Source organism: Mesoplodon densirostris, chromosome 5 (assembly GCF_025265405.1).
Source record: "Mesoplodon densirostris isolate mMesDen1 chromosome 5, mMesDen1 primary haplotype, whole genome shotgun sequence".
NCBI classification, from domain to species: domain Eukaryota; kingdom Metazoa; phylum Chordata; class Mammalia; order Artiodactyla; family Ziphiidae; genus Mesoplodon; species Mesoplodon densirostris.
Window position 1 is genome coordinate 54,868,488 of NC_082665.1, and position 576,716 is coordinate 55,445,203.

General features: G+C 39.7%; 1 protein-coding gene and 1 long non-coding RNA gene across 17 annotated transcripts; both read left to right on the forward strand.

Annotated features, from left to right (window-relative positions):
• Window positions 1-54,708: 54,708 nt before the first annotated feature.
• On the forward strand, window positions 54,709-57,105 carry LOC132491006 (uncharacterized). 2 transcript variants are annotated; one of them, XR_009532633.1, is made up of 4 exons: window positions 54,709-54,780; window positions 55,734-55,914; window positions 56,689-56,744; window positions 56,938-57,105. It is a non-coding gene; the product is annotated as an uncharacterized LOC132491006 (long non-coding RNA). The 2 variants fall into 2 exon arrangements; XR_009532632.1 differs by lacking the exon at window positions 54,709-54,780 and having other exon boundaries at window positions 55,659-55,914.
• An 86,298-nt stretch (window positions 57,106-143,403) lies between these two features.
• Window positions 143,404-439,723, forward strand: BBX (BBX high mobility group box domain containing). Of its 15 annotated transcripts, none has more exons than XM_060098751.1 (19): window positions 143,513-143,528; window positions 146,777-146,848; window positions 271,158-271,231; window positions 294,028-294,145; window positions 343,183-343,353; window positions 349,087-349,329; window positions 359,813-360,008; window positions 364,158-364,225; window positions 379,379-379,459; window positions 382,708-382,782; window positions 391,979-392,059; window positions 407,725-408,733; window positions 409,973-410,111; window positions 413,249-413,397; window positions 422,565-422,654; window positions 424,019-424,078; window positions 431,616-431,813; window positions 433,953-434,139; window positions 438,574-439,723. In XM_060098751.1, the coding sequence occupies exons 5-19, from the start codon at window positions 343,192-343,194 to the stop codon at window positions 438,659-438,661; spliced, it is 2,826 nt and encodes a 941-aa protein (XP_059954734.1). In that variant the 5' UTR covers window positions 143,513-143,528; window positions 146,777-146,848; window positions 271,158-271,231; window positions 294,028-294,145; window positions 343,183-343,191; the 3' UTR covers window positions 438,662-439,723. The 15 variants fall into 15 exon arrangements, with proteins under 15 accessions (XP_059954727.1, XP_059954730.1, XP_059954731.1 ...); XM_060098752.1 differs by lacking the exon at window positions 294,028-294,145 and adding an exon at window positions 236,916-237,058 and having other exon boundaries at window positions 143,516-143,528; XM_060098745.1 differs by lacking the exons at window positions 143,513-143,528; window positions 271,158-271,231; window positions 294,028-294,145 and adding exons at window positions 143,632-143,668; window positions 143,929-144,060; window positions 147,520-147,566.
• The last annotated feature ends 136,993 nt before the right edge of the window (window positions 439,724-576,716 follow it).

Genomic DNA, 576,716 nt, shown 5'->3' on the forward strand with positions numbered 1-576,716 from the left:
GCGTGGGCTTCTCATTTCGGTGGCTTCTCTTGTTGTGGAGCACAAGCTCTAGGTGCACAGGCTTCAGTAGTTGTGGCACGTGGGCTCAGTAGTTGTGGCTCTCGGGCTCTAGAGCACAGGCTCAGTAGTTTTGGCACACGGGCTTAGTTGCTCCATGACATGTGGGATGTTCCCGGACCAGGGCTTGAACCTGTGTCTGCTGTGTTGGTAGGCAGATTCTTAGCCACTGTGCCACCAGGGAAGCCCCTCAACTCACTTTAAATAAGATTATGGCACCTTACCTCTTATGTACACCCCAGGTAGGAAGGAATCCACAAATGCACTCCTACATCTTAATCTCCCAATAATATGGTTACTAATTTCAAGCTCTGGAGGTATATATGCAAATACACTCAGATCACAAGAGGATTTAAGTCATATTTCATTCTAAAGGAGAGTCATATTTAAATATTTTAAACTTCACATTCATTATCTCTCTCCTCCTGTTACTAAATAGAAAGTATTTTCTATCATAGGAAAATCTCTTTATCTGTGCGAAGAATCCCATCTCCTCCCACTTTCTCAGGAACTTCTCCCTCTGGATTATATCCACTGTCTCTTACATAACTTCAAACTCTTTCTTCACCAGAATTTCTTCATTATCATTTAAACATACTATTTCTCCTATTTTAAAAAACAAAATTTTACCAGACTACAAATTTCCAAATAAAATCTTATCTATTCTCCTAGTTACAAAATATATAGCTATAGCTTCAATTTCTACTTTTTCTTACTATTGACTTCTCAGTCCATTCTAGTCTGGCTTTTGTTCTTCCCATCCAAGAACTAACCAGGCCCAACCCTGCTCAGCTTTCGAGATCAGACGAGATCGGGCGTGTTCAAGGTGGTATGGCCATATACCTGGCTTCTGTTCTTACCACCTAAATTCTAGCACTAAGCCACCCATGACCTACATGTTGCCAAGTCAATGAAAATGTTCACGTCTATCTTATTTAAACTCCCAGCTTCCTCTGTAGTACACAGGTTTCCACTTCTCCCTCTACAACAGTCTCTTTCCTTGCCTTGCATCTTTCCATGTCCCCACACTTCCTTTGTTTCTCTTCTGATTTATTATCAGCCTGCTTTGCTGACGTCTCCTCCTCTACCCACCTTTTTGTGTAGAACTTCCTTAGGGCTCAGTCTTGGGCCCTCTTCAATTCTCTCCCAAAGTGATCTCATCTATTCCAGTATCTTCAAACACCATCTACAGGCAATGGTTTTAAAATCATATCTCCAGCCCAGATTGCTCTTCTGAGTTACAGACTCATTGCTCCAAATGTTTATATTATCTCCAGTTGAGACACTTGAACGTGTTAGAAGAATCTCAAATACAACATGCCCCCAATAAACTTATCATCTCTAACTACCTTATCCCCAAACTGCTTCTCTTGCGTTACCTATCATGGTAAATGGTACTAACATCCTCCCAGACTCTTTGGTAAAGAAATCTATGAGCCATTCTTAACACTTCCCTCTTCTTCAACGATTCTCCCCCAACCTCTGCACACACCCCTCTGCCTCCAAAAAATCAGTCACAGATTCAGTTGACTCTGCCTCCTAAATCCATCTGCTTTCCAATTTAAGTCACCATCATCTCTCACCTGGGCTACTTAAATGACCCTCTCACTAGTGTCCTCTAACCCACTTTTCCTTGCCTCAAGCCCATTTTTCACATAGCAGTGAGAGCAACCATTTAAAATGTAAATCGGATTAAATCATTCCTCTGCTAAAACTATTTCATGAGTTCTAAGTATTAAATCCAAAATCCTTCTTTGTGTTTCCTGAACAAACTCTTTTTTTGCCTCAAGGCATTACATATGCCTCTTCCAGGAATGCTGTTTCTTCCAGACTGTGCATAGCTAACTGTTACTCATCTTTCAGGTATGAGCTTAATCACTATTTTCTTAAGGAAAACTCGCCTGATTAAGTTAGAAATAGTGTCAGATTCCCTATTTACTTTCATACCACTTGTGATTTTTAATTATAGGATTGTCACCATAGTAATTAAATCCTACTTGTGTGATTATCTAGTAGAAAGACCCTAACTAAATAACGTAAGCTCCATGAGGGTAGGACTGGATATAATATGCTCACTGATGTATTCTCAGTGGCAAGCAGTGGGGAATAGTAGGTGATCAATAAGAGTTGGATGCATAAGCTGAGTTTCATGTAGTTCTGACTTTAAGACCTATATTAACTTCCTGTTCTGATCATAGACATATATGACTTTAATTATGATGAAATACTTATGTTTTAATTATAAGTATTTAATTACATTTAATTATCTAATTGTGGTATACTTACACTTACAGAAGTATTTAATTGTGAAAAGGGATAATTCCTATAAACTAAAAGAAGTACTGAATTTTTCTAGGAAGTTCATTTTAGGAGCAAAATTTCATTGTTATTGAAGACTACTGGACAGATACTTATAAAAAGAGGAAAGAAAAAAAGTCAAAAATCAACTAATCCAGTAAAATTGTTATATTGACTATCAAGGTTCAAAATACGTTAGAATAAAAGCTCCCACTTTTTCAAGATATTTTCTAAGTTGAATGAAATTTTAATTCCAAATCTAGAGCTATGAGATTAAGAAACAAAGTTGAAGAGTGACACTCCAGCAATTCCCTCTAGAAACATTCTAATATGAGAGCTTAAAGGCCAGTCTGTGTCCCTGAGGTCCATTAGTAATACACGTGGGGACAGAATGATTAACATGGAATGAGAGACGACGGGGGGAAACCCCTGCCAAAGAGGAAGAAGACAGATGAGGATTTGAATTCTGAGAAAGTCCAAATTCTCAAGGGCTCTGATCTATTGACATAAGAATATTGCAGCAGACAGAGTGAGAAAAAGTCATGAGAGCAGATTTCTCAACCTTGGCACTACTGACATTTTGTGCTGAATAGTACTTTGTTTCAGGGCTCTGTCCTACGCAATGTAGGATATTTAGTAGCAAGCCTGGTCTCTACCCAATGGATGCCAATGGCACTCCCCCCTGAAAGTAGTTATACTCAAAAATGTCTCTAGAGGGCTTCCCTGGTGGCGCAGTGGTTGAGAGTCCGTCTGCCGATGCAGGGGACACGGGTTCGTGCCCTGGTCCGGGAAGATCCCACATGCCGCGGAGCGGCTGGGCCCATGAGCCATGGCCACTGGGCCTGCGCGTCCGGAGCCTGTGCTCCGCAATGGGAGAGGCCACAACAGTGAGAGACCCGCGTACCACAAAAGAAAAAAAGAAAAAGTCTCTAGACATCTCCAATGTCCCCTGGGGAGGCAAAACTGTCCCTGATTGAGAACCACTGTATTAGAAAAAGTCAAAGGGATTAGCTGAATCAAAAAAGGGTTTGTTTTTTGTTTTTGTTTTTGTTTTTTATCGTTCACGGGTTTATTGATTCATACATTCCTTCATTCATTTGACAAGTCACAGTACTAGACATTGTGTTCCAAAGATGAGTAGAGCACAGGCTCTGTTCAGAGCTGAAAGTCTACTTCTAAGACAAAGAGGCCATTGTCTTAGAATAGATCATGGATTTGCAGTTATGTGAGGTGTTGGTTTCAATGCATAAACAAGAAAGGTCTCAACCTCGCTCAAGATGCACAGCATACCTAGTTAGAGTGGATGTAGGGAATTAGCATTCACATTCAATTCGGCTTCCTAGGACACCCTCCTGACCTGCACCAGCTGGAGAGATAAAACGACTTGGTCCAGGATCCCTTGCCACCAGGTTTCCTGGTGCAGACTGGCTCAGTCCTTCAGTCCTTTGCATGAGATTGAATCTGAAAGTGAAGACCAGCCCATCTTCCTACTGCTGGCTGCTCACAGGCACGGTCCTGGAGTACTTGGGTGTTCCCCAGCCGTGTTCCAGTGTCCATATCAAGCTCTGTGGGGCTCCAAAGGTAGGTGCAGTGAGGATAGTGGTGGCTTCCTGACCTCCGAACAGCAGCTATAGCACTGTGTTCTTGAACTCAGCAAGTCAGTAGTGCCCTCCGAATTCCACAGACCTGCTCAGGAGGCAGCAGCCCTCCTGGCAGCCAGGCAGCAATATTATTCTGGAACTTTTTCTGAAAGATTCAACCATAGTCTCTAGCACTCTGATGAATATGTATGAGCCTGGTTCTTTTAATTCTAGTTTATCCTGCTTAAAATATGTAGAGTGAGTTCTGCTTTTTGCACATTGAGCCCAGCAACTCTACACAACAAACTGCAATAACTCAGTAAACCCATCCCACTGTGTGATCACACACCCCCAGTAGGAAAACAGATCAGATTCTTCAGTTAAGCACCAGATGAAGAATTTGGCTTCCGTTTAGGGGCCATGCTGCATGAAAAATATGTTTGTTTTTGTTTGTGTGTTGCTGAGTTGATACGAGTAAAAATATAAGATTTGTGCTGTAAGTGCGGTGCCAGAGATAAGCACAGTGTGCAATAAGGAGGCGGTACATAGTCAGGGAAAATTTTTTAGAGAAGGGACGCCGGAGTTGAGTCTTAAAGTATGAGCAGTAATGTGCCAGGAAAATTACATTCGAGGTTGGAAGCAGAGGATGTGCCACAGGTATAAAGAGTTGAGAAAGCATGGTGTATTTACAGAGCTAGAAATTGTTCAGGGCAGCTGGATTGTATAATGAGAGGTAGGAAGTGTTCAGAGATCAGCTGGACGGCAGAAACAAGATCATGAAAGAGAGGGAGCAATATAACGTCCCCATTTTCTTGAGTCTAAGAGGCCACCGATTATGACACACTGTCTATAAGAGGTTTCAAGTTAAAAATGTAAACGTTACACTAAATGTACTCATTTATTTTAAAACTACCTAAAAAAACCATTCACTTATCGATCTAAACTGCCTCTTTTCAATACCTAAACCAGAATTCGACCTAAACCTTCTTGACAATATTTGCCTAGGAGAGTCTAGAGGATCTGGAGTTCCTTCTAAATCACTTTCAGTTATTTGGAGGTTGGTTAAAGTTAGCCTTTCACCGATGCCTGTGATCTTGACATTTTTTTAAGATTGTCAGTAAATTTCAAGCCATATCAAATCATATTAGGACTTTCTCCTCTGCATTTCCTATTTGGTTGAACTCAGCATTTTGTGTTTTCTATTATTACCTTATTACATATTACTGTAGGTCAAATAGCGTCTCTTAAAAGTTAGCCAAAAACTTTTCACAGATCGGTATTCCAATACTGACTAATAGTCCTACGTGAAAAAGAAATTAGCCACACAAACTTCTCCCTGTTTTGGAAAGCCTGCGATCCGTTGCAAGAAATCTGGCAAGTTCGACGCCCTTTAATTCCATCTCCTGGAGTACATGACAGGCAATCTTCTATGTACAGAATTTATTTTCATTTCAGTGCTGCATCATAAAGATACCCTTTTGCAGACATTCTAAGCAAAGAATTAGGGATCCAAATTTAGGTTAAATTCAACCACTCGTTATCAGTGCAAAAAAGCTCAACTGGGAGAGATAATAAAATGAAGAAATACCACAATGCATCGCTTCGCTCACAGATGCTCAAGAAATGACTACTGACGAAACACTATAACTCTCGCCTCTGCCTGGCAACTTGTAAGATATTTTGACTGTAAGCGTCTTCCTGTCTTCAGAAATGGCAAAAGGTAAGGAAAAATAAAAAACATACCTCAGGCAAACTGGGGCCTGGAACAAAGTCCAGTGTGGGCCCCTGCACATTACAGAAAAACTTCTTCTTTCTCCTTCAGACCAGGAGATATGGGGTGTGGTCAAGGCCAAGCAAAAAAGATAATTTTGGATGAGAAGTGAGAGTGGAACAAGAGGACAAGTAAATAGGAAGAAGACCTTTGCTTTGGGGTAAGAGATGATTTTATTAAAAAACAAAACAAGCAAACAACAACAAAAAAAAAGAGGGCAGATGACACTATCATACCTGAGGGACACTCACATATGCAAATAACACTTGGTTCCTTTAGTCTCTGAAACATGTCTAATCTTCCTTTTGAACCAACGTCCTTCTAAGTAGTGGCAGAAGTTTAAAATTATTGATTTATAATATTTTAATTTCTGTTTTACACTATCTCCATCCACTTTACACATTCCATCTACCAGAATCACATTTCCCTATCCAACTGGTTTTTTAAAATCTCCTTTGGAGGGTGGGAGGGAGGGAGACGCAAGAGGGAAGAGATATGGGAACATATGTATATGTATAACTGATTCACTGTTATAAAGCAGAAACTAACACACCATTGTAAAACAATTATACTCCAATAAAGATGTTAAAAAAAAAAGATCCTTTTTGACCCACCTCCTAGAGAAATGGAAATAAAAACAAAAGTAAACAAAATGGAACCTAATGAAACTTAAAAGCTTTTGCACAGCAAAGGAAACCATAAACAAGATGAAAAGACAACCCTCAAAATGGGAGAAAATATTTGCAAATGAAGCAACAGACAAAGGATTAATCTCCAAAATTTACAAGCAGCTCATGCAGCTCAATATCAAAAAAACAAACAACCTAATCCAAAAATGGGCAGAAGACCTAAACAGACATTTCTACAAAGAAGATAATAGACTGCCAACAAACACATGTAAGAATGCTCAACATCATTAATCATTAGAGAAATGCAAATCAAAACTACAATGAGATATCATCGCACACCGGGCAGAATGGCCATCATCAAAAAATCTACAGACAATAAATGCTGGAAAGGGTGTGGAGAAAAGGGAATCCTCTTGCACTGCTGGTGGGAATGTTAATTGATACAGCCACTATGGAGAACAGTATGGAGGTTCCTTAAAAAACTACAAATAGAACTACCATACAACCCAGCAATCCCATTACTGGGTATATACCTTGAGAAAACCATAATTCAAAAAAGAGTCATGGGGCTTCCCTGCTGGCACAGTGGTTGAGAGTCTGCCTGCCGATGCAGGGGACACGGGTTCATGCCCCGGTCCAGGAGGATCCCACATGCCACGGAGCGGCTGGGCTTGTGAGCCATGGCCACTGAGCCTGCACATCCAGAGCCTGTGCTCCGCAGTGGGAGAGGCCACAACGGTGAGGGGCCCGCGTACTGCAAAAAAAAAAATTCTCCTTTGGATAACTCATTCTTATGTCTTTCGGATGTCTGTCCTTCCCCCTTCTCATCCCTAAAGTGTATCTAGAATACAGAATATGGGGAGGTGTGTGGCTCAGGTAATCTCCAGATAGCAGGGGCAGAAAGGTCTTCTGACCCTTGCTTCTGTCTCCACAGCAGGATCCTTTATCCACCACTTGACCGTGTACCCTCCTGACATTTAAGGATGACATTGGGACATTGATGTAACCTATGCACTCGTCTGTATGGTAGGAAGGGTTCAATATCCCTCCTTGGCTGATTCAGTTCCATCTCTGCTCTCTCTAGTGCCACAGACCACACACACACACACACACACACACACACACACAGGTCTAGCTCTCTCTGTAGCCCTTTTCTCGAGCCACTTCACCCCCTCTTCCATGTGACACCCCACCGACACACTGGCCTGGTCTCCAGCCAGAGGAATTCTGGGTTCCTCTTCAAGGGGATGGGGAAATATCTGGATCCCAGTCACAATTTAGGAATTGAGCGTGACTTAGGAGCATTAAATTCTGGAATTTCGTCGGCCCACCAACTTTGTTGAGCTTTTAAGTGCATTTTGATGCAGTTACTCCCAGCTTGCTGTGGGACAGTCTGTGAGGCATCTCTTTCCTGAGTTCCACATGTTAGGAAAAGCAAAAGCCCTTAGGTAGTTGGTGTCTCCTCAACTTCTCTAACATACCACACCTCTATGTCTAAGCCAAAGCCTGGAGAGAGATGATGGGAACTCACTGTCTGCAGGTCTCACTCTCTATCTACTTCTTTGTCCTCCCTCCTCCCTCCTTTTCACAATCTCTTAGACCCAGTAAGAGCTTTTCATGTCCTCTGAATCATATCTCTGTAGTAGTTAGGAGAGCATTGGCTCCTATTAACAAATATGCCTTGTAATATTTATGACTTAATGTAAAGAAAAGTTTGTATCTCACTTATATTGCCACAGTTCAGTGCATGTGTTCCTGGTCAGATGCCTTTCTCTGTGGTCAAACAGGGACAAAGTTTCTTCCATCATGTAGTTCTGATTTCCTCTTGGCCCTTAAGGCATCCTACTTATAAGATTGCTAGGAAACACATAAGGTTGTGGCAATAACACAAATCACTGCCATTCACATTCCATTGATCAGAACTCAGTAACACAGCTATGTCTAAATGCCAGGGAGGTGGAGAACTCTAATCTAGATTGTGTCTTGGAGAAAAAGGGAGCAAATTTGCTCTGAGGGAGCAAATTTCATGGTATAGGTCATAGGCAAAGGGAAATCTTTTTCACACTATGGAAGAAACACTAAATTCTGAGTTATCTAGGCTCAGTTTTTTATATCCTGAGGTCTTTTTATAATCCTTTTCTACAAGGCCTGATCTTCTAATATATTGTCTTGCTTAAAGTCTTATTTTGAATTTTAGAAGCCAATAGTAACCCTTTTTCTTTGCACTCTTGATGTAATGCATGTAACCCCACTCAATAAGCATCTCTTGAAGCAAATCAATATTTCTAAGTACACCAAATTACAAAAGATTAAAGCATATTAATGTTTTGAAAATAGTCTCTTTTACATAAAATTATTGTAGCATTTAATGCTGTTTCTAATATTTCCAAAGATGCCCAAGGAAGCTGAAGAATTGAACTTATGAGTAAAGGAGGCCAGCAATCTGCTCTCATTTACTACACTGAGGTCCAAACAGAGATTGAAATCCTGAGCTCCTAGGCCAGCTCATTGCTAAACAAATCTATCCTCCTTGTCTCAGCAAAACCACCCTAACCTCTGACCTCAGAGTGGTCCTTGTAGGCCTTGTTAGATTTCAGATTTTATCCCAAAGTCTCCATGGAGAGGTAGCATAAATAGATTTGCATTTTTGAGAATCTAGGAGAAGAGAAGCAGGAAGTCCTCTACAGAGTTTATGGCAGTGATCCATATAAGAAAATGAGGGTCAGAATTCTATAAATTCAGAAGGATCTGAATTAGAAGGTCATTTGGATGTGAGGATGGGGGAGAAGACCACGAGGATGATTGCCAGATGTCTTACCTGTAAGAGAGGAGGATGGTGGTGATACTCTTTAAGATATAGGAGAAGAAAGTTGGGAGTGGGGAACTGTGATGAGTTCAATTGTAGATATTCTGAGTTTGAAATGTCTGTGGTACATCAAATAGGAGATGTTCATTGGGCACCTTGATATGTAAATATGAAGCTTGGAAAGGGGTCTAAGCTGGTGGAACACATTTGAGAATCTTTGCAATGTTAATGGTAGTTAATGTCTTGATAGTGGATGAGCTCAGCCTGTAAAAGTTGTGTAGGGACTTCTCTGGTGGTCCAGTGGTTAAGACTCTGCACTTTCCCTGCAGGGGGAACAGGTTCGATCCCTGGTCAGGGAACTACGATCCTGCAGGCCGTGCGGCACAGCCAATAAATAAATAAATAAATGAACAAAAGAGCCGTTCATTTTTTTTTTTAAGCATTAAAAAACGTTGTGTAAAATGAAAAGAGAAAAGGAATGAAAGGGGACCTAAAATCACCAACACTTTAAAAATGTGTAGAGAAATGGGAGGAGACAAAGACTGATAAGAAACATCCTAAGAAGTAAGGGGATAGAGGGGGAAAAGGATAATCAAATGTCATAGAATTATCAAGTAAGATACCTACCTCAATTAAAAAAGTGAATAAGAGTAGGGGCTTTACATTGTCCCTGCTTATGGGATGTTGGGGACCTTGAGCTAGTGCCCGTCAGAATTTCCATTCCCCAACCTGATTTAAGTCTTCACAGACCCACTCTTCTTCTGTGGATGAAAACTGAGGGAAAGAGAGAATTATTTACACCGCATAGTTGAACAGAGGTTGGCTTTGGACAAAGGCGTGCAAGAGGATGGGCAATAACACTCCTGCTAGACATCACCAGGCAAAATCCAGGCCTGGACCAAGAAAATCCCCATTAGTTTCCAATGGGAAAGGCAACTAGGAGAGTCCCTGGATGACAAGGACACAGACTCCACGCTCATTGAGCCCTTGAACACTTGGAAATACCTCTCACTGGGGTCCTGCTCTGAGACAGCCCTCAATCCTGGCTGCAAGAGCCCTTTCGGGTCCAGACATCTTCTTTTCATCCCCACAACTTCTCTGTTCATTTCCTCTGTCTCTCTCCATATTCAATACAGGTTTGGGGTGGGGGATGTTTTTCCTTTCGGGAGTCATGGGAAGGAAGTCTTGCTTTCACTTGTGATGCTTCCCCAAGGTACCATAGGGTTTTTTAGACCAAAAAGCAGAAAGACACATTGGGTTTCTCTTTCCCACCTTGTGACATTCTTCCAATGAGGCAATGAGTTCAAAGAAACTAGCTGCTTGAATTCGGGGTGGGAGGGGATACCAAAGGAGAAGGAAGAGAAGGAAAATATTCTAGCAGTGAGAAAAACATCATTTACTAGTATATAAAATATTAAACACACACACACACACACACACACACACACACACACACACACCATGGTCTGAATGTCTGTGTCCCCCCAAAATTCATATGTTGAAATCCTAACACCCAATATAGTGGTTTTAGAAGGCGGGGCTTTTGGAAGGAGCTTAGGTCATGCAGTGGAACCTTTATAAATGGGATGAGTGCTTTTATAAAAGAGATCCCACAGAGCTCCCTAGCCCTTTCTACCATGAGAGGATACAAGGAAAATCTGCCACCTGGAAGAGGGTCTTCACCCAACCATGCTGGTACCCTGATCTAGAATGTCCAGCCTCCAGAACTGTGAGCAGTAAATTTCTGCTGTTTATAAGCCACCCACTCTGTGCTATTTTGTTATAGCCCAAATGGACTAAGACAGCTGGACAGTGTTAAAAAGATGACTTTTAGACATAGTGGACAAGAACACTATCTATCTAAAAAGATAAGACTACAATGGCCAGTAGACAGAGGTGTAAAACAGGCCCCTCTCTTCCTTCTGAAGGAGCAATCAAGAAAAATAGACAGGGGGCCTCCCTGGTGGCGCAAGTGGTTGAGAGTCCGCCTGCCGATGCAGGGGATACGGGTTCGTGCCCCGGTCTGGGAGGATCCCATATGCCGCGAAGCGGCTGGGCCCGTGAGCCATGGCCGCGGAGCCTGCGCGTCCGGAGCCTGTGCTCCGCAACGGGGGAGGCCACGACAGTGAGAGGCCCGCATACCGCAAAAAAAAAAAAAAAAAAAGAAAAATAGACAGGGATGATAAGTATTACATTCTTACTGAGGTCAATTTTTCCAGGGCCTAAATCCCCCTTCTACTCCAAGAATAAATTTGTGAATAGATAAAGAAGATGCGGTACATATACACAATGGAATATTACTCAGCCATAGCAAAGAATGAAATAATGCCATTTTCAGCAACATGGATGGACCGAAAGATTATCACACCAAGTGAAGTAAGCCAGACAGAGAAAGATAAATATCATATGATATCAGTCATATGTGGAATCTAATTTTCTAAAATGATACAAATGAACTTATTTACAAAACAGAAACAGATTCACAGATTTCGAAAACAAACTTATGGTTACCAAAGGGGAAACATATGTGGGGGGGAGGGATAAATTAGGAGTTTGGAATTAACATACACACACTACTATACATAAAATAGATAACCAACAAGGACCTACTGTACAGCACAGGGAACTCTACTCAATACCACTTTGCTGTTCACCTGAAACTAACACAACATTGTAAATCAACTATACTCAAATAAAATAAAAAACAAAGAATAAATTTGTTACTTTGGGCTGGACAATGACTCTGAGCTTCATGATACCATTAAGAATGTAAAAGATTTATAAGATAATTGAGTTAGTTCATAGATCTAAATGTTTTATCAGCCAGTATTGACCAGTTTCATATTATTTAATAGTTCCAACAAATATGGCTGTAGGTTAGGCCACTGCACCTTTTCCCCAACCTCAGGTTCAGGTAGAACCATTACCCAAGCCACAGGCCAAAAATTTTAAAAAGTGAAAGTTGCATCTAACCCTGATATCTCTCGCTCTGACAACATCCCTCACCATATCCCAAAGTGTTAGACTTCTTATGAGGACAGACTGGGGGGTGATCCAATTCCTCCTCCTTACATATCACTAACTACACATCTTTAAAATCTTGCCTTTTTACTTTAATTATAGGTTTTTGGCTAATGTTCACTTTTTCCATTGCATTCCTTGATATTTCAAGAAAAAATATCACAGTAAAAATACTCAAAAATGCAGAAATGGGGGGAGCAAATATAATGTTTCTAATATAATTCTCTTAATTAGAAGTAACTGTGGTGTAATGGTTAAGAACATTTACTCTGGAGCCAGGCTCTCTGGACTAAAATCACAGGGTCATTAGCCATGTGACTTTGGGCATATCCTGTCTTTGCCCCCATTTCGTTTGAAAAATTTAGAAATAATCCCTGCCTCATACTATTGTTAAAATATTAAAGCTCTGGGCTCCCCTGGTGGAGCAGTGGTTGAGAGTCCACTTGCCGATGCAGGGGACACGGGTTCGTGCCCCGGTCCGGAAAGATCCCACATGCCTCAGAGCGGCTGTGCCCGTGAGCCATGGCTGCTGAGCCTGCGCGTCCGGAGCCTGTGCTCCGCAACGGGAGAGGCCACAACAGTGAAAGGCCTGCGTACCGCAAAAAAAAACCACAAAAAAACTAAAGCTCTTAGGACATTGCCTGCCACATATTAAGTACTCAATAAATGTTATCTAATGACTACTGTTTTACACAGTTCATTTGCAAGCTCATTTTCAGCTCCTTACCTTAACTTTATCTTATATTTTCTTTAATGCCCATCATTATGCCAAAGATAACAATTAGTCACTGATAATGATGATACTACAAATGACAAGAATGAAGTCACAAGATGTCACAAAAGAGAACTCAGGCTTTTGGTCCATAGTGGCTTAGGCATCTTGGGAAAATATTATTGGAGAATCTGACCCCTACCCTAACAAGTTACCAGAGAAAAAAACTCAGTGTTGGGCTTCCCTGGTGGCGCAGTGGTTGAGAGTCCGCCTGCCGATGCAGGGGACACGGGGTCGTGCCCCGGTCTGGGAAGATCCCACATGCCGCGGAGCGGCTGGGCCCGTGAGCCATGGCCGCTGAGCCTGCGCGTCCGGAGCCTGTGCTCCGCAACGGGAGAGGCCACAACAGTGAGAGGCCCGCGTACCACAAAACAAAACAAAACAAAAAAAACCCCTCAGTGTTTGTAAAGAAAAACACCAGCTCTCAATAACCAATTTGACTCACATTACAATCAGTTCAAACATTACTGTACAATATAGTTTGCCCCAAAAACATTCACTTCAAGTGACTGAAGTAAGATATAATTTGTCATAATATAGGATGTATTATGCTAACATATTTTCATACCAAGATAGGACATTTAACCAGTTAATCCAATTAATCCATTACAATAACAAAAAAGGAATTAGTATTAGTCTGGTATCATCAAATATATCTTTAAAAAGTTTTTTGACAGTGTCAGCTGGGAGTAAAAATGGACTAAACAATTGAGTCCAAGGTTAGCAATTATGTTCAGGGTGCTACTGTAATGGAATTTCTTATTATAAATTTAAAAGAATATAGAATTTTTAACACAGAGGAATAACCACTCTGACACTTAGGCCCAAAAGGCTAAAAAGAAATATCCTTAATATTAACCTGACATGGTGACCTCATTATACTTTAGTCAGTGTAATCCTTAGCCATTAGCTGATATATAGATTTTTGTACATGAGGGTATTCTTCTCTCTGAAAAAGAAATGCCTTTAGAAACATTTCAAATAATGTATTATAATAGCTTTCTGGTGAAGGTCTGGGGCAGTGGTGAGAATGTGGAGGTAGGGAGAATGCTATTTTTAGACTCTAAAGTGACTTTTTGTTACTGAGTATAAGCTAACCTGATTTGAACTTGGAATTTCCAGAAGGATTTCATGTTGAAACAGGACTAACTTCTCTCTTGAGAAATTCTGTATTTAAATAAAAAGATCAAGGTAGTTGTTGGGTGAGGTCAAGGAACTATGATAAGCAACACTAGAGCTGTATGTGTATATGTATATGTATGACTGTGTATACGTGTATTGTATATGTATATATTTATATAAATGTGTGTCTGTATGTGTATGTAAACGGTGTGGGAAACCCTCCAGATCCACCCTTCAGAAATCAGGCGCACAGGCTCTGGACGCGCAGGCTCAGCGGCCATGGCTCACGGGCCCAGCCGCTCCACGGCAATGTGGGATCTTACCAGATCGAGGCACGAACCCGTGTCCCCTGCATCGGCAGGCGGACTCTCAACCACTGCGCCACCAGGGAAGCCCCAGGCACATATTTTGTCATTTGTGAGGGAGATTGGTTACAGTCTGCTCACAACTCAGGTCTCTCTAGCAACTGCCCTCAGGCGAAGAGATGACTCAGTCAAGTTCACCCCCCACGCCCCGGGGGCAGTGCACACACAATGATTCATCAATGTGGGTGTACCAAGGCTAGGCCTCTTTGTCTGGATTCAGAGCAACTATAAAGGACTATCCCAGCTCCAGAGATTCCTGTGGTATTATATTAGCTGAAGCCTTTGTTCTATCTGCATTGCTTCCCTCACTCCCTCATAGGGGTTGTTCTGGAGCACATGCCTCAATAAACTTCCTGGACACAAATCTCCATCTCAGAGTGTGTTTCCCAGAGAACCCAAACTAAGACACTAAGCATTTATTATTTAGTATCACTTTTAGCGAAAGGTTAGTTTACTGATTTATAAATATTGAAGGAAGATGAAAGTAGGATGAATTCCTGAATTTAGCCAGACTATCTGTTGATACAGAACCAGTAAAGAGCTAAGATGGTGGTTTATTATTTTGCTAGTCTGGGTACCCTTGTGTGTCTTATCTCGTGCAGACTCTCAGAAAATTGTCCAAATCATTTTAAAAAATGGGGGCAGGGGGACTTGCAATCCAGGTCTGCCAGTACTCCCCCAACCACCTCTACTTTTACCACCACTGCCTTTCAAAGACAGTAGTGTTGGTGTTGGGTGGTCCTTTGACATTAGAAGAGTTTAAATCAAGACCAAGCAAATAACATGGCAAGGAAGGACAGTGGAGATAGCAAATTAGTGTATCTTTCCAGTATAGTAATAGCCAATACGTGGTACTTTAGATAAGCAGTGGGTAACAGAGAAGTTAGCAAGATGTAATCAGGGCATGTCAAACACGGAGAATCAGTTGAAAGGAGCTGCAACTTAAGAGATCAAAGTAGGTAGGCAGCTGCATCAAAGAGATTTAGAAGCAACACAGTCACGGAACTGAGGTTCAGAGCTAAGTTCCAGTGGTACATGTGGGAAGGGCCTGGGCCTATATTTAGTGGGAGAATACACATCTAAAAAGGAGCCACCAGGGCCTCCCTGGTGGCGCAAGTGGTTGAGAGTCCGCCTGCTGATGCAGGGGATACGGGTTCGTGCCCCGGTCTGGGAGGATCCCATATGCCGCGGAGCGGCTGGGCCCGTGAGCCATGGCCGCTGGGCCTGCGCGTCCGGAGCCTGCGCGTCCGGAGCCTGTGCTCCGCAACGGGGGAGGCCACAACAGTGAGAGGCCCGCATACCGCAAAAAAAAAAAAAAAAAGGAGCCACCAGACTCCTCTGGCAGTCCAATGGTTAATACTCCGTGCTTCCAATGCAGGGGGTGCGGGTTCGATCCCTGGTCAGGGAACTAAAGTCCCACATGCCACATAGCCAAGAAAATAAAAAATTAAAAGGAGCCACCATGTGACTCCCTCCCATATTCCTCAGTAGTTTGGTTTCCCACTAGTTGCTCAACATGTTTTCATTATAGTAATAATCATCTTTTTCAAAAATTATTTGGCACTTTTTAATTTTTGGAGAATATTCTTATGGGTTGAAACCTGCTTCCATTACTGCAGATCCAGCTTCTCAGAGGCTGGAACTTGGGCAGAGGCTGGCAGCCAGGACTCCAACAAAACAGAGCCTGGCTGCCAAAACTCAGGCACAAATATAAATAGTAAGATTTGTTAAGCAATTATACTCCAATAAAGATGTAAAAAAAAAAATAGTAAGATTGAATAGATCCTTGGTCAAGTTCTTTTGTCTAAGAACAGGATTGATTGGTTGATTTCACAGCCTTGGGTGGGGCTAAACCTACAGGTAGGGATCAGGAAATCCCAGCTATAGACAGAGGAAGCATGTGAGGAGAGTGACTCAGGAAAATTATTTCAATAGGACAAAGGCAAGACCTGGGATAGTCAAGCAGTTGTCAAATACTAAGGGGAAAGTGGCTGTTTGGAGAACATCACTACGGCAGAAAAAACTTGCAAAACCTTTTGGGAAGAAAGAAACTGTAGGTACAGGAGGAAATAATGTATACATTCCACTTACTGTTTGTGAAAAATAACTTTGCCCACAGCATACAAAGTAGGCGCATCTCTCGTATGTGAACCTCTGAAGGCTTTCCCTAAAGGGCTAAGGTATGTTATAAACACTTATTCTCCAGCCTAAGCAGAATTAAGCTCATTAGATTTTTCCCCCAGTGGTCTGATAAAACCAAAATTCTACTGAACCTAATAAACATTGGTCTAAAAATATCTAAAAGATTAACTCAGAAGATAATGGTGATGGTGTCTCATATGTGTTTTATGATTGATAAAACTTGATCACACATAATCTCACTTGAAGAATGTTATATTCTATTATATACTATAATCATTATTTTATAGATGGGAAAGTTGTAAGAGACATCTTGCCAGGAGGTATCAGAGCCAGGACAGAAACTGAGGTATCTGGACTCCTAGCTCAATTCTCATCACATCATTCCATAGGACCTCTCTAAACCTATAACACTTAGAATCAGATATGCTATGAATACTCAATAAATGTTAATTAAAGGAACATTCTGTGATTAGCATTGTTTACCTGTGACATGACATTTTCTGCCACCCTGTGGTTTTCTAGACCTAATAAGGATGTGAAGATACCTTTTTGGGGCTCAGCTTCCAAATGTAAAATAAAGACTTTGGAATCGATACTTTAAAAGATTCCTTCCAAATATAAAATCTAACAGATTTCTTCACCAGTAAATGATGCACAAGTCTTCACTATCTGGTAACTTGTAGAGGGGTGTGTGTATGTGTGTGTGTGTGTGTGTGTGTGTATGTGTGCATATCTGTGTTGGCACAAAAGGTTTTCCATATTGATTACACCCAAAGGGTTGCAACTGATGTTCATTAAGGGATATTCGATGGCTCAAAATTTGCCTGTATTTCTTATATTTGTAGGGTTCTTTCCTTCCTTTGAATCTTCTCATGTATATTTAGGGGTATACCTACTTAACTGATAGCTTTCTAGTCCTAGTTAATTGAAGTTTAACTTACATGACTCTATTAGTAATCAATCATTCACTAATACTGATATAAACTGTGAGACAGTGCTTACGGAAGCTTATTAAAGTATGCCTAGATTAGCATTTATAAGTCAGTTGTGTCATAAATGTAATTACTCTTCATAATTATAATTTATCTACTTATAAATATATATAAATATTTAAAATATAAAACACTTGGTTCATGTGGCTTTACCATCTACAGCTTTCTTTCACATACACCCACAGAGCTTTCTGTGCAATAGTTATGTGACCTTTGAGTCATCCCCACTTACTTCTTTGCCTAGGCAATTGAGTGACTCTTGACTCTCCTGAATTCTTTCCTCTGGTATGTTACAAATACAGCCCACGAACTTTAGAAATATGCCTACTACCCAAAAGATCCAGCTTGATGTTTTACAAAAGCTATAAATGGAGACTAATAAGTGACCTCAGTAATGCGAAGTATCTAAAATTCCAAAATAATTCAGCTCTACACACAGACTGGAACATTTGTCTTCATGACGAAGCAGATGTACGCTGGAATCTGACTGGATCTCCTTATCTGTGATAAAGTACCCTGTGCAGCAGTCATAAAGCCTTAGTTTGGGAAGAGATTTCAGAATATTGCTGAAAACATGCATTAGGACATTCTATGTTGTTTTGGTTTAACTGTTGCTCTCTGTTTCTTTTGATGAACTGTTTGTTCATTTTAACAACTTACTTCACACAGTCAAGGATGAAAATATTTAATCAAAGGAGCTGGTCCTGTGAGACTGAGTTCCTGTTTACCCAGGAATTAGTACTGACTTTTTCAGTCTACTAATTATTGCGTATGTGAGGTTGTACTACTCAAACTGATTTTTATGTCATTGTATTTGCATATGCTTTATTAGTCTTGATGTACATACATCTGTTTTCACCATGATTTTTTTCTGTTTTGACTTGCTCTTCTCCAGCTATCACCTAGCATTATTTTATCTTATTACTTTCACAGATTCTTAGATATAGTATTTTTATTTCTAAACTCTTAAGATATTTACAAAGAAAAATTTTACAAAGAATAATAAATTAATCCATGATAGAAATTTTTCTTTTATAAATTATACTTCTTTTTTTTTTTTTTTTTTTTTTTTTTTCTTTTTGCAGTATGCGGGCCTCTCACTGTTGTGGTCTCTCCCGTTGCGGAGCACAGGCTCCGGATGCGCAGGCCCAGAGGCCATGGCTCATGGGCCCAGCCGCTCCGCGGCATGTGGGATCTTCCCAGACCAGGGCACGAACCCGTATCCCCTGCATCGGCAGGCGGACTCTCAACCGCTGCGCCACCAGGGAGGCCCTATACTTCTTTAATTGTATACTTTACCTGAGAGTTTGCTCACAAATTACTAAAGTGCTAACTAGATTTTACTTTAATTTATGCTAATTGTTGTTTCATAAGCTAATTTTTATTTTGCTTCTATATAGCTGTCTTTTATTCTTCTGTTGACTTTTTCTTAGTTTTTTTAATTAATAAAGAATGTCTAAAATTTAGAATAGAATAAACTAAGTAAAAGTAAGATCAGAACCATATATACTCCGCTGTGAAAAGTTAATCACATAGCCTTCTGTAGAATAATTATAAAGTAATACTCTGTCAATACAAAGGATAAAAATAGTCAATTTATAAGTTCAAGTGATAATTTTCCTAGGACTCATAAGGTCTTAAAATATAAAAATAAATCTTTTCCTATCTTTCAGAAAACTAAAATTAGTATATAATTTAATCACTCATTTATATAGGCATTTGTACAAATCTAAAAGCTCAAGAAATAATGAGACAGCAAGAGATGGCTTTTATAATGACACAAAGATAGAATTATTTTACTGCTTTACTTAGTTACTACTGAAATGAATTTCTCTATTAAATAATAAACTGGGCCAAGACACCATTTTGGCACATATATGAATGAATTGCCATCTTAAATTAATTCTCCTACAAAGAATGTCTCAGAAATTTGTGGGAAATCCTTGAAGAATGAAAACATTTTATAAATAAAAAACAATTGACTAAAGATTTAATCCCTCAAGCAATATAGATGTTATAGAAATTGGCTGTAGGAGAGGTTTTCTCTGACTAAAACATTTTGAGACTTTTTAATTGAATAAATTATGGTATTAGAAGTTATTGCATTTATTTTATTTTATTTTATTTTATTTATTTATTTATTTTGCTGTACACGGGCCTCTTGCTGTTGTGGCCTCTCCCGTTGCGGAGCGCAGGCTCAGCGGCCATGGCTCACGGGCCCAGCCGCTCCGCGGCATGCGGGATCCTCCCGGATCGGGGCACGAACCCGCATCCCCTGCATCGGCAGGCGGACTCTCAACCACTGCGCCACCAGGGAAGCCCTATTTTAAAATAGATAATAGATACAACTGAGATATTTACCTAGAATAAAATATCCTTTCCATATAGTTTTGGGAAATGAACTGAGATGCTGAATCTAAAAGGCAAATAAATACTCCCAACTGCTCTGGAAAGATGGTTCTGAAAATGTTGCACCATAATTTCTACTTCCTGTCTATGTCACAGTCCAGCAAACAGAACCAGAAGACATGATTGAAGCCAAGCTGAGCCTTTGATTAAGATCCCAGGGAAATCTAAACATACAAGGTTGTTGAAGAAAAGGAGTCAGTATGACATCCCATCTCCCCGTTTGCTCCCTCTGGATTCTCACCTCATTTAATCTGGTTGGTTGGTAATGTAACCCCCTCATCCCACACCCTCTGGAAGATGATCCTCTTTTAGACCTCCAAGGTCTAATCCCTGATAATCACCATTCATGGACCTAAATTTTACTTACTAAAGTTACTTTTGACAGAACCATGGATTTATAAACTGCTGTAGCCTAGGGCAGAGAATAAGGATATAATTTATCACCAAACCAGGTTATTTGTGAGGGAGTAAAAGGGCTCAATATAGTTACTGTATTAGTTTCCTATTGCTGCTGTAACAAATTATTACAAACTTGGTGACTTAAAACAACATAAATTTATTTTCTTACAGTTCCAGAGGACAGAAGTTTAAAATTGGTCTCATTGGGTAAAATTCAAGATGTTGGCTTTTGGTAGATGCTCTGAGGGCAGGATCTCTTTCCTTGCCTTTTTCAGTTTCTAGAAGCTGCCTGCATTCCTTGGCTCATGACCCCTTCCAGCATCACTCCAACCTCATGCTTCATTATCACATCTCCTACTACCAGCTCTGATCCTCCTGCCTCCCTTCCAAAAGTACTCTTGTGATTACATTGGGCCCATCCAGCTAATCCAAGATAATATCTCCATCTCAATATCCCTAATGTAATCATATCTTTAAAGTCCCTTTTACCATGTAAGGTAACAAACTCATGGGTCCTGAAAATTAGGACATAGACATCTATGGGAAATATTATTCAGTTGACCACAGTTACCATAGGTCAGAAGGTATAAAATGGGACTATCCCAACAAAACTCGGACATTGGGTCACCCTTTCCTAATAGAAAAGACAGGATTGATTGAACATCTAGTGCCATCTTATCTCTGTGTTCTTTTGATTGCCGTTGCCCAGTCCTGGAATGCTCTCCTTTTCTCACCCACAATGCCATCTCTGCTGTTTGAAATAATTCCTCTTGTTCAAGGAAAACCACCTTCACCATAAAAGCTACATAGCATGGATCTGTCATCTCCTATTGCACTTGCCACCATCTACCCCATTTAATATAAATATATTTGTAAATGTGTCTTTTCTCCCCTACTCGAAGTAAGCTCTTGATGGTAGGGACCATACTAGGCCAAAAGATAGCTGTAAACATTCAGCACATGAAACAATAACAAGTCCTCAACCACTTCCAGGCCTTGGTCTGTTAGTGCAGCCTCTCCAAGCCTAATTCCCATTAGCTTACCTAGGCAACCAACCAAGTGTACGAGTCACCTGACACTCAAGACCTTTCTACACACAAAGGAGATGAACATTTCACCAGAAACTTCCTTCAGACTGGTTAAAGCCAGCATTTTGATGGAACTATGTCTACTAGTCAACGGGGTTTTTATCAAGAGGAGGCTACCACCCATACCTGCTTATCCTGGTTATTCACTGCAGAAACAAACAAACAAAAAAACACTTTGATAGGGTTTAATTATAAACTAAATGCCTTCAGATCTTCACTGACAATCAAAACTCATTAGCGCTGGGTTTTGTTTTTTTCATTTTATTTTATTTTTTGAGGGTTTGTTTTTTATTTTTTAACTGGTAGAAGACGATAACATTGAAATCTTTTTTATCAAGTGAAAAGATACATGCTGCTAGAATTCCATTTAGTCATTATTTCTCTGGACACTATGTGCAATAGTAGAGGTATAAGTGGAAGCCACAAGAAGTTATGTTTATTTGGTGTACCCCAATCAAGGAAATTTAAATACTAAACCAAAAATAGCCTTTGGTATATTTGCTTCACCAGGTGCCCCTACAGCACAGACTCCCAGTATTTTTAGTCAGATTTTAGTGTATCAGAAACTGAGAGGGTAATAAACACTGCAGAATGACTTATTAGGAAAGGATGTTGGAAGTCATTCAGTCACTTTTTTCCTCTCCACTATTAGTCATTCGTAGGTTCATTCACAACCCAGGGAAAGGAAAGCCAAAAATATCCACCACGCCAAGCTTATTGTGAAGCAGCTGTCTTTGGTGCACGAAGGCAAGCAGACAGTTGGAAGTCCAAGTGCACAGAGTAAACAGAGCCTGTATCGAAACAGCAATCAGGCTAATCACCAATTTGTTAGCAAATGTGCTGCACTTTGTATTTTCAAAGCATTGTATCATCATTAATTAATTAACAAGTGATAATTACTATTGCCGTGGCATACCAAATTGTGTACAAGATTTGGAAAGAAATTGTTTTATACAGCGTGTACTGAAAAAGTGAGAATTCTTTTCCTTTCTGTTCTTGTGGTTTTTTAGTTTGTTCATTTGTTTTCCACCAAACAGGCTGTGTCATGTACTCTCTCACTATTTTGTTTTAGTTTATGCTGTTCCTGCTACCAGGAGCATTCCTCCCCAGATAACCCCGTGCACTTATTAGATAGATATCAGCTTAAACATCACTTTCTCCTGCAGTCCTCCTTCATAGAACCTTTTACCCTCTATTAAATTTCCTATTTAATTGTCCGAAACCCTTGCTAGATGGCTGGCTCTGTTAGGGCAGAGGCCTCGTGTGTCCTGCTCACCTAGCACAGTGATCCATACATGGCAATTACCCAATAAGTGTTTCTTAAATGAATAAAAGAATTTCGCATGAGGGAGAACCAAATAAGAGGCTCTTATTGCTAACATGAGCTCCTAATCTATAAGAATTAATCTGCTCAGCATTCTAGATGCTTTACTTCACTGAATGCTCACCATGTTCCTCTGAGGTAGGTTCTAGGTAGGAAATTGAAGTGACAGAGAATAAGTCATTTGCCCTTGCTCACACTGCTGGTAAGTGGCGAAACAGGTTGAATCACAGGTTTCCTGATTCCAAACCTATATATTTCCAAAAGTGGTAGAGAAGAAAATAGTGGCTCCTGAAATCCAGGAACTGGTCTGACACTCCCAGCCAGGTCTTGGTGTTATCACAGTCTGGAGACTGACCTCAAAGGCTGGACCGTGATTTCCTCCTGCTGCACAAAAATAATCTTGCAGAACATCAACATCAGACAAGGCCACTCTGAGACCATGACAAAGTGAGACAAAACACGCCACTTTATAACCTTGTCTAAGCACAGACCAAAATATGGTCACTGTGAAAAACTCACAAAATACCGAATAGCTCCCTCTCCTAAGAGGAGTTTCTGCTGCTCCTTTACCAAGTACAGCTATATCCTTGCCTCTCTATAGGTGAGATGTATTGAGATAGCCAGTCATACAATTGCCCTCACTTCCTAACAGCACCCACTTAGAGTGAGTCCCTGTTTCCTTAGACCTTCCTCAAAATCACCCAAATCTAATAATAAGTCTTTTTAAACATCCTTTTACTGAAATTCACCACTGTTCTCATGGTGTGTGTTCTCCCTTGCTGCAACAAGAAATAAACCCAACTTGTTCAACCACAGGTATGTTCCCGGTGGTCTTTGGCTGGAGGGCATTGACAGTGAGTTATACAAGACTATCCTTGGGGCTGGAGAAAGAAAATGTTAGAACATTCGATTATAATATGAAAATAACCCAACAAATATTGAACGTAGTATGGAAACATGGCTTTCTTCTTTCATTCCTCCCTTTGTGAGATAGTCACATGACAAATAAGGTACACGAGGGGGTAACAATAAGGTAACTAGAGGACCACAAAAGGGCAAATACTGTGTGATTCCACTTATATAAGATATCCAAAGTAGTCAAAATCATGGAAACAGAAAATGGAATGGTGGTTGCCAGAGGCTGGGGGAAGGGGGAAACGTGGAGTCATTCGATGGGTGTGAAGCCTCGGTTTTGCAAGATGGAAAAGTTCTAGAGACTTGTTATACAACAGTGTAAACCTAGTCAACATCACTGAAATGTATACTTAAAAATGATTAAGACAGTAATTTTATATTACGTGCTTTACATTTGTTAAGTGTTTAATTAAATTTTTTAATTTAAACAATTAAATTTTAAACTGTAATTTAAAAAAACACAACAACTAGAGGGAAGGGTGAGAGTTTTATCAAACAAAGGATTTGACATAGCAATCATAGTCTTTCTTCTCCTGGATACTGGGACATACTGCTCTTGACCTGCGGCCCTGAATTTACAGGTTATATTAGCTTAAATAGAATATATATAGTACTTTCTAATATACTGTATATATTATATATATATACCATATACTGTATTCTATACCGTACAGTATAGAGAGTATCCAAGGAAATCTTTGTCCTACACATACCAATAGTTCTTAATCTTGACTGCATGTGAGATTGACCTAGGATGTTTTTGAAAAATACCACCATCTGAGTCCCACTCCATAGCAATTAAATCAGAATCTCCAGGGGTGAAGCCTGAGAACTGTTTCTTGGTTTTTGTCTTTTGGGTTTTTTTGATGTTCCAAGTGATTCTAATAGATAGCCAACAGTTGAGAGCCACTGAAAATAGAGGTTCACTAGTTATCTCATGACAAAACACTTAAGAGTTCTTAAAGTTAAGGACATGTTACACACTGTTCTTTTACAACTGAAAAGTGTTCCTAATTTATTGACATTTTCTACAATGAAAAATTGTTATGAATAGTGTGCTACCTAGCAGATTTTTAAAAAATACATAAACTTTATCTTTCCTTTGAGGAAAAAGTAACACTTTGATAATGGGTGAAATAATAACTGCTTTTCAAAAGAAAATTGTGCTATAGAGAAAGGATTTTGAAAATGTGTCATTGGAGATGTCTCCATCATTTTATTGCTGAAAAAGTGATGTCATCGTAACTGTACAATCAAAAACTTGAAAACAAAGTTTTCTATCTTATTTAAAAAGAGTTTTGGTGGGACTTCCCTGGCAGTCCGGTGGGTAAGGCTTCATATTCCCAATGCAGGGGGCCCAGGTTCAATCCCTGGTTGGGGAACTAGATCCCGCATGCATGCTGCAACTAAAAAAAAAAGATCCCACATGCCGCAACTAAAGATCCCGTGTGCCACAACTAAGACCCGGTGCAGCCAAAATAAATAAATAAATAAATAAATAAATAATTTAAAAAAAAAGTTTTGGTGAATTTGGGTCCCAATATTAAAAATATTCTTGCTAATCTGCAAGAAGTATTGGTTGTCATGAAGAAAGATGATAATTTACTATACAAATTTCAACTGAAACTTTGCATAACTAGTGGATAGAGTTGAAAACTTATTGTCATGATTAAAATTTGTTTAGCCAGTGACACATTTCTTTCATTTTAATCTACATATCTTTGTGAGATTTCTTTTCCAGGAAGACAGGATTAAAATTAAATATAGAACAAGAATTTTGAATTGCTACATAAGAAAGTACTCATAATTTTTTTTCAAAAGTAATAAAGCATATTTAATAATAGTGCTCTTATTAAACATACTGATATACTATCAAAAGTAAAATAAAACAAATTATATTTAAATATTATTTAATGTATGTTGAGTCTATTTTTGAATGTTCTTTATAATACACAATACACTTATTTAAGTAATTTATAAATATATGAATGAACGTATATTGAAACCGCACTCAAAAATGTTGGTAGTGGGGGGACTTCCCTGGTGGGCCAGTAGCTAAGACTTCATCTTCCAACATAGGGGGTGCCAGTTTGATCCCTGGTTGGGGAGCTGAGATTCCACATGCCATGTGGCCAAAAAACCAAATCATGAAAAAACAGAAGCAATATTGTAACAAATTCAATAAAGACTTTAAAAATTAGTCCACATCAAAAAAAATTTTAAATCCTAAAAAAAATGTTGGTATTGGGGAGTATATGGTCAAAAACAGTTTAGAAAACACAGCACTGTGCTACACTTCCTCCTCCCCAAAAGTTTAGTTTCCCCAAACCATTACACCTTCACAATATTAGCTATTGTTCCTGGAAAATCTGGTTAAGTATTATTTATACTGATTAAGGCTCTAAGTGTATTGGAAGCAGAAGGGGGTATTTGTTTTGTTATATGATAAAATTCAAAGCTGGTGCTTGAGAAAAATCCCAATCTCTATTGTGTATCAATTGGTCTAAAACAGCATTGCTAGTAAGACAACAAAAAGACAACAGCAGGGCTTCCCTGGTGGCGCAGTGGTTGAGAGTCCGCCTGCCGATGCAGGGGACACGGGTTCGTGCCCTGGTCCGGGAAGATCCCACATGCCACGGAGCGGCTGGGCCCGTGAGCCATGGCCACTGAGCCTGCTCGTCCGGAGTCTGTGACCCGCAACGGGAGAGGCCACAACAATGAGAGGCCCGCGTACCGCAAAAAAAAAAAAAAAAGACAACAGCAAAGGATTTAAAATTTAAAAGTCTAGGAGAATACTCAATGTGCTTAATAACACCTGAAGTGCATTTTGTTATTGTTGTTGTTTTTAAAGATTTAATTTTATTTATTTTTGGCTGAGTTGGGTCTTTGTTGCTGCACGCGGGCCTTCTCTAGTTGTGGCAAAAAAGGGCTACTCTTCATTGTGGTGCACGGGCTTCTCCTTGTGGTGGCTTCTCTTGTTGTGGAGCATGGGTTCTAAGTGCGTGGGCTTCAGTAGTTGTAGCATGCAGGCTCAGTAGTTGTGGCGCACCAGCTTAGTTGCTCCAAGGCATGTGGGATCTTCCCGGACCCGGGCTCAAACCCATGTCCCCTGCATTGGCAGATTCTTAACCACTGCACCACCAGGGAAGTCCCTTCATCTGACTCTTACATTCAGCTTCCATTTAAGAATTCTTTTGGAAAACACAATCTACTAACTTTAAAAATATAAGTATGAACACAACTAGATAAATCAATATTATGATATTGTCTAATCCTGATATCAGTGGATGAGAAATTGGACTGTAAAAGGAGTCAAATGAAGGGAAAGGACCTGTTTCTTGATGAAGTGTCCACACAAGGGACACACTGAGAAGGAAAATCAAGGAGCAACAAAGAGTGGGCCCCACAGAAGAATTCCAATTTCTTTCCTGTTCTAAGAGATGGAAAGAGGCTCAGACGTTCACGAATGTCAAGCACAGACGATAAAGACAGCAGATTAGAGGAGGAAGGTGAAGCAACTACATGGGTTTTCACCTGACTACAAGAGGAAATGCCATGTACACTGTTAAAGCTGTCTGTTTTCCAAAGTGAAGAATTAACTTTTACTTTGAATATTTTCCATCTTAGCTTCTTGTCTTTTCTATTTTATTAATTTTTTAACTATAAAAGTACTATATTTTCATAACCAAAGAGATGGGGGTAACTTTTAAATTAAATAATATTATGGGACTATTAGCATGTTTATGTTGCTGATGTTTTTAAAATTCAGTGTAATCTTAGTGAGCACACTATATATTCTGCTTTATTTATTTATTTTTTAAAATATCTTTATTGGAGTATAGTTGCTTTACAATGTTGTGTTAGTTTCTGCTGTATAACAAAGTGAACCATCTCTATGTATCAATATATCCCCATATCTCCTCCCTCTTGAGCTTCCCTCCTACCCTCCCTATCCCACTCCTCTAGGTCGGCACAAAGCATCGAGCTGATCACCCTGTGCTATGCAGCAGCTTCCCACTGGCCATCCATCTTCCATTTGGTAGTGTATATATGTCAGTGCTACTCTCTCACTTCGTCCCAGCTTTCCCTTCCCCCCACCGCCCCGTGTCCTCAAGTCCTTTCTCTATGTCTGCATCTTTATTCTTGCCCTGCCACTAGGTTCATCAGTACCGTTTTTTTAGATTCCATATATGTGTGTTAGCGTACGGTACTTGTTTTTCTCTTTCTGACTTACTTCACTCTGTATGACAGACTCTAGGTCCATCTATCTCATTACAAATAACTCAATTTTGTTCCTTTTATGCATGAGTAATTTGCCATTGTATACATGTGTCACATCTTCTTTATCCATTCATCTGTCGATGGACATTTAGGTTGCTTCCATGTCCTGGCTATTGTAAATAGGGCTGCAATGGTACATGTATCTTTTTGAATTATGGTATTCTTAGGGTATATGCCCAGTAATGGGATTGCTGGGTCATATGGTAGCTCTATTTTTAGTTTTTTAAGGAACCTCCATACTGTTCTCTATAGTGGTTGTATCAATTTACATTCCCACCAACAGTGCAAGAGGGTTCCCTTTTCTCCACACCCTCTCCAGCATTTATTGTTTGTAGACCTTTTTTTTTTTTTTTTTCTTTTTGCGGTATGTGGGCCTCTCACTGTTGTGGCCTCTCCCGTTGCGGAGCACAGGCTCCGGATGCGCAGGCCCAGCGGCCATGGCTCACGGGCCCAGCCGCTCCGCGGCATATGGGATCCTCCCAGACCGGGGCACGAACCCGTATCCCCTGCATCGGCAGGCGGACTCTCAACCACTGTGCCACCAGGGAGGCCCTGTAGACCTTTTGATGATGGCCATTCTGACCAGTGTGAGGTGATACCTCATTGTGGTTTATATTCTGCTTTATACTCTTGCCATTATATGTAGAATTATGCAAGTTATTTTACTTAATTTTGGTGACAGAATCAAAATTAGCATAAACACTGTTAAAAGTTAAAGGCCTAGTTAGAAATCTTCCTATTTTTATCAAAACATTAAAAACTCGTACTGTCAGTTATAATCACATAGAGAAATGGAAAAAAAAAGTTAAACTAGTATTTACTTAATGCACAATAATTTGAAACACCATAATAATTTGAAAAGTAAAGTGACTATTTCTTTGTAAAAAAATTTATCTAGGTTAATTTGAACAGTGCTTGTCTTCTCACCAAATTAACTTATGATCAGGAGCAAACACCATTTTTACACTTTGGTGAACTACAGTGCTCCTAAGTTTGGATCAGCTTCCAACATTTTATCCTTCCCACTTTTAACATCATGGAATATTTCCAGAAGTTCCTTTAATGTGAAATTTTTTGCCAGCGTCACTTCCTCTGGGACATCTTCGTTCTTTTCCTCACAACCGAGTGCCTTATAGATGTCCACAAGTTCACGTTCATTATTTTCCTCTGGCTGTACCCCTAGACTCTCTTGAACAGCAGTAGTGTCAACATTCCCATAGTCAGCTCTTTCTGCAATGACTCTATTCACATTTGATTCAAAGTTCCCTTTCCAGTGTTACCACTTTTGCTGTTTTGCTTCACATTCATTTTTTGTTGGCCAATTTCCTCTTTCAATTATCCTTTTGTAAAAATGTCATTTGGATTTATCATTGGGAGACAAAGAGGCAACACGACACATACTTTGCTGTTTGTGCATAAACTGAATAACAGATGTCCTGTGACAAATCACCAACTATCTCTGAAAGCAGTGATGTGACTGGTCACTAATCATGATGTGCCTCTATTAGGAAGTGATTTAGGAAGTGATTTATAGACTGAAGAGTGAGAAGCAATGTTTGTACTTTATGTAATTAGTCACTATTACCATACCTTTTTTTTTTTTTTGGCTGCGTTGTGTCTTAGTTGTGAAATGTGGGATCTTATTTGTGGCATGCGGCTCTTCGTTGTGGTGTGCGGGCTTCTCTCTAGTTGTGGCATGCGGGCTTCTCTCTAGTTGTGGTGCGTGGGCTCCAGGGCACATGGGCTCTGTAGTTGTGGCGTGCAGGCTCCAGAGCACATGGGCCCTATAGTTTGAGGCACGCAGGCTCTCTTGTTGAGGCGTGGGCTTAGTAGTTGTGGCACATGGGCTTAGTTGCCCCGCAGCATGTGGGATCTTAGTTCCCTGACCAGGGATCGAACCTGCATCCCCTGCATTGGAGGGCAGATTCTTTACCACTGGACCACCAGGGAAGTCCCTACCATAGCATATTAACTGAAATTTGAATCATGTTTTGGGGGCGCTGGTGCTATTTAACTAAATCATGGTAACTGAAATTCCTTTGAAGGACTTAGTCTTTTTTAATCTGTATTTTTCTGGAAAATCTAGTAACATATGCCACATTCAAGAAAAACACAAATGAGAAAGGCAAAATCCCTCACTTCAACAAGTTTACAGTTTAATGGACAGCAATAAGATAACTACATACTTTCTGTAATCTGATGAACATGATGTTCAAAATGATGTAAAAATAGGGCCTCCCTGGTGGCGCAAGTGGTTGAGAGTCCGCCTGCCGATGCAGGGGATACGGGTTCGTGCCCCGGTCTGGGAGGATCCCATATGCCGCGGAGCGGCTGGGCCCGTGAGCCATGGCCGCTGAGCCTGCGCGTCCGGAGCCTGCGCGTCCGGAGCCTGTGCTCCGCAACGGGGGAGGCCACAACAGTGAGAGGCCCGCATACCGCAAAAAAAAAAAAAAAAAAAAAAGATGTAAAAATAGACAAGTGAAATTACCCTTGGTCAAGGGACTGAAAAAGAGATAACAAAGATAATGGCATGGATGACAAACATTTTCAAGGTTATGCCAATGGCTGCTTGGATTTCCACCAAAAGGATAAAAAAAAATTTCTGGTTTTTCCTACTCCCCTAATGTTAGTTGTCTTGCTATGATAAATGATGTTATGATGAATAACTTTGTAATAATTGGAATCACTTTAAAGTGGAATAACTAGACAAAATGGCATGAACAGCTTTAAGGCTGTTGGTACACACTGCTGGCCTGAAACACTGAAAGTGTTTGTCTTTGATGCTATTAGCTTGTGATTTCTGTTTTGATCTCTTAACCAAAGATTAAGATCTTAACAAAAGATCTCTTAGCTTAATTTCACTCACCTATGAATTTTTATATCATTTTTGAACCTATGTTCATCAGGTTATATTATTCTATGCAGAAAAATATGAAAAATACATACAAAGTATAGGGGACCCATTCTTCTGGAGAGCCAAAGTTGGGAAAATAGCATGGATTGCTTATTGAATGCCTAGGATAACAGTTGTCACAGAGAACAAAATCTCCAAAAAACGTATTTTATGAGCTTTCTAGGATAATAATCCATGTGGAAAAATTAACCACACTGATGAAATATTTAATAGCTCAGGAACATTCTGTATTTTGAGAGGTTAAAAAAATTATTTGTGACACTTCAAAGAAAGAATGTAGTCAACTTGTGCTTATCATGCCCCTTCTGTGTGAGATCCACTGCTTATAGTGAGAATGTCAGGGAGGACTCAGGTCACAGGTAGGGCAAGGGTGCATTTTCTTTACGTTTGAGGTTGTGTCTACGTTACCATCTCATAATGCCCAAATAGTGAGTGATTAAAAAAAGGAAACTTTGCATACCTCAGGTTTTACCTACCAACATGAATACAGAATGACTCTGTGCTTCTTTTGCTCTTATTCTGCTACCTCTCAGGAGAATATAAAGATTATACCACAGTGATGTTTTTCTCCAAAAGCTTTCCAAAGCATTAGGTACAAAAATTAAGTGAATATATGGATATATTGCTTCAATTTTCCTGCATAGGGGACTGATATTTGTGATTATAAAGTAAAGAACTGGAGACTTCCAGTTCATCAGGAAAGGAGTTCAGAAGTGGTCACTCCATCCTAATGAGTTAAAAGCTGAACAAACTGAAAAATTAACAACTCTTCCTAGGTCAAATTGAGAAGAGAGGTCACAGAGCAAAATGTTGCCCCCTAAACTGGAAAGACAGATAGACAATACAGAGAATCACAACTTGCAGTAAAGAAAGCCCACAGCAGAAACCTCCATGGGAATTGGTGTCAGGGTATAAAAACCAAAACTGCAATTGATGAATTGCTGCTGGACAAGTCTGGGAGTTTAAAACTCCAGGAAGATCCAGTCTTGGCAGAGGTGGGTGGGGCAGGAGGGGGGCAACCTGCTGTGAGTCTCACCTCCAGGAATTCTACCAGGTCCTCAGAGTGAAGATCGGAGAAATATCCCCTCATGCTTCTGGCAGGGGGAGGGGAAAATAACAATTTTGAAATATGGTCGAGATTTCTGTTCTTAACAAGGCCTGCTCTCAGGAGAAACTATTTTACCAGAGCCTAACCTGCTGGGGTTTTACCAGGGCCTAACCTACCTGGGGAAGGTAAATACTAAATGTCAGCTTCCTCTAGCCTTCCACATAGGGAAAGGGAAATACACAATTCCAGCCCCCTCTAGCTATCCTGTCCCGTATAAGAGAGAGAAAATTAAGGAGCACTGGTGAGGACTTCCCTAGCAGTCCAGCGGTTAAGACTCTGCACTTCCACTGCAGGGGGCCCAGATTCAACCCCTGGTCAGGGAACTGAGATTCCACATGCCACCTGGCAAGGCCAGATAAAAAGAGTTTAAAAAGAAGCACTGGTGAAATTCACTATCAGGGAGCACAGGCTCATCAAAAGACTGAGCCCTAATCATAGGACAACAGAAGGCTTCCCCTCCCTGATACCTTACCACCATACCACTAAAGGCCTATTTACTGCAGTTCCTTTCAGTCAGTACATCGTGTCCAGATTTCAGCAAACAACTACAAGGCAAAAATTACAGTTTGAAGAGATTGAGTAAATATTAGAACCAGAGTCAGATATGGCAGGTGTGCTGGAATTATCAGACTGAGAATTTAAAACTATGATTAATATGCTAAGAGATCTAATGGAAAAAGTAGACACCATGCAAGAAAAGATGGATAATGTAAGCAAAGATGGGAATTCTAAGAACCAAAAAGAAATACTAGAGATCAAAAACAGTGTCATAGGAATAATGAAGGTCTTTGATGAGCTCCTAAGTAGGCTGGATATGGTTGAGAAAAGAATCTCTGAGCTTGGGGACACACAATAGAAACTTCCAAAATTTAAAAGCAAAGAGAAAGAAGACAATAAAAAAAATAGAACTGATTATCCAAGGACTTTGGGACAACTATAAAAGGTCTAACATACATGTAATGGGAATACCAGAAGGAGAAGAAAGAGACAAAAGAACTGAAGCAATATTTGAAGCAATAATGACTGACAATTTCCTCCAAAATAATGTCAGAATGTCAGACACAAGATCACAAATCCAGGAATCTCAAAAAACATCAAACAAGATAAATGGCCCACAAAACCACACCTAGGCATATCATTTTCAAACTACAGAAGATCAAGAGTAAAGAAAAACCTTGGAAGAATACAGAGAAAAACAACACCTTACCTATAGAAAAGCAAAGAATTACATCCTACTTCTGCTCAGAAACCATGCAATCAAGAAGAGAGTACACTGAAGTATTTAAAGTGCTGAGAGAAAAAAAATCGCCCAACTAGAATTCTGTAGCCTATAAAATTATTCTTCAATAGTAAGGAGAAATAAAGACTTTCTCAGACAAACAAAAATTGAGGGAATTTTTTGCCATACACTTGCTTGCAAGAAAGGTTAAAAGAAGTTTGTCATAGAGAAGGAAAATAATAGAGGTCATAAACTTGGATCTACACAAAGAAAGGAGACTGAATCAGAGAATCGGAGAATGAATCAGAGAATCAGAGAATGAATAAAGGCAAAAAAAAATTATCTTTCTTATTCTTAATCTAACAGATAATAATTGGTTCAAAATAATAGTAGCAACAATGTATGTGATTGTGTATGCCTATGTATATGTGTATATATGTATATACATGCATAAACATATACATATATATGCTTATGTGTAAGTGAAATGAACGAAAGCAGTGACACAAGGAACAGGAGGGGGGAATTACACATTCCTCCAAACCCACAGAGCTTACAACACCAAAAGTGAGCCCTAGTGTAAATAATGAACTTGCAGTGATAATGATGTGTTAATGTAGGTTCATTCACTGTAACAAATGTACCCCTCTGGTGCAGTTGATAGTGCGGGAGGCTGTAGGTGTATCTGGGCAGAGGATATATGGGAACCCTGTACTTTCTATTCAATTTTGCTATGAACCTAAACTGCTCTTAAAAAATAATAATAAAAAATAAAGGAAATAATTGAATAAGGTAGTTTCTGATTTTAAAAGTGTTCATCATTCTAGTAGATATTGATTGTATAGAGTGGAAAAGAAGAGAGAAAAAATAAAGAGGCCAGTAAATATCTATGAGTCAAGAAAAGAGAGTATTAATTCACTAGAGATTGGGATGTTTGAGAAAATATACCTAAGGTGTCTATAGATGTAGAAATGAGATCTTCAAAAACTAGCAAAGGCTTCCCTGGTGGCGCAGTGGTTGAGAGTCTGCCTGCCGATGCAGGGGACATGGGTTCGTGCCCCGGTCCGGGAAAATCCCATATGCCGCGGAGCAGCTAGGCCCATGAGCCATGGCCGCTGAGCCTGTGCTTCCAGAGCCTGTGCTCCGCAGCGGGAGAGGCCACAACGGTGAGAGGCCCGCATACCGCAAAAAAAAAAAAAAAAAAAAAAAACCTAGCAAAAACTTTGTGGGACTATACTCATAAATGGGATGTCAACATAAATTGTTACAGTTTATATGGTTAGGACAGGAAGAAGAGAAAAGTTAAAATTGATTTAATTATACATACACACATTTACAATTCTACTGAAATACATTTTGACACCAAATTGATGAAAAATATAAAGGAGAAATATTTTATCTTCAAAAGATTTTTTTTTTTTATATCATAAACTGGAGATTGCTTCAAGATGGCAGAGTAGGGCCTCCCTGGTGGCGCAGTGGTTGAGAGTCCGCCTGCCGATGCAGGGGATACGGGTTCGTGCCCTGGTCTGGGAGGATCCCATATGCCGTGGAGCGGCTGGGCCCGTGAGCCATGGCCGCTGGGCCTGCGCATCCGGAGCCTGTGCTCCGCAACGGGAGAGGCCACAACAGTGAGAGGCCCGCATACCACAAAAAGAAAAAAAAAAAAAAAGATGGCAGAGTAGAAGGACATGGGCTCACTCCCTCTTGCAAGAGCACCGGAATCACACTAACTGCTGAACAATCATCAACAGGAAGGCACTGGAACTCACCAAAAAAGAGAACCCACATCCAAAGACAAAGGAGAAGCTGCAATGAGATGGTAGGAGGGGTGCAATCACAATAAAATCAAATCCCATAACCACAGGGTGGGCGACTCACAAAGTGGAGAACAATTATACCACAGAAGTCCACCCACCGGAGTGAAGGTTCTGAGCCCCATGTCAGGCTTCCCAAACTGGGGGTCTGGCAACAGGAGGAGGAATTCCCAGAGATCAGAATTTGAAGGCTAGTGGGATTTGACTGCAGGACTTTGACAGGACTTGGGTAAATAGAGACTCCACTCTTGAAGGGCACACACAAAGTACTGTGCACATCAGGACCCAGGGGAAAGGAGCAGTGACCCCATAGGAGATGGAACCAGACTTATCTGCTAGTGTTGGAGGGTATCTTGCAGAGGTGGAGGAGGGGGCTGTGGCTCACCGTGGGGATAAGGACACAGGCAGCAGCAGTTCTGGGAAGTACTCCTTGGTGTGAGCCCTCCTGGAGTCTGCCATTCACCCCAGCAAGGAGCCTGTGGGCTGGGTCGGCTCAGGCCAAACAACCAACAGAGAGGGAACTCAGCCCCACCTATCAGCAGACAAGCAGATTAAAGTCTTACTGAGCTCTGCCCACCAGAGCAACACCCAGCTCTACCCACCATTAGTCCCTCCCATCAGGAAGCTTGCACAAGCCTCTTAGACAGCCTCACACACCTGAGGGCAGACAGCAGAAGCAAGAAGAACTACAATCCTTCAGCCTGTGGAATGAAAACCACATTCACAGAAAGATAGACAAAATGAAAAGGCAGAGGACTATGTACCAGATGAAGGAACAAGATAAAATCGCAGAAAAATTAAATGAAGTGGAGATAGGCAACCTTCCAGAAAAAGAATTCAGAATAACGATAGTGAAGATGATCCAGGACCAGAGAAAAAGAATGGAGGCAAAGATCGAGAAGACGCAAGAAATGTTTAACAAGGACCTAGAGGAATTGAAGAACAAACACCTAGAAGAATTGAAGAACAAACAAACAGAGATGAACAATACAATAACTGAAATGAAAAATACACGAGAAGGAATCGATAGCAGAATAACTGAGGCAGAAGAATGGATAAATGACCTGAAAGAAAGAATGGTGGAATTCACTGCCATGGAACAGAATAAAGAAAAAAGAATGAAAAGAAATGAGAACAGCCTTAGAAACCTCTGGGACAACACTGAACGCACCAACATTTGCATTATAGGGGTTCCAGAAGAAGAGAGAGTGAAAGTAACTGAGAAAATATTTGAAGTGATTATAGTCTACAATTCCCTAACATGGGAAAGGAAATAGCCACCCAAGTCCAGGAAGCGCAGAGTCTCAAGCCAGATAAATCCAAGGAGAAACACACTGAGACACACAGTAAGCAAACTGACAAAAATTAAAGACAAAGAAAAATTATTAAAAATAACAAGGGAAAAATGACAAATAACATACAAGGAAACTCCCATAAGGTTAATAGCTGATTTCTCAGCAGAAACTGTACAAGCCAGAAGAGAGTGTCACAATATATTTAAAGTGATGAAAGGGAAGAACGTACAACCAAGATTACTCTACCTGGCAAGGATCTCATTCAGATTTGATGGAGAAATCAAAAGCTTTATAGACAAGCAAAAGCTAAGAGAATTCAGCACCACAAAACCAGCTCTACAACAAATGCTAAAGGAACTTCTCTAAGTGGGAAACACAAGAGAAGAAAAGGACCTACAAAAACAAACCCCCAAAATTAATAAAAAAGTAAGTACAAAAAATAAATAAATTTATTTTTTTTAAAAAAAATATATATATATACACATACATGCACCCAACATAGAAGCACCTCAATACATAAGGCAAATGCTAACAGCTATAAAAGAAGAAATTGACAGTAACCCAATAATAGTGGGGGGCTTTTAACACCTCAGTTACACCAATGGACAGATCATCCAGACAGAAAATTAATAAGGGAACACAAGCTTTAAATGACACATTAGACCAGATAGATTTAATTGATATTTATAGGGCATTCCATCCAAAACCAGCACTTTCTTCTCAAGTGCACAAAAGCATTCTCCAGAATAGATCACATCTTGGGTCACAAATTAAGCCTCGGTAAATTTAAGAGAATTGAAATTATATCAAGCATCTTTTCCAACCACAATACTATGAGATTAGAAATCAGTTACAGGGAAAAAAATGTAAAAAACACAAATACATGAAGGCTAAACAATACATTACTAAATAGCTATGAGAGCACTGAAGAAATCAAAGAGGAAATCAAAAAATACCTAGGGACAAATGACAATGAAACACAATGATCCAAAACTATGGGATGCCGCAAAAGCAGTTCTAAGAGGGAAGTTTATAGTAATACAATCCTACCTCAAGAAACAAGAAAAATCTCAAATAAACAATCTAACCTTACACTTAAAGGAACTAGAGAAGGAAGAACAAATAAAACCGAAAGTTATTAGAAGGAAAGAAATTATAAAGATCAGAGCAGAAATAAATAGAAACAAAGAAAACAAAGACAGCAAAGATCAATAAAATGAAAAGCTGGTTCTTTGAGAAGATAAACAAAATTGATAAACTTTTAGCCAGACTCATCAAGAAAAAGAGGGAGAGGACTCAAATCAATAAAATTAGAAATGAAAAAGGAGAAGTTAAAACGGACACTGCAGAAATACAAAGCATCATAATAGACTACTACAAGCAACCCTGTGCCAATAAAATGGACAACCTGGAAGAAATGGACAAATTCTTAGAAAGGTATAAACTTGCAAGACTGAACCAGGAGGAAATGGAAAATATGAACAGACCAATCACAAGTAATGAAATTGAAACTGTGATTACAAATCTTCCAACAAACAAAAGTCCAGGACCAGAAGGCTTCACAGGCAAACTCTATCAAACATTTAGAGAAGAGCTAACACCCAACCTACTCGAACTATTCCAAAAAATTGCAGAGGAAGGAACATTCCCAAACTCATTCTATGAGGCCACCATCACCCTGATACCAAAACCAGACAAAGATACTACAAAAAAAAGAAAATTACAGACCAATATCACTGACGAATATAGATGCAAAACTCCTCAACAAAATACTAGCAAACAGAATCCAACAACACATTAAATGGATCATACACCATGATCAAGTGGGATTTATCCCAGGGATGCAAGGATTCTTCAATATATGCAAATCAATCAATGTGATACACCATATTAACAAGTTGAAGAATAAAAACCATATGATCATCTCAATAGATGCAGAAAAAGCTTTTGACAAAATTCAACACCCATTCATGACAAAAACTCTCCAGAAAGTGGGCACAGAGGGAACCTACTTCAACATAATAAAGGCAATATATGACAAACCCACAGCAAACATCATTCTCAATGGTGAAAAACTGAAAGCATTTCCTCTAAGATCAGGAACAAGGCAAGGATGTCCACTCTCACCACTATTACTCAACATAGTTTTGGAAGTCCTAGCCACGGCAATCAGAGAAGAAAAAGAAAAAAAAGGAGCCCAAATTGGAAAAGAAGAAGTAAAACTGTCACTGTTTGTAGATGACATGATACTATACATAGATAATCCTAAAGATGCCACCAGAAAACTACTAGAGCTAATCAATGAATTTGGTGAAGTCACAGGATACAAACTTACTGCACAGAAATCTCTTGCATTCCATGTATTAACAACAAAAGACCAGAAAGAGAAATTAAGGAAACTATCCCATTCACCATTGCAACAAAAAGAATAAAATACCTAGGAATAAACCTACCTAGGGAGACAAAAGACCTGTACTCAGAAAACTATACGACACTGATGAAAAAAAATGAAAGATGACACAAACAGATGGAGAGATATACCATGTTCTTGGATTGGAAGAATCAATACTGTGAAAATGACTACACTACCCAAAGTCATCTACAGATTCAATGCAATCCTTATCAAATTACCAGTGGCATATTTTACAGAACTAGAACAAAAAAATCTTAAAATGTGTATGGAGACAGAAAAGATTCCAAATAGCCAAAGCAATCTAGAGGGAAAACAAGGGGCCTGGAGGAACCAGACTCCCTGACTTTAGACTATATTACAAAGCTACAGTAGTCAAGACAATATAGTACTGGCACAAAAACAGAAATATAGATCAATGGAACAGGATAGAAAGCCCAGAGATAAACCCACGCACCTATGGTCAACTAATCTATGACAAAGGAGGCAAGGATATATAATGGAGAAAAGACAGTCTCTTCAATAAGTGGTACTGGGAAAACTGGACAGTTACATGTAAAAGAATGAAACTAGAACACTCCCTAACACCATACACAAAAATAAACTCAAAATGGATTAAACACCTAAATGTAAGGCCAGACACTATAAAACTCTTGGAGGAAAACATAGGAAGAACACTCCTTGACATAAATCACAACAAGATCTTTTTTGACCCACCTTCTAGAGTAATGGAAATAAAAACAAAAATAAACAAAATGGGACCATATTAAACTTAAAGGCTTTTGCACAGCAAAGGAAACCATAAACAACATGAAAAGACAACCCTCAGAATGGGAGAAAATATTTGCAAACGAATCAACGGACAAAGGATTAATCTCCAAAATATATAAACAGCCCATGCAGCTCAATATTAAAAAAGCAAACAATCCAATCCAAAAATGGGCAGAAGACCTAAATAGACATATCTCCAAAGAAGACATACAGATGGGCAAGAGGCACATGAAAAGCTGCTCATCACTAATTATTAGAGAAATGCAAATCAAAACTGCACTGAGGTATCACGTCACACCAGTTAGAATGGGCATCATCAGAAAATCTACAAACCACAAATGCTGGAGAGGGTGTGGAGAAAAGGGAACCCTCTTGCACTGTTGGTGGGAATGTAAATTGATGCAGCCACTATGGGGAACAGTAGGGAGGTTCCTTAAAAAACTAAAAATAGAATTATCATATGACCCAACACTCCCACTACTGGGCATAAACCCAGAGAAAACCAAAATTCAAAAAGACACATGCATCCCAATGTTCATTTCAGCACTATTTACAATAGCCAGGTCAAGGAAGTAACCTAAATGTCCATCGGCAGATGAATGGATAAAGAAGATGTGGTAATATATACAATGGAATATTATGCAGCCATGAAAAGGAACGAAATTGGGTCATTTGTAGAGACGTGGATAGACCTAGAGACTGTCATACGGAGTGAAGTAAGTCAGAAAGAGAAAAACAAATATCGTATATTAATGGATATATGTGGAATCTAGAAAAATGGTACAGATGAACCAGTTTACAAGACAGAAATAGAGACACAGATGTAGAGAACAAACGTATGGACACCAAAGGGGGAAAGCGGGGATGGGGAGGTGGGGGGTGGTGGTGTGATGGATTGGGAGATTGGAATTGACATGTATACACTAATATGTATAAAATAGCTAATGAGAACCTGCTGTATAAAAAAAAAGAATTCAGATGAAACTAGTATATGCATGCAAAATAGTATGTTAAGGAACAAAAGCAATTCCATAAATATAAATATTTTGTGGAAAGGCAGTATCCATGGAGTAAATCTAAAGTTTTCAAAGTGCTTCTGAGAAAGAGTCAAATAATAATAAAGATTCTTAAATGTTGAAAAAAGATAAATAAAATAAAATAAAATATCATAAACTGAATAAAATATCATTCTGATGCTAGTCCAGAATCAGTTTCCATTCCTGATAACAATTTTCAGAGGACTACAATTCCCAGCATTCTTTGGGGCTTTGTAATTTCAAATTCCTTTGTAAGAACTATAATCCAGATATTTTAAGTATCAGACAATACTACAAATCAGCCATTCCATTTTAAGTTTAATGTGGCCTTCAGTTTTATATCCAAGGTTTAAGGGTAAATTAAAGTAGTAAGTTCATGCATAATATTAAAAATAAAAAAAAATAAGCACGAGCAAAATAATTCCTTTGCTTCTGAAAATGTTCAGAAAGCATCTTCTTCAAGCAATGCACAGAGATTCTGTTTGTGAGGGGGCGTCAATGAAATTGCATAGTTACTATTGCCCAAAGCTTTAAGTCCAGAAGGTGCAGAGGAGACATGACTTGAATCCAGTTGCTACTGGAGTGGAAGGGCAACATTACTACCAGCGGTAGCCTATTCTGACTAAAGTTGGCAAAAAAGATCTTCCCCTTTTGCTAACCTATTTGATATTGTCAGTGTATGGTACACTGACCACACATAGGAGCAATCTGGCAGTCAACAGAGCTAGGAAATGATTATTTCTGCACTATAATGCCAATATCAAATATTTGAGAAGTAATATTTTAAGCAATAAGATCGAAGTGATAATTCAATTTATTTTGTGGAAAATTTTCCAGATGTATCCTTGTCTCAAGAATTTCATTCTGTGATAGTGACCCCAGCTTTGGTTTTGACTTCATCTGAATATTGAGTTCAAACTTGGCCCTTTGGTATTGAGCCAATGTGTTATTTGTTACAATTCTATTGTGAATAGATACGAAAGAATAATCAGAATACAAGGATTATCTAGCACCTACCGCCTGATTTAAGAAAAAGAACAATACGCTATTATTGTTCAGTGTCTTTCCTCATCCCGTCCTTCTTCCCCAGAGGTATCCACTCTTCTGATTTTTGCATTTATCAGTTCCTTACTTTTCTATAGTTCTATGATATATGTTTACATCTTTGAACAATATATTTTTAGTTTTGCACATTTTTATTTTGTATAAGTAGAATCATATTTTTCTTTTTCTGTAACCAAATGTTTTAACATTCTGTTTGAGATTAATCTATGCTGTAACATTCATTTTCATGGCACTATAGTATTTCAGTGGATAAACATTCCACACTTTCTCTCTTCATTCTACTCTTTATGGACTTGTGATGTTTTGATTTTAAAATATTTTACTCTCACACACAGTATTTCTATGAACATTTTTATGTCATGTGTCCAAATGTACAAATGCAAGAAATTTTCTAATGTGTGTGTGTGGCACACAGGTAATGATGGAGTATGAGGTTGGAAGTCAAGTTTCATTTTCCTCATACGGATATCAAACTGTGTCAACCATCCTTTCCCCACTCCTATTAGTGCCACATCTATAATATACCAAATATCATTTATGAATGAAAAATAAAAGTATAATGTGGTCTTGACCAATCAAAATAAATGATGAATTAAATCCCAAACATCAATCAATACTGTTAATGTTTACCAGTTATTTAAAATGTCATCATAGGGCCTCCCTGGTGGCGCAGTGGTTGGGAGTCCGCCTGCCGATGCAGGGGATACGGGTTCGTGCCCCGATCTGGGAGGATCCCATGTGCCGTGGAGCGGCTGGGCCCGTGAGCCATGGCCGCTGGGCCTGCGCGTCCGGAGCCTGTGCTCCGCGGCGGGAGAGGCCACAGCAGTGAGAGGCCCGCATACCGCAAAAAGGAAAAAAAAAAATAAAATAAAAAAAAATAAAATGTCATCATAAATAGCATAATAAAATTAAATAGTACTACCAGTTCGACACACTCCGTAGATCAGTTTTGCTCATCTGTATTTACTTCTGTTGCTTATGTGTATTCACCTCTCCATGTTAGTTAATTAATACATATAACATATACATGTACATGTTCTCCTCAGAATTTGCTGCTCAAAACGTATAAAATTCATTTTCTTTTGACTGTTAGTATATTTATTCCAAAATTTGTTAATGTTCTTAATACTTCTGGCAATGTGTTAATTACTGACAAAAATAAAGTTGTGTTTATATAGTCATTATATCTACCAAACACTTGGAAAATTTTGTCCTTTAAGAAATATAACAGTATTAATTAAACAGCCACTTACCCATTAAAGATGGTAACTGACAATTGTAAAACCATCATTCTGCTTCTTGTCTCTCTACATTTTCTACTTGGCACTAAATTCTAAATTTAATAACATATTTCTATTCTCTCTCTCTCTCTCTCTCTCTCTCTCTCTCTCTCTCTCTAATGCCAACAAAAATTTTTCCCCAATATCTGGGCAACTAAAATTCTATCTTACCCTCCAGAGTCCTCATCCTAAGGAGTCACTGGCTAGCAGACAAGCAGCATGTGTCCCTGCGGGCATATGATTCAAACAAAGAAATAGAAAAATCTTGCTGAAGGGACTTTCTAGTCACAAAATGACACTTTCATAGGTCTCTGAGAGTTCCTGGTAGTTATTCGGTTTGTCGTCAGTTTTTAGTCACTGAAATACTGCCACCTTCAGGAAGAAATGTGGGAATCTGCAATTGCATTCTCACCGGGTTCCCTTTAAATCCAAACTTTACACTTCCCTTTCTTTAAACACACCTGTAAATTATCCTGTTATTTTTCCCACATATCTAAATATTAGTAATCTATTTCTGTACACCTTTTTAACTTATTAGTTTTTTTCCCAAACAACTAAATATTACAGTAGAAAGCTGCCCATAAATAATAAATGGAAGAGAATTCACAATTATCCATCAAATAAAAATTACTTTAATAAAACCATGGCTTTGCAGATATTAAATTATGAAGTATGAAGAACAGGCCCTAAAATATTTTCTGTGCTCAAATAATAAAATATATATAAAAACATCTAGGTACATGGTTTTAAAAAATAATTCCAGAACAATTTGTACATATTACAAAAAATATTTCCTTAAATGTATATATTGAGGCTTCTAAGCTAGAAGGTTTTTCTTTCCCCTTTACATTTTAGTTCCTCCTTCATTTATGGGTTAACATAAAAATTATAAGCAGTTCTGTACCAACTTTTCTCTCTCTCTCCCTCTATTTCTCTCTCTCTGTTCTTTTTCTTTTATAAATTCAGCTCTCTTTTTCATAATCTATTCTTGATCTAATTTTTGTTACTATTATTATTAAAATTACTTTTCTTTGTACTTATACTTTTCCCTATCTTTTTCCCCATCTTCCTCCTCTCTTCATTGGTTTACTTTTGCTTCACTTAGAAAATCCATTGTAAGTTGTCAATTACTTTTATGTACTATTAGCAATACCTACAGTTCCCACTTTCAGTTTTCTCTTTATTCAAAATCCATTCCCTATTATCAGACAATGTCATCAAGTACTTTTCCAAAACAAAGTTTTTTTTTAAGTATAATTACCGTGAAATGTCACAAAACATGAAGACCAATTGGAAAGGACACATACACAAAACCTCCTGTTATTTTTATCTTCTAAAGTAATTTGACAATTACAAAGATGTCATTTCCCCAGATTAATTTAAAATTGTATAAATTAAAATCTCAGTGAAAAGAAGAATAGATGAATGGAGGACAGATAGTAGGATAGATGAGAATTTAGTATGTGTTATTTTTTTATGTGGGGAAAATTGCTATTTTAATAAATGATGATAGAACAATTGGTTAACTATTTGAAAAAGCAATAAAATTATATCTCTTACCTCATAATACACAAAAATAAAGCCCAAATAGAGTGAACTATTTTTTTAAATAAAGGTCTATTTAAAAAAATAAGTGAATATTTATTGAATTGTAATGTAGATAAAGAAGACACAATAAAGAAAAAAGATTGATGTGTGGGTGAACAAAAATGTAAAGTACCTCTGTTAAAAGCATCATGAATATAATTAAAAGGCAAATAGCAAACTTGGAAAAATAATTTTCAACATTAATGGCAGGTAAAGGTTTAATATCTTTATATCTAAAGATACCTTACAAATAAGATAAATATCTATATAGCAAAAAATGAGCAAAGGTCATGAATAGACAAGTGAAAAGAAATATTCATGTTCAATATACAATATGGGGCCTCCCTGGTGGCGCAAGTGGTTGGGAGTCCGCCTGCCGATGCAGGGGATGCGGGTTCGTGCCCCGGTCTGGGAGGATCCCATGTGCCGCGGAGCGGCTGGGCCCGTGAGCCATGGCCGCTGAGCCTGCACGTCCGGAGCCTGTGCTCCGCAACGGGGGAGGCCACAACAGTGGGGGGCCCGCATACCGCAAAAAAAAAAAAAAAAAAAAAAAAAATATATATATATATACAATATGAAATGTTTAATCTCATTAGGAATCAAAAACAGATTAAAAGAGCAAGTTTTTGCCTCTAAAATCAATGAATATTTTAAAAATTGTAATACCTGGTTTCATAAAGGGTGTTGCAAAAAGGGTACTATCATATGTAATTTTTTTTTTTTTTTTTTTTTTTTTGCTGTATGCGGGCCTCTCACTGCTGTGGCCTCTCCCGTTGCGGAGCACAGGCTCCGGACACACAGGCTCCGTGGCCATGGCTCGCGGGCCCAGCCGCTCCGCGGCATGTGGGATCTTCCGGGATCGGGGCACGAACCCGTGTCCCCTGCATCGGCAGGCGAACTCTCAACCACTGCGCCACCAGGGAAGCCCTGTAATCTTTTTTGAATAACAGTTTGCCAATATATATCCAAAGTCTTAATGTGCTTATTCTTTGACCCAGCAATTCCTTAGGCCATGGTCCTGTATGTCCAAAAAGAATAATCAAGATACAAAAGAAATTTATATATAAGCATAATCATGGTGGGGACTGGTAAAATAAATAATTAATACTATACCGTTATTTATTCAGTTTCAAAAATAATTACATTGGAAAATGCTCAAGTATTTATAAAAAGATTAAAGAGAGTTATTAAGCTATATTACAGAATAATCAGAAGGTATACTTATATACAGAGAGAGAAGAGACTGACAACATATTGTTAATTGGGTTTTTTTTGAGTGGTAATACTATGGTTAATTTCTTTTCTTTTTTAAAATACCTGATTGTAGGACTTCCCTGGTGGCACAGTGGCTAAGAATCCGCCTGCCAGTGCAGGGGACACAGGCTCAAGCCCTGGTCTGGGAAGATCCTACATGCCGCGGAGCAACTAAGCCCATGCATCACAACTCCTGAGCCTATGCTCTAGAGCCCGCGTGCCACAACTACTGAAGCCCGTGCAGCTAGAGCCCGTGCTCTGCAACAAGAGAAGCCACCACAATGAAAAGCCTGCCTGCCGCAACGAAGAGTAGTCCCCCGCTCACCACAACTAGAGAAAGCCCGCGCACAACAATGAAGACCCAACGCAGCCAAAAATAAAAATAAATAAAATAAATAAGTTTTTAAAAAATAATAAATAAATAAAATACCTGATTGTATTTTCAAATTTTCTATAATAATATGACATTTTAAAAAGAGTTGTTTTTAAACCATTAAAAACCCTTATTTCAATTCCATGTTTAAATCATGTATACTAATGGGAAAGCAGAAACATCATATGCAACATACATTTCAAAAAATTGATTCCTTAATTGAAGACGATTCAAAGGAATGGAAAGATATCCCATGCTCTTGGTTTGGAAGAATTAATATTGTTAGAATGGCCATACCACCCAAAGCAATCTACAGATTTAATGTGATCCCTATCAAGTTACCCATGACATTTTTCACAGAACTAGAAAAACTAATCCTAAAATTTATATGGGACCATAAAAGACCCAGAATTGCCAAAGCAATCCTGAGGAAAATGAACAAAGCAGGAGGCATAACCGTCCCGGGCTTCGGACAATACTACAAAGTTACAGTCATCAAAACAGTATGGTACTGGCACAAAAACAGACATATGGATCAATGGAACAGAATAGAGAGCCCAGAAATAAACCCACACACCTATGGTCAATTAATCTTCAACAAAGGAGGCAAGAATATACAATAAGGAAAAGACAGTCTGTTCAGCAAGTGATACTGGGAAAGTTGGACAGCCACATGTAAATCAATGAAGTTAGGACACTTCCTCACAAAAAAATAAACTCAAAATGGCTTAAAGATTTAAATATAAGACATGACACCATAAAACTCTTAGCAGATAACACAGGCAAACTTTCTCTGATATAAATCATACCAATATTTTCTTAGGTTAGTCTCCCAAGGCAAAAGAAATAAAAGCAAAAATAAACAAATGGGGGCCTCCCTGGTGGCGCAGTGGTTAAGAGTCCGCCTGCCAATGCAGGGGATACAGGTTCGTGCCCCGGTCTGGGAGGATCCCACATGCCGCGGAGCGGCTGGGCCCGTGAGCCATGGCCGCTGGGCCTGCGCATCCGGAGCCTGTGCTCCGCAACGGGAGAGGCCACAACAGTGAGAGGCCCGCATACCGCAAAAAGAAAAAAAAATAAAATAAATAAAAAAAAATAAACAAATGGGACCTAATCAAACTTATAAGCTTTTGCACAGCAAAGGAAACCATCAACAAAATGAAAAGACAACCTATGGACTGGCAGAAAATATTCACAAATGATGGGACCGACAAGGGCTTAATTTCCAAAATATACAAACAGCTCATACAACTCAATAACAAAAAAGCAAACAACTCAATAGAAAAATGGGCAGAAGACCTAAATGGACATTTCTCCAAAGAAGACATACAGATGGCCAACAGGCACATGAAAAGATGCTCATCAGCAGGGCTTCCCTGGTGGCGCAGTGGTTGAGAATCTGCCTGCTAATGCAGGGAACACGGGTTCGAGCCCTGGTCTGGGAAGATCCCACATGCCGCGGAGCAACTGGGCCCGTGAGCCACAACTACTGAGCCTGCGCGTCTGGAGCCTGTGCTCTGGAACGAGAGGCCGCGATAGTGAGAGGCCCGCGCACCGCGATGAAGAGTGGCCCCCACCCTTGCCACAACTAGAGAAAGCCCTCGCACAGAAATGAAGACCCCACACAGCAAAAATAAATTAATTAATTAATAAACTCCTACCCCCAACATTAAAAAAAAAAAAAAAAAAAAAGAAAAGATGCTCATCAGCGTTAATTATTAGTGAAATGCAAATGCAAAACATTTGCAGCATATCTCAACTTAGTTGATAAATTTTCATTGGCTACACTTGACTGGTGTTTAGATTTCATAAATTTACTGTTGAAAGAGTAGGTTAACATTCATAAATTTTTCCAAACATAATTAAATTTTCCTATAACTGAATTGAGAATCTGTTTTCAAATTTGAATTTAAGTGAATTAAAATTAAATAAAATTAACAATCAAGTTCCTCAGTTGCACTAGCCACATTTCATGTGTGGCTAGAGGCTACTTTTTTGGACATCTCTCCTGGAAGGGATTAATAGTGAGTGTTGACAATGGATATGCTACTTTATGGGAAACTTTGTGTGAATATGCCTAGTATTCAGCAAGTTCAGACCTAAATCTTAATCATGTTAAAAGAAATGTAAACTGTGGTTCCTTACCTTCTTTCTTGGCCTCTTTTCAACATCACTGAATCACACACTTGATGAGTTATTCTCAGCAAATTTAACTACAAAAAGAGAAGTAATATGAAAATGAGGTATTGGTTCCAGCAATAAATCCCCTGCACAATTTCACTTCCCTTTGCTGGATTAGGGATGATTCTGCCACTGTACAATTTCTAATAGTAAAGACTGAGGGTGTGAAGAGTTTGAAATACAGGAATTGTGCTATTTACAGTAGATGGATTTGTGATTGCCCAGGCAACAGAACTTCCTCGCATATTTAAGAAGTCTTGCAATGACCCAAAGGAATAGAACTAATGCACTGTCCAAAGCTCAGCTGTGCTTTTCAGCTTGTTCATACAAATTGCACAAGCCCTTTACTGTTGGAAGCAATCCTTGCAATATTTTGAATGCATCACAAACTGGACTTGAATTCTTACGCACTGGTTATGATAAGTCATGTCCTAAGTACTAGCAATGGAATAGCTAAAATACAATGCATACATGAACATGGCTGCCAACTGATACTAACTGTTTGGAAAAATGATAACATATCATGACAAATGCTTCTTTCCTTTCTCTGAATAAATGTATTCCCCCAAACCATCATCCTCACTGAGTAACATAAGTAAAAAGCAAAACCAACTAGAATGTGGTATGTGATAACATAAGAGTGTACATGAACCACTAATTCCAATGTGTCAATCAAACATCAACAAACTTTAATTGTACTGAGTGCCAGGCAGTTCAACAGACATCAAGATACAACTACATAAATGATACAGTTCCTAATCAGAGAGATTAGGTTTACAGACAACAGAAGATCACTAATAACATAAGGCAGCATACAGTAAAACTGCAAGTGAGTGATCCAAATAAAAACTGATCTAGGACTAGAGCAGTGGTGCTCAAAGTGGGGTCCACAGGACCCTGGAGGTCCCCAAGACTCTTTCAGGGGTTCTGTGAGGTTACAACTAGTTTCATGATAATATTAAGATGTTATTTACCTTTTTCACAGGGTAAAAGCAAGGCAGTGGCATCAAGCTGTAGTGATAGTCACTATATTCTTCACCACCACACACGTGTATTAAATTTTTTTTTAAAAAAGGGAAGAGGAGAAGAAGGAGGAGAAGAAAGTCATTTTCACGTACAAATGTCTCTGAGAAAGCAGTGAAATTATTAATTTTATTAAATCCTGACCCTTCAGGGCATGTCTTTTTAATCTGTGGGACAAAATGGGTGGGATACATAAAGTGCTTCTCCTACAGATAGAAGTACAATGGTTGTCTTGAGGAAAAGCACTGGTGCAATTGAGTTTCAAGTTGAACTAGCCACTTTTCTCACAGAGTAGCATTTTTATTTGAAAGAACAACTGACAAAGTATGGTTTTTCAGACTTGAATATTTGACAGATATTTTCTCAGAAATAAACAAAGTTAGTGTTCTTCAAGGAAAACAACCAACAGTATTTCTTGCCAATGATAAAATTTGAACTTTCAAACAAAAATTAGAATTTTAGAAAACTTGTCTCCTAATATGTAAAATGTTTCCTGATGCAAACAGTGATAAAATTAAGGAAGATGATATTTTTGATATTGTATGATGAAATGAGTCAACATTTGGAAGATCTGCATAACTCAGTGAACCAAAGTCTCCAAATGATCAGTGTATAATATTACAAATCATGCATGAGTAAAAAGTCCATCCAATAGACCAATAGGTTTTAATGGCACAAAGTATGAAAATTTTATTGATATGGATTTTTATTCCACATTGCAACTAACTTTTTAAAAATTACCACTTGAAGAATTTTAGAGTAGTATTAAAGACTATCCATAATTATCTGAAAAGCTATTTAAATACCTTTCCCTTTTCCAACTACATATCTCTTGGAAGCCAGATTTTCTTCATATACTGCAAACTATCACAATAGATGGACTGCAGAAGCAAATGTTAGAATCCAGCTGCTTGGATTCAGCTAACTATGAAATCCAGGTAGATATTAAAGAGCTTTAGTAAATATGAAACAAGGACTTCCCTGGTGGCGCAGTGGTTAAGACTCTGCCTGCCAATGCAGGGCACACGAGTTCGAGCCCTGGTCCGGGAAGATCCTACGTGCCGCGAAGCAACTAAGCCTGTGCACCACAAGTACTGAGTCTGCTCTCTAGAGCCCGCAAGCCACAACTACTGAGCCTGTGTGCCACAACTACTGAAGCCTGTGCTCCGCAACAAGAAAAGCCACCGCAGTGAGAAGCCCGCGCACCGCAATGAAGAGTAGCCCCCGCTCGCCACAACTAGTGAAAGCCTGTGCGGCAACGAAGACCCAGCACAGCCAAAAATAAATAAATATATAAATTTATTTTAAAAATGTAAAACATTTTTCTCAATTTGTTTTTTGTTTTGGGAAATTTTGCTATTTTTCATTAAAATATGTCATTTAGGGGCCTCCCTGGTGGCGCAGTGGTTGAGAGTCCGCCTGCCGATGCAGGGGACGCGGGTTCGTGCCCCGGTCCCGGAGGATCCCACATGCCGCGGAGCGGCTGGGCCCGCGAGCCATGGCCGCGGGGCCTGTGTGTCCGGAGCCTGTGCTCCGCAACGGGAGAGGCCACAGCAGTGAGAGGCCCGCGTACAGCAAAAAAAAAAAAAAAAAAAAAAAAAAATATGTCATTTATGTTAACATGTAATGGGCTGATTATTATTATAACTTAGGTAACAAATAAATATTTTAAACGTTTTTCCAATTTTAATTTCTAATACAATGTGTCTCAACAGATGCAACCCAGATAAGCAAAAGTTGTGATTTTTTTTTTTTAAGCAAAAGTTTTGAGGGGTCCTGAGACTAAAATATTTGAGAATTGTTGGACTAGAGAAAAAGGAGCAATCAGGAGGAGCTAGGGAAACTGCTCTGTCTGACCAGTTATCACATCATATCCAAACATACTCCTTCCTGGAAATCTTTCAAGGCCCCAAATGAATGGTGTTAATTATTTAAGTATAACCAATTCACACTAGTGTTCTTTACACACCAATGCATGGTACTTGTGGAAATGCAATATAAAATCCCAAATGCAGCAAAACTCCTTCATAATCAGAGACCTACCTTTAAGTGGCAGAACTAATAACTAACACAGAATAACTAACTGTATTATATGAGATTTTACCATGTACCAGTGGTTCCTTTTCATGTCCAAAGTCTCCTTTTTAATATTTATTATCATTTACTACCCTCCATGAACTTAATGTAAGTAAAGATATTATCTAACAAACAAACTACATTTGAGTAACAGTTAATTCATTTTCCTCTTTTAGATTGAAAAATAAATAGAAAATTTATTTGGATACAGCCATGGAAATTTACATGGATACAGCTCTGTATCCATGTAATAATGTCAGGTAAAGCAAAAACAATGGAATTTTAGTAATTCTATCTAGAGTAATCATGAAATTTCTGTTTAGATTTTTGAAATTTTAAAATAGGTGTGGATTCCTCCCTATACATTATTACCTCCATAAATGATTTGGAGGCTGAGATTTTCTGCGGCATGTTGGGTGTTTTTGTTTTTAATTTAGTTTTGGGTTTTTGGTCACTCAAATTGTGATAGTAATGAGTTTGCCCATTTTTGCTCAATCACCAGATATCTGAGAGTCCAAGAGTTTGTCCCTCATAGGGATACACTGCAGTCTTAAGGTCTGCAACAAGATAGTGTTAAAAAGCCTGGGCTCTAGAATCAGAAAGTAGCTTTCTAGTTAATAGCTTTGTGAATTTAGGCAAATAGCTTAGGCTCTTTGAACCTCAATTTCCTTATATGCGAAATGGAACTAATGGCATCTGCCTTGTAAAGCTGCTGTGTGGTACACAAAATGACAGCATCATTATAAAGTAAATAAGCCAAGTTGTGTTACACATCAATACACTGCTTTAAAAGTTGATATTATCGATATTTCGTAGTATTGATAATTTGTGACCAAAAAAAATTTTTTAAAGAAACCTTTCGTGGTTGGCCCTTGGTGCAATTTTTGCCACCTGTAAAACATGGAATAAAACATGTTTCCATGCTTCCTGTGCAATTGTTTAATACACACATTTGAAGGTAAATAGTGCTGGTCCTTGGCAAATTTAAAATTGTTCAGGTTTGTCTTCAGACACAAAGAACTATCTGCATTCTCAGATTCCAAGGTGAGCCAGATCTCCTGGTTCAACAGCTATAGGACTGACTATCCACAGGAGCAGCAGGGCCTCTGGTTTGTCTTAGGATTTTGAACCCAATTTGGAAATTCCCTACCCAGACTTATTAGCTTTCTTTTCCTCACCTGGACAAGTCAGTCCTTTCCTTCTCTTCTTAATTCTTCTTCATTCTTCTCAAATACAAATTTAACATTTTCCTACAAATTTTATAGTACCTTAATTAATAGTCATCATTATTTTGGGAAGATTCTATATTCTTACAACATGTTATGGACTTCCCATGTTAATGAAATTTCTGACAATTAAGTGTGCCTTCTTTCGTAGTTATGGCTGCACTTCTAGAATCTATTACAGTATTGGAAAAACATTTAAAGTATATAACACCAATATGTTTTGTCCATAATTAAAATTAACATCTTAGCCCCGTGTTGTGATAATGTCTACAAATAAAAACTGTAATTCCTCCCTACCTTCCAAATTTATTTTAGGTATTAATCAGAGTTTTTAATTGTGCATGAGATTTATAGAGTAAGGACACAACCTTGCTACTACTACGTACTTTTTCATTTGGAAAACCTAGAAGCTATCGCTTGTCGAAAGCTATTTAGAGATGACTGTAATAGTCTTCCAATTTTTTAAACTTTTTTTGGATTTTTCTTTTCTTCGAAAACAAATTACTGCTCCACATATGTACTTTTTACCTTGGTGGGGGGGGGTAGTTCTCATTTCTGAGGGAATATGGCTTTGCAGAAGACACATAATGCCTCTTTGACAATTGTGAAAACTCAAGGGCTGGAGTTACCCAGCGAGGTAGGTTTCCGGGAAAATCCGGCCGGTAGCGAATCCCTCTGGGTCTGGACCAATCCGCGCCGGCACAGCTCCGCGCTCTCGGAACACGGCTCAGCCGCAGACGCCTCGCCGCGCTCGCAAACACACACCCTGGCCGAGCCCGCCGAGTCCACCCTGTTTCCCTTCCTAGACGCCTCGGAACCTTTACCACACGAATCCTACGACTTTATGGCTGAACAGTAGTTCCCAACTTCTGAGAGAAACCCTTTTAAAATTCAAAGCAATTGAGCAGACCCTACCGCCACCAGAATCCAGACTGCGGTAGCCGTACTTTCCAATTGTCTTGTTTAGTGAGAGAACTGAGAAAAAAAGAAAAAAAATCAAGAGCTTCAGTCGATTTTGTAACACTTTCAAACGTCTATATATCGTATTAATCATAACGTTCGCATACATCTGAATGTATTTATTTATGCCGTACGCTGAGTTTACAGGCACTGCTTGGGGCGCAAAGGACTTCGCTCACTCCCTGCACAGGGAAGCCCCGAGGGCCCCCAGGACGCGCCCAGAGTCCGAGACCCCAGACCCCGGAGCTGCTGCGATAGACGTAAAGGCGGTAAGTCCTACCTTCCAACCCACACGTTCCATTAAGCTGGATTCCCAGAGACAACAGAACGCTCTTCCTGCAAGTCGCCGGGGCATCGCAGGGCATCTGCCGCCCCCTATCGGTGGTGAGGGGCAAAGTAGCCCGAGCCCCGTTAGAATCAACTAGAAGAGCCTCTTGAATAAAAGAATATTCCATGACTACGCAGTAGCGAGAGGACTCTCAGGGAGCCTGCCTTTCGCAGACACTCCCCTCCGACTGCGGCGTTTTAATGCAGGTGCTAGCAAGTGAGGGAGAGGATGTTGGGTTGTGAAGAGGAACGTGTCGCTGCTTCGGTGAAGGCTGGGGAGGAGGGGGAGAGGGGGCGCGTCCAAGATACACCCCAGGTTCAGTTTATGTTTTCCACCCTGCACCAATCCACCTCATCCTTATGAAAAGCATTTGCCCTCAGTCGGGATGGGATCGTTCATTAGAGCACTGTGTGGTGTCTTCCCAAGCACCTGCCCCTCATGTAACACCTTGAGCAGAGTCCAGTGACCTCTGCTGTAGAGGTGACAAAGGCCACGGAAGCCGCCTCAATTGTGTCCAGGAATGGCCTCCCAACAGCGTGCTACTTCTCTGGTTGGGGATGCTTCTTATTTGGTAGGAATATGTATATGCTTCAGAAAAATAAAAGAAATATCGAGAAGAAAGCTCCCGGATACCCCGGGCTAATTTTCTCCTAGGACTGAAAGTGTAAAATTTGTCTCCACTTGGACGCCGAGACTGCTAGCAGCCTGGGGACGTGTGTGTTATTGTTACATACCCAGATATTTCTAATTTTATTTTCTCCCACTCCATTACCACTTCCCTACACACACACACACACACACACTTTGTAGTATCCTAACTTGTTCACCCGTGTCCATATTTGTCTTAGCCCTTTTGGGAAGAAGGCGAGAGACAGATGAACGAAGGTGAGTGGGGGCAGGGAGGGAAGAGAAGAGGGAGGAGAATCGTCTTCCACGCCAGACTTAATGTTTAAGCGGGAAGACACTCCCGGCGGAGGGTCTAGAAGACGACAACGGAAAAGTCCCACTACACGCTCACAGCGCTAGTACTGGCGCCCCCAATCTGCAAGTGGCAGCAGGAGATCCGGAATCCAGTTGGTCCCCTACGAGGTCCCCGCTCGTCCGCGCTGGGGGTCGGGCCCTCCAGTGTCGCTGCGAGTCTGGGAGAGGAAGGAAGCTCCGCTAGCTCCGTTCTCCCTCCCATCTCGCTCTGGCGGCAGCCGCCGGTCATAGCCCCGCCGAGTCCCCGCTCCCGAGCGGCCGCAGGTGCCGAGTGGCCCATCCCCGGCGGGAGCGAGACGCGGGGCTAGCCGAGACCTCCCAGCGTCCAGTTCCGAGAGGGTCTCCGGCGTGTGGCGGAGGTCCCCGGGCCCGGACGCTCTCCCTTCCCGGGGCCTGTGGGCGCGGCGCACAGGGGCGCGGACGGGCGGCGGCAGCTCCCAGGCGCAGGCGGAAGGCGCGGCACGTCCACGGTCACGGCCGCTGCCGGGTCTCGGGCGGAAGCGCGGGGTTTGGAGGGGAGGGGCTGCCGCGCCCTGCAAGGCCCAGGGCTCTAGACCCCCGGCGGCGCCCGTCGGTGCAAGAGTAGATCTTAGGCGGCCGTTGCGCCCGCCAGGGAAGGATGGCCCCTGGTCAGTTTCAGCCCCGTACCCTTGCGTGATGGGGCTGAGGCCGGAGCCCACGCGGGTCCGTCCGGCTGTGCGTCTTTCACTTGCACACACCAAGCCCCCACCAGCCGCGCAGGCCACAGCTCCAACGTTGGCCGCTACCCGCGTCTGCCACCTCCAGGACTCAAAGCCGCCAACCCCAGCCTCCCGGCAAGCCTTGACTTCCCGGATGGGGCCATGCTTTTCTTCCAGGACAATCAGGACTCCTCCCCTCCCGGCGATCTTTCTAGGAGGCCACCTCCAGAGATTCCGAGGCGATTTCCTCTCTGTTGGTACTAAACTGGTAACTCCTCTCACTAAAAACACCAGGGAGAATCACAAGCAGAGTATTCAGCGAGGGGCCACCATCATCGAAAAAACCACATAGTTCAATGTACGTGGAATGTTTTGATCAGTAGGTTAATGGGGGATAGAAGTTCGCTCTCTGTTTTTGATAGCCCTGATTTTCAAGCTTTTTTAAAGTTACATTGCCCAGTTTTCTGCTCGGTCAACAACGGGAAATGGAATCTTGCCTTTTTTTTATAATTCAAAATCAACTGTAGTAACAGTGACTTTGAGAATTCACGGCACCTTGTGAGGTAAAATGGAGATGCACACCTAGGTGAGAGTCATTGTGCTTTGTAGTGGCAGGCTGGATCCAGCCAACAAGGTCCGTGAGACTCATTCCCTGCCTTTCTCAGCTCACCCACTTGTTGGGACTTTTATCATTTAATTATTTTTTAAATTATCATGAGGCTCTCATGAGTCTGAGAGTTAAGACTAGGACAAAGATTGAGCACAACACAACACTCAAACTATCTTTACCTTTCTTGGGGAAATAATTCCTGGGGCTAATAAAGAATTTCAGATCTGAGGTAAAAAAAAAATGTTGCTTAAAAAAAAAAAACCAAACAAACAAGAAACCTAACCCTTCAGTTATACTTCCCTTATTTATTCAACAGATGTTTATGGAGCACCTACCCAGCACCAAACACACACACACACACACATACCCCATACATACATACTGTGGGCTATACAAATGATAACATAACATCTGTTGAATGCTTAGAGACAGGCAATATAGTTGATGTTTTAAAAGTATTATACCTTTTTAACCTTCCAGGGACAATATGGAGTAGATAACATTATTATTCCTGCTTTACAGATGAGAAAAATGAGATATTACAGGCTTGAAATAACTTGCTCAAAGTCACCTAGTTGGTAAGTAGCATAGCAGGGGGTTAAGCCCAGTCCTATACAGAGTCCACAGGCTCAACCACCACACTATATCCTCCAGTCAGATCCAGGAATCTGTATATTTTGGAACCATCTCAGGTGAAGCTGATGCAAAGTACTTGAGAACCTGAACTTGAGAAGCATTGATATAATCGCTCTTCCTCTTTTTCCTCATCAGAAAACAGACTCAAAGAAGTGATTTATCTGAAGACACACAGTTAATTAATTGCAGAATGAGATCCAGAGAAGCACCTCCTGGTTCCTTGCCCAATGTCCTTTCTACCCTCCAAACCACAGCAGTTCAGTCCAAGAGGAGTCAAAGAATGTAAATAATTCAACAATTACAATAAACGTACAGTCAAATCTTGATTATCCCTAGCTTCCTCTTCTAATTGCTTCCCTTCTGGATATTTTACTGTTGTAGTTTCTCTCCCAGAGGGAGTGAGAAACCGGGTGAAACTCAATTATTTCCTTTCTGCTAATGTTAACTGGTAAGAACTCTTATTATGAAAAAGAAAAGCCGGAGAGGTTTGATAGCAGAAAAGGCTAGAACAAGTTCCTAAAATAAGACTTGCAGATGATCCCTGGATTTTGCTTTTCCATGCTACTAATAACTCCCATTGCTGTAGTGAAGGTGTGAAGTGGGGAAAGAAGCAATATGGATGACCCACCTAATGCAGCCATTCCTGCACTCTTCCTCTTCCTGTGATCCCATGCCTACCCAATGTTGATAACTGAGAAGTAGGAAAAAGGAAAAGAAATAATAAAGAGAGTGTGATGAAGTATTCTGGAAAATTTTTTACTCTTGTTTTGGAGAATGGAAGAGCTATAGTATGAACTAGGCCACTGTTCCTCCATCTTCAGTCCCAAGCACTGAGCATAGACAGTCATACATTGTCATTAAAACAAATAGATTTAGCCAGCTTATAACATCCTGACTTCTACTTATTTTGCTTTTAATCTCTTTCTTTTTAACCTACTCTCGGGTCATAGGGATGTTGAGAGGCTGTGCAAGAACAATGGGGACTGCTGCCTTTTCTCAACAACTCTGACCAAAGTTTTTCCTTACTTAAAATCATTTGCTGATTCCCCATGAACTCTATGGAATAAAATTGTATCCATTAACATGGCAAACAATATGTTACTTGACTAGCCCCTGACTACTTCTCACCACCCTCACCTCTGCCTCTCATTGAAACTTTGAGCAATACTAAACTAGCTGTAGTTCTATAAAAACACAACGCTGTCTCCTGCCTTTGTGTTCTTGCATTATGCCCATCCTCTCCCTGGAATTCCTTCCCCATGTCCTCCTCTTGGTAAATGCCTACTTATTGCCCCAAACTCTTCTCAGACAGTGCTACACATGTGAATTCTTTCCTGACTCTGCTACCTCTCCCCAAAGCAATAATCTCTTGCTCATGGGGGAAGCCACTTTTCTTCTTTTTATATTCTCTGTGATGGCTCTCAGTCTGTGAAAATGATTTTTTTTCCCATGTCCTTCTCTTCTATTAGACTGGAGCTTCTTGAAAATCTGTCTATATAACCTATGTTTAGTGTATCAGAAAAATTAGGAAACATAGGATTATTATTATTTTTTTTTTTTTGCGGTACGCGGGCCTCTCACTGTTGTGGCCTCTCCCGTTGCGGAGCACAGGCTCTGGATGCGCAGGCTCAGCGGCCATGGCTCACGGGCCCAGCTGCTCCACAGCATGTGGGATCTTCCCGGACCGGGGCACAAACCTGAGTCTCCTGCATCGGCAGGCGGACTCTCAGCCACTGCGCCACCAGGGAAGCCCGGATTAATTTATTTTTAAGTAGGATATTATTTACGTTTTTAATATGCTCAGTATGTTTAAAACAATAGGTCCATTTTTTATCTACAGGATGTCAAAAAAAAGTCTCGAAATAGAGGAAAACATAGTGTATGTATTATACTTTTTTCAGATTACCCCATCACTTTAAATTTAGAGATACTTAACCTAAAAAGATTTCTGGAGGTTGAAGAAAAAATACTCAGCATATTATTTGAAACTGTAACTAAAATACTGTTTAAATATAAGTATATCCTGTTTCCTGAATTTCAGACCCCTGGTAGTCCCAGCACCTAAGACTATGTCAAGTGCCTGATATGTAATATGTTAACTGCTGTATTGTTCTAAACTGAACAGAGCAACCAACTGAAATATCCATTGGTCCAGGGGCTTCCAGTTCTAGTTCATCGCAGCTCTAGCTTCCGTCTCTCCTTTTGGTGAGCTCTTATCAGCTTTAGTCACTTTGTCAGTCACACTCCTCCATTTGTTCTCTCTTTCAGCTAGGATCAGTGCTTTGGGCTAAATTGTAATTATTTACATGCTTTGGACATTTGTTATGGAAAGGAGTCCCCAAACTCTTCCCCACTGATGGCAGTACAAGTTATTGATGGACAGACACAGTTGATGGAGCAGTAGAGCAGATAAAGCCTCCAAATCATCTAATGGACCATTCATTCATTTATTCAACAAATATTTTTCCAGCATGTGCTGTCTGCTAGGCTATGGGCCAGGCAGTGGCCTCCCAGACCTGCGGAGGCACCCTGTTCTAACCAAACTTTTTATTTTATTTTATTTTGTGGTACGCGGGCCTCTCACTGTTGTGGCCTCTCCCGTTGCGGAGCACAGGCTCCGGACGTGCAGGCTCAGCGGCCATAGCTCACGGGCCCAGCCGCTCCGCGGCATGTGGGATCTTCCCGGACCGGGGCACGAACCCGTGTCCCCTGCATCGGCAGGCGGACTCTCAACCATTGCGCCACCAGGGAAGCTCTTTTTTTTTTTTTTTTTTTGACTGCGCTGGGTCTTCGTTGCTGCATGCGGGCTTTCTCTAGTTGCAGCTAGCAGGGGCTACTCATTGTTGCGGTGCGCCAGCTTCTCATTGCAGTGACTTGTTGCGGAGCACCGGCTATAGGGGCACGGGCTTCAGTAGTTGCAGCATGCGGGCTCAGTAGTTGTGGCGCATGGTCTTAGTTCCTCTGCAGCAGGTGGGATCTTCCCAGACCAGGGCTCGAACCTGTGTCCCCTCCATTGGCAGGCGGATTCCTAACCACTGCGCCACCAGGGAAGTCCCATCGCCAGTCTTACTTGTTGCAGGATTTCCTATGGCCGGAAGCTTACGAGTGTGCAAGAACGTTCTATACCTTCCAAGACCATGAGGGCGTGCCAAAACCAGGCACTTAAAGTAAGGGTTCTGCATGGATAAATTTTCCATGTCAGGTTAACTCTTTAGTGACTAAAGAATTTTGTACATATTGATGCAAAATTTAAGAAATAATTGATAGATATTTAATAGCACCTCTGGAGCACAAATAAACATGTACCTATAGTCCACATCCCTGAAAAACGGTCTCACATTAACAAACTGGTCTCATATGATGAGAGATCTGAACCTCTAGAAAGTTCACATAGCATTTAATAATACCATGACTATCTCATATGTTTGTCTCTTTAGGTATATCAGTAATGTTCATATTTTCACCTCAGGTAACTAATGAAGAAGAAAACCTGTGACATAGTAGGTACAGTTGAATGTATTTTTTAATATCACTAAAATATACCTTGTACATCACTAAAGATGAGAATCTAGAACTTTAGATTCTTTAGTCCTGAGGAAAATAATGTGAAATGTAGCAAGATATGAAGAATTAATGAAGTCTCTATATCCGAGGAGTGAGTATATTCTCTAACAAAAATCATTTTGGGAACTCTTGGCTCAAGAAACATTTCTTAGATTACAGATTTGAGAAGTAGGGGTGAGTGTCGGTACCCCCAACAAGGGGCATTTTTAGAAATGTAATTTTTTTTTTTCCTCAGTAACACTCAGGTCATGTCTCAATTTGCAAAGCAACCAAAAACATCCAGTCAGTTATCTGAGTAATTTAGGCCCCCAAATAAACTATCTTTGTTTCAATTACCTCATCAGTATCACCCTTGTAATCATATTAGTTTAAAGTAGGAGAGGCAACACAATTTATTGGACATATTTGGAGCCAAATGATTTGTATTCAAATCCTGATTCCCCCATTTATCAGCTCTGTGACCTCGACCTTGCTTAGCTTCTTTCCTCTTTTTGTTAACCCTTTTGTGAAACAGGTATATCTCACTTGCCCTGTCTACCATTAGGGAGGTATTGTGAGAATCAAATAAGGTACTGGGTATGAAAACTGCACTTTGAACTGCAGAACAATTCAAATATATGTTTCTGATGTAGGTCTTACAATTTTTAATTAAGAGAAATATTCCTGGAAATGAATTAAGGAAACATCCGGATTGATTCTTGAAATTACTCATAGAATAGAATTCTCTGAATTAGGTACCAAGAAACTACCTTCTCAAATATTTGTCCATTTTTTTGGTTTCGTTTTTTATTTGATCAGTAAAACAAGTCCTGATACTACTGAATCTACCAACCAATTTCTACTCTAAGTCAATGAAGAAAGCATTAATGCAGTGACAAAAAGTATCACTGATCCCTCTTGTCATTCTACATAATTTATTTTACTATGAGTTCATTGGGTTCATTATTAGCATCTATGCCAATAGCCTTAAACAAAACATTTATAAACTCTGTAGCCATTGATCAAGATATTTGTGAGTTTATATTCAAGGCAACTGAGAAAACTGAAGGACAAAAAAGTTGTTTTTTATTGTAGATCCTCATGTTTGATTATGAAACCATTTTTTTTCTAAGCAAAATGATGCTATGAATTCATAATTCTAAACTAGTGCTGTTCAAACTGGAAGTGAGAGGAAAATGCACTAATAAAAATAGCTGTATAGAAGCAACAAGGGGCATCATAACTCAAAACAACACCCATTTCTTCCAGTCAGGTTTTCTTAAACAAGACTTGTCTGCTTCACTTCCCACCTCTATCTTCCCTAGCAGTTGGTGATTAGTGATCAAAATGTATATCCTTTTCATAATAATTGCATTAACATGCCCCCACTTTCATCTTATCTCCCAACTACTAGAAAAAACAAAAAAAGAAGAAAAATTATTGCAAAATGAAAATACAAAACAAGCCTAACTCAAAACATTTTTTATTTTGGAGAAGGAAAGGGAAAATTTGAGCACCACTGCCTTTCATAGATTACATAAAAATTGTATGTAGGGCCTCCCTGGTGGCGCAAGTGGTTGAGAGTCCGCCTGCCGATGCAGGGGATACGGGTTCGTGCCCCGGTCTGGGAGGATCCCATGTGCCGCGGAGCGGCTGGGCCCGTGGGCCGTGGCCGCTGAGTCTGCGCGTCCGGAGCCTGTGCTCCGCGGCGGGGGGGGGCCACGGCGGTGAGAGGCCCGCATACCGCAAAAAAAGAAAAAAAAAAAATTGTATATAGAATTAAGTTCCTTACATCTGTTAAATCCTATAAGGTTATAACCATCCTGAGTGACTTACTGAATTGAGCTCCTTTCTAACAGGTAGAGAAGCCAGGTTTGAGATGATTCTGTATGTTTCTGCGTGGGGAAGGCAGTGATTGGCAACCCCCATCTCTATGCAAATGAGAACTGATGCTCTCTGGAGGTTTCCTTGGAAAGGCCAAGTAGTGAGTAATGTTCATATTCAGGGTTACACAGTTGTCCAGGGGGTTATGCTATGAAAACGCCTACTAGAATTATTAAAGACTCTTCAGTTTTATGATTGTATTTTCCTGATTAACTTGGTAAATGAAACAGTTCTTAAGCAGACAGAATAAAAGATATGTCCTTGTCTACATAACAGCATCATAGATGACAAAAGAAGGGGTTTCATGATACACTGTGCCAATTAGTGGATGTTATGAGGACAATTAGTCTAAGTATCACAAGAAAAGAAAAGGATGAGTTGGAAAACCCTCACAGCATCTCCACGGCTCCAATTCATTCTTAACTTTCTTCTGTTTTCCAGTCTTCCTTGAAGAACAGAGGGCCTGATTTCTTGCTTTTCCCTAGTTCAGTTTTCAGCATTATTTGAGAGAGCTGTGTTTGCCAGCAAGAGTTCCCTAGCCATTGTGCGACACTGAATCAGCAGTGTGACCAGAGACTGGTGTAGACGGACTTGACTGCGTGAGTGGCTTGGGACACTGAGTCCCTGGCCTCAGTGCTTTGGACTTCTCTCTGACTCTAGGTGTGTAAGTCTGCATGATGTATCTTTTAGTACATAAACTTCCAAAGAATATACAAAAATTTATATTTTACTACCTCTATATAAAAGTTGTAGAACAGGGCTGTGAAAAATGAGCTACTCTGTTTTTGGAGACTTTCCCTATAGCATATTAATATATAGTGAGTAAAATTTAATAGTGGTAAAACTTTTTGAGGAATTAAAAAATTAGTAAGTAATATTCAACATTATTTTCTTTTTTCCGACATGATTTTCTCATTATGAATTCATGTAACAATTAATTCCTGAGTACCCACTATGTACCAGGCACTCTTCTAGGCCCTGAAGTTGCATCAAGCGTTAATGACAGAATTCTGTCTCTGCAGAATTCACATGTTGAAACCCTAGCCCTATGTGATAGTATTTGGAGATGGGGCCTTTGGAAAATAATTAGGGTTAGATAAGGTCATGAGGGGGACCCTCTGATGGGATTAGTGTCCTTAGAAGACACCAGAGAGCTTGTTCTCCTGCCCCCCCGCCAGCCTTGGGCACCTGCACAAAGAAGTCATGTGAGCACACAGAAAGATGTGGCCTCCTGCAAGTCAAGAGAAGAGGCTTCAGAATGAAAATTATTTGCCAACACCTTGATCTCAGACTTCCAGGCTCCAGAACAGTGAGAAATAAACTTGTGTTGCTTAAGCCACTCAGGCTATAGTATTTTGTTATGGCAGCCCAAGTAGACTAAGACAGCAAGGAACGAAACTGACAAATAACATAGAAGTAAAATCTACAATGGGTCATGTGGTTTTAAGTGTTATGGACAAAAATAAAGTAGGAAAGGGCAATGGGTAAGGGGTTATAATTTGTTAAAAGAAGACTTCACTGAGAGAGTGACCTTTAATTAATGACCTGAAGGAGGTAAAAAGCCAGCTGTGTACAGCATAGGGAAAGAACAGGCCAGGCAGGAGGAGACAGCAAGTGCCAAAGCTCTGATGCAAGAATTTGCCCGGTGGGGAAGAGCAGGCAGGCGAGTGTGCCTGGCGTGGATGGAGGATGGGGAGAGGAGTAGGAGATGGGGTCAAAGGTAATAAGTGGGTGGTGTGGAGCAGACACATAGGACCTTGAGGCCATTATAAGGGTTTGGCCTTTATATAAGTTAGATGGGAGGATTCTGACATGAGCTGTCTTATGTTTTATAAGGAGCACTCTGTCTGCTGTGTTAAGAATAACTAGAAATGGCACTGGTGGAAACAGAGAGACAGGAGCTACTGCAGCGGTCAAGGTGAGAGATAATGGTGGAAAGTATCAGTTGTGGAGGTAGTGAAAAGTGGGATATCTCTTTGAAGGTGGAGCTAACAGCATTTGCCGATAGCTTGCCTGTGGGGTGTGAAAGAGAGGAGTTAAACAAACCAACCAGGACTTGGGGCCAGAGCAACTGAAAGGATAAAGTTGCCATTACCTGAACTGGAGAAGACGGTATGAGCAGGTTTGGAGGAAAAAATTGGGATATTTTAAGTTCGAAATACCCCTTATGTATTCAAGTTGTGATATTGACTAGATGACTGGATATACAAGTCTTGGGGTTCAGGGGAAATGTTTCAGTCTGAGCTGGAGGTATAAATTTAGGAGTTCATTTAAAGCCCTGTAAATGAGTGCAAGGATGATATGCAGAATATTTAACAACTAGATGGTAATCATGCTAACCAATCAGAAGGTGCTGGAGCATAGTTCTAAAGAGTCAGGTGTTAACATTTTAGAAACTAGATCATGGGTAGAAGTGAGGCTCCCAGAGTGAGGCCAGAGTGGTGGGGTATGAAAGTTTGAGAGGAGCTCTTTACTAATCTGAATGGAAATATTTCAAAATTTTATCAAGCATTATAGCATACCAGTGTGCAGCAGTTGGGAAGTAGCCCCGAAGGAGTGTAGAGAAAAAGAGAAGGAAAAGAACAAGAGAAGAAGAAAAAGAAGAAGTCCAAGGATGCCCTGGGTGGTCCAATATTTAGAGTTGGAGAGGAGGACAGCAAAGGAGACTGAGGAGGAAGAACCAGGCAGGTGTGGTGTCCTAGAAGAAAAGTGACTCTGTGGTCCAGTTTGTCTGAGATGGTCCCAGTTGGCATCTGTATCAATGTAATCAATAGTATGCCCAACTTTCACTCTCAAAAATGTCTTTATTCTGACCGAAAACTATGTGGTCTCCCTACAAAGAAGCCAAGTGGAGAAAATCGTTTAAGTGGAAGGAATGATCAACTATTTAAAATGCTGCTGCCAAGTGAAGTAACAGGATGGCCGAGAACTGGCTACTGGATTTAGTCTCATGAAGGCCACTGGGACCTTGTCAGGAAAGCAGTTTCAGTGGTACAGTGGGCGTGAAAACCAGAAGTCAAAGGAGAATGGGAGGAGAGCGACAGATGACAGTAAATTCAGGCAAATCTCTTAAGAAGTTTTGCTGTTAAAAAAAGAGGCAGAGAGTTGATGGAGAGGGAGTGGTTGGAAGGGAAGGAGAGTCAAGACAGGGTTTAGATAATGCTATGGACTGAATATTTGTGTCCCTCCAGGTTCATATGTGAAAGCCTAATCCCCAGGGTGATGGTAGTAGGAGGTGGGGCCTTTCTGAGTGATTAGGTCATGATGGTGGAGCCCTCATGAATGGGATTAGTGCCCTTATAAAGAGACCCCAGAGATCAAGACCTGCATTGTATAAGAATGAATATATTAACACTATACATTAAAACATTTTGACCTAAAAGTTCATAATTTTCTTCTGATTTTAAAGGGAATAAAACATTTTCATGGGTGCCTAAAAGCAAGGTGGGACCTACACACTGTGCTTACTGTACCTGTAGATCCATGGCCCTGGATGTTGTAAAGTAGGTGACAAAGGGGCGGAGTTAGTGCACAATAGCGGGCCGGCCTGAGATGAAAACCCTGTTTTTTCATCCACAGGAACAGGAAAGAAGGCAGACAACAGGGGCTAGGTACAGTGCTGGGAGTCTGTGCAGGGTAGGTATTTGGCTTTTTTTTTCCCTGACTTTTTTTTTTCTCAATGAAATAGTAAGCATGGTCATGTTAAGAGTGAGGATGGTGGAGGAGGTATGAAGCTTTGAAGAGAGAGGAAACAAGGAGTGTGGGAGTGTGAATGGATCAGGGAAAATGTAGTAGGATTCCAGGGCAGCACTAAAAGCTCCCTTGAGGTTAGGTGAGGAATGGAAAATGAGACCAGGCAGCATGAGTTGTGTGGTTTTTCTCCATCCACATTCAGCCGCCAAGCTATAGGGGCAGGGTAGGCGAGCTGGATTCAAGCACGGATGGAGTTTACCAAGTAAGTATAACAAAGTGAGAGGTAGCAGGGTAGTAAAGGTGTGTGCAAACGAGCGATTATAATAACGGACCACGGAATTTAAGCTGGGTAAGGATGGTAGTGGGGATATGAAGGGACTGAGGACACTGGATGATAGGAGGCTTGATTATAGATGCTGGTGGGTCAAAGATAGATAGAGACTCTAGAGGAAGTGAATTGGAAAAGTAGCCAATGATGGTGTGAGAATGGGATGCTTGAATAGAGATTATGGAGGGATGTGCAGTTATTATTAATAAGGAGGCCGACATGTAACACATGAATATCTGTTACACAAAATTCGAATAATACCCCACAACCCCATACACTCTCCAAAAGTAACCGGTGTTATGGATCTGATATGTAGCAAATGTATAGCACATATACCTATATACATGCAACACACACATTGCTTCAGTGGTTTATTTGTTGTTTGTTTTTTTGTTTTTTACATGAATGGAATCATGCTATATTATCCCATTCCTTATTTTTTCATTTAACCATATAGTCTGGAATCTTCATGATTGCTTACATAGATCCTTCTCATTTTTTTCAATGGCTTCATTTTTTTCTTTGCAGTTAAGTGAACTTGCAGAAGAACTATCTATTGGACCAGACTAGATATATTTCATGTTTATAATGGTTGATAATATATGAAACTAATAAAACCCAGGCTTCTGGGTTCCTCACTCTCACAGACCCTTTCTAGGACCTGGGCAGGGGTTAGCAACATGTTCACATGGCCATAGGTTTTTTTGTTTGTTTGTTTTCATTTTTTATTTTTATTTTTTGGCTGTGTTGGGTCTTCGTTGCTGTGCGTGGGCTTTCTCTAGTTGTGGGACTACTCTTCATTGTTCTGGCTTCTCATTGTGGTGGCTTCTCTTCCAGAGCACGGGCTCTAGGCATGCGGGCTATAGTAGTTGTGGCACACAGACTCAGTAGTTGTGGCTCTCAGGCTCTAGAGCACAGGCTTACTGTTGTGCGCACGGGCTTAGTGGCTCCGCGGCATGTGGGATCTTCCTGGACCAGGGCTGGAACCCATATCCTCTGCATTGGCAGGCGGATTCTTAACCACTGCGCCACCAGGGAAGCCCCAGCCATAGGTTTTTATAAAATTTGCAAGAGTAAGATATTTCAAACATGATTGGTTAAGACTTCAGTCTCTGTCCATATTTCCTCCATGGCACTTTCCCTGTTTTGGATGGTATTGAAGAGGCTATGAGTATTCAAATAAATATTCACTTCCAAATGAATTCACTTCTGAATAAACATGCATTTTCCTACTTAATTCTGAATTCTTTCTCTTAAGGGGGGCCTTTAAGATTGAAGAAGCTGTAGGCTCTACAAAGCCTGGATCTGCTCCTACAGGTTTAGCAATTCTCCCTTAACAGCCTATTTCCTCAGTGATGTCTAGATTCCTGGCGACTTCCTGCTGCCCCAAACATGTGTTGCTGAACTGCAAAGCAAAAGTTCTCTCCCCCTCCCTCTCCTTCTCCTTTTCCCTCTCCCTCTTCCATCTCCCTCTCAGAAAGTCAATAGTGAGGTGGCCAGAGGTCTTTCACTTTTCTGGATCAAGTTATTGACCCTCAAACTGATTTTAGGAAATTATGAAAATATGCAAATAACTCAGATTGTCTCAAATGCTCTAATTTGGGGTATTTCTTTCTGTCGTTGCCTTAACCTCTGCATCAAAGCAGATAATCATTAACTGTGAATTTTAGATATACAAGATAATTTAGAGATCATCTAATCCTATCCTCTCATTTTATAGCTTTGAGAGCTGAGGCACAGAATAGAAGGAACTATGACTGTTTATAATTCTACAATTATAAAAGACTAATCATTTCTTAAGTCACGCCCTGGTCCTGTGTTAAGTGTGAGGTGAGAAGATCAAGTGAGTCAGGTCCCAGCTCAGAGACAGAAAACTGCTAACCACATACCCTTGTAAAATTCAAGCACAGTCTCCCTTGTTAACAGACACTAATGACTATAATAAATTAAGGAGGGTTTAGTTAGGCAATAAACAATTACTGTTGACAACAGGGTGTAAACTTGATGTCTTAATTAATGTATTGACCAATAGCTCTTTCTAGGTTAAGAGCCCTGGTCCTAATTAAAACATAACGTCTATTTCTGTTCTTTTTTTTATGTACTAGAATTAAACCATATTCAAAATTCGAATAATAGTTGTACAGAGCAAAGTATTAGAAAAATACAGGGACTCAAAATAAACCCAAGTTTGGTCACACTTGCCTCTAAGAGGGATGATTCTTTGACTTACCTCCCAGTGTTATGAAGATTAAGGAGATTATGCCTATAAGTGTTCTAAGCTCTTTGGATTTAAAAACTGCAGTTGGCTGGCAGCAACATTTTCTTTATGTCTAGTCTGTGTGGTTCATTTGGTAATGGGATACGACTTTAAAGTAGAGAGACTAATCTTGGACAAGCATATCCCATCAAGACTCATGCATCCAACCCTGCTCTGTCTTGCCATGTGGTCACCATAGGAAACTTGGTACTTATTTTGTTGAGGCTGCCATTGCTTAAAACATTTTCTGAAATGCTCTTTAGGAACTGCTTTGGAGCCAGCTTAGGAGACATAGGAGAAAAGCAGCCTCCTTATGGTTTAGGGAAATTGTGGGAATACAGAAAGATCTTTAAAAACAACAGCAACAATTCATTTAGCAGACAACTAGCACCTTGCAGAGACAAAGTTCTATATGTCTAGCAAAGAAGCAATTGCATAAGAAGACAAATGTCAGGTTAAAATTCCCATGGAGTTGTTATAAGGCTCATTAAAAGCATTTTTAAGTACATCTATGCATGTGACATTCTCCTGGAAGATAGGAAGAGGAGCTTTTTAATATGAAAAGTAAGACATCTAGCACTGGTGATTTGACAGGCCATATGCTGGCCAGTGATTTTAGTAAGAGTGAACATCTGAGTAGTACATAATAATTACTTAAGCATTTTTATGTACACTGGTTCGTTTTATCTTCACAACAAACCTAAGATACTCAAAGATTAATAGTATTATCATCTTCATTTTACTTACGTAAAACTTCAAGCTCAAAAAGTTCAGAGATAAGCCCAAGTTATCTCAATAACCGAGTTACTGGTTAATAAGACACAATTAACCAATGAGGTGGAGCTCAGACCCACCTCTTGTAACTTCTTACCCTGAATTCTTTCAACATGATAACCAATGTTTTCTAGAGTGTGTTATGAAGAATTCTGAACCCCCAAAATAGTCCTTCTAGTGATTTTAAAATATGCCCACACATTCTTTGACATTGCTCCCTTCAAAAATTGAAGCTAAAAAAAGGGTGGAACTTAATTCACCTTCTCTGGAATGTGGGGTGAATTTAGTGACTCATTGGTAGATGTGATGGTGTGTGACTTCTGAGAGTAGGTCATAAAAGACATTATAGTTTTATCCTTGCTCTCTTTTAAATTGTTCACTCTGGGGGAAGCCAGCTGCAGGGCATGAGGGTGTTCATGCAGCCCTATGAAGAGGTCTACATGGTGAGGAACTCAAGCCTCCTGCCAACAGCCATGTGGATGAGCCACCTTAAAGCAGACCATTCAGGCCCAGTCAAGCCTTACCATGACTGGAGCCCCAGCCAACATCTTAACTACAACCCGAGCAGAGACTCTGACCCACAACCACACAGCAAAGCCACTTCCTGATTCCTGATTCTCAGAAACTGTTTATGATAATAAGTGCTTGTTGCTTTAAGTCTATAAGTTTGGGGTAATCTGTTACTCAGCAATGGATTACTAAAACAGTCCTCAAACAAAGTGTTCTATGATCAATTAACTTTGGGAAACTCTCTTAAAGATTCATAATGTCTATCAGTATATAAAGGTTCTAGAAACATCCAGCAAAGAAGCCTGTTTTTACTTTTTTTTTATAATGCAGTTCCAAGTCCCCCTTAACAAAATGTCTTTTCACACCCCACAGAACTGGTTTGGGATACTTTGACCTGCAATAGCATAGGTTGCTAGCCATTTCAGTTAGTTTTAATTTCCAAATGAGCATTTAGACCAAATATCAAAAACTGCTACAAATCTAGTATATGTTTGGGTCTACTGGACATTCTACAAAGCAATGGCTTGGATTCGTTAAAAATGTCAAGGCATAAAAGACAAAAGAGTTTGGTGAACTATTCTAGATTAAAGGATACTAAAAAGACATGTCAACTAAACGTAATCTTTGATTCTTCATTAGATTTTGGATCAGAAAAAAAGAAAATAGTCATAAAAGACATTACTGAGACAATCTGAAGAATTTAAATTATGGATTGTTTATTAGATAATAGTATTGAACTAATGTTAAATTGTCCAATTATAGGAATTATACTAAGAAATATATCCTTTTTCTTAGCTGATACATGCTGAAATTTGTAGGGCTAAAGTGTCAAAATATCTGTAACTCTCAAGTGATTCAGGAAAAAAAAAAGTGGTGTGGCAGTTCTCTGAAAAGAAACTGTCTACTTCATGAAGTGTTAAGTAAAGTTCTTATCACTTAAAAAGAGAGAGAGAATAAAGAAAAGTGGTGTTTATAGTTTGTATTTGTGTGTGTGTGTGCGTGTGCGTGTGTGTGTGTGTGTAGGGGCGGAGTGAGGAGAGGTATAGGGAAATGTGAGGAGAAAAATATCAAGATCTCTATCTGGAAGTACAACTAAATACTAAGCTGTGGGTTAGGATATGAAGGCCCTCATCTTTTTTTTTTTTTTTGTGGTATGCGGGCCTCTCACTGTTGTGGCCTCCCCCGTTGCGGAGCACAGGCTCCGGATGCGCAGGCTCCGGATGCGCAGGCCCAGCGGCCATGGCTCACGGGCCCAGCCGCTCCGCGGCATATGGGATCCTCCCAGACCGGGGCACGAACCCGTATCCCCTGCATCGGCAGGCGGACTCTCAACCACTGCGCCACCAGGGAGGCCCCTGAAGGCCCTCATCTTGATGGCCGAGTTTCGGGGTCTCTGCTCAGAGGCAGCCCTAAAAAACTGATGAAGGAAGTGAAACACTCTTGACTCCTCCTCAACTTTCCAGTTACAGCATAAATGTTTGTTTCTGACCTTACTATCTGAAAAGCTTCTTCTTGGTTATCTTCTATCACAAAGTGCTTAGTAAATCTCATAATACTTCTTAGTTTTTAAATTTAAAATGTACTTATTCTATATGTCTCTATTGCTCATCTTGTCCTCCTAGACTGTATGTTCCCTGACGACATGAATAATGTCCTTCCATTTACCACTCTCCTTCCAGGGCCTTACCCAAAGCCTGGCCCATAATATGTACTCACAATATTTTTTAGAGTAACTTAAGGTCCTTTTCTTTCTTTTCTACTGCATGGTAATCTCAGGTGACCTCTTATATTCAATAGGTACCAAGTGCCCTTTCACTTGGAAACAATGGAAACACACACACACACACACACACACACACACAGTGTCGGTGCCCCATATCATATAATTACTTGTCTCCACAACCAGATTTGCTCTAGAGGTTAGATGAGTGTCTAGACTTAATAGTGTGCTGGTTGAATAGTGTCCCCCAGAAATTCATATCCACCCAGACCTCAAAATGCAACCTTATTTGAAAATAAGGTATTTGCAGATATAATTAGTTAAGTTAAAATGAGGTCCTACTGGGGTTTTCCGGGTGGCACAATGGTTAAGAATCTGTCTGCCAATGCAGGGGACATGGGTTTGAGCCCTGGTCTGGGAAGGTCCCACATGCCACGGAGCAACTAAGGCCACGCACCACAACTACTGAGCCTGTGCTCTAGAGCTTGCAAGCCACAACTACTGAACTGGCGGGCCACAACTACTGAGCCCGCGGGCCACAATTACTGAAGCCCGCACGCCTAGAGCCCGTGTTCCACAACAAAAGAAGCCACCACAATGAGAAGCCTGCGCACCGCAATGAAGAGTAGCCCCCGCTCGCCACAGCTAAAGAAAGCCCTTGCGCAGCAACAAAGGCCCAATGCAGCCAAAATTTAAAAATAATTTTTTAAAATGAGGTCATACTGGATTAGGGTGTGCCCTAATCCAATGACCAGTGTCCTTGTAAGAAGAGAAAACAGAGGCACACAGACACATAGACACAGAGGGAAGAACGCCATGTGAAGATGAGGGTAGAGATTGGAGTGTTACATCTGCAAGACAAGGAACACCAAGGGTTCCTGACAACCACCAGTGGCTAAGAAAGAGGCAAGGAAGGATTCTCCCCTAGAGTTTTCAGTGGCTGCATAGCCCTGCTGACACCTTGATTTCAGACCTCCAACCTCCAGAACTGTGAGGTAGTAAATTTCTGTTATTCTAAGCCACCTGGTTTGTAATATATAATTTGCTATGGCAGCCTAGGAAATGAAAACAGATGGTTTGTATAGATGGTTGTAAAACTGAACTAATGTGCTCAGATATTCCCTTCCCAGGTAAGCCTCCACTCTAGGCCTGTAAACCAACCACAATAACTGGCCCTGTGAGTCAACTGCACAGTGACTGACCAGAGTGGGAAAAGTTTTGATAACAAATCCCCAGCCCACCAACTTGTTACATAGGGGTTGACAATTTATTTGTCATCCCTCTCAGGGTATTTGTGTTTCACTAGGATACCTAGTCATTCATTATTACATATTGAACAAATGGATCCATTTACTCAAGAGGGTTTATGGAGTGCACACGATGTCAGGCACTGCTGCGGGTCAGCCGGAGAACTATTTTAGGACACAGGGGCAGCTTTCCCTGAATGATCCATATCACATCCTAGAGATCTCCACCTACTCATTCAATGAGCTCAGAGAACTTACTTGATATCCCACCTGGAGAAAACAACAACATGTATACCTTCTACTGAAGAAGAATCTATCTGGAAAAGTTATTCTCTCTGAGCACAGCTTGGGGAGATATAAACAAAGAGTGAAGAGGAGGAAAAGTCAGCAGTCATATAACCAGTCAAGCAGGGTCGGACTAATCAACGCTGGAGAATCTCACAACACGTTCTCTCCTGGCTTTGCTCCTAGGTCCCTGGCCTCTTGTTTTCCACCTTCTTCAAATGCCCATCTTCCTCTGCCTATTCTGCAAGTGCTTATGTATTTGACCATTTTGTCCTGGGCCCTCTTCTCTTCTCATTCTGCATACCATCCCTGGATTTTTGCCTCCAGTTCCACTGGTCTCAAATACCATGCAATATATGCTGATGTCTCCCCAGTCTTTAACTCTAAACCAGAACTTCCTCCCAAGCCACACACCATTCAGTTCAACAGCTTACTAGATAGCTTCCCTTGGATATTCTGCACATATCTCAGATTAAACATTAAAACCCAACCAATTGTTTTCACCACCAAATCTGCTCTTCTATCATTATCCACCATGTTGCTTAAGTAGAGAAACCTCACTGCGATGAGCTCAATAATGTTTAGCATTGTACTTCCTTTATTTGTCCTAAGTTTAGTTCTTTCGACCTTAAAGGGCAACCCAAATTCTAGTTCTCTATGATTCTGTGAATATATTTTTATTTACCGTTTCATTGATCCATCATTTCTCCATTCAGACAATAATCTTATTTTCCAAAGGCCACCTCCATTTTTTTTTTTTGGAGGGCTTTAATGAGCACCTTGGTCTTCTCCAACTCTTCTGTAAAAGACTAAAAAGAACCTAAATTTCTAACAATAGAGTCTGGGTACCTAAATTATGACACATCTATATGATGTATTAAAACGTATGCTCTAGATGAATATTTAATAATCTAAGAAGGGTTTGTGATTTAATATTATAAAAAGCAGGTTTTAAAACCACGCAGAGCGCGGTGATAATTTTTGTTCCCCAAAAAAGCATGACTACAATAGCCAGGTAAATATTGCAGACTGAACAACATTGACCTTTACTCCTTCCTGAAACCACATTAAAATGACAGTTCCATGTAGGAAATAAAGAGAATAATAAGAGAATAACTGCAGGTGGCAACCTAAGAGATGAGGTCAGCGAAGACCTCTCCAAGATAGCAACATGAGATCAGTTATCAAAAGGATGAGAATGAGCTGTATGTGTGAAGAACTGGAGAGAAGCATGTCAGGACTAGGAAACAAGTACAAAGGCCCAGAGTTGGGAAAGGGCTTTTTGCTTTTGAAAAATAAAAAGTAGGGGAAGCCTTTGTTGGATTTTAAGTTAGAGTGACATGATCTGATTTCTGTTTTTATATCTTGCTGTGGCAAGGAAATCTATTGGGGTATGGCAAGAATAGCAACAGGTGAATGTAAGGAAGTCATTCATGTTGTCCAAGACGATATAGCTTGAACTAAGGGGTGACTATTGAGATGGAGAAATTTGTAATATATTTGGTTGGTATATATATATATATATATATATATTTTTTTTGCGGTACGCGGGCCTCTCACTGTTGTGGCCTCTCCCGTTGCAGAGCACAGGCTCCGGACGCGCAGGCTCAGTGGCCATGGCTCACGGGCCTAGCCACTCTGCAGCATGTGGGATCTTCCCAGACCGGGGCACGAACCTGTGTCCCCTGCATTGGCAGGCGGACTCTCAACCACTGCGCCACCAGGGAAGCCCTGGGTGGTATATTTTGATGATATATTAGAATATTTGATGCTGTCTTTAGATATATTTTGGTGGTAGGGAGTTCCTTGGTTAGGACAGTGGTTAGGACTCAGTGCTTTCACTGCCGTGGACCCAGGTTCAACCCCTGCTCGGGGAACTAAGATCCCAGAAGCCATGTGGTGTGCCCCCCCCCAAAAAAAGCTGTATTTTGGTGATATATCCTATTTGGTCAACAGGAATTGGATTTGGATGTTTATGTAAGAAAATCAAGCATGTCTTTAGCTTAAACCAGGTGGTAAAAGCTGTACCATTTACTGGGATGATATTTGTATATTCAGGATATCTATTATGATTGAGCATAAATAGGGTGCTCCTTGATGGGGACAGAGAAGTACTTAAAAATTACGTCACTCACTCTTATGTTTAGATGTACAGACTACAAATTACCTGCAAAAAATCTCAGAGAAGACTTATTCGAAAGGAAATTCTTAGTTATTTAAATAACTAAGTATCCATGGTTTCAAAAGGAGGGTGTAATAATATCTTTTTTTATATATATATAATTTTATTTATTTATTTATTTTGGGTTGCGTTGGGTCTCTGTTGCTGTGCACGGGTTTTTCTCTAGTTGTGGAGAGCGGGAGCTACTCTTTGTTGCGGTGCGTGGGCTTCACATTGTGGTGGCTTCTCTTGTTGCGGAGCACGGGCTCTAGACACGTGGGCTTCAGTAGTTGTGGCACACAGGCTCAGTAGTTGTGACTCTTGGACTCTAGAGCACAGGCTCAGTAGTTGTGGCACATGGGCTTAGTTGCTTCGCGGCATGTGGGATCTTCCCAGACCAGGGATCGAACCCATGTACCCTGCATTGGCAGGCAGATTCTTAACCACTGTGCCACCAGGGAAGTCCCTGTAATAATATCTTTTAAAAAGTGTTTTTTTTAACACAATCTACCTTGTAACTTCATAAAGAGAACTTGTCCTTGGAAGGTGATGGATTATTTTGCAAAAGGAGCCCAGGCCTTCTGTGGCAAAGGGCCCAAATCGCTGACCTCTTCTCCTTGAGACTCAAAGTAAAATAGACTTGGAAGGGTGAACAGGGTGGTCCTGCCCAAGGCTTAGGAGCTGGAACTGTTAAGGTTGCCCCTGAAATAGCCTTGAGGGAAGGGCAAGTCTAGGGTGGTATCCCCAGTCTACACTTGTGGAGTGGTCTCCATGGTGTGTGACTAAGGCTACCCATGATGACATAGTGACACACGGAAGGTTTTGTTTTGATGAATAATGGCAGGATATCTGAGTACGCACTAAGAGAGCTATAAGTTCAAAGCCCAAGTTCGTAGGTCCACTGTGAGGCTAGCAGGAATCCAAACCAGCAAGGGCATCACACAGAGTAGATAGGCATCTGTTGGATTTTGGGCACAGACCTCACAGTGACAGTAGGAACCAGCCAGAAGCAATGACAATCCTGAGCTGATCAGTCATTCCATAACTCTTTATACCCAGCCGTGGAAGCAGGAATGGCCTTGCCCACCAAACCATCTTCTGCACTGACTAGCTTTATCCCTGGATTTCTTGAGAAATTGGCCAGAAGAAAGGAGAAGGATATTGGTCAGGTAGGTGGAAAAGGCTTCAAAAGGCTTAAATTCACTCTCAATGACAATAGGCTATCTAGATATACTCATATCAAACTGGTTCCAACCCTACATAGACCATAGACCAGACTCTTTTCACTTGGGTAAGAGTCAGCATTTCTAGAAGAATCATTGGAAATCATCATAATACCAGTGCTCATGTTCCACCAAAATAGAGGTCTTTGGTTTCTAGGATCTTAGTTGTATCTTAGTGACAAGCTTACTTTTAAAATGTTAATAATCATTTATTATTATTAGCAAAATCTCTTTCTTAAAAGTTTCCAAATGTTTAACCTTTTTCATGAGAAAAACACGCCCTTTTTTTTCCCCAGGGGAGAGGGAAAAATTTACTTTGCCATAATACATGGCATGAGTCATGAAAAGGGCTTGAATAATTTGTAGACACATGTTGCTATTGAGTCATCATAAACGATACAAGACCACTTGAATACTGATGAAGTTAAACTCTTTACAACCTGTAAGAAATAAAAACACTATTACTTTTTTTTTTTCTTTCACAAAGCTTAATTTCAGTTTTACCCTAAAAGATACACTGGGGCTAGACAGCAACAATTCCCATTCACAGATGAGGCCACATGTTCCCTAAGAAGCCAAGCAAGATCTTCAGCAAAGTGAAAGAATCAAAGGTATAACATTGGGTTTAATACAAGTGTTAACTCTCCTTGTCCAAGAGATTCCTTTCCTTTACAACAATAAGTAAAATAATGTATTAAAAAGCAAACTGGTCCATTTGTGACTAGAATACTCAAGGATCTTGTGATTCTAAAGGTTTTAAGCAATGTGACTGACGAGGCTTGATGGGTACATTGGAATGCTGGTGATTTATTATATAATTTAAGGGTCCATCTGTGCAGCTGGGCAAAGACATAGCTGATGAAAATATCAGCTGTCCAGCTGTTTTCTTGGCTCAAGAGAGGTCATGCAGATTGCTTCTCTGGCTGCCATCACCACTCCAACAACCTCGTCTCTGTTAGAAGGACTCTTCTTTTCCATACTCTCCTGAAAAAGCAAGGGCTGCAACAGTGGTCCTTAATCCTGAAGAAGATCCCAGCTATTTTCTAGGCTAGTTGTAACTTAATGAGGCTTGACATTGATGAAAGAAGTCATTCTCTCAAGCTTTGTGTCATTTTGCCTCGCCTCCCAGCTAACTAGCCTGGGACGTGGAGGGGCTATGATCTGGCCTAGTCTCCCGGGTTGAATTTCTGGCTCTTTACATTTACCTTTCAACCCCTAAAAGAAGATTAATTATGTAAAAACAGGCTCTACAGCATCGCCTCCCACCTTTCAGTGCTGCTTGGCAACTTTATCCATTCTCCATGACTCTGGGACCATTGACAAGTCTGGTGACTAAGGAGTAGAGCAGCAAACTTAGAGATGGGCCCTAAGCAGACCTCCAACGTGTCCTGCTCTGTGTTAACATGATTCACTTGAACCATATGGGTTTTAGCAATCCTACTGACCCTCTTTTCCACTGAGATCGTTACTCACTAAGTGACAGGCATATTGTAGTAGGTACTCAGTACATAGGTATGAATAAGAGAGAAAGGTGAAGAAGATGGTGAGTTGTTGTTGACTAGTAGGTAGGACCAGAAGAAAGGATCAGATCTATTTACTATGCTATAGACCCAGTGTGTATGCAAACGTCTCACTACATTTACTGCCGTTAACAATGACGAGCTATGATCAGGCAGGCATTGATTTCAAAGCTGTTGACCCTTTTACATGCCTTTAAGAGCCATAAGGAGCAATTTTGACCCAAGTGCAAAGAGTACCACAGTACCCTTAAATCAATAGTGTGGGGAAGAAAAGAGATAAGGGGGAGGGATCCTGAAGGCACTAATAGGCTCCCCAGTCTTGATCTTTGGCTTCCTACTCCATCATCTTAGCTGGTGCCAAGGGAGTTGGCCCAGGGCCCAAGACTAATTTGCCACCTTGACTAGAGATTCAGGAGAGGTCAAGTAGGGAGTAGCTTAAAAATTTGTACAACCTTTAAAAAGCATTATTTAAAAATATAGGAGTCCTTTCAATGTCAGGGACTTGGGAAAAGGCCCTGTTATCCCACTCTAGTTTGGGGTTCTGATTTTTTTTTGTAGTAACAACAGATAACATGAGATCTACCTTTTTACCTAGTTGGTTAAGTGTACAATAGAGTATTGCTAACTATAATCACAGTGTTGTACTGCAGATCTCTAGAACTGATGCATCATACATGACTGAAATGTTATACTCATTGAACAGCGACTCCACATTTCCCCCTCCCTTCAGCCTCTGGCAAACATCATTCTACTCTCTGTTTCTATGAGTTTGACTAAAGATACCTCATCTAAGTGGAATCACAAAGTATTTGTCCTTCTCTAACTGGCTTATTTCACTTAGCACAATGTCTGGGCTTTGTCCATGTTGTCATACACAGTTGGTGGATTCTACAGGGGAGATTTTAGTAAAGAAAAGCAACAGAAGACAGTCAGCTCTTATCTGGAGCAGTTTACTCCTAGTTTCTCTGAGCTGCTGTTAACTACTTGGTGGGGAATGATACCATTTTAGGGGTTTCTCTCTAAATTTCTTCCTGGCCCATCACAATATATTGAGTAATATTTGAATGGTGTTTCACAACTTGCAAAGGATTTTAATGTTCAGAAATAAAGCAGAGATAAAGCAGCTAACATCCCATTTCATAGATGAGACAAAGGCTCAGAAAAGTAGTGATTTACCCAAGGTCAACCTACAAATCCCAGCCTCTTTCAACAATACCTTAAAGCCTTCTATGTTCTTTAATTTTAACTCCAGTTATGCCCATTGCTTGAAAAGTAAACTCTTATGTGGGCAATTATGAATCAAGACTTTATAATATCAATAAAATTAAAATTAAGTTCACAATTGCTTATATTTTCTTACCTTCAGAGTCTTATGCATAGAATTGTCATTCAATACAAAATTATTAGCATGATCATAAAACACAGATGTAGCTGTAACTAGGTATCTCTCTGCTTGTTTGTTTTCAGTATGCTAAGATTTATATACGTCCTGACATATAATGTGTGCCATTAATGTAGCAAGATAGCTGTTGTGGCCTGAATTATGTCCCACCAAATTTCACATGTTGAAGTCCTAAGTCCCCAGCACCTCGGAATGTGACTATTTGGACATCGGGTCTTTAAAGAGGTAATTAAGATAAGGTCACTAGGGTGAGTCATAATCCAATATGACTGGTGTCCTTATAAGAGGAGGAAATGTGGACACTGACACCTTCAGAAGGAAGACCATGTGAAGACAGAGAGAAGATAGCCATCTACCAGCCAAAGAGAGAGGCCTCAGAAGAAAGCAAACCTAAGGACACCTTGATCTCAGACTTCCAGCCTCCAGAACTGTGAGAAAATTAATTCCTGTTGATAAACCACCTAGTCTATGGTATTTTGTTATGGTAGCCCTAACAAACTAATACAATAGCTAAGACTTAGTTGCTTGCACAGGTTAGTAACATAACTGACTATTAATACAATATATAGGTATTAAAATGTGATTGCCCTGAATTTTTAAAAAATTCAAGTACGTATGTTAATCATGTAACATGTTATTATGTTTGAACAAAAACATTACTCATCAGGCAATCATAATCGCATGCAAGTTAAAGTGACACCACAGTGATAATGTTATAGACTGGATGGGCATTCAGATTTTCATGAGATCAATTCTAGCCGAGATGTAAGAGAAATTTTCACTAAAGTGGTATGATTTATGCTGAGTATTAAGAATGGATAAGGGGGGGTTCCCTGGTGGCACAGTGGTTGAGAGTCCGCCTGCTGATGCAGGGGACACGGGTTCGCGCCCCGGTCTGGGAAGATCCCACATGCCGCAGAGCGGCTGGGCCCATGAGCCATGGCTGCTGAGCCTGCATGTCCGGAGCCTGTGCTCCACAACGGGAGAGGCCACAACAGTGAGAGGCTTGCGTACCGCAAAAAAAAAAAAAAAAAAAGAATGGATAAGGTCTTTTAAAAAATTATTTTAGAGAATGTGGTTTTTTTAAATAAATTTATTTAGTTTGGGCTGTGTTGGGTCTTTGTTGCTGCACTGAACTTTCTTTAGTTGTGGCGAACAGGTGCTACTCTTCATTGGGTACGTGGGCTTCTCATTGCGGTGGCTTCTCTTGTTGCAGAGCACTGGGCTCTAGGTGCTTGGGCTTCAGTGGTTGTGGCATGCAGGCTCAGTAGTTGTGGCTTGCGGGCTCTAGAGCACAGGCTCAGTAGTTGTGGCGCACCGGCTTACTTGCTCCGTGGCATGTGGGATCTTCCTGGACCAGGGCTCATACTCGTGTCCCCTGCATTGGCAGGCAGATTCTTTTTTTTTTTTTTCGGTACGCGGCCCTCTCACTATTGTGGCCTCTCCCGTTGCGGAGTACAGGCTCCGGACGCGCAGGCTCAGCGGCCATGGCTCACAGGCCTAGACGCTCCGCGGCACGTGGGATCTTCCCGGACTGGTGCACAAACCCGCGTCCCCTGCATCGGCAGGCGGACTCTCAACCGCTGTGCCACCAGGGAAGCCCAGCAGGCAGATTCTTAACCACTGCGCCACCAGGGAAGTCCCCGGATAAGGTTTTGATGTAAGTAGCTAAGGAATGGGGTAACAACGAAGCTGTGAATGTGAAAAATCATAAAGAACATCAGATAGGCCAATTTGGCTAGAGCAGAAGTGAGGAAACTAGGTCAATTTGGCTTCTGGAAAGAGAGAACTGAAAAAGATTGAGGGATAGTCTCATGGTGAGGGAGGGTGTGAGGATGAGCTGAGCATATCCACAGCAGGACTCAGAAACTGTTCTATTACCCTGTCTACAGAACAACCTGTTGTTGACCTAATGCTCCATCCTGTGGCTGCCTTATGCATTCATTGAATACTTTTCCAGAAATACTCAGGGAAACAGATGTTTCTCTCTATGCCAATGACTCCCAAAATCAGGTGGGGGGCTTTATTCATTGTCCCCATCCTAGATACATATAGCCAAACAGAACCTCTAGGGTGGAACCTCAACCTTGGCTGCATATTATAATCACCTGGAGAGCTTTAAAAAAAATTCTGATGCCAAGGCTGTAGTCCAGACCATTAAATCAGACATACTGATGGTGGGAGCCAGTCATCAGTAATTTTTTTAAGCTCCCTGGGTGATTCCAATGTGTACTTAAGTTGGAGGCCCACTGCTGTAGGCAGTAGGGCCTGAGTATCTGTGCTTTCAGTAGGTGAGCCAAGTGATTCTTCCCAGCCAACCCATGAAAAACATTTGATTCTCAGCACTAAGGCATCTATTTTCTATTTCTCAGTCAGTTCTCTAATCTCCTAAAAAAAAACAAACACATCACCTCTTTCCTTTCGTCTCTTTTTTTTTACCAAGAATCTCATCCTCATTTAGCTAACTTTACTTGCCAATTTGCAAAATAAAAAGGAGGTATTACACATAGAACATACAACACAGGGATGGGGTTCCACATTTGACTTGACATTAAGGCACTTTAGTAGCTATATTGTGAAGCAGTGAGTTTAAGAAATAGAGTTTTGAAAAATAAGATAGATTTGGACCAGATTGAAGAGGGACCATTTTTTCAGCTACTAAGCCAATGGCCTTGAAAAAAATAATTCATCAGGAGATTGACAAGATCAATACTAGATTTTAAGGAAATTATAAACAAGAGAGTAATGAGACAGAAAAATATGAAAAATGGTGTAAAGGAGGAACAATTGAACTTGACTGATAGATTAGGTGTGTGAGAAGTTGGGAATTAAAGCTGTAATTCTGAGGTTGTAAGCCTGTAACAGAAAGAAATTACAGCGATGGGGAAATGAAGAGAAGAGGCTAAATTTTCTTGGGGGAAAAGTAGAGAAGGGAAGAGGATTGAATTGGGTTTTAGACTTCTCTGAGATACTGTGATGTTTAGAAAGTAAGGCCAGTCTAGAGACAGATTTGGAATCTTCTGCCAAGAAATCTCAGTTGCAGCCAAAAGAGAATATTGGGAAAGATGGGATGAGAACAAAAGACAGAAACTTGGAAAACACTGTTGTGGAGATAATAAAACTGTAAGGGTAGCATCTATTAGATAGGCAGGAGGAGAACCTGAATAGAGCCATGAAAGAAGAAGAAAGGGGAATTAAGAAGTCATCACTGGTATTAAATGGCCAAAGAGGAGGCCTGAGATAACAGATATGATACCTGCTCATTTGACGGTGGTGCCTAAAGGCCATCATTGGCTTTCCATTGCCTATAGAATAATATTAGCCTGACCAAAAAAAGCCCTTTATAAATTGGCTCTAATATATGACCCATCCCAAACTAACCTGCATACTATTCTCCATGAAAATATGCTCTTTTAAGCTTCTTTATGTTTACACATGTTACTTTCTTTGCCTGACAAAATTCTACTCAAAATTCCAGCTCATTACGTCAGTTCTTCTGTGAATCCTTGTATATCCCTAGTTCCTAGGCAAATACTGCACAGTCAATGCTTCCTCAATGTACCACTCGTTTGCACACCTCAATGACAGTATTTACCACATGCATAGCAATTTTTTTTTACCCATCTGTTTCAGTTACCTATTGCTATGCAATCCTCCACTCCAAAACACAGTGGTTTAAACAAAAACTAATTTATTATCTCTATAAATTCTATGGATTGCTTAGGGTCAGCTGTGTGATTCTTTCACTCCATGTGATAACAGCTGGGGTTACAGTCAACTGCAGGGCTCAACTAAGCTGAAACTTCCAAGATGGTTCACTTATCTATCTGGTGCCTTGGATGAGATAGCTGGAAGACTGGGCTCAAGCTGGGATGCTGGGAAAACTGGGCTTCTTCCTCTCCATGAGTTCTTCCCACATGGTCTTTCCACCAAGGTAGTCCAACTTCTTACATAGCAGTTCAGAGCTCCCAGAGAAGAGCATTCCAAAAGGAAGAATCAAAAGCTGCAGGTCCTCTTAAATGCTACTCCCACACTGTGTCACTCCCCCTGCTATTAACACAAGTCATGGGGTTCAGGGCTTGAGACTACCCAAAGGCATGAATACCAGAAGGCATGGTTCCCTGGGCACTATCTTTGGGGCTATCTTTCTCATTAGTCTGCCATTTACCTGAGGGGCAAAGATTATCTTTTTCATCTTTGTGATCCCAGTATCTAGCATGGAACTTAACACTTAGTGGACATTCATTAAGTGATGGTTGAATGAGAGAGTAGAAGTGGAACTGAAGGATTAAGAAACAGGCCAGGTTAAGAAAAGTGAGAGGCAGTGGAAAATTGGGGGTGGGAGTGAAGTGCCTCAGAGTTAACTCCTGATGTAATGTCAAAAGGAGGCCACACACGCTGCCATCAATTTTGTATCTGAGTTAAAAGTGTTAACCTCTTAAGTGTAAACCTTTAAAATATATCATAATTTGTGCAATCCTGTTTAGTGTTTCTGTATTTTTTTAGTATGGAAGTGGACTGAGCCTTTCTTGACATTTGAGAGTTCCCAAGAATAGCCATTGTTAAGTGTAGGTGTTAGGAAGTAGCTTTTAAATTGTTTTGCTAAGAGATGCCCTAAGAGTTCAGCCTCCCTCTCTTAGGGCATCTCCCTAGATGCCCTAAGACTCCCTCAGGGACCACTTTAGAAGGGATGGGAGAGAAGGGCTGAGCTGAGCCTATGGGCCTGCGGGCCCATAACCCCATTCCTGCTCCAACCAGAGAAGCTTTGATTGGTTTCATTTACTGGCACAAGTAAGGCTTTATTTGGAAAAATAAATAAAGGCAGAGTTTTTTTTTCTTTTCCCCACTAAATAAATTGTGAAACTTACATACTAAGAAAAAAGAGAAAATGAATGACAAGATTAACCATGAAGACTTAGCTGAAGCCAGATAACCTGAATTGGCGGCAGGCCAGGTAAGCATGGTCCTACTGGCAGAGCAAGTAGAAGAGGAGATTAAGGGGAGCAGGGAGTCTGTAGAGACTGTTTGGAGGAGGGAGAGTGACATGCTTCGAGTGTAGAGTCCAGATTTTTCTATCTTTGTCACTCACTGGCCCTATAGCTTGGGTAGGACACAACCTCTTTGGGCCTCAGTTCCCTTATCTGCAAAATAAGGTCACTGGTCTAAATGACTTTGGAAGTCTGGGGTTCCTGCTCTAGGACTCTGTGATTCCAGGGAGTTAATGAAGCACCATGGGTGACTGACAATGATTTCCAGACTACACATTCTATTCATAATAACCAGAGAAAGCTCATTATTTGCAGGGTATGGAGACCAGAAGGGGGAGGTGAAAGGTTTAGGAGTTTGATAGTGGAGTCTAGAGTACTTAGCTCGAATAATACCTGTTAAATTAAATAAAGAGGCTATTAGACTGAGGTAGCTGTAATGCAGTGGCGCCCACATAAGCAAACCGAACTCTAGGCCTGTAAATGCCTCAGGGCCACAAAATTAAAACCTAAGGACAACCAGTCATAGCCAACTAGGCTTTAAACTATAGCCAATCAATAATTTCCTTACTTTGTTTGTGCCTTTTCTCTATAAAAGTCTCTCCCTGAGCTCTTGTTAGAGGAGTGCTCCTAAATACTTCTGGTTTAGTGCTGCTGATTGGAATCAATTTTTGCTCAAATTCTTAAAATGTTTAACATGTCTCAGTTCCTCTTTTAACAAAAGCTAATATTGTCAGTGCATTAAGTACTGGTATTATACTAAGGACGTCACCCATAATACAGCATTTCATTCTCACATCTCTATCAGGTAGGTACAATTGTTACCCCCATTTTAAAGATGAAGAAATTGAAGTTTAAGAGATTGTCCTTTGCCTAAAGTCACACAACTGGTAAGGGATATATCAGGGATTCAATTGAAGGCATTTAAGTGCATATCTTTATTTTTCCCTATTCACATAAAGTCTGTCTGTATTACATTATAAAGCCCTAAAGCACCGGAATTTTTACCAGATTAACTCACTTTGTATAACCACAGCACATGCCTTCAGGCAGACGGGCACCTAGTGAGTGTCCTTTATAATGATGATGCTAGTGGTACTGACAATGTTAGTGCTGTTTAAAGAGCATTTATCTTTGAAATGCTAGTTAACAAAACAAACCTAGTATTTCAATAACAGTTCTACCACACTCTGTTCTTATATAACTCTATTGGAAGCTCTACAATTAAAAAGAAATGACGAAAGAATCGTAGCATTTTCAGAGAAGCTCAAAAACTTCAAATTCAATATTAAGTTGATATGTAGGTGGCAGAAACGTCCAAAATATTTCACATTTTCTCTTGATGGCAACTTGTAAAATAGGTAAGTATCAAAAGTATAATAATAATACTATCTTTATAAAACATTTAACAGACTACAGAGTGCCTCCCTTCATAGATATCATATCAGTTAATTCTCACTACCCCATTTTAGAGATCTCAATACTGAGGTTTATAAAAGTTAAACTTTTTGCCCAGGGTGATATAACCAGCAAGTGGAACCAAATTTTAATCTTCAGACTCCAAGTCCAGTGCACTTTCCATTATACTACAATCTACTTCATTAAAATACACATTTTATATCATATAAAATATAATAGGTATTACCTGTTAAATAGAGTAGGGTTGGCTAGTTCTGCCCCCTAGAGGAAGAAATTATATCCTTTCCAAAGATCTGTTTGCTAGAGGCAACGACTTGCAATTACAATATTAATATTGTGATAAATATTGATTAAAATATGTAGCTATCACTTTAAAAGAGGCAAATAAAAATAAACCCAAATGTAAGATGTTTTTAAACTTAGGACTGTGAGTACAGTTAGATGCATTTCCTAGTGTACATAGGATTGGGTCATCTATTGATATTTTAATGTTTGGGGGATCATAAACTTACTCATTATAAATCAGTCCAAGAGAATCAATAGTTATATTTAAGCTGCTGGTAGTTACGATATTTAAAGAGCTTAATTTTCTCGGCGTTTGGGATTAGCAGATATAAACTAGTATATATAAAATAGATAAACAACAAGGTCCTCCTGTATAGCACAGGGAACAATATTCAATATGTAATAAAACATAATGGAAAAGAATATGAAAAAGAATATGTATGTATATGTATAACTGAATCACTTTGCTGTACACCAGAAACTAACACAACATTGTAAATCAACTATACTTCAATTAAAAAAATAAAATAGGAGCTTAATTTTCTTGATCTCAGGGAGAAAGCCTACATACAGCACGTCCTTTAAACCCATACAAATCTGGGATTTCCTCTAGTTCTGCTAACTGCCTGTGTTACCTTGAGGAAATGCATTAACCTGTAAGTTTCTTCAATTATAAATGGGGTAATTATCCCTATATCATTGAATTGGCTTGAAAATTAAATATGAAAATGTAAACAAAGCATACAGCAAAGGATCTGGTACTCAAAAAATATTAGTTCTCTTCCTCAAGAGACTTGCAATCGTTGGTGTATTGGGCTTCACATGTCAAAAAACCCTGAGAACCTCTTTATCTCCACTTATATCTGACCTTAAAGGGAGCACTATTTAGTAATCTCTCCTATACCTTGTACACAATTAGGAACTTGGTAGGTCCCCAATAAATGTTAGGAGGATTACATTGAAATCAAATTACCACTCTTCCTGGGTCTCCAGAGTTTAATTAGAAGCCCACCATAGCCTGAATCTCAAGGGCCAGTATCTGGCCGATATATAAAAGGACGTTGTCCTTAAAGCACCCCTCCCCCATCTCCAGGCCCTGCTTTTTGTCATGGTTCATTCCAGCTGAACTAAAATTTCCCCAAACATGACTGGAGCGATGGGCCGAATCTAACAAGATTAAGTTTAATAGGGATAAATGTAAAGACTTATACTTCAGTCCAAAAAGAATCCTGTACAAGTACTAGATGGGGAATATGGGGATTAGCAGCAACATGTGTGAAAAAGACTTAGGGGTTTTACTTGATATTAAGCTCAATTAGTCAACAGTTTGCTTTTGCTAACAAGAAAGTCAGTGTGAACTGAGCCTGCATTAACTCCTGCCCAAGCCTGGTGATTACCCTACTGCTCTAGTTCTTTAGCTTTAGCAGAATCACTGGGAAGTCTTGTTAAAACACCCACCCGCAAAGTTTCTGATTCAGTCAGTCTAGGATGGGGCTTGAGAATTTACACTTCTAACAAGTTTCCAGGTGGGTGCTAAAGTTGCTCTCCCTACATCATACTTTGGGAACCACTGTCTTCCTCTATTCTACCTGGTCAGGTAACACTGAGATCACTAGTAACTAGGATAGTGAAGAGACTGAAAACATAAGAGGGATGAGGAAAGAATGGGAATGAATAGTTGTTTGGTAAAGTAGTAGTTTTAATAAAATTACTAATAATAGCTAACATCTGTTGAGGGTTTATGGCAGGCTAGAAGTTCCACCAAACATGTCATATAGAATTAATAATAGTAATAATAACAATAGAAATAATAATAACCACCACCCAAATAGCACTTAATGTATGTCAAGTTTTGTTCTATGTGCTTTACATATATAACCCTTACGACAATCCTACATATGACTATGCTTGTTTTTCAGACGAGGTAACTACAACCCTGAAAAGAAACCCATGCAGGTCACGTTCACCCAGCTCACTAGAGACATGGCTGGGATTTGGATCTAGATGTGCTGACAACAAAACTCCTGTAGTACTATGAGGCCTCCACAGAGGCATGACTGAAGCAGAGTTTAGCCTAAAGAAGAGATTAAAGAAAGGAAGATAAAACATTTAATGGTAAATTAATACATAGATATGGTATATCTGTACAATAGAATACTTCTCAGCAATAAAAATGAACTGAACTATTGAAAACAACAGGCAACAACATGAATAACTTCAAGATAATTATGGTGACTAAAACAAGTCAAAGAAATAATAATAAAAAAATTAGAAAATGCTAACAAATCTATAGTAACAGCAGATCAGTGGTTGCCTAGGGATGCTGGGAAGGGGACCTTGAGAAGACTTGGGAGGGAAGGATTACAAATGGGCACAAGGGAACTTTTGGAGGTGACTGACATATTCACTATCTTGATAGTGGTGGTGCTTTCAAGGATATCTAAATATGTTAAAATTTGTCAAACTGTACACTTTAAATATGCTCAGTTTCTTGTATGTTGATTATAGTGTAATAAAGTTCTTAAAAACCCATTTGTGGGAATTCCCTGGCAGTCCAGTGGTTAGGACTCTGTGCTTCCACTGCAGGGGACACTGGTACAATCCCTTGTCAGGGAACTAAGATCCTACATGCCTCATGGCAAGGCCACAAAAACAACAACAACAACAAAAAAAACCCACATTTGTGTTTAAATATATTAAGTAAAATCCACAAATCCTGTGAAGTAGCCAGTATCATTAGCCTACTAGTAACTGATTGAAAATTGTGTTTAGTATAGATTCAGACCTATAGAACAGGTAATTTTGATAAACCAGCCCTTTCAGCATGTCTAATCTATACTCAATATGTCTTACCAATTTCCAAGTAGAAATATCAATTAAACAATAACTTAGGTTCTGTGAAAATCTAACTCAACAGAAAATTCTGGTTCATTAAAAAACAATGAGGTAGGGACTTGCCTGGTGGTCCAGTGATTAAGACTCAGTGCTCCCAGTGCAGGGGGCCTGGGTTCAATCCCTGGTCAGGGAACTAGATCCCGCATGCCTCAACTAAAAATCCCTCACGTGGCAACAAAGATCCTGCGTGCTGCAACTAAGACCCGGTGCAGACAAATAAAGAAACAAACAAACAAATACATAAATAAATATTTATAAAATAGTAATAAAAACAATGAGGTATATGTGGAATCTAAAAAAATGATACAAATGAACTTATTTATAAAACAGAAATAGACCCACAGACATAGAAAAAAAACTTATGGTTGCCAAAAAGGAAAGGTGGGGGGGATAAATTAGGAGCTTGGGATTAAAATATATGCCCTACCATTTATAAAAAAATAACCAACAAGGACCTACTGTATAGCACAGGGAACTATATTTAATATATTGTAATAACCTAAAATGGAAAAGAATCTTAAAAAGAATATATATACATATATATAAAACTGAATCACTTTGCTGTACACCTGAAAATAACACAGCATTGTAAATCAACTGTATTTCAATAAAAATTTAAAAATAAGCAAAAACAATGGGGCCTTAAGATGTCATGAATTCTAAAAACTAAAATAATATATAAATAGAATTACATAGCTATAATAATATTAGTTGAAGTAATACCATTTTCTTATTAAATTCCCCATTTTAAAAAAATTTTAAAATTCTCATTTTCCTTTTAAAATAAGAGGATAGATAGGATTATTCCCATTTAATAGATAATAAAATTTAAGTTGACCCCAAAATGCCATTTTCATAACTTCTTCCTTAAGTGCTTTTGATAACAAGGATCACAATATGTTTGGAAGTTTGCTTTGCTCAGAGTCAAAAATTGGTTTAAAATTCAGTTGAATGTTCTGGTTTGTCATAGGAATTCACCAATAAGCATAATAGCCAATGCTTCTTAAAGACATTAATTAGAACAATTACAATAAAGTTAATTCACACAGCACATGTGTTTTTAGGACTTGGAAGAAATATGATGTCAGTGAGCAAAGAATTCTAATCAAATTTGGAGACACTCCTGTAGAACTATTATTGGAATTTTTCAGGATTACTAATACATGTTGTTCTCAAATTATTTGTGGCTTAGTAGATACATGAAACCCACTGGTTTAGGAATGCAACACTGAATATACTAGAGTTGGGTCACGCACACACTACATCTTTATTCTCATTTCAAAAGAAAACATAAGTTCTATTCTATTACTCTGTTCCCAGGGAGAACAAAGGAATACAAGTCAAGGATAAACTCAAGGATACAAGTGGCCTCCAAGATAAGGAGAGGAGTGGAGTTTGGGGCAGGAGGAGTGAAGAATATCAAGTTCCCCAACTCACTGCCTAGAGAATGAGATAGGAAAGGGAGGGAAGGCCTAGAGGAGACTGCTCAGACCTGCCTGGTGGGTGGTCCTGAAATAAAGGGGTGCAAGGACTCAGTTACAGCAAGGGAGATCTGGGAGGGATTTTTTGGAAAGGCCTTAGTGAAATAATAACATGGGTGCATTTGCAATTTCTCCCTTATTCCCAAACACTGTGGAGGTAGATGGTTGCATAAAATCTCAGGATTCCAAGATTGAGGTCTTGGCTTTTAACAGCTGACAATCCAATGAGAAGGAATGAGAGAATATCCTTCCAGGATTAATTATTAAAGTTCTATTAAGAGCCAGCCCTACCCAACAAATCTCTGATGTTTCCCACTGTCGTGTGCATAGGTATTCTAGTATATTAAGAAATTACAGAACCATGTTTACATAGCCCTTATGTAGGCTCAATCATGCTTTAGATTTCTAAGTGTGGCCAGGGACACTTCATTTGGTCAAGAACCTTTAAGAAAGAGGCCTTGTAGAATCTCAGTAAATGGAGGGGGACCAGGAACAGTTTCATGGGCCATGGCACCTGTGCAGTCACACAGGCCCTCCTCCCCCAACTTGGTTTAAAGTTCTGCAGTCGGGCTTCCCTGGTAGCGCAGTGGTTGAGAGTCTGCCTGCCGATGCAGGGGACACGGGTTCGTGCCCCGGTCTGGGAAGATCCCGCATGCCATGGAGCGGCTGGGCCCGTGAGCCATGGCCGCTGAGCCTGCGCGTCCGGAGCCTGTGCTCCGCAACGGGAGAGGCTACTACAGTGAGAGGCCCGCGTACCGCAAAAAAAAAAAAAAAAAAAAAAAAAAAAAAAAAAGTTCTGCAGTTGCTGTCTTGAAAATTTTTAATAAATTTTGAACAAAGTGTTCTGCATTTTCAGTTTGCATCAGGCTTCACATTTTGTAGGCCATCTTGAGTGTAACAGTGTAGTATGTGGATTACAGTTCCCTCCCTGGTGGCACATCTCTTCCGCCTTGGCATCCTACTCCTGCTTGCGATATTTTTCAAAAGAGATGGTCATTCAAAGCAACTGCTACACCCTGACAAACTATGTGTTCTATTGTTCCTTAACAAGAATTTTTTAAATCTTGAAGAGTGCAAATTTATTTAATCCAAAATTTATTTTACATTAAAAAAAGAATGCCAGAATGGTAATCTTATGAGTACAGTTTCACACAGAATGTTTTTCCTTTATATACATCTGCATTGTATATGCATTCCTTTTCACAGAGTAACTGCTTCTGAACCACAGCTACATCCACAAGCCTTCGACCCACATCCATAAGAACGATCTATTCAAAAGTGTTTGACTTTTATCTCCATATGTAAAATCATGCAGATTTGTAGATCATCCAAGGAAGTGAAGTGCATACTGACTGATGCCTAATTTGCCCCTTCTTCGCTGCAAATGCCACTGGCAGAGAAATGTCTAACACTATTTCCTAAGAGATGATGCCCAAGTGAAATTATGACCTACTCAGACTTGCTGATGATTAAAATAAAGCTGAAATGCCAAACACAGAGTCACTTTATAAGAAAGATACAACTGGGTCCAGGCCATACAACACTGAATATCCCCCTATAGTTTTGTGTTATTTTATTTTCTTTAACTAAGCTAACTTTTTTTTTTTTTTTTTTTTTTTTGAGGGGTACACGGGCCTCTCACTGTTGCGGCCTCTCCTGTTGCAGAGCACAGGCTCCGGACGCGCAGGCCCAGCGGCCATGGCTCACGGGCCCAGCCACTCCGCGGCATATGGGATCCTCCCAGACCGCGGCACGAACCCGTATCCCCTGCATCGGCAGGCGGACTCTCTACCACTGCGCCACCAGGGAGGCCCAAACTAAGCTAACTTTTAAAGGGCTATGTCTATGGCAGCCTAGGGAACACATTCAGTTGTGTCTGTTATGGTGAATTAGATTTTCTGGCTGCAGGAAAAGTTACAAGATCCGTATACTGTCTTTTTGGAGTGAAGAGAGAGAGCTAAATGTGAATAAATGCTGCATTAGAGGTGAGGGCAAAAAGAGAAACTGATGGGTGAAGCCCACAGAATTAGGATATTCAGACTATTCATTTATATCACACACTCTATCGGCAAGATTCTGATTTCAATAATTGTTCACGTAATTTCCTATACAGTAAAACCCCATTAATTTGGATGCTTTCAACTTAAAATTTGTTTAAGTAATATGATAGAACTCTGCTGGTTTCCCTTTTTATATAGTAGGCATAAAAATAAATAGTATAAATGAAGCTGCACAACTCAGATGGGACTTGAACCCACGAGCTGGGACTCAAACCCAGCCAGAGCCCAGGTGGGGACTTGAACCCACTGCCTTTTAATTGAGATCACAAACCTGGTCTCAGGACTTAATGAAGCTCAGGTTCTTGATGTCGCATCGCAGAAAGAATTCAGTGAGAGACAAAGTGATAGTTAAGAAGTGGATTTATTTAGAGAGATACACATTCTATAGGCAGAATGTCTCAAAAGGCAAGAGCAGCCCCAGGGCATGGGATTGTCTAGGAAAGTGAGAGCAGCCATGGGAGAAACACACTCCACAGACAGAGTGTGGACCATCTCAGAAGGTGAGAGGCCTGGAAATATGGGGTGGTTAGTTTTTACGGGCTGAGTAATTTCCTAGGCTGATGAGTGGGAGGATAATTCCAACTATTTCGGGGTAGGGATAGATATTTCCAGGAATTTGGCCACGGCCCACTTTTTGGTCTTTTATGGCCGGCTTCAGAACTCTCATGGTGCCTGTGGGTATGTCATTTAGCATATACTAATATATTACAATGATTGTATAATGTGGCTCAAGGTCTATTGGAAGTCGTATCTTCTGCCATCTTGGACCTAGTTGGTTCTAACCCAGTTTATGTCATATCCTCAAGGGCTATGTCATTCTTTTACAGGTTGTGCCCTGCTCCCTTCCCTCCTGTTTCATAAAGATGATTATTAAAAAGTAAACTACGTTAAACAATAAACCATTTTAAAGCACCCTTAGGTTCTTTATAGCCTTATTTTAAAATATTTTTGGAATTGAGTACATACTGAAGACGTCAAGAGGGTACAGCTGGTACTGTAAAGAAGCATAAATCAAAGGCCTGTCTCAGCATAAATCTGGCCTGAGCTTAGAGGCCAGAGGGTGAAACAGGACAGATAAAAGGAAATATAATTCTCAATACCAGGTAAATTGAACAGTATGGAATGAGGGCTACAAATAATTTGTTCTGTATGTTAGGGCAAATCTCCTAAAGCATGAAGTGGTCATTGCTCTGGTATAAAGTTACTGTTAAGTACTTGAAATTTTAATTTTTTCTTTCTTTTAAGTTCTGTAATGCAGATGGTTATGGAAGAAGGCTGTTGGAAGTAATGGTATTTTAGTAAGGCTGCACAAGAGGAAAGTGGTGATGGAGGAAAAACCACACCAGAGGCACGTAGTAGTCACTGAAGACAAGCAGCCCTGGGTAAACAGAGTTTAGGACTCACAGGGAAGTAGGGGTGGAGGGAAATATGGCTAAAAGGAAAATAGTAATCAGAATGAGAAGGCCTCTTTATTTTATTTATTTTTTGGCCACGCCATGCAGCTTGTGGGAATCTTTTTTGTTCTTTTTTAATATAATTTAATTTTATTTATTTTTGGCTGTGTTGGGTCTTCATTGCTGCACGTGGGCTTTTCTCTGGTTGTGGCAAGCAGGGGCTACTCTTCGTTGTGGGGTGCAGGCTTCTCATTGTGGTGGCTTCTCTTGTTGGGAGCACAGGCTGTAGGCACGTGGGCTTCAGTAGTTGTGGCACACGGGCTCAGTAGTTGTGGCTCACGGGCTCTAGAGCGCAGGCTCAGTAGTTGTGGCGCGCGGGCTTAGTTGCTCCGCGGCATGTGGGATCTTCCCAGACCAGGGCTCCAACCCGTGTCTCCTGCATTGGCAGGCGGATTCTTAACCACTGCACCACCAGGGAAGCCCCAGCTTGTGGGATATTAGTTCCCCGACCAGGGATCAAACCCTGGCCCAGGCAGTGAAAGCGCTGAGTCCTAACCACTGGACCACCAGGGAATTCCCGAGAAGGCCTCTTTAAATGTCCCATCCAGCAACTTAAAACTCTCTCCTATAGGTCTTGAGGACACTGAATATGTTTGATTACTGGAGTGACATGATTAAATTTTTTAGTTTAGCAAGACTACCCTGAAAACTTTGTCATAATGTTCAGGATGGTGTGGAGGAGGTGGACAGGAGGCCATCACTATCGCCAGGATGAGGCATAAGCAGTGGTGGTACCAGGAGATTGACAGTAAGAACAGAGAAGGAGTATAGGCAGAAGGCACTTTGAGAGAAGCTCCCCGGGCTGGGTACCGGAGAGGAAGATGGAGGAGCAGATGAACCTCCCACAAAATGAAGCCTGATAACTCATGGGACTGATTTTTTTTTTGCGGTACGCAGGCCTCTCACTGTTGTGGCCTCTCCCGTTGCAGAGCACAGGCTCCGGACACGCAGGCTCAGCGGCCATGGCTCACGGGCCCAGGCGCTCCGCGGCATGTGGGATCTTCCCGGACCAGGGCACGAACCCGCGTCCCCTGCATCGACAGGCGGACTCTCAACCACTGTGCCACCAGGGAAGCCCGGGACTGATGTTTTTAACTGAGGTAACAAATCATAGCAGGAAGAGGAGGTTTTGTCGTTGGAATTTGGATCTGTTAAATTCAAGGTAGGCTGTTAATCTAGAGAGGTCCAGCAAGCAGTTAGAAGGATGTGTGTCCAGAGCCTCAAGAGACAGTTGGAGCCAGAGGTGTACATTTAAGATTCATCCAAAAGAAGTTACCAAGGAAGAGGATAAAGTGAGACAATTCCAGATTGGTCTCTATCCAAATACTCAGAATTAGTGATATTTTCCTGTATATATAATTTGGAACAATCATTTCAGGATACTCACTAATTAGAACATAGAATTTCCTTTTCTAATTTGTCTTTTAACTATGAGAGTAAAAGGCTTATGAGCTATAAAATATAAAACATTTCCTTCTCTTACTGAATATGATTTATTCCTATGAATTAGAGTACAGGAATTATAAGTGTAAATCAAGGATAAACTACAAATGCATTATTCAGATCTTTGGGTAATGGCTAAAAGTACCTGAACCACTATACCCTGACAGCAGTGATTGACTGATTCCAGAAATACTCCAACTGTGTTCCAGGAGGGGAGCTACTAATTTTAAAGTATAAAATTAAGCAGTCACTCAATTCACATTTGCTAAGCTCCTCTAGTATTCTAAACTGGCCACTTGATTGCCTTTTCCAAAGCCTGTGTACCTGGTAATCTGCACCTCCAAAGGCTCTGAAAAATATTTCTTGAGCAACTTTAGGCCACCTCTCTGCTCTTTTCCTTACTAAAGCTCATCAGACAATTAGTGATGAAGACATGGGTTGAAGTTTTTGAAGGTCCAATAAGTAACATATTGTTTTCCTCATTTGGGTTTTGAACCAAAAGACATCAGGTCAATGACGAACAACATATCACCTTTATTATTATCACAATCATCATCATCACAACCACCACCATCATAATCATTATCACTGTGAAGACTAGGTTAGGAGTTGTGGCCTGTATGAGGAACAGCAATGGACATCCTAATGCTGAACCTCTGAATTAGATAGATTTATCCACCAAGTCATATGCAAAAGTGGAGAACCACAGGCCTCCCTATGTGGGAACCTACCGTGTAAAACAAACTTCAGGCATGGAAAAGCCAACAAAAAATGATGCTTCCAGCATCAAAAGTAAAAGAGAAGAAAAGGGGAGAGTCATGCATGCCCAGTTCCTTATCCCATATCACCAACAAGTGAAGTCATTTATTTTTCAGTCAGTTATTTACTTGGATGGCCCATATTCTGAAAATGTGAAGCCATCTGAAAAAGACTCTTCTCTTCTTTGTTCCTTATCTTCCTTCTTCACCACTCAGAAACTCATAGTCTAAGGACTTAATAAGAGTTGGAAAACAGAATCTAGCATTAGAAAAATCCTCTGAGATCACTTAGCCTGACCTGTCAGTGCAGGGAAGTGAAGTGACTTGCCCAAAGTCACACAGTTCATTAGTGGAAAATCTTAGGCTAGTATCCCTTAAGTTTAAAGTAGATATCTGAAAAAACACACTGTTACTTTATTGCACAATTTTGTATACCACTCAAAGGTGCCTTTGAGCAGAAACATCAGCCAGATGGTGATAACTTTTTCAAAGAATCTCTAACCCAGAGAGGGAACTTAATGAAGCAGCAGACTTTCACATGGCCCTTATTTATCTTGATCTGAGCAATATTTTCTGAGGATACAGGCTGTGTTCCTTCTTCTACTCTGGAAAGACTTGGTCTTTTCTACCCAGGAAATGACAAAAGACTTATTCTGTCCATTTGTTTCTGTGGAATCACTTCTCAACTAGTAAAGAGCACAGCAGATAGTAAGCACTCGATAAATGGGAAATGATGAAAGAATGAATAAATGAACAAATGAATAAAGTTTCCCTCTCATTCAAAAAGAGTACAAGATGACGGGCTTCCCTGGTGGCACAGTGGTTGGGAGTCCGCCTGCCGATGCAGGGGACACGGGTTCGTGCCCTGGTCCAGGAGGATCCCACATGCCGCGGAGCGGCTGGGCCCATGAGCCATGGCTGCTGAGCCTGCGCGTCTGGAGCCTCTGCTCCGCAACGGGAGAGGCAACAACAGTGAGAGGCACACAGCAAAAAAAAAAAAAAAAAAAAAAAAAAAGAGTACAAGATGAAAAAAAAAATTGATGCTGTTCCAGTTAAGGCAATAAAAAACTCAATTTTTATTGAGAAATGCATCAATTTACTTTCCAGAGTTCTCTATGAAACATTAACAATTATTAACAAATATTAGCAATTATCATTCAAATTGACTTAAGTGGAGAGAATGGAAAGGAAAACCAAGAGTAAAGAAACAGCAGGAGAAACATCCAACTGAGAAAAAGAGTAGTTAGGAGAGCCTCAATATTTATGAGGCACAGCCCTGACAACCCCAGTGATTCCCCAGATTGACAAGAAAACAGTAAGTACTAAGCCAACTTTATTCCTGAGCAAAATGCTTCCTTTCTGAATACCAGCCCTAGAGCATTTGAAGTTTATGTGTATGTCAGGAACTTTACATATGCTATTCTATTTCAGCCTTTACTACCACTCTGTGAGGTAGACATTATAAACTCTGTCATAAACCACACATATCACGGACCTTCACAAATGTTAAATTGAAATATTAAGCTTATACTGTATAAATCTATCTTTAATCTTACATCTTTCTCTCTCCTTTGGCTAAAAATTTTCCTCTTGCTCATTCACATGTCAATCCATTAATTTAAAAAGTATTTATTAAGCAATAGGTGGGATAATACATTTTTTTTTTTTTTTTTTTTTTTTTTTTTACGGTATGCGGGCCTCTCACTGTTGTGGCCTCTCGCGTTGCGGAGCACAGGCTCCAGACACGCAGGCCCAGCAGCCATGGCTTATGGGCCCAGCCGCTCCACGGCATGTGGGATCTTCCCGGACCGGGGCACAAACCCGTGTCCCCTGCATCGGCAGGCGAACTCTCAACCACTGCGCCACCAGGGAAGCCCCCCAGGGATAATACATTTGTACATATGGGAAATTAACAACTTAGTAATGAAATTAAGAATACAATTCTATTCAAAATAGCATCACAAGGAAAAAATACTTAGGACTAAATTTAACAAAAGAAATGTAAGACTTTTACACGAAAAATTTTAAAACTTTGCTAAAGAAAATCGAAATAAATGGAGAGATAGTCCACGTTCATGGAAAGAAAGACTCAAGACTGCTAAGATGATTATTCTCCCCAAATTGATCTATAGATCCAATGCAATTCTTATGAAAGTTCCAGCAGGCTTTTTTTTTTTTTTTTTTTTTTTTTGCAGAAATTGACAAGCAGATCCAGAAATTTATATGGAAAATACAAAACATCTAGAATAACCAAAACAATTTTGAAAAAGAATAATCTGTAGGATTTTCACTTCCCAATTTTAAAACTTACCATAGGCTACAGTTATCAAGACAGTGTGGTACTGGCATAAAGATAGACATAGATCAGTGGAACAGAATTGAGAGTCCAGAAATAAATCCTTATATTTACAGTCAATTGAGTTTTGGCAAAAGCACCAAGTCAATTCATTGGGGAAAGGATTCTGTTCAACAAGTGGTGCTGGGACAACTGAATATCTACATGCAAAAGATTAACTTAGATCCTCACAACACACCATATACAAAAAGTAACTCAAAATGGGTCATAGATTTAAATGTGAGAGTGAAAACAATAACGCTTTTAGAAGAAAGTACAGGAGAAAATCTTCAAGATTTGGGGTTAGGCAAAGATTTTTTGGATATGACACCAAAAGCATAGTGCATACAAGAAAAAAAATAAATAAATCAGACCTCATCAAAATTCAAAACTTTTGTACTTCAAAGTATATAATTAAGAAAATGAAAAGACAAGCAACAGACTAGGAGAAAATATTTGCAAACCACACACCAGATTAAGGACTTGAGATATAGAGAGAGCTCTTACATCTCAATAAGAAGACAAAAAACTCAATCAATAAATGAGCAAAGATGTGAACAGACAGTTCACCAAAGAAGATATTGGGTTGGCCAAAAAGTTCCTTCGGTTTTTAAGTAAAAATGAAAGACACCTTTTTCTGGCTTCCCTGGTGGCGCAGTGGTTGAGAGTCCGCCTGCCGATGCAGGGGACACGGGTTCGTGCCCCGGTCTGTGAAGATCCCACATGCCGCGGAGCGACTAGGCCCGTGAGCCATGGCTGCTGAGCCTGCACATCCGGAGCCTGTGCTCCACAATGGGAGAGGCCACAACAGTGAGAGGCCCGTGTACCGCAAAAAAAAAAAAAAAAAAAAGACACATTTTTCATTTTCACCAAGAACTTTATTGAACAACATATTCACCCTTTTGTTCCACTACCTCTGCCATTTTTCAGGCAACTTCATAATTCCATCTTCCCCAAACTTTTTATCTTTTTGAGCAACAAACTGTTCCAGGTGCCTTTTACAGTCTTCCAGGGAATTGAAATGTTTTCCATTAAGAGAGTTCTGTAAAGACAAAAATAAATGGAAATCCAAAGGTGCAATGTCTGGTGAATACTGTGGATGAATCAGAACTTCCCAGCCAAGCTGTAAGTTTTTGCCTGGTCATCAAAGAAACATGCGGTCTTGCGTTATCCTGATGGAAGATTATGCATTTTCTGTTGACTAATTCCGGACGCTTTTCATTGAATGCTGCTTTCAGTTGGTCTAATCGGGTGCAGTACTTGTTGTAATTAATTGTTTGGTTTTCCGGAAGGAGCTCATAATAGAGGACTCCCTTCCAATCCCACCATAGACACATCACCTTCTTTGGATGAAGACCAGCCTTTGGTGTGGTTGGTGGTGGTTCATTTTGCTTGCCCCACTATCTCTTCTGTTCCACATTATTGTGCGGTATACACTTTTCATTGCCTGATACAATTTGTTTTAAAAACGGAACGTTTTCATTACGTTTAAGTAGGGAATTGCACGTGGAAATACAGTCAAGAAGGTTTTTTTCTGCTTAACTTATGTGGAACCCAAACATCAAAGCGATTAACATAACCAAGCTGGTGCAAATGATTTTCAGTGCTTGATTTGGATATTTTGAGTATGTCAGCTCTCTCCTGCATGGTATAACGTTGATTGTTCTCAATTAATGTCTCGATTTGATAGCTATCAACTTCACCTGGTCTACCTGACTGTGGAGCATCGTCCAGCGAGAAATCTCCAACACGAAACTTCGCAGACCACTTTTGACACCTTTGATCAGTCACAGCATTTTCTCCATACACCACACAAATCTTTTTCAGTTTCAGCTGCGTTTTTACCTTTCTTGAATTATATGTCGAAAATGTTGCTTTTTTCTTCCATCTTCAGTATTAAAATGGCAACACAAAAATTCACCAATTTTGATAATTTTTTTTAATGCATGCTGATATGACAGCTGTCACAATACAATCTAAGAAAATTGTTTTGAATGAAGTTAAACACAACTAAATGTTATTAGAGCCATCTTACAGAAAAAAACAAATGAACTTTTTGGCCAACCCAATATACGAACAGCTAATAGGTACATGAAAAGATGCTCAGCATCTTTATTCACCAGGGAAATGCAAATTAAAACCACAGTGAGTACCATTTTACACCCACTGGAATGGCTAGAAGACAGACAATGAAAAATGTTGGCCAGAAGGTGGAGAAATGGGAACCCTCATCCAGTGCTGATAAGAATGTAAATGGTACAGCCACTCTGGAAAACAATTTGTTAGCTTCTTAAAAAGTTAAACATAAAATTCCCACACAACCCAACATTTCTACTCCTAGGTATCTACTCAAGAGAAATGAACACATGTCCACATAAAGACTTGCACCAGAATGTTCATATCAACACATACTGGAAACAACCCAAATGTCCATCAACTGGTGAATGGATACACAAAACATGGTCTATCCATACAATGGAATCCTATCCAGCAATAAAAAGGAAACGTGATTGGTGAACTTCAAAAACATTATGTGAAGTGAAATAAGCCAGACACAGAGACCACATATTTTGAAATTCCATTGTTATAAAATTTCCAAAAAAGGGCAAATTTATAGAGAACGAAAGTAGAATAGGGGTTGCCTATTGCTAGAGGTACTAGCTAGGATTAACTGTAAATGAGTATGAGGGATCTTATTAGGGGGGTGGAATTGTTCTAAAAGTGATTTATGGTGATGGTTGCACCACTTGGTGAAGTTACTAAAAATCATTGAACTGTATATTTGAAATAGGTAAATTTTATACGTAAAATATACCTCAATGAAGTTGTTAAGTAAAAAAAAATGAAAAAATAAATTAGTAAAAGCCAATGTATCATTTGATTTTTGATGGAATATACATCATTTACTCAAACTCAAATCTTAAAAGCCAGTTTTGAAACATTCCTCTTCTTCGTGGTTATACAGATCAGGTATCAAGGCCTTGCTTGTTCTTCTTGTGAACATTACTGCATGAAGAATTTCTTTATTTTTCTTTCTGAAGCCATTTTACTAATCCAGATCTTTCTTACTTCCTTACTTAATGTTGTTATATTTGTAAGTGTTTTCCCTAACTCTATTTACTCCCTGTAGGTTAAACTGCACTAATTACTAGATTAATTCTGCAGTAACGTTGGTTTTATCAGGTTGCTCTTTCTATCCCGGACCTGTAATTATTCTCATTGCAGGCAGTATACTGTGCAAACAATGGCTTTTCTGTTTGGACCCACCCTATATTTCCAATTTTATTTTCCACTCTTATTACAATTCCTTTACTCTATCAGATTGGTTTCCTCATTGTCCCCTGTATTAGTTTCTTAGAGCTGCCATGACAAATTGCTACAAACGTGACAAATTGTGACAAACTAGGTGGTTGAAAACAACAGAAATTTGTTCTCTTGCAATTCTGGAGGCCAGAAGTCTCAAATCAAGGTTTCAGCAGGGCTGTGTTTCCTACTAAGAGTTTACTGGAGAATCCTTCATTGCTTCTTCCAGCTTTCAGCATTGCCAGCAGTCCCTCATGTTCCTTGCCTTATATACACATCCGTTTCCAACTTCTGCCTCTGTCTTTACATGGCCTTCTCTGGGTACTCTTCTCTTCTAAGGCCACTTATCACTAGGCCCACCCTAATCCAGGATGATCTCATCCTAAACTCAGTTACATCTGCAAAGATCCTTTATGCAAATAAGGTCACGTTCAAAGATTCCAGGTGAATATATCTTTTGGGACACTACCATTAAATCCATTACATCACCCAAACACCCTATGTCCTTTTTATACCTTTGGCCATGTTATTTCCACATTTGAAATTTCTCTTCCATTCCTTTTCCCAGATCCTGCTCAGATTCTAAGTCTAGCTCACAAAGCTTCTCCTAATCAGAACAGCCTGTATTAGTTTCTCCTCTTCCTGAACTCCTATAGCACTCATTGGTCCCATCATTTCTGCATTGTTTATGTTCATGTTAGTAGCTCCTGTTTGCCAACCAGATTTTAATCTCCTGTAAGGAGATCTCAAACTCTAAAGCAGTGGGTCTCAGCTTTGGCTGCATATTGGAATTACCTGGGGATTTTTAAAGACACTCTTATTTGTGTCCCACCCCAAGAGGTTCTAATTTAACTGGTCTGGGGGTGTGTCCTAGGCATAGGTATTTTTTAAAAGCTTCCTTACTTTATTCTAATGTGCAGCCAAGATTGAGAAACCACAATTTTATAGCTCGTGTTCTCAACAGGGAGGGCTAAAATTGGTGCTTGGGGTGGGATTGGGGTAGAAAAATCTTAGATATTACAATGGCCTGTCATCCTTCAAAAGGCCCAAGTATATAAGCAGATATATAGTACACATATCTATAGTACTAAAATTTCATGGGGAGGGAGCAATTAGGGAAAAAATGTCTAAAATGCTTACTTAGAGGGGCAATAATGAAAAATATGCTGAGAAACTCTGCTTTAAAGTATATCAAAATCACCTGCAGAACTTGGTAAACTACATGTGGCCAAGCCCCCAGAGATTCTGATTCAGAAGTTTGGGCCGTGGCCCAAAATTCTGTATATTGTATAAACTAACATTTGCATGGTTACTATATATGAAGTATTCTCCTGAGTGTACCCATTCATTATCTTCACTTGACAGATGAAGAAACAGAGGCACACAGAACAATTTGCCCAAAGTCACTCAGCTAGTAAAAGACGGAAAAGATTTGAACCCAGGCATTCGTACTCACATACTTAACCCCTAATTATATAGCCTCAAGTACCAGAGTTTGTGCTGGAGGGTAAGAAACATAGTTTCTTCTCTGCCATAGTTCTCTTCTATTCCTTCCACAAGGAGCAGAATGCTTCATACAGAACGGGCCAAAAAGTACTTGTTGAATTAATGACCATGGACAAAGAAAGAACCAAAGAACAGCCAGACAACAGTAGGACTACGGGCACCTTGTATCAAGATGTTCAGTCAGGACCACAAGGGGTTAGATTCCATTATCTGACTGGGTTAGTTATGAAGCAGGTTAAATGGTCAAGGATAAGTCTTCATGCTTAGTCTGAGAGATGTAGGAGTACTTGGGAAATCTCCAGTGTATTACAACTATTAACACAAGGTTAAGCCAACAAAGATCTCAAAATGTTCGCTTTCATTGTTCCAAAGCCGTTTGATGGTTTGGGGTTCCTTGAGATCGGGGGTTCTTAAGTTCCATGGGCTCCTTTGGCAATCATATGTGAAGTCACATAGCATGTATTTAGAAAATTACTCTGAGAAAGGTTGAAGCCTATAGACCACTTCTCAGAATAATGTTTCTAATGTGTAAAACAAAGGTATGAAATGACAAAGCCAGGCAACTATATTGAATTACATTTATCAAAATATTTTTTTAATGTGTGATAGGGTAATATCTGTTTCCTTATTAACATCTTTAAAAAGATCTAGTGACAAGTCTAAAAACAACTGTAATTTGATGTTTTGATGAGTGTAAATAATATTTCAAGCTATCCGTAACAACTAAAATGTGATACAGGAATATCTGTGATTTCTAACAGTGACAAGGAGTCACAGGTACTGCTAACACTAATGTGGTTTGTTGCCAAATTCATAGTAGAAAGAAATGCTCATTTTCAGTTAAAGGTTAGTGAAAATAAAGATGTGAATGTTTTCCCATCCATGGACCCCTTGGAGGGACCTGTGGATCTGGGGTTAAAACCCCTTCTATTTAACTCCAATAGTCTGGCCCTATCTGCTTCATCCTGCCCAACTTGATTTAGAGACACTCCACAGACAAGTTCCATCACTGTCAAAATTTTTGGCCAGGAAAGTTTCTCTAGAAGGACAGGATACACCCTCTTAACACAGCAGCAGCTTTGGACACAGTAACCCTTATAATGACAAGAATTGAGAAGTGCTGTGGGGAAGGATTAGTTAGAAAAGCATTTCTGGGGAGTTCCCTGGCGGTCCAGCGTGGTTAAGACTGCGCTTTCACTCCCGAGGGCCGGGGATTCAATCCCTGGTCGGGGAACTAAGATCCCACAAGCCGCGCCGCCGCCGCCTCCGCATGGCCAAAAAAAAAAGGAAAAAAGAAAAGCATTTCTGAAGCCTTTATCTTCACTTTGCTTAACAATCAGCTGGGGAATCTAGAAAAAAATGCATACTCTTGGACACTCCCACAAGCCCCCCAACCCCAAACACACCTCTCTCTCTACACAAACACATACCTCAGAGTTTCTAATTCAGTGAGTCTGGGGTAGGGCCCAGGAATCTGCATTTTAAATGATCCTACCAGGTAATTAAGTGGCTGCTGACCAGATGCATTAGCTTAGAGTCTAACTTAGCAGAGACCTCTTTTGAGAGCAATTTGTGTTTCCAAATGGAAGAGAAAGAAGCAAGCATCAAAGCCTTTCAGAGCATTTCCCAACAGCTGCCTGGCCAGCCCCTCAGGTGACTGGTTTCGGGCAGACAGCAGTCTAACTCTAAAGGTTCACCATCAGGGCAGAGTGGTTTACAGTTCCCATCAGAAATGAAATCTGTGACTAAATTTTCCTCTTTTGCGAAATGGAAATATTCTCCCTCTTTTTCTCTCTCATCTCCCCGGTTTTCCCCTCAGGATTCTGCAGAGACTAAAAGGAATACATGATTCACTGAGAGGGTTGAACTCTTAACAAAGGCGCCAAATAAATACACTGATGTTTTAAGAACCCCATAATTCTGGAGCACAAAGGGTAAGGATTTCTTAGATTCTGGAGGCTTGTTGTTCCGCAGTGCCTGGGATAACTCCTTTATCTTATCTGCAATAACTTTATCTGTAATCTGGAAGATAACTTCAGTCTGTGTTAAGAGAACAATGATATAAGCCTCTCTCTGTCATTCGACCCTTGACCTTTATCTGCAAGAAACACGGGAGGGAGGCTTGTGGGCTTCCTGATCCTTTTATATCTTTAGTCTCACCAGTCAGGACTTTATTAGAAACTTAACTAAAGCCACCGAGACTCTGTCTAGCACAAAGGTGGTAAGATTCTTTATTCTGGACAGCATGAATCTAAATTGACAGGTTGGAACTGTAGTTTTTTATTTTAACAAAGAAGCAAAGAACATATTTTACTAAGATATTAAACACATCTTTTATATATAATATGATGCTAAATTGTATTTATTAGCAATTAGAGTGTGATTTATTTTTTTCTCCTCTTGTTATAGGGCTATTTACAGCTCCTGGCAGTTAAGTTAACTTATCAATGTTTTAAATTTTTAAAAGCTTCCTATTTAATAGGAGATTGGTCAGTGAAATGTATAGAGTTTATGAACTTCTCTCCAGTGTTCCATCCACCTCCCATAAATAATGATACCACTTATTACTACTTTCCCCCCCCTTAAATCCCTCCCTCCAGTGTTGAAGAAGCCGTGGCAATCTTGAGTCTATCATTGTATAATTTCGTAAAAGAAAAAAAAAAAAAAAGATTGTCAGTGATCCTGCTAAGGAAATACAGCTTTGAGTCAGCACTGAGGGAGGTGTGTGTGTGCCCTACACTGTCCAGGGTTTGGGAAGCCCTTTCATTCTGGTACAAGAGTTGGGGGTATAACTTTTATACTTGAATCTACCTACCAAGTTTACATTTCTCGGTTCCTTTTTGTAAGGTGCTATTTCTGTATTTAAATAACTTCTTTCCCAGTGTAAAGCTGCTTTCTGCTTTGTCTTACTGCACTGCTAGTTTTGTGTAGGTATTAATTTTATTGCTGCTTACTGGTTTTTTTGTATTACTTAGCTCTGCTTTTTCTTCTAATGGCTATATTGAAGTCTGACACAGACAATATTTGTTGAATAAATCCTGAGCCAGGCACTGTATTTACTACTTTATTACAGTTAATCTCATTTGATCTGATTAATTAAATATTCTTCATTAAATTCTATGAGGCCAGTTAGAATTATTATCACAACCTCATTTTATAAACTAAAAAACATGAGTCTGAAAAACACTGAATGAATTTATAAGACTTTAGAGAATCACTGGAAAAACTAACACTAAATCTTGAAATTGGTTAGGCCCAGGGGTTTATAATTGTTTAGTCCAGGGGTCAGCAAATTATGGCCAGAGGTCAAATCTGGCCCACTGCCTGTTTTATTAAAGCACAACTCACTGATTTATGACTCTGAAAGATGATCTGACATAAGGAATATTACAAACTCCAAACATGCTGAAAATATTTCCCAATCTTGTTATGTTGACAGTATTTTAATAGATAAATTGTGTGTATATTTGTCAGATTAATCAGATTTTAAAACATTGAAGCATATGGACATCTACTAACCTATTTTTTAACTCTATGTCCTGATGTTCAAGGACCATTTGATTATAAGAAACAGGCACACTGGAGAAAGTTTAAGTGAAGACCGAATCCAAGGAAACTGCAGAATCCAAGGACAGGAGAAATCACTGAGTTTCTTAGCTGGAATGGACTAAGAACTCGGAAGCTCTCAGAGCCCATGGCCACTTATTTCTCCAGCTCTCCCTCTTTCCAAAACCACATGATCTCTCTCTCAGTGCTCCCTGCCTGTTTATCAAACACACATAGCCTACAATGAATGTCCCTAAGTGGTGGCATCAGTGGCTATATGACCTTATACATCTAGCTCCTGTGGCCATTAACAGTCTCTGGGTCAATTTCCTTGTCCAAGCATCGAATGCACAATTGCTGGGGGAATATGTGATATAAAGGTCTGTCCCTTCCCATGTTATGGAGGGTCAAATCTCCAAGAAGCCTGTATGGAGGAGAATAAATGACTGTCATCACTAACATGCCCTATGAAAATGATTCTCAGTGTGATGGGGGTGGTGTCTATTCCTCAGATTGTGCTATAACACTGTTATGAACCACTATTTCTCATAGGAGTATATCATGGCCTTTAATTTTGCTTGTCTGGATAAAAGGTAAACCATGCTCTAGTGTGATTTATAATAATGTACTATGTTAAGGAGAAAAGGCTTTGTTATTCGCAGAAATATTATATCTGAAACTAATGCAAACACACGATAAATGCAGCTCTTTAAAATATTTAACTAGGTATATGTTCCTAAACAACTGATAATTAAATGGAGTCATTGAGATGATGATTTCATTTCTTCGATGTGCTGTAAATGTCACTTTTCTTTTGGCTTCTTAATCTAACCTACATATTTGCTTCCCCACTGTGTATTTCTTATAATATTTATGCTTAGCAAAATGGGAATACCAATAAGCACTACAATTTTATAGGCCTATCAAACAGCAGAATGTCTAGTCTATTGGTAGACTTTAATGATATTACCATGTCTCTGTCCCAGTACACCTTGTAGCAATTTTCCAACACATTCATAGGATTACTTTTATAATGCTGTATTAATCCATTTGCAAACTCACATCTGAGGTCATAACATTGACCTGCAAAATTAACAGTATACTCGTGTTGTTCATTCAACAGCTAAGTATAACCTCCAATTATTTTATAATTGTTTTGATGAGTGTAGTTTCTTTTGTACATGAAAATGGTAATACTTTCCCAGCTGAACTTACACTTGGATTTTTCTCCCTTGTGAAAAAAAGACTCACATTTGTAAATTAGTTGATCCAGACTGGTAGTGTTTTCCCAGACCAAAGTACAGTGTCTTCCTCTGTAAAATTCTAGTTTGTCCTATGAGTGAGGCTGTGATTTTGGACTATGGAATTATATGTGTCTGTGCATCATGTAACATTTGCTGAGTGCCTACAATACTCAAAGCATTGCTAGAAATTTGTAGAACAAAAATGAATAAGATAATCACTGTCCTCAAAGAGCTTCTATTTGTTAGGGAAAAGCCACTAAACCATCTAAACCTGATTAATTGTGACACATGTTATAATAGACTAGAGGGATGGACAAATGCCATGGGAGAACAGAAAAAAACTCTGTAAATTATTCTGTGAGTGAGACAAGAAAAAATGCATATGACATGACCTTTGACTTTGGCCTTGAAGGAAGAAAGAAAAATTCAGGTAAAAGAGAACAACATGTGTATGGTGACCTGAGGCAAAATAATTAAATTAGTAAAAGGAATGTATCTAGGATGGATGTAACATATTGGAGAAAGAGGTAAGAAGTAGGCTGAATAAGTAAGATGTGACCGTGGTATAAAAAGACTTGCATGCCACTGTATGGCATCATAAAGAAAATGGAAAACCACTGAAGTTTTTAATTTAGGAATTTACAAAAGCATATTTGTGTTTTAGAAAAATAATACATGTGGCAATGTGGAGGACTGACCACATTGCAGTGAATTCCATGAATATTCATCTAGTATCAATCTAGTTTTCCTCATTCTATAATAAAGATATTTATCCATTCATTTAACAACTACCATGGGCCAAGAATCCTATATTGAGTTATCATGACCAAGTATATATTACCACCATTGATTAACTAATGTTTAATTCCTTTCAACTTCAAGAAACCCCAATATTCTTAGATTTCCTTGGTACTAAAACTACAAGAGTGACTTTAAATAGTAGTTAAGCCTCATTACATCAAGTTTGCTTCTTGGCATTTATAATTATGCAATATGGAGGTGTATATCATTATTCAAATTATTTTAAAAGTCTCAAAAAGAGAAAAAACACAAATTACCAATATCAAAAATGAAAGAGGAAGACTCCCCTGGTGGCACAGTAGTTAAGAATCCGCATACCAATGCAAGGGACATGGGTTTGGGCCTTGGTCCGGGAAGATCCCACATGCCACAGAGCAACTAAGCCTGTGCGCCACAACTTCTGAGCCCGCGTGCCACAACTACTGGTGCCTATGAGCCTAGAGCCCATGCTCTGCAACAAGAGAAGCCACTGCAATGAGAAACCCACGCACCACAATGAAGAGTAGCCCCCACTCGCTGCAATGAAGACCCAACACAGCCAAAAATAAATAAATAAATAAATTGATTTTTTTAAAAAGTGAAAGAGGAGGGCTTCCCTGGTGGCGCAGTGGTAGAGAGTCTGCCTGCCAATGTAGGGGACACGCGTTCAAGCCCCGGTCTGGGAAGATCCCACATGCCGCGGAGCGGCTGGGCCCGTGAGCCATGGCCGCTGAGCCTGCGCGTCCGGAGCCTGTGTTCCGCAACGGGAGAGGCCATAACAGTGAGAGACCTGCGTATCGCAAAAAAAAAAAAAAAAAAAAAAAAGTGAAAGAGGAAATATCACTGCAGATCAATTAAGATATAAGGAAAAATTATCAACAACATTATGCTAACAATTCCAGTAACTTATATAAAATGAACAAATTCCTTGAGAGGTACAAATGACCAAAACTAACAAAAGAAGAAACAAAATCTGAATCATACTATGTCCATACAACTATTGTAGAATTCCACAAGTTAAAAGTATCCTCACAGGGACTTCTCTGGTGGTCCAGTGGTTAAGTAAGACTCTATGCTTCCACTGCAGGGAGCATGGGTTTGATCCCTGGTCGGAGAACTAAGATTCCCACATGCCATGCACAGCGCAGTCAAAAAAAAAAAAAAAAACAGAAGTATTCTCACAAAGAAAACTCCAGGTCCAGATGGCTTCACTGATGAAATCTACTGAATATTTTAAAAAACAATGGCAAATTTACACAAACTCTTTAAGAAAATAAAGGAAGAGGAGGGGATACTTACCAACTCATTTTACGAGAATAGCATTTACTATGATACCAAAACCAGGCAGAAGCATTACAAGAAAACTACAAATCAATTTCCCTACAGATTCAAAACTTCTCAGCAAAATATTAGCAAGTTGAATCCAGCCATGAACAAAAAGGATATTACATCATGACAAAGTGGGACTTACCCAGAAACGTGAGTCTGGTTTAATATAAAAATTATTTTAAAAGTTTAAAACCTGAGACTTAGAACTAACATAAAGCTTCAATAAGCATACATGGGGTAAATAATTGATAGAGGAATGCTAATCCTCAAAACTGTTGTCTTATTTTTTTAGCTTAATGGACTGGGACACGGTCAGATGCATAGAGAGCACTGTGCAACTCAAGCCTAAGAGAGTCTGCGCATGACATCCCCCCGACACTGCCCCCCCGTCACAATGATTGCTTTATGTGTGGGTCCTGTCACAGTAAAGTTGAGCAAAGAGAATTTTTCTCTTAATCTGGAGTCTGACTCATACATACGTTATCTCTAGAACTGTTGCAACTGTTTTGTTATAAGAGTGAAGCTGACATACTAAAAAGGCCAGTGAGAGAATCATAAAAAGAAAATATAGAGATGAAGCCCATATCAAACCTTCACAAAGCCGTTTATACATCTGAACTTTTTCATAGAAGTCAATTAATTCTGATCTTGGATAGATTATTTTTTTATTAACTAAGTAATAAATAACCATGGAAGAAAAATCTGAAAATACAGATAAGCCCACTCTATTTCCATTGCTTTTGCATTTACCATAGAAATTTGTCCATAATATTTAACTTAAAAAACACAAAATTAATCAATATTTGTATCATCCTCCTGAACAACATAAGGTCTCTAGGACACTTTAACTCTGATTATCCCTTATAATTTATAGCTGTATATTTTAGGTATATCTTTTTTTAAGCTCCTCAAAATTATTCTTTTACAATGTTTACTTAGATTTGCCTATATTTTACATTTTGTTTTATCACCTGTTCTTGAATCACAGACCACTGATGTGAGGTCACTTTCTTCCATATGAAGCACGTATTTTAGAGTTTCCTTAGGATAGGGATTGTTAATTGCAAACTCTCAGTTTTTGTTTGTCTTCATTTTGCCCTGGTTTTGAAATATGTTTTTGACAGTCATACAATTCCAGGGTGAGAGTTATGTTCTTTTAGCACATTAAGATTTTGCTACTTTCTTTTGCCTTCCATGGTAGTTCTCAGTCTAATTATCTTTTCATGGTAATCTACTTTTTTCTTTTAAGTTTCCTTGTCACTGGTGTTCTACATTTATCTACAACGTGGCTAGGGGTATTTTTTTCTCTTACTTTATGCTGTTTGAGAATTGATGTGCATTTTGAATATTTGGATATAGGTTTTTCATTTGTTCTGGAAGGTTCTCTATCACTAACTCTTCTAATGTTCCGCCTGCACCGTTCTGTCTCTCATCTCTTTCTAGAATTCCAATTTGATGTATGTGAAATCTCCTCACTCTATCATTTGTGTCTCAATGTCTCTTCATATTTTCTGTCTCTTTATATCTCTGTACTACATTCTAATTTTCAGTACTATCTTCCAGTTCACTAATTCTGACTTCAGCAGTGTCTAATCTGCTTCTAAAGCAACCTATTGAATTTTTTCAAGTGCTATATTTTTCATCTCCAGAGGTTATATGTGATTTATTTTCAAATTAGCTCCATCATCTTTTAGTCTACTATTTCTTTAAACATATTATACATACCAATTGTGTTAATGATTCAAATAGTTCAGTTTTGTGGGTTATTGATTCTGCTGGTTCTTTCTCATTGTGGCTATGCTTCCTTGGTTATTTTGTGATTTTTGATGGTGACCTAGTCATTCTTGGAATTTATCTGTAGGACTTTTTTGATGCCTGGATTGAAGGCACTATCCTCCTGAGAGGATTTGTGTTTACTTTTTCCAAACCCTAGGACACTACTAATTTGGCATCACTTTAAACTTAATATTTACCTTGAAGTTTTTCAGACCATGTGGGTAGTGTAAATCCAGGCTGTAATCCCTAGGGGTTGACTTTTGTTTATGAATTATGAGGAAAGAATTGTCCTCCTTCAACTAGTGCCAAAGTTTAAATACTACAATTTTCCTTGAAGTTCCCTTATAAAATGGGGAGTAGGGTGGGTTTATTTCACCATCACACTGATTACGTGTACAGATTCACCACCAGTTTTTTGTTTACCTTCACATTGAGTATTCTGCATCCTAGTGAAATGTAAGAGTCTCAAAATTAGACTCCCCAATTTGAGAGGAACTTGGAAATAATCTTTGTCCCTTGTACTCCTCAAGACCTGAAAAGTAAAGTTCAAATTCAAAAGATTTGGCAATTGCCCCCAAAGTGAAAGACATTTTCAGTGTGTTCAAGTTCATGTCTTCTCTTAGTTTTGACATCCATGTATTCCATACTTTCTTGCCATCTCAAAGATGTATTTAAACACAAATATCTTATTTTTAAAATCCAGGATATTAGGGGATTTTTTGGTTTGTTTTATAGTGAGAGCATCAGTCTGGGTATCTATTCTATCATGCTGTCAGATATAGAAGTCCTCTTTACATGTCTTCTCTCATGTTATTCCATTAGCTAGAAAACTCTCCACACCATGCCAGTTATAAATTTATCACCTCAGTTCCAAATTCTCTCTTCATTGCCTGCTGTGCAAAAATGCAACTGTGCCTTTAAAATAGTTTTTATTTGCCAGCTGACATAATGTTAAACTTTGTCAATAGAGGGTGGTGGAGAGACATTGCAGGATGAAGGGATTTTCCTTCCAGTTCCCAGTCTGCTCCTTTGGCAGGCATGTGAAACTTCTCCAGTACCAGGCTCCAGCAGCACTCACAATTTCCCGAGTGTCTGGCTCCTATAGTGCCCATGGCTTCCCAGGCACCCACATTGGTGACTTCAGCTTTGCCAATACCAGGGTCCTGCAGCTCAGGCAGTCTCTTCAGTGCAGGGCAGTCATCAGCAGGGAGCAGCCAGCAGCTTTCCCCAGCACCCTCTTGGGCTGTTTCCTAGCAGAGTGCCTTCAGTGAAATACCTCCTTGGGAACAACTTCCCCTACACCCCAGAAACTTCTGTCGCAGCAACTTCTCTGCCACTTCTGGCTCTCAGACCTGGAGTAGAAAGCAGGAGCTTTCTTCCTTGGGTATATTGCTAAGGTTGAGTAGTGGTTGGTCCTTTGGAGTTCTCTTTACTTCTATCTAGCCAACCCCACCTTAATCATATCCCCTGCTTCTTTTTTAAAAAAATTAATTAATTAGGGCTTCCCTGGTGGTGCAGTGGTTGAGAGTCTGCCTGCTAATGCAGGGAACACGGGTTAGAGTCCTGGTCTGGGAAGATCCCACATGCCACGGAGCAACTAGGCCCGTGAGCCACAACTACTGAGCCTGCGCGTCTGGAGCCTGTGCTCCACAACGAGAGGCCACGACAGTGAGAGGCCCGCGTACCGCGATGAAGAGAGGCCCCCGCTTGCCACAACTAGAGAAAGCCCTCGCACGGAAACGAAGAGCCAACACAGCCAAAAAAAAAAAAAATAAATAAATTAAAATAAGGCTCAACATTTAAAAAATAATAATAAATTTATTTATTTATTTATTTATTTATTTAATTTGGGTGTACTGGTTCTTTGTTGCGGCAGGCTTCTCTAGTTGCAGTGCACAGGCCCAGAGCATGTGGACTCAGTAGTTGCAGCACAAGGTAAGCCCTTGTTACAGTATTTGGGATCTCTGCTAGCACTTATCCCACTAATTGAAAATATCATTTTTTTAATATAATGTCACCTACTATGAGAACACACACTCTTGGGAACAATTTTTAATCTTTTATTCTTAATGACTAAATGCCTAATCCAATTCACAGTAATTACTATATGCTCAAAAAAAAAAAAAACTGCTGTTGAATTAACTGAATACTTGCAAATCATTTAGTCTCTCTAATCTTCAATTTCTTCCTCTCCTAACTGGTATCATTAACAACTGTTCTTAAGATGGACTAAATGAATATTTGTTTCTAGTTCCTTAACACAACTAAAGGCAGATCATGCTACTAAATGTGTTATTTCATGTGGGAAAAAAACAAAGAATTACTCTTTTAGTAAGATTTTATTTTTCTTTTTTTTTTTTTTTTTTTTTTTTGCGGTACGCGGGCCTCTCACTGTTGTGGCCTCTCCCGTTGCGGAGCACAGGCTCCGGATGCGCAGGCCCATCGGCCATGGCTCACGGGCCCAGCCGCTCCGCGGCACGTGGGATCCTCCCAGACCGGGGCACGAACCTGCGTCCCCTGCATCGGCAGGCGGACTCTCAACCACTGCGCCACCAGGGAAGCCCTTATTTTTCAAATAGTATGATTAATTATAGAAAGAATAAAAAATTATAAAGAAAATAAAAATTACTCAAAATGTTACTAACCAGAGATAAAACTGTTAACATTTTCATGCAGTCATTTCTAGTACTTTTTCCATGAATATTTTAAAAACCAAAATTAAGAAAAAACTATACGTATAGCTTTTTTACCCTGCTTTTTTCCATTTAATGTGAGAATATTGCTATGTCATTAAACACTCTTTTAAAAACATGTTTTTTTTGGCTATTATTCCATCATATGAATAAACCATTAAACATTTATCAAGTTATTTGGACACATGATGTTTTAATTTTTTTGCAATTAAAATAGTATTAAGATAAACATTCTTAAAATACCTACACACATCTCTCATTGTTTCCTTAAAAGAAATTAGTGGTTGGATATACTGGATCAAAGCATACAAATATTTCTATGGTTTTTTGAAACTATTGCCAAATTTCCTTCTAAAAACTATGCATTAATTTGCACTCCAGCATGAGAATAGCATTTCAGCGCATATTCAGCAAACAAAATGGTTTGAAAAAAATTGCCAATTTAGTTTTCGAAAATACTATTTACTTTCACTTGTATTTCTTTTATTTTTAGTAATGTACATGTTTTCAAGTTTATTCCTTTTGATGTTAAGTATCTATTTATATGCACCCTGTTTTTAAAAATTGTGATCCTCATATTTTTACTTTTAATTTTTAAAAGTTCTTTATATATTATGGCTATTAACCAATTTTTCATATATTTTGAAAATTTTTTCTTATCATTTTCATTTTAGTTATGATAGGTCTGTGAATTAAAAATTTTTATAGTCAGTATCTTGATTATGTATTGAATATGTATTCAATCTCTTTCCTAGTGTTTCCTGCATTTATTTATGCTAAAAGCATTCTTCCCCATCCTGACATCAGAGTCAGCTCTATTCTACCCTTTCCTATCCAGTACTAGCTATTTTATTATTTCAGTTTTTAGTATCACATGAGGTAGAGTATGACACTTTTTTCTAAAAATATAACAATATACTCATTACTTGATAATCTGAAAGTTAACCCTAATATATTTGCAAAATCTGTAGACAGTACCAGGCATTTGGGGTGGGAGTGGCTGGGATTCGGAGGACCTGAGCTGCTATGTGCTTTAAAAAAACCTAATAATAAATATGGATTTGCTTTATTTGTTTTAGGATTGCCTGATAAAGTGTACAGTGTCCATAATGGCCTAGACTTTTATCATTTACAGGTCTTTTATTACTTATTATTTTCATTAAAGAGATCATGTTCTCAACAATGTGAGTGAATCCTACCTGCTAACATGAATATTCCTAGCTTATAGATGGTAGGTGTGTTAATAGTCAGTTGTCTTTTGAATTTGAAATACATTTGACCCTTGAACAAAGCAAGGTTTAGGGGCACAGACCCGTCTCACAGTCAAAAATCTACATATAACTTATAGCTGGCCCTCTATATCTGCAGTTCCTCTGTATCTGTGGTTCCTCTGTATCTGTGGTTCTGCATCTGCAGATTAAACCAACAGGGGATTATTCAGTACTGTAGTATTTACTATTGAAAAAACTGGCATATAAGTGGACTCACGCAGTTCAAACCCATATTGTTCAAGGGTCAGCTGTACTGTCTTTGCTCAAGGTGTGTGTGTGTGTGTGTGTGTGTGTTATGTTTGTGAAATATCTTGCAGCAATTCCAGTGGAGCTGATGGAAATAAAGGATGGCTTTATGGGGTGTTCTCCCTACCCCATTCTTCTGGCTTCCAATACATTCTACTTTTCTTGCTTGCCACAAGTTGCCACTAGTCTGGATTCTGAGTAGTCCCTTCTTCTTCACATCCTGACTTTGACTCAGAGTCCAGAGCGCATGAATCTGATTGGTGGAATTTATGATGTAGCTGCAAGGGAGGCTTGGAAAGTGATTTGCTAGTATTTTCGGTGCCTAAGGTCAGAGTGGCCCATCTGAGGAAGCAATACAGATGCTTGGTAGACATAAAGAATGTCAAATGTCCATTCCCTAGACTGATGCAGATGAACACCCAGTGTTTTTATAAGAATTGACATTGGATGACCAGAAGTTCTCAGAGGGATTGAGAATATCTCCATATACCATCTTGAACTTCTTATTTAACAAATATTTACTAATAGAAACCTACCATGTACAAGGCATGATACAATGTGTAAGAAATTCTTGCTGTCCTCAGGAGACTACAATCTAGTTGTGGAAGCAAGACTTATATCAATAAGATCTTTAAAGGCTGATGTAATTAAAACACAAGTGCAATGCAAAGTAGTGCATAACTGTTGTTCGAAGCAGAACCTGAAGGGAGGACTTGGGTCAGGCAGTCTATTTTGGAGGTGATCCCAGGAAGCAGAAGTGAGGGGGTAGAAAAAGAGGAAAAGTCAATATAATAGTACAATTTAGAGGTCATTGTTGTAGACAATGGGGGCTCATTTCTGCCAGGATCTCTAAGAAGCATACAGAATAGAAATTCCACAGCAGGTGAAAGTATTTATCTACTGGTTTCCACATCCTATTTTTTTAAATTAGTTAATTAATCAATTAATTTGGTTGCACTGGGTCTTAGTTGTGACTCACCAGCTCCTTAGTTGTGGCACGTGGGCTCCCCAGTTGTGGCATTCGAACTCTTATTTGCAGCATGCATGTGGGATCTAATTCCCTGACCAGGGATCAAAGCTCCGAGCTCCCTGTATTGGGAGCGTGGAGTCTTAAACCACTGTGCCACCAGGGAAGTCTCCCCACATCCTATTGATGAAAGCTTTTTCCCAAGAATGATAACTCTCCCACACTTCCAGGATGGGCTTGTCCACAGCACCAGGTACCTTGTATTAGAGAAAGCTTTGTGAGCAAGGGAACTTAAAGCGGATGAGTTGAGATGAGGTGAGTCTGAGCTTGCAAGGGCCCTTCTACCACAGCTGTAGCTGAAGTCAGAGGTGAGTCAGAGGGAGGTGATAAGGGCACTAGAGATGCTTGTCAACCTACAGAAATACTTGATAGAGGTGAGGCATTCAAATGAGCACAAGGTCACTGCAGGCCTGAGTGTTTAGGGAGGCTTCCTTAAGGAGGTTGGACTCTAGCTGAGCCTGGAGAGAACTGATGGAATTTCTCATGCCAGAAATTTTGCAACACGTCAAGATTGGAGTTTTCCAAAGTCTGGTTGTGCTAAAGGCAGCAGTTATATATTCCAGTGCGTTGCACCTCCATGATTCAGCCTATGTACTATTCCGTGCAATAACATTACATTGAGGTGACAGCATTTAGGTGTCTTTCAAATACCTGCCTGGGCTTTGACACCAAAAAATATTCCCTCAATTCAAGTGATTTTAGAGTACAAAAAATTCCAGTAAGGTTAATAGTGGTTATTTAAAAAGTCCTCGTGAACAAAAAACACAACCCATGATAATTTAACTTAATGATAATTCTGATAAAATAAGCTATTGCCACTGAGTAAAATAGGTGACACATGTTTCCCTCTGAATTTTCATAACCTTGCTTATGAATCCATAAAATAAAAACAAAGAAATTTCTTAGCCATTATGTCAAAGTATGTATATCAAAAACAGTGTTTATAATCTTAATGTAAAATAATGTAATGTTAAGTCTTTTGAGAAATATTTTTTCATTCACCTCATCTTCGTTATTGCTGTCAATACAGTCTACTCATGTTAGAATAAATGAACTCCATTTCTCTTAAAATGTATATGATATAGACTTTATCTAAACCCGCCTTGCATACTCCCCAATGTGTTTTCAGACTTAACAAATGATGGATTTACAAATGCCACTGGCACATTTGGTTATCTCCTTCTTTCTCTTACACTTACTCACTGGCACTGAAGTGGGATTCCTTACTCCTCACTCCTCTTGTGCCCCCTGTGAACAACCTCTTTATGAACAACTGCTAACCTGACCTAAGTTGATGATACTATAGAAAGGCATAGAAATATGTATAAGAATCCCATGCCTCCAAATCCCATTTTTTCCCATTTTCCCTTGTGTCAGTGATAGCCCCATGTAATTGCTCTGTGCTTTTCCCACCTCTACCCCACCCCGTTTCCTCTTCCATCATCTCAGATGATGGTAATTCACCACCAGAGACATCTGCTTATACTTAGAAGTCCTTTAAAAATGTTCTTCTTTCCTTGGCTTCCCCAACTTTTGACAATTTCCTCAGGAAAATGCCTGTCTCTTTGCTCAATGAAATGAGATAATATTCTTGAATGCAATTTTTAAATTATAAAGCAATAAACAAAGGCAGTTTATTGTTATCATTTATAACCTCCCCAAATAACCCAAGTCAGGCCTGATGAGTAGTGCCCGTGATATGTGTTTCAGAAAAAAAAAAAGATAATTCCAAAGTTTCATAAATAAAGTTTCCTTTCTCATTCCAAAAGTATACATACTAATTGAGGAATGTAATAATCTATAAAAATGGAAAATAAAATATGTGCCCTAAATCTGACCACCCAAAATTAGCCCATTTTTTTGCTCCTGTCTTTTTATCTATGCATATTTTCCTATAGGTATGGTCATATCTATAATTTTGTAACCTGCCCTTTCAGTTAACATCATAGTATAAAAACTTTTAATGTTATTATATACCCCATTACATCCTACAGAAGTAATATTTTATTGAAATTTTACACAATAAAAATGCCAGCACAATTAACCTCTTAAATATTTTAAGGTATTCAGAAGTTCCCTTTAAAAACACCCATAAATTTTTCCAGCTATCCCTCTAATTAAACATGCCTTCATTCAAACTTATTATTAAAAATAAAGACATGCACATTAAATAGGTTAACTGTATGGTATATAATTATATCTCAATAAAGCAGTTACTAAAAAAATTACAATAAAAGCAAATACAAATCAATTTCCCCCTAAATGTGATTACATTTTATCTACTTGATAGTGTGACAGGATCACTTATTGAAATATTAATTTGTGTTTTGGCCCGTGCACTTTTCTTTGCCCTCAATCCCAGATGTTAGTCTCAAGATTTTGAATTTCCATTCTTCAGAGGTATTTGCATGACCGAGTAGAAGCCGCATGAACCATATCCTCCTTCCAACTTGGATAAAATTCTAAACTCACTGAAGAGCTTATGCAAGCTTTCCTAGAGATGTATAGGAGAGAGGGAGGGTCCTTTTAAAATAACAAGAGGGAAAAAGGAGGGCTGTTCTCAACCCTGGGAGAAGTCAAGGGTAGAGGGGGAACAGGACTCTGGGGCAAGTGGCCCTTGAATTGGGGTACCTGGCAGGGCTGGGTCCCAAGCCCAGACATAACTTATCTCACCCAAACTTGCCTTGCCTCGGCAGTGTCATCGAATTATCCATCCAAACCCCTGAGACAAAAGGTCCTCATGGGCTGGCACAGGTTCCAGTGGAAACCAGGGTTGACTGTAGGGTCAACAGAATAGCTTCCCAGGAACTTTGTGATATCAAGAGAACCCGGCAATTTTGCATGAACCCTCGCAGGCATGGGGAGTCCCAGTAAGCACATACTACAGCTATCACCAGCCTGGAGGCCAATGATGCAGGCGCAGGTTTAAACTGGTTTATCAGACAAAAAGAAATGCAGTCTTTTTTATTAAGAATATTCATGTTGGGCTTCCCTGGTGGCGCAGTGGTTGAGAGTCTGCCTGCCGATGCAGAGGACACGGGTTCGTGCCCAGGTCCGGGAAGATCCCACATGCCACGTAGCGGCTAGGCCCGTGAGCCATGGCCACTGAGCCTGTACGTCTGGAGCCTGTGCTCTGCAACGGGAGAGGCCACAATAGTGAGAGACCCGCGTACGGCAAAAAAAAAAAAAAAAAAAAAAAAAAAAAAGACTATTCATGTTCACTACACTAGTACTGCAACCATATAGATTGCAATTATTTTCTAAGTATCACCTCATATACAATATTACTAATCAATTTTTTAAGGAAGTCTGTTACCTCCCACAATGGAGTAGTATTGCTCTATTTTAAACCTGGAAGGGACCTTGTAGATCTAGCCTATCCCCGTCATTTTACAGATTAAAAACTTGAACCTGCAGAAGGTTAGGTGAATCCCTCAGAGTCACAGGTTTGAACTTGAGCTAGAATCAAGTATCCTCACTCTTAGGCAGTGCTCCTGTACTTTCTCAGAGTAGGATTTGCAGTCACTACATTAAAGTGCTCATAGATTGATGAGTTATCAAGTCCTGCCAGGCAGCCTTGTAGTTGTCTACTCTATCCACAGAGATGTTGAGCTGGATAATCATCACAGGTTTACTTGTGATAAAGCTAGGCTTTAGTGTAACTCACTTGAGAACAGTGGGTTTTCAAGTTTGTACAGATCACCAAAAAAGTCATTGCAACCCAAGTCACACACTTACCATGGCCCTTCTCCCAAGAACAGCCATGAGCAACTGTCATCATTATTGGATATTGTATAAGAAAAGCACATTCTTCCCTCATTTGTTTCTTTTAGTGTTCCTACAGTGATTTTTTTTTGGGGGGGTACGTGGGCCTCTCACTGTTGTGGCCTCTCCCGTTGCGGAGCACAGGCTCCGGACGCGCAGGCTCAGTGGCCATGGCTCACGGGCCCAGCTGCTCCGCGGCATGTGGGATCTTCCCGGACCGGGGCACGAACCCACGTTCTCTGCATCGGCAGGCGGACTCTCAACCACTGCGCCACCAGGGAAGCCCCCTACAGTGATTTTTGAAAGACACATTTTGACCTACATTTCTACTACTTCTATAACATAACGATGATGTAATTCAGAAGTGAAGGACCAGCAGAAATAACAACAAAAGATGCAAAATCAGAAATAGTGTGAAATAAAAGAAATGATATATTGTGCAAGGGTTACTGCTACATAAGGATATGTAATAATGTAAAAGATTATAATGAAGTAGATGCTTTTGCTAGTTGTACATGGGTTAGAAATATCAGTATGGAGTGATGTAAGTGTGCATGGTTTATCTTGACACGTGCAGAACTGTGCTGCTTTTCATTGTCATCCTTTGCATGCTGGTTAAACATTTGTTACCCATTTTATCACCGTTGAAGCACTTTTCGTACTCACTAACTTAGAAGCAATTTAAGCAATTTTAAATTCCCACTCTGGGAAAATAAAACTGCCATTAGAGGAAAACACATTTATGTTGATTTATTCCTATCAATACATTTTAATTCAAAATATATTTTTCTGATTACACCTTTGTTCAATAATTGCAACTACACAGTATGGTTTTGTTGAAGGAATCAAATGTAATGTTTATCTTGTAACCTCAGTAGATTTTGTATCTGTTTGTGAGAGTGTTTTTTCTCATTATAAAAATGTAAATATGTTAACAGTTCCCTCTGACAAACAGATTATTTTGTGATATTACCAGGTCACAAATGTTGAAGTTAAAGTTCAGAAATAGGGATGTCAGGGACAAATTAGGGGTATGGTATTAAGAGATTTAAAAATACTGAGGGAGATGCAAGAGGAAGGGGATATAGGGATATATGCATACATATAGCTGATTCACTTTGTTACACAGCAGAAACTAACACACCATTGTAAAGCAATTATACTCCAACAAGGATGTTAAAAAAAAATACTATATGTAAAATACGTAAGCAACAAGGATTTACTGTATAGCACAAGGAACTACACCCATTATCTTATAATAGCTTATATGGAATAAAATCTGCAAAAATACTGAATCACTATGCTGTACACCTGAAACTAACACAATATTGTAAATCAACTATACTTCAATTAAAATAATAAAATAAATGACTTTTTACCTTAAAAAAAGGAATAGAGGCCAGTGGCCAACCAGCAACCCTGGCAAGACCTTACAGGGTCGAAGACCTTTGAGGAGTTTTCTCAGCTCAGTATCAGGTCCTGAGTGTTGTGGGACCAGAAACTTGATATTGTCAACGTACCCAGACTTGACCAATTCAAATAATCCATATTTCATAAATTATCAAGGGACTGATCTATAGACCCAGATGCAGATTTACTCCTTTATAATGGTAGGAAGCACTTGGGATATGAAGTCAGCAGAACTGCATTCTGATCCAGGCTCACCACCACTACCTGTGAGGGCAAGTTACTGAATTTCTCTGAGACTCAGTGCATGCATCTGTAAAATGCAACTGTCATGAGGAATAGAAGAAATGTATAAAGTACCTAACACAATGCCCAGTACTCAGTGCATGGTGGTTATTATGAGGAGCATGATAGTGGTGATGACAAAAAGGAGGAAGAGGGCTTCCCTGGTGGTGCAGTGGTTGAGAGTCCACCTGCCGATGCAGGGGATGTGGGTTCGTGCCCCGGTCCGGGAAGATCCCACATGCCGCGGAGCAGCTGGGCCCGTGAGCCATGGCCGCTGAGCCTGCGCATCCAGAGCCTGTGCTCCGCAACAGGAGAGGCCACTACAGTGAGAGGCCCGCGTACCACAAAAAAATAAATAAATAAATAATAAAAGGAGAGAGAGGGAGAGGGAGAGGAGGAGAGGAAGCTGCAGGAACCACAAGGATTAGAAGACTTGTGTTGGTTGATCAAAGACAGTCAAGAGAGAATTAGAAGGCACTTGCTTAGTAGAGAATCAGAGCAAAGTATATTGAGTTGAACATTATAAAACATTATAAAACATTATAAAACCTTGGGCCTTCGAGACATGAGGATCTGGTAGACGCACCTCGACTCTAGGGATACGCCTGTCTTGCAGGTAGGATAAGTTGTTTCTATTCCAGAACCTAGAACAGTGCCTAGCAAATGGTACTTAATAAATAGTTAATGGATAAACAGGTGGAGTACCCCAACCTGGGAGATAGTGATAATTTCTTTATCTTTGGTTCACGTATTTATGGACTCAGTAGAGGTATTACTCCCTCCCATTTCTTCCCAATCCCCACACTATATGACCACAGAATTTCTTCAGTAATATAGTCAAGTGATTCACAGATTTCTCTGTTATATCATTACATTTAGACATTGATTAAACTCAAATCACTTTGTCATTCACTGCAATCATATTTCAAAATTCTGTGAGTTTTTCTTTATAACCTAATGAGTGCTTATGGTAGAGGATGGCTAAATGCTCCTAAAACTCGTCTTCTTTTTCCTGGGCACACAGCTAGATTACATTCTCATGACCACGACTGAGCTCTAACCATTGGAACATGTGACAAGTAATGTACATTTCTTCCTTGCCTGGACCATAGAATCTTCCTGTTTGCAATTCAGCTCTCTATCTTCCTTTGTCCAGATGCTGTAGAGAACCCAGTAGCCCTAGGAAATGGCAGAACCAATGAAAGGAAAAGCCTGGGTCTCTAAATAATCACATGGGCCAGGGTCTGCCTCTCTTTCATTGGATTGCGATCTAAATGAGAAACATATCTTTACTGTGTCAAGTCACTGAGATGTGGGGGTTATTTTATAGCAGTTAGCTTGTCCTGACTAATTTAGAACAGTAATCATGTCACTTAACTGATTTTTATTTTAAATATATATATATTTCTTGAGAATATTAAAAAAGATATATATTGGTCTTATGGAAAAACCCGAACTAACTTTTTGGCCAACCCAATACATATCTTGAGAACTTGGAACAACTAATTTTTTTCCTGTATTTCATATTTACATGGTTACCCAAGCATGGCCTCTTAGTCCTTCCTTTCATGTCCTCTTAGTCACCCATATCACACCAAATCAATCAATCAGCAATCAATTCTGCCACTAAACATCCATTTATCCCTGATTTTCCCACCTGGATTGCTGAAATAGCCTCCTATATTTTCTACTTGCCCTCAGTCTCTCATTCCTTTGATTTATCAGCCAGCCTTTGCCAGAGTGGTCTTTCTGACATGAAAATCTGATTTTGTCATTTCTTTGCTCAAAATTCAGTAACTCTGCATCACCTCCCGACTAATGTCAAAAGAAATTAGCTAGGCTTCCCTGGTGGCACAGTGGTTGAGAATCCGCCTGCCAATGCAGGGGACATGGGTTCGAGCCCTGGTCCAGGAAGATCCCACATGCCGCGGAGCAACTAAGCCCATGTGCCACAACTACTGAGCCTGTGCTCTAGAGCTCGTGACCCACAACTACTGAGCCCGCGTGCTGCAACTACTGAAGCCCGCGCGCCTAGAGCCCGTGCTCTGCAATAAGAGAAGCCATTGCAATGAGAAGCCCGCGCACCACAGCGAAGAGTAACCCCTGATCGCCGCAACTAGAGAAAGCCACGTACAGCAATGAAGACCCAACACAGCCAAAAATAAAATAAAATAATAAATAAATAAATTTTAAAAAAAGAAATTAGCCATCTTTTAGAGCCTCTTTGCTATGTCTTCCTTATCACACACCTTAAACTTTTAAAGCTCAATGGTTCCCAAGTGTGAGCCTAAAATACCTGGTTTCCTAGGCATTGCTGAAAAGAGTTCTGGAATTCAGAAGAGGTCCAGACATTATTTGCTGACTAAACAAATGATATAGCTTAAATATATATGTGTTACTACTGAGTTAACATATATAATGCATGCAACTTATGTGAGTTACTTTTATCACCATCATTTTCCAAATGTATTTATTTGCTTTTGTGATTAATAAAATAAAATTCCTTTTGAATGAAACTATTGAAATAGTTGAAACTATTTCAATGAAACTATGTAAAATATTTCTAAGTTGTAGGATATTAAATAAAACTACTGTCACATGCATCGGGGGCTCAATGTTTTGATGTTAAAAAGGGATCCACTCTTGACTATTTGGGAACTACTGCTGTAGCCAATCCAAACTATTTGCATTTCCTTGAATGGACAGTGACATTGATTCTGTACATGTGGTGGATTCTGTGGTTTGGCTTGATCAACCTCCATCCCACCGTACTTCTATGGTGCCTTCCTGTGCTGCAGAGACTAGAAAGCTAATGGCTTTCTTTCTCAAATTCTTTTGCAGCAGAAGTTCTGAATGCACAAAATAGATGCACTCCTGTGAGATTTAGAAATTTAAAAAACAGAGCTGAGGCCATCTTCCTGCTCTCCTGGCTGTTTTTCTACTGGCAAGCAATTTTGCAGAGATCCTTTTCTCTAGCAGAGTCCAGTGGCACCAGCATCAGGGCTGCCTTCCTGATTCCTCATTAGAGGATGGTAACATGTTTTTGGTCTGAATAATTCCAGTGATGGCCTCAGCGGGACAGTACTATAGTCTTTCGGGAATCATTCCTGGTAGGCCAGGCTACAGCCCATTCTTCTGGCCCTTCCATGATTTTATCCTAATCACCCATGGATTTTCACCTTCTTAAAATGACTATATTGGTTTCTGTTCCCTGCACTGAACTCTGACTAACACAAGTCTTGGAAAATATTGTTCTGTCTAACAAGGAACGCATGTCCCCTCTCAACTCCTCATCCTCTTGTTCTCAGTTCAAGTATCTTCTTTTCTAGGAAGCATTCACCAACCCCTGCAGCTGAGTCAAATACCTTCTTTTCTGTTCCAGTCATAACCCTAGGATGGCACTTCTCACTATTGTATAATAATGGTCTATATTTTTTCATTACTTGTCTATAAAAATTGACCAACAGGACTTCCCTGGTGGCGCGGTGGTTAAGAAGCCGCCTGCCAATGAAGGGGACATGGGTTCGATCCCTGGTCCGAGAAGATCCCACATGCCACGGAACAACTAAGCCCGTGCACCACAACTGCTGAGAGCCTGTGAGCCACAACTACTGAGCCCATGTGCCACAACTACTGAAGCCCACTCACCTAGAGCCTGTGCTCCGCAACAAGTGCAACGAGGAGTAGCCCCCACTCGCCTCAACTAGAGAAAGCCTGCATGCAGCAATGAAGACGCAACGCAGCCAAAAATAAATAAAAAAAAAATTGACCAGTAATCTACTTTTTGTTAGTTGCTTATTCCCAGGTAGGTGCATTGTAAGGGCTCATGAAGTGAATGAATGAAGAAATAGGAATTTCCATGAATAATTAACAACCCATAAAGAAGGAAATGCAGTAGCATGGGAGAAGACGTGTAGTTTTTCTTGCAAAATGGTAACATGTGCAATTATATATAAAATCAGGTAGGCCTGAAATGCCATAAGTCTATATATGTTCTCCTTAGACCCCTAACAAAGACAGCCATATGGGCTAGACCAGGGATTGGCCATTTTTCTCTGTAAAGGGTCAGACAATAAATATTTTAGGCTTTGTGGGCTATATGATCTTTGTCACCACTACTCAACTCTGCCATTTTCAAGAGAAAACAGCCATGTTGCTGGTTCGAAAACTGACCCCAGACACTGAGGGCACAGAGAGACTGAAGAAAGAAGTAAGCCACTCCAGACAGGTAGGTGGCAGGCTTAATAAGCAACGGAACTTACACACGTCTCCACACCCTCCCGCCAGAATCTTAAAAGTTTATACAGAGGCCTTACCGGGTTCAGTCACATGTTCAGTGGTGATGGTCTCAACAACACCTTGCTCTCTCAAGGCTGCGTCCCTGGAACAGCTCCCACTGAAGGAACGGTGGGCAGAGGTACCTTCCAAGACAGGGGAGCATGTCAGGTGTCTCTGAGTGCACAGTTATGCCCTCTTGATGACCTCGTCCAACACACACACACACACACACACACACACACACGTATATATAAAACAGATAATATATAAATAATGGGAATGGTTGTGGTCCAGTAAATCTTTATTTACGAACACTGAAATGTGAATTTCATATAATTTTCATGTCACAAAATATTATGCTTTTGATTTTTTTCAACCATTAAAAAATATACAGGGCTTCTCTGGTGGCGCAGTGGTTGAGAGTCCGCCTGCTGATGCAGGGGACACGGGTTCGTGCCCTGGTCCGGGAAGATCCCACATGCCGCGGAGCGGCTAGGCCCGTGAGCCATGGCCGCTGATCCTGCGTGTCCAGAGCCTGTGCTCCGCAACGGGAGAGGCCACAACAGTGAGAGGCCCGCGTACCGCAGAAAAAAAATATATATATATACAAACCATACAAAAGTAGGTCGGGAGGTGGCAGGTAGTAAGGGGAAGCATATTTGGCCTGTGGGGAGTAGTTTGCCAGTCCCTGGTTTAGGAGATTATGGAAAGGTCTGGCTTTACACTTTGGAGTGACTTCGGTTTTTTTAGTGGACCTTTGTATGCATTTCAATTTATTCCCATGTAAAATGAAGATTATATCACTTATGTAATAACATATTACTAATATAATTAACTGTGATATTAAAATAATAATTGCTAAAATGTTTTGAGACCTTGAGGACAGGACTTTGTCACTCGTAGGTCTTCTTAAGTTCCTAAGTACTGGATTAATTTAAGTGTTTGATAGATAACATCGAATAGGAAGGCCTTGATGTTCTATGTATTTGGCAAAACTGCTGGTGAGCAGTATGTGGTAAGAATATTCTCCCATTCATTTATCGCATGAAAGGTAAAGAGGCACAAATAATATGTGGAAGATTACCACCCTGCTTTTGTTCCCATCCAGAAATGGACAAATCACCTTAATTGCAGTTTTCAATAAAACAGATGTCAAGAGTTTTTAAGCCACACATTATACCTGCTTTAGTTTCTAGGAGAAAATTTTTCTTGGAGTTTTTCAAAGAGTCGTGTAACTAGAGAGGTGGAAGGGACACCTCCCTCTACCTACAACTCACAGGTGAGACTGTCTTGAACGTAGACTTAAATGGTAGTCGGTGGCAGGACTGGGGCAGACACTGGTCTCTGAGTCCCACTGCAGTGCTCATTCTACTTTACCAGGCTTTAGAAAAAAATTATCTGCTTTGTTTTAATAAAAATTGTCTAAGTTAAGTCCAATCATGGGTTTATAACTAAATCACGTGTTTCCCTGAGTTGCAAAGGATTTCTTTTATATCAAACACAGAGATATAATATAAGAAGCCCTAATTTCTTATTTCTTATTGATGTCACTAACCATTCCCCAAGGTCCTGAGATATGAAACCAAGGAGAGGGAGGGATGAAGATTCAATGGCCTTAGTAGAGACTAGAGGTGAGTGAGGTCAGAAAGAGATAAGCAGAAAAACAGTTCTTGCCACGTAATGGACAAGCATCACTAAGCTGTCTTCTGCTGCTTTCCTATTGCATTTGAGAAATTAAGGAATAACATTCTACTTCTTTTAGGCATTCCAGCCTCTCATTTTTGCCTAAAATTGTCCAAGTATAGTGAGCTCTGCACAATGTCACACAAAAAACCCCAAAACAACAACAAAACCCACGCAGTTCCCACACCCTCTGTGTTTAAACAACTCAGGGAGACCTATCTTGATCATCTTATTTAAGACTGGAACACCTCTACCTCTACACCCAGTCTCCATTCCCCTGATCTCTCTTTTTCCATAACACCCATCTCACTTAGTATACAACATAATTAACTCATTTATTATGTTTATTGGTTATTATATTTCTCCCCGCAACTAGAATGTAAGCTCCCTGATGGCAAGGATTTCTGTTTAGTTCTCTGATTGTTTACCTCGAATAGTACCTTGCACATAATAGGCACTCAGGAAATATTTGTTGAATTAAAAAAGGAAAATGAGAAAATGAAGAATAGGGAATTAAGGCACGTCTTGACATATTAAATGGTTAAATTTGGAAAAGACTTGGACAAGATGCAAAGAAAAGATGGGGACAATAGAATCATATGAAGACAAAGGAAAAGAACACTTACTGAACACTATGACATGCCAGGGACAACACAAACAGCTTTATGTCCATTACCTTATTATCATAGCTATTATTCTGTTCCTTCAGTTGATGAAACTGAGGCTAGACAACTTGTTCAGTTTCATACGACTGGGGAGGGGTGGAGCCAGGGCTCAATACCCACACCTGACTGCAAAGCCCATGTGTGTCCCCATTGCTTTGTAGCAGACTATGTAATGCCATCCCTGTGAACCAGAGTGCTGGTGGAGCCAGCTCAGCATACAGGCCTGATTTTATTAAACTGGCTAAATGGACAGGTTTCTTTTGAGGGACACCAGCAGATTCATGCTGAACAGGTTTTGCTTTCCAAATTTACCACATAACAAATCTCCTAAAAACATTCTTAATCAAAAGTAAATTGGGATTGTTCATTCATGAATCAATCCCCCAAACCGTGGAACTCAAATATCGGAACTTGTCATGTTGCCTGGGCAGTAGAAAATGGCTTATTGAGTTAAGTACTCACAGATTCAACATATCGGGGCAGCCAGCATCAGACCCACTTCCATGGCTTACCTGCTTCTTTGCCTGCCATCACTTAGGCTATATAAAGGTAGACATTTCTTCCCTGACTTCATAGGCATCTTTCCTTTTCTACTCTTCACCCCACAACTCGAGTTGATACTTTCACACATATATATTTTTTCTGTTTACAAATTGGGACACGGAAATATAAGTTTTACTGCCTTCATGGCTAACGAGTTTCTAGAAGCAGAAGCAGACAGTAATCACAGGTATCTGGCTGATGTGATCAACATGGATCTGGAGTAGTGATCAAGATGGAAGGGTCAGGGATATACAGGTTGGGGATGTCGTGGGGATACATGCCAGGGATATCTGAGACTTTAAGGACAGAGGAAAGTGGGGAGAGAAAGGCCAGCTTTAACCAGTTCAACCATGGAGAGGTTTGCATAAACCAGGGGGGGTCTCTCTGGATCCTAATCACACATTTATTCACATTTGCTCCATACCCAGCCCTTCTCTCCAGTAACAGGGATAAAGTAACAGTTTAGCTGTAACCACAACAAGCAGGGAAAGACAATTGTTTCTGAAGACTAGAAGAGAAAATAAATAATCAAGTGATTTTGAATGGTTGTTAAGGCATAAACAACAAATAGTTTTATGTCCTGTGAGGGTTTTAGGGTGTGCCCCATAAATGTTTCATACAAGCTACCATTTAAATAATAGGCACAGGCTTCCCTGGTGGCACAGTGGTTGAGAGTCCGCCTGCCGATGCAGGGGACACGGGTTCGTGCCCCGGTCCGGGAAGATCCCACATGCCGCGGAGCGCCTGGGCCCGTGAGACATGGCCGCTGAGCCTGCGTGTCCGGAGCCTGTGCTCCGCAACGGGAGAGGCCACAACAGTGAGAGGCCCGCGTACCACACAAAAAAAAAAAAAAAAAAAGACACAATCTGATGGAGCCTTGGGAGTAGAGTTTATTTGTGAAGCATCATTATTTATGTGGTCTAGTCATTCTTCAGCTTAGGTGTTGATAAAAATAAGCTGGGTTGGGATATTTATTTAAAATTCAGACACTTCTTCACACGTCAGGGCCAGGAATCTGAATTTGTAACAAGTCACCTGGGTGATTCTGATGAACCACATTTTGAAAGATGCTATCATAAGACTGCAGAGTACTACGGATGCAATGGTGATTTGGAGCTAAAAATGAGTTCCTGTTTGACTACAGACATATTAAGAAAACTAAACGAGGGAATTCCCTGGTGGTCCAATGGTTAGGACTTGGCGCTTTCATGGCCAGGGCCTGGGTTCGATTCCTGGTCGGGGAACTAAGATCCCTCAAGCTGCGAGGAAAGCTAAACAAGTCAAATCAGAAGAGCATAAATACTCTTAAATTCTCCAATGTTACTAAATAACTGTGAATATCACTATTTTATAAAGAAAGCAGAAGGAAATATTTAGTTCATTCTATCCATTGTAATCTCTGTGCCACCATATTAAATTTTAGCAATCTTCCAAGAATGGCCTTCCCAAATCTCTCAAGCATTTTAACTATCAACCTCAGAAGATAAAATTTCTATTTATCTTCCAGTGCTCCATATCACTGGACACAAAACATTACTCTACATGACAAGCCACACTTAAAATAAGAGCTACTATTTATTGAGTGTCAGAGACTGTTTTTATATGCAGCATCTTGTTTAATTCCCACAATAAGCCTGACAGGTAGGGACCATTATAATCTTCATCTTAGAGTTTATGAAACTGAGGACTAAGGCTTAGCAGGTTTAAGATGTTTGTCCAATGGATGGAAACCAAATTTTGGTGGTGAGCATGCTGTAGTGTATACAGAAGTATAAATATAATGTTGTACACATGAAATTTATGTAACGTTTTGAACCAACGTCACCTTAAAAAAGAAAACAAAGAAGCTTATCCAAAGTCACATGACTAGTAAATAGCAGAGCCAATGTTTGAATTCAGATCTTTCTGACTCCAGAAGCACCAGCTCCTAAAGCTCTAAGCAATTCTGTCTCCACTGGAGTCTTCGTTCACACACACCCTATGGACATGCACAGATAAAGCAAATGTCAATACTAATTGCATAGCTTACCAAAGATACACAACCCCAGCAGAGTAACAGGTCTATTTCATAAAAAATGACATAAGATCAAAATGTAATTATGCCTCTCCAAAATATAAATAAAAACTAAAATCTACATCACTACCCAGTGCTTGCCATTCTTGCTAGACATGCTTTAACTATGGAAATGGTGATTCTTGTTGCTAGCAGGTAAACTATTTTCGTTCAGTGTAGCTTCCACCTGAAACCTCCAATGCGTCATATTTTCTGACATATCTTCTTTTTTTTAAATTAAAAAAAAATTATTTTATTTATTTATTTTTGGCTGCACTGGGTCTTCGTTGCTGTGCACGGGCTTTCTCTAGTTGCAGCGAGCAGGGGCTACTCTTTGTTGTGGTGCTTCTCATTGCGGTGGCTTCTCTTGTTGCAGAGCACGGGCTCTAGAGCGCAGGCTCAGTAGTTGTGGCGCACAGGCTTAGCTGCTCCACGGCATGTGGGATCTTCCCGGGCCAGGGCTCAAACCCGTGTCCCCTGCATTGGCAGGTGGATTCTTAACAACTGCGCCACCAGGGAAGCCCTGACATATCTTCTTATAACCACCAATATCTCAACTTTTTTGTTGCTGTTGAATACTCCTAATACATTTAGCCTCCTACTGAAATTTCTGAAGCAAAGAAAATAATCTCTCCCAGCCACTCACTAGTACACACAAACCTTAGAATTCTAAAAGAAGAATACTGACCACAAAAATCATAAAAAGGACATGTCCCTAAATGGTATTTTCTTTTATGTAGAATACCAAGCCAATCTAAGAATCTAAAGATCTCATAATCCAGCCTTTTTCCTTAGTGAAGGAAAACCTCTTTACCCTTTAAAACAGCTGAAGCTTTAGCACCCTCAGATCCTGCATTTGCTCCTCTATGTTTAGATTCCTTCAGCATTGTAAACTGGTTCACTCTGCCTCCATCCGTGATTCCAAGGAATATTTTGTATTATGTTGTGTATTATATCCATCTCTGCTGCTAGACCATAGGCTCCATTAGCACGGGACCACATCTCTTTGGTATCTCTTACAGATACCACAGTACCTGACGCAAAGAAGGCACTTAATAAATGCTGTTGAATGAATTAATGGATGCGTGACCCATGAAACTACGTGGCTCCTAGAGCTTGGTTCTTTCTTCCAACCTCACCAGGAGAATAGTTTGAACTTTAGTAGATGCTTCTTTCTACTTTACTTCATTTAGGATTGAAAAGCCACTGGTTTTGCAGACAATCACCAAGAATTTGGACCAGCTCTTCTCTACTCCTCACTTTGCAATACCTGTCAGATCACTGGCTCTTCCTCTTTTGGAGTGCTAGAGACAACTCCAGTAGGTGAAGGCAGATACAGCCTCCAAACTGGGAAGGGAAGACTGGATACAGTGGTGGGGGATGAAAAAGTGAGAGCTTTCTGCTGCCTGCTTTTTTCTTGTGAACAGAACAAGTAACACTGGAGAGAAGCAATGGGACTCTACTGAGCAGTTAAGGTATAGCAGGAAGATACCCATCATCTAAGGCAGGATGGCCAAAGGAGGCCTCGTCTGGCTGCAGCCATTGACTTTGTTATGTCTGGAGCAGTTGGGGACTTAGAGGGCAGAGAGACCCTTATCCCCCTGTCTGATGCTGGGGACCCAGATGTTGCTGAAAAGCCTTTCTTCTTCTAATTCAGAATTATCTACTTAGGGAAAGGTTTCTTTTATATTTATTTCCTCCCCCTCTTCAGCTCCTACTCAGGTCACATCTAAATGTAAAGTCAGAGCCAAGGGTGGGTGAATTCTGAAATCATCCCAGCATAACTTCTCTTAGAATATACCTTTCTTCCTTCCCTTCCTCTTTCTTTCCTTCTTTCCTTTCTTCCCTTCCTCTCTCCTTCTATATTGTGACAAACAAAGTTACTCATTTCATTTTTCCTTCTCTCAAATAGCACTGGCCAAAGTCAGCACTTTAACAGACTTGTAACAGTCGATCTGATATTTGGAAAGAGGACTTTAGCAATCCAACAGGCTAGAAATCTTGGTTTTTGAATGAAGAAGATGGTATCGTAAGAAAAAGTGTCAAATGATGGAAAAGGAAAACATCCCTTTGCAAATAGCTAAATCCTCCTAAGACCTGGAGTCGATTCTTCCACTGTAAAGAGACTTCAGTCTGATTTCAGGTAACATTTAATGCTTCCTTTTTAAGCACTGTCACATTGTTCTTTTTTTTTTTTTTTGCGGTACGCGGGCCTCTCACTGTTGTGGCCTCTCCCATTGTGGAGCACAGGCTCCGGACGCACAGGCTCAGCGGCCATGGCTCATGGGCCCAGCCGCTCTGCGGCATGTGGGATCCTCCCAGACGGGGGCACGAACCCGTGTCCCCTGCATCGGCAGGTGGATTCTCAACCACTGCGCCACCAGGGAAGCCCACATTGTTCTTTTAAAGCTGTCCTTTCGAGCCATGGCCGCTGAGCCTGTGCGTCCGGAGCCTGTGCTCCGCAATGGGAGAGGCCACAGCATTGAGAGGCCCATGTACCGCAAAAAAAAAAAAAAAAAAAGCTGTCCTTTCTTGTCAGCCATCCTCAATAGATTTGTTTTTGTCAATAACTCCATATGGTGAGGGTGAGCCTAGAAGTGAATTCATATAAAAAACATTATTTAACACAACCTTTCCTCCTTAGTTTTAGCTCCATTACCTCAAACATCACTGTTTCCGTTAACTTCTCAATTGTATGCCTCTCCTGTCTGTCCCATCCCACTTCAGGTAAAAGGAACCTTTCTCATGAGTTGTACTTCCCGCATTTCAAGTGCAGCTTCAGAAAATGTCCCTGGCCTATTGCCTATTTCCGAGCCCTGATAATCTCACTTCGTTTGGGGTTTAAATTATAGCTTTCTGTTGGTTGTTCCTTGCTGTAACTTTACCTGTGTGGTGATTCTAATAAATCCCCCTTTTATTTAGCTAGTTTGAGGAGATCGCTGTAGAATGTAATAGGAAGTAAAAATAAGTTTAAAAAAATTTAAGAGACCACCTAGGCACTCTAAATGTGTTCAGATTTCCGAGCTCTATTGAATAATACCCGAGAGTCTTGAGAAAATATGCAGTTAAGTTTGCACTGCTGAACACCAATAGAAATCCTTTCTGAAATGAGTCAAGGGACATAACAAATAAATAAACAAAAATACAAGGAACTAATTTATTTCTAAATATATGTGAGTATAAAATCAGGCCATAAACACTCTAGTTAAATTTCTTGGGATTAGGGGAAGAAAGATGGATTCTGCAAATTATACGGTTGTAAATGAGATACCGAGCCTAGATAATATTCTTGAAAGTGCTATGTAGTGGAATGCCCATTATATCCTCCCATCCCTGTCCTCATTTTAGAGGACAATTTCTGCCTACAAACACCAAAAGAGCAGCCCTCCATTATAGGGGAGTCCTTGCCCCTCACCTGGTGGCATTGACAGCAAAGGAGGCCATGTGCTTTTTGTTTCCACACCTGATTGTCCTTACTGCACTTGAGTTCTGTGAAAGACCCCAATATTTGTGCAGTTAAGTTCCCTTTTCTCTTAAGCTTATCTGAGTGGCTTTATGGTCCTTGGAACAAAATGAAATCTGACTAAGATAAGCAAGTGAAGGAAAGATCTGCGTGTACTCAAAAAAAAGGACCAAGTAATCTCTAGAAGCCAGCATGGAGTTCCTAAGACTAGCCTAAATCTATTTTCCTTTTGTAACAAGGTTAATAAACTGATAGCTCAGTTGCACTGTGGCCTGGATGTGTTACAGATCTCTTGTTTTTACCTGCCTAGTATCTATTTGCCTTCTTCTCTTAGTAGTGCTCCAGTTTTACTTTGGAAAGCTAATAGCCTTTGTATGCAATCTTTTTTTCTATTGTTTTCTTAAAGTATTTTCAAAATATATTTGATACATACAAAAGAATAATGTAGCATCTATGTAAGTTATAAAATGAGCATCTGTGAGTCCACCAAGAAGCAGAATGTTAGCAACACATTGCATCCATCTAAATAATTCTGTACTAACTCAGCTTCCTGCTGCTTCCAACGATGCCCCCTCCTCCCCACAGCATGTGACCATGCAATCTTGGTGGGAGGGTCAAGCAAAGTGTCCTCTTCTACTTTGGCCAAAGAGTAAGCATAAAACTTGGATAAGGGCAAGTTGACTCTTCCATTCCACTCTTTTTAGTAGCACAAAGAAAGGAAGGAAAAGAGTTTGAGCAAATTCATCATAATGAAGATATTCTCACCAAAAGTGATCTCAATCCCTGGAGTTGACAATGCCCCTGGGCTTTCTGAGATCTGGTTCTGCAGCTTTTCTTTTATTTCTAAGAGCCTTCTCATATCATTCCATAATTTCCTCTTTTTGTTTTAGTTAACCAGAATTAGTATAACCCACCCATCAAAGAACTCCTCTCTGGTAACATTAGTGAATGAAAATTTCATAAAGACTTTTGACAAAGCCACGTCAGATGTCTTCATGAGTGGGCTGCAAAAAATATGGATAGGATGAGAGTGAAATTACAAAATAATGGTCACCTCTGTGGAGAACTGGTGAGGAACTGGCCCAGCGAATGGGGCTTCAATTGTATATTCAATGCTTTATTTCTTATAAAGAAATCTGAGGCAATATAATAATATGTTAAATTATAATAAAGCTCCTACATGATTGCTATTTTATATTATTCTTTATAAATTTCTTTAGGTTAAAATTTTTTTTTTTTCTTTATGGGCCTCAAGGGATCTCAGTTCCCCAGCCAGGGATTGAACCCCGGGCCATGGCAGTGAAAGCGCCAAATCCTAACCACTAGACCACCAGGGAATTTCCAGCTTTAAATTTTTTTAATTTAGGTGAAATTAGGTGGCTGTATCACAGGTTCAACAACTGTGGTCATGGGAGTGCTGATTAATGATCAATGTCTACCTGTTGGGGGTAGGTGCTCTAGGTTCTGCCTTAGACAATGCTTTTAAAAATGACTTGGAAAAATGTAAGGAAGGCATCAAGTTTGTGAATGAACCAAGGATAGTGAGATCAATAGCAAATATGTTGAATGAAATAATCAGCATACAAAAAGATGCTGGCAAAATGGAATTCTGGGCTGAATTTCATCAGGTAAAGAAAAAAGAAAACTCTACCATTTATTGAATACTTATTATATGAAAGCACTGTTTTAAGTATTTTATATACATTATTTTTATCAAATCCTTTCAATAACCTTATGAGTTACATATTACCCTCCCCTTTACGCATGAAGAACTGAAGCAAAGATAGGTTGTAAAATTTGTCCACGCAAATCAGTAACTGCTGCATCCAAGCTCTGAACTCATGTTGTTTTAACTCCAAAGCCTTGAATCTTAACCACTATACAACCACAGGGTTATAAGAGCTTATGCCTCAGTTTCCCCAAAATAAATCGTATAATAGAATGGAGGAGACATGGCTTAACAGTCCACATTTCAAACAAACGGTTTTTTTGGAGAATAAGCACAATAACGGTCAGCAGAGTGATGTGACTGCCAAAAAAGTGAGTTCCATCTTAGGTTGCAGTAATAGAAATTTTGTATCAGAGAGAAGGGAGCCATGGTCATGCTGTACTGCAAACTGCCTCCGCCCCCACCTGCTCTAGATATCCCATGTGAAGGACAATAGGCAGGGTTTGAGAGAAGACCAAGAATCAGGAATAGGAAGAATGATTTAAGGAACCGGGACTGTTCACCTGGAAAAGGTACGGCTCAAAGCAGGAGGCCGTCATGAGAGCTGTCTTCACATAATTCAAGTGGCACATGGAAAAGGGATTAGATCATTCTATGTGGTAACCAGGGAATAGAAAAAGGAGCACTGGATAACACTTAGGAGGAGAGAAGGTATATTTTAGGAGGAGAGGAGGTATGTTAAAGATTTGGAAGAACTCTGTAGTGGTCAAAACCATCAGAAGATGAAATAGATTGTCTTGGGAAGAAAGGAGTTCCCAAGAGCTGGATGTGTCACAGTATACCTTCCTTGTTCGGGATGTTGTTGAAGCTTCTAATGAGACAGTGGCTAGAAGGGCTGTCTAATGCTAATGCTAGTGCTAACTGACTTTATTATCAAAACCATTAGTGTAAAACCATCATCCACTTAGAGAACTATTTTTATGGTATGATCCTTAAATGACGCCTTGGCAACTCCCCCTTCCCCTGCCTGCTACCTAAGGCAGAAAGCTTGCAGAACCAGGTGTCTAGAACCTTACTACTACCCCAGCACTGCTACTGGCTGTATAATATTGAAAGAATCATTTAACCTTTCCCTGCTTCAATTTTTTTAAAATACATTTATTTATTTTATTTATTATTTTTGGCTGTGTTGGGTCTTCGTTACTGTGCACGGTCTTTCTCTAGTTGCGGTGAGCGGGGGCTACTCTTCCGTGTGGTGCACGGGCTTCTCATTGTGTTGGCTTCTCTTGTTGCAGAGCACAGGCCCTAGGTGCGCGGGCTTCAGTAGTTGCAGCACGCGGGCTCAGTCGTTGTGGCTCGAGGGCTCTAGAGCACAGGCTTAGTAGTTGTGGTGCATGGGCTTAGTTGCTCCACGGCGTGTGGGATCTTCCTGGACCAGGGATCGACCCCTTGTCCCCTGCATTGGCAGGTGGATTCTTAACCACTGTGCCACCAGGGAAATCCCCCTGCTTCAGTTTTTTCATCTTTAAAAAGAAGTTCTCTCTATCTGCCTCACCTACCTCACGTGGATTTTAGTGAGTATGATAGGCTATCTCAAATGTGAAGGTGCTTTAGAAAATTTAAACAATATGTGGGTATAACCTATGATGACTATACTGTAAGTTCTGTTCACCATATACCTGGGACGCCCAACATTCTCTGGCACCTGTCTCATCCCTAGATTCTCTCTGAATCTTTTTAAAATTTATAGTCTTTTTATTTGTTTGTTTTTGCTTGTTTTGTTCATTTGTTTTACAAATCTTTGTTGAGTTACTGTTACATGTTAGGCAATGTACAGGCTATTGTGCTAGCAACTGCTGGAAAACAAAATAACGGATGAAACATCATCATTTTCTTCGAGGTGTTTGCCACCAAATAGAGATCTCTATCAACATACAAATAATGTAATACAAGGTAAGGCATTTGAATGCCTTAAGAGTAATATAGATAAAATGCTACAGAAGATCACAGGAGAGAGGGAATTCCAAGATGATTTGGCTAGCACTGCTCTAGGAAAGCAGGGTATTTTCCTCTTTCTTTCTACCCCCAACTCTGCTGGGATCCAGTAGAAGCTGGTTCTCTTCAAGACTATGAATTTTTGCATTGGTGCTGAGAAGTGGTCCAGCTGTCCAAGTTCTAATTTCTAGTCCCTTTGCATTGGCCTTGGGGAAAGAGGTGTGATTTTCTCTATTTTTCTCTTATATGAGAAAAGAAAGTGAAGCTCAGCAAGGTCAAGTACAAGTCAAAAATTGTTATGTAAGGCAGACCCTCCTCTCTGCAACTATCTAGAGTTTCAATGCACAAAGCAAGGCTTGTTTCAAGGAATGATTTATTACAAGTTTGCCTTTTCAGGTGCTTAATAATGGCCACCCAATAGGATGTTTGCTTTATGCTGGGATCAGGCTGACATCCCTTTTATGTGCAGAGATGCTGGAGTTAGTAGAATACAGGCTAAAAGGAAATTGCAAACATTGGGCAAGTAAGTTGCAACAAGTCCTATAAGCTCTATTTGATGTGAAGGTTAAGTCTTAGAAAACATCCTGTAAAACAGCTGTATTGGCTTGTATGTGTGAAAGATAAAAATAATATGTATTGAATGTTCAGTATGTTCGAGGTTTAAGCATTTTATATGGATTGTTCCATTTATGGTTTCTCTTGTTATCCTACAAACTAGGAAACTGAGTCTTGGCGTGATCAAGGAATTTGTCCAAGGTTACACAGTTAGGAAGTGGTGAAATCAGGATTTGAAATAGGACTGAATAAAGAAATAATGTAAAATAAGGAAGTTAAAAGTTGTTTATAGATATATACACATGTACACATAAACACTTGTATGTGCACATTTACACATATATTTAAATTGACTCTTCCCAAATTATATTGAAATTATTTTATCTCAAAATGAAATTAAGAAAATGGACAATCAAGGCCATGGAAAAGAGGAATATGCTAACCATGAGTTCAACCTGTGATTGACCATCAAATGTGAAAACAAGAAAGGAAATACCCTTTCTTGGAGACCCTTTTGAATGCCATTTTACTCAGGAAACCAACAGTTATTTTTCTTTTCATAACCCAACATTATAAAAATTAAATAAACTCCCTGAAAGCTATGATTTTTTTTTTTTTTTTTTCTTTTTGCGGTATGGGGGCCTCTCACTGCTGTGGCCTCTCCCGTTGCAGAGCACAGGCTCCGGACGCGCAGGCCCAGCGGCCATGGCTCACGGGCCCAGCCGCTCTGCGGCATATGGGATCCTCCCAGACCGGGGCACGAACCCGTATCCCCTGCATCGGCAGGCGGACTCTTAACCACTGCGCCACCAGGGAGGCCCTGATTTTTCATATTTTTAATTTTGGGGCACTACTGGCATTTAAAATTTCTTGATATTTATTTTTAAATAAGATAATTAAAATTCTAAAAAGTATTTCCTAAATGATAAATGGTAAAGTGCTACATTACATTTAGTTCCAAGCCTCTTCTGCTTACTTCGTGGCAAGGCTTTACCTATCACACAAGAGACTGGAATTGTATTCCATCACTTCTAGGAGCAGGCAATTTTCCTTTTCCAAAATTCTGGTATGCACAGTGCCTACCTAGCACATAGATCCTTCTCAATAAATGATCTGCAAAAGAGTACTAAATGATGGCTTATACTGCCACATAATGCCCAAAACACCAGCAATATATAATTTGTGTTAAAAACACGTGCCGTTATCTGAATCTAAAGGCTCTGTGGACCCACTAGTTTTCCAGTAGCAGTAATGACTTGCAACTAATCATTTCTATGCACTTCTTTATGCTCCCTTGCATCAGTCCTGGTCAGTTAGTACCTTGTACTGTCAGAGGTCTCCAAACTTGAATACAAAAACCCTGGGGCACGTGATAAGACTATATCATAGGAGTGTGGGGAGAAAATATTAAAACTCTTATTTAACTTCTCTTTTATTTTATTTTTGGCTGCACCGCGTGGCTTGCTGATCTTAGTTCCCCAACCAGGGATCGAACTTGGTCCGGTGAGCCTTAACCACTGGACTGCCAGGGAATTCCCTTAACTTTTATTTTTATTTCACGCTTTTTCATTTAGTTTCTGGGATTGCACGCTTTGTAATAATAAATAATATATCCATGTAGTGGTACATTTTAAAAACATATACAGAAATATACATATATTGAGGATACTCACTCAAACATTTTACTGATAGCAATGGGTGATCTAAAAGTTTGAAAATGTAACTCTAAATAATCCTGCTAAGCTAAGTATACTTCAACCAAAAAAAAAAAAAAATCTTTGAGACCATAAAGAAATAAACAATGTTTTCCTATGGCTGGGGTTGGGGGTAGGGGTGGGGACTGGGCAGGTCTTTCATAGTTTTCATAACATGAATATACTAGCAAATAATTCTAGCACTTCACTCAGCAATTAAATATAGCAACTTGTGCTGATTTTTTTTTTTTTTTTTTTCCTCTTCATAAAAGAGAACAGTGAAATCCTGAGAAAGTTTTTCTGGCTTTTCCTCTATCTGCCTCTTGTCCCTGAAGTTTGTCATTTGGAAGGAAGGACTGTCAAGTTATTTAAAACCTGTGTTGGGTATTAAAGAGTCCTGGGTTTAAGTTCCTTCCTCACTGGTATTCTGTGTAATCTTGAGCAGTCCCATTTCTCTGATGGATAAAATAGAGATAACAATACTTAGCACCAATCTCAAAGCAGTGTGTAATGTGGATAAAGAACACTTTGTTCCTTCCGTCAACTAAATGCAGAGCATCATTAATATAATCTTTAAGATTATCAGTTTAAAATGTTGTGGTTTTATATACTTTTCCCTTTTAAAAATTATTTTCCTTTAAAAAATAAACAAAACATCACATTTCTAAATACCACTGTTTGTTGTCTAAACTTCATAAACTTAAATTTTCTCTGTATCTGTTTCTGGTTCCCAGTCTTTCACACACACGCACATACACACTCATTCGATAACTTTATGGATGTGAGAGAAAAATCGCAAGATAACATCAAGGAAATAAAGCGGGATTTGAAATAAGTTCTCTTATCCAGCTTTCCTTTAAGTTTTAAAGCTACGCATCTAGGCCATAAAATCGTGATGTTTATTTAATCTTCAAAATGTTTGTGTTTAAGAATAATTCACAGACTCTTAAATCAGAAAGAACCGTAAGAAAACATCTAGGGCCTACGATAATGCCTGGTACACTGTAGATGCTGAATAAACATTTAGTGAAGTAAAACTGGGAGAAGCTTCTTATTTTAACCTTAAAAGAAAAAATGAAAACAAAACCCCAAACCAAATCTGGGCATTAAAGAGGCTAAAGTAGTTGCTCAAGATTGTTTAGCGAGTTTAAGAGTTGGGTCTAGAATTTATTCCTCTTAGTTTCCAGCTATGTTTTTTTTCCAGCAACCTGTTGACTTGTTTATATAGGACTGTCAAAGACGCATCACAGAAAAAAAATTAGAAAGAAGAGCCCTTGGGTTCTCCATCTCCCAAAGTCAACCAACATGTGATGTTCACATATGATGTGAAATATGGAAAGTAAATATATATATAATATGCAAAATATAAATCTTGCATATATTGATTCAAAAGGCCTATTTTTAAGGAAAAGGGGCAATAGCCGGTCTTCCATGACTTATTCTACTTTACAGCAGTTTGTATGCCCACACAGGTGATCTGCAGTCCTCTGACCAGCTAAAAGTAGAGTGGCTATTTCAGCAAAATGTTTATCTTTGTTTCTGTGTATTGTTGTGTTGATTTTTCTCAATTTACCTACGAATGAAGCACTAACAACCTCAGTGCTTACAGTCCAAATAAACTTATCTTGCACTGTTTTGGCCTATGTGATAGTTAACCCATTGACAAAAGAAATCCAAGCTGATAAAAGCCTTTCCTGGCCACTTGTTAGCCAGGTCAGACTGTAAAATCATAACACAATGCACGCCTCTTCCATGGGGCACCACAAGGCAACGATTAAAAAAAAAAAAAAAGAAAAAAAACCCCCTCACTTCCATATCCAGTGGAGTTGTAGTTTATTACTATAACCCTCCCAAGTCAAAAGGACACCAGTTTCAAGCCTTGCAACTTGGTGCAGACAGGGTTTTTCGCTCGCAACCCACTCTGCTGGGCCTCTCTACCTGTCCTCTCCTACTGTCTACAGGTCCCGAACATTAGAAAATAGAAAATGTGATGATCTTTGTGTGTCTCTGTAAAATGTGTGTATGTGTGCGTGTGTTTGGGTGTAACGGGCCTTCTGTTTGGCCGCGCGGTCTGTCCATCACGAAGCGGGCCAATGGCAGGCTGCCTTATATAAAATGAGTGTTTTCAGTCTCTCCTGGCTGCATGTACTGTATGTGGAGCAGTGTACAGTGAAGCGGAGGCAGAGCGGCTCCGCGAGCTCCTCTCTCTCCACTTTCCCATAGAGAACCCCTGACTGGCCGCTGAGGGCGAGCCACACACACGCCCTCGCGCCCGGCGAGCCCGCGAGGTAAGCGCCCCCCCATCCCCAGCCCTTCCCGGGCGCTCTCCCCGCACTTTCTGTTTTCCTACTCACTTGCGAGCCGCCGGGCTGCAGCCCCAAGGACTCCGCGGCAGGAGCAGCGGCGGCGGCGGCTGTGGCGGCAGCCGGTAGGCTGGACTTGAGGAAGACTGAGGGAACCCCGCGCGTCCGGAGCCGCCGCCAGCCGGCCCGCTCCCCGGGCACTTTACCCCTCCGCCAAAACTTTGCGTCGGGAGAGGTCGGGGGCGAGGGTCGCCGCGGCCGCGCCGGCGGCGAGCGGGGGGCGCGAAGGCAGTGCCCTGCGGGCGGGAGGCTGGGGGCCGGGCTGGGGAGTAGTAGGCCAGCCGGTGCCAGGCTGCGTTTGCAACCAGCACCTCTCGGCACACAGGCAGCGCCGCCCGAGAGGGGCACGGGAGCCGCGGCGCGGGCAGGAGCAGCCCGAGGAAAACAACAACAGAGCCCTCACGCCGGCGGGCGGCTCTTGGCCGCCTGGGGAGCCCCAAACTTCATCTCGGCGAAAGTACGTGGAGCCCAGCCTGGGCTCGGCTGCCGGGGAGGTGGGGCCTGGGGAGTCGGGGCAGGGGAGGAAGGTACAAGGAGCCAGCCCTCAGTGGATTTATCGAACGTTTCGTCTGCGTCGGTGACCGGGAACAGCAGCCCAGTTGCTCGTTCATCTGGAGAGTTGGGATTTGGGTGTTCCGGCCCCGGAGATCGGTGCCCTCTCACCCCCCCACCCCTAACCAAATGCGCGGCGAGTAGAGAAAGTGCTGTTTTAGTGCCAGAGTGGCTAGGAGGAAGAATAGGGGGAGAGGGGGAAGAGGGCGAGGGAGAAGGGGAGAGAGAAGAGGGAGGGAAAGCCGGCGGGGGCGGGGGGTGAGGGCAAGAGAGAGAGCGAGAGAAAACCGGAGAGGACGAGAGGGAGAGCGAACGAGAGAACGGGAGGGAAGAGAGGAGGGGGGAAGAGGAGGAGGGAGGCTGTGTCAGGATTTTGCTTGAATGTGGGATTATGTTGTGTCAATAAGTTTAAGGTGGAGAGAGCGAAGCTGGCGGGGGGGGGGGGGCTGTGGTGGAGGGGAGGAGGAAGGCCTTGGCTGTTTAAAGTCTTATTTCTGAAGGTAAGTGATGGCATTGCATGGTCGCGATGACAGAAAACTTGCAGATCCTTTATCCGGGGATGGGGTCGATGCCTCTAGAAAGAGCTCCCCAGCCCTCTTAAGCCACACTCGTGTTACCCTGTTATTTGCTGCGATCCGGGTCGCTAGTAAATTACAGAAATCAGACTCGAGGTTTCTTTTCCTCCTCCACCTCGTCTCGCTCGCTCACCCTCAGCAATTTATTATTATTATTATTTTTATTTTTGGTATTGTATGAAACTTAACGTAACTGAGACCAAACCCGAGTCCTGTAATTTATAAGGACCCTGAATCCAGGAATCTGGAACACGTTTATGTGTGAAATAATCCGCGATCATTTCAGCTAAATGAGGAAGGTAAAACGAAACGATGCAAAAAGCTAAGACACAACATGTACGACAGGGAGGGGGGGGGAGAGGGAGAAACGGAGAGAGAAGCTATTTTTTGCTTTCCTTTCGGTAGAAAGGAAAATAAAGCGTGCATTCCCCTTCCCTCCTGGTGTGTAGGGTCCAGTCAATATTTTAACTGTTTGAGGACAAATTAGTCCAGGTGGATCTCGCCGAAAAGTTTCGCGAGGTGGGGTGGAGGTGGGGGGGGTACGAAGGGGAAGGTGGGTGGAGGTGATGGGGGATGGGGACGGAGCGAGCTCTGCCTCTGCTGATGGTCATTGGCCTGGGGCTTTGAAACCATTGCCTGTCCTGCTAATGACACGTCCAGTTCTCCTCTCCCGGCCGCGGACGCCGGGCTGCCGGGGACCGGGGTACTTTCCCCGCGCGGGGAGGGGCGTTCTTCGCCATCCCCTGGGGTTGCCCACTCGCGACGTGGGGCCCCCACGCGCGCCTCTTCTGCGCGCCGCCGCCACCTCGGCTCGCGCGACTTTTGTAGCCAGCCCGCGGCGAGGGGGCGCAGGGGGTCCCCGGCGCGGACGTCTCCGCGCGGCCACCCCTCTCCCGGCCCCACGCGCGCCGCGCGGTCCAAGCCCGGAATGGCAGCGCCGGGCGGAGCGGCTGTGCCTCCCCGGGGGGCAGCGGAGGCAGCGGCGGTGGCGGCGGGATCTTCGCCGGGGCCCGCGGGAGGAGGAGGAGAGGGAGGAGAGGGAGGGAGGAGGAGGAGGAGGAGGGGAAGGAGGAGGAAGAGGAGGAGAGGGAGGAGGTGTTTTCTGTCCAGACCGCCGCCAGTTCGAGCGGGCACGGGGACGGGGACACCCCACTCGTTGCTCCTCCGTTATGGAAAGGTGTTTAGCAGACTTTTACGCCCGGAGTGTGGGCTTTGCACTTCATTTTTTTTTCTCCCCCCTCTTCCCCAAAGCAAGATGGACTCTATTCCCTTTCTCTTTCTCCCTCTGCCTCTGTCTTGTCAGCCTTAAAGATCGACATTTTGTACTAAGATGCAAACTTGATGGTGACCAGCAACAAAGCCGGGGTGGGATCCCTCGCTCCCCTCCTCCCTCTCCGTTTTCCAGCTCCCCCCACCCTGACCTCGAAGACCTGGTGGCCCTGCACTTGACGCCGGGGGCTCTGGTGAATGTGTTTCCCCGCTCGGTTCCGATCTCCAGTCTCGGGATTGTGACCGGGGCCGGGTCGTTGGGGCGACATTTGTGGCCGCCCAGGTCTGCAGGGCTGAGGGCTGCGCTACCTGGATCTGCTGGATTTGCTGCCGTCGCCCTGCCACCTCCTGCCGGCTCCTGGGCACGGGGAGGCTCGGACTGCCTATTGATTGCCATGATTTGGTTCCTGGTGCATTTGCTCTGGGGGCGGCGATCACTTGTGCAAGTTGATGAATGATCACGATGTGGGTTTTGGGTTTGCAGGATGGATCAGCTGCCTTGTACATACCGGGAGTAGGGGGCAAGTGTGCTGGAGACACCCTAGAATGTCCGCTGGGCTACCCTCCCCTCAGCCTCTGACCTTTGAATACAGGGAGCTTCTTTGCCTTTATTGCCCCACAGTTCCAGCGTAGAGGTGGGGATGGTGAGAAGGAGGGGTTGGTGGGGAGCTGGACTCCTGGGTTTCGGGGTCCTTCCTTCATAGATGTTGCAGGAGTTGGGACTCAGTTGTAAAGCTCTACCACACTGATGATGTACCTTTATTTGATACTTTATAGGTCACTATCATATGACAAAGGCTTTGCTGCAGTTCATCTTCCTCCCTGTGTACTTTCCGTTTGCCTTCCTAGGTAAGTATGCAAACTCTTCATACAGGGAAGCTGGATGGTATTAGTAATGACATAAGGGTCCTTACTGTACACATAAGAAGATGCCTTATTGGGTTTGCAGCACCCCAGAAACTTGTCTTGCTGAGTTTCCCATAGCAGAAGTCAATTTATGGTTTCTAGTATTTACAATTCAGCTATGGTTATTATTATTTTAAGATAGTTTAAATGTGCATTTCGCATTTTCCTGCAAGTGTCATTTGAAAACTTACGTTTTTTAATTGATAATAAAATTTTATGTAGAGTTGAAGGCCTAGAAAATTTAATGCTAGATAATATTGTAGAAAGATTGTAGCTTGTGAGTAGAGAGAATTATTAAAAACCCAAGGAATCATTGCTCAGAAGACCTCTCTAAATTACAGTGACTGACATTTGCTTACTCTTTCCTGGGCTCTCTTTTCTTAGGGAACTTGTGCTGTTTGTGACAGTTACCTTTATAGTGGGGGGAGGGTGGACTGGGCAATATAGTAAATCTAGCATTTAGTGTACCAGCTTGATTCAAAAGGCAAATAACTGTCCTAATTGATAGTAATTTTTGTCAAAATTTATATATTTGGAGAAATTGAGTGCATTTTAACAGTCTGTATATATAATAAATAGCAACTTTGAAATCTGACACTAAGTGCCTTTTTCAGATATATGCCTCCCAAATGGAAAAGTTGGTGAAATAACGTGTGGGACAGTAAGTGCCTAAAAAGTCTGGTTGTGAGAAGTAACCCTCTGGGTGAAAACTGAGGGTTTAACATTTGAGAGCCGCATGGTGAGCCCAAACTGCAGAAAACCAGTGTGTAATTTTGCCCCTCCATTGTCAGAAACACCTCAGGTACTCTAAGAAAACTGGTTGTACGAAACTGTGTAAATCAGCTTTGGTGCTTTGTAATATTACCATAATGAAGACAGACTGTATTTTGTGAATGAAAATGGACTTGAATTCAGTTTTCCGTAAAAGAAAAGGAAAAGGGACCTTATTTTGTTTCCTGGCTTGCTGGCATATTGTGTATGTTACTAAAAGATTGTCTTAGTATTGAGAGGAATTGAGTTTTGAAGACCAGGCCTTTCTGGTAGTTTCTGTATGGTAGCAAAATGTACTTTGACATTGTTGAGAACCTTAGATAACATATAATAGAAGTTCTGTGTCCAGCATTTTTTAATGGAATGTAAAATATCGTGTTATTTCAGATAGAAGAGCCTCCTAATATGTCACATGCATAACAGGCCAATTGGAGTGGTCAGAATGAGATGGGTCTGTAAGATGAATTTAGGGCACACCAAAATATGTGGATTTCAGCGTCTTTGATTTTTTTTTTTTAAAGCTTCTTTGCAAGAGAAGTTTTTCATTTTTGAACATATGGCAAGAGTATTCAAAATGCATTCCTGATTACTGAAGAACACCACATTTATACATGTGAGGCACGTTATTTTGTTCACTGGAGCAAACTTTTAAGGCTAGTTCTTTCGCCATGGAAATATATTTGACCAATTCAAAATTTAAAATGGGAATAGGTAATTTCCAGAATAAAAGCGATCTGATGAGCTCTTGCATTTCTTTGAGATATCGAATAACTGCTTCATTAAAACAATGTTTTCAAGAAAAGTCTTGGTCTTTGAAGTCAGAGTAGTTTTTGTAGTATAAAATTTGAAGTAGTGATTTTAAAAGTCACGCCGACAACGAATTACAAGTTATTTGCATCTAAAATGTATTTATCAGATTTGAGGCTTAATTTTCAAAATAAGATTTTAGATAAAGGTTTTGCTTCTACATTGCCAAGAGTTTTCAAACTTCTCATTTTATTATTCTGCATATCTCTATTAAGTTCTGAAGATGAAGTCTTAATTTGCATTTCACATTTAAAGCTAGCTATCGAAAAGGGGGTTCATCTATGTTGTTTCTTAGTGGTACATCTTTGGAGGTACTGTGGCGGATTTAGGTAGAATCTTCCCCTAGGGACTAAGATTCTAACAATTTTGAAATTTTGACACCTTTCTTTTTTTTATATTCACCTTGATCTTTATATCCAAAAATTTTTTTAAAAGTTCCAGGTTTAGGAGTTTGTGAGGTAGCTCTGCTTTTAATGTATATATAGCTCTGCTATACAACTTGAAAAGTGTATACTGTCTTTGACCTTATAGACCTGATCTTTATACTTCATCCATTGGAACAGATTTGTTTAGACATTGAATTTATAACATAGCTTTGAGTGAAAGCTAGGATGAGCATATAATTATGGTTTGCTTGTGCTGTAGATAACTATGTAATTGATAATGTTTTTGTATATAGTTAAAGAAGGAACAACAGCCTTAAAATGTGGCACAACTCATGAAAACCTAATTCAGCAGCTAAAGTATTTATACAGCCATATTTTTCAGTAAAATTACAAACATAATTTTTAATTATTAATCATCAGCCAATATACTTAATGTTTACATTAGACATCTTTAATAGAAGTAATAAAAGACTTCACGGTTCAACCCTATTAAAAGAACTTTTTGAAAATAGCCTCATTATAGATGTGCCTGTTTTTACTGTACTAACAGAAATCCCTGAAATTATTAGTCTCTTGCAAGAGTGCAGAAATGTTTAAGATTGTGTTTTTAAATGTTCTGCATTACTAAATACAGGCAGTTAATTTTGGCATATTGCATCACCACCAGTGTGGCATACCTATATTTTAAAATTTAAACTTAAGCAAGTATTTATCTTAAAAAGAAGACACTTTTCTTGAACTCGTAGTTTGAAATCCACCTTGTTTTTCAACATTTCACCACCAAGGGCACCTTTTAAAATAGGTCTGAGTGGTATCTCTCCTATATTTTTAGTCAGCTGCCTTCCTCTCACTATGAAATGAAAACAAACCCAAATTATAAAAACATTGTAATTTCACTGCCTCACTTTTAAAAAAAATTATTTATTTATTTATTTTTGGCTGCGGTGGGTCTTCATTGCTGCATGTGGGCTTTCTCTAGTTGCGGCGAGCAGGGGCTGCTCTTTGTTGTGGTGCACGGGCTTCTCATTGCCGTGTCTTCTCTTGTTGCGGAGCGGGGGCTCTAGGTGCGTGGGCTTCAGTAGTTGTGGCTCTCGAGCTCTAGAGCACGGGCTCAGTAGTTGTGGCTCTCGAGCTCTAGAGCACAGGCTCAAGTAGTTGTGGCGTGCGGGCTTAGTTGCTCTGCAGCATGTGGGATCTTCCCGGACCAGGGCTAGAACCGATGTCCCCTGCATTGGCAGGCGGATTCTTAACCACTGCACCACCAGGGAAGTCCCACTGCTTCATTTTTATCATGTGCCCCAAGTAAGTTGGATGCAGGAGGTCCTCAGCTACCCTTTGAGAAACACTGCTCCAAAGGTGGTAAGGACTAAAGCTAATGACTGAATGGACATTCTTCCAGCTTGAATATTCTGTGACTGTAATTCCATCAGTGGGTTTGTACTACCTCAGGGGCAGTCATCACATACTGTGTCGAATTGTAGAGATTTCTGCATTTTAAGTCATACCTGAAGAAGGCACTTTTTGAGTTCAGCTTCACTCAACATTCATATGTGTTCATATTATCCCTTAGAAGGCAATTATAGTTTCTTAAAATGCCAGGACATCATTTTATAAGTGTAAAGATATACCCAGAAAATCCTCATGTCTTAATGGGGATTGTTTTCTTTCCTTCTTCTTTTTTTCTTTCAAAGAAAAAGATAAAGTGAAAATTGAAATAAGTACCAGTTACACAACGGAAATTCAAAAGAAGACACGCCAGTAAAGAATTCTATCTAATAGTATATATAAATAGAAAATGAAAGACTAAGGGAATGAAAGACTTAAAGGATTAAATATAGACCATGAAGCATTGACACACCTTCCAAAATATAAACTTAATAAGTTAAAATATGTGAGGTAGTTCCAGGATCTAGATAGTAAAATAACTTCAGATAGTGAGGAGGTTGTGTAAAATACAAAGTAAAAATTATTAAGAATGAATTGGATTTTATGAAATCTTAGAAAAATGAAAAATATTGTAAAATATTGATTAAATAATTAAACCAGTAGTTAAATATAGCCCTTGGGTGAAAAGATCAGGGAATAAAACAGAAACTCCTGGATTGGAATAACTGAGATCCTGAAAAGGACATAGAAGTTTGGATATTTTATAAAGGGAATAATTTTAAAAAAGGTTGATAACTTATTTCAAAGGACAAATAAGAATGAGGATAAAAGTTGTTTAAAGCAGCTGTATTTCTCAAATGTTTTTGAGATCTATGGTAAGAAATACCTTTTATATTCCAATCCACATAAAAAAACCTGGAACGAAAGTTTCCTGAAACAGTACTAAGAGCAGTGCTCTAATGATTCCTATTCCTATCTAATCTTTATAAATCTAATCTGTTCCAAACAATTTTATTAAAAAAAAATACAGGGTGTCATTCACTAAATTTGTTCTATGACTTACAGTTTAAAGAACACCAGTTTTGCTTGCAAAATATGGAATTTCCCAGGCCCCATCCTCATATTCTGATTCAGTGTGTCTGGGATAGGGCCCAGGAATCTGCATTTTAACGGTACTGCAGTGATTGTGAAGCAGGTGTGAAGTCCTCTGACATATTTTGAGGAACTCTGGTATTAGGGACTGATGGCTAAAGATTGAATGGAGTCACATACTTGAATGTGGGCTTAGAGTTCATTTACTGCTGAGGTCTCTTCCAGAGCCTCAAGATTCTATGGCTGTATTTCAGTCAGCATGTTTACAATACTCAGAGGGCCCTCATCACACTCTGTAGATGTCCCATAGTAGCAGGTATAGTACAGAGAGCAGAGGCTTTGCAGCCAAAGAGCCCTGGGTTTCACTCTTGCTGCCTCTCTAGCTTATAAACTGAGGGACTTTGGGCATGTCACTTCAGAATGAACTTCCATTATCATATGTGAAAAAGGGCATCTTAATATTTACCATGCAGCAGAATGAGAATTACATTAGACAATAACGTCTGTAATGACCCTTATCCACAGTCAGTGCTCAATAGTATATGATTTATAGTTATTCAATACATCTCATCTCACCCCAACTCCCACTAAGTTTGAAATTTCACAAGGCTGTGCCTTTTAATTTTTGTTTCCTCCTAAGTAATTTTCAACTCTGATATCATGAAACACTGGTGCATTTTTAACTGGATGTGAGGTGCTGGACAAACAAGTTGTTATTGAAGGAAATAATAAGAATAACCAGGAGGAAAAAAAGAAAAAAACAACCGAGGCACGCCACATTTAAGTACAGTGCTCCTTCAAGCTGGGGCAATGATTCTCCCACCTCTTTAAAAAGACATAGCACAGGACAGCACACAATTCAGAGTGGTTAGTTGACAGCACTGGACATTCCCTCTGGTGACTTTGATACATCTTGGGAGTGTCTTAGAGCGTCAATTCTCTTTTCTATCAAGACACATGCGACTAATGTTTACACTATGATTTCCCTGGTTATAGACATAGATAAATTATGCAGTTTTTTTTTAAAGATTTATTATTAATTAATTAATTTATTTTTATTTTTGGCTGCCTCGGGTCTTAGTTGTGGTAGTTGGGATCTTCACTGAGGCATGAGGGATCTTTCGTTGAGGCGCGCGGGCTTCTCTCCAGTTGGGGCTTGCAGGTTTTCTCTTCTCTAGTTGTGGCTTGCAAGCTTCAGGGCATGTGGGCTCTGTAATTTGCGGCATGCAGGCTCTCTAGTTGAGGCGCGCTAGTTCAGTAGTTGCGGCACTTGGGCTTAATTGCTCCGCGGCATGTGGGATCTTAGTTCCCTGACTAGGGATTGAACCCGCATCCCCTGCCTTGGAAGGTGGATTCTTTACCACTGAACCACCAGAGAAGTCCCATGCAGTCGGTTTTATAGGTAGTTCACAGTGTGATAAAGCCACTTCTTTCCCTATCAAGAGAGTATATCAGAATACAAGCAAGAGTGATGTTATTATGATGAAAACCTTAAATACACCCATATATACACATGTAAAATCCTTTATAAACTGTGGTACCTTAACTTTTCATAACTAATTACTTGGGGGCACTCCTCACAACCAATTAAAACTTACCTTTGTGTCAAGGCATGAAGATTGAGAAGCATTATATCCGAAGTGTGTAACAAATTACATCGTGCAAAATGGCACTTAAATAAAAAAGAGGGACATACTAAGGAGAAGATGAATGGGAAATACTCCAGATCCCTGAAATCTTGAACAATGTGAAAATCAAAAGCCAGGGGAAATGCAACCTGTGGTTAAGTGCAAAGGAAGTGCAAAAGACTGCAAGTACCAGGGTTCTCAAACTTGAATACTCACTGCTTCTAACTTAAGACATTTTTAAGTAGTCTCAATGTTCATTTACTTTATTTGAATAAATTAAAATTAAATAACTTTGTTTTTTATAACTTAAAAAAAATTAATTAAGTAGTTAATTTTTTTTGGCCACACTGTGTGGTTTGCAGGATCTTAGTTCCTCAGCCAGGGATTGAACCCGGGCCCTTGGCAATGACAGCGTGGAGTCCTAACCACTGGACCACCAGGGAATTCCCTGTATTTCCTAACTTGTAAGGATAGATTTGCCAGGAACATCTTCCTACTTGGCTAAATTTTAATTTGCCATACTTTTTCATCTCTAATAAATAAATAAACTGTCTTTGTATCTTGATCTGTAGTGGTATTGGATATACATTCACAATCCTCTATCTAAAAAAAATCTCTGAAAAACTAAAAAGTTTTTTTCCTCCAAAAGTTTGACATCAAAACTCACTTGGTGGCAAAACCTGACCCAGAGTGTCATGGACCTGTTTTTTTTTTTAATATTTATTTATTTATTTTTGGCTGTGTTGGGTCTTCGTTTCTGTGCGAGGGCTTTCTCTAGTTGCGGCAAGCGGGGGCCACTCTTCATCGCGGTGCGCGGGCCTCTCACTATTGCGGCCTCTCGTTGCGGAGCACAGGCTCCAGACGCACAGGCTCAGTAGTTGTGACTCACGGGCCTAGTTGCTCTGTGGCATGTGGGATCTTCCCGGACCAGGGCTCGAACCCGAGTCCCCTGCATTGGCAGGCAGATTCTCAACCACTGCACCACCAGGGAAGCCCCCATGGACCTGTTTAAAATAGTTTTTAAAGCCCACTTAGAATATTCATGTATTTTGCTGTAGAAGTAGTAAGTAGTATGGTTGATTATGAGGCCCTATCCTAGATTGGACTAGGAATGTTACATAAAATATACTATATGCTTTTAAAGCCCACAAAAATCTGAAACATTGGACCTAAGGGTTTCGTATAAGGGATTGTGATTCCATTGTATTAACTTCCTTAGTCCACAGCATGAAATTATCTGGTATTCCTACCGATTTAACTCAATGAAAATCCTTTTGCTAATTTTGATAAGGAAAGCTTAAACACACATACACACACTAGTTGAACCTCGTCTATCCATTTTGACATTGTGAATCTTTTTTGGTGGTTGTAATTTTTAGTTTTGTTAAGCAAACACAAACACACTGATAGCTGTAACGTTTGAAATTTCTACCATGTTGAACATTTCTTATAATGGTGAACAAAATTTAGGTTACTTTCATTATGTTTTACTCTTAGGAGAAGTTTCATGAAGGGGTTATATTTCCTTTATTACTTTGCTACTTGCATGTTTCTTTCCTTCTATCAGAAAAGTAAAAATAGAAAATGTTTTCTGCAAATTTGCTCTTAGGTGAGAATGTTTCTGGGTTGTATTGTTTTGTAGAGGTTCTAGGTATCTTTATTTTCAGTAATTAACTGAAATGCTGAGTCAAGATCTTTCATCTGTACTTCTAATTTCCTATAAAAACCACTATAAAAATTGAAAAGTATGTGAGGAAGAGTCTATATGACACCCTAGGAATAAAGTAATAGCTGTATCTGAACTATTGTTTTGGTAAGACTTAAATCAGTCTTCATTTGGTAGATTAAAACTGTTAATGGCTAAAGAAAGTTTTCTGTGTTTTATTATTTGTTGATTTGACTACATCCTTTGGTGTAGGAAAGCTACATACAGATTGAGTAATTCAGAGGGAGTCTTATTAGCAGTGCTGATTCTTTTAATAATAAAAAATGCTGACTTGTTTTCCAGCTTTTGGTGCACCTCTCAAAACTCACCCAAGGGTAGAGTTCTCACTGACTGCAAAGGGAATGTGGTGGAGCATGTAACAAAATGAGAAAATAATTCTCTACACCCTGCTGTCAAACTCTGATTATATTTTGAGTTCCTTAAGTTGCCATTTGTTTCATTCTCTTCCATTCTTCCTTCCCTCTCCTCCCTCCCCTCCCGCTTTATCTCTCCGTCCTGTTTCTCTCAGCTGATTGTTATATTCACTAATGTGCATCTGGGATACTGCCTAGAAATGTCTGAGAATGGGATGCGGGGTTGAACTTTTTTAAAATTTACCATTATTTGATTTTAAAGATTTGCTTGTAGTTTTTGAGTCCTTTTAGTATTCATCCCTACACGTTATCATGAAGTTGTTGATACATGAATTGGAGACTTACACAGTCTCTACGTATGTGTCAGTTAGGAAGGGATCATATGGAGCCTTTAGCAGGGCTCTGTGAAGTAAAGGCACCTGTTGTTTTTATGAAGTAAGTTCCTTATCCAATCATTTTTGTTTTTTAAGGTAGATAGTGTGATTACATGGTTTCAATTATATTTAAGGGAAAATTGAAAGCAGTTTTTAGAAGAGTTGTCCAGATAGTATTTTCTCTGTGGGAGGAAGGGAGAAAGATAATTTGCAGTCAGATGCTCTGCCACTGAGCTGTACCCCTCGGGAGAAAGATATTTGGACTGAGGGCTGCCTTGTGAAGTATCAATACAAGTTTTATTTTTACTACTTAGTTTGTTTTTCACAAAACCTTTCTGATGAGGGGTGACCCTGTTTTACTGAGAAGGAAACTAAGGCTTAGGTTAAGTAGTTTGTCTGAGGTCACACAGCTGGCAAGTGGCTGTGCCAGGCTTAGAATGCCTGTCTGCAGTGCCCCTGTCTCCTGGGCTTGTCTTGTATTTACCTGCCTTGAGGACCACATTCCAAAAGGTTAGAAATGAAAGTTTTGAGGCAACTTTTAGCCAAGAATTCCCTCCAATTTTTCTTTCTCCCGAAAGAGAAATCGTCTTCATTTCGAAGCGATAGGGCTTGGAACACTGTTCTCTATCAGTCTTGAGAGAGGTAGATGAGAAAGTCTCTGAGCCGGGGCCAGCTGTCATCTGTGAGGTCACAGTCAAAGACAAAACCGGCTTCAAACTTAGTTTATAAATTGATATTTAGTGACCTTTCTTTCTGTTTGGCATATCTAGTACAGAAGTGTCTAATAACAGTTACTGGTTTCACTACTTATTAATTCCTCTGGTATGTCAGTAGCAATCATCATTCATCATGAGTTTTTCTCACTGAATATTCTGTATGTTTTTACTCTGGTACTTTTTTTTTTTTTTTTGCTGTACGCGGGCCTCTCACTGTTGTGGCCTCTCCCATTGCGGAGCACAGGTTCCGGACGCGCAGGCTCAGCGGCCATGGCTCACGGGCCCAGCCGCTTCGCGGCATGTGGGATCTTCCCGGACCGGGGCACGAGCCCGTGTCCCCTGCATCGGCAGGCGGACTCTCAACCACCGCGCCACCAGGGAAGCCCTACTCTGGTACTTTTAAGTACTTAATCTGAATATATTTTACAAAAGGAATTTAACAATTTAACATGGATAGTGTTATAAAATAGTTTTCTGGCATTTGCTTTGAAAAGAAATTCAGTATTTGTGGAAAAAATTAATAAGCAGATTCATAGACTTCATTTCAGTGTCTTAATGAGCAAACATGGATTAGAGGGTTAATCAAAAGTTACCAGTTTTCAAAGTGGTCTATGGGTACGTTTGATTTATTTTACCTAAGAAACTTATTTCTGCTATGATAAGTAGAAAAGATTTTATAAATTACACATTTCTATACAAGTAACAAATCATTTAAAAAAATACAAAGTAACACATTGCTTTTTTTGTACTAAGAGCCCTATTCATCTGAAATTAAGTTCTCTTTTCTTTACAAATTCAGCAAAGTCAGAGCCTAATTCAGATACGAAGATAAAAAGTTTGTTCTTTTTAAATGGCTTTTCTTTTTCCCTGATCCATGAAACATAGAAATAGGGTATTTTTCTATTTTGGCAAAGTAGCTCTTGTGGATGATAATCTTACGAAGAGTGCTCTTGCATGGTTCTAGCTGCATGATGCTTTGCCCGGGGTGTGTCAGGCTTTCCATTTCTTGTCTTTCATCCCCCCACAATAAACCACTTCCATACTGTTCTCATTCAGATAGGCTGGTAAACTGAGTATGTTTTATGGCATCTGACACTTTTCTTTTGACTTGCTTTCTTGGGTCATGTTCAAAGACCATTTTGCATGTTAAATAATTTGGTCAAATGTAGGTGAGATTCAGGTAGCAAAAACTACTACTGATTTAATTCACTGGTCATGGATTAGGTACTTACAGTGTATTGATGCTGATTTAAACTTTGAGGATATAAAAGATGAGTATAGAACAACCCTTATCCTTAAAGTAAGTGTCTTCTACTGGCTGGAAAAGTCCAGTAGATGTAAATATACATAACATAAATTATTCTGTGCTAATTGTTCTAACAGATATGGCCTAAAATAGTACTGAGTAAAAACCACTAAAAAACTGGCTAATTCCAACGTAGGAGCTGACATTGAAATACAGCAGGGGTTTCTTCCTGTGGCACTGTATTTGTCCTAATTGTCATTAGGGTTGTAAACTAGTTTGGCCCAAGCACTGGGGTGGATTTGAAAAATTAGACTTTTAACCCTGATTTGGCTTTTATTTACTTATTAGTACATTCTTTTTGCTTTTAGTCTATTTCAAAAGCCAGTGAATTTTTTTTTTTGATGAAGTTTTCAATTTATGTTGTTATGTTTCATTCAAGAGTTTTGGACTTTTGTTTTTATTTATTTATTTTTTACTTTTTTATTTATTGCTATTAATGTCACAATCTGTAATGACAACACTTTTGAAGTAAAGGGAAGGGTTTGAGGATTCCATGTACTGTATACCAAATCATGTTAAAAGTATAGTGAACAGAATAAGTTTGAACTGTGTTCACATTCCAATAAAAATATTATAAACTACTATAGCTAACACTTATTCTTACTTAGATAAATTATACTGGTTAAAAATATATATATATTAATAAGATCTCAAGCCCAGTTATTAAACACACGTGAGATTCTAAAGAGGTAAAAATGTACTTTTCTATCCATGAGAGATTATAGATTAAAAATTATGCCCAATGCTTCCATCAAGCAATTTTCAGGTTTTCCTGGATGTTTTCAACCTGTATTTACAGCTGTGGTTTCTCTCATGGCTTAGTAAGCCATGACCGGGAGGGCACACATGAGTTTGGTCCTCTTTCTCTTTTATGTTTGGTAATCTGGGTTCTGGTCTTTGGATTTCCCTTTGACTTGATCAGACCTTCAGTATCACTTTTTAAAATCATGACTTTTATGTTTATTACACCTCAGAATGTATGCATTTTCACCCAGTTTTATTTATGGCTCCCTTTTGACTGGTCATTTCTGGACATCAACACAGTTTAGATTAAAACTTTGTTTCTAAAATGCTCAGTGTTCCAGATGCCAACCCTGGGTGCTTTAATAACAAGCAAATACATTCGTAAGTGAAATCATAAGGAAGAAACTGATCTGGGAAGATATTTCTTCATAAGCTCACAACATTGATAATGACCCTAATGTTTACATTAAAGAAGCAAAGAGGAACGGAGACACACAGAAGAGTGGTTTGTTAGTCTTTCTTCCGTTCTCTGTCACGGGGCTGTTTGGCATCATGCAAGTACAGTTATTCGGATCTTATTTACCAGCCCTCATGGTAATAATGAATTTTTAAATAAATTTTGTATATGGATATGCATTCTTGTCTCATTTGGTGCTATACATTCTTAGTTGTCCCAGACAACGTGTTCAGATTTGTTGTAAGGCCCAGGGTTTTAAAAAGTTTTAATGATTTTCTACATACAGCCTCTGCATAAATTTAAATCCATACAAAAGCCTTCTGTAGCTTGAAAGGTCTTGGGAATGGGTCTTGAGGAGTGGGCGTAGAGTTATACATCTGCGGATCTGGTCTCACACACATAGTGGTGAGTTTACTACATAAGGAACTGTGATCATGAATCAGTGGTGGATTTTATTTCGTTAATATTTTTTAAGGTAACAATATATATCATTCCTGACATATCTTTCAAATACAGCTAGATCATGAAGTCTAATATATAAGTCATAAGTATTAGGGTGATTGGTACTTTTCATCGTTAAAGATGTTTTTCTGAAAAGTTTTGACTTATTTAGTTTTTCAAAATTAACTATGTATTCTTATTGACAAACTATCATTTCAGAACATTTCACAAGTATTTCTAATTGATCTTCAGTTAGCAGTGGTTACTTGAAGCTTTACCATTGCCAGGTCCTAATAGTAATCAGTGATCTGTAAAGTTACACAGAGGGGAGCTGCTTAAAGGGATACAGTACTGATCGTTATAAAGGAGATCAATCTTTGGTAAAGCAAATGACTGGCCTCTATCATATCTGTTTGGTAATTCTGGGTTCCATATATTCAGTTGTCTTTATTTTATATAGCATGTGTTTATTGACTACCCATTATGTGTAAAGCTGGATTAGGAATTCTGGGGCTTGCAGAATAAAATGGTAGTAGCTTTGGCTTCAGGTTGTTTCTAGTATCGTAATGACACACACATACCAAATGTGGAATAGAAAATAAAGATGCTATAATATCCATGGGACACAGGGATGATGAGTATATTGTTGTTAGGAGATAATTAGGGAGGGAAATCGGGATGGACGTGAACTTTGGTTGTTTAGCTTAGTGTGTAGTCATCCTTGCCAAAATGCTTACTTGGGTCTATCAGAGAAAAATGAACCAGGCTATTGGAAAGCCCAGGCTAACCCCATCTTGGCCAAACAGTTCCCTGCAGTTGTGCCATCACCCAAGCCAGTGGTCTCCGGACTTTTTAAGTGCTATTCCCTTCAGTAAAAGAATTGGAGCATATATCTTCAATATCTGTACATTTATTTATAACTTACGTATACTGGGCTATTAATATATTATTTAATGTAATGAAATATAAATGCTTAGAAATAAAAAATAAATGTAAAGAATTTGAATGTAAAGAAATGTAAAGAAAAATTATATTATTTGAATGTAAAGAAAAATTATATTATTTCCTTCTTAGCTACTCCAGTGGGCTCTCATTCATGTTTTGGGGCTCAGGAACCCCATTTTGGAGACCATAGGTCAAAATTGGGCAGTGTCGCACCAAATTTCCATAAATTCCATGAGCTCAAGGACTTTGTTTTGCTTACTGCCGTATCCTCAGCACCTAGATCATGGTAGGAGTGCAGTGGATACTGTTGAATGAATAGGCAGAATTAGGCTGATTTGTAGGGATGAGGACAGAGTCTAGCTCAGCCTGAGGGATCTGATAAGAATAGAGATAATTTTTGTTTGTTGCTGTATCTCCCATACCTATAAAAGTGTAGGGACTAAAAAAATATTAGTTGACTGAGTTAAGGGGGTGGACAGTGTGTAGCTCAGCATGAGGTATCTGCCAGAGGCCGTAGATGGGCATGAAAAGGTAAATTCCAGGAGGTCCCCTAGAGCAGGACAGTATATGGAGATAGACTGGCCAAAAATACAGCCAGTGGGGGGAGGGGGTCACAGTGTTAGTAAGAAAATCTCAGAGGAATGGCTTTGGTAGCCTCAGATCTTAAAAACCGTGACCCTCTTAAGCAGTAAGATCTAGATTTTACTTATCTTTGTACCCACAGTTCGTAGAACAGTATAGAAGGTGTCTGATTCATTTATGTTAAATTGCTCTGTTTTATACTATGTACTAGATATAGGAGATTCTTCAAGGTACAGGAATGGATTAGTGTAACTATCAGAGGCCTGTAAGTGAATCCTGCCCTGACTGAAGCAAAGCCAACGATTCTGGGATTACCTCATACGCAGACATGGTTTTAAGCCTTGGCAGTATTGCCTGCACAGAGGTGCTCTGGTGACCACAACTGCCAAATCATATTTAGCTGTTTATTTAAATGTCATTATTAGCATACTTCTATCGACACATTATCAATGAAGAAAATGGGGTTTGTGATAGAATTATTTTTTATAAGCTATCATCCTATACCTTCTTCCCTCACCACTAATGCTGGCATATGTCATGGATCACCCTCATGTATACTATTTCAATTAGGACTGAATTTATTTACAAATAAATAAAACAACGTAGTTTGTATTTTTCCTCCTATTTTTGGAATTTTCTTATTCAGACTTCCTCTTTAAAAGGTGGTAAAGGGGGCTTCCCCGGTGGCGCAGTGATTGAGAATCTGCCTGCCAATGCAGGGGACACGGGTTCGAGCCCTGGTCTGGGAAGATCCCACATGCCGCGGAGCAACTGGGCCCGTGAGCCACAACTACTGAGCCTGCGCGTCTGGAGCCTGTGCTCCACAACAACAGAGGCCGTGACAGTGAGAGGCCCGCGCACCACGATGAAGAGTGGCCCCCGCTTGCCACAACTAGAGAAAGCCCATGCACAGAAACGAAGACCCAACACAGCCATAAATAAGTAAATAAATACATTTTTAAAAAAAGGTGGTAAAACTTCTAGTTTTGTGATCATAAAACAAACCTGTCATGCATTTTATTGAGTGTTGTCAGAGTTAGGGAGGAGAAGCAGCTGTGGCATTAGCTCTCTCCTTTAGAAGCTGGCCAGACGAAGGCATCCTTCTTTGGCTCTGACACACCAGTCAAGACAGGTACCCCCTTACCCCCTCTGCAGTTCAGTCTCATTTAGGCCATGTTTATTTAAAGCAGTTTCACATGTGCACAATTAATAAATTACTATGCTCTAATTTGCATTTCTGATGTCTCGTAGAAAGCACAGCGAGTTCCCCTTTGCCCTTACAAAAACAGTTTAGTCTGCCCAGGCTTCCTAGAGCTGAATAAAAATTTCCTCTGAGAGCCCTCCTGCGTCTTTAGCATGGTCTCCAAATAAAGACTTAAACTGTTACAACTTCTTTGCTCTCATCCCTTTGGTCATTAGTCGTCAAGTCTTTCTTTATTGTAAGTTTGTCACCCTTAAAGACACAAGAGTAATATAGGTTACACTTGATATTGCAATCTAGAGTTTACACTGTGATTTCACTGACATCTTATTTGCTCTTTATGCTGTGAAGTAGATAGGAGGGTATCATTAGTCCCATTTTTGCAGATGAGGAAACAGGTTCAATGTTGTCAAGTGGCTGGACCTGAGTTACTGAGTTTGCAGTAGCTCCCCTGAGACAAAAAAACCCTGTATTCTGGCCATTCCTCTGGAGAACTGCCCATGGTGAAGAGCAGAATTTATCTTATTTAAACTATGATTTTTTTTTTCTTTTCTTACTTTCAACCTGATAACTTATTGTAAATACCTGGAACGGCAGTGGCATAGACAATATGGTTGTTTAATTGTCAATGTCCTGTGGGCTATAAAATATCAGTGGAATGGGCCGTAAATTTCTGGTGTATTTAAATCTGTTTGTGTATTTAAATAAGCGTTCTCAGATCATGTGGAACGATTGTCCATTTGACTTAACTTTTTTACAGCTTGTGGTGGAAAATTAAATGCATAGCAACCACACAGGGACAAAGAATGTGCTTTGAAGTGTATATTAGGATTCTTAAGTGAGATTTGGATTATGTGTTGGGGCCATTTTTTTTCCTGTGAGACATATTTCTGAAACTGTAATGAAAATTAATTGGAAAATATGAATTGATATCTGAATATCTAAGCTACACCCATTTCTAGGACATATATTATAATGTGATATCAACTGGTGTTTTCAAAGAAGTGATGGGAAGTGCTAAAGTTTTTTTCTTTTTAAATTTAAAAGGCATTTTAACTTGGCATTTTAACTCTGTAGAAAAGGAACGTTTCACAGGCCAGTTAGAGAATTCAATATGGCTCTGCTGCCAACTTTACCAGAGAAGATATTTCTATCCAAAAATAACGACAGGATCAATTATTCAACTCATATTTTGCATAGTAGAAAAGTTTTATTGGTTAGGATCTTGTCTCAAAGTTCCCTAAGAGTAAAGAGGCCTACTTAATTATTGTAATGTGGGAGAATGATAAAAGGTTGATTACATTAGATCTCCCAAACCTTTTCTTTATTTAATAGATTTAAGGTCTGACACAAAAGAAATTTATTTAAAATATTTATTTCTACAGATTTCTTTTGTTTCCATTTAATTTTCATAATTTGATTTTGAATATTTATACCAACTCTGGGACACGGTGTAGTATGAATGGATAAAGAAGTTTGTTGAAGAATCACAGTTTAAAGAAAAGCCAGAGCATGTGTTTATTGAAGAAAGCGTATAAAGATGGAAGGGGTTAGAAACTGTGAACGTTACTTTGGCTTTTCATTTAAAATGAGGTATGAAATTAAAAATCATGAGGATAATTAGGTAGAGTTCCTCCCCACCCTCAGTTTTTAAGCGGTTGAATCCAGTGGTCCCTCTCTTTCCACCTTGAAACAGCCTGTGAGGGAGGAGTTATCATCTCCATTTTATTTTATTTATTTTATTTTTTTTTTAATTTTTATTTATTTATTTATTTATGGCTGTGTTGGCTCTTCGTTTCTGTGCGAGGGCTTTCTCTAGTTGCGGCAAGCGGGGGCCACTCCTCATCGCGGTGCGCGGGCCTCTCACTATCGCGGCCTCTCGTTGCGGAGCACAGGCTCCAGACGCGCAGGCTCAGTATTTGTGGCTCACGGGGCTAGTTGCTCCGCGGCATGTAGGATCTTCCCAGACCAGGGCCCGAACCCCTGTCCCCTGCATTGGCAGGCAGACTCTCAACCACTGCGCCACCAGGGAAGCCCCTCATCTCCATTTTAGATGAGGGAATTGAGTCTCAGAGGCTCGGCAACATGCCCAAGGTCATTCTTCCGGTAAGTGGTGGAGCTGGCGTTGCATTCCAGCTCACTCTCAGGAGGCCACGCTCCTACTCACTCTCTCCCTTACACTGCCCCTTGTGCTGCCAGCACGGCCTTTGTACCACTGCGTAGTGCCCTGTACCCGTCTCGGCTCCTGTAGAATTGTAATGTTGAGGTTCCGGCCCAGGATAAAAGTACCTCTTCCTTGTCGAACACATTGCCATATTCACATTTGCTTGTTAATTATTTCTGAAGTCATCCCAAGCATATAGTAAACTTCTAAAGTTAAAAAAGGTAGTAGTATATAGTGTTCTAAGAGGTGAAATATCTGTGTTTTGTTTTGGTTTTCTTTTTAAATAAGATTGTGCTGCAAATATAAAAAAGAAAACAGTTTTGGAATTCAGATAATTTTTTTTTTTTAATGTTACAATCTTTTTTTTCTTGGCCTCACTGCACGGCATGTGGGATCTTAGTTCCTCGACCAGGGATTGAACCGTGCCCCCTGCAGTGGGAGCGTGGATTCTTATACCACTGGACTGCCAGGGAAGTCCCAGAATTCAGATAATTTACATTCAAAGAGAATAGTAGAATTTGAGCTCTAGAAGGGACATTGCAGATGATCTTGGAGGCCTGTAATCCATCATTTTAAATTTGAAGAAAGCAAGGCCCAGATTAAGGAACTGGGACCCAGGCCATGTGAGTGGCAGAGCTGGAACCAAGACGTTAAGACTTCTGATTTGGTGTTTTGCTAGAGAAATCTGCTTAGTTCCAAAATGATGTAGAAAATATTTTTAGTCCATTGATGGCGCCATTTTCACAGCAGGAATATGTGACTTTTTTTGGTGTGTTGTTCATAAATGGTTAAAAACATTAAAGAACGAAAATAATGTATTGTTAGAGCAGAGCTGTATGTAATACAGCATACATATTAACTTTGAAAGTATTTTATTATCGTGCTACTTGACTTCTAAGTTATTTAGTAGTATAACATAATTTTGGTGTCTAACAGATACATGGCTTTGGTGTTGCTCCCTGTGTCCTGTGAAAACAGGAAGAATTTGCAAAACAATAACACATTGTTAAATGGCATGCCAGTTTATCAAATGCCCTAAGTTTATTACAGTCTGGTCTTAGGAAAAAACATCTCAGCCTTATAGCAGCTCATCCTAATCTTAAGCGAAAGAGCCATTGAAGTTATTCTAGGGCTGTTAGGTTTTGTTCTCTCCAAGAAAGTATAAAGCTGTTGATTAGGAGAAAGAAGTTTTTAAACCCTAACAGATTTAGTTGTGAAAGATTTGTGTACTGCGACGCCTCATGGTGGCCTTATTAAGAAACTACTGTAGTGAAACATAGTGACCACATACCTTGTATCTCTGACTGAATCCCCTCAAATGCATGTGCACAAACATTGGTGAGTTAAGACCCTCGATAATATTTTCATGTATTTCTATGTTTCATTTGGGAGAAATTAACCTCTTTCCTGCAGTCCAGGGAGGAAGCCTGTAATGCCTTATCAAAGCATTGCTTCTCGGAGTTCACCTGCCATCCTCCAGCCCGGAATTTTCAGAGAATAAGAGCTATGTAGTCCCAACAGTTGCTGGCATCTTCTGCTTCTTTGTGTGATTCAGAAAAAAAAAACACCCTTTTCTTGAGATACTCTAGTTTCAAATGTTGGAAAATTGTCATAATAGATTGATTTTGCTAGAACAAGACACTTCACTGCCTTTTGGCAGGAAATTGTCATAATAAATATATAGATCTATGCCCTCTGCTGTGAATGGCGCCCCCTAGGGTTGTGCAGAGCACAGCTTGCACAGCTGTACATGGAGACCCTGCAGCCAGTTGTATCCGAGGAGATTACGTCTTTAGACATCAGATATTAAAACATCACATCTAGAAAATTATAAGTATAGTTCTTGAATATAAAATGCTAGTTATTTATGAAATCATTTTTTTCTTAGTTATAAACATAATAGAAATTGTTTCTGTTGGAATGGAGTGGAGACATTTCTTTACCTCTGCAGTGTACTGACAAAAGGCTCTATATTCTATTACACATCTCTTGGCCCAACCAATTTAATATATTTTCAAAGTTAGTCTGTCTTTTAGAGTTCTGATTAAAGAAGAAAATTTTTGACCTTTATGAAGGAGCTTTCCTTTATCAGATGGGTACAGTAATAGAATGCAGAATGACTTTAAGCATCCATCTCTTTTATCCATCATTAAAAGTTAATTGTCACATCATATAAGTGCAACTTGATGGGATTTTTAATGTTCCAAAAATTGGCAACCTGTGATGAGGAAAGTATACTCTGTGAGGACTTGAGTTAAGGGAAAGAAAGGAAAAAACAAACTTTTTATAAATCTTAAGTGGCAGCTAAATGGAAATAAAAGCTTTTAATTTTTGTGGGAAGAGGGTGATAGCAGATCAGTACCTTATGTTTAGTTGGAAGCAGAAGGTTTCAGAATGCAGCTTGTCTGACGTGAGGGTGGTCGTTTGGGCGACTCGGGAGTGTAGAGGTTTAATCCCCTAGACATTTGGAAAAGACAGTAATGCGTTCACTATCTTTGTGCTGGTCCATGGAATTATTTTCTTAACAGGAGCAATAATGACCTTTCTCAGTCTTATTTCAGGAGTGGCAGTTGGTGGGATATTCAGCAGGAAGTCCATTACCCTGTTTGTAGTCTGTGGTGCTTCCCTGGTTGAGTTTGAGTCTTGCCCAGTAGGTAGTGATGATGCATTAAGTAGCTAAAACCACAGTTGTGCTGGGTCTTTCATTCAGTTTGGTGACATGATCGTAAATTACTAGGCTCCAAACAAAGATTTTGAAATGTGCTCTTCTACCAATCCTTTTCAGAGTTTGGGAGAAAGGGCAGTAAAGTGTTGCTGGTGTGTAAAAAGGAGAGTGCTTTTTTGCAGTAGCTCGAACATACTAATTGTTTCTAGTAGGAATATTGTTATACATGAAATCTCCAGGTAATCCTTAACCTTTTACTTTTACTTAGGTACCTCTGGCCAGTGACCCGTTTTTCCATAGTACCTAACCTGTCCAGAGCTTTCCTGCCAGCTTCCTAGCTTACAGTAGACTGATTCGATAATGTGAAGTTTATTTGAATTAGCACCTTCTTCTCTGCCCTCTGAAGATCGACTCTAAGACCTGAGATCCACGGACCATCCATAGTTTGATTCCTCAACTCTTTAGACTTTGCTGAGATAACATTCGTTCTCTAGTCATTCCTGGCCATAAATTACTGGTTTTTAAATTTTGTATTTCCTGTTGCCATAATTTTAGGAAATGTTAGCGTGAGTAACTTAAGGACCATGGTTTTTAAAGCCCTTTGTCAGAACTCTGGTTATTTGCTTATTGGTTATTGGCTAAATAAAACCCAGATTTTTTTTAGATATCATGATACACAGGGCTACATGATTAAATAAATCATTATCAAGTGGTTTTAGTGACAAATCATTTTAGGAAATGTGATAAGCTCATTTTATCTCACATGAGACATAATTTTTGCAAGAAACTCGTATCCTCTTTACTTTCTTTTTAGGTTACGATTATGAGAAGGATTTTGGACTAATGAGTTAAATAACAAAAAAAAATTTACCTTCCTAAAAATTGTAGTAATAATAATAATGCAAGAAATTTTTTGTTAAATATGTCTTATTAATTTAAAATGTATGAATTAGATAACTGATCATATTTGGAAAACTGGTTGTCTTGCTGGGCGTTTCATTAAGCATACCTGTAAAATTATTTTATTCCACTACAAATGTGATATAGTTATTGTACCCGAAAATAATGTATGGTTCCTTAATCCCCCCAACCCCTGCTGTATATTCAGAAGGAAAAGTGATTACATTGATTCCTTGAGTAACTTTAACCAACCAGTGTCTGTTATGGTCTATTAACATAACTGCTCTGCTAGTTTATTTGTTCTGACCTGTGAGTAATGAGTATTTTAGGTATACTTCATAATGTTCAAGATAGTTTGAAAGATTAATCAGTACTTATTTCCTTGCTTTAAAACGTGTAAGTGCTATTCAAGTAACAGTTGCCTAAACAAGCTGTTTTATATTATAGAGAGATAGTGCTAGAAAAGTATTTGCTCTGACAACATGAAAATAAAACTCAAACATTCTCAAAAATTTTAAAGCGTTATACTATAAATAAATATGCTATAAATAAGTAATACATAAATTTTCTTAGCTAAACTCAGGATAATGGCATGAATTATAGTTTTCCTCAGAAACTTAATAAGTTCGAAAGAATTTACGACGGTTCTAAAACTTAGTAAATTAATGGTATTGGTGACCATTCACTAAATAGCTATTCAGTAAATGAAATTATTGAACTTCGTCTTATTTGTTGGTGATGATTTTGCCTTTCATGACCCAACAGTACCTACTTCATTACTTATCAAGTAAAGAGGCATTTGGGAGTTAACTTAGTGGGTGAATGAAATGTAAGGCTGAATTCAGAGTTTTGTGGACCCGTCTGACATGTCATTATAAGATCTGATCAGATCTTTCCCAGATGCTCATGAAACCTATCCCAGTTGGTTTTTCTTTTTGTTTTATATTTGTCCTGCCCTTCAAGAAATCAGTAAAATCTGACATTAAATATAACATATTTACTACCTATTGTATATCAGGCACTCTAATACACACTTTCAGGTATCTCATATCGTAACAGGTTTTTGCTGGTAGGTATAATTTATCCAACTACCCCCTTCTCTCCTCCCCTCCCCTTCCCTTTCCTTCTCTCACAAATTTTGAAGCTGAGGCTCCAAGAGGATGAGTAACTTGCTAGGATCACACAGGAGGGACCAGCATCTAAGTGCAAAGCCAGTTCCTTTTCCAGTGTCCTGACTTATCCAGGGACTCTTAAGCCTGTACTCTCTAATTTCTGATTCTTAGAATGGTTGCTTTTTTTTCCCCCTGCATTTGCCTGGCTTCTTTTTCGTGATTTAAAATGATATTCTGGATCCAGCCACACTCAGAAACCTAATCAAGTGGGTCTTTTAATATCTATCTGGGAGGCAGCATGGTTTAAAAGTATCATTGTGTGTCAGACAAGCCCTGTTGGAGTGTCATCTCTGCTACCTCTTATTTGTCTGAGTTTGGGCTAATCCCATGGTATTTTGGTTTTCTCATCTATAAAAAAGAAAAATAATGGTTACTTTTTAAAGTTATTTTGAAAATTAAAAGATATAACCTATGTAAAGCAGTCAGGTGCTTTGCCTATATCAGTAGATTAACTTAGCAGCTATAATTCTACTCCTTTGTAAAAAAGACACTCCTGCCTCTGTTAGATGTATTCAGTACCTCTGTGTTTATTTGTGGGTTCATTTGTCTATTCATACACATAACATATGATCTTATATTTACAGTCATTTCTGTATGAAAACAAAAACCAGAAGACAAGTGCCTTTCTTGGGGATGAGGGAGGTATCCTATAATGGGTAGTATTATACAGTTAAAGATAAATAATAAAAGAATTGTAGCATGCATTCAGCAGACATTTATTGAGCTGCTACTATGGGCTAGGCTCTGTTCTAGTCTCTGGGACTATGGTAAGAATAATAAGATGGTTAAAAAATGCTTCCTGGATGGAAGGTACCTTCTCACGAGGGAAAACAAACAATAAAATAAAACAAGTAAGCTGTATGATATGTTAGATGGTAATATGTTACAGGAAAAATAAAGCACAGGAAGGAGAAGGAATGTGGTGTTGCAGTTTTATCTGGGTGGTTTGTGATTAGAGAGGGGTCAGGAACTATGCAAGTCCAGGAGGGGTTCTTACAGAGATGGAGAGCAGAGCGTGGTGCTGACCTCAGGAATGCCCTGTCTTCTTCCAGGAGCTGAGTGTCTTTTTCTGCACCATTTTTAGAGTGCCTCTGGCACTCTTGGAGACATTCCTGCTCAGCATGAAAGGTGGTACAGAAGTTTGTACCTGGTGGCAGCTTTGGGGAATATACTATTATGCTTGGAAAAGGATGCCTGGTACTCTGGATGGCTTTCTCTGTAGTTGGCAGAATTAGAGGCAAACCATGTGCATTCCTTGCAGCTAAAGTACTCTCTCATACTTCTCAAGACTTTTCTTTGAAATTCCCTGATAGCAGTCAGGTGAGCTAGTAAGGAGACCTTTCAGACTGAGAAGAGTGTCTTAAACAAGCGTGCTGTTCTTTTTTTTTTTAAATTAATTTATTTAATTTATTTTTTATTTTTGGCTGCGTTGGGTCTTTGTTGCTGCATGCGGGCTTTTCTCTAGTTGTGGCAAGCGGGGGCTACTCTTTGTGGTGCATGGGCTTCTCATTGCTGTGGCTTCTCTTGTTGCGGAGCATGGGCTCTAGGCGCGTGGGCTTCAGTAGTTGCAGCACACAGGCTCAGTAGCTGTGGCACACGGGCTTAGTTGCTCCGTGGCATGTGGGATCTTCCTGGACCAGGGCTCGAACCTGGTCCCCTGCATTGGCAGGCGGATTCTTAACCACTGCGCCACCAGGGAAGCCCCAAGTGTGCTGTTCTTAATTGCCTTTTTTTTTTTTTTTTTTTGCAACACTGAATGAGAGGAGGGTACATTTAAATTTTAAAATAATCTATGAAGAATCGAGACAGGGAGAAGAGGAATAGTGTTGAGTTAATACTCCCCCCACCACATTCATTTGTAGGTCTGTTAATTCTTACAGCATTTATTTATTGAGCAACTGCTATGTTCTGTGAATGGTACCAAGAAGATAAGGATGGGTAAGGTGATATCCTTGCTTACAAGGAGTGTGTACAATAGGAAGGGAGAGGAAGTACAGAAATAACCTCCTTATAAGATATTAATGTGATTAACACAAGGGGAATTGAGTATAGTGGATGCTCAACACCTGTGTGTTGACCCTTGGATAAAGTAATTAGTAACTGGAGAGGTAAAGGCAATAGTATGCTGAGAATTCCCTGGCAGTTCAGTGGTTAGGACTCCACGCTTTCACGGCCACGGGCCCAGGTTCGATCCCTCGTTGGGGAACTAAGATCCCACAAGCCGCATGGCGTGGCCAAAAGAAATTAATATGCTAAAAGAAGGTTAGATGAGGGAGCAGTAACATCTGACTCCATTATTAAGGACATCTTCATGGGAACTGGAAATGGACCTTGGAGATGGGGATTTGGGCATAGCCCCTGAGTGTGGGGAGATTACTTTATTTGGTTTTGTATTTTTAGTAGGTGATAGAGAAGAGGTGGTCCATAAATATTTGTTGTTTGAATAAATAAGGGGAAAGGACAGTCCTGGTGGAGGGAAAACCTAGAGCAAGGGCATGGTAAAGATTGGGAAGCCCAAGGACCTTTAGGAAAGGGAAATATGCTTCAAGGTAATAATGGGTCATATCCTAGGAGCTCATAATTGCCAGACCAGGCAGTGGAGGATAATTGAAGCAGGCTCCATAGAATGCACCCTGCACTGGCAACATTGGAGGAGGGGATGGGTGGCAGGAGCATCAGGTGAGGAAACTATTACAGCATCAGAGGCTGGAAGTAACTGGGAACTCATCTAAGGTGGCCGCAGGAATTGAAGAGGCACGAATGGAGCCAGGTAATATATATATATTTTAAAGACTGATTTATTATTTTATTTATTTTTATTTATTTTTGGCTGCATTGGGTCTTAGTTGCGGCACGCGGTATCTTTTGTTGCTGTGCACGGGCTTCTCTCTCGTTGTGGCGTGCAGGTCTGATATTTTAAAGGCTGAATTGACAGCACACTAAAGTACTTCACCTGTAGCTCAGTGGAGTGATTTTGAATACCTCCTTTTGATATAGGAGCCCTTTTTGAGAAAATGAAAGCATCAAATCAAATTCACTGGAACAACACTTCTAAGAGTTTAGCACTATCTGAAGTCATGCTCTCAGGAACCCTTATAAACACTATGAAAGCAAAAAAATGTTAAGTAAAGTTATTATATCAATGTTTAGGTAATTTACAGCAGAGCTCAGTTTTTATATACTATAAATATAGTTTTATAGCTCTTTTGAGCCCTTTGTATATTCTATTCTAAATACACACACACCAGGAAAGAAGAGCGGAAATACAGAAATAACCACATATCAGTTACTTATTTGATGCTGTGTCTTGAATCAGTAACGTAGCCCAATGATAACACTGTTGTTTTTTTAATGTAAAAATTCCTTATGATCATCAGTTTTATAAAATGGTTTCCGAGAAAGCATTTCAGGAGGTTTTATGTTTTGTTTTCCATTTAAATAAAATTTTTTTGAATAATAATGCTATTTAGGTTTTATTTAGTACAATACATTTTTGGTAGAAAGGCACTTTCAGAAAAATCAGCTTTTGCCTTCACATCTAGCATAAGTGTATAAGATTGTAAGGAGAGACAACATAAAAATGTAGGGACTTCCCTCTTGGTGCAGTGGTTAAGAATCCACCTGCCAACACAGGGGACACACGTTCAATCCCTGGTCCGGGAAGATCCCACATGCTGCAGAGGAACTAAGCCCATGTGCCACAACTGCTGAGCCCTCGTGCCACAACTACTGAAGCCCGCACACCTAGAGCCCGTGCTCCACAGTGGGAGAAGCCACCGCAATGAGAAGCATGCCCACCGCAACGAAGAGTAGCTCCAGCTCGCTGCAACTAGAGAAAGCCCGTGTGCAGCAACAAAGACCCAACGCAGCCAAAAATAAATAAATAAATTAAAAAAAATGTAATATGTATGATCCTTTCCCTCCAGTGTTACAGACCTCATCAGTATATTCGTGTGTTAGGGTGTAAGTCCTGAAAATTGAGAAACCCAGATTCCAGCCCTGGCTTTTGTGGCACTAAGTGTGTAACCTGTACCAGACCCTTTATTTCAACAGGCCTCAGTTTTCTCTTTCATTAAGTAAGTGTTTGGCCTGGCTTGGAATGATCGGGAAGGTCCTTCCCATGGTAACTCCTTGTGACTCTATGACCCATTAGAGCCACAAGGGGGAGAATCTCCCAGAAACATTGACAAATTGTAATATTTCAAAATTCAAATTATTTAGTATTCTTCCCAAGTTCCTGACTAGTATCTTTTTTTATGTAGGAGGCTGAAAGGCCCATGTTTACTTTCGTTGCAGAACATTGCCCTTTTCTGAGCAGAGTGCAAGGCACATGGAAGATACCCCCAATGAACAATTGCTGAGTTTGTTTCAGCTGTGAGAGACATTAGTGTGGTAAGGGATTACTCTTGGACTTGGTCTGATCCTCTGCTGATGTCAGAAAAGCAGTTGAAAGAACTCTCGCCATATCAGAAACTCTTGAATGGATGATCACAGAAACCATTATGTACACTCAGGGAACATTTATTGAGGTCCTGACATTTGCTTGGCAGGCATGGTATTAAGCCCCGAGAATATAAAGTAAGTAAAAATAGGTATCCCCAATGCCAGCTTCCACAATAGTAGAGAAGATGGGCATTACGACTTAGTACAGACAGGTGTTACTCCAGTATTACATATCAAGTGACTGTCCTCTAAATCATTGTTAAAAGTAAAATCGTGTTTTCAAAAAATGTCCAAATCAGTAAAAGCACCTACAAAAAATGGAAAGATAATAGGACTTACCCCAACTTCCCCTCCCTCAACTTAAGGTTCTTTCTTTTGAAGTAAGATGACAAATTCTCATCTGGTTTCTTCATGTTTCCCTTGTTCAGGTCCAAAGAACAGGGACATTTCAGCTAGTCTCAACAACCATGACAGGAGGGAGGGACATATGCAATCTCTAAGGACACTGCAGCTCCAAGTATTTAGGAATTTATAAGATCAAAGTCATTTTTAGTCAGTTGTGCTGAGGTAGCAAAGACCTCATTTCACCCACCCTTTAAATGCTGTATTTGGCTTCATAAGGAGAACACTCCATTTCAAAGGTTTTATTTTGGAGTACAGTGTGACCTCAGGTTGGTAAGGATCTGCTCAATCTGAGTTTGAACAGATGGTTAGCAGTGAAAAATCTGACTTATTTGGTATTTAGACATCCCATTAAAATGAATGATAACAATTCTCACTGCATTCAACTGATGGATTTTAACCATTGTTATAAATTCTTCTCCATTTATTAGAGTGTAATGTTCCAGACAATGCCATAGGTATTTAAAATCATCTTATTTCATCTTTACAGTAATACTATGAGAGAGAGATTATTATTCCCCATTTTACTTGTGAAGAACCTAAGACTGCAGGTGGTTAATATCTTATCCATATATGCTGTCTGTGCTTCAGGATTTGAATTCTGGTCATTCTGACTCTAGAGTCTAAGTCCAATTCACCACTTTTCCCCCTGCTCTCACATACTTAGAGCTAACATCATGCCTGTGCTTTTCAATGCATGGGCTACGGGACAGGTTGGGTAGATGAGGGTTGTGCCTGTGAGGGCACGTGAAGGAGGAGAGACTTTGGAGCTTAAACAGGAGAACCCAAGATAGTAAGTGAAAGATTCCACATCAGACCCTATAAAGTCAAAGTGCAGATGAAGAGGTAAATAAATCAGGCCTCGAGATGTAGCTACTAGTACTGCCCCAGCTCCTGCCTCCCTGGTCTCCTCCTGAACACATCAGAATCTTCAGAGTAGGATCTAAGGATTTGTATTTGTCACAAGTCCTGCGCAGATGATTCTCATATGCCCAAATGCTAGTTGGATACCAAAAGGTATGTGGAGAGAGGAAAGTGGATGAAATGGGATTTGGAATCTAAACCCAGGAGTGCTGAGTGTGTTGAGGGCTGTTCCTTTTCTGAAGAACAGAGCTGAACATCAGTGAACAAAACGGGCAGTGGTGAGGGTCTAGTGATTACAGATTTGGAGTGTTATTCATTCTTAATTTTTAAACCCTTTTCTGGCTATTTGTGGAAAATAAATTGACCTTTTTCTCTCACATTTTATGTGTATGAATTGGGCCTAGCTTAAACGACCTGGTACACAAAGAGGTGGTGTTGTAAGTAGACTGGTATCATTTCACTTACTTTTTGAGCACCATATTAATTTTAACCAAAAAGACCTGGTTACTCACTCAGCTTAACTTCTAAGTATCTTATTAATTCTTTTAATTATTTATTCTATCTAGTTTCATTAAATCTTTAATTCCACAACACTTATTTTCTAGGTTTCTAACAGTGGTGGAATGTGATATTTTGGGAAGATGGTAGTATTTTAGGTTTGTTTTGTGTGTGTGTGCGTGTGTTTAATGCTTCAGATAAGCAGTTACTGTGAGTGACTCTGGAGGTGTGGTTATATCTTATGGTTTGTAAATATTTTAAACTTGCTAGCGGTAATTTTTTTCTAAAACCTTGAGTGATAAGAAGATGATATTGAAGTGAATCAGTGGGAAGACCATCCAGAAGTTAATACTGAGTCTGGTGATGGGGCTCTCCTGAGGTCTTTTTATCTACAGCAATTATTATAACATCATTTTTTGCCTTTTCCGTATTGTATAACCTCTCTACTACCTAAGAAATATTTTTGGCAGGACATAAATCCATGCAAATGACTGAGAATGGCTTTACCTTACCATGGCAATTCATCCTTTAAAAAAAAAAAATCTTTGATTCTACTTCTTTTCCAGAGTATTTGTTTCTGCTCTACCTAAGCCTCCTGTTTGAGGTTTAGTTGCTCACTTTCCCACCCTGTCTTACCCTCTCTATTTGCATGTAGACTAACAGTTTTGAGTAGGAGGGGGTGAGAACAGGATGATTTGACCAAACAAAATAGCACAGTTGGGGTAACTTTTCAGGTGCTTGCCTCTTGGTTTAAGGTTTTAGATAATACCCAGCCTACAAAGGAATTTGTAGGCTTCAAAGGGCAGTTTAGAAAGGAAAAGTGATGTGCAAACATCAAATAATTCACACAAGTTGGGTTCTTCATTAAAGACCCTGGAAAAAACTTGAGTGCTTGTTAACTTTTCCAAGAAGACATTGACTAAGATCACATCACCACTATGATCATGGAAGTCCAACAAAAAAAATTATTCGTCAAAAAGCAGAAACAGAACCAAAAATACAATCCCACTCATGTTTAAGAACACAGTGCTCATCTTCCACAAATACATTATGCATCTCTAGGTTAGAAAGATGTGAGTTAAGGAGGCCCCAATGGAAGGGCATCTGAAACACTGCTGGGATGGAGTGCTATCATCGAAGGAGGCTCTCTTTTTGAATGCTGAAGAACCTCTCGTTTAAACCTGTGGAATCATGGATGAAGCCAGCAAAGGATTGTTCACCCACATTCTTGTGAATTGGAATGAGTGGTAATGCCTTAGAGTCCTAAAAATTTCTAGACGAATATCACCCTCCCCTCACCCCTCCGCCCCACCCCTCATTATAGCAATTGGGAGGTTTTGGAGTTTATCCATAATCTTGTGAGGTTGATGTCAGGGGTGGAAGCCATATCCTTCCACAGCAAGCTGTCAAATCGAGTATGGGCCCAGGTGGCTCGGTCTGCTCAGCTCTGTTGTTCAGTGCTCTGATATTATATCACTCTTTGTTGCTATCCTGCCAAGTTCTTCCAAGATGTAGGACTTTGCTTTCCATTTCAGAAAATTACTGGTTAATAGAATCCACTGCCTGTTCAGCTTCGTGATTAACAGATGTTTATTGAACAGGTTTATATACTTATTATTACATACAAAAGAGCTCACATTAGATTCATGATTTTTAAGAGTGGTGTGTGTGTGTGTGTGTGTGTGTGTGTGTGTGTATTTTTTTTTTTTTTTGGATTAGATGCTGTTTTTGATGCTGGCCTTGAGCCAAATCATTTTGCTGAGCAAACTTTCAGAACCCTTTTCTCTGTAAGGGAGTATTACATGTAAGTTCTCTGTGTTAAACAGCTTTACAGGTATCTGGTAACTTTCTGTAGTTATTCCTTTAATGAACAGAAGCAGTGGGGCTGCCCCACTGGGGCTACTGTGGTTGCGGTGATTTTTCTGGTATTTCTTTTGAAGAGGTTGCTTTAGGAAATGTGTTTTAAGGCACAGACCAGTCTTAGGTGGTAATCCTACCAGGTCACCCATTTAAATTTCCAGAAAAGGCTCAAATTATATAAAATAACCAATGAAAAACCAATAACTGGTTTCTTGGTGTTCTGCTTCTCAAATTTTCTACTGAAGTACCTGAATAGCAGAAGAAGGTAAACTCATTTTCTTGTCAAGTCCTGGGTCATAGGCCAAATTGTGCTTCCAGAAAGCTCAGTTTTGTTGAAGTTTCCAGAATGCTTGATCTTAAAAATCTATTTGAATATTGTATTCTATTCCATAATATATGCCTCTTTTTTTAAAAATTGAGGTAAAAATGACATACAGTGTAATGTATAGATCTTAAGTATAGAGTTTGCTGAGTATTGACACAAGCATACAGTGGTGTAATTTACACACCTATCAAGAATATACCTACATGTTTTAACATAGAAGTAGTATTTGAAGTTATTTTCCATCAAGAAAATTCATGCCCCCCCCCCCAAAAAAAAGAAAAAGAAAATTCATTCCCTAAGACTATCTGCCTTTTTAATTTTGTGTCTTCTACTTGTTATACCACTCTGTATTCTGCTGGGATGATGGCAGTGGACATAGCATGATTATTCTGTTTTGAGAAGTGTGGGCCTCATCAAGATAACTCTGCAAAATGGCTAGGCATCTTAATGGATTTTCTTTAAAGTCTAGCTAGAGAAGTTGGTTGATGTCCATTGTTTACCTAAACACCAAAAAATTCTGACTGCTCTAATTGCAAATAGTTTACCAAGTCAAGCAATAGATCTGTGATCAGGAAATTAAAGATTTGTTCACTTTCATTGTTTTTTCTGGTAATCTGTTTTATAATAGGGCCTTATTCACGTATATATGTGATCTGCCATTTAGTTCCTTTAACATTCTTTCCAGATAACATTTGACACTCTTTCCTTTGCAGTAGTCACCTTGTAGGAATCCCACTGATGATCCACTCCCAGCTTTTTATTCTCATTTCTTGAATTCTTTCTTGAACATTGCCTGAAACTATAACTGAGTGCTTGTACTTTGTTTTCCTCTAGAATTCTTTCAGAGAGCAGATATTATATCTCTCTTTCAGTAGAGACTAAGGTATAATTCTTTTAGCTAATGCAATGAACAATACATTAAGCCCACTAGATTGATTTCAATTGTAGGTATTGGTTGTAGGTAATATAGGAGATACAAAGTTGGATAAGGGATAGACCCTATGCTCAAGTAATGTTTAGTAATATTAGGGGAGCTGATGATGGTAACTAATTCTTATTAAAAGTTTTTTATGTGCTACGTACTGTTCTGAGCATAGCACATACATTTCCTGATTTTATCTCCACAATAATCATTTAGTCTAATTAATAATGTACATGTTTTATACATTAAGTTGTGTGTCTTAGGTCAGGTTTCTTAGAAGCAGAGCCTGAGATGCAGAGTCTTGCAAAGGTGATTTATTGAGGGAGGGCTCAGCAGGAACCTGAGCAGGGGAGCGAAGCAGGATGGGGAGGGCCGTGGTCTCACTGATACCTGAAAATGCATACTCTCAGGTCTCACTCAGGAACCCTGACTCAGAAACTCAGGGGAGTCCGGCAGCATCCTGCGGTTCGGCTAGTCTTTCAGGTGATTCTGATTGACACTAAAATTTGAGAGCCACTTGGATAGAGGAAAAAAACAGGTAAAGATTTGGGTTTTGGGCTTCCCTGGTGGCGCAGTGGTTGAGAGTCCGCCTGCTGATGCAGGGGACGCGGGTTCGTGCCCCGGTCCGGGAAGATCCCACATGCCGCGGAGCGGCTGGGCCCGAGCCATGGCCGCTGAGCCTGCGTGTCCGGAGCCTGTGCTCCGCAACCGGAGAGGCCACAACAGTGAGAGGCCCGCGTACCGCAAAAAAAAAAAAAAAAAAAAAAAAAAAAAAAAAAAAAAAAAAAAAAAAAGATTTGGGTTTTGCTAAAAATGTAGCCTCAGTGGGATCCTTTGAGGAGTTTTGGAGCGGGAATGGCACCATAGAGGGCCAGTCAGACATTCGCTGTGGGGGACTGTCTTGGGGGACAGACAGTGAGGGGAGGGGTATAATCTCCCAGAATCTCTGGAAAAGGTAGGTCTTGTGCAGCTCTGAGCCCTTAGCATTCAACACTTCCAGCAGCTGGGCAGTGGGTTTGCTGGCCTGAAGGGGGTTTAGGTGGGGCATCCCAGTGTCCACTACACTAAGGTACAGGGGAGTTAAGTAACTAGCTCAGAGTCCCACAGCTAGTAATGGGATTTGAACTCAGGCAGCCTGGATCTAGAGTCCGTCTTCCTAACCATTAGCTGTAGTGTCTCCTGTGGTCAGAACGATAATAGAAATAACAACATGGACATAAATGAACAAGAGACAGTTTAGAGAAGGGAGTTGCTTTTGACTGAGGAAAACAGAAGCCCTCACGAAAGGGGTGTTATTTGATTTTGCCTTGATGTAGGAGAGATCTGGACATGTATGTACACATTTCTGTGAGAGCCTTACTAGGTAGAAGGAATAGCCTGAGAAAAGGCATAGTGGCATGCAAATGTGGGTTTGTGTCTAGAAACCAGTTATTCTGCTGGGCTGCAATTTGGCTTATTAAAGAGTTCTGGGAGAAAAGTCGTTTCATATTGGTTTGAGGTCAGGTCTTAGATATCCTTCGATGCCAGGCAATTGGCATCGAAGATTTTTAATCCGGGAAGTAACATAGTCAGAACGATATTATAGAAAGATCAACAACCTAGTAAAAATGGGTGAAAGATTGAATAGACATTTCATCAAAGAAGATAGGTGATGGCTACTAAGCACATGGAAAATATTCAGCATTGTTAGTCATTAGGGAAATGCACATTAGAGCCACAACGAGATACCATTACACACCTATTAAAGTGGCTAAAATTAAAAAGACTGATCATATCCAGTGTAGAGAAACTAGAACTCTCACAGACTACAGGTGAGAAAGTAAAATGGTATAACCACTTTGGAAGATAGTTTGGCAGTTCCTTAAAAAGTTAAATCTACACTTACCACTGATCTAGTCATTTTCCTCTCACAGTATTTATCCAAGTCAGAGAAAGCGTATGTCCGTACAGAGATGCGTACATGAATGTTCATTGTAGATTTATTTGCAATATCCAAAATATCCATCAACAAATGAATGGATAAATGATGTTCTATGCATACAATGAACTATTATTCAGCAATAAAAAGGAAAGAACTATTGATCCACCCATCAGCATTGGTGAATCTCAAAATAATTATGCTGATTGAAAAGCCCAGACAAAAAAGAGTACATACTGTATGATTCCATTTACATGAAATTCTAAAAAATACAAACTAATCTGTAGTCATAAAAAGCAGATAAGTGGTTGCTTCACAGTGGAGAGAGGAGTAGAGGGAGGGATTTCAGAGGCACAAGAAAAAATTTGGGGGATGATGGATCTGTTCATTATCTTGAATGTGACTGTTTCATAGGAGTATCAAACTTATCAAATTGTACACTTCAAATATATTCAGTTGATTGTGTGTCAATCATGCATCAATAAAAAAAGAACATACAAGGGACTTCCTGGGTGGTCCAGTGGCTAAGGCTCCGCACTCGCAATGCAGGGGGCCGGGGTTCGAGCCCTGGTCAGGGAATTAGATTCCACATGACGCAACTAAGTGTTTGCATGCTCCAACTAAAAGCTCCCACATGCCGCAACTAAAGGTCCTGCGTGCAGCAAAGAAGACCTGGCGCAGGAAAAAAAAACTGCAAATATTTAAAATATTTAAAAAAAGAACAAACAAAAAAAAGAAGAAGAAAGGTTAATATGACCACATATGTGTAGGGTGAATTTCAGGAGGAGAAACTGGGAATAAGCAGAAGCGAGACAAGTCTGGAAGCAGTGAATGTACATGATAAACCGGGACCTGCTCTTGGCTGTGGGCGTGGAAAAGAAGAAATGGATAGAAAAGTTGCGATAGAGGAAGCAGTACAGGAGTTAGGGGAATAAAGGAGAAGTAGCTGGCCGAGAGGTTGCTGGGCTTTTTCACAAATGGATAGAGCTTCTGTGATGGAGGGTGTTTGGGAGCGCGCAGAGAAATTGCAGTTCAGGTTCAGGAGCATGGAATGTGGTAAGGGGCAACGATTGTGGAGATGTCAAGCAAGTAGTAGGAAATGCTGAACTAAAACTCAGGGATGGTTGTGTAGATTTAGAAGACTTCATTGTAGAGGCCATTATTGAGAGCCACAAGGTCTGATAATGTAATTGCCAAGGATGACAATAATAAGAGAGGGTCAGTGTCAGGATTAAAATTCTTTGTCTCAACTTCTTGTTCTTTTTTTTTAATCCATCGACTCACATGGCCTCCAAATGAATAATGAAGTTACATTTTGCATATTAAATTGAGAGAAAGTTAAACCCTTTATTACTTTCTAAATTACGGTAGGGTAGGGAAAAAAGAGGAAAAAAAACCCCGCTCAGACAGGCAAAAGCAAACATATGTCTTTTCAGCTCTTCCTAGGTAGTATTTTGACCTTCTATCACCTGTCTTCTTTTTTTCCAAAAGAGGTAATTAAATAGTTTAGCTTAAAAATCTTTCTTTCTTGCTCCTGCTGTGGCATAGATATGTAAATAAAAGAAAAGGCAAGAATGTCAGCCAAGATACTAAGTAAAGTCGACTAGGAAGTGAGAGTAAGATTTCATTCTGATAAATCATGAGACTCAGATTTAGTTGTATTTCCAGTTGTTTCAGTTTAGATATGTGTAGTCAGTTACTTCAGAAAGAAGTGTTGTAAAAAGTCTGATTAATGGGGCTATAGAATGGCTTTATGTGCTGTGGCTTGTTCTCCTTATTCTGAGTTCAACTGTGATGTCAGAAGGCACTTCCACTTAAGGTCACTGCTTATTGTTATCTAAAGAATGATTTCGTAGGCCAAAAGTTTCTGGAATTTATACTTGGCCAAGGAGTGAATTTGAGTTTATATCAGAACAAGCCAGTTGGACATTGTATTTTTCAAAAGGTAAAGCTGGGGAGAGTGAGACATCCCTGATCTCCAGCCACTAGATGCTAGTAGTACCATTCCCCTAGTCGTGACCATCAAAATGTCTCCTAGGGGCACAGTCACCTCTAGTGGAGAACTACTCTGCTAACCTAAGCAGATCAAGCAAAAACGTGCAAGTCTGCACATTTGTATCTTAGGTGTTGTAAGGTATGAAATAAATGGAATTTTGCCATTTAAGAAACCAATTTCTTGAACGCTATGCTTGGGACAGATTGTCCTGATTATATAGAATCCATTCCAAATCAGTGTACACTTTGATACAACCACTTAGGGGAGCAGTTTGTCAGTATCTAGCAGAACTTGAGAAATTCAGCAATTCTGCATCTAGTTATACCCTAGAGAAAGTCTCAAACATCTGCACAAGGATGTGTACAAGGATATTTATGGCAGAATTGTTTTGTAATAGAGAAAACTGGAAATAGCATCGTTGGATCAATCTCAAAAACAAAGTTGATAGAAAACAAAACATAGAAGAATTTTTACTTTATATCTTCTGTATATGTTTTGGAAAACAGCAAAACAATGCTATATACATTGTTTAGCTCAAATTCATGACAGTATTCACTTCTGAGGAGGAAGGGATGAAGCTGAATGGGACCAGGAAGAGAAAAATGGAGGATGTCAGTTTTATTTACATCTTTATTTTTTTAAAAGAGCTGAAGCTATATTACAGAATGGTAAATTTCAGTGGGTAGGTTCTTGCATATTTATTATTTATCATCTTTGCATTTTTCTTTATTTTTTTCAAATGAAACATAAAAGAGACACTTTAATACTTCACAGTGTAAATTGATATCTTGAGTTCATTATGGGATGCATTGAATTGTAGCTTTTCCTGAAATATCTTTTCGCTGTAGATTTAATTTTCAGTGACATGTTTGAAGAAAGTGATTGTGCTGTGTGCTATTTCCTAGTCACATTTCCATGCACTAAGCCATGGTTTCATGATTCGTTCTTGCACAAACATGTGTAGATCTCGATTCTCACACGTTGAAATAAATGCAGCTGTGTTTATTTCAATGAGATTACATTCAAATAAACACACATGTGATCCCTTATGAGTGTGAACCCGTAAAACACTTGTTGATTTGGTTCTGAAATTGTGTGTTCAAATAAACACACTTGTTCTAAGGAAAGTTTTGCTTTACTCAAACATTCATGCTTTGAACATGTGTTTTATAGAAGGCAGATGTGGACCTGAGTGTCTAAAAAGAATAATAGTTCTTTAGAGTCTGTCATTGCTTTAGACAAATGCAGGGTTTATTTAATGGGCAATTTTTTAGTATGTTGGTAGTTGTCTTAGGTAAGTAATTAATTAAAAATAATGTTTGAATATCACATTTTATGTAATTCATTTATTTTATTTTTGTTTATTTATTTATTTGGATGCACCACTCAGCTTGTGGAATCTTATTTCCCTGACCAGGGATTGAACCTGGGAAATTTAATATCCTCGGCAGTGAAAAGTGCCGAGTCCTAACCACTGGACCACCAGGGAACTCCCGGAATTCATTTACTATTGACAGATTGACTGAATGTAATAGAATTTTAAACAAATTATATAATATGTTAAATATATTTGTGAGTATATTTTTAAGAAATATTAATGATAAATTAAAAAGTGAAGGAGCTTTTTATATTTTGGAAACTGCTTCTTGTTTAATTAGACTTGTAAATCTGTGTTTTTGCATTTTAAATTTTAGAATGAAAATAGAGAAAAGTTCCAAACCGGGAAGAGTACTATGCACATTTCTATTTCTGCTGAAATTACTATAGGTAACCTGCAAAGAAATGAGTTAACATGCTTCAGCCTTCTATAAAATATTTTAATGAAATAGAATGTAACTTATAAAGTACCAGTATTTGAGGTTTTTTCCTTAACAAATGAACCATAAGATTATAGCAGCTAGAGGTCTTTTTTTTCCCCTCCAAAATGGGAGGGGGGCATAGTGGATTTTTATGTGTGCTATTGTGCAGATATTTAGGAAGTAGACAGACTGACATCTGTTTTTGACCTGAAAGCCTGTTATTTTACTGTCCATGTAAGGTTTTTGGTTTAGAAGTTTTGTCAGCCCCACAGCTTCGGGCTCTACAGCTTCTCCTCCTTGGTGTATAGCAAGAGTGTGTGTGTATGTGTGTGTGTGTGTGTGTGTGTGTGTGTGTGTGTGAGAGAGAGAGAGAGAGAGAGAGAGCGAGAGAGAGAGAGAGAGAGAGAGAGAGAGAGAGAGAAAGTGGCAGGTTGTTGATGGAGTGATGGAGTGTCTGGACATCTTTGGTTCGTCTCCTTTGCCCAGTTAGAGCCTTATGTTTGTGACCTGAAGGGCCCTTCCCTGCGTCCTTCTCAAGACCCATGGAACTTGCTCACCACCTCTGTGAAGCTCAGTGTGGCTTTCAGCTCCATCTCTCAGGACCAGACACAGGTGCTATCCTCCACTTGGTGCCACAATGGATATATAAGTATCTCTCCACAAAGCCTGTAATTCTTTCATTAAACCCCCATTTTCTGGTCAGTCATTGCTGGGTTTGGCCTTTTAAGAATTTCTATCCTGGTATTTCAGAAGGTTAAATATCTTTATGTGCATAACTTCCTTAAATATAAACTATTATAGAGAAAATAAAATTTTATAAAGTTTCAAAGGTTAATGTTTCCATTTCAGAGGTAATGCATGAGTACATTTTTTCTTTGCCAAAACCCGATACATTTGAGAATAACTATAATCCTGTTTTATTTTTCCTACTATTTACTAATTTCTGAAGTTATTTTAATTTAAAATAAAAAGTGTTTTAGTTGCTTGCTGGCTTACATGTTTAGAGCCTTGCTTCTCTCTCTCGAAAGGAAGCTTCATGAGAACAGGGCCCTTTGTTTTGTTTGCTCCATATACCTAGTGCTTATAACAGGGTCTGGCACATATTAGACACTCAATAAATGTTTGTGAAGGAATGCTGAATGAATAAACGATAAGAAGAAATTTCCTTTTGACTTTCATTCCTAGTCTTAATGTTTTGCTGTCAGCCCCACCAACTCCCCAAGCTAGCTACTTTATCAGTTAGGTGTGTTTTCTTTTAACTTTATTTATAATGCCATTTCCCAGGGGACATTGACAGTTTTTATGTAGTCAACTTTGTCAATCTTTTCCTTCTTGCTTTTCTTTTTGTACTTTAAGAAGGTCTTTCGTACCCTAGTGTCATTGATATACTCCCTTGTATATTCTCTTGTACATGTATCTGTTTGATTCTCATGTTTAAGCCTTTTAAAAAGTCTGTCTGAAATTTATTGTTAATATTGTGAGGTGGAGATCAATCTTTTTACCCCTCTTCTCCCGTCACCCCCCACCCCCAAACACACACACACACACACACACACACACACACACACAACTGGTTGTCCCAGCTCCATCTGTAGAATAGTGTGTGCTTTCTCTAAGTAATTTGAAATACTTTAATCATGTACAAATATTTTGGAACTTAAATACTGTGTTCTATTGATGTATTTTTCTGTTTCTGTGGAAATGATAGATTGAATTATATAGTTTTAAAATACCTCTCTTATTAGTTTTATTAGTTTGTCAGTTTATTCTCTTGGAGATTTCCTTACATAAAGTCAAATCGTTAAGTCACTAATGAATGATAGCTGTGTTGCCTTGTCCAGTGTTTTCCTTTTTCCGTTTTTCTTTCTTTTTCTTTTTGCTTTTGGTTAACGCATTGACTAGTACCTCTGGTACAATGTTGATTACTCCTGGTGAATAGTGTACATCCTTTCTTGTATATATATTTAGATATTTAATTAATTAATTTATTTATTGGCCATATCACGTGGCATGTGGAATCTTAGTTCCCAGACCAGAGCTCGAACTCGTGCCCTCTACTCTATTAGAAGCGCAAAATCTTAACCACTGGACCACCAGGGAAGTCTCTATATTTCCATATTTTAACGCATCTAATATTTGACAACTATGAATGGTGTTTTTATGTCCTTCTCTTAGATCTTTTTTTATCAGATTAAGGAGATTCTCTCCTATTCTTAGCTAAGAAATTTTATCATGAATGTGTAGTCAAATAGTTTGTTGACCTGATCATGTCGTTTTTTTCTTTTACCTCTTAATATAGTGAATTGCATTGATACATTTTCTGATGGCAATCATCCTTACATTTCTGGGCTAAACTCTATTTGATATTATTCTTCTCATACCCTGTTTTATTCCATTTTTAAATTTTACTTAAGAATTTTACATCTACTTTGAAGTGTGACGGAACAATAATTTTTCTTTTCTTTGCTATTCTTACCTGGTTCTTGAATGGGGTTAAGTGAGCCTCACTTATGGAATGGTTTGTTTCAGGTGAAAGTTGTTTATTCTGAATGCTTGTGTATTAGAGCTCCTATAAAACTCCCTCAGGCTAGTGCCTTTTTTGAGGATGTAGACCTTCAGCCAGTTGCTTTAATTTTTTTACCTTGGTTAGTGTGGTGTTGGTTTTTCTGCTTGTTCTTTGGTAAGTTTTGATAAGTTATAGTTTGTTAGGAAGCCATCCGTTTCATATAGACTTTAAAGTTTTTGGTATGAAGTTGTTCTTAGTGTTTTCTTATAATGCTTAATTTTTCTCTGTCTCTAGTATTTCTCATTTGTTAACTTTTATTCTAATTAAGTCCTTCTTTTTTGTTCTTGTTTTCTAGTGCTTGTTTTGAAATAATTCATTTATTTTCAAACTTTAATTGTTCTCTAAAATGTCATTTGTCTCACTATTTTCAATGAGTACCATTTTGGTGACATCTCACAGTTTTTCTTATGTAGTGCGGTCATTGTCAGTTTGAAATACAAAAAAATTGTACTTTGATTTGCTCTTTAACCAATACGCTACTTTTAGAAATAGTTTAAAGTTCCCAGTTAAATTTTTTTGGCTGTCATTTTATTATTGATTTCTTTTCTTTTGCATATTCTTTTTTTAACCTTTTAAAATTGAACTATAGTTAATTTACAGTGTATTAGCTTCAGGTGTGTAGCAAAGTGATTCAGTTATACACACACATGCATATACACACACGCATATACACACATATTGTTTTTCTGATTCTTTTCCATTATAGGTTATTACAAGATATTGAATATAGTTCCCTGTGGTATACATTAGGTCCTTGTTGTTTATTTTATATATAGTAGTATGATATGTTAATCTCAAACTCCTAATTTATCTATTTTGTTTGTTAATTGATTTCATACCGCATTGTATTTAGGTTAATGAATGTGGCCTGCAGGATAACAATATTTAAGAACTTTTTTCTTTTTAAGTGAATGTTTTTTTTAAAAAAAATTATTTATTTTATTTTTGGCTGCATTGGGTCTTTGTTGCTGCACGTGGGCTTTTCTCTAGTTGCGGCTAGCAGGGGCTACTCTTCATTGCGGTGCACGGGTGCCTCTTGTTGCAGGGCACAGCCTCTAGGCGCGCGGGCTCAGTAGTTGTGGCTCACGGGCTCTGGAGTGCAGGCTCAGTAGTTGTGGCACATGGGCCTAGTTGCATTGCGGCCTGTGGGATCTTCGCAGACCAGGGCTTGAACCTGTGTCCCCTGCATTGGCAGGTGGATTCTTAACCACTGCACTACCAGGAGAGCCCCAGGAATTGTTAATTTAGCCTTTGCTGTCCACTGTATGATCAGTCTCTGAGTGTTTCATGTCTTCAAAAAGAATGTGATTTCTTTTTATGTGGAGTCCAGAGTGTTACATATGAATTGTCTGTTAGGTTAATATTATATCTGTTAGGGTAATTTGAATATGTTATTCCTATCTTTCATAACATTATTTTTCTTTTACTTTATCTGTTATTTTCTGAGAGGGGTATTTTAAAGTCTGTCAGTGTGATTTGATTGTGATTTGTTAATTTCTGCTATTTGAAAATGTTTTCTTTTTATATTTCAAAAACTGTTGTTAAATGTATAAGAATCAGTGACTCTTATTTGCTCTTGGAAGATTATTCTTTTTGGCAATGTAAATATTTCTTTTTCCCTTTTAATGATTTTTCTCCTTGATTTCTTTTTTTGTCTGGTGTCATTGTTGCTATATGTACTTTCTCTTTCCATTTGCCTGCTGTATAGTTTCATATCCCTGAATTTTAAAACTTTATGTGTCATTTTGTTTTAGGATGTCTTTTATGGATGTGGACATAGATTTTTATTTTTTAATTTAGTCTGAGCATGTCTCTGACAGTGTGTTAATATTTACTGTGACTTACACCTGCTAATTTTTTTATATTACCCTCTCTTTGTTTCCATTTTCCATACTATCATTGGGATGATCACATTTCTTTGTTTTATTCTTTATTTGCTATGCTCGTTTGAATAGCATACATTTCTTTCCTACTTCGTGATCACTTTTGTTTGTTTGCTTGTTTGTTTATTTATTTGTTTTCTTTCAGTTTTATTTAGATATAGTTGACATACGTCTCTGTGCAAATTTAAGGTATACAGAATTAATGATTTGACTTACATATATTATGAAATGTTTACTACAGTAAGTTTAGTTGACTTAATATCCATCATCTCGTATAGATCCCCCCCACAAAAAAAGAAAAAAAACATTCTTTAACTTTTAGAATTTACTGTCTTAGCATCTTTCAAGTATACCATACAACAGTGTTAACTAGTTATCATGCTGTACATTACATCCCCAGTACTTATTTATATTATAACTGGAAGTTTGTATCTTTTGACCCCCTTCCTCCAATTCCCCCACCTTCACAATATATATATATATATTTTGTTTTTTTAAAATTTATTTACTTATTTTTGGCTGCGTTGGGTCTTCGTTGCTGCACACGGGCTTTCTCTAGTTGTGGCGAGATGGGGCTACTTTGTTGCGGTGCGTGGGCTTCTCATTGCTTTGGCTTTTCTTGTTGCGGAGCACAGGCTCTAGGCACATGCATCTTCAGTAGTTGTGGCTTGCAGGCTCAGTAGTTGTGGCTCGCGGGCTGTAGAGCGCAGGCTCAGTAGTTGTGGCTCGCGGGCTGTAGAGCGCAGGCTCAGTAGTTGTGGCTTGCAGGCTGTAGAGCTCAGGCTCAGTAGTTGTGGTGCATGGGCTTAGTTGCTCTGCAGCATGTGGGATCTTCCCAGACCAGGACTCGAACCCATGTCCCCTGCATTCTTAACCACTGAGCCACCAGGGAAGCCCCACAATATATTTTTAACATGTGTATTTAAACATGTTTTTCTTATAATTTCTGGAGTTGTAGGTATCTAGCTTTTCTCTGAATAAGAGAAGAACTTAAGCATGCTCTTATTTTCCCCCATTCTCTGTTTTCAGCCTTTTAGGTTGATAAAGACAAGTTTCCCCCTGAATTATTATTAAAAGTGGAAGTTTGGTATCTCTTTTGTGGATAAGTCTTTTTTCTTTTTTATGATAATTTTAAAGATTTTTGCTTTATCCTTGTTACTCAGAATTTCTCTTTGATGTATGTGTTTTTGTTTTTAATTTATCCCAGTTGGTACTCAGTGAGTGACTGCTTTCAATGTGAAGCTTTATTCCTTTGGAATTAAATTCTTCAATTATGTCAAATTCTCAAATACTCTATTTTCAGATATTGCCTCTCCCTCACTCTCTATTCTCACCTCTTGGAATTGCTAATAGATAATGAAAAATAGATCTGTCGGGGCTTCCCTGGTGGCGCAGTGGTTGAGAGTCCGCCTGCTGATGTAGGGGACATGGGTTTGTGCCCCGGTCCGGGAAGATCCCACATGCCGCGGAACAGCTAGGCCCGTGAGCCATGGCCGCTGAGCCTGTGCGTCCGGAGCCTGTGCTCCGCAACGGGAGAGGCCACAACAGTGAGAGGCCCATGTACCGCAAAAAAAAAAAAAAAAGATCTGTCCTCTGGGTCTCTGTGTCTGAAAACTTTTCTTTTTTTTACCTTTTATTTCTTTATCCTTTTCTTTTGCATTCTGAAGAAATCTTTGGCCCACTAACTCCTTCTTCAGTGGTATTATTTTAATGGTATCCTACTATTCATATTCAGTCTTTTAGTTCAGTAAATACATTTTTCATTTCCAAGAGGTCCAGAGTTTCATTTCCAGGATTCAAGTTTCTTTTTATATGTATACAGATGATTTTGAAACACCTGTAAAGTATATGTCTGATACAACCATATAGCTTTCAACAATCATACAGACCTGTGTTCACATCTTGTTTGACCACCAATTAACTGTGTTATGGCTGGTTACTTGATGCCTCTATTTAAGCTTCAATTTTCTGGCAAAATTATGATAAAATATCACTGTGCTATCTTGGTGTGGGGATGAAATTCTGTAATTGTAATACTATTAGCTAACTTACTAGATACTACATGTCAGAAACTGTACTAGGTTATTTTACTCACAACTGTTACCTCATTTAAGTTAGCAATTCCTTTTCAACAAACCTAAGAAAATATCCTAAGTATGATAGTTTCTTGTATCTTATTCCCCTGAAAGCAGCTGATCATGTTGTTCTAGTTGTTGAAATTCATTGCCTTAAGCAAATCTTTGATCACTGGTTCTACTGGCTTCTCAAACTTACTAAGTAAACAGTATTTTTAAGAGAGGTATGTTTGGCCTACCTTTGACTGTGTTTCTTATTTAGAGTAATTAATTTCTTTGTTCTTCTTTTGCCTGCTCAGCGTTTGGTCCTTGTGTGTGTGCGTGCATCATTTAATCCACTTGTTGGGATATGTTAGTTGAGCTACACACCACTGGTGCAGTTTCTCTCCTGTTTGCCATTTATTGTGCAGGGCATTTGCTTTTTCTGAAAGGATAATGTACTTAGTTTGTGAAGAAGTCATTTAGCAACATAATATGAAAGGGTAAATATAGGTTATGGGAAATTATATCATGCTAGACTAAGAGACTGAAAATATTACCCAGAAAGTACACTTGGATGGTACAGTTATTTCTGAACAGAACCACTGTGTGCTGGTGATTACTTCTGAAATTCTGTGTTGCCTGAACTTTCTGGAGTTGCAGTATTCAGCTGGTCCTTTTGTTACTTCTCAGCAATTCCTAGTGAATGGATTTGTGACAGTCATTTATTTTTTTTAAATAAGAGCAAATAATTAAAAACTCATTTAATACATTGTCTTGAGACAGTTGGTACCCATCAAAGGGCTAGTTTACTGAGATGGTTACTCTTCAGAGAAGCCAAAAATGCCTGAAATGGACTGGAGATCTTCATGTGTTAAAAGTAATTGTATGTTAGTCTTTAAATGCTTTATAATTACAGTAAACTCTCAACATGTTACCTCCTTTCTTTGTAGTCTTCTGATCGTTAGTATGTTTACAAATTCTTCTTAAAAAAAGGTTAAAATTACTATCAATAGGGAATAGTCATTTCAGTGTTTAATATACAAATATGTGAACAGGCTGATTTTTTTTAAAGTAACATTTAAATTATCAACCATTGAAATAAACAATTATATTTATTGAAGTATGACTGGGAAAGCTAATCTTTTTTGGGAAATATTATATTGATTTACTTCTGTTATAGTAAGAGGCCCATTTTACAGAATATAAAACAACAAAAATTCATTAATTGATGTTATTAAATGTCACACTATTTGTTAATTGTGAATTCAAAAGAAGTCAGTGCCTTTAATTTACTACCAGTATACCAATTCATGTATTTTTGGCTTATTTAAAAATTTTGAGCAAATATGCAACTCATATACTAATTTTTAATGTTATCCCAATGTAGTTATTAAAAGATTAACCAAGTAGAAACAATGAAACGATTCTGTTCAGTCTTACACCCTTATTATAGGAATAAGATCATATTCACAATAATTAACCTACATTATTGCAACTGTTTTTCAATGTTTCACAATTTTGTTCCTTTAATAATGTACATAGATTAAACCTAAATAACAACAAAAAGAATCAAATATGTCTTATGGAGATTAAGAAGTATTCTCCTTGAAGATTTATTAGTCAGATCATCTGGTATCCTTGTATAAGCTGAGAATTTCTTGATACAAATAATAAATATATTTGTGAAAATATTATGTAGGCTTTAAAAATGAAACTATAAATTAAACATAGGTACAGTTTTTTTTGTTGTTGTTGTTTTTTTTGTTTTTTTTTGTTTTTTTTTTGCGGTACGCGGGCCTCTCACTGTTGTGGCCTCTCCCGTTGAGGAGCACAGGCTCCAGACGCGCAGACTCAGCGGCCATGGCTCACGGGCCCAGCTGCTCCACGGCATGTGGGATCTTCCCGGACCGGGGCACGAACCCATGTCCCCTGCATTGGCAGGCGGACTCTCAACCACTGCGCCACCAGGGAAGCCCATAGGTACAGTTCTATTGACTATTTTCAGTAGATTTAAGAGGAAATACACAGTTTTGGTTTTTTGGGACAGTCCTAATTTAAAATCTCCTCTCTCATTGTCTTCATAAATACACTAACATTTTTTTCAGCTTATGTGTCTCCATTTTTGGTTTGAAAAATACATGTGGGTAATAAAAATAATTTAGGAGCTATCATTTATTGAACACTCATTATGATAAGGCAATATGGGTTCAAGGATATATCACTTATTCTTGCCAAAAACTGGAGGTAAGAATTACAAACATCCCCATTTTATTAATGAGAAAATTGAGATCCAGAAAGTGAAGTAACTATTCATGATCACACAGCTAATAGAGGACTCTAGATTCAAACCCAACATTCTTTTACTCCAAGATAACATTATAGTAAGTTATAATTGGGTATAGGTTGTTTTACTCTTCTTTGCAATATAGCAGCTTTAGATTGATCTTTCAAGAAATGTCATTTCAAATACATACATATCTTTAATTATTATCTATTAAATCTTAGGCTGCTCTTTGGAAATTATGAAGAATAAAGGATCACATCATAGATATTTTGGTACTTCTAACACTTAGCACAGTGTCATGCATAATAATAAGCACTCAGTAATTGTTTGCTGAAATGAAATAAGGAAAATTCCTCATTGGAAGCGTGATGAATAAAAATGGGTAAAAACATATGTGACAAATGTTTTAAAATTCAGCTTTCAAGTCACCGTTATTAATGTGATTGAGATAAAAATTGAATGCTTAAGAATATCTCTTGACCCCTTGTTCTGTGTTGTCCTTCCACATTACAAAAAGACAGATTTATTTTTCAGAAGGAATGACTCAAGGCTGTAGAGGGCAGTGTAAACCAGCTCGAGTGGACTTCCTGGGTTAGAGAGGTGCTATAATAGTCGCTGCGGTCCAGATATCCACATAGGGTTAACACCCTAGGTATCTGACCACTGGTTATTAGAACGGTCTCACACTTACAAACAGAGAAGGATAAATGAAAGGTGTATTGGAACCAAAGAATTACATAAACCCACAAAAAGGCTGGCAGTTAGACATTCACTATTTGTATCCTTATAAACTCTAGTGGAAAAACTGGGATCATTACCTGGATAATCTAGGCCTAAACATTTTTGACTCAGTGAACTTGATAAAGTTTCTTGTAAAGTATTTTCTTTCCTCATTAGTTGTTTAAGTAAACAACTTGAATTAAAAATAGTAACACCCTCAGTTGTATTCCCCTTTTCCTTTCCCCATCTCACCACTTGATGAACACATACACTATTTAGTTGTGTATCAAATTATGCACCATAGTAAATTTTAAAAACCTTTAATGATAACAATTCAGGTTTATTTGGTATTCTCTCATTTTTTTGCCAGTATTCAGGGACAGTTTGATTATCCAAGGCTTGCTTGATTTTATCACTGTCCTGGTGAATAAGATGTTTTGGGACTATATTTTGCAGTGAGTGGCACAGGTTTTCATTTAGGAAAAGAAAAACCCCAAACCTATCAGCTCACAAGTATTTCAGTTTTTTGGCAGAATTGCCACCAGTGTTGCCTACACTGACCACCTGATGGGGATAGATATCTGTAGTCTGAACAAATACCATATGGGATTATGTTAGTTATAATACTAATTTTTATTGAAATACTGTATCATCTGTCCATTTCTCTTAGCTTTTTGGCTTTGGCTCTAGATGAATACAATTTCCATGGCTGAAAATTTCATAAGTAACAATCATATCTTGAATAACTGCAGATGCAGTACTGGTCATTGTACTAATTTCCCTGGGTAATTATGTGTAATTTAAATAACTTTAATAGGCATGTAGTTCTTGAATAGCATACTATCTCGAAAGTTAATAAAAATGGTAAAGCAGGTTTTCTAAATGTAGATAAATTAAGTATGTATGCCAGAAATTAGAGAAGTGCTGACTTCAAATCTTTCTGTTGTATGTTTGACAATTTAAAATGTGATGAGAACCAAGGAATATATAGTTCAGAAAAACTAACTTTATATTTTTAGATCCCATCCATATTCTCATTTGATTTTCAGAACAACCTATAGTGAAGTCAGGGTTGCCATTGTTATCTTTGTAGATGTGGGGAAACTGAGGTTCAGGCCATCTGAGGGATGTGCTGAAGTTGAGGTGGCTTGTAAATCATAATGCTACAACTGGAACCCAGTCCTGCCTATGGTGTTTGCTTAGAATTAAATGGCTATTTTATGATTCTGTTGGCATATTCATAAGTGATTTCTTCAATACATTTTTTTAGAATAAAATTTATTTATTTATTTATTTATTTTTGGCTGAATTGGATCTTCGTTGCTGCATGTGGGCTTTCTCTAGTTGCGGTGAGCGGGGGCTACTCTTCATTGCGGTGCACGGGCTTCTCACTGCAGTGGCTTCTCTTGTTGCGGAGCACGGGCTCTAGGCGTACGGGCTTCAGTAGTTGTGGCACGTGGGCTCTAGAGCGCAGGCTGAGTAGTTGTGGTACACGGGCTTAGTTGCTCTGCAGCATGTGGGATTTTCCCGGACCAGGGATCAAACCCGTGTCCCCTGCATTGGCAGGCGGATTCTTAACTTCGGCGCCACCAGGGAAGCCCTTCAATACATTTAAGAATCAAAACACTACCTACATTTTGCTGAATAAATAACTGACTTTTTTTAAAGCCAAAGAATATGTTAACTAGAAATTCTCAATAACTTGTTTACAATTTCAACTTAATGGCCTCACCAATTCACTAACTTTGGGGTAGTTTCTAGTTTTCAGTTTTGCTTTAGGTACAAGTCAACGTTATGAGGCTTGATCCATCGATTGATCTGTCTGTCTGTCTATCTATCTGGTTAGTTATTTTTACCCTGTGAATTTTGTTTTATTATTAGGGTCTTGGGTCTTTGGCTACGAGGGACTGAGAAAAACTTTTCTTATGACTTTTTATTCTCCCACCGCTCTTTATAAACATTAAATCACAAGAACAAATTTATTATTTTTTACTGCATCTCTGAAAGGCACAAAATTTGTTGCCATAAATCCCATTAATTAAAATACTAAAAAAAGATCTCTAACACACCTGTTCCTCTCTAAAGGGAGGGGGTGGACCATTGTGTGGTACTGTTGGTGTGAGTGTGAAGCACAATGTGATTCACCTAGCAAGGAAGTGAATAAACATTTAAAATTTTAAAAGTTTATCAAAACAGTTTTTCCCAACAAAAATTAGTAGGAACAGAAGGAAACGTTGGAAGATAAAGATGTTCTACTTCTGTCTTCCCAGGAGAGGACTTTGAGGCTTACTTTAAGCGTGTATGACTTTGGGCAAGTTACTTAAACTCTCCAAATCTCAGTTTCCTCATCTTTAAAGTGGGATAATAATAGTACCTGCCTCAATGACTTTTTTTTTTTTTTTTTTGCGGTACAAGGGGCTCTCACTGTTGTGGCCTCTCCTGTTGCGGAGCACAGGCTCCGGACGTGCAGGCTCAGCGGCCATGGCTCACGGGCCCAGCCGCTCCGTGGCATGTGGGATCCTCCCAGACCGGGGCACAAACCCGTGTCCCCTGCATCGGCAGGCGGACTCTCAACCACTGTGCCACCAGGGAAGCCCCTCACTGACTTTTGAGAGAAATAGTGAGATTAAAACATGTAACTGGCTTCTTGGCATATGGTATTCTCTACGTAATTGATAATAATAGCAGTAGCTCTTGTTGCTGCAATAATCTTCAATGAAAATCCATTCAGAGCTAACGTTCAGTGATGCAAAAGGAGTGGAAAGGAAAGACCAAATGAGTGAAGAATAGGTAACTAGACTCCACGAGGGCTTAGCAACTGGTGTGATCTGGGTGTTGAAGCTTAGGGGGCGCCAAGGTGACTGTGATCATTTCAGCATAGGGGGCTGTTTAAGAGATGGTGTCCTCCCTTACCCCAAGAACACAGGATTTCAAAGAAATATTGAGGCAAAATAGTAGGTTAAAAAACTCAGGATAACTTCTGTTTTTATTTGACACACTTGTTTTAATAAATTTATATTTAACATTCACCATTTTTAAATGCTTCTAAGTAAAGTGCCTTTTGTTGTTGTTCTAAGTAATTCAAGTGTTTGGTACTAACTTGTTTGACTAGTGAATGGCAAAATTTCTGCCGTTCTTTAAGACAAACAGTATCTAGAAGCATGGCCAGGTACATTTACTGCACTGTTAAGAGGAGGCGGGGGGGGGGGGCGGGGGGGGCGGCGCGAGTAGTCAGGAAGCATGTAGGTGGGAACGGTTTCCTGTTTCCAGGCAACAGCGAGGAGCTCCGGAGGGAAAGCAACTTGAATATAAATTCATTCAGGGTAGGACATTTTACCACACTGCCTTCTAGCCGGTGGGGACACAGACTCGATTCTGGATGAGAGGGTGGAGTTTAAACTTCACTTGTCAATGGGTAAAGTTTCTGGAAACTCATTTCTCTTCAGGTTTTGTGTGTACAAAAAATATCACGTACTAGCGGCCAGGTTAGAATTTTACAGTATTTTGAAAACAGTAGCACCTGCGTGTTCGCCTCCTTTCCCCTTTTCCAGAAGCACAGGGCGTTCTGTGGCTTCACTGCCCCGCCTGTCTGCTGTGAGAGCAGAGGGGCTCTTGGCCTTGGAACAGGCTCCTTCCTCGCCCGCCTCCATCTGCAGGAAGGAGGGAGAAGCACAGCGCTCTCGCCCACCGGGAGGTGCTTCCTCCTCCGGTGAAGCCAGCGCCAGGTTCACCGAGTGCAGAGGGGGAAGAGTCCCTCCCGCGCCCCGGGCCATGCGGAGTGCGGGCCGGTCACCTGCCTGTGGCCTTTTCCCCGTGCCGTCCAATGCAGGGAGAGTGGTGGGTTTGCAAGAGAGGAGGACGCCGTCTGCAGAAGGCAGCTACCTGATTGGGGTGGGGGGAGTTGATTTTGAGCCTTTCGAGGTATTAAAAAGGGTGGATGTGTACATACTGGTCCCCCGTAGCTCTTGTAACTGATACAGTAACTGTCTGGGCCCCGAAGGACCCTCCGGTTTTATACTTCGGCCCTGGAGTTCGTGGGTGGGCGTCGAGTTCAGAACCGGTGAGAAAAACCCCAGGAGGGTCGCACACCTGGAAAAGAGTCACCAGTGTAGAATGCCATCTTTCCTCACTTTCACGTTGGGTCCCCTCTAGAGTGTTGAGGCGAGCTACTTTTCTTTTAATATCTGCTTTTCATTGTTTCATTAGACTACTCAGGTTTAAGAGTTTTCTTCAAAATCTCAGGCAGACAGTAGGTCTTGTGAAAGGGTGAGTGCGTAAGCACCCTGCAGATCTTGCTCTGGGAAGTGCCCTCCGCTCAGGCAAGAGGAGAAGAGCAGGCGCTGTTGGTTGGGGGTCGGCCTGGAAGAGCCCTGCGTTTTACCGCTCGGTCTGGAGCCCTCCCAGGGACTGTAGGTGCTTTACACTCACTAGTTAGTTTCGGGGCTACAGAAAGAGCTGCCTAGACGCTTAAGCAAACTTGCAGGATCCAAGCTGTATATTGGATCCTGTCTCACCATGTGTCCGAGGATGAATCACCCCTTGAAAGGTCTAATCTGTCTCCTTATTGTCCTGTCTAGAAGGGTCACATTATTTAAGTGTAACTCCTGAGAGCCTGGCAGGTCTTTTCAAACAAATGTTGATGGATGCCTTGCAGTCCCTCCCATCCCAACAGACTTATTTATGCTTCTTTTTACATAGACACTTAACCTATGTTGAGGGTGCCTCTTTTACGACCAGAGAGAAGGAATTAAAGGAGTTTAATCCTCACGGTGTTATAGTTTGTTCTTCCCCAGTTTGCACAGCGGCTTTTAGTCAGATGTCAAGCTGTATCCCTCTTTTCTGTACTTGTGTTCTCGGTATCCTGTGGGGACATTGAGAAAGGACCTATAGTAGATTATCTTTTAGTTTTACTATCATTTTCTGTAGAATTAATTTTTAAATCTCGTTTTAAGAACATGATTTGGCAAGTTCTGGGGTATTTTTGTTATTTATGTAATATAATTGTATATATCTGGCAGTGGATTTTGTAACCCCAAGTAACTGGGTTATACTCATTTAAAATCAGTGCTGCAGATTTTAAAAAGCCAATAATCTTTTATGTAAAATTTGAGTTACTTATGGCATTATATAGGCAGTTAATCGGGTCTAGTTCATTTTAACCACTTGACATTAGTTATAGAGTTTAATTTCAGTTAGAGGAAATTATAAACGATTAATGTTAAAAAAATAGATTCTATATATCATAGTTTTCTAAAAGTGAAAAAATAGTTTTAGTTTACCAGGAGTTTATGTTGGCTGTTTATCTGATTTTTAAAGACATTGCTTCTGTTGTGCTAGCATTTTGGATGGAAGATAAGTCTTAAATCCAAGGTTTTTTGTTGTTAATTTTTTCCTTATTATTATTCTCACTATCTCCTTCATCACTGTCATCCTTGCTCTTTCTTTAAATGTTCAATATTGTTATTTTATACCAGCAAGTTCATATGATAATATATATTAACAATCTGTTTTATTTTACTGAAGAGTCAAAAGTAAGATTTCCATGTGGGATTCAATTAGTAAAGGAACATTATGTCAGTCACTCTGAACTTTAGTTGAATTTTTAATAGTGAAGTATTTACCAAAAATCTGACTAATATATAGGTATGCTATCAGGAAGAAAAATATCCTGTGGGTTAGAAATATTAAACAGTCAATATTTTTATTTATTTTAAAATTTTTTTTAATTTTTAATTTTTTAATTGGGGTAGAGGTGCTTTACAATGTTGTGTTAGTTTCTGCTGTACAATGAAGTGAATCAGCTATATGTGTACATATATCCCCTCCCTCTTGGACCTCCCCGCCATCCCACCCATCCAGGTCACTACAGAGCGCTGAATTGAGCTCCCTGTGCTATACAGCAGGTTCCCACTAGCTATCTGTTTTACACATGGTACTGTATATATGTCAGTCCAAATCTCCCAATTCATCCCCCTCCACTCCCCCCACCCCCACGTCCACACGTCTGTTCTCTACGTCTCTGTCTCTATTCCTGCCCTGCAAATCGGTTCATCTGTACCATTCTTCTAGATTCCACATATATGCGTTAATATACAATATTTCTTTTTCTCTTTCTGACTTACTTCACTCTGTATGACAGGCTCTAGGTTCAGCCATGTCTCTACAAATGACCCAATTTCGTTCCTTTTTATGGCTGAGTAATATTCCATTGTATATATGTACCACATCTTCTTTATCCATTCCTCTGTTGATGGACATTTAGGTTGCTTCCATGTCCTGGCTATTGTAAATAGTGCTGCAGTGAACATTGGGGTGCATATGTCTTTTTGAATTGTGGTTTTCTTAGGGTATATGCACACTAGTGGGATTGCTGGGTCATATGGTAATTCTATATTTAGTTTTTTAAGGAACCTCCATACTGTTCTCCACAGTGGCTGTTTCAGTTTACATTCCCATCAACAGTGCATGAGGGTTCCCTTTTCTCCACACGCTCTCCAGCATTTATTGTTTGTAGATTTTTTGATGATGGCCATTCTGAACAGTGTGAGGTGATACCACATTGTAATTTTGATCTGCATTTCTCTAGTAGTTAGAGAAATGAGCATCTTTTCATGTACCTCTTGGCTGTGTGTATGTCTTCTTTGGAGAAATGTCTATTTAGGTCTTCTGTCCATTTTTTGATTGGGTTGTTTTTGTTTTTTGATATTGAGCTGCATAAGCTGCTTGTATATTTTGGAGATTAATCCTTTGTCAGTTGCTTCGTTTTCAAATATTTTCTCCCATTCTGAGGGTTGTCTTTCCATCTCATTTATAGTATTCTTTGCTGTGCAAAAGCTTTTAAGTTTCATTAGGTCCCATTTGTTTATTTTTGTTTTTATTTTCATTACTCTAGGAGGTGGGTCAAAAAAGAACTTGCTGTGATTTATGTCAAAGTGTGTTCTGTGTTTTCCTCTAAGAGTTTTATAGTGTCTAGTCTTACATTTAGGTCTTTAATCCATTCGGAGTTTATTTTTGGGTATGGTGTTAGGTATTGTTCTAATTTCATTCTTTTACATATAGCTGTCCAGTTTTCCCAGCACCACTTATTGAAGAGACTATCTTTTCTCCATTGTATATTCTTGTTTCCTTTGTCATAGATTAGGTAACCATAGGTGTGTGGGTTTATCTCTGGAATTTTTTTCCTGTTCCATTGATCCATATTTCTGTTTTTGTGCCAGTACCATACTGTTTTTTTTTTTTTGCATTATGCAGGCCTCCCACTGCTGTGGCCTCCCCCACCGCGGAGCACAGGCTCCAGATGCGCAGGCCCAGTGGCCATGGCCCACGGGCCCCGCCACTCCGCGGCATGTGGGACCCTCCCGGACCGGGGCACGAACCCACGTACCCTGCACCGGCAGGCAGACCCCCAACCACCGTGCCACCAGGGAAGCCCCATACTGTCTTGATTACTGTAGCTTTGTAGTATAGTCTGAAGTCAGGGAGCCTGATTCCTCCAGCTCCATTTTTCTTTCTCAAGAATGCTTTTGTGTTTCCATATAAATTGTAAAATTTTTTGTTCTAATTCTGTGAAAAATGCCATTGGTAATTTGATAGGGATTGCATTGAATCTGTAGATTGCTTTGGGTAGTGTAGTCATTTTCACAATATTGGTTTTTCCAATCCAAGAACATGGTGTATCCCTCCATCTGTTTGTGTCATTTTTGATTTCTTTCATCAGTGTCTTATAGTTTTCTGAATACAAGTCTTCTATCTCCTTGGGTAGGTTTATTCCTAGGTATTTTATTCTTTTTGTTGCAATAGTAAATGGGATTGTTTCCTTAATTTCTCTTTCTGATTTTTCGTTGTTAGTGCGTAGGAATGCAGGAGATTTCTGTGTATTAATTTTTTTTTTTTAAAGAAGATTTTGAGGGTAGGAGTTTATTAATTAATTAATTTATTTTTGTTGTGTTGGGTCTTCGTTTCTGTGCAAGGGCTTTCTCTAGTTGTGGCAAGCAGGAGCCACTCTTCATTGCAGTGTGTGGACCTCTCACTATCGCGGCCTCTCTTGTTGCTGAGCACAGGCTCCAGACATGCAGGCTCAGTAGTTGTGGCTCACGGGCCTACTTGCTCCGCGGCATGTGGGATCCTCCCAGACCAGGGGTTGAACCCGTGTCCCCTGCCTTAACAGGCAGATTCTCAACCACTGCGCCACCAGGGAAGCCCTGTGCATTAATTTTGTATCCCGTGACTTTACCAAATTCATTGATTAGCTCTAGTAGTTTTCTGGTGGCATCTTTAGGATTTTCTACGTATAGTATCATGTCATATGAAAACGGTAACAGTTTTACTTCTTCTTTTCCAATTTGTATTTCTTTTATTTCTTTTTCTTCTGATTGCCGTGGCTAGGACTTCAAAAGCTATGTTAAATAATAGTAGTGAGAGGGGACATCCTTGTCTTGTTCCTGATCTTAGAGAAAATGCTTTCAGTTTTTCACCATTGAGAATGATGTTTGCTGTGGGTTTGTCATATATGGCCTTTACTGTGTTGAGGTAGGTTCCCTCTATGCCCATTTTCTGGAGAGTTTTTATCATGAATGGGTGTTGAATTTTATGCAAAGCTTTTTCTGCATCTGTTGAGATGATCATATGGTTTTTGTTCTTTAATTTGTTAATACGGTGTATCATATTGATTGATTTGCACATGAAGAATCCTTGCATCCCTGTGATAAATCCCACTTGATCATGGTATATGATCCTTTTAATGTGTTGTTGGATATTGTTTGCTAGTATTTTGTTGAGGATTTTTGCATCTATGTTCATCCGTGTTACTGGTTTGTAATTTTCTTTTTTTGTGATATCTTTGTCTGGTTTTGGTACCTGGGTGATGGTGGCTTCATAGAATGAACTTGGGAGTGTTCCTTCCTCTGTAATTTTTTTTTTTTTTTGCTGTATGCGGGCCTCTCACCGCCGCGGCCTTTCCCGTTGCGGAGCACAGGCTCCAGACGCGCAGGCCCAGCAGCCATGGCCCACGGGCCCAGCCGCTCCGCAGCATGCGGGACCCCCCTGGACCGGGGCACGAACCCGCATCCCCTGCATCAGCAGGTGGACGCCCAACCACTGCGCCACCAGGGAAGCCCCTTCCTCTGTAATTTTTTTGAAGAGTTTGAGAAGCAGGGGTGTTAGCTCTTCTCTAATTGTTTGATAGAGTTCACCTGTGGAGCCTGCTGATCCTGGACTAATGTTTTTTTGGAAGTTTTTTTTTTTTTTTTTGCAGTACGCGGGCCTCTCACTGTTGTGGCCTCTCCCGTTGCGGAGCACAGGCTCCGGACTCACAGGCTCAGTGGCCATGGCTCACAGGCCCAGCCGCTTTGCGGCATGTGGGATCTTCCCGGACCGGGGCACAAACCCCTGTCCCCTGCATCGGCAGGCGGACTCTCAACCACTGCGCCACCAGGGAAGCCTGGAAGATTTTAAATTACAGTTTCAATTTTATTACTAGTGATTTGTCTGTTTATATTTTCTATTTCTTCGTGGTTCAGTCTTGGAAAGTTGTACCTTTCTAAGAATTTGTCCATTTCTTCCAGGTTGTCTATTTTATCAACATAAAGTTGCTTGTAGTAGTCTCTTATGATCCTTTGTATTTCTGTGGTGTCAGTGGTAATTTCTCCTTTTTCATTTCTAATTTTATTGATTTGAATCCTCTCCCTTTTTTTCTTGGTGAATCTAAGTTAAAGGTTTATCAATTTTGTTTATCTTCTCAAAGAACCAGCCTTTAGTCAGTATTTTTATTGAGACACAAAATTTCATGATTTTAGTCTTCTGTAATTATGCAAATAAATGTTTAAATATGGAAGTCCTAAAGTCTACCTGATACCTAGTCTGTTGCTAACCTTTTAAATTGTTATTCATAAGTGAATCCTTGAATGTTTTGCTTAAAGAACAATCTGTACTTAACAAGGAGCAAATTTAAACCAAGCTTCTGATTTCTTATAGAAGCTGCTAGTTTTGCCTTAAAATCCCTTTACATATTTTTACTTAGTGAGCTTTTCGAGAGTAATCACACTTAAGTTCTGAAGTGTTGAATGATAAAAGAGAAACTTAATACCTTTCCCCCACATTTAGGAAAGGAATAGTTGTTTCCCTGTTTATGCTGAATCTTTTTTGGTGTTACAGGCCAGTGTTAGGATTCCTAGACTTGGGAATTCTTCTGTGATCCTGTATTTGTGCCCTGCTCCTACCAAGTCTGAATATTTTTTTCATTCTTCTGTCTTGCACGGGCTAACAGTGCTTTGTACATACTAGACAGGTAATAATTGTGGAATTAAGCAGAGTTTTTAAAAGGTAGATTTGAGAATGGAATGATACTCCAAATTATAATTAGTGGTTTGCTGATTGGTCTCCTCTGCTGTGGGCATGAACTGATGTTGTTCAGGTTTTTATACATTGCATACATCCTCCGTACTTAACATCCTTGAGTTAGCTGTTTCTTTTACTTTGGAATAAGGAATTTAAGATAAGAAAGCTTACAAGTTTTACATAAAGAGTACAATCTATCAACCACAGGGCAGAATTTATTAAATCTAATTCTTAATCAAGAACTATGCCTCTAACGAGTAGTCTGATATTTTTATAAAAGAATAATGCTTTATAATTACTATCATTAAAATGTTTTTTTAAATAAAATTTAGATTCTATTAATTTGTATGCAGTATTACTACATCTGTAGCTGCATATTTATAAAACATGTTTTATAATGTACATTTTAGTATAATACACATATATATAAGCCAAAATATTCATTTATAAAAAAAGAATCTCTAACTTAAAAATTCTTTATTTCAAAGATTTCAGCAGAAGCAGTAGTTTCTTCTTAGCTTGTTAGGGCATTAGGTATTTTGGCGAACTTTCTGTTTAATAAAATATTCACATTAACTTGGTAGAAGTATTTTTTAAAGTACTTTCCATAGGTAGTAAACAGTTAGCAAGATTGTATACTTTTGGAAACATGTGGCAAAAATTTCTTCAGTATTTACCTTAAATTTCAGCACACATATTAAATGTGTGGAAAGTTTTTTTACATGACATTTTTCTGTTTTTCTTTTTTTTCCTGTAAGTTTGTGCCAGGTGACCACCTTCACCCATCTGTTTTGTTTTTAGGTCACATTGTATTTAGTTTTATCCAAGTATCCAGACCTATAAAACTAGGATTTTTAAAAAAGGTATCGATTTTTTACAAAAGCATTGAAATTATTTCTTTTTTTGTTGAAAGATTGTCTTAGTATGCCAGTTAAGTAGCCATCTTTGAAAACCCGGAGTCACCCAAATGCCAAACAATTAGTACTCATTTTAAGAGAGCTTCCAGACATAAATTTCAACAAAGGAGAGTCTTCTCCCTGTTTCTTGTTTTCTGTGTTTGTTTTAAATCATGAGTGGAAAGCAATTCTTTACTTACTTTAAAGAACTTTTCCTACCTTAAAGCTGTTGGCATATAAATAAGATAATACCTCCTGTGTTAATGTTTTGTCTCTGGGACTATAATGTACCAGTTAAAGTGTAGTGCTTGGTAGTTTAAGTTCTGGGACCCGTTGTTTTTAACAGTTTTTAACTTTTAAAAAAAATGTAAGTTTAAATTTTAAACATTTCAATGGTGATATATTTTCCTGCCTTGCTAAATAGAATATAACAAACATAGTTTTACTTTTTTTGATAATTCAAAATTATCATTATTGCTGTTAGTATTAATAGAATGGTGTAGTATAAGCTATGGAGGTATCTTGTGCTCTTTGCTTCACTAAATCCTCTCTGCGTTGCTCATCTTTAGAGAATGAACTGTGCTTTAATATTTTTTCTTGTTCCATTTTTCCTATCTCATTACGTTTTTGACTCTTCTCAAGGCTGTTAACAGCCTAGTTATATGATTTGTTTAGTAGATAATGAAGCATACTGCAACAGGGATCAAAATAAAAATCAAAGTGTTGTGAAGTTTAAAGGCCTGCCTTCAATATATGTGACTTGTTGTGTATTAATACAAACAAATCTTGACTACTCAGAGGGCTTTTAATGTTTTTTTTTAGGCTTTAATCCTTTGTATTTTGAATAATTAAAAGAGAATCAGAAGCAGACTTTCAGATTAACTGGGGTGTTGCTGTGTTAGGTTTCTTGGTATAACTCTTAACTTTCAAAAAGGTTGGAAAGGAACTTGCAGATCAGCTACTCAACTGCTTATTTTATGAATGAGTAGACTGAGCATGAATGATTTACACCTTATTATGAACAGCACAGTATACTAGATATTTGTAGTAATTAATGCTTCCTTTATCATTTTAAGAAGCAAATTGAGTCATTGAGAGTAGTTTTAAAATGTTAAGTCAGGTTTAAGCAATATTTATTCCAGGGACTTCCCTGGTGGTCCAGTGGTTAAGACTCCACGCTTCTACTGCAGGAGGCGTGGGTTCGATCCCTGGTCAGGGAACTAAGATCCCACATGTGTCTTGGCCAGGCCAAAAAAACCCCACAAAAGACAAAAACCAGAAATATTTATTCCAGTATGTTTATGGTTTTCTTCATGTATAGCCTGATTTCTACTGAGCCTGAGAGGATTAATGATTCTGCAAAACAGTGTTCAGTTTTGATTTCTGGAACTATTTTTTTATAGGGTTGTTGTTGTTTTAAGTGCCAGTCATTTCAATATTCAGGATAAATGGTACTTTAAATTACACATAGTATCTGTAATATTACTTGTCTGAAATTCAACTGATTTCACAGTTGGCTCGTTTATAACACCTGAATCAGATTATTGAAATGGTGCTATTTTTTTTTCTTTAGTTTACTATTTAGAATCAAAGTTAATAGTTTTCAATTTAGTTCGTGAAACTCATTCCTCCCTCTGCCCCCTTCTCCCTTCCTTCCTTCAAATGTTCATGTGTAGAATGCTGTGTGCTGGGCACTAGAGATCACAGTCTCTACCCTTACATTTCAGTGAAGGCTGTTGGTATCAAATAATTACTTATACAATTATTTTAATTCGAATAATCATAAATGCTTAAGAGTAAAAGAATGGGGTAGTAAGAAGATTACAGTTGGGTAGCTGACCAAACCTGCAGAAGCAGGGCAGGCTTCTTTGAGGAAGTGTTTTCAGTTGAAATCTTAAGAATTGTTAGGCCTTTGGGAGACAGAAATGCAGGGGAATGTGTAGGAATAAGGCCTTGAAACCAGTCTGGGGCTGAGGACTGGTCAGGGAGCCAGAAGGGAAACCAGGAGAATGTCAAGTCAGTAACTCAAGCAGAAGAAACAGTAAGGTGAGGGTGTAAATCCACCCCTGCACTTAGCATGTTCAGGCCACTGGTGATCTCATGGAGAGTCAGTTTTGAGAGCTGGAGGGGAGTGAGAGCCATATAGCAGTGGGTTGAGGAGCAAGTAGGAAGGGAGAAAAGGTGATGGTTGCTGTTGACGAGTGTTTTGATAAGTGTCATTTTGAAAGGAGGAAGAGAGAAAGAATAGTATCTGGAGATGGAATTGGGAGCTAATTAGTTATTTATGCTAAGATAAAAAGGAAATATCTTTATTTCCAAGTAGGAAAAAATAGCTTCTTGAAAGGCCCATACTATATATATGAAAGCAAGTACAATTCAAGTCTTTAAATTATTAAGTTTTTATAATGATGATGTTTATAAGAAGTGTTTCTTTTCCAATTTTGTGGCTTTTAGCTAACTCAGTACCACAAAAATACAATCTTATTTATTTTTCTATGGTTCATTAGTTTCTTTGGAAAATATTTTATCAAAATTTATAATTTTTAGTGATGCTAAGTTGGCATGAGGCACTTGAAATAATAAGAGAAATATTTCCTGAATAGGAAACCTGTGTTTTATATATTTAAGACTCTCTGGATAACTAAAAAGTGGGCTTATTTTAATTGTTATTAAAACACGGTACGGAGATGCAAGAAGATAAGATATTTGGTTGTATTATGTTTATTTCACAAAAGAGTTCAGTAACCCCTAAACTAAGAGGTTCCAGACTCTTCAGATTTCAATCTGCATTAACTCTTGTTGGTTAGGGTTACACTTTATTTATAATTTTTGGACATTTTTGTTAGTGAACAATAAAAGATCAACTTTCAGATATTTTTTCAGATGCTCTTTCATATAACTTTAATATTAAACAAATGTTCTCACTTTAAGAAATCCCAATGCAAAATCAGAAGTTAATATCAAATAGAGGATAATTATTTGGCCAAGATAATTCATCCACATGGTTCTCTTAAGTAACAGTAATCAGTAAGCTGCTGTTTTAAAGAGTTTATTTATGTACATTAACTATTTGTTCATCAGAGAACTGTGGCTGATGGGCAGAGGAATGTAAAGTTTTAATGTTTTAAGAATCACTAGCATTTAAATATTAATCAGGAATGAACTCTGATTAAAGTATTCAGTTTGTTGTACATATATGTGCCCATACCACAAATAAATATGAATTCATTTTTGGAGAGATACCCTTAATTGTATTTTTTAGATCTGGGTTTCTTAAACTTAAGTCAAGTAATGGGAACATCCTCAGGGGTTAGCTAGTTCTTAATGAGAGAAAAAAAAAATTTTTAATGTTTCACTTAGTGATTATTACAAAAGAAATAATGTATTTTCTGGGTGTCCTGGTTAGTTAACTTATTTATGACTGAGCATTACTGTTGGATTTTTGTCACAAAGTTTGCATTTATGTTTATAATATTCTTGACAATTAAATGTGCACCTAAAGTGAATGTTGAACTATTAAGACTGTGTTCATTAGACTGGGGTCTACAGAGTTGTCTGTGGATTTATTTTTGTTGTCAAGGCTAAGTAAACAGTGTCCTTGTTTGTGATCTGTGATTATTGTGTCCAATGATGTAAGCAAGTAATTCCACATTGTTGAGGGCTTGGCCATTTTATCCTACTTTAATTTAAAACTATATTCCACCACTTCTTCGGAATGTTTTGAAAACTTAAATTAGCATTTTTAAAGAAAAATGAAATTAGTTTTGGTAAGCTTTTGAGAATTTAGCCGCATATTAGGATGATTCAGAACTTCTTGTAGTTCTAGATAATCTGAGCTAGAAATTGCTATTCTCACAATTCCTAAAGAATTAGTTAAGATTATGTTATGGAGTTTTTCAATTTTCTATTTACTATTAGTTATGAAAATTTGGGACCTTGTCCTAAAGGTAAACCTGCATGGGGGCAGATGCTTGCAGGAACCAGGCAGGGAGCGTGACTATAGGAAATGGGCATTGGGTAAGAGGATGGGAAATAGTGGGGATCACGCCTTAACTGGAGGTGCCTGCCCTATGTTGATTCATTTTCACCTTCACTGGGCAGGCCAGACCAGTACAGATTTTCAGACTCTAGGCTCTTGACCCTCAAGTCTAGTCGGGGGAACAATTTAGTTGGGGAAAGCAAAACTTAGAGACGGAATGGTTTAATCACAGTTTGAGACAGTTGCTTGTTCATTCATTCATCCCTCCATCCATCCGTCATTCCATCCAGTCATCCATTCTCTTCATTTGTACATGTATTAAGTCACTGGTCACTGAGGTACCTATTGTATGCCAGGCTTTAGACAAAAGGCTGAATCCTTGCCTTCAACGATTTACAGTTTTACAGCAAGTTGGCAGAAAGCCAAGCAGAAATAGTACAGAAATCACCTTGTTTTCATAATATTTTATCACTGAAAAATTATTTTTTCATTTTTTAACTTGTTTATCTTCTGTTCTTCCTGTGAGGGTAGAAGCCTTGTCTGTTTCATTCCCCTTTCTATCCTAGTGTTCAGAGCTGTGCTTGATACACAGTGGGTGTTAAATAAGTAATTATTGAATGATTTGAATGAATGAATGAAGGTTTTAATTGTCCAGTAAGACCTTATGGAGGGGAGGGGACATGAGCTAGATATTAAAAGGTGGTCAGGCTTTGAGGAGGTGGAAAAGGAGGAAGTGACTGACAGAGGGAACTGTATGAACAACATGGTCACAAAGTAAGAAAAGTGGCCTGGAGCACAGGGATGGGGGACGGAAAGGTAGAGAGTAGGAAGATCCGTAAAGAAGCCAACCTGAATTGAGTAGCACTTTCTCGTGTTGGAGAGAAGCCGGAAGCTAATGCAGTTGAATGAGATGTAGGTGGGATGAGGGGAGGGGTGTGGCAAACATACATTGCATAAACAGAAGAAGCAATTTGGTTACTAGCATGGGCTGTGGAATCACACACTGTAGGTTCAAATCCCAGTTTGCTACCTGTAAATCTGGTAACTTTGTTCAAGATGCTTAACTTCTCTGTTCCTGAGTTTCCCAATTCCAGTTAAAAAAAAACAATGCAGCCGTTAAGATTTATGTTCGTTTATATTTTTAATAACATTAGGAAATACTTATGTTATTTTTCTAAAACTAACATAAGTGAGTAAAAAAGAATGGGTAACAAATTTTTTTGCATATCATTCATTTACTAGATCAGCTAATTTTGGTATATTCATTCAACATTTGGCCATATAATCGAAAGAGTTAAACATAAGCACCCAGATGAATATCAAACATATAATCCTGAGAGAAGGGAGCAAGTCACAGAAGAATATTCTACTTATCTAGAGTTCAGAAGCTGGCAAATTTAAACTGTGTATTGTTTAGGAATACATGCATAAAGGCAAGCACTATAAAGAAAAACAAGCTTATAATTATTATAGCTCGTCATTTTAAAAAATACTCCTCAGGAAGGATTTATTGTAAAACCTTCCTTTCCCTGTCTTCCCATCTGCTACCCTGATACATTTAATCATCAAGTCTAGCCGATTCTACTTCCTTTGCATCTCTGGAATTGATCCATGGCTCCTCCTCTTTACTGGCCCCATCCTAATACAGACCACCACATTACTTGCCTGTGTAATTTAAGCAAGTTCTTTTTTTTTTTCCTTCAATTTTTTCAATTTATTTATTTATTTAATTTATTCGGCTGCTCTGGGTCTTAGTTGTGGCACTTGGGATCTTTGTTGCAGGATCTTTTACTTGCTGCATGCAGGATCTTTTACTTGCAGTGTGCGGGATCTAAGTTTCCTTACCAGGGATTGAACCTGGGCCCCCTGCATTGGGAGCACAGAGTCTTAACCACTGGACCACCAGAGAAGTCTCTAAGCAAGTTCTTAAAAAGTGTCCCTGCCTCTAGTTTTGCCCCTTTTCTGTCCACCCTCCTCCCCTTGCTATCAGAGGGGACCTTCCAAAATGCAGATCTAATCTTATTACTCCTATACGGAATTCTCATCATTCTTAGGATAAATACATGCTCCTTACCATGACTAAGAAAGTCTTGAATGATTTGGCTGTTTATCTTTTTGTTCTTATTTCTTAATACCCACTTATCTTTTTTTTTTTTTTTTTTTTTTGCGGTACGCGGGCCTCTCACTGCTGTGGCCTCTCCCGTTGCGGAGCACAGGCTCCGGACGCGCAGGCTCAGCGGCCATGGCTCACGGGCCCAGCTGCTCTGCAGCATGTAGGATCTTCCCGGACCGGGGCACGAACCCGTGTCCCCTGCATCGGCAGGCGGACTCTCAACCACTGCGCCACCAGGGAAGCCCCAATACCCACTTATCTTTTCCTCTCAACTCTTGCCTTTCTCATGTCCTATTCTCTGATTGAAATGTGCAAGAATGGGGTAAAAATTGAACACATAGCATGATGTAAAGGCATGGCAGGCTTCGGGGTTACAAAGAAAAAAGACAAGGAGTCAAAAATCACTATGGAGTGATGTGATTATGGGCAATATTTATTTCAGTTTAAAATCATATACTGTATATAGTCTACTAGTGAACATTCATGAATATAAGAAATTAAATCTCCTAAATTAGGTTAAAAAATCATAAATGGTGTTTACAAAGAACATCTGTGATGTAAGAATTAGGGCTGTTGTGTTACACATATTTATTTCCATTTCTGCATTTACTGTACTCTGCCCCATGAAACTTCCCTTTAGCTTTTTTGATGCATTGCATTTGAATCTTTAGAAATCATTTTATGCAATTTCTCCTATTTTTAATGCAAACTTGATTTTAGTGGGGGAAAAGTAAGGAAACATTTTATTATTTGAGCTTATTAATTATACTCAATGAGTAAATATCTTTTGAACATCTGCTGTTTGACCGTTATCTTGTGTTTAGGAAGGTAGAAGTGTACTTGGTTCCTTACTCTCCAAAATCTTATAAGAGGACTGAGAAAACAAAGCTATAGAAAAAAATAGAGAACAGTTGAAGTCAAAGGAGTTTAATCCTAATTCAGAACTATTCTCTAGGTTTTCTGCCTCCTAATTTTGTTTCCAGTGTGCCTTTTGGATCAAGTTACTTGGTTCTCCAGATAATTATTTGAAAACAAAAATGTAACAGAGAAATGACCACTGATTCATATACTCCAGCTGCTTCTAACTCATCAGCACTGGTTTACGTGATCAAATGATTCTTGGCACTGTTTCAAGAAGTTCCACCAGAGGAAGCATGAAAGCCTAAGTGTTGGCTTGGTTTTTGAGCGGTGCCACATAGCAGTTCTTTTTCAAAGTTTCGGAAGTGGAATTGTGCTCTTCATTTTCTCTGGGAAAATATCAGAGGACAGTTAACCTGTTGTTCAAGTACAGAAATATCTCAGAATTTCTTTATGCTTGCTTTGAGAATTTTTGACCTTCTTAATCACAAAAAAGGCACATAGATGTATTTAAAGAAAGGACAAGATCTAGCAAAACAAAATTTGTTTCAAAAGTGTGATTTTCACAGTTGGCTGGAAATTTTGCCTTGTGCTCCATGAATTTTGATTAGTTCCTTTATGCCTTTGTTTTAGTGCTTTCCAACATTTTGGGGTGTAATTTGGTCCCTTCATCCTTTCTACAGATCTTAATCCTTTCATTTTTTCCCAGGAATATATTACTTCACAAGTACAATATGAGTTTTACAGTTTCAAATAGGAAGTATTTCTTGTAAACACTTCTGAAAATATTTTTATAAATAACCATTCCGTGGGACCAGTAAGGGTGTATCAGCTTTAAGCATGAAGATTTTATGACTGAAATAATTAGCTATATGTTTTATATTATAAACAAAATTATTTATGTATGTTCATATACATGTATCTATTGTATTTCAGTTTTCTAAATCTTCATCTCTCTTATTTTACCACTCCCTCTCTTATTTCTTTAAATCATTTTAGAGTTTAACCTTTATCCAGAACGTTTCCTACCTACATAGATGAATCCCTCTTGCAGTGACTGTGTTGGGCTGTGTTTCACATCTGAGAGCTTATTTATCTATTATTTAGTCTATCATAAAAAGCCATGCCAGTGGGCCTACAACCAGCACTTGGGGTTTGGGACAGATAGTAGGAATTAAGCTGTTCGGGAGTGCGAGGTCAGGGGTTCCACTCATCAATAAAAGTACAGACTGTGTGTGGTTCCAACAGAAGTCACAACTTTGCGTGCCCTGGTATTGCCGGAAACTTAGTTACTGACCTTTTGTGACCTTGCCTCCTTAACACAACCCATAATACCTCCAGCTTCCATGCATTATCCACTCTTGGGAAGTGGCCAATTTCCTAAAGGTTAATGCCATTCTGGATGGGTTTTTTCCCCCATAGTCATAAGGACAGAATCATAGATTAAGTGTAGAATCACATCATTAGCTTTCAAGGTATATTTCCCTTCTCCTTGGTGCTTGTAAGTTCTAGAAGAAGCCTTTTTTTCTTTTTAAAACTATAATGCCTATCTAAAAAAAAAAAAACCAAAAAACCAAACTTAGATAACATTCTTCATTTTTCATAGGACAGTGAAATAAATTATAAAAATAATGAAAGAGATCAAAACAATAGCTAGAGAATTCGGGGAGCAGTGCAAGTCCAATAAAAGAGGCTTAGAAAGACTTGGTTTATGATGCAGAAACAGCTGCTTTAAAGGGGAGGAGAAGCAGGAGGCATTTGAGAAGCATGTGGAATTCCCTGCTCCCCCAAATTTTATTCTTCATTGAAGAACAAATGTATTTTTGAACTTTCCAGTATATGCTAAAAGCACCTGATTTCAAGAAAGAAAACCTAATTCAAATCTTTCCTTTTAGAACTTTTTTTTTTTTTTTTTTTTTTTTGTGGTAGGCGGGCTTTTTTTTTTTGTGGTAGGCGGGCTTCTCACTGCTGTGGCCTCTCCCGTTGCGGAGCACAGACTCCGGATGCGCAGGCTCAGCGGCCATGGCGCACGGACCCAGCCGCTCCGCGGCATGTGGGATCTTCCCAAACCGGGGCACGAACCCGTGTCCCCTGCATCGGCAGGCGGACTCTCAACCACTGCGCCACCAGGGAAGCCCCAAATCTTTCCTTTTAAAGCTTATTTAGTATGTGAGTTGCTTGGCCTGTACGGAGCTTAGTGTTTTTCTCTGTAAAATGGCAATAATGTTTACCTCAGTGGTTTTTGTCTTAAGTGAAAATATATTGTAAAATATGCTTGCTAAATTTCCATCAGTAAAACCATGTGCATTGTAGACCCATCTTAGATATCTGTGTATCAAGGGACTTGCTAAAACATTGACAAATTATGACTTTCAAACCTGAGACCTCATAGAGCTAGAGAGATGTTAGAGGATAATAGAAAAACAACTTTTCTCTGGAAAAGTTATCAGGTTAAAAAACATGCAAATAAATAATATATGTAATCTGATTTGAGAAAATGTATTTCTACTAAATATGATTTACTTGTTTTATAAGGAATTATAAAAATTAATGAATGTTCACCAAAATATACAAACAGCTCATACAACTCAACAACAAAAACCAAACAACCCAATCAAAAAATGGGCAAAAGACCTTATAGACATTTCTCCAAAGACATACAGATGGCCAGTAGACACATGAAAAGATGTTCAGCATCACTAACTATTAGAGAAATACAAATCAAAACTCCAGTGAGGTACCATCTCACACCAGTCAGCATGGCCATCCTTAAAAAGTCTACAAATAACATGGGGCCTCCCTGGTGGCGCAGTGGTTAAGAGTCCGCCTGCCGATGCAGGGGATACGGGTTCGTGCCCCGGTCTGGGAGGATCCCATATGCCGCGGAGCGGCTGGGCCCGTGAGCCATGGCCGCTGGGCCTGCGCATCAGAAGCCTGTGCTCCGCGACGGGAGAGGCCACAACAGTGAGAGGCCCGCATACCGCAAAAAAGAAAAAAAAAAAAAAAGTCTACAAATAACAAATGCTGGAGAGGGTGTGGAGAAAAGGGAACCCTCCTACACTGTTGGTAGGAATGTAAGTTGGTGCAGCCACTGTGGAAAACAGTGTGGACGTTCCTCAGAAAACTAAAAATAGAATTACCATATGCTCCAGCAATCCCACTCCTGGGTATATACCCAGACAAAACTATTATTCAAAAAGATACATGCACCCCTATGTTCATGGCAGCACTATTCAAAATAGCCAAAACATGGAAACAACCTAAATGTCCATCAAGAGATGAATGGATAAAGATGTGGTACATATATACAATGGAATACTACTCAGCCATAAAAAAGAATGAAATAATGCCATTTGCAGCAACATGTATGCAACTAGAGATTATCATACTAAGTGAAGTAAGTCAGAAGGAGAAAGACAAATACCATATGATATCACTTATATGTGTAATCTAAAATATGGCACAAATGAACCTATCTACAAAACAGAAACAGACTCACAGACATAGAGAACAGACTTGTGGTTGCCAAGGTGGAGCAGGATAGGGGAGGGAAGGACTGGGAGTTTGGGATTAGCAGGTGTAAACTATTATATATAGGATGGATAAACAGCAAGGTTCTACTGTATAACACAGGGAACTATATTTAGTATCCTATGATAAACCATAATGGAAAACAATATAAAAAAGAATGTCTATATGTGTATAACTGAGTCACTTTGCTGTACAGCAGAGATGAGCACAACACTGTAAATCAACTATACTTCAATAAAAAAATAAAATTAAAAAAGATTTTAAAAAGAAAAAAAAATCAATGAATGTTACTTACACCTGTTAGTAATAGCATGCAGTTAAAAGGAGGACACAAATCCCATACCTAGTAACATTCTATTTTCAAGGGTCTTAATACTAATAGAAATATTTCCTTGAGCAGAAAACTTTAGGTAATTAAAATGTTCTTATTAAGATTTCATGAAGATAATAAAAGAATATATGAATGTATGTGGTGAGGAGAATCTGTAACTTACTGGTGAATATATACCATTCAGCCTTCATAATCATTATGACACCAAAAAATGTTACTTTGAATTTTTTTGGCATTGTATATATAACTTAATTTTGATTATATGGTAGCTATGACTGTGGCTTTTATATTAAAGAGATTAATTCCGTCACAAAGTTAATAATCTCTCAGTATAGTATGAGTTTGACATTTGGGAAAACTTATAAGCCTATGGGCCTGTAAAATGTAATCTACTTATTATACTATACTTTTTTTTTTTTCTTAATGTCTTGGGTTAAAAAAAGGTTTGTTAAGATCACCAGGTGTTCTCTGAGAGATTGCTGATTTTTAAAAATATCTTAAGATGATTTTTAGTATAATAGCTGCCTTAGCATTGAAAAGAATGCTCAGCCTTCATGTCTCTTGAAGGCTAATAATGCAAGGAAATCTTAGGGGAACTTGAAACATTTAAAGATAGATCTTTGCATACAACCTAAAGTTTTACTTTAAAGTTTATTTTGCTATATTTATCAGTATGCACAAGCTCAGGCTTTATTAACAAAAGGGGCACGTGCAACTTTCAGAACTCCCACCCCTCCGGCCCCCCAGTAACTTTTTCAAATAGGTATGTTTAGGTTTATCAAAATAGAATTAGATTTGGGGAATTGCAGTATTTCTTGATCACTGATCCCGAGTCTTCTTCCTATATACATACCTTAAAGGAGCAACAGTTTCTGTTAATTTGTGCCATATAGTTTATGAGAGAGTGTTTTTTTCCAGATTAAGGTTAGGAAGTTCTCTTAGCACTATACCTTTCAAAGACCTCTATATGGAAAAAATAGAAGTATGATATTTTGGGGAATTTTTATTGTCTGACTATATTTAATCATAGTTTCACATTTCTAAAAAGCGAATTACCTGAAATTAGAGACTAACTGGTGTTTTGCTAAATCTTTTAACACCCTTGTTGGTAGTTCAGGGATCTTCTGCATTTGGCCTATGGCAGTTCCAATAGCAGCAGTCAGTTAACCAATATAAAAAGTATTTATCTGACAATGACATTATGCTAGGCACTTTGCTGGATATTATGGGGTAAACAAAGCCCCTTGAGCTAGTCAGAAGATTTTAAGTGATCATGACCCTAAGGCATATCTTTTGTCTGAAAACGGAATCTGCGCATACTCAGGAAAGTGGGTACTGAAACATCATCCCAGGATTGTTTCCTTTTTATTTCCCCAGCCAGTTGCCAGAGAAGTAATCACTAATCCTCTAAATCCTAATCACTTTTGGTGATCCAAGATTATCACTATCTAAAGAGATAGTGGCAAAGGAAACCTTGAAGGAGACAAGAAACAGGCTTGGAAACTTGCAGCTGATCTTTCAACATTTATTGAGTGTAACACAGTGTACTAGATGCTGGGGTTGTGAAGATGAGCAAAACATGGATTCTTTTCTGTGGGATCTCACAGGGTAATGAGATCTTTAGTCACAAATGAGAGTCATCCATGCTGTAATAGTGGCACATGCAGAGCTTTTGGGAACACATGGAATGCAGCCTAACTCTGCCTGAGGGAAATAGGTAAACTGAGATATCCAGCAGTCCCTTTAAGTGAAAAAAAACCAGGTTTTAGATTTAGACAGAAGGCACAGAGGAAAACAATGTAGATTAAAAGCCCAAAACACAGTTATCCACAGGAGCTCAGCAATAACATGGCATGAGCATGAGATTGAAGATTTGCCAGTGGAATAGAATTGCAGTTCAGTAGTTGAAAGGGACATTTTGCTGGGCCCTGATACTTTCAGAGGTAAATGCTTTTCATTGTGCCTGTATCAGGTCATCAGTGAGAGTTGATTAAAATGATCACATTTTCCCCCAGGGTCAGATAACAATTATTAAATAGGTAGGGAGTAAACCCCAAATTATATCACTGGCCAGGTTTTTGCAATTTTTCTTGTATAGTTTTCCTTTAGGCACCTAATTAAAATTTTAAAATATAAGTTTATTTTTCTTGGGCTGAGTCCCCCGACCCCATCCCCCATCTAGTAGCTGATATTTTTTCATGTTCCCAATTTCAGGCCTCCATTTAGTTTCTCCATTCTGTTGCACATTATTCTCTTCCAGGGACCAACTTCCTTCTTGACTTCTTCCCTGAAGCCCTTACTTCTGTCAGTCTCACTTAGTCAGATTCCCAGCTCTTTATGTCTCATCGCTGGGGTACTTCATAGACCTAAGGCCCTCCAGGCTAACTATAGAGAAGGTGGATGATGGAGATGGGGGTGAGACTAAAGGTGCTATCATTATACTCATTTCTAAAGAGGCGGCAGTATTATACGGTAGTTGAGAGGGTGAGCCCTGGAGTCAGGCTCCTGAGCCTCAGGCCAGCTCTTTCCCTTCTTAGTTCTGTGGCCCTAGGCAGATTGCCTTACCTCTCTAGGAGTGATAATAATAGTATCTACTGTGCCATAGAATTATTAGGAAAATTAGATGAATTAAGACACATCACATAATGGAGCTCAAAAATGTTAGTTATCATTATGTAGTAACCTCAAGTTTGTTGCTGGTGTGGTGCTAAGAACACTATCCCTTTTAATCCCCACAGCAACCTTATACCTAGGTGCTGTTTAATACCTTTTACAGCTGAGGAAATTGAGCCTTAGAAAAGTTAAATAACTCGCCCAAGTCACATGGTCTGGATTCAAACTCTGATCTGTGCTATTCCAAAATGCCTGCTTTTTGGACTAAAACCATGATGCCCCGTGGGAAACACAGAAAAGAGCAGGAATGCTGCCATAGCTTCTCACTGCAGTTTTTGTTAATTATACCAGCAGTTTCAGTGGGGCAAGTACATGTACCAGCAAACTTTGCTGGACCATCCATCTGCAGGATTGAGTTCTAGTTCTGGCTTTCATTTGTGATGTTGAGCAAATCACTTCAATACTTTTGAGGTTCAGTTTCACAATTAGTAGCCTGGAAATAATATTAGAATTGCTTCAAGGGTCAAGTGAGACTGTAATAATAGTAACCACATAATAATTCATGGAATAGAGTAAGCTTACCACATGAACATTTTAAATAGAACAGGTAGTATCAGTTAACTCTTTAAAACCTTATCTCCCCTTTGATGTTATTTGAATTTTATTTGCTACTTTTGAAAGTGAAAGGTTTATTTTGTGCTTCTGGGAATGAACCTAAGGTTCTAGGGCACTCGATGGACCAGTAGCTTGGGAACTGAAGTTTTGGACTACCAAACACCATAATAATAAAAAACATTTAGTGAGCAGATAATAAAATTAATAAGAGCAACATGTATTGTATATTGGTGGTTGGGAGGGTGATAGGCTTGGTACTAAGGTGAATGAGCATCACATCTTAAAAATGTTAGGCCTCTCTTTTCCATGAATCTTTTGTTATATCAGCAGATTGAGGTTTTGGATGGGACATATATAGAGTTACATCTTTCTATATGTTACTCAGCCATCCATCAGTATCAGTGATCCAGAACCCATATGACCTCTGGAAATAAATGTCACTAAGTTGATGTATGTATTTTATAGAAGACACCCATCCCTTACTTAAACCATTTTTATCAGAATTAAACAGATTTAGTTAGCTTTTTGGGTGATTTCCACAGTTAGAATGGAGAGGGGAGCTTCATGCAGGCACTCAGTAGTGAGAACCTAAGTTTTCTCCGTATGGAGTTTTAAAGTAAAGCATGTTCACTTCTGTGAATTCATCTCAGTTTTGTGAGATAGTTTAAGAAAATGAGATGAACTTATTTTTATAGGGAAGAAAGGTGTAGCTCAGGGTGTTTCAGCACCTTGGCTTAGGGGCTGGCAGCTCATGATTGGTGGGCCAGGAATTGAACCCACATCCCCTGCTTGCTGGCAGAAATGCAAAATGCCAAACACGAGGATCAGCAAAAGCCTTGGGGGCATTATATTAATACTTCGCAGGATTGGTGTTAGTAATAATTGTCTGGGAAACACTAATAAACGGTTAAATCATGTTGGTGTGGTCTCAGAAGTTCCCCATTTTGAGAAGATTTTCATTTATAATAGCTTAAAATTAGGAGACAAAACTGTTGTGGTATTCAAAGAATATAACCACAGGTAACTGGAAAACTTAGTTGCTCCATGTGGCTCATTTCTTGAGGTTCTAGATTGCTGTCCTTTTAAAAAAATTTTTATTTATTTATTTATTTATTTATTTATTTATTTATTTATTTATTTTAAACTCTTAGTAACAGTTGAAAGGTGCTCTGACTGGAAGAAGTGTCCACCAGTCTTTAGACATTTTTGCTGTAGTAAAAGAATTTTGAAAACTATTGGATTCTGTCATATATGTCTTCAATGACATTTAAAAATTTTGTCATAGGTTTAATCATTTGCTAATGATATAATCATCGATTGTAAATGTTGACATTTCTTAGTAAAATTGGTATAGCCTTTTAAAATGTATTTACTTGAATCAACTACCATAGCTGTTTAATATTTACCTACCACTATCCATTTACAAACTACTCTTTAACAGTCAAATTTTAGTGTTAATTTTTCTCCTTGAAGTCTTTATTATTATACTTTTCCCACTAAATTTTATCCTTATGTATTATTACATTAAAAAAATCTATTTTTGATCACCCTATGGTACTTCTGGTGACAAAATTTAATTTACTGTGATCACAAAACTTTAAATGATATTTAAGTTATCACAGTGATTATTAGTACACAGTTGATCAAAATAACATGTGAATTACAAATTTTGATAAATAATATTAGAGAAAAATATTATTTTACTGGAAGTTTATCTCAGTGCATTATTGGTACTTTTCTTCTAGTTAGTTCATATATCAGCACATGAATATTATTCACTGCAGAAAGAGTTCAGCATGCTTTTCATTCATTTTAATATATACACTGAAATTTTGTTTACATAAATATGTTGAAGAGGATGAGAGTATTATTACAGCAGTGTCACTCAGTTCTTTGAACTCCTCCTCACTTATATTCAAAACCACAGTGCTCTATCATTTAAAATTGTCTTTAATGATTTATCAGCTGACAACCAAATTAGGTCCTCCTCCAATTTTATTCCAAGCAAAAAATTGGCAAAACCACCTGAGTTGCAGCAGTTAGGGCCACACACTTTTTCGCTACCAGTATTTCTTTCTTTTTTTTTTTTTTTTAAAGAAGATGTTGGGGGTAGGAGTTTATTAATTAATTTATTTATTTTTGCTGTGTTGGGTCTTCATTTCTGTGTGAGGGCTTTCTCTAGTTGTGGCAAGCGGGGGCCACTCCTCATCGCGGTGCGCGGGCCTCTCACTATCGCGGCCTCTCCTGTTGCGGAGCACAGGCTCCGGACGCACAGGCTCAGTAGTTGTGGCTCACGAGCCCAGTTGCTCCCAGTTGCTCTGCAGCATGTGGGATCCTCCCAGACCAGGGCTCAAACCCGTGTCACCTGCATTAGTAGGCAGATTCTCAACCACTGCGCCACCAGGGAAGCCCCTCGCTACCGCTACCAGTATTTCTAATTGTACCCTTATGTCCTGCTCAGAGGTTTTTTCCTACCATAAGCAATGCCCCAGAGTGACATTTGTGATGAGTGACTGTGTGCCTTGATTTTGTAAACTGGGAGAGGGGGGATAGGAAAAGAGGGGATGGGACAGGTGAACCTGCTCTCTAGGGGCATTCTCAGATAGATAAGTGTACTTACAAAGGTTGATATGGAAATTGATTTACCATCTATGTGCCTGCATACCCTTCATACCCCTTAGAAAGTCTTATGCACTTCTAGGAGTTTGCCTATCCTAATTTGAAGACTGTTGTCCTAGTAACCAGTGGGCTCTTAATTAAAAAAAAATTCTCCCCCGATGTGTGTGTGTGCGTGCACACACACACACACACACACACACTCGTCCTGTAAACTTAGAACAGTGCTGGCCAAGGTAAATAGTTTATGTTGTCTAACGGCTAATGTTAAAGGTCTTAATTGCTTCTAAGCATCTGTTTATAAATCATCTTTTCCTGAGAATGAATCTTCACAATCCTAATTCTCTATAAATTCTCCAGGTCAGGATTAACACTCAAATTGCCTGTAACTTTTTTTCCTACACATCTTTTGCTACTCCTACTCACATTTACTAGCACCTTGGCAAAGCGTATTTTAAATAGCTCAGTGTAAGGAGTTGTGTGCAATTTTCAGTAAACAACAAACAATTGGCAACAGTCAGATTACTTTTTTCCCCATTTGTCTCTTTTGCATATCAGTTCATAAAATTTCTACAAGAGGCCTCAGATGTAATTTACGTTAACTCTTTCCCTTTACAGAAAATGAAACCAGAGAGATTAAGCCAATTGTTCAAGGTCATCGAAGGTGGTATTAGAATAGGAGAACCAGTGTCTCCTAACTCCCATTATTATACCCATTGCTGCATCACACTTTCTGCTGCCTTTTGCTAAATTGCATTCTTTACCTCCGTCCTATTTAATATTATTTCTCCTGGCGACTAGGGACTAGATTTTGTCAGCTCAGCATTATTGTTTAAATAGAGAGGCATTTACTTTTTTCATTGAAGACTTTTCTCAAAACAAAAATGCTCCTTATCCCCTGGCAAATACTTTCTGCTGCACAGTAGGACACAGCCAGGCGAGCCTGGGGCCTGGGGCGCCCCAGGGCAGTGGCACTGGGGGAGGGAGGGGATGTTAACAGGTCAGAGTAGAGGTGGATTGGCAGAGCAGGGGCTGGTGGGAGGTGGGAAGCTTACATCATTTCCCTGCAACTGGGCTCTGGCGAGGCTGTAAGGCCTCACTATCCCGTGTAATAGTTTACCAGATTGACAGAGATACGTAAAAGAAAGAAAAGGTACGGCAGGACCGATGCTCACCCTGTTCATAAATCTGTGCTATAAGCTGAAACTGTCATAAGTTAACTAGAAGCAGCCAAGACGGTCTGTGCTCGCTGCCCCCCCAGCTCAGTTCCTTTCTGCTCCGCCCCATCCCTGCTCTCTGCTGCTCAGATCAGCTTCCTGCTTCTCATGAAAGCTGTTCTCCTATAAAGCTGGTCTGCTTTCACTGAAAGCATTATATTCATAAGTCTGAGTCAGGTTTTGTGGAAGTATCGTTGGTTTGGTTTTCTTTGGGGGATGAAGGGGGAGGGAAGAATTTAAAAAAAGGGGGGGCAGGCTAAAAAAGCAAAATCATCATGAATTTTGTTGTCACATCGTGCCGGTGTTATAACCAGCTCTGTAGACTGCTGCACTGAAAACATTTCTGTGAGAGGTATGTGCTTGAAAAATGGAAAGGTGACTGTTGGCTGTGGAGCAGACTGTCCACCCAGCAGCTGCTCAGATGGTTGTAAGGTCGTAATTCTTTCTAGTGGTTTGATATGGAAAGGGCAGTCGTTACTTGGAACATGGTACAGTTAGCCAGCTATTGGTAAAATGTTAACTGTATGCTTGGTCCCCACATCAGGACTCCTGAAAAGCTCCTTCACCCTGAATCCATCTAGTCAAATCCACAGCGTTATTCCAGGCTCTTTTGGTGGTGGTTGTCTGTAAACAAAATGATCTTGTTTAATATCTCTCTCATTATATCTCTCTCGTTATTTAGAACCACATGACAAAGATTAATGAGAGAGACTTTTGAGTAACCTAGAAGAAGCTTCAGATTCATTTGGAGCTTTTTGCATTGACAGATGGCAAAAGTAAAAGGAAATGGTTGATGATTTACCGTAACCTAAAGTGAAAGTTTTAAAGTTTAGAGGGTGTGTTATATGTAAGTGGAAAAATCTGGAGGGGTCACTAAAATTTAGACTCATGACCCCACCCACTACAGTGGTTGCCTGACCTATATTAAGACCAGAAGGCTCTGGATGTATCTTTTTCAAAGGAGATTAGGAAATGTGTATAAATGCCTCTATTCAGTGGTCAGAAGAGTACGATTAAGAATAAGAGTATAACCAACACTGGAGGAAATATGGAGGACTGTATATTGGTCCAGGCTATTATGTTATAAAACATTTTAGAAAATATTTAAAGTAGGAAAATATAACATTTTATCATGTACATCTGATAAGCTACTAGTGGCAGAGACCATTCAAACTACAAAGGAGCTTCTGCTTGATTTTAAGAATATTTTATCATGAAATTAACTTGAGAACTCTTGAATGTTAGCATATTTTAAATTTATTTTACAAACTTTGGAATTAAATTGTTTAAATTTATCAACATATAAACATGCCGATACTGTTGTCCTTTTCCTCAAAGATGGTAATGCTTAAATCAGTGAAAGCAGTTATTCACAAATAGAATAGGCTAGCTATTATGACTCCACCTAAGTTCTTCCCTTTAAGAGACTGTGCCATTTAAACTTGATTTCTTCTCAAATATTTGCAAAGAGAGCTAATCTTCATGATCATAGAGGATAATGTTAACAAGTTAAATCTAATGCGGGCTTCTGAGAAGGAATCCCCTCTACACTATAACACACACAGACAGGTAGCCACCCTGACTGTATTTACCTTGGTCATTCCTAAGTGTAGCTGCATGCTAGAAACCCCTGGAAAGCTTTTAATACCTACCATTGCCCAGGCCCAATCCCAGGGATTCTGATTTAATTGGTCAGGGGTGGGGCCTGGGCATTGATAGATTTAAAACTGTTCCCAGGTGTTTTCTAATGTGTAGCCAGAATTGACAACAATTGCATTACCTGAATGTCCCCAATGCTGAAGCAGCCCATTCTGTTTTGGGTACTGTTTGTGTGACACCAAATCTGCTTTGCTGTGTGTCCTATTAGGTCTGAACTTTGTCACCAGCAGCTCATCAGATATTCAGTATCTCTCCCCCAAGACTTAGCTTTTCCAGGAGACATAGTCTTAGTTTTTTCAGTCTCGAGGGCTTGTTTTCTAGGTCCTTTCCCACTCTGGTCACTTCCTGTCATGGAATTGTGCTTGTTTTGTCAGTATCACTCCTAAGTAGGGTGTCCTGGGGATGGAGCCTATCATTCTAGAAGTGTGGTGTCCAGCACAGCATGGAGAGAATACAGTAAAGCTGCAACTCTCTTGTTCTGGACACTATACTTCTGTTGTTGGTGGCAAACTTACGTTAACTTTTCTGGCAGTCATATCACACTGTTGACTCATGTTGAGCTCGAAGTCATGTCAAGCTTAGTTCTTTTTCACATGAACTGTACTTAAGTCAGGCCTCTTCTACTCCATGCTTGGTGGATTTTTTTTCACTGTAGTACCAGGGTTTACATTTATACTTGGGAAACATAAGAAGAAAACCCAATGAATCAGTTATTCCACACAGGGAGAGTGATGTTTCCAAACTGAAAGCCAGAAGTTTATTATACGCATATAGTAGCGATTTTAAAGAGTGATCTAGGCCATTCATTTGAATCTACAGTTAAACTTAATCTTGGGCTTCCCTGGTGGCGCAGTGGTTGAGAGTCCGCCTGCCGGTGCAGGGGACACGGGTTCGTGCCCCGGCCTGGGAGGATCCCACGTACCGCGGAGCGGCTGGACCCGTGAGCCATGGCCGCAGGCTCCGCAGACGGAGAGGCCACAACAACGAGAGGCCCGCGTACTGCAAAAAAAACCCAAAAAAACAAAAACTTAATCTTGTTAATTCAGTCCATCTTTCCAGCATTTCTTCTGATTCATTACTCAGAGCTTGCTGTTCAAAGTTGGGAACCCATTTGACTGTGCAGTCTGTCTTAATGTTTGTATTCAATACTTGGTCAAATGCCTTTCCAAAATCAAAATACATCCAGGGCATTCTCCTGAACTATTTGTGTAATATCTTTATTTTAAAAGGAAATACACTGAATTTGTCATGGCTTTCTTGTTTAATGACAGAAATGGAAGAAAATATCTTGCAGATGAGCAGGTGACTTGTCTAAGATCACACAGTTTGCTACTGTCAAGGCTAGAACCCAAATCCAGCCTGCTCATGTTCACTCCAGTGCTCTGTGGATCAAACCACAAGTGCTGATTGATTCCATTTGTCTTTTTTTTACATCTTTATTGGAGTATAATTGCTTAACAATGGTGCGTTAGTTTCTGCTTTATAACAAAATGAATCAGTTATACATATACATATGTTCCCATACACCCTCCCTCTTGCGTCTCCCTCCCACTCTCCCGATCCCACCCCTCCAGGCGGTCACAAAGCACCGAGCTGATCTCCCTGTGCTATGCGGCTGCTTCCCACTAGCTATCTACCTTACGTTTGGTACTGTATATATGTCCATGCCTCTCTTTTGCTTTGTCACAGCTTACCCTTCCCCCTCCCCATATCCTCAAGTCCATTCTCTAGTAGATCTGTGTCTTTATTCCTGTCTTACCCCTATGTTCTTCATGACATTTTTTTTCTTAAATTCCATATATATGTGTTGGCATACAGTATTTGTCTTTCTCTTTCTGACTTACTTCACTCTGTATGACAGACTCTAGGTCTATCCACCTCATTACAAATAGCTCAATTTCGTTTCTTTTTATGGCTGAGTAATATTCCATTGTATATATGTGCCACATCTTCTTTACCCATTCATCCGATGATGGACACTTAGGTTGTTTCCATCTCCGGGCTATTGTAAATAGGGCTGCTATGAACATTTTGGTACATGACTCTTTTTGAATTATGGTTTTCTCAGGGTATATGCCCAGTAGTGGGATTGCTGGGTCATATGGTAGTTCTATTTGTAGTTTTTTAAGGAACCTCCATACCGTTCTCCATAGCGGCTGTACCAATTCACATTCCCACCAGCAGTGCAAGAGTGTTCCCTTTTTTCCACACCCTCTCCAGCATTTATTGTTTCTAGATTTTTTGATGATGGCCATTCTGACTGGTGTGAGATGATATCTCATTGTAGTTTTGATTTGCATTTCTCTAATGATTAAAGATGTTGAGCATCCTTTCATGTGTTTGTTGGCAGTCTGTATATCTTCTGTGGAGAAATGTCTATTTAGGTCTTCTGCCCATTTTTGGATTGGGTTGTTTGTTTTTTTGTTATTGAGCTGCATGAGCTGCTTATAAATTTTGGAGATTAATCCTTTGTCAGTTGCTTCATTTGCAAATATTTTCTCCCATTCTAAGGGTTTTCTTTTGGTCTTGTTTATGGTTTCCTTTGCTGTGCAAAAGCTTTGAAGTTTCATTAGGTCCCATGTGTTTATTTTTGTCTTTATTTCCATTTCTCTAGGAGGTGGGTCAAAAAGGATCTTGCTGTGATTTATGTCAAATAGAGTGTTCTGCCTATGTTTTCCTCTAAGAGTTTGATAGTGTCTGGCCTTACATTTAGGTCTTTAATCCATTTTGAGTTTATTTTTGTGTATGGTGTTAGGGAGTGATCTAATCTCATACTTTTACATGTCCCTGTCCAGTTTTCCCAGCACCACTTATTGAAGAGACTGTCCTTTCTCCACTGTACATTCCTGCCTCCTTTATCAAAGATAAGGTGACCATATGTACGTGGGTTTATCTCTGGGCTTTCTGTCCTGTTCCATTGATCTATCTTTCTGTTTTTGTGCCAGTACCATACTGTCTTGATTACTGTAGCTTTGTAGTATAGTCTAAAATCAGGGAGCCTGATTCCTCCAGCTCCATTTTTCGTTCTCAAGATTGCTTTGGCTATTCGGGGTCTTTTGTGTTTCCATACAAATTGTGAAATTTTTTGTTCTAGTTCTGTGAAAAATGCCAGTGGTAGTTTGATAGGGATTGCATTGAATCTGTAGATTGCTTTGGGTAGTAGAGTCATTTTCACAATGTTGATTCTTCCAATCCAAGAACATGATATATCTCTCCATCTATTTGTATCATCTTTAATTTCTTTCATCAGTGTCTTATAATTTTCTGCATACAGGTCTTTTGTCTCCTTAGGTAGGTTTATTCCTAGATATTTTATTCTTTTTGTTGCACTGGTAAATGGGAGTGTTTTCTTGATTTCACTTTCAGTTTTTTCATCATTAGTGTATAGGAATGCCAGAGATTTCTGTGCATTAATTTTGTATCCTGCTACTTTACCAAATTCATTGATTAACTCTAGTAGTTTTCTGGTAGCATCTTTAGGATTCTCTATGTATAGTGTCATGTCATCTGCAAACAGTGACAGCTTTACTTCTTCTTTTCCTATTTGGATTCCTTTTATTTCCCTTTCTTCTCTGATTTCTGTGGCTAAAACTTCCAAACCTATGTTGAGTAAGAGTGGTGAGAGTGGGCAACCTTGTGTTGTTGCTGATCTTAGTGGAAATGGTTTCAGTTTTTCACCATGGAGGATGATGTGGGCTGTGGATTTGTCATATATGGCCTTTATTATGTTGAGGAAAGTTCCCTCTATGCCTGCTTTCTGCAGGGTTTTTATCATAAATGAGTGTTGAATTTTGTCGAAAGCTTTCTCTGCATCTATTGAGATGATCGTATGGTTCTTCTCCTTCAATTTGTTAATATGGTGTATCACGTTGACTGATTTGCGTATATTGAAGAATCCTTGCATCCCTGGGATAAACCCCACTTGATCATGGTTATGATCCTTTTAATGTGCTGTTGGATTCTGTTTGCTAGTATTTTGTTGAGGATTTTTGCATCTATGTTCCTCAGTGATATTGGCCTGTAGTTTTCTTTCTTTGTGACATCCTTGTCTGGTTTTGGTATCAAGGTGATGGTGGCCTCGTAGAATGAGCTTGGGAGTGTTCCTCCCTCTGCTATATTTAGAAGAGTTTGAGAAGGATAGGTGTTAGCTCTTCTCTAAATGTTTGATAGAATTCGCCTGTGAAGCCATCTGGTCCTGGGCTTTTGTTTGTTGGAAGATTTTTTATCACAGTTTCGATTTCAGTGCTTGTGATTGGTCTGTTCATATTTTCTATTTCTTCCTGATTCAGTCTTGGCAGGTTGTGCATTTCTAAGAATTTGTCCATTTCTTCCAGGTTGTCCATTTTATTGGCATAGAGTTGCTTGTAGTAATCTCTCATGATCTTTTGTATTTCTGCAGTGTCAGTTGTTACTTCTCCTTTTTCATTTCTAATTCTATTGATTTGAGTCTTCTCCCTTTTTTTTCTTGATGAGTCTGGCTAATGGTTTATCAATTTTGTTTATCTTCTCAAAGAACCAGCTTTTAGTTTTATTGATCTTTGCTATCATTTCCTTCATTTCTTTTTCATTTATTTCTGATCTGATTTTTATGATTTCTTTCCTTCTGCTAACTTTGGGATGTTTTTGTTCTTCTTTCTCTAATTGCTTTAGGTGCAAGGTTAGGTTGTTTATTCGAGATGTTTCCTGTTTCTTAAGGTGGGATTGTATTGCTATAAACTTCCCTCTTAGAACTGCTTTTGCCGCATCCCATAGGTTTTGGGTCGTCGTGTCTCCATTGTCATTTGTTTCTAGGTATTTTTTAATTTCCTCTTTGATTTCTTCAGTGATCACTGCGTTATTAAGTAGTGTATTGTTCAGCCTCCATGTGTTTGTATTTTTTACCGATCTTTTCCTGTAATTGATATCTAGTCTCATAGCATTGTGGTCGGAAAAGATACTTGATACAATTTCAATTGTCTTAAATTTACCAAGGCTTGATTTGTGACCCAAGATATGATCTATCCTGGAGAATGTTGCATGAGCACTTGAGAAAAATGTGTATTCTGTTGTTTTTGGATGGAATGTCCTATAAATATCAATTAAGTCCATCTTGTTTAATGTATCATTTAAAGCTTGTGTTTCCTTATTTATTTTCTTTTTGGATGATCTGTCCATTGGTGAAAGTGGGGTGTTAAAGTCCCCTACTATGAGTGTGTTACTGTTGATTTCCCCTTTTATGGCTGTTAGTATTTGCCTTATGTATTGAGGTGCTCCTATGTTGGGTGCATAAATATTTACAATTGTTATATCTTCTTCTTGGATCGATCCCTTGATCATTATGTAGTGTCCTTCTTTGTCTCTTCTAGTAGTCTTTATTTTAAAGTCTATTTTGTCTGATATGAGAATTGCTACTCCAGCTTTCTTTTGGTTTCCATTTGCATGGAATATCTTTTTCCATCCCCTTAGTTTCAATCTGTATGTGTCTCTAGGTCTGAAGTGGGTCTCTTGTAGACAGCATATATATGGGTCTTGTTTTTGTATCCATTCAGCCAATCTGTGTCTTTTGGTGGGAGCATTTAGTCCATTTACATTTAAGGTAGTTATCGATATGTATGTTCCTATTCCCATTTTCTCAATTGTTTTGGGCTCGTTATTGTAGGTCTTTTCCTTCTGTTGTGTTTCTTGCCTAGAGAAGTTCCTTTAGCATTTGTTGTAAAGCTGGTTTGGTGGTGCTGAACTCTCTCAGCTTTTGCTTGTCTGTAAACGTTTTAATTTCTCCATCAAATCTGAATGAGATCCTTGCTGGGTAGAGTAATCTTGGTTGCAGGTTTTTCTCCTTCATCACTTTAAATATGTCCTGCCAGTCCCTTCTGGCTTGCAGAGATTCTGCTGAAAGATCAGCTGTTAACCTTATGGGGATTCCCTTGTGTGTTATTTGTTGTTTTTCCCTTGCTGCTTTTAATATGTTTTCTTTGTATTTAATCTTTGACGGTTTGATTAATATGTGTCTTGGCGTATTTCTCCTTGGATTTATCCTGTATGGGGCGCTCTGTGCCTCCTGGACTTGACTATTTCCTTTCCCATATTAGGGAAGTTTTCAACTATAATCTCTTCAAATATTTTCTCAGTCCCTTTCTTTTTCTCTTCTTCTTCTGGAACCCCTATAATTCGAATGTTGGTGCATTTAATGTTGTCCCAGAGGTCTCTGAGACTGTCCTCTGTTCTTTTCATTCTTTTTTCTTTCTTCTGCTCTTCAGTAGTTATTTCCACTATTTTATTTTCCAGGTCACTTATCCGTTCTTCTGCCTCAGTTATTCTGCTATTGATCCCATCTAGAGTATTTTTCATTTCATTTATTGGGTTTTTAATCGTTGCTTGATTCATCTTTAGTTCTTCTAGGTCCTTGTTAACTGTTTCTTGCATTTTGTCTATTCTATTTCCAGGATTTTGGATCATCTTTATTATCATTATTCTGAATTCTTTTTCAGGTAGACTGCCTATTTCCTCTTCATTTGTTAGGTCTGGTGGGTTTTTATCTTGCTCCTTCTCTTGCTGTGTGTTTTCCTGTCTTCTCATTTTGCTTATGTTACTGTGTTTGGGGTCTCCTTTTTGCAGGCTGCAGGTTCGTAGTTCCCGTTGTTTTTGGTGTATGTCCCCAGTGGCTAAGGTTGGTTCAGTGGGTTGTGTAGGCTTCCTGGTGGAGGGGACTAGTGCCTGTGTTTTGGTGGATGAGGCTGGATCTTGTCTCTCTGGTGGGCAGGTCCACGTCTGGTGGTGTGTTTTGGGGTGTCTGTGGACTTTTTATGATTTTAGGCAGCCTCTCTGCTAATGGGTGGTGTTGTGTTCCTGTCTTGCTAGTTGTTTGGCATAGGGTGTCCAGCACTGTAGCTTGCTGGTCGTTGAATGAAGTTGGGTGCTGGTGTTGAGATGGAGATCTCTGGAAGATTTTCGCCATTTGATATTATGTGGAGCTGGGAGGTCTCTTGTGGACCAGTGTCCTGAAGTTGGCTCTCCCACCTCAGAGGCACAGCACTGACTCCTGGCTCCTCAGTTTGGGATGATTCGTTGTCTATTCATGTATTCCACAGATGCAGGGTACATCAAGTTGATTGTGGAGCTTTAATCCGCTGCTTCTGAGGCTGCTGGGAGAGATTTCCCTTTCTCTTCTTTGTTCTCACAGCTCCTGGGTCTCAGCTTTGGATTTGGCCCCGCCTCTCCGTGTAGGTCCCCAGAAGGCGTCTGTTCTTTGCTCAGACAGGACAGGGTTAAAGGAGCAGCCGTTTCGGGGACTCTGGCTCACTCAGGCCGGGCGGGAGGGAGGGGCACGGAGTGCGGGGCGAGCCTGCAGCGGCAGAGGCCGGCGTGACGTTGCACCAGCTTGAGGCACGCCGTGCGTTCTCCCAGGGAAGCAGTCGCTGGATCTCGGTACCCCGGCAGTGACGGGCTGCACAAGCCCCCCGGAAGGGGGGCGTGGACAGTGACCTGCGCTCGCACACAGGCCTCGTGGCGGCAGCAGCCCCAGCGTCCCACGCCCGTTTCTGGCGTCTACGCTTTCAGCCGTGGCTCGCGCCCGTCTTTGGAGCTCGTTTAAGCAGTGCTCTTAATCCCCTCTCCTCGCGCACCAGGAAACAAAGAGGGAAGAAAAAGTCTCTTGCCTCTTCGGCAGGTCCAGACTTTTTCCCAGACTCGCTCCCGGCTAGCTGTGGCGCATTAGCCCCTTCAGGCTGTGTTCACGCCGCCAGCCCCAGTCCTCTCCCTGCACTCCGACTGAAGCCCGAGCCTCAGCTCCCAGCGCCGCGCGCCCCGGCGGGCGAGCAGACAAGCCTGTCGGGCTGGTGAGTGCCGGTTGGCACCGATCCTCTGTGTGGGAATCTCCCCGCTTTGCCCTACCCAGGTACGTGGGGGAGTTTCTTGCCTTTTGGGAGGTCTGAGGTCTTCTACCAGCGTTCAGTAGGTGTTCACCCATTTGTCTTTTAGGATAAGACTTCAAAGAAAACTGAAAGGAAATAAGGCCTCCACGGATGCTTCACTGTCTCTTTTGGGATATTTAATATTTAATCCCATAACACATAGCCCAATCAGCTCTTTATTTGTTCTTAATTTACTGTTCTGCCCAAAGCAATAAAAGAGGAATAAAATGACTAGCCAGCATTCCTACATTAATTGTAGAGAATAGTATTCTTAGGAGTTTGGGCATCCTAGCTCCCTTGGAAAGTTATTTCACCACCCCCTGAACCGCATACATACATTCAGTGGGTCATAGTAGAGTATTATCACTTTGTTCATAATGAATCACAGCATGGGAAGTTTTTATATATTAAACAAGAGGCATATATAGCTCGACTTTTAATTTTGCAGGTGAAGAAACTGAGTCCCAGGCACAAAAGGCTTCCTGTAGCCATAGTGCTTAGCAGAGTACTTAGTACCTAAGCATACTTAGTACATAGTAAATACTTAGTTAATATCTGAATATTGCGCAGCTTTGTTCAATATTGTTTTCTTCTCTATATAGGAATTGGATTTTACCTTTCTTTTCCCCCAGCTTTGCCCTTGGGCATTTATTTCCTTAAAAGTGTTGAAATGGAACAGATTTTTCAAGAGTACCTATTACTTTAGAGAAGCTCCAGTGATATAGTAAAAGCTCAGATAACCAGGTTTATTTTTCCCGGTTTTTGACTTACAAGAAAATAAGCTCCTTTCCTCCCCTTTGAAATATTGATTTTAAACAATTCAGTTTTTTTTTTTTTTTAAGAGCTCCCAAAGAATGAATAGCCTAGGGCCAGTCTGTATACATTTAGCCTAAATGTGCACATCTTCATTAGGGTCCAGTGAAAACTGATGCTCACAAGGCTGACCCTAATGTATGATAAGACTTGCAGCCAGTCACTGGTGATTTAATTGTATTCACTATAGGGTACTTACTAAAGCAAGAAAGTATTCCTTAATACATTTTAGAAAGTTTTTCAATAGCAGTAGTTGAAACAAAAAGGCCTTTTAAGTAAATTTAGTCAGTCAAACAAAGCTACTCCTCTGGCTTTTTGGTTAATACAGGTTTGAATGTATGCCCTCCTTCACAGTTTGGAAACAGCCCAGTTTTATTAACCTGAGGCTGGCAGAATATGAACACTAATACCCTGTGAAGCTGCACTTTTAGAGTATTCCTTGCTTCTTTTGCAAAACCCAGTAGTCTCAAGTTCTATTTCCTATTTTGTAAGCATATTTTACATCAATTAATAGTGGTTGTATTTTTACAGGGCTATTCTTATCTTATATTCTGAAATCCGTTCTCATGACCCATTCATTATTTTTATGCTTCATAATGATGCTTTTAACTAGATGTATTTAACAGGAAATGAACATATAAATGTATACAGAACTATGAACCATGTGTACATGAACTATACAGAAGCACAATTGAAAACTGTAATATTACAAATAGATGAAGTTATGATTACTAATGGAATTAGTTAATTCTAGAGTAGTACTAAGTACAAAGTGTCCATATGTAATTTTAAGTCAACATGGGATATTGGAAAATAAACATGAAATTGGGAAATACAGATTCAGTACTTCTTGTAGAATTTTAAAATGTAAAGATCTAAAGCCCTAACCTCTCTAAGGTACTATTCAGAAAGTGCGTATAGACATATTTTCTAAAGCTTCAAACAAATTTCTTTTTACATGGCACATCCCAACAGTCATTTTCCTATGTTTTTTTCTGGTGTTATTGTTTTTATCATTAAGAATGTAAGTCGAACTTATCAAACTTTAGAAAGAATACTTTAGAAAGAAACCTAAACTTTAAGTTCAATTTTTAGTATTTATTTACAAAGCACGTGTTGCTTTTTGCACAGTAAACTTAACACCTCTAACAGTGTGTGTGTGTGTGTGTATGAAGTTGCCCTTAAAGCCCATAAAATGGCAAAGAAAAATTGTAAGGAAATAGTGCACTGGTTGCTAAATTATTCATAATGAGTAAGTCTGTCTTAGTCTGTTCAGGTTGCTATAACAAACTACCACAGACTGGGTGGCTTATAAACAAAAAAACATTTATTTCTCATAGTCCTGGAGGTTGGAAGCCTGAGATCAGGGTGTCAGCCTGGCCAGGTGAAGGCCCTCTTCTGGATTCCAGACTTCTTATATCCTCACATGACAGAATGGCCAATTAAAGGGCAGTAATCCCGTTCATGCAGACTCCATCCTCATGTCCTAAGCACCTTACAAACGCCCCACCTCCTAATACTATCACGTTGGGTATTAGGATTTCAACACATGTATTTGCGGGGGCGGGACACAAGCATTTAGACCAGAGCATCCTGCTGCCGGCCCCCCAGAATTCATGAACTTGTTACGGGCAGAAGGCACTCACACCATCCCAGTAGCCCCAGCATCTTAACTGGTTCCAGGATTGACTCAAAAGTCTCATCTAAATATCATCTGTATCAGGTATGGGTAAGACTCAAGGGATGGTTCATCCTGAGACAAATTCCCCTTTAGCTGTGAACCTGTGAAATTGAACAAATTATGTGCTTCCAGATTGTAATGGTAGTACACGCATAGCGTTAAACACTCTCATTCTAAGAAGGAGAAATAGGAAACAAGGGGGTGATAGTTCCTAAGTGAGTCAGAACCCAACAGGGCAAACGGCGTCAAATCTTAAGGCTCAAGAATAATCTTCTTTAACTTGATGCTCTGCCTGCCAGGCCCACTGGGGCAGGAGCCCCACTTTCTGGACACGCTAGAGCGTCCCTGCCCCCAGGGCTTTGCTGGGTGCAGTCCCGCAGCCTCTCTCCCGGGCGGGAATGGTACACCTGTGGCTCTGCTGGTTTGGAGTTGTAGGGACCTGCAGCCCCACCCTCACAGCTCTGCTGGGCACTGCCCTAGTGGAGGTCTCTGTGGTGGCCTTGCCCTTGCCCTGGTGCCTTCTGCTTGGGTCTTGTGCCTCTAGCTCCAAGTGACTCCTTCCCTTGAAACCTAGATGAAGAAAGCCACTTCCCCACAGCTCTGCTGGGGAGGGGTCTGTCTCCCATGGCTTTGGATGGGAGTCTTCTGGCCTGTTGAAACCCAGGTTATGCCCTCCCCACTTTTGAAACTGAGCCGAAAGCCCTGATGATCTCTGAATTACCTTGTGCTGAATATCACACGTTTGAAGCAGAATAGCTCTATGGTTCTCTTCTATGAATTTCAAGAAGTCTGACAGCCAACCTTCATTTGTTCCTGTCTCCTTCCCCTCGAGTTCAAATTGCAGTTTTCTTGCTGGGGTGGCTGATTAAATCCCTGCTTCATACGCATACTCATCTCATCAAAAGGTCTTTTGGCCACACCCTTAGTGGTCTTTCCCAAACATGCTTGCTTATTTTTTGTAATATGGATAAGCTGAGAGTTTCCCAAATTTTAAATTTCTGCTTCCCTTTTGATTACAAATTCTTTCTTTAAGTCATCTCTTTCTTCTTCACGTTTTACTATAACATTCGAGGGAAGCCAGATGGTACCTTCAACACTTTGCTTAGAAAAAGGTTCAGCCAAATAGCCAGTTTTGTTGGATATTTCCATCTTGCACAAGATAGAACCACAAGTTCTATTTTCCACAAAATACTAGGACATGAGCGCAGTTTAGCCACGTTCTTTGCTGCTTTTTAATGAGGATTGCCTTTCCTTCAGTTTCCAGTAACATGTTCCTCATTTCCATCGGAGACCTCATCAGAATGGCCTTCACTGTCCATCTTTCCACCAATATTCTGTTAAAGGCCACTTAGGTGTTCTTTAGGAAGACTGAGGCTTTCTCTGCAGCTCTTCTTCTTTTGAGCCCTCACTAGAATAGCTTTTAATGGTCTGTTCACTGTAAAGTAAGCTTTTTCTAGCATGTACTTCAAAACTCTTCCAGCCTCTACCCATTACTCTCAGTTCCAAAGTCACTTCACATTTTTAGGTATTTGTTATAGCAGCACCACACTTTGAGTACCAATTTTCTGTCTTAGTCAATTCAAGGTGCTATGACAAAGTATCACAGACTGGGTGGCTTGTAAACAACAAACATTTATTTCTCACAGTTCTGCAGGCTAGAAATCTGAGATCACGGTCACAGATTTGACTATGAACGACAAAGCTTCTTACTAGGAGAATTATTATTATTGTATTGTTATTATTATTGTATTTCATATTTAGAAAGTTACAAAGAAAATGGATGTTAAGTGTCTTTATCAAGTAGATCTAAATTAACCTAAATAAATCACCAAAGCAAATATGTATGACTTGTGAATTGAAATATATTATTTATACCTTAGATATAGAATTAGATATAGAATATGAATCTTAGAATTATTTGATTCTTTTTATTAAAACACTTTAATTAGATTTATTTGAAGTTGTACAGTACTGTATAGGTATCTCTTTCATTATTCAATAAGTGACCTATCCTCATCTGAGGGTTCAGGAAAACCTGTCTTGGAGGAAGTGATAGATAAGATCTGATGAGTAGAAAATTAGGTAGATTGGGCTGGGAGTGGTGGGAGGGAATGCAGAGGCCCTGAGGTGAGAAAGAGCAGGATGTCTAGGAGAAACTAGAAGAATAGTATGACTGGATTTTAGAAAAGAGCGAGAAGGGTGGAATCATTGAGGTGGAAACCAGAATATGTGGTACCTTGTGTGCTTTGATGAGATTACTGCAAGCACAGTGGATAGCATTGAAAGATTTTTGGCTAGAGAGTGAGGGGTTTGTATTTATGTTTTGTAAAGATCAGTTTGGTTGCTACAGGAGGGATGCTTTGGAGGGAGGCACAAATGGGGATGAAGAAGTCAGTCAAGAGATTGTTATAGTCGTAGCTTAGACCAGGAGGTGGCAGTGAAGATGAGAAGAAATGGACTGATATACGGTGTATTTAGAAACTTGAATTAATGGTTTTTATGATTGACTAGATGTGTGAGAGTGAGACAGAGGAAACCACACATTAACAGTAACATCTGATGCATTGATGACATAGTGACAACTACCGAAACAGGGACAGCCCCAAGAGAAGCAGATCTGTTGGCTGGACTTCTGAAGAGAGGAATGGCATAAGGTAATTGAAACCTGCAGAATGAATGATGTTAGCTAAGGAGGAATGTAGAGTGAGAGTAAATTTGACTTGGTAATCCTAGTCCAAGGCCTTGCAAGGAGACTCTTAACCCAAGGAATGAGAACATAAAGAAGTACACACTTCTCACCTGCTTTTTGTTGGCTGTTGTTGTTGTTGAATCAGTATTGCTTTATAGTTTTTTAACTCAACTTTTAATTTCAAGATAATTGTCAATTCATGTGCAGTTATCAAAAATTATACGGAGAGATCCCATGTACCTTTTATTCATGTTCCCCACAGTGATAACTTTTTGCAAAACTATGGTAAAATATCACAGCCAGAGTATCAGCATATATACAGACAATATGTAGAACGTTTCCATCACCTCGAGGATCCCTCATGTTGCCTTTTTTATTGTCACATCCACTTGCCTCTTGCCCTCTCCCCCTTTATAATTGCTTGCAACCGCTAATCTGTTTCCCATTTTTGTAATTTTGTCACTTTAGGAATGTTATAGAAATAAGGTTGTATGGTACATAGTCTTTTGAGATTGACTTTTTTCCATTCAGCATAATTCTCTGGAGACTCATGCAAGTTGTGTGTATCAATACAGTTGACTCTTAATATGGGTTTGAACTGTGCAGGTCCACTGAAGCATGGAGTTTTTTCAGTAAATATGTTAACACAGTACTACATGATCTATGGTTGAAACCACGGAGGGTCTACAGTAAAGTCACACACAATTTTTGATTGTGTGGTGGGGAGAGGGGGTTGGCACCCCTAACCCCTGTGTTGTTTAAGGGTCAACTGTATACTCTGTGGTAAAATGTCTTTTCATTAATTTTGCTCATTTTCTAATTGGATTGTTTGTTTTTTTTTACTGTTGTGTTTTGAGAGTTCTTTATGTATTCTAGATAATAGTTGTCAGATATGTGGTTGGCATGTATTTTTTCCCAATCTATATCTTACCTTTTCATCTTCTTTATAGGGTTTTTGGCAGAGCAAGTTTTGAATTTTGTTGGAGTTCAATTTATCACTTTTTCCTTTTATAGATTATGTTTTTGGTGTCAAGTCCAAGTCCAAGAACTCTTTACCTAGCCCTACATTCTGAAGACTTTTTTTTTTTCTCTCTTTTTCTCTTTATAGTTTTGTGTTTGACATTTAAGTTCATGATTCATTGTGAGTTAATGTTTGTATAAGATGTGTTTCTTAGGTTGAGGTCCTTTGGATGGACCTATGGATGTCCAGTTGCTCCAGCACCATTGGTTTGAAAGCTAACCTTCCTCTATTGAGTTGCTTTTGTGCCTTGGTCAAAAATAAGATAGGCATACTTATATGGGTCTATTTCTGGTTCTCTATTCTGTTTCATTGATCTATTGTGTCTGCTCCTCCAGCAATATCATGCATTCTTTTTTTTTTGCGGTACGCAGGCCTCTCACTGTTGTGGCCTCTCCCGTTGTGGAGCACAGGCTCCAGACGCGCAGGCTCAGTGGCCACGGCTCACGGGCCTAGCCGCTCCGTGGCATGTGGGATCTTCCTGGACCGGGGCACAAATCCGTGTCCCCTGCATCGGCAGGCGGACTCTCAACCACTGAGCCACCAGGGAAGCCCTATCATGCATTCTTAATTGTTACTGTAGCTATATATTAGGTCTTGAAATCAGATAGACTGATTTCATTCTTCTTTTTCAAAATTGTTTTAGCTATTATAGTTGCTTGTCTTTCTGTATAAAGTCTAGACTAATCTTGTCTCTATCTACTGCATCTTCAAAAATCTTGCTGGGAACTTTTTTTTTAAAGGAATTGTGTTAAATCTGTATATCAGTTTGGGGAGAATTTACATTTTTATTATGTTTAGTCTTCCATTTCTTGAACACAGTGTATCTCTTCATTTATTTAGATCTTTGATTTTTTTTCATCAGCATTTTGTACTTTTCAGCATCCATGTGTTGGGCATGTTTTTATTAGATTTACAATTAATTAGTTCATTTTAAAAACTACTGTACATGGTATTACATTTTTATTTTTATTTAGTTTTTTGGCCATGCCGTGCGGCATGTGGGATCTTAGTTCCTCGGCCAGGGATAGAACCCATGCCCCCTGCATTAGAAGCACAGAGTCTTAACCACTGGACCGCCAGGGAAGTCCAATGGTATTTATTGTATTTTTAATTTTGGTGTCTACATGTTTACTTCTAGTATATAAAAACGTTAATTTTGATGGCCATATGTTCATTGCTCATAAATAAAAATATAATTGATTTTTTGTATGTTTAAGTTATGACCTTATAAGTTCACATACTCATTTTAGAAATTGTTTTTATAGATTCCTTGGAATTTTCCATATAGACAATCATGTCATCTGCAAATAGGGATGGTTTTATTTCTTCTTTTCAGGATTATATGCCTTTTATTCCTTTCCTTGATTAACTGTACTGGCAGAACTACCAGCACTAATAATAAGAGTAATGAGAGTGGATATTTTTGCGTTGTTCCTGATCTTAGGAAAAAGGCATTCAATATTTTAGTGTTATAATGTTAGCTATACATTATTTTTAGATGCTCTTCAACAAATTGAAGAAATTTTCCTCAGTTCCTCTTACTGAAAATTTTTATCATGAATGGATGTTGAATTTTGTTGAGTACTTTTTCTGAATCAATTGATATGATCATATGATATTTCTCTTTTTACCAGTTAATGTGGTGGATTATATTAATTAATTTTTTGAATATGGAACTATCCTTGCATTCCTGAAATAAATCTCTGGTTATGCTATGTAATTCTTTTTATATATTGTTGAATTCTATTTGCTAATATTTTGTTAAGGATTCTTGCATCGGTGCTAATGAGAGATATTGTTGTATAGTTTTCCTTTTTGGTACCATCTTTGTCTGGTTTTGGTATCAAGGTAATACCAAAATCATTTTTCTATTTTTAATTTCATTGTTTTCTTCTCTTTATTATTTCCTTAATTTCTACTTGTTTGGGTTTATTTGGATCTTTTTCAAGGTTCTTGAGGTGGGAGTTTAAATTACTGATTTGGAAGATTTTCTTTTCCAAGAGAAAGCATTGAGTGCCACAGACTCCCCTCTCAGCACTGCTTTTGCTAGTTTCCACAGATTTTGTTAGGCTGTATTTTCATTTTCCTTCAGTTCAATGTGTTTTTAAAAAATTTCCCTTGAGACTTTTGATTCATGGATTATGTATAAGTATATTGTTAGTTTTCAAGCGTTAAGGAGTTTTTGTGTTATCTTTCTGTTAATGACTTCTAATTTGATTCTATTGTGATCAGAGAACACACTCCTAAGATTTTAATTTCTTTAAATTTGTTGATGAACTTGTTTTATAACCTAGAATATAGTCTTGGTATGTATTCCTTGGGCACTTGAAAAAGAATGTGTATTCTGCTGTTGTTGGGTCAAGTATTCTATAAATGTTGATTAGATCCTGTAGTTTGATGATGTTGTTGAGATCTTGTGTATTCTTTCTGATTTTCTCTCTAGTCATTCAGTCAATTCCTGAGAGAGGTTTATTGACGTCTCACACTCTCATATCAGTTCGATAGGTTTTTATTTTACATATTTTATAGATCTGTTATTAGTACATACATATTATAGGATTGCTCTGTCTTCTTGGTGGTATGACCCTTTTATCATGAGGCCCTTAATGTCCCTCTCCCTGTGTCTGGTGATTTTCTTTGAAGTCTACTTTTCTGATTAATATAGCATTCTTGCTTTATTTTGATTAATGTTTGCAGGATACGCCATTTACATTCTTTTACTTTGACCTACCTTTGTCACTATATTTGAAGTGAGTTTTTTGTAGCATATAGTTCGATCATGTTTTTTAACCCAGTGCCAATCTGGCTTTTTAGTTGGTACATTTACTTCCACTTTCTTTATGCCCCTTTACTTCCTACATTTATAATAAATGTCTTAAATACTTTACATACATTTAGAACTGTATTAGACACTTATAATTTGTTAAAACCATCAAAAATAATTTAGAAAAGTCAAGAGAAGAAGGAAAGCATATTGTATTTACCCATATTTTTGCTTATGTTCTTTTTTCTTCTTTATATTCTGAGGTTCCTTCTTTTGTTTTTTCCTTTTTGTTTATTAAATTTCTTTAGCTGCTCTTTTTGGTTAGGTCTGTTGGTGAAAATTCTCTTGAGTTTTCCTTCATCCAATAATGTCTTTATTTTCATCCTTCCTGAGGGGTACTTTCACTGGGTATAGGATTCTCGGCTGACAGTTCTGTTCTTTAAGCACTTGAAAAATTGCCACTGCCTTCTCATCTCCATGGTTTCTAGTTTGATTATGATGTATCTTGGTATATGTTGCTTGCCAGATTTGGAAAGTTTTCAACCATTATTTGCTTGAGCACTTTCTCAGCCTTGCCCTTTTTTGTCCTTCCTTCCTGGATTGCAATAACATGGATTTTAAACTTTTGTTATTGTTTCATAGATCCCTGAGGCTCTGTTTACAATTTTTAGAAATTTTTCTTTCTTTTGTTCCAGTTGCGTAATATCTATTGTTTTCTTTTCTAATTCACTGATTCTTTCCTCTGTCCCCTCCACTATGCCTTTGTGCCCATTCTTTAAGTTTTAAATTTTGGTTATTGTGATTCTCAGTTCCAAAATTTCCATTTGGTTCTTTTTTATATCTTCTATTTATTTGCTGAGACATTATGTTTTCATTTGTTTCAGGTATGTTTGCAGCTGCTCACTGAAACATTTTTTTAATAATGGCTGCTTCAAAATCTTTGTCAGATAATTTTAACACCTCATCTTTAATTTATCATCTGTTAATTGTTTTTTTTCATTCAAGTTGAGACAGTCTTGCTTTTGGTAGGTGAAGTGACTTTCAATTGAAACCTGGATATTTTGGGCATTATCTTGTGAATCTTTGGATCTTACATAAACCTCCTGTTTTAGCTGACTTCCTCTGACACTGCTGTAGCAGGGGGAAGGAATGGCACCATCTTATTACTGCCAGGTTGAAAGAGAAATCTAGTCCCCACTTGGCCTCTGTTGACATCCAAGGTAGAGAGGGACTCCTTGGTGCTTCCGGGCAGAGGTGGGAGGTCCCATTCGTCACTAGGCCTCTGAGGATACCACTGCAGCTGGAAGGGTCAGGAGTGTCTCATTACTGCTTTACGCATGGCCTCCACTGACACCAAGGGTCAGGGTCAGTGGTGGACTCTTTACAGCTGGGCAGTGGTCAAAATCCTGATGTGTCTTCACTAGGCCTCTTCTGATACCACCCAGGTGGGGAAAGAGAGGGAAACATTATTACTGCTAGGTGGGAGATGGAAGTTTATGTCTGCACATGATTTCCATTGACTCTCTATATGGAAGGGGAGAGGGAGGACTTGGACTTGTTCCTGTCTGATAGGATGAAAAGCCCACCTCCCTACCCATCCTTCTATGACACTACTCCATTGTGGGTGTTGGGGACCATAGTTTTTTCTGTCATGTTTGTCTCAGGTAGTACAGTTATTGTCTAAAAATTTTCTGTCTTGCTAGTCTTTCCTGGTCCTTTGGCTGGAGAGAGCTGACCTTTGTTGGGACTTTTTGGTCTGTGCCTCATTAGCATTTCTGGGTTGCTGGCTTCTTCAGTTCCAAGTCTAGGACATACAGGATGAAAAGAAGAGCCAGGGATCTCAAAACTGTGTTGCTCCTTGGGTCGTGAAGTCCCTAGCTAGCTTGCCTTTTTTCCCTCCTTTCAGAGTCTTATGATTGTTTGATATGTAGTGTCTAGTGTTTTTAGTTGTATTTAGTGAGAGCATTAGGGATAAGTATGTTTGTACCACCTTTCTGGAAGTAAAATTTCCTCACCTGTTTCTTAATGTGGTAGAGAAGATGAAAACACTGCAAAGATGGTATTATGGAGAACATAACTTGGAATTTCCAGGTGGAATTATTAACATTGGAATGGGTCTTCCAAAGACAGAGAGATTCTTACCTCAGGTAATTTGGATATCCTTCAGTTTAAAGGCCTGAGTTGATGCCTGGTAACTGACAGTGAAACAGTGTTTCTGATTTTCGTTCCATGTGCTATTTTGGTCTTGGTTTTGTGTATACAATAGAACAGGAAGCATATGGGGTAAGATTACACCTTTCTAAGTCATTTTCAGTTCTGATGCTGTTTAGTTGATTCCACTGGGTTTTAGTGCAATGGGCCGGATGTCCTTTCAATCAGTAAATTGATACTACTCATCTCTTACAAATGCTTTTATTCATAAATACTCCAGCAATTTATTATTTTTTTTAAACTTTGGGCTTAAAACTTTTTGTTTAATAAACTTTTTAGATTAACTGGCAATAAAATTGGCTTTTGGTGTATATAACTCTATTTATTTAAAACATGAATAGATTTTATGTACAGTTCAATGATCACATTTATAAAGTTCCACTCCTCCCCCTCCAACTTTTCTTACGTTATTTGTAGTCATACCCTTCTCCCAACCCCAACTCCTGCCAACACTTTTTTCTTCATTAAAATAGTTTTGTCTTTTGGAGCATGTGATACAAATTGAATCTTTTGAGACTGGCTTTTTTCACTTACTGTAGTACCTGAGGTTCACCCAAGTTGTTACATCAATAGCTCATTCTTTTTTTCTGCTGAGTGGTATTCCATTATATATGTATTAGAGTTCATCTATTTACCCATCAGTTTGTTTCCAATTTGTGGCAATCATGAATAAAGCCACCATAAGCATTCATGTAGAAATTTTTTTTTTTTTTTTTTTTTGCTGTACGTGGGCCTCTCACTGTTGTGGCCTCTCCCATTGTGCAGCACAGGCTCCGGCCGCGCAGGCTCAGCGGCCATGGCTCACGGGCCCAGCCAGTCCGCGGCACGTGGGATCTTCCCGGACCGGGGCACAAACCCGTGTCCCCTGCATCGGCAGGTGGACTCTCAACCACTACGCCACCAGGGAAGCCCTTGTAGAGATTTTTGTGTGAACATATGCATTGATTTCTCCTGGGTTAATACCTAGGAGTAAGTAGGATTGCATGTTTATATCATAAGCACATATTTATATGAGGAATATCCAAACTTCTCCAGAGCCCTGTACCACCTTTAAGTCCTTTGTTTTTTTTTTTTTTTTTTTTTTTTTTTTGTCATCTTCAAGAGTGTTTGCCTTCATTTGTTGGAGGATTTTAAAAATCTTTGTCAAATAATTTTGACATCTGCATTGTTTCAGAATTGGGGTCTGTTGATGATCTTTTCCTATGCAAGTTGAGATTTTTCTTATTTTTTCATATGCTGACAGACTTTGGGTTTTATCGTGGACATTTTGATTGTTATGAGACTCTGGGTTTTTTATAAAGTCTATGGAAAATTGTGATATTTTAGTTTTAGTAGGAAATTGATTCAGTTAAGTTCAGGATTCAAGTTCAAGCTGGATATCTGTGAATTGTTTTCTAGGTCAGTTCTGTTTTTAAAGCCTTTTCAGTGTTATTTGGATTTGTCTCCTTATCTGCCACCCAGTGGCCAATCTGAGAATTGAGCCATGCTCTATCCAGTAGTTCATTTCTCAATGTCCTTGTGTACTGCTTAGGATCAGATCCATGCATGTGTAGCTTGGGATGAGACCAAGAGTTAATAAAGAACTCCTCTTTACCATCTCCCACTTTCATTTTTTTAAAGTCTTTATTGAATTTGTTACAATATTGCTTCTGTTTTATGTTTTGGTTTTTTGGCCCTGAGGCATGTGGGGTCTTATCTCCCTGACCAGGGATTGAACCTGCACCCCTGGCATTGGAAGGTGAAGTCTTAACCACTGGACTGCCAGGGAAGTTCCCCACTTTTCATTTTGCTTCTCTGGTTGGAAATCTGGGGCTTTAGTTACCATGGTCTACTCTGCACGTCCCATGATTGTACCTGTGTCTGGGAGTAAGTGGTGGGAGGATAAAGAGGTGGGTTTGCCCCACCCTCTTGGAACCAGTCAGAGATGAAGGTTCCCCTTATTCAGATTTTTTGTTCCTGTTGGTTCCTGTTTTTGCTGCCTCTCTCTGCTACCACAGAAATGCTAGAAGTCCAGCACATGAGAGAATGGAGAAGATGGTACTTAAGAATTTGTTGTTCTTCCATTATTTTCCTGCTACTTAAATAGCTGTGGCATATATTCCGTCCAGGTTTTATAGCTACATTTAGTGGGACAGACAAGGTGGAGTATATTTACTCCCTCTTACCCAGACTGGAACCCATTGGGCTTGCTTTAGTGTTGAAATAATTAATGGAAAAAGCAGAGGTAGGTCCAGGTTTTTTGTTTTTTTTTTTTTTGCGGTATGCGGGCCTCTCACTGTTGTGGCCTCCCCCGTTGCGGAGCACAGGCTCCGGACGCGCAGGCTCCGGACGCGCAGGCCCAGCGGCCACGGCTCACGGGCCCAGCCGCTCCGCGGCATATGGGATCCTCCCAGACCGGGGCACGAACCCGTATCCCCTGCATCGGCAGGCGGACTCTCAACCACTTGCGCCACCAGGGAGGCCCGTGGTCCAGGTTTTGTTGGTGTCTGAGGGTCATACAATTTGGAGGCCCTCTTTAAGAAGAGGAAGACGAGTTATGAATATGAAATTAGGCACATTGTTCTTGGGTTGGGCTGAGAAAGTGAAGGACTCTGAAGCTTAAGCTTCATTGGCATTAATAAGAAATCTGCTTTTGGGGAAAAGATAAAACACGAATAGATATTGATTATGGGTCAGCATTATACAGGGTGTTTTTTATTCATGTTTTTATTTAATATTCATAAAAATAAAAATGTAACCCATTTATCCCCATTATGCACATGAGAAAAACGGATTTAGAATGGTTAAATCATACAGATGTAAGGGGCTTAATAACTCTAATTCCAAAGCACAGGGTCTTTCTCCTACCCATAGTACTTTGTGAAATAAATAGAGATTAGGAGAACCAGTATAGGCTCATGGTTAAGAGCATAGGATCAGAAGCCAGACTGCTGCCGGGGTTCAGTCGTGGCTCTGCCGTTGATTATGTGTGTTTTTGAGAAAGTTCCTTAACCTTTCCTTACCTCTATATGTCTATAAAATGGGGGTAATAGTACCTACCTCCTAGGTTGATGTGAGGATTAAATGGTTAATATTTAATAGCATTTAGAATAGCTTCTGGCATATAATAGGTGCTTTTTATCCACCATTTACAACTGTGCATTTAGATAAATTAAGTCAAGTTGTATGTGCTGTGTTAGCAGCCTTAGTTCTTGAGCTACAGAGGCAAATTATAAGAAAAGGGGATTTTTACTTATATGTAAGCCGTATTACATATTTAGAATACAAGCTGAGACATAATCATTAGTAAAATAGGCTACATATTATATAATCAATACTTTTATTTTCTGTGAAGAATTAAAAAGTTTTTTTTAAGTTTAGGGATGCTAATCTATTTAATAAGCAAAGCTAGAAGAAATGTTCTATATGGGTGATTTGAAAATCCAGACTATTACAAGTTAAATATTTTGGGGAAATGGCCAAATAATAACACAGAGGTAGAAAAGCTCTACAGAAAGAAAAATATCCCTCTTCCTAGATATATTTAAAGTTTTAAACACTCCCAGGCTCTTCTGTAAAATGGAGACAGTAGAAGCATCAGTCTGTATTAGTTACCTATGGAAGTATAACAGATTGACATGAAACTTAAAACGTTTATTATCTCACAGCTTCTGTGGGTCGGGAATTTGGGAGTGGCTTAGCTGGGTGACTCTGGGCAGGGTTCCTGTGAAGCCTTGCCTGGGGTGGTGGATTACTTTAAGATGGTTCACTCACAGGCCTCGCTAGATTGTGCCTGGTTGGCAGGAGGGCTCATGAGCTTCCCAGTCACATGGACCTTTTCTTAGGACTTACAGAGTGTCCTCATGATTTTGCATCCCCCAGAGCAAGGAGTTGAAGAGCCATTAAGGCAGAAGTCACAGTGTTTTCTGTGTGACCCAGCCTCAGAATTCTCTTTGATTTCTGCAGTACCCTGTTGGTTACACAGGTGTTCCCTATTCAGTGTGGACGGGGACTTCTAGGAGGTGGGGCGGGGGGGCATCTCGGAGACTGGCCGAGAGTTTATCTTATAGGGTTATTTTAACTATTAAATGAGATTATCCCAGTGAAGCTTCTGGAAGCTAGTAGGTACCCCATGCAATACCTGTTTGATTAGTATGTTTTTCATTGCCGGTCTCGATCAATAGAAATCAGTTTCTAGATGTTTCCCAAATGCAGAGGAAGCTTTATGCGTCTTTATGGAAGAGAGAATTCTGATGAGGAAAGTCTTCAAACTGTTCCTGTAATTGTTAATTTGTTTAGAAGCTAGGGTGATTAGAGTTTGAGGCAAGAATATTGATAAATGCTATAAGCAAGAATTTTGACTCACAGTGAATTCACTTAATTTTATTACCACCTAGCACGTGCTCATGGAGGAAAAATAGTGTATTTTAAATCTGATGCATGCATTTTTGTATGTGATTGAATATTACTTAAGTTCTACTTTCTCTAAGGTTAAACAGGTTCAAAATATTTTCTTCTCTTCTACATGCACTGTAACTTACCGTTGATGATGATATAAGTATGGCTTATTTTGAGGAGGACATTTACTAAATTATTTAGAAAATGATAAATAACAAGAATGTACAATGGTTATTTCTGTTTGTTGTGAAAAAGCATGATGAGAACTCTCTTATTTAATGGTTTTCTTTCAATGGTAACATAAATATTTGGCCACTGGAGGGCTCCATATTTTAAAAAATTATATTAAAAGATAAAAATGCTCACTGCAACAATTTTAAACAGTACAGAAAGATTTAAAGGACTCATTATTTAGTAAAGATATTGAATTAAATACTTGCTGGTTATAAATGAAAAATGTGTGCGTGTGCAAGTAAAGTGTATTTAATAGGTGTTTGCTTCCTCCTTTTTCTTATATTGGAATGAAAATAAAACATAGAATTTCTTCATAAGTAAAATATCTCCCAACTCTGATATCAAAATATAAAACTAGTCACTTGAAATCCCCTCAGTAAACAAAGAGGTTGAGATAGATTAAATAATTTTTTCTCATCTTTCTCTCCTATATGTACTATTTTTATGTGAGGAAACGTCTTATTTTAGGGTTCATTGAGATTATTTCCATTTAGTTTAACGAACTTTCAGTTATGTCAGTGAATGCTGTGACATAGTTAATAAAATTCACAGAACATTAGGAGACATTTTGAAAATTGAACCAAAAACAAAAGTAGATGTGACATCAAATAATTGGCAATCACAGATTTTTAGAGTCTTTATATTTGATATTAGCATTTCTTTGATCCAGATGTGTAGTTTACATTGTTATGCACTGAAACCTGAGCTTCAGGGTTTATTTTCCAGTATTAAAGTAAAATGAGAACTTAAAAAATTGAGAAATTAGAAACTCTTATAACAGGTGTCAGTACCTGAAGGTAGACTCTTTTTGTCTAGAAAAATTCTAGATAGGAAACTACCATGTTCCTCAAAAACAGCATTTTTACTTCCTTGATCTCTCCAGCTTGAAAGAAGTGTTTTGATTTATTTATAATTGTGAAATGTTTCCTTTTTAAATGTTTGATCTGAACTTGGGGAAGCCTGCAATTTCTAGGGTAGTTAAGCATTCTTTTCTCCTGATAAGATATGGGTCTCTTTGTGCTGAGCTTGCAGAGCTGAGGCTGTGTGTTTTGGGTGATGTGAGTAGCTAAGCTACCCAGTTATTCAGTAGCTTTGTCCCTTAGCACCTCCTCTTCATAAAGGAAGCTGTAATGCTAATTAATTGCTAATGAGGGGGAAACAAGCCGAAACCAAAATTAAACAAAGTAAAAACCAAATAACTTCTAAACCTGTTCATGTGAAAACTATCCAGGGTCTATGAATATATAAATCCCCCAAAATATGAATACCAAAATATAAATACAAAAAATCATGCAAGGTAGTAGTCCCTAAATTAATACTAATTATGCACATGTTTTTGAGGCACTGTATGGAATGATTTGTTTTTTTAAAAGCCACCACAGGCATCCTCACTGATTATTCTCATTTAAGTGGTTTTATTCTCATTTTAGTGGTTTCAGGATAGGAAGTGCCTGGGCCTCTGCATTTTAAAAAATGTCTCCTGTGATTGTGTTTTGTTTTCTGGGTTGAGAGTGATTGACTCAAAAGGAAGCTGCATTGTGGAAACTTTTTGAGGCCCCTTCAAGTTCTGATTAGTTAAACAAATGTCTCAGAGTAAATACAGCCACTCTTTATATTTGAATATGTTCTCTCCTCACCCTCAACTTACCCCCGAAGAAAAAAACCAAACTTGGGGTTATTTTGGTTGCTGACATTGCCTCCATTAATTTGAATTGAACCACTTAAATTTCTGGGGTAAGGAGTGGGGAAAGTGATTCTAGATTTTCAGATAGGGTTTGCCTCATCCTGATGAGTTTGGCATTTCTGTTACCCACTAAAGTAGTTAGTTTATCTTTTCACTTTTAAGCCAGTTCTAACAGAAAATAGGATATGGTCTGGTAATTCTGTGAGTGAAATAGGCTTTGGCATGTAGAGATCTTTTTTGCAATGCTTAGGGATTGTAAACATAAGGAAAAGTCGTGGAAGAGCAATTTATGCTACTGGCAGGCTGTAGGGTGCTGTAGGGAAAGGGGACTTCAGGATCAGCAGGCCCCCCAGACAACAGGTCACACCAACTTTTCAAAATACTCAACAGTGTCAGTCATGGGTAATGAGCCCTCATGCTTCTTTCCTGACTGTTCTCAAAGTGATGAGGGAAATGTCGAAAGGCAGGCTGTGAAGGTTCCCTGAGATTTCAGTCCTGGGGCCCCTGTCCTCCCCATTCTTCGGAGGTGAGGACCCTGGATGACACTTCTCAACCATAGGTTTAGCCTGTGCGTGTTGGGATGACTCACAAATCCTGCTGTCTCCTCCACTTTTTTCTGGTTCACTCCATGTAACAAAGAGGTCACAACTGGGTCTCTGCCGACTAGAGCAAACTGTTCTGCGATCTCCTCTGCCCTAACCAGCAGGACGCCCTGCTTTTCCACCACAGTAGGGCAATATCACCTTGTCCCTCTGCCCAGGCCTCCAAGCCCATGGGCTCATTTTGGGCTCTTCCCCCATTTCACTCAGCACATCTGACTGTTGCCTAATCACATCTACCTCATAAAGTGCCCCGGGCAGGCAGTCATGATAGTAAACTACTTGCATGAAAACAGTGAAGATATTTAGGTTAAAAGGAAGAAGAAGAAAATTACCATAGAATATCTGTATGGTGGGAGAAGGTTAAGTGTTAGGAAAAAGATCAAAATTTCAAGTAAGTCTTCTGGTTTAGGGTATCTAGAAGATTTGAATTAGGCATTGTGTTTGGTATGTAGTGTAAGTTTTATTCTTGCACGTTTGGGCTGGAACCATTCTTTTTGCTTAGAATTAGCTTAAAAAAAAGAAAAAGGAAAAGCTGATAATTTAAGACAAGCTTGGGGGTTCTGGTTTGTTTTTAAAGACATTGTCTTTTTTAGTAGGAGGTCTCTTGCGTATAAATATTACCAGTGCATGCATTCGTCTTGCTATTTGTGGATTATCCATAGCAACATGGTGACATTTCAATCAGATCAATTTTCCTTAGCTACCAAAGACTCCTTAACTTCTCTCCAGTTGCTATCTTTCTGACCTGTATTTAAGAAGTGTAAAATTGATTTTACTTTTAGCTACAAGAAAAAATTATAGTTGTTATTTAAAATTTTATACATTTGAAAACTTTTCAAATTATTTTTGCATATATTTTATCACTTTAAGAAAATTCAGGGCTTCCCTGGTGGCGCAGTGGTTGAGAGCCTGCCTGCCAATGCAGGAGACACGGGTTCGTGCCCCCAATCCGGGAGGATCCCACATGCCGTGGAGCAGCTGGGCCCGTGAGCCATGACCGCTGAGCCTGCGCGTCCGGAGGGAGAGGCCACAACAGTGAGAGGCCCGCGTACCGCAAAAAAAGAAAAAAAAGAAAAGAAAAAAGAAAATTCATTTATGGGAAGACAGAGTATTCAAAAGTGAATTGAAAATGGTTTTCAGAATACTTAATCTAGTTGTCTTCCATAAGCATTGGCAATCAAGAGCTGGCTGGTGGGAATTACAGATCTTAGTGGGAATCTTTTGTGGCATCTTAGAAATGCTTGTTTCTACTTGTTTGTTAGTGCTTTTCAGCTTGTGAAAGTGTCTTACGTGTATCTACTTGTAATTTAAAGTTCATTTTTATTGAGGAAATATGATTTCTAAAGTTAAGGTTGTGGGAGTTTGTTTTTTGCCTTTATGTCGGGTGTTTGGGATAACCTTCAGAGAAGGGTTCACACAATAAAAATGTACAATTGCAAAAAGAACTCACCAGGCAGATATCAAAGTAGTTATCTGTACAGTGGAATTTTAACTGAAAGGGAATGTCCTCTGGCAGGGGAACAATGGCACAATCCCTTAGGAAGTCAATTATAAGGTATGTTAATCCTACCAAAATATTAACCTCATGATCTTCAATGCCAGGGTGTATTCTCCACCCTGCAAGTTCAGCTAAAAATATGCCAAAAGGCAAATTTCATAAGATAATGAAATAAAAATGTGGACCTAAGTCTGTAAGATACAAATTAAAAAATAAAATCCCTAGCCAAATGTGAGTGTCTGACAAATCCTTTGCTCTCTTACAATTAGTAGCCTAGTCTTTTGGGATGTTCATAAAATAATGATTTAAAAAATACACATTGAGAAGGCATGTGCTTAAATGATTTACCCATCTGGTAATTTTTACTCTGAAGATTTTTTTTCATATTTGTGAAGTCGATGAGTATAATTGTACTATTGGTGGCTATGTCTTCTTAATATATAAAATTTAAAAACCTTATTATATCAATTACTGTAATAATTTTTTTATAGATTTGAATGTCTAAAAAGTTTTGGATTTCAAAGAGCAGTTTTATGAAAATAATAGTACTTCATATTTATTTTTAATTTCTTATATTAAACTGGTTTGAATTCAGTGTAACAATATGAACGTAAGCTTAGTAGGTGATTGAATTGTATTAATATTAAATCTTTTGATTTTATGAAAAGATCTGCATAGACTTTTAATAGAAACTAGCATTAGATCAATTTCCAGTTCCTTAAACAGTTTGACTAATAACTAACATGCGTTATGATTTAAAGTGCATATAGCCTAAACTTTCCTTTGGTATGTTACTGCACTAGCACATTTGGCATTTGGATCAAGGGCATAGAGCTGTGGTTGCTGGGCACCATGACTGTTGGGCATGATGGATTCCAAGCCTCATGGCTTCCAGCTTTTATTTGCTTTGATTTCAGAAAGCTAGAGAATCTTGAAATGTTTGGATCTTAGACTCTAAGGCTTAGCGACCAGCCCTCAGTGCCCATACAGTAACTCCTAAAGTTTCTGTTTGAACATCTCCATTGATGGATAAATATCCAAGAGAGACTCACTTCACTTTCGGACAGATCTGATGGTTAGAGAGTGTTCCCTCATACTTAATACCTCAAACTGCCTCCTAGAAACATCTGTTAATTGATTGCCATTTTAAACTATGAAACGACTGTATAAAATTATGTCTTTGATGCCTCTTCTTTATAAGACCCCAAAAGGATGTGAAAACAGTACTTTTTTTCCAGATTAATATTTTCATTGCCTTCAACCATTTTGCCCCTAACAGGGTTGCTTAGCTCCTGTCCATAATCTCTCAATGATCTGGTCTAGAGGCACTTCGGTTCTTTCTGTCCTCACTTGATAAGACAGACAGCACCGGGTAGAGTGGGCTCTCATTCCCTCTTGCTGGACAGTGTAGTTCTACTAGATATGATTTCCTTTTGAGTACTTTACACTGATGACTCATATTGCAATAAGTCATTTTACATGCTTTTCAGTTAAGGTAGGGATCCCCTGTTTGCTACTTTCAGACTTTTCTTATTCATCCCACTGATGCTACTCAGTTTAGGCTAACTCTTACATTTCGGTGATACAAAAGCAGATAGGGACTTCCCTCGTGGTGCAGTGGTTAAGAATCCGCCTGCCAATGCAGGGGACACGGGTTTGAGCCCTGGTCCAGGAAGGTCCCACATGTCGCGGAGCAACTAAGCCTGTGCACCACACCTACCGAAGCCCACACTCTAGAGCCCGCGTGTCACAACTACTGAGCCCACTCGCTGCAACAAAGAGTAGCCCCCGCTCACCGCAACTAGAGAAAGCCCGTGCGCAGCAACAAAGACCCAATGCAGCCAAAAATAAATAAATAATAAATAAATAAATAAATAAATTTTAAAAAGCAGATAAAGAGGAGGTGATGATAGTTACTTATAAATTTGTGGATGTGCTTTCATTGCTCCCTACTCTTATTACTCCACAGTTAGAGGTTTTTTACTTGGACATAATGCTTGTTACCATGCATATTTTACTACTTGGTAAACATTCTCAATCATTGATGTAAAAGCAGGTTTTGATGTGGAGGATGATGGAGTGAAACCTGCTGGTACCTGTGGTGGCGTGAGGAATATTTGGGGGAGGGGAGAAGATTTGTGAAGAAAGTTTGAGGACACCAAACCTCAGCTTTAATTTTTTTTTAATTTTATTTATTTATTTTTGTTGCACTGGGTCTTTGTTGCGTCACGTGGGCTTCTCTAGTTGCGGCGAGTGGACTCTCTAATTGTAGCACGTGGGCTCTCTAGTTGCAGTGCCTGGGCTCTAGAGAGGGCAGGCTCAGTAGTTGTGGCACGTGGGCTTAGTTGCGGTATATGGGATCTTAGTTCCATGACCAGGGATCGAACCCAGACCCCCTGCATTGGAAGCATGAAGTCTCAACCACTGGACCACCAGGGAAGTCCCCTCAGCTTTAATTTTGCTTCGGACCATTTCTATAGTACACTTCTTCTTCTAATTTTAAATCTTTATGTCACAACATAAGCAAACAATTCTGTGTGTTTGTTGAGACTCTTTGCTGTGTTGAGTGTTGAGTGTTCAACACTCAACACTGAGTGTTCATGGGGCAGAAACTATGTTGTTTTTTTTGAACCTTATACATTGAAATTTAGATGGCTTGCAGCTGCTTTGTAGTCTCTTTTATTAAAAAATTAATTAATTTTATTTTATTATTTACTTTTGGCTGCGTTGGGTCTTCGTTGATGCCTGTGGGCTTTCTCTAGTTGCGGTGAGTGGGGTCTACTCTTTGCTGCAGTGCGCGGGCTTCTCACTGTGGTGGCTTCTCTTGTTGCGGAGCACAGGCTCTAGGTGCACGGGCTTCAGTAGTTGTGGCTTGTGGGCTCTAGGGTGCAGGCTCAGTAGTTGTGGCGCACGGGCTTAGTTGCTCCGCAGCGTGTAGGATCCTCCCGGACCAGGGCTTGAACCCGTGTCCCCTGCATTGACAGGTGGGTTCTTAACCACTGCGCCACCAGGGAAGCCCCTGCTTTGTAGTCTCTGAAAGATATTTCATATGGTATGTTGGGTATTGTCAGTTTTACATTAGCCTTAGCAACTCCTTCTCTCTTTCTGCCCCAATTCCTACCATCCTCTTTACCAAGCGTTGGGTGACCCAAGTTTAAGGTGGTGTTGAGGGTGAGGTGGTCAGAGAATTGAATCTTCAACTGTGTTTTGCTCTGAGGCGGGGGAAGAACATAGCTCAGGAGATAAATAGAAGAAAAGTATTATTTGAGTTCTCATATTCGAAATTCAAAAGAGATTTTCCTCTTAACAGCATCTGTCCTCTCCTCTACCTCTGTTTATCTGATGTACGATTCTCAGTTCTGTGTAAAATTAGCACATATTCAGAATACTCAGTAAGCACATTAAAATTATTGCTTTGGGGCTTCCCTGGTGGCACAGTGGTTGAGAGTCTGCCTGCCGATGTAGGGGACACGGGTTCGTGCCCTGGTCCGGGAGGATCCCACATGCTGCACAGCAGCTGGGCCCGTGAGCCATGGCCGCTGAGCCTGCGCGTCCGGAGCCTGTGCTCAGCAACGGGAGAGGCCACAACAGTGAGAGACCCGCGTATGGCCAAAAAAAAAAAAAAAATTATTGCTTTGGAGGAGTGGCCAAGATGACGGAGTAGGAAGACTCTGAGCTTACCTCCTCCCATGGACACACTAAAGTTACAGTTATCTAAGAGCAGCTGTTGATGAGAAAGATTGGAAGACTAGCAGAAAAGATCTACCACTAGAGATGTAAAGAAGGAACCACAATGAGACAGGTAGGATGGGCTGAGATGTGATATAGTCAAGACCCATAGCCCCGGCGGAGGGGAGGGGGGCCTGCAAATGGGAGGATTACAATTACAATTGCAGAGCTTCTCCTCAAGGAGCCAGGGTTCCAAGCCCCACATCAGGATCCCCAACCAGGGGATCCTACCTCGGGAAGACAAGCTCCCAGAACACTGGCTTTGGAGGCTAAGTGGGGCTTACTTTCTGCAGACCGACAGCTGTGGGAAATAGAGACTCTGTTCTTAAAGGGCGAGCACAAAATCTCACACACTCCAAGACCCAGGGCAGACGTGGTAATTTGAAAGGAGTCTGAGTCAGACCCACTTGCTGATCATGGAGGGCACCCCAGAGAGGCAAGGGGCAACTGGGACTTATCCTGGGGAGATAGACACTGGCAGCAGCCATTTTTGGGAGCTTGTTGTACTGCAAGGAAACGGGAGCTGGGAAGCACCATTTTGGAATTCTCTCTCTGGCTTATTAGTACTGGGACTAGCCCCTCCCACCAGCCTGTCAGTGGCTCCAGCACTGGGACGCCTCAGGCCAGGGAACTAGCAGGGGGGTGGGGGGAGATGATGGAACGGGACACACATAGCCCCACTAACCAGCAGCACAGCTGCCATAAGATCTCCTGAGCCCACAGCTGCCCTAGGACCAAACCCTGTCTGCCACTGGGCAGGCACTAACCCCAGGACCCCCTGGGCCTCAGCCCCATCTACCAGTGGGCCAACGCCAGCTCCGGGACCCCCAGGGCCTTGCAGCCCGAGACCCTCAGACCTACCTCTGCTCACCAGTGGGCCAGCACTAGCTCTAGGACCCAGCCTCATCCACCAGTGGGTGGGCATCAGCCCCAGGACTACCACAGCCCCCCAGCCTGCCTTGTCAAGACCCAGCCCACCCACCAGCAGGCCAGCACCAGCCCTGGACCCACTCCACAGCCCCGGCCCTGTACACGAGCAAGCGGATACCAGCTCTGAGATACCCTGGACCCCTCAGCCAGCCGCCCTGGGATCTAGCCTCAGTCACCAGTGGGCGGACACCAGCTTTGGGGTACCCTGGACCCTACAGCCAGCAGTGTCAGGAAGCAGCCCTGCCCACCAGCCAGCCAACACCAGATCTGGGGCTCCTGATGCCACAGCCACCCACCCTGCAGCCTGGCCCTGCCCACCAGTGGCTGGCATCCTCCAAATAAGGCAGAGCCTGGCAGCCAACCGAACTGGGGGCCAGCCACACTTACCATACTGCCCATGGTAGTCACCCAGCCACAAGAGAAGGATCCGTGCAGCCCACATAGGGGGCACCCCTAAAACATATAGCTCTGGTGACCAGAGGGGAGTGTGTTTGCTGGGACATGTAGGATGGCTCCTACAAAAGGCCACTTCTCCAAGGTCAGGAGCCGTAAACCAGCTTAACCAAATACATAGAAATAAAAACAGTGTATTAGGCCAAAATGAGGTGACAGAGGAATATGTTCAAAACAAAGGAACAAGCTAAAGCCCCAGAAGGACTAAGTGAAGTAGAGATAGGCAGCCTGCTCGAGAAAGAGTTCAGGATAGTGATCGTAAATATGATGAAAGAACTAGGGAGAAGAATGGATGCACAGAGCAAGAAGTTAGACGTTTTTAACAAAAGAGTATATAAAGAGCAACCAAACAGAGATGAAGAATACAATAACTGAAATGAAAAATAAACTTGAAGGAATCAACAGTAGACTAAATAATACAGAGAAACGGATCAGCAAGCTGGAAAACTCGCTGATCTGAGTGGAAATCACTGAAGCTGAACAGAAAAAGAGTGAAAAGAAATGAGGACAGTTTGAAAGAGACCACTGGGATAACGAGCCTACTAACATTCACATGATAGGGGTCCCTGAAGGAGAAGAGAAAGAAAGGGGCAGAGAGCCATATTTGTAGACATAATAGCTGAAAACCTCCCCAACCTGGAAAAGGAAACAGACATCCAGGTCCAGGAAGCACAGAGCCCCAAACAGGATCAACCCAAAGAGGACTATACCAAGACACGTAATTAAAATGGCAAAAATTAAAGATAAAGAGTGAATATTAAAAGCTGCAAGGGAAAAGCAACAAGTTGCATACGAGGGAACTCCCTTAAGAGTGTCAGCTGACTTTTCAGCAGAAACTCTGCAGGCCTTAAGGGAGTGAAACAATGTATTTAAAGTAAAGAAAGGGAGAAACCTACAACCAAGAATACCTGCAAGGCTTTTATTTAGGTTTGATGGAGAGATCAAAAGTTTTACAGACAAGCAAAAGCCAACAGTGTTCAGCACCACCAAACCAGCTTTACAAGACTGTTAAAGGGACTTCTCTTATCGACAAAGAAAAGGCCACAACTAGAGACATGAAAATTACAAAAGGGAAAAAAGTTCATTGGTAAAGGCAAATATATGGTAAAGGTCGTAAATCAACCACATACAAACCTAGTAAGAAGGTTAAATGACAAAAGGCGTAAAATCATCTATATCTACAATATATCTGCTGAGTAAAATATGTCAGACAGAGAAAGACAAATACTGTATGATTTCACTTATATGTGGAATCTATAAAACAAAATGAATGAACATAACAAAACAGAAACAGAGTTACAGGTACAGAGGTACAGAGAACAAGGAGGTGGTTGCCAGAGGAGAGGGGGTTGGGGAGAGGAATGAAATAGGTGAGGGAGATGAAGAGGTACAAACTTGCAGTTGCAAAATAAATGTCAAGGGTATGAAATGTACAGAATGGGGAATATAGTTAGTAACTATATATATATAATATCCTTGTATGGGGACATATACTGCTTTGACTTAGCATGGTGACCATTTTGAAATGTATAGAAATAATGAATCACTATGTTGAAATGTATAGAAATAATGAATCACTAGGGATATAGTGTACAACATGCTAAATATAATTAACACTGCTCTATGTTATATATGAGAGTTGTTAAGAGAATAAATGCTAAGAGTTTTCATCACAAGGAAAATTTTTTTTTCCTATTTCTTTAATTTTATATCTGTATAAGATGATGGATGTTCCTTAAACTTATTGTGATAATCATTTCACAATGTATGTAAGGCATACCATTATGCTGTACACCTTAAACTTATACAGTGCTATATCTCAATTTTATCTCAATAAAACTGGAAGGCCAAGAGTCAATAAATGGAGGGAGGGAGGGGAAGGGGAGTGGAGTATGGGATAAAGGGAAGCTAATTAGTTAATTAAGACTGTCTTGTTAGCTACAGTGTTGAACTGTGTTGCAGATTTTATTATAAATAAATAGGCTGCTATTCAAGTGTGTATCTTAGACTATATCTGGAGGATTCCCCAAAATTCATTATATGAAACTCTTGACGCTGACTAGATTCATTAAGACAATGAATCACATTCCAGAATCAGAATCTGAGATATATTACTATTCTTCCTGTTACTGTTCACCCCAAGTACAGTAAGTGAAGTAACTGTGTTGTCAAAGCAGGGATTGACATTTACAGAACACTGTATAAGCCTCCTTAGTATAGCTAATGTTTGGAAATATATTCTAAGTCTGATTTTACATTTAAATGATATTTCTTTCTTTGTATCCATCTTACCTCCGAAGTAAGAAACAAGTGCTTGTGTTGTTGCTTTTAAATTATAGCAAGGACTCTCTGGAATCAGAGTAATGATAGAATTCAACACTTTGGAGTTGAGGTTGTATGTGTTCGTTCATATGTGAACACATCACATATATTATTGTCAACTTTTATGAAAGGCCTGGGTCAAGTAAACTTATTATTATTATTATTATTTGCATTACACAGGCCTCTCACTGCTGTGGCCTCTCCCATTGCGGAGCACAGGCTCTGGACGCGCAGGCCCAGCAGCCATGGCTCACGGGCCTAGCCGCTCTGCGGCATGTAGGATCTTCCCGGACCGGGGCACGAACCCGTGTCCCCTGCATCAGCAGGTGGACTCTCAACCACTGCGCCACCAGGGAAGCCCAAGTAAACTTATTTGAGAGATTTATGAAGAAAATAATTTCCAATATATTGTATGATACCCAACTGTTTGGTTCTTCGTGACTATTCCTATCTATAAAAGTAACTTAGGGTGCAAAGAAGATTCCCTTTAAAATTTATATTCAGGCTGTTACCAAAAAGAAATAATAAGTGTTGTAGAGAATGTGGAGAAAAGGGAACCCTTATATGCTGTTGGTAGGAATATAAATTGGTGCAACTACTATGGAAAACAGTGTATAGATTTTCCTCAAAAAATTAAGAACCGTACTACCATATGATCCAGTTATTCTACTTCTGGATATTTATCCGGATACAAAAACACTAATTCAAAGAGATATATGCACGCCTGCATTCATTGCAGCATTGTTTACAATAGCCAAGGTGTGGAAACAACTTGTGTCTACCAATGGATGAATGGATAAAGAAGATCACACACACACACACACACACACACACACACACACACACACACACACATGCAGACACTGAAATACTACGCAGCCATAAAAAATAACGTGAAATTCATTAATTGAATTTGCCATTCATTGCAACATCGATACCTATAGGGTATTATCCTAAGTGAAATAAGTCAGACAAATACTGTATGATTTCACTTATATGTGGAATCTAAAAAATAAACAATAAGCAAAACAAAAAGAAAATCATAGACACAGAGAATAGATTGGTGGATACCAGAGGGACAAGTGCTTGGGGGTACAGTGAAATGGGTAGAGGGGATCAACTGTATGGGGATGGATGGTAAGAAGACTTACTGTGGTGACCACTTTGTAGTGTGTACAAATACTGATTTATAATTTTATACACCTGAAGTTTATATAATATTGTATACCAGTTTTACCTCAATTAAAAAATGATATTCAGAATAGCTTTCATGTCATTATATTTTACTTTAGTTCTTTAAAAATTGGTTATTTTTCCAGAAATTTGTATGGTAACTCTCACTAAAGCAAAGCACTGTATTCCCAACTATTCCATGTTTTTTTTTTTCCTCCTCTGAAATATAAGAAAAAATAATAATTTCAGGCATGGAGAATGAATTGTGTGCTACTATCCACTTAAGTATAATAGCATACATAACAAACAAGGCATTGGAAATGCCCTTAGAATTGGTTTTAGAAGTCACATTAACATTATCCAGGTTTTCAGTGTTTTTGTTGAAACTTGAAACTTCTCTTTATAGGAAATATAAATTAAAAGAAAATCGGTGCTACAGGAGTACAGATTGAAAATTAAAACATCTTGACTTACTGAATGTCATGATGTGCCAAAATTTTTGAATAAATTTATTGAAATTAGGATTTGAAATAAAGTAAAATAAATCAGTGCTCTCTTTCATGTCTTTTCAGAGGCTTTATGTGTGGTCCACTACTTTTGTTTCTTTTTCTCTTATTACAACAACACTGCAAAGCATTCTACTTTCTTTTCTCCTCTCACTTCAGACACTAGTAATAATGTAGCTTAACACACCTGTTATATATTTTGTGTGCTGTGCCCCAATCCAGGTTTCACACCCATTTCTCATTCCGGAAGGTGGAATAAGCTGATGGGCCAAGCCTGGGTTATATTTCTATCTCTGAAGCTTGAGTAGAATTAGTTCAGTCCCACTCAGGGCACATGGACCTTGAGAAGGTGGAGTATTTTCTCAAAACTCAAAGTGCTTTTACCAGAAAATGGGAGATACACATAACCTTGCAGGCAAAAACGTACCTGTCTATAATTTCTGCTTAAGAAAAGCCAGTATAGAAAAACATACTTTTGTGGCTGATGATTCTGCCATTTAAATAAGGCATCTACAGTGAGTTTCCATTTTAACTTGAAAGGTGACAAAACCTGATTTTCTTAACTATAAAAAAGTTAAAATTTCAGGATACTTATTGGCAGTATTGAGAACCACGGCTGTTACAGATGTTTGCAGGGCGTACACCTTTCACCATTCACCTTGTAATTGGTGGCCTCTGTGGGTGTGTAACACTGAGCTCTGAGGGTCAGTATGCTGGAATTAACCACAAAGGATAAACCCTTTGTCTATCAGTGGGAATACTTGGAGAATATGTCCTTTGATTTTTTTTTTTGGCTGGTTTAATTTGAGCCAGATATTGTATATTACTTTAAATGACTGCCATAGGAGCAGAGGCATTTATTGAAGATTAGTGATCAGTGGAGCATGTATACTGTACAGACATTGTTGTTGTAGGGCATGGGCTTAGTTTTAATGGAGGACATAAATTTAATTGTTATTAGGTGTTTCTGGTGGGAGTGAGCATTTAAGGGAGAATTACTGTTTATAAATTCTCAACTGGTATTGATTGACCTGTCGTTTGCTAGTGAGTGTATAATTTTCATATTGTTAGAATGAAGTAAGTTGATACTAGCTTTTTAAAAAATTAATAAGGGGCTTCCCTGGTGGCGCAGTGGTTGAGAGTCCGCCTGCCGATGCAGGGGACATGGGTTCGTGCCCCGGTCCGGGAGGATCCCACATGCCGCGGAGCGGCTGGGCCCGTGAGCCATGGCTGCTGGGCCTGGGCGTCCGGAGCCTGTGCTCTGCAAGGGGAGAGGCCACAATAGTGAGAGGTCCGTGTACCACAAAAAAAATAATAATAATAAAAATAAAAAATTAATAAACTTTACTTTTTAGAGCAGTTTTAGGTTCACAGCAAAATTGGATAGAAAGTACAGAGTTTACATATACTCACTACCCCCTTCTCCCACGTAAACGAACATTAACTTTTTATTCAAGGTATTTATAAAAGTATTTAGAAACACAAAGAAGTATTTTGTGTGCTTTTTTTTTTTTTTTTTTTTTGCTGTACGCGGGCCTCTCACTGCTGTGGCCTCTCCCGTTGCGGAGCACAGGCTCCGGACACACAGGCTCCGCGGCCATGGCTCGCGGGCCCAGCCGCTCCGCGGCATGTGGGATCCTCCGGGATCGGGGCACGAACCCGTGTCCCCTGCATCGGCAGGCGGACTCTCAACCACTAGCGCCACCAGGGAAGCCCCTTTTGTGTGCTTTTACTTCTGCAACTAGAAGTTGTCTTTCTCTGTCTTCAGACTAGAAAGGGGAAAGTGTTCTAGAGCCAAGAAGCATTCTCTGACAACCCGGAGAGTGAAGTTAGGCCCTTTTTATTTATTTATTTTTTTTGTGGTACGCGGGCCTCTCACTGCTGTGGCCTCTCCCGTTGCGGAGCACAGACCCCGGACGCGCAGGCTCAGCGGCCATGGCTCACGGGCCCAGCCGCTCCGCGGCACGTGGGATCCTCCTGGACCGGGGCACGAGCCCGTGTCTCCTGCATCAGCTGGCGGACTCTCAACCACTGCACCACCAGGGAAGCCCTAGGCCCTTTTTAATGGTCCTTTTCCAGCTGAATGTTGCTATTTACAATGAAAGACCAGAGCAAGAGTAGGGATCTAAGGTAACCTGGTCTGGAGCCCCCTGCTGTCAGATCAAACTGATTGATGATAGTCCAGAAGAGCAGTGTGCAGTAGGGGCAATGCACTGACCCATAGTGGGAGCCCTGGGTTCTGGCCTAGCTCTGCCTGTAGCTTGCCATGTGGTTGAAGGGGCTGAATTGAGTGACCTCTGACTGCCTGCAGCATTCTGTGATTCCACGACTGATTGGAATGGCCAGTAGGGGCTAATAACATCAAATCCTGCAGGGGCAGCAGTGTGGAGCCACGGGGCCATGTCCAGCATGGCCGCAAACCAGCTGAAGGCCTTTTGTCCAGTCTCTTAACCTTTTTGGGTCTATCTTGGTTTCAGCTATGGAAATGTTGGGATTGGACTTCTCTGTTTCCCTCTAAGGAAAGTTTTTTGGATCTTTCTGGTTTAAAGTAGCTAATTACTTTATAGGATTATTTATCCTGGGAATAACTGCTTTGTGAATAAATAACTTCAAAAAGGGAGCATAGGGCCTCCCTGGTGGCGCAGTGGTTAAGAGTCCGCTTGCCGATGCAGGGGACACGGGTTCGTGCCCCGGTCTGGGAGGATCCCACGTGCCGCGGAGCGGCTGGGCCCGTGAGCCATGGCCGCTGGGCCTGCGCATCCGGAGCCTGTGCTCCGCAACGGAAGAGGCCACAACAGTGAGAGGCCCGCGTACCGCAAAAAGAAAAAAAAAAAAAAAAACTCTTAGCAACTTATCAATAAGACAACCCATTAAAAAAGGCACAAAGAGGGCCTCCCTGGTGGCGCAGTGGTTAAGAGTCCGCCTGCCGATGCAGGGGATACGGGTTCGTGCCCCGGTCTGGGAGGATCCCACATGCCACGGAGCGGCTGGGCCCGTGAGCCATGGCCGCTGGGCCTGCGCATCCGGAGCCTGTGCTCCGCAACGGGAGAAGCCACAACAGTGAGAGGCCCACATACCGCAAAAAGAAAAAGAAAAAAAAAAGGGAGCATATTAACACTTTATTGTGGATCATTTTTGAGCAGACTCCTTTATGTCTTCATATTAGGAATGTTCTTGCAATTAACATATCTGGAACCAGTCTCTCTGTTGCAAAGGTATTTGCTGGATATCCATTAGGCGCACCTGAAAGGGACAGGGGCTCTTTCTGGATAGTATAGTTTTTTTGGTTTTTAATAACACAATGTAAATTTTAATAGAGATGTGCTTTTTATATTACAAAATTTAAAATTACGCTTATATGTCTTTAAATTGTCTTTGTGCAATTTAAGTGATAAAGGAAAAAGGGAAAGACTAGTGTCCTTTACTTCTCAGAACAGAATATTTTCCATTTAAAATTATGTAAATTGCTAACAGCTGACTTCCGTTTTTTTATCAAATGACTTTGGACTAAATTAAGAGTGTGATTTTCTGTGTATTGTGAATTATTGTTGATTAAAGGAATCCTTTCTTACCTCAAAGGACAAGGCGGTCCTGAGATTCCTCCAGTCGGTTTCATTCACAGAACCCCTCCCTAAAGATATAGGCTAATTCCTCAAGTGTGTAGGTCAAGGTTTACTTGGGCTAAACCAGAGTAATGCATAGGCGCGATGTCCCACAGGGCTGGGATTATCTTAACCTTATATTTTCCAGCTCAGTGGCTTGATAGAGCTAAGGAATCTTCCCAAAGTACCTGGGGGTTCCCTGTCAGTGTTCCTCACGTAGCTGCTGGCAAGCATGTTTTTATACTCTTCCTGGAAGTGAAACTCTTTCTGCCTTAAATGTGCCATTTCCCCTGCCTGAGAAGGTCAAAGGCACATTTATATAGTTCACAAGAGTATAAAAGAGGCTTTCAGGGCCTCCCTGCCAAGCCATCTGACTGGACTAATGCCTACTCATTTTCCACCTCTGCTTACGGTAACTGCAGAAATTCATAGTTCCACCATGGTCCCTGAAACAACAGTCTTATGGCATATGAGCATTATAATAAAATATCATATTATCAAATCAGGTAATGTAGCTCGAAATTGGTAGGAGTAAAAGGTGGTTGTTCAGACTGTCAGAATTAAACATATGCTAAAACTACCTAAATTAAAACAAAATCTACCTTTTGAAAAGCTAGCAATTTACTTAGTATCCAAATGTTGAGAATATTCAAAGCAAACTGGCATGTTCACAATATTACTTTATTAAATGCTTTTCTACCACATAGTTTAACTCTAGTGACCTTACTAACATTTACTGAGCACTTCCGGTATGCCAAGACCTTTGTATTTCTAATATCTTCTAATAATTTAAGGCAACCTTTAGAGGTGTAGGAATTGTTACCCTGGTTTTGCAGATGAGGAATGGAGGCTCAGAGAGTCTCAGGAATTGGCCCACAATTGCAGGGGAGTAAGCAAATGAGCGGTACAAGTTTGGCCCTAAAGTCAGTATGCTTTGCAGAACACCATGCTGCTAACTGTGCTCTGCTGTTTATGAGGCTATGGAGAGAAAAAAAAGAGCAAGTTGCATTACTTTCTCATTTGCCCGCATTTCACGTTCCACTTTCTGATGTGAGCCCTGAACTTCGACCAGATCTGCCTCCTGTCCCTTCCAGCATGCTTCCTCCCAGTATGTAACTTAGGCCCAGTCTCTGCCTGTGCCTGTGACACCCTTCTCCATCCCCTTTCTCCATATCCCAGTTTGCAGCTGGTGCCTTAGGTTGCAGCTTTTATTTGTTTCCTGCATAAAGATTCCCTTGTGCAGTCTAACTTTTGGAGAATTCTTTGCTTACCGTTTTGACATTATACATTTCTCTCTCTTCTTGTGAAACTGTGTGTGTGTGTGTGTGTGTGTGTGTGTGCGCGCGCGCGCCCGCGCGCGCGCGATTATGCAACTAGATCATCAGCTTCTAGAAAACAACAACTCTTATAATACCTTTTGCAGTGTTAATACATAGTAGGTCATTATTAATTTCTCAAACTGTAAAAGGTTATACCATTTGCATCTCTGTGCTCTTGGCATGTATATAGGTGGAAGGTAGTTTTTTTTTTTTTTTTTTTTTTTTGCGGTACGCGGGCCTCTCACTGCTGTGGCCTCTCCCGTTGCAGAGCACAGGCTCCGGACGCGCAGGTTCAGCGGCCATGGCTCACGGGCCCAGCCGCTCCGCGGCATGTGGGATCTTCCCAGACCGGGGCACGAACCCGTGTTCCCTGCATCGGCAGGCGGACTCTCCACCACTGCACCACCAGGGAAGCCCTGGAACATAGTTTTTAAAGCATAGTTTTATAATTGGTCAATATTGAGTACTGAAGGAGAGAGGATTTCCAAATCTTTCATCTTAGACCTATGTCTAACAGTGAATGCTAGAGTTTCTGTCTCTGCCTGCTGGTGTTTTCCAACACCTTTCTGGAAATTCCAAACAGACGAACAGATCTGTAATGACTTGTAGTTACTTTGCTTTGCTGTTAGTATCTAGTGAACTCTTAGGACTTGTTTTGGCTTTATTACTATGTTTAAGGTTTTTTAACTGAAAGGCTCTGGGGTCATGAGGAAATGCAGGGGTGGGGGTGGGAAGGTGATAAAAAGATACTTCAAATTTGCATTTTCTTTTAAGAAATTTCCATTCTCAGTATAGCTGACACTTGTAATTTCTGTTAAAGATTGGTGCCTGGCGAGAAATGCCTATGAAATAGCTTTGGTTTAAGCTTCAACTATAAAGACAGGCAGGGTGGGTGATTTTAACAAGTGTTGTCTTTATTCATACTTTATATTGTCACTGTCATAAAATAAAGACAGTGACAATATGAAGTATGAAGTAAAGGCAACTCTTGTTAAAAAGCATACATATTATATATTTCCCTGGATTTATCTTTGTCTACATGAAGATAATTTATTTCAGCAAGTGATTTAACCGGAGCTTATCATTTCTAGAAAAAAAATCCTTTGTCCTCTGGTGTTCCACAGTGACCTGAGGTATGGAATTCATTGGCCAAAATTGCATAACAGCCGGTATGCAATTTCAGTACTATATTATTTTGTAATGTGCCTGGTGCTACTACTGAGGAGATGAAAAGAATATTAATTACAGTGGGGTGAGCGGGAGACCTTATGCATATACATAAGGAGGCTTTAGTTAATGAGTTTTTTTGGACTAAAAATATGATATATTTACGTAGAAGTAAGAGCTCGGTGTTTGTATTTAAGTTTATTTATAAACAACCTTTACATTTCATTTGTAAACATGCAGTGTATAAAAGTGAATTGAGGAAAATATAAGAATTGTATTTATTTAAAGAAGTAATTTTAAGACAGGAAAAATCTTTTAAGAACACCTACTTTGTAAAGTGGAAATCGGAATACCTATTGTTGGGAAAATGGAGGAAGCCAGTGGAAGATTTAGTGAAAGAGTGGATGTTAAGACTGTTACTTGTGACCTGGATTTATTTTGGCTTTCAGAGGTCATGCTTACTCTTAGATTAGAAATGCAGCCTCTTTCAAAGCATAAACATAATTGAAAAAAATAATTTTGAAATTTGCTTTCTTGGGTTCTCCATTTTGTTTTCTTCAGGTGTAAAAGCATGAGTATTCTATTTTCAGGAAGATGAGGGAAAAAATCTATTTCCTTTTCTAGCAGTTTGACTATTTTTGTTGTTGTTTCTGGCTCCATAAATGGAGAGGCATCTGTACCGTGCATTGTATCATGCCCAGCAAGTTTTTTTTCATTTGAATGTAATTGTTTCTTAGCAAATAATTGCAGTCCAGAATGACTTTTATTGAGCTTGATTGAATTAGGGTTATGTATGAAAATGAGTTAGTTAAAGCTTAATCTATTACCCAGAGAAATGATGAAAACATCAGAAAAGCAGTCATTCATGGGGATTAAATATTCTTCCATGTAAATGGGCAACATGGTTGCCTGGAGTCCCTTCTGCACTGACTAGGTTGTAGTGACATTAGGGTGCAAAACATACAGTGTTGGCATAGAAGGGGATCTTGTCATGATGTGCCTTTGAATGTTATACTGGACATTAACACTAATGAGGGAGGCTGCCTCGTTATAAGAAGTGGCACCTCACCTTTTTTAGTATAATAAGCTTTCAAAACATAGGACCCCAAGGGGGGCAATGTGTAAACTGCCAGAAAGCCAGCTGCTTTGGGATATTTCAGTGGTTGCTGAGGCCAGATCTTTAAGATGGGTTTTTCAGATGCCAAGTCAGATACCCTATTTGTGGTTAAGAGGTAAAGAGGAGATAATTCAGCGTTAGCTCTCCCATCTGCCATGATGATCTCAGAGGGCATCCTGAGCTGTGCCAGGTCCGTCCTGGCTAGGTGTGCATCCTGTGGGAAGCAGTGTTGTGGTGGGAAGTGGGCCTTGCAAAGGGGAAAGGAGCCCGTTAACGGAGCGGGCTCTTAATGAGGCAGTGGGAGCTAAGTGTGGGCAGTCAGGAATCCAAGGCCCTGTGTGGATGGGAAGTGAGGGTTAGGAGGAAGCTGTAATGTGACCCAGAGAACACAGGCCTGGCGTGGCTCAGTTGAAGATCTCTCCTGGCTATGGTCTAAGGGCATGTTCAAGTCACCATTCTGCAGGGTTGTATTCACCCTTTAGACATTTCCCATTCTTGCCCACCTGTCCTTCTGACACCTCACACAGCCACCCATTTCCATCAAATCAAAACACTTTTGAGGTACTGGTAACTTAAATGCAGAACAGCTTATGCTGAAACTGCTTTTCTGAAGCTACTCATGTGGGCATTTGTAATAGCCAGATAAAATCTGGAGTTTGGCTGTCAGAGAACTCAAAGGGAGTCTGTCTCAGGCAGGATCTTCAGCCTTGAAATTGACCTCTGCTCTGTGGCTGATTCCCTGGCTCCCCTCCTAGTCAGTAAAGTCCAACATGATTTCTTTGTTATCCTGAGTTTTAAAACCCATATTGGCCACAGCATAGTCAGCCTCCTCCCTCTCCCTCCCTACTTTATCCATAGATAGTTGCATCCCAGGTGATAAATTATTGAACAGTAATCAAAATAAAGTATAGATATGGTCCATTTGGGGGGTATATATTTGATTATAGAAACAAACAAATGTGTAAGGGTACCTTAAGATTAGTGAAAGTTTATTTCTGAGCACCTAAAAGAACTTCTGTATATAGGATATATTAGCATATTTTATTTCTCAGATAGCGTGCACTCACTTCTTAAACTAAAATGTAGGGGCCTCCCTGGTGGCGCAGTGGTTAAGAATCCGCCTGCCAATGCAGGCGACACAGGTTCAAGCCCTGGCCTGGGAAGATCCCGCATGCCATGGAGCAACTAAGCCTGTGCACCACAGCTGCTGAACCTGGGCTCTGGAGCCCGTGAGCCACAACTACTGAAGCCCGCACGCCTACAGCCCGTGCTCCACAACAAGAGAAGCCACCGCAATGAGAAGCCTGCGCACCACAACAAAGAGTAACCCCCGCTCGCCACAACTAGAGAAAGCCCACGCGCAGCAACGAAGGCCTAACACAGCCAAAAATAAATAAAATAAAATAAAATAAAAAAATTAAAAAAAACACACTAAAATGTAAACAAATCTCTAAACCAAAATAAGAATTAAACCCACAGTATCAGAATTAATGTTGGACCCTCCTCTCCCAGTTTTGGCAGTATTAATTATATACTGTTTGTTTTTTTAGTTTATACCAATTTATTTACTTGACAGTTATTTATAGATATTCATGATTTTGGCCTATTTATTAACTTTTTATTTTAATAGTTCTTCTCTATACTGACTTTTATGGATTTATATGAAGAAAAAGTATGGAAATAAATATATGAGATAGTACATGTGATTTTCTTAAAACAGCAGTTTTTTAAAAAAATTTATTTATTTTTGGCTGTGTTGGGTCTTCATTGCTGCGCGTGGGCTTTCTATAGCTGTGGCGAGCCGGGACTACTCTTTGTTGTGGTGCGTAGGCTTCTCATCGCGGTGGCTTCTCTTGTTGTGGAGCACAGGATCTAGGTGTGCGGGTTTCAGTAGTTGTGGCTCGCGGGCTCTAGAGCGCAGGCTCAGTAGTTGTGGCCCACGGGCTTAGTTCCTCTGAGGCATGTGGAATCTTTCCAGACCAGGGTTCGAACCTGTGTCCCCTGCATTGGCAGGCGGATTCTTAACCACTGAGCCACCAAGGAAGCCCAAAACAGCAATTTTAATGTTAGTTGCCTAGTTTATGATAATTAAGGATAGACTTTTATATCATTTATTTAATCAGTTTTTGGAATTGTACACTTCCTTGATAAAAACATAGGCATTTAATTTGAAAGTATTCATGTGTCCTTTGTAGTTTTCGTCAAAGATCTGGATTTATTCTTTCATCCATACCCTTGTTTTAAAAAATGTAGATGAATGAGTAGTGTCTTGGGTGAAGCCACGTGAGGCCATTTAATATTTTATTTATTCTTTCAAGCTGTTGTTCTCTTCCATAGCACTGGGTGACAACTGAATCATCTAAGTGTAGTTAGGATTACTCAGATGCATCATTACACATTTTTGATATTTAATGTGTAAGAGCCAGTTCTTCCATATTGTAGTGGCTGATTAGGGAAAAAACTTTAGCCAAGCCATAAAATGACTAACAGTATTGATCAAGCTGTAAGCCAGTAAGTGATACCCGATTTTTAGAGTGTGTTATAACCTACTGATTTTAAGGAAATATATTGTCATAATCTGCAGGAGGGTAGGAAATTGTCTCTCTTAGTTGAGTGTGAATTTAGTATTACCATGAAGCACTTGAGAAACTAAATGAATGTCTCAGAAGCTGAAATAATTTTTTAAAAAGATACAGTTTAAGTGTATGTCTGTATTTGCAGTATTAACGTAAAATGTTCATTTAATTTGTATACTCTTGTTGATTTTGATCCTCTTATATTTATTTCATCATATGTAGCTAGAAAGTAATTTTTTACTTACAGCTTTTCTCTATTTGTATGTGTTCCCCCCACTCCCCACCTTAAACAAAAACTATCTTGGTTTCACTTGTTATCTTTAAAACATTTAAAAAATAAAATATAAGATATTAACATCTGAACCACAGCTTAACTGTATGGGTTGGGCCAGTCATTTCACATAACCTGAATTTAGTCAGAATGTCAATATAATTTCATGTTTTTCCAGAGAATTCACCTGTACCTCTACACCTGAATTTAGTCAGAAAGCTAAGAAGTGATTGCCTGTAATTCTTTGTCTCTGTAACTTTAGTCTCAGAATTCCCATTAAGTAATTTTAGTGACTTTTTGTTAAATTAAAGTTGACAATAAACACTTTAGGTCTTTTTTCCTAAATAGTGTTAGTAGAGGGATGTTTAATAACTTTCCTGATTTTGATTGCTTGGCTGTTATTCATCTTATTTAGGGATTATTTTGCTAAAGGAGAATAAGTGTCAGCTTTGTTTGAAAGGGCTTCCTGGCTCACCATTTTAATCACTTTGCTATGGGTCCTTCACAGAATTCTGCTGCATCACAGAAGCTGGAAGCTCTGATGTTCCATTGAAATCACAATGGAAAGTCTTGACTTGACCGGTAAGAGCAGCCCTGCGGGTGCATCTTACTTACTTACCTGGAAGCAGTTAAACAGCCAGGAGCTAAGTGGTAACAGAGCTGGTCTCAACTTTTTCCCGTCTGATGGATTCACCTTCCGTATTGATCAGGGAAGTGTGATAATGGAGTATTTTTTTGGTCAATTTTATTAGTATTTTTAAAGTGACACTTGAATCTCTATCATCAAGTAAGTTAAATTTTCCTTTAAAATCATGAATTTTAAAAAATTAACTATTTTAGAATCTCTGGTTTGTTTCTCCACAGTAATGGGCTGTTGATGAAAAGTCCATTTATTGAAGTCCTAATTATCTAGAGAATACATACTTAAATAAATATTACATTGGTCTGTTCCCCCAAAGCCTTTTTATGTATTGCCTGAAAAAGTTGAGATTTTAAAATATATACATGTGGCAAATTATATCAAACTTTGAAACTCACAGATACTATAATTCTGTCCTCTTGTATATAAATTATATTCAAAACTGCTTCTTTAGGAATATTTTAAGATTAATTTTGGTCATGATTACTTAAATGCATAGAGTTTTCTCAGTCTGGGAATGAAAATGTGTGATTGCTTTACTGATGTTTGAATACTTTATGGTGAACTGATGATTTATAAGACCAAGGAATTTAATATAAATTAAAATTAACAGAAGTAGTAAATATTGTTTAGTTGCAATTTTTAGGACATGAACTTACTTTTTAATTTTTTTATTCATTGAAACCTTAAATCTTTTCTATTCTTAAGTATTTTTGATAGCTTATTAGGTCTGTCTAGAATATCTGTGTCTACCTTTTTTGTTTTAGTAAGTATATGACTGAATGTTGCTTTTATGATATGAGTATAAATATAAGGCCTCTGAACCATTCTTCTGAATGTTGCAGTCTAGGATTGTACACATTGTAAAAATAAATAAATGCCATTTAGCTTGTGTGTTTACTAGGATATTGAAACAACAAAAAAATCTTATTGCCAGTGAGAAGATTGGGTTTTAGTTATGTTTCCTCCTTTCTGTGCTATCCTTTAAGGCACAATGAAGTTAGAAATATAAATTCTGGATTTATAAATGCCAGTTAGGATACAGTTGATTATGGTTTTACTGGGTCAGCAGAATAGACTACAGAATATTTGAATATCTATACTGAAATGTCAAATACGTTCTCGATTACTAATCCTAAAGGCAATTGAGTATAGTGAGATACAAAGAAAATTAACTTTGTGGCAGTATTCTTAGTTTTCTGAATATGAATACATATATAGAAAGTAAAGCAGGACCTTTTATATTACCTATTCAGAAAATTAAATCATTAATCAGTAGTTGTTGGCAGTCTTGACTTAAGTAGCCATCTCATCTATGATCTCTAAATGTTAATCAGATTATGTTAATACAATATTTTTATTGACTGTAAGCAGAAATTGACAAAAAATGCTGATAAAATTTAAGAAGACCGAGACTTTATACTTCTAGCATAACTATATATTCATCTTAAATGCAGTATTAACTAACAGAAAATCGTCATACAAAATCAGGAGTAATTTAGGAAACAAATTTTGGAAAATGTTACCAAGCAGAATGATGCCAGGCTTCAGTAAATCTGGGAAACATGCTATTTTAGTTAGCTTAGGCAAAGTTTTGTTTAAGTATCCAGAGGATCCCCAAGTCTTAGTGGTTTATAGCAGGAAAAGTTTCTTTCTCGCTCATTTTCATGTTCTTGATGAATTCGCTGCCACTCTGCTCCATATCCTCTTCATTCCTGAACCAAAGCTGAAGGACAACCTCTCTGGGATTCTTAAGTCTTGTGGCAAAAGGAGAAAGGAATGATGGTGGAATCTGGGCTCTTTAAACTGCTGCTGAGAGGTGGTATATGTCACTACCGCTTATATTTCACTGGCTAAAGCATGTCACATGGCCAACTCATGTCATTGGGTAGGAGTGGCCTTTTAAGAGAGGTGGGGTAGGGGAAGGCTGATAGGGAGGCATAATGCATATTTTAAGGATAATATCTACATAATCCTGTCTAGGGTTCTTCTAGACAGACAGAATGCACCTAGTATGTTAAGCTTCCAGGAAGTCCTGTAGTAAATGAATCTGTTTAACATGGAAAGTTATTTGACTATGAATCCTCTTGTAGTTACGTGGAACACATTGAGCTTTGAAACCCTGTGACAAGTTTTAAGGAATGAGGAGCTGATACAATTCAAGAGTTTCATTAAGTTTTGAACATTATCACTTTTCCACTATGCAATAAGTAGAAATACAGTCTATATTAAACTTACTTACCTTATTGTTTTATAAGTTGTTTTAAAATGAATGAAAATTACTACAGACTGGACCCTCTGTGGTTTGCATACAGAGTTAGAGAAGGGAAATAATGATTCTCATAATAACTTCTTACCTATGTTTACTAAGTTAAGAACTTTTGACAGATGTTATCTAATTGGATATAGAGGAAGAGCATGAGAAAATGGGTACTTTGCTTTTTCGGGTAGTAATACAATAATTTTACCATGTAATGGTAACCAAATGCTTCTACTTAAGATCAATTTAAGGAATCATTCTAGAGAGAAAAAATGCAGATACTATAGGGTGGTTAACAATTGAATCCCATGGGTTTTCTGATGTACTTCACTCGAAGTCGTATTCAATATATAGTGATTGCATTATTCTCTCCTAAGTTTTCTAGAAAATTGCTAGGCATTATGAACTCAACCAATGTTGATTTGATTAATCCCACAGGTTTTATAAAACATTGCTACCAGACTTGTGTGGACTAAGATGATTTAAATATCAAGGAGTATATAAACAGTGCTTTGTTTGATAGTTCATAGTTCTTTAAGATTGGGAAAAAGGAACATTCTTAGACATCTGTGGATTCAGAGAAACTTAGGCATAAACCGTAGTTCTGGAACTTTTAAATTGAAAGAATTTGGGTGTTTATGTAACCTCTCTGAAATTTTGTTTTCTCATCTTAATATCAGATAACAATCTCTACCTCATGGAATTCTGATAATTAAATAAGGGAATTATGTTGAGTGTTGATACACTGCCTGGCACATGGGATGCAGTCAAGAAATGGTAGTTAAGAAAAATATGATCATAGTTCAATAATCTTGAATGCACTATAGTATACCTTTATTACAGTGTATGTATGTCTAAACTGTGTTTGCATACTTATATTTACACACACATACTTTGAGTTTTAACAAATTGTCCTGAATGCATAAGAGCCTATATATTCTACAGTTACCACTGAAAGAGTGAATCCTGTAGAAATACTAGTCACCCTATGATCTAATAAATCACTTCTTGCCACTGAGAACATAGAAATCCTAAGGACAGAGTGATTGCCAAAGGTGGATATATGGCCTTGACTCTGGATATTAATGAGGTCAGCATCAAAGAAATCAAATTTTATATAATCTCGATGCACAAGGTACAAGAACAGGAGACAGTGCCACAGAAATTTTCTTCACCATGTAGAGCAAATGTTGTTTGGTTTCAAAAGAATCAGCATTTCTATTTCAAGATTTTTATGCTGCTGTTTTCCAGTGAGGGTGAGATTATTTAGATTCCTTCGAGGACTTCTCTGTTGGCATTGTCCCCTTGCACTCAGAATCAGGACAACAGAGGATATCTCTTAGGGGTTCAAAGCTTTATGCTATTTCCAAATGACAATTTAATGTAGAACAACACACACATATATAAATAATTTTGGAGTGAATTATTCTTCAGATTGCTCCAGGCACTTCTCTTCATAAACGAATCACTGTTGCAACAACTATGAGTTACATATTCAGCTGGATTTTTTGCGTGTTTGTTTATTTGGCTGTGCTGGGTCTTAGTTGCGGCACGTGGGATCTTCGTTGGCGCATACAGTATCTTTTAGTTGCGGCATGCGGACTCTTGGTTGTGGCATGAGAACTCGTAGTTGCGACATGCATGTGGGATCTAGTTCCCTGACCAGGGATCAAACCTGGGCTCTCTACACTGGGAGCACAGAGTCTTAACCACTGGACCACCAGGGAAGTCCCCTCATCTGGATTATTGATAGAGTAAAACTATTTCAAAAATAGAATCTTTTAATTTTTAGAGATGATATAGTCTGCTTGGGCTGCCATAACAAAATACCACAGACTGGGTGGCTGAAACAGCAGATATTTTTTAACAGTTCTGGAGGCTAAAAGCCCATGATAAAGATGCTGACAAATTCTGTCTCTGGTGTGGTTGCTCTTCCTGGCATATGGACAGTTGCCTTCTTGCTGTGTCCTCACATGACCTGTGTGTGTGTGTGTGTGTGTGTAGAAAGTGTGCTCTGGTTTCTTCTCCTTCTTAAAAGGACACCAGTTCTATCAGATAATGGCCCCACCCTAATGACCTTACTTAACTTTTACATACTTCTAGGGTCTATCTCCAAGTATAATCACATTGGGCTTTGAGGTTTCATCATATGAATTTGAGGGCAACCAGTTCAGTTCATCCCAGAGGTAATTGTTTTTCTGTGCCAAAGAGTGAAGTGAAAGTTAAAAAAAAGACAAAAACTTTCTATGTTATTTAATCTATAAACAAGAAAATGTGGTTTATTATAGTCATCTAAGACTAAAAATAGCTTTGGATCTTTGAGATGGGAGGCATTTGAAATTACTGAATTCATATTTCTTCCACTTTGAAGTCACTGTGCATGAAAAAGTGTCTTTCAAGTGAAGGGATCAAATCTAAGAACTTGAAAATTAGAGTGTTTTGTATGATGGAGGAATTACATCATTGTAAAAATTGATTTCCATGTGTATTCATTGTTATCTAGGAATGGAATGTATTTGAAAATTAGGTTGAGGAATAAGATGATTACTCTTTTGAGTTGTATCTGTTTCTGCTTACTATAATCGAGCCAATTCACATTTTTTCAAGGCTATATTCTTTTACTTTGTGAATCAGTGTGAATTCAACAGGGAAATGGCATACTCATAAAGATTCTGGAAAACAGAAAGAAGAGATTGTTTATTTGAAATAAAGCCAGCAGAAGCCATGGAGTCCTAAATCTGCTATTCTACCTGTTTATTTTCCTGCCTCCCTCTCTCTCTTTCTTTATCCACTTTTTTCTTCCTCCTCCTTTCCCTTCTTTCCTCTGATATCAGCTCTTGAGCTAGGTAATCATTGTATTTCTCAAGTATGATAGTCTAAGTGCAATTCTTTGAACATTTGTATAGTACTTCTTTCTACTACACAATAGGAACTTTTTCTATTAGGTAAGTCAGTTGATGGGTGTTTGGGATTACTGATGGGTAATAGCATTGATGGAGGCTCAGCTTAACTCTTCGTTTTATCTTTAAACTTTTTCTAATATGTGTGTTCTGTGTCACTAGAATAATTTCAGTTTCTGGTGATTTGATGCCTTTACAAAAACAAAACATACTCCAAAGGAAACAAACCTTTGAGACATGTACCTTTGTATAAAATAACTTTAAATTGATTTGTAATTTTTTTTCTCATCTTGTGTGTTTATAGACTAAAGGATAAGCTCTTGAGAACTGATCTAATTTTGTGGATGACAGTTTAATTGGTTGAAAATTATTTTAACTCATTTATCTACCTTTTTTAAAAATTTTATTTTACTTTTTTATACAGCAGGTTCTTATTAGTTATCTATTTTATACATATTAGTGTATATATGTCAAGCCCAATCTTCCAATTCATCCCCCCACACACACACCACCCCCCACCCCCCGCTTTCTCCCTTTGGTGTGCATCCTTTTGTTCTGTACATCTGTGTCTCTATTTCTGCCTTGCAAACCGGTTCATCTATACCGTTTTTCTAGATTCCACATATATGCGTTAATATACGATATTTGCTTTTCTCTTTCTGACTTACTTCACTCTGTATGACAGTCTCTAGGTCCATCCACGTCTCTGCAAATGACCCAATGTTGTTCCTTTTTATGGCTGAGTAATATTCCATTGTATATATGTACCACATCTTCTTTATCCATTCATCTGTCAATGGGCATTTAGGTTGCTTCCATGACCTGGCTATTGTAAATAGTGCTGCATTGAACATTGGGGTGCATGTGTCTTTTTGAATTATGGTTTTCTCTGGGTATATGCCCAGTAGTGGGATTGCTGGGTCATATGGTAATTCTATTTGTAGTTTTTTAAGGAACCTCCATACTGTTCTCCATAGTGGCTGTATCAATTTACATTCCCATCAACAGTGCAAGAGGAATCCCTTTTCTCCATACCCTCTGCAGCATTTGTTGTTTGCGATTTTCTGATGATGCAGATTCTAACCAGTGTGATGTGATACCTCATTGTAGTTTTGATTTGCATTTCTCTAATAATGATAGTGATGTTGAGCAGCTTTTCATGTGCTTCTTGGCCATCTGTATGTCGTCTTTGGAGAAATGTCTGTTTAGGTCTTCTGCCCATTTTTGGATTGGGTTGTTTTTTTAAATATTGAGCTGCATGAGCTGTTTATACATTTTGGAGATTAATCCTTTGTTGATTCGTTTGCAAATATTTTCTCCCATTCTGAGGATTGTCTTTTCATCTTGTTTACAGTTTCCTTTTCTGTGCAGAAGCTTCGAAGTTTCATTAGGTCCCATTTGTTTATTTTCGTTTTTATTTCCATTACTCTAGGAGGTGGGCCAAAAAAGGTCTTGCTGTGATTTATGTCAAAGAGTGTTCTTCCTATGTTTTCCTCTAAGAATTTTATAGTGTCCGGTCTTACATTTAGGTCTTTAATTCATTTTGAATTTATTTTTGTGTGTGGTGTTAGGGAGTATTCTAATTTCATTCTTTTACATGTGGCTGCCCAGTTTTCCCCATACCACTTTTGAAGAGACTGTTTCTTCTCCATTGTATATCCTTGCCTCCTTTGTCATAGATTAGTTGACCATACGTGCGTGGGTTTATCTCTGGGCTTTCTATCCTGTTCCATTGATCTATATTTCTATTTTTGTGCCAGTACTATATTGTCTTGATTACTGTAGCTTTGTAGTATAGTCTGAAGTCAGGGAGTCTGATTCCTCCAGCTCTGTTTTTTTCCCTCAAGACTGCTTTGGCTATCCAGGGTCTTTTGTGTCTCCATACAAATTTTGAAAATTTTTTGTTCTAGTTCTGTAAAAAATGCCATTGGTAATTTGATAGGGATTGCATTGAATTTGTAGATGGCTTTGGGTAGTGTAGTCATTTTCACAATATTGATTCTTCCAATTCAAGAACATGGTATATCTCTCCATCTGTTTGTGTCATCTTTGATTTTTTTCATCAGTGTCTTATAGTTCTTTGAGTACAGGTCTTTTACCTCCTTAGGTAGGTTTATTGCTAGGTATTTTATTCTTTTTGTTGCAGTGGTGAATGGGATTGTTTCCTTAATTTCTCTTTCTGATCTTTCATTGTTAGTGTATAGGAATGCAAGAGAGTTCTGTGTATTAATTTTGTATCTTGCAACTTTACCAAATTCATTGATTAGCTCTAGTAGTTTTCTGGTGGCATCTTTATGATTATCTATATATAGTGTATTTATAGTGTCATCTGCAAACAGTGACAGTTTTACTTCTTCTTTTCCAATTTGTATTCCTTTTATTTCTTTTTCTTCTCTTGATTGTTGTGGCTAGAACGTCTAAAACTATGTTGAATAATAGTGGTGAGAGTGGACATCCTTGTCTTGTTCCTGATCTTAGAGGAAATGCTTTCAGTTTTTCACCATTGAGAATGATGTTTGCTGTGGGTTTGTCATATATGACCTTTATTATGCTGAGGTAGTTTCCCTCTATGGCCATTTTCTGGAGAGTTTTTATCATGAATGGATGTTGAATTTTGTCAAAAGCTTTTTCTGCATCTATTGAGGTGATCATATGGTTTTTCTTCAATTTGTTACTATGGTGTATCACATTGATTGATTTGCATATATTGAAAAATCCTTGCATCCCTGTGATAAATCCCACTTGATCATGGTGTATGATCCTTTTAATGTGTTGTTGGATATTGTTTGCTAGTATTTTGTTGAGGATTTTTGCATCTATATTCATCAGTGATATTGGTGTGTAATTTTCTTTTATTGTAGTATCTTTGGTTTTGGTATCAGGGTGACAGTGACCTTGTAGAATGAGTTGGGGAGTGTTCCTTCCTCTGCAATTTTTGGAAGAGTTTGAGAGGTTGGGTGTTAGCTCTTCTCTAAATGTTTGATAGAGTTCTCCTGTGAAGCCTTCTGGTCCTGGACTTTTGTTTGTTGGAAGATTTTTAATCACAATTTCAATTTCATTACTTGTGATTGGTCTGTTCATATTTTCTGTTTCTTCCTGGTTCAATCTTGGAAGGTTATACTTTTCTAAAACTTTGTCCATTTCTTCCAGGTTATCCATTTTATTGGCAAAGAGTTGCTTATAGTAGTCTCTTATGATGCTCTGTATTTCTGCTGTGTCCATTGTAACTTCTCCTTTTTCATTTCTAATTTTGTTGACTTGAGTTCTCTCCCTCCTTTCTTTATGAGTCTGGCTAAAGGTTTATCAATTTTGTTTGTCTTCTCAGAGAACTGGCTTTTAGTTTTATTGATCTTTGCTGTTGTTTTCTTTGTTTCTATTTCATTTATTTCTGCTCTGATCTTTATGATTTCTTTCCTTCTGCTAACTCTGGGTTTTGTTGGTTCTTCTTTCCTTAGTTCCTTTAGGTGTAACGTTACATTGTTATTTTAGATTTTTCTTGTTTCTTGAGGTAGTATTGTATTGCTATAAACTTCCTTCTTAGAACTGGTTTTGCCGTATCCCATAGGTTTTGGATCATCATGTTTTCGTTGTCATTTGTCTCTAGGTATTTTTTGATTTCCTCTTTGATTTCTTCAGTGGTCTCTTGGTTATTTAGTAATGTATTGTTTAGCCTCCATGTGTTTGTGTTTTTTATGTGTTTTTCCCTGTAATTTATTTCTAATCTTATATATTGTGGTTGGAAAAGATGCTTGATATGATTTCAATTTTCTTAAATTTACTGAGGCTTGGGTTGTTATCCAAGATATGACCTATCCTGGAGAATGTTCCGTGTGTACTTGAGAAGAAAGTGTAATCTGCTGTTTTTGGATGGAATGTCCTATAAATATCAATTAAATCTATCTGGTCTGTTGTGTCATTTAAAGCTTTTGTTTCCTTATTAATTTTCTGTCTGGCTGATCTGTCCACTGGTGTAAGTGAGGTGTTAAAGTCCCCCACTATTACTGTGTTACTGTCAATTTCCTCTTTTATAGCTGTTAGCATTTGTCTTATGTTTTTAGGTGCTCCTATGTTGGGTACATATATATTTATAACTGTTATATCTTCTTCTTGGATTGGTCCCTTAATCATTATGTAGTGTCCTTCCTTGTCTCTTGTAACATTCTTTATTTTAAAGTCTATTTCATCTGATACGAGTATTGCTACTCCAGCATCCTTTTGATTTCCATTTGCATGGAATATCTTTTTGCATCCCCTTACTTTCAGTCTGTGTGTGTCCCTAGGTCTGAAGTGGGTCTCTTGTAGACAACATATATATATGGGTCTTATTTTTGTATCCATTCCGCCAGTCTGTGTCTTTTGGATGGAGCATTTAATCCATTTACATTTAAAGTAATTATCCATATGTGTGTTCCTATTACCATTTTCTTAAGTGTTTTGAGTTTGCTTTTGTAGGTCCTTTCCTTCTCTTGTGTTTCCCACTTAGAGAAGTTCCTTTAGCATTTATTGTAGAGCTGGTTTGGTGATGCTGAATTCACTTAGCTTTTACTTCTCTGTAAAGCTTTTGATTTCTCTGTTGAATCTGAATGAGATCCTTGCTAGGTAGAGTAGTCTTGGTTTTAGGTTCTTCCCTTTCATCACTTTAAATATATTGTGCCACTCCCTTCTGGCTTGTAGAGATTCTGCTGAGAAATCAGCTGTTAACCTTATGGGAGTTCCCTTGCATGTTATTTGTTATTTTTCCCTTGTTGCTTTTAATAATTTTTCTTTGTCTTTAATTTTTGTTAGTTTGATTACTATGTTTCTCGGTGTGTTTCTCCTTGGGTTTATCCTGCCTGGGACTCGGCACTTCCTGGATTTGGGTGGCTATTTCCTTTCCCATGTTAGGGAAGTTTTTGACTATAATCTCTTCAAATATTTTCTCGGGTCCTTTCTCTCTTCTCCTTCTGGTACCCCTATAATGCGAATGTAGTTGCATTTAATATTGTCCCAGAGGTCTCTTAATATTGTTCCATACCAGTGAATTCCACCATTCTGTCCTCAAGGTCAGTTATCCATTCTTATGCCTCAGTTATTCTGCTATTGAATCCTTCTAGTGTATTTTTCATTTTAGTTATTGTATTGTTCATCTCTGTTTATTTGTTCTTTAATTCTTCTAGATGTTTGTTCTTTAATTCTCCTAGGTGTTTGTTAAACATTTCTTGCATCTTTTGATCTTTGCCTCCATTTTCTTTCTGAAGTCCTGGATCATCTTCACTATTATTATTGTGAGTTCTTTTTCTGGAAGGTTGCCTATCTCCACTTCATTTAATTTTTTTCCTGGGTTTTATCTTGCTCCTTCATCTGTTACATAGCTGTCTGCCTTTTCATTTTATCTGTCTTTCTGTGACTGTGGTTTTCTTTCCACAGGCTGCAGGACTGTAGTTCTTCTTGGTTTTACTGTCTGCCCTCTGGTGGATGAGGCTATTTAAGAGCCTTTTGCAAGCTTTCTGATGGGAGGGACTGATGGTGGGTAGAGTTGGGTGTTGCTCTGGTGGGCTGAGCTCAGTAAAGCTTTAATCTGCTTGTCTGCTGATGGGTGTGGCTGGGTTCCCTCCCTGTTGGTTGTTTGGCCTGAGGCAACCCAGCACAGGATGCTGCAGGCTCTTTGGTGGGCCTAATGGCAGACTCTGGGAGGGCTCATGCCAAGGAGTATTTCCCGGAACTTCTGCCAGTGTCCTTGTCCCCACAGTGAGCCACGGCCATCCCCCGCCTCTGCAGGAGACCCTCCAACACTAGCAGGTAGGCCTGGTTCAGTCTCCTATGGGGTCACTGCTCCTTCCTCTGGGTCCTGATGTGCACACTACTTTGTGTGTGCCCTCCAAGAGTAGAGTCTCTGTTTCCCCCAGTCCTGTCAAAGTCCTGCAGTCAAATCCCACTAGCCTTCAAAGTCTGATTCTCTAGGAATTCCTTCTCCCGTTCCCGGACCCGCATTTGGGAAGCCTGATGTGGGACTCAGAACTGTCACTCCAGTGGGTGGACTTCTGTGGTATAAGTGTTCTGCAGTTTTTGAGTCATCCACCCAGCCGTTATGGGATTTGATTTTATTGTGATTGTGCCCCTTCTACCGTCTCATTGTGGCTTGTCCTTTGTCTTTGGATGTGGGGTATCTTTTTTGGTGAGTTCCAGTGTCTTCCTGTTGATGACTCTTCAGCATTTAGTCGTGATTCTGGTGCTCTTGCAAGATGAAATGATAGCGGTCCTTCTAGTCCGCTGTCTTGAACCAATCTCCTTATCTGCTTTTGATTTCGGTTTCCCTCTAAAGCTATTTACAGAATGACTGAAACTCAAGCCTTGTATATGATAAGCTTTAGCAATGTATTTCTTCTGTAGACAGTAGGATCAGTCTACTGATATTGAATTTACTAGTTAAGGACAGTACAAATAAAGTCAGACATAAAGGTGATGGATAAATTATTTTTATACTGAAGTCCATATTCCCTCTGATCTCTATTACAGAGAATTGTGTTTCTCCAGGAAAAGAAATGGATCAAATGGGGTAAAATTTCTCATAACATTTCAGTCAGAATTTCCATACATTTTAATGTAAAATATGTACTGCATTTACTGGATATTCTGTACATACACAGATAAGTATAAATGTATACGAGTATATACATGTAATTTTTTTCAGGTAACCTCTTGAAGAAGCCAAGAGACTTAAGTTTACATTAGAGAGTCTAGTTTGTTGATGGCTATATACTCCAAATGTAGAAACAGTGTCTGGCATGTGGAACTTGTTTAGTGAACATTTGGTGAATTGGTAATACAGGAGTTCACATTTATTAATCATGTATTCCATTGACTTTTATGTTAATAAACATCCCCAGGTCTACCTGGAGGTAGTTGTTCTTCCCAATCTGAGTTCAGGGAGGGGAGTGTTCCTTAAAAATACATCTTTCTGTGCCTTTAAGTTGCAGTTAGTCCTATAATCAATAAATGTTAGTAAGCTTAAGAACTTAAAATAAAGGACTTACCTGGTGGCACAGTGGTTAAGAATCTGCCTGCCAGTGCAGGGGACACGGGTTTGAGCCCCGGTCTGGGAAGATCCCACATGCTGCAGAGCAACTAAGCTGGTATGCCACAACTACTGAGCCTGCACTCTAGAGCCTGTGTGCCACAACTACTGAGCCCGCACGACACAACTACTGAAGCCCGTGTGCCCAGAGCCTGTGCTCCGCAGCAAGAGATGCCAGTGCAATGAGAAGCCTGCTCACCGCAACAAAGATTAGCTCCTGCTCACCGCAACTAGAGAAAGCCCGCGCGCAGCAAAGAAGATCCAATGCAGCCAAAAATAAATGAATACATAAATTTATTTTAAAAATTAAAAAAGAAAAAAAGAACTTAAAATGAGAAGCAAAAAATTTCTGGGTAGCTGTTGGCTCATTTGTAGTGTACATTGAGTCAGCAGGGGTTTATTAAGAGTTGTGAGCCTTCTGCCAAGAACTTCCCTAACACTCCATCAGTGGCCCTGTGAGTGGAGTGACTGTTAAGGTTCTGAGATTTAAGCAAGGCAGACTGGTTCAGGCTGGGCCTAAAGAGATGCTATATGGTACCTGGATTCAGTTAATACGTAACCGAAAGGTTGACTAAAGTCCACATTTAGATGTTTTCTTCTTAGGGGTACTATTTTTAGGATATTTCCATATTCAAATTGATCTATAAAGATGTTAGGGAAGAGCACTGTGTTTTGGTTTTATAGACTTTTATAATTTGCTTAATTTGTTCTGCCTCTGCCATGGTTATATTACTGTTCTTAAAAAGTAGATGAGGTATCTAATTATTTCAGTGTTTCCTTAACTTTTATTGTAAAGTCATTTATTACCAAGCATCTCTTTGAGGCCGAAGTATTCCTCTTCAGGAATGTAATGTTTTAAGGTGTTGAGTTATCATAGGCACATACAGTGTACAGGTTTCTTGAAAGAGCCAGCTAGATGGGGAGGAACTGGCTTCTGAATAAGGCTTAAATAATAAGAAGATACCATTTATGTGGTGAACAGCAAGCATTCTTAGTTTTTGTTTTTGTTTGTTTTTTTTTGCGGTACGCGGGCCTCTCGCTGCTGTGGCCTCTCCCGTTGTGGAGCACAGGCTCCAGAGGCGCAGGCTCAGCGGCCATGGCTCATGGGCCCAGCCGCTCTGCGGCATGTGGGATCTTCCTAGACCGGGGCATGAACCCGTGTCCCCTGCATCGGCAGGCGGACTCTCAACCACTGCGCCACCAGGGAAGCCCAAAAGCATTCTTAGTTTTGCCACACTAATTAGAAGATTAGAGAGAGTGAAACCTACAGAATGTGAGATGTATCCATGTGCAGAGGAGTATATGTCCATCTGTCTATCCAGGCAGCACCCAGATGGGCACAAATTGAAACTGAACCATGCCCTTAATATTGTTTTTGAATATCTGCTATGTTTTCAGCTTTGTTAGAGTTGCCATGTCATCAAATGGGTGTATTATATAAAGAGAAGATAGAGAAAAGTTTGAAATCAGCAGTCACTGTCAATCCCCTGTTTAAATCCCAAACCTCCTCCTATAGCAGTCATTTTGTCCTGCCATTTGATGACGCATACAGTTCATCTTTCAGTTCATTTGGTGAAATGAATACTTAAAGGAATGATAGTTTTCAAGTTCGAAGGTTTAGTTTTTCCTAACATAATGGGTGTTGCTTTTCCTTATTATTCACTGATAGTTTCACTTTTTAGAGAACATAAGATAAATCTATCTTGTTGATGGTAAAGGTGTCCCAGTTATGTCTCTTTTTTATGAAATTTTACCTAATCATCAAAGACATAGAATTTTTAACGATTACTTCTATTATTATAAACTATTCCATACATTAGAGTTTATAATGTGCCTGTGAAAAATATTTTAGAACTTTTACTTCCTAATTCTTATAAACATTCTTATTCTTACCTCTAGATTGTCAACTGCATAATGATCACTATTGCGTCCTGGAGATTCCTATGAATAGGTAGAAACTTAAAGATTTCCTTATAGAAGACACATTTAAATGGATCATTTTTTTCAGCTGTAATTTGATCTCAGAAGCATAGGCTGTGGAGGCAGATGGACTCTACACAAGACTACATCTAACTCAGTTGTTTACTGATTGGGCTGTGAGAAAGTTACTTAACTTCATCTGTGAAATGGGGTGAATACTGACCATGTAAGGTTCTTAAGAGGATTAAAAGTGCTGCAGGGTACACTGCAACTAAGCACATTGGCAGGGTTGCTAAGAAAACGTTTGTACTCACAATGACAGTGGGTCAAAAGTGCCCTTTGACTTTTTTTTTACTGCTTTAACTGTTCCTTGAAATGGAATTTCAAGCATGTTATTGTCTCTATTCAAAACAAGGGAAATGTCATTATACTGCACATCTTATATTAAAAGTCTATAGAATACAGGATTGGCTTGCTTTAAGCCATTAGGAAAGAATAACATTTATTCTTTATATTGTTAGATATCTTAAAATATTTTCTATACAATCATAATAATAGATGTTTGAGTTTAATTATACTTTGCCCAATTTAACTTTGCAATTTTATTAAAGCGTAATCAAAGCTCAAATATATGAAAGTATTAGGACATAAGTCATCTATCATTCAGTGGATTATAGTTATTTCAGGAATATTATCACCTCATACTGTTGGTATTAACAAAATTATCACTTCAAACAACAAGTAAATTATTTAAGCATAATAGTACATTTTTATAATTACACAATTTTCTTCAAAGACTATAATTATTTTAACAAAACAAGGAGCTATATTATAAATTCTTAATGAATTTTAAAGTATGAGAGCTATTTTTGTAAATTGATTATCTCAACCTGATAACTATAAAAAATTTAAAAAATTTTAAACAGCTGTGAACTCATGACCTTAGTCTGTTATTCCATAACTAGAAAAGCAAAATTTCCCTTCATTTTAGGTCATTGGCTTAGCATTTCACAATGAATTGATTCAAGAGAAGAAAGTATTTTTCTTTCTAATAATTTTCATGCACATGAGCACGAAGCAGTACACCTTTGTCCTTTGTCCCTAGTAACTTTTATTTATTAATTTTGAATATCTCTAGTGTATCTAAACTGGTTTTGAAGATAATTTAGGACCATCTATGAAAATACCTTGGTTCCTTCAAAAAGCTGCTCTGTAAGTTAGCACGTATGTATTAGGTGTTTGTGATCTTTTTATAGCAATTTTGCCTTTTCCTAGTCAAATATGTGAACTTTCTAACCATAACAACTATGGATTTTATAGACTTTAGTTATATATTTTTTCAATTATTAGTGTATTGTATATTGAAATTCTAAACCTTTCTGGCCCACCTATAAGAGTGAGGAGTGTTGGCACTCTTTCTCCAGCTCTTGTGTTCCTTTTTAGAACCTGAACTGCCTATAGTAATCTCATTGGAAAAATGTTTTATTTAAAGATAGAGTAGGGCTTCCCTGGTGGCGCAGTGGTTGAGAGTCCGCCTGCTGATGCAGGGGACACGGGTTCGTGCCCTGGTCCGGGAAGATCCCACATGCCGCAGAGTGGTGGGGCCCGTGAGCCATGGCCACTGAGCCTGCGCGTCTGTGCTCCGCGACGGGAGAGGCCACAACAGTGAGAGGCCCGCATACCGCAAAAAAAAAAAAAAAAAGATAATGTAATATACTTTCTGCTCCTCTATTTGTTTATCTGATAAATGTTTACTATGTGCAAAGTGTTGGACACTGTCAAGGTCACGATGTGATAATAGAAGGCAAACTAATTAAGTAGAATAAAGGTAGATAAATAAACCTCATTAAGAGTTCTGAGGAAGATCTAAAATCCCAGGTAGGAATATCAGGGAAGACTACACAGAGGAGTAAATACAGAAGTCTGGAGAAGGCGAATACAGGCATACCTCATTTTATTGTGCTTTTCAGATATTGCATATTTTACAGATTGAAGGTGAGACAACCCTATGTCGAGTAAGTTTATCAGCATCATTTTTTTCCAACAGCATTTGCCCACTTTGTGTCTCTTTGTCACATTTTTGTAATTCTTGCAATATTTCAAACTTTTCCATTATTATTATATTCATCATAATGATCTGTGGTCAGTGATCTTTGATGTTATTATTACAAAAAGTTTATGACTTGTTGAAGGCTCAGATGATGGTTAGCATTTTTTAGCCATAAAAAATATTAAGGCATGTACATTATTTTAGGCGTAATGCTGTTGCACACTTAATAGACTACAGTATAGTGTAAACATACTTTTATATTCACTGGGAAACCAAAAAATTTGTGCAACTTGCTTTATTATGTTGATATTTGCTGTATTCAGGTGGACTGGATCCAAATCCACAATATCTTCGAGGAATGCCTGTAGACTCCTTTTGCCATTTGGATGGGATGTTTGTGAGGGTAAAATGGGAAATTTTGGTCGCAAGCTAGATGTAAGAGGGTCTTAAAAGTCACAGTGAGTTTACTTTTTTTTTCTTAAAGGCAGATAAACCACTGAAAATTTTTGAGTAGACAATATAAATGGGATGGATTGGAAGGGAAAAGAGGTAGGCATTGGAAAGTTTGGTTTGGGGGGCTTTAGCATACATATCCTAGGTAAGAAGAAATTTGTTTTTCTAATAGGATTTGAGAGTTGTAAATAGGACCATCGTGGGAGACATTATGAAGGTTATACCCTGTCTGGATGTATCTTAAAATATTTTGGATTGAGGTATCCAACTCACAAAATCAAATAAATCTTCTCCCAGTTTGCAAGGCAAAAATTAATGGATACTCACTTTTAAGGATTCCTTCAATGATTTTCTCAAATGTCTGATGCCTACTACTATTTAGCCTGTGTGTGTCTGTTTCTGTGTGTTTTTAGTGATTGTAAATTTAGCTTTCACTCTGTTTCTCAAAGAATACAAATCCTGTCTTATCGCTTGAACCAAACTACTAATGTGTAGAATTTAGCAGCAGATTGAACTTGTGTTGGGGATGTAGAAGGAATCATAAGAGGGAAGGAAGTGGTGGAGGTGTGTTGAAAAGGAAGTCAGAGGTAGGTTTTTAATTTAAGTGTAGATGTTTAGATAATCCTACTACCAGATATAGAGAGATAGTAGTAGAAACTGATTTATGGGAGGGGAAGGTGAAGTTTGGGATGGATTGGATTTGAAATGCAGAGAGTATCCATCTGATTATTTATAGGATGCGTTTATGAATTTGATGTGAGTTTGGAAGAGATTCCAGTTGAAGATGGGTATAGCTTAGGAGAGGGATGGAGCTGAAACTTTGAAAATTGGTGAAAGTAGAAAATATGGCTAAGACAGAACCTCTGAAAACACCTACCTACTTGTTAAGAGACGTCTAAAGGAAAGAAGAACAGTCAGGTCTTTGGTGGGAAGAGCAATATAGTGCTAAGGAAGATGGGAGAGTTTTCAAGAAAAGTAGAGACAATTAATGCTTAAAAAAGGTGTTTGGGGAGACTTCCCTGGTGGTCCAGAGGTTAAGACTTTGCTTTCCAGTGCAGGGGGTGCAGGTTCGATCCCTGGTCGGGGAGCTAAGATCCCACATGCCATGTGGCCAAAAAACCAAAACATAAAACAGAAGCAGTATTGTAACAAATTCAATAAAGACTTTAAAAAAAATGGCCCACATCCCCCAAAAAAATCTTTTAAAAAAATTAAAAGGTGTTTGGGTTAGGTGATCCATGGGTCCTTTGGAGAAAGCAGTTTTTAAAATAATTAATTCATTTTATTGAAGTATAGTTGATTTACAACATTATATTGTACAACATAGTGATTCAGTATTTTATACATTATACTCCATTCGAATTTATCTTAAAATATTAGCTATATTCCCTGTGCTGTACAATATATTCTTGTAGCTTGTTTATTTTATACATAATATTTGTACCTCTTAATCCCCTACCCTTACCTTGCCCCGCCTCCCCCTTTCCCTCTCACCAGTGGTAACCACTAGTTTGTTCTCTGTATTTGTAATTATGTTTCTGTTTTGTCATATTCATTTATACTCATTTGTTTTATTTTTTAAATTTCACATAGAAGTGATAATATACAATATTTATCTTTCTCTGTCTGACTTATTTCACTAAGCATAATACTCTCTAGGTCCATCCATGTTGTTACAAATGGCAGAATTTCATTCTTTTTTATGGCTGAATAGTATTCCAATGTGTGTGTGTGTGTGTACACATATATATATATACACACACATATATACCACATCTTCTTTATTCCTTCATCTGTTGATGGACACTTAGGTTGCTTTCATATCTTGGCTATTATAAATAATGCTGCTATGAACATTGGGGTGCAGATATCTTTTTGAATTAGTGTTTTTATTTTCTTGGGATGTATACTCAGGAGTGGAATTGCTGGGTCATATGGTAGTTCTATTTTTAGTCTTTTGAGGAACGTTCATACTGTTTTCTGTAGTGGCTGCACCAATTTGCACTCCCACTAACAGTGTACCAGGGTTCCTTTTTGTCTATATCCTCGCCAACATTTGTTATTTGTAGACTTTTTGTTGATAGCCATTCTGATATTGTGGTTTTGATTTACATTTGGAGAAGCAGTTTTTGTAGAGTAGTCAGGGAAGAAGCCAAGTTGTATATATGTTTTCAATATTCCCCCTTTCATTTCCACTTTCTTGATTCTATTTTTAGCTGAAACTGTTGAGCCACTGTCTTCGTGGAGTAATCTATAATGACTCAAAGCCACTCCCTGGGAGCATAGAACTCATCTTCGATAAATATACTTTTAATATTCTTTTCTTTAAATGTGTTACCTAAGACTGTTTCAAATCAGATCTTATCCAGATGCTAATATTATTTCCTCAGATACACCAAGTGTGACTTCTTTAAAATATCATCAGCAAACATACTTCCTAAATGCCTCACCCGTAGGACTTACATTTATTATAATTGACATTACAGAGGGATAAGTGAATTCCCTGTCATTGCCAGTTCTTCTTTTACTCTAAGTACACTGGTACTTTTAGAAAGGCCTACTGTTTTAATAAAGATCCTGTAGAAAGCTCTTGGGATTAGTAGGGCCACCTGCATATGAAATTTCTAGGTTAGAATCAGATACATAGCCACTTTTGTTTCCATCTGCAGACAATAGTTGTAAGGGTATAAAAGATTCACCCTAAGTAGTAATAATGATTATCACTTTAAAGAACTGCAGTAGTTATTATTTTCATTTCATGTGCTAATTTCTGTATGTGTGTGTGTGCTTATTTTTTTTTCTTATCTTCACAATGACTCTTAGATGTAGGTATCATTACTCTTATATTATATATATGAGAGAACTGAGGCTCAGAACATTTAAATAAATTGTCTGAGCTTCTTGAGTAATTGAAGACAGAGCCAGGATTCAAATCAGCTCTTTCTGACTTTCAAAGACCATGTTCTCTACATGGCCCATGCAGGTTAATGATGTAAATATTTGAAATTTGAGCTTTAACAACCTTGATGGCAACTACTTGGTCCAGTAGAGCCCAATTGGAGCCCAATGCCTTATTACTTTCTTACCTTTTCCTTCCAACTAGGGATGAATAGTTTCATTTGCTTAAACATATCGCCATTCTCTACTGTTGATTGTCAGGCTCTCTTCTGTATATTTAATTCCCTTATTTATTTAATCTTCACATCAACTATTTGAAAGATAGATGTATTTCCCCCTCAATGTTTTATTTTGAAACTTCAAACATATAGCATATGTTCATACTCACCACCTAGATTTAACCATTAACATTTTACTATACTTATTTTATTACATACCTATAATCTGTGCATCCATCATCAGTTCAATTTCTTTTTGATGCATTTAAAAGACATCACTGCAAATCCCCTAATTACTTCAGCATGTATATTATTGATTGTAGCTCAGTATTTATGTATAAGTATTTTTTTTGATGTAAAATTTACATTCCGTGAAATACACAAATCTTAAATATATATTTTCTGGATTTTGATAATCTCATATATGTACCTGTATAACCCAAATACTTATGAAGATATAAAACATTACTATTGGTAGGTGTCTCTCTTTACTCCCATTTTGTACCTGAGGAAACTGAAACACAGAGCAACTAAGTAATCTTCCCTAGGTCATACTGCTAATAGGGGCAGAGCTGCAAGCTCTGGCAGTCTGGCTGTAGGGTTTGTGCTCTTAACCACACCACCATACTGCCTGTGGGTATCCTCACATGTTCAGGTATCCTTTTACATTCATGTGTACAAATGTAATTTTGTTTTTAACATAAGTGTGTAGATACAGAAGTAGTATGCTTAGGATTAGTGAGTGTAGAAATGCTGTTCTAGAAATGCATTGGTTTCTTACAAGAAGTTTACGGCAAGAGAAACTAAGAGGGAAAGAAGTACCCTTCGTCAAAATACTATGGTGAATCTCTGTGTAATAATTGTGTCTTAACTGGCATCCTTGATTAATGTTTCCACATATAAAGTGACAATTTTTTAAAGACAACACTGAGGTTCAGAAAAATCCTAAAGTGCCACTTGAAACAGTTAAAGGTAAATAATGTTCAGGATAGTTTTGTATTAAGCATATTTTGGCTCTGTTTTAATTATTAGAAAATTGTTCATCTATGCGTGGTATATGTAGTACCACTTGCCTTGATACCTCAGACTCCAAAATAATATAATTAAACCAATTTGGGATTTACAGTTGTGAAATTTGTAAAGTTTTTAGCAAAGAAACTGAATGTAATTCTTTGGCCTTTCCAAATAAATTGCATAAAAATATGAATAAAGATTGGAATAAATGATATAAATTTTTTTTGTTTGTAATACTTAGGTGTACCATCCTTATGAGAAGAAATTGTGTTATCTTTCCTGCATTGTGTTCATACCACAAGCCGTATCTTTTTTTTTTTTTTTTTTGCGGTATGCGGGCCTCTCACTGTTGTGGCCTCCCCCGTTGCGGAGCACAGGCTCCGGACGCGCAGGCTCCGGACGCGCAGGCTCAGCGGCCATGGCTCACGGGCCCAGCCGCTCCGCGGCATATGGGATCCTTCCAGACCGGGGCACGAACCCGTATCCCCTGCATCGGCAGGCGGACTCTCAACCACTTGCGCCACCAGGGAGGCCCCACAAGCCGTATCTTAAATTTGACCAGTTCCCTTTGTTCACTATTCAGTTATAAAAAAGCACTGTCATATGTATTTTTAAAAAAACCCTAAGTATTGCTCAAAAAGCTATTAAAAAACACATGTAGTTAACAGAACCTAGCCAGTCGCTAGAGGGCAGAACAGTACTATACTTTAGGCCTGATTTGACAATTTAAAAGATTGCTGAACATGGGAAAATATTGATACACAATTGAATAGAAATTTCTTTGTGGTCTTATTGTCTTGCTGTGAAATCCACTCACATGCTTATTACACGTATATCAAAGGAGCTTTTCTGACAATTACAGAAAATTGATTACAATTGATTGCTTCTAAAAGGGCATGATTACTTAAGAGAGCATCTGAATTCCTCAAGAGAAAATACTAATGGTTACAAAGAGTGGTGCATTAAATCATTGCTACTATATGTAGTACCCTGAAATAGAATTGCAGTATAGACTTTAGGTACGACATTATGAGAGAACATGTTTGAGACAGGTTTACTAGATGTAAGAACTCATTGAAATGTGGAGCTTTTGATCTTTCAGCTGAAATTTGTTGAATCACCAAAACTTTGAAATTACAGTTGCAAAAGCAATGAACTAACTCTAGCTCCTTTTTTAAAAATGTTAAAATTTTGTCAAGTGCCTGTTTGTGTAATTTCCTTTCTGTTTGAAATTTTCTGTCATTCTGATATAGTTTTATTCTGCTTTATTTTTTTTCTGATAGATTTTTTAAAATAAATGAAGCTCTGAAGTAAAGTATCCTAGTGAGTAACCTCAGCTGTTCATTGTCTGAACAGATAGAAAGTTTTATCTTGAATGTGTAGTTTGAACTTTATTTTATAAAAACAATTTGGATTTATATATGATTCATTTCTAATAGAGAACATAGGACATCAGAAAAAGCACTGGAGTTTGGAATCAGAAGATTTGGGGCCCCAATTATCATATTCTTGCTTGTGACCTTGGGCAAGTCACATTACCTCTCTGAAGTAACCAGTTTCTAAACTGAAGAATTAGAAAAATATTTCCTTATTTACAGCTGGGTTAATATGAGAATCATGTTTGTATCTGTGTGTAGGTCTCCAAAGATGCTACCACATAAAGATGAATTTTAATAGATAAAGTTACAAGCTCAGAAAAACCTTAGAAATAACTTTGAAGTGGTCAGTTATATCATAAATTTAGTTAACATGAATGTACCTATTATAGGAGTCAATATTACCAAAAATGTGGTTTCCAACCTAAAACCCAAGTTTGGATTGCTGACCTCTTCCCTGTCTCTGAGTGTCTCTCGTAACTCCTGACTCTTTGACTCCTCTCACTCTGTTCTGTCCTCTGTTTATTTCCATGTTCCCTCTCTCTGTGTTTCTCCTGACTGTCTTTGGTCTCTCTCTGTGTTTTTCTTGTCCCAGGCACCCTCAGGAAGACCCCAAGCCTCTAACGGTACCTGGTATCATCTCCAGCATGTTTGTAGATGTGGAGGAGTCACTGGGACATTGAGAAATACCAGAGGCGAATTGTTCCGCTGTAGTAAGTCAATCAGCATTTATTAAGTGACTACTGTTTATGGAGCACAGTTGATGGTGCTTTGGGCAAAGAAGAATGAGTTAGGGCATAGCTCAGAAGAAATAAACTTGTAAACACTTTTCAGTGGCTCTTGCAGGCTGGACACACATGCAGATGAAAACAACACCGAAGTACAAGGCTGACAAATAATTATATAAGTGAATTGTGTTGTATGTGTGCCGAAGAGGCCCAGAGTTAATGGAGTAGAGAAAAGCAGGTGGTATTAATCAGGTTTCCTGCATGAGTTTAAAATTAGGTTTTGAAGTATTATTGGAAGAAAGATGAGGAAAAAGAGGGTGGAAGTGAGTAATTTCTCACTTGGCAAGCCTGTTTGCTTGCTTGCGAGTGAGTCCCCTGATGGGAGGGCAGTGAAATGAGAATGCTGTGTTTCAGCCTACCAGCAGCTAACTTTCCTTAAACTTCCAGTCTTAGAGAAATTCAAGTTATGAAAAGAAGTACAGCCAAATTGAGAATTTCCATAAACATACTTACATCTGTTGCCAGTTTTAGAATTTATAGAGTTTAACAGTAAATTGTGATTATGAAGTAATAATGAGGTACTGTGACATAAAGTTAATACAAACTGTCAATATTAGAATATGATCTAGGGATGCATTATAAATGCTAAGATGAATTAAAATAGTAAACTTCAGTAATAACAAGTCAGTTATGTGTTTATGTTGGAAATTTATCTGTGCTGTTGTATTTTAGATAGTCCTACCTACGGACGCACCATGGTTTTCAGAGTTGAATATGGTTTGAATTCTACTGCTGCTAACTATGTAATGTTGGGCAATCTACGTAACAGACATCTCAGTTTCCTCCTATGTGAACTAAAAATGAAAATGTTTACCTCAGAGAGTTGCTTTGTGAATTAAAAGAGATAATTTTATAAAGTCCTGAGTGTGTGCTAGGTACTTGTTACTTGCAGATACTTAAAATGTACCTTTAAAATAGTTTGTTAAATATAGTGTTATTTCTGAGAGCTTTTTAGAAATAGAAGTAACCCCATAGTCTTTAGAAAATGCTATATATACAAGGAGTATTTATAACATGTGAATAAGATACAAAGAATAACATTAACATGAATAACTGAGTACCTACCACTAACTTAGGAAATAGAGCTATGCCTGGCCCAGATTCCATCACCTCTCTTTAACTACCACCACTATCCTGAGGGTTGAGTTTATTAATTCCATGTTTTCCTTTATAGTTTTTTCCCACGTTTTATGTATCCCCTACGTTGTTTTGCTTGTTTTTGAATTTTATATAAATAATATACTATATGTTTTCTTTTGCAACACCTATTTTGCCACTCAGCGTGTTTGAGAGATTCATCCTTGCTTATACCTGTAATTCATTTATGATCACAGTAATTCATTTATGATTTCATTGTATGAAAATACCACAATTTATTTATCCACTTTCTTTTGTTGGCTATTTAGATTGTCTCCAGTTTTGTTATGGGAGATAAAACTGCAAAGGAAAAAGTCTTGAGAGTCCTATTCATGCCTCTTTATGCACATACTATTTCTCTAGGATGTATGTTCATGGGTAGAAATGCTAGGTCAATCCAACCTGAAACTCTGTAGGATCATGGCAAATGGATTTACATAGAACTTGTTACATCTTAATCCTCCCTCTAGCTGAGTATAAGTGTTCTCATTCTGTATCTCTTATATAGTTCTTTAAAATGACTAGATTTAAAAAAAATTAATTTTGTAAGTTGCCTGTAACACCATTTTAGCAATAATCCTGATGACCTTTTTAAAATTAGTTTTATCCTTTGCAGCAGCTGCTGTATTTCTTAGTTTTCCAGTTGTCACTCACACCTTTTCTCAAACCCAGTTAAGTCCAGACATCCTGAAATAGCTGGGTATGTTTGCTAGCTAAGTGTTTTCTCCCAGGAAAACTACATCATAATAATGTAATGTTCTCATGTTAAATGGAAGTTGTCAGCTATTCCTGCCTTCTACAGATAGTTTGGGCAGAGAAATGTACACATTTTTTTTTTTTTTTTTTTTTTTTTTTTTTGTGATAACGCGGGCCTCTCACTGTTGTGGCCTCTCCCATTGCGGAGCACGGACACGCAGGCTCAGCGGCCATGGCTCACGGGCCCAGCCACTCCGTGGCATGTGGGATCTTCCCGGACCGGGGCACAAACCCATGTCCCCTGCATCGGCAGGCGGACTCTTTTTTTTTTTTTTTCTTTTTTGTACACATCTTTTACTGATTTCTTTTTTCCTTAATTTGAATTGAGATGGAGAAAGAGTGACCCACAGAGGACTGTTTGCAACCTGTGTTTTGTTCTGTGTTGCACAAGTCCCAAAAGCTCGAGTAAATGACAACTTCTATTTGCCACTCTTTTCCCTTTTCTGTCCTTCACCTACTTCTGTTTTTCTCAGCTATTGGTTCTTTTGGTATCTGATTATACTTGCACAATCCATTCCAATTTCCATATCACAGTTCCTCCTAACTTGGTACTTTGTACTTGGTGGTCTGTGATTTTAGTTGACTGACTTCAGTGTTTTGCCTATTGTCAAACTTGGTACCACTATCTACCACATTCATTTTCTGAGGTTTTCCAGGGGAGTCTTCCAGGTTCAGGTCTAGTGCCTAGTACTTATTAATCAATTGATGTTTATTGAATGAAGAAAGGAAAGATGTAAATGTAGTAAGGACAGAAATGCCTTTTCCCAGCTCAGCAATAATAATTACCCTAAAAGCAGTGGGCAGAAATCATGCATACTCTAAACAGTTCTGCCTGTGGGTAGCTTTGTAAACCATAAGTAGTCATTTCTTCTTGAGCTTCACTCTGGGATTTTGCAAAATGAGAGTGGTAGAACAGTGATCTGGAAGAATCCTTTTGACTCCAACCTTTTTGTATTTTATCTTCAATTGAAATGAAATACAGTTTCTCATGGGATGTCTGGGCACCACTACCAAAGCCTGAATCCATCTACCTTACCGGGCTATGTCACAGCAACCTGCCAGTTATTGTGTCTCATAACCGTAGCAAGTGGGGCATACATCGAACTTCCCTTCATGTTATTTAGCTTTGATTTGCTCTGGAGAAAGAATAGATTTATCTTTCTTTGAGAAAGGATAATGAATTCCTTTAGCTTCCCAATTTCTTTCACCAGGCAGCCCAGGCATTGTTCAGCGCATAACCTTGAGTCCTGGCCTCTTCCTCCTCCTCCCCCACCCAGCCCCTCAGCTGTGAGTGGGGCAGTGCGTCCTCCCTTTGCTACTTGCTGTACCATCTAACTCCACGTCTCCTTTCACATGCCAGCTACCATCTTTGAGTCAGTGTTGGTTTTAAGTTTCGGTTTTAACTGTTGTGGATCCTTGAAGTCAATGGGTCTGTCTTTATCTGGTGCTAGAGGCAAGTTGCCCGTTCCTTTCTCCTGTGGTTTCTCTGCTAGGAACTCCTCAACCCAAGGTAAATGGCGAGTGAGACCTGAACTCCTTCGCTCGCTGCCTTCGCATAGCTGTTGCAGGGACTCTCACTCTAAGATACATCTGTGCTATAACCCCTTTCAAGGAGTTTATCTGACTCTTCGGATTTGCACATGACTAGTGTTTCCTGAACCTGTTACTTGTCCAGAATTCATTTTGTGAGTACCGCTGAACTCTGGATCGGGGGCCAAAGAAGCCAGAGAGCAGACTACACAGGGCAAGGGACACAAACTGTCTTAACTTTCTGTAAATTGTAAACACTGCCCAATCACTCCCTGAGGGTCCTGGCCAGAGAGCTGTCTATTTGAGCATTAACCAAGATTAAGGAGGCTCTTTCTTTCATTAAGGGACACAGAATAATCTAATCTTGTCATGATATTATGGATCTGCTTTGTGAAAAATCCCACGTAAGTCAGGCAAATTTTAGGCTAAGGAGAGTAAGGCAAGCGAAAAGTTTTGTAACTAAAAAAAAAACTGAAAAAGGGAGAAAACTTTTAAAATGAGGATCTATTTTTAATAACATTAACTTAATTCTAAATGGGATTTTAAAAATCTTTTTAGGTTTTTTTTTTGTTTTTTAATGTTAAAATACTCAGTGAAAGACCAGTCGTTAACCTCCAACCTCACCTCCAGCCTCAGTACACACGAAACACTGGAGATTTACTGTGCAATCCTGCCATGAGGACCCAGAAGCCAGGCTACCTGTGATAATTCACCCCTCCTAACCGCTTCCTTCACAGAACTCTACAAAACCATATTACGCCAGATGTTCTGTTCTGAAAGAAGCAGTTTATACCATCCTATCTCTAGAAGAACAGATTAATGTTTGTTCCTCAGGAATACAAGGAGAGAAACATCCTTTTATGCTCACTCTAACTGCCTTTATATTGTGACTTTGGTTAATGTAAAAGGCTTGACCTATTAAGTGTTCACATTAATATTTTAACTTATCAGTTAAAAGTTTCTTTTGTAATACTAATTCACTTAGTATTTTAATTTAGACAGACTTGAAAGTGCATCTGAAAACCTAGTCATTTAGTATTTTAGTTTAATGTCTTTTGAAAAAGAACCATATATTCTCTAATGACTAAGTTGCAGCAAATATTAAAAATACACCATTGTGTTAATAAGTTGGATCATGTTTAAATACAGTAGAAAATTTATAAATGTATATAAACAAGTGATACAAAATTTTCTTTTGGTAGAAACTAGGAAATGCATTTATTACAGATTTTCCACTGAATGGCCTTAACTTGGAAGAGGAATTTTTAAATGCTAAATTAATAAATTTTGAACTGCACATTTAATTTTTACTCTCGGTTTATATTTTTTATACGGCAAAGTTAGTAATACATACAACAGTAAGGTCAAAGTTGAGCTTTATGTAATTACTCATGTAATTATACGAAATACAGATTTATCTGTATTACTAAAAAACATCTTTTTAAAATAGTTCTGAATAACTTCATTCAAATTTAGGTGTTGCTAGAATAGCAATATTCATTTTGTGTGGGAGTTTGTATCTGGATAAGAAAACAGTGAAATGTTCAAATGGGTCTGTAATTTTTTTTTTTTTTTTTTTGCGGTACGTGGGCCTCTCACTGTTGTGGCCTCTCCCGTTGCGGAGCGCAGGCTCCGGACGCACAGGCTCAGCGGCCATGGCTCATGGGCCCAGCCGCTCCGCGGCGTGTGGGATCTTCCCGGACCGGGGCACGAACCCGTGTCCCCTGCATCGGCAGGCGGACTCTCAACCACTGCGCTACCAGGGAAGCCCGGGTCTGTAATTTTGAGGAAAAAGAAGTGAGGAATGAATCTGTTTTCCTGAAGTTAATTTCCATTCATTATCTTAGTTGCAAAATCTACATTTCTGAAAGGCTGACTAGGTTGTATTAAATCTGAATAATAAATCACTGATTCTTTTTTTTTTTTAATAAAAGCAATAGAACAGAAAGCAGAGCAGCAGCACTTTAATACTGATAATTGTTTTGAGGGATTGGGACTCCTAGGAAGCTCACCCGGGCACCGGAATGTTGTTAAATTTCACTAAATATGGTATTGTTCTGTGTCTGTGCCAAACTGTTTCCCCCACAAAATCTTCCTCAGATTCTGTACATTTCTTTTGTGCTTTGCTGGTGGATACTTCACTCCCTTTCCCTGTGCTAGCCAAGCACGGTGTCTTGTTTGAATGATGGCATCATTGCTCTTTGGTTAAGGTCTGTTTTGAGCTTAGGAGAATCTTGGCTGCTGTTTTCAACCATTTATAGTAATTTCTGTTACTTAGCCCTTACACCGGGTAGATGGCAGTGTTACTTTCTGTGAGTTTCAAGCTGCCCTGTAAACACAGGATTTGTGTTCGTCAGTTAGTACCCTGTCCACTGTGAAGGACCTCTCTGGACCTAGGGAAGTCCGTGCCCTGGAACTCTCGAGTCAGAGAATGTCTAGATCTCAGTGCCAGGGCAAGAGTGAGTGAGTCTGATTTTTCACTGAATGGAATCATCCAGTCAGCTGTTCTCTCGAGATTAAAGCTCATCAAGACAGCCTTTCTTCTGCTCTTACTGGAGCTTACTCAAGGATTGTTTCTTTTTCCTTCAAACTTTAAAAAATGTGCCAGAGATTTTTTTGGTGGGTCTGTGTAAAATTATTTGCATTTAAATAATTTCAAAGACAGTTTTCGTTGAGAGGTTCTGGCTCTTTTACCCTTTGTACTTAGTAAGGATGGTGAAATTGCGATGGGGTTGCGTTCTCCTGTTTCTCCCTTTACATTTTTCTGGGGACTTCAGAGACCCATAGGGATACCCACCCTTCCTCATCCCCCTCCTCCATTTAGAGTTTACAGTTATGAGGAGGATGAACCTGGACAAGTTTATCTTACAGGATTTAAGCCTATCATTTTCAATGGGGGACTCTGTGTAAGACTCACTGTCTGTAGTTAAGAGGCTACTGATGATGATGATGCTGTGGATGTATCTGTAGTGGAGGTAAAACGATAAAGAGGCTAAGAGTAACAGATTTAAAATAATCATTCAAGCCAATAACAGAAGAGGGTCACAAGGAAGTTTATGGCTCATGCTGTAGGGAACTAAGAAATTTGGAGGAAGGGGCTGTTATTTCCACCTGCAGGGAGAGGAAGAGAGAAAGGGGCATTTTAAATAAGGGATCCCTGGGCAAATAAAAAGAGGCAAGGAAGTACTCAAACGCAGGAAGCTGGGCCTTGAATACACCTCCTGAGGTATTGGATATAGAGAAAGGCAGTGGAAGTTTGGGGCCAGATTTTGGTGAGAGTTGGGGTGAGGCAGGGAGGGCACAAAAAAAAGATGTGGAATGCCTATCTGAGGAATTAAATTCCGGGACTAGACTGTGAAGTCCCACAGAGTTCGGATTCAGAGAATGGAAGGCTTAAAGCATGACTCTGAATAAATCTACTGATACAGATTAGTTTGGAAATGGAGATGATCACTTAGAAGTTACATAAGCATCTCTTGGGGTGAGGGGGTGCCAAAGGGCTTGAAAAAAAGAGAAAATACATCCTGTCATGCTTTTTTTTACAAGTAAATATTTAAGGCAGCATATGTGAGGCATTCTAAAAGGGATTTTCTGTACTATCTGTTTCCATTCTTACCATCCTGTGAAGTAGCTACTAGCCTACTTTTATAGATGAGTGAACAGAGAGGCCCTTAAATTAGACAACTGGTAGTGGTAAAAATTCATAGCCAGGCCTATCTGGCTGCCAAGTCCAAGCCTTTCCTACTCCCTTGCTCTGACTCATGAACCATGAAATGGAGAACAGATGAACTTTTTATTCCTTATTTGATTTGTCATAGACTCCTTTCTTAGGAATTATTAAATGGATCCAAATTAGGATGATATTCATGCATATTCATATACACATAATTGTATGTATGTCAGTACCCCTGAATTTGAGTTTGATAAAGGTGTTATATGTTAGACTTAGCTATTTCTCAATCACAGCATTTGAGAAAAATGCTCTTTTCTGATAATTTAGAGAAAAACGTCAATTGACAAAATTTGGGTCAGTGATATATTTTATATCAATTTAGAATAAATAGGAAGAGATATTTCCCACCAAATAGTAATTTTGGTGTATAGTGAATGAAATCAGTGTCCCAGTTTCCTAGAATAAAATTTACAGGATAAACTGGAACAGTTGTTTAGAAAAGAATGTTTTGGTTAATTTTTCTTACTCATTGAAAGTTAGCTAGAAAAGTTTTAATATTTGTAAATACATTGTAGAAATGTTAGTACACAACTGAATTTCTTATTAATAGTAAGTGAAGCTTATATTTTAATGGGAAGATGAGCTTGGTGTCATCACTCTAATGATTAACACTTATTTCACAGTTTTTTTTAAAATTACTTTTTAAAAAAATTTATTTATTTTATTTATTTATTTTTGGCTGCGTTGGGTCTTCTTTGCTGCGCACAGGCTTTCTCTAGTTGCAGTGAGTGGGGGCTACTCTTTGTTGCGGTGCGCAGGCTTCTTATTGCAGTGGCTTCTCTTGTTGAGGAGCACGGGCTCTAGGTGCACGGGCTTCAGTAGTTGCAGTATGCAGGCTCAGTAGTTGTGGCTCCCGGGCTCTAGAGCACAGGCTCAGTAGTTGTGGCACACAGGCTTAGTTGCTCCACCGCATGTGGGATCTTCCCGGACCAGGGCTCGAACCCGTGTCCCCTGCATTGACAGGCGGATTCTTAACCACTGCGCCACCAGGGAAGCCCTATTTCACAGTTTTAAATATTTATAGTATGTAGAAGAGGTGGGAGGTTTGAAGAAGTAGGTGGTACAGACATCCAGTGAATTGCCCATTACCAATACCAACACCAACAACCTCTCCACCTCCTGCCTAAGACATTCTGGAAGGTTGTTTTTTGTTTGTGTGTTTTTGTTTTTTAAGCTGATGTTAGCTTGTTTATATAATTCCTGACTTTTTCTAAAAGCTTTTTTCTAAAAGGTTCCCCCCTCCCGGCCCATGTGGTCAATCAAGGAATATCGGTTAGTTGCTTTCTGGTTAAATGAGATTTACATATATATATTTCATTTGCTGTTTCATCCTCCAGCTGTGCTAAGTGGAGGCTTTTTTTGGGGGTGGGGGAATCCTAATTTTTCTCTCTGTATAACCTACATTTCATTCAGCAGAAATAGTTTTAGTTTCACAGACAAGAAGCGGCTGTCTGAAATATGTTCATTGACTCAGCTGAGTGTTTGCAGTTGCCCAACAAAAAGTTCTTTGATTTGGGTAGTGTAAAGAAATAAAAATAAGCATTCAGATTAGGTTTTGGCTGCTGTAATAAGAACTTCTGTCTATAACTTGAAGTCTTGAAATTCATATGTAGTGTAATCTCATGTTAAAATTTGGACAAATTTGAGCCTAAGCACCAATGAGACTGTTAATAAGAAGTCTTAAGTGATAATATGCTCACTATTTTTCTCTTGAATTATTTCTTTGATCCTCAAAGGAAAACATTGAATCTTCATCTCAAGGTTGATATGACAAGGGATATATCTCAATACTGTTCACAAGATGGAAGAAAATTGTAATTTTGTATGTGTGCTGTTTGGTAAAAAGCAATGAATGCTTTAGTTCACCAAAGAAAATCGATCCGAAGAATGAAATGGACAAAACCGGAAACAATATATATTGAGAATGATATCCCCAAAGACTTTTAGGAACTGTAAAATTGAGTGCAGTGGTATAAAACTATTCACACATCTTATTAGAACCATCTAGGACTGCAAACTGATTGTCTCCTTGAGAGACTGTTGCTGTAAATACTTAGGGAGAAATAGTGTTGATATGTCTCTGGCATAACTAAATATTCACAATGGAAGAGTGTATTAAAAGAATAAATTGTATTTCAGTTAGAAATCCAGGTTACTTTTATGATTCTGTTTTCTGAGATCCTTTTCTTGAAAATCATATATCTTCAAAGTTTTCACTTGTGACTGTTCATCCCTGATAGGCACAAATTATGACCATCGACAAAACTCATTATTAAAACGTGGCAAATTGGAAATGCTGCCTCCTGCCTGATGACTTTTAGATGAAATGTAATCTTATGTCTGGAATGTTGAATTGAGAAGTAGAGCAGATGTCTGAGAGTTATTTATGTGAAACCTTAAGGATCTCTTCAGCTTAGCTCCTCAAGTGTAAAATAAGTGCATTAATTATTTTATGTATTCTTACATAATTCTTAGTTCAGGTTATTTAAGAAAGATTGTTCTTATTCTGAAATTACAATTTGAAAAGTAAGTATTGGGAGGATTTGACCTATTAGTAGAAAGGTCCTAGCTACTTTATAGAGACATATAATGCATTAATGGTATTTTAAGTTAAAGAAGATCTAGGATAATATGATTGCAGTTTTCAAGCATAGTTGAATGTGGCATTTCATGGAAAAAACCTAGGTTGAAAATGTTGTGTAGTCCAGGTAGAAACTTCATGGAACGTTTACAGTGTTTTTGAATTTGTGATGTGCTGTACTGTCACTAGTTCCTTGAGATAGGATACACCCTCAGTGTAAGGTGTGAATCATTTAGAGGTTGAAGTAGGGGGTGGTGTAAAAAGCAGCTACAACATAGACAATGGTTTTTTTTTGTTTTTTTTTTTACTAAGTTCTGTCGTCTGTTGGAATATGGTATGGTGAGTTAATCAAACCTTTCCAGGATAATATTATGATCTTATGAATTTTCTCATAGGTCTGAATTCCTTCTTAGATCTCATATATTGTTTTGCCTTTTTTTCAAGGTGGTTGGCAAGGCAGTGGATGCATTTGTTTTGAATGTTGAATGGCTGTTGATCATTTTAATGAAACAAATTTAACGACGTGAATTTTTTTTTTAATAATTTTTTAAAATTTTTATTTATTTTTATTTTTGGCTGTGTTGGGTCTTTGTTGCTGCGCGTGGGCTTTCTCTAGCTGCAGCGAGTAAGGGCTACTCTTCGTTGCTGTGCGCGGGCTTCTCAGTGCGGTGGCTTCTCTTGTTGCGGAGCATGGGTTCCAGGTGCACAGGCTTCAGTAGTTGTGGCACGTGGGCTCAGTAGTTGTGGCTCGTGGGCTCTAGAGCGCAGGCTCAATAGTTGTGGCGCACGGGCTTAGTTGCTCCGCGGCATGTGGGATCTTCCCGGACCAGGGCTCAAACCCATGTACCCTGCATTGGCAGGTGGGTTCTTAACCACTGCGCCACCAGGAAAGCACAATGACATGAAATTTAATGAAAAGAAATGTTTATACTTTGTGGAAAGTGTCAATGATTTGCTTTCTTATTTTAAAAAATATAAAATGAATAAACTTTTAGTTATTATTAAATGTTGCCTTTTCAATTTCCTCAGTGATGAATGAAAATGAAAAATTAATCCCAGGGATGACTTTGTTACTAGTCCCAGCTCTTTCACCTTGAGCAAGTTCTGGGACCTTGAGCAAATTTTTTCATTGGACCTGAATTTCCTCCTCTTTCACAGTTGAACGGATAATCTTTAAAGTTTGTTCTGACTCTAGAAATCTGTGATTTTGAATGAAGAACAAAGTAGGAATTTGAAATAAGTATGAGTATTCCTAAATCAAGTTATTGAGGTTAATAAGAGAAGGAGTTCCACATTCATTATGTTTTTAGCAGAATTTTGATGAGGAAGAAAAGAGAACAAGTTGGTAGAGAAAATATTCCTTACAGAAGTGATGCAAGGAGTTACATGGTAACACAACCCTGTGTGGGATTCAGTAACAGTGAGATTTGTTTGATTCAAGCAAAGGTTTTTCTTCGAGTAAGATAGTGAGTTTTTATATCCTGTCAAAAAGTTCAATTTCTGATAAAATGGCCATTTAAAATCTGTTTATAATAAACTTTTATTCTACATTTCTTTCAAACCCCCAGCATTTTTGCTTCATTAGCCACCCACTCCCCACCCCGCCAAACCATAAGAATTGTTTTATTCATTTCCTCTTTAACTGAGTTGTGTAGTTTCTTCCCCAAATTAAGAGCATAGCCAAAAGTTAAAAAATTGTCAGGCTGTTGGAGAAAGAAGATTAATATTAAGATCAAAGGTGTCTCCTTTATAATAAGATTTTCCTTTTTACAAATTGCTCTTTGATAAGAGAACAGATTATTAGTAAGACCCACTTCAAAATTTTTTCTTAGAAATATCTCTTAGGATGTTTGTCTACTGTATGTTTTTTCAAAAATTAGTGTAACATATTACATGCAGAATTACTTTCAAAATTAAGAAGCCTATTTGATAGAGATGCATTTCTTAATATCTAAACATGTAGACCTTTTTTCATTTGATAGTTTATTTTCATCTAGAACAGTGAAAAGTCTCATAGAACAGTGTCTGTAAAAGAGGAGCTGTCTTCAGTGACAGTCTTCAAGTATTTCATTTATGTTGGAAGATAGAAATGAACTACTTTTTACAGGGTGGTGTGATCACAAAAGTAAAGTTAATTCTTCTCCCTTTCGAAAAAATAAAGTGTATTCAAGCTTACATATGATGTATTTTGACCGAAACCATTAATAATACTCATGGAGATACATTTTTCAAGGGAAAAGAGCCTGTAAGTAAATCATCTATAATTGCCTTAAAAGTTGGAAACAAGTGTTACAGGAGCCTGAAAATGAGGCATTCAGATGTAAATATCTTTGAGAATTCTCAGACTGTGTAAGTAGCATTAAAAATGGTTCCTGTTGATTCTACTTGATTCTTTTAATAAGTGCCAGTAATACCTTTGATCCAGAAAAGGTGTATGTGAACGTTCTTCCAAACACATACATCGTGTAATTCCTGAGTCATGGTCTCACTACCCTTTTAATTTTTCACAAATTAGTCTAAGTTTGTAGTAACATAAAAAGATCTCCTTTGTAATGATTTAAAAGTTATCTCATTTTGAAAGTTTCAGACTGGAACCCTTTGCACCAGTAATGACTTTGGGACTCTTGACATTTAGCTGGATGACTGATCCCAGTGTATAGTTGCCAAGTAAAGGGAAGACCTCGAGGCCTACGATGTGTAGAATTGCTTTGACTCACTCTGGTCCTCTGGCAGCTGTTGCAGCCTGGCGGCAGCAACACCAAATCTATGCACTTGCACATTTGAAAGCTGCTTTTCTTAGGCTCCCACAGCAGTTTGTATAGAGGAGGAGCCAAAGTAAGATGTCGACAGAGGCTTTCTCAAAAGCAATTCACTTATAAGCTACAAAGAACCCCTTTTAGATTTGGTCCTATCACTACACTCCTCAGACTTCAAGCCTTTGCTGAAGACGTAATGTTAGAGACAGACCAGATAGGTTTTGTTGCGTTGAAGTCTATTGTAAAGTGTTCTCAGGAAATAGAGCCTTAAAATAATTTAGAGCTAGATGAGCCTCTCCAGAGCCAGATAGAGCAACCAGAGATTCAGAGGTTAGGTCATTTAGCCAAGGCATGCCCCTGCTTAGAGTCGGTATTTGAATCCACGTTTTTTGTTTTTTTTTTTTCCCAGACTTTCACTTAGTGTGTATTTACTGTGTCAGGAATATGGCCCTATGAGTACTAAGAAATAAACAGTAAAGTAGTAACAAAAAGGACACTTTTAACTGTAGATTAAAAGTTAAAGAGAAGTGTCACTTTCTCCAAATCTGACAGGAAGACCACAGATAAAAGTTTCAGACCCTGGAAACTGCAACTGATTCAGAGCTGAAAGAATGTGTGGTGTGTATATACTTACTCTTTGAGGTATGAGAGGTAAAAAAAAATAGCAGTTTTGAGGGAAATCAGAGTTTTTCTTAAGTAATATAAGTTAGCCTGTGCACTTCTGTTTACCCTGCAAACTTCTGTTTCTCAACTATCACTTTTTGAGCACCTGTTGAGGAAATGGTATCTCCCCAGCTGTTGAAAGTTTAAGGACCATGCCAGTGGGGAGCAGAGGTGGCTCCTTCTACCCTCTCAGTAAACAATAACGGTTCCCACTTTAATAACTGCTGGGTCTGCTCCCTGGTCTCTTGGTCGCCTCTTCAAAATCACTGATGTACATTTCTCCACAGAAGCTGCTTTGCACCCATCCCGCTATATTTTCTTTGATGATCATGAAGAAACTCACAGCTCTAACACTCCTGTTTGCCCTTCATGCACATCTGGGCAGCATTTACCATGTGGACCTTTTATTTTAGTTTTTAAATTTTATTATTTATTTATTTATTTTTAAGATTTAATTTTTATTTATTTTTGGCTGCGTTGGGTCTTCGTTGCTGCGCGCGGGCTTTCTCTAGTTGTGGCGAGCGGGGGCTACTCTTGGTTGTAGTACGCAGGCTTCTCATTGCCGTGGCTTCTCTTGTTGCGGAGCACGGGCTCTAGGCACCCGGGCTTCAGTAGCTGTGGCACGTGGGCTCAGTAGTTGTGGCTCGCGGGCTCTAGAGCGCAGGCTCAGTAGTTGTGGTGCACGGGCTTAGTTGCTCCGCGGCATGTGGGATCTTCCCAGACCAGGGATCGAATCCGTGTCCCTTGCCTTGGCAAGTGGATTCTTAACCACTGCACCGCCAGGGAGGTCCCCATGTGGACCTTTTAGATTAAAAGTGAAACTGTAGTACTTTAAGAAGAATTTAGTGGAAACATTCCATTTGTTTGAGGAAGAATAAAAAGGCAGTGTGAGATAGTGGAAAGGGTTCTAATTTTGTGATTAAGAGACCTGTATTTTCACTCTGCCACTAAGTTATTTGGTGAACTGGATCTAACCTTTGACCCCTGTGGATCTTGTTTTTTCCTCATCTATAAATTGGAGGACACAGTGACCTCCAAGGATTGGATTTTGGATTTGCAGTCCCTGTCCATTCTATAAAAGGAAGCATCTCATTTTTAGAAGAGTAGCTCCTTACCTTAAACAGAAATTATACTATAAATTAAATATGACACCCAGGAACAGTAGTAAAACATGCAAAATTTTCCTAAGATGTCAAATACAACCGGTTGTGAACAACTCTTTTCTGAGTCAAAACTTTTCATCAGTGAGTATGATGCTCTCCAAATAAATTAGTCATTTCTGTTTTACAATGTGGGAATCTGAAAATATCTAGATAATTAGAAGCTTTTAAAAATATTTATAGAGACTGCTTCCAAAGGCAAAATATTGAGTCTATAACTAGGAAAATTTAGATAGATATGGAATTCATCTGTTTAAGTCTACCCCTAAACTGTTATCTGAATTATCACATACTAAAACTATGAACACTTAGGTACCTCAGCCTTCTACTTTACCTCGATTATGTGTTTATATCACTTTAATTCTTTTCATTAATTTCATTTTAATTGGTCATAACTTGTGTTGCTGCCACCTCTAATGGTAAACGAGGGCCTTTGCAGCTTGTACAAAGGCTTTGCTGGAAACCCTGCTGATTTCTAAATACCAGATATAGTGTATTTAGACTAAGTGAATTTGTTTTCATATAGTGTAGAGCAGATGTAATTACTGTCCTCATATAATGATGCTAATATTTTATTGTTATCAACTGAAGTGAATGATAAAAGGATGTTAAATTGGATCTCCTTTCTAGCTAATGTATGCTGTCGTTACAGGTCCTGGAACACTTAGAAGATAACTGGGCTCTTTTTTATTCTCTGTGATGGTGGCAGAGGTTCAACTTGAGATATAAAATCAATATTATCAGTCAGAGGTGTGTTTTTTTAAAAAAATGATATGTTATCCACCAGCTCAGATCACTAATTGGTGAGGAAACGCTGTAAGGGATGGCTGTTCCCTCATATAGAGTAGCTGTCTATTTTTATTGAGATATAGTATTATATTAGTTTCAGGTGTACAGCATGATTCAATATATAAGTGTGTGTATGTATATGTAGTAAAATGCTTACCACAATAAGCCTAGCTAACATTCATCGCCACACATAGTTAGAAATTTTTTTTCTTGTGATGAGAACTTTTAAGACCTTCTCTCTTAGAAACTTTCAAGTATGGACTTTAGTATTATTAACTATAGTTACCATGCTGTACATTATATCCCCAGGACTTATTTATTTTATAACTGGAAGTTTGTACCTTTTGACCACTGAAAGTAGCTTTTCTAAAGATTACTTCATAACACTGAAGTGTAAGCAGAGAAAGTTTATAAAAATATCCACTAGGTGGCGCTTTATATTTGTGTTCAGAATTAGCCCTGCAGCATTCCTGACTAAAGGGTATCATTGAAACAGAAAATGTCTTTCTTTGAAGGTTGGGTGTTCGTGAGTATCTGGACTTACATGAACTTTAAAATAATCCTAAAGTGAAAAGTTTTTATCAGTGATTTTGTCGTATCGCCCACTCACTGTAAGGAAAGTTTCTACAACATCCCTGACATGTTCTCAAACACATGATGTTGGTAACCTGTATTAGTAACATGGGGAAGCCTGCTTTCCTAACCATTTTTATCTTAATTTTATAAAAAAAACAGCAAGCATAGAAAAAACTGGTCCTCTTTTAGAATAGCCATCAATTAGAAAATAATGTATGTTTTCTGCCACATACAGACATTGTGCTTATAACAGATATAAATTTTATATTTGGTGTGGTTCCAAAGTTCCTTTTAAGATAAGGTTGTAAGAAGCACTGGCCTGATTCTATGGAAGATTTTTGCTATTCGAGTTAAGCTTTCAAATAGTTAATTATTAATATGCTGATAATCTTATTCTGCATAGTGCATACAAATTTATGAATGATTTGGCTAAGCTCTGTTTAGCCAATTAGTGTTTTTAAAAGCTTATTCTTTATAAAAGCTTACAGTATACCCCAGTGTTTTCTTACTTTCGGTTTTTGAATTATTTTTATTTATTAAAAACTTAACAAAAATTTTAAAAACTCAGTCCTGTTATATAGAGATAATAGTGTGAACAATTCAGTGTTCATTCTCCCAGGCTTCTTTTTTTTGTCTATGCATATATAAGCATATTTATTATGTCGGGATTTTTTTTGTTGTTTTTTTTTTTGTTGTTGTTGTTTTGGGTTTTTTTTTTTGCGGTTTGCGGGCCTCTCACTGTTGTGGCCTCTCCCGTTGCGGAGCACAGGCTCTGGACGCGCAGGCTCAGCGGCCATGGCTCACGGGCCCAGCCGCTCTGCGGCATGTGGGATCCTCCCGGACCAGGGCACGAACCCGTGTCCCCTGCATCGGCAGGCAGACTCTCAACCACTGCGCCACCAGGGAAGCCTGAATTTGTTACTTCTTTGACTATATGAAGTTAATGATTAGTAGTTGTTCATTATAGTTTATTTCAAGTTGATTTGAATGCTTATATTCTGTGACTAATCATAACGATGATAATAATAGCAAACTCTCATATATACTTACTCTATGCAAGGTTCATACATATACACTTACTATAAGCAAGGCAGTACTCTAAGCAGTTCATGTATATATATATAAAAATAAATTGGTTTAACCCTCACAATGTGGTAGGACTGTTGTTCCCCTTTTTATAGATGAGTATGCTAAGGCACAAAGAGGTTAGGTTACTTGCTTCAGGTAACACCGTTAATTATTTGTTGATCGAGGTTTATGAATCCAGGAAAAAACAAGAGTCCACACTGTTAACCTTTCTGCCAAACCACATGAAGCATTAGATGTAGCCAAAGTGGAATTAGGCAGGATGGTCTGGGATTTCTTTCAAAGTTGTATTTAAGGGCTTCGTTTAAAAAAAAAAAAAGACTAGAAATCTAAGTGGCTTGTTTAAAATTGATATCAGTATCATCAGATTTTCTTACTGAATATGATACTGGACATTGTAAAGTTCTCAATATAGATTAGAGTTATGCTACCTAGCAAATATTTTGTGAAGATGATATAAAGATACATCATTTTTAACTTGTTTGTAATTTATAGACCATGGTAATAATTTAATGTATATTACCCTAAATTTAGGCTCTTGGAATTTTCTGGGCTTTGATTCAGGGCAGGCATTTAAAGCAGAAAGTCTGGTAGCAATGAATAGCACCAGTAAGAAAGTCTGATCTGAGTCCCAGGGATCAAGGAAGGCTGGGAGGAACAAGTGTAAGCAGAGCGTAATTTAAGATTTCAGATGCTTCCTGCTGAGCCCATAAGTGTTACTGTGTCCAGAATGCCGTCACTGACAAGCGAGTCCTATTTTTGGATGATAGAGGGCCGAAGAAGCCAGACTTGCTCATTGGCCACATGGGACTGTTTGGTTCTGAGGAAAGTCTAGAAAAGTTGTTTGCAGAGCAGAGTTGAAGGGTGGCATAAACGAACACATCTGGCTTCCCTGTTTTAACTAGAGCTAACCCTGAGCAGACTCATTTATCTCAAGGAGTGTCTGTTCCCAAGGCAAAAGATCGTGAAATCCAAATAGGATTCCAGAAGCCAAGGAGTACAAGTGGTGGTAGACACGCAAAAAGCAAGGGTGAAGTGGTTTCCAAGTAAAATGAGAATGTTGATTGGCCTGACTCTGGCGACAGAGCCAAATTACGAAAACATTAGGACTTGCTGCACCTGAAGGAGGCTGGGTTTTCAGTCAGAAACCACTAAAACCACTACTTATCTAATGTTTATAGGAGACCATTTGTGATTCTATTGAAGTACCAGGTCTTGCTATACCAGTTTTTAAAAGGCCTCTAAGCTGTTGACGGGTCCTATAGGAGCTGCTGCACATGTAAATAAGGCAGGCATTCATGTTTCAACTTCTATGTAAGTGATTATTCAGTTCTGACAGTGAAAAAAAAGTAGAGATTTACAATTCTGAAACATTAATTTCATTAATTGAACAAGTTGGGTCGTTGTCGCTCTTCAAATAACTGGCTAGAGGAAGCATGATTGTAGTGCAAATAAATAATGCTTTAGAAACCTGTTTTGACAAGGTTAAATCAATTTAGATACCTCATATGTAATCAACACAGATAGACATGGAAATATTAACTGACATAGAAGTTTTATGACATAAGGGTTAATGGTCAGAGGTTCATAGAAAATATTCAAGCTGACCCAAGGATGCCTTAAGAATATAGTGTAGGTGAGCCTTGCATATTCCTGAAAACGGAAGGGGTGAGGTTGGGGTGATGGAGGTGTTAGTGAATGCAGTCATTCATGGGCTCTTCATGTGGGGAGAGCCCTATGAAGCTTGATTTTTAGGGAGTTTAAATTATCTTTGTGAATTTTTATATATAGGGTTTATTTAGAGCAGTGATTCTCAACTGGCGGGGGGGTGGTGCGGATCATAGTACTCCCGTCAGACCCTCACCTCGGGAGTGTTTGGAAAGTTGTGGGACATTATTTTTCTCAGCGATTGGGGAATGTTACTACCTGAGATTGAGGATGGGGATGAAAGGATGGGAAAGGAGCTAAGATGTATGTTGACTCAGCAGGGAGTGAAAACAGTCTTGCCTAGTAAAGACCTGTCCCACCCAAAATGCCAAAAGCATCCTCACTAAGAAATGCTGATTTAGAGTAAAGGATATTCCTGTAAGTTGAGCAGAACCACATAAGTAATTGGAAGTTTCTCTTCGGACTCAGAGGATGCATGCCACATACATAAAGAATAAGGTGGATGGTACTATAATCCTGTAGAAATTCTGGAGGTTTCTACACTTGCTATTTTATAAAGTTAAATTATCTTGTGAATACTTCTACTCAGTTGCTTAACTGAGGGTAAACTTTTATCTCCCAGTCTCAGAGTAAAACTAACAGCGGGGATGCTGTAGATATAAACTCCCCAAATCTAACATCTGTTGGCTATAGAAGTCAATCTAGATCGTGGAGGAGGCTGCACCTATAGCCACACCTAAAGCATGTTCTCAGCAGCTACTGATCATGTAATCAAATGTAAAATAAAATGACACATGTTCAGCATTCTTCACAAGAGCACAGTGTAATGAAATCCAAAAGATAATTTGTAGTTAGTGAGGGAGAAAAATCAAGTTTTATAATCGTACTACAGAAAAAAACCAATTTTGTCCCTCTCTTTTTAAAAGCAGATGTTGAATAAATTCTTGAAGATGTTAGGAACACGGATGGGGGGTGAGCAGGGGGTTGAAGGAAGGAAAGAAGCCTTAAGTTGCTAGAAACCTCTCATAAGGAAGGAACATTTACTAGCTTTCTTTCAGTGTTTTATGTTACTGAGATTACAGATGATTCACTATGATTTCTTGAGCCATTTCTGACATTTGTCTGCAAGTTTAGTTATTTCTAGGACAGTTTGTTCTTTTGTCTATCATTTACTGGATGCGTTCTTTGTAGTCAGTATGCTTCAGTCAAGTGTGGAAGACATGACAATTTCTATCCAAGGTGATAAAGTCGCAGCAGCTGTGTGAATAAAATACGGTGGGGCCCAGGGAACACATTCTAGCAAACCAACTCTGGCGTTTGATCACAGTGTGGAAATCACTTACGTTACCTGGAAATGAGATAGAACAACGTCTCTACTCTCCCACTAGACCCACAGCGGTGGTTAATAAGCTAGGAGGCCTCTGGGATAAATAGACAATGGAATTTTTAAATTCACTCTTAATTAGCATATGGTATGTTGAGAGTCTGCTATATTTCTCTGTATGTAGTCAAATGCATGCTTCACGTCTTAATATTCTAACTATAAAACCTTCTACAGTAATTGAATTACAGACAAAAAGGCCCATTTGCTGTAGTTGCAGTCATTATGTAGTGAAGCAGTTAATTTTGAGCAAGTGTGAAAAGATGTCACATGGTCGCAGGCAGGATCAGAAAGAGAAAATGACTTTCCACTGCAGCTTATTGATTTGGTACCTCAGAAGCCTGCTACTTTGTTCTCTATTAAATTACATTTAAAATATCTGCTTTTAAAACACCTTATTGGCTTTCTTTTTTGTTTATAATACATGTTGAAAACACTGAAAAGCCTGAAGACAAAAAATGGAAATCACCCTCAATGCATATACTACTCCATATCCATTGTGACCACAACATTTTGATGTTTATCCTTCCAGTGTCTTTTCTATGTATAGATACACTTCTACAGGTTGTTTTCTTCTAAAGTAGAATCATGGGGTATAAATGTTGCTATAAATGCATTTAAGGAAAGGTTTTTTTTTTTTTTAATTTCTTGATTACCTAATTCCTATGCCCTTTCTTGTTGAGAGTTTTCTTCCTATTTAGTGTTTTATTTGTATTTCACAAAGATGGTGGGATTCAGGGTTTGATGTGCTCTGGAGCTGTACATTTTAGAAATGTATGCTTTTTTATGTGTGTTCCCTATATATCTGTAAAATCACTGTCATTTCGTAAGGATGGGAGGCAAAGTTTTCTTTTTCAGGGAAAAGAAAATGGCTATTTTGCTAGAATATTGTAAGGATTTATTAATGACAACATTTGCCTGATGCTGACAGAGTGACATGATTATCGTTCCTTAATTCTGCAACCTAGGATGTTACTTGCAGATACTGTGAGTCACTGTGTGTTCACATGCTTAGGTGGTTAATGCTACTTTCAAAGAGTCTCAAAATTTAGATTTGGCTTTTGGGGTCAGGTTCAGTCAAAGTCATATTTTATGAAAGCATGGAATACTTTACTATCCAAGTTCAGATAGCAGTTCTCTGGTATCTATCAATATATCAGCTCTACACTTTGAGAGTGTATGTATATGTGTATGTGTGTATGCCTGTGTGTGTGTGTGTGTGTGTGTGTGTGTGTGCGTGTGTGAACTTTAAAAGCATAGCTCTTTTCCATGGAAGGTGTTCTTTTTCTCATTGCCTGAAAAAATCCTATTGTTGTAATGGGGGATTTTAACCTAGGATTACAAATCTTTCTTAGCAGTTCAGTTAGATACTACTGTTTCTCTCTACTAATTGAGCTTTAAGGGCTATTAATTACCAAAGATAAGAGCTTAACCCCATAATTTTACCATGTTAATGTCTCTTGTTTCCTCCTTATATTAAGAGATCCACAACCAATAGCTGTTGAAGTTAAGAAAATATTTTTGAATAAATGGTACAATGCTATGGTATTTATCTCCCCTAATTGTTTAAAATGGACCATGGAGACACTAGGAATATTTTTATTGTTTTAAAATAGACTTGCTTCATTATTGAAGCCACATATTACCATTAGACTTTTGCTGAAATAGAAAATGAAGGTTGAGAATGGATTTCATTTTAAAACCTTAAACAGAGTTTAGGTTTAAGGTCCTCAAACTTTTTTCTCATAGTTGTAATTATGTTTTACTGAGATAATGGTCCCTGTCCAAGGAGATGCTGAATGACTCTCCAGGACAGTCCGACATCACACAGGTGGTCAGGTGGATGCCATTACTATGACAAGTCCTCATATCGTCACATCAGGCAGAACTCTCCCAGGCAGCAGCAGTGGCAGAGCATAAGCAGCTACTTCTAGGCTGACGGCTAAAAGCTAATAACTCACATGATTGAATTTCAGGGAACATTTTCCCCATATTTGGGAGCAGGGGTGCCTAACTGAACTATCAGTGTCAGCTATGAACAGTGAGAAAAATGCTTTTCCAAGATCAAAGGCAGATATTGTACTTGGAATTTGTTCAAGAAGAGTAACTTTGCAATTACAGATATACTTTTAACTGCAGTATCTTGTTATCTGTCTTCAAAGGAAAACTGCTTGTTGATAGTTAGGCTACTTCCTGCCTTTCATCTTTTTTTCTGACTATGGACAAAGGGCGGGGTGGGGGGCGGCGGGGGGAAGCAGCACCATAGTAGTGGCGATCCTTTTTTATGAGTCGTTTTAAGACACCCGCAACTGATTTAGGCATTTTAGAAATTAAAATTGGCTCTGGTAGGAATGCAGTTCTAATTCTGTGGTAGGGTCACTGCCAATGGCTTCCAGATAACTTCCTGCCAGATCAGGTCAACGGTGTAATCTTCAGAGAAAAAGGAGAATGGAAAATAAGAATTTACATGCTTTAGGAGCCAGGCCCTTATATAGATTGATAGGAGGCTACCAAAGTGGAGAAGCAAGTTTTAAGAAATAGGAAACCGTCCTGACAGGAGACAGTATCCGACAGGGTAAAGATACTGATTTGTCAGCTTGACAGGTTCTTGTTCTTGGAACTGGTGTGAAGCTACCTCGATCCGCTTAACCAGAGGGTATTTAATCAGGTGCTTGCTGCAAGGAATGTTGAAGGTGGTAATTTGGGTCCACATTAGGCTAGCTGCAAAGTCACACTTGAACAACCTAACCAAGATGATTTTTCTAAAAGAAATTGAAGGAAGGAGAGGGAGGAAAACTCATCCAGGATTGAAACTCATCAAAGTTTGCTGAAAATTACGTGTAAAAGAAACACCATTTCCTTTCTTTCTCAGCCTTCATTTTTCTTCATCCACTCTCGCCAGTGATGCATCTGTAAGAGGATAATGCAGGCTATCCTGCCATGAGTAATGAATCCTGATTTCCACTTTTCTGATTGCTTGCTATCTGCTGTAAGTAATGCCTTACAGAAATACTCCCTGTGTCCTAGAGCATTTTGACTAATATTGTGTTTTGGGCAAAAGTCCCCCAAACCATGGAATCCTTCATTCAACTTTCCTGATTTTTGTCTTTATTGATTGATTTTCAGTTAACTCTCAGTGCAGGTTTTTGCTCTCCTACATTTTGCGGCCACTAGGTTTTTTGTTGGTAGGTACTTTTTCTTTGAGATGTTTTACTCTTTCAAATAGCAAGGAACCTGGAGAATTGTAAGTTGCTCTCAAACAGATCATTTCTTGGCTGTTCCATTCTGCAGTGATTTCTTTCATTAGGATAATAGAATAAAATTGCCCTTTAGAAGCTTTTCCTATATTGATCGAGTTCATTTCATAGGCTGAAAGTGGAGGAAGAGAAAGAAAGAGTTCTGTTATTTGATTGTAAATAAATCTGGCAATTCTGAATTTTTTAAATGGCGGTTTTCTCATTTGTCTTACTAATAATACAACTTTAAAGCAATCTCAGGTTTGTAATTCAGTAAACAACAAACCAAAATACCCTAATAATGATAATAATTTGCTCAAAAGGGACCAAACTTTATACCAACTCAGAGAATAAGAAGATTTAACTTTAAACCCAATCTTTTGTGAACTTACGTTTACAGATCTTTAAATTGATGGGGTTGGTCTGTGATTTCTAAGGTCCCTTTCAGTTCTAATGTGCAGTTTTATTAGCCAACCCAAATTTATATCTCGTAGAATCCAGTGTCTAGAAACAACCAGGAGAAATCTTCTGGTTTGCCTCTCTCCATTTTAGCAGTAGTAGAGTCCAATTTTTATATAAGAATAACCATTCTTGGGCTTCCCTGGTGGCACAGTGGTTGAGAGTCCGCCTGCCGATGCAGGGGACACGGGTTCGTGCCCCGGTCCGGGAAGATCCCACATGCCGCGGAGCGGCTGAGCCCGTGAGCCATGGCCGCTGGGCCTGCGTGTTTGGAGCCTGTGCTCCGCAACGGGAGAGGCCACAACAGTGAGAGGCCCGCGTACTGCCAAAAAAAAAAAAAAAAAAAGAATAACCATTCTTCCCTCCACCCCTGTTCCCTTTTTAATGTGTTTAAAAGAATTTCATCTTTTTTGATGATAGGTACCTGGCCAGTAATTTCTGACTGCAGTATGTTTAGGGAGGATTCCAGGCAGGACTTGAGAATTATAGTTACAGAATTCCCAAAGTTCGGTAGTGGTTGTGGTTCAGATACTGTCACATTTATGAATGAAGTAGTTATAGCTCTTGCACCTGTTGCACCTCCCACATACTTTGCTTTATCCTACCCAGGGTGTGAGATTTGTAGTAACAAAGGAGAAATTAGGATTTAGGGATCCATGTAACCGTTTGGTAGCAGAGATACCTCTTAGATGAACCTCAGAATTTTTGAAAGTTGTTATAACATATGGACTCCAGGATATTTGGGGAATACTAAGTAATGCAAGTTTTATTTATGAAATACTTAACTAATCAGCCAAAGAGTGTGGGGGGGAATCACCCAACAAAATATTTATCTGGATTCTGTCTGTTAATATTTACTTCTTATATAAAAATCATTCAGTGAACTCAAGGATATTTAATAATACAACTCTTATAAACTACTAAGGTAAGGCAATGATTTAATTGTGGTGCAGGCTCATAATGCTAATTACAGGGAAGTTAAACTATAGTAAGTCACTTTAGCAGTACATGGTGCATGTCACTTGAAAAAGAAAATCACAGGTTAAAGCTGACAAAGGTAATCATCATGTGTTTTACTTCTGAGGCCCTCTTGATCTTCAGAGGACTCAATAGGAACCTTTTTAGTTTAACCCCATTTTTAAAAATGCATTGCGACAACTGCAGAGTTTATCATTTTCCCAAATGCTTCTAGAGCCATCTATGTATGGACAAGAAGTATTGAACAGCAGTGTAGTATGGCAGCTGGACCACTTGAGTCTGAATCCTGGTGTCCATTGTACCAATTTCCTGGCTGTTACCCTGGGCAAGTTTCCGTCTGGGCCTCAGCTGCTTTATCTGTAAAATGTGGATAATTAGGCTTCCTACTTCATAGAGTTGTTTTGAGAATTAAATGAACTAATGATTGTAGTTAGAATAGTGTCCTGATGTATGATTAAGTCCAGAAAGAAAATGATAAAAGCCATACTTTGTGCACGTGAAAATTCTATTTTCAGTTTTAAATTACAAGTCTTTCCTTATTTACAATTAAAATGTAGTTAACTAAATTGTAAGTAAATGTCTGAAGTGGAAGTGTTTATTATTGTTTCTATTACACAGCATTCTTTTTGACTTCGTAAATCGTAAATATTAGGTATAACATATTTAAATGGATATATGATGACTAGATTTCTATTACTATAGACCCGTGGTAATTTTTAGGTAGAAAAGTAAACATTTTAAACTGTCTGGAAGTTAGGTGTTGAAAGAATAGTGACAGTAGTTGCCTGGGCTTGGCACAGTTAATAATTTAGCATTTTCAGTGGTGAAGGACAGCCCCCTTTGTCTACTGTTCATGTATTACGTACCTATAATTCCCCATTAATCCTTCCATCACCAAGGAGCTCTTCAGTGTTCCAGCTCGTTCCCCTCTTGGCACATGAATGGTTTGGATTGATGTGAAGAGACCCAGGATGTAAAGTCTCAGATTTAGCCACATTTATTACCTGTCTGAGCTGCATATTGTGGTGTTCAGATTTTCCAGTGTCATAGACAGAGTTTTGCTCCAGATTCTCCAGGCTTATGTGATTCTGAATAAATGCAAAAGTAGGGCAAAGGTGATTTAATCCTAACCAACCTGTTAGCAGTCTGAATCTCCTGGTCTTTGAGAGTTTAACATCTCCATAAAAAAGCATACACTCAGTTATTTATAAAGTAAAAAAAAACTACTAGGGGCCTCCATGGCCTTGATTTGAAGCTATTAGAAATTGACTTTTTCTTTTAAGGAAAAAAAATGCTTCCTATACACGCTCGAAAAAGATGTTGGGAAGTCTTATTTAAAAGTTGGAAGAGTGGGCCTCCCTGGTGGCGCAAGTGGTTGAGAGTCCGCCTGCCGATGCAGGGGATACGGGTTCGTGCCCCGGTCTGGGAGGATCCCATATGCCACGGAGCGGCTGGGCCCGTGAGCCGTGGCCGCTGAGCCTGCGCGTCCGGAGCCTGCGCGTCCGGAGCCTGTGCTCCGCAACGGGGGAGGCCACAACAGTGAGAGGCCCGCATACCGCAAAAAAAAAAAAAAAAAAAAAAAAAAAGTTGGAAGAGTGGCTTTCTGGTGACTCAAACCCTCATGTGCTTTAATCAGTAAAAGAAGTGGATAAATGAGAATAATTACCAAATAAAGTTCAAAACTGGGTAAAAAAAAGTTGGAAGAGTTATTTTTCCTTAATATGGAATTCTAAGAAGCACATGGAAAATGTTTAAAATGTCAGTAATTAAAAACAACTTAATGAAGATATACAAAATTGAAAATTGTATTCAATTTTCAAATTATAGAATCCAGTGTTAATTAATGGTAGAAGGGGTTGGCATAGACTGTGAGAAAAGCAATGTGGGAAGAAATATACAAAACAGCTGTTGTATTTTTTAAAGACCTACCTATACAGGTGAATTGTCACCAGTGTAAATGCTGTGTGAGGGGCTGTGAAAGCTGATTTATTGTGTCTTTATCTTCCTGGTAGGAGATGAGAGAGGGGAAGGAAGGCCTATATACAGGAGAGGGGGGACTCTGCAGTACAGCCTGGTCTCAGCTGGAGACACCGAGGCAAAAATCATAGCAGAGAATGGTAATAATGGGTCTTCAAGGTCATCTAGACCAAGGTTCTGATGCTTGAAGACCTTCCAAAGTTTTCCTACTTAATCAATTACTAATTTTGTCCTTGATTCTGGTCTGGTTTTGAATCTTTCTCTTTTTGTGAGGTGAAAACCAGGACTAGATGCTGGGCCTCCTTACTCTGAATCTGCTACTATTACTGGTTCCATAGTTCCCATCTTCTCTTGATGCAAAAACTCTACAAGCAAGAGAAAAATGAATATGAGAAGCATGAAAATATTATTACACTTTACACCTGTCTCAGATCATCATTGACCAATTTCTGTGTGAATGCCAACAAAATTCCAGTTCTGTGTTCCCTTAAGCATCACTTTTTCCCATAAAGTGCCAGCCAATTCTTCTTAAGTCAAGCCTGAGGTTTCAGGAATAGCCAGCCACCCGACTTCCTTCCAGCTACCTCATCCTTTGGAAAGTTGCAGACCCTAACCCAGTCTTAAATAACAAGACAACGAGGCTCTGAATAGTTGTTTTCAGGATCTTTTCAAAGGGCTATTTTTGCTGGTGCCCAGAGTAAGAGAAGCCAGGTGAGAGCTGGCAAAGTTTGCAGTAACAGGGCAATCCCAGAACCTGGAGTTCACCCCTGACAGTGCCCTCAGTGATGTGGGTATGTTTAGCCTTTAGTTAAAGGGTTAACACTGGGACAAATTGGGATCATCAAAGTGAATAAAGAGAATTGTCTGAATTCTCCAATGTCTATTATAATTGCCAAGTATCTGGGTGCCGAGAATGTCTTATTATTGCATACTAAATATTCCCTAATCGTTTGGACCATGTTTATTGCACTCTATTGTGTGCTGTCTAGTTCCCAAATTGTTTCATTATTATATAGATTTTATCTCAACAACAAGTCCTTTATTGGTCCAACTCATCTTTTATAATCAGTGTCATCTCTCTCTTTTTTTTTTTTTTTTTTTTTGCGGTATGCGGGCCTCTCACAGTTGTGGCCTCTCCCGTTGTGGAGCACAGGCTCCGGATGCGCAGGCTCAGCGGCCATGGCTCACGGGCCCAGCTGCTCTGCGGCATGTGGGATCTTCCCGGACCGGGGCACGAACCCGTGTCCCCTGCATCGGCAGGCAGACTCTCAACCGCTGTGCCACCAGGGAAGCCCTCATCTCTCTTAATCCTAGTGCATTAGTAGGTCCTTAAAAGGTTGATTTGGGATCAGGAGGTCTCCCTAGAGGAGCAACATAAGAGCTGAGGAGGAATTTGCCTACCTCTCAGGAACAGATTTGGTAGTCACTGAATCCAGACAGCTGGGATAGCGCTGCAAGCAGAATTCTGTGACTCCTCAATGAGGCTTACCTTCCAGTTTGAGAAATGCTTTAATAGGATATAAATAATGTACCTGATATTTTCTGTTAGCTTGTGACTTTGGGTACACATCAGACAATGACAGGTTTTATTTATTTTTTTCCCTAAAATCGGGGTGAGCAAGCATATTTTATTTACTCCAGTTGGTTCTTTTTCAAATTCTTGCCCAAACTTACTTTTATTCTAAAACTGTATATATTATTACATATTTTAAAATCCAGTAAATACTTGGACATATATAAAAAACCTCTTTTTGTAATAAATATGTTCTGAATTTTTGTTTATACTTAAAAATATTTGCAATAACCACAGGAAGTCTTATGCTTCTGTAGGATTATATGGCAGATTTGTCGTGCCCTTCTCTTACATGTTGTGTTGCTCATGGAAATGACAAGCTTTCATGGTATGTGTTAAACTGTAACCTGCCTATTGTGTTCAACGTAGAATGCTGAGTTGAGTTGAGAAATCATGTTGTTTGTTCCACCCTGCCTCTCAGAATAATTAGATGGAGATGCACGTGCTCTCCATCAGTAAAGCATATTTGTTTTGAAAGACACAACACTCATGGGCTATCAGTCATAACTACTTCTGAGAGCACTTTAGGAGCTGCAACATCAATATTTACAAAATGCAAAGTGAAGCAAAGTACCCTGAGTCACAGATACATATGCTTTCTTGTTCCCTGATTCCCTCCCTTCCCCAATGTATGTAGTATGTCTAAATCCATACAAAGGACTATTTTGAAATATGACTGGAAATTTGGGAATTCTCTAGCTAAGTAAATGCTAAGGCACTAAAAAAATGCTTTAAAAGGCTTATGAAATGGATTACTTTTCCTCTCAAAATAAATGTATTGACTGAAAGCTAAAATCAGTGATGCAGTTAAGTGGAAGAAAGTAGTCGTGCTTTGGGATTAAAGTCAGAGCCTTTAGGCTGTGTCTCTGTTTTGACCCTTGATGACATTGGAAAAATTATGTAAATCTGAGGCTCCTCTTACTCAGCTGTAAAGTGGGCTTAATTACACCCACTTAACAAGATTGTATAATATCAAATAAATTAATATATGCAATACATGCTTTGCAAGTTACAAGGTGGTTCATGATTGGGAAGTAGCAATTAAAGTAGCCAGGAGGTTTTTAGAGCAACACTGATTTTTCTTATTAGAAAATATATTTAGAACTTATTAGTGAAATGTACCCAAATTTCATATTATAAAGAGCTTTATTATAATAATCAAAACAGAATTTCTTACATATGTCCTCAAAGTAACTTCCATCTTTGAAAAAAGGAGGTGAAAGAAAAAGGAGGTGAAAGAAAAAGTAGTGTGGGCATATGGGTAGCACTGTGTAGCCCCTGTTGTTGACTGTATATTCTGCCATTAACTCTTGCTGCTGTGACAAATCACTATGTGTATGAGTGAGGCAAGCTCCCTCCTGCTTGCCCACTCTACATAATGCCCTTCATGTAAATATGGAAGGCCTGGTTGTTGCAAAGTACTATGGAGATTCCAGGTTAAAAGGAACTGAATTAATGAGAAATGGTCTTAGTAGAGTTAAGAATCTTGCTTAGGGGCAAAATGACACTAAATTTGAAAATTCAATATTTGGAAGACTGCTTCTCCCTAAAATCAGCTAATGCCATGCCTTAATGATGTAGAAGAACTTCTTAAGTGATTTTCCAGGTTTATTTGGTTTATAAATTTTTATATAGGAGCTTTTGTTTTCTTTATAGTATAACGCGTTGCGTTTTTATTTAAATAGGATGCTAGAGGATAAAAATTCGGCCAGCAGAGGGAGCAGACTTACGTAAATTAGGTTGTAAGAAAAATATTGCAGGATGCCTCAGTAAACATGTATTTTGTGGGCAATGTCCATTCTCATACTGTGCATTGAGAGAAAAATGGAAGGAAAGAAGACTGAATTTAGGGTCATACTAAAACAAACAAACAAACAAACAAATATAAATGGCTAGATCTAGCCATTTATATTCTCACTTTGGTAGTTTTCAAAAGGGAAAAAACACATGGTATGCAAATAGGAACTTGTTTTGTTAATTCTATGAAGTGAAGAACTTTTTAAAACAAATATGAATTTAATACATTTGGTAAATTTAAAAAAGCTTTCAGTACTTGGTACTGAAGTTAGAGCACATTCAGACCAAACATTTTAAAGGACTATAACACCTGAAAGGAATATAAATGGAATGTATAATGCTCTGAAGAGGGCACTGTTATGACTCTGAATCAGCAAATAAGCACTTTTGTATCTTGTGTATTAAGTCAGAAAATTGGAATATATTTAAGGAAAAAATTTCACCAAGTGTGGAGCAAGTATAAAACATGGTTTTCTGCTTAACTCTAAATGGAAACTATAAATGTATCATAGCTCCCTATATATTCTAATTAAATTCCTTGGCAAATGTGCAGTCTGATATAACATCATTAAGTTAATGCTTTTTCAAGCACTTTTCATTAAATACATAATATATTCAAGACAGTAGTCCAAGCATTTGGGAATATATAGGTAAGGAACATCCTACCTTCTTAAAATATGTGATCTGGTAAATGACAAGTTAACTCAATTCTGGTGTGCCACAGTGTAAAGCAGGTGGGCATTGAAGAAGCTAGGATAAGCTGCTTCAGTAAACACTGTAACTACTAAAATAAGAAATACCAATTCTTTTTTACATTGTGGAAAAATAGTTTTGCTTTGTAACCATTAAGACTGAGAAGTTTTGCTTTATTAAGTAAACTAAATTTAACTGTAACTTAAGATTATTTGCCATCTTTTTAGAGTAAAGAACAGTAGCTTAGGAAAAAGAGATTTCCATCTAGAAGTATCATAGATTGTTGATTCTTAACTAGAACCATTGTTTCTGGGTGTTTTTTTTTTAAAGTTATAATTAGAGATCAGGATGGTGAAAGACATCCAGACCTTTTTTATTAGTTTAGAAAACGTTTTAAGTTAATATAAATGAAAAAATAATTTTTTAAACTTTGATTATTTTAGATGGAGTTTAATATATTTGCTTTTAAAAATATGCATGCGCATTCTTACAATTTAAAGGGCTGTATGCAAACTGGTGCACAGGAGATTAAATAGTGTTCAGTGATGGGTACAGGAGAAAAGGGAATAGATAATTATTTCTCTTTATGAGGTCAAAATTATTCATTGAGTCATTTTGACATTTGTTGCCTAGAAACTAGTATTTCCAAACAAGTAAAATTGCCAGGTGTTCTGGTTTGGTAGTTTGAGAATGCTATTTGAAGTGCGTGCAAGCAACTTCTGAGATGGAGAGTCACAGGTGAGGAAGGAGCAGAAAAGAAGCAGTGGCAAGTGAGAAGCAATGAAGGTGACAGGAAGAGACTGCAGGGAGCAGACCCGAACAAGTGTTTGCCCACAGTGGGCCCGGCTCTGTGTCAGGCCTTGCAGATACTGTGGTGAATATTATACAGCCCTCGTTCCCTGTCAGAGCCAAGTGGGATATACAGAGGGAAATGCTCCGTTTCATTGGGGGATGGATATTGAGTACAGGGTACTGTGGAGACACCTAAGAAGCACCTCTTTCTCAGACTAGTAAGGGCCAGTGGGGGCTTATGTGAGATCCGAGCTCCACTGGGAGGAGACTAGTACAGATGCTAAGAGGTGAGAGTCCCTGGTGAGTTCCCGGTGATGGCACGTAACACAGTGTAGGTAGAGCTTTAAGAGTGAGAATTGAGCAAAGAAACGTGAGCCGTAAAACTAAGTAGGGACAAAGTCAGGAAGAGTCTTGTGTGCTCTGTGAAGGAAGAGGTTCGGACGTCTTCCTGAGTACGTTGAGGGACTGACTATTAAAGAGATTCATGCAGGAGAAGGGCATGAGCAGATATTTGTAGTGTGGAGAATTGGAGTCAGCATGGCTATAGATACGAAGACCAGACCGCTGAGCCAGTATGGGGGATGGACGGGAGCAGACCATACATGTAACAGGTGGAGGGAACAGAACGTGGTGAGAGGTTAGGTGTCAGGGGCTAGGAGCCGTTTGCAATGATTTGAACTTACGGTGAGAAAGTAGAAAAGATAGTATATGTTTTCCAGATGTTTCTGTGAACGGAAGGAATGTCTAGTTCCTAGACACCATGCGGGCTCTGGCGTATTTCCCACGGATATGGTGGAGACAGAGGGCTGGCCCAGGCAAGGTGTTTTCTCTGAGAGGCTAGAAATCAAAGATGTAAGCGTGAATTATTGAGGTCGAGAAGCCAGAGCCTGGAATGAGCTGTGAATGCTTTCTAGGAAATTAATCCTGGGCTTTAGAACCAAGAAGATTAGGAAGGAAGTCAATACGGGAAGTGCAGAGTGGGGCCTGTGAACAGTCTTAGTACCAGACAGGCCAGTTCTTCTTGGCTGCTAGTTTCATGGCTTGGGGTTAGGCAGTCTCCTGGCCTGATGGCTGGAGGCCAATTTGTACCAAAAAAGAGGACTAGCTAAAGGAGGAGGAGGATTCAGAGAGGGCTTTAGACTTGAGATTGTGTACAGACCGAAAGAGAAGGTATTAACTAAAAGGAACTGTTGATAGTTCATCAATAGTTCATCAAAGAAACTGAAAGACTAATGGCCCAGGGTAGCAGGAAAGATGAGAAGCACAGACTGGGAGTGAGAGGAGCTGACCTTGAAACTCTGCCTTTGAGATAGGGTAGAAGAAACAAGTTTTGAAATTGGTAGGCAAGGTGGGACTTTGGGAGGGTCCACCTATGAAGACCTTTCTGTTAACAGGGGGCAAAGACATTTTCTTAGAATGACTAGGATTACGGTGGGAAGGACAGTATGGAGAAGCTTGGGCTCTGGGGACAGAAGACCTAGGTTTGAATCCTGGCTCTGCCACATGCTGGCAGAATGGCCTTGGGCATGCTGTTGAAGCTTTGTCATTCCCAGCTGCTTCCTGTATAATATATGACCATTATAGTTCCTTTCTCCAAGAGGTATATGGAGGATTAAAGAAATTAATTCATGTACAGTATTCAGCAGGTAGCAAAGGTTTAATCAGGTTAGTTATTATTAGGAGGCAATATTGTATAATGGTCCAGAACCAGACTCCAAAGCCAGACTGGAGCCAGATACTGGCTCCGCCAATTATGTGCTAGCAGTGTGACCTTGAACATTCTGTAATGTACAAACATAATGCATAGTTAATCAGGTGATCAGTAAATATGTATTCAACTTCATTGACAGTAAATGACTCTGTGAGCTTGTCTTGTGCTTCAGCTTCTTTCCAATGTGATCATTGTGTCCCACCATTTTGATACATATAATATTATAAAAGCCTTTGTTAACTTAACAAACTAAACAAGGCAAACTATATGTTATCTGTGCCTCAGTTTTTTTCATCCGAAAAAAAAAAGGCGGGGGGGAGATTATAATAGTACCTACCTCTTAGGCTTGTGGTGTGTTAAGAGAATTAATAAGTAGAAAGCTCTTAGCTTCTGGCACATAGGAAGCAATATATACATAAGCATTATATATATAAAAACATTTTATTTATTTATTTATTTTTGGCTGTGTTGGGTCTTCGTTTCTGTGCAAGGGCTTTCTCTAGTTGTGGCAAGAGGGGGCCACTCTTCATTGCGGTGCGCGGGCCTCTCACTATCGCGGCCTCTCTTGTTGCAGAGCACAAGCTCCAGACGCGCAGTCTCAGTAGTTGTGGCTCACAGGCCTAGTTACTCCGCGGCACGTGGGATCTTCCCAGACCAGGGCTCGAAACCGTGTCCCCTGCATTGGCAGGCAGATTCTCAACCACTGTGCCACCAGGGAAGCCCTAGAAGCATTTTATACATATATATAACTATTATTACTATCCTTACTCATCATCATCAGTAGGGGTTGAGGAGAAACCAATAAGTTATAATGGGCACTGTGGGATTGGGTGGGACTAAGACACGTCAGGACTATGAACGAGCACTGAAGACCAACCTGAGATTGGAAAAGTCTGTAGTAGTGTGAGGCCACGGGAGCAGCTGGCAGCTTGGGGACAGACTGGGAAAGAAAAATGGTTAGATGAGTTCAGAGTTGAGGTTAATTAGCAGACCAGTTATGATAGGAAAAGAGAGCTAGTGAGCTGAAGGTGCTATGCTATTCTATTTTGAGAGAATAATGAGAGTCAGTAACAAATAACCAGAGAGGGGAATAAAGCTATGGAAACATGTTCTTAGACTAGAACTGACAGCTGTTTGGAAGTGACTTAGATTTCATTATATTTATTACATCGCCTTGTCAATTTGCCTGTTTCTCCCCTCCCCTCCCGAGCAACCCTTCTAGGTTCTTATTTTTCCTTCTCTGCATATTTTCTTTTTATTTTTTTTATTTTTTTTATTTTACAAATTTAATCAGTTATACATATACATATGTTCCCATATCCCCTCCCTTTTGCGTCTCCCTCCCACCCTCCCTATCCCACCCCTCCAGGCGGTCACAAAGAACCGAGCTGATCTCCCTGTGCTATGCGGCTGCTTCCCACTAGCTATCTACCTTACATTTGGTAGTGTATATATGTCCATGCCGCTCTTTCACTTTGTCACAGCTTACCCTTCCCCCTCCCCATATCCTCAAGTCCATGCTCTAGTAGGTCTGTGTCTTTATTCCTGTCTTACCCCTATGTTCTTGATGACTTTTTTTTCTTAATTTTATATATATGTGTCAGCATACAGTATTTGTCTTTCTCTTTCTGACTTACTTCACTCTGTATGACAGACTCTACATCCATCCACCTCATTACAAATAGCTCAATTTCATTTCTTTTTATGGCTGAGTAATATTCCATTGTATATATGTGCCACATCTTCTTTATCCATTCATCCGATGATGGACACTTAGGTTGTTTCCATCTCCGGGCTATTGTAAATAGGGCTGCTATGAACATTTTGGTACATGTCTCTTTTTGAATTATGGTTTTCTCAGGGTATATGCCCAGTAGTGGGATTGCTGGGTCATATGGTAGTTCTATTTGTAGTTTTTTAAGGAACCTCCATACCGTTCTCCATAGTGGCTGTACCAATTCACATTCCCACCAGCAGTGCAAGAGTGTTCCCTTTTTTCCACACCCTCTCCAGCATTTATTGTTTCTAGATTTTTTGATGATGGCCATTCTGACTGGTGTGAGATGATATCTCATTGTAGTTTTGATTTGCATTTCTCTAATAAGTAAAGATGTTGAGCATCCTTTCATGTGTTTGTTGGCTGTCTGTATATCTTTTGTGGAGAAATGTCTATTTAGGTCTTCTGCCCATTTTTGGATTGGGTTGTTTGTTTTTTTGCTATTGAGCTGCATGAGCTGCTTATAAATTTTGGAGATTAATCCTTTGTCAGTTGCTTCATTTGCAAATATTTTCTCCCATTCTGAGGGTTGTCTTTTCGTCTTGTTTATGGTTTCCTTTGCTGTGCAAAAGCTTTGAAGTTTCATTAGGTCCCATGTGTTTATTTTTGTCTTTATTTCCATTTCTCTAGGAGGTGGGTCAAAAAGGATCTTGCTGTGATTTATGTCATAGAGTGTTCTGCCTATGTTTTCCTCTAGGAGTTTGATAGTGTCTGGCCTTACATTTAGGTCTTTAATCCATTTTGAGCTAATTTTTGTGTATGGTGTTAGGGAGTGATCTAATCTCATACTTTTACATGTCCCTGTCCAGTTTTCCCAGCACCACTTATTGAAGAGACTGTCCTTTCTCCACTGTACATTCCTGCCTCCTTTATCAAAGATAAGGTAACCATATGTCCGTGGGTTTATCTCTGGGCTTTCTATCCTGTTCCATTGATCTATCTTTCTGTTTTTGTGCCAGTACCATACTGTCTTGATTACTGTAGCTTTGTAGTATAGTCTGAAGTCAGGGAGCCTGATTCCTCCAGCTCCGTTCTTCGTTCTCAAGATTGCTTTGGCTATTCGGGGTCTTTTGTGTTTCCATACAAATTGTGAAATTTTTTGTTCTAGTTCTGTGAAAAATGCCAGTGGTAGTTTGATAGGTATTGCATTGAATCTGTAGATTGCTTTGGGTAGTAGAGTCATTTTCACAATGTTGATTCTTCCAATCCAAGAACATGGTACATCTCTCCATCTATTTGTATCATCTTTAATTTCTTTCATCAGTGTCTTATAATTTTCTGCATACAGGTCTTTTGTCTCCTTAGGTAGGTTTATTCCTAGATATTTTATTCTTTTTGTTGCAGTGGTAAATGGGAGTGTTTCCTTGATTTCACTTTCAGATTTTTCATCATTAGTATATAGGAATGCCAGAGATTTCTGTGCATTAATTTTGTATCCTGCAACTTTACCAAATTCATTGATTAGCTCTAGTAGTTTTCTGGTAGCATCTTTAGGATTCTCTATGTATAGTATCATGTCATCTGCAAACAGTGACAGCTTTACTTCTTCTTTTCCCATTTGGATTCCTTTTATTTCCTTTTCTTCTCTGATTGCTGTGGCTAAAACTTCCAAAACTATGTTGAATAAGAGTGGTGAGAGTGGGCAACCTTGTCTTGTTCCTGATCTTAGTGGAAATGGTTTCAGTTTTTCACCATTGAGGACGATGCTGGCTGTGGGTTTGTCATATATGGCCTTTATTATGTTGAGGAAAGTTCCCTCTATGCCTACTTTCTGCAGGGTTTTTATCATAAATGGGTGTTGAATTTTGTCAAAAGCTTTCTCTGCATCTATTGAGATGATCATATGGTTTTTCTCCTTCAGTTTGTTAATATGGTGTATCACATTGATTGATTTGCGTATATTGAAGAATCCTTGCATTCCTGGAATAAACCCCACTTGATCATGGTGTATGATCCTTTTAATGTGCTGTTGGATTCTGTTTGCTAGTATTTTGTTGAGGATTTTTGCATCTATGTTCATCAGTGATATTGGCCTGTAGTTTTCTTTCTTTGTGACATCCTTGTCTGGTTTTGGTATCAAGGTGAATGAGTTTGGGAGTGTTCCTCCCTCTGCTATATTTTGGAAGAGTTTGAGAAGGATAGGTGTTAGCTCTTCTCTAAATGCTTGATAGAATTCGCCTGTGAAGCCATCTGGTCCTGGGCTTTTGTTTGTTGGAAGATTTTTAATCACAGTTTCAATTTCAGTGCTTGTGATTGGTCTGTTCATATTTTCTATTTCTTCTTGATTCAGTCTCGGCAGGTTGTGCATTTCTAAGAATTTGTCCATTTCTTCCAGGTTGTCCATTTTATTGGCATAGAGTTGCTTATAGTAATCTCTCATGATCTTTTGTATTTCTTTTTTTTTTTTTTTTTTCTTTTTGCGGTATGTGGGCCTCTCACTGTTGTGGCCTCTCCCGTTGCGGAGCACAGGCTCCGGACGCGCAGGCCCAGCGGCCATGGCTCACGGGCCCAGCCGCTCCGCGGCATATGGGATCCTCCCAGACCGGGGCACGAACCCGTATCCCCTGCATCGGCAGGCGGACTCTTAACCACTTGCGCCACCAGGGAGGCCCCGATCTTTTGTATTTCTGCAGTGTCAGTTGTTACTTCTCCTTTTTCATTTCTAATTCTATTGATTTGAGTCTTCTCCCTTTTTTTCTTGATGAGTCTGGCTAATGGTTTATCAATTTTGTTTATCTTCTCAAAGAACCAGCTTTTAGTTTTATTGATCTCTGCTATCGTTTCCTTCATTTCTTTTTCATTTATTTCTGATCTGATTTTTATGATTTCTTTCCTTCTGCTAACTTTGGGATGTTTTTGTTCTTCTTTCTCTAATTGCTTTAGGTGCAAGGTTAGGTTGTTTATTCGAGATATTTCCTGTTTCTTAAGGTGGGATTGTATTGCCATAAACTTCCCTCTTAGAACTGCTTTTGCTGCATCCCATAGGTTTTGGGTCGTCGTGTCTCCATTGTCATTTGTTTCTAGGTATTTTTTAATTTCCTCTTTGATTTCTTCAGTGATCACTTCGTTATTAAGTAGTGTATTGTTTAGCCTCCATGTGTTTGTATGTTTTACAGCTCCTTTCCTGTAATTGATATCTAGTCTCATAGCATTGTGGTCGGAAAAGATACTTGATACAATTTCAATTTTCTTAAATTTACCAAGGCTTGATTTGTGACCCAAGATATGATCTATCCTGGAGAATGTTACATGAGCACTTGAGAAAAATGTGTATTCTGTTGTTTTTGGATGGAATGTCCTATAAATATCAATTAAGTCCATCTTGTTTAATGTATCATTTAAAGCTTGTGTTTCCTTATTTATTTTCATTTTGGATGACCTGTCCATTGGTGAAACTGGGGTGTTAAAGTCCCCTACTATGATTGTGTTACTGTCGATTTCTCCTTTTATGGCTGTTAATATTTGCCTTATGTATTGAGGTGCTCCTATGTTTGGTGCATAAATATTTACAATTGTTATATCTTCTTCTTGGATTGATCCCTTGATCATTATGTAGTGTCCTTCTTTGTCTCTTCTAGTAGTCTTTGTTTTAAAGTCTATTTTGTCTGATATGAGAATTGCTACTCCAGCTTTCTTTTGGTTTCCATTTGCATGGAATATCTTTTTCCATCCCCTTACTTTCAGTCTGTATGTGTCTCTAGGTCTGAAGTGGGTCTCTTGTAGACAGCATATATATGGGTCTTGTTTTTGTATCCATTCAGCCAGTCTGTGTCTTTTGGTGGGAGCATTTAGTCCATTTACATTTAAGGTAATTATTGATATGTATGTTCCTATTCCCATTTTCTTAATTGTTTTGGGTTCATTATTGTAGTTCTTTTCCTTCTGTTGTGTTTCTTGCCTAGAGAAGTTCCTTTAGCATTTGTTGTAAAGCTGGTTTGGTGGTGCTGAACTCTCTCAGCTTTTGCTTGTCTGTAAAGGTTTTAATTTCTCCATCAAATCTGAATGAGATCCTTGCTGGGTAGAGTAATCTTGGTTGCAGGTTTTTCTCCTTCATCACTTTAAGTATGTCCTGCCACTCCCTTCTGGCTTGTAGAGTTTCTGCTGAGAGATCAGCTGTTATCCTGATGGGGATTCCCTTGTGTGTTATTTGTTGTTTTTTCCTTGCTGCTTTTAATATGATTTCTTTGTGTTTAATTTTTGACAGTTTGATTAATATGTGTCTTGGTGTATTTCTCCTTGGATTTATCCTGTATGGGCCTCTCTGCATTTCCTGGACTTGATTGACTATTTCGTTTCCCATGTTAGGGCAGTTCACAACTATAATCTCTTCAAATATTTTCTCAGACATTTTCGTTTTCTCTTCTTCTCCTGGGACCCCTATAATTCGAATGTTGGTGCGTTTAATGTTGTCCCAGAGGTCTCTGAGACTGTCCTCTGTTCTTTTCATTCTTTTTTCTTTATTTTGCTGTGCAGCAGTTATTTCCACTATTTTATCTTCCACCTCACTTATCCGTTCTTCTGCCTCCGTTATTCTGCTATTGATCCCATCTAGAGTATTTTTTATTTCATGTATTGTGTTTTTAATCGATGCTTGATTCGTCTTTAGTTCTTCTAGGTCCTTGTTAACTGTTTCTTGCATTTTGTCTATTCTATTTCCAAGATTTTGAATCATCTTTACCATCATTATTCTGAATTCTTTTTCAGATAGACTGCCTATTACCTCTTCATTTGTTAGGTCTGGTGGTTTTTAATCTTGCTCCTTCTCCTGCTGTGTGTTTTTCTGTCTTCTCATTTTGCTTATGGTACTGTGTTTGGGGTCTCCTTTTTGCAGGCTGCAGGTTCGTAGTTCCCGTTGTTTTTGGTGTCTGTCCCCAGTGGCTAAGGTTGGTTTAGTGGGTTGTGTAGGCTTCTTGGTGGAGGGGACTACTGCCTGTGTTCTGGTGGATGAGGCTGGATCTTGTCTTTCTGGTGGGCAGGTCCACGTCTGGTGGTGTGTTTTGGGGTGTTTGCGGACTTTTTATGATTTGAGGCAGCCTCTCTGCTAATGGGTGGCGTTGTGTTCCTGTCTTGCTAGTTGTTTGGCATAGGGTGTCCAGCACTGTAGCTTGCTGGTCGTTGAGTGAAGCTGGGTGCTGGTGTTGAGATGGAGATCTCTGGAAGATTTTCGCCGTTTGATATTATGTGGAGCTGGGAGATCTCTTGTGGACCAGTGTCCTGAAGTTGGCTCTCCCACCTCAGAGGCACAGCACTGACTCCTGGCTCCTCAATTTGGGATGATTTGTTGTCTATTCATGTATTCCACAGATGCAGGGTACATGAAGTTGATTGTGGAGCTTTAATCCGCTGCTTCTGAGGCTGCTGGGAGAGGTTTCCCTTTCTCTTCTTTGTTCTCACAGCTCCTGGGTCTCAGCTTTGGATTTGGCCCCGCCTCTGCGTGTAGGTCGCCGGAGGGCGTCTGTTCTTCGCTCAGACAGGACAGGGTTAAAGGAGCAGCCTCTTCGGGGACTCTGGCTCACTCAGGCCGGGCGGGAGGGAGGGGCACGGAGTGCGGGGCGAGCCTGCAGCGGCAGAGGTCGGCGTGACGTTGCACCAGCCCGAGGCGCGCCGTGCGTTCTCCCAGGGAAGCCGACCCTGGATCCCGGGACCCCGGCAGTGGCAGGCTGCACAGGCTCCCGGAAGGGCGGTGTGGACAGTGACCTGCGCTCGCACACAGGCTTCTTGGCGGCGGCAGCAGCAGCCCCAGCGTCCCACGCCCGTCTCTGGGCTCCGCGCTTTCAGCCGCGACTCGCGCCCGTCTCTGGAGCTCCTTTACGCGGCGCTCTTAATCCCCTCTCCTCGCGCACCAGGAAACCAAGAGGGAAGAAAAAGTCTCCTGCCTCTTCGGCAGCTCCAGAGTTTTCCCGGACTCCCTCCCGGCTAGCTGTGGCACATTAGCCCCCTTCAGGCTGAGTTCTCGCCGCCAGCCCCAGTCCTCTCGCTGCGCTCTGACCGAAGCCCGAGCCTCAGCTCCAGCGCCGCCCTCCCCGGCGGGGGAGCAGACAAGCCTCTCGGGGTGGTGAGTGCCGCTCGGCACCGCTCCTCTGTGCGGGAATCTCTCTGCTTTGCCCTACCCAGGTATGTGGGGAGTTTCTTGCCTTTTGGGAGGTCTGGGGTCTTCTGCCAGCGTTCAGTAGGTGTTCTATAGGAGTTGTTCCACGTGTAGCTGTAGTTCTGGTGTATCTGTGGGGAGGAAGGTGATCTCCGCGTCTTACTCTTCCGCCATCTTACCCGGAAGTCCTCTGCATATTTTCTTTTCAAGCCTTATATCTCTTCTGCCTTCTAGCAAAACAACGTAAAGAAACAGCATACTAAGAAAGCAGAGAGGTATTGTTTCTGTGTTCACTTCCTCATGTACTCCCTGTCTAACACGGGATGTTTGCTCTGACAGATCCAGAAAATATAGCATCTGGCATGTTCTTTACCCTCAAGGATCTCTGTGGGAGGAGTTCATATGGAATCATTATACATACATTGTACGGGAAAATGATGATTGTTATACAATCAAGGGTCAAAAAATATGGCACAGCCATTAAATGTGGGTGGCCAAAACAGGTGCTCAGGAAGGAAAGAGACAGGAGCTGGGGCAAGTGAAGATAGCTCCTCAGAAATAGGAGTTCAGGGGGACTTGCACAGAAAGTGAGAATGGGTGTGTGGGGTACAGTGTGTGGGCCTGGGAGAGCTGAGGAGGAAGCACAGGGCAGGTGCTGCCAGACAGGACGACACCAGCCCGGTAGGGGAGCAGAGGCGGCAGGGGCGATGGTTAAATGAGAGGTAAGGCTGTACACTTAACTCCCACAGTGCATAGCTCAACATGCGATCAATAAATACGCGTTCAGCTGCATTGAGAATAAATGAGGAAGAGACTCCCGTGAGTTTGTCTTGTTGTGCATCAGATTCTTGTCGGTGGGATAAGTATGTCCTAACCATCTAATTAAAAAAAAAAAAGCACCTTTGTTAATTTAGAAACGAAAAGAGGCAAATGTATTATGCTAAGCCTGTTGAAGAATAGGAATTTGGTGACTTTGTGATGAAGAATGTAAATGCCACGATAAAAGTATAAGAAAACAGAGAGTTGGGCTTTTGGGGGAGGGTGGTGTGATGGGGAACATGTTCCAGCCTGTTACTGAATTCCTTGTGTAAGTAGTTTTTCTTCCCTAAGTCACTTCTTTTGGTGCCTTATCTCTTTCAAGGTAGCTGTTGTTTCAATCTGTAGCCTAGAGTAGCATGCTTTTTTTTTTTTTTTTTGCGGTACGCGGGCCTCTCACTGTTGTGACCTCTCCCATTGTGGAGCACAGGCTCCAGACGCGCAGGCTCAGTGGCCATGGCTCACGGGCCCAGCCGCTCCGCGGCATGTGGGATCTTCCCAGACCGGGGCACACACCCGTGTCCCCTGCATCGGCAGGCGGACTCTCAACCACTGCGCCACCAGGGAAGCCTGAGTAGCATGCATTTTGAGAACCATGTTAAACTCTCCTAAGGCTAAATGTCATGGAATTGTAAGTATTAGAGATCTTAGAATACGTATTCCTTCATGAGAGAAGGACACAGGAACCAGAACTGCCAGTATCGCTAAGCCGTTCTTTAAATAGTGTGTGTCTTATTAGTATTCATGAAGAGCATGTAGATAACATCTTGACAGAGTTAAAGTTTCAACTTGAAGAGCTACTGCTTTTCAATAAGGAGTGCATTTAAAGACACTCTTTGCATGACTAGAGTGAATTGCTTCTAAAATGAGTATTACTTTATAGAAAGATACTTTTCATTTAATCTGTCTACAGTTTAAAATTGTCATTAGAATTACAATAAATAATAATGATTAGCACTTGTAGGGCTTTAATCTTCAAAGAGTTTTTAAAGTTAATCTAATTTAATTGTCGCTTGGAGTCATCAGAGATGTACACTTACTTTTCTTCCGTGAACCATTGAAAGTGTTCACTTTCCAACCCTTCAGTGCTCCCTTTAGGTAGTTCCATGGCTCATAAGCTATTTGTTCTATGGGAAATGCCCAGAGCATCAACAGATGGAAGGCTTTATATTAGAGCTTCTCATCCTAGGTGTGCATTTGGGCTTCTGAGTTGGGCTTCCTGCTTCTAGTGCCAGCTTCTCTGCTGCTAACTGTGTGACCTTAGGCAAGTGGCTTAACCCTCAGCTTCTTCAACTGGGATGCATAGTATAGTATCTGCCTCAAGGGTTCTTATAAGGATTAAATGAGATAATGAATATTAAGTATGAAGCGATTAGTATTTAATCAATATTAACTGTGTATTATTAGTATTGTTTTTAAAATTATCGCGAGGAACAGTTCATTCTGGGAAGTTGTGATATGTGGTTAAGTGTTAGGTGAGGAAATTATAAGCCATAAATACCCTTTACAGGGACTGCTGTGTACCAGGCTCAGTTTGAGGTCCTGGGACAGAAAAGTAAGAAACCATGACACCTTCCCTCTAGAAGTTCACAACCTATTTTGTGGAGGATAGTGAGGACGTAGATAAAACTATCTGAAACACCATGGTAAGTGCTTGACCAGCAAGCTCAAGTGTGATCAAAAAGCGATGGCATTTGACTTAAGGTTTTCACAGAAAGCTTTAGAAGGGAAGTGATACATTACCTGGGCTTTGGAGGAGGATGTCCGTTTTGGCAGAAAGTGGGAGAATTTTAGGGAGTGCGCAAGGCAGTGGAAGCAAGGGGTGTCGAGAGCAGCAGCACTCTTCAGAAGGTTTTAAGCAGGTTGGTCCAACTTATGGGAAGCTCTAGAGCTACTGATTTACCACCATTTCTTTGCGCTGATTTTTCATCTTCTCTGTAGATCGGAGACAGCTCTAAAGCTTTACAGTCTTAGTTGGACCCAGGAGAGGCCTTACTTGAGGTTAGAACGCATGGCTATCTGACAATGAAATTTCGTGGACCTCCCTTACCTTCCCCTGTCTCATTTGGTCTGAATTTCCATTAATATGATTTGAATGGGATTTTATTGGACATTGAGGAAACAGTTTAAACTCTAAAATACCCCTGTGACACAGTTAAATTTACACAGTGTTTTAAAAGCTAAAGTGTACTGATTGCCTAAGTTGTGAGACAAGAGGAAAAACTAGAGGATCTTATAGAATTTATGACTATGCCAAGGCTCTGTTTCTGACTGTATATCACTCAGACAAAAGAAAAGAAACTTTCCGTCTTTCTTTTTCAGTTGCTGAGGATGGAGCTTATATCATCTGGGAGGCATGTGGACCACTGTTAAATGGGAGTCCTCTGTGCTCTCTCTTGAACTGCATCTTAGGCTGAGTTAAGCGAGAACGTGCTGCCTGTTAAACCCATACTCCCTCTAAAAAGCTTGTGGGTAAAGGGAGGATTTACTAACATGGAGTGAGAACCTTCTAGATGCCAGGCTCTGTGCTGGGTGTTATATAAAAAGTGTTCTCAAAGTAGAGCTATTACTTAGTTTTAATGTGTGGAAAGATCAGCAAGATGAATAACTTTACAACAAGCAGTTAGTGGTAGAGGCCAGATTCTAAAGGAGGCCTGTTAGGCTTCAGTGTCCATTTTTTTCTTTTGTTACATGTGGTATTTACTTTGTCCTGTTTCTTCTATGATATTTCTTCTTTAAATTTCTCATGAAGTTTGACCTCAGTAAAGGTCTTCATGAATGGACTTGCTGCATTTGAAGAATATAGGTAAATGAAGTTTTTCCTAATTTATCACCAAGTTGATTTACATTTACTTCAGTATTATGAGTACTAATTAGGGTAACTCATCTGGCAAAGAAAAGGGAACACATGGGTTGGTTTGTTTTTATAAGATAAGTAAATATTCAATACAGCTGACCCTTGAATGCAGGGGTTATATAGCTTTAGAGTCACCTACCTGTACCCATGGCTCCCCCATCTGAAGATTCAACCAACCGTGGATCATGTAGTAATATAGTCTGTTTTTATTGAAAAAAATTTGATGTATAAGTGGATGCTCACAGTTCAAACCCGTGTTGTTCAAGGGTCAACTGTATTTTGGATAGGGACCTTCAGCCTCCATCGTTTGGTAATCTCAGCAACATAATTTTATGATATTGAGTCTTTCAAGTACAGAGTCCACTGGTAGTTGAATAACCTGATTTGTTATTCTACAGTTGCCATGCAGAAAGGAAGAAGGACCCCTTTTGAATAAGGTCCCCCAATTGCTTCATTCATTACATATAGATTGCTAGCTTAATTTGCTCATGTTCCAGAACAAGAAGCCAAACTTTATAATGTGTGTGGGGTTTTTAGTGGCAAAGTAATTACAAAGGTAGCCCTCTGTTACTGTCAAAAATTAACAATTTTTCCTCCTCATTGTTGAAATAAGAAAAACAATATGCTTGAGTCTCAAAATTCTGCCTTCTTTTCCCTTTTCTTTCTCAGAAGATGTTTTTCTTCATCTTTTCTTGCATTCTTCTCTCTTGCTTTCTCATTACTTCTGAATGATAATCAGGAGCATCATCCCCTCCCCCCTCCCCCCTCCCCCCCCACACATTCTTTTGCCTTCTTTCAACAGTTTGAAAACAGATCCATGGTGAATTAAAAAGTAATCAGATAACTATGTTATTAAAATCTCTAGTTTATAATTTGGGGTATTTCATGGTCATTAGGTCAGTTACACTTTTCTTGACTATTTTGTCCCAGGTTTACTATCTTCAATTCAGCTTTCATTCATGCTAAAAATACTTCCCCCCTACTTTGTTCTAGACTGTGCTAGAGGTTATCAATCTTACTTTTCGTACAGCCCAGGGGTTCGGTGGTTCTCACACAGAACATGCCACCCTGGCCCTCATTCAGTGTTATACATAGTTTTCAGACCTCCTTTTTTCCCACTCAGGAAGAAATATCTAAATTCACAGGAATGAGAGAGATGGGGGTTAATTTTGAAGCCATTCTACTGTATAAAAGTAGTGAATTATCACCATAATTTAGCATGGAGTTTCATATGGTTGTTTATAACAATCTCACAACTAACTGATCTTGATGTTCTGATAAGCCAGATGCTTCTATATAAAGATAACTAGTCTTGGATCATCAAGAGAAAGGCCTAGTGATGGAGGTAGGATGTACCCAAATAATTGTAATTCAAGGGAAAATGTGATAAGTGTTGTTAGCAATATAAAATCTTTCTATTGTATTTATAGGGATGGAGAGATTAATTTGGGGAGTATCAGAGAAGGATATACATTATCGTAGTGCTGTAGCAGCTATGTGGAAAGAATCAAAACATTGAGGTGGGAGGAGGTGAATGTGGTTATTTTGAACCCCAAAGCCACATATACCATCCATTCATTTGATTCTTGATATTCTATTTTCTGTTTGAATATTGAAATTACACATAAATATATGCAAAGGCACATACACTTAAACACAATTCACACATAATCAAATAGCATAATCAGAATCCTTGAGGCTAAATGATGTGTTTTTCTCTAGGCACCGGCAATCACTTTGACCTCTCCCGTTGATAACAGCTTGCCTGACGTATAGTTTCCCATTAATTTCTTTTATTGTTTAAAAAATGTGTTATAAAATATCCGGTATTAAAACCCAGTATGGGTTTAATTACCACTCAAGCATCTCATCCTGAAGTGATTAATAAGCCACAAAAATAGCTGTTTCCTCTTCTCTCTATATAGCGTTGGTATTTTTAGAAATTGGGTTTTCCATGCCAAGTTTTATTTGTAGATAGACTGGGAATCGTTAAATGGTCTATCAATTCAAAGAAATCGTTGTTCCTTTATTATTTATTAAGAGCATACCAGATAACTAATTCCATTTAGAGTTTTCAATAACTTCTACTCTTGAGGCAGCCACATGAATCATGTAATTGCTTCAGATACTCAGCAGAAGTTTCTTGCTAAGAAAACCACGGGAACATGTTTTTCTCACCTCCCCACCTTTTTTTTTTTTTTGGCTAGACACGGCTTTTAATAATGAGGATTTTATCAAAATGAAGATTAAAAGATTATTAAAATCAAGATTTTATTGTAGTACAAGAAATAATCTGAATGTCTATCAATCACGGAATAATTGAGAAAATTGTGATATGTTCGTATTTTGGAATATTATATAGTTATTACAAAATGAGGATATCAAGGTGTATTGACTTAGAAAAGCATGATATTTTCAACTTAAAAGTTTTAAATGGCTGTGTTTACTGATATATTTGTGTATAGAAAAAGGTACAGAATGATATTGTCCTAAGGATATTAAAGTTGGTCAAAGGATAGGAAAACAGAGGGGATGATTATTAACAGAAGAGAATCCAGAAGTAGACTTACACACATGTGGTAATGTAGTATAGGATAAAAGTAGCATTTCAAAGGAATGGGGAAAAGCTGGATGATTTAATAAATGGTTTGGAACAGTTGGTTAGCTATTTGGGAAAAAAAAAGCTAGATCCCTCCCTCACTGCTGTGTCAGAATGAATTCCAGATTGATCAGTTATTTACATGGTTTCTTTAAAATAATGAAGTCACGTAAGTTCTCAAAGGAAACATTAGTGAATATTTTTCGATTTTGAGGTGAAGAAGACTTAAATGTGACCCCAAACTCAGAAACAAGGAAGGAAGATTAAAAAATTGCTTATGTCGTATTGTTTGAAGGCTTGAGAACTAGATGAATATTGAAACTATATGTTCATGGATCCTAGTGTCAGCAACATGGCATTAAAAGTTTATTGATAGGGCTTCCCTGGTGGCGCAGTGGTTGAGAGTCCGCCTGCCAATGCAGGGGACACGGGTTAGTGCCCTGGTCTGGGAAGATCCCACATGCCGCGGAGCGGCTGGGCCCATGAGCCATGGCCGCTGAGCCTGCGCGTCCGGAGCCTGTGCTCCTCAACGGGAGAGGCCACAGCAGTGAGAGGCCCGCGTACCGCAAAAAAAAAAAAAAAAAAAAAGTTTATTGATAGTACTTTACAAGTGTTTGGACCAATACAGATTTAAACTGACCAAAAAGACCACCCCACTGTGATTTTGTCAATGGCATTTACGTTTGTAATTGTCAGCATGAACCATTTAAGTTGATGGCATTTAACTGTATTGTTTCAATTTTCACATGACTGTGTATAAAGAGTAATTTGTATATTAATGTTACTTCAAATGAATGAATGAAAAATATTAAATAATTATGAGAAAGCATGTAAGAAACTGTGTATAATTTACCTTTGGGCTGTGGGACTGGGCATGATGGAGAAGGTAAACCTCATTTTTTGTTATTTTCACCTTTATAATATAAATATGTAGTTTCTTTCATTGAGGAAAACTTTTTAAAATATTCACTGAAAAATAATTTAGAATTTTCGGCTTCTGAAAGATATTGTCAGATTCATAGCCTGACTATAGCCTAGCTATTTCAGCCAATCGTCTTTTAGGGGAAAAAAGCCTAGAGAGCAAAACTTTGTTGCTGGATTGTAGTGCATATGTAATAGGGAGATGCAAAGATCTTTGTGATTTGTTGTATCACAGGCCGGTACAGAAGGGTGCTCATCCCACTAAGTGATTCATGCATAGACGGGATCCTTGGAGGCTGCACAGTTAGTTTTTGAAAAATGTGTGTCGTCTTATGAAATAGTTTTATTTTAAATCTAAAACATTTGATTCTTATAAAGCATTCATTTTACTGAATAATACTTCAGACTCAGATTTATCATAGTATAGAATGTGAAATTCATGTAAATTATGATGATAAAATAGGAGCCATTGGAGAATGTAGGGAGGCCCACCTCTGTGAGCACCTTTGCTCCCCTGAGAGGTATCTTTCACATTCCTCTGGTGGAAAACTTTGAGAAACACTATTTTGAGTAAATACAAACAGGTGACAGTAACTTGTAATCATCCTAACACTTTATTTGGGTTTTGAGTTCTGAAGTTATGAAGTGGAAGGAAGCAGATTTCATAAAAGGCAAATTTTATTAGCAATTTAACCCACTAAAATGAATGTTTGATTATGTACTTAGTTCTTACTGAATCCAGTAAATGTCTAAGCTGATAGATACTTTAATCATTAAAACTATAATCCAGTTAAAGTTAAGGAAGCTAAATAAACTAATTTTAATCAAATTTACTTTGATTTCTCTGTTTCTCCTTTTTTTCATTACTACAGGTCACAGTAATGAAAGGCAGTAATAGAAATAAAGATCATTCCGCAGAAGGAGAAGGAGCTGGAAAACGACCAAAACGCAAGTGCCTTCAGTGGCATCCATTGCTAGCAAAGAAACTTCTTGACTTTTCAGAAGAGGAAGAAGAGGAAGACGAAGAGGAGGATATTGATAAGGTAATTTCCTCCTTTTATTGTAGAAGTTTTAAGTTTATTTGACCATTCATTCTGGAAACTGCAGTGAACATGTGTGGTGCAAAGGAGGCGTTTCTAGGAGTCTGTATAACTTGAATCCTAGTTAACGACTTAATCTACATTTTTATTCCAAATGTTGATGACTCGTAAAGTATCTGTAGTAGTAGTTTAAACTGAAACAGATCCTTCTTAAATAATATTTCTGTCAATTAACTAATAATTTGCAGACAATAATCAAACGCAGTGAGTTCATAAAATTTATGTGCTTACCTGCACCCACCTGCTGCTCCTGGCCTCTCTTTCTTCCCTCCCAGCCTAGCCTTGCCACTGTAGGCAGGTTCAGAGCTGTTCAGGTCCTCATCTCTGAGGCCTCCAGAGCATCTGGCTGCTGTCACCCCTCCGTGCCTCTGTGCTCAGTCAGGCCTCCTAGTCCCCTCCTCTGGTCTCACACTTGAGCAGCCGGCTCTTGCGAGAAAGTCACACAGCCATGCAGCTGACTTTAGAAAGCCACACGTCCCTTCAGATCTTGGCATGACTGGTTCCTCCTCTTCATCATTCAGGTCTCAGCACAAGGACTACCTCCCCATCATCTCAGGTGTCCCTCCAACCCAGTGTGCATTCCACGTCTGAGGATTTCCTCCCTCACACTTCTTCTTATTTGCCTTGTGTTTAGCTGTGCACCTGTTTATGTCTGCCTTCCTAGACTAGGCTATAAGCTTGGTAAGAGCAAGGGTCTTGCCCTTCCTGTCCTCTTCTCCTTCATCAAAGCCTAGAATGGTGGCTGGCACAGAGTAGATTTTGAATAGTTATATGCTCAGTAGAAGAATAGATGAGTACTGGACTTCCCTGGTGGCGCAGTGGTTAAGAATCCGCCTGCCAATGCAGGGGACATGGGTTCGAGCCCTGGTCTGGGAAGATCCCACATGCCGTGGAGCAGCTAAGCCCGCGCACCACAGCTACTGAGCCTGTGCTCTAGAGCCCCCGTGCCACAACTACTGAAACCCATGCGCCTAGAGCCCGTGCTCCTCAACAAGAGAAGCCACTGCAATGAGAAGCCCGCACACTGCAACGAAGAGTAGCCCCCGCTCGCCGCAACTAGAGAAAGCCCGTGCACAGCAATGAAGACCCAACGCAGCCATCAATCAGTCAATCAATAAAACATAGATGAGTACTTATTTTGTGTCACTACAAATTTCATAAACATGCTTTTACTCTTCTTCAGGCCTTCGATACTCATTCAGTCTTTTGTCCTAGGCTTGGGTCAGCTCCCTCTTCCACTTGTCTCAGCAGGAATTATAAACATTTTTCCTGTTTCACAGACATCTTCTCTGGGTACTGTTTATGGTCTCCTCACTGTTGAACTTCTCTTTCACAGAGAAAATAGAGGCCACCAGAAATGACGCCTTCAGCTTTCTCTACTTACTCATCTTACTCTTATCTCACTCCTTATCCATCTTTTCCTTTCCGTTTTCAGAGAAATGGTGTTATTCTTCCTGTTTGAGGAAATTGCCAAGTTTATGCTTTTGCTTAATTTGATCTCTCTGACACATTTGCACCTGTTGATCACTTGGTCCTTGAAGCTGTCTGCTGTTTCCATGACAGCAATCACTCATTTCTATTCCTACCTTCCCAACTATACCATTCTGGTTCCTTCTAGTTGATGTCCCTCCATTATTCTACCTTCAAATGTTGATGTTCTCTGGCATTCTTATCTTAATTCCTGTCTCCACCCTGGACCTTTCTTCTAAACTCTGGACCTGTATTTTTGACTGTTTACTTGACATATCCACTTAGATATCAAATCAGAATCTCAGTTTGAATGTGTTCAAAATGAAGCTGTCACTTTTCTCCTGCAAACCCCGTCCTCCTACATCTTTCCTTTCTCAGTGAATGGCAACTCCAACTGTCAAGTTGGTCAGACCTGAAACCTTGTCTGTTTTCTTTTGCTCAAGTCTCACATCTGTCCATCCATCAGTAAATTCTCAGCCATACCTTCAAAATAGTTCTCAAGTTGACCCCTTGTTAGCAATGTCACTACTGCTACTTGATCCAAGCCACCACCAATGCTAGTGCAGATTATTGTGTTCTCCCTCTCTCTCTGCCTCTGCTCTTGCCGTTCTACAGTCTGTTCTCAACAAAGCAGCCAGAGAGATCCTTCCAGAGTGGCAGGCCAGTTGTGCTAGTCTTCATCTTCATGAGGATGGGGAGTCTGTACGCTCACTGTTCTGTCTGCATCACCTAGAACAGTGCCTGCTCCATATCGGGTGCCCAGTAAATAGTTATTAAGTGAAAGAATGAAGTCATCGAGTCCTCTTCTCTTTTTTTTTTTTTTTTTTTTTTTTTTTGGTGGTACGCGGGCCTCTCACTGTTGTGGCCTCTCCCGTTGCGGAGCACAGGCTCTGGACGCACAGGCTCAGCGGCCGTGGCTCACGGGCCCAGCCGCTCTGCAGCATGTGGGATCTTCCCGGACCGGGGCACGAACCCGTGTCCCCTGCATCGGCAGGCGGACTCTCAACCACTGCGCCACCAGGGAAGCCGAGTCCTCTTCTCTTTTTGGTCCACATTCAGAGATCTCACCCACACCCTTGGTCTTACTTCTTTATATTGGTACATCAGTTCATTATCCCAACTGGGACTTCTCTGCTAAGAGCCACTTCACATTCTGCCACCAGATCTAATTTCTCTCATTTGAGAAAAAGTGTTCTCTGTTGTGTATGAAGGAATCTTGCTGCCAAAGTTGGAAACACTCTTCCTTTTTCAACCTTTACATCCAGTTAGACACCAATCACTCTTGGTTCTACCTCATTAGTGAATATTGTTTCTGTTTTCAATTCTCCATTCTCGTGATTACTGCCTTGATTCAGCCCTGTCTCCATTCTTGCATGGACAGCTGGAATAAACTTTTAACTTGTTCCTCTAGTTTTGTTTAACTCTAGTTTTGCTACTGTAATTCATGCTCAACACTGATGACAGGAGTTTTCTCAAAATACAGATCTAACAATGTCTTTCCCCTGCTTAAAACCACTCATGGCTCTTCATTGCATCCAGCTGTGGTTTCCATAGCCTGGTCCAGTGCTAGTGTTGATTTGTTGCAGAGTGTTACTTGGCCTCTGGTGAAAGAAAAATAGGTCCAGATACCTTTTCATTTTAATTTAATTTGTATATCATACAATTATTTATTTGTTTACTTTTTGATTAGTTAATTTAATGAAACAATTATAATATTAGATAGTAGTTAAAATTTTTTTTTAATGTTCATACTTGGCAAAACAAAAAATTGGTAATCTGTGTTGATCCCCTCCCAAGGGTTTTTATTGATCCATGCAGTCTGAAACCACTCATTTACAGGGTTAAATGCACTTTTTTTTCTTTTTTTTCTTTTTTTTTAACCCGACAGAGCACATTCTTCATGAAGTGACCCATACCTTCTTCTGTAACCTTAGATTCCTGTTCTAATCTTTTATATACTGGTACTATTGAGCTGCATATAAGTGTCTGAACTATTGAGCTTTAATCTCTGTTAGTTCCCCATGACTCCCCATTGACTACCCTACACACTCTGATTCATCTTTCAAAATTTAGCCCAGACCACACCTTTTCTAGGGAGACTTCTCTGTTCTCCTACCCATCTGCTAGTGCTTGATTACTGCACTGGTTCATTGTTGCAGTCATCATCCTGCTTTTTAATTTATTTGCTTATATATCTTTCTCCTCTCCCCAAACAGTGAGCTCCTTGGGCCAGGATTTGTCTTATTTATCTCAGCTCTTGGCTTGAGTTTTATAATTTAGTAACTGAATCAAAAGTTATTCTTTTCTGAAGGGAAACTATAATTACTTCCTCAACCTACATAATACATTTTTTTATGCCTGATTTTTTTCTGTAGCTTCTTAGATTCAGAATGCTAAATAAATATTCCTTGAAAACTCACATCATTTTTAATGATTTTACACATAATGAGGAAGATCACTCTGTATCCCTCACCCCCAGTAATAATCCCTAATGTAGTTCCAAATCAAGTAGCTATGACTTCACGATTGTTGCTGTACTATTTGTGTTTGAAGATAATTGATGGTTAATTAAATGCATGTGCAATACTTAATTTAAACTTAAAAGACTTTTAAAAAACATCTAATTGGATGAAGCTAATGATTTGTCCTAGAGCGTCTCTAACAGTTGCCCAATAAACACTATATAAGAGAACCTGGTTGCCTTATAGTAGTGGTTCTCGAAGTGTGATCCCCAGGCTAGCAGCATCAGTGTAACCTGGCAACTTGTTAGAAATACACATTCTCAAGGCCCACTCCAGACCTACAGAATCAGAAGCTCTGGGAATGGGACTTAACAATCTGTGTTTTAACAAGACCTCCAGGGATTCCAGTGCCCACTCATGTTTAAGAACTACTGCCCTACTGTGTAATGCAGTCTAACAACTACCTTGATCCTTCTTGATTTTAACTGTGAAGCAGCAAGTAAAGAAATGGTTTTAGTAAGCATACTGGACTTATGTTCTTGTTCGCACTGTCATATTTTAGCCTTAGAAGATACTTAACAATCGTGTTACATTCTGAGATTCTGTGATCAGAAATGTGCTTTAAGAAATTTAACCTGCAGCCATGCGCAGGAAGTATTGTAAGAGATTGAAAGCATGATGACAAGGCCATAGGCAAGAGTGGTACTAGGGCAGTGGCAATGAGAATTACACAGATGGAGAGGATCAGAGCTTTGCAGAAGTCCTTGAAGACCTTGAATGAAATGCTTAGGAAAAGGGAGGATTCAAAACAGATTTTGAAAGTTTAAGCCCTATCACCATTGAATTTCAGTGGACAAGAAAGTGTGATATCTACAAGCTTGAAAATTTACTATGTAGTTCTTCCTTCAAATAATGTTAGAGGTCTGTTTTGATTTTTACACTAGGAGGCTCCACTTGTGATATGCACAAAAACATTAAGTAGTCTGTATTAGATTTTTATCTACTTTCATGTTAAACATTTTCATATTATTAGTTGTACAACAGGACATTCCAAAGAGTAGAAAGGGGCTTCCCTGGTGGCGCGGTGGTTGAGAGTCCGCCTGCCGATGCAGGGGACGTGGGTTCGTGCCCCGGTCCGGGAGGATACCACATGCTGTGGAGCGGCTGGGCCCGTGAGCCATGGCCGCTGGGCCTGCGCGTCCGGAGCCTGTGCTCCTCAGCGGGAGGGGCCACAACAGTGAGAGGCCCACGTACCGCAAAAAAGAAAAAAAAAAAAAAGAGTAGAAAGAACTAATGCTCATGTATCTTATGTGGATATTGTTGTTAATCTTGAGACCCATATATCACAGAATGGGTTGAATCCTTCATTCAGTAGTTAGTTAAATACTAATGTTAGACCAGACATTAAGCTATGCACTGTGTATGAGGAAAATAAGAGAGCTTTTGTCCTCAAAGAGCTCACTGTTAGTGAGAAAAAAATGTAAGCAATTATAACAACAATGTAATATATGCTGTAATACAGACATGCACAGGTTGCTGTAGAAACTAAGCAAAAGAAAACATCTTAAGTTGGTTACCAACCACAAACAGTGGTTGATGACTTTTAAAAAATCATTTTTCCCCCCAATTTGTAAGTTGTTTAAGTGGAGCTAAGGAAAAATACAATTTGAAAACCAAGACTAATTGTTAAAGCAAAGTTATCCAGGATGTGTTAAACATTTGGCTTTTGTTTTATTGCTAATAGGTTCAACTTCTTGGGGCCGATGGTCTAGAGCAAGATGTTGGTGAAACTGAAGATGATGAATCACCAGAACAGCGAGCCCGGAGACCAATGAATGCATTTCTCTTATTTTGCAAACGTCATCGCTCTCTTGTACGTCAGGAACACCCCAGGCTTGATAACCGAGGTGCTACCAAGATACTAGCTGATTGGTGGGCTGTTCTCGATCCAAAGGAAAAGCAGAAATACACAGACATGGCCAAGGAGGTAGGTTACAGTGATGAGGTTTTATGGTGCCCGTGAGCAACCAATCCTATAACCCCCAGTCAGTAAATTTGGAGTCTGTGCTAAAGGTCTAGCAGCACGCAGGTGAATCTTTGAATCAAGTGTTAAGTGAAGACATACAAGCTTTGTTCCTATTCCTGAGTTCCAAGTCCACCTTGCAAATACTGGTGAGGTGCCAAAAGCAACCTATTACCAAGAAGTTTTTTCTCATTGTATATATTCCACTGATTGATGTGGGGGATTGATTTTTATGAAGGTGATTTTATTTATTATGAATGGTTTTTGTTTTTAGTTTTTCTAGGAACCCGCTTCTGCTGTCAGAGAATGCCCATAGTAAAGATGAAAATATTAATCTAGTTCTGATGCTGAATAGCTTTGTAACCATATCTAAGTCAATCTCTGGGTCTCAGCTTTTCTTTTCTTTTCTTTTTTTAAAATATGTTTTTAGAATGAGAAAGTTAGAGCAAAATTTGTATCCCTTCCAGCACTAATACTTTTTGATTTTGCAATAAACGCAATTATCCAGAGATTTGCCTTGTTTCTGTAGGTTGTGCAGCATGAATATTTAAAACCAGTAAATGAATGAATGACAGTGGAACAGGATGTACTGTGATGTGTGCATGCATGTAAACACTGTGTAGGCAATAGTTGGTGAGAAGTATTTCTATGCAGGAAGGCTATTCAGAGAGGTGGGGCATTAATTCCAAAATGTGAGTAAATTTCTTGAAAAATTGTATTCTGGTCTGTTTCTAAAATAATCTTAAATTAATGTGAGTTCATTATGCATTTAAAATGTATTGTCTAGTGGATTTAGCAAGTAAGGGGAAAGCAAAGCAATATCATTGTGGTTAAACTTGAAAGGAGTAATTCTAACTGTTTCTTGAGTGTTGCAACTTGCAAATAATCTTGATTCATGAAAGCCCTAGCCACGCAAACATTTGGTTAAGTTCTATGGAAAGATGAACCAGCAGGGGACAAATACAGAGTTTCAAGTGAGACATTTTATTAGATATCTCAGTATGTAGAAAAATAGTTATTTCAACTGCTGTGGTTTTATTGAGTTTTTTAACAAGCTAATATGGAACATAAAAATTTCTTATGCAATGTTCAGGGACATTTGAATCCAGAGTAAATGATTAGCATAGTTGCTATGTAATTAACGATTACATAAGGCTTCAGGAATTAACTGTATTGTTAAAGACAGGATTTTAACTATATAGAGCATCTAGAAAATTTAAAATCAATTCCAGTAACCTACATGATTTTAAATGTTGCAGGACATTTTCATGAGCATAACAGTAATTAACAGTAAAATTTTCCTGTTAAATAGCTTTAGATCCTTTCATAGTCATGCTTATATGATAAAACAAACAATTATCTGAAACCTCATAGGGAACTGCATGAACTTCCTATAATTAAACTCTTGAGTTTGTTTTTGGATTAATGTTTTTGGATAACATGTAGCCTGTCTCACATATACTGTTTGCTTTTTCTTAAATACTGCTACTTTACAAACCAAATAGGTGGCCATTTTTAAGAGGAGGAAGCATTATTTTCATACAGGAATTCCTTTACTAATTACTTAATTAGCTTCACAGTATTTGCCATTGTGGTGAGTAATGAAATCTAAATCTGATAAGGTGCCCCCCACTGCAAACTACTTCAAGTAGAGACCATAACTGGATCTTCCATCTCACAACTTGCCTTGTTGCTCTTACGAAATATTGTCTTCACTTCTAGTACCAAGTGTGGAAGGTTCAGTTGCTTTGAAAATCCTTTATACAATTGGTTTCTAGGCATAAGTGATACTCGTTTCAACTTATTTACCAAGTGGTTTCGAAATTATGTTAAAGTGCAGGTAATTGTGCTGGTGCTTTTTGTGTTAATATTGCAGCCTTAATTGAAATGTCAGCTTAATCAACAAAAACTTATTGGGTGGCTTCAATGTGGCTTCAATGTCTTAACGATTGTTAGTGATAAACATGGTCTCAGTTCCTCAAGGTCCCCTCTCTCCAGGCAGTCATTTTTAAAACTATTTTTATATGTGTAATCTTTTAATTTTAAACCCCCAATTTAAAATGTGTTCTCTATTGGGAACAAGACATAGTCTTGCAGCATAGTTTGCATGTGAGTGTAAATAGTTATGTGATGTTCACCAATATCTATTCTGTCATTATCAATTGAATGAGAAATACTTAATTTTTCCATTCTCTTCTTGTTTTTAAAATATATTCTTAAAGTAATAATTAATACAACTTTGAAGAGTTCATTTTTTTTAACCTGTTAAAACTTTCTCTGACTCTTCCCTTGCTTTTTGATTATTTTCTATTTGTGCATCTGGTAAGAGGACGTACCTGTTTTGGGATTTCTTTTTGGTTTCTTGAATTATTTCCCAGTACTGATTGGCATTGTTGAAAAAATGGTTGAATGAGGGTTTCATATTCTCTGATGAATCTCATTAGAGCAATAATTAGTTATAAGTAATTTAAAAAATACTGTCCTAAGGATATAACCTGGGTTCTTTTCTTAAATTCAGCAGTGTGCATGATGGTGCAGTGTTGTGGACATTCACAGGCTCTAGCTTCTTCAACTGCCTGTTAGGAGACCCAGAAACAATATTATTTTTCCTTTTAACATTTTCCCTTACAAATATATGAATATAAGCCTGCATTTTTGACTAGGATATCGCTGGAAACTTCCACATGTCACTTAAACTAATAGTCATAGTTAATTAATGGACAGTCAATGTAGAGGATCACATATGTTGTCCTTCAGGTAGAGCAGAGTCAGTGCAAAGAAGAGGGGAGGGCCTGGAAAGTTAAGGCAATTTTGAGTGACCTTTATAATACCTCCTCCTTTGGTTTTTGTAGGATCTGAGGCATGAGGCAGAATGCATGCATTTATTAATTGGTTCATTCCAGACTGGATGTTTTACCTAAGCACAAACATGTAAAGTCAGTTATCCCATTCTTCAGAGCAGCCATCTAAGGCTCTTTGGAGTTAGTATCTTGACCACTTCTACATTGGTGGAGCCTGGGATACTCTTGCCTATTTGACTCTAGCATCCTTTTAGTATATACTACTCACTTTAGACAGCTGAGAGACTAGAGATTTGAGTAAGTCAGTCAAAAATGGTAACAGTAACATGTCGTGGGTCTTACGGGAAGAGTCTGCCTGTGCAGAGGTTGGGGTCAAGTTGGGGGTATTTCAGAAAAGGCTTTATGAAGTTGATAGAATTTGGCATGGGCTTTGGTACAGGATTCAGAAGAAAGGCAAGGATAAGAGCAGATACGGAAAAGTGAGAACAATTTTAAGAACAAGAAAGTTTTACCCCAAGCCTGGGGTATTTGTATCAGAGTAACAGGAAACGATGATATAAAGGCAAAAAGTCTTGAGAGACTGGCCTGAAAAGTTGGAAGTTCAGTTGTATGTCAATAAAAGAGCTGTGGAATTAAATGCAATAAAATACAGCTTGAAGGGAACCTGTAATAGCCTTTCGTAAATGTTGGTATCTGTTGTCGTCAGTAGTCTAGGAGAGATTATCACCACAAATCTCCATGGGGTCTTTAGTGATCAGTTCTTCCTCCATGTTTCTTCAAGATAAAATTAACATATTCATTCCCTTGCTTTGATTTCATCAGAAATGTATTCTTCTCCAAAGAAGATTTACCGTCATTTTCTCTTGTATTACTCTGAACAGCTTTTGTTAATTATCACATCATGCTTAACAGAATTTGTATTTTTACAAGAATGCTGTGGCATCTTTCATACTACTAAGCTAGAGCAGCACCTCATTTATCCCCACATTCTGGAGAAACAAGTGTTACTCAAAAGTGATTTCTAGGTAGATGAAACTTAGCTGTTTCTTTAAACACTCTTATTTTATATATTTATCCCAGAAATTTTATGTAATATTTTGTTTAAATACTTCCTTACTTAAAAATTTCAGAATGCCTGTTGAATTTTTTCAAAATTTCAACCCATTGTTTCTCTACAAGAATAATTTTATAATCTGTAATTTGGTGAGACCTTTGTGAACAATTGAGTTACAGTCATATTTTTATCTGTATATTAAATGATTCTTAACCCTTTTGTTCTTTTGAATTTCCTCTTTGCTTTTCCATGAGTCTTTCTTTTCGGTTCACCCTCAGCTGTCAATTGACATTTCTTTCTTCTGTCAGCCACTTTGGACTGCCTCTAATGAAATGACTTTACTCTGTGTGGAGTTTTCTGAGTATCACTTAATTAGGGGCCCCGCCACTTTGCGGGGAGGTGGGTAGTAAAACCAAAGATTTGGGCTTCATGTTTCCCAGTACTTTTTGTTTCTGAGACCTTTCCCATTCCTGTGTTCCAGATGTCAGGACTTTCTTACTATAAAAAATTCAAGTGTTTATTTTTGAAATAATAATATCAAGTTTTGAGTATTGCTTTATTCTGCCCAGGATTCCATTATAAACATTTGACTCACTTAATCCTAAGAATAATGCCATGAGTTAGATATTATTTTCCGAAAGCTAAGGATGAGGACACTGTGGCCCAGAGGACTTACGTGACTTATCCAGGGCAGCAAATTAGTAGTAGTAGAGCTTGGGTTCTCATACTTGGCCTTCTCCATTCTCAGACCTTTCTGAGTTTCCACATTTATAAATGGCAATAAAGATGCCTGCCCTCACAGGGTTGAGGTCAGATGCAAATAAGGCATTGTGTGCACAGGCATGGTCTGAAGTTTAAAATGCTATACACACGTTAGTTGTTCCTGATAAACAAATTTATGTTTGTTTGTATTTGTTACTTCTTTACCTAGTAATCTTTTACTGTTTTTATTAGGACCTATTAACATGCTGAAGTGCTACTGAAATACAAAATTAGTCTTTGAAACACAAGAATCAACAAAACTAAAATGCATCATTTGCCCAACTTGGCAGATACTGTCCAATGTGATTAATAATCCCTAACAAAATAGATGTTCCATTAAGTGAGCTAACTACTTGATTTCAGAAACATCAATCCATTTGCTAATTGTTAGTAAACACTACCATTTAAATATTCAAATCAAATAAAATTATAGGGACTTTATAAAGACCCCATAGCTAGTGATAAAAAAAATAGACCTCATAGTGAGTGACATATTGAGAATTTAAACTGTCTCTTAAAACTAATTTTTGGTATTGGTTTCAGATGTTAATATTTGGATTGATTGAGGGACCTAATACTCCAATATCCTACAGTAAATCTTGATTACTTTGGACTTTGTGGTCGTTCAAAGGGATGTAGGTAAAAATTAACTTTTGTACCGTTTGAAACATTGCAAATTTATGCCATAAACTATTTTTAAAAGAAAAAGTTTAAAGTGTTTAAGGAAATTACTAAACCTAAGCGAACACATTTTTTAAAGAAAACATTTTACAATTCAAATTAGTTAACATGAATTATCTATTCATACATTTTCAGAAATGTAGTTTCTTACCCAGATCCCTATCTACCTTTTAAAATGTACCAAAATTACATTTTAAAAGAAATTCTGAAATTTTTGGTACTTTTTAAATAGTGCTAACTGATTAGACTGACTTTCTCCTCCTTACCCAAATTAGGGAGTAAAATTGTCCTTTAAGAAACTTTATACGTGGAAATGAACTGCCATTGCCACAGTAATCCTTATAGGCAATTTAGGCAACTGTATCTGTAGCCAACTCAGTTTTTCCTTTATGACTTTTCTACAAGAGAACCAAGCAATTCCCTGGTCACTTATTCAAGTCACTTTTTGAAGTGTATAGCTTTTACTGTAGTGGCTTTAACATGAAAGTTTTATAGGTTAATGTATAATTTGAAATATTTTTATTCTGTTGGAACTGTAAACTTAATTCAGTGTTCTGTCATATAAAAGTCTAATTAATTTTCTTCCTATTAAAATATCTAGTAAGAATAATTCAGATCTAAATGAGAAGTTTTAAAGTTCTGTGAGGGAAAGTTCCTAAAACTAAGGAAGTACAAATTAATGCCACTTCTCAAATATCTTCCTCTTCTCTTCCACCCTATATAAGGTGATTTCTGCCTGCCAATGTGAAAAGGTACAGCTGTCTCAAAATTCATTAGCTGTCTCAAAATTTATTATGCTAGGGATTCACTTAGCCCCCTGCAGAGTTCTAAGATTTAAAAGTGTGTTATAGCTCTTTAAAAATCAGATAATTCCTGTGTAATCTCTCCTTCATAATTCCGGTAGTTTTTTTTTTTTTATCATGGTGATATTTCACGTATTTGCACCAGAAGCAGCTCTCTTCATTTGTATAGATATTCCCAGGGTCCCTTATTACTGGACCTCACCAGGGTTATCATTCTCTTTCACTCTGTTGAGAAGATCTAGACCGTAATAATAGCTAGAAATACTCCTGGACTTTTTGATACATCCCCTCCCCTCCAATTAGAAACAAACAATTGGAAGACAGTTAATAAGTACATCTCTCCTTAAGGTGCTTTTTAAGATCACATTTCCCATTCTTATAAATGATCTGCAAAGGTATGTAATGTTGAGACACAATTTTTTAAAGATTAACATAATAGAGTGTTGTCTTTTGGTATATAGTAATGCCATTGTCATATATGAAGTAGACAGATACTGTGGCAAAGGGTATGTACTTAATACCATTCTTGAATAACAGTGATATATTAATCATTGCTAATGAAATGTGGTAGTGGTTGAGGGTGGACAGAAGGGAGCCAGCATTTACTGAGCATCTTGTGTAAGTCAGGATCTGTGCCTATAAGGTAAATTCACTTAGGTTATCTAATCAGTTGGAAATTTGCAAAAATAAAATAAAATAGGAATTTTTATATTAATGGGAGATTTTAAAAAATCAGTGTTTTAGCAGGAGGTTAGTTACCTAGGAGATAGGACGCCTGTGATTGATGTTCTTGGAGGATAACTGAGCTTCCCCTCCCACCCCCAGCCTGAAAGCCCTGCCTTGGGGATCTGGATGGGTGGGCCTGTCTCTTTGGTTCTTTCAGTCCTGTGCTGATGGATTTTTGCCCACATGGTTGACCAGCTTGCTAATACTTTCACTCAGCTATTTGCTTCAGACTATATATAGTCTTTTTTCATTTCTCCCTTACTCAGCTTTCTCTGTAATCCCTTTCCTAATAACCTCATCACAACAAATGATTAAGCCTTTCTGTTGTCTCTTATAGCTGAATCAGAGCAAGTGATTGATGATGAGCCCAGTTCCAAGGACAGACATCCTCACATGCTGAGGGTTCTTCCTGCCTCCGCCCTCACTTGGTGTTCATACACTGCTTGTGTTGACCTGTATGTCTTTTTGTGAATTTATGACATCTCCATCTAAGCTTTAAACTCCTTAAGGACAAGGGCTGTGTGTTATTCTTTTCTCTGTCTCCTACATTCTTAACCCTTTTGCTCAAATATATACTTGATTGAGCTAATGAATGTTGTTTTACATCGAGTTTAAGACAAGGTTAAAATTGTAATACATTTATAGAGCATTGACTCTCATAGTGAATTCTCAGTCACCATTTTCCATAAAACCTCACATACTCCAGGCGTTTCTCTTGCCTTTTGTTCTTCAACACATAGATAGCTTCCCCTTTTACGGGCCCTCTGCAAAACGATTTTTCATGCCTAAGCCAGGGGAAAGTCCGTAGACCATGTATAAGAAGAAGTAACATTTTGATTACTGATTGTGGATTGTAAACAGTTTGAAGGTGGAGACTCTATGCTCTTTTAGTCCCCAGTGTCTAACCAGTGTCTGTCACCTAGTCGATCCTCACAAAGTATTGAGATGGATGTGGGTGGGTGGGTAGAATAAGTGCAAGAGAAAGAGATGTGTATGGTCAGTGATTGTCTCTGCTTTATGTTATCTTCAGCACAGCTCCACATCATAAGTTAGTTTAAGCTAACTTATTTATTAATACCATCAGTGCTTTTAAAAATCGTTGATGCTGGTAATAATTCATTCATAAGAATGACAGTATTATCATTTTCATTACACATGTTGATTTTCATCAAAGCAAATTGCTAAATGATTCTTAGAAAAGGATGTAATATTTACTGGGAAAGAACTTACCTAGCAGATCGACAACATTGGAGGGGAGGAAGGGGACACCTAAGAAACAGAAGAAATCTGAAGGCTAGTGACATCCATCTGTCTAGTCCCATCCGTGAATTGGGACTTTTTTCTTAAGAAACAACCAGAAGTACCCAAAACTTTTAAAATTTCTTATGACAAATATGTTAATTTGTTTGATAGTCTTTTGTTACGTTATAGAGTGGTGACCTTTGTCCAAATGACTGTTCATCTGACAGACCAGCTCGTGTGCATTTTGCTGGGACAAAATAATGATGCATGTGCCTGCTGCTTTTATCTCACCCTATCATTTGTCACTTTCCACCTCCAGACAGCAGGCGAGGCTATTTGTCTGCCTCAGCTTAACATGTAAATCCCCCCATGCATGTGAATGTGCTGGGATAGAGTACCTCTTACATTACATTGATACCTCCAAATTTATTCTGTTATGTGATGGTAAATTCTAGTTTGCATCTGGCCTTGTATCCCATTTTAATTATTTTTGTAGGAAAAGTAGAACTGTATCTTACTGTTTTTTACGCTTACCTTCCTTCCTCATATACCTATGTATCAATATGCAGATATACAGCTTTTAGTTTAAAAAAATTGATTATTCCGAAAATTTGAATTGAGTGATTTTTGGGGATGATTCTAAACCATTGACTACTAACATTGCATTATATTATTTACAATACAATTTTCATTTATATGATTTAAAGTGAAGTGGTGGAAAAAGTTTGTTAGTTGGATTCCATATACTTTTCTTACACTCAGGGTAAAGGAACCTTTTTTTTCTTTAATGAGTTAGATAAAAAAGTTATTTTGAGCTTACACTAAATTAATTTTACACACAGAGTGACCATTTTAAAAAGAAAGTTTAGGGGAGTGAAAGAATTGTATTAATTAAATAAGGTATCTAGCAATCATATAACATAAAATCATTGAAGAATACATGAAAAATACATTTTATCAGATAACATAACCATTGGCAATATAACATGAATAGCAAGAAATATATTTTTGTTTAAGTATTGTCAGGAAAGGGAAAGAAATGGCCGAGTTGGGGAAAAGGGAGAAAACCACAGAAAAGTGAAGGAGGAAGGAAGATATTAACAGTGAAGTTGGAAACCTCCAAGTAAAGACATACAGTTTGTGATGGATTAATCTGCAACATCACACATCACAGCTTGCAGCATGTTCACTTTTGAGATCACATGTGCTCATTACAAAACCCTGGGATGTTACCAGGTGCAGCTACACTTTTTAGATGGAAGAATTGAGGCTGAGAAAGGTTGTATAATTTGCTTAATGTCCACAGCTGGCTAATAGCAGAGGTGGGTTTTGAAGCCAGGTCATCAGACTCTGCATCCAGTACTCTTTCTTCTACATGGCCCTGCATCTTCAAAGAACTAAAAAGTTCTGCATCAGTTTGCCCTACCTTGTTCTGCATCTCCCATTCGTGATCTTGGTGCTTTTATCCCACAACTGATTACTTTGCTCTGTTAGGTTTCCCTGCATTTGCCTGTACAGATTTAATTTTTTTTTTTTTTTTCGGTATGCGGGCCTCTCACCGTTGTGGCCTCCCCCGTTGCGGAGCACAGGCTCCGGACGCGCAGGCTTAGCGGCCATGGCTCGCGGGCCCAGCTGCTCCGCGGCATATGGGATCCTCCCAGACCGGGGCACGAACCCGCATCCCCTGCATCGGCAGGCGGACTCTCAACCACTTGCGCCACCAGGGAGGCCCCTTTTTTTTTTTTTTTTGCAGTACACGGGCCTCTCACTGTTGTGGCCTCTCCCGTTGTGGAGCACAGGCTCCAGATGCGCAGGCTCAGCAGCCATGGCTCACGGGCCCAGCCGCTCCGCGGCATGTGGGATCTTCCCAGACCGGGGCACGAACCCGTGTCCCCTACCTCGTCAGGCGGACTCTCAACCACTGCGCCACCAGGGAAGCCCCCAGATTTAATTTTTAACATACTTAGCAAATTAAGCAGTGAGCAGAATCTAGTTACTGGCCCTGGTACTGACTCACATTTTGTAAGGTACTTGATACTTACTTTGAAATAGGTGCTGCTTTACGTACCACATTATGAATAACTCCCTTTCTTTACCAAGGTCAGGTAACTTTTTGGATCCTAAAAAAAAAAAGAAGAGGATTAAAAGATACAAAATGTGTTGCCTCTGAACCCTCATCCCACAAATGAACTTTCTAGTAGATAAATTCACGTCCTAGCTCTAAAGCCCTGTACTGAGATTGTCATTCTTCTACAAGGAAAGAACTTACTGAAAGTGTTTTTTTCATTCATTATCTAAATAGGGGAGTAAGGTGAAGGTACTAGAACTTTTTCAATCTATGTGTTAATTAAAATATGTTATCTATTATTTATTTATAGTATAAAGATGCATTTATGAAAGCAAATCCTGGCTACAAATGGTGTCCTACCACAAACAAGCCTGTGAAATCCCCAACATCCACTGTCAATCCACGGAAGAAACTATGGGCCTTCCCACCTGACTCTTCAAGAGACTTGCCAAGCCCCAAGAAAACAAAGCCTGAAGAGATGCCTCAGCTTAACTTTGGGATGGCTGGTGAGTTTAGACACTAATTTCACCTGTTCTTTAAGAACAGGTCAATTCATTTAGGCAGTATTTTTAACAGATAATAGAAAGAGAGAGAAAAGCAAAATTTAACCAATAGGAAGCAATGGCAAATATGCAGCATAGCTTACAGCTTTGGAGTATAACATACATAGAATGTGTATATATAATATAGTTAAAGAAAGGAGGTATAGACCAGGTGGTTGAGTCATTACAAATATGTGTGGATTCCTGACATTGACATTATGGAAAAGCAGACAGCAATGTGGAGATTTGTCAGGAGCTCAGGGAATTTTATAATGTAACAAAATAGCTTACCCACTCATGCACAGTATTAAGGTGTCCCAGTAAGCACCTTAGTTATCTTGGATACCTAAAAAAACCACAATTATGTAGATCATCTGAGGATATTCAACATCGAAGCCAAGAGTATGAACAGCTCCATCACAAATCTGTGATGGATCTGACAGCTGTTTCTTAGAGGGAATTTCCATCCTACCCTCTCTCTGGCCCCCATTCCTGTTACGGGCCAGGCAAATTTAACATTCCAGATGGTCCCATTTGTTATGAGACCTTAATACTCTTTGGGTGGTAAGGAATGCTACAGCATTTATTACCATGAAATAAAGCATTTATATTCACCCTGCAAATGATTCTATCTTCCATGGTTATCATAATACCGTAATCAAGAGAGGAGTTTTCCGGGATGAAATAGGGAGATTGGGCAGGATGGAAGCATTGAAGTTGGTGTTGAGCTATAGGGTTCCTGTTTCATTATTACAAGCAAATTTTCTTTAAGATGAGAGCTCTGAACAGTTTGCAAAATGGAAAGCTTGGGAATGGAATTTAGGCAGTATTTGATGACACTTCATTTTTTTAATAGCCAGTAGGCCTAATAAGATTTAACAGTGCAGTGTGTGATTCATGGTATAACAAAGTGTGTGGTGATGTCACATATAAATCTAGGAAATGCAGTCTGATGCAATGGCAGCATTCTGGGAGAACAAAGTCTTCAGGTGATTGTTACGTAAGTGTCTGTAGTGTAATTCTAGGTGAGCTTCCAAAATGATGCTTTTGCATATCCCAGAGGAATCAGAATAGAAATCTGTCCTTGTTTTAGCTGTTACTTTGTATAATTTTAGCTTCAACCCACTTGCTAGTAGTCTTGGTGAGCTCTCTAGACTCCCCAGATTGTGTCAGTAAGAGTTTCTTATAAAACATTTTATCATCAGGGCCAAATAAGAGGATATTATGACTGGCTTCTAAATAAATTCCTTTGATTAGCATTTACCTTCCATTGCTTTTTCTCCCAGTTCTAAATCTAGATTGGTCTATGTAGGTTTTTGTTTTTGTTTTTCACACAGTGGCTCTTCAAAAACCAAAAGTAATTGTAGATAAACTACAAAAAGCAGTGAAAGATGTCTGCCTGTAGCACCGTTTCTCACAGTTTATTAATCTACCTGTTACACCTACAAATTCAAAGTGGGACCTAGACTTCAACCAGTATATTTACAAGTCAGCTTTTATTTTTAAAAATTTAATTAATTAATTAATTAATTTATTTTTGGCTGTATTGGGTCTTTGTAGCTGCACGTGGGCTTTCTTCTAGTTGTGGTGAGCGGGGGCTACTCTTCGTTGTGGTGCTCGGGCTCCTCATTGTGGTGGCTTCTCTTGTTGCAGAGCACCGGCTCTAGGCACGTGGGCTTCAGTAGTTGCGGCTCGTGGGCTTGGTAGTTGTGGCTCACAGGCTCTAGAGTGCAGGCTCAGAAGTTGTGGCACACGGGCTTAGTTGCTCTGCAGCATGTGGGATCTTCCCGGACCAGGGATCAAACCCATATCTCCTGCATTGGCAGGCGGATTCTTAACCACTGTGCCACCAGGGAAGCCCCTACAAGTCAGCTTTTAAAAACAGCATTCCTTAAGCAAAATACAGGAAAGAAGGAAAACAACTTTCTTGCATTTATCTCATTATATATAAGGGCCTGTGACGGATGTTGGAAATCCATGATCAGAGCCCTTGTTAAGCTGGTGTATAGTGGATAACGTTGGTGTGATGCTCCTTTTTAACACAATGAAAGCAAATTAATTTGCCTTTAATTGAAACATGGTGCTTAGCTGTTTAAATCTAGGGGATACTATAGGGCTTTTAGAGGCCAGTTTATGCTTTTCCTCAACCTGGAATCTCATTTTGCTTTGTTTTCCCAATAGTCCTTGTCACATGACATTTTGCATTTTGAATAACCCCAAAGCAGTCAAGTGTATGATTTCCAAGGAGGGAAAGCTATGTAGAATTTAATTTAGTAGAAGCCCTCTCGGTGAAGGGAAAGCATGCTATTTATATAAATATATTTTTGATATATCCAAATAACATTATATAAGTATAAATTAATATAAAAGATGATGATTTCTTGTCTGTGTTTTAGTATCTATACAGCAAAGTCATATTGGTATATAACTTAAATAAATTATCATGGAAGTATGTTCCTATTTTACTTTATAATTTGAACTAACACATTTTTGTCTTTATTAGAATGCAATTATGCACTAACACATTTTTGTCTTTATTAGAATGCAATTATGCACTAACACATTTTTATCTTTATTAGAATGCAATTATACAAGACTCCTGATCTCTAGAATGGCAGCTGCAAAAGTATTTAGCTGCCCAGAGAACCAAAGTACACCTTTACTTTCTGCTAAATTCATTTCTCTCTCCTGATTTTTATTTGCCAATAGATTTACGTGTCTCTTTTAGCAGCCAAAATAGTTCATAAACTTAACATTTAATTAAGAATGGACTCTTAAAACAACAACAGAGAGCCTTATTTCAGCAAACCAGCTCATGTTCCTCTGTGTATTCCTACGTGGCTACCTTCCAATATGGAGCTGTTTTGTGACCACCTGATTGTTTGGTGACATATTTTCCCCTCTACTTAGCCGTTCCTTCCTTCCTTCCTTCCGCCCTCTCTCCCTCCTTCCTTTCCCTCCCTCCCTCCCTTCCTTCCTTCCTTCCCCTCAGATTCTTTTTTCAAAAAAAAATTTTTTTTTAAATTTGACTGTATGTAAGATGTGGTCAGAGTTGCTTCATGAGTTCCTGAGACAGATTGTATTCAAAGATGTACTTAAGCGCATATCTTTAAACAAAAAAGTCAAAAAAGAAAGAGAAGAGAGACACCTTATTGTCTTCAGGCAACACTATGCCTGGTCCTCATTTTGAATTGTAGAGAGATTACTAAAATAAAAAGTGCATTTATTGAGGACCAATATGCACTGGGATAAGCACTGACTTAGGCAGTTTCAGATATGTTAGTTCATTGAAGTTCTGAAATTTAATTCATTTAAGACAACCTTAAAGTCTATAGGTTTCTTATTGTCTGTACTTTCCTTGTTTAGATATAATCCTGGGTCATAGATCTACCAGTTTGCTTTCATTTTCTCTCTCTTTTTCTGTTGATTATTGAAGGAATGAAAACAAAGACCTTTGGAAGTATAAAAAGTGTTCATTTTCAATGTTAAAGGTATTTTGAGGCCTTTCAAGGAAGCGCCTAACTGTACCCCCTAAGATTTAAGATGTTATAAATACATCATTGTTTAATTTAAATTTGTTTTTGAAAGTTTTAAAGAAAGAATATTTGAACAAAGCCCACTAGATTTTTGGAGTCCCCTTTGTAAAATATCTCCCTGTTCTCTAGTTCCTCTGATGGCCTTGTACTTTTTATCAGCCCTGATATCATGTGGCAGAAATAACAATTTGAGAATAACAATCTCAAGTTTCTTAGAAGACAAGTATAAGCACTCTTTCGTTAAAAAAAAAAAAAGCCATCCAAACTCCCCATGCAGTAAGGAAAGAAGCATCTCATTAGGAGATAATTCATGTTATAAACAGCTGTGGTATTGAAGAAAGTATTTTGTTGGAATGGTGGACAACAGTGGTATTTAAAAAGCTCACAAAAGTATGAGTACTAAGCACATGTACCCCAGGTTTTTCCTTCATAAAGAGTTTCAGAAGTTTTCTGTAATAAGTTACATGTGGTTCTGTTGGATTTCTGATTGCTAGTCTTTGAGTATTCTTTTTCAACTCTGGATTATATATAGTTCATGGTTATGAATTGATGATTTACTTGTTTTTGACTTATTTAGATCCTACTCAAATGGGAGGCCTGAGCATGCTGCTTTTAGCTGGAGAACATGCTCTTGGTACACCAGAGGTAAGTGGTCCCTCATCCTTCTCTACTCTGTTCCTGCTGGGGGTTGAGAACACAGACATTTGTGTTCTGTTCACACTGTTAGTTCTACAGTTTCACTTTTTACAGCTCATGAATAAACTCTGCTTTTAATTGTTTTCATTAAGATCTCTATGTGCATTATATTGTGCTTGAAGGACACAAACACAAGTCAGGTGCAGATTTTGAGGAGGTTCCCTAAGCATAGGAATAAGACTTGCAATGTACAGATAATTAGCATTTGCCATGACTGTGTCATGGGGTGCATAGGGTGGATCCTATGATTCATTCATTCTATTCATAACATTCTCTGCTTTTGTGATGTTCTCATTAGACTTGCTAGTGAAAAGATGAGAGTTAAAAAAGAGCATGAAACTGTCAGTCTCTCTGGTACCTGAATAAATTCAAACTTCTGTTTTTGAAAATCAGGAAACATGGCATTCCAAGATTGCTTATTTTTTTTAAATGGAAAATGAAAAAGGACCCAGGCCCTTATGACCTTGGTTTCATTTTTTATTCCCTTGTATTGTTATTGGGCTGTTTCTGCTAAATATTTTTAAGTATGGTTTTGATAGGCAGGTAGTATCCGGTAGCCATGCATAGTTTGCATTTGTGGAATTCCTCTATTTTCCAGACCCATTTAACAGAGGCCAGATGCAGTGACCTGCAGATCATATTATTTTACCAAACTCAGGTCCTTGAGCTGGAAGTTTTTCAATCCCCAACCAGAGTTGCTATTTAGGACAAAATAGCAATTTTATTGCATATATATATTTCTTTCTTTCTTTCTTTCTTTTGTTTTTTAAGTCGTGTGCGTGCTATATGGATTACAGTTGAAGTCTATTCAGATAATCGTTTTAGAGGATACATAAGATATTTACATCACAAAAGGTTTTTATTATTTACAGTTTATATTTGGGATCCATAGTACTTGACCATATGTTCAATTTGATTTAACTTTTTATTTCTGTTCAATTCAGTGTAGCAGTAAATGTGTAAATTTGGTGGACTGGTAGTTATTTACATTGTACTAATCTTTAGCTAGAAAAAGTCAACATGTCAGTTTGTACCTTTGCATACTCATTATTCAGCATGTTTGTACTTCCTCACACAATAGCCGCCTCTGGCATCATTTTACTTTCTAACACATGGTTGCTCCCTAATGGCAATCAGACTAACTCTCACTTGGGTGTAGAGTATCCCAAGCTTGTTCCCACAGGTGAATGTTGGAGTAATAATGCACATTTGACCTTTCAACACAGTCTGACTCATGATTTCCAAGAATACACTGTATTGTGAAAGTCAGTATCATCTTTTCTAACAGATTAGATAATAATGGAGTTTTCTTCCCAATATCTATTAGCATTCCTTTTAACTTTCAGGAAAAAATGTAAACAAATAAACATCTAAGAACTTACAGATAGATGCTATCTATCTGTAAATGCTAGTCAAAGAAAGGAATACTTTTTTTTCTTTGATTAAAGTTTGTCTCCTGGGCTCTTTTTAGTGAATAGCTCTTCTCACAGCTTTTAAGGACAGCAGAGTTTGACACAAGCAGTTTAAACCATGCATTGGTCGGCCTTCCATTTCTGATGAAGGGGAACTGTTTTGAAAATTCTCAAGCTAAAGAAATAAAGTTAAATGGCTTAAAGAAGTAAACCTTACAGGAGAAGGGAATTTATGCTAAGGAAGAAGTTGCCAGCACTTATTTCTTTAAGAACCACTTCTAAGAATACAACTCTTTCTTCATAATCCCTACTTTTCATCTCAGATATATTTAGGTCATTATTGAAAATAATCTTGAGATACTGAAATAATAAAGCAACATAATTTGTATAAAATAATGCTGTCTCTAAATATAATTAGTTTGAGAGTTTATGTCATAGGTATCAGTAGATTTCATTTAGCACCTAATTTCCATGTAATGTCTTATTCCAAATATGTAGACATGGTCTTAGAACTTTAGGGGCTTATGTATGTTGGCAGATGACAAATACAGTGAATACATATTTATATTTTTAAAAGAAAATTATAAACATAATGAGATAAGGAGAGAAGTACAGAAATTTCATGCTTCTGACATTTGGAACAATTACTGTGAAGTCTGTATTTATACTATTAGGTAGGACCAGTCAAATAAAGTGACATTTTACAAAAATTCTGCCACAGAGGAGGTCTAATCATAATGGCTTTTAAAAATGCCACGAGAAAATTCTTATTCTGAAATATTTTATTTAAAGGGAGATTTTCCTTTGTTCAATAGTCTAAAACCTAATCACATAGAAAAAGTCCTCAAAAATCTATTTTTTTAATATAGAAAATTTAATATAGGTAATAGCTGTATTTTTAAAAACAATTCTAGAAGGTAGAGAGGCTTGCTGTTATGGGAACAGTAAAATTCCAGGTTAAAAGCTTCTTTGGCCTGTACAATTTCCCAGATCTACATGTGATGTGCTCTTAGGGTTTTCAGAGAGAAATTATATGTTCTTGAGATAGCAGTGAGCAAATAATAACAAGCAAAATGTTTGAGTTTTCTCCTTTTTTTCTCAGTCTTCTGATTAACTCTGAATCTGCCACGATAGATTTTTGGCATTATCAGGTCAACATTTTTATATGCTACTGTTATTAAGCCAAGCTTGGTTCTGTAATTTGTGTCTCTGATGAATAAAAGGGATAAAAATTGCATTCATAGTTTGTTTGATTCTTTTTCCCATAAATGATCAGTCCTGTATTTTCTTTATACCCAGAGTACATTGAAATGCACTACATATTTGGGATAAATTTTAAAAAGCAGTGTTTGTTATTAAAGAGTTTATGGATTAAAGAAGCAAGATAAACATATAGGCATACCTCATTTTATTGCAGATATTGCATTTGCAGATACTGTATTTTTTACAAATTGAAGGTTTATGGCAACCCTGCGTCCAGCGGGTCTATTGGCAACATTTTTTCAACTGTATTACTCGCTTCGTATCTCTGTGTCACATTTTGTTAATTCTTGCAGTATTTCAGACTTTTCCTTATTATTATATTTGTTATGGCGGTCTGTGATCAGCGATCTTTAATATTACTATTGTAATTTGGGGAGGGGGTGCTACAAATCACACCCATGTGAGACAGCGAACTTAACTGATAAATGTTGTGTGTTCTGACTGCTCCACCAACCAGTAGTCCCCCCTCCCCCTCATCTCTCTCCCTCTCCTCAGGCCTCTCTACTCCCTGAGACACAATAATGTTGAAATTAAATCAGTTAATCACTCTTCACTGGTCTCTTAAGTGTTCAAGTGAAAGGAAGAATCACGTCTCTCATTTTAAATCGAAAGCTAGAAATGATCAAGCTTAGTGAGGAAGGCATGTCGAAAGCTGGGAAAGGCTGAAAGTGAACCCTCTTGCGCCAAACAGCCAAGGTGTGACTGCAAAGGAAAAGTTCTTGGAGGAAATTAAAAGTACTATTCCATTTAACACACGAATGATAAGAATGTGAAACAGTCTTATTGCTGCTGATACGGAGAAGTTTTAGTGGTCTGGTTAGAAGATCAAACCAGACACAACATTCCCTTAAGCCAGAGCCTAATCCAGAGCAAGGTCATAACTCTGTTCAATTCTGTGAAGGCTGAGAGAGGTGAGGAAGCTGCAGAAGAGAAGTTTGAAGCCAGCAGAGGCTGGTTCATGAGCTTTAAGAAAAGGTGCCATCTCCATAACATCAAAGGGCAAGGTGAAGCAGCAAGGGCTGATGTAGAAGCTAGAGCAAGTTATCCCAAAGATCTAGCTAAGATACTTCATGAAGGTGGCTACACTGAACAACAGATTTTCAGTGTAGATGAAACAGCCTTCTATTGGAAGAAGATGCCATCTAGGGCTTTCATATCTAGGGAGGAGAAGTCAATGTCTGACTTCCAGGCTTCAAAAGACAAACCCACTCTCTTGTTAGGGACTAATGCAGCTGGTGACTTAAATTGAAACCAGTGCTCATTTACCATTCGGAAAATCCTAGGGCCCTCAAGAGTTAGGCTAAACCAACTCTGCCTGTGCTGTATAAGTGGAGCAGCAAAACCTGGATGGCAGCATATCTGTTTATAACATAGTTTACTGAATATTTTAAACCCTCTGTTGTGACCTACTGCTTAGAAAAGAAGATTCCTTTTAAAATATTACTGCTCATTTATTGACAGTGCACTTGGTCATCCAAGAGCTCTGATGTAGATGCACAACGAGACTAATGTTTTCATGCCTACTAACACATCCATTCTGCCACCCATGGATCAAGGAGTCTCTTCGACTTTCAAGTCTTATTATTTAAGAAATACATTTTGTAAGGCTGTAGCTGCCATATATAGTGATTCCTCTGATGGATCTGGGGCAAAGTCAGTTAGTTGAAAACCTCCTGGAAAGGATTCACCATCCTAGATGCCATTAAGAATGTTTGCGTTTCATGGGAAGAGATCTAAATATCAACATTAAGGGAATTCCCTGACGGTCAAGTGGTTAGGACTTGGCGCTTTCACTGCCAAGGCCTGGGTTCGATCCCTGGTCGGGGAACTAAGATCCCAAAAGCTGTGCAGTGCAGCCAAAAAAATACAAAAACACAAAAAAATAAACATTAACAGGAGTTGGGAAAAAGTTGATTCCAACTCTCATGGATGACATTGAGGGGTTCAAGGCTTGCATGGAGGAAGTAACTACAGATGTGGTGGAAATAGCATGAGAACTAGAATTAGGAGCTGAAGATGTGACTGAATTGCTTCAATCTCATGATAAAACTTTAACAGATGGGGAGTTACTTTTAATGGAGCAAAGAAAGTGGTTTCTTGAGCTGGAATCTACTCCTGGTGAAGATGCAATGAAGATTGTTGAAATGACGAGAAAGGATTTACAGTGTGACATAAATTTAGTTGATAAGCAGTGGCAGGGTTTGAGAGGATTGACTCCAATTTTGAAAGAAGTTCTGCTGTGGGTAAAATGGTATCAAACAACATCACATGCTGTAGAGAAATCGTTTGTGAAAGGAAGAGTCAATTAATGTGACAAACTTCATTGTTGTCTTATTTTAAGAAATTGTCACAGCCTCCCTAACTTTCGTCTACCACCAACCACCCTGACCAGTCAGCAGCCATCAGTGTCGAGGCAAGACCCTCCATCAGAAAAAGGATGACTCACTGAAGGCTCAGATGATAGCATTTTTTAGCAATAAGGCATTGTAAAATTAAAGCATGTCCTTTTTTTTTTTTAGGTATAATGTTATTGTACACTTAATAGACTACATTGTAGTGTAAACATAACTTATATGCTCTGGAAAACCAAAAACTTTGTGAGACTAGCTTTACTGCAATATTCACTTTTGATTGTGGTGGTCTGGAACTGGACCCGCCATATCTCCAAGGTTTGCCTGTATTGAGCAACACAGTCATCAGGGAGTGACACCCTACACCCCATACACACAAACTCAGAATAGCAGCCTAAGCTTGTCTCTACTGACACCCGGTGAAATGTAAGCATAGAAGTCTTATTAGGAAATAACCCCATAATAGTGAAGGAAATGGAAACGAGTGTTTCCAATGAATATAAGATTTTAGGAAACAGAAGCTGAAAAACAAATGAAGCTTTTTAATCAAGAAAATATGGTATAAGCTTAAAATATACTAACCAGGGGGTTGTAGAGAGCCAGTCCATTCTACAGTGTCTAGCAGCTTTAAGTGAACACTTTTCCTTTTTACTTTAAAGGAACAAGAAAGAAAAAATAGAAGAAATAAAAGTAATAATGTTCACATCAAACTCTGGGAAGAGCTAAAGAGAAGGCAGTTAGTTACACTGAGTTAAGCCTTTATGATTCATATCAGTCAGTTACTATCTGAAGATGAAAATGTAATAAATAAAGTATAAGTATTTGATCTAGAATTTCTAGAAGTAATCTCCAGGACTGAAAATTTCTATAGTGTTATATTTTTAACTTATTTTAATAAAAATGTAAAGCTAAATTAAATTTAAAAAACAAAGGCAGGGAGTGGTACATTTCAGAAGTGGAAGGGGAGATTATTCAACACATAATATATAGAACAGCTTGGAATAATATTGGAAAGGTCGACATTTCAGTATTGGACCTAAGTGAGCACCAGAAAGTCATCTTGGCTAAAACAGAAAAGATGGTTTGGGGAATAAAAGAAAATAAGAAAAGTTAGGCAGAATAATCTTGGCCGATGAAACAGTTTGACGGTATCAATATCTATTTAGTTGAATGAATGAACTGAAGGCAAACTTTCAGATGTTTGGGAAGTAATATTAGACTTGGGTCTGTGATTTTAGAATGCCTAGTTCTTTTGTTGGAATGAAGAGATATGACAGAGTTAACGATCAAGCCACGCTTTTCTTTGCCTTCCATCCTGTAAAATGGATCCTAATAATCCATCCTAATAATAATCCATCCTAATAATACCCACTTGTTTTTCTCTTTCTGACTTGCTTCACTCTGTATGACAGACTCTAGGTCCATCCACCTCACTACAAACAACTCAGTTTCATTTCTTTTTATATACACTACCAAATGTAAAACCGATAGCTAGTGGGAAGCAGCCACATAGCACAGGGAGATCAGCTCGGTGCTTTGTGACCGCCTAGAGGGGTGGGATAGGGAGGGTGGGAGGGAGGGAGATGCAAGAGGGAAGAGATATGGGGATGTATGTATATGTATAACTGATTCACTTTGTTATAAAGCAGAAACTAACACACCATTGTAAAGCAATTATACTCCAATAAAGATGTTAAAAAATAATAATAATACCCACTTGCTTCTAACTCCCAAGACATCTATGAAGATTAATTAAATAAAACCTGTAAGGCATATTCACCTCTCCTGAAAAGCATTCTTATAGGTACCTAGTATTATTACTGTAATTTATTCTTGGTATTTCATACTTAACTTGAAAGCTTATATTATGTCAGGCTGTTACTCCTACAGGCTATAGTATGTTTTACTAGCAGCGTATTCACATTGAGTAAATAATCTGTTGAAGATTGTGTAGCTATGAAGTGACAGAATTAGGATTTGAACCCAGGGAGACTAGCTTCAGTCTTCATATAGCCTACAGGGACCTTTGTGATTCAGTCCCCACCCACCTGACCTCAACTCGGGCCACTTATGCAGTGGTGTCTGCACCCTTACGCAGCCATTTCATGAGTGCTTTCTGGGGACCAAGCACTGTACTAAGCACTTACACTGATTATCTCATTTCATCCTTCCATGATCCTTAAGAGGTTGGTTTATTATTCCCCATTTCATAAATGAGGAAACTAGGCTAGAGAGGTTAAACAGCCTAAGGTCATAGAGCAAGAAAGTCATTATACTAGGATTTAAACCTGTATATTTTCCATTAAGTAATGAGATGGGTGAAATCTAAGATAGAGAAAAGGTGATAATACCAATACTTGTTAATGAATATGTCTATATTTAAAACACTGTGAGTTTTAAATTTAAAACAAATACAGATTTTTGATAAAATTGAAAGTTTTCCCCTTTCTTATAATATCTGATATCAGTGAAGTGGGGAAAATTATTTTACTGCCTGTTGGTACATCTGAGCTAGTTTGACATGTGCCTCTCTTAGGCTACTATATTTGACTACTCCAGGATGCTTAAATCCACTGAATTCCAACCCTACCCCCAACTCTTGCCCCCTTCTCACTGAAGCTGTTAATTTCCCTTCTCAACAGTTTTATAGCTTTTAAACATATTTTGTGAGGAAATACTATACTTAAATTTTACATTAAATAGGCTCTTTGAGCTTTCTCAATTCCGGGTAGAAACCTCTCCTTTTCATGTCCCTGCTTACTGCCCACTTTGGCTGGAACTGCCCATCTAGCCCAGCCTCTTCCATCTCTCAGCAGTGGGTCTCAAAGCCCAGAGAATCAAGTCCTTCTACCCAACCCGATTGACAAGCATCTGTCCTCATTGAGTTCCTGGGCCGCATTGCTCAAGACAGTGGTGAACTCACAGGAGCTCTTCGGTCTCCCAGAGATGGTGGGAAGGGGTAGTGGGGAAGGTGGGCAACAAGTGAGCGGGAAAAGAGGAGAATAGAGAACAAGAAGGTAAATGAGAAGGGTGGTACTGTTGCTGCTGCGTTGTCGTTGAGAGCGTGTTTGTATACACGACTGCGTTCTGTTCTCACAGTGTCCTGTGAAGACGTCAGTAGCGTTGTTACCTGTTTAATCAGATGAGGAAACTGAGGCAGGAAGATGCTATGGTTTGTCTCAACTACTACAGCAGTTTGTAGAGGTGACCTGGAGTCTGTCCTGGACTTCCATCCTAGTGCTTTGCCACACGGCTTAGAATGATAGGAAACTTGACTCTGGTAGCCCTGGTGCCCTGAGACAAACCAGGGACTTATCCTTCCTCTCAGCCAAATGACTTGACTTACATTCTAATTTTGAGGCGCTCACAACTCTATGCAGTGCTGTTGGGTTGCGCTCCTCAGGGTGGCCCCACTCTCTCTCAACTGCAGCTCAGTCCTAGTGTCCGCCAGTCAGGTGCGCTGCTTTAGTCCTCAGGTGCTCCTTTACCTCATTTAGGTTTAATTAAGAGTGGCTTCATTTTAGTCCTTAAGTAGGTTTTGAAGGACTAACTTGTATGTAATATACTTACATTGAATTCACCTGTGTTTAAAAGCTCAAGTCCATTTCAGAGCTTCATTTAACATCTCATATTAAATGCAAATTAAGTGATCACTCAGGTCCTCCGTTATAGAAGGATACCTGGTAAAAGCTGCCAATTGTAAGAAAGCCTGGGCCAGGCTGAATGAGGGTGAGAATCAGATCACTGGGCCTTGGAGTCACACAGGATCTTTGTCCTTGAACTCTGAAATGGAATCCTCTACCCCCAACCCCTCTCCTCCAGAAGAAGACAACCCCGCCTTCCACCGCTGCCTAAACAGTCTTCCTTCTCTCATATTCGCTCTTTCGGTGAAAGGGTTTAACTTACCTTAGGAACACTGGCACTGACTGACCCCTCTCCCTCCGCCCTGACACCTTTCCAGGCAATTACTGAGCCCTGGCAAATGCCATCTCTGTTTAATTGGGGCCCCACATCTCAGCTGGTTTATTTCCTTAACCTTCTAATTGGTCTCTTGCCTCCAGTCACTCCCCAGCCAAGGTCATCCTGCACTCCACTGACAGAATTATTTAACTACACATCTCTCATCATTGCCGCTCCTCTGACTGAAAACCTTGGCTGACTCCCCATTGCCTCCAGCCTAATTTTCAGAGTTCTTAACCTAGCATTCAGTTCCCTCTCAGTCTGATTCATCTCCCACTGCACTCCCGGGCATCTCAGGCTTCAGTCACACAGGGAAAGTCACTGCTTCTCTCACACACAGGGCACTTCCTCCATGCTTTTCCTCCTGCTGTGACCACATCATTTCCACAATTCTGGTGTTCCTTGTAGGGAGATCTCAGATGCTACTTACCTTACTTCTTCCATCTGTCCCCAGAAAGAATGAAGGCTGCTTCTCTGTCCTCCCACAGACCTTGTAATATTCCACCAAGAGGCACGTCCGTTCTTAATGTGTAGCTGTCTCCTGCATGGAAATGCAAGCAACTTAACGGCCAGACACATCCCCTTAGTCTCATTTTATTCCCCAGCATGTAATGCACACAAGTGGGATGTAAGCTTCTTGAAAGAGAACAGCAGTCTTTGTGGCTGGTATGTAATGGTGGTTTATTGAATGTTTGTTGAAGGAGTGAGTAATCAGTAAATGTTTAAATTAGCAAGAGCAGGGATGTGGAGTTCAGATACAACCAGTGTACTTCATCCCTTTTGTAGACTATGTGTCCATCACAATCCAGCTCTGTGTCTGTGGTCGTGTGCCTTGCGAAGTAGGAATGGGCTCTTAATAAAACCTAGCTTTCCAAACAGTGCATCTGAGTGGCTTGATCTTGTTTTATATCAAGGGGCTGGATCATGTTTCTATGTCTCTCGTTATCATGATGTGCATTTTGCCTGTGGGAAAAAAGTATTAGCTCGTCGTAATTCTTAATTATACTAATCATTCCCCTTCCTTGGTTATTGAGAATTATAGCTAATTTAAAGGGAAGATTGGATTTAAGGGAAGTTGAAAACGTGTGTGGTTAACAAAACTGCTTTTAAAATCCCTTTAGCAGTTTTCTTTACTGGGCATATAGCAACACCTAGTGGCTTTATGGATTATTTCAGACACTATTTCTAAAAAGAGCTTCTTGGGTTTTTTGAATCCCTACTTATTTGGTATTTTTTCTTTCCTCTTAATTGATGAACGGATATCTCTTTTTTTTAATAGATTTATTTATTAATTTATTTATTTTTGGCTGTGTTGGGTCTTCGTTGCTGCCCGCGGGCTTTCTCTAGTTGCAGCCAGCGGGGGCTGCTCTTCATTGCAGTGCGCGGGCTTCTCATTGCGGTGGCCTCTTGTTGCGGAGCACAGGCTCTAGGTGTGCGGGCTTCAATAGCGGTGGCGCGTGGGCTCAGTAGTTGTGGCTCGTGGGCTCTAGAGCGCAGGCTACGTAGTTGTGGCACACGGGCTTAGTTGCTCCGTGGCATGTGGGATCTTCCCGGACCAGGGCTCGAACCCATGTCCCCTGCATTGGCAGGCAGATTCTTAACCACTGCGCCACCAGGGAAGCCTCAAAACAGATATATTTGATCTCTATATTTTGTTATGTTTGGAAAGTAAGCTGGCTTTAGATGAAGAATGGATGTTGAAGAATGATGTTTCTCCATAAAAAGCATACCCCACCTAATAAGTAATTTATGATACTGTAAATACAAACAGCAAGGTGATATTGCAAGGTGACAAGGTCTAGGATCCTCTAATAACATTAAACAGGAGTCTTTTGTGTGAAATAACCTCTTCCTTCCATGTGGATGTAATGCCAGATTTCTTTGCCAAACGTTTACATGTATGCACAAATATATACACTTGCACTGGATGCCTCATTTATCAAACACTCAAGAATGAATTCTACCTCAGTACATTTTCCATGTCATTGAACCATTTTTACATTTTGAGATTTTAGATGGAAATATGTCTAACATGTATCAAATGCATTTCTGCCTTTTAATAAAGAATATTTTTATAATTATTCTTATCTTGACAACTTAGAATCACAGTTATAAATATTAATTACTACATTTAGGAAAAACTTTAGTACTACTCGCTCTATTTTATTATTATTTTTATTTTTTTTTATTTTTTTTTATTTTTTTTATTTTTTTTTTTGCGGTATGCGGGCCTCCCACTGTTGTGGCCTCCCCCGTCGCGGAGCACAGGCTCCGGACGCGCAGGCCCAGCGGCCATGGCTCACGGGCCCAGCCGCTCCGCGGCACATGGGATCCTCCCAGACCGGGGCACGAACCCGTATCCCCTGCATCGGCAGGCGGACTCTCAACCACTTGCGCCACCAGGGAGGCCCTATTATTATTTTTAAATTTTATTTTTTAGCTTTTGTGATAATCTACTTTACTAAATAACCGTGATTTTTAAAAATTTTAATACAATTTTGGAAGGTTACTTTCCATTTACAATTTTTACAAAATATTGGCTATATTCCCCATGTTGTACAGTACATCCTTAAGCCTATCTTACACCCAATATTTTGGTTATTTGTTTTAAATAGACTACAGTGCTTTATAAAACATTTGTGTTGTAAATCAACTGTGCTTCAATAAAATTTTAAAAAAAAATTGTGCCTACAGTTTTTCTGTCTTTTTGCTTTGTGTCTTCTTGCTGGTGGCATTGTTTCTTTTTCAATGCTCTTCCTTTTTTAAAAATTTATTTACTTAATTTATTTTTGGCTGCGTTGGGTCTTCGTTGCTGCACGCGGGCTTTCTCTAGTTGTGGTCAGCGGGGGCTACTCTTCGGTGCAGTGTGCAGGCTTCTCACTGCGGTGTCTTCTCTTGTTGCAGTCGCAGAGCGTGGGCTCTAGGCGTGCGGGCTTCAGTAGTTGTGGCACGTGGGCTCATGGGCCTAGTTGCTCTGTGGCATGTGGGATCCTCCCAGACCAGAGCTCGAACCCGCATCCCTGGCAGGTGGATTCCCAACCACTGCGCCACCAGGGAAGCGCCTCTTCCTTTTTCTTATCCCCACTCTTGGCCCCTTCTGATTTGCTGCTTCTGTTAATTCTGTGGCCTAGAAAGTCAGGTAACCACACAGCTTAGTAGTAAGCCAACTCTTCTGGCTCCTAATTTTGTGCTGTTTCCATTATACTACACTGAAAATAAAGGCTAAACCCACAGTGCTTTAAAGTAAGAGTAACTAGATTTTAAAAGGAGACGTTATCCACTACAGTAAAATGCATAGCCTCAGTGACTGTAATCACTGTTTTAACCATTGGACAGCCTTTGTTGTGTGATTCCTGGCCAGGTCATTGAGGTTCCTCATATTCATAAACACAGAGAATCAAGTCAGTCAATCAGTATTCATTGTGCCTCTACTGTGCATCAGGTGTGTGGGGAGCACAAACACGCATGCATAGACTTCTCTGATTGCATAGTACAATTGACATAACGTGTAGGATTATAGGTGTCTTGATAAGTACTTACATTTGAATTCTCCATACAAATAGAAAGTTTTATTTAAGACCATCCATCATAATGATTGCAGAGGGTCTCATTAAACTTTAAACCTTTATGACTGGATGTATGTATAGTCATGGCCATATTATCTATAATGGCACTTAAAAGAAAGTTGACTTTTCTTCTTACAGTTAACATGAACTCTAATTGAGCCATAGGTTAACTAATCTCATAAATGATAACTCTCTCATGCATCATGGGATTAGAAATAAAAATATGTGTTATATATTACATAGGCTTTATACAGGGTAGTTACCCTATATGATAATATACTTAATTCTAAATATCTTCATAGCTTTCTGTCATGTGTACAACCTACATTATTAAAGTTTTATAAAGTCACTTTATAATTTTTATTTAGTCCTAGGCTCTATTTTATTTTATTTTATTTTATTTTAATTTTTGGCCATGCAATTTGTGAGATCTTAGTTCCCCGACCAGGGATTGAACCTGGGCCATGGCAGTGAAAGCACCAAATCCTTAACCACTGGACCGCCAGGAAATTCCCTAGGCTTAATTTTAAACAAAATTTTGATTATTTACCAAGATATCTGGGGGTTAAGCACACAGGATTTCTTTATAAACCAGGGCAGTATTGATTTTTTTTCATTGTTTAGAAATTATAAAGATACAGTTCATTCAAGTATTTCTTTCAATTCCAATAAAGGAATTTTTTGTGTCTAGTAATTTCAGGATTTGCTGGCCTTTTTTAGTACATTTTGTGTCTCCTTGGCTTCAAAGTTTTAGAAAGCAAATAAAAACTTCTGGACTTTTTGGCACACTAGTTTTCAAATAGTCAAGTGACAGGGAGGGAATCAGGCTTTGGCAGCCAAACCACAGGTGGCAAATTAATTAAAGCTTCTGCACCTTTTCTATGGAGCTTATCACTGGAAGAAGTTGGCCATTACCCTTTCACATCCAAAGGTGACAATTAAAAGTTCAAATGCTTGTTCCTGCCCAGTGGCCTATGACGTTGTTAGAGAAACACATCTTCCATGTCTACTGAAGAAGTTCAGTGAGAAACTCTAGTTTTAGGAACATAACCTGGGTGACTGCCAGCTCTTTCCATAGATTCAACCATCTAAGTTAATCACATGCAGCTATTAAAATTACATCGGAAAAGGTTTAATAACAGGAAAATCAATGTATTGTTAAAAACGAACATTTTGTAGTACATCATCCCATTTCTGTTGAAAACATTATCTATACACACAACTGGAAGAATATACATGGAATATTACCAGTGCTTATCTTTGGGAGATGATTCTTCTTCTGTTTTTTTTTTTTTTTTCAGGTTTTCAGTAGTGATCTTGGATTATTTTGTTGTCAGAAACATGTTATTAAAAAGTATTTTTAACTTTTATTTTTCCTCTAAAGTGAAAGATAACTTGTTCCCTAAGACTCTCTAACCTTGTCATTCAGGAAAGGAGGGAGAGGGGACAGACACACTGTTTTGGTGTTTAGAAGACATGTTGTCAATTTTGATTTAGTTACTTCAACAAATACTTGAGTATCTACATTGTGCCCAGGCAATGTTGAGGATTCTGCATTAAACAAAATCCCTGGGAGAAGATGGACCATAAACACATATTTATGTCTTGTGGTGGTCAGTGCTAAGTGCTATAATAATAAAGAATAAGGGGATTATTGAATGTTGGGGAGTAGAGATGTCATTTACCTGTCTGGTCCTACGTTCCTTTATCTGTAAAAAGGGTTAGATCAGAGGGATGCTGAAATCCTTCCTCTCTAACATTCTATGACTCCTATGACTTTTGAATTATAGGCTACCACCTAAGTTATTATTTCACCCAAATGCAGAAATGGGTCAATTTTTAACATTGAGATAAAGAGGAATTATGTATCCTGAGAATAGTACTTGATAAACAGCAAGAATTTTTTAAAAAATCAGTGGTGTTTTTGTAACTGTTGTTAATAATGAAAATCACAGGTAAAGATTGTAGAGCGTTAAATGTTTACCCAGTGTTGAAAATAATATAAAGAATATTTTATAAAGGAAATTTCTCTTAGGAAAATAGTACTAACTTTTCTAAGATTGGGGCTTGTATATAAATACATGAAAGCCCTGGAAAACAAAAATTGGACCTTAGTTTTGTTTTCCCAAAAGGCTTATAATCGAAACACATTTGCGTTTTCATGTAGTCAGGTTATATGAAATAGTGGGGAAACACAGAACATGGAAGAAGTAGATATTCTTTGGATTTGGTTGCAGAAAGCCAAGAGATCAAATAGGCATCATTGTAGACATTTCTCTGTGGTTAATAGTAATTTTTCTGAAATACATTGTCCTGTCTATCTCCTACAATTTATGGCATTATTTAGAAGTTGAATGAATATATAAAACTTGATAAAACCTTGTGTAAGACTTTGCAGAATATAACTACCTTTTTGTCACAGTACTGCCTCAAATTTGGGGAGTCAAAACCATTCCTTCCTCAAATAGGAATGTTTTACGTGACATTTGTCTTCTGTTGTCTTCCAGAAGCTATTCTTGTGATGCCTCATACCACCTTTCTTTGTTTCAGATATCCTCTGGCACTTGCAGGCCTGATGTTTCAGAATCCTCTGAATTACGTCAGAAGTCACCATTATTTCAGTTTGCCGAGGTAATATATTACAGTTTATACTTAATGAAATTGTAAAGTGAGCTTAAATTTGGGCTGATGAAAGTAACTTAAAGCAAAGAAGAACCCTGCGTTCTTAGCTCAAGTAATCATAAAACGGAAAATAGTACCAAATTCTGGAACTTTAGAGTCTCTTAATTAAGGAATAAATATGTTTATGGAAGTTTGTTATTAACTCATACTAAATATTTTTGCACTTAAACCTCATCACTAATTTTTATTCATGGATAGGGAAGTTAAGAATATAATTGAACTATTTTTAGAACTTAGTGATTTATCAGATATTGATTTGTCAGGTATTAAATCAGAAGACAGAATTGACTCATGGTTATTGGCTGTGCATTCCTTTGTATTTATTTTAAGTAAACTTCTCTTAATTGAAACTTTAGCATGCGGTTGGCAGTTTTCAAAATCTTATGTCTTGTGTCAAACCTGTTTGGCTCAGTATGTCTCTGACATATCCAGAGATGATGTAGAAAAGCACATTATCCTTGATATCAAGTCTAAAGGTTAAGACTGCTTCCCAAAATATCTGCATTTACCCTAGAACTCAATATGGAGCCATCATTGATTACTTTTTTCTAAACTTTAAACCACATGATCTTCCCTTGATCATTCTAATTGTCTTTCACTAGACCTTCTTTCACACTGTCATCCTTCCTAATGTTTGCCCCTTGTAGTACTTGTACAAAGGAGAGCATATTTTTAGTTGCAGAATTTTTTCTCCTCTAATGTCCTTTCCTGGTGGTTCTCAACATTTCATTGGCAGAATTACTTTTCACACTGGCATATTAGGTCATTCCTTTTATGACATTATTTATTATATGCCTAAATGTCCTGCTGATATCACCAGAATGTTTTAATATATATTTGCTCACATAATACTCCTTATCTCTCACTTTCCTCTCTGCTCTCTGTGAGATGTGCTATGAATTCCAATTGTTTTTTATATTGTTTCCTCAAGAATTTAATGTAATAGCAGATTCAATCTGCACTCCCTTTTAAACAGTAGTTTTAGACATATTAAATAATGTTAGTCTCAACTTTGAAAGCAGAGATACTTAACCAGTGATCCCTGGTGAAAGATGTAGTGAAATCTCTCAAATTTCACATGAAATTTTGGGTGTGTTGACACATGTGCATGTTTTTGGTTACTACAGCAAACCAAAGATTCCAAAGAGATCCCTGACCCTAACATAATATTTCTTCAGGAGCTCCCTGTTCATGTCAACATCTCCTTTATCCCAATATTAATTTGGAGAAACATCCTTTTGTTTAAAGACTTGTGAAATGCTTTTCAAAAATCTAGATTGTTGGGCCTCCCTGGTGGCGCAGTGGTTGAGAGTCCGCCTGCCGATGCAGGGGATACGGGTTCGTGCCCCGGTCTGGGAGGATCCCATGTGCCGCAGAGCGGCTGGGCCCGTGAGCCATGGCCGCTGAGCCTGCGCATCCGGAGCCTGTGCTCCGCAACGGGAGAGGCCACAACAGTGAGAGGCCTGCATACCGCAAAAAAAAAAAAAAAAAAAGTCTAGATTGTTTATACCACTGGTTCTGTTTTGTTCACTGTCTAATTTAATCCTTGAAGAAATATATTGTAGGTCAGGCATTTCCCCTTACACAAACTATTTATTTTCTTTAACTTTTATAGAGGGTTGGTAGGAGTGAAAAGTCATGTCTGAAGTAAGACCTACAGTTTATAATTCCCAGGATTTCAGGAACATCCTCGTGGATTCATATCTGCAGTCTGTCACAGCTTGCACATGGAGGTCTTTTGAAATGATAGGTTTCATGGTTTGACCAAGAAGAGTTCTACTTCTTTACCCTGAAATATTTTCAAAGTACTTGGTTAGATCTTAGCCATTTACGACAATTTGTGTATGTCTAGTTTGTTAAATAGGATCTGGGAGATCTTTTTTCTTTTTACTGACATTCTAAAAATGCTTATTTGTCTGATGCAAAAGATATGGTGGAATTAAAATTTTCCTAATGCCTTCAGCAGTGAATAAAGTCAATAATTCCATCAGGCTGTCTTCTAATTCTTTCTTATCCCTAAAATTGACTTTGATATTGTATCACCAACTGGCTCCATTGTTTTTCTAAACAACTTAATTTAATTAATATGAAAAAATGATTCCTGGAATTGAGGAGTCATGATCAAGCTGCATGTATTGCTTAGTAAGTTCCCTTTGATGGAGTCGGTGAGCACAGTTAATTGAAGAAAAAGACTTTTGTGGAACTGGCAATGGGCTGAATTTACAATGCTCATGCTTTCTGCTCTTGTGACTCATTTTCACCTTAGTTTGTAGTTATATAGAAACTTTGTTCACTTTGAAACCAAAATTAATAACTGACCTTGCTCTCAAAACATCCTAAAAACTATTTCCATGTGGCCCTCAGAGCAAACTTTTAATGAGGCTACCATAATCACCAAATAGAAACAAAAGTTCTTCTAGCTGAAACAAGGGTGGTGTGACAGAATCCTCTATCCACTGTCAGACACCTGAGGGGCGTGTGTGTGGGGGGGATGGGAGGATGCATGGTGTTATAAAATAAAGAAATGCTGTTCATATTCAAGAAACAATTTATTGAGTTTTGGTGCCATGCCAGGCAGTGTATTCTATGGCTTATTTTCTTCTTACCATCATCCTGTAAAATGGGGATTATCATCATCATCATCAATTTACAGTTGGGAAAAATAAATCTCAAGAGAGATTAGCTGAGCTGCCCAAGGTCATGTAGCGAGTGAGTAGCAGAACTAAGATTCAGTCCTAGATACTCTGACCCACATGGATGGCTTCTCCAACCCTGTTTCACAGCTGTCTCAAAGCAGAGAACAGCTTGAGGGGAGTGCTGTAGGGAGGAGAGAGATTTACTTGCAGCTTTCAACTTTTAATCATATTTTAGAAAATTCGCTGAAATAAGGAAATTTATCTCTACAGGTGTCCTCAACTGCTATTTGATACATATCTGACACCCTTTCAAGAGACATGGCAAATGAGCCAAACTCAGTCTTTTTTGTTCTTTCCACATGTGTTTTTAGAAACATGGCCTTTGTCTTCATTTATCATTGATACTGTTTTTCTAAAAGGGATTGAGGGTATTTTTCTAAAAGGGATTAAGACTCATGTCTTAATCTTTACCTGTGTGTACAGTGGAAATATTTGACAGAATCTATTAGTCTGTTATGGTAAAATGTCCTTGTGCCTTAAAAATAATTTGTTTCCTTTCAGATATCTTCAGGTACCTCCCACCCTGATGTTCCTTCAAAACAATGTCAAGCATCAGCTTTGTTTCAGTTTGCAGAGGTATGGCCTTCTTTTTTGTTGTTGTTGTTGTTTTCCTTTTCTTTTTGAATTTTATTTTATTTATTTTTTTATACAGCAGGTTCTTATTAGTCATCAATTTTATCCACATGAGTGTATACATGTCAATCCCAATCTCCCAATTCATCACACCACCACCCACACTGCCGCTTTCCGCCCTTGGTGTCCATACGTTTGTCCTCTACATCTGTGCCTCAATTTCTGCCCCGCAAACTGGTTCATCTGTACCATTTTTCTAGGTTCCACATATATGCGTTAATATACGATATTTGTTTTTCTCTTTCTGACTTACTTCACTCTGTATGACAGTCTCTAGATCCATCCACATCTCAACAAATGACCCAATTTCGTTCCTTTTTATGGCTGAGTAATATTCCATTGTATATATGTACCACATCTTCTTTATCCATTCATCTGTCAATGGGCATTTAGGTTGCTTCCATGACCTGGCTGTTGTAAATAGTGCTGCAATGAACATTGGGGGTGCACGTGTCTTTTTAAATTATGGTTTTCTCTGGGTATATGCCCAGTAGTGGGATTGCTGGATCATACGGTAATTCTATTTTTAGTTTTTTAAGGAACCTCCATACTGTTCTCCATAGTGGCTGTATCAATTTACATTCCCACCAACAGTGCAAGAGTGTTCCCTTTTCTCCACACCCGCTCCAGCATATCTTGTTTGTAGATTTTCTGATGATGCCCATTCTAACTGGTGTGCGGTGATACTTCATTGTAGTTTTGATTTGCATTTCGCTAATAATTAATGATGTTGAGCAGCTTTTCACGTGCTTCTTGGTCATCTGTATGTCTTCTTTGGAGAAATGTCTATTTAGGTCTTCTGCCCATTTTTGGATTGCGTTGTTTGTTTTTTTAATATTGAGCTGCATGAGCTGTTTATATATTTTGGAGATTAATCCTCTGTCCGTTGATTCGTTTGCAAATATTTTCTCCCATTCTGAGGGTTGTCTTTTCGTCTTGTTTATAGTTTCCTTTGCTGTGCAAAAACTTTGAAGTTTCATTAGGTCCCATTTGTTTATTTTTGTTTTTATTTCCATTACTCTAGGAGGTGGGCCAAAAAAGATCTTGCTGTGATTTATGTCAAAGAGTTTTCTTCCTATGTTTTCCTCTAAGAATTTTATAGTGTCCGGTCTTACATTTAGGTCTTTAATCCATTTTGAGTTTATTTTTGTGTATGGTGTTAGGGAGTGTTCTAATTTCATTCTTTTACATGTAGCTGTCCAGTTTTCCCAGCACCACTTATTGAAGAGACTATCTTTTCTCTACTGTATATCCTTGCCTCCTTTGTCATAGATTAGTTGACCATAGGTGCGTGGGTGTATCTCTGGGCTTTCTATCCTGTTCCATTGATCTATATTTCTGTTTCTGTGCCAGTACCATATTGTCTTGATTACCGTCGCTTTGTAGTATAGTCTGAAGTCAGGGAGTCTGATTCCTCCAGCTCCTTTTATTCCCCTCAAGACTGCTTTGGCTATCCGGGGTCCTTTGTGTCTCGATACAAATTTTGAGATTTTTTTGTTCCAGTTCTGTGAAAAATGCCATTGGTAATTTGATAGGGATTGCATTGAATCTGTAGATGGCTTTGGGTAGTATAGTCATTTTCACAATATTGATTCTTCCAATCCAAGAACATGGTATATCTCTCCATCTGTTTGTGTCATCTTTGATTTTTTTCTTCAGTGTCTTGTAGTTTCAGTTTGCAGAGGTATGGCCTTCTTTTAAAAATATATATATATGTATATACACATTGGGTTCAGAAAACTTATTGAGCTCAGGAAGTATTGGAATGGAATTTTATAACATATAGAGAACTTTAGGCATGCCTCTTGCCATTACTAACATAATACACATGGGAGGCTACTTATTGCTTTTTGCTGCCTTTGCTCTAATCACAGATCAGCTCCAGAATTTATACCTATTTTACAAGCATTCATTAAAAAGGGTTCACTCAGAATACACTCCAGTAATTCATTTATTTCATTTTGCCTTGTTTTTAACTTATTTTAAAAGCTTAGGAAAATTGTCAACATGAAGGCCATAGCATTCCGATTTATTAAATTTTTCCAATAGTGAAATTAGATGCTGTAGTTGATGAATAACTCTCACAGTGAATGCAGGGGTGAATAGGACCTGTTAGGTCATCAGTGCTTAGCTTTGGGTGTGATGTAGCTTCAGCCAGTATTTTTATTAGCGTTTAACCCTGGGCTTAGGTCAGGTCAGCTCATGCAGGATCTTAGATTTCTTCAGATTGTCGGCCAGAGAGAGAGAGTACACACTGGAGAGTATTTTCTTGGTTGGTATGATGAGAGGCAAATCTGATAATACTTGATTTTGCCACAAAAGCCCTGGCCTCAACCATATGCTTATTTCTAATGAGCACTATATGACAAATAATAAAATATATCCCTTTTGTAAAAATAAGATGCCATCTGCTTTAGGTCTTTCCCCATTTTCCTTTTTATTAATTTCAACCAAAAATGCATATAATAAACTAAGCAATTTTTATAGGGTTGAGAGAAAATGACAAGCAGTACTGTTCTGTTTAATATGGATGTATTGAATCACTTTGATTCATTTGCATAAAGAGTGCTGCATAAATGAAATGTAAAATGATATCCTTTTGGCAAGAGAAAACCCAGCATCTTACTTCGAGAATGAGAAAAAATTACTTTTAGCGCTTACATTAAAAAGAAAAAATGCTACTTCCTCTTTGGATACGTGTGTCAACCCTCATGACTTGATGCAACCCTCTGGCCTGTTTATCTGTTAGGCTTCTCTGCCACGGTATTTGCTTTACTCGTTGAGGTCTATTCTATAAAACTGGTAACGAAAATATCATATAATGGTATCATTTCACGAAGAACAATTTGCTTGATGAATCTGAATAAATTAAGATTTTATCATAATTTTTCATTATGATAAACAGGCTTTTCTTTTCATTGTCTGGGGAATAGTTTTGTTTAATATTTCTTTGCTTTCCTCTAGTCACTGACATCCTTTTACTTGATACTAATAATTTTTTCAAAGGTAAAAAAGAATTTTGACGTGATGACTGTAAATTTATTTTTAATATTGATACCTGAGCAGTCCCATCCAACCTTTTAGAAACAGCTCCTTCAAAACAGAATTTATTTGCCATATATTCTTTTTGATTAAATTCTACACTCTGTAGCATGAATATCAGAACGTAGTGGCTCGTCTTTGACACATCTGATATTTACATATGCACTATTTACCAAGAGTTTTCCATTTAACTAAAAATGTTTGTATGACATACCTCAGCTGACGCACTTCTAACTGGTATTGCCACTCAGAGTGTGGTTCTTGTTTAAGTGAGATCACCATCAGATTTATTAGGTGCCTCAAAGCCCTGGGCAGCTCTGAGGAACCAGTTTGATAGTGTAACAGCCACTGTCCTGTGATTCTGGAGAGTGAGATCCCATACCTCTCCTAAATTAATTTGTTCTTACTGCTTAGTACACTCCTCAAAAAGAAAGTTTTTTTTCTGGGGAAGAACCTCTTCTTACTTAGGAGCAGTTGTGCAGGGAGACATTTCCAGATGTTACTCCTCTCCTCAATGGCACTCGTCTTCTGAGGGTTTTTGATTGTGCACTTATAAGGTTTGAGGAAGCTTTAAAAAAATTAATTTGAAAACTTATTATGAGTTGTTTCTGGAATCATTAACAGAAGAAGACATGCATGATGGAGAAACCAAAATAAAATGTTCTGCCCTAGAATCAAATAAAGTTCCCCTTCTCAACTCTGTATATTGTTTTTCCCAGTTATATTTTGCATAGGTTGACAATTAAGAGCCCTTACAATTCCTAAGCAAATTAAATTATTACATACTTAGTTGTTTACTTGTAAATGTTATATGTGATTATACAAGAAAAGTATAGTACATGGTTCTCTAAGGATATTTGTGACCTCCAGTCACTTTCCTCAGCTGACTCAAGAGAAGTTTCAACCTCTTGCATGTTATGATCTGACCATATTGTCAGCCCAGTACTGGGCTGGTTTATTCAAAGCTAAACAATAGCTAACTAGATGAACTAATAAAATTATCTACTACAATCTGCTATGAGCATATCTATTGCAGTAGAAATAGAATAGCCTATAATTACTGTGATTGTATCCCTAAAACTCTTATAATTATTTCATAAAACACCCATCACCTTTGAGAAAACACAAAGACTCTTGAAATTCTTGTTCTAATTAGTCTATAGCAGAGATTCTCAAACTTTAAAATACACCAGAGTCACCTCAAAGGCTTCTTCAAACGCAGATTGCTGAACCCCACCCCCAAAGTTTCTTATTAAGTCTGCAGCGGGGCCTGAGAATTTGCACTTCAACAAGTTTCCTATTAGGGAACCTCAGTTTGAGATCACTGCTCTGTAGTTTGCAATTTTTACCACAGGTTATTAACTCAGCATTGGTAAGGCACTTTCTGGTATCTCTGGGACCTTACAGGGAAAGGGTTAAGTGAGGAAGGAATGGGCAGATAATAGAAATTTACCCAATGGGCCACTTTGTACCCCTCATCCCTTTTCAGAAGGATTCTCAGTCCTATTATGTGCACTTAGAGAAAAGTAGGTGTTTGTATAATTTAGGAAACAATTTACTCTTTAAAAATGTTTAGCTTTGTAATATCACTTTAAGATCAGGGTTGCAAAATTCTTAGAGACCATTCGCATTAATTTCATTTACAAGTGTTCATAACTCTAGGAAGACATTAGCTATTGGTCATTTATTGTGTAATACAATTATCCTAGAAACTCAGTTTTTAAAAAAAACAGTAAGCCCTGGGCATTTCTTTAAGTTGAAAATATTTTTTCTTTTATGTCTTGGGTCTCCGTGTCACAAGCTGAGAAGCATATCTTTCCTTCTTAACCAAATCTGATAGTTTTAAAACCCATTGAAGTAACCTGCGTGGAACCATGAAATTGAATAAAGAACATTTTGTTTGTAGGTTCCTCATAAATGTTTATGTTTAAAGGGAGAAAGATACATCTGCTTTATAAGATCTAGAAAGAAATATAGAGTGCAGAGCCTGTTTTCCTCGCATTTCAGCCTGTCTCCCATTCTGTATTGATGCTCATAATTCATCTAGATTCAACTTGGCCCTTCTGAAGAGCCATCACTCTGTTTCCAGGCTCTGATCCATTAAGTTGGTCAAAGTGAGTTTCCTATCTGCATTTTTTGTTGTTTACGGCTAGAGTGACACATCTGTCACTGTTTAGATCTCGTTTACTGAAGACTAATGACCAAATGTAATGCCAGAAGGGAGCTGTTGTCTTCCGTTATTTAACAAGTCTGGAAGCCTTGCCTGGTCCACATATCCTCTTCTCTGCTGTGTGGCTGACTCTTACACCTAGAGTATATCTTTGCGTTGAAAAATTGCACATATACTTTGAAGACAGGGAGCTAATCTGGACAATTTAGACAAATAGATTTCAACATTAAAACTTTCCTTAGAAGGCTTTTACTTTGCCAATATGAATACAACCATAATCTCACCAAGGTATCGTCACAACTGGATATAAGCAATAGGTGCACATTTAAAGCATTTATTTTCATGATGGAATGCCCAATATGTTACGGAATATTACACTCAACACAGACTCCATATACTCACACTGCAGCTCATCAGTGTGAAAGTCTTACATGGTTTATTGGAAGTGTTAATATTTCTTTTAAGGTAAGGAAGACCAATCATCTCATATTGTTCATTTGTTCTCTGATTCATTTATTCACTCAACAATTGTTAGTCATTTCCTCCCAGGCTACAGTGTTTATGATACCCCTCATAATTGCAAAAGCCTTCCAGCTAATTTGCTTTTGATCTTTGCCACCTCTTTCCTTGGTGTGCTCCCCTACCTCAGTCAGCTATAAAATTAACTGTTTTAACACCCAGGGTGATAATTTTTCTTGGCGCTTTTGCTGTACATCACATACTTTTAACACCCACCCTGTTTATCAGAACATTCCATAATAGGCAGAGGAGAGACTACAGTGGAGTTAACAGATTAGCAAGCACCATGCAACTTGAGGAAAATAAAAAGCATAGCCATGAACATGTGCAGTGTGGCCCACTACTGCCCCCTACCCAGGAGGGTAGCATAACACACACTTTCCACCACTAGCTGACGTGTCACTGAAAAACATGTATTAGCTACATTATTCTTACTTGAAAGGATGTGTATGTCTCTTAAATAGAAAAAAACAAACAAACAGGGAAATGAACAATGGTATAACAAATTGGCATTACACAAGCTATGCTTATATTAGAAGCCATCAGAGTAAATGAGATTACTGAGAGAAAATGTGTAAAGAGAAAGAGAGGGGGCCCTAAGACAAAACCCTGAGAGAAAACATTTAAGTGCTCTCTGTAGAAAGGAGAGCCAACAAAGAACAGCAAGGAGCGGCCTGAGAGATAGGAGGAAAACAAGGACTCTGCAGTATTGGAAATCCAGAGGAGACTCTCAAAAGAAAGGTCAGCTATGCCCAGTGCTGCAGACATTAACATATATTCAACCCCCTGCCCCCAATTAAGAAGCCAAAGGACATTTTTAGAAACTATATCTCGCCTCTAAGTTGTTCTATGAAAATTTTATTGTTGGGTGATTCTAGAAACATTGGACTGCTAAAATATGTTGACTCTCCCCCAATATCCTCTGAAAATAAGGCTTCCAGCAACCTTGATCATTTAAAATACTGCCCTGTACCTACAGATAGGTAAAAATCCTCCCATAAGTGATGAGGAAAATAGTTCTTACTAAACATCAGGTGGTGGTTTCTTTTGCAAGGCAAGGAACCATTCTCAAGCCTCGACTCGAACAGCTGTGCATTAACTCAGCTGGCAGGTAATACATCCCAGCGGTCAGAAGTTCAACGCCGAGCCTCTGGGTGTGCCGTGCAGGCATTTGACAGGCTTCGTGGTAGTGTACACACACACACACACACACACACACGCACACACACACACACACACACCCGTCAGGAACATAAACAGGCTTCGTGGTAGTGTGTGTGTACACACACACACACACACACACACACACACACACACACACACACACACACACACACACACACACACACACACACACACACACACACACACACACACACACACACACACACACACACACACACACACACACACACACACACACCCCCGTCAGGAACATAAACCTACAGCAGCAAAAGCGACAGCAGAGGGAGCCAGTGGAAGACCTTAGAAAACAGTATCAGGCTGTGTAGGGGAGCATCACCCAGCTTGTCGTTCTCTTGAGGGTATCGTATGATTATGTGACACATTTAATATTTTATAGATTATTAAATTTAATAATTCTCCTCTGACATTGCAGTTTTTAATTCTGTTCTAATTTGTCTGTAACTAATTTTTGGAAGTGTCCTAAAAGAGTTTCTTTATTAGTGTTAACAATGATAAATCCTTATTACTAATAATTGTACTGTTTATTGAGAGCATAATGTGGGCTGAGCACTGTGCCGAGCCCTTCACTAACATAACATCTAATCTTCACAAAAGTAATTAATATGGGGCAGGTATTGTTTCTGTTTTGAAGGTGAAGATGAGGTCTTAATTATTTGCTGAAGTCCACACAGCAAGAAGTAATGAAGGCATGTTTGTCTGACACAAAAGCCATGTCCTTTCTATTATACAACCTTGGTTCATGGGACTGGCATTGATGTTCAGTACTTCCTTCCCCCAAGTCACTAGAGTTAGTGATTATATTAAATGTGTTTATTTCTCTTAGTCTAGTGATAAGGTTAGTAATTGAATTCACCTTGTCTAAAAAAGGAGAAATGGCATATATCAGAGGAGATTCAGCTAGAGGAAAATCTTCAAAAAGATTCAGCCCCTAAGTTGATCTTCTAAAGAAAAAGTAGGTGATTGGGATAAATAGGAAAGGACTCTTTTAAAAATGATAGTACCCAGGAAGAAAAATTCCTTAAAATTTTCTTAAAGTAGTCCCTTCTGAGTGGCCCAGGTAGCTTATTAAATATTTGGCTCTTATTCAGCAGGTGTTCTAGGGAGAATTTTCTCTAGCAGTAAGTCCCCAGTCTCTTCTGGGGCTGACAGCTCCATAGAATTCCCTGGGGGTCTTGGAGTCACCTGTAAGGGTATAGACACAAGGTAGGTTTGTCTCCTAAACTGAACTGAGAAATACCTCTGTCTTAAACTGAGAAAGAATTCAGAATCACAAAGAGTATTAAAAGCTTAGACCATAGCTAGCTGCTCTAATGATGACAGAACTTCTCTAGGAGAAGAATACTTTGTAAAGATCTTTAAGAATGTTGCCCTTCTCCATTCTTTATGGAGTTAAGCTAGAAACTGAAAATTTCTAGAATAAGCTAGAAACTGAAAATTTTCAATTGAATTGAAAAGTTTTCATATAAAAATGAGAAAGGACAGTGCTGTTCATTGTTATTAGTGCCTGGCTGCTGTTGAACCAAATTTGCAGAAGAGGATGCAGTCACAATGTAATATTGTGTGCATGTTGATGTGCTACAACTTAGGTCTTAACTGTATGGCTTATTGAGATTTGTGGTCTTGACTGTCAATCTGTGTACTTTAGAGCATACTCTCAGAGCCAGTGCCAGTGTTTTATGTAAAACTTTTAGCTTCACCAGCTCTTGTCATATTGCCTAGCACATTTATATTGGATTCTCAAAAAAACATTTGTTGACTGGCTTGTTGACTGTCTTTTCACAGTGATTCCAAATATATTTCAACAAAAAATTAACTAATTGCTTTTTGGTAAATATAAAATGACATTAAATCTCTTTTCTATGTGGCAAGTTGCTGAGTTGGTATTTATGTGGAAATGGAAATGCATAATTTGTTGTAAGGTTGTAGAGTTAAATTTAGGGCCTGGAATTCTCAAGATAATAATACTCTTGTCATCCAACAGCCACCCAAGCCACACCTGTTTTTTTGCTATTATTTTTGAGGCTATTTACTAAAATTGGTTTCAAAATTATAATCCCAAGCGTAACACATTTTAAGTTATTTGGTACTTGGAAGCAATGACATTCTCATTAAACTAAGGAAAGTTCCTGAATGTGTGTGAATGGGGAGCGAAAATTCTGATATCACAATTAATATTCCTTATGTGAATTGTTTTCAATATAGATTTCTTCGAACACTTCACAGTTGGGCGGTGCTGAACCTGTAAAACGCTGTGGAAAGTCTGCACTCTTTCAACTGGCAGAGGCAAGTTCTAAGAATATGTTGTGATAAGATCTGCAGTGGTCGAAGTCACAAAAAAGTTAATCGTCACTGTGTTCCCTAAACTATACCATCTCACCTGTGACCATAAAGTGTGTTGTATCTAATTTTCAACAATGAGAGGCTTAACCTTTAATTTAAGGAAGTGGACTTTTGCTACGAAAAGTCATTAAGCATTGAAAAAGGTTACCCAGGGAAATTGCAAAATCTTTTTCACAGGTAGTATTTTAAAATAAGGTCAGTTTTTGTCTCTCTCAGATTGGTTAAGTAAGTACATCCTAAACCGAGAAGAATGGCCTAGGTCATTTTCCGCTTCTCTGATTCTCTTGTGATATCTATAAATCCCTAGAAAGCACTACCGTTAAACTAGGTGGTTGATATTTTAATGTGGGGGTTGTTTTCAGTGAAGAATTCAAAGGATGTGTTCTAAAGTCTGGTTTTATAGCATCTATCAGTTGTACATTTGATGTGATGTGGGTGTAAAATGCTACTACTCCTTTGGCAAAGTAGAGAAGATGCTTTTGTAAAGCCTAAGAAGGACAGAGCCCTCACTTGGCCGGGGATGGTGGGGGGGAGAAGGTGCCGGGAGTGGTCATTGCTGGGATGGGTGGCAACAAGGCTTCCTCTGCCAAGCTGGACCGATCTGCCCTATGGGGATGTGTGCAAGAAATAGCTATAGTGCCTGGACACTATTGTAGCAGTTTTCTCTTTTGGTGAGACAAATTAGGAGGTACAAAATGAGTGACCCAAAATCTCTATATTAAACTTTCTTTTCTCTCTTTTTTCTGTCTTCCTTCCAATGAGTTCCTTCTGAGTTTTTTTGTGATATGGTTCTTTTATAAATTCTTTGAGTTTATTGAACTTAATGGGACAACCTGTCATTTTCTAAATTTTATGGTAGCTTGTATCATAAAAATTTAGCAGTTTTAAATATCTTTTTTTTTTTAAGTTTTATTTATTTATTTTTGGCCGCACCTCATGGCTTGCGGGATCTTAGTTCCTCAACCAGGGATCGAACCCGGGCCCCGGCAGTGAAAGTGCTGAGTCCTAACCACTGGACCGTCAGGGAATTCCCCCTAAATATCTTTAAATTAAGCTTTTAAAGTCCAGCCAGATCCAAATTAGAAATATAAAAATGAAAAGGCCTGAAACAATATAGTATGTAAATAGTGGGACAAACTAATCCATTTTTGTCTGACATGAAGCTGACATGCTTCTTGTATAAGAGAAATTCAGACTCAAATAGAGGGCTACGAATGACTAGAAAAATTAGGAATGCCACAGGGAATAGTTTTTAAAAGAACTGGGTAAGTCAGTGGCAAAGTACTGTTTCTGATAGAACTAAAATGATAAAGATCTGGCAATGAATCTGCCTTTAGAGTTGAAAACGTGTCTTAGTAAACAGGGAGACTATGAGGCCATAAATTTGTCCAGTATCTTTAAGACTATATAGATTGTCAAGATAATTTATTTGAAAGAAGTGATTATTTTTCTTAAATAAGATGAATATGGCCCTTTCTGCGTTTCCAGGGGGGTGGGGTATGTACATATATACAGACATATCCATATGGTCTTTTAAATATTAAACAACACTGATTTATAAAACACACTAGCTTTCAGTGTGAATATTTGTTTATTAAATAGTTTTGTATTAGAAATGTATGGACCTTAGAGGTGCTTTGCTGTGGGCGGGGTGCTAGAGCAATGAATCTTGTCTTCTCGTTTTCTTTCTTTGGCATAGCAGTCACAAAAAAATGGATTCCCCATTAAATCAGAGCTCATTAAAAAGAACACTCTTCAAATTTGTAAGGATGCATCCCAAATATAAAACAGATGCTATGGTTTAACAGATGTTTCAATGCTGGTATCATAATTTAAAGGGGTAAAATGACTGCAATAAGCCTATTCCAATTATAGCAAATCAGCTTATACTCAGACTTAGTTTCTTATAACATCCAAGTAAAAATAATATGCTTTTGATGGAACAGGGTTGGTAAAAAATAATTTACCAAGAAAATCTCCTCACATTATTATTTGCACCACATGAATATGATGCCATAATGCTAATAGACTGTGTTTTAGAATAACATCCTAAAGCCTTCCCAGTTTATAATTAAACATAAATATGTGCACAATGGATTAATCAGCATCTCTAAATAATCACCAGTAGAAATATGCTTCCTCAGTTATTTTTTATTCCTTGTGTATTTGATGTTCATTTTTTCTTGAACAAAGTATGAGATTTAATTATTTTGGGTACCTCTTTAAATAAGCATGATAGGATATTGAGGAGGATTTTTCCTGTGGCCCAGAATTGATGCCATTGTCTGATATCCTAAGGAACAGCTTTAAATGTACACGTTCTAAAGGGAAAGCCATCAACAAGCTACCTTCAGTTTGGGCTAGATTCTTCTCTTGGCATTTATAAAGAGACAGCCTTATCCAGCTGTCATCCCTTCTACCACTCCAAGGGTTTCCCCACCCTAACCCCATGGGTGGGGCTATCATGGGCTTGGCAGTCATCTGGAATATTGTGGCTTTCTCCTTGTCCTGTGGAGGAAAGCAGGCAGTGCTTTCCCTTCTTCACCCCTGGCCTCTGTCAAGCAGAGTGAGGACAGCTCGGAGAGAACCGCTGTTAAAGACTAGGGGTCGCACTGCCAGAAGTGTTTTCTCATGTTTCGGCGAGAAGCAAGCAATGTTTGAGACATTGACTTACTGCAGTGCCCTTCACCTCTCTGACCAGGCCAAAAGAGAACTGGAGGAAGTCAGCAGCAGGGAGAGACTTAGAATAGCCTGATGCACTGTCTTGGCATTGCAAAGATGCATGAATTTTCCAGGGGCCAAATGAACAAGTAGAAAGTAGTTCAGCTTGATCAGGCAAGAGGCCACGGAATGGTTGTGGGGAGAGGGCAGGCCTGGGACCATCCCATCTCTCACTTGAGGACAATGAGGAACTCCCACAAACAGGAGTGATGTTCAGCTTGTTTGCACCAGGACAGCTGTCCCGGTACTAAAATACAAAATACTTCCTATTGTTGGTAAAAAGACTGGGACCCTACCCCTCGAGTACCTTTGCAGTAACTCTGCCAGCATCCTAGGTCTCCCCTGTCCTTCTAGCGACTGGACAGCACAGCAAGGGGCCTGCAGCACCCTGTTCTACCCCTGAGACCGCATCCCTTCTGATTGCTTAGCACCCCTGCCTGTTAAATATTTTGTACGTTGCCTCTGTCCTTGGCATCTCTGTCAAGGTCATTCAGTCTTATGTGGAGTTAGCAGGAACAGACAAAGACATAACCATGCACAGTTGGTTTTACCTGCACCATTCCTTCCTCTGTTCTCTCAACCAGAGGCTATATGTCTTGTGAAGGAAGGGCCAGGAACCAGCCCCAGAACTAACCATTCACCCTTCCCAGCTCCATTCTGGTGGGTGGACATGGGAGAAGGAGTGAATGAGGAGCCCTCCCAAAGAGGGGTTTGTTGCTTGCAAGAAAACTCTTCTCTTGGAGAGAAGCAAGAAATATTGTAGGCATATATTTATTGCTGTGCCCTACACCCACTTCAGCAGGCAAAAAAGAAAATTGGAGGAGGCTGGCAGCAGATAGAAGAAGACTTAGATTGGCCTGCACTCTCAGTTTGGGCATTGCAAGGAGCACTCCCCATTTCCCAGCACCCCAAGCCAGGAGATGCTCCGGTGGAAGGGTTTGCTTCAGGCATTTGATTGGCATTTTAAATTGGGTAGATTTTTTTTTTTTTTTTTTTTTTTTTTGCGGTACGCGGGCCTCTCACTGCTGTGGCCTCTCCCGTTGCGGAGCACAGGCTCCGGACGCGCAGGCTCAGCGGCCATGGCTCATGGGCCCAGCCACTCCGCGGCATGTGGGATCTTCCCGGACCGGGGCACGAACCCGTGTCCCCTGCATTGGCAGGCGGACTCTCAACCACTGCGCCACCAGGGAAGCCCTGGGTGGATTTTTAATAGCTGAAAGTGACCTGAAAATTCTGGAATCTATTCCAGGTATTTTTCAGGAATCTACTCCAGCTAGGAAGGGAGATTTGGCATTGTGCTGCTGAGGTCAGGGAATTGTAAAAAATACAGTCCTTTATGTTTGAACCTCCATGAGATTCATACTGTTCAGTTAATCAGTTAATGGCACAGGTACTATAATGCATTGTGTTTCCTTTCCTTTTGAAATTAATTAGGTCAGGTCACATAAAGAATAGCAAAGCATCCTCCTGGAGATCATTGTGTATTATAATTGCTATAGTTGGAGAGCACACAGAAACATCTTTATCTGTACATTTTAGTAAAGAAAATTCTATACTTAAAGATATCTGTTACTAATATTGCCTAGTACAACAAGTGGAGCAGTTTATTCATTATTCTAACAAACAGTAGTTTCTGAGGGCCTACTCCGTGCTGTTAACCGCGAGATTGTTCAAGCTACCTGCATATGGATGTACATTGAGATAACTTGTGAGCCTTCTTCTGAGATCAGTGGTATAGGAAGACCTTACCTCGAGATCCAGTTTTGGTGTTTGGAGTGCCATGAGAGGCTGGAGCATAAGCCTAAAAATATTACTATTTGTTTTACTTCTAATTTTTTTATCTGCAAGTAAGTTTTATTATCTAACGTAAGATAATAATGACGGACATTTATTATCTACTGTGTGCTAGGCACTTTTCTAGGTACTTTATATGTACTCATTGAATTCTCACACCTGTCCTTTGAGGTAGGTACTATTATCATTCCTCTTTTCCACAGTAAGAAACAAAAGGACAGAGAGGTTTTGTGACTTGCCTGAGGTCATGTGAACAGGAAATATTAGAGCCTCCGTAGGAACCCAGTCAGTCTCTCCACAGCCTGGGCTCTTCAGCACTGTGCTATTCTGTCACCTTGTTTTAGATGAATATCAAAGACTGTGCAAGTTACTTGTTATAGGAGTTTGCATGTTATAGAAGTCTCTGTGGAAGATAGCCGACACCTACACATATGTGTATGGCTGAATAAAATGACAGATTGTCCAAGACTGCTGTCAAAGAAATGGAGCTGATATTTCCTTTTTTAAAAGTGATTCTACTTTTGAAACTGCCAAGATACATCCTACACCCTTAAATAAGTAAGTGCCTGTTTGTGAATATACTTTGGAAGATACGGTGAGGACTGTAGGAAATTACAGTGTATGCCTCCTGTTCTCCAGGAACTTATTCTCCAGTTGCAAAGAGATAAAATATAAAAAGTTAAGGGATAAGAAATAAATTAATGGTGCAAGTGGTTTCACAGGAAAGCATGCAATGAGGAAGTTCAACTTGAGTGATACCAAAGTGAACGTGTAAAACCAGGAAACAGAGAAATTAATATCAACTGGAGTGCTCTGGTGACCCAGCACAGGGGAGAGAGCGTGAAGAAGGATGGTTCTTGATGAAGGAGTAGTTAAGGAACAGAGGTTGAAACTAGCATCCTTTGGGCCGCATCCAGTTTTGTTAAGAGATGCTTTCTTTGGCCCACAATTTGTTGACCTGCATTATATCTTACATTTGAATTAGTGGCTAGTATTTTAAAATTATAGATTTCAAATAAATGCGTACTCTGACCTCTCTTGAAAATGTAGAGGGCCTGGAGACACTGGACCAGCCTTTCTGCATGAGAACGATTGGTCAGAGCTGATAAATGGCTGCCCCTTTAGAGGTGTTTGCTGTACAAATGTCACCATCCTCTCCTTTCCCTACTGAGCCCCGACTCTGAGTTCAACAGTCATTGCCAACACCCATTTACACTTGTCCACACCCCTTTATACCTAACCACCCAAACACAGTAGAGACTGATTTATGCATAATTAAATGGAGAGATGGGGGAGATAGAGCAAAGAGATAAAGGCAGGCAAACATGAAATAGGTAGATGATAAGTAAATCAGCTGGGCAGAGGAGAGGGCTGTGCTAGGAGATATTTAGAAGGTGAAGGTAGAGTGTAGCTGCAAGTCAGAATTGGGAGGGTGTTTAGTGTAAAGCAGAGAAATTTGTACTTGAAAATAATGAAGGGCGGTTGAAAATTTGGAGCAGGGGTGTGCAGTGGTGAGAGCAGCGCTTAGAGAGACTCACTTGGCAGCTGTGTAGAACAGAGCGGAAAGCCTCTGTGGACGTCTGGGTGTGGGAAGACAAGAACCAGCATCTGGGGAGCTGGCAGTGGGCATGGGAGGCTGCAGGGGATTCGGGTGCATTTGGTGATCGAGTCAATGTGAGAGGTAAAGCAAAGGGGAGTCCGAGACAACTCCAGCTCTGAACCTGAATGTGGGAAAAGAACGGCTTTCAGAAGTTTACCCTGATCTTGGAGCCCAACTTCAGGAAACCTGGATGTTTGTGAACTGAGAGGGGGCCCCACAAGTAGAAAAGCAGAGATGAAAGATGCTGAGGGGGAAGGGATAACTGAAGAAATCCAGTACTGAAAGAGTCAACACGAGGGGATTGCCAGCTAGGTAAACAGTTGAGTTTGGAAAGCAGAAACCCATGTTCCTCTGAGCACAGAAGAAAGAAAGGTAAAAAACGGTCACCCCAGGATTGCTGGATTTGTCTGTGTTGTACTTTTCTTCTTTATCTCAATTTGTGAAACTGCTAATCTGTTACGGTGAAGTTGAAGAAAGAGAATGCTGGATTTCTCTAGACATACTCTTCATATATATAAAAAGCAAGATTGTAGATATGGTGGGTCCAAGGGAATTGGAAAAGTTGTCTGTCATTAACCCTATTTATTAAAAAAAGGATGAAGACATTTTCAGAGACGTCAACACCCTAGTTTTTCTTGCGTTCTAATTTGCAAAAAACCCTTATAATTATAGTCAAATGGGTAGGTAAAGATGAATTTATTCTAGTATCTATAAAAATTAAATCTTATGGAAAATTATGGCTCACTTTAAGAAAAGATGAGTTATGTTAAAATTACAGAAATTCTATACTATATTGAAAAAAGTAGGAAATCCCACCCCCCACCCCCCACTACCAATTATAGCTGGTATTTGATTGAGGTATGACTCCATTCAGGTGTTCTATTGTGTTCTTATATAATTGATGTGCATTATCCTTTCACCCTACTGTAACCCCCTGAAGCCTAGAACCTCAACATGTAGTTCCCAAGTTCTCAGCTTCACCTGCACTCTTATTGTAAAATTGAATTCTAACACTTAACGATATATTAGAGGGGGCCTTTTGTTTGAAAGTGGTGTGTTTCTTTCTTTTTTGTGCTGAGTTGCAAGTCATTTTTAGAAAACTCCTATTCTAAAACTTTTCATTTAATTTCCAATTGCACCAACTTCCTTTTGTAGGAACTGAAATATAGGAATGCACCTAATGACTTCCATTAACACCTTTCGGGGAGACTTCAGTAAATGGCCTTTTGGAGCAAAGGCCATCTCCACCACATCTAGTGTCTTCAGAAATGGTATAGTTTCTGAAGAAATAGTGAATAAACATTTAAACCACCATTTCACCTGGCCTAATTGTTTCAGCAAACCAAACAGTAAGCTACTTAATATGCACAGATTTTAGTGCTGAGAGACACTTAGACCACTGTTCTGTGACCAGTTATCTTTTATAATAAAGAAAATTGAATTATCTTAGCAGTGATGCTATTCTTTAATCTCTGAAACCATTAACCAGTGTATTTTTATGGCAAAAACATTCTGGTTCTATTTAATTATGGGAGACATGCACATCTTGGAGAAACACTGCAAAATGCCATCTTAGGGTTATGTCTACACTGTTTTGGCAGATAATAAGCCAGTACAAAATGATTGTAAACATACCTTGGCTGCAAAACATTTGTTTTGTACTAAAAAGCAGAAATTTAGAAATGGAAACTTCTTGATTAGTGTCAGTGGGTCTGTTTCCATACTGCCTTGTTTTTAATCTAGCTGGCTCCTTTATAACAAACAATGAAAGACAAAATATAATTAAGAGTGAAATAATATGGTACATTTTGGAACTACTTACCCATTTCTTTGTACCAGTTAAGGGCATCTTCTTCTGTGGTATTACTTCTCATCTAGTGCACGATTAATTATTTTTCACTGGCCATTTCACTCAGTCTTTTATTTATTTATTTATTTATTTTTCCTTTTTGCGTTATGTGGGCCTCTCACTGTTGTGGCCTCTCCCGTTGCGGAGCACAGGCTCCGGATGCGCAGGCCCAGCGGCCATGGCTCACGGGCCCAGCCGCTCCGCGGCATATGGGATCCTCCCAGACCGGGGCACGAACCCGTATCCCCTGCATCGGCAGGCGGACTCCCAACCACTGCGCCACCAGGGAGGCCCTCACTCAGTCTTTTAAAGCAGGACACATTAAAGAAATGAATCAGTATCTTAACATTTGTAGAAAGGAATACATTTTTAAATGTCTTTAAGGAGATAAAAGCTTGGTGCCGCACAGATTTATTGTGTGTTTAAAGCCACTACCCAATAACAAACCCTGAACCTAAGGTGTGGTCATACCTGAACTGAAAACGACGGCCTCCCTGAACTCAGGGACATGAAAAACAATCCCTCCATTTTATCTCATCCCTTCAGTATCTTTGTTGATTTTTTTTTTCCTTTGCAATCATTTTGAAGAGGATAGTTTTTTATATGTCTGTCCCACGTGTACATCCAAAGGATCTGGGTTTCAACATAATGATTTTTGGTTTTCTTTTGGGAATGAGTTACATTTCTTCTAGCACATCACTATCAGGCCACTCTGACTATGCAAAACAGTAGGAAACTTCAGTGTGGTTTCGGTTGTCCGAGGTAAAGTTAAAATATTGGTGATTAATTTTCACTGGTGCTCCTGGGAACCATAACTAAAGACAGTGTGATCACTGGTCTAGGCCAAACAGTGGCATGGTCATAATTAGCATTGTTCTTTATAGACTCGTTAACTCTTTCCTGGTATTAATCAGAATGCATTTTAGATTCATCATTTACCTCGGAATTAATGAACCGTTCAATTCAACACAATTATCTGTTGAATGCCTTCATTTTTTTACTAGGATATTCTTGGAGGAGAATACAAAGGTGAACAGGATACATTTTGTGCCCCTGCCTCGGAAGTTACAGTTATTAAAAATAGAGTCGTTCCTGAGGAAATAGATGATATATATCAAATATTTATGCCCAGCATTTGATTGAAAACATTAACATTTTAACTTCTTTGAATACAGCCATGGGAATTCCATCCAGAAGGTGTCCTGCAGATGATTTTCCATTCTCACTTTTTTTTTTTTTTTTTTTTTTTTTCTTTTTGCGGTATGTGGGCCTCTCACTGTTGTGGCCTCTCCCGTTGCGGAGCACAGGCTCCGGACGCGCAGGCCCAGCGGCCATGGCTCACGGGCCCAGCCACTCCGCAGCATATGGGATCCTCCCAGACCGGGGCACGAACCCGTATCCCCTGCATCGGCAGGCGGACTCTCAACCACTGCGCCACCAGGGAGGCCCCATTCTCACTTTTAAAGAGGGTTATTGTTCAATTTAAAATAATAACAGAAGAATAAGTTGTCATTTACTAAGGCATGTTCTGTTTCAAGGTCTGATTAACAACCAACCCTCTCTCTCTACTAAGGGCAAGTTGGCTAATTAATAACAGTCATTAATTCTGTGCTTCCCACAGTGCAGTTTTATTCACTTGAGTTCACATTGATTTATGTTCTTTTGTGTCCAATGTGTGCTTCTCTATGTGCACTCCATGCATATGTACATAATGTAGTTTGTGTGTGCTCTCCTAGGTCCCACTGAAGTGTTGATATATGGACCCAAAAGTAGATGTGAGTAGATAATGCTTGTACCCAAAAGTAGAACTGAGTTTGATTATATCTTTAATAAGAGTTGCTTCTTGAAAGATAATTGATTTAAGATCTTGCTGAATCTAATTTTGTTGTGTATGGTTTTCCCCACGGATATAGAATCATTCAACACTAGAATGAAAAACTGGAGCAAAGCAGTTAGCCTACCAGGACTATGATGTGCTGTTAATGACACAGTACGAATATTACTACTACTAATAATAGCCAGCATTTATCTTACATGACATTAAGCCCCAAAGGGATGGTTGTCACAATACATCATTCTTGCTCTGTGCTAGACACTATTTTAAGTACTACACATGTGCAATTCATTGAACCTCACAGTATTCCTAAGGCAAGTACTATGTTAACATCCACATTCTGTAGATTGAGAAACAGGCACAGAACGGTTTAGAGAAAAGGAGCTTAATTGGTGGCAGAGTCAGTCTGTTGTCATAGACAATCTCTCTAGAATCCCTGCCTTTTGAAACTGCCTCTCAATATAAAATTTGTTCACATCTCAGAGTGATGTCATCTTCTAAGAGTTACTACATCCATAGCTGTTTCTGGGCTCTGTTTATGTCATGTGAAAATACAGATTAACTCCTAGACACTTTTTTTTTTTTTTTTTTTGCGGTATGCGGGCCTCTCCCGTTGCTGAGCACAGGCTCCAGACGCGCGGGCTCAGCGGCCATGGCTCACGGGCCCAGCCGCTCTGCGGCATGTGGGATCTTCCCGGACCAGGGCGCGAACCCGTGTCCCCTGCATTGGCAGGCGGACTCTCAACCACTGTGCCAGCAGGGAAACCCTCCTAGAAACTTTTGAAAATTATTTTTAATCATGTTTGAACTCATAGAAAAGAGGATGAAAACTGGGAATTATTGAAGTCTCCCCCCACCCCACAAAGTTATTGTCTAATGTGCTTCCCCAGAATCTCTGTACCCTGTATGCTGGTTTATATCCCAGGTGGCTGCAGACTGCCTTTCCTGGGTTCCTGTGTCCCCTGATTTCTAGCTGGGTTCAGCCAGTGGGAGACACTGGCAGAAGATTAGGGGATGGGAGGAAGAGAGAGGCTGGGATGTGTAGGGAAGGGGTGAGGAGGGGTGGGAGTAAGCAAAGGCATCATCTCATCCATGTATCCAGCTCCCTCCAGATTGGCCCACCACAGGTCTATCTTCCACCAGGGACCTAGCCCCTGGGTTTCGTAACACTCCTTCCGCCATTTGTCCCTACTGTGCCTTCCTGCTGTTGCTAATCCCTGGGTTACCTCACGACCTCCTGTTTTGGTATCCCAGTTCTTCATGACCTGTGTAATTAATTTATTCCCTGCATTAAATTCCCTTGGCTAGATATGCTTTAAGTTCTTTCTGTTTGCGTAGTTACACCCTGACTGGTGCACAAGCCATCCTCATTTTGTATTTTGTATGCTTATAAAATAGGCTAAGAGAATGCTAATGGCATACTGTACCCAGATTTCAGCAAAACTTCTGACAGACAATCTTATGTCCTTGTAAACAAAATGGGGGGAGTTTAGACTGGATTATTAAACATTCTTAGATTGCTGGAGCTTATTAATGTTCAAATCAACCTGATGAAAGGGCTCTAGAGGTTTGCCAGAAGGCTCTGTCCTTGGCCATGACCTACTCAACTTTATTACCAAAGATTTAGACGAAGACATAAAAAGCAACTTTATCAAATGTGTCTAGGGCTTCCCTGGTGGCGCAGTGGTTGAGAATCTGCCTGCTAATGCAGGGGACACGGGTTCGAGCCCTGGTCTGGGAGGATCCCACATGCCACGGAGCAACTAGGCCCGTGAGCCACAACTACTGAGCCTGCGCGTCTGAAGCCTGTGCTCCGCAACTAGAGAGGCCGCGATAGTGAGAGGCCCGCGCACCGCGATGAAGAGTGGCCCCCGCTTGCCACAGTTAGAGAGAGCCCTTACACAGAAACGAAGACCCAACACGGCAAAAATTAATTAATTAATTAATTAGTAAACTCCTACCCCCAACATCTTAAAAAAAAAAAAATGTGTCTATAACACAAAGCTGGAAGGTAATTTAACTCAAAATTTGAAAAGATATACTTTGTAAAGAAAAATGGAAACTCTTGCATCTAGTTACAAAAAGTATAAAGATACAGAATGGGAGAGACCAAGCTTCCCAGTATAGTATGTGGGTAATCCAGGATTTTAATTGACCACAAGCCCAATACAAGCCAGAAGTTTTGACCTGTTTTTTAAAAACAGGTGGGATATCATATATTAACGCATATATGTGGAATCTAGAAAAATGGTATAGATGATCTTATTTGCAAAGCAGAAATAGAGACACAGACATAGAGAACAAATGTATGGATACCAAGGAGGAGGGGAGGTGGGATGAATTGGGAGACTGAGATTGACATATATACACTACTATGTATAAAATAGGTAACTAATGAGAACCTACTCTATAGCACGGGGAACTCTACCCAATGCTCTGGGGTGACTTAAATGGGAAGGAATCAAAAAAAGAGAGGCTATATGTATATGTATAGCTGATTCACTTTGCTGTACAGCAGAAACTAACACAACATTGTAAAGCAACTACAGTAAAAATGAATTAAAAATAAAAACAGTGGGGCAAGTTCATCTTTGGTTCTCATTAGAAGATTAGTGTCCTTATCAACTGACAAATAGTTCCACTTTTCATCTAGAGTATTACAGGAAGGCTAGGAACTTAATCTAAGATACTACTAAATTGAAACGTCATCGTTTTCCAGCCCTTATAAGCTTTATGTCATTTATGAATTTTATTTGCACACATTTGTTTACTTTTGCCTGGCAACAACCCAGCGGAGGATGTACTGTTACGATTTCTCAGCCTTTAATGGGTTCAGGTATAAGCTACCTGCCTAGCTCACTGTGTGGCCTTAGGCAAGCAAGTATGGTGCTTGCACAGAAACCCAACTTATTTCAATAAAGTCCATTCTCACATCAGGACAACCATACTGCATCTGGATAAGAGGGACCCAACTTTTGAAAGGTTGGGAAGCCTTTACATATAATGAGCAGTTATTCCAGGGGAAGAGACTCACGGGAACATAAAGTCTATCTTCTAGGATTTAAAAGTCTGTCACATGAGAGAAGGAGTGGATTAATTTAAGTGGCTTCAGGGAACAACCAGGACTGATAGGATTTATAGATTTTTGCTCAATATTTTAAAAATTTCGAACAGCATTGCCCTCTAATATGGTCACTGTCTTTGTGCAAAAAGTTGGATAATTCTCAGGACTTTTATAATAAAATGAATTTCTACATTAGGAAGAATGTTAAATTAGATAACATTAGATAAGATAATTAGGTAAGTCTAGAGTGACACCCAACTCTGAGAGTTTGATTTGTGTTTGTTTGGGGGTTTGGTTAGTGAGATTTGTGATTTGTAGTTATTTGTTTTATTTTTATAGTTTAACTTCCAACCATGTAATTGTTTTTCTTATAATTTAGAATTAACATGTTCTATTTATGAAAAAACTTTAAGAGCCTGAAACAAGGAAGTAAAGCATGACTAGTGCTCGGGGTAATTACCTTCCCAAGAAATATGCTGTTTCCCAGAATATGTCCCCAGAGTGAATGTTTGCATTTGTTCCATTTCATTCCTAGCTGTAGAATCCTATCAGGGGTGATGAGGAGAATTGTTTTGAAATACATTGAAGCTGAGAATAGAGTTTGCAAAGTGTTATTGGGTTTGTTAAGATGAACCTGTGCAAATGCCAACCATTGGCAAAATCAGTGCTTGTGTGGCAAAGGTCCCTGAAGTGACTTATTAAAGGCCACCAGAGCGATAGTGGTTGAAAACCATAAAATTTACCTTGAGGATGCCTTTCTAGCCTTCTTCTAGCATAGTCTCTCTCCCCACATGGGATAGTTAGATTCATGAAGGACTAGTATAATTGAGAAAGGAAAATAAAAATTATTCCAAAATTGATGCAAAAACAGCAAATCTCCCCTGAGAATAAAGCATGCAGGGAAGATGATATGTACCCCAGTGTTTCAGAATTAAACATTTTGCTTTGATCTTTTTTCTGGTTAGGTTTAATAAAGGGAAGTTCTCAGTCTTCACAACTACTTTCTGAGGTCTAAAAGTTAACTTACATGATTTCCTGAAAAAGACAGCTCTGTTGTGAATTCATGATATTACACATCTTCCCTGTGAATGATCCTGAAGGGCTGGGTACTCTTGTCATGTTCATTTTTTTAAAAAAACCTTGCACTGTCTGCCTCCTCCCGCCCCTTCTCCAGCTTCTTCCGAGACTTACTAATCATAACATAATTCTCATGGAAGGATTTGAGATATACTGAAAGTACTGAGGGAAAAAATGAGGTAAAATAGTATCTGATGTTTAATTCAATGTATTATCCATTTAAAAAATGAATTTTATAGCTGTTAACAATCTCTGACAACTTGCCATTCCATAAAATGGTGATTTTTCTTTTAAAACAGATCAGTTTCCTACTCATGTACTTGATTTGGGGGGTTCAGCAAGCCCTAATAGTCTTTTTTCCTCTAAATTGACAGTGCAGAGTAGATAAAATGAGTAATGGTTAAGAATTCCTGTGCTGCCGTTGGCTTCATCAGCCTTGTAGTGACTCGTGATGAATCCCTCCGAGGGGCTGGGGGGCTGGGGTGGAAGCTGTCAGGAATCATGGGACAGACCTTATTGATCTTTGCACCTTTAGTGTCCCCCACTGAGCCTAGCACCGGGGAGCCTTATGGGGAGAGTTTATGGATGAAAAGCCAGGTATTGAAAATGAATTTTACAATGAGCTGTAATTTCCTCTTTTAGAAAATAGCTTTTAGATTGCAGTTTCAACGTACATAGTTGCTGGAGAGGAAGATGGCGAGTTTCTCCTTTAATGTCCTATATGTGAAATTTGGGGAGTTTAAAAACTTAACTGAATTGCTCCCAGATGTGTTTTGGTGCTCAAAATTTTTCAGATTTTAGGGAAAATGATGCAGTGTGTGTATCTTACAGTATGCCATTAATTCCCCTAATATATATTCAAATTCATGGAGATTAAATAGCAAAAACATGAATAGTCACATTAAGTCAGATAATAGTTCTGGTCAGAATTTGCAGCCAGGTAAGTTTGGATCAGATCGTTTGCCATCAAATGAGTTTTAAAAAAAACCAACCACCCTCCACTTACTTTTCAGAGCTTTTGTGATCTTTCAGGTTATCTGTTGGCATTTGTGGACCTATAATGTTTTGTTCATTAACCAAAACCTTCTGTAGTTCTTTAGTGAATCATCTTATCATTTCTAATTTTAAGCAGGTAGATAGAAATTGTTGCTATTTCTCTCATTTCCCCAAGAAAAAAGAAAAGGTAAATATCTGAATAGAGTTTGGGGATGATTTACTAAGTACTCCCACATGTGCATCATCTCACTTAGACCTCACAGGATCCTCTGAGACAACTATTATCATCATTTTTATTTTACAAAGACAACAGAGGAATGAGGACTGAAATGACTCATTCTAGGTGCAGAGTTAGCAAGTAGCAAAATTAAGACTCAAACTCAGGTCTTTCAACTCTAGATCCCATCCTTCTTTTACCAAATCTTGTTTTCAGAGGAAACCTTCATGAGAAGCTGGAAAGTGAGAATTTGAGTATATACTCCTCTAGAGTTGAATGAATATATTACAAAGCCTTTTATTAATTTGAATAATTTAAGTTAGTTTGGCAGAAGTGGACTTGTAAAATTTGAACTTTGTTTTGATTATTTTTTAAAAGGATGTAATTTAAAAGTTTAAGCTAATTTCAAGTATAGAATAATGTATTTTGGTTGTTCTCTCATGTTTAACTGTTTAGATGTGCCTGGCATCAGAGGGGGTGAAAATGGAAGAATCAAAGCTAATAAAAGCAAAAGAATCAGATGGCGGAAGAATTAAAGGATTGGAGAAGGGCAAGGAAGAAAGAGAAATAAAAATGGAGAAAATAGATGAAGCAAGGATACAGAAAGAAGCAGAATTTGAAAAATCAGCTAAGGAAAATGTAAGAGATTCTAAGGAATTAAGAAATTTTGAGGAGCTGCGAATGGATGATATAATGGGTATAAAAATGGAAGCTCCTAAAGAAATTAAAAAGGAAGAATTAGAGGAAGATCAAAAATGTAGTCACTTCCCTGATTTTTCTTACTCTGCCAGTAGCAAGATAATAATAAGCGATGTTCCCAGTAGAAAGGATCACATGTGCCATCCTCATGGAATTATGATCATTGAGGATCCCACAGCATTAAGCAAACCAGAAAAGCTGAAAAAGAAAAAGAAGAAAAACAAAATGGATCGACATGGAAATGATAAATCCACACCCAAGAAGACTTGCAAAAAGAGGCAGTCCTCGGAATCTGATATCGAGAGTGTCATGTACACCATTGAAGCTGTTGCAAAGGGAGACTGGGGCATCGAGAAGCTTGGAGATACCCCTCGCAAGAAGGTCCGTACATCCTCAAGTGGCAAGGGAAGCATTTTGGATGCCAAGCCACCAAAGAAGAAAGTGAAATCAAGAGAGAAGAAAATGTCAAAGGAGAAATCCTCAGACACCACCAAAGAGTCAAGACCTCAAGATTTTATCAGTATTTCTGCCAGCAAGAACATTTCTGGTGAGGTACCAGAGGGTATAAAAGCAGAACCATTGACCCCTACGGAGGATGCATTACCACCCAGTCTATCGGGACAGGCCAAGCCTGAGGACAGTGACTGTCACAGAAAAATAGAGACTTGTGGCTCCCGGAAATCCGAGAGGTCTTGCAAAGGTGCTCTTTATAAAACCCTGGTGTCTGAGGGTATGCTCACCTCTCTGCGAGCTAATGTTGACAGAGGTAAGTGACTTCTCTAAATCTGAAAAGAACATGGAAACCTAGCAGAATTTCTCCTTTAGACGTATTGAACCACAGTAAAGAACAGTATAGTACCAAAATAATATTTTACATTTGTACAATTCTTTACAGTTTATAGATTATATACATTTGTCATTTTACCTATATGTTTTAGCACCATTAAGGAGAGTTTCTATTCACTTTGTACATAGTTCTCAGAATATAAGTGTTCAAAGTTACTCCAACCTTTTTTTTTTACTGGTGTTGGCTGGCTTTTTGTTTTGAAGGATCAGTATTGCATGTGTAGAGCTCTTAAGTCTGGGGGTTTTTTTGTTTGTTTGTTTGGGTTTTTTTGCGGTACGTGGGCCTCTCACTGTTGTGGCCTCTCCCGTTGCGGAGCACAGGCCTAGCGGCCATGGCTCATGGGCCTAGCCACTCCGCGGCACGTGGGATCCTCCCGGACCGGGGCATGAACCCATGTCCCCTGCATCGGCAGGCGGACTCTCAACCACTGAGCCACCAGGGAAGCCCCAAGTCTGGTTTTTTAAATTGATGGAAATAATTTTCTGAAACAAGCAGATATGTTTGGCAGAATCTTGACCTGTAGACTCTAGAAGCAAATAACTTATCTAGCCCTCCCCACTAGGTAATCAAAACTGTAGTTGAAATGAAGAACTGTTTAAAACATAACAGTATCCAGAAACCAGTTAATATATATACCTTTATTCCACAGAGTGTTTCATATAAATTCATCTATTTTAAAATATAGTATCTGGCTAGGGGACTACCTGTTGCCAAGCTAAATTCCAACTATAGAGGTGTGTGAAAATAGGTCTAACAAGTCCTGAATGAAGATCCTTGAGAGTACATAGTTCTCCAGGGATGTCATTCCAGTAAGTCTTGGGGAAATTAGAATTAATAGTGCATACCAGAAAAGGGCTCCCACACCTCAGGCTGATTATCTAATGGAAAAGCTAGTAGTATTGATAGTTAGTCTGTCTCATGAGTCATGTTGCACCTGTTATGATGAGACTGTGGATCTCAGAGTCTGTAGGTTACTTTTTTGCATGTTCTGTTATTAAAGGTGGTCCATCAGGAATCACTCTGAGGAATCTGAAATAGTTACAAATGGCATCATGCAAATGATACCTAAGGGGTCAAGAGGTCACTTGTGAAGCAACTAAGATGATTTCCCTTCCATCCCAATATACCAAGCACACTCTTCCTTTTGAATTTCCTTAGGGAAACGAAGCTCAGGAAAAGGAAACTCCTCTGATCATGAAGGGTGTTGGAATGAAGAAAGCTGGACATTTAACCAGAGTGGGACCAGTGGAAGCAAGAAGTTCAAGAAGACAAAGCCAAAGGAAGACTCTCTCCTTGGGTAAGTGTCTGTGAGCACAGTCAGACACACAGCACAGACCCCAAATGTGGTAGTATTTTCAAGGTAAACAGATCACTAACTGCTTGTTCTTTGAGTATCCAGTCAGCACTTCCTGCCATCTTAGTAAGCACATGAAGGAATACAAATCAAGTGTATTGCATGATTCCTGCTGTTAGCATGGTTGTGTGAGTGATAGTGTCATTCATGTTTTAAGTATAGTACAAAATGTGTAGATTTTAGACTTAAGCCTGAGTTTGAATGGAGGTCCACCTTGTATTAGTGGCGTTACATTGTATATGTTTTTACATTTACAGTGCATCTCCAGGATGCATTTCTCATCTGAAGTTTATGATGGATATTATATAAGTATGTTTATACTTTGCTAATTTTACATACTGTATGTACTTCATTTAATATTTCTGAAGGTTATGTACATGTTTATAAAATAATGACAGCTGAAAATGTAGATTAAATTATGTTTCTACCTCTGACTTTGTTTTGTGTAAACCATATTCTAATGCTCTGAGATTAAAGTATTAGATTAAGTATTCTCTTGATACAGAGAATATTCAGCAACTAATTATGTATTAAAATGCAGTATCAAGAAGGAGCATACATCAAGATAAAATCATTAAGAATTATTTCATTTTTTATTATATAAAACAGACTCCTAATACCAATCTTAACAGAAAGCATTTTGTTAGTTAGGAGATTCAGTACTTTATATTGGTGAAGAAATCATCTGTATATTCAGTTGTACTGCTTTAAAACTCCTTTGAGATTTCTCATTAGCCCAATTTGAAAGAATACATTGACTAGAAATAAGTACATTTTAATATATTTTCCATATTTTTCATAAGTATGTTAGAGGCATGCAAATTTTGTGCATTTGGGAGTATTATATTTGGTTTATCCATAAATATTTGCATTTCTCTTTGTGGGATAGTGTATTTTTTCAACTGGACGTTACAGTGCTTTAAGGTCTGGTTAATCTTAAGGTCCTCATCATACAGTGGGAGGGTGGAAATTATTTCATGTGACGATGATTCCTCAATATTATTTATATCGAGATGATATATTTATAATTTTATATATTTTGTTTCTAATGTTTTTAAAAGTCCAAAGTAGTTCAATTAGTTTTGCTGACATTATGCTTAAAGAATGACATGAAAATCCTCACATTTGTCATTGTCAAATACAAAAGTATTTGCACGATTTTCTTAAAAAGTGACAATCGAGCATCAGGACCAGTGCTCTATATTTCCTGGAACTACCAGTGCCCTGTGGGTCTACAAACTGAGAAAGAAGCAGGTCTTGTTGCAGACAGTATGAAGGCCAGGGGAATTAAGCAGGCATGAAGGCTCCCCAGCAGAAAGTTCTCTGGTGCTTCCATTCGAAACTGCTGAAGCTATGAGAGAGATATTTTTACCAGTCTTCTTTGAGGAACAAGAAGAGTGAAACAATCTTTTGAAAATCTGTTCCTGAAAAGAGATTGGGGTGTGGGGTGTTTTTGTTTGTTTTAATCATTTCTAAGGAAGCCACATGTATTTAACTGGTAGTGTTGTTTTCTACAGGCTAAATCGGTGATAAAACTCTGATCTTTCCTCCTCTCCCTTCTTTAAATATTGGCCTATCAGAATCAGACTATCTGGGTTTGCTTTGTTTGGAACATGCCAACGTAGTTCATGAGCAGTGAAAAATGCCAGATCCTGTCAGTCTTCTCTGAGATTTCTAAATGAGTATTTTAAACCTTTTTATCGCAGAAAATGTGCTACCTGTTTAGTTAACTATAGCCAAGGAAAATTCACTCAGTATTGGCAGTTCTACTTTTATAGACTTCTCCACGAAAAACATAGGTAATTATTCTAGTTGAAAAAAGAAGGGACCTAAGGAGTTACAGCTTGCATTTTCGTATTTTTCTTTTGGTTATCCAGAGTATCTGAAAAATTTACGACTTATAGATAGCTTTCTGACAGCATCTGATTAGTATCAGATAGTATCTGATTTTCCATTAGTATAAATATTTATTAACTGAAATGAGAAAAGACAGTTTTATTAAGGGAGGAACATCACTCCCACCCACCACCCTTCACTGCTTTGTTAGAACTTAGTAGTGGCCTTTTTCAGCTGGCCATTCTGATGGTCATCTGACTGTCTTATCTCTGCTCCCAATTCCTGTACATTGCTCCAAAACTGAGAATAGTCTTAAGTGGACACACCTCAAGGACATCCCTCAGGTAGCGGCCTAACACGTTAACTTCTTGTAAGTTGGTACTCAAAGCTGCTCTCTTCTCAGTACGCTTTCCATTTTCCATCTACCAAGCACAGCAATTCTCCCATCTGTTTGGGTTGCATCTTAGCTAATAAGTCTCACTATAAATGAAAGCCAGCAGCTAGCCTAGGATCCAGCAGGCATACTGCCATTGCTGTGAGGGGGACTTAGAGACAGTCAAAAGCAACCCAAGGATTTCCCAACTTTGCTGGTGGCTTGCTGGTGGCATTTATGAAGTCATTTGTGATTTGCGTTAAAGCAATGTTGCCTCTCTGCCAGTTGTGTTCTTTGAAAACTGGCTTTACTTTTCTCATTGAGGGTCTTGTCCTCATCTTGGTCAACTGCCCAGAATTTTTTTCTAATATTCAGAATATTTGTTTTGCATTTTCTTTGTGTGTGTATATTTTAATCACGTACTAGTCAATAATTTTTTTAAATTAAGCTTACAAAATTACCAATATACCATACTATCAGTAAGCTTGCATACACACACACACAAGAATCTTTAGAATGAGAAACTTGTCTGGCTGGAATATGCTTTGTATTGAACTTAATGAAAAATTCCCATGCCAATGGAAAGAACAGCGAATTCTCCACTTAAAAATATTCTGCTATTTTTATATAATGTTTCTACTTTTCTAAGATAATAACCTGTTGTGTGAGTTTATGAAGAAGATTGTGTTGGTAAATCTCAAACATTTCTGAAAAGATGTTTTTTGTCCTTGCACAGAATTTATTAATAATGCCCTAATTCTTAGGGACCCCATTTTCAAATGGAATATCTTAAAATATATCTTAGATCATTTTCTGTTTAAATATTTACATCATGTGCTGATTGATTCTATCCCCTCCCCTCTTTTATTAGCTCAGCAAAGCTGGATGAAGAATTTGAAAAGAAATTCAACAGCCTCCCTCAGTATAGTCCTGTTACATTTGACCGGAAATGTGTACCTGTCCCAAGAAAAAAGAAGAAGACTGGAAATATGTCCTCAGAACCGACTAAAACCAGCAAAGGTTAGATGTGTGCTGTACTTTCCTGCAGTGTGGTCAGAATCTAACTGAAGCCTCTTCTCAGCGTCTGCAGCTCCCTTTAGATAATGTAACTGGGTTTACAGTTGGAGCAGTGAGTTGGAATTTCAGGTTTCTTTCCAAGATTATCTTGGTTCCTGCCTTACTTCTCTCCCTCTTCTTTCCTTCCTAAGTCTCTTCAGCCCTTGTCCTTTGGCATCTCAGCCTCATACATTTGCCCATAAGTGTGTAGCTCTTTTGAAAGTGTTATACATGGTCTTCGACCTCCTGCTCTCCAGAATTCAGATTGGGAATGTTGAGCTTCTCTTGAGCAGAAACTGCTGGCTGAGCCTAATTCTTCTGTTCCCTGTCTGTCTGCAACAGGTTGGACTCTGGGGCAGTGAAATCCTTCCATTCACCTAATAGGGAGACTCTATTCTTTACTGGCAGTGTGAATCAAATGAAAATAAAAATCCCTGTAATACTCCGGCAATATAATTTGTATTGGTTTCGTTAAATTTAGAAAAATGCTGTGTTTTCGAGAATATCAGATTCTCCTCTGTGTATATCAAGGAAGCTTTTTAAATTATCAGTGTGACTTGGGTGGATCTCAGCACTCATTAGGGGCAGCACTGTAGTCCCTAGAGGGGTTTTAAAGAGTGGGGGGTGCCTTTTCAGTGGTCTCAACACCTGGGACCACTGTTACATTTGTGGGGCAGGGGCTGGGGTTCTAAACATCCACACCCACTCAGGACATTCAAGTACAATGAAGAATTGTCCTACCCTAAATGACAGTATTGCTCCCAGTGAGAAACTCGTCTTCTGATTTTACTTTAGCTCTAAAGGTTGATGGGCAAATATACCTCTAGTTTTCCATACAGATGTGAAAGACTTCATTTGGTAGCTCTCCTATAAAGGTAGTGAATGGAGAGATGAAGAACTAGTGTGGCCAAGGTTTTGTTGTTTCCAGGATCAAATTCTGAGCAGGATTTGATAGATTTCTCATAATTACCCTGTGAAAGAGGCTACCTGTTGCTTGCTTTATGGCAAATCAGATTAATTCTTTTGAGTGTGTGTATTTTAGTTGGATAGATGGATAAATGATGACATATATCTTTACATAAATCTTGCCCAAATCTAGCAATCATGGATAATGATCAAAGATAAATGTTAATGAGGGTATATAATTTCATGGATCTGGGGAAGTATATAAGGTATATATATCTAGGGAAAAATTATTTCTGAAGAAACCTGAACCTTTTTCCCTCAAGACCTAAAACACCCATTGTACACTGGAATTGAAACAACTGAGGAGACCTCTATCTCAGGATGAATCTGAAAGGTTGAAAAAATATTCTCCCTTCATGATTAAAGGCAGGGAAGAATGTAAAAGTGATTTTAGAATTAGCTTGGATTTCTGCTGTGGTTAATAAAAACAAGTCTAGTGCATAAAGAACTAAAAAAGAAACATTGCATCACCAAGTCTGCTCATATGGGAAAATAAAATAGGGTTGTTCTGAGATCTCCCAAGATAGGTAGGAAAGAAATAAAGCAGCTTGTTGACAGGTAGGTAGCTGAGCACTGCAATAGATTGCCAAGTGAAATGACAGTCCTTGTGCCCTAGAGATATTTAGGAATAGGTAAAGTAGTCCATGGGCCCAAAGATGCCAGGTATCATCAGCCCCATAATTCTTGGATTTAAAGTTGCTGATAAATACCTGACAAGCTAATAAAATGGAACTTAACTGATTGCTGTGCAGGATGTATTCTCTTCCTCCACTCCATGCAGTTGGAGACATTCATTTTAGAGCTCTGAAGTTGGCTGAATTATCCTTGAGGGACAGTAACAATAGATTTATCTTTGTAAAGCTATAAAACCCTGAAGTTAGAATGTATTTTCACGAGACCTTCTCTTGGGTCTTGGTTGTCTGTTATATGTTTTTCCTCTCCCAGCTGAGATTAACAGTATTTCTTTTTCTATGAAGTAGCTTTTTGGAGTTTTGGATTATACTTTATACAATATCACCTTAACTCTTCCACTATGCCTCTCAAGCCACAAAGTCCCTGGTTCTTATACAGTATATCAGTAATTACATAGGTAGGAGGTCTGTCAAGGCTTTAGATTTTGCTCTGCATTCCGACTTGTGGAGCAAAATGCGATTAAAATAAAGCAGAAATTAAATAATATATTCTCTATTTAGCAAACTAAAGAAATAGTATTTGTGGCTGATTGTAATTTGGCATTAGCAGCGCCAGTGTACTATCCTACAAGTTATTAATGAAATTATCATGCCAGCTGTGCTGTAATTGCCTGATCTTTAGAGGATAGAGCAGATTGTTTTCTTAGAGTCTAGACCCTTTGCATCTTTACATAATGAATCGTTCAAAGCAAACATTGTGAGTGAGATCATTAGTTCTTTAGTAAAGGAGCGAGTGTTCATAGGAAACCCCATTTTTTCTCCAACAGTTTGCCATTTGTCTGTATTTTATTTTCTCCTATATTTGTTATTCAACACTTATTACATTTTTTCCCTGCCTTATACTAGGTACTTTTTTAGCTCCTCCAGGTTATATGTATAGAATTTTTATGAAATGTAATTTCTAGAGGAAAATGATTATGTATGCATTTATATAGTTACATATCTCAAAATCATAGCACCTGCTTGGGCTTACAATTCTGTTTTTCCAGTGGTCTTCTTATTTATATTTGTATTTCTAAGTAGTCTTCCCCTTTTCCATTGTCCCCTCCACTATCTCTGCCCTATCCCTATGTCTATGTAATAGGTCTCGTCAGAAACTTTACAATAAAAAGGGATGAAAATAATTGTCACCTTCCTCCAACGAGGCTCAGACTACATTATAGTAGGCTTAGTATATAGATGATTTAGGAGTAGAATTTCCCTTTGCTTCTAAGAACAAATTATCCAGGAAATTATAATCCATCTAACTCACAGTGCAGGTCAGCTGAAGCAGCCCATTCCTATAGTGTTTTCTGGTTTCTCTCCCACAGTTACTTATATATATTCAAATGAAAGCTTTGAATTATAAATCTAAATGTAATTGTAACTTCTTAAGAGGTTTGTTTTGACACATTATTTTAAGTGTTTATTTACTCTTAATGTATGAAGCACTTTTTACAAAAGTGACAGAAGCCGGAGGCCTCTGTAAAATAGTAATTTTCAAGCAAAGTAGGGTCATGGAGAAAAAGTTAATTGAGTTCAATTTAGAGCGTTTAAATTATGCCTGAGCTTGACCCTTGACTTAATTTCTCCTCCCTTATCTCTTTATCTTTTCATATTGTTTTTTAGCCCATTAACAAACATGCTGTTGGTCTTTCTCATTTTTTTTCCAATTCACACTTACACTGCAAGATTGAAATTTCAGATGGTTAAGGATTTGAGATTTTAAAAAATCACAGTGGGATAAAAGAAGCAGGTTTACAAAATAAAAGATTGAGGACAGAAACCCCTGTTTGGGTTTGAGCCAACCTGAGGATACTTTCTGTGCTCAAGAGCTGAAATGTGATGAAAGCCAGGCCATCCTTTCCTATCAGGAAGTGATAGCTTCCAGGTTGGGCAGAACTCTGTTTTTCGCCGTGTAACTGTTTGAGAGTCTTCACTGCCACCAGACATTTTCTTGAACATGGTGACAGCACATTTGCTTGTATAAAAGGTATACCTAGTATAATCCTGTGGTTTTTTTTTAAACAAGGCATGTATTGTCTAGCGCACTAAGGTGGCCCCTTCCCCTCAGTGAATCCTAACTTGATTGTTGCTGGTTTACTTGAACATACTCCAGTCCACAGATTCATGTGCCCAGCAGCTGGGAGCACTTTGGTATAAATTATTTTTTTTAATAAATTTTATTTATTTATTTATTTATTTTGGACTGCGTTGGGTCTTTGTTGCTGCGCGTGGGCTTTCTCTAGTTGCAGTGAACAGGGGCTACTCTTCGTTGCGGTGCGTGGCCTTCTCATTGCGGTGGCTTCTCTTGCTGCGGAGCACGGGCTCTAGAGCGCAGGCTCAGTAGTTGTGGCACATGGGCTTAGTTGCTCCCCGGCATGTGGAATCTTCCCGGACCAGAGCTCGAACCCGTGTCCTCTGCATTGGCAGGCAGATTCTTAACCACTAGGCCACCAGGGAAGCTCTGTTATAAATTATTGCAAAGGAATTTGTTGATACGCTGGTCATTCATCACTTATGTGTTCATTACAGAAATGACAGCCTAGTCTTAGAATAAACCTTCATCCCTTTTTATAGCTTAAAAACATGAAACTATAGAAACTGGACATTAAGCCACCACCATTCTAGTTATGCCAAACACTTGTTTCCTATAATAGTTCTCCAGAGCAAGGTTCACTTAATTCACCTTACTTGCTGACCTTGAAAAGTTTTCATACCATGCTGATACTGAAATGGCTCCTATGTCACTACACTTCTCAGCCGAAACATGTCCATTTTTCAGCAAACCATGAACAACATTAATGTTTTGGAAAAGTTATTGTTAATGTCTCTATGGCACCCCTCTTACCCTCTCAGATTGTGGTTTGTCTCTGCTATTTTCTACCCAGCTGTGAAGTTGGGGTGCCAAAGAGATTGATACCTTCAAAACATAGGTCATCCAGCCCAAAAATGTAAGTGGAGTCCTAAGCTAGTTTATATGCCAGCAACAGGTGATTTTGTCATAAGGAAGTGGAAGCTGATACAGTCTTTCAAGAAATTTGGTAGGAAGACGAGGAGATGAGATGACATGGAAACGTGAGACGGTGTTTTAGTGAAAGACAGTTGCCAGTTCTTTGCTTTCGGAATGATTCCTTCTAAAACTCCTTTCTCTGCTTTTGACTTCCTACCTTTTCCCTCCATGGACATTTCTATGTCAATTGAATAGTTAACTACGGAAAAAATAGTAGTATATGTGCTATTTATTACAAACTTTGACTTTATTTTCCTTGAACAAAATACCAAACATATGTACCATACTGGTGGGCAGGAATCAAATTGTTCACTTCTTGACTCTAAAATTACTGCTTTTCAGTGAATACCATCATATCTTATCTATTACTCCTTCAAGTTTGTCACTTTCTTTTTTATCTGAACTTGTCATTTGCTTAGATTTGTTTTATAGTTATAGTTTGGGGATGGCTAGCAGCAAGGAGTTTTAAAAATATAAGTTTACAGGAGCTCTTCTATGTACTAAACCACCCTGGATGTTCTTTTTTTACGTTAAAATTGGCAAGCTCTATATTTAGTTTTGTCCTTAAATTATACTTTTTAGATTTGTCTGAGTATGGTTTGGTCTGAAAATATGTATTCTATTCTTCTTTCTTAACCCATTCCATACATCAAATCAGTTTGCTTCTGTGAGCCACTTCCTTATCCCATTGTCCTCATACACAGTGATGAACACAGAAATCATTCTCCCTGTGAGGCAATAGCTTATTATTATTAAATTATTTTCCTCTGGGTAAATCACTAGGATCCTTATGGTCCTGAGAAGTCTCAAAATTGTTTTTCTGCTTTCTTCTTCTGTTTTCTGTGATCACCCATGTATCTGTCATTCATGTGCACTGGCCTGCAGTTTCCTGGATTGTATAAAATACATATGAGTAATTGCAAATGGACTATAGAGAATACCTATAATATTAGTGTAGATTGTATACATGATATATTTTCTTTGTATTTGTTAAATTTATTTTCTTTCCCTTTTTGCTCACTCCCCCCCCACCCCCCAAAACAAACAAATAAGAAGTGTTTTCTGTTTCCATTTCAGATCACCACCACCCAATTCAGAAGTATTTGCTATTGGTTATTTAGAAGGATAACTTGGTGTAGTCATCAAAAAACACTTGTACACCTTTATGTTATCAGTAATAATAGCAAAAACTGTCATTTCTTGAGCTCTTTATTGATGCCATCAGTGTTTTAAGAGCTTTATTTATTTGGGCATGCAACAGTATTGTTGAGAATCAGTCATGTGTTAAGCACCACTCTAGGCATGTAGAATATATCTGTGAATGAAAACAAAGAACACTGCTGCCAAGGAGGTTACATTTTAGTGGGACTACCAGGAATAAACAAGCCTAAACAATAAGAAAAGTATATAATGTATCAGAAGGTGAGCAATGATATGGAAAAAAGAATAGTTTTGATAGAACAAGAAGGCCAAATATCAACAAAGAAGGAGAAGACTTGAACATTATACAACAGCTAGACCTAACAGATATATATAGAACGCTCCACCCAACAATAGCATCATATACATTTTTCTCAGGTGGACATGGAACAGTCTCCAGAATACACAGTATGCTGGGACATTTAACAAACCAGTAAATTTAAAAGGATTGAAGTAATTCAAATTATGTTTTCTGACCACAGTGGAATGAAATTAAAAATGAACAGCAGGAAAAAATGTAGAAAACTCAAAAATATGTGGAAATTAAGCAACACACTCTAAATAACCAGTAAGTCAAAGAAGAAATCAATAGGGAAATATGAAAATACTTTGAGATGAATAAAATGAAAACACAGCATACTAAAATTTGTAGGATACAGCCAGAGCATTGCTTAGAGGGGAATTTATAGGTGTAAATGCATATATTAAGAAAGAAGAAAGATCTCAAATCAATAACATAACCTATCTTGAGACACTGTTAGAAGAACAAACTAAAGGAAGTAGAAGGAAAGAAATAATAAAGATTCAGAGAGGAGATTAATGAAATGAAATTAATTAAAGAATAGGAAAAGGGCCTCCCTGGTGGCGCAGTGGTTAAGAGTCCGCCTGCCGATGCAGGGGATACGGGTTCGTGCCCCGGTCTGGGAGGATCCCATATGCCGCGGAGCGGCTGGGCCCGTGAGCCATGGCCGCTGGGCCTGCGCATCCGGAGCCTGTGCTCCGCAACGGGAGAGGCCACAACAGTGAGAGGCCCACATACCGCAAAAAGAAAAAAAAAAAAAAAAAAGAATAGGAAAACAATAGAGAAAGTCATTAAAACCAAAAGCTAATTCTTTGAAAAGAACAACAAATTTGATAAAAATGTTTAGCTAGACTGACCAAGGAAAAAAGAAGACTCAACTCATTAGAATCAGAAATGAAATAGGGGCCATTATTGCCGACCTTACAAAACTGGAAAGGATTATAAAGGAATACTATGAACAGTTATATGCTGGTAAATTAGATAACCTACATGAAACAGACAATTACTAGAAAGACACAAACTACCAAAACTGACTTAAGAAGAAGTAGACAATCTGAATAGACCTATAGCTAGTGTGAAGATTGAATTTAGTAATCGAAAAAGTACCAGACCCAGATGGCTTCACCAAACACTTAAAGAATTAATACCAGTTTTTCACAGGCTTGTCCATAACATTGGAAGAGGAGGGAACACTTCCCAACTCATTCTGTGAGGCCAGTATTATACTAATGTCAAAACTAGACAAACACATCACAAAAAAGAAAAATTACAGACCACTATCTCTAACAGATATGGACACAGAAATCCTTAACAAAATACTAACAAACTGAATTGATGTAGGAAGAATTATATACTGTGACCAATTGGTATTTTACCGCAGGAATGCAGGGTTGGTTTAACATCCAAAAATCAGTTGATGTAATTTACCATATCAGTAAAACAACAACAAAGAAAAATCCACAGGATCATCTCAATAGATGTAGAAAATGTAGAAAAAGCATTTGACAAAATTCAACACCTTTTCATGATTCACACCCAACAAACTCAGAAATAAAAGGGAACTTATTAAACCTGATAAAAGACACCAAAAAAAAAAAAAAGAAACCTCACAACTAGCATTATGCTTAATGGTGAAAGATTGGTTGCTTTCCCCCTAAGATAGGGAATAAAGACAAGGGTGTTCACTCTCACCATTTCTATCCAACATTATAGTGGAGGTTCTAGCCAGGGCAGTCTGGGATAGGGAGAATACAGATATCGGGAGGGGTGATAGCTAAAGAATATGGGATTTATTTTTGAGGTGGTAAAAATGTTCTAAAATTGATGATGGCTGCAAATATTTGTGAATATAAAAACCATTTTATTGTATACTTTAGATAGGAGCACAGATAGTTTGCCTCTGGCAGGAAGGCAGGGCATGTGGATGCAGACACTGGCAGGTGGGTAGATGCAGCAGGAGCAGCTTATAGAGCTTCTTTTTTTTTGTGGGGGGGTATGTGGGCCTCTCACCACTGTGGCCTCTCCCGTTGTGGAGCACAGGCTCCGGACGCGCAGGCTCAGCGGCCATGGCTCACGGGCACAGCCGCTCTGCCGCATGTGGGATCCTTCCGGACCGGGGCACGAACCCGTGTCCCCTGCATCGGCAGGCAGACTCTCAACCACTGCGCCACCAGGGAAGCCCTAGAGCTTCTAATTTTTAAATTCTCCCTTCAGCCCTGTGACTTGGGCATTATTGTTATATCCATTTACACATGAGGAAACAGAAGTTATGGAAAATGTCAGTTTCACATAGGAATATCAGCAAAGTGTAAAAAGCAACCTGCTTTTTGGAGGTCAGTGCTGTTGTTGGCATTTCTGATGGGTGACTGAAAAATCTCAATTCTCTTTTCTTTATGTGAAAAAACTAAGTTACAGTCTGAGACTTCTCCCCACTCCCCTACCCCCCGCCACCCTCCAAAAAAAGTTTTGGCAAATATTTTTCTATTTTTAAATCACTTTTTTTCCTCCTAGAGTATCCTCAGAATAGGCTAGAAAGCTGTCGGGCCAACCTGAAAGTTGTCTTCAAACTGCTGTCCTTGTGAAAATCAGTTTCTTAGGAGAGATGAAATGCCAGTGCCATCCTTTCCTTCATGGTATTTAGGAATCTAAAGTAAAATCTTTTATTACAGACTACACCTACTCTGCTGTTACTGGTGTGGTCTGTCTCTAGTCAGTAAATCTGCAGTTTCTGCTGAGGGAGTCCCAGCCCTAATGGAGGCTTCTGCCCAATATATTTCTAAGGAAAATCTCACTGGTTTTTTAGTAAGTCTAGGGAAGGGCGCTAAGCACAAGTTAGATGAGAAAAGATGCAAGATGACATTTCTTGTGAATCAGTTTGCTTATTCCACAAGCTGGGGGAGGGTGTAATTGTTTAGAAACACAGTATTTTTTTATGAAACATTGTGAATTTTAAATATATTTATATTAATATTGTCTGTAGGTCCTTTCCAGTCTCAGAAAAAGAACTTATTCCACAAAATTGTCAGCAAATATAAGCACAAAAAGGAGAAGCCTAATGTTCCGGAAAAAGGTATTGGTGCCTTCCATCCTCCATTAAGATTTCTTGGCCACGTCCATTGTGAATTCATCTTTGAGTGATGCTTCACTGCACTGCCTTTGCCTCTACCTCCCCTCTGCTTGCTTCAACGTCATCCGCTCCTGACGCAGGCACATTCATTGTTTCTAGATTCTGCAGCTAATTGCAAAGAGAGATCTTCTTCACTTGGATTCCTACTGAAATCCCATGTTTGTCTCTATTTTCAGAGTTCCATATGAATCCTAAACTTGCTTCTTTTTATTTGTATTTGGTGCATTTTCTAATTTAGTCTTCTTGAGCTCTTCTCCACTTATTTTCTTTGACTATGCTTGTTATTTTCATGTTTGGCAGCCTTCATAGCAGGACCACATTTTCCTGCCTCCTGAAATCTTACCAGTTTCGTATTCGTATGAAAGTCCCAAAGTTGCCATACGTTCTCTGACACTTGAGGATTCTTGTCCAGGAGGATTCCACTCCTACATCGTAACCTATCTCTCTTCATTTTTTCTATTTATATACTTTGTCAGACTCTTCCCACCTCCTTCAGTCACATAACTGTTATTTCCAGAGGGCACTAGAACTATACGCACTCTACCCTCCCTTTACTCTGAGCATCTGTCTCGTTGTTATGATCTGGATAGGCCCTTGAACCTCTTCAGGGCTCCTCTGAAGATTTGTCTCTTCTCACAGGTCAGGCTCCTATTCTTCTTTCACACAGAAGATAAATCCCATCTGGTTCAGTACAGCCATGTGTCCTGGAAGTCAGGCTTTTTCTCTAGCATCTTCTGCATGTTAGTGTCGTGACTGCCAAGAGCCTGATGCCCATGTGCATCCTTACTTGCATGGCCAGATGTGGAGCCTTTCGTGTTTCTGGAATGAGGCTTTAAATGCAGCTGTCTTCCATGTGTAGACATATGTGCCTCTGTGTTCCTGTGTGTAACCTTTTACTTAATTTGGGTTTTATTTTCACCTCCACTTTAGCCTCTTAGTTTTGTTTTGTATGTTAATATTTATTCTCTGCTTCCAGTGGAGAAAGATCACTCTTTAGGCAAAATGTCAGCTTTTATCCTTACCTTTTAACCAATCTTCAGGTTATCTTGATTAAAGTCATAGAAATTATCCAACAACATATTTTTAAAAAGGCAAATTTGTTTACTTTTAATGCATTTCCTATATGGCCTAATTATTTTAGTTGGCAAATGCAGTTTTGAGACTTAAATAGTTGAAGTAAAATTCTGCTTCATTTGTGTGATAATGCTTTTTATTGAAGTGGTTTTGTGTATTGTCTTATTTTTATAGTGTATGTGTCTATACTAGGGGTAGAGTTTCACTTTCCTTTTCTGTTGTTGTTTTTTTAGGAAGTGGGGATAAATGGTCAAACAAGCAACTCTTCTTGGATGCCATTCACCCTACAGAAGGTAAAAGAAGCAACATTCATTGTATCATTTCAGGTAGTCTGTGCTGGAAATGGCATAAGTTTTGTAGGTTTAAACTGGCATAATTTATATAGGTTTAACTAACGGCATTAGACCTGAGTGTTCATAATTGGGTTATTTTTAATTTTCAAATCAAAACTGATAGATTTTTGATCCTACTAAGGGTCAGGCTGTGTGTCCTGTGGAGTTTAATTTGTGAAAGGGGGATTTGTAAGCTTTGAACTACAATAACCAGAAATTAGAGGTTTTCATAACTGAAAATATTCAGTATTGCAGCTCACGTTGCAGGCGGGTGCTCATGGGGAGTCAGATAGGGCAGCACGGGGCTCTCCCGGTTTGCTGGACGTGGGTGCCCTGCAGACATGGTTCCTGACCTGAACTTCCTTCCTAGCCCACCTCCCACTTCCCCTAACTGTGATCAAGTGGAATGTCCCTGAGGCTTATGGTAGCCAAAGAAAAGTCCCATGTTGACTGGTATGATGTTATAGGTACAGATTTTATTTCAAAATTTCCCACCGTCGTATTTATTTGTGACTTTAATTCTTAAATATTGAACCCTTAGGTGAATGCTGATTTCGTGGTGGTAAGGAGCCATCCTTCCATTCTTCCCACTGATGCTCTCTTTTCCATTTAGATATTTTAGAAGAGCTGAACATTTTTGTAGTGCTTAATGAGGAGTCACTTCATTTGAAAACTAGAAGGGACCGTAGTAATCATCGTTTGATTTATTACCCCTTTGATTTACTTATGGGGAACTTGATGAACGAGTCCATTCTCTTGATTTCCAAATGTACTCTCATTTCTTTGTTAAAAGGAGAAAAAAAGTAAAATGCACATGTGGCCTAAGTCATTTATAAAAAAATACTCATGTTTTAAAGATGTTTGTGAAAAATATTCAAGTTTGAGTTCATTATAAACCTGAACTTCTGTTGTTTGGTAGGCACAGTTCACATGAGCTGCATGTCTGCTTTTGTGTCGTTTTGCTTTTATAGAAAATGCCAGCAGTACATCCTTTTCTGGCTTGTTACTTCACATTTACAACCTCTATGGAGTATCATTTCTGCACTTTGCTGGCAAAACAAAATATGAATTGTTGTGCTGCTCTCAGCGTTAAATCCTAACATCCCCAAATTGACATACATTCACACTTGGGTATTTTAAAAATAAATGTAAGGCACTGATGAACTATCAGAGGAATCTAAAAGAGGCGTTTAAGACAGTGTTACTCTTTTCTTAAAATGGTACTGTTCTAAATATTTTGGTTTTAAACAATGAAAACCCTACTTCATATAAAAGGAGGTATCATAGCATGTGCCAGGGTGGTATCAAGAGTGAAGTAAGTAGGAATTAGGGGACCTGGGTGCTAGTCTCAGATCTGCCACTAATTAGCAGTTTTCAATAGGACAGACCATTTAACCTTATTAGGATTCACTGTCCACATTTGTACTCTGTTGTAAGATATGTGTGCTTAGGGGTGGAGTGAATGAGAAGGCATAGTAATACATGATCTATACATTTCATTTCCCTTCTAACACCTGATGATTTTATTACTGTGATATCTTGAGGGGGTGGTGTGATACTAAAAATACCATATTCTGAAGCCCTAATTTTCTGTCCTTTGGAGGGCAGAAAAGCAAATCAATTTTGAGTCTTCTAGGCAGTCCGAAGGGTTTAGTTGGAAATATTTATTATTGTTGATGTTTTTTAATTATATTTACTATTAATGTATATGGAACGAAACTGTGGAGAACATGCACTGAAAATTGCATGTCCTTTAGTGTAGAATCAAATTCATTTTACATGGCCAGAAAGAAAGGAATCAATTTGAGGGTTGGAAGTTAACCAGTAACTTAAAGTGACTTTTTTTGTTATTTATTTTTATAACATCCCCTACATTTACTTGTTCAGGTGGTGACTATGTGCTTTGTGAATTATCTAGGCCCTTTACTCCATCCTCTTTCTCACCTATGTCCGTATCATTGCTTATTAAAACTTTACCTTGGATATTATAAATATATAAGGGCAGAAAAATGAAACCATAATCAGGACAGTTAGCATGTGTAGGCTATCCTGGGCAAAGGTTAGGCAGGAGTTGTTTAGAGCTGATGTCTATAAATGAAATATTGACTCAACTGAGGCTTCACAGCTGTTAGCCATTCCTGGCTTCTGTTAAAGTGGATGACTTAAAGTTCACTATCCTTTCTTTACACCACCCTGAGTATAATTGGCTTTGAATTTTTTTTCCCCAAGATATTAGAAATTTCCAGGTGTTTAGTAATCACATCTGAGGTTTAAATGCTATGCTTATAATCTATTTTAAGCATTCTCCCCATGCTTTTAAAATTCAAAATCGCTAAACCACTTCTTGAAATTTTTGCAGATCATAAAAAAAAGATTGCCTATAGGCTAGAGTTAAAGTTTTCAGATAAACCAAAATGACCTCCCTCTGCCACTGTGTTTATCTTTCCACCAACTTATGGTGTCATATGTTCATGCTTAAGGTAGAGGTTTCTAATTGTAGTAATAATGATGGTGATGATTACTATATTGCTTTATGTTTCCAGAGGGCTTTCACATATACTTTTTGTGAAAACTAATCGTAACAGCAGCTCCAGTCAATTTAAGGAGACCTTATCAGCCCCAAATACATGATAAGGAATTGAAGCCTGACCAATGTAAGCAGGAAGGGAAGAAACCAACACTAAAGTACACTGGCCACTGCAGTTTTGATTTTTCAGGTGTTTCTGGATAGCCCTCATTTGTTGAAATTATAAATGCTGTCTTACAAGAAAAAAAAAACAAACCTAACCCTCAAACTAGGTATCTCTAAAAGATTAGTTTCTTTGCAATACATAAATCTAATTACAGGGGAGAAAAATCTGGTTTTCTAGTTAGATTTTGAAATATGATCCACACACTCAGGCTAACTTGATCTCTTTTCCTGAGTTCAAAATAGTTGCTTTATAATTTCAGCAAGGTCCCCAGGATCTTAGGTAAGGCTCATTCATTTGATTCCTGTGTTCCATTCAGCAGTTAACTGCATTTTCAGCTCATGGGAGACTAACCCATGGCAATGAGATTCCAGACTTGGCTATAATAATTTCAGTGCAAGTTTGACTCCTGTAGTTGGCATGTGAATTCATGACTCTGGAGCACTTTAGTGGCCTCCTGGAGTATAGTACAAGCACAGTGTTGCTTTCCCCAAAAACTTACTCTACATTTTGGGAGCAGAGTTTGGAAAACAAGATAGTCTCTGATTGCCACATTCCTAATGTTGCTCCAGGAATTAGCTCACATGATCACCCTCACATGATATGCTCCAAGTATGTTGTGATGATTGTGGAAGCCCTGTGGACTTGTTTGGTGGTGCTTGGGCAGGTTTGTGTGTTCAATTACAAGCCCAAAGAGAAATGACTGATTTGTTTTTAGAGGACAAAACCTTTCTTTTCTCACATTTCCATTAGTTTGGCAGGGAGGGCAAAAAGGAGCTGCCTTGCTGTCTTGGTATACAGCTTTGGGCTCTTTCCCTCTCTGAGTTTTTTTCATTTCCTGTCCCTCACCCCTGTTGGCCTGAAACTAATAGACTGCCAGTTATTTCTCCAGCAAAGATGGGTTTATGTTGGATCAGCAGAGAATATAAATTTGAGGTGTACAACCATGGTATGCAAGTCCTCACACGTCAAGGGAAGGAGAATTTTATAGGCAGGAAAGAAGTAGGTAAGGCTGTGGTAAATCAAGTCCATGGTTTTTCATTGGCCGAGTCCTTGCCAGGAAAGAAGTAGGTAAGGCTGTGGTAAATCAAGTCCATGGCTTTTCATTGGCTGAGTCCTTGCCAGGAAAGAAGAGATGAGTCTTTGTTTTTCTGTTGGGCTCTGCTGTCATCACAGGGCATGAGAGCTCCCCCTTCTGGTCTCCTGACTCTATTTAATTGAGGTTTCTGTTTATTAATTTTTTGCACCACTAAGCCTTCGTTTGGATCTTGCAGGTTGATGGGGAGGACAGCGGATGCAAATCTGAATAAATTGTGTCCCAATAGACCACAATTTCTACATATGGTTAGGGTCCCTATCTGAGATCCTTTTGACAAGCTAGTCTGGAGAGGATGATAAAAGAAGTTTCTCTTTGCTAATGTTGCTGATCTGCTGTTCTGTCCCAGACAATTATAGTTGACCCTTGAACAAAGTGAGGGTTAAGGGTACACCCTCCCCCTTCACCCCCTTGGTCAAAAATTCATGTCTAACTTTACAGCTGGCCCTCCAGGCCCTCCATATCAGAGGTCTGCATCTGCAGATTTAACCAATTGTGGATTGTGTAGTACCATGGTATGTATTTCTTTTAAAAAATCCACTTATAAGTGGAGCCACACAGTTCAAACTTGTGTTGTTCAAGGGTCAACTGTACTTCTTTGACTTAGCCTTACCTGCCTTCCCCAATTCTTCTCTCCTAGGAGAGGGTTCTCCCTGAGCACTGACCCTGAAGACTGTCATCGGTCTAGGCCGCCAGAAAGACAGGATGTTCTAGGGGTCACCCATGGGTCAAAGCATGGGGTAGACTCACTCTAACCTTCTCTTCCTAACTCCAGCAAGACCCCATTACGTGCGTTTCTCAAATGTGGATGATCTATAGGCCCTGTGGTTACTGCCTGATCTGACAGTAGGTTTAGAGAAGACAACATATAGAAGGGTTGCATTGCCTCCTTTCCAGTGATTTATGAGAACTTCCAGTGCATTCTCCTTTTTTGCCTCTTTCACTTGGTCTGCAACCTGATTCACTCAGTATCTCCCAGCCTCCAGACCTCTGGGACTCGAGGATCACTTGTATCTATTGGCCGCCCTGCCTTTGACCCCCTGGCTCCTTGTCTGCTGGTTTCTGAGCTTCCCCTAGTCTCAGTCTGCCTTAAGGCCTGATTCACCTTCCATTTGCAGTCCCTTTGCATCCATCCCCTTGGCTTCGTATTGTGTTTTTATCAATTCATCTGGAACACATAGGAAAATGAGTAACCCCTGAAAAGAAATTAAAACATCTGATGGCTCACCAAAAACAAAAACCTAACAGTCCTAGTGAAGGGAATACTCTTCCACAGCCTTGAGACTCTGAAGCTGGCTGTAGAAAACACTGGCCAGGACACTGATTCTAGGCTGTGTGGCAAAATGAAAAGAATTTTAGGGCTGGATGGCTCCTTTAGAGCTAATCTAGTCCAGCTTCCTTCTGTACATGAAGAAACTGAGACCCCTGGTCCCACAGTTAGTAAATTAAAAAGTCAAGAGTAGAACCTAGGTCTCTCTCTGACTATGTTATTTCCATTATCCCTGGTCTTGTAGAAACCTGGTCATCTTTCCCAGCCCTCTTAGCCCTTTTCTGGTGTCTATGCCTTTTCTTTGACCTCCTTGGTTTTTCTTTCCATAAGCAGTAATTTGAATGTAATACATTTGGAATCCTGCTGTACACACAAGTTCTGGATTTTTCTGGGAAGAGGTTCTTGCTTTTTCTGGAAGATTCATCTGTGATTCAGTGATCATACTGGAGAGATCACAAGTTTCCCCCTGTAATCAGAAGGGACAACTGATAGGCCTGGATAAGAAACTAGAATTTTGAAGCTTGTGAATATCCAGTAGAGGTTGCTGTAAACTTAGACTTTGGCCTCTTTGTATAGGAGGCTTTGAACTTCAGGGCTAATGCAGAGTCATGAAACTCCTTTGGAGTGTTTCTAACCAAATTATCTTTTCACTTTGCTGGTAGCTTTTATTGAAGTTTAAGTGTAAAAAAAATTTTCTTAATGCATATGTACTACCACTGGCCTATGTTAACTATCAAAGTATAAATAATTAAGACTGTTTCACCTGGGTATAGACCTACAACCTGAAAGGAGCCTTTTTCCTAATTTTTGATTTCTTGCTTGAAAAAAGGTGTTTGGGAGCATTGCCAAATAGTTTTTGGGTTTTTTTTAAGTAACTATTATCTTAAGCCTGTCCACACACAGCCATCTATTATGCAATAATATCGTAAGGCCACGCCACAAATCATGGTATGATTTCTGCTTTACATCCTTTCTCTTGATGTAATTGAAATTATTTCCCACTTGTTTTGGAATAGGAAGCCTGGAATCAAGTGCTTGAGGGCAAAGATGTTACTAATTTATAGCCTCCTTTCTCAAGGATGTACCTAAACCCATTAGGGAGCTATATTAAAATTTTTAAATGAAACCTATGTAAGTGTTTATACCAATAAGTGCATTTTTTCACACCCTGAATTGTTCTTGCTCTGTTCCTTTTATTTTAGCTTTTTTTGTCTTCCTACTTTACATATATTGTCTTATTTCCAGTGTCTACCTTCGTATCCACCTTCTTATGAGCACCACCTGGTATCCTCCAGGTTCAGTTTGCACAGAGTTTGTCATGTCAAACAAACATGACAGTGTGATTTCCTGAACCACACTCCCCCTTTTCTTTATCAAAAACAATTTCTATGCCTGTCTTAAGAGATTGGATAGTTAAAAAATGGAAAGATGCCTCTTTCTCCTGCCCCAAAGCCCTTAGGTCACTGGAATAAAAACAGTCCCAATGAGGAAATGACTACAAATATATACTCCTAAATGCTTGTTGTACTCACATCTGCATATTCTTGTCTTAATTTAAATGAAGGGGGGAGGGGGAGAGATGAACTCCTAAGGAAATGAGTAAGAAGAGACACAGCATTCCCAGCCCATTTGAACTGGAAGCAAAGTCTTTGGTGGCAAGTGTGTTCCTTACTCTGACTAATAGGGTACAAGTGTGTGCTATTAAATGATTTGCTGGTGTTACAGTTAAAATTAGAGTACATAAAACTAACCTTTCGGGGTGTCCTGCTGACATATGGTACTTTATGAAATTATCTCCCTAAAACACATTCACCTGGTGCTAGAATTCAGCCGATGGGAGAGAGTTTCCATAGGTGCTGGCTTCACCAGTGTTTGCCAGGTCCTTACTGAGTACTCAGTGTGCATAAAAGAAAGTTTCTTTTCTCATCAGTCCAACCTGGAGGTTGAAAGCAAGTGTCCCAATGATAACTTAAATTTAAGAAGCACATACTTAATCTCAGTATCCTCAGAAGAAGAGAAACTTTTTTTATCATCCTCTCCAGACTAGCTGGTCAAAAGGATCTCAGATAGGGACCCTGACCACATGTAGAAATTGTGGTCTATTGGGACACAGTTAATTCAGATTTGCATACACTGTCCTCCCCACCAACCTGCAAGATCCAAACACTTAGAAAATGTTACTCCAATGGCCTCTTAGTTAAGTATTCTATTAAAAGATAGAGAGGGCATCCTATCCCTCTGTACTTAATTTATCAAAGCACATATTTAAAGAAACATTTGTTTCAAATTATAGTCAGTATTTCTTTTTTCCATCAATACTCTGAAAACTCTAAATGTAAGTTCTTGTTCAGATAAGTCAGACATTTAGAAATGTTTCCTTCCCAGAGCAACGTTGGTGCCTTGTATTTTTGTGGGTAACGTCATATGGTTTGTCTTTTTCAGCCATATTTTCAGAAGACAAAAACACCACGGAGCCTGCTTATAAGGTTAAAAATGCCCCATCCATTCCCAACACTCCAGAGCCGACAACGGCGCAGGAACCCTTGGTGGGCAGTCAAAAGAGAAAAGCAAGGAAAACCAAGATCACACACCTTGTCAGGACAGCAGATGGCCGGGTATCACCAGCAGGAGGTACTTTGGGTAAGACAAGGAAGCCTTAGACAGAGATGACCAGAGCAAGCAGGTGACCATCAGGGCCACAGTGGCCAGAAAACGACTATAATCCAACTGTGGGTCCTCACTGAAAAATGGGTCTGTCTGTCAGTCTGGTCACAGTAACATTTTCTCTCTCTGGATCTCCTTGAGAACTGGTTTCCTACAGCGTTCTAAGCATACATGTTTTAAAACCATAGCTCTTTTCCCAAGAGCATATCCGGAATTCCTAGGAAGGAAAGGTAGTTTTTAGGACTGTCAGCTACCTTCTCTTTCTCAGCATGCACAAAAACAGTCTTAAGTAAATTCCCAAAGATCCGAGACTTTTAAAAATACTGGATGAGTCTTTGTCCCTGGCTCACTGTTTTTTTTTTTTTTTTTTTTGGTCGGGGGGTACGCAGGCCTCTCACTGTTGTGGCCTCTCCCGTTGCGGAGCACAGGCTCCGGACGCACAGGCTCAGCGGCCATGGCTCACGGACCCAGCTGCTCCCCTGGCTCACTTTTTAAGTCATTACAAGCCAGATCATCAGGTGTTTAAACCAATGAATTAAGAAAGCTGAGAAAGAAAGCCTCCAGCAGTTCCTATACAGTTGATTCAGACCACTAAGGGAGCCTGAGAATGCTTCTGGATTTCTTGATTCTCTGGGCTAATCCTTAACCAAATATTAACTTACAGTGAATTTCTCCATTTCAGTCTTGGCCTGTGGTCTGTTTACTGTTCCTGGTGGCCTCTGTGGAATTGCCTGAGGGGCCCGGCTTAAGCGAGTGACACTGAGCATCCCCCCTCATATCTAGGGGTGGTACACCAACTAAGCATTAGTGGGCTTAGCTACTGCCTTTCTACCTTTCAGTGCCTCTAGCATCTCATTCTATCAGCCCTGAAGGAGGTGTTCCCCTCCCCTTACCCTAACCCAGTTTCCAGAAAAAGGTCAAGGGTCCATAATGACTTCTATAAATAGCAAGAAAAAATGCTTAAATGAATGCTTTTTGAGAATATTTATAAATAACTGATTTAGGTTAATCTAGTTGGTAGACTTATTGTATGCTGAGATAGAAGTCATTTAGTGAATTTTGTGCACTTGTGTTTTGTGTATGTAGATTGTTAAACCTTAAAGTATATTAAAGACCCCCAATTTTACTGTCATATACGAAGTGAAACTCAAAGAGGTGGAATTTTGTTTCATAACACATCGAACCACTAAGTAGGATGAGGACTAGAATCTAGTTTTCATGATATTTAGTCCAGCAGGCTCCTCTCTCCTTCCCTTTCCACTCTGGATTCTGCTCTGTGATTTTCACATTGTATAAATTGTTATAGCCTCATTTTTGCTTGTAGGAAGAGTGAAAGATTTTAGAAAATATTCCCTTTTATGTAGAAAAGCACATAGCACTTCATGTTCTAATATATGACATTTACAGCCTTTATCAATTACTTTCTGTTGTTAAAATGTTTTATTATAAAAACCATGGTAAAGATTACTCCTCTTCCTCTCTAATAGCTGTATAAAGTGTACTTATTTCCAACAAATGTATTGGCATAACATTTCAGCCACCTCTTCATAAATACCAGAGGGCCCTTTGCTTCCTTTCAGTAGGTCTTCAGAACAAAAATAACAGTTTAGGGTCTCATTGGAACTGATAAATCTCATTGGGATTAGTTTAGGCCATCCTAAGTGTTGGTAACACAGCATACTGAATGCCCAAGGTGCATAGTAGGGCATGCTGTGGCTTCATCAGGAATGTTTGGTCAGTTGAGTTTTTAAGGGCCATTTTACAGCATCCACTGGCCCCTCTGCAGAAGTCCCCTGGGTTTTATTTTGGCCACGGTCCATTTTTCCCTCTTTCTCTAAGATTGACCTATTCTTTTTTCTTGGATAAAACACAGCTCCTCCGCTCAGCTTCAGGGCATGGTGCTTCCCGTGGTTGCAGTTGAGCTTAATAAAAGAGTTTTATTCCCATGGAAGAAGAGATTCTGTAAAAGTCTTAATATTCGGTGGATGACAGGAGTGAATAGTAAAGCCTATTAGCTCATTTCACATTGCCTGACACTGAGTCGTCTCTGTGTCCCTTCTCTGGGGAGGATAGAGCGATCCCTCTCGTGATGAATTTATTTCCCTTTCGTTACAGATGACAAACCAAAGGAACAACTGCAGAGGAGTCTTGCTAAGGTGACCGAGACAGGCTGCAATGACGAATGCTCACACAACCGAGAGGCCACGGAGACGCGGAGCAGCACCCCGGAGATGCCAGCCGTGTCTGCGTTCTTCAGCCTCGCTGCGCTGGCCGAAGTGGCCGCCATGGAAAATGTGCATAGGTTAGCAGTGGGCAACCTCGCTGCCCTGGGTTCTGGGGATCCTGTTCAACTTCACCCCCTTTCACGGAACATGGGTGGAGACAGTGATATGGAAGCCCAAATCATCCTTTCTGATGTGATTTGTGATATTTTTCACAATGATTGGGGTTCGGGAGACTTTTGTTTATGAGGTGTTAACAAAAGTATATACACTATTTAGCAGTGTGGGAAAATATAAGGGAGTATTGCCCACCAGGTATTTTACTTTGAACGTAGTATTCTGTGATTAAGCTTCATTTCTGAAAAAGCCTGAGAGAGCAGAGAAGCAATATTATCTAATCTTAAAAGCTTTAGTGTCAGGTCTCAGACCTGAGTTAGAGTCCTACCTCTGTCACCTGAAAACTGTAAGGCCTTGAGCAAGATCATTCACTTCTCTATCCTCTGTTTTTTCTTTTATACTATGGCTGTAAGTGGTTCTCATTTCATAGAGATGTTAGTTATATAGAATAAATCTAGTGTCCCAGTACTGGCACATGGTAACACCCCCATTGAGGATGGCGTTGGTGGTACTAGCGGAAGAAAACAGTGTGGTTCAGGAAAAAGAGCATCTCAGCATCTGACTCATGGAAGGCAGAAGGCCTGGATTTTTCTTCAGCTCTCTGTGTTTGTTAAAAAGTCATTTATTTCTCTGGGCCTCAGTTTTCTCATCTTCTGTTTAGCATAACAATATCCCCAAAGAATCACAAAGTTGTAAGGCTCAGATGAGACCAGATATGAAAGCCTTTTGAACTCAGTGAAGTCCCACAGAAAGTATCTTAAGTTCTAAGTATATAATTGGGTGTTCTGCTACTTAATGGAGCCTTTGGGAAGATAAAAAAGCCTTTTGTAAATTCAGGTATTTCTTGTTTTTATTCAAAGTGGATTACCCACAGATGAGTTCTTTCTTAGGTTTTCAGTCTTCGGTCCAACAGAGCTTGAAATCTACCCCAACGTGTCTACCCATCTGTCAGGCTCCATTCTCCTTCACATCCAGGTTTAGGAGACCCCAGTGGAAGCTTTGTTTGCCTCTTGCTGTTTACCTGTCATATTACAGTTCTAGTGCTTCCTCACAAAGAGCCTCTAGATTTTTCCAAGAAGTCAAATTCCTTTTCATGTGTACACTGCAAGTGCCTAATAGCAAGTGAACGGTGACAGACATTGTTAAAATCTGTGCAGGTCTCTGAGGGAGATAATGCACAGACACTTCTCCACTCGTGAAGTTTTACAGTCGAGCACAGAGGACAAACTCGGAGCGCATGCAAAAGGAATTAACAACATGCCTGAGTGTTATTAAGTGCCCCCATAAATTGTAGGAATAAGAGGTCATGTAAGAATTCAGAGGGGGGTCATAATCCAGGGCTCAGGAAGGGCCACCACACAGTCACCTTTGCTGCTGCCAGCGTCCCCTTCTGAGCACGACTGGTGACACCTCTGCTCTGTTAACCAGCCGCCTCCGCCCCCGTGACTTCCAGCTGCAGCAGCAGAGAGCGGCAGCAAGCCTTTCCACTATCACCACCACCTTCCTCTCTGTCCTGTGGTCACGTGGAATCGCTTACTCCCGTCCAGATAAGCCCGCTTCTTCCCTTTGTGCGTCCTCCTCTCGGGTGAACAGCCTGTCTGTCTTTTGTCCTCTTCTCTCAGTCTTCCTCCCGAAGTCCTGCACACTCGCTGTGCACACCTCTCTTAGACCAGCTGCCACACTGGGTTGTAGTTACTTGTTGATGCATCTGTCTCCTTCCAGGACGCTTTGAAAGCAAAGCACTGGTTTTATTCTTCATGTACACAGCTTCCTTAGTTCCTATTACACAGTGGACGAATGAACAAATGAATGGGTGAATGAATAAATGAGGCGTTCTTGAGAATGACTGCCTTAGTTAGCTAGCAGGCATAGAAAAAATGGTGTGAGTAAAGGTTCTTTTTTTTTTTTTTACACCTCCCATTAGCAAGAAAAAATATTGCCTATTAGAATTTTACTATCAACCTAACAAATGGTTAGTGTTCTCACTATCTAGACAGACAGCCTTGGAGAAACCTTAGTTGTAACTTCAGCGGTTAACCTGTTAAAGCAGAGCTCCCAGCCATCCCTCCACCTGCAGGCTTAATGTAATTGTACCTGGGTTGCACATCAATTAATTATTGCTTAGGCATCACCTAGTTCATAATTTAGAGGGTGGTCGACAGAGTTAGGGGTAAACATATATTACCTGCATTCTTACCACAAGAAATCTTAATATTGGGTTCAGAAACCCAACATAGAAAAGCAGTTTTACAGAATGCAGGAAGTAGGAAATTGGAATTAACCTTTGTTGAGAGCCTGTTTATTTACTAGGAGTTTTATAAGGATGGAAGCTCATTACATTTATTCTTAAAATCAGCTCTGCCAGGTGCGTCTTTTTAGTTCCATTTTAATGATGGTACAGGCGGTTAATTAACTTGGTAAGAGCACACAGCTAAACTTGAGTCAAGATCTGAATCCAAGTCTTTGAACTTCATTGTCTTTGCCTTTGCTCCAGCGTGCCACTTAAGCAAGCATCTGTCATGTCATAGAGATTCATGGGGAATCTCACCTGACCTTCCCCTGGGAGCTGGAACCATCACTTCGTGGCAGCCATATCATGCTCCTGCCTCCTTTTCTTTTCCACTGAATAAGCTGGGCTTTCACCCCAATTTCTCTCTCTCCCTCTTGTTTGCTCTTTTTTTTTTTGCATTGTACTTTTCATCTTTCACTAATTTTTCTTTGTATGTTTCCTTTTCCAATACTTGTTAAAAATTTTTTTCGCTTTTGTAATATTGTTACATATTCAATCTTAAAAATAAAAAATAGCATTTTAATTTCCTCTTTCTTGAACAAAGAGTTGAACATATTGAATAGTTGGTTCTTACAGCATGCCCACATAAATAAACAGATTAGGGCTTCCCTGGTGGTGCAAGTGGTTGAGAGTCTGCCTGCCGATGCAGGGGACACGGGTTCGTGCCCCAGTCTGGGAGGATCCCACATGCCGCGGAGCGGCTGCGCCCGTGAGCCATGGCCGCTGAGCCTGCACGTCCGGAGCCTGTGCGCCGCAACGGGAGAGGCCACAACAGTGAGAAGCCCGCGTACCGCAAAAAAATAAAATAAAATAAAAAATAAATAAACAGATTAATCCAGAGGCTTGATTATAACACGTTTTGTTTTTCTAAATTCCTAATATCTTAAGCTAAGTGATCATTGGATTCTGAAATCCCCAAATGTAATCCATCTGTATTAATTTTCATTTTTGTTCATCAAGAAAAAGAAAATTGGATATAGTTAGGGAGAGATACAATTTGAATTTTAAAATAGCTCCTTTTATTTCACGTAATCTGAAGAAGATACTGTATTGAAACGGTCAAACCAGTGAAAACACTGCTGCTCTATCCCATATTTTCAGCACAGTGCTGTGCACTACAGACCATCGTAGGCCAGAGCAGTGAGTATGCATTGTTGAGGCTTGGGGAACCTATTAGGAAATGTCAAGGAGGTGCCCAGTCCTATCTTTTTAGAACGAGAAGCTCTATAGAAAGTACCAAGAAATTTTCTTATAACCATGAAGTAAATCGTATTTTTCTTCCTACTCATTAAACAACAAGCTGAATGAAAAATAACTGTTTGATCTACATCTGTTTGATATAGATCCAATCCAAATTATAAGAATTTCCATGAATTTTTTTAAGTCTTGTCTAGAGTTCTTTCTCCATATGTGTTGATTTTGGCCCAAGTTGATTGGATTTTCTCACACACTAAAATTCAGAGTTGGTACTTGCCTTCTTCCCTATGCATTCTCCCTCCATATGCCTTTGAGACTTCTCTTTCATTAGGGGGGTTTCAGTGTTTTCTTTTCATTCATTTTTTAAGTCACAGTTCACCTGTCTCTGCAGAGGCCATCCCTTTTATTGGCCTTAAGTTTTGAAATCGAGCTTATTATTATATATCTCAAGAAATGAGCCTGAAGGTTATCGGTTAGTATAGGAGAGTCTTCTTCCCCTTGGGCAAGTCAAGGAAAGGAATGTGTCATTTTTTAATATAAGTAGATCCAGAGGAAAATTGTCATCCTAGAACCATAGCCCTTGACTGAAAGTTTCCCACTTCCTGGGAATTTCCCCAAATCTATTGGTGCTTCAGGTTTTGTCTCTACATAATGGAGGTGGTTGTTTGGGGGCAGAATATGTTGTTGAGTTGTATGAGAGGAACTGAGAGAAGAAATCCTTAAAAAAGAAAAATAAAGAAGCTTTAAGAATAAAAACAGTTTTAATTAAATGGTATAAGTAGTAAGTCAGTAGTAACTATTAAATAAGATATATTGGAAAGCTTTTGTTGGTCATTCATCATCCTCTCCTGTTTCTGATAATGTACTCTCAAAAAGTGATTTCTCTCTTTTTCTTCCTCTTATTTTACAGAGGTCAGAGATCAACTCCGCTCACCCATGATGGACAGCCAAAAGAAATGCCCCAGGCTCCTGTACTTATTTCTTGCGCTGACCAGTGAATGCCCTTTAATTGTAAAACATTGTGCTTTACCTACTACCCTAGCCTTGTCTTTATTGAGAGATGCTAGTGAGTCTGTGTGGTGGAAAATATAGACTGCAAACAAGTGCTTGTTGCCCTACACGGCCCAGATTCACTTGAAGCAGAAGTTGGCACCCTGGGCCAGTTTGTTCTTTCAGAACCCAGAGTCTTTGAGGGTGATGTTATCTGTCTGATAATGAGCAGAAACGGGATGATCCTAGAGCTTTGCTTTCTATTGAAGGCTTTTGATGGTAATAGGTGGTAACTTGGTAAAAGGCTGCCTTTACTGTAGCTCATCCAGCATCTCTTTTACCAACCAGAGAGTGTGAAACTAGTTTCGTATATTACCTAGTTATTCTTTCAAAACAAAAACAAAAAACAAAAAAACAAAAACTGACACACTGCACTAGTTATTATTAGATATTCTTAGTCTTTTTTGTACATGGAGATTTATGTTCTAAGATGGTTTATATAATAGGTTATACCTACATTTATATTGTAGAATAATATTAAAAAGCCTGTTCCAGAGACTCCCAAACAGCACGGGCAGGCAGATGTACCATTGTTAGCGGTGTATGCTCGGCCTTGTGGTCCATATATTCTGCACTTTTATATTTGCCACCTGAGTGGTAGTTTGCTGGCAAAAAGAGAAAGAGAGAGAAGAAGAAAAATTACAGTTCTTACAAGCAGAATTTTTTTCTTAGCCTTGAGTGACCAAGAAGAATTTGCTTGGGTCAAATTGTGGCGAATATTTTCCCAGACAGGGGAAGAGTCCAGCAGATTACAGATTACTGATGTTTTCATGCCTTGAGGATTCTTTTATTTTTACACAAGGGTCTGAGTGACCAATGGATCGTTCATACAGACAAAAAAAGAAAAATATTATTCAGAAGTGACCTTAGTATTACTTCATTATTCAGAACACATTGAAGACACACTCACTTCGTGTGGTCTTTGAGCTACAGACCTTTTACATCCATCCCAGACAGACTGGACGGGTAGCAATTGCTATGCACAGCCTAATTGGCACTGCAGGTTTTTAGAGCCATTTTGAGTTTTTGTGGTTACGGAGGTATTGATGAGGGAGGTGTGCCTGACCAGAGTGGGACTCGCAGTTATAGATCCACCTGCAAGTTTCCTGTTTCCTTTTCATGTTTTGTTGCTTTTGAACATAAAACCAACCATACATATGCCAGTGCAAGTGGATTAACTGGCTTAGAACATTCAACATATTGACTCCACCACCTGACGTTCACAGTATCTTGTTTCTTAGCAACAGATGCAAAGTGATAAATCAAAATTAGTCGGCGGCTACAGATTTTACAGGGTATTTGTTCCATAGCACAAAGTATTTCCCCACTCTTGCATCACAGCACAAACTACCAAATTTTAATTATTGGATTCCAGCAATAATTTTTACTGGTTTTCAAACTGGCGGAATTTTGATAGTGTTAGTTCAAGTTTGAAACTTTTGAATTAGATCTCTAAATGGTGACAGTTTACAAGGTTTTATCTAGCTTTCTTATTTATACTTGACTGAATTGTAATGATGATTTTTTTTCTAATCGTAATTTGACCTAATAGCCATACAAAACAATGACTCTATTAATACTGACTAGGTTTAGCTTTTCACGGTTGTAGATATTACTTCAGTTTCGGTGCTGGAAAATATGTACAACATACTAACAGAATTGAAAAAGAACAGAGAGATTTGGGCTTTTTTTTTTTTCAAAGCAGGTAAAGAGGGCATCAGGGCATTGGAATGGTGTCCTCAAAAATGCATATTCCTTGTGGGCATGGAGGAAGAGGGAATCAGTAAGCAAGGTTAATCAGAGGCAGAAGCTTAGCCCCATTCACACAGAAATAAATCAGGTGAGCAACCCCAGATTTTAGCATGAGATTTTTACTATGATGCTGTTGTATTAATATTTTCTAAATTTCGAAACACAAAGTGTATGTTTGAAAATTGCTGGGTCCCAGTGTTGGTGGCTGTTGGAGTTTCTGGACCACTTGCTAGCAGTGATTTAAAAATTATAATTAGCTAAAATCCAAAAAAAAACGTAAAATCAACCACAAAAATTGTTTGGTGCAGAACATGCACCTTGACAATGGTACTAACTTGTTATTCTCTAGAACATGTTAGAATAGGTCTATTTTTGCCAGTGCCCTCTCCTCCAGTCCTCTGATTACATTTCACTAGAGTTCCTTAACAGAGTGCTGTATATTCATGGGACCTTTTTTAAAAAGAAGCAAAACAAAAGATGACTTTTTTCTATGTGATTAATATATCTTACTTGATCCGCTTTTCCTAAACCTCAGTGGCTTTTCCCTTAGGCAGGGGTCGGGGTGGAGGGCAACCTACTGGATACGACTGTTTTCAGATACTTTAGAAAAAAAACAAAAAACAAAAACCCCACCTTTTTGTAGACATGCTTAATTTTTAAGCGGTTAGGCACTGAGAGTAGCAGAAATCCTGCAAAGCTTTATAGTCTTTTAGACACTCGCCTTGTCATTTCTCTAAGTAAAGTCTTGATTTCAAAAATAGTGCTTTTCTCATGCCCTGAATCCACTGGAGAGGGGTGTTGGTATTTTCAGGTAACAACATTTGTTAGCACAAATATTGCAGACCAACATGTAGTACCCTCCCCCATTTATCATTTTCATTTCACTTCTCTCATTCTTTTTTATTTTGGAAAATCATATTGCTATGGTGTGTACCTTAATCTGCCAGCAAACACCATCTACACTAACATTTGTCCCACAAGCATCCTCAAGAGAAAAAGTTGTTGCACCTTATGTATATCTCAAGCAAACCAAAATATGATGCTCTTCTGCTTTTGTTTTATTCTAAATTGTTGTATCATATCTTTCTGAAACCATTCTGAATCTAGTTGAAATTATCAATATTTATGCTTTTAACCTTAATTTCTGGATTCAAACCTGTATATAAATCTTTTGAAAAAAATTGTCCTAGCCCTTCTCTGTGTTGCTGGAAGTGGATGATTTAGTCTCAGATGGAGACACAGTACTGTTCCAGTTTTCTTTAGCCTTTTATTTATTTAGTTATTCTGGGTATTTTCCTATGTAATTTTGAAGTGTGTAGAGTATATTATAGTTACTGAAGCTGCAGCTCTAAGAAGCTGAGTGAAAGAGAGAAAATACTGTAAGACACCCTCCTTAAGTGTTTATTTGTTTGGATAACTGTAATGAGGCCAGGAAAAGGAAAAAGGTCCCACAGCCACTTTGAAGACACAGGTTCTTATCCCCAAACTAGGTTAGTTCCCAGATTTTAGATCAAAATGGTGAATTCTTTAAAGCCCTCTTTTTTAAAGGATATATCATACCATTGTAATTCTGACAGTCTTTTCCCCCCCGAAAATATATTTATTTAATTCCGTCAGATGAGCTTTCTACCAGTGCCCCCTCAAAGCCATGCTGAACTCATTCCCACGTTATCACTGTTATTATAGTTCCTGCCATTAAAACTGCTGCAGAGAAAAAAAGTGATGGAACACTATGAACAAAAAAGGAGCATCTGAACGGGTCTGGTTATTTAGAATCCAACTTGTGTAATCCCTGTCACTCTCTTATCAAGTCAGATGCTACTCTTCCTGAGTCATAGAAAATTTTGTTTGCACTCTGTAGTCCTTGGCTCATCCTCTGGAAATGTTTGCACCTATGTAAAATCTCAAGCAGATTATAAATCGATACAGCACTAGGAGTAAGCTGAAAACTGAATGACATGTTTTGTTTATACAGTTCCGGGGGAGGGATGGGGAATATCAAGTAACTCTGTTCCAAGTTTGGCATTTGGCATTAATGTGAAGCAGTGGGACCATGCTGCCTGCTAAACTACTGTACGAATCCTAAGTGTTCTGGAGACCAGCAGCTGGAGGCTGGAGGCCAGCATCCATACAGCAAAGGGGAAGCATCGCCGCTTCATGGGGGAAAAGGAAGGAAGTCGTGCAAGGCCTGGAGTCATCATTTGTAAAGGGAAAGTCGGGGTGTACGTGATGCTGTGAGAAGGTTCACCTTTGATTGCACTGCTCCACAGAGCCCTCAGATAAGGCCAATCCTAATGGGCTACCTCGGCTTTAACGGTTAATTTCAGTAAGTCCTGTTTCAAAGGTTTGTCTTTTTTTGCTTCTACCTTCAGTGCCACTGTTTTCCGCTGCAGTGTTTTGACTTCCCAAACCACCTTCTCCAGAGAGAACAATGTATTGCTGAAAATGGGCAGTAGAAGCAAATGCTCTTATTACATTTGACCTATAAAGTATTCAGAGTGACTGCTAGGTGGGAATTAAAATTTAGCTTTCCCCACATAGGATCTTGTTTTGCACCTTATAAAGAGTGTACTAATTGTTAATTAGGTGTTGCTTTTATTTATACAAGCATTCCCAAAGAATTAGATTTGGATTTTGTGTTTATTTGAGTTTGGGGATTTTTTTTTTTTACAGTTATCTTATTTAGATTGACTAACATCATACTTACAATAAAAAAAGAAACAGTTGTGCAGTTCATCTTACCAGATATGTCTGGTGAAGTATTCAGGGTTTGATGGACTGCTTTGCTTTTATATAGTTTGGAAGTGATAGCGAAGTTTATTATACCCCATATTAAATGACCTTGTCCTTTTCACTGGGGACATTATCTTACATTTTAGAAAGAGAAGCAGCAAAAGAGTGAACAACAAGACAAGTACATTTGATTCCCCTCATACACCTCCATCTGTTTGTGCTACGCTTTCCTTAAAAATATAAATATACATTTTCTTCACACATACAAAGAAGTTTCCTCTCCTGGCCAAATTTTATTTGTGGTGGTATGATTTATACTAATAATGGAAAAGAGGAAACCTTGTACTTAGAAGTTCGGTGGCCACTGTTTTCTTGTTGCAGTCAGTGGTCAAAATTGATCCTGCCCTTAAGTTGATCTTTATGCACAGAATTAGTTACTGTGAACATTACTACTCTTTCCAAAGATTTTCTAATAACTTGGGCCAGAACTGGTTACCGAGGAGCAAGGACCTAATTCCATGCCTCCACACCCTCCCACTGCACCGCACCACACATCTTACCTCACAAGCTCTAACCTAAATCACAGAGGCACGCGTTTCGTGGACTAACCATGACCTCCCCTTGTGGCCCCAGGGGGGTGCTCACGTCCCCTGACACCTCACTTTAGTGCCTCAGCTCGTAGCGGCAGAACTGGGGTGGGGGAGGTTTGTGATCTGGAGCTCAGCACATGCTCGGCAACATGTTTCTCATTTCCTCAGCACTCATGTCTTGCTCTCAGGAATCTGTCGAAAAGGAATAAAAACCACCTGAGAGTCCACATTACCAGATGATGAACTTTTCCCATAGGTTTGAATTGCTTACTTACCTGTCATAAATTAACCACAGCTTCATTTGACCTCCAGGTCTTAAGTCTGTTGACAGTTTTCAGCATGACCGAATCGCTCATTTTTTTTGCTTTCAGAAATTGGCTTGGTTCTCTTTAGAGTTGGTGTAAACATGCCATGTAATAAATGATTTCCACTTAATGGTACAACAGAATTATTGCTTTCTTAGATGTATGTGTAGTAAAAGTCAATATACACATTTATATAATTTCTTTCTTCAAAATCTTATACTTAATTTGATATTTCTAAAAATTGCACATGTAAGTCATGTGTATAACATGCTAAAGTACTTTAACTGTGATCTTAAAACTGAATAAAAAATATTTAATAAAAATTTGAAATATTTTAAAGATATTATTCAATTTTTTTTTTTTTTTTTTTTTTGGTTCACACTACTGGCCATAGTGTATGTGCCTTCAATATACCATATTTGCTAAAAACAGTAGGGAAAATACTTTAATACAAATAAGGCCTTTCAACTATTTTACAGTACCAAATGATGGTCTCCCCTAAACTTTACCTGAGATTCACCATTGTATGAGCAGCCTTGGTTGCTTTTTCCTAACGTGTGGAGCAGAAATCAGCCCTACAGAAGAAGGAAAACATGTTTCAGTCTGCTGCGCAGGAGGAGAGGCTCCTTGGGAAAGTGTGACCTGCCTGAGCATACCATCTTTCCCCGAACTATAATAAAAGGATGGAAATAGTATCGTTAAGACTGTAGTATAAACTCAGGCCTCAAGTTTGGTGAATAGGATGTTCCTGAACCTTAGAACCTTGGATATGCTTTTTTTTTTTTTTAATCCTTTGGATTGGCACACAATTGGCACAGAATTGTGCACATGCACGCACAGTGTATAAATACATATGTAGTATAATTATGTCACAGCCGTTGCATTCAGACAGACTTGGCTCCAAAGTGTGGTTCCACCCGTTTACTGCTGGGTTTCTTAACCTCCCTGAATCACTTCACTAACCTAAATGATGGTGGTTAATAATAACTTCTTAACACCACTACTGGGATGAAAAGGAAATACATATGAAAATGTTGGCATGGGGCCTGTAACGGAAATGCCCATTAAGTGGTAATTGTTGACTGTATTATATTTATTCCACTGGAAGGTTGACATGTTAGTGTATTCAAAAGAGATGCTAAGTATAACTTCGTCTTCAGAATGAACTAGGGTCCTGATGCTCTAGGGATAAGCTGTTTGGATTTGATGTTGTGGAAAACTCACGGTAGGTTAAATTCACATAGCTAACTCATACTTGTATATGTAGCACTATAAGATTTTTCTGTAAAATCTATCTGCCTAATGAATTACATTTTCTAATACTCCAGCACACTTCCTTTGAATTATTGAGAATAAAATGTGTTGGGGGAATATAAATTCTGTTAGGAAAAAGGGTGATAATATGCATATGTGTGTGGTTTTATGACCCTACATATACAATCACATCTGTCCTTTTGGGTAGAACATGAAATCTCTTGCAAGGAACAATAAAATGGTTCTTATCAATAAGTGAGCTAAAAGTAATACTACTGACTCTATTCCATGCATATTGAACAAAGGTAAAGTTGCTGATCATAATGTATCGGAAACCTTGTCACCTTTTTGAAATATGGAAATTTTCAAATATATGCAAAGATAGAGCGGCTAGTATACTGAACTCCACGTACCCATCACCCAACCTCAAGCACCTGCATCTCCTCAATTGCTTCATCTGTATTTCACCCATTTTCCTCCATTTCATCCCCCAACCCCAGGTACGTATATCCCAGAAGTGTGATTTCATGTATAAGTACTTCAGATAGTCTTTAAAAACATATATTTTGATATGCACAAATGTTCATTTTAAGGATCACCTCCTCACGATTCCAAAAGTATGCTTCTTGTCCAAAGCAAAAGGAATTCATGAGCCACAGCACTGCTGGAGTGAAGATCATTTGGAATTAGAAAACACTGTTCAGATTAGGTATCTCTGTATTTGACATTTTTAATTTACAGTTTCTAAACAGATTTTAAGAAAGACGGCCTTTTCTTAGCATGTTATTTATTTATTTAATTTATTTAGGTCTTGCTTTCTATGATTTTGTTGTAGTTAATGTCTAAAAAGGCCCAAGGGCTAAAATTTACAACTATATAAAACTTTTATAAAGTTTTCCCTCCAACCCTGTCCCTGCTGCATTTTCTGTCTCAGACTTTTAAGAGTGAAATCTGTTCTTGTAGGGGAGAGGTAGAGACAAAATTTTAGATGAACTCTGGAAAGCAGGTTGCCAAAGACTTTAAAAATCTGCAATCCTGGGTCAACAGGCCAGAAATTAAAGCATAAAGTGAAATCCCTTGCTGGAAGAGATAAAATGATAATTCCTACTTTAAGGTTCATCTACTCGGCGATCCCTTCCCCTAGAGAATTTCACAAAAGGTCATTTTGTCTCAGGATTGTGTATTACAAAGTCAGAAGAGAAAATGTGGGGATTGAAACTTTCTTGAGAATGATGGAGGGTGAAAGGGGGAAAGGGAAATTTCATACAAACAGGTCTTTAGAGTTCAGTGTCTAAAAGTCAAAATGGTTTTGAAGCCAAAGTCAAATGGTTTTAAAGCCAGCATGGAAATATTTCCAAGAAATATGCTTGAGTATAATTTCTTGATTTTTTTCTACTATTGGGCATCATATCTGTGGTGCTTATGAAAGACATTAAACAGATAACAATTCATATCTTCCAGAAATAAACATATGAAAACACTGAAAAAATACATTAAAAACAATTAAAATATACTCAGTAGATACAAAAATAGGTAATAATTTGCCATCTAATATGAAGCATCTATTTGAAATATATTTAATAGAAAAGCAAAATTGATATAATTTAAAAAAATTTTTTTCCTTGGAGATATAATCTTTAAGATAAATACTGGAGAAGTTTAGATGGAGTTTTACAAAATAACTTTAAAGTTTCACTTCTCCCATACTGTATCTTGGCTTAGTTATTTATAGCAATATATTAAAAATAAAGGTGATACTCTGACAAGTTCTCAGAAATCTAAACCCCTCTTGTAAATGGAATATGAAGTACTTAACACACCAATCCTAGCCTCACCTGTATTAAACCTGTATTGTGTATCAGTCAAAATCAAAACTGTGTTGTTAGAATAAAACGCCTTAAAAACAGTGCTTCATCCACTTCTCTGTTTTCAGAGCCCGTGAAAATTAGTTCACCTCACTTGCTTTGGCTCCAGAAGAGTTCTTTACCCATACGGCACGTCCATTAAATTGCTGTCATGCTCTTACAACAATCCAGTCGTTCCGCAAATCGGTGGATGCCTGCTATTGGACCGCTAAGCATCAACAAGACAGTCTTCTGAGGATATATAATCTAGTGGGGGTTAGAAATGGTCCACTGAAATACAACAGAGATGAGGTTGGGCATGGAAATCAAAGACTGTCAGAAAGAAGTTACATATAAGTGCATGTGAAACTTGATAATCTGCATTTTGAAGACTAAAAAAAAAAATGGGTGTGTTACTGTTCTACTTTAAAAGAATAAAATTCTTTTAATTTCTCAGATCTCTGAGAATGACAAAAATGTGATAAAAGCCTTTGGGGACGATCCATGATGCAGCATATGTTTCTTTTATGTGTGTCCCAGGGTATGGAACCTCCCAGCTCTGCTAATTCCAGGACTGATGTGCAGTTAGATAGCACATCGGCTACAACCTTGCCATGATGGCTGGAGACTATCCGAAATCGCAAGGTCAAGCAGCACAGTTTAAGCATTTGGCCTTAGGGTTAGAGAGGTAATCCTGGAGCCAGATAATATGACTCCCCGACTTTCTTTCCCTTCTCCGTGGGCTATGCATCTTTTCCCTACCTTGGTCCCAGCTCTTACATCTTGCTGAGACAGCACACTTTCCCACTTCCACATCCTCCCTACTCAAAAGCTGTTTCCTGTTTTCCCTTTCTTTTTTCTTCTCCACTGAGAATATCTGTAAGGTTTTTATGGCTGGGTGAATGACTCAAGAAGTGCTTTGCTCCAAGGAACTATTGGGAAAGATTCTTGTTTTTTGATGTGTGCTGCCACCATTTCAATTTGGGTCTCAATCGGGCACGTGAGTCTTTTGCTAATCCTCAGCCTTTAGAAAGGAAGAACCTATTCTTACCCAGAACTCTTCAGCATTACTTCCCATGTATTGAAGGCCATGAATCTAATTTTTAAGCTAAATATTTACCCCAGTACGGCCAAATCAAAATCCCCATTTTAGGGATTGATAGTTAAAGGAATTCTTTAACTCCAAAATCAACTGCTTTAGGAATTAGATTACCTCTTAGGTATGGAAACTGCCTTGTAATTTATGTCTGAATTCAGAAAAGTTCTAGAACTTTAAAGAGTTTAATTCAAAGTTCATCAGGCCTCTGTCTGTGGCCCTCAAAGGCTCAAGTCAGTGGGATCTGTGTTGCCCAAAAGTCTTCACTGGTCTTCCTCTAACCCACATCCCAAAGGTCTGACTTCAAATGAGCGGGTCACATATGGAACAACATTTCCTGAGTGGCTAGCATGTGCCAAGGACCGTGGCTGAAGCAACAGTGAAGACAAGGGTCTTCAAACGCTGGCACCAGCCCACCTGGTGTGACCCCTGAAATTCGAAGGGGAATGCAGAGAGGTTGTCTCTCTTACGCATGCCACAGTCCTCCCTAGGGACACCATTCAAACTGGAATCAGACCAAGAACTTTTTCTTCTGTGTATGGGCATTTATCCATGTGGATTACTATTTTGGCATTCCTCTTTCACTCCTACACACACATCCAATATTCCATATGCCTTCTTTGAAAAAAAAAAAAAAAACTGGTTGTCTGGTCTGGGTGTGCACTCTTCTCTTCCGAGTCGCCTTTGTGTGACATTCTTGCCTGCTCCCCCTACGACCTGCTCCTCAGCCAAAGATCTATTTTAGACAGAATCTGTCCCAGCTTTTGAGCCTACCGCAGACAGCAGCGTCAGTAATTGGTGGTGGCAGGATGAACTGAGTCACAAATTAGCTGATGAATAATATTTCCTGGGGAAGAGCAGCCCTTCACCTGCAGCCAAAGACAAGGCAGAGCCAGCCAAGTGGCAAGATTGCACAGCGGGCGGGGCCCTGGGAGATGCCCGAGTCACGGAGCAGGGAACCGACTTTCCTCAGCGGCTCACCTTTCCCTGCTGAAGAGCGCCGACTGCCATCACAATCCGCCAAGTCTTGGAACAGAGCCAGGTTTTCTGAGATTCAACTGCTACAGATGAGCAACGCAATTTACACTTCTTGGTCCCTTTCTTTGCTTCCTAGTCAATTATATATTAAGGTTAAAACTTTTTAACTTGAATGTCAGCCTCATATGAGCTTAAACCATTTACAGGTATACCTCAGAGGTATTGTGGATTCGATTCCAGACCACGGCAATAGAGCGAGTCCACGAGAGTTTTCTGATTTCTCAGTGCCTATACAAGTTATGTTTACACTATACTGTAGTCTATTAAATGTGCAAAGGCATTATGTCAAAAAAAAAGGACATACCTTAATTTAAAAATACTTTATTGATAAAAAATGCTGATCATCAACTGAGCCTTCAGTGAGTCGTAGCAACGTCAAAGATCACTGATCGCAGATCACCATAACAAATATAATAATGAAAAAGTTGGAACTATTTTGAGAATTTCCAAAATGTGACACAGGGACACGAAGTGAGCAAATGCTCTTGGAAAAAAATGGTGCCAATAGACTTGTTCTAGACGTAAGGTTGCCACAAACCTACAATTTGTTAAAAATGCATAATCTGTGAAGTGCAATAAAATGAGGTATGCCTATACCTTCAAAACTTACCATATACACACTCTGTTCTCAGTTTGAAAATCAGGCAGAAGCGTGATCCATTTTCATGTAAATTTTTATGGCTGTTTTTTATAAATAAAGCTAGTGTATTATAGCACTTATATTACAGTTATTACCCAATATGTTTGAATAGAATTATATGTGCTTCAAATTCATTCCACAGCCTAATCCACCTTTTTTTTTTTAGCTTTAAAAGAATATGATTTTTCCCCAACTGCCCCATGAGCTATCAGTTTAACTGAGCAATCTCTGCTACAATGTTGTATAAACCTAATCGTGTTCATTTCTACAGAGCCCTCGTTTTCTTTGTCATCCATACCAGGTAAGTGTGACTCAGTTTATAAATCATTTGCAGTGTCTACTCTTGATCCTTGCACTTCTTATACCCAAGTTGGGGGCCTATTTCTCAGGCAACGTCAGAGTTCTGAATGTCGGGCTCCGTCCCAGATCAACAGGCCCACCATCGCCCTGCTGCAGGGCCTCCAGGGAACCAGAGAGCGAAAGGAGCTACCAGACAGCCAGAGTTCATTTTTACTTTCCACTTGGCTATGATGATGAGCCAGAGAATATTCTCCTGAGAGATGGCTGAGACCGAGTCTATTTCAAATGACTTCTAAAGGACAATGCTGTCATCGCATACTTGAGGAAATTGCCTGCTACACAGAGGGAGAGAAGCCACTTTCTGAAATGTGATAGCAAAGCATAACTGTAAAATGAAAGCAATTTAAATGTATTACTGGACAAAAACCATTAGCCCAATGAACATAAATAACCTTACCGAGGAAGGGCACTGTTTCCAGATAACTGCTCCCTTAGTTTGGAGGAAATTTCTCTCTTACTGGAAGGCCTCTGAGTGTCATTAAGGGGGTTGCAACTGAAACATGTTATCAAAGAGTCAGATTTTTTCCACTTGTGTAAACAACCCATTGGAATTACTGTGACATTTTTGCAGGCAGGGAAGCCAGTAACAACTGGTATTACCAGAACCAGGCAATTTTGCTTTCTGAAAGAAGGGTTGTCAAGTCATGATTATTTCTCTCAGATGCTGCCAAATTCCTATGGGCATCACCTACACCATTAACCACTCCAGTAAATTCTTTGTAGTGCTCATGCTGTCTTTGTTTAATCTGATTCAGCCAAGAACAAGAAGAAAGGAAACTTTAAATCTCTAGGCTCAGGAAAGACGTGAAGCTGGAGACCCTGACACTGCCTTAGGCTGGACCTGAGCATCCAGGTGGGCAGAAGTTGACACGTGGGTCCCTGTGCATGGGTGATGTCATTGGGATTATCTATAGCGCAGAGTTACCATCATGGTTCCTTTACTACTAGTGATACGCTGAAAGAGTTTATGCAGCTTCCTAATGTGTCATGAGTCTCAAAGTGTGGTACCCACCTCCGGAGAGGCTGAGACTAGAGTAAAATGGAGATCAGCAACCCCTAGTAGATGTTCTCACTCACAAATAAGCCAAAATGCAGTATGTCAGCTCACAAAAATAGAGAGGTTTCACTTTTTCATTTTGGTATTGTTTGTCATGGGTTGATTTTGTTTTGCCAAAGGAGGAGAGGGAGTTTCTAGGACAATCACCTTGAACTCTAAAAAAAAAAAAAACTTTTTGAAATCTCTTGTCTCAACGTAGCTGCACTCCAGTGGGATCTGGACCACAGACACCCCAAGATGGAGGCTGAGAGCTGGTGGAGTCACCCCATGGAGGGCAGGAAAACTTTTCCCTCCTTCCCTCTAGGCTCTTTGGATGACCTAATTATTAAATTGACATAGAACAGATTAACAGGAGAAAACCAAATTTAATTTGGTATATAGGAGAATTCATTAAAAAATATGAAACTCAAAGAAGTGACCAAAGCAGGCCACTTTTATACCTTTTAGACAAATAATAAATTTGTGAAGAATTGGCAAGGTAAAGAAGTTTAGGCTTGGGGTAGTAAATTAGTGAAGACAAGGCTTGCCTTATTAGTGTAACAAGGTTTGTTTACACAGACTTCTCAGCCCTGAAGTCCCTATCTATAGTGGTAAGGATGTCTCTTCCTCCCAGTGTAGAGAGGGTACTTTTCACTTGGGAGATATATTTCCTGCTTTCTGGGGAACAAAGGAGGGTCAGAGTGTCCTTCTTGTACTGGCTATCTTGACTTTAATTCAAAACAATCAATATGCCAAAGTGGCATGTTTGGGGTGGCCTGCCCTGAACCCCATCATCCACTGAGGGATGTGAGATAGGGAATGCTAGATGTGGGATCTCTGAAAACCAGGACACTCTTTAATATAAATCTTTAGCTCACTGCAGGCAGAAAACAGACATCTCCAGGAATCAGACAGTCCAGTGGGAAGGAGAGGGAGGTTTTTTTTTTTTTTAATTTATCTTTATTTATTTATTTGGTTGCACCAGGTCTTAGTTGCGGCTCGCCAGCTGCTTAGTCGTGGCATATGAACTCTTAGTTGCAGCATGCATGTGGGATCTAGTTCCCTGACCAGGGATCGAACCCGGGCCCCCTGCATTGGGAGCGCAGAGTCGTAACCACTGGGCTACCAGGGAAGTCCCTGAGAGGGAGTTATTTTGTACAGCCCTGTAACACCTAGCAAGTACAGTGCCAACACACCACAGGCAGCCCCCAAATCCCATTGATCAGGGCAAAGCTTTCCCCACTCTGTACACTGAACCCCTACATAAGCAGAATCAAATCACCTCACCTCTTTGTTTCCTCTCTAATGTGGGCATTATAACATCTGCTTCCAGGGGTCATTTTTTGTGGATGCAATGAGATACAACATTTGAACAAGTTTTGTAAATTCTAAAATTCTATAATACTTAAAAAATTAGGAAACTTTAAGAGAATAAAAAGACTAGCCATAGAATGTGAGAAAATATTTACAAACACATATCTGATAAAGGACTTGTATTCAAACTCTGCAGAGAACTCTTAAAACTCAACAATAAGAAAGCAACCCAATTAAGAAGTGGGCAACGGGCTTCCCTGGTGGCGCAGTGGTTGAGAGTCCGCCTGCCGATGCAGGGGACACGGGTTTGTGCCACGGTCTGGGAAGATCCCACATGCCACGGAGCGGCTGGGCCCGTGAGCCATGGCTGCTGAGCCTGTGTGTCCGGAGCCTGTGCTCCGCAACGGGAGAGGCCGCAACAGTGAGAGGCCCGCATACCACACACACACACACAAAGAAGTGGGCAATAGATCTGAACAGACTCCACACAAGAGGTGATAGAGAATATACAGATGGCAAATAAGCATATGAAAAGAGGCTCAACATCTTAAGTCATTAGGGACTTGCAAATTAACACAAGATACCACTATATTCCTATTAGAATAACCAAAATCCAAAAGACTGACAACACCAAATGCCAACAAGTGTGTGGAGTAACTAGAGAACTCTTGCTGGTGGGAATGCAAAATGGTACAGCCACTTTGGAACAGTTTGGCAGTTTCTTACAAAGCTAAACATAGGCTTACCACATGATCCAACAATTGTCCCCTTAGGTGTTTACCCAAATGAGTTGAAAACTTATATGCATGCAAAAACCTGCACGTGAATGTTTATAGAAACTAAACAAACAAACAAATTATTGTCAAAAACTGGAAGCAACCAAGTTGTCCTTTGATTGGAAATGGATAAACAAATGTGGTACAACCATACAGTGGAATATTATTCAAGGATAAGAAATGAGTTATCAAGGCACAAAAAGATATGGAGGAACTTAAATGCATATTGCTAAGTGAAAGAAGCCAATCTGAAGAGGCTACATACTGTATAATTCCAACTATGTGACATTATAGAAAAGGCAAAACTATGGAGACAGTAAAAAGATCAGTGGTTGGGGAAGGTGAATAGGTGAAACACAGGGAATATTTAGGTAGTGAAACTCTTCTACATGATACTGTAATAATGGATTCATGATGTTATGAATTTGTTAAAATCCATTGAATCTGCATGAGAAAAGTGAATTCTTATGTAAATGATGAATTTTAGTGAATATGTCAATATTGGTTCACCAATCGTAACAAAGTCACCACACTAATGCAAGATATTAATGATGGGAAAACTGGGGGAGGGAAGTGCAGAGGGGATTTATTGGTATTTTCTGTACTTTCTGCTCAATTTTTCTGTAAACCTAAAACCAGTACAAATAATAAAGTCTACTAATTAAATAAAAATTAGAATAGCTCCTCCGCCTGTCTACTTCTCAGATATCACCAAAAAGGAACAGTTAGGTGGCTAAAAGCCCTTGTTAATTTTTTCATCAGCATTTTTCTGTTTACTAAAGTAATTAAATGGGAAAAAACCCACTTTTCCTCCTTCTGGGACTCAACAAGGCTAATTTTTTTTTTCCTATTTTGAATGGGAAAAAACAAGTCATTGGTAAATTTTTCCTTTTCCTGAATGGGCCTATATACAAAAAAGATTGGTAAAAACTGCATGAAATGAAAATAAGAAAGCCCTCCTCTGAAAGGGATACCTACCTCATTTTATGCGAGTGATCCTGCTTGCTTCCAAATATAAAAGAGTGTTTTAAAAACTACAGTTGTCAGAAAGTCCTGATGCCCCTCAAAGGAGAAGTAGTTGTGCCTTGTCCTGTTTGACTAAACTACTTCAGTATTTTAGATTTGGAAAAAAATGACTTCCAAACTTCACTACTATTTTGCATTAGGTTTGGCAAAGTGACGTTTATTAGGACCTGGAAGAGAAAATCCGTGGACTTCCCTGATGGTGCAGTGGTTAAGAATCCGCCTGCCAATGCACGGGCATGGGTTCAAGCCCTGGTCCGGGAAAATCCCACATGCCGCAGAGCAACTAAGCACATGCACCACAACTACTGAGCCTGTGCTCTAGAGCCTGTGAGCCACAACTACTGAGCCCACGTGCCACAACTACTGAAGCCCATGCGCCTAGAACCCGTGCTCTCCAACAAGAGAAGCCACCGCAATAAGAAGCCCATGCGCAGCAAGGAAGAACCAACGCAGCCAAAAATAAATAAGTAAATTAATTAATTAATTTTTAAAAATCTGAGAATGAATCTATCTTGAGAGGCGATAGACCTTCACTTTCTCACCAATTCATTTATCCATCCTCTCAGCAAATAACTGAGGATGGGGCTTGAGGTGTATGTGAGAGATACTGTTAACAGGAGGAAAGGTCTCATTTCTGCCATCAGCAAAATCACAATCTGCAGGGAGGCTGGGAAGACAGAAATTTGAGAACTATGATATAAAATACGAATCCTTTTAATGCCAGAGGGGTACAGTGGAAGGAGCCAGGAAGGCTTCCCAGAGGAGAGGACTAAATTAAGCCTGGAATCAGGATGAGTCATCTGAACTCTATTCCCCGACCCAGGAAATCAAAAGGAATATTGCAGACTGGCACATCCTTCACCTTGCAACGGGAACTAGCTTCTGTTTCATTTCTGCAGGAAGCAGACCGTGGCATAAGGAGAGAGAGAAGGCAGGGATGGATTTCCCAGTGAGCACAAATGTTACAAAATTTGATAATTTACTCCTATTTTCCTTACAATGTTTTAGGCTTTTTACAGTGTTTCAGCTGACAATGCTAAAATCCAAATCACATTTACTTAAGTAGATTTTTGTAATAAAATCATTTATGGTCTTCAGCAATACTAAATTAGAAATCGTAATCACTCTCTGAATTTTTGTAAGAAAAGTACTGATTCTTTTGCCTTTGTATATCTCATCCTGTTCTTCAACATTATTTGCCCATGGCCATCTGCACTTCAGTGCATTGGCCCTGGTGTAATGGTTTAGGGGTAGACCCAATATAGGGGCAACTTGTTTGCATTACAAACTGACCCTTACTTGAGGCGCTGGATTACCCAAGAAAAAAACTCAGGATATTCTTAAGGCATTAACAAGGCTAGGGCACCAAAGGAAACAGTTTTGAAATAATTTGACATTTGATACTATATTAGTTAAGTCCCAGCAGGAAATAAATGGCACAATTGAATTGGGCAAATTTGAGTTTAATAAGAGAATTATTTAACAAGGAATAGGGGAACCACAAAAGATGGTGCAATGTCCTTGGGCTAGTAACAGTGGGCCCGGTGACCCCTGTCTATCCCAGGCCTGAAGGGTCTAGGTCCTGGAAGGGTGACCTACACCTGGAGACACAGAGAACTAGGGGGAAAGAGCAGGTAATAGGATCACTGTCAGCCCACGGTGACAAGGCTTCACTCTCCTACTCGTCTCATCTCCTGCTCTGTTTCCCATTGGCCAGACCCTACTGGAAGCCAAGAGCAAGAGAACCTGTTGGAACAATCAGTCCATTTAGCCTCCCAGGACACAGAGCAGGTCAGAGAGAAGTGGAGAGTGGAAGAGGGCGGCAAAGGGAAGATACCCAGCATAGGATGTTTATGTAGTCATTGATGGCACCCCAAATGTCTTGATTTCTTTTTTTTTTTTTTTTTTTTTGAGGTACACGGGCCTCTCACCGCTGTGGACTCTCCCGTTGCAGAGCATAGGCTCCGGACGCACAGGCTCAGCGGCCATGGCTCACGTGCCCAGCCGCTCCACGGCATGTGGGATCTTCCCGGACCGGGGCACGAACCCGCGTCCCCTGCATCGGCAGGCAGCCTCTCAACCACTGCACCACCAGGGAAGCCCTGATTTCTTTTATATCTTAGTATATTATTTTGAAATATATGGTAAAGGAGCAACCACAATTTTATTTCAAGCTCTAGGCCTCTAAAAGTCTCAGTTGGCCCTCCCCTTTTGGAGCATCTGACTCGAAAAGTAAGGGTGTTCTATCTTGGTCGATTTCAGTGAGCTCCAGCCAAGAATATCAAAGGCTCCTGAGGAGGGACCATATGTTTTAGCTCAGCTGAGTTCACTATGTTCTGACCTTGAGAAGAGCTGGGCCGTTAGCCTGAAGGGTAGGAAGAGCCAGAACTTGCTCATCAGGCCGGCCACACATGTGCCCTGCCACCTGCCCCTGTGTCAGTCTGGTCGGCACACTTCAGGCCTGGTAGGAGTAGAGAGACACATAATTCAGGAGGCAAGTTGCCCCACACAGCCAATTTAGAAAAAATTCAGGGTCAGTACATGATACCCCAGTGGATTTTTCCAGGGGAACGTTTGTGGTTATTTAATAATATTGATGTCTCCCAGTGGATCTCAGCAGTTAAACGCAGCAGAGCATTTTCATCTGTACTTGGTACCAAAACAGAGAGTTTGTATTTACATATTTGAGTTAAACATATCTTGTGTTCGTAGAGCATTAAATGAGGTTCACATTGTCCCACAGCTGCACTCTTTAGGGAGCTGGAATGTGTCTTCAATATTAGTCAACAAACCTTAGAAAACATTTGAATGGGAATCAGGACCATGTCAGCTCCTCAAAGGGGCCTTTGAGTTGGAGAACGGGGAAGATGAACTCCGGTGGTGGGGATGGCACGGAAAGCGCGGATCTCAGGGATATCCTGGCTGCTATTCTTGCTCCTGCTCATTTCACCATCGAGGGCCCGCACTGTCCCTGGACAGAGGCTGCAACTCCATCTAGTCAAGTCTCCCTTGAATTCCTAGAAAACGCGTCTCTGGCCTGTTGACACTGGCCTCACATGCTTGACTCCACTTTCCTCTCTTTTTTTTTTTTTTTTTTTTTTTTTGCGGTACGCGGGCCTCTCACTGTCGTGGCCTCTCCCGTTGCGGAGCACAGGCTCCGGACGCGCAGGCTCAGCGGCCATGGCTCACGGGCCCAGCCGCTCCGCGGCATGTGGGATCTTCCCGGACCGGGGCACGAACCCGTGTCCCCTGCATCGGCAGGCGGACTCTCAACCACTGCGCCACCAGGGAAGCCCCACTTGCCTCTCTTAACCTGGGCTCTAAATTCAGAAACTACGTCCTAATGTCTTGAAAGGGAGGGCAATTCACCAAAACAGGAGCTGAGCCATTGAGCATGTGCCAGAGGTGCCCGAGTTGGTACCATCCTCTATATCTGTAGTGTCCCCACTTCCTCCCCCTTGTTTAAACCACAGGGATACTGTGTGCCAGCTGAGGTGCGAGGTGCTCCAGTCCCCAGAGCAGGGAAGGGGCTGGACCAACACCCCACCATCTTTCCTATACTGACCACTCAGCGCTCTGAGCCGTTTCTGGTTTAAGAGCCTGGGGGTCAAGAGTGCTTCATCTAATGGGCCTCATGCAGGTTAAGAGGAAATTAGAGTGCCAACCAACTGAGACCATACGTTTTCATCAGTGGCGTGGGCCTGGCCTGGGGCGGCTGGCTTGAAGGAAGGGACTGGGAAGATGTGATGTGTGTTATCCAGAGGCTTGGCAGTGACATAGCACGACGGAAGGGAAGGTAGTGAGGGTCTGGTGGGGGCAGTCTGGTGGGAGCCAGAGGTGAGATTACAAATACTAAACACCGCCCTCTGCCTGTTCCTGCCCTCCTCAATCCTGCCCGCCCAGGCCTCTTCCAGTACTGTTCTGTGCAAGGGAGGGGAGAGGAGAGGGGATCCCTGTCATTGCAGTTTGAGACCTGGACCCAGCGAGAATGTCAGTGTCACTTCAAGACTATGTGCATGGCAGCAGCAGCGCTCGTGTCCCACCCAACTGGGGTGGGGAAATGCCATTGTGACGCTAGGCCTTGGGGGGTTACTGGGGAGATGCTATATCACTGTCACTTTCTAGGGCCCAGAGACATGATCTGGGCCAACATCGTCCAACCCTCCTCCCCAAAGAGGAAGACGCATACTGGAGAAACAGCCCTGCGCCCTCGCCCCTGGCCTTGCTCTCCCAGCCTTGGAAGCCCCCAGGGACCAAGTAGCCAATCCTCACCGCCCCTTGAGAAGAACATCCACCTCCACAAACACTCCTGCTGTTCCCATAGCCATTAATAACCGGATCCCCCAAATCTGGAGGTATGACCTCGCAGCTCATCGCCCTTGACCCTCAGCAGCGTTCCCTCGGCTGAGCCCTCTGCCTTCACCGCCTTCTCTCCTTTGACATTCGTGACCTCCAGCTTCCCACTCCTCCTACCTGCCTGGCTGAGCCTGCTCCGTCGCCTTCACTGGTTCCTCTAGGTTATTCAGGCCTTATGGTCACGACCCGCCTACCACCAAATCAGTGCCCGAGGCTGCTGCATAACAATCTCCTTCCTTGATTAGAGCATCTTAATTATGCTCTAGAAATTTGCTTAAACAGATTAATCATTCTTGAGGACAAATTTAGAAGTTGTGCTTGCTGGGGGATCTGCTCTGACTATCCTCTGGGAAATTCTGATTATACCTGCCTGTGCGGCCCTCGCCAGAGCCTTGGGTGCAGCTGGGACTTGGACCCTGGCTGAAAGATATACGCCACCCCTGCTGCTTCTTTCCCCTCCCCTGGGCCAGCAAAGTGGGCTCTAAAAGTGGAGTTAACCCCTGGAGATTGAGAACAGGGGTCTCGGTGGCTTCTTTCCCTTCTGGAATACTGTCAGCATTGTGAGGAGTGAATCTGGGCTCCTCTTCAATGAAATTAAAGTATCAGTCCATTTACTTGTGGCAACCTGGACCCACGTTGGTTCTCATTAGAATCCCTAGGCTTTACGGACATTGGTGCCTCATCCCAGACCAACTTAGAATCTCTGCGATGGGGCATCTGTAGTCTGAAAGGGCCCATGTGGTGGTTCCAATGGACAGCCAGGTGAGAACCACAGCGACATCTGAGAATCAGCAGATGTTTTACTTCTGTGCACATAAATGAGGGGAGTCAGCCCCAGAATCCTTTGGACGTGAGGACAGATCTGATACTCATGGAAAACAAAGTATGAGCCCATCTACCCAAAGTGGGTGTTCGCAAACCCCTGAAGCTGGGAAGGCAGTGTTTCATGATGGTTACAAGCCAGAGCTTTGTATCAGACTACACGGATTTAAGTGTAGTTCTATCATTTCCTAGCTCTGTGACACTGGGTAAGCTACCTCACCTCTCTGAGCCTCAGTCTTCTCACAAAGCATGTACCAACTTCATAGAACTGTAGAGGGTTGTGGATAAAATTATACAAGAGCTTAGAATAGTGGTATATAGAGGCATAGAGTAAGCGCTCTGTAAGAGTTAGCTAACGTTATTTTCCTCATGATTCTCTTCGACATCACCATTTGGCTCAAGGATAGAACAGAAAGTTCATAAGAAACCAGGTCAGTAGACTTTTTCTGCTGTATTTTCGGAATTCTCCAGGAAACCAGAACCAAAGTAAAATATTATATATATATATATATATACATATATATGTATATATATATTAAACATCTTTATTGGAGTATAATTGCTTTACAATGGTATGTTAGTTTCTGCTTTATAACAAAGTGAATCAGCTATATGTATACATTTATCCCCATATCTCCTCCCTCTTGACTCTCCCTCCCATCCTCCCTATCCCACCCCTCTAGGTGGTCACGAAGCACCGAGCTGATCTTCCTGTGCTATGCAGCTGCTTCCCACTAGCTATCTATCTTACATGTGGTAGTGTATATAAGTCCATGCCACTCTCTCACTTCATCCCAGCTTACCCTTCCCCTTCCCTGTGTCCTCAAGTCCATTCTCTATGTCTGTACCTTTATTCCTGTCCTGCCCCTAGGTTCTTCAGAACCATATTTTGTTTTTAGATTCCATATACATGCGTTAGCATACAGTATTTGTTTTTCTCTTTCTGACTTACTTCACTCTGTATGACAGACTCTAGGTCACTACAAATAACTCAATTTTGTTTCTTTTTATGGCTGAGTAATATTCCATTGTATATATGTACCACATCTTCTTTATCCATTCATCTGTCAATGGGCATCTAGGTTGATTCCATGTCCTGGCTATTGTAAGTAGTGCTGCAATGAACATTGGGGTACATGACTCTTTTTGAATTATGGTTTTCTCAGGGTAGATGCCCAGTAGTGGGATTGCTGGGCCACATGATACCTCTATGTTTAGTTTTTTAAGGAATCTCCATACTGTTCTCCATAGTGGCTTCATCAGTTTACATCCCCACCAAGAGTGCAAGAGGGTACCCTTTTCTCCACACTCTCCAGCATTTATTGTTTGTAGATTTTTTGATGATGGTCATTTGGACTGCTGTGAGGTGATACCTCATTGTAGTTTTGATTTGCATTTCTCTATGATTAGCGATGATTAGTGATGTTGAGCATCCTTTCCTGTGTTTGTTGGAAATCTGTATATCTTCTTTGAAGAAATGTCTGTTTAGATATTCTATCCATTTTAGGATTGGGTTGTTTGTTTTTTTGATATTGAGCTGCATGAGCTACTTGTAAATTTTGGAGATTAATCCTTTATCAGTTGCTTCATTTGCAAATATTTCCTCCCATTCTGAGGGTTGTCTTTCCATCTTGTTTATGGTTTCCTTTGCTGTGCAAAAGCTTTTAAGTTTTATTAGGTCCCATTTGTTTATTTTTGTTTTTATTTCTCTAGGAGGTGGGTTAAAAAGGATCTTGCTGTGATTTATGTCAAAGAATGTTCTTCCTATGTTTTCCTCTAAGAGTTTTACAGTGTCTGGCCTTACGTTTAAGTCTTTAATCCATTTTGAGTTTATTTTTCTGTATCGTGCTAAGAAGTGTTCTAACTTCATTCTTTTTCATGTAGCTGTCCAGTTTTCCCAGCATCACTTATTGAAGAGGCTGTCTTTTCTCCATTGTATATTCTTGCTTCTTTTATCAAAGATAAAGTGACCATATGTGAGTGGGTTTATCTCTGTGATTTCTATCCTGTTCCATTGATCTACATTTCTGTTTTTGTGCCAGTACCATACTGTCTTGATTACTGTAGCTTTGTAGTATAGTCTGAAGTCAGGGAGCATGATTCCTCCAACTCCATTTTTCTTTCTCAAGGTTGCTTTGGCTATTTGGGGTCTTTTGTGTTTCCATACAAATTGTAAAATTTTTTGTTCTAGTTCTGTGAAAAATGCCACTGGTAGTTTGACAGGGATTGTGCTGAATCTGTAGATTGCTTTGGGTAGTATAGTTATTTTCACAATGTTGATTCTTCCAATTCAAGAACATGGTATATCTCTCCATCTGTTTGTATCATCTTTAATTTCTTTCATTAGGGTCTTATAGTTTTCTGCATACAGGTCTTTTGTCTCCTTAGGTACGTTTATTCCTAGGTATTTTATTCTTTTTGTTGCAGTGGTAAATGGGAGTGTTTCCTTAATTTCTCTTTCAGATATTTCATCATTAGTGTATGGGAATGCAAAAGATTTCTGTGCATTAATTTTGTATCCTGTGACTTTACCAAATTCCTTGATTAGCTTTAGTAGTTTTCTGCTACCATCTTTAGGATTCCTATGTATAGTATCATGCCATCTGCAAACAGTGACAGCTTTACTTCCTCTTTTCCAATTTGGATTCATGTTATTTCTTTTCCTTCTCTGATTGCTGTGGCTAAAACTTCCAAAACTATGTTGAATAAGAGTGGTGAGAGTGGGCATCCTTGCCTTGTTCCTGATTTTAGAGGAAATGGTTTCAGTTTTTCACCATTGAGAATGATGTTTGCTGTGGGTTTGTCATATATGGCCTTTATTACATTGAGGTAGGTTCCCTCTATGCCCATTTTCTGGAGAGTTTTTATCATGAATGGGTATTTAATTTTGTCAAAAGCTTTTTCTGCATCTATTGAGATGATCATATGGTTTTTGTTCTTTAATTTGTTAATACTGTGTATCACATTGATTGATTTGCATATATGAGGAATCCTTGCAACCCTGGGATAAATCCCACTTGATCATGGTGTATGATCCTTTTAATGTGTTGTTGGATATTGTTTACTAGTTTTTTTTTTTTTTTTTTTTTTTTTTGCTGGCCTCTCACTGTTGTGGAGCACAGGCTTCAGACACACGGGCTCAGTGGTCATGGCTCACGGGCCCAGCCACTCTGCAGCAAGTGGGATCCTCCTGGACTGGTGCACGAACCCGCGTCCCCTGCATAGGCAGGCAGACTCTCAACCACTGCGCCACCAGGGAAGCCCTGTTTGCTAGTATTTTGTTGAAGATTTTTGCATCTATGTTCATCCATGATACAGGTTTGTAATTTTCTTTTCTTGTGATATATTTTTCTGGCTTTGGTACCTGGGTGATTGTGGCTTTGTAGAATGAGTTTGGGAGTGTTCCTTCCTGTGCAATTTTTTGAACAGTTTGAGAAGGATGGGTGTTTGCTCTTCTCTAAATGTTTGATAGAGTTCGCCTGTGAAGCCTTCTGATCCTGGGCTTTTGTTTGTTGGAAGATTTTTAATCACAGTTTCAATTTCAGTGCTTGTGATTGGTCTGTTTATATTTTCTGTTTCTTCCAGGTTCAGTCTCGGAAGGTTATGCTTTTCTAAGAATTTGTCCATTTCTTCCAGGTTGTCCATTTTATTGGTATATAGTTGCTTGTAGTAATCTCTCATGATTCTTTGTATTTCTGCAGGGTCAATTGTTACTTCTCCTTTTTCAATTCTAATTCTATTGATTTGAGTCTTCTCCCTTTTTTTCTTGATGAGTCTGGCTAGTGGTTTATCAATTTTGTTTGTCTTCTCAAAGAACCAGCTTTTAGTTTTATTGATCTTTGCTGTTGTTTCCTTCATTTATTTTTCATTTATTTCTGATCTGATCTTTATGATTTCTTTCCTCCTGCTAACTTTGGGGTTTTTTTGTTCTTCTTTCTCTAATTGCTTTAAGTGTAAGGTTAGGTTGTTTATTTGAGATGTTTCTTCTTTCTTGAGGTAGGATTGTATTGCTGTAAACTTCCCTCTTAGAACTGCTTTTGCTGCGTCCCATAGGTTTTGGGATGTCGTGTTTCCATTGTCATTTGTTTCTAGGTATTTTTTGATTTCCTCAGTAATCTCTTGGTTATTTAGTAGCGTATTGTTTAGTCTCCATATGTTTGTATTTTTTACAGTTCTTTTTCCCTGTAATTGATATCTAGTCTCATGGCATTGTGGTTGAAAAAGATACTTGATACGAGTTCAATTTTCTTAAATTTATGAAGGCTTGATTTGTGACTCAAGATATGATCTATCCTGGAGAATGTTCCATGAGCACTTGAGAAGAAAGTGTTTTCTGTTGTTTTTGGATAGACTGTCCTATAAATATTAATTAAGTCCATCTTGTTTAATGTGTCATTTAAAGTTTGTGTTTCCTTATTTTCATTTTTGATGATCTGTCCATTGGTGAAAGTGGGGTGTTAAAGTCCCCTAGTATGATTGCGTTACTGTCCATTTCCCCTTTTATGGCTGTTAGCATTTGCCTTATGTATTGAGGTGCTCCTATGTTGGGTGCAGAAATATTTACAATTGTTACAACTTCTTCTTGGATTGATCCTTTGATCATTGTGTAGCGTCCTTCTTTGTGTTTAAAGTCTACTTTGTCTGATGTAACAATTTCTACCCCAGCTTTCTTTTGATTTCCATTTGCATGGAATATCTTTTTCCATCCCCTCACTTTGTCTGTATGTGTCCCTAGGTCTGTTGTAGACAGCATATGTACAGGTCTTGCTTTTGTATCCATTCAGCCAGTCTATGTCTTTTGGTTGGAGCACTTAATCCATTTACATTTAAGGTAGCTACCGATATGTATGTTCCTATTACCATTTTATTAATTGTTTTGGGTTTGTTTTGGTAGGTCTTTTCCTTCTCTTGTGTTTCCTGCCTAGAGAACTTCCTTTAGCCTCTGTTGTAAAGCTGGTTTGGTGGTGCTGATTTCTCTTATCTTTTGCTTGTCTGCAAAGGTTTTAATTTCTCTGTCAAATCTGAATGAGATTCTTGCTGGGTAGAGTAATCTTGGTTGTAGGTTTTTCCCTTTCATCACTTTTAATATGTCCTGCCTCCCTTCTGGCTTGCAGAGTTTCTGCTGAAAGATCAGCTGTTAACCTTATGGGGATTCCCTTGTATGTTATTTGTTGCTTTTCCCTTGCTACTTTTAATATTTTTCCTTTTATTTAATTTTTGATAGTTTGATTAATAAGTGTCTTGGCATGTTTCTCCTTGGATTTATCCTGTATGGGCCTCTCTGCATTTCCTGGACTTGATTGACTATTTCGTTTCCCATGTTAGGGCAGTTCACAACTATAATCTCTTCAAATATTTTCTCAGACATTTTCGTTTTCTCTTCTTCTCCTGGGACCCCTCTGATTCTAATGTTGGTGCATTTAATGTTGTCCCCGAGGTCTCTGAGATGGTCCTCAATTCTTTTCATTCTTTTTTTTTATTCTGCTCTGCAGTAGTTATTTTATTTTATTTTTTATTCTGCTCTGCAGTAGTTATTTCCACTATATTATCTTCCAGGTTACTTATCCATTCTTCTGCCTCAGTTATTCTGCTATTGATTCCTTCTAGAGAATTTTTAATTCATTTATTGTGTTGTTCATCATTGTTTGTTGGCTCTTTACTTCTTCTAGGTCCTTGTTAAACGTTTCTTTTATTTTCTCCATTCTGTTTCCAAGATTTTGGATCATCTTTACTATCATTACTCTGAATTCTTTTTCTGCTAGATTGCCTATTTCCTCTTCATTTGTTTGGTCCTGTGGGTTTTTACCTTGTTCCTTCATCTGCTGCGTATTTCTCTGCCTTCCCATTTTGCTTAACTTACTGTGTTTGGGGTGTCATTTTTGAAGGTTGCAGGTTTGTAGCTCCTGTTGTTTTTGGTGTCTGCCCCTGGTGGGTAAGGTTGGTTCAGTGGCTTGTTAGGCTTCCTGGCGGAAGGGACTGGTGCCTGTGTTTTGGTGGGTGGCTCTGGTTCTTGTCCCTGTGGTGGGCAGGGCTACATCTTGTGGTGTGTTTTGGGGTGTCTATGAACTTAGTATCATTTTAGGCAGCCTCTCCGCTAATGAGTGCAGTTGTGTTCCTGTCTTGCTAGTTGTTTGGCATGGGGCATCCATCATTGGAGCTTGCTGGCCATTGTGTGGAGCTGGGTCTTAGCGTTGATAGGGAGATCTCTGGGAGAGCTCTCGCCTACTGATATTATGTGAGGCTGGGAGGTCTCTGGTGGTCCAGTGTCCTGAACTTGGCTCTCCCACCTCAGACGCTCCGGCCTGACACCAGGCCAGAGCACAAAGACCCTGTCAGCCACAAGGCTCAGAAGAAAGGGGAGAAAAAAAGAAAGAAAAAAAATTTTTTTAAGTAGAATAAAATAATTAAAATAGAAGAAAAACTTATTAAAATAAAAAAATTAAAAAGTAATAAAAAAAGAAAAAAAAAGAAGAGAGCAACCAAACCAATAAACAAATCCACCAATGATAACAAGCACTAAAAACTATACTAAGATAAACATAAAAATAAAAAACAAGTCTGTTGCAGACAGCAAACCCCAAGCCTACCATTGCTCCCGAAGTCCACTGCCTCAATTTTGGGGTGATTTGTTGTCTATTCAGGTATTCCACAGATGCAGGGTACCTCAAGTTGCTTGTGGGGATGTAATCCTCTGCTTCCACAGCTGCATGGAGAAATTTCCCTTTCTCTTCTTTGTTTGCACAGCTCCTGGGGTTCAGCTTTGGTTTTGGCCCAACCTCTGCATGTAGGTTGCCCTCAGGCTTCTCTTCCCACCCAGGCAGGAAGGTGTTAAAGCAGTGGCTGAATGGGGGTCTCTGGCTCACTCAGGCCCGGGGGAGGGAGGGGTATGGAATGCGGGGCGAGCCTGCGGTGGCAGAGGCTGGTGAGACCCTGAGGCGCGCCGTGCATTCTCCCGGGGAAGTTGTCCCTGGATCACGGCACCCTGACAGTGGCAGGCTGCACAGGGTCTCGGGAGGGGAGTTGTGGATAGTGACCTGTGCTTGCACACAGGCTTCTTGGTTGCCTCAGCAGCAGCCTTAGCATTTAATGCCCATCTCTGGGGTCTGCGCTGATAGCCGTGGCTTGCACCTGTCTCTGGAGCTTGTTTAGGTAGTGCTCTGAATCTTCTCTCCTCGCGTGCCCTGAAACAATGATCTCTTGCCTCTCAGGCAGGTCCAGACTTTTTCCTGGACTCCCTCCCGGCTAGCTGTGGTGCACTAGCCCCCTTCAAGCTGTGTTCACGCAGCCAACCCCAGTCCTCTCCCTGGGATCCGACCTCCGAAGCCCGAGCCTCAGCTCCCAGCCCCCACCTGCCCCAGCGGGTGAGCAGAGAAGCCTCTCGGGCTGGTGAGTGCCGGTCGGCACCGATCCTCTGTGCGGGAATCTCTCCGCTTTGCCCTCTGCACCGCTGTGGCTGCGCTCTCCTCCATGGCTCCGAAGTTCCCCCCTGCCCACCCCCCCATCTCTGCCAATGAAGGGGCTTCCTAGTGTGTGGAAACTTTCCCTCCTTCACAGCTCCCTCCCTGAGGTGCAGGTCCCGTCCCTATTCTTTTGTCTCTGTCTTTTCTTTTGCCCTACCCAGGTACCTGGGGAGTTTCTTGCCTTTTGGGAGGTCTGAGGTCTTCTGCCAGCGTTCAGTAGGTGTTCTGTAGTGGTTGTTCCACATGTAGATGTATTTCTGATGTATTTGGGGGGAGGAAGGTGATCTCCACGTCTTACTCCTCCACCATCTTGAAGGTCCCCCTATATATATTTACATTACAGAAGTTGGCTTATGTAATTATGGAGACTGAGAGGTCCCACGATCTGCCATCTGCAAGCTGGAGACCCAGGAAAGCTGGAGGTGTAATTCAGTCTGAGTCTGAAGGCCTGAGAACCAGAGTACTGATGTCTGAAGGCAGGAGAAGATGGATGCCCCAGCTCAAGAGAAGACAGCAAGTTTTCTCTTCTTTCACCTTTTTGTTCTCTTCAGGCCCTCAAGGCATTCCTGACGGAGATCTACTTTCCTCAATCTACTGAGTCAAATGCTAATCTCTTCCAGAATCACCCTCCCAGACACATGGAGAAATAATGTTTTACCAGCTGTCTGGGCATCCCTTAGCCCAGTCAAGTTGACACATAAAATTAACCATCAAACCCGCCAGCAAGGCTCAGCCTGAAACAAATCAATGGCAGTTCCTTTGCCAGCACTCTCCATATGAGGGAATAACCAGGAATTGAAATATATTCTTTTCAGTGTTGATAGTCATATTAAGAACCAGATTAATCTATTGTTTGCCGGTTGTCTTTTGGAAATTTTTTTAGTAGTGTGGAAGAGAACAAAAAGGAAACAAACTGCTCATATTCCACAGTTTTACAGAATAGCAGAGGAAATACAGAAAGTGCAGGGCAGGAGAAGTTGGTGTGGGCCTGGAGAAGGGCACGCAGTTCTGTGTGGCTGGGCGCTCCTGGTCCCTGCAAGAGGAGCAGAGGGAGATAAGTGAGCAGGACCGTTCAGCCCTGAACCATGCCAAGGAGTATGTAATTGATTCTGGGGGTCAGGAGACTCATTTTTATTATGGAGGAAGAGTAGTATGGAAGGAATTCATAGACAGATCTGGAGGAAAGAAAGATTGGAAGCAGAGAAACGTGCTTAAGCTCAGTAACATGTTTAATCGAAGAAATGGAAAATTGAAAAATATTTAGGCATTTGTTAGTGTTATACTTAAGCATTCATATCTTTAGGGAAAAAAATATACCAAGTTTTTAACTAAGACATACCTTTGGCACCAGTAACTATATGTAATATAAGACCACACTAAAAAAACAAAAACAAAAACGGATTTACATTTCTATGTTGGGATAATTTTCTTTTTCCTTATGTTGCTTCTACAGAGAGTAAATTGTCAAAATAAAGATTTGACTTTTCATCGCACGTGAATAAATAATTTTTGCACATGTCCATGTGGGGGATACTATGGGAAATATTAGACTAAATTACAGACATGATCTCTGCCATTTAAAAAAAAATCATATTCTAACAGGGGAGGCTTGGGAAGCCAAGTCAACAGTTTACCATATAGAGAGTGCTGGTGTGGGAAGATAATAAACTGGGTTAAATTGGAAATTAAAAAAGATTGTAAAAGGTAGCATGTGGCATTACGGAGAGCTGGAAAGAGGACAGAAATTCACATAAGATGATCTGGGCTCGAGCCTCAGTCCCACCAGTGACCAGCACTGTGAGCTTCAAGCTCATTCATGGTTTTCAGCCTCAACTTCCTCTTCTGTACATTGGAGCTAAAATCCGTGGGCCGTTGACTCATGCTGTTCCAGTCTTGTATTTATGCAGCTTATTTCTTAGGTTCCCATAGAAACCTTTACTTTTATCTCAGTAAAATTTTTCTTGGTAGCAATTTTCCAATATGTGAAGGGTTAATATATTTGTGGGGGGATTAGATAGGGTCTGTGCGACCAGGGGCCAGAAGCAGGACAGATGTGGGCAAGAGAAAGATAGATTAAAGGTCAGCATGGAAAAGTAATTTTCTAGCCTGCAAAACAAGAATAGGATGCTTCCTCTGCATCAGGAGGGGTTAAGTTTCATGTCACTAGAGGTGTTTGGAGAGGGACAGAGTAGAGATGATTCAGGCATTAGATGATATCTTTTCCAGACCCCAAGTGGAATTTAAAATGGCCCTAAATAAAATCTCATCAACATGCAAAGAGCGTACGAGGGAGGAGGCCTCCTGGTTGAAGACTAATGAGAAGGTTTCAATTTAGGAGGCTTTTACTGCAGTGAGCTGACTTTGAATCTAGTACCTTTTTTTCTTACTCTTTTCTAAGATAATTCTATTTTAAGTAATACTTAAAATATATTTTACTGAGTCTAAATACAAGGCTTCCTTTCTTTCTGAAGGAAGTGATTTCAAAGAAAAGTTACTTAACCCTAAAGTGCCTGCCAAAGGTAAGCTTAAAAATCTTAAGTAACTTAAAATGAAATTTATGTTGACATCTAGGAAATATATACACACTAGAGGAAAAATTAAATAAATCTTTTATTTTTTAATACATTTCATTACCAGGAATTTAGTAAGGGGAATTAATTGTAGACAACTTAAGCTATAAATTGATTCCATCAGTATTTTCCCACATGCTTATTTTCAGTCTCTTAAAGAGTCACTCCTGGGCCTCCCTGGTGGCGCAAGTGGTTGAGAGTCTGCCTGCCGATGCAGGGGATACGGGTTCGTGCCCCGGTCTGGGAGGATCCCATATGCCGCGGAGCGGCTGGGCCCGTGAGCCATGGCCGCTGAGCCTGCGCGTCCGGAGCCTGCGCATCCGGAGCCTGCGCGTCCGGAGCCTGTGCTCCGCAACGGGGGAGGCCACAACAGTGAGAGGCCCGCATACCGAAAAAAAAAAAAAAAAAAAAAAAAAGAAAGAATGGTTGAAAATGATTTATTGTATTCAACCTGAATGCTTGATCAAGTGGAAGCATCTATTGGTTTGTCGTAATTATGTACTTATCTGAATGTTCTTTGACACAATCACTTGGAATATTTATTTCAATGAAACTTGCTAGGTACAAGTTCAAACAAAATATTATGTACTTGAAATCCCAAATTCAACCATCTGGTCTGAAATATTCTAACCAGACAGGGTGGTAATATATCTGACCCTGCAGGTGAGTCCGCTGGCCAGTCATTCTTACCGCCATCTCTGCATCCTGACCAGAAGGAGTTAGTCTGGGTGGCGGGGCTGTGGGTAATGTCCCATCTAGGGACATGGCCCGTCACTCTGTGTGACCTTAGGAAGCGACACCGACTGCTTTTCTCCACAGAGCCACATTTGGGGTGTAGGAGACAGCTCCCCTATAAACAGAAGCTTAATGTGTTTTTCTGTTCCAGCAATTTCTTCCATTTTTATGCCTCTGAAGTCCTACAGCGCTGCTATCCTGGTGATTCTCAGCCCTGGGTGCATTTTCTAATCTCCAGAAGCATAAAAAGAAATGAAACTGAGCTATTTGTAATGAGGTGGATAGACCTAGAGTCTGTCATACAGAGTGAAGTAAGTCAGAAAGAGAAAGAGGAATACCGTATGCTAACACATATATATGGAATTTAAGAAAAAAAATGTCATGAAGAGCCTAGGGGTAAGACGGGAATAAAGACACAGACCTACTAGAGAATGGGCTTGAGGATATGGGGAGGGGGAAGGGTAAGTTGTGACAAAGTGAGAGAGTGGCATGGACATATATACACTACCAAACGTGAGGTAGATAGCTAGTGGGAAGCAGCTGCATAGCACAGGGAGATCAGCTCGGTGCTTTGTGACCACCTAGAGGGGTGGGATAGGGAGGGTGGGAGGGAGGGAGACACAAGAGGGAGGAGATATGGGGATATATGTATATGTATAACTGATTCACTTTGTTATAAAGCAGAAACTAACACACCATTGTAAAGCAGTTATACTCCAATAAAGATGTAAAAAAAATAAAACAAACAAACAAACAAAAATGCAAATCTTGGTACCTAAAGCAGTGGTTTTTGAACTTTAGCATCAGGGACACCTGGGGAGCTTGTTAAGCACAGATGGCTGGGCCCCAGGCCTACCCTCAGCCCCAGAGTAATGATTCAGTAAGTCTGAGGTGGCCCTGAAAATTTACATTCCTCACAAGTTCTCAGGTGATGCTGAAATTCCTGTCTGGGGACCACACTTTGAGAACCAAGACCTAGAGATCTGGAATTAATTGGGGCCTGAGCATATATAATTTCAAAAGCTCCCCAGATGATTCTAATGTGCAATTAGGGTTAAGAATTACTTATTAAATCTGACGGACTTCTTTCTTAGAAACTTGTACTTTTAAATTTTTATATCAGGTTAAGTGTGATGTGAAAATGTTATGTAAAATACAAAGGTAGCATAACACTGACTGCGGAAAGTTGAGTATGACCTAATTTAAATGTGCTTATTGACTTAACTATTACACCAACAATAGCTCTAGCTGTTGGCACATATAGTACTTGTAAGGCTATAAATATGTTCTTAAGATAATTCTTACTGCATACTTTAAAAAAACAACAACAGACTCACTAAATTGCACTCCCAAACATTTTTCACTGCTAAACATTTTTCAATGTGTTCTACTTAGACCTCACTAAGGCACTGTAAGGAGTTAACAGAGTGTTGAACAAACATGGGGATCTAAACAAACAAATGTGTTATTGACTATGACATGGGAGCAATAGAAAACATTTTAGATGAAACAGGCTCATTTCTATTAATGCCACCGCTACAGAACCTATAAAACCTTGACTTAGAATTAAATCTTATGCTGTTACCATGTATCACACTGGATCAATAAAGATGGATAAGCAAAAGTGATTTGGGAAAAAATTTTTATTTTTTATTGAGAAATCATTGAAACAGAGTATTGAGTAGATATCTTAAAAGGCCTGTGGGTGTGTTTCTTTACATACATGTCCTGGGAACACTACATCAGAGCTTGCTTTGGGTATAACAAAGATTCCAGTGGAAATTATCCTAGGGAGGTTTTTACCGGAAGGCTGAAACGTTCTATTTGGCCTATAGCCTGCCTATCTGGGCTCATAAGGACTCCAGGGTGACTAATTTGTAATTTCATACAATAGGCAGGTACGCTGAATGGAATTCCTTAAGATCAAGATGGTTAAAAATATGGATAAGGGGAACTTTCAAATATTAAATGGTGTTTGAAATTTGAGGAATGATTTTAGAAAACTAAACCAAAAACCTAAAGTGAGTAGATATGCCTCTTGTGAAGGCTTTATTTCTACTTGCTGTTACAGAAGGGTTCCTTCAGATGAAACGTAATAGCTAATGTTTTTATCCCACTTTACACTTTCAAAGCACTTCTGCATATGTTACTCATAGGATCCGGGCTTAATAAAAAAATGTTACTTTTTGGGAAAACTATCCCAAGAAAGAGAAGTAGAAAATAATTTGCCTACTCTTGTTCAATGATGTTTATCCATGAACTATGTATATTTGGTACCAGCTGAACGGGAGGTGGAGGGGAAAGCCTCAAGCTTGGCAGGAGCTCATGGCAGGGAGGGAGCATTCAGGGTAAGAGATGGCCCTGTTTGAAGACAAGGTACAGGTGGGAGTCTCCTGTCCTGGGTGAGGCTGTCCAAGGATGCTCAGCTCCAGACCTGGGTGGGTCTGGAGACTGCAAATGACCCGGTCCAAATGTCATCCACCAGAAAAGAGTCGAAAGCCAGACAGATGAAAGTGGACACTTGAGAGAGTTTCAAGATCAAGGACAATATAGCCAGAAACAGGGTCAAGACAAAGAAAACAAAACCAAAACGAAGCAAAATAAAACAGGAGGATTGAGACAGGGAGAACGTAGAGTAAGTGGGGGCATGTGGGCCCAGGGAACTCTCAGGCACCAGCAGCCAGACCAGGTGGAGCTGCTTCCTCTGCTTGGCACTCCGTCTTCCGCCGCGATCCTGACAGCGTGCCCGCCACCTTCCTCAGCTTGGAGGGGTCAACGTCACAGTTCCAAGTTTGCACTTTTCCACAGGGCTTTGTCTCGATTTTAGGAGTGAAACCATGCCTTGGATAAGTTCCTTTTCGGCAGGAATCAATTGCAGGCTTTAATATATTTTACCGAAATAATAGGCCATCATCTCAGATTATCTGAATATGCTAAAATCATATCAACTCATAAAATTAAGACATCTTTTTGTTCACAGTTTTTATGTGGATGGGAAGATGGAACCAGGTTAATCTATATGCTTTCCTATTGCTATAGAATGTAAAAAAGAGCCCACACAGTTCTGAAAGCATATTTTTAATCCTCTTTATTATTAAACTAGAAAGGGTATCAGTTCCCTTCTTCCTCCAGGTACAATAGTGAGTCCCAGGCAGGCGCCCTTATCATCCTCCTTCCTATGCGCTAAAGAAGCTTACCCAGCCCGATCCTCTCCACATGACTCAGCTCCGAGTTCCATACTGGGGGAAAAAAGGATGCTGCTGCTTCCTATTTGTAAGACCTATTCCTTTCACTTTCTGACTCACATTTGTTATCTCTCTTGTCACAGAAGCTGATTCAACAAATATATTCAGTTATACCTTCCCCTTCATCTCACCAGTAGCAGGAGCAGAGATGGGATGAACATGGCATTGAAACCTGGGTGCTAAAATGCTTTTGCATGCAGTTTAAAGAGCCCAGTGAGTATTTCTGCACCAGCATCTTCGTGACAGTGCTTCTCCTTTGGACAGGCTGGCTAGTTCCTTGCAGCCATATTCTGAATGTGGGTGATCCTCTGAGCTCTCTCCTTAAGTGCTCCTGGGAGGAATATGCCCAGAGGTTCTGAAACCAAAGCCAAATATTAACATCACTGGTGCCCATGGACCTAATCCTGTTGCGGGTTGCCAGACAGAGAAGCAGCACAGGGGAACGGAGTGGGGAGCGGAAGTGACAGGAGCCCGGGGGAGCGAGGAAGGATAATCTGAAATAACCTGGAGGCGGACCAGCTTCTACAGCAAAGCACGGGCTGGGGGGCGGGCCTGGTGGCCAGGTGAGGTTCTCGGAGGCTGGGATGGGGGCTGGAGGGTGGCGGGGTGCAGGGTCTGGGCTCGAGGGGCCTGGCAAGCCCCAGCCATAGAGAGGCCAACAGGCAATGCCTCGGGCTGCAGTAGAAGCAGACGGGCATCCTGATGGCTGAGCTGAGCCCACCAACAGGAACGGGCTGGCTCCCCATGAGGCGTGGAGCTGCAGCGGCTGGCAGCCTGTGCACGTGCGCGGGGCCCCGAGCTTGGTTTAATTCTCTGCTCTCACCGTTTTGAAACGCTTAATACTTTTTTAACAAGGGCTGGCATTTTCATGTTTCACTGGGCCAGTCCTGCGCTGTGGTTTGGGGCCTTGGCAAGAGAGCGGAGGGCGATGTTTCTTGTTGGGTGACAGGGCCCCAGGAAGCAATTTAGGGCTTGGGGCAAAACTGCATCCCACTCCGCAACCTACATCACTCTTACCTCCTTAGCCTGCCTGACATTTCTTCAGAGCAGTCTTCATCTCCTGAATTCGAGTATTTATTATTGTTTATTTGTTGCCCATCTCCCTTTTGCCCCCAAGAGGCAAAGGCTTAGTCCATCTTGCTCCTGGCACCATTCCCAGTTCCTCTAGCATGCTAATCCGTGCTGCAGGCATGGTGAGCCCTGGGCCTCGGGAATGGTGAGGGTCCCAGGGTCCCAGAGGCATCGCTGGACTCCTCAGGGATCCAGGTAGAGCTCAGTCTTCTGCATGAGGCTCAGGAGTCTGGCCCAGAAGATGAGCAGTTCTGTGGCAGGGAAGGAGGACGCTGGTGTCGAGGGAGAGATTTGTGGTGAGGCAGGATCCGTGTTTATGCTGTTCACCTTCATCTATTACCTGCCTCCATCTGTCTGACCGGGAGACTGGATGGAACATGTCGGTGGTAGAATCACTTGCGAACCTGAGGCAGGCGAAGGCAGCCTCAGCCAGACTGGTGGTTGCCGACTGCCAAATATCTTTGACTTCCTAAGAGCAATGTCCAAATCGGCACGTGATCTGCCAGTTTATGTTGGCTTGTGTTCTGAAGATGAAACGGAAGTGGAAACTAGCTGTTCTCAATTGTTCTCACCCCAGCAGATTGGTTGCAGCTTCCAAAGTATCCAAAAAAGCAACTACTGATTGGAATTGCATATGGGGCTTGGTTGAAGACCCTACTGATGAGGTCATCTTGTCACGTTTCAGAACTGTCTTAAAACTAGCTCTTGTCAACGCACTTCTCATTATCAGTAAGTGTTCTGTGCTCGGGAGGCCCTGTACCTACGGCCATAAAGGCTCGTAGGGACTGCCTGACCCTGGAGTGTGCCTTGGGCCCATGGTGACAGCTCTGGTTTTTTGGAACGAGTGCAGAATGTTCCAGAATGAAACAGCCTTCCCCTTCCTACCTGAGTGCCTCCAAGATCTGTCCTCTCTCTGGGTATTCCTCCACTCCACCTTCCCCTGACTTGCACAAGGACAAACGAAGGTGCCGTAGCTGAAATCACAATAAAAGATGAGCTTGTGTCCCTGTGAGCAAACCTTGATAAATGTGGAGGCATGGGGCACAAAATAACGATGTTGATTTCCTACTAGCCTGAATGATATGCTTGGGAAACTAGCTAAACCAGGAAAGGCCTTCAATCCTGGCAAACTTCCTGCTGTGCCCAGTACCCCTCCTGGGCTCAGGTTAGATAGACAAAACTTTCTCCTTGCTGGTCATACCCCCAACCAGAGGAAGTGAAGATCCCTCAAAGGGCACACAGCCTTAGCTGAAATATTAACTCCTGTCTTATTGGTGAAGATTAAATGAGTTGGTTATCTGAATTCATTTGGGCCACTATAACAAAATACCATAGACTGGGTGGCTTGAACACCATTTCTTTCTCACAGTTCTGAAGACTGGGAAATGCAAGGTCACGGCGCTGGCCGATTTGGCTTAGGGTAAGAACTTGCTTCCTGCTTCACAGACATCCATCTTCTGTAACCTCACAGGGTGGAAGGAACTCTCTGGGGCCTCTTTTATAAGGGCACTCATCCCAGCCACCTCCCAAAGTCCCCACCTCCTGACACTATCACATTGGGGATAAGGTTTCAACATGTGAATTTTGCGGGGGGCACACAAGCATTGAGTCCATAGCACTGATACGTATAAAATGCTTGGTGTGCCTTCAGAATCCGGGGCGTGTCGACTATTATTCCCTTTTGGTATTCTTAGCCCCACCTTGGTCAGCTCAGCTCTTCTGATGGAAATCAATTCCTATCTTCACTTATTCCCTCCCTGTTTGGACTTACTGCTCCCGAGGTGAGGGTGTGGGCTGAGTTGTATGGCACTTCTCAATTATTAATCCATTAGTTAATCAATCAGTAAAGATCTCACAGTTCACACAAAGGCGTGGCGTGAACGTTTTTCACGCAGGGAATGGACTGGGTTGGCTGACCTCTGGAGGCTGAGTGTCCTGCCTGTAGGGCACAAGCTGTCCAACGTGGTGACCAAATAAACCATGTGACAAGCAAAGAGAGGTGGAGTATGTTTATGGTGTTCATTTGGGGTTCCCTAGAGTCACACCAAGTCTCAGGCTCCCTAAAAAGAATGGGAACCAAATCAAACCTCTTATCAGAGTAGAACATCTCTTTCCAAGGCACCTTGTAACCAGGCATCACTCCAAGTCATGAAATCTGCAAAACAGAGATAATTACACCTGCCTGCTCTGTGTTGCCCGGAGACAGGGCGAGGATTAATTAAATAATGACTGCCAAGAACACCAAGTTCCTTGGAGATAAATGTTCTACAAATGCCATCTTAGATTATTATTCAGAACTCCATTCTGTAAATATCAGGACAGACCTTCAACTTATGAGACCAGACCACATCTGCACGGCTGGAATTCCCCCAGAGGATAGAAAGCCTGTCCACCAAACTAACACATTATTAGAGAAACTTTGCTTTGTATGGTCACGCACAACTCAACAGATGCTTTCTTAACTATTATCAGAGTCTCACACCAGGCACTTGCATTTGGAGTTACAGCTTCAGTGGTAATGTTGCTCCCTTCCAGAAGAAAATCTCTCCCATGGTTAGGACCCTGTTCCGCTGATCCCACTCCAAGTGACTTTATCCTCATCACGGGAGAGCGACCAAACATCCTGCTTTGCCCAGAATGCAGGGCTTTTAATGCTAAAACCGAGATAGTCCCGGGAAAGCTGGGCAGGTGGTCACCTTAACATGCTACTGATAATAATGATGCTAAATTGCCTTGTGACCTCAGGGATTTATTTCTGAATCCCGGTAACCTGTTCTATAAAATATTAGGTTGGAAATAATAAGAAGAATGAATTTTGTCCAAGGTGTAGTTTTGAATACTTCATGCTTAATACTCACTGTAACTCCTGAAGGAAGGCAGTATCATTATATCCATGTAACAGATGAGGCACATGGAGATAAAGGAATTTCCTTCAGGTTATACAGCTAGCAAGTAGGCAAGGCTGGGGTTCCAACCCTGGTGACACGGTGCCAGGCCCGTGCTCTGAAGCACCATGCAGTACTGCCTCTCTAAGAGACCTTCCAGAGTCCAGAGTTGATGATTTTTCTACAAAAAAGCCATTTTTTCTTTATTTCTATCTATTATTGTAGCAGCTCAATAAACTAAGGGTACAAATACAGATATATATATATATATATAGATAGATAGATAGATAGAGATATACACACACACTCAGACACACACACACACACACACACACACACACATCATCATCATCTCTATTTCTCCAATTAAAAATACAAACCAGCTTAGGACTCCCTATGCCAGATGGTCAACAAATCTGTTATCTCCCTGTGGAGTGTTGCTCTTTCACTGAACTGTCTCGGGCTGCAGGCTACGCAGGACACGTGAGAAGTCAGCTACATCAAATTGTGGAGAGCTCTGAAATCCTCTGACACCATTCCTGCTACTGTTTTCTGCTACTGCCCATTGGCTGTCCTGAAAACTGGTCTCCTAGGCTGAGCCGTCACAGCAGGCTGAGCCAGCAGTGGCCTGGCATCTGCTTTCCGGGATGGCCCAGACACTCTCTCTGTGCCAGAGATGCTCAGAGATGACACTCCTTGCTTACTTGCTGGAGTTGCAGCTCTCTATGTCAGAATTGTATCAGACTCATGCCAGGCATCTGCCCCTGGTGGATGCGGACATTTCTTTCCTCTCCTCCCTGAAGATTCATGTATCTTGGGGTCAGGTTGCTTTTCCTTTTTCAAACCTCAATCAGAAAGTGCTGATTACTTCTTTTCACTGCCGTTGAGTTATTACCTCACAGATCTAAGGACAGCAGTCTTCGTCAGCTCTGCTGCCAATACAAAAAACCATAGGCTGGGAGGCTTAGACAAAAGATTTATTTTCTCATTGCTCTGGAGGTCTGAGATCAGGGCGTCTGATGGCTGGGTTGGGGTGAGGACCCTCTTCCTGGCTTGCAGAAAGCCACCTTCTTGCTCTGTCCTCACATAGTGGAGAGAGAGCTCTGGTGTCTTTTCTTCTTATAAGGGCACTCATCCCACCACAAGGGCCCCACCCTCATGACCTCATCTAAACCTAATTACTTCCCAAAGTCCATACCTCCAAATACTATCACATTGGGGATTAGAGCTCCAATACATGATTTTGGGGTGGGAGGGACACAATTCAGTCCATAACCACAGCTAACTGATTATCTTCTAGGGATTCTAGACCCCATCTGGGGCATCTCACTCTACGTGTGAAAAATAGCATCAAAATGATGACTTAAATCACCTAGTTTAGAGCTCAGTGACTTAAGGATTGGGTTGTAGTTCCAAGTGGCTTTGGCATATACCCTCATTCCTATTCCTGATTTTGAATTTAGAATTAATATTAATGTGGCTCGATCAAAAGAAAATTATTATTTTTTCCATTCTATAATTGGCCATCACCATGAGCTAGATACCAATTCCTGTTCACACCTTGTTTAGTGCTTCAGCATATGCAGAAGTGCTCGCATGGGTTGCAGAGCTGAAAACAGATAGCCTGTGAAGCGGAGATTTGGATGCTTGAGCTAGGAAGATCAGGCCTTCTGGACACGTGGTCTCTGATTATTGAAAACTGACTGATTAGAGGGGTTCACAACATCAAAAAATTCCACTAATTCTTATAGCACCCACTTCTTTGTTGTTTGTTTCTTTTCATCACCATGCCCTCTCCACCCCACTGCTCAAGCTTTGGTTTCATAAAAAGCAATTTTGGATTTCAGGCCCATTCAAACTTTAAAAAAGACATTGGGATTGATATAGGACTGCTTACTTTTTATTTTTCTAAGCTAAGTCATGGGAAAATTAATTTCTAGCTACCAGCAACAATATGGTGTTACAAACAAAGGGAGTTCTATGACAGATGTAATCTATAATTAAAATGGAACAAATTTAACTTATGGAAAAACATGATATATCATTCATTTTTCTCATTTTGCTGAGAAATGGTGCTCTCATGGTGGCCTGGCAGGGGACAGGGACCAGCATTTAGAAATCACTAGTCCAGCCCAAACTTTTGCCTTCATCAACCACCTGAGCCAAGTGATTGTTGCTCCTAATTTTAGGAATGAAGATTTCACAGTCCTCCTGGCATCTTGTTCTAAAATTTAGTCATGCTTAAGTTATATCTGAGCCACCAGAGGATTGAATCAAACCAGTGAAGAAAAACAGTTTGACCCGACTAACTTCTGGGCAGGCTGTGCCTTCTGGGGCATTTAAATCTGTAATCAAATCTCCTCATGGTCATTCACATTTGAAGTTGAGCCCTACACAGAGCAAGCAATCCTCAAATTTAAAAAATAAGTGAGCCAAAAAAAAAAAAAAGTGAGCACCATGTGATGCTTGCCAAAAGCTTTTTTCCCCCACTCTCTCTTCTCTCTAGGGACATAGAAATATTCTGGAAGCATTGGAATCAAAATAATACATCCCTCTTTTAAGTCATGTGATCTTCACTCAGAGCAAATACAAAATGAAAGCCACTCACTGCTTTGGCCTGGTGACCCAAGCAGCCATTGGAGTCACTGGCTATGTTCTACTTTTCATCCGAATTTCTAAGCCTCATCAAAAGCCTTTTCATAGTTATAGTAGGTCTAAGAAAAATGCAATCAGAATCTCTCTACCTAACATTTGTAATAATTAATGGAAGAATTGGAAGTCTGTTGCTATTCAGAAAATGTTCAGTAATCTTGACCGGGGGGTCCCTGTTCTGTTTGGGGTAGGGTCAAGTAAGGTAAGAAGATTGATTTCATTTGTTAAGAAGAGTAATTCATGCTATAAATAAGCTCCACAATGGAATTGGCTTTCCTTTCAAAATAAAATCACAGTACTGAAAATCTACCATTTTTTGTTTCTTTTAAGTTGGGTTTACACATGACAGCTAGTTGGCGATATGCTTCATTATTTGCATGCCTTTGGGGTCTACATATAGCTGCAGAATGGTTGGAAATTTTAGCAGAACACAAATTTAATTTGAAATAAATTTGGGAGACAATCAAAATGTTTATTTGCTTCAAAACTCTTCCAAGTAGAACAAACAAATATTTTGAAATGAAGGTTGGGATTAAGCTTTCTTACAGTCTGTGTATTTTTATCACGTTTTACAATTATCCTGTTTTCAGTTCTTACCTAAGGTGGCATCTTTTCCATACCTTCAAATCAGGACAAGTTATTTAACAACATAACAGGATATTTGGAATTTTGATTACCCTTGAAAACTTCAGATGTGAGGCCACCATATCTGAATGTGAGCAGAAAATGACATGGTAAAATATCAAACTGTGGTTGTGATTATCAGAATACTAATTTTTATATTTCCATTTAAAAAAAAAAACTCACCTTAAGATGAATCAGAAGAGTTTTCACACACACAGACTCATACACATTCATGCCATGAACTAGAGAATTGCCAAAAACACACTTCCTTTGTTAATAAACGTTACCACTGCATTAAACATTCTTCTAGTTCTGAATCAATAAAGAAAGATTTACGTTAAAAAAAAAAGTGCTCCCAAGAATCAGGTAGACAGCTGAAAACAGGAAATATGTCAGCTTTATTCAGTACACATCATTTTAAATGAAAGCATCATTCCTCAGAGAGGAGTATGCTTCGGGGAAGGTGGAAACACATTGTTCCACAGGGCAATTCTCTTTACCCAAGTGACCCTTTTGCAAAAATTCTGAAAACTGAAATTGTGCAGTAAGTGCAGATTCCCTCTGTGACATGTGGGTATTTTGAATAAAGGTCCAGTTGTACACTTTGCCCTCCTCCCTCAACCAAACCAAACCAAACCAAACCAAACCAAAACCCCACAGCAGTGAAGGCTTCAATGCTACAAGAATTCACTCAGTAAACCTTTGGCCAAAAGGAAGATATACCGCTGTTAAAACAGAAATAGAATGGGCTCTAGTGGCGTTTACAATCCAGTGCCCCTGCTTTTAGCAAATGCAAGAAATCAGGACATTACTAGGTCCATACACTATCAAGGGATTATCTTTTGAATACAAAACACAGCCCAGACTGTGTGAAGGACATCCGAGAAGACCACAGAGACACTGAGCGGGGAGCAGGGTGGTAGTGTTTAAATGAAACCTTTATCGGAGCGATTGGAAAGAGAGGCCACTTGGGGATAACACTTTCTGAGAAATATATAAATTATAATCCTCAAAGGTCCGACTTTCCATGTGCATGTGGACCACATCTCCATAATGCTGCCAGTCTTTGCTGATGTATTACAGCATTAGTGCTATTTATAATCAACAGAATTACTAACTCCGTAATCATGTACGTTTGGTGATAGTAATTATGACAGAATAAATAGCAGTCAGAATGCCTTGCTGCAGTTATTGATGTTGATGGCAAACACAGCCAAGGAAGCCTTTCTTTTTCTTTTTTTTTCTTTTTCTTTTTAGGGAAACCGTTCAAGAGGGCAGAACCTGCAAGTTTTGCCGAGAGAAAGATTTTATATACCATTTTAAAATACACTTCATGAGGAGCTGAGATTTCGCAATGCAGATGGAGAAAAAAGAAGGTGGGGAGTATACATTAGAATCTGGTATGCTGTGTACTACTTGTCTTCAAAAGTCAAATACAACCTTTCTCTGTCCCCCCAAATAAAAATAAAATAAAATAGCCTTCCTGAAAGATGGCAGAAAGCTACCTTGCCTCTTTAAATGATTTACGAATAGTTCACTTATTTTAAAAAATAATCACATATGTGTTTATATAAATTATACATGCAAACATATGCTCACCAGTTCCCCTCATGGAAAGGCTGTGGCTTATCCAATTTGGCTCTGACACTGTCTTTCCACGGTCCTCTCTCGAGTGAGAGGATTCTGCTGTCCCCCCAAAGTGCCTGAATATAGAGTTCCTTCTGGACAACACTAAGCAGTTATTTATACATTTCTTACCACTGATGCTGGGTAAAAAAATAAAATCCAGAGACTTTGCCATCTATAATTAAGAGTTTGGCTGCCACTATGATATAAAGGTTGAGTTGAGAAACATATTTTATCTTGTGGTTGGTTTTATCTCCTTGTGGCTTAAATTATGAGTGAATGTTTTTCTTATTTCTTACTTTCCCCTTAAGTAGTCTTTTCAGCAGCGAAATTACTACTCATTCTTAATAACTACCAAGCAATAAAGTGAGATGTCTATTTGAGAGACAGTGGGTGTGCATTCCAATTATTCCATTCATCATGATTTTAGGGTAGCATAAGGCAGGGAGTTTCAGAGCCTCTGGGGAGGGTGGCTTAAAAGACTACAGGAAGTTAGTATCCCTGCTTCACTTCTTGATGGAAGAGTCAGCTTCATGAGAGCTCTGGGATTGAATAGGCACAGGCAAATGAAATCAAATCAATCCCCTTACAGTTAGGAATTCTGTTAAACAGAGCACTAGTTTGAGCCTGGTTTTAAAAGTTCTTGTCATTTGATTCAGCAATGTACGTTTCTAGGAATTTATCCTAAGGCTAAATCAATGGCCGAGATGTACATTTAAGGACATCTTATGCATCATTGTTTATCATAGTCTATTTTGGTTCAGCGCCTGAGAGCAGAGCTTGCCGGATACAGGTAGTTTATGTCCAAGGTGATCCTGAGAAGCGGGAGGGAGAGAGTAGAAAAGAAGGAAAAACAAATATAATGAGGGGGATGCTTTGGGGTCCTGTGGCTGGACTCCACTGCACCCGCATGGTTATCACTCAAAAATCCTCTGCAGTTTTCCTCTTGAAGGACAGACGGCTGGAGCCTTTATTCTCCAGCTCTATTCCCCATTCACTGAAGGTTGCCTGGGGGCGGGGGGACCTCACTGTCTCCTCTGCTTCCTGGCTCCTTCGGCACTAGGAAGCCCAGGCAGCCTTGGGCTGGGTTGTCAGGTGAGTCTGAGCCCTCGTGACACTTCATCACTGCAGTCGTGGCTGCAACCAGAGGTAGGTACACCAAGGAACGTGACCCTGGGAACCAGAGACATCACTACAGCCCAAAGTGCAAACACCCCACACGGCCACTAATTAGAGACTGTTTAAATAAATTGTCATAGATTCATACAACAGAATCTTCTGTACGACACCTCTGCTTATTTATGGATGTGAAGAGGCATTTGCCAACAAAAAAGTGAGTTACAAAGTGGTATATACACTGTGAGTTTATTTTTTATTTTTTTAAGAAATTATAAGTATACAGATGTTCCCCAGGTTGTGGGATGCAGAATGGACACAAAATTGCTCCATAAAGGACATAATTTAATTTTAGAGACTGGACCTGCTCACCCCCAGCATACAACACAAAGGAGCCCCTTGCGCAGGCAAACTGTGGGGAGTGCAAGTCAGCCCATGGCAGCCTCCCCACCTGGCCTGGTGACCCCACCTGCTGCCTGTGGGATCTCAGGTGTCAGCCACTCCTCCCCTGTTGTTTGTGACATTTTCCTTTACTGCATTCTAATTGCAGCTGCACAGTGGTGATAAGGCAGAGACTAGCAGTCTATTTGAAGACATAAAAGGAAAAATACAGCATCCTTAGTATAAAAGTTTGCAGCTAGTCACAGGTGGTTCAATAGTTTTAAAGATCTTGTCTTTTTCTTTTTTAAAAAATCATTTAATAAAGGAATGGTACCACTGCTAGTGCTGATACAAAAGCAGTGGAAGCAAATCTAAAGCATTTCAATGTTTATGAAATGTGATTTACTCGAGACCTTTGAAAACTACATGATTGCATAAACTGGAAGAGGTCTATATTCCCTAGGAAAAGTGGTTTTCTCTGCATGGTGGAATTTCAAATTATATGCCTTTGTTGGCTTTTTTTCTACTATTATCTCCCAAAACTGTGTTAGTTGATAGCAAAGCATGATGATGAAGGGGACAGGGAAGAAACACAGAGTATCTTCTTAATCACTTGCAATTTTGGTGGGAAATGGTCATTAAGAAACACACAGAAGGCAGTTCCAGAACATCTTTATAGGTGTCTGTTGGGAAGAGCAGGCTGAAGCTGTGTCAGAGCACTCCAGATAAGATAGAGACGATATCAATTCCAACTATCTATGTGTCAAAATGAGGAGAGCGATTACAGAGATGATGGTCAAAGTTTCCCCTCCTGCGCTTCTCCCTGTCCTTGAAGTCACGTCTGGCCACCTGAAAAGGTGTTCCTCCTAGAGTCTGGTCTGGGATCTCACCTATTTCCATGAAAGCACAAAACCAGCTTTCTGTCTTCACAGAAGAGCATAACCAGATAGCTTGGAACGTGACTGGAGGCAAAGTTTCTAGAGAGACTTCCTCTGCTTCCTCTGACAGCCGGTCAGTTGAACTGGTCCAGGTAGTGAGTCCCCAGATGAGAACAATTCTGGTTTGACTACGTGGAATGATGCCAGCTGTATCCAGCTGGCCAACCAATGAAAACCTGTCGATTGTGGACCCTCAGGCAAGAGCTAAGCTAAGAAGTATTTTGTATCTTTAAAATAAAAACACAATTATTTCCTAAGTATGTATAAATGATGTTATTTTTAAAGTGCCATAGAGTTTTAAAATGCTTGCATGTGCCCTGGCTGAATGCAGCTATAATAAAGTCTGTGAATTGAAGTTAATAAATATTTAGTCTTTTCAGTGCATAAAAAAGGGAAGGTTGATGGACACCCAGAAGAACAAGGGTATGACCTAAATGTCATGCATTTTAGTGGAAAAAATGGCTCAGTTGTCCTTCCTTCCTTCAAAGCAATGATTTTCAGGCTTGTATTTTTAACACCCCGTGGTATCACCAATTATCCCAAGGGAGGCCACAGAATTGCCATTGCCTGTGTTCAGCTCATCGCATTCACTGATTTAATGGGTCCACCTGGACATTTTCCAAGGACGGTCATTGAAAATGCAGCCTGACAGGTTAGCAGGAGTGGCGGGGCTGGAGAGGGCCTGGGAGGCAGGGGTGGAGCAGAGGTTTGCTCATCAGCCCCTCCAGCGGGAGGACACAGACCCAGGGGCCACCTGAACACCCGAGGGCACAAGACAGATGTTTCCCTCCGGCTACAGACTGGCCTTAGAGTACGAGAGAGGCAGGAGAGTCACGTGACAAAACGATGCTGCTCTCTGTGAAACTCAGTTCAAAAGCAACCATGTTGCAGAGACCGTGTGTTATTTTCTCCTTTCCTCATTATCTGAAATCTTTTTTTTTTTTTTTTTTTTTTTTTTTGACTAGGTGGACTGTCTCAAACTCAACTAACCTGGTTCTATTCATGCACACCCATTATTACTGTCGATAGCAGTAGTGGGATATTAACGTTCATAAAGTATTGTAAGTTTTATAAAATGTTAACTGAACTTTCTTCCATCTCTGATTCAGTATTTTCCACTACCGTCTCCGTCCCCTCGTGTCACTAGGCAATTCTGAGCTCATTTTCTCAAGGGAGGACGTCAGAGAAGGGAGCACGGGCAAGATAAACCCAAGGCCTCAGGGAATGGTGAAGCCTTTGGGGAAAAACCAAATCTATGGGAAGGAGACTGTCAGAAGGGATTATAAGGGAAGAAGTCTCCTCTGGGGCCTGGGAGGCATTTCCCCAGAACCAGTGAAGAGACCAGAAAGTACAGACAGATGTTTCCTTCCTGTTAGTAACTAGGAGCCTGAGAGACAATCTTAGAACTGGGTGACAGGTGGAAGCTGATGGCTCGCAGGGGCAGGAAGACCCCAGAGAGGGACTTTGGTAAATAGAGGAAGAGGGTCCTTACATAGCCTCATAGACACATTCCCACAACTCCAAAGATGTGGAGACACACAAGGATGTGTGGGGAGAGGCATGGGGTCTAAGGTGCCAGTTGGACAGAAAGAAAGGATATGTCACTGGCAACCTGTGGGTCAACAGCTGAAGATGAGTGGAGGCCCCAGCAGGCATGTGTGCAGAGACTCAAAGCCAGGCACCCGTACCCCTACCATACGCACGCCTTGTGCTCCGAGGACCCCCAGAACTTACACTCCACTCAGTGTGAGAGTGACTGAGAGTGTGTTTCTAGACTTGAGACAGACATTAAGTTTAGTGGTAGAAAATCAACTATGTTTTTGTACATCTGAATTATGAACAAGGTTCATGTCATATAGTGTTATTTATCCTACCCTCCTTTGTAGATGTTAGAATGATTAAACATACAGTTGTAGATTTTACCATTTCAAAGCATGAACTTGTTAAAAAATGGGATCTTTCCAGAAGAGTGGGAGGTAGGCAGGAAAGGTATTATGCTCAAGTCGTAGATGAGGTTGCTGGGAAACAGGGAAAGAGAGACTAAGGAATGAGTCCAACATCTCACAGCTGACACCCATATCCTGTTTCACTGGACCAGTGCTTATCAGTCCTTTCTTTTCTTTTTTTAAAATTAATTAATTAATTAATTAATTAATTTTTGGCTGTGTTGGGTCTTCGTTTCCGTGCGAGGGCTTTCTCTGGTTGTGGCGAGCGGGGGCCACTCTTCATCGTGGTACGCGGGCCTCTCACTGTCGTGGCCTCTCTTGTTGCGGAGCACAGGCTCCAGATGCGCAGGCTCAGTAGTTGTGGCTCACGGGCCTAGTAGCTCCACGGCATGTGGGATCTTCCCAGACCAGGGCTCGAACCCGTGTCCTCTGCATTGGCAGGCAGATTCTCAACCACTGCGCCACCAGGGAAGCCCCAGTCCTTTCAACCCATCCCACCACCATCTTCTCCCACCACCTACCACTTCTTGTATCCATTCCCTATGATAACCACAGAAAGTTTCATGACTTCTTTAGCATGATTTTTAAAAATAATCTTTTACAACAAATTAATTTGTGTATTTAAAAGAAAATCAAAGCAATGGGACAGAGAATTGCTTTGCTTTCAATGTCTGTCCCCCTTGTCCCATTGTTCTGAAATACTATTGAACTGGTAAGCTTTCTGAGGGTGAAAACCGCCTCTTATTCATTCTTTACTATGTTTTGCATGGAGTCATATCAGGGAGTATCCCATGATTGTGTCATCCATTATAGAGTTGACCACATCAGCTGAAAGTACCCAGAAGGATAGGGCCAGGAAGACTTTGGAGACCACCTGCTCAACCCTCCTGCATGTGCAGTGAGAAATATAGTGATTGTCCAGGGTCACACAGGCAGATAGGGGCACATTGAGTAGCCTGGTCTAGAGTAAATAAAGCCTGGTCTCCTTCTTCTCCATATACTCTTTTCCCAGCTAGCTTGAGCAAAAGTAAGTACAAACTTTGATGAATTTAGCAATGTCTCCCAAATTCCATTTACAAAAAACTTCCCTCAAACAAACAAAAAAAGATTTTTATTATATGGTGCTCTCCTTACTTGAGATGCTTAAAAATTTTCTTCTACAGAGAAAAGGGAGTCACTATATATTTCTCATATTGAAAATGTCAAGTTCCTGTTTCTTAAATGATGATGTCAGTGACTACAAAATATGAACTTCTGGTTAAGCATATAAACTCTAAAAGACTTGGATTCCAATATCTGTAGAGATACAAGTGATAACTAGAAAGTTGCTTTGCCTGAGTTGTTTTGAAATCGTTGTTATGACTGTCATTGTTACCAGTAAGGCTGTATATGTTCACATCTGAAAGAGAGATTGCAATTGCTGATTTTTGTACTCATATTTGTCACTGTCACCTAACTCCATGTGGATATTGCCAAAGGGTCTCATTCTTATGCAAGAGATTGTGACTGACAACACAAAGGATCAGGCACCGATATTTGTTGAGCAGCTAATAGGTCTAGCGACCATGCTAGGAGGAAACTGGCTGGCCTGCAGTAGTTTCAACACACCATGACTAACTCACATGTCATTCATTGCTACATCCATTCAACAAATAGTCTGGGGGCTTCCCTGGTGGCGCAGTGGTTGAGAGTCCTCCTGCCGATGCAGGGGACACGGGTTCATGCCCCAGTCTGGGAAGATCCCACATGCCGCGGAGCGGCTGGACCCGTGAGCCATGGCCGCTGAGCCTGCACGTCCGGAGCCTGTGCTCCGCAACGGGAGAGGCCACAACAGTGAGAGGCCCGCGTACCGCAAAAAACAAAACAAAACAAATAGTCCATAACTATGCATTGGGCTCCTGGGTATTGTTCCAGGTACTGGGAATACAGCAGTGAACAAACCAGATAAGTTCCTTGTGCTCCTGGAACTTACATTCCAGAGGGGAAAGAAAAAACAATAAAAACGAAGCAAATAAATGAACAAGCTAACGACTCTTTTTCTACACTGTGCTAAGCTCTTAATTACACCATATCATTTAATTATCAGAACAATCCATGTGGGGACTACTATTCATTTAATGTTACAAATGAGTAAAATGAAGGACAGAGAGGGTAAATCACTGTACCCCAAATCTCAAGGCCCATGAGTGGCAGAGATGAAATACAAACTCAGGAAATTTTATTCTAGGGCTCATTACACTATAAAACTTTGTGAAAACCACATGTTAAATGTAGGACTGATCTCCCAGTTGGTGGGGGAGACAGAAAATGAGGATATTGTACGACGGGTGGCATACTTAGATAAGCAGAATTTCAGTAGGTACACACAGGAAGAGCAACACATCCAGAATAAGGGTGTCTGGAAAGGCTTTCTGGAGAAGTTGAGGCCAGATCTGGGTCTTGAAAAATAAATGGGAAGGGCTTCCCTGGTGGCGCAGTGGTTGAGAGTCCGCCTGCCGATGAAGGGGACACGGGTTCGTGCCCCGGTCTGGGAGGATCCCACATGCCGCGGAGCAGCTGGGCCCGTGAGCCATGGCCGCTGAGCCTGCGCGTCCGGAGCCTGTGCTCCGCGACGGGAGGGGCCACAACAGTGAGAGGCCCGCGTACCGCAAAAAAAAAAAAAAAAAAAAAAAGGGAATTAACTGGGAAAGAGCGTGGAAGAGCATTGCCAGCCAAGAGGGCACACTGAACTTTATGCATGGCTGGAGGGGTGTGGGAGCCATGAGACAAGAGGCCTGAAAGAAATCAAGGGCCTTGGATGCTATGACTAGAACTAGTATGGACTTTTCATCTAAAGGTAATGGGAGCCACTGACTGACTTTAAGACAAAGAGTGATATGATACCATTTGCATTTTATTTTTTACTTTTTTTCAACAAGGAAGAAATTAAATATTTCTTTAAAAAAATTTTTTTGAAATTCGGTTGATTTACAGTGTTGTGTTAGTTTCAGCTATACAGCAAGGTGATTCAGTTATACATTTATATATATATATATAAACATGTATATTCTTTATTCACATTCTCCTTCCATTATAGGTTATTATAAGATATTGAGTATATTCCCCTGTGCTATCTGTGAGGTTCTTGTTGGTTATCTATTTTATATATAGAAGTGTGTATATTTTATTCCCAAACTCCTAATTTATCCCTCCTCCCACTCTCCTTCTGTAACCATAAGTTTGTTTTCTATGCCTGTGAGTCTATTTCTGTTTTGTAAATAAGTTCATTTGTATCATGTTTTTTAGATTCCACTTATAAGCGATATCATATGATATTTGTATTTCCCTGCCTGGCTTACTTCACTTAGTATGATAATCTCTGGGTCCATCCATGTTGCTGCAACCATTTGCATTTTAAATAATTCCCTTTGGGCTCCTTGTCCACTGGGAGTTTAGTAAGAGTTGAATTCCCTTTCTCTCCTACTCTCTAACCCCAGCTCCCAGGAGCAACCTGGGCCAGGTCTGTAATACTCACCCCAGACATCCTACTTCCAGTAAAACATGCTTTTTTTGATATAAAAAGACAGATCTTGAATTGGAGTGCAAGCTGGTTAGAAGGTATTATGGTCAGGAAATATTCTGGATCATGGATCTTCTCTTTTTCTTCTCCTGTCTTCACCATACCTGATGCAAACCTTGAAACCAGCAAGTGAAAAGTTTCACTAATTTCGTATGATCCTCTCAGCCCTTCTCAGCTCATCATCAATCCTACTAGAGCCTTGAAGACTTCGCATAGCTGGGACAGGGAGACTGGCTGGGTAGGAATATGGACCGAGATCCAGGGTGTTTTTTCCAGGTTCTCTGTAGTTAAGAAAGCAGTTTTGCAGCATACAGAAACCTTGAGCTTTGATGTCTGCTAGAATTGGATTAAAATTTCTCCTATGAAGGCACAAACTATATGGTAGCATACTAACTTTTTTTTTTTAATGAACAAGGGGGATAAGACTATATGTTCACTTTTAATTTTTTATGCATCAATGAACTCTGTAAGGGTTCACAGAAACCAACAACAAGCCGTGTGGAGGTTGGGAGAATGAGAACTGAGTAGGTGGGAGATGAGAGAAGCAAAATTGTTCATCTTCATTACACATATTTCAAAATCTTTGAATCCAGGCACCACATTTCTCATTCAAAAGATATCTCATCTCTACAAGGAATATAAACATGACTACTGGTTAAATTGTGGTGAGAACTGAGATAAAGCACCTGAAATGATAGGGCCTTGAAACACCAGGAGGAAAGATATCACCCTTGGCCCTTTGAAGGGCCGTGTTGCCTGGTGTGTTTGGGGTTTAACGGCAGTGGTAAACCTGGGAAGGTACTTCTTCTTGGTTACAGTACAGAAGGCACGAGGTGGTACCAGGAGACGGTTACTGATTTGACCATGAGACTGTCATGAAATACAACACAGAAAAATGGCAGTTTTCTCTTCCAGAATGATCAGGCAGCAGGCACCCATTTTACTTTGTTCACAAATCCACAAACGATCTGTGAACTGGAGAGTATCTCACTGGTTTCAAATAGGAAAAATTTGGACATTTTCATTGAAAAAAAAAAAAAACCCCAAAAACCTGTTGCTGGGGCCTCCCTGGTGGCGCAGTGGTTGAGAGTCCGCCTGCCGATGCAGGGGACACGGGTTCGTGCCCCGATCCCGGAGGATCCCACATGCCGCGGAGCGGCTGGGCCCGCGAGCCATGGCCGCGGGGCCTGTGTGTCCGGAGCCTGTGCTCCGCAACGGGAGAGGCCACAGCAGTGAGAGGCCCGCGTACAGCAAAAAAAAAAAAAAAAAAAACCTGTTGCTGAACTGGCCTAGAAGTACACTCTATGTTTTCTTTCTAAGCCCAGACTTTTGAGTTTGGGTAAAAAATCTATTTGAGAAATACGTGCTTGAATGGCAAGGGCAAAAATCAGAAAAATGGTATCTCAATGATTTAAGGCAATAGTTGAGAAGTTATTCAAATTCTTCTTAAAAGATGATTACTAGCCACAGTGATTCATGGGTTTGAGCTTGACTTAACATTTGTTTCTAGTTTCATTTTAGCAAATATTTATGGAGGGCCCACTATGTACTAAACACTGTTTTAGATGCTGAATGGGCTTCTAAAGAAATACTGCCTATAATTCAGTCCCTGTCCCCCACAATCCTGTTTTCATTTTGGCAAAAATATACCAAGCAGCATGTGAAGGAGTCTTCACTTATATGTAATAAAACACCAGGGCAGGAAGAAAGCCTTGCTGGATGGGTTGTCATGGAGAAGAGGAAACGTAGAAGGATCAGGCAACCAGGCTGTGAGAAGACACCAAAATGAATTATTTCCAGTAAAAACAGTAATCGCTATTTCTTCACGGTTAGGCAGACTCAAATGTTAATTGTGCTTTGCACTGGAAAATTTAAACTGAATATAAAACTCTGCAAACATGAGGACAACTAAATCTTCCTGCTTAACCATTTGTTCCTTAAGTCAGCTTTTTATAATGAATTGTTATGAGAAAACTGGGGGCAGGAGCTGGCTTCTGAAAAATTATTTTTCTGACAGGAAAAATAAACCCTCTGAGGTGTGAAAATAAAATCTCCTTCTACTTGTAGCCCCAGAATTGTGGTGGACCAGGCACAATAGGAGCACTCTCCTGGGTGTGGGCGGAAGCTTATCACGAGCCCTCTCAAAAGACCTTGAAAAATTAGTTAAAAAGTGTTTGGGGGAGTGAATAGTTTGAATATTCACCATTAGGTAGATTATACATTTGGTAAAGGTCTTAAACACTCATGAGCTTTTCTGAGAGTAATGTCTTTTAATTAAAAAATATATATATATATATACACACACACAGACACATATGTATAATATATAATTATATATACATAATAAATTTATTCAAATTATAATTTTTAAATGTGTACATATAAGTTAAAAGCAATAATTCATTGATGAAGCTGTCACCCAATACCCAGAAGCCACAAAGCGCAGCACAGTGGAACCTGGGTCCCCTCCCGCTCCTGTGGGCACGCCCCACCCCTTGTCAACGGTTCCCAGGCCCCTTGCAGGGCCTCAGCAGGCCTGAGACTGAAGGAAATGAGAAATGCAAAGCAGAGATAGCAGAGATAGCAGTGCCGGGCAGCGGACAGTTATGTTTTTTTGTCAAGAGCATCACCTCCCTCTACACTACAAGGACTTATCTTTAAGCCTAGAAGCCAAGGGCAATTCCTTCAAATTAGGCCAGTGGTCACCATCGTGGCTCCAATAAAATTAACGAAAAGATTAATTAGATGCAGAGTATCATGCTGTCGTTATAGTCCACTAAGGAGCAGAAACGTGAAAGTCTCAGCTTAGGAGACGTATGGCCTAAAGGAAATACAAAGAGACCTCAATTTCCTTTTTTCTCACTTGAGTGAATATATCTTCCACCGTTCTGTCAAATCAGAAAGGCTCTGTCGGGCCTCCCTGGTGGCGCAAGTGGTTGAGAGTCCGCCTGCCGATGCAGGGGATACGGGTTCGTGCCCCGGTCTGGGAGGATCCCATATGCCGCGGAGCGGCTGGGCCCGTGAGCCATGGCCGCTGAGCCTGCGCGTCCGGAGCCTGCGCGTCCGGAGCCTGTGCTCCGCAACGGGGGAGGCCACAACAGTGAGAGGCCCGCATACCACAAAAAAAAAAAAAAAAAAAAAAAAAAGAAAGGCTCTGTCAGGAAGAATAAGCTCCTTTTAATGTGTATGCAGAAAAACCTGAAGAGTTGGGGTGGTGAACACCACAGACTCACCTTTTCCAAAGGCTTGGCAAGGGCCCGTTGCCGGAAACAGCTTCAGAATAGAGATTGCTCAGTCTTCTCATCCCTGGTGTTGGACCCAAAGCAAGTGCCATCCACCTAAAACACTGAGGAAAGTCATCTTCGAGAGACAGAAAATGAGCAGTTGTAAGCCCCCTAAAAAGATGTTTTATTTTACTTAGCCAAATTACTATTATTTTCATTGGGAAATCATGGTGCGTCACATCTGCTAACTTAATGCTGTAATGCTCATGTCCCTCAAGGGAGAGGCTCCAGCTACCTGAAGAGCTGTATCTAAAGGATAGAAATATAAACTGTAATGCTTTTCCCAGAGGGCAGCTCTCTAATTTCAATGAGAATTGAGCCACATGGTGCTTTTATGTGAATAACCCAGAGCGAAGGTGTACCGATTGTGAATGAAAGAATTAAAACATTTCTGAGAATAAACACTGACAAGGGTGGTTTTCCCTGAGTTGTTTTTGAGTGAAAATTTGGAGGTATTTGTTTTAATAATTCTGTTCAGTTGTTTTCTGTGGGTTTCGGCCTTTCTTTCCCTGCCATCTAGGGAAAACTCCTGTGTTTTCCTTTACTCTCACACTTCTGCCACCAGATGTGAAGGGTTTTTCCTACATTGACCAATTCTGTGACACCAGCAGGATGTCCTACAATTCAATTCATTTCTGACATTGTCTGCTTGGAGTTAGCATGGATCTCACAGGTTAAGGGCTCAAACTCACAAGACTGCCCCCACTTCAGACAACAGCTGCAAATCCCAGGCTGTCACCTGTACTTCTGACCAATTGGCTATAAATTGGGGTTCCTGTGACCCCCCTTCTTGGATTTGATAATTTGCTAGAAGGGCTCACGTAACTCAAGGAAACACTTGCTTGCATTTACTGGTTTATTATAAAGGATATAATAAAGGATACAAATGAACAGCCAGATACCTAAGGCTAGGTCTGGAAGGGTCTCAACTACAGGAGCTCTGTCCCTGAGGAGTTAGGGTATACCTCCCTCCCAGCAGGTGGGTGTGTTCAGCAATATATCCTGTACTTTAGGTACTTCAGGGATTTTTATGGAGGCTGCATCATGTAGGCATGATGGATTAGTACCTCAATCTCCAGCCCCTGTCTTCTTTCTGGAGGCTGGGGGATGGAGCTGAAAGTTCCAAGCTTCTAGTCATGGCTTGATTTTTCTGGTGACTAGCCCCCATCCAGGAGCTGACCCAGAGTCACCTCATTTGAACAAAAGACACTCCTATCATCCAGGAAATTCCAAGGGGTTTATGAGTTCTGTGTCACGAACTGGGGTTAAAGACTAAATATTAGCAGGAACCAGGAGTAAAGACCAGTATACATTTCTTATTATTTCACACCTACCATGTCAGTTTCCTGAAGTTAAATGCCAACAGGATACAGCCGATCTAGGGATCTGTGCTAAATTTGTGTGCAAGAAAGAAAGGTTGTATTAGGGTAAGGCAAATCCTCACATAACCTCCTGTCAGGATTCTTTAAGATTAGGTAAGACCAGGTGAACATCTGGGTGTCACATGGAAAACCTTCCAGAAAGCAAAGGCACTTTCAGACCAACAGACCTTCAGAATCAACTTCCAGACCTCGCACTGTTTTCTAGGCTCCCTTGAGCCTGTTCCCTCCCACCTGGGGCGTGATTTGGAGTTGTCTTATTTGGTCCTTGGATTTCAGCTTCTGCTTTGATCCCTGATCCACTTTCCTCCATCCCTATGCATCTTTTTCTTTTCCCAAAGCCCCTTGATTGGATGAGGTCAGCTCCTATTATCTGCTTTTGTGTTTCAGCTACACACTTTGTGCCTCAATTTTGTACTCTGAAAGCCTTCAATTTTGTAACTCTGAAAGCCTTCAATTTTGTAACTCTGGGGAAAAAAAAGTGGTATCTCTGAGATGGAGAGTCACTTGTAGCCTCCTTAGCACCTCCCAGACTCCTGCTACAGGTGAGGGACATGTTGGGGCTGCTGCCTTTGGGCCCGAGGAAGCAGTATTTTTCACGGAACTGGGTACTCCAGTTGGTGTTACATTTCTGGGTTCCAAAATAGAAAGAAATCAGAAAGCAGAATAAAATGTACACTGGGAAAAGTACTTTGAAAAATGTTTGAAAACATCCGAGTTCTGTATTGAGATGTGTAATACAAATTGCTTGATTATTGTAAAGGGTGAATGTGACAAAAAATATTTTGTGGCACCAACATCTAGCTGTTCACATTACGGAATTAATGAGATTCAAAAGTCCCTTTGATAAAAAAAAAAGAAATCTCCCCCAATGTCTTGTCATTGTGTCTGAAAATTCACATTTTCATGTCCAGAAGGCCTCTGTTCAAATGCGACCTTTTTTTTTTTTTTTTTCTGGGAGATACACATACAAATTAATTATCATCAGTGTACTAGATGCAGTGATACTGTGTCCTAGCTGAACAGGCTTTGGAAAATCAAACATGGGAAAATATTTTAAACACGAAGTGAGTTGAGAATGTTTTAGAGCTGTGTTGTCCAATGCAAGGGACGCTAGCCATGTGTGACTTCTTAAACTTAAATTCAAATTTAAATTCATTAAAATGAAATAAATAATTCAGTCATTTAGTCACACTAGTTATATTTCAAGTGCTAAGTAGCCACAGGTAGCTAGAGGCTACAATAATGGATGATGCAGGTATAGAACATTTCTATTACTGCTAAAAGTTTTATTGGACAGCTCTGGTCTAGAGTAGAGGGCACTTAATGGAGAGAGTATTTCTAAATGGACGGTTTCTATGTTGTGCTTGGAATCCAAAGAAAAACAAAGGAAGTACTGGAAAGGGGTGGGGGAGGGCATGGGCTCCAATCGAGAAATGAAATCACAAAAAATGGGGGTGGCAGGGAGACCAAAGGCAAGCATTGCCTACTTCAAAATTTTGCCTGGAGTCTCCTGATTATATATTCTACTAGGAAAAGGCAGAATTTTCCAGGAAGTCATCCCTGGGTTCAAATTCTGGCTCTACCAATACTAGCTAGGCACTAATGAGCAGCAAATGTGTCTTCACTTTTGAATCTGGCAAATAAAACATTTGAAACTTTCAGATGAGAAGTTTTTAAACTTGGCTCCAAGGAGTACAGAACCACTCAGGGTCTGGGAGGGCAGAGAGAAGGGTAGGATGTGTTAGTAGGCATGGGTCTGGACACCTCTTCTCAGCCCCAATATTGCCCTCCCAACCTTGACTATGCCAGCACAGCCTACATTTTATACACTTAGTTTGCTTTATTTTTAAAAAAATTTATTTATTTATTGGCTGCTTCGGGTCTCAGTTGCAATCTTTCCTTGCGGTGCATGGGCTCCAGGGCGTGTGGGATCTTTCATTGTGATACATGGGCTTAGTTGCTCCACGGCACGTGGGATCTTAGTTCCCGGACCAGGGATTGAACCTGTGTCCCCTGCATTGGAAGGTGGATTCTTAACCACTGGACCACCAGGGAAGTCCCATACTTGGTTTGCTTTAACTGGATTTGAAAAAAGGCTCCAACAACTTAAAACTAATTATTTTTCGAATTACCAAATTAGATAATTCTAAATTTTCTGTTCACTTAAGTCCTGTAGTTCTCCACTCTCATGCCAGATTCCACCCCTACATATTCTGTTTCAATGAATTTGCTGGGTACATTAACATTTTAAAAATTTTCCGCAGAGGATTTTTAACTTGCAGCCAGGTCCGAGAACTAATTTTTAGTCCAACTGCATTGATCTCTTTTTAAGCAGAAATGAGTAGGGGCTATGTCTCATTTTTTTTTTCTGCCAGAGATAGAGTTTTGCCCAGGAGAATTCATGTTCATGGAGATTGTTTTATTCTTTCTTCCCATATTCTTTCAGAAATCAACATTCCACCTTGACACCCACCAAGAATAACTGCTGACTCTCAAACCATTTCACTTCACTGTTTTAACTCCACTGATTTGTGTCTGTTGTCAAGAAGAGATGTGTTTCATTCAATTAAGAGGGTCTGTTTTGACAAACCTGTAAGTGCTCAGATATAAAGTTAGTGTTGACATCGATAAAACAATGTTACAGTGTATTTTGCCTTACGTGGTTTTTTTTTTTTTTTTTTTTTTTGCGGTATGCGGGCCTCTCACTGTTGTGGCCTCTCCCGTTGCGGAGCACAGGCTCCGGATGCGCAGGCCCAGCAGCCATGGCTCACGGGCCCAGCCGCTCCGCGGCATATGGGATCCTCCCAGACCGGGACACGAACCCGTATCCCCTGCATCGGCAGGCGGACTCTTAACCACTGCGCCACCAGGGAGGCCCTACGTGGTTTTTTTAAATGCTAAAATTGAACCAATTATTGTACCTTGCACACAGTAGGTTCACACTGCATGAGTAATTTCACTGCAGGAACCAAGGCATTATTCTACTTGCCTTTTAACACATGTGTAAACGTTCAGCTGCTCCTCTCTACCATGTGTTCTGAGCTGGGTATTTGCCATCACAGTAGGACCAAGATCAGGTTAACAAGGGCAGCATTCCAAGACCTTTTGCTTAACACTTTCCTGCTCCAGTTAAGTGGCTACAAATTTGATAAGTAGGCATCAGGGTGAATAAGGGAAACTGGTACAATCTACTGCTCCGAACAGCTAGATATAACATTGGTGTGGGTGACTTTGTTAGAGGAACAAAATCTTCTTTCCTTCCTTTCTTCCCTCCCTCCTTCCATTCTTTCCTGTCTCCTTTCCTTCTTTCTTCTTGATATGTAATATCATAAACATATACACCTACCACCTAGTCTTGTCAAGTCTTAACATTTTGGTGTATTGGATCCAGAACTTATTTTAAGAAACAGAAATTCACAAATAGAGTTGAAGTTACCTGTATAACTACCCTGCCCTTAACTCATATTTACCTTAGTGGTTCCCAAACTTTGCTACACATTAGAATCCACCAAACATTTAAAACTCCCATTGCCCAGGTCTTATTTCATACCGATTACATTGGAATGTCTTAATATTTTTTAAGATTCCCAAGTATTTATTACAATGTGGAAAGATTGGGAAATACTGCCCTGTTCCCCACTCCAAAGGTTACTATTATCCTACATTTGATGCTTATGTTTTTACTATACATGTGTATTCATAAACAATATACAGCTTTAAATGTTTTAAAAATATATAAATTTTATAACAGTGTGTGTTTTCTAAGGCTTGATTTTATGCTCCATATTAACTTTTTGAGGTTATTCACATTGATGCATGTAGCTAGAGTCTATTCCTTTGAACTGCTATATAGTATTCAGCTTTTAAATAAAGCGCATGTTATTTGTCCATTGTCCTATTAGTGGATATTTACAATATGGACTTCTACTGATGAATTTTATTCATTTCACCAGTATTTCTTTTTATGTCTTGATAAAAATCTTGCACATCTTATGTTAGCTTTATTCCTAGGTACCTCGAGTTTTTGTATTATTGTAAATGGTATCCTTAAATCATGTTTTGTTTGTTGCTGGTCCATTAAAAGAAAATCAATTTTAGTGTGTTGATTTTCTGTTCAACAACCTTGCCAAATTTTCTTATTAGCTCTAAGAGCTTTTGTGTGGATTCTTTTTTTTTTTTTTTGCTGTACGCGGGCCTCTCACTGTTGTGGCCTCTCCCGTTGTGGAGTACAGGCTCTGGACACCAAGGCTCAGCGGCCATGGCTCACGGGCCCAGCCGCTCCACGGCATGTGGGATCTTCCTGGACTGGGGCATGAACCTGTGTACCCTGCATCGGCAGGCGGACTCTCAACCACTGCGCCACCAGGGAAGCCCTGTATGGATTCTTTTAGATTTAATTTTGATATTACTTGTAAATGGTGCAGTATTTTTTTTTCTTTCTGATCTTTATAAATTTTGTACCTTTTTAAAAAAAATCTTACTGCATTGTTTAGGACCTCCAAATATAATGTTTAATAAAATCTAGGGTAATAGAAATCCTTGGCTTTTAAAAGGAATGTTTCTAATGTTTTAAGAATTATGCCAACTATAGGTTTTTGTGAGTTCCTGTCAGATACCCTCTAGCAGGCTTAGAAAGTTTTCTTCTTATTTTGCTAAATTTTTATAATAAAAATATACTAAAATTTATCATGTGCTTTTATTTGCATCTACTGACAGATTATATGGTTTTCTTTTTTAATATGCAAAGAGGATAAGTTATATGAATATATGTTATGTTTAATATTATTGTATGAAAATTAATTATTGTATGATTCTTAGTTTTAAGTTTGTTCTTGCATGTTGTCTACTCTTTCCATTAGAGCCCTTAATTACTAGCCATAGTTATTTTAAATTTCCTGTTTTATAATTTCAACATTGTTGTCATATTTAAGTCTGGCTCTGATGATTACTTTGTCTCTTCCAATTGTGTTTTTCTGCCTTTTGGTATTCCTTATAATCTTTCGTCGAAAGCTGGACATGTTATATTGGATGATAGAAATTAAGGTAAATAAGTCTATATGAGGATTTGTGTTAATCTGGCTAGGAGTTGTGTTGTGTTTAATCTTTTTTGTAGTTACAGGTACTAGAGGCTCCGAATTCCTTGTTTTTGTCTCCTCTCTTGACTTCTTAGTATTCCTCCTCAGAGAAGGTAGATGTTTTGCAGACCTTTCAGCAGTATCCACTGTTATACTGGAGCCCCCTGGTGTGGTTCTAAGGTATCAGGGAGAGAAAGCATTCTATATATAATCTTTCAATTAAATCTCAGTCCGTTAGTGAGCCTGTGTCTTGAGTCTTTCACCTTCAGAAATATTTCTCCAGTGGTACAGCTTTTCTTACATCCGGTAACCCTCTCCCTGGCTGCTGTGTTCCCAATCTATTTCCTTAAAGCCTTGACCTCTGTTGACTACACTGTCCTCCCAATTACGTGAGACAGGAAGAGGGGAATGCATTCTCCCAAGCTGGGATAAGGCTCTGGCAAATTCTTTTCCCCTGGAGAGGACGTCTCTGGATATATTTCACAATGATTACTCTTTCTCTCCCCCTGTCAGAGTAATAAGGGGATCTCTCTTGGATTTTCACCATTAGAATCTGGTAGAATTCCTGGAGGTAAAGACCATCCCTCCCAAGAAATGTGTCTTCCAGGAGTTTCTTATCCTCATGTTATTTCACACTCAGCCTCCAGCAATTCATCAAAATTACCACCTAAGTGTTCCTACCGGGTTTTGGCTCCAGAAGCTTCTGTTCCGCCAGATCTCAACTGTAACTCATATAGATGCACCTCCCTTTCCAGATTTCAAGGTGGTGGTTTACCTTGCAAACTCGGGTCTATGAGGCGTCCAAGAAAAGTCATTGATTTTCAGTTTATCCAGCTTTATCTTATCATAAAAACAGGAGTGACAACCTTCAAGCTCTTTACATGTCTGAGCAGAAATGCAAAGTTTTAACTCTAGACATTTTTTTAAATTAATTAATTAATTTATTTATTTTTTTATAACAAATTTAATCAGTTATACATATACATATGTTTCCATATCCCCTCCCTTTTGCGTCTCCCTCCCACCCTCCCTATCCCACCCCTCCAGGCGGTCACAAAGCACCGAGCTGATCTCCCTGTGCTATGCGGCTGCTTCCCACTAGCTATCTACCTTACGTTTGGTAGTGTATATATGTCCATGCCGCTCTTTCACTTTGTCACAGCTTACCCTTCCTCCTCCCCATATCCTCAAGTCCATTCTCTAGTAGGTCTGTGTCCTTATTCCTGTCTTACCCCTATGTTCTTCATGACATTTTTTTTTCTTAAATTCCATATATATGTGTTAGCATACAGTATTTGTTTTTCTCTTTTTGACTTACTTCACTCTGTATGACAGACTCTAGGTCTACCCACCTCATTACAAATAGCTCAATTTCATTTCTTTTTATGGCTGTAACTTTAGACATTTTATAGAATCCTTTTCAAATAACACTTTCAAGGATCCTGGATTCATGTGTTGATACAGTTCTAACCACCCCCATGTATTATGTAGGCCCCAGATCTTATTCCTGTTCCTATCTAGGGTTAATACCTAAGGGAGAGCAGACTATGCCACCCCCAAATCTGCCACTTTGGCATACTGATTATTTTGAGCCTCAGGCTCTTGAAAAATAGCAAACGCAGGGAGATGTTTTCTTTGAACTTATCTGCTTAAAGGCTAATCCTCCAAAAGGAACTTGGTTGTCATAGATCCCTTTCTCAGGAGTTCAGTTAACCAGAAAAGATTGACTGTTATCACAGAAGAAAGAGGAGACTAAAAGTTGATACCACACCCAGACAAACTTCGTCACAAACTATCATACCTCCCATCTGTTCTTCTAAGGGTTCATTCATTTTCCCTAAAAATCATTTACTCTCCCCTAAGAGGCCTACATTCCTTCTGCCCTTTCCCTATTAAGATGGTATTTAAGCCTAGATTCTAACCCACCTCTTAGAGTTACTCATGTTCCTGAGCTCTCTCTCTCCCATGCATACACGATGTGTACCTGTTAATAAACTTTTGTTTGTTTTTTCTCTTGTTAATCTGTATTTCAGAACAGGGATCTCAGCTAAGAGCTCAGAAGAAAAGAGGAAAACATATTTTTCTTCTGCAGACTGTACCCAGTCCCCCAGGCAGTGGAAACAGGCACTATTCCATGTCCACAGCTGTCACAGTATCAACTCATACACTTACTGCTCTGTGTTTTAGTTTCCTCTTTGTTTTTAGGCCACTGGGAATTTCCTTTACTTTCTAGTATTCTCAGATGAAAATTTATAAGGACACTTATTTATGTTTATCCAGCATCCCTAGTATTTTTCAGGTTATTCAGTCTATAATATTGCCGAAACTAGCATCTAACCAGTTTTTCTATTCAAATATTTGGTGGGCTGGTGGGACCCTATGACTTCTGAGGCCTCACTGGACCTAGTCAGGGAGTAAGGACTCCCAGACACTGCTTGCTGCTCTCTGCCCTTGACCACGTCGTGATGAACCTGAGAGGCCCCTCAGCACCAGTTGAGGTACAAGCCCAGGGGGAAGACAATGATGGTATAATATTTCCCATGAATTTGACTGAGTTCCATGGATACTGTGTACCCCAGCTTCTGCTGTTTGGATCTGATGTGCTTTTGTTCTTGAGCACCATGACTCTTCACTTCTGGACTTCTTTGACCTTGTCTCTATTGCACCTGTCCTATAGTCACCCCATCCTAAGCACTACTGGACTAGATTTTGGCTCCTGACTCAGACTTTCTTTCTTCATCTCTCATTCCTCTCTCTGCCTTATCCCAAGATTCCATCTTATGACCTTTCTTTTAGAGAAAGGATTTTGCAAATGTTGTCTCCTTCTTGGCAATATAGTTTGTTCCTTTTAATATATGGCTCCAACCCTGGAACATATTGCTGTTTAATCTGCACAACTACTTTGGAGAACTATGGGATACCCAGGTGATCAAAGTGACCAGTCCCTGAGACTTCATTTGCCTTGGTGCCCCCACGTCTTATGGTGGTGGGGAGGTGCGTGTGAAGAAAAATTAAAGGATTTTGTCAAATATTTGAGTTTCTTTAGTTTAGTCACTGAAAGAAGGATCTGAGGGCCATGAATCTGCAACTTACAAAAAGGAAGAAGCATTATGCTGGAGTGTAGAAGCCTAGTATCTGAGTATTTTAAAACAACACTTTATTTTTAAGTATTTCCTTTTTTTGAGATAAGAAAGTGAAAACCTTAATTTCTGGGTTTCTGGTTAAACTCCGTTAACAAGCACAGTGGGTGGGGGTGGTTCCTGTCCCCTCAAAACTGCTCATCAGAGAGTCTTCTAAACTGGAACCAGCAGGTAGAGGCTCTGGAGAACAAGCTAGGGCCACCCATACAAGAGATGGGTTAATTCAAATATAAATCAAAAAGCAAAGAGAGAAATTTGCTGCAAGTGCCTGAGATGCCTTTAATGAAGAATGCCTTTTCCTTTAGAAGGGCCTAAGCTAGTTGGTTTTAAAGAAATCCTCCAAAACTCAAGTCCTTAGGTGCATATTTCCATGTAAACGGGGTGGAATGGTTAGTGCTAAGAAGACAGGCAATCTTTTTTTTTTTTTTTTTGCGGTACGCGGGCCTCTCACTGTCGTGGCCTCTCCCGTTGCAGAGCACAGGCTCCGGATGCGCAGGCTCAGCGGCCATGGCTCACGGGCCCAGCCGCTCCGCGGCATGTGGGATCCTCCCGGACTGGGACACGAACCCGTGTCCCCTGCATCGGCAGGCGGACTCTCAACCACTGCGCCACCAGGGCAGCCCCAGGCAATCTTTTAGTCATGCTAAAAGAACATTTTCCACAGAACATTTTCCAACTTACTGATCTAGTAGGCTTTTATTCAGTGATTCACACATGGGGCAGCATCCAACCTAGCAGATAAAGAGGAGCTTGGAAAAACTAGACAAGGTCACAGGATTTTTGTAGACCAAAGTGATCAGGAATGAGGAAGTCATACTGGGCATTTGCTGATTGATTGAAGCAGGGTTACTTTCCTTGCATGGAGCAAACAAATGTGTTGTGTATTGATTTGATATGATTTCAAATCCAGGTATTTTTTTGTTTTTGTTTTAGTTTTTAGTTTTTTTTTTTTGTTTTTTTTTTTTATCTAAGAAGGAAGTTTTGTTCTAAGGGTGAAGTTGTTTACATTGAGAAAGTTGCATCAGGATGTCATCATCGACATCTGAGGTTGTCACTCAGCACTCAACTATTGATGAGCACTGCTGGAGGTTTATCAATATGAACATGCGGAAGAGACTATGGCTAGGGGATGTGTACGCTTTAAATACCAAGAGGTTTGACCTGCAACTCGGAGTGTTGGGTCTGGGCAGGGCTACCCTTTGCTGATGTAAATAGCTCTCAAAGACCTTGGCACATTAGCTCCTGATTGGGCAAAGCGACTCTTTGTCACCAGTGATGAAAACTGTGCAGTGGCCGCGAGAAGGAGATGATCTTACCCTTCAACACCAGCATCTTCATTCCCTAGCAACGAGCTCTAGAAACAAGGGACTTTTGTGTTGGCAGCTGGACTTCAGCTCTTGGTTGACTAAACAGATTTTCCCCAGAACCAACTTGTAGAATTGTACACTTCAACTAAATTGGACTTTATTCCTTTCATCTTCCCTTTGCCTGGAACAATAGTATGATTAATCCATTATTGGTTTGGAGTACGTTATTTCTTTATTGGCTAAGAGACATTATCCTGTATGCTATTGGCTTATGAAATTATTATAATTCCTGCAGTGAATCTGTGTTAAATAAAATATTGGAGAAGACAATCTCAGTCTGAGCATAATTTGCAGCCCCAATCAAAACTGAACAAGAAGTCTTGGAGTTGGGTCAGGTAACGTGTCGAGAGGCACGTGCTGACCTGTTGACCTCGGCTTTCCTTTTCTGGGAGAGCTGAGCACAGACACGTAGTTAAGTTCTGGTTTGCTGATGGGGGGCTTAAGCGTAGGTGACTCCATCTTGGGCCTATTGGTTACTTTAATAGTCGGGAAAAGAGAAGAACTTTAAAATATGGTGTCATATCCCATATACCCTTGAAGTGTTGCAGAATGTGCCACTCCAAAATATGTCTCTTTTGGCTTAAGGATTATTTTGAGAAACATCAGACACAGAGAAGCTCTGAAAATAGAGAAGTTACCCTTTTGTAAAGGAAATTTACACCTATTAAGGAAATCTCCATTTGTAAAAGTGTCTCCTTCTCTGTACCAGGAAGAGAAGGATGACTCTAAATCACAAGAAACTGTTATCAATGGAGTAGACACAGACTTAAATCCACATAATAAACCGTATCCTTGTTTATCATGCTTTTCCTGGTAATTTCCCAAAACTGGCTGCTCCCTTTCCTCCCCTTTTTTTCTTTTTTCTTTAGCTGAAGATGGTATTTGAGGTGGTAGCTTGCACCATCTTGGAAAGTAACTCATTTTTCCTGGGTATCTCTCACATATACATGAAATACACATATTAATAAACTTTTTTTTTTCCTGTTGAGAACTTGTCTTTTATTACAAGGGGTCTCAGTCAAGAATTCAGAAGGGTAGAGGGAAAATTATTTTTCCTCCTGTTCAGGAGATCCTTCCAAGTATTTTTGTGTGTATAGCTCTAGTTAGTTTATTTTCCTAGCTTGATAGTATTCCTTTGTGTAAGTATACAATAATTTATTTATTTGGTCCACTCTTGGGCATTTAAGTCTCCAGTTTGGGGCTATTACAAATAGTGCTGCTATGAACATTCTCATACGTGTGTTTTGGTGCATGTGTATTTGCATTTCTAAGAGAAAAATTGATGGATCATAAGTTTTGCATATTTTCAGCTTTCTTGGTGTTGACCTGAAACAAATAGACCACCAGATATTCCTCCAGCAAAGATGTGTTTATTTGGTATCAGCAGAGAATTTGCAAATGGGGGTCTGTAACCATGGTGAGCCACATGCAAGTCCCTCCCACACAAGGGAAAGAGAACACTTTTATAGAAGGAAGAGGAAGTTGGGAGGGCTGTAGTAAACCGAGAGTCCATGGCTTTTCATTGGCCGCGTCCTTGTCTGGAAAGAAGAGAGGTTTTTCTTCTTCCTGTTGGGCTCTGTCATCATCACAGGGCATGAGAGCTTCCCCTTCTGGTCCCCTGACTCTATTTAACTGAGGTTTCTATTATAAATTTTTTTACAGTAAAAATCACCAAACTGGGGGCTTCCCTGGTGGCACAGTGGTTGAGAGTTCGCCTGCCGATGCAGGGGACACGAGTTCGTGCCCCGGTCTGGGAAGATCCCACATGCTGCAGAGCGGCTGGGCCCATGAGCCATGGCCGCTGAGCCTGCACGTCCGGAGCCTGTGCTCTGCAACGGGAGAGGCCACGACAGTGAGAGGCCCGCGTACCGCAAAAAAAAAAATCACCAAACTGTTTTCCTAAGTGGTTGTACCAATTTTCACTCCCAGTAGCAGTGAATGAGAGTTCAACAAATAAATTAATACATGAGTAAAGGAACTAAGAATATTGTCTCCCTAAATTTGGCTCCTAGAAAGGGCACAGTCTTTCTACCTGCCCTGAAAAAAAAGTCTTCTGTTCTTTCCTTTTTAATTTTCTTCTTAAACATTTAATAAGTCTTAAACTACGGCTAAATGAGAATGTATATCAATGTTACCTGTGAGAAAATTCCTAAGTCAATGAAACAAAGCTATAATGTGGATGTTTCCATTTCTTTGTATTATAACTGCCTATTACCATTCTGGGAACGATTAGCATTGTTGGTTGTGAATAATGCTGAGCGTATATTTAATTTTTCAGACGTGTGTGAATAATATGTATCTTCCTTGGTGGAATTGCGTAGAGTCTTCTCTTGTTGTAAGCATATCCTAATCAAAAGTACTTGTGGAGTTAGACCATGGAGACCAATTAAAGTGCAGCTACTGTTTGTTGTATGAGTTCATCTGTGGACTCTGCTCTCTGTGATGAGATTCTGCTCTTCGATCGAGGTGGCCACGTTACATTATCTGCTCTGGGCATCCCTGGTTCGCAGAGAGTGAGAAAAAGGGAGTTAAGAGGGAAAAACTAAGTGTTGCTAAGAGGTGAGATAATTTATTCAGGGACCAGCACTTTTATCAGAGAATTGCTAAACAGGCTTCCTTGACTGCAAGTCCGGGTAACTTGCTGGAGGGCAGCTTACATTTTAGCGTAGAATCAGCAGAGGATAGGCCTATCAGTTCAGCAAATTTTCACGTACTCTTTGGGTCTCCTCTGTGATGTATAATCAGGGGAACTCATGGAACATCCCATGCAGGCTCTGTGTTGGGACTTATCAAGCATTGGTTGTTGCTACAGCCCTACTAATAGTTATCTTAGACACTTAGAGGTGAGGAGAAATAGTTACATTAGGAGGAGGAGAATGTGGGTTAGGCTACCACAAGCCTGCAGCTCAGATCCACAACCTTGTGTGAAAACCTAGTAAGAGTGTGATAGACAAATGCTCAGTGGCTTAGTTTCAAAGATTAAAGAAAATTTAGCGACCATATGTAAAGAGTTTAAATATTTGGGCTTTCTGCCAAGCCTCCAATGTAAGCCTGAAAAGGGGTGAGGGAGGGGCAAATGACATGCTTTTGCCCACTGACATCAATGTGGTAAAATAGTCCATTTTGGAACCATGGTCTCTAATACAAATAGTTCCCATAAATGATAAGATGTAGATTGAATCAAGCAGGCTGGAGAGTTTCACTGTCTTTAAATCGGATCTTTGTGGATTAATGGAATAGTAGGGGAGCAAAACTTGCCACCCCAAGACGTGTGTCTCTTTGGCATGGGGATTATTTCGAGCTAAAAACAAACAAGGCTTAAAAGACTCAGAAAGAAACTTTGTCCTTGCCCCCAACTGCCTTAAAGAATTTAGATAGATGACTGTTCCAGGAAAGGATCTATCATCATAGATAACTACACTATAATGTGAACTAGAGCATGAATTGGATCTGGTAGACAGCGAGGAACCTGGCAAAGCCTGTTTGTTAAAATTCCTCTCTGTATCCCATGGTTTCTATATGGCCCAGCAACACTTGTTTACCAAACATTTGCTTGTTTTTCATCTTTTTTTGTGAATGGCCTTCCTTCCCTTGGAAGCCTCAAACCTCTATCCCTTTCTGCTTCTCTCAGATGACACATAAACCTAACTGCCTAACTTCTCCTTGGGCCTCATATTCTTATGGACCCCCCTATATATACGTAAAATTAAATTTTATTTTCTCCTATTAATCTCTCATGTCAGTTTTTCTCTTTTTTTTTTGGCTTGACGCACATTTATTATCTCACAGTTCTGTACAAACACAAATCTCACAAATCTCACAAATCTCGCTAAAATCAAGGTGGCGTCAGGGTGGCGTCAGGGCCGTGTTCCCTTCCGGAGGCTGTTCCGAGAAATGTTCCAAGAAATGTGTCCTTGCCTTTCCAGCTTCTGGAGGCTCCTGCATTCCTTGGCTCGTGGCCCCTTCCTCCCTCCTCAAAGTCGGTAGGGACATAAGGCTGAGTCCTTCTCATGTTGCCAGCTCTCCAGTTCTCTCTCTCTGCTTCCCTCTTCTATTTTTTTTTTTTTTTTTTTTTTTTTTTTTTTGCTGTACGCGGGCCTCTCACTGTTGTGGCCTCTCTCGTTGCGGAGCACAGGCTCCGGATGCACAGGCTCAGCGGCCATGGCTCACTGGCCCAGCCACTCCGCGGCATGTGGGATCCTCCTGGACCGGGGCATGAACCCGTGTCCCCTGCATCGTCAGGCGGACTCTCAACCACTGTGCCACCAGGGAAGCCCCCCTCTTCTATTTTTAAGGATGTTTGGGATTGCCTTGGGCTCCCCACCCCGATAATCCAGGGTAATCTCCCCATCTCAAGGCCAGCTGATGAGCACCTTAATTCCTTCTGGAAGCTTCATTTCCCTTTGGCGTGTAAGGTAACACACTCACAGATTCTGGGGCTTAGGACGTGGCATCCTTGGGGCTCCTGATTCTGCTACCACACCCTCATCTCCATGCTCACTGTTAACTCACCTGAGTTAACATACCACCACCCTCCCCCACCCCCACCCCGCAGGGCATCATCACAGCAACTCAGTGACTGGCATCTGCTGGAAAAATCCTCCTAGAGTCCAACCTTCCAGCCTAAAGAAGGAGAGGAATGAGATGCAGGAAGAACTCATGTCATCCTTTAGAATTTAGCCATTTCCATGTGATGTGAGACCACACAGCTGAAGGACAGAATACTGACCCTACATGTGTGTGTGTTTTACAGAATTTCAAATCATCACTCTTTTGCCTCATTTTCCACATGAGAACACAGATGAATAAGATTTTGTCAGTTTGCTCAGAGACTAAATAGAAGCATGTCCCAAACTGCATGCCTTCAAAGGCTAACCTCACAACACCAAATAAAAAATAAAAATAAATCCTGTTACCTTCTGGAACAGCTGGTGTTCTAGATACTGGCTCAAATGATCTGAATGGTCTCCAGAATGATTCTTCAAGATAATGTTATTTTTCTTTGTAAAGTGATTCTTCCAGACAGCCTTCTGCTTTAGCTCTTTGGATACAGCATTCATCCAAATCAGTTTTCTTCCCTCAAAGGCTTCTTGTCTTTTTTCTTCCCCTGCCTACTCTATATTCTGCTAGAAGCCATGGTCATCGTGATATCCTGGACTGGAGTTAAGTTAATCAGCCTCTCATGTCAATTTAATTCTTAGACCAGCCAGAAGAACCTAGTAGGGTAGATGTATGGTCAGGCCATTCAAGGTGGCCGTTCTCTTGCTCTCTATGCATCCCCTGCTTGACCAGTCCCTGCTTCACCTATATCCCATTCACATGTCTAATCTTCCCTCTTAATCATTGAGCCTAAACAATAAATGCTTACATCCTTGTCCTCAACTCCAGCTAGTGATTGTTCTAATCTAAAGATTAGAACACCTCCACTATGATAGCTTATCAAAGGGGCAGTGAAAGGTGTGTCCCTCTGCTGGTTTCTCTGGTAACCAATGAGCCAACCTGACATCAATTCCCCCTATAACTGGTAACAAGCCCTGCCCCGCCCCATGTCCTGCCTGCTGTCTGCCGGACATGGTGGGGTGTCACTCCAGGACCTTGCTTCAGACACGTAAGATCCCATATCCATTAAGCCGTTGATGTCTCTGTTGCTGACTCCAGACTCTTTCTTGGGTCTTGAGGCTGGCAGGCTTGTGGGGTGCAACACAACAGTAAAGTTTTTTTCCTCCCCAACAGAATTCAATTCAACAATACTTATAGAAAAGGCATTATGGAAGAGACAAAAACAAAATTTATGCCTCCATTAAACTTTTAGTCTCATACTATATTGACATGAAAGATGTACCCATGAACCCTACTGAGTTTGAACCTGTCTTCCCTGGGAATTAGGGCTTCTCTACCCCATGGGAGGACTAGTCAAGAGGGCTTTGGGACGCATAGTCATGAATTCATGGATTAAGACTTCCAGAGTGATGGGATTTTGGACACACTACCCCAAAATATACCACTTTGGGATATTGAATATCTTAAGTTGAAGAAGTTTGAGAAAACAGCAGAAGCAGAAAGATCACTCTGACTCCCACCCACCCTTCTTCCCTGAAAGCAGGAGATGAAGCTACTATGTGAAAGGTACCCTGCCTGTACCGGGAGGAAGGAAGGCATTTCTATCACCAGAGACAGGACAGTTGGGGCCAATAAATCTGTACAAATAAGCCTTGTTAAACTAATCCTTATCTTTCTAGACATTTCTTCACCACTTACCTCAGCCCAAATGCCACTGTATTGTCAATTCTTTGTTTTTGTTTATTTTTATTGTTTCTTTGTCTAAAAGGTATAAAAGCTTCCTGCTCTGGCCACTTGTTTAGGTCTTTATTCTCTTGTGAAAGCTCCCATGCATATGTGAAAATTCAATAAAATATGTATGATTTTCTCCCTTGAATCTGTCTTATCTCAATTTAATTCTTAGACCCAAAGAGGGTAGAAGAGAAACTTTCCTTTCCTACAGTTCACTTAGAAAACCCCGCTGAATTCTAACTCCCTCTGTGACCAAAACCAACGCAACAGTAAGTATAGTAACAAGAAAAAGAGAATTAAACAATAATGTACCTAAATAGGTATATTTAAGAATACTTTGTACTGTTTTCACATTGATAGGTTTTTAATTTCTATATTCATAGAGACATGGGATTTTGGAGGCCAAGACAGATTATTATCACCAACTCACAGTAATAATCTCATTGGTTCCTCTTTGTCTCAATTCTCCTTGGAGAGTTGTGATGAGAGCAGAACATCATCCTACACATACCAGGGTCTGCACAGTAGGGAGGAACCCCCAAAAGATATGAATCTCGGAGTTTGTATAAAATTTTCCCTCCTGAGGGTGGGAAATAAACTTAATCTCCCTAATGAAAGCAAAGTCCCCTTGGGAAGAGAAGGAGAAGGCTCCTGAGTTGCTACCCTTTGAAATACAAATATGGGGAGGGGGAAGGGTAAGCTGTGACAAAGCGAGAGAGTGGCATGGACATATATACACTACCAAATGTAAGGTAGATAGCTAGTGGGAAGCAGCCACATAGCAGAGGGAGATCAGCTCGTTGGTTTGTGACCACCTAGAGGGGTGGGATAGGGAGGGTGGGAGGGAGGGAGACTCAAGAGGGAAGAGATATGGGAACATATGTATATGTATAACTGATTCACTTTGTTATAAAGCAGAAACTAACACACAATTGTAAAGCAATTATACTCCAATAAAGATGTTAAAAAAAAAAAAATGTCTCCAGCGGGGAGAGAAGGCAATCACCTCTGAGTTACAATCTCTGGGAAGTCTCCAAGGCTTGGGTCTCATTCTCCACGCCCCCCTTGAAATGTAAACACATGCCTCCAGGGAGATACATCTCTTACTATCTATCCAGTTATCAATTAACTTCTATGTCCTGTCTTGTAAGCAGTTCCCAGTAAATTTGCCAAGAAGGCCCTAGCCACACAGACACATAAGTATTCACTTCCTGACACACATCTTAAACCAACTCAACTAGTTGTTTTAAAAAAAAATGTTTATGGTGTATTCTTCTCCTTGAATTGACATTTTCATTTTGAAAAGCATTTGACTATTTAGATCAGAGTCAGAGATCCCGAAATAATTCCATATTATATCTTGGGGGAAGTTTATCAATTTTTAAATCATCTTAATGTCCTCATCTTTTCATTTGCAATACCTATACCTTTCACTCCCCGCCTCACAGGGCTGTGGAGAAGAGCAGGAAAATAAGGGCCATATATTTAGCATTCCTGAAAATAGGCATTTGGTGATATGTAATAAAAGAGCCTCGGTCCTCTAATAACTACAAGTAACATTACCTTTTGTGGTAGATTGTATTTTCCAAAACTGTCTGCAATAATAGTTCCAGTGTGCACCTCCAGAACCTTGCCACATCTTCATCAAGAGCCAGAGTCTATGTCCCCCCTCTTGAACCTGGGGTGGAGGGGTCTTTGACTAATAGAGTGTGGTGGAATGATGCTGGGGGACTGCTGGCTCTGTCCCACTTGGAACATGAGGCTTTGGACCCAGAGCCACCCTGTGAGTTGTTCAGCTACCCTGCTGCAGCTCTGCTGGAGAGACCACGTGGAGAGACACACAGAGATGAAGAAACGTGCCTAGAGGTCTCTAGAGGTTCCAACCTCCTCCAGCTGTCGGAGTTTTCCCAGCCTACATACCAGACATGTGAGGAATAAGCATTCAGAACATCCCAGCAGCAGGCATTGTCTGACTGTAACTGCAAGTCACACCCTGAGGGAAACCACCTAACTGAGTCCAGTCAACACCCCAAATCAGGAGAGTTAATAATAAGATGATTGCCATTGTTTTACACCACTAATCCTTGGGATGGTTTGTTACAGAGCAATAGATAACCAAAGCTTTAATTGTTCTTTAATTGTTAATCTAGCAAAAGCAATCCATAAAAGGATGAGATCAACTACTTGCTGAGGACATATTAGATACTAGCTCTCATTGTGGGGCGGAGGCGACTTGGGAACACCAAATCCGGTAAAAGCAACATCTCAGGGGGAAGGAACACGTGTGACTGTAACCAAGAAAGCTGCTTCTGTCAAGGGCAATGTACCAGATCCAAAGAAAGACTGAGGAGCGGGACCATGGCGTCTACAGAAAAGAGAGTTGCCAACAAGATTTTATGGGTGTTTATCCCACACTGTTCAACAAACAAAGACATTGATTCTGGTGAATTATGAAAACAGGAATGATTGCCAGGGCTCTTCCTATGACCTGGATCATATGTTGTTTTGGACTAACTTCTCTTCCTTGTGCTGATTCCCTGCCCACCCAGGAAGCTGATATGTATCAGGCTTCCTTGAGATCTGCCCACAGGAGAGATTGTTATGATGGGACCGGGCACAGGACTGTGCTGACCCATGTGGCAGCTTTAATTCTGTTGGTAAGTGTTGTCGCCTTTATACTTCAATGGCTTATGAGATTAATGTGAATCAGTCTCCTATAACCTTGTGATCTCATAGTGAACTGAAAAATTGAGTTCCTAGATGTGCAGTGGAAAAGGACCCTAATAACTCTGCAAAGGTCTTGTCACCCTGGCTTCCCTCAGAGCTGGCATTGCAACATAACACTTTTAAGTATCCAATTCGTATCTGATCAATGACATTGTTATTTGTAATGGTCATTGTGTATAGGTTTTTGGGTGGTGTACGTCTTTATATCTTTTGAGTAAATATCTAGGATTGAGATTACTGGGTGATATGACAGAGAGTTTTAAATACAGTATGCCATTTAATTCTCACCAGCAGCCATTTGTGAAAAGTATTATTGTCAATTCCTCTCTAGAGATGAAAGCTAAGACTTACAGAGATTATGTAATTGCCTAAAAGTACATGGTCAGTGGGGAGAAACCCAGATTTGACCGCAGAGACTGAGGTCTCAACTGTTACTTCTTCTGTAACTACTACTCACTTATTCCCAGCTATATCTAATCAGTTTGGAAATTAAAGTAAAAAGTATGGCCTCATCACCCCTGCGATCAAGTGTGTTCAAGACTTGATTTCAGATGGAAAAACAAAAGGATTAGAGCATGTTACATGGAAAGCCTTTATAGAATTGATTTGGGGAAAATAGGAGTGGATCATAAAGTGGTAAATATATGAAGATGACAATGAGAGTCAATTCAAAACTCAATTTAAAGATGAGTCATGACCTTTACCTTTTTATCCAGTTCAAATAGTATAGGATTGTGTCAACCTCCAGCACTGAAACAGAGCTCTGATCAATGTTTTCTCATCAGGCTCCTCTGCTGTTAATGCCTACTAAATATCAGGTTAGCACGAAAGCAAGTGTAAACAGTATATCCCTTCAAACACATACTCACATTTGTGAATTTCTAACGTTCTTTTTGCACAATAATGAGAGTAATAACTTTAGCATATGAAAAATTACTGTCTTTTATCAACTGCATTTTATATTCAAATATATATTGCTTAGATTTCAAAATGATATTCATAATATGAACAAAAGAGAAACTATAGTGAAGATTAACCTCTAAAAATGTAGTGTGAAGATTTTGGAGCTCTTCTGTAGAATTGGAAATAATGGAAAATTGACAGTGAAATATAAAAGTAGATTATGAATAGTTAATACCCAATTTTTCTATGATGAAGGAATTAAAATAACAACTAAGCAGTCACCACAGTGAAAATTTAAGGCAAATTTATCATCCCCCCCGTTCCTAGCATTTATTATGAGCTGAATAAACATCTGTCGAGTTGAATTTAATCTTTCCAAGATGAATGTTTATAGGAATGGTGAGATAATAGTGACAAGCACTCTGTATACAGTCTATGGGTTTAGCATTAATAAAGGCAATATATTCTTGTCTTACTAACAAAAACAAAAATGGAATACAAATGTATTACTAATATGGTAACTGGCTTCCCCAAAGAAGTCCAAACTGAATGGGATTATTGACAATTATGACGGACACTGGCTCACCTAAGACATTTGAGCACTAGGGTATTCTTTTCTCATAGGCTTTAGGTACTAAGGAAATCTCTTATAAAGTCCTTCTGAGGCTTACACACAGGAGATTCTAGCAGAATGAAAGTAAAGGCAAAGAATCCAGCATCTGGAATCTTCCACCTTGTGAGGCAGAGCTCACTTCCCATTCTAGAAGCTGAAATTGATAGAAACTCTCCACCCAACGTTCCCTTGCAGTCAGGGCTCAGGATGTGGGCTCTGCTAATCAGGCGCTCTGGCCCCATTTTGTTTTTTTTTTTTTGCGGTACGCGGGCCTCTCACTGTTGTGGCCTCTCCCGTTGCGGAGCACAGGCTCCGGACGCGCAGGCTCAGCGGCCATGGCTCACGGGCCCAGCCGCTCCATGGCATGTGGGATCTTCCCGGACTGGGGCACAAACCCGTGTCCCCTGCATCGGCAGGCGGACTCTCAACCACTGCGCCACCAGGGAAGCCCTGGCCCCATTTTGAATGGGAACCCAGTGAGTTGGAGAAAGAACTCTACAGAATTCACTCTGGCAAGTCTGTGGGCAGAAGCAACAGGACATCCAGCTTCCAGAAGCTGCAGTGGTCAGAGTTCCAATTGTAGCTTCTGACTTGTGTGCCTGCATTATTAACAGTTTATACTCTAGAGTTTATGCTCATTGTTGGGAGCAGCAGTGTCCTCATGGGACTAATTCTGTGGTGTGATCTTGGGTAGTGTTCAAGGATGCTTACCCTTTTAATCTGGAACAAAAAACTTAACTGATATGTCACCATTTTATAAAAACAAGCTGCGAATAGCTAAAACACAAAGAATTCTTGAGGAATAAAGTTAAGTTGGGGCATACTGTTTACTCCAGAGGAAAATAGGATAACTATGATGATCTGGGGCTCAAAGTCTGTGATACAAAAACAGAGAGAGTTTGTTAGTGGTGCAAGAGGGTCATTCCCCCAGTAACAGTAAAATAAGTGTTCTGCATAAGACCTGCATAACACCTGCACAGGTGTTCACAGAAGTAAGTATTTGTGCTGCCAACTTGGATAGTGGTCTCACATTAGGTCAACTGCAATGGATCTGTGGACTACAGTAAGAGTCAATTTCAAAATTTTACTGTTCTGGGTAATATGAATTGTTTCATCTTCTTAAAATAAATTACATTAAAATAAGCATCTCAGGGAAATGTAGTTGCTGCTTCCCCAGCATTCATTCTCTCTGTCTCCTTTCTAATGGGATCTGGAGCTTCCCAGCTTTGCAGATTGGTTGGAATTGATCTCACAGGAGCTCTAGGGATGGGCCATAGTCATGGTGGTTGGGTAGGATGATGATTCAAGCTGTGTCAAAGGGACAGAAAGGAGATGTTTGATGAGGAGCACCTGGAGAAGAAAATTATTCTCTCTCTCATGACTGTTACCAAAAGATGCACCCTTCTCCCACTGATTGTGAATGGGAAGCAGTCAGCTCCAGCTGGTACTTGTGGCATGGTGCTGTCATGAAGAGTGACAGCTTTAGGACAATTCTGCCACTTGGGAAGGCAGAGTAGAGAGAAATAAAGTGAGCCCTGTGGTGTCATTAAACAACTGGGCCGGGCTTCCCTGGTGGCGCAGTGGTTGAGAGTCCGCCTGCCGATGCAGGGCACATGGGTTCGTGCCCCGGTCCGGGAGGATCCCACATGCCACGGAGCGGCTAGGCCCGTGAGCCATGGCCGTTGAGCCTGCGTGTCTGGAGCCTGTGCTCTGCAACGGGAGAGGCTACGACAGTGAGAGGTCCGCGTACCGCAAAAAAACAAACAAAACAAACAAAAAAAAACAACCGGGCCAAGCTTTGCCCAAGAGGCCATTCAAGCCCTTTGGTAAGCAGCATGGAGTTGCCAGTGACCAAGAGTTATTGGGGGTAATGCCGGTGAAAGACAAAGGTGGAGGAAGCATATTGGACAGCGACGCCTGTGAAAGCAAAGGGAGAGAATTCAGGATTGGGCAGGGGGAGCCCAGACTGTGATGCAGATTTTATAAAGTATTGGCCAACCTAACAGGGAGATTTAGAGCAAAACTTGCTCATTGGAGGAGTCTCACATTGGGCAGAAATGCCCAGGCCCTGCTAATCCTACTGCGCTTACTGACCAAGGCTGTCCAGAAAGAGTGTGGTTCCAGCTCAAGACTGTAGGGAACCCCAGTGCTCAGCAGATGGTGGCTGTCAGTTTCCTGCACTCCTGACAGGTTCATTCTGTTTGGAAGGAAGATCCACGTGGTGTAATTCCTCTATCTCTGGACTTCTTAAGTTACTTGAACAACTAAATCCCTTTCTTCTTATTGTTGTTATTGCTGTTATTATTATTATTAAAACAATTTGACTTCAGTTCTTTTCTGTTAATTGTAACTAAAGGAATTCCAACTAGTATGTGAAGTAATATTTTTAGATTTTAAAAGATTGTCAGTTCACTTCAACACACATTTAAGGAGCAATGTACTTTATATTATCTCTTAGCTTCAAAAACAAACAAATAAATGAATAAACTCAGTATATATCACACAACTGATATGTAGTTGGTAGATAATAATTAGTAATTACTATGATTGATACCTATTACAGTTATATAGCTCGTCAGTGTTTAATAGCAGTAATTGAGTTTTTAGTGCCCAAAGCTGCTTTTTTTGACATAGAAGGTCATATTTATAGTTCCTTATGTTTGTGCTAATATTCAATTTATAAAAGGTATAAATTTTCTAACTTAGTTTTTATAAGCCTTTACTTTTTTTTTTTTTTTTTTTGCTATACGCAGGCCTCTCACTGTTGTGGCCTCTCCCGTTGCGGAGCACAGGCTCCGGACGCGCAGGCTCAGCGGCCATGGCTCACGGGCCCAGCTGCTCGGCGGCACGTGGGATCCTCCCAGACCGGGGCATGAACCCGTGTTCCCTGCATCGGCAGGAGGACTCTCAACCACTGAGCCACCAGGGAAGCCCTAAGCCTTTACTTTTTTTTTTTTTTTTTTTTTTTTTTTTTTTGCGGTACACGGGCCTCTCACTGTTGTGGCCTCTCCTCGTTGCGGAGCACAGGCTCCGGACGCGCAGGCCCAGGGGCCATGGCTCACGGGCCCAGCCGCTCCGCGGCATGTGGGATCCTCCCGGACCGGGGCACGAACCCGTGTCCCCTGCATCGGCAGGCGGACTCCCAACCACTGCGCCACCAGGGAAGCCCAGCCTTTACTTTTAACTCACAAATATTTTTACTATATTTACAAATGATATTGTGTTATGATTTTAAACACTTAACTTTATTTATTATTTAATTATTGCTCAATTAGCTTATAAATTTGATGGATTAAATCCTTTAAATGGTAACACTATTTAGAAACTTTAGTAACTAAATTTTTTTAGACATTTCACACTATCATTGCCAATGTTTTTTTTTTTTTTTTTGGTACGCAGGCCTCTCACCACATGGCCTCTCCCGTTGTGGAGCACAGGCTCCGGACACGCAGGCCCAGCGTCCATGGCTCACGGGCCCAGCCGCTCCGCGGCACGTGGGATCCTCCCAGACCGGGGCACAAACCCGTGTCCCCTTCATCGGCAGGCGGACTCTCAACCATTGTGCCACCAGGGAAGCCCATCATTGCCAATTTGATAAACTGATTCTCTCAAATATTTCAAACACCTGATAAGGCAAACTTACAAATCTAACATGCAAGATATCTGTAATCTTTACAAAACTCTTGTAAATTTAGTAAATCAGATTTACAAGTTTAATAAATCAGATTCTCTTATCCATTTCAAACATCTTAAAACAGATAAAACATATACAAAGCAGCGTAATAACAGTAGACAGCTTACACAAAAAGATGAACTCTATTTGAATTTATACTTTCCTGGTGTTGGGCACTCAGTCACCCAACAAAAGGGGTCACCATCAAGAGCCTGCTGTGTGTGACAGAGAAAGACAAATACTGTATGATCCCACGTAAATGTGGGATCTTGCAAAATAAAAGAAGCCAAATTTACAGAAACAGAATAGAAGGGTGGTTGCCAGGGGTTGGGGGGTGGGAGAAGTGGGGGAAGATGCTGACCAATGGGTAGAAGCCTTCAGTTATAATATGAGTAAGTTCTGGGATCTAATGTACACTATGGTGACTATGATTAATGTGCTGTATTGTATACTCAAAGTTGGCTAAAAGAATAGATCTTAAGCGTATACACACACACACAAAGGTCACTGTGTGAGTTTATGGATGTGTTACTTAATCTGACTGTGGTAATCTTTCCACAAAGTTTATGCATACCAAATCATCACATTGTATACTCTAAATATATATTTATATTTTATATTTTTATAAATATAAATATTTATATTTTATTTGTCAATTGTAAAGCTGGAAAAAAAGAGAGAGAGAGAGACTGTTGTGCTTGCTGGTTAAAGTCTTAGGACCACAAGAAGGGTACTAGTCCAGGTCCAGGTAAGGAATGTGGCCTGGAACCAGCACCCAGGATGGTGCTACCTGACCACATCTTCTGAGTCCTTTCTTACAATCTGGTTTTAGCGGCTTTATCCCTGGCAGACTCCAAGCTTGCAATTTTGAACTGGGATAAAATTTAGTTTCATAGTCCAATGTGTCATGTATGTCTTCCGTGCGCCTTTTGAGTTTCATCCTGACCCCAATTTTCAAATTTTTGTTATTTGATTTCCATAGAATTCTGAATCCCTTAGCTAATTCGCAACTTACCTCTTTGTTGTCTGATTAGACATAACAAATTCAGCACCCTCTTTATATTTTACTTTTTTTGCCTCAGCTATCTCTCTTTCAAAGTAATTTATTGACAAACAAAAGATCTCTGTTCTGAAGAGTTACCTTCCTGTTACAGACAGCTAAGACATCTACATAAATCACCCATAAAAAGGACAAAAATAAGACTGCTCTAAAGCATTATAAGCAAATGTCTATGAGATCCCTGTGGCTTACAGAATTCTAAAACGGCCCCCGTGAACGCTGCCCTCAGTGCTACTCATGTTATTATGTTACCTTACCTGACAAAAAAAGATTTTCCAGATGTAATTAAGGTTACCAATCAGTTGACCACAGATAGGGAGGTTATCCAGATGGACCAACCTCATCATAGGACCCCTTTAAAAACAAGGAGTTTTCTCTGGCTGGTGGCAGAAGGGGAGTCAGGGAGATTGGGAGCCTGAGAAGGGATGAATGTGAAGGAAGATGCTGTTGGGATGGAGGGAGCATCAGAGCAAGGACCTGAGGATGGCCTCTAGGAGCTGAGCATGGTCCCTAACTGACAGCCACCAAGGAAGTGGGGACCTCAGCCCTACAACCACAAGGAACTAAATTCTGCCAACAATCTGAATGAAGAGAGGCTCCATATAAGAGATCAGTTGGACTGATACCAGGATTTCAGCCCTGTGAGAACCTAAGCAGAACACTCAGTTGACCCTGCCCAAACTCTGACCCACAGAACTGGAAGCTAATAAGTGGATGGTGCTTTATGTCCCTCTCTTCCTGGTAATTTGTTATGCTGCCATAAAAACTAATACAATGACAGAATAAAAGTTCTACTCAAGGCCAAAGACTCAATGTTTTAAACTTTTAATATATATATGTGTATATGGAGGCATCTTTAATGTAAGGAGGTCTTAGGATATAAGATCAGGTATTTTGAGGGCTTTTCTGGTGGAAGTAGGCAGTGAGACTGGAAGGATCTATTTTGTTGACTTAGGGAGGGTTTGGGAATGTGGTGAAATGGTTTATTTGGAGAAAGTTCAAAGGCCCACAGAGTTTTCATCTATTGGCCTTGCCAGAAATGTCTATGCCATTTTCTTTTTGGCATAAAGCATTAAAATGAAATGTCTTCTATGCTGGATAACACACTGCCATTTATCAGTGAGAAACATTTTAGCTTATATTGTTTATCCAGTTGGCAAGACCTCGCAAGTCTCTGGAGAATGGAGCTCAGGACAGAAAACTACTGGTCCAGGTGGGGTCCACAGAGAGAGGCCCTGAACCACACAGAGGGAGGGGGCACACAGCGCGGGGAAGGAAAGTGATGGAGGGGGTTGAGCACGGGTGACTGCGCCGGTATTTTGTCCAGAGCTTCTCTGCGTGGGAAGAAATATGATGGCAAATCCTGTCTGCCTTTTATTTCCCCCACATACAAAGAAATGGAAGGAAAGTTCTAAAACAACCACTTTTGTGTCGCGTGTACTTTCTCCCCCTTATCCTTTCTGAGAACTAGTAATGTCCTGGTCCTACAATGTCTTTAACTCATAGGGCACTTTAACTTTTTCAAAGCACAGCCTGTAGAAAGATCTTTCATTTCCTGACTGGACATAAGGATGAAGTTTATAGTCTTTTTATTGCTACTATTTTGACATTTTTATATACTTTTCCCCTCATAGCATAGAACATGTCACCCCTCATAATTGCTTTTATATACTACCTGACTTAAAGATTGTTTCAAACCCTCTTGCTCCTAAATCATTTTTATTTTTAGGCAGTCAGAACAAGGGATAGGTGGTTTTTTTATAAAGTACCAGAGTGTTCAAGCTGAAGGTATTATTTTTTACTCCTGTCTTGTGTTCGTCCACCTAAAATGATACCAATGGTTTCTAAAGAAATGAGATAAAAGATATTTTTAGTTTTTATCTTTTTTAAGCTCAATCGTGATTATATGTATAAATACATTTAAATAAATATATATATTTAAATATATATTAAGCCTTCTAGATTAGCTTAGCAGATAATATAATTTTGAGGTACTTTACTGACATCTTTTTACATTAGTTGATTTTTTTTTTAAACTAGGATTTAGACTGGACAGTATGTCTAATGACCTCATCACTGGTATTTTTATAAGTGATAATAACAGTTAACATCTGTGAAATGTACTTAGTGCACCAAGAGTTTTATAGAATTTATAACATGGCAAATTTCTACTCACACTTTTATTCAAGAACATATTATTCTATATCCTATCATTTTTAATGGTGAGAAGATAACTTCTTATTCCCAACTTTTTACCTTATTCATCCACTAAGGGTTTTTTTTTGTTTTTTTGTTTTTTTTGCAGTACGCGGGCCTCTCACTGTTGTGGCCTCTTCCGTTGCAGAGCACAGGCTCTTGGACGCGCAGGCTCAGCAGCCATGGCTCACGGGCCCAGCCGCTCTGCGGCATGTGGGATCCTCCCGGACCGGGACATGAACCCGTGTCCTCTGCATCAGCAGGCAGACTCTCAACCACTGCGCCACCAAGGAAGCCCCTGCACTAAGGTTTTATTTCATAATTTTTAAAATTAAAGGTTCCATCAATTTTTATTTTAACACAGTTTTTGTTATAAAAAGCCTATATCAGAGTAATGATTATAAACTTAAGCTTTTCATAACAGGAATTAAGTCCCTCAACAAGCACTAGGTATTCAAAGTGTTAGTACCTCCTTATAGAGACACAATTTCTCAGGTCCATAGCTTCTGGCCTCAAGGGCTCAACCTGTGAAAAGATGAAAGGTATGTAAAAAATAACATTTTGACCATGGATTTATTATACTGTCAGTGATTATGTATACACATTTCTTACAAATGCTTGTATTGAAAAACAATATATAAAGACTTTCATGAATGGAACAAACAAGTTCTCTTAGAATGTAGGAGAAAGAGGATTTGGATGAGGAGGAAAGAGCAGAGTCATTGCCATAAGACAAGTCATGGTGCTTATCCTGACTCTGATTCTTATTAAAGAGACCTTGGACATATTATTACTTAACATTTCTAGACTTCAGTTTCCTCATCTGTAATAATAATGATAATAATAATAACTATTATTACTCATGGGGAAGTTAAGATTTAAAGCTCCTGATATATACAAATTGATCAATAAATATTTTATTTTTCTTAATTTGTTGTCTGTAATGTCTCCAAAATAAAAATTAATACTTGGGAATTCCCTGGTTGTCCAGTGGTTAGGACTCTGCACTCTTACTGCCGAGGGCCTGAGTTCAATCCCTGGTTGGGGAACTAACATCCCACAAGCAGCGTGGTGTGGCCAAAAAAAAAAAAAAAAAGTTATACTAAATTTTCTAATAAAAAGATTTTTGGGCCAAAACATGTGTATTGCTCTGCTTGGGTTGCCATAACTTAATACCATAGACTGGATGGCTTAAGCAAAAGTTTATTTCTTGCAGTTCTGGAGGCTGGAAGTCTGAGATCAGGGTGCCAGAATGGTTGGTTTCTGGTGAGGGCTCTCTTCCTGGCTTATAAAAGCCTGCCTTCTCTCTGTGTCCTTACACTGTGGAGAGTGAAACCAAGTTCCCTGGTGTCTCTTCTTATAAGGGCACTAATCCCATGGGACCAAGGTTCCACACTCACACCCTCATCTAACCCTGATTACCCCCCAAAGGCCCCCATCTTCAAAGACTACCACATTGGGAGTTAAGGCTTAAGCATATACATTGGGGGTGGGGGGACACAAACATCCAGTCCCTAACAACAGGTTTTTATCCACATATCAAGTAAGGTGACAACATGACTAGAGAGAGAGTAGCACATGAGGAGGCTTTCCCAAAGGAAACTTTGATGAGACTTATTGATTAGCCATGGGTACATTGATATTTTATAAGCCAAGAATTAAAACACATATATTTCAGTTAAGAATGACTTGGACTGCAAACAACAGATAACCCATCTGATGATATTTTAATCAATGAAGACATCTGATTATTTTCCATATCAGTGAGTTTGAGGTAGGCTGTTCTAGGTTTGATCTGGTGACTCAGTGACACCACCGGACACTCAGGTTCTTTCCGTCCTTTCACATAACTATCCTCTGCAGAATCACTTTTATCCCCAAGTTGCCTCCTCAAGATCACATAATTGCCACCACATTCTGGGCATCATGTTCTAACAGCAGCATTTGAAGCAAGAAGAAATGGGCAGAAGCAAAAACCTTTTGCATATTTTATACTGCTGGCGATAAACGCTTTTCCAGAAACCCATTTTTGGCTCATTAGCTAGATCTGGATCCCATGCTTACTTACCCTTAGCTGAAAGAGAATCTGGGAAAGCAAATAATCTCACTTTTTCAGCCTTTATCATGGAAGATGTGTGAGGGAAAATGGGGCTGAGAATAACTGTTGCATTAATGAAATAATAATGTTACCTACCAAATGTATAGAGGTTTTCCCCCGCACTAAGCAGTTCTCTGTGACATTAGCTGGGTGTCCTACAATTCAACTCAATTCTCACACTATCTCCCTAGAGATAGCATCAGATCCCACAGGTTAAGGATTCAGTCCTACAAGACTATCCCCACCCCACTTCAGAGCCAATTGCATGTCGTAGGTCACCTGTCAGACTTCTGTCCTACTTTGGCTACAAAGGACGGTCCCACCACCCTTTCCTTGGGTTTGATTAATTTTCTAGAATAGCTCACAGAACTCAGGGAGGCATTTACTTATGCTTACCAGTTTATTAAATGATGCAATAAAAGATACAGATGAACAGCCAGATGGGAAGATACATAGGGCGAGGTATATGGGAAGCGGCGCAGAGCTTCCATGCCCTCTCTGGGAGCACCACTCTCCAGGAAGTTCCACCTGTTTACCAACCTGGAAGCTCTCTGGAGCCCCTTACTTTTGGAATTTTATGGAGGCTTCATCACGTAGGCATGACCAAGCATAAACTCTATTTTCAGTCCTTCTCCTTTCTCGAGAGAATGAGGAGCAGGGCTAAAGATTCCAAGCTTCTAATCATGGCTTGGTATTTCCAGTGACCAGTCCACATCCACTAGCTCACTCAGAGTCATCTCATTAGAGTAAAAGCACTCCTATCACCCAGGTAATTACAAGGGTTTCAGGAGCTCTGTGCCGGGAACTGAAGGCAGAGACCAACATATATATTTTCTATGATCTCAGGCCCACTACATGAGAACAGGACAGAAATTGAGATGATTTTGGAAACTATTGGACATATGACCTACCACTTCAGACATGGGGGCTAAAGTAGAGGGTTTTTTGATGCCTAAAGTTTTGGACATTTTGGTAGCAGCACTTATGGAAATCATAATGTTGCTGGGAGAGTTGAACCCGAATTTTACATACTGTTTTGTCTTGCAGGCCTGTTCTAAGGATAGTGAGACGGTGATATCTTTCATGTGGTGGAGAACCAGGGCTGGAGAGTGTCCCTGGGAGCTTATTCTAGTCTGCAGTCCTCTCCCACTTCCTCACCTTTACAGAGCTGCTCAACAGATATCCCTGTATGTTCGTAATTACTCCCTCCAAGAAATTCTGGAATCTTCTCTTGGAAAATTAACCCAGTGAGGAACAAGATGACAGTTATGTATTAAATTATATGGCATCTCAAAAGACCTCAGAACAGCATTTTTATTCATTTTCTGACTACCTCTGAATAAGAAACATGATTGTAGAAATCTTTTCCACTAAACATTAGGAGAAAAAAAATCTCACTCTCCGAGCTATAATACTGGGTGGTTATGATTAAAGAAACTACAGGTCAGCTTCCTGGGACTAATGACACCTGTGGAATAGAGAAAGCCTGTCAAGGAGAACAATGAGCTATTTGATTCGTGGTTCTTGTGTGCCCTGACTCTGTTGTTTCCTGTTGCTGATAATCATACTCCACATGCAGTTATTTAACTTTTCACATTGGTAAGTCCAGAATCACTGTACTAACATTAGCTTAATAGGTATGAGAGCCTTGGATTGAGAGGCTATTAGAAGTCATGGGTCCTCCTCCTTTTTAATTCTGAAGGAGGCTCACGTTTTCTAAGTGAAGTTTGAGTGACAGGATAGAATGATGCCATAATACCTCGGTCCTCTGCCCAGCCCTGCCCTGAATCTAGTGTGATTCTGTGATGCTTGGCAGTAGTGGTTCGTCGCTGGACAAACTTTTTCTCTATGTGGGCATTTGTGTACTTTCACAGCCCGAACACATTTACCAAATATCATCACATGCAACATCGTCTGCTTTTCGAGGAAAGCATTACTCCAATATCAAATGGGATAAACTAGACTCAGCTATAATGCAAATTGAGACAGTGTAAGATTAGCTGATGCAGGCCTCACAAACACCACAGCAGGGAGCAGTGGGGGGAGGTATCCTAGGGTTTTCACTGTGGCTCCTGAGACAAGTTAGGGAAGACAAGAAGCTGGAAATTCTCACCTGCAAAAGTGCAGAAAGAGAACTACTTTATTACTTTTGGATGGAACCCGGTAGATTCTCCTCTACCATGTGTATGATTCTATGAATAGCCACAGAATGAGATCATGACTCATCCCTTTAAGGCGGTGGTTCCCAAACTTTCACGCACCCCAGATCACTGGAAGGCGTGTTAACGCACAGATTGTTGGGTCCCCTTCCTGGAGTTTTGCTTCAGGAGGTCTGGATGGGGCCTGAGACTTTTCCTTTCTAACCAGTTCCAGATCATGCCTATGCTGTTATTCCAGGGACCACACTTGAGAACCATTTCCTAAAGAAAGGATATGACATCCTGGTTCCACCCAGACCACACTTCTTCGGTTGGGTCTCATTTACTAAAGTTAAGCACAGCCTGGATTGCTTTTTCAGACAACAGTGGGTCTAAGTTATTCAAACGCTTTAACTGTGAGTCAGCCCTGAGAAAAGAGCACCGGCAATGGCACTGGCCATTCTAAAATGTGCCCTTTATGGAACCCGGCTGAGCAGAGGCATGATGGCTTGATTCCAGAGAGGCTGCAGGTGTGAAGCACGTGCATGTACTTGGTTAGGAGACGGCAGGACTGTCTCACAAATGCCCTACCTGGCTCTGGAGGAGAAAACATTTCCCCCGTGCCCCACCCCCACCCCGAGTGGCAGGGTTTTCCATACATCTTTGTCTGGGGTTTGTAGGAGATGTGGCAGGCTCCTAGGAACGTGTTGCTTTCTTCCAGCTCTCAGTGGTACAGCAAATTATATCTTCCCACAGGTTAGATTGACTCGACTCGAGGGGGGCTGCATTTGCACGAGGAGCACTGTGTCTTCCTGTGGCACGGAAACTGCTCCACACACCTACCACTGTTCTTTCTTGATAGGGGATTGATTTCCCTGCGAGTGTGTGTGCATGCATGTGTGTTTAAGTAAAACCTCCAACACCTTAATTGCAGGTTTCTTAATAGCACTGTATGAAAACACTCATAGCTTACAAGCCTTTATATAATCTGGGTCCTTAGAGTATCTCTTACACAGCTTTTTGATCTTTGAGGTTTTTTTTTTCTTTCACTCATTTACTCTGCTTAACTTAGATGAAATTCATTTTCCATCTGTGCCACAAGATTCCTGTTCAAGCGTCTAAAAATTTCTGGCTGGGAAAAGCATGATGACTGTAGGTTTGGGACTCTGCTGATGTTCTGTGCTGGGCAGCATTTCCTTTTCATGTCTGCAGCACTGTGGAGAGGGCGCACTCAGGCTTGAAAATGAAAAGAACTTCCCGGGATGCTGCAGAGATAAAAACCATAGGTTTGTCACGTAGAAGTCAGTGAGTGATCAACTCAGAAACCTTAACTACGAGGGCTTAATTAATCCTCTCCTTGGTCCGTACTTCACCAGCTCACTTCCTCTCCCCCAGGGTCACTCTGGTGCAGTTTGAAGGAGGGCTTGGATGTCTGCCTTTCCCTCAGACTCAGGGGCCTACAGGTGCCTCCTACCAATATAAGTCATTTTCTTTAATAACCAAGTAGGATCCTACCATCACCAGGCACAGTGAATAACACAGAATAGGTGCTTTTAAATGACTGACGAATGAATGAGCAAATGAATATCATTTGTAAGTGTAGCTAAGCCCTTGAACCTAGGGATACACCCAAGCTATTACAACTCATGGGTTAATGAGTTCCATGAATTTACTTTTGACCTTGATAAACATGATTTCCTTTTTGGTTTTTTTGCCTTAAATTTACCTTTTCCTGAGGACTGCAGAGAGGAAGGAGAGCCTATTTCTAATATTCTGGGAGTTGTTCAAAACAAAGATAGTCAATGCATGTATTAGTTAACTTTGTCTGTCTAATAAATTACCCTGAAGTTTAGCAGTTTAAAACAACAAACGTTCATTATTGCACAAGGTTTCTGAGGTGTGGTTTTGGCTCAGGGTCTCTCGTGTTGCAGTCAAGATGTTCTAGGGTTGCAGTCATCTGAGGGCTTGACTGTGGCTAGAGGATCTGCTTCCAAGATGGCTCCTCACTTGGCTGGTAGCAGGATTCCAGGGTTCCACCCATATGGGCTTCTCTGCAGGGAACCTGAATGTCCTCGTATGGCTGCTGGCCTCCCCCAGAGCAAGCAGTCCAAGAGAGTGCAAGCAAGTGAGGAGAAAGCTGCAGTGCCTTTTGTGATCTAAAATTCTAGACTCTGACGTCTCACACCATCACCTCCACTTGATTTTATTTCTTAGAAGGGGGTCTAAAAGTCCAGCCCACGTTCAAGGAGAGGAGAATTAGGCTCCAACTCTTGAAAAGAGTAACAAAAACTTTGTGTACATATTGTTAAACCACTGCAGTGAACAATAGAATTAGAAGATAGAAGTATTTTTAGCACATTTGGTGCCTGGTAAAATTAAGTAGCAGACTTATAGGACCTCAATTCTTTCTGCAGACACTGAAGGTGTCCTACTGGTGGGGTGGGGTGGTGACATGACATTCTGAAGTTGGAAGGGGCTTGCTGGCATACACAAGTTGTTTATGTGTGTTAAAACATATCTAGACTACACATCTAGTCAATATTTAAATTCCTTCTGCCAGCCTCTGCTTGGACATAGGGAAAGGGAACTTTAAAATATTCATCCATTTTGTTTATTCAGTCATTCAGCCTTCACAAAGCACCTACAATATGTCAAACAATCCTAAGCCTTTGGTATACAAAATGAATAAGACATGATTTCTATTTTAGAGAGAGTAAAATCTAATGGGGGAGAAAGTCATGTAAAAAAATCACTAACCAACTAGCATGAGAGGGTTGTAGTACATATTTCATATAGAAGGAGCTATGGCGTTACGGCATGGGGAGGTGATAACTCTTCCCTGGGTGGTAGCTGGAGTGGGAGAGGGTGGAAGAAGGATTGGAGGAAGTTTGGTGGAAAAAGTAACCTTTGAGTTAAGCCTTGAAAGATGAGGAAGAGTGCATTAGGGAAAGGAGATGTAAAGAGATTCTAGAAAGAACCAAGGAATGTACAAATGTACAGAGGCAGGAAGCCATGTGGATTCATTCAAGAAACACCAAGTACCATGTTCTGGGTGGAGCAAGCATGGAGGAATAAAACATGGGGCTGAAAAGGCATTTTGTGACCCGTTGTTAAAGGTCTTGTGCATGATGCTGTGCAGTTTAATCTTTATTATCAGTCTACAAAGTGGGATACGTCTACCCTAGTGAGTGATCTACTGCACTGAGGAAGGAAAAATGTTACAAACTGAATGTTTGTGTTCCCCCCAGATTCATATGTTAAAACCCTACCCCCAATATGATGGTATTAGGAGGTGGGGTCTTTGGGAGGTAATTAGGATTAGAAGAGGTCATGAGAGTAGACCCCTAATGAATGAGATTAGTGCCCTTATAAGAGTCATGAGAAAGCTTGCTTCTGCTCTCTTTCCGTCATGTGAGGATACAATGAGAAATTGGCAACTAGCAAACCAGAAGAGGGCCCACCAAGACCATGCTGACACCCGAGCTCAGACTTCCAGCCTCCAGAGCTGTAGGAAATAAATGTTTGTTATTTAAGCCACCCGGTGTAAGGTATTTTGCTATAGCAGCCTGGACAGACTAAAACAAAAATGTTAGAATTTCTATTGATGCTTATTTATTTTAACAAATAAGAAAGCCTTGGTAACATACACTGTACAAATTGAGAGAGGGTATATTAGGGAAAAACACTTCTCATACAGTACATTTATTCCTAAGATAAAATGGACAGAATTTAATGCCTGAGTAGTTATAAAGATGATAACTCTGAAATTCTAAGTTTGAGTGACAAGAAAATAGTAGGTTATGGGGTTCAGGGCAGGCCGTCCCCAAATATACCATTTTGGCATATGAATTATTTTGAATTAAAGTTACTTAGGAAACAGCCAGTACAAGAAGGACACTCTGACCCTTCTTTGTCCCCCTGAAAGCAGGAAATAAATCTCCCATGTGAAAGGTAGCCTCCCTGTGCCAGAAGGTAGAGAGACATCCTTATCACCAGACATAGGGATTAGGGCTGAGAAGACTGTGTAAAGAAACCTTGTTACTTCTTCACTAATTTACTACCCTAAGCCCAATCTTCTTTGTCAATTCTTCACAAATTTATTGTTTCTTGTCTAAAAGATATAAAAGCCGCCTGCTTTGATTACTTCTTTGAGCCCTATATTTATGACCTCCATATATACAAAATCAAAAATTATTTTCCCTCCTATTACTCTGCCTTGTGTCAACTTAATGATTAGACCAGCCGAAAGAACCGGGAGGGGTAGGGGGAAATTTTCCCCTCCACGACATAGAACTACCTACTTCAAACTGTTGGGCAGGTCTTCCCTGGTGGCGCAGTGGTTGGGAGTCCGCCTGCTGATGCTAGGGGACACGGGTTCGTGCCCCAGTCCGGGAAGATCCCACGTGCCGCGGAGCGGCTGGGCCTGTGAGCCATGGCCGCTGAGCCTGCGTGTCCGGAGCCTGTGCTCCGCAATGGGAGAGGCCACAACAGTGAGAGGCCCACATACCGCAAAAAAAAAACCAAAAAAACCAAAACTGTTGGGCAGTCTGTACTTTCCACAAAGACATTCAGCAGAGGGGGTGTAAGGGCTAAAGTCTTCCCTGAGTGCCACAGTCCAGTCTGGTGTAGGGCTGAGCTAGCCTAGGGAAGGATCCTTTTTCTAATTCACCCAAGACCCAGTGTGTGTCAGTAAGGGCTCTGGCAGTGGGACCTGGAGTGAGGAAGAGTGGGTGAGGGGTGCAGGGAGAACTCTGAGTTTGATTTTAGGCATGTTGTCTTTGTATTTGTGAGGGACATTCAACTGGGATGTCCAATGGACAACTGAAAATATGGATCTAGAGTTCAGGGGAGAGATGATGGGGAGAGAGGAGGATTTTGGAAAAAACTAGAGAATAGGTTGTAATTGAAGTCTGGGCGTGGTTAAGATCGTGGGTGGGGAGGTAGCTTGAGAAGAGACAAGGATAACCTAACTGAAGGCACAGGTAGAGAGAGAGGAGCCAGTGGAGTGACAAGAAATAATTAGAGAGGCAGAAAGAAAACCTGGGAGAAGGCCTCACAGGAGTTGTGGGAGGGGAGAATTTCAATAAAGGAATGGCCAGGGGAGAAAGATCAGGTAAATGAAAAGAAGAAATTCTCTATTAAGTTTGGAATTAGGACATTTTAAATTCCGTCAGAAGGAGTTGTTCATCTGGAGCAATGAGTGCAGATACTTGATTAAATGATCGAAGACTAAAATGGAGGTGAGAAAATCAAAGCTAGAAACGTAAAGTATGTACATTATTAAGAAGTTTGAACCAGAAAGGAAGCGTAAGGATTAAGTCCATATGGACTGTTTCAGTACCTCTTGGAATTTCATTGAATGAGTATCCAGTTCCTCTTAGCCTAATGTTCAAGATGTGTGTCTTTCCTTACGTGTGAATCAGGCCTTCTGCCCACACCGTGCCCAGTGGATTGTCCCTATTCAGTGGCTTCACTGCATTTCTTGTTGTCCAATATTGAAGCAATTTTTCAGACACACACACAACAGGACTTGCGCAAAGGTTGAAGACTATTTTTCATTTTGTTTCTAATTCTCATTCTAATGACAACTAGAGCTTATTTTCCAGCCACACATTTGTGCCACATCTTTGGGATCCTTTATAATGCAAATTCCTTCCTCTCCAGAATTTGCATAAATGTACTTTGCACATAAAAGACACTGAATGTTCATTATTTGGACAGATCATGTCAGAGTTCATAATTTTACAAGTAATTTTTGTTTTCTTTTTTCTTAAAGATATTTCCTCTTGATTTACCCATCCTGAAGCTCAAATGTCAGATTATATCCCATACAGAGTCAATCGTTTCAGTTAGAATACCATTAAACTACCTAAAAACATTTAAAGTCTTTATGTCCCTGAAAGTATTTGCTTTTGTATTCCCAATTCCTGAGCATTTACAAAATAAGTTAAATGGCACTTTGGCCTGTAGACTTTGCTACTTATGCTTCTTTATCCAGAGAAGCCCTTGTTTGCCTCTAAACTTTGATTTCTGTCTCAAAATCTGTATGCCTTAACAAAATGTCCCCACCCCAATACAGGGTGTGCTGTTTTAAACTACCTTAAAATAAAACCCGTTGAAGATTTTTAAAATTTGGAAATAAAGCAGTTCCCTAACATCTCATATTTTCATGCCCAATACCTCAAAACAGTCTGGCGGCTCTATCAGGAACAATTTCCTCTGATAGAAACTGTATTGTTTTATTTGTGATACATGCTGAAATGTTTAGTGATTCTACAGCTTACGGTACTATAATTTTGCTCGGTTTTCCGAGGTCTGTCTGCCAAGGTCCTTATCAACAATGGCAGGATGCCCATTTTGATCAATATGTATACACTCCAGCTATAAATTCCCTCAAAATGCTTGGGTGGGTGCCCATGATTTATTTATTTCTGTTTGCCAATTAGGTCTAGAGAGTCATGCTAATAGACCCACTGGAGAAAGACAGAAAGAAACCTTGAAAGAAAAGAGCTGAACCACAGAAGAGAAACCTTTCTGCTCTCTAAATTTAGAATAAATCCATCACTATTTTTGTTTTTCCCTCAATTAACTTTATCCTTCTGAATTCATGTCGTCTCCAAAGAAATTTTATAGCCTGGAGAATTCCTCCGTTAGTCTGGACTTTAAAAGTCCTTGTGAAATGTATAGTCCATGTGATCTGGAATCTGAGTGTTCATTATGGTGATGGTGCTCATGGGCGTCAGGAACGGTGAAGTCTGTATTTAAGGGTATTTGTGGCTTGCCCCTGACTTGCAATTACCTGCAAAGTGTGGTGGCTGGATTGAAATGTGATTGCAGCAGCAAGTTTGGAGAGGTAACCTACTGGCTTCTTGATGATAATTTAACCTAAAGCATGTGTGTGTGTGTGTGTGTGTGTGTGTGTGTGTGTGTGAGAGAGAGAGAGAGAGAGAGAGAGAGAGAGAGAGAGAGATATGCACTGCCATTTCTTCATTTCTCCTGAACAGTAAGAGGAAAATCCCGGGGAAAATGAACAATTCAAACAATAAATTTCTTCAATATTGGCCGTGCTCAGCCAGCTGAATATTTTCAATAAAACAACAATTGGGTGTCCTGAACCCACCCCTCACGCAAGAGACGCCCAGGATGTGGAGAACCTGCTGAGTCTGCACGTGACCATGACAACAGAAGGCTGTGACCAAGGTGGCGGGTCTCAGGAGAGCTTTGTTGTCCACAGGGCTTAGCGTCTGTCAGGAGCTGTTGATGAGTCAACCATGTTGTACTCATTTGTCTGTGGCGAGCGCGGCAGCAGCTGTTACCTTTTCATACTCTTTAAAAAAACAAACAAAAGTGTCCTGCGCCGCTTAGACAGCTAAGCGAGTTTACCCTCACCACTGACAGCTGAAATCCTGATGTTGCACCTACACAGAGCTGGTTGTGAACAAAGCAGTACACGACACAGGACGGGAGGTGCCCACGGCTGCGCAAAGGGCAAGGTAAAGATAACCGCAGTGAAAACTCACACAAAGATATAAACCTCACTCCTAAGAGGCTTTATCTTCTTGAATGGAGCAGTAGAAAGCTTATGGCCATGGTTCTCTGTTTGATATATCACTTTAACAGTTTTCATTATTTTAGTTCCATTTAGAATAGACATTAAGTAAAATGTCTGTCAGTAACAGTTCGCGTGTTACAAAGAAACTTCCTCTTAGGTTTTATACGTTTTTCATGTTGTAAAACCAATATTTCATCACTGTAGAAAAACTAGAAAGCAGGAATAAGCCAAGTAAAACAATATAAATATCTAACAGTTTTATTGCCTTTATGGCCTGCTAGGCACTGTTTTAGATGATTTCATAAGTTAGGTCATTTAATTCTCAAAGCAACCTTCTGGAAGGTAGGATTTTACCTAGCTCCATTCTAGAGATAAGGAAACTGAGGCACAGAGAGGTTAAACAACTTTCCCCGAGTCCCGAAACAGCCTGGCTCCAAAGTCTATGCTCTTTGCCACCTGCTGTGCTTCTCTCTGTGACTACCCACAATGCCCCTCACCCCCAGATCACTTACTGTTAACCTTAGAGTAGAGCATTCCAGACTTCTGTCTATTAATATAAAAAAGTATATGTGATTCACTAGTGTATCATATATAAATATATTTTCTATGTATATCATACTTATTTTCTACTAGGACTCAAAATAGGCATTTAAAAATTTTCCAATCTTACGAAAGAAGAAACAAGCTTGGAGGGGCTGAGTAATATGCCCCAAATCTCACAACTTTGGTGGAAGGCAAACCTTTGTCCAGGGATTCTTTTTTCTGCGCTAAGCTGCCTCACTGTCTTTCAGTGTTGATTTTGTTGAAAGCACACTATTTGTTGCTGTCTGACATGTCTCTGGGTGGAAGGTGTTTAGGTGGTGTCGTGCGTGGTCTCAATGCCTCACCCAGATCCACCCTGCCAGATGGACACGTATCCCCTAAGTGCTGCAGTGCTGGCTGATGACCACGGCTAACTGTCCTCTTTAGAGAATTGTCTTCGGTTACATCACTCATCTCAGGATCTGCATCTAGGAAACACGACTCAGGACAGGGAGAAAACCTCTGGTGTTGACCACATATTTGACCACATAAACACTCTCCATAGAACAAAAATCAGCACCCGCCCTGAGGCAAAAGCTGCCTTTTGGAGCTCTGCAAATATTTTTATAATTTTTAGCCATAAAATGGGCCTTGAATCAGTAGGGACATTTTCTTCCAAAAAGTCCAGTGACTATTTTTTCAGTTTTTCATTAAACTGTTTTGTTAAGCTGGCTTATATGGACCAAAGAAAGCCCTAAAAACCATTTTAAACACATTTAATTCAGGGTCATTTCTCATGTTTCCATATTTTCAGGATTTAATGCTTTTCCATTTCAAATCAATTACTTTCTATTCATTCTTTAAGCACACATATTTTGGAGGTGTAACAGAAGAATAGCTATGAATAACCACCCTGCCTCCTTCTTTAATTTCACATCTGCCTGCCATCTTTTTTGCTGAAAATTTCCTTTTTCCCACCACCATAATTTCACAGTTAGCTTTCTCTTACCAACTTGTATATCCAACTGGTAAGACGCTCCCTGTTGCAGCTGTCACACTGGGTCCTCTCTTCTGACACAATGCTTTCACTTCTGCCCCACTTTCCTCCTTCGAAGCCATAAATAGGTACAAAATTCAAAATTTTAAATTTGATTCTTGAATATAGTTACTCTCATCATTTCATGACCTGGGAATGTTTGAGCAATACTGTAGTTTTTCAGAAGTGGAGATTCCATCAGCATGCAATGTAATGGTGTTTGAATTTTCTTGTATTTCTTTTTCCATCCCCATCCTGGCTGACACATCACTTTTTTCTTTGAATTTTATTTAATTAATTTTTTTATACAGCAGGTTCTTATTAGTTATCCATTTTATACATATCAGTGTATATATGTCACATCACTTTTTGTTTATATTATTGCAGGAGCCTCTGAGCTGAGCTGCCTGCCTCCCTTCCCACTCCCAACAATCCATCCTCTTTAGGCTGTTAATCTTCCTAAGCCTCATTCTCATCATGGCACGACCATGCTCAAGAACTCTCCCTTGCCTCCCACTGCTTATGGAAGACCACCTGAATAGTCTTTAGACAAATCCAGCAATGTCCTAACATTTGTAGTGCTGGAATAAGAGAACAAATAAGATCCCTGGTTTACCTGCCTTCTCTTCTCAACTTATCCCACCACAAGGGGCCAAGGAGGCATGTGTGCGAACAGCCAGGCTACAACCAAATTTATCTATAACCCTCCAGCCTCCACTTGCAAATGGTCACTTCTTGGCCACTCTTGGATCTAGGGGTGTCCATTAAAGGATATTGATTAAATTAAAATTATAGAATACATGCAATTTGTTGAATGTCTTTCAAGTCTCTTTTCACCTACAATTTCTTCCTCTATCTCCTTTTTATTCCTTGCAATTCTTTTTTGGAAAGGCAACTGGAGTTTTTGTCTCATAGCATTTCTCAGTTTGGCCTTAGCTGAGTAAATCCCCATGACGTCATTTAACATGTGGCTCTGTCCCTCGTATGTCCTGTCATTTGTGAGGATGAAAACTTGCTCAGAGTCAAGTTTAATGTTTTTGGCAAAACTACTCCACTAGCAAACTCCCCACATTTCAGTGGCTTATGGGGGCTGATACTATTTCTTGCTCACAGGGTTTGCAGGTCAGCTCTTCTCTCCTCCAGGCTGTGGGTTGTGTTCAGGTCTTCTCTCCATGTCTTCTCACTCTGACGCTCAGGGTGAAGAAGCAGCCACCACCTGGTGCTTGCCATTTCCACGAAGCTCAAGGTAAGAAGAGCCAAACCACGCAGATGCATTTGCTTCTGTTTGGAGGTGGTGTATGTCAGGTTTGCTCACATTCCATTATTCAAAGGCAGTCTCGTGACCAAGTTCAAAGTCACTGGGGCATGCCGGGAGATCAGGACAAGCTTGGAGAGGAGAGGAATGATTATGAACAAATAGATGTTAAATAGTTTGTTTTGTTTGTTTATTAGTGATGTTAGAGTCCTTAAATATAAAGGCTACAAAATGGTGCTATTCTAATCCTACTGTTTTCTTCTATCTGGAGTTAGAATTTAATATGAAAAGAAAAGCTTCCCCCCATTAGCTATTTACCTTAAGGTACCATTTGTAAAGGAAAGGCAAAGTAAATACTTGACGTTTTCTCTTTAATTTGCTTATTTCCAAAATGCAGTTTGTTTCCTACTGTCTTTCAAAGTGACTTGTGGATACTTTGAAGTTGGAGGGGTAACACTGTGAACTCATGGATTGACACATATTTGACATATTTCAATCTACTGAAGTTATCCTTATTTATTTATTTTTGTTGTTGTTATTTTTGCGGTACGCGGGCCTCTCACTGTTGTGGCCTCTCCCTTTGCGGAACACAGGCTCCAGACGCACAGGCTCAGCGGCCATGGCTCACGGGCCCAGCCGCTCCGCGGCACGTGGGATCTTCCGGACCGGGGCACGAACCCGTGTCCCCTGCATCAGCAGGCGGACTCTCAACCACTGCGCCACCAGGGAAGCCCTGAAGTTATCCTTATTAAATGATCGCATCGTTGACCCATGGGAGCCTATTCCAGTTCCTGAGTCCTTTGGATGTGACCCTGGGGTTTGTGCACACTTTCTCTGCTTTCTGGTATATGATCTTGCTCATTTTCTGCCCCAGACTTGGAATCTAACATTTCTCCAAGAAACTCTAGTTTTTCTTAGTGGAAAATGGTATTTAGAGCCTATAATCTTGGCACTAGAAGTGTTCTTTGCTACTTGGTTAGTCATTGTTTCTAGTCCTTTTCAGTGTACAGAGTTTTAAAAAATGTGTTTTGGTTTTAGATAAAAATACATTGTGAGTTCATATCAATACTTCCAATTTAAATTCAGGGTTCTTGCAGTCTCTCACATACCCAAATCTGATCCTGATTCAAACAGTTAAAATATGATGACAACCATGAAAAAGTTAACACTGAACGCAATTTGATGATATTAAGGAATTATTACTATTTTTTAGGTGTGTTAATCTTATTGTAATTATACTTCTAAAAGAATCCCTATGTCTTCTAGAGAGACATACATACTGAAATATTTATATATGAAATTCCATGTTACAGGGAATTTGCTTCAGGAAAATCCAAGAGGGGTGGGAGAAGTGGACAGTGTATGGATGAAAGAAACTGGTCATGAGTTGTTAATTGTTATATCAGGGTGATGAGTACATGGAGGTTTGGTATTCTGGACTCTATATTTTTATATGTTAAAAACATTTTTATTTTTGCTTGGTAAATGGGTATCCATGGGTGCCAGTAAATATATTAGGTTTGTTTTGTTTGTTGGTTGATTTAGATTTCCAATATCTAACATAAATAAATTTGCTTTTGTGCCTTTTTTTGTAAAAAATAAATATAAAATATATGTTTAAAATTTTTAATAATACACTTTTTAAAAGATGCATTAGAAGAATATTTAATGACATGGGACAATGTTCACATTATATAATTAAGTTAAAAGGTAAGTAGGCTACTTTTATAAAATAAGCCTGTGTTTGTAGAAGGAAAAAAAAGTGTATATATATATGACTACAAGGACTGACCCTAAGTGATGGATGGTCCTCTCTCTGTTACAGATTATTTTCATTTTCATTTTGTGTTTTTCTGTATATTCTAATTTTCAATACAAACATATACTATTTTCGTAATCAGACAATAAGATAAATGTTATTGACTAAGTGACTTTAAATCAATGAATACTTCTCTACTTCCTTGTTTGTATGCTTTTATGATAATGGCATCTCCCATTTTCAAGCTATTACCAAATGCTGTGAGACTGTAGCTGCCTAAAAGCCTGTGCGCTCTCCTCTCCTCCTGTCATCTTCCCCCAAGCTGCATCTCCCCTGCCTCTGGTGGTCTTCATCTTTATTCCACTGCTGGATGTCCAGAGCCATAAAAATCAGGACCTTAACTCAAAGTGGGAAAGAAGGCAACTTTACTTCTCGCTGCTCGTTGTTTCTTTTCTGTTCCTTGTCTGGCTAAATTTTTTAGACTTTATCTTTTAGAGTAATTTTAGAGCAGCAAAATTGAGAGGGAGGTACAGAGATTTCCCATATACCTCCTGCCCCGTACCTACATAACCTCCCCATTATCAACATCCGCCATCGGAGTGGTGCATTTGTTACAATTGATGAACCTACGATGACACATCATTATCGTCGAAAGTCCATGGTTTATCTTAAGGTTCATTCTTGGTATTGTACCTTCTTTGGGCTTGGATAAAGGTATAGTTACAGTTATCCATCATTATGGTATCATACTGAGTATTTTCATTGCCTTAAAAATCCTTTATGCTTTTCCTATTCTTCCCGCCACCCCCTATCCCAAAACCCTAGCAACCACTGATCTTTTTACTGTGTCCATAGTTTTGCCTTTTCCAGAATGTCATGTAGTTGGAATCATACAGAATATAGCCTTTTCACTTATTTCACTTAGTAACTTCGCGTTTAACTGTCCTCCGTGTCTTTTCATGGCTTGATAAACACATTTCTTTTTAGCACTGAATAATATTCCATTGTCTGTCTTGATTTTTTTCAACTCTAGTTTTCTTATGTATATCTTATAATTTTATTAATAATTTAATAAGAGTACATGGCATATAGAGAGCTTTTCCTAAGTGCCAGGCATTTTGCTAGTTGGTTGACATACATTAACTTATTTAGTCCTCAAAACAGCCTTAGGATTTATGAATTACTTCTAATCCTTACAACTCTGCAACATAGCAATTTCTATCCGTGTTGAATGGGCACAGCTCAGAGAGAGCTTATGAAACTTGTCCAGCCACACTTCACAAGAGGCAGAGTTGGTTCAAATTCATGTCTGTCTGGGTGCAAAGTCCATGTTTTCCCCACTATTCCCTGCTGCCTTCTTTTAAAAAGAAAAGAAGGAAAGAAACTTCTCAAATTACCCTAAAGCAGAGATCTGCAAAGACTTAGAGAGGATTGTATTGTATTTGTTTAATTATTCTGTGTTCTATGTGTATTTCATATTAGCCCTATAAACTTGCTCTTTTGTCATTGGCTTCATTCTAAAAAAAGGTAGAATTCAAAATGCACAGTAATAAAATTTCATGTTAAACAGTCTTATTTAGGAAGGACATAGAGAACCAACAGTCTAGGGGTGCTCTGTGCAGAGGGGAGAAGAGCCCCAGGGCCAGAGGGACATCAACAGGGAGGAAAGAATCAGAAAGAATCACACCCCAGCAAGAAAGGAAGCCCGGGAGACCTGGCAGTGCCTGTCTCAGGGCTTCTAAAAGTAAGCAAAGGAACTGAAGTACATGCTTTTCAAGGCAGCAATGTCTGTACATCAACTTTGACAACCTGAGCAATGTCGTCTTTGGTACAGTGTTGCTTAATGAAAACATGTTCTTCCATGGTGTAAAAAATTAGAAAGTCCCTAAAACATAGAGTATGCCTTTAGGAATTAAAACCGAAACCAAACAGTATTTCTCACGGAGGGCTGTCTGCCAATAAATCGAGTGTATCGTCACTGTTTCCCAAGTCACCCTTTGGGATGGTTTATCCCCTGCCCCCATCTGATGGCCCATTACTGCCAGGGCCCCAGCATTGTAGTTACACCCCAGGCCAGCCCCTCTGCAGCCCTCACGCCTGGATGGGTGGAGCCTGCTGAGGAGAAGGACTTAGCTCCTTATCACATCATCCCTCTCCCTCCTTTACAGACTAATTTGGTGCTCTTGGGACCCCGCTGCCAAACTGTGTCAAGAGGGAATCTGACAAACCATGGGACGGTTGCCTTTCCTAGGAAGACGCTTGCATTTTTACAGGAGTCTTGGGGAGAAAATGTCTTAAACCGGAGGAAGGGGTTTAATCATGGAGATTTCAGACTTTGGGAGAAGCTAAAACAGGTGATGTTTGGGGGTAGATAGAGCCTCATGCCCCCAGGAAATCACACTGTATATGAAACACAGATGGACATGAACTCTTCAAACAGTAACAGTTTGGGGCAGTGCCGTCTGTGGACATTTTTTTTTTTTTTCTTTTTTTGCGGTACACGGGCCTCTCACTGTTGTGGCCTCTCCTGTTGCGGGGCACAGGCTCCGGACACACAGGCTCAGCGGCCATGGCTCATGGGCCCAGCTGCTCCGCAGCATGTGGGATCTTCCCGGACTGGGGCACAAACCCGTGTCCCCTGCATCGGCAGGCGGACTCTCAACCACTGCGCCACCAGGGAAGCCCTGTGGACATTTTTATTACACTGAAAGAGCACTTCTGATTGAAGAAACCCCACCACCATGGGCCAGCTTGGAGACAAAGGCAGTCCAGAGTTTCCTAACTCCTTTTGTGCAACTCGTATTCCAAATATCAATTTGTCAACTGTGGAAAACAGAACCATATCCCGGTGTTCTAGGCCTAAAACATAGAAATATAAAGTTTGTTTCTCCTTCTCCCTAAAAGTCTCCTTCCCTGATGGACACAGACATCTTTACCCCAAGCCCAACCCCTCCTGTGAGTGGTCACGGAATTCCCTTCCTTTTCCCATTTCCTTTGTTCATTTGCATGGAGCTTGACTATTACTATTCCTCCTGGGAATGCAAAATCTATTTGGTCTTTTTATTATCTCTTCCTGAGACATCTTCCCATCTCTACTTTGCTCAAGATGATTCATTTCTTGAACACATTCCTATACATTTCTCCTCTAGCCTAGAGTCACTAGCCTTCCAGGAAGCTAAATTCTTAAGCAATATTGAAAAGAGGCTGAAGAAGAGGGACCTAGCCTCTCTGTCAAATATTTGGGAGGCAAGGATTTTTCTAACAGGAAACATCAGAGGTACATCAAGGATATCATCCTATAATCTAAGGAATGTCAAGGATTGCTGACAAACGCCAGAAGCTAGAAGAGGTGAGGAAGGATTCTCCTGTACAGGTTACAGAGGGAGCAGGACCCTGCCAACACCTTGATTTGGGGCTTGTAGTCTCCAGAACTGTATGACAGTAAATGTCTGCTGTTGGAAGCCACTCAGTTTGTGGTACTCTGTTATGGCAGCCCTAGCAAACGGGCATGCTCTCCCCACCCATCCCCTCCCCCAATCTCAAGGTGCAGGCAGTCACCTCTTCTACTCCTGCCTGATGCCAGCACTGCTGGTGACTCAGCACTGTAGCTCTTTTTTTTTTTTTTTTTTTTTTTTTTGCAGTACATGGGCCTCTCACTGTTGTGGCCTCTCCCGCTGCGGAGCACAGGATCCGGACGCGCAGGCTCAGCGGCCATGGCTCACGGGCCCAGCCGCTCCGCGGCCTGTGGGATCCTCCCGGACCGGGGCATGAGCCCGTGTCCCCTGCATCGGCAGGCGGACTCTCAACCACTGCGCCACCAGAGAAGCCCTGTAGCTCATCTTTATTGCCGCCTCATTCCCTGGTCTGGCCTCTTGTGGAGCGTGGAGTCCATGACCTCAGGTTGCCTCCTGATCTTTCAGAGAAAGATAAACACAAAGTGGACCTACCTGGCCACCTTCAGGATTAAACCAAGGGCCCATCAGCTGTGAAGAGAATCAGAAGAGAAACCAAATAAAGCTCTGACTTTGATCTTAAATTGTTTCTCTGGAGCTAGAGAAAATGGACTATTTGACTAGAGGCAAGGCCCAGCCAGGGTGTCACATGGGTGCAGATTCCCTGTGCTCTGAATCTTCATTATGTTGGAGTCTGCATTTCCTCCACAGATGCCTGGAATTTGTCATAGAGGTCCCTGACTTTCTGTGCAGGCAGAGGGAGAAATGAAAAGGGAGTGGTACAGAGATTACATCAGGGCTCTCCTTAACTTTTCCATGTCCAAGCAAACTGTAAACATTAAAGGGGTTCTTGGAGGAGAGATAATCACGCAGTGATTATGCCAGAATGTCTGTGGTCTGTAGCATCTCACTTCACTCTCTGACACCCTTACTCTTGGTGTATGTAGCTGTACAGTGTCCTGGAAATAATAAGTCATGAAAACTATCATTTATCAAGTGCCATACACCATACCTCTATTATTTCATATCCTTATAGTAACTATACAAGGCACACACAATCCCTGTTTTACAGATTAGGCTCAGAGAGACTACAGAATTAGCTCAAGACACAGAACCGAGGGTGGCTGACCCAGCAACCAAGGCCAGACAGGATGTCTTTCCACTAGACGTCACCACCTGTCCGCAAAGACAAACATACCTTCGGCCAACCTTAGGCAGCAGAGTTCTCTGGCAGTCACTTTGTTCTTGAGTTAGGAGAGCTACCTGGCTGCTTAGCCCTTTCTTTATATCTCTCATAACCATTCTCAGTAGTCTCTGCCTTTTTTTTTTTTTTAAAGAAATGTGTACATAGAAGGAAATAAAGTAAATAAAATAAAACTCTACCAAGCAGGTAGAGCAAAAAGTTCCCTGATCGCTTCACGGTTTTGCAATAATTGCACTTTGTTAAAACACAATTTGCATTTTATTTTGAAAGCCTTTGTTACACCTGTGTTACCCTGTGTTCCACCTCTCCACACCCACTACCCAAAGCCTTTCTGTAGATCAATAAATACAATGTCCTGAATTTTAGAAAAGCAAAAAAGTGGAAAAGATCCAAGTCCTACAATGTATCCAGGTGCTCTTCACTTCTTTAAATGCCTGACATCCTCCAGTTAAGGAGAAAGTTTGTCTCGCTCCTAAATTTCTGAAAGGCATTTGATCAACATTTTAGGCTTCTGCATATGTATTCCTAACCCGTGAGCCTATTTAGCAATTAAGCATAATTGTGAATTTTGGTTTTAGATAAAATAGAGAAGGTCAAAGCAAGGGGATTAGATAAACATGGTTATTTAATTTTACAAGTGGGTACTTAAGACTTCTCATATGAAGGTTACTTGGAGAGATGGCACTGATAGGTGGTTCTCTGTCCCCCTGGAGGCTGTAACTCAAAAAAATGACCCTTTATTGTTGTGTAAGATTTAAGCTAGTCATGAAATAGAGCAGTGGTCAGGAAACTTTTTCTGTAAAGGGCCAGAGAAATATTTCTTTAGGCTTTGTAACTACTCAGCTCTGCCATTTGAGCGTGAGAGTAGGCATAAACAATGCACAAAGAATGAGTGGCTGTGTGCCAATAAAACTTTATTTACAAAAGCAGTCACTGGCTTGGGTTTGGCCTGTGGGCTATAGTTTTATGACGACTGATACAGAGCAACCAGAGGAAAAAGTTATTTCAACATTGGAACGGTTGACTGAGGTGCTCCATTGCAGGTTTTTAAAAACAGAACTGACAGTCACTTGTTTATGCTGACCTACATACATTAATTCCTCCACTTGGTACCGCTGTTCAAACTTTGCTTTAGAGGGTGCTCCGTATCACGTACACTATATAGTTCCTACTGGACACGCAGAATCTTATACTCAATGTTGTCACAGGGTTACAATTACTGTAATCTCTTCCCTATGAACCTATTCAAGCACCATTCAAGCATGTAGAGAAATGTTTCTCTACATGTTTTGCCCTGTGTCCTCTAAACAAAAGATGGCATCTGTGGGGAATGGGGGACATGTGTAAGGGATCCAGCAGCGACAGAGTGTGGAAAGATCTGAGTCTTGCAAGCACCTGGGTAGGAGAAAAGGCAAATTAATTAACACATCAAATCTTTTCTCCCAGATATATCTTGTCATTCCAGAAGAGAAATGCTTGAAAAAACACAATGATGGGGACATATCAGATGGACACAGGAGCTAACTGAAAGACTACTGATAAAACAATTTGAACAACAAAATGAATAATGTAGTATTGGAATATAATCCAAAGTTGAAAATATATGCTAATGAGTTTATACTGATATAAACAAATGCTTGAATGAGTAAATAAATGGGGCCTATAGGCAAATCTCCCATACAGAAGTATTCCAAGTAATTTATTCAGATATTTTACCTCAGGAAAGTGGAATATTACTCCCCAACCCTTAAGTGTGGGCTATGCATAGTGACTTTCTTCCACAAAATATATTATGGCAGGTAGAAAAAAAGAGAAACTGTACAATGGAGAAACCTGACAATCACAACCTTGGCCATGTGATCAAGGTTAACATCAACAGTTATCAGTCGTGTTGGTAGCATGTGCCCTTGATATGACTGAGGTGATAAGAGTGACACTTTCCCTCTGTGGTCTTTTCCCAAAAAACTCACAACCCCAGTCTAACCATGTGAAAGATACCAAATAAACTCTAGTTAAGGGACATTCTATAAAACAGCTAACCAATATTCTACCAAACTGTCAAGATCATCAAAATCAAGGAAAGCTTGAGAAATGAACAGTCTAGGGGAGCCTAAGGAAACATGATAACTATGTTTAATGTAGTATCCTAGGTGGGATCCTGTGGGGATAAAGTACCTTAGGTGAAAAGAAAGCAAATCAGAATATAATATGAACTTTAGTTAATAATAATATATCAATATTGGGTTATTAGTGGTAACAAATAAATCGTACTAAAGTAAGATGTTAGCAGTAGAGGAAACTGGGTGTGTGGTATGTGGGAACTCTTTTGTTCTATGCAACTTCTCTGTAAATTAAAAAACTATTTTTAAAAGTTTATTTTTAAAAAATGGGCAACAGATTTGAACAGATACTTCACCAAAGAAGACACACAAATGGCTAATAAGCACATGAAAAGATGCTCAACATCACTAGTCATCAGGAAATACAAATTAAACCACAGTGGGATACCACTATGCATCTGCTAGAAAGGCTGAAATTATAAAGACTGACAAAAAGAAGTGTTGGCAATGATATGGAGGAACTGGAATTTTTATACACTTCCAATGAGAATGAAAAAATGGTACAACTACGTTGGAAAACAGTTTGGAAGTTTTATAAATTTATATGTACACTATCATATGACCAAATCATTCCACTCCTAGGTATTTACCCAAGAGAGATGAGCACATATATCCACATAAAGACTTGTACATAAATGTTTATAGCAGCTTTATTTGTAATAACCCCAAACTGGAAACAATACAAATATCCATTAACAAGTGAAAGGGTACGCATATTGTGATATATCCACATAATGGAATGTTACAAATGAAAAGAAACAAACTACAGCAACACCATGGATGAATCTCAGAAACACTGTGCTTAGCCAGACACAAGAAAGTACATGCTGTATATAGCACTTACATGAAATTATAGCAAATCTCAAGGGATAGAAAGCAGATCATCAGTTGCCTAAGACAGGGGAGCAGCAATTGACCTTGAAGGGCAAGAGAGGACTTTTTGGACAGATGAAATGTTCTGTATTTTGATTGTGGTGATTACATGGGTGTTTGCCTTTGTTAATACTCACCTAACTGTATATTTACAATGAAGAAGTTTATCTTACATAAATACACTTAAAACTTTTTTTTAAATTGAGAAAGTCCTGGCCAGGATTCTCAGGATGGCTCTCTGAGATCCTTCAGGGATGACAAATTGTCTTTCTGACTCCATGGCCTTTCTACCCCATCCCATCCCATTCCCAGGTAGCAAGGTAACTATTTGACATGTGCCCCTTAAAGATGGAAGGGTCCTGCTCAGGAAGTCAGGTGATTTCAGAAGGCAGAATGATCAATGGAATAATCAGTATTAGTAGGACTCAAAGAGATCTTGGAGTGTGCCTGGAAGAGAGAGGACAAAAGAGACACACCTTTTCCAGTTGTCAGTGACTCGCCTCAGAGGGCACAGAAGAAGATCTCGAGGTCTAACCTGAGCACAGAGATTGGCAGACAGGTAAGGGGTGTAGAGCTTCCTGAGTGTGCCAAAATGACACACAGCTGCCCCTACATGGTGAGGGGGTGCTCTGTGAGGGGGCTAGTGTGGAACAAAATATGGTCTCAGGAAACCATGTATCTGGCTTTCACCGAGACCCCACAGCAGTAGACGCCATGGAAATAAGGTGGCCCCAGGTCAAGACCAGGTCTTCCTCCCACTACTGATGCTCTTGGGCAGGCACAAGAGGATTTCTCTCCCCCGCTCTGTTTAGAGTTGGTGAAGGTAGAGTAGACAGTGTTAGTTCAGAGAGAGAAAGCTTTGAACTATGAATAGTGACAGCTAATAATATTGAATTTTGACAGGATTGTCAACAAAGAGAGCCTAAGACTCTAATAACTAGATTGGATTATAAATATCAGGGGACTAGACTAAGATTTAAACAAGAATAGGCCAAAAAATATGTATGTTCTGCGTAGATTGGAAAATCAAAGTTTTGAGAATATAGCAACAAGCTTCATTTAAAAAATATTTGCATTTGTACACCTCAGTCTGTTATGCTTATATATGAATAGTATTTTTATAATATACTGCTTTGTAACTTGTTATTTTCACTGGGCTACATATCAGGAACATTTTTCCATGCCAGTATATAGTCTTCTATGACATAATTTTAAATGTCTATGCAGCTTTCCATCATTTAAACATACATATTTTACTTAACTAGTAACTTATTGTTGGACATTAAGGCTCTTCCAGTTTTTCAGTGTTATAAATAAATTTGATAAAGCATCTTAGATGTATATCTTTTCACACATCTCTAATTCTTTCCATAAGATAAATTCACAGTTAAGGGATGGCTGAGACATAGGGTAATTCAAACTTTGTTTTTAACACTCTTTAGAATGTTTGTAGCAGTCGTTGGTGAGACTAATGGTGGACTCTGGGAGGGCTCATGCCAAGGAGTACTTCCCAGAACTTCCGCTGGCAGTGTCCTTGTCCCAACGGTGAGCCACAGCCACACCCCCTCTGCAGGAGACCATCCAACACTAGCAGCCGTGTGGCTTACAGGGTCTTGGTGCTCTGGATGGGTGTCAGTCCTGAGCCTCTCAGGTGGGAGAGCCAAGTTCAGGACATTGGTCCACCAGAGACCACCCAGCCCCACGTAATATCAATCAGCCAGAGACCTCCCAGAGATCCCCATCTCAACGCTAAGACCCAGCTCCACTCAATGACCAGCAAGCTCCAGTGCTGGACACCCCAAGCCAAACAACTAGCAAGACAGGAACACAACCCCACCCATTAGCAGAGAGGCTGCCTAAAGTCATAATAAGTTCACAGACACCCCAAAACACACCACTGGACATGGTCCTGCCCACCAGAAAGATAACACAGCCTCATTCACCAGAACACAGGCACCAGTCCCCTCCACCAGGGAGCCTACACAACCCACTGAACCAACCTTACCCATAGGAGGCAGACACCAAAAACAATGGGAACTACAAACCTGCAGCCTGTGAAAAGGAGACCCCAAACACAATAAGTTAAGCAAAATGAGAAGACAGACAAACACAGGGCAGATGAAGGAGCAAGGTAAAAACGCGCCAGACCAAAAAAATAGAGAGGAAATAGGCGGTTTATCTGAAAAAGAATTCAGAATAATGATAGTAAAGATGATCCAAAATCTTGGAAACAGAATGGAGAAAATAAAAGAAACGTTTAACAAGGACCTAGAAGAACTAAAGAGCAAACAATGATGAACAACACAATAAATGAAATTAAAATTCTCTAGAAGGAATCAAGAGCAGAATAACTGAGGCAGAAGAACAGATAAGTGACCTGGAAGGTAAAATAGTGGAAATAACTACTGCAGAGCTGAATAAGGAAAAAAGAATGAAAAGAATTGAGGACAGTCTCAGAGACCTCAGGGACAACATTAAATGCACCAACGTTCAAATTATAGGGGTCCCAGAAGAAGAAGAGAAAAAGAAAGGGACTGAGAAAATATTTGAAGAGCTTATAGTTGAAAACTTCCCTAATATGGGAAAGGAAATAGTCAAGTCCAGGAAGCACAGAGAGTCCCATACAGGATAAATCCAAGGAAAAACACGCCAAGACACATATTAACCAAACTATCAAAAATTAAATACAAGGAAAAAGTATTAAAAGCAGCAAGGGAAAAGCAACAAATAACATACAAGGGAATCCCCATAAGGTTAACAGCTGGTCTTTCAGCAGAAACTCTGCAAGCCAGAAGGGAGTGGCAGGACATATTAAAAGTGATGAAAGGGAAAAACTTAAACCAAGATTACTCTACCCAGCAAGGACCTCATTCAGATTCAACAGAGAAACTAAAACCTTTAGAGACAAGCAAAAGCTAAGAGAATTCAGACCACCAAACCAGCTTTACAACAAATGCTAAAGGAACTTCTCTAGGCAGGAAACACAAGAGAAGGAAAAGACTTACAATAACAAACCCAAAATAATAAGAAAATGGTAACAAGAACATGCATATCAATAATTACCTTAAATGTAAATAGATTAAATGCTCCAAACAAAAGACATAGACTGGCTGAATGGATACAAAAAGAAAACCTGTATACGTACTGTCTACAAGAGACCAACTTCAGACCTAGGGACACATACGGAATGAAAGTGAGGGGATGGAAAAAGATATTCCATGCAAATGGAAATCAAAAGAAAGCTGGAGTAGCAATTCTCATATCAAACAAAATACACTTTAAATAAAGAATATTACAAGACACAAAGAAGGACACTACATAAGGATCAAGGGATCAATGCAGGAAGAAGATTTAACAATTGTAAATATTTATGCATGCAACATAGGAGCACCTCAATATGTAAGGCAAATGCTAACAACTGTAAAAGGGGAAATGGACAGTAACACAATAATAGTAGGGGACTTTAACACCCCATTTTCACCAATCAGAAAGGTGATTTGGGAAAGGTGATTTGTGTTTCCTTGTGATAAGGAAACACAAACTTTAAATGACACATTAAGCAAGATGGACTTAATTGATATTTACAGGACATTCCATTCAAAAACAACAGAATACACTTTCTTCTCAAGGGCTCATGGAACATTCTCCAGGATAGATCATATCTTGGGTCACAAATCAAGCCTTGGTAATTTTAAGAAAATTGAAATCATATCAAGTATCTTTTCCAAACACAACGCTAAAAGACTAGATATCAATTACAGGAAAAAATACTGTAAAAAATACAAACACATGGAGGCTAAACAATACACTACTAAATAACCAAGAGATCACTGAAAATATCAAAGAGGAAATCAAAAAATACCTAGAAACAAATCACAATGAAAACACGATGACCCAAAACCTATGGAATGCAGCAAAAACAGTTCTAAGAGGAAAGTTTATAGCAATACTATCCTACCTCAAGAAAGAATAAAAATCTCAAATAAACAACCTAATCTTACATCTAAAGCAATTAGAGAAAGAAGAACAAAAAATCCCCAAAGTGGGCAGAAGGAAAGAAATCATAAAGATCAGATCAGAAATAAATGAAAAAGAATTGAAGGAAACAATAGGAAAGATCAATAAAACTAAAACCTCGTTCTTTGAGAAGATAAACAAAATTGATAAACAATTAACCAGACTCATCAAGGAAAAAAGGGAGAAGACTCAAATCAATAGAATTAGAAATGAAAAAGGAGAAGTAACAACTGACACTGCAGAAATACAAAGGATCATGAGAGGTTACTACAAGCAACAGTATGCCAATAAAATGGACAACCTGGAAGAAATGGACAAATTCTTAGAAGAGCACAACCTTCCAAGACTGAACCTGGAAGAAATAGAAAATATAAACAGACCAATCACAAGCACTGAAATTGAAACTGTGATTTAAAATCTTCCAACAAAAAAAGTCCCAGGACCAAATGGCTTCACAGGCGAATTCTAACATTTAGAGAAGACCTAACACCTATCCTTCTCAAACTCTTCCAAAATATAGCAGAGGGAGGAACACTCCCAAACTCACTCTATGAGGCCACCATCACCCTGATATCAAAACCAGGCAAAGATGTCACAAAGAAAGAAAACTACAGGCCAATATCACTGATGAACATAGATGCAAAAATCCTCAACAAAATACTAGCAAACAGAATCCAACAACACATTAAAAGGATCATACACCATGATCAAGTGGGGTTTATTCCAGGAATGCAAGGATTCTTCAATATATGCAAATCAATCAATGTGATACACCATATTAACAAATTGGAGGATAAGAACCATATGATCATCTCAATAGATGCAGAGAAAGCTTTCTACAAAATTCAACACTGATTTATGATAAAAACCCTCCAGAAAATAGGCATAGAGGGAACTTACCTCAACATAATAAAGGCCATATAAGACAAACCCACAGCCAACATCATTCTCAATGGTGAAAAACTGAAACAATTTCCTCTAAGATCAGGAACAAGACAAGGTATTCCACTCTCACCACTATTATTTAACACAGTTTTGGAAGTTTTAGCCACAGCAATCAGAGAAGAAAAAGAAATAAAAGGAATCCAAATCGGAAAAGAAGAATTAAAGTTGTCACTGTTTGCAGAGGACATGATACTATACATAGAGAATCCTAAAGACGCTACTAGAAAACTACTAGAGCTAATCAATGAATTTGGTAAAGTAGCAGGATACAAAATTAATGCACAGAAATCTTTTGCATTCCTCTATACTAAGGATGAGAAATCTGAAAAAGAAATTAAGGAAACACTCCCATTTACCACTGCAACAAAAAGAATAAAATACCTAGGAATAGACCTACCTAAGGAGACAAAAGACCTGTATGTAGAAAGCTATAAGACACTGATGAAAGAAATTAAAGATGATACAAACAGATAGAGAGATATACCATGTTCTTGGATTGGAGGAATCAACATTGTGAAAATGACTATACTACCCAAAGCAATCTACAGATTCAATGCAATCCCTATCAAATTACCAATGGCATTTTTCACAAAACTAGAACAAAAAATTTCACAATTTGTATGGAAACACAAATGACTCCGAATAGCCAAAGCAATCTTGAGAAAGAAAAACAGAGCTGGAGGAATCAGTCTCCTGGACTTCAGACTATACTACAAAACTACAGTAATCAAGACATTATGGTACTGGCACAAAAACAGAAATATAGATCAATGGAACAGGATAGGAATCACAGAGATAAACCCATGCACACGTGGTCACCTTATCTGTGATAAAGGAGGCAAGAATATACAATGGAGAAAAGACAGCCTCTTCAATAAGTGGTGCTGGGAAAACTGGACAGCTATATGTGAAAAACTGAAATTAGAGCACTCACTAACACCATACACAAAAATAAACTCAAAATGAATTAAAGACCTAAATGGAAGGCCGGACACTATCAAACTCTTAGAGGAAAACATAGGCAGAACACTCTATGACATAAATCACAGCAAGATCCTTTTTGACTCACACCCTAGAGACATGGAAATAAAAACAAAAATAAACAAATGGGACTTAATGAAACTTGAAAGCTTTTGCACAGCAAAGGAAACGATAAACAAGACAAAAAGACAACCCTCAGAATGGAAGAAAACATTTACAAATGAAGCAACTAACAAAGGATTAATCTCCAAAATTTATAAGCGGCTCATGCAGCTCAATATCAAAAAAACAAACAGCCCAATCCAAAATTGGGCAGAAGATCTAAATAGACATTTCTCCAAAGAAGATATACAGATTGCCAACAAACACATGAAAGTATGCTCCACATCACTAATCATTAGAGAATTCAAATCAAAACTACAATGAGGGGCTTCCCTGGTGGCGCAGTGGTTGAGAGTCTGCCTGCTGATGCAGGGGACACAGGTTCGTGCCCCGGTCCAGGAAGATCCTACATGCCCAGGAGCAGCTGGGCCCATGAGCCATGGCCGCTGAGCCTGTGCATCCAGAGCCTGTGCTCTGCAACGGGAGAGGCCACAACAGTGAGAGGCCCGCGTACAGCAAAAAACAAAACAAAACAAAACTGCAATGAGGTATCACCTCCCACCAGTCATAATGGCCATCATCAAAAAGTCTACAAACAAGGGTTTCCCTGGTGGTGCAGTGGTTGAGAGTCCGCCTGCCGATGCAGGGGACACGGGTTCATGCCCCGGTCTGGGAAGATCCCACATGCCGCGGAGCGGCTGGGTCCGTGAGCCATGGCCGCTGAGCCTGCGCGTCCGGAGCCTGTGCTCCGCAACGGGAGAGGCCACAACAGTGAGAGGCCTGCGTACCATTAAAAAAAAAAAAAAAAAAAGTCTACAAACAATAAATGCTGGAGGGGGTGCACTTGACTCATGCACTGTTGGTGGGAATGTAAATTGATACGGCCACCATGGAGAACAGAATGGAGGTTTCTTAAAAAGCTAAAAATAGAACTACCATATGACCCAGCAATCCCACTACTGGGCATATACCCTGAGAAAACCATAATTCAAAAAGTGTCATGTACCACAGTGTTCATTGCAGCTCTATTTACAATAGCCAGGACACGGAAGCAACCTAAGTGTCCATTGACAGATGAATGGATAAAGAAGATGCGGCACATATATACAGTGGGATATTACTCAGCCATAAAAAGAAATGAAATTTAGTTATTTGTAGAGAGGTGGATGGACCTAGAGTCTGTCATACAGAGTGAAGTAAGTCAGAAAGAGAAAAACAAATACTATATGCTAACACATATATGGAATCAAAAAAAAAATGGTTCTGAAGAACCTAGGGGCAGGGCAGGAATAAAGACACAGAAGTAGAGAATGGACTTGAGGACATGGAGAGGGGGAAGTGTAAGCTGGGACAAAGTGAGAGAGTGGCATGGACTTATATATACTACCAAATGTAATATGGATAGCTAGTGGGAAGCAGCCGCATAGCACAGGGAAATCAACTCAGTGCTTTGTGACCACCTAGAGGGGTGGGATAGGGAGGGGGGGAGGGAGACGCAAGGGGGAGGGGATATGGGGATATATGTATACGTATAGTTGATACACTTTTTTATACAGTAGAAACTAACACACCAGTGTAAAGCAATTATATTTCAATAAAGATGTTAAAAAATGTTTGTACCAATTTATGGTTCCACTAGAAATGAACAATTTTTAAAAGGTTAATTTTCTTTTTTTTCAATATGTCATTTGTTTACCACAATTTATTTATTTATTTTTTAAAATGTACTTATTCTAGTTTTGGCTGTTTTGGGTCTTTGTTGCTGTGCGCAGGCTTTCTCTAGTTGCGGTGAGTGGGGGCCACTCTGTTGCAGTGCGCAGGCTTATTGAGATTGCTTCTCTTGTTTCAGAGCATGGGCTCTAGGCACGCAGGCTTCAGTAGTTGTGGCATGTGGGCTCAGTAGTGGTGGCTCACAGGCTCTAGAGCGCAGGCTTAGTAGTTGTGACGCATGGGCTTAGTTGCTCCGCAGCATGTGGGATCTTCCCGGACCAGGGCTCGAACCCGTGTCCCCTGCATTGGCAGGCAGACTCCCAACCATTGTGCCACCAGGGAAGCCCAAGTTTAATTTTCTATTTAACCATACCTGTACTGTATTCTGGCTCACCAATAATTTGAACTGGCTATAAGGATGGCCATAAACCCACCTCCCTTTCAGTATTATGTCATAGTTAGGGTGAATTTAGTGCTAGTAAAATTAACAATACTAGCAGTGTTGGAGTTTATCCTCAGTTTAACTTCAATGCCTTTGCTCATGTCATGAGAATAATAGTGATGGAGTTAACCTTTACTGAGAGATTATTATATGACAGGCAGAATTTACACTGCTTCACAGGTATTAACAGTCCTATTGGGTATGTACTATAATTGCCTTTGTTGTAAAGAAGAGGAAACCGCATCCTGAAAAGGATAAGAGCCTGAATCAATGTTGTTTCTTGGTATGAATATTTAGCATCATAACCTGGATTGTTTCAGTATTTCTCCACATTGTATTTCTTTTCATTTGCATCAGATCAGAGTTAATTTTCCCTCTTACAGATTGATACTCACGGAGAAACCTCTACTCTGAATAGGAGGTATTGTGCTTGGTGGGTCTCGGGGCCTCTGTGGCAAAATCCTGTAGACCCTGTCCCTCACTTCACCTTAAGAATGGGAATCTATTACTGCTCTAATTCCTAAGCACTGTGTTGTGACATACTGTCCAGTCAGTTGTGCAGTTTGCCACAGGCAATTTATTGTAAGTAATAAAGTTCTGAAGTTTGCAAATGGGGTACTTTTCATGAAAGTTGCAGTGGATGTAAGATTATCCTTGCACCAAGTTTGCTCTCCTTCCCACACATTCTCACATGCTTTCAGAGCGGGGACAGAGCAGGCGAGGAAGCAGAAGGCAACCAACCTGCAACCCATCTTATTTCTACACCTGGGGAGGGGGTGGCACATGCCTATGTGGATTTCTGCAGGAAAAGCACTGGGAACCACATCTCCAAACTGAAGGAATAAAAGGTGTAGGGGGGGATAGTTAAAAACACTGAAGAGTGGGAAAAGGTGTTTTTGCCTGAACACAAGAGCAAAGAATTTTAAGACGTTTTCATTCCCAGTCTTCTTTCCTCAATTAGCATCAAGAAGTCAAATGCACTCCCTATCAAAGAAAAGAAAAGAAAAGAAAAAACAGGGCAAGATATGTGTGCAGAGCAAGCAGGGATGGTTAAAACACCATGTTTGTGCTTGAGCATGTCAAAGGCTATCAAGACGGCCATGAAAAGAATGGGTCCTCCCCAAAACTTTGTTGTTAAAAAAATTTCTCATCAATGAACAGCTAGCCTAAGTGAGATAAGCAGCATGAAAAGCAGAGAAAAAGTGCTTGGATTTGTTTATTCAGAGAGTTGTTCTTAATAATTAATTTGCGTATAATGTCCAGAAGGAGACTGCAATCCCTCACCCATTGACTGGTTGCGAAAAGTCTGCTCCCACAGAGCAATGGGTCCTTTTCTTTCATTAATCTGTACAGTTTAGGTTATCAATGCTTTTGCTTGCTTGTAAGCAGTTAGTGTCACTGTCTGCTAATGAGGTCAAGGGCATGGACTCTAAACCTAATTAGGACAGTTAACTTGTTGTATTGCATAGTTACAAACTGAGTGCCTAATCCCAGGAAGACATCCTTCTGTTTAATGCCTATATTCAGGGCCAGCACAAGCCCAGACCCTATTGGAGAAAGAATCCAAAGCAGCGTCATTTCAGTGTACATCTTGTATGAATCACAAACCACTGTAATTATTCTCTGGTATAAAAGAATAAACGTTTTCCTATTTAAGGGCAGCCTAAGCAACAGAATTTTCAACTCTCAAGCTCTTCCTATTGCTTATATGGGCTCTCTGCTTTGACAGGCATTTTTCCTCCAAATGACTTTTGTTGGAGATTAATATCAAAGTAGCATCCTCCTGTTATGCAACAATCCTCTGATTTTTGAGGTGTTTTTTTTTTAACATGGGAAAAATTTTCTTTACTGTTTTTGCTTTTTCTATTAGTAAAAGTCACATATATGCATTGTAGAAATAATAAAATGCAGAAAAGTATAAATTGAAAAATTAAGCCTTCTTTAGTCAATGTGAGAAGAATTTTTAAAAAGAAACTAAGATTAAATGATGAAGCAGCCTTTAGCATTTAAGTGATTTGAATAAATTCCTCTGATAAAATTCTATGCTATAGGAATCATTCGTAACTGTCTCCTCATGCCATTGTTTTTACCTAGTTGTTTATTTAGAGCATCATTATGGCTGTTTTCTGTTGCATAAATGTCCATCTCTGCTGAGAAATGCCATCAGTTGCTTTCCTATAAGTCATACTTTTGAATATACCCTTCTTTAGAAAACTACTGCCATTAAATATTACTGTCCTTGTAATAGCATAGACTGATATTCCTGGAGATTAAATATTTCAGAAGAAACTTGTGTAAATAAGGACAATAATATTTACCACCTGAAATCATTATGCTGTGCACCTTAAACTTTTACAGTGCTGTGTATCAATTATATCTCAATAAAACTGGAAAAAAGAAGATTTACATACTCACACAAATATTTACCACTTGAAGAGATGAAAAGAAATTAGTGTATTTGAGCAGATAGGACTGTTTATACCTAACACCTAAGATTCATAGTCATTAAATACCACCACTAATCATAGTTGTGAAAGACTTTATTTCAAAATGATGTGTTAGACACATGGATTTAAACCACTTTCACTTTTCTTGCTTTACCTTGATAGCAGCAAATTTTGATCATATATTTCTACTCTTAACATGTCAAATTGGTCGGACAATTGATTGCATCTCAGGTTTGTACATACCTGAGGAAAAAGAGAGGTTTCCATGACTCTAAAGCAGCATGGGAAAGCATAGGATAATGATTTTCAGTTCCAGTCCAATGCTAAAATTTCCAAAGAAAAAAAGGCAGGGAAATAGAATGTGAAGGAAGGAGAGGACCAGCTAGTGTTTTACTTCATTAACTGAGAAGAACTCCACGGGCAAAGGGTCTGGTGCATAGCAGGTCATCAACTCTTCCTTTATAATTGGGAGCCTCCCACAAGGGCAAGAGTGTATCCTACAGTCCCCGAGGGAAGGAAATAATCCATCCATCCCTTCTGACTCAAGAAAAAAATGATCTCTTGCCAAGAGCTGAGTACCTCAGGCAGCGCTGCCTGGGCAAGTGCCCAGAAATGCTAAGGAAAGTTGGGGTTCTTGTCCTGAAGAATTGCAGAATGGTGGGCAGACTCCAGAGACTTGCATTTCTCACGGAGTTTGGATGAAAGTGTATTACCGGTATCACAGCAGTTCAGCAATGTCCCCTGATGAAGCAGAAGACTTGTGTGCCCAAGAGGGAAAGCCTTGCCCCTGAGAGGCAGAGTGGCATGGGAAAGAACCAGAAGGCCTGTTTTCTTCCTTTCCCTGTTCACTCACAGATTTGCTGCATGATCTTGGACCAATCACTTCATCTCTGTAGGTATTTAGTTTCCTAGTGGCTGTAACGCCATCCTTTCCAACTCTGACACTGGTAATTCTGCTTCTATGTGGGGCTGTAAAACACAGTGCTGCTGCCTGGGCTTGCGATCCTTTACAAGTCGAGAGTTGCTGCTGGTTGGCGTCTTCAGGTTCCTTTGGAGCTCACAGACTCCAAGTTTCATAATAAAAGCATATACATATACCACCACCTCACTGCTTCCTTATAATGTCTTACAACAGTATTAATGCTTACCCTTCAACCATGGAGGCAACAAAAACAAGGTCATTTCCATGAAGAAATGACAAGTCACTCAAAACTTCCCCTTGAAGTCTCCTTTCTGTCTGCTGGTCAGCAGCCTTTGCTCTTCAAATAAGAATGGCCCAAACCAACTGTTGCACCAGCTTGCTCCTCTTTTCATGTCCACTGGATTTATAAATATAAATATAAATGATGCCTCATTCAATCTTGTGCCTCAAGCCAGAAACTGAGAGAGATCCATGACCCTTCTCTCTCCCCCAACTCTCCTGTCTAATCCATCACCAACCCCCAACGAGTTCATCCACTTCCCTCCTCCTCCAACATGCCAGGCCTTGTCCAAGCTCCCGTCAGCTCTCACTTGAGCTGTTGCACTGACTTCCTACTGGTCTACCCACGCCCACTCCCTATCCCATCTCCCACCCATTCTCCCCATCACAAAGTAATCGTTTCAAAATATAAATTAAATCACTTCACTCTCATGCTTAAAACTCTTCAAGGGGCCTTCCCATTGCACTTAAGATGATGTTCGAAATCCTCACTCTAGTTTACAAGACCTATGCGAGCTCTCCAGTCTCCTCTCACATCTCTCCCCGCCTTGATTGCTCCATTCTCAACACCATTTCCTCCTCAAAGCCTTCCCATGTCTGTCCACGATACACTCATTCCTGTCATTCACTTGGCTAATTCCTATTCATGTTGTAGCTGGAATGTCATTTCCTCAGGCAGGCCAGCCTGGGTTCCCTCTCCCCAAATAACTCATGCTCTTTTTACAGTCATCACCAATTAAAATTATGTGTTTCATTGTTCATCTATTTATAACCCCCTCCCTCATGAGGTTCCAGGAAAGGATGGACCATGTCTGTTGTCTTCATCATATTATCCCAGTGCTCACTGCAGTGGCTCACTGTGAGCAAATATTTGTTGAATGATTGGCCAAGTGAGGACCCTTTGTTGAACATTTCCTTCTTCTGGTGACTTTATGTCCATCTTATAAGCTATTGTCAGGGGCAAAGCTGCAGATGCTAATTTCTTTGTACATTTTTCACTTTTTCAGGAGCTCTCCCTGTGAAGAACCTTTTGGTTTTGGCCTTGGCAGGCCTTGTCTGAAAGTTGCCACCCTCTCTTCACAGGTTCCCTCCTTCGCTTAGGGATGAAGAGAGTTTGCCAAGGGTAGGCAGGTTTTCAAGACATATAACATGGTGATCGAGAGCCTGAGCTCGGGGTCACTCACCACTGAGCCTTGAACCCCAGCTCTGCCCCTTTCTAGCTAACCTGACTTTGGGCAAGTAACTTAGCCTCCGTTTCTTCAACCCTAAAATGGGGATAATGATAGAACTTAACAGATAGGCTGTCTTGTGGATTTAAGGAGGCAACAAATGTAAAATGGTTGGTACAGTGCCAGACACATAGCAAGTGCTTGATAAACATTAGCTTCGATTAATATGTTTCACTCAACCCCAGAAGGAAAGTCCAAGTACTGAGCTCCAGGGCTGGGGAATTTCTGAGGAGGACTTTGTCTTTGTCTTCTGTCTCCCTTCCCATCACATTATACTCTACCCTATAATTTGTGGTACCAAAAGGTGGCAACAAAAACGTGATAGACTCTACTTACCGATCCTGTTCGTCTGAAGCCATAAGCAGATCTGAAATTTACAAGCTAGCAGTATAAAATTGCTGATGACCATTATTTAAACTGTGGCAAGGTGAATCATGTTTAAGAATAACTAATAATATTTTAAGTCAAGTCACTCTTTCGTAGAGAGTGTTGGTGCACTGGCATTTGGTGACAGCTCCATAGAGAACCCTTGCAGGCAGAGAGTAGGTGATACTAACCTTCTAAACAGAACACACAGTGCCGGGCTACCAACAAGAATTTAGCATTCCGCTCCTCCCTCCCTCCCTCCCCCACTTCCCGGCTTCAGCAACGTGACTTTAAAATGAGAAGCACATCCTGATCGCTCTGTGTAGGTGGTGGAGTGGGAGAAGGTGAAATGCAAGCTTTATTTTCCTGACTGCCTGTCATCCAATTCCTCGCTTTCCTCTGACTTTCATGAGTGATGAGGTCATCCCGGCGCAGGAAAATGAAACTCCTATTTTTCAAACCCAATAAAGGCCGGCATTGTATGCCTGCGTAAACAGAGGCCAGACGGGTACGGTGGCAGGAACACTAGCGGCCCGCCCTCTGGCGGTCGCTTGAGACAGCTGAGCCCTGCGCTCCGCCAAATAGCGACGGGGAGGCGGAGAGGCTGCCTGCTAAAATGTAAGTTAAAATTAGATAAACAGTCAGCTTGGCTCTCTCAATCAATGCTTCGCAGGGAGAGCGTACAACTGTCTATTTATAAGCTAAACCCGGCATTATCTTCCTCTTTTAGGAGGCAAAGATCCATGACAGCCGCGGCAGGGGAGAGGATGTTCCAAGGGGCTGATGCGCGCCACGGTACAGCCTCGCTGGCTTGTCCCGGCTTCATTCGACCTCCCATTCGCGCGGGGTGGGCAGTGGGAGGATCCACTCCTGCAGTCGGTGGCCCAACTGCTCTCTACGGGACTCTTTCCCCTGGAGGACCCCCCAAGAACTCACTCCAGCCCATTCCTTCTCTGGAATCCTTAGTCTTTAAACAGACAGGACCAAAAAGGCATAACAATCATCAGGAGCCCTCCTGTAGATGCGGAGTCCGCAGTGGCCCCTTCTAACACTTCAGGGCTTGACTGCCTGTGGACAAAGTTTTCTAACCTAGCTTCCCCAAGGGACTGCGTTACACGGGCCTCGCTCAGACAGTTGTTGTAAATAGCTGCAGTCTCCCCCCTCCCCAGTCAAAGCAGGGGTGGGAATGGACTTAACAGCAATCTGTCCGATTTAGGCCTTGGTGAGATGCCCGCGTGCTCCACCCAGCCCCTGACATACTGGGACACTAGGCATTCCCATTTTCCCCAATGAGTGGAAGTCACCTCCGCTATATAAAGAAATGCTCACACCTAGCATTTGTGTTAAAGTTGTCAAACTGTTTTCAGCTTTTGAAACATGCTATAGACAAAGAGGCAAAATCTGATATAGCACCACCTCCTCAGAAACACAAGATCAAATCATAGTTCTGGGGGGAAAAAATTAAGCATTCTCATCTTAGATATGTATGTATCATATTTCATATTTTATGTGATATATTTGTATATTTTTCTTAATTTTTACTCTGCTCTTTTTTACAACTTTCTTGAATAACCAAATTTGCCATAGGAAAACTCTAAAGAGCCAAAGTATTTTAATATTAGCTTAAATATACATTAGACATATTGACTGTTTGACATGAAAGGATTTTGAAGTAAAGATAGAAACTGAAGTGTTCTTCATTTGGAAACAACCTTTTTCCTCCTCCTCAAATTCTTGTTGGCTCACCTCCAACATATATCCTGCATCTGTCCCTTTCTCCCCATCTAGACCGCTTCTAGCTTAGCTGTGAGTCACCATTCATCCTCCTTCACCTGGATTTACAAAAATAGCATCTTGTCTGGGCTTCCTTCATTCATTTTCTCCCCGCTGCAGTCAACCTGCTCCACATGGCAACCAGCGTGCTCTTTTAAAACGTAAATCAGATCATACCTCTGCTCTTTCTAAACCCTTCCCCGGCTTCCCACTGTACCTTGATTAGACCCCAGATTCTTCAACACAGCCAAAATGTGGTGTGTGAGCTGACCCCATGCACCCTTGCTCGCGTCTTCTCATCTCACTGCACTTTCTCACTTTGTCGTAGCCGCGAACCCACAAGCTCCTAGCACTTGCTATTCTCTCTGTGGAGAACTCTCTTTCAGAAGATCTTCTCAAAGCTGCCCTGTTGGCACCACTCCAGTCTCAGCTCAGATATCAGAGACCTTAGCTGACTACCTGTTGCTCCTACAGAATTCAGGATCACATCACCCTGTTTTCTTTGCAACGCAGCAGTTAGCTGAAATTGGACCATTTATCCCTATTCATGTATGAGAAGTAATCCCCATGAAAACAAGCTCTCTATCTCTCTTGTTCACTCCTGTCTCTTTGGGTTCTAGAACAGTGCCTGGTCCATAGTTGGTATTCAGTATATAGTTATTGTATAAATTATTCGGTGTGACTTCCTGGTATCTATAGCATTATGCATATTCTGCCTTGAATTTTATAGTTATTTTTATACCCATATGTTTCCTCCTCTCAAGTGTGAACTCCTTGAGGCAGGATCATGTTTAGTTCATTTTATTCTGCATGGCCTTATGGAGTCTGGCGCATAACAGGTATTTAATATACTTATTGGAATGAATTGCAATAAATGAATAGGTAATAAGCTGATATAATATGACTTTACCCCAGATTTAGCTTTCATCAGGGAAAATGCAAAAACATTATGCTATCCAAAGGCATAGATTGTTGCTTTGATCCTTGTAACACCCTACGCCCCCATCCCAACACTTGTTTTCAATATTTTTCAAAGAACATTAATATTCATTATTTTATTTGATCTTAATACCAGCTCTGTGAGATGGGGCCTTATGATCCACATTTTACAATGTAGGAACTGAAGCTCAGGGGCACTAATTGACTTGCTGAAGCTTGCACAGCAAATATGAAGCAGAGACAGGGCTAGAGCCTGCTCATTTCAAACACCCACAAATATGTACACATAAAAGCACACACAGACATGTCTACATTTGCCAGCATCTTCCCTCCTCAACCACATTTATGATTTGGATCAAATGGGATCATAAATGCGAAGTATCTTGAATGGAGTCTGGCCTATGACAGGCTCCCAATAAATGACCATTCCTTCCTCTTACCTATACTATAGTTGCCATAATTCCTCCATCACAGTAAAGAAGAATGCATCTATCTTCACTTGTTCTTTAATTAATTAATTTATTTTTTCTGTGTTGGGTTTTCGTTTCTGTGCGAGGGCTTCCCCCAGCTGCAGCAAACGGGGACCACTCCCCATCACGGCGCGCGGGCCCCCCACCATCGCGGCCCCTCCCGCTGAGGAGCACAAGCTCCAGACGCACAGGCTCAGCAGTTGTGGCCCATGGGCCCAGCCGCTCCGCGGCACGCGGGACCCTCCCAGACCAGGGCCCAAACCCGTGTCCCCTGCATTGGTAGGCAGACTCCCAACCACTGCGCCACCAGGGAAGCCCCACTTGTTCTTTTTATTACTAGACTGATTTCCAAGATCCTCCTTATTGTGAAATATTAATGCATAATGTTAACTGGATACTTTCACAGATCTGAGCAGTAGCCAATGGATTTTTGCTAACTGTCAACTTACTGCCCTTCCATCTTCTACTCTGCATACAAACCAATGAGAACCATCTGTGAATACCTACCAGAACACAGCTTAGCTTAAGTTATACAGTTCAGTGTCGGTGAGGAAATGGCACATAAAATGCCAAAGCTTATCAATCATGAACAAACACTAAACATAGCACAGTCAGAATGGTCCAGTTATGTGCAGAATTAGTTTTACAATAGGCAAAGTAAATCAAGAGCCTATTCTGATCATTCATTCATTCATTATTTGTTGAGTATATTTTATGTGCCAAGCTCTGTACTCAGTGTTGGAAATATAGAGACAAGCAAAAATTGATGAGGTCTCTAGAGATATGAGTCTAGTAGAAAAGATAGACTTAAACCGGAGAATCACGCAACAGAGATCAATGTTGGGAGAGGGCAAAACAGGAGGAAATGACACAGGGAATTCAGGGGAGAAGTCCTTGAGGAAGTGATGAATAAGCTGAGCTATGCCTTGATTTCAGGTATGGCTCAATCCTTCAATAGTCACTAAGGAAGGAAGAGGAGGAAGAAATGATCAAATAAGTAAATAATAATAATAATGGTGACTAACTTTTAAATTCTCTCATTTAATAAATATTTTGAATGCCTACTATGTGTCTAGGTGCTGGGGGTTACAGCAGTGGTCAAAGAGAAAAATTCCTGCCCTTGTGGGATTACGTTGTAATGTGGGAAGGCATATGACAAACTAATAAAGAACTATAACAGAAAAGAATGTAAAATGGTGATTTCTGCAAAGGAGAGAAATAAACCAAGGAAGTAAGATAGGGAAGTGGTGTAGAGTGGGCGGTAAGGTATGATTTTACATAGTGTAGCCCCATCTGCCTTTACTGACTAATACATTTGAACAAGACCCAGCAGTGGTAATGGCAAGCGGTGTGTCTCTCAGAAGCTGGTGGGTGACTGCAGAAGGAAGAACTCCCCAGGAGGAAGACTCTCCTAGTACAAGGACCCTGAGACAACAGCATAACTGACTTGTCTGAGGAAGTACAAGGAGGCTGGTGTGTCTGAAGTAAGCAGAGTAAGCAAGGGGGTAGCTAGTAGATGAGTTCAGAGGGGTAATGGATCTTAAGGGACCTCTTGGTGATTGTAAAGATTTTGGCTTTTATTCTAAGTGCAATGGGAAGACACTGGAAGCTTTTGAGCAAATGACTGACATTATCTGAGTTACATTTTAATAGTCACTCTGGCTGCTGGGTAGAGAGCACTTAGGTTCCAGGAAATGTGACATGTGTCTTAACGGGTGACTTCATTTTATCGTCACAATTCTGAGAGGTACCCATTTTACAGGTGAGGAAACCACAGTGTAGGGAGTTTAGGTTTAAGTACTTGAGGTCACATGGTTAATAACCTATAGAGCAGAAATTAAAAGCAAAGTACTGTATTTCCAGCATGCAAGCCTTTAACCACAATATTAGAGACTGGGATGGCGGGTGGTGGTGATGAGAAAACAATAATACTGATCATTCATTGAGTATCTTGTGTCCTACCTTTCATCATTAATTTTATTTCATTCTCACACAAATCCTAGCAGATAGGTACTATTGCCCTTATTTTTTTAAAACATCTTTATTGGAATATAATTGCTTTACAATGGTGTGTTAGTTTCTGCTTTATAACAAAGTGAATCAGCTCTACATATACATATATTCCCATATCTCCTCCTTCTTGCCTCTCCCTCCCACCCTCCCTATCCCACCCCTCTAGGTGGTCACAAAGCACCGAGCTGATCTCCCTGTGCTATGCAGCTGCTTCCCACTAGCTATTTTGCATTTGGTAGTATAGATAAGTCCATGCCACTCTCTCACTTCGTCCCAGCTTACCCTTCCCCCTCCCTGTGTCCTCAAGTCCATTCTCTACGTCTGTGTCTTTATTCCTATCCTGCCCCTAGGTTCTTCAGAACCATTTTTTAAATGCTGGAGAGGGTGTGGAGAAAAGGGAACACTCTTGCACTGTTGGTGGGAATGTAAATTGATACAGCCACTATGGAGAACAGTATGGAGGTTCCTTAGGTAAAAATAGAACTACCATACAACCCAGCTATCCCACTGCTGGGCATATACCCTGAGAAAACCATGATTCAAAAAGACTCATGTACCACAATGTTCACTGCAGCACTATTTATAATAGCCAGGACATGGAAGCAAACTAAGTGTCCATCGACAGATGAATGGATAAAGAAGATGTGGCACATATATACAATGGGATATTACTCAGCCATAAAACGAAGCAAAATTGAGTTATTTGTAGTGAGGTGGGTGGACCTAGAGACTGTCATATAGAGTGAAGTAAGTCAGAAAGAGAAAAACAAATACCATATGCTAACACATATATATGCCCTTTTATTATAGATAAGGAAAGCAAGATTCAGTGAAGTTATGTAACTAACCTATGTTCAAACAGTTTATAATTAAAAGTTAGGATTCAAACCCAGGGCACTTCATCTCCCAGGCCCATGCTTTGCTGACTGCCAGATAATTGTTTCAAGGTTTAAAATATTTTTATTATAAAAAGCCTATAATTTAATCATATATTCAAAAAATTCATTCTTTTTTTTTGATTGGAGTGTTTATTCCATTTATTTATATAATTACTGAAATAGTTGGTTTAATTCTTTCTACTTGCTATTTTTTTCTATTTATCCCTTCTATTCTGTTCCTTTATTCTTCCTTTCCTACCTGCTTTTGAATCAATTATGAATATTCCATTTTTTTATTCATTAGCTTTTTATTATACATTCTTGGTTTTCTCTTAGCTTTCCACCTAGAGGATCAGTATATATCCTCAGTATATATCCAGTATATATTCTCAATATATATCCTAACTTAGTATTTTTGCCACTTCACAAGTAATTCAAGAACTTCATAACAGTTTAACCTCATTTAGACCCTCAAGTTCTCTGTGATATTATTTATAATTTTACTTCTACATTGTTATTTTGTCACAACTATTTCCTTATTTTTGTTTTATAAAGTCAATATTTTCAAATATTTACACATACATTTACCTACTGTAGTGTTCTTTATTCCTTCCCTAAATTTAATATTTCAATCTGGGATTATTTTCCTTTTGCTTGAAAATTTTCCTTTAGTAAATTTTATAGTGCCATTCTCTGGAGACACAGTCTGTCAAGGTTTGTTTGTTGGAAAGTATCTTATTTTGGCTTAACTTTTGAGGTATCTTTTCACGTGGTATAATATTTTTCTTTCAGCTCTTTAAAGATGTTAAAGCGGCCTCCCTGGTGGCGCAGTGGTTGAGAGTCCGCCTGCCGATGCAGGGGATGCGGGTTCGTGCCCCGGTCTGGGAGGATCCCATGTGCCGCGGAGCGGCTGGGCCCGTGAGCCGTGGCCGCTGAGCCTGCGCGTCCGGAGCCTGTGCTCCGCAGCGGGAGAGGCCACAACAGTGAGAGGCCCGCATACCGCAAAAAGAAAAAAAAAAAAAAAAAAAAAAAAAGATGTTAAAGCATCTTCTGCCTTCCACAGATTCTGTTGAAAAGTCAGCTCTGATGCTGTCACTTTGAAAGCAGTGTATTTTGTTTTGTTTCCCACCTTTGACGCTTTTTTCTGTGTCTTTAACTTTCAGCACTTTGAATATAATGCCCCTATATGTGGTTTTCATTGTATTTATTCTTCTTAATGTTCCCTGTTCTTGGATCTGTGGGTTGATATCTTTCCTCAATCTTGGGAAATTCTCAGTTTTATCTCTACAACAATTGCTTTTTTTCTAGTCCCTTTCTCTTCTCCCTCTGGGACTTCACTTATACATGCATTAGATCTTTTGACTATGTACCACACGTCTTTTATGTGTTATTCTGTTCTTCTCACTCTTTTTCCTTTACTTTTGTGTTTCAGTTTGGGTTTTCTTTCTTTTTTTTTTAAATTAATCTTGTCTTTAAATTAAATATACTGTGTTCCACATGCTATTAAACTCATCCAGTGAATTCTACAGTTTAGATATTATTATATTTTTCAATTCTAGAATGCCCATTTGGTTTCTTTTTAGCAATGCCAATTCTCTGTTGAAATTTTTAATCTTTTAATCAGTTTCTCCTCTATTTTCTTTAATATAATAATCTTAATTATTTAAAAATCATTTTCTGCTAATTACCATATTTGAATTATCTGTGGATGTGCTTCTATTGTTTTATTTTTTTGCTCTTGATTATCAATCACATCTTCCATTCTTTTCTCATGTTAGGAATTTTGACTTGTAGTTTAGATATTGGGTATTCAAAACAACACAACACAAAACAAAAAACCCCAGAGAATGCTCGGCTGAAATCTTCTACTAGCAAGTGTTCCTCCTTTTCTCTGATAGGAAGACAGGTAAAAATTGACCTGGGTGTGAGGTTGGGTTGCAGTTTTTAGTAAGTGTCAGTTCACCTGTGGTTTGCCTCTGTTCTTTGTAGAGAGTTCTTTTGGGCTTTTGATGGGGAGCCTAACAGCTCCCTGTCTCTTCAGCTCTAAAAGTTATGCTCTTCAGAAATCTTGAGCTTACAACTTAGACTTCCACTTCACACAGGTTCAAAGCCTGGCAAATGGTTTAAGGGGAAGAAATGTTGTACATTCATTGCAAACCCAAACTTCTAGTTGGACTGTGTCTCCTAGGCACTGCAGACTAAGAGATTTTACTTTCTCTTTCTGGTTCAGCCCACATAAGTCTTCCCTACCACCCCAGAACATAAGGGAATGAGTCTTGCATTTCTCTGTTTTCTAATACATTATTTCAGTCTCACACATTCACCAAAATTCTGCTGTATTCTCTTTTTCCCAGTACAGTCCTCTGCTTGGCCTAAATCCAGTCTTCAGCTTGTACCCAAAATGGGCAAATGCGCCTTGGGAAGCAAACAGCTGGTGATTGTAAGCTCACTTAGAAATTTTAGTTTATCTAATTCTCTTTGCATCCATAGCTCTTCAATGTCTTTAGTGATATTTGAAATGTATCTGTTTTTCTTTTTCTTTTCTTTTCACTACAGTGTGGTTGTTAGCCTGCTGTGACCTTCTACATCCTATCCAGGAGTAAAAGTCCCTCTCAGATGCATAAGTGGTTAGAAATTTTGGAGCTGGAAAGGACTTTGGCATTTACCAAATACAGATACCTCACTGGACATATAGAAAAATAGATACTCAGAATGGTAAAGTGATTTATTCTAGACTCCAAACTAATCATGTTAGAAATTAGACCTGAGGTAAGCCCTGAGATGGGTCTCTTGATCCCAAGTTCAGTATTCAGGAGGACAAGAAGGAGAAAAAGAGACAGACATAAAAAGAATATACCATGGAAAATACTCCACCTGAAATGGAAAGCAATTTTGGAGTCTTTGCAGTAGTTGTTCAAGTGATCAACCCTCAAAATTTTTGAGATTCCTGTTGGAAAACGTAGCTAAGTTCTTTTGAGTCAATCGTAAAACCTAACATTTGCTTATTTCTTTTCTTCCTACCTTGTTTGAAAACAGGATTTAAAATGGAGTGCCAATGATAAGAGCTCCTCCAGGGAAGGTTACAGATGGGGCAAATAGGATGGACATGTGAAGAGTAGGAAAGGCTGTTATCAGAAAGCTGAGAATATTACCTTTGGCTGGGGGATATTGGTAGCCGATGAAATTTCAGCGTGTTGTAGGTGTTGGCAGCTCATGAGTTACTCTGCTCAACAGAGTAACTGAGGCAAAGACTGGATTTGTGTCCTCAAAAACATAATAAGTGAATGTCTCTATCTTTTTCTGTAGGGAGAGTTTATCACTGTCACCTTTCTCCCCTCTATCGTTGTTGAGCTAGTCAAGGTTTGAAAGGAAGGAAAGAGAGCAGGATTAATTTCTGGAACAGGGAGCACAGAGCAAGAAGCACACATACACACCTCAGCACCAAGACTCATGGGGAGACAAATTCCCTTTGACCCAATTCTGACTAAAGAACTTCTGGAAAGACTTGTTGGGCAGAGCATCAGATGCCAGGGACACAAAAGCTCCACGATAAGGATGGCAGACCTGGCAGACAAGTTTAGCTGCCATTCCAGCACTGTACTGGCCTCCCCAGGCCTCTTAACTTGTCATATGAGACACTTAAATCCCTTACTTGCTTTAGAAAAAGGAGCAAAACCCATCCCTTCCCATGATGCCCCTCCACTTCCACCAACACACTAAGCCCTCACCTCACACGTGGCATAGGAAGAACCATTTGAATTTATAGAAAGTCAAAGTCCCGGGAAGATACTTTAAAATAAATGTGATTTTTATGTTTAGTCTTTAATATGGTAGTTGTATATTTATTTAACATTTGTGGTATTTTGTCCTATTCTTGATTGAAATTTTATATCTCTACTCAAGCCTAGAACAGGTGTTGCTAAGCAATTTAACAATGTAAATAAGTAACACAGTGGGGTTCAGAATCAGTGGGAGGTAGTATGTTCAAACTTTTTAGAGAAACACACTGTATTTAAGGATATTATCTCATTATTGTTTACATGCAAATGTGTGCTGTTTGTAAATGATTCACATTTCTTCATTAAGGAAGGACCTCTTCTTTATCACTCTTGAAGCAATTTCTGTGACAAATAAATTCCCATTTCTTTAAAATTATCCACTATTGATGATAGCTAACATTTCTTGAGTACTTGCTATGAACCAGGCATTTTCCTAAGCAAGGAACACTTTCTACAAGCTATTGCATTTCATCTTTACAGTAGTTCTACGAGGTAAGTACAACTATTATTCTCCTCTTAAACTAAGGAATCTGAGACTTAGCAAGGTTAAGTAACTTTCCCAAGGACATCTAGTAAAGGGGAGAGTCCAGTTCGGTCTGACCCAAAAGCCCATGTGCTAAATAATTTTGTACTTATCAGAATGATCTTTTTCAATAGCTCCAAACTAGTAGGTGCAAATCTTTCCTTATGAGTGATGGTCAGTCATGGTTGGTTCCTAAACAACAAGTCCATTCCTTCTTCCTGCTCTCAGTGGGTCACGTTTTTGGGACCAGTCTTCTCTGTCAGATAGTGGTGGTCAAGCTGAGTTGCCTGAAGCATGAAAAAGAGAAATGAGCAATTTTGAGAAGAAAGACTGACCTGGTATCTTGTGTGTAGCAGCCCCCTTGCTGGGCTCCAGCACATCCCTTATTAATTGCATAATCTGAGGGCATTATCTTTGGTATTCCTTATCTGTAAAACTGGAGCATTACCAATGTTGCAAGGTTGGGAGGGGGCAGGAATGAAGTCTTACAAGTGCCTAGGTCAATGCAGACACATGAAAGTATTTGTCAAATAAGAGTTCCCTTTCCCTTCCTGGTCCCATCATTAATGCATCCTTGTGGAATATCTCTCTTCAAAGTTAATGCCTTGTCTAGAAGATTTTTGGAGCACATTGTTGATATCGACTTTGAAAATAACTGGGGGAAGATTGTGAGATGAATAATGTGAGATCATCTTTAGGCAAGCAATTCTTCACTTCTTATTTTATTTGTACTCATAATTCTAATACAGTTGACTATTGAACAGTGTAGGGGTTATGGGCACCGACCCTCATGCAATGGAAAACCCATGTATAACTTTTGACTCTCCCCAAACTTGACTACTAATAGCCTACTGTTGACCAAAAACCTTACTGATAACATAGTTGATTAACCTATATTTTGTATGTTACATGTATATCTCTATATTTTATTTATTCAGGTCATACCTAACTTTTTCTTAAGCTTTTCCAAAATTTCTAGGCTATGTGGTTTGTCTGAGTTTGTGCAAATTTCTGCAAATCTCCAAAAATTTTTCCAACATATTTATTGAAAAAAAATTGTGTACAAGTGGACCTGCACAGTTCAAACCTATGCTGTTCAAGGGTCAATTGGACTTGCTTTGGGAGTAGTCCTCCACGTTAGATGTTACCCAAATTTCCCCATTTGGCATAAAGATTTCCTGCTCTCCCTCCCCTTTCATCCCAACAGAGAAATTCCCTGATAACATACCCAGGAAGTAAAATTCAGGACTCCTTTTCTTCATCTGGAGTCATCTGAAGTCGAACAGCCCTGCTTGAATGGCGGGCATTTTTCTCCTGTGGTAAGTTTGTCTTCTTGACAAACTCAAGCCACTGGCCTCCAGGTGGAGCTGCATGAAAGACAGAAAGAAGGGAAAAGAGAAAAAAACTAGGTTGGCACTCCAGAGATGCAGATGACCTGAGAAAGACACAATGAAACACAACAATGGTGCGGGGTCCTTAGGGGATTTGTGGGGAAGAGAGTGACATGTGAACTGACTCAGCAGTTTACTCCCGCAAGAATTTGAAGAGACTGCCAATGTGCTCAGCCAGCCAGGGCGGGATGCAAGAGGAGTGAGACACTGTCCCCGTGGAGCTGGAAGTCTGGGAGTGGCAATACATAGACTTGGAGGAAGAACAGAAAAGTACCCATCACATTCAGTGGTAAACTGTGGTGCAGCTTAGGACATGGTTTCATAGGTGACAGAAAGGCTAGTATCAATTGTTTTGCCTGCTGTTCTATTCTAGGCACTAAATTATATGAGTTAAATCAATTGTCTCATTTAATTTAATCCTAAAAATAAACCTTCGACATGAGTGTATTTTGATGGTGAGGAAACTGAAGCACAAAGAGATTAAATAACACGTCCAGGATCCAACAGCAAGCAAACTATAGGATTTCAACTTAGACCTGTCTGAATACAACACCCAAGCCCTCAGAAAGCCTAGAGCCTCTTGCCACCTACATGACTAAGCCCTCCTAACTTTTCTGTGCCTCAGTTTTCTTTTCTGATGAGTGGAGATAATAGTGCCATACTAGGATTATTTGGGGGTAAAGCTTTGCTTGTACCCTCCTGTCTGGCAGTCTGCCTCTCACCTTAGACCCTGATAATTGGACATCGTTGCCCTCTAAGCACGTGATCCTACTTCCAAAAGAAGTCTGCCCAGACCAGGTGGGCACTTGACTCAAGGGGTGGAAGTAGAGAGCGACAGGTCCCAGAACCACCTTAATTTCATGTGTCCCGAGGCCTGATTGTTCACTTTTTCCTAGATTCCGGGGAGACTGTGCTACAACTTTACAATAATCCCCCCAGCCTCCATTCCTTCCTGTTTTCTTGGGCTGAATTGAGCTTTTGTTACCTGTGACCAATAGATATCTGACTAGAACAAATGTTTTCCTCATAGAGTTATTGTGAAGTATCCATGAGATAAGGTAAATTACAAAGGGCAAGATTGATGAGGCTGTAGCTATTTATCTTAGTGAGTAAAATAGCAATTTGGCCTTTATAATTGAGTCCTGAGATGTTCAGTTTATGGAATGCTTCATTATGTCGAAAGGAGGATTTACACAAATTTCACTGCTGCTTTTCCTGCCAGGAGGAATCAAAGTGCCTGATAGTCATGTCAGACTAAAGATGTGCAGCACCTGGGTTCTCTGTATTGGGGACAGGATGGCTCCAGGCTGGTCATCTGGGAACCACTTTAAATTAGATTTCCATTGGAGCCACACTGTACCCTGCAGAATCTTCTAGAGGGATTCATAGATTGCCTGAGTGAATGGGCTGACAGGCTGGCTGGCCACGCGTTATCTCTACCTGTGTGAAGGTTCGGAGAGACGTGTGCACCTCAACTCCAATGAGTAGTTTCACCAAGGAGACTTCTTATTTGATCTGGTTCATTTGCATCAACTGGTCAGGTCACTCACCACAGCCAAAGCAACTATATAGACATGAACAGGACCTGAGAATACAAACCTGCTTCTTTTAAAAATAAAATAAACTCTACACTGGACATTTTAAGTCTGGGTTATTTAGTATCATAAGTGTTTTGCCTTTGGGCTGATGATTCAGTAGGTTTGAAGAGCTAGTCAGAAACAGCACACTTTGTGCTGTCGTCTTATTCTTCACAGGGTTGCACATTGTTTTATTCATCACGGACCTCGGGTGCCAAGCCTTCCTTTGTTTCTTGATAATTTCAATACCTCTCCGATTAAGGCGAAGCCATTTTCACCTGATTTTCCTCCCCCCCACCCTCTCAACCTGCACCCCACATTCTCCTACTTTCTCTGGGGAGTCACATTCCTTCGTTCACCACCCCCTCCAGTCAGTCAGCAGAGGAAGCAATATTTTTTCATTGAGTTTTCCCGTGGTTGCTTTATTATTTAACTCAGACCGTGTAAATCACCAGTCGGAGGGTGACCTTTGGGTGAACCTCATTCTGAATGCCAGTTGACTGATGCAAAGACACTCAGTATATTTTCCTGCTACTTTTACGAATTTCACTTTTCTCAGCTTTTGCCCATTAGGATCAGTTATGACCCTTTAAAAGAAAGTGCCTTTTGTTGATATTATGAAGGGTTCCATTCTCACTCCAGTAAAGTAGCAGGTCAGTGCTTACTCTCTTTGGGAGAATTTTGGAAGAGGTTTATGGAAAAGGATCCGTGACAGCTTTTTTTTTTTTTTTTTTTTTTTGCGGTACGCGGGCCTCTCACTGCTGTGGCCTCTCCCGTTGCGGAGCACAGGCTCCGGACTTGCAGGCTCAGCGACCATGGCTCACGGGCCCAGCCGCTCCGTGGCATGTGGGATCTTCCCGGACCGGGACACGAACCCGTGTCCCCTGCATCGGCAGGAGGACTCTCAACCACTGCGCCACCAGGGAAGCCCCATGACAGCTTTTAATCAGATGATTCCTCAGAAGAGAATGCTGAAAGCTGCTTTGTGGTTGGTGCCCTTTAATTACCAACATCATCAGAAAAAGAAACCACACCATAATCAGACAGAAATCCTCCTTTTAGAATATCCCTCTCCATGGTGGGGAGCAGGGAACAGTGGTACTTGCCCAGCTGCCTTCTCTGTGTACTAGGATCTTGGTGGTAGGGTCAACCTAGGCCAGATATCTATCTATAACTATACCAAATGGGTCAACCTGGGACTTTATGAATTCAACAGTAAATGTTTACTATGCCTGTGAATGATAAATATAAACAAATATAAAATAAAAATGAACATTGATTACTTACTGTGTGCCAGGCATGAATCCTACCTCATCCTCTAAGCAACAGTATGAGATAAAAATAACAGCTAAGATTTATTGAGCTCTCTCTATGTGCCAGGAATTATTCCAAGTGTCATCTATGTACTAACTTACTTAGTTAATCCTCCTAATAGCCTCATGATGTGGGTACCGTTGTTGGACCCATTTTATAAATGAGGGAGCTGAGGTCCACAGAGAGGTTAAATGACTTGTTCAAGGTCATACAGCTGGCAAGTGGTGAAGTTGAGATTCAAACACAGCAGTGTGATTTCAAATCCCGTGCGATAAATTACAACCATACCTGCAAAAGATACCTGATGGACCAGTGAAAATTTCCAGTCCCTTCTGTGACCGAGGGAATAGTGATGCTTACGTGTGGTCAGGACTTCTCTGCTCTCACCTTCTGCTGATCCTTGCTGCCGCCCCTGCACTGTTTTCGTCACAGGCAGCCTGTGTGGGAATGGCGCTGGCTCCTTGTGGGGTCCTGCTACTACCTGGAGATCTTTCTCCATCTCTGCTAATGTAATTTCTCATCTTTCCCTTTAAATACAGTCTTTGTCTATTGATCTCTATGGAGGTTGGCTCCCTCAATACTTTCTGCAATATATCTGCCTCTAATTGCCAAGAAATACCTCTCTTTGAGTTTGTTTACATGGCACTGTGGCTCTGTCTGCTCCAACCATGCCCTCCATACCCTGTCTGTGTTCCTCTCCTCTATTAGCATTCTCTGCCACATTGAGGCTGTGAAGAGACATATTTCTCTGCCTTTGCTAGGAAGAAACATTTTGATATTGGGATTTTCAGCTAAAAAGTGAATGTCCCATTGAGCACTTCTAGGATACAATTAAATCTCACCCAGTCTTATAATAGCTCAGGAGTGTTCTGATGGGTTTTAAGCATGTTTATATCCAATGTCAAGTAGGTTACCAAAAAAGTACGAGTCCTGCCTTCTACGTTGAGACAGAGTAAAGAGGAATGGACATGGACTTTTGGAGTCAAGCAAACCTGGGTTTGCATCCCAGTTCTAGCACACGCTGTCTGTGTGGCCTTTGACCACTTACTGAACCTCTCTGAGCTTTCTTCTTCTGTGAAACAGATAAAACAATACCTCATAGAACTTTTTGAGGATCAAAAATGATAGTAGGGGCTTTCCTGGTGGCGCAGTGGTTGAGAGTTCACCTGCCGATGCAGGGGACAAGGGTTCGTGCCCCGGTCCGGGAGGATCCCACATGCCACGGAGCGGCTGGGCCCGTGAGCCATGGCCGCTGAGCCTGCGTGTTCGGAGCCTGTGCTCCGCAGTGGGAAAGGCCACAACAGTGAGAGACCCACGTACCGCAAAAAAAAAAAAAAAAAGATGTGATGTTCCTGGTATAGGCTAGGTATGCAATTGTTTTTCTTTTCTTCCATCAGGTTTCCTGTTCTGCCGATATTTGGCTGTTGACCTTGACCTCTTTGGAACTCATTTTCCTTATTATTATTTTTTAAATAAATTATTTATTTATTTTTGGCTGCATTGCATCTTCGTTGCTGTGTGCAGGCTGTCTAGTTGTGGAGAGCGGGGGCTACTCTTCGTTGCAGTGCACTGGCTTCTCACTACAGTGGGTTCTCTTCTTGCAGAACACAGGCTCTAGGAGCACGGGTTTCAGTAGTTGTGGCATGCAGCCTCAGTAGTTGTGGCTCGCAGGCTCTAGAGTGCACACTCAGTAGTTGTGGTGCATGGCTTAGTTGCTCCACGGCATGTGGGATCGTCCTGGACCAGGGCTTGAACCTGTGTCTCCTGCATTGGCAGGCAGATTCTTAATCACTGTGCCACCAGGGAAGCCCTCCTTGTTTTTATTTTTTATTTTTTTTTCGGTACGCGGGCCTTTCACTGTTGTAGCCTCTCCCGTTGCGGAGCACAGGCTCCGGACGTGCAGGCTCAGCGGCCATGGCTCACGGGCCCAGCCACTCCACGGCATGTGGGATCTTCCTGGACCGGGGCACGAACCCATGTCCCCTGCATCGGCAGGCGGACTCTCAACCACTGCGCCACCAGGGAAGCCCACCCTCCTTATTTTTAAAATGAGGTGTTAGGATAAGTTGACTGCCAAGATCTCTTCCAGCTTTAAGTGTCTCCTATATCAGTCTCGGTAGAGGTGCTAAGTGCTTTCCTTATGTTTTCTCATGTGATCCTCTTCACAACCCTTTGAGTCAGGTCCCATTATATTTCACATTTTACCGATGAGAAAACTGAGACTCAGGAAGAAAGAGTAACTGGTCAGCGTTACTTAACTAGTGGTTGGCTAGGAAATGAGGATTTGAACCCAGAGCCTACACATTAAATCAGTGCCCTGAACTGCAGGGCTCAGAGCCACATGCAGTAGATCCTTATACAATGGCTGCTCAGCAGTGACTCCCAATGCCCTTGATCATGCACCACCCATGCTATGATGGGCAGGCTGTGTCTTGC

Coding starts and splice junctions, on each gene's coding strand:
- BBX (XM_060098744.1), top strand. CDS start 146,788: ATGACAAAGGCTTTGCTGCAGTTCATCTTCCTCCCTGTGTACTTTCCG. Junction 147,567..343,182: donor GTGAAATAACGTGTGGGACA/GTAAGTGCCTAA, acceptor TCATTACTACAG/GTCACAGTAATGAAAGGCAG. Junction 410,112..413,248: donor AAGGAAGACTCTCTCCTTGG/GTAAGTGTCTGT, acceptor CTCTTTTATTAG/CTCAGCAAAGCTGGATGAAG.